This window comes from Cynocephalus volans, chromosome 13 (genome assembly GCF_027409185.1).
Source record: "Cynocephalus volans isolate mCynVol1 chromosome 13, mCynVol1.pri, whole genome shotgun sequence".
Classification (NCBI taxonomy): domain Eukaryota; kingdom Metazoa; phylum Chordata; class Mammalia; order Dermoptera; family Cynocephalidae; genus Cynocephalus; species Cynocephalus volans.
Window position 1 is genome coordinate 63,298,939 of NC_084472.1, and position 576,716 is coordinate 63,875,654.

The 576,716-nt window shown below is 34.3% G+C and overlaps 1 protein-coding gene across 2 annotated transcripts; it reads left to right on the top strand.

The window, feature by feature from the left end:
- The first annotated feature begins 11,691 nt into the window (after positions 1–11,691).
- On the top strand, positions 11,692–312,901 carry CCDC102B (coiled-coil domain containing 102B). 2 transcript variants are annotated; one of them, XM_063077429.1, is made up of 9 exons: positions 11,692–11,775; positions 57,432–58,053; positions 59,834–60,054; positions 70,597–70,705; positions 93,827–93,943; positions 129,587–129,796; positions 238,427–238,597; positions 280,347–280,450; positions 312,820–312,901. In XM_063077429.1, the coding sequence occupies exons 2-9, from the start codon at positions 57,448–57,450 to the stop codon at positions 312,821–312,823; spliced, it is 1,542 nt and encodes a 513-aa protein (XP_062933499.1). In that variant the 5' UTR covers positions 11,692–11,775; positions 57,432–57,447; the 3' UTR covers positions 312,824–312,901. The 2 variants fall into 2 exon arrangements, with proteins under 2 accessions (XP_062933499.1, XP_062933500.1); XM_063077430.1 differs by lacking the exons at positions 238,427–238,597; positions 280,347–280,450; positions 312,820–312,901 and adding an exon at positions 158,000–158,056.
- Positions 312,902–576,716: the final 263,815 nt, after the last annotated feature.

The following is a 576,716-nucleotide window of genomic DNA, read 5'->3' on the forward strand; positions in this document are numbered from 1 at the left end:
TTTTTTTGAATTTGTTGAGACTTGATTTGTGACCTAATATGTGATCTATCCTGGAGAATGATCCATGTGCTGATGAGAAGAATGAATATTCTGAGGTTGTTGGATGGAATGTTCTGTAGATATCTGCCAATTCCAATTGGTCTAGAGTATTGTTTAGATCTTGTGTTTCTCTGATTCTTTGCCTAGATGATCTGTCCAATATTAACAGTGGGGTGTTCAGGTCCCCTGCTATTATGATATTTGTGTCTATTTCCTTCTTTAGGTCTAATAGAGTTTGTTTTATAGATCTGGCTGCTCCAACATTGGGTGCGTAAATATTTATGATATGTCTTCTTGATGGATCAGTCCTTTTATCATTAAGTAGTGTCCCTCATTGTCTCTCTTTATGGTTTTTAGTTTAAAGTCTACTTTGTCAGATATACGAATAGCTACTCCAGCTCGTTTTTCTTTTCTGTTTGCATGGTAAATCTTTTTCCATCCTTTCACTCTTAGTCTGTGTGAGTCTTTATGGGTGAGGTGGGTCTCTTGAAGGCAGCATATAGTTGGGTCCTCCTTTTTGATCCAGTCAGCCAGTCTGTGTCTTTTGATCGGGGAATTTAAGCTTTTTACATTAAGAGTTGTTATTGAAAGGCATTGATTTATTCCTAGCATTTCATTGATTGTTGTTTGGTTGTCTTAGGTGTCTTTTGTTCCTTGCTTTCTGATTTACTGTTTGGTTTCTGTCTTTGTCGGTTCCCTAGGTTGTAGATAGCCTTTTTGTTTTGTTTTCTCTTCACGAATGCCATTTTTATTATACTAGTGTGTTTAGATTTTTCTTGGGTTTTTATGGCAGTGGTAGTTATTTTTCAGGAACCAAACCCAGTACTCCCTTGAGAATTTCTTGTAAGGGTGGTCATGTGGTGGTGAACTCCCACAGTTTTTGTTTGTCTGAGAAATATACTATTTGCCCTTCATTTTGGAAGGATAGCCTTGCAGGGTAGAGTATTATTGGCTGGCAATCTTTGTCTTTTAGTGTTTTGAAAATATCATCCCATTCCTTTCTAGCTTTCAGGGTTTGTGATGGAAATTCTGATGTTAGCCTGATTGGGGCACCCTTATAGGTGATTTGACACTTTTCTCTTGCAGCTTTTAAGATTCTCTCTTTGTCTTTGAGTTTTGCTAATTTGACTATACTATGTCTTGGAGAAGACCTTTTTGGGTTGAATACATTTGGAGATCATTGAGCTTCCTGGATCTGAAGATCTGTGATTTTTCCTATACCTGGGAATTTTTCTGCCACTATTTTGTTGAATATGTTTTCAATGCAATCTCCTTTTTCCTCCCCTTCTGGAATACCCATAACTTGGATATTTGAGTGCTTAAGGTTGTCTGACATCTCTCCCAGATTTTCTTCAATGCCTTGATTCCTTTTTCTTTTCTTTTCTTTTTTGTCTGCTTGTGTTATTTCAAACAGCCCATCTTCAAGTTCAGAGGTTCTCTCTTCAGCTTCCACAAGCCTGCTGATTTAATTCTCCGTTGTTTTTTATTTCACTGAATAAATTCTTCAGTTTGGCAAGTTCTGCTACATTTTTTTTCAGGGCATTGATTTCCTTGTACATTTCCTCTTTCAGGTCCTGTATAGTTTTCCTCATTTCATCATGATGTCTAGCTGAGTTTTCTTGTATCTCATTCAGTTTCCTTAGAATTATCCTTCCAAATTCCTTGTCAGTCATTTCAAGGGCTTCTTGTTCTATAGGATCTAGAGCTTGAGATTTATTATCTTTGGGTGGTGTACTTTCTTGATTTTTCGTATTTCCTGTATCTTTTCTTTGATGTTTATTCGTTGTGGCAGGGGGTTTCACAGTCCACAGGTTTGACACTATTGACTGACTAAGATGTTGTTCTGGTTGCCAATTTGGTATGGCTACTTCAGTGACTACTCAGTTGGCCACTAGTGCCTTGTGTGTGTGGTTGCCTCAGGTCTTGGGCCTCTCCGGGGAGCGTCTCTCTGGTCAGCTTGGACTCTGCCGGGCTGCTGGGTGACAGGGCAGTACTGCAAGGTGTCACTTCTGCTGCCGCTTTACCCGCTGCTGCCGCTGCCGCCGCTGCCACAGGCACCACTGCCACCTGCTCTGCTGCCACCGGCTCCGCTGTTGCCGCTTCCCCAACTCCCGCCGCTGCTGCTGCTATCGCTGCTGCCGCTTCCCCTGCTGCTGCCACTGCCTCCAGCTCCTCCGCTGCTGCCGCTGTTGCCGGCTCCGCTGCCGCCGGTTCCTTTGCTGCTGCTTCTGCGGGCGGGCGCAGAGTCACGCAGTCACCGACTGCAAGTGGTGGCGGCTCCAACCTTTCTAGGGGCCTGCTCTGGGATTGGGCTGGGGCAAGTCACTACCTTTTCTTCTTTCCAAGTAGGCACTGTGATTTCTTCCAGTCCTTGGGGCCCCCGAGTCTTGAGTTTCCACCACTGCTGATGCCTTCAGACTGCCTACTTGCCGCAGGGCAGGCCGGGTAGTATATTTTCATAATACACATTAATTTCAATTTTTAAGACTTAGACATTATAAGTAGAATAATAATTGTCACAGATTTTTTGAGGGTGTCTAAAAGTCAAAGATAAATATTGTAAATGCTGAAACTACTTTTATTATAGCTATATTGTATTAAGAATTTCTATCACTTAACCAGAAATTTACATTTTTTTCTGGTGTCAACTAGTAAGACTTAATCATTATTTGAAGCAACAATTGTATTCCTGTTTTTATACTGTCCTACCAAATGCATTATCATTGTTCAATTCTTTTGAAAAGATTTTTGATGTTTATAGACCCAAATTTAGCACATTTTTATCTTTGTACTTCTAGTATTTGGATGAAATTGTACATTTTTACTTGGCTTATCACTAAGAAGTTTCCACTTTTATTGATTTGGTGCATTGAAAATTCATGAAGAAAATTAACATACACATCTCTCATTATTGTGTAGAAATAAACTGCAAAAAAAAAAACCTTTCTCAAAATACATATTTTTGAAAAAGTATATGGTCCTTGATTCCCTTTTCTCTTCTCTCCCACAGGTTTTTTTTTTTAAGTTAATAGAAGTTATCTCTGGGTAAAGGGAGATATTTAATAGAAATATTAGTGTCTTTAAGTAGCTAATGGTGCTATATATTTTTTATCTACATTAAATAGCTATTTCTGCATATTGTTTACTTTTGCATTAGAGTTTTAATATTCTCAATCCTTCTAGATCTGAACCCAGAGGTATGTTCCCCTCTCACTGTTGAGAAATGCCATTCTAACTCTCTAATTTCCGTAAGTTGGAAATAAGAGATTCAAATTAATCAGCATCAATGAACAAGAATTAAATAAACTCCTGGGGGAAATTTGCTCTTTTTAAGTGTTTAGAATAAAAAGAATATCATTCACCTTTTCATGTTGTATTATGCAAATGGTGACCTTCAAAATATAGTAAACATATTCAACATTGTTTCTAAAAGATAACAAGCATATTTTACTTACAAGCTTGATTAATTAGTATGAAAAACCAAAAGTTCAACTCTGTGAGGCCATTTTTTTCAGTATAATTGAATCTCTATTATGATTGTTGTTACTATTATATCCGCCATTTAATGAATTCTTACTATGTGCCAGACTTTGGATTCTACTGTAGATTTAAAATAGCCCTTCTAATGCTCTTTCTGCAGATGAGGAAACTGGCACCCAGAGGAGGTTGGTGCCATGGGGACACTTATCTACCAGCAGGCCTGGCCCATGAAAGGACCCCTGAGGAGGATTTTGTGAGGAGACGCAGCCTGTTTCAGGTTGGTTTCTCATTAATGTGTATGAGCAGAGAACAGGTAAGTAGTTTCTAGATGACCATAATTGAAAAGTAAGAGTCTTTTATTTTTGAGTGGATTCCTTTAGTGTCTTTCACTACCAGTGGGAGTCTCTTTCCTTTATTCTTCAGTGTCTTTTGTCATTTTGAAGTTTCCTGAAGCTTTCTTCTACGTCTCTCTCTGTCCTTGGTGCTCATGCTAAGACCCCTCCTTAGAGAGATTGTCATCTTCATTTAAAAGCCATTTCTGCAGGCATAGACTCTGTCCCTTCCCAGTAGCTGCTGTGTGGGTGAGCAGGAAGGATGGGTCCCAAGCTCTATGGTCAGTGCAGTGATGATCCTGGTGACTAATACCCAATCAGTTTGGGTTTGCCCTGCACTTGGATTTTCTCCTGAGCACCCTGGGAGATTGACTTTTACCTTTGTGGCTGCCTTCTCTGTTGGATGTTGGGTTATAGTTTCCTCCTCTTTGGTTTTCCTGTCATCAGATCCCATATGCTTTTGATGTTTAGAAATTTCTAAAAATGTCTTCTCTCACGTATCTTTCTTGAATTCAGCAGTGTTATGAATTTATTCTTAAAACAACAACAATACTTTTATGTTATGAGATATATGATATGAGGAGAGAAAAACACATGGAGTCCACTATATTAAACTGAAGTCTGCTGGTAACATTTGAGTTATTTTAAATACCTTGACTCAGGTTTAGAAATTGATACTCAAGATTAACCTCCATGTTTTACTTGTTCTTGAAAGGAAGTTTTATAATAACTCTGGTGCTTTGTTAAATCATGATTATTTTCTCCTGTCTCATGTATAGGAATATTTTATCCTTGAACTGCATTTGGTTTACTGCAAATATACTCTAAATATTAAATGTTTATTAAGAGATTTCAAGCCTGGTTAATGCCTTTGTAATAAGGCATGTTGTAAACAATTTAAAAGCTAATTTGGATACAGTACTTTAGGAATTCATGTCTTACAATCGTAATGGATGCAATATTTTTATTAAAGAGTATGTTTTGCCATTAAAACATTATTTATATATGAGGGATCTTCAAAAGTTCACGGAAAGATTTGTATTCTTTTCTATTTTTCCAGAATATTTATTAACATTAATCAGAATAATTATGCATTGAGGAGGATTAGTTCTATCTGGAAAGAGATTATTTAGCTAGGGCTGTCCAAATAGTTACAGTTTAAGAATTTAGAAATATGTTTTCTAAATCAACTTAGTAAAATTTTTCTGTAAGTTATATTCTACATTGTGTGTGGACAGTCTTCCCTTAGTGAGGTCAAGTTGAATTGTATTTTAATATAGTTCCTGAGTGATAAAAAGCACTTTTCATCATATAGTGGATGCTGAGTTGTGTTCTTTTGAGAAGAAACAGAGCTTAGCCTTATTGATTTAGATGTATCAAAAGGTTTTTTTGTTTCTGTGTATGTGGTAATTGTAAGGTCATTGAGGAAGGAGATGCTAGCCAGGTAAAGGAAGAAAAGATTTTATTAGCAAGTGGCAAGTGGACCTGCCCGGCTGAGCCGAAAAATGGCATCAGCATTGAGAGGCAGTTGGGTGTCTTCTTTTACAGGGTTAAGATTGGCATCTGGCCTAGCCTAGGAAGATGGTCACAGTGTTCCAATCTGTATGCAGCCTGTTCGTGGGAACAGAGACATGGGGAGACAGAAACCTTGGGCTAGCGGGGGAAGCAGTTATAGTCTGTGTACAGCCTGCTCAGCCTGGTCCTGGGAACAGAGAGTTAGGGAGATAGAAACTTAGAGGAACGAAACTTAGAGGAACAAAACTGAAGGGTGGGGGCTTTCTAAAAGTCAGGTTTTCAGTTCCAGGGACCTAACAGTAATCCTGGAGTTAGTTACTTAGAAAAATTGTAGCACTGTAAGACTGCTTCTCTGTATTAGGAATGGGTTTCTGTAACATTTTTGTTTTCATTCCTTATGAATTTGATACCTTAATGCATACAGACTGCATGAGAGACTGTGTTTGAAATGTGAGTAGAGTATGTGTGTGTGAGAGATATTTAGGCACTTAATGTTTTAGTAAGATAAACTTTCAAGATTAACTAGTCTAATTTCCTGACTATATGAGTGTCTATGAGAAAAATAAGGCTTGGAATGATGGAGTCACTTCTCTTAAGGCCGAAGCTGACAGCTGGTGATTGGCAGAGCTAAGCCGTATCTTAGTTTCATCTAAACAGTGGATCTTAACTGATAGCAATTCTCCTCCTCAGAGGACGTCTGGCAACCTTTGGAAATATGTGTGGCTGTCACAACTGGGTGTGCTACTGATAATGAGTGCTGAGGGCCGGGGATGCTGCTAAACACCCTACTGTGTGCACAAGACAGTCTCACATGAGAAAGGGCTGCCCAGTCCAAATGTCAACAGTGCTAAGGCTAAAAGCTTCTTTCAAAAAGTCTGGTACATCCTACTGCTACTAACAGAGGAAAGAATAGTTAACCATTTGTTTCTATGAGTCTGCTCAAAATACAATGGCTAAATTTTTAAATTTGAATTATGTAAAACATAGCTGAAGATTTTTTTTTTTTAAAGTATGTCTTTGGGCCACGCCATCATAATTAGGCATTCCCAAGGAAAGTTCCTGAAATGTTTAAAGTCACATAAAGAAATTCATATTTCATGATAAGCATAAATAATGTGGCCTAAATGTTTTTGTCAGAGCCTGAGTGTTTGGTACCAGAACAAGACCACAACTGATAAGCTACTACTTAGAGAGGTAGTAAAATTAGAGACCAGCAAACTGGTCTATTCCTACAATTGCTTAATGTTCATATTTAAGATGTAAAAATTTGCTTTAAAACTATTTTATAGACATTGTAGTTAGGTCAGCATAACTTCTTTTAAAAAGTAATTACTACTAATGATAGCTTTAATTTATTCAGGTGTTAGGAATTTCTTAAGCACCCAATATGCATTATCCCTTAACCTTCAGTATTTAAGTTATAACATCTATGAAAGAAGAAACTGAGGCTCAGAGATGTAACTCAGGTCTGTCTCATATCAAGATCTCCTTTATGCAGTATGATAGATTTTGTAGATCAGATTTATTCCTTAAATGTTTAACACTTCCTTCAATTGAGAAAATATAAATATAGTTCACGTTGTGTGACAGCTTATACATTTTCATACAGAATATGTACTATGTCTTTTTATAAAGAAATTCTGGACATTGAGAGAGAATTCCTACTTTTAAAATAGGAAAGAAAATATTATTTTCTATAATGCTGCAATAAGATTCACATATTGTCATTTGGATCTATGTGACTGTATGTGGATGGGTGCAAGGGGCTTTAATAAAATCTGATGGCTTCCTGGCTAGTCTCTCTTGATTGATGAAGGGTGCATTTGCACCATCACCACAGTACTCGGTGACTTCATGATTGCATGTTTCTAATCTGTGATTTCAAATCACTTAGTGCATTTTGATCAAAACCAAAATTGGCTTCCTTACAAGAAATCTTCAGTTACTGACAGTATTTTTTTTCTTACTTTGCCTGTGAGAGGTATGTATGTATGATATTGGCACCATCAATCTTTCAATTTATAAAAGTAGAAAAAAAACAATGTTAGAAGGAACATAAAAATCATCATGCACTTATTCAATGTGTAAAAGGTATGTCTTTCTAATTTACTTTGTCTACAACTTGTCTAATTCTGAGAAATTCTCATTTTTATTTTTTTCAGTGCTCTTTGAACATCAATTCATCCATCTACTCATTTATACTTTCATTCACTTATTAATTTATTTGCTTATTTGCAAAAGACTCAAAGGTAAGTATATTATCTCTTTTAAAAAAAATTCATGGTTCCTTGAGGAAACAGATGTGTAAGTAAATGCACGAATATAGGCTTTGGCTGTAGCATTAACTCTGGGAATGGGGAAACACCTCACAGAGATGGTGAGAGAGAGAGAGACATAAAACTGAGTAAAAGCTGCTGTGGGAGTTTTCAATTTCATGACTTATTCTGGGCCTTCCAATTAGGTGATAAGGATCTGAAGTAAAATCAGTTCTAATGTTTATTCCGCATTGTTTCTCTAGTTAGATAGTATTACAGCTTTCCATTAGTCCGTGGCTTCCAACCTAGAAAATAAGGCCACAGGAGAAACCTGATGTCAGTAGCTTAACTGGATCAAGTTCTTTTTTCTTCCGTCACTGACAGTCTGCAGGAGGCCCACCATATCCCCGGGTCTTCGTGCTTTTTTAAATGTGTGGCTTCCATTTGAATCATGATGTCAGAACCTCACGATCAACCTCACCTTCTCCATCGTCAGCCTCCTATCTGTGTTCAAGGAAGGAAGAAGTGAAATGGACTGGCACTCACGTCAGGAAGACATTTTTTTGGTTCTTTGTGGTGAGGAAGAATAGAAATGGTACTGGGTAGTTGAATAGCAGAATCCACAGGGAAGACTTCATGTACAGTATGAATTGGAATCCACTAAAAAAAAAATAATTGGCACTCATTGTGTGCTGAATGCCATAAGATATTATGAACTTGCCAATACGTTATGAAAACTCTAAGGCTGAATTTTCTCATCATTTTTCTTATGCCCCAGTGATTGTTGTGGGATGTGAGGTGTTAATATCATGGTGTGTATGCACAGGTGTATTATAAACAATGGTGCCAATGTACCCATTGAACTAGGAGGGAAACCCTGGATAACATTGTCTGCGTGATTCTGGTAGCTCCCATGCTGTCAATAAACAAAGAAGTTTTGAGCCAGACTTGGCGATAAGGACAAAGCAGGTCACTTATTCCACTTTCCAACCCTAAGGAAAATGTGGTTGTCGGGGGTGGGGGGGAGCCTTCACTTGAGAAATCTTCAAGTAAGACAGTGTCTTCCATGTGTAGTTAAGTTTCACTAGTCAGTAATTTATAAACTTGCCAGTAAAAAATTATGGTGAGATGAAAACCTGATGGATGTGGGTTTCAAAGAGATGGATGGAGATAAAGTAGAGAGAGAGAAATAGACAGTTCTTTCAGGTTTTGATATAAAGGTGGATTATTAGATGTAATAGGTGAAGAGTAAGAATTCAGGAATAACAAAGATTTATAGTTTGAGGATTGGATGGGTGGTAGTATCCTTATTTAGGACTGAGATTACGTGACAAGTGGAGGTTTTGGAAAAAAATAAGATTTGGTGTTTGGAGATTGAGGGATTTAAATAGCTGCTAGTTAATATTTCACTAGACTGTTGGAAATACAGATCTGAAGCTTGGCAAACATATAGGGACAGGCCATATATATTTGGGAGTTAACAGGCATATTGCTAAGGCTACCCCATAACAAATTACACAGATCTGTGGCTTAAAATGACATCTCAGTTGTGGAGGTTGTAAGTCCAAAATAGAGGTGTCATTAGGGCCGTCCTCTCTCTGAAGGTCATAGGGGAGGATTCTTCTTTGCCTCTTCCCTGCTTCTGGTGGTGGCTGGCAATCCTTGGCTTGTGGATGGCATCATGCCAATTTCTGCCTTTGTCTTGCCCGTGGCATTCTCGTCCCTGCGGTGTCTGTATCTAAATTTCCCTTTTCTTTTAAAGACACCAGTCATGGGATTAGGGCCCACCCTAATCCAGTATGGCTTCATATTAACTTGATTGCATCTGCAAATAAGGTCTTACTCATAGGTACAGGTGGTTAGGATTTCAACATATCTTCTTGGAGGATACTATTTAACCCACAACAATATATGGCAAAAGAAGCCTTAATAACAGATATGATTACCCAGACAGAGGACGTAGAATAAGAACGGAACCAGTGATGGTCCCTTGGAGGGATTCCACCATTGCAAGGAGGGGAAAGTAACAAAGGAAGGGATAAGGTCATAGCAAGGTCAGATGGTAAAAATAATCCAGCATAGTGGTGTTCTGAAAACTAGGAGAAGCAAATATATTGTGGAGAAGAGTTGAAAAGAGTTACAAGTCTTCAGAGATACCAAATAGCATAAGTACTGGAAACAGACCACTGTATTTCTGGCTAAAGATGGAAAAGAACAAGTTTGGGAGCAGGAAGATAACTTAAGAGTACACTGCAGTGATCCAGGAAGACTGTGATAGTTGCCTGAACCACAGTAGTGTCAATGGAAAGAGGGGATTGGGCAAGTTATTGAAGTACAATCAAAAGAAACTACTGCTGGCTTGCATATAAAGTAGAAGAAGGACTCAATGATGATTCAGTATTTTTCTTTAGCAAACTAAGACTGATTGACATAGCAGGTCCATGAAGAGATGGTGATTCGGTTTTAAACATGTTGATGCCATATCTGTGGTATTTTCCAGTGGAGGGTATAGTGTGCTGATGAGTGCTGGAGACTCAAATGATCAGGTCCAAATGTAGGTATTGGGAGTCATCTGAAAGGAGATGGTAATTGAAACTATGAGACTAGGTGACATTATCCAGAAAGAGATTATACTGATTTACCTGAGAACATACCTGATATATACCAAGGAATAGGAAGAGAAAGACACACCAGCAAAGAGAAGGTCAAGAGGAAGACCAGGAAAACATTTGCCAAGATCAGAGAGGTCTTCAGGTGGGCTGGGTTGTGAACAGTGTCAGTAGCTGTGTAGATGTCACTTAGAAGGAGGACCAAGAGGAGCCTGTAAATTGGTTTATATATATATATTTTCATGTGCATGTATGTGTGTTTTCACTTTGCATTAAATGGGGTAGATGCATGATTAAATGGGGTTCTTGTCTGGAGAGAGCTCTTTCCATCATTTGACGCCACAAAGGAGAGAAGAATGGTACCTGGAAGTGAGAATGGATTGAAAGTACAATTTATTGGCATAAGTGAAATGACTAAAGAATTTATGGTGTTTCACATCTCATGGGTAAAATACATACAGAAAGGAGAGTTCAGAGATAGAGGAGAGAGATGCATGATTGGAGCAAGTTTGTCTCAAAATGGTTAGTTGGTCTCATACGGGAGAATGGTCACCTTTTCCACCAGGAAATACGGGGTAAAGGATGTTATTAAGTAGAAATAGACAATAAAACTGTTAACTAAGAATAATCCTTCAAACTAAAAAACATGAAGAATAAAACGATTTGAAGATATTTTCTCCCTAACTTTCAAATGCTGTTTTTGTCCTACTTAGGAGGAGAAAATAGTGTTTCCTCTGCCCTCTTCTCTTTTTCTTTGGGCGTTTTGTGCTGTTAGTTTCAACTGTAGAAGCTCTTCTATGTGGTCTGCCACCACCCTACATGGTGTGAGAATACTTCCTGACAGCTGAGTCATGTCACTGGAAAGCCACTCATTTTTCCCGAGGGAAAGGAGCTGGAGTGTTCTCACTGGGGGCCCTGGAGAGCACAGCTCATAAATCCTGCCAACAGGGCCAAGATCAAGAGTTTTGACATATGGTTTTTTTGTCATGATTTGTATATTCAAATATTTTATTAAATTTGTCTTTTCTCTTTTTTGGCAGTCTAATACAAATCAAATTGGACAAAAATTTTCTATTGTTTCTGTGCTCTGCAGTATAATTTCCCTTTAGATATTTTGCAGATAAGTACTTTGGTAGTTTTTTGCTTTGCTAGTTTAGGTTTTTGTATTATTCTTAAGTTATACTATTTAATTTTAAATACACTGTGGATGAAGGAGTGTGTGTTTTCTTCCTTTTCACTCACAGTCCATAATTTCTAATGTGTTGTAGGAAAGCTGTGGGTAACTATACTTAGGGAACATTAAAAATGATTTTATTATGGTTAGCTCACTTGCGATCCAAAGAGGGTGTTGTGGTATTGGTTTTGATAAAACTTTACAACCAATGGGAATCCTTTTTGAGTTAGTGTGGAGTATCCTTAATTCTGGAAATAATCCTGTTGGCCAGGACCCCAGAGCTGTACAGATGAGAAAAGGATGCAGGAAATTCTGTTGTTTACACATGTGTCTGCAACTGAGACGCTAGAGCAGCCCAGGAAGCCTAAAGGGTAAGAGTGTTTAATAATCTTGTGGTTTTGTATTTTATTTTTATACTTTCCTGCTGCGGCAGAGAATTTGTTCTGGGAGTAAAGAAAAAGACAGTTGCTTACAAGATGCAGAGCTCAACTACTGTAGGTCTGGGAAGTAGAAAGATTTGGAGTTTCTTTTTAAAGTGTACTTGATTTCTCCTGTACCCCTTTCATTTTTCCACTGAGGGTGTTTATCTGACAGCTTGTCATACATTTCCTGTCTTTACAAAATAACTGTACACTAAACAAAACTCAGGTAAGAATTTCAACTCTAAATTTAGGCGGTAATAATATGTTATTATTAAAACTTTGTCTTATAGTTCTCAATGAATATGAATTGTCAATGTGTTTGAAATAATCCATATTCCTACAGTAAAAAAAAATGTAAACCTTCATATCAATGCCTCATGCACTTTAAGTTCTTTTCATTTTGAGTCTTCATACTGAATTTGTCATTGTTAACTGAAAAGTATACTTCAAATTTAACAGTAATATTGATTTCCTCACATAAGTTATTTGCATAGTATGGAGGAGATAGCAACACAGAGTAAAATAATAAAATCCTGTACATAATGAAAAGGAAATAGACAATTATGTAGAAACAAATGATGGGACTGAAGGGAAAAAAATCTCTAGGAACGATTGGAAAGCATTTGTTTAGGTTTTCTGCAAGGAGAAATATAAAATGAATGTGAAGTGGGTAAGTATAAAACACAAATATAAGGAAGATATTCTTAAAACAAAAGTATAGTTAGAAATATGTAATATATGGCATCAAAATACATAACATTTCTTGATATTCTTATTTACATCAATATCATGTTTTCTGTTTTCTAAAACCGTGTGAATATGTTTTTGCTAATTTTTATTGTGGAGAAGGGTACTGTTACAACATTTAAGAAAAGGTTTGGTTAATCATTTTATTGTGAATAAATATCCTCATAAAATATTCTTGAATTCTAACTTTCTGTATTTTCATGAAAGTATTAAGGAGAAATCTTGAAAAGTTAGTGTTACAATATTTGTGTAAATTTTGTGTGATTTTGTAATATTGATTCATAATATCAATAAATCTATTGAATACATTTAGGAAAATGCTTTATGTGAATTGCTTTATTTTCCAAAAACTTCAAAAAGTAATTTCTTGTGAAATAAGAATTTTATTGTCTTTTTCATTCTTCATGTTTTCATTGGATTTGATAATTGCTTAATCATTGGGACATAGCTTTTTGGACCTCACTGTGCGTGTGGCCTCAATATAGTTTATGAAGGTTTTATCTAATTATTACAGCCGCAGTGATGATGACTGTAGTCCTTAAAAATATAAAAAATGATCTCAAGCCACCTCTTTGAAGAAGAGTCATATCTCTTATGCTGACAGTATAAGGTCAGTTGAATTCTTCCATAATGCCAAAATCTTTAAAGATTCACTTTTTAACAGGGATGTTAGTGCTAGATGATTTAAAGAGGCTTTAAAAAAGAGGTTTGACTTTCTGAGCTGTGTCTTGAAAAATTAGTGGAACTTAAATAGTTGCTGAAAGCAAGAAAAGTATTCCACCTTGTAGAAGTAGTTGGTGTAAAGAATTTTGAGGCAGGAATTAGCACCGAATAATGCTGGTAAATCTGTACAATTGGAGCAGAAAAAAACTCACTTTTCTGAGCAGCAGACAGTGTGCTCAGCAGGTAGAGCAGGGCAAATTTGTGGAGAATCTTAACATTCACACATAGTGACTTTGTCTTCATAGATTATGCAATGGGGGCAATTGCAGGCTTCTGAGAAGAGAAGGAATATTTATCATCATCATTATCAGCACCGCACTCTACCGAGTGAGCCACGGGCCGGCCTTATCATCATCATTATCATCCTGCCAACACATCATAGCATTTACTATCTGCAAGATGTTTTCCATATATATCTACAGTTTTCATAGCTGTGCAATAAAGTAAAATTTATTTTACAAATTATCTTCATTTTACATGTGAAGAAACTTGATGTTCAGAAATGTTTAATGATTTACTTAAAGTCACAGATAAGGTTAATACTGGAACCCAGACTCCAAACGTCTTTCTGGCTCCAGAACTATTTGCACTGTGCTCCACTGGTATTTTAGGAATGTGAATTTGGCAGAAGTTGAGCAGAATGGTTTTTTCAAATGGGTGTTGGAGTGACAGGGTGTAGGGAGGAGGTGGTGAAAAAACAATCCAAACGTCAATTCCAGGACTCTACAAATCCAGCTAGTCACAATTCTATCAGGAAAAGAGAGAAGAAATTAATAGTGCAAATCAGGAGGGTTTGCATATAAATTGGCTGTTTTATATTTAACACTATGCTTTTCTCTTTTCATAAATGTTGTATTCAGAGAGATCTTTCGATTTCTCAGAAGGAATTTTATCACTGATTTTCACTGACTATTAGCTATTCACAAATGAAATACGTAAGGTGACTGGAAATAATATTGGCAACACATTGGCTTTCCTTTGTTTCTTGATGTGTGATATGAATGGATACTTAGTGACCACATCCTCTTAAAGCTATGGAAAGATAAAATTATTATCAGAGAAAAGCATATAAGTTTTATTTCAATGGGTAAAAAGCATATATAAAACTTTTGTTGCCAATAGATAATGTAGAATACACTATATCCATAGTAAAAAGAATAGAAACTATTAACACTTTTTTCTCATATACACAAACCTTAAACATTTTACTTCTTGAAGTAGAATATGACTAGTAGTTGGAATAGCACTCATTTTCTTCTCTCCTAGTTTTCAATGCCTTCAATGAAATAAAAATCTAGCTTGTTATCTTTTGGGGGGGATATATGTATATGAATATGATGGTGTTTATGCCATCATTTTATAAATGCATTATATACTGTTTTAAGTGCATACTGTTATTTAAATAGGCTTCACTGGAGGAATACCTACTCCCGATCAGATGAGGATAATTGGCATGAAAAGATTTAGTCATTGACCTTATGAGATTTTATTTCAATTAAACAGGGCTAGGCTACTTTCCAAGACTATATCCCACAGAAGGAAAGTTTTAGTACCTAGTTCCCAGGCCTCAATGCCCTGACCAATTGTAGATGCTCTGTTGTGATTGTGAGCTTGAAACCTTGGTTGTAAACAGGAAAACTGAATATTGTATGGAATGAAATTAACTAGCAAAGAAAAGGTGGGTTGTGCTCTGGCCATTTAATTGAAGTCATAGCTTTGCACACGGTTATTATTATACTTAAATATATATCATTCCAGATAAAATTTAATATTTCCTAAGAAATACTGTCTTGTGTAGTAAAGATATAAAAATTCCTGGTGTTAAACTTCTGATAAGACTTGTTTTTTGTGCCTGAAGACAAATATTCTTACCATTGAGTACAAAGCACATGCTCACTGAAAACTTTATAAATGTATCTTATCATAGTGCCTGCTTTAAATCTGTAGAATTAAATCTACAAAAACCTAGGAGCATTTTAGTCATTGAGGAACATATGTTTCCTTCCTTTTTTTTTTTTTTAAGATGACTGGTAAGGGGATCTTAACCCTTGACTTGGTCTTGTCAGCACCACGCTCTCCCAAGTGAGCAAACCGGCCGTCCATATATAGGGATCTGAACCATGGCCTTGGTGTTATCAGCACCACACTCTCCCAAGTGAGCCACAGGCCGGCCCTGAGGAACATATGTTTCTAAGCTGTAGTAATCAGTTAAAATGTAACTCAAAGTGGCAATATTTTATGGAGAAGGACCTGTAGGAAAAATAGGCTCATTTTTATGTGGAAATAGTCTTGAGAGGGTTTCATACAGCCTTTCTTTTCCTTCCTTAGTAAATTTAGGATTGTGAAGGCATTATGTTAAAAGGAAAATTTATGATGTCTGCAAAAAATCAAATGGTATTATTATTCAACCTATTTTCATGGATTTGTCTTCTGTGTGCTCATCTTAAAGATAAGATAGAAATGTAATTCACTGAAGAGTGAAAATTACAAGTACTCAGTGGGATTATAACATTCAGTAGCACCGGAAAGGAAGGTGTGGAAGTGCCAGGTAATCCACTGGACTTTCATGTGGTTATGGAAGCTTCTATTTGTAGAATAATCCCAAAGATTTTCGAAGGGCGCAGGTCTGCTTTGTTCCATCTTATGGGTATAGTCGATGGCATAAAGGATTTGGGCTAGAGTTGCTGCCATTACATTTTTCTGATGCTGCCCAGGTTTCTCCATTTTTTTTCAATGACAAAGCTTAAGTTATAAAACATGATTTTGTGGATTGAAAACATTGCTTGTTGGAATTACGTAATGTTATGAATGAATGCTAAAGCTGTTGATGTCAGCTTTTACATTTTTGATATGGAATTAAATTTGACCTAATAGTGTAGATTGATGGGATAAATTCTGGGATTATGGGGTAGATAAAGGGGTGCAGGCTTCTCTCGGGCACCAGGGCCTAAGCCTAGCTGAAATCAAAGCTCTGCTCCTAGACCTTACATTGACAAATTCATCTGAGGTGGCAGGTCACTGTCTACTCTGAGGCTATAAATTTCCTTCATACTGTTGAGTAGGATGTTTATCCAAATTAATGAAAATGACTCAATGTAGAAGCGTAGGTCTTTATCGGAAACAGTATCAGAATTACAAACATTGCAGAAGGCAAATTCCACCTCCCGAGTTCTGAAATCCTTTGATTTTCTTGTCTTCTGAAAGGGATAACATGTTTTATTCTCTCAAATCCCCTATCCACTTTCCATACTGTTTAAAAAATATTTGTGGCCAAATAATTGTCTTTGCTTTTGTAGATATAATCACCATAAGCATATTTATGCATTATTTACATATTTGGTAGAATAGAGTCCCTGATAGCAATTAAAGTGGGTTGCTTGGAGTTAACCTCACTGAAAACTTTTTCTAGGGTATTTCTAAGTCTGTCAGTATCCAATCTTCAAATATCACGCTCTTTAGAGGAATCTGACTTATTTAGTAGAACTTAATATTTGCCTTGGGGAGAAAAATAATAGTTTTAAGTTGCTCTGTTTTCTCTTAAGCTTACTAATTCAGCAATAAATGTCTACTGTGTCTCAGTCACTGTTCTATAAAAGAAAATAGAAATGTGAACAAAACTCAAAACTTCCTGTTTTCATCAAGCATATCTTGTAGCTGGTAAAACAATAGGATTCATAAATTATCTGTAAATATTAAGTAATAAGTTCTGTGAAGAAAGAAAAGAAAATGCAGGCTGAGAGGAATAGAGAATGTGTGCTCTCGGTATAATTAGAAATCCCCTCTGTCAGGGTCAAAGAAGTAAGGAAGCCACTCACGAAGAATCTTGGGGAAAGTTATAGATAATGGAAGTCACAAATGCTAAAGTCTGAGTCAAGAAAAGACTGTCTCTCAAAGGAATAGCCAGAAACCCAGCAACAGCAAGGAATGAGCAAAGCAGAGAGCCATAGGCAGAGGCAGGTTTGATATCAAGCTAATTCAGCTTAAACTTCAATATACTCCTTTACTTAATACAGTTCTCCCCATGCCTCAACTGTAGGAGCCTCAGGTCCAGAAATCTCGGATCCTGGAGAAGAGTTGGGAGAAGCAGTCTGCATTCAGATCACGAGAACCTCGCAAGCTACAGTCACACCTTTCTCTTATATTTTGAGTCTGACAGGAAGCCATCTAGGTGTTGTGATCCTAGAAGTATTGTAAGTTGAGTTTTCAAATCATCACCTGGCTGTGTTGTAGGGTAGGAGAGTGCTAGAAGCAGTTAGAACAGGGAAAACACAATAGTCCAAGCAGGAAATAAGATGTTTGAAGTAGGTACTAGAGATGGAGTTGTTGAGATTGTGGATATATTTTATATTTCCTGCCAGACCTGATGGAATTTTGCAGCAACAATGTGCAGTGTGAGAAAAGAGAGTAATCATGGCGATTGCCAGGTTTGGTCTGAGAATGAAATATCCATTTATTGCCACAGGGAAGACTGTGGAGGAGGAAGTTGGGATGTGTGCAGAAGTTCATGAGTTTGTTTTTTGGAATGTGTGAAATTTGATAAACTGATTAGATGCCCAAGGGGTGATGTGAAGTAGGCAGCTGGATACATGAGTCCAGAGCTAAAGGAACATCTCAGGCTAGAGAGATAATTTTAGGAAACATCAGAAGATTAATGTATCTGAAGACAAAGGAGTGGATGAGTTCCCTTGGAATGATTAGCACCGGGGAATAGAAGAGATCTGGAGACTCAGTGCTGGGCTCTTCACAGAGGAGAGCAGATGAGGAGCAGTAACCAGCGAGAGAGGAGGAGAGAGCCACGGGAGAGGTGCTCTGAAGCCGAGTGAGCGAGCTGTTCTGGAAAGATGGAACGGATGGTCACATAACACGCTACTGACCAAGTGAAACAGGAATTTCAGGCCTTTAATTAACCATTAATTTAGCAATGTACAAGTCATTGATTGTCCTTGAGGTGAATTAGGGCTGAACACTGATAGAGTGACTTTAAAAAAGAATGAGATGAGTGAAAGGTCTTTTAAAGATTTTTCATTATATAAAATACCGGAGAAATGGGATGGCTCCTGGGTGGGGATCATGATTTTTTTTTAAGGTTCAGGGCATTACAGCATCTGCATTTGTTGATAAGAATGATTGAAGAGGAAGGTATAAACTGCAGCAGCCAAGTCCTTGTAGGTTACAGGAAATTAGATGGAGCAAATGGGAAGTTAGGCTTTAAAGGCGTGGACAATAGCTCCATAGAAGCAGGCAGAGTATATGGGTATCCCTGAGAGTGATAGGTGTAGTAGAAACAGTGTATGGCAGTCCTGTGATTACTTCTCTTTTCTAAGTGAAACAGGAAAAACGAGAGTTGAGGAAGATACGAGAAGTTTGAAGACAGAAAATATATGGAACTGTTTAGTAGAATGGGTAGTAAATTGATCAAAGTGGTAGAGTCAGCTTGATAGTATTGAGGGCTCATTTAAGGTTCAGAGTCAAGAAGTGAGAGCTCACAGTGAAAGATGTTTTCTCTAAATATGATCAGGTGTTCAGTTGCAGGCAGATAGTTGGAACTAACCAGTGTTAGAGTTTTCGAAGCAAGTAAGGTAGAGAGAATACCATGCTAGCCGAGAGTAATTTGTTAATTATGGAGCACAGAATAGAGAATGGAGGGTGAATATGAAATAAATGGAGAACTGTGAAAATGTAATGAAACCAATTGATAGGAAGCCCAAGTTGGGACGAAGAAGGGACAAAGAAAATTATAGGGACAATAAGAAGGGGTAATCAGAGAAGTGCTGGTCATTGATATGGGAAAAAAATGGTAGTGACATCTAGGTATATAAGGAGCCAGTATGTGAGGTAACGTGAGATTATTGGAATTAATAAGGAAGTGAGAAGTGAGAATACTGTAAGGATACTATATGTGAAAATATTTTGGACATTAAATTATTGTCCCTGAAAACGTTCAACATCTTCTCTACTTAACCAATTAAGTAACACAAATGAGTTCACTAGGTAAATTGTAATATGCATTCCCACACTGAGACTCTGTAACATTGTTAGTGATCTCATCCACTTTCGTTCTTTCTCTTTCTATCATGTTTTGATTGGTCCTGCAGACTGTATTAGAGGTCAATCTTCAGGCAGGATAAGATCAAGACAATTTTTCACATCCAACATGACTTATGGATGTTATTTGTCAAATTTTTGAATTAAAATAAAATAATTATTAATGTTCAGGAAACATGAGTTAGGATATTATTCTTGAGCTTCAGTTTACAATACAGCTGATGTTTTAATTATATATTTTTAAATTCAATAATTTTTCCCCATGCTATCTAAACAGCTTTAAATATATTTTTTATGGGATTTCTCAGAGCTTAAATGAGAATGTTGAGCAGACATATCCAATTTTTTTGACTGATCATTTTATTTTGGTGTGACTGTTACCACATACCCTCTTCCGAATTATGTGACCATGTGGCAGAGAATGATAATGTCCCTTTCACTTACATCTAAATGACAGACATGGCTACTTAGGTATGTAATTTTATTATCAGTAGAATACATTTTTCAAGCACTTATTGGCAAATAATGTTATTAGTAATCATCTTAATTTAGAGTATATATAGAAAAACTCTATGTAACAGACAGAAATATTGCCAAAACATACTGAACATGTTTTAAAAAATCAAAACAGGTTTCTATTTCTGTAAAACTCTGTTAAAAAAAAAATTTAAATTTTTTGAATCCTCGAGCTGTGCTGTCCAATATAAACATAATTCAAGCAACCTTTACAATTTAAAGTAATGACATTTAAGAAGCTTAAAAAAATAAAAATCTTAATACATTTTACTTAAGCCAATATATCAAAAATACTGTCGCTTAAAAATATAATCAATATGCAATTATAAGATATTTTGCATTTTCACTTTCTGTACTAATTCATACTTACAGAACACCTCAATTCAGACCAACCTCATTTCAAGTGTTCACTAACTGCATCTGGCAGATGGTTACTGTATTGGACAGCACATGTTGTATTACCCCAGAATATAGTTACAAAATATTCTCATAGCAACCATAGATTATATTTTAAGGCATTATATTTATCTCCTTGTTGTAAATGAAGACATGTGAGTTTGAATCACCTTATTAAGGAACAGAATTTACCCTAGGCTTTCTGAATCTTAATCCAGTGTTCTCTGGGTTCCACTATACCATTCTGATGTTATTATATTTGTATATTTGTTAATTGGATACTGAGAAGTATGTAAAATGTGGTTGCCTATAGAAATAACCTGTTCCAATATGTTCTTGCTATAATTTAAGAAAATCCTAAAAATTAAAGAAAATCTAATTGGTAGAAAAAGCAGGCAAGGATAAAAATTATGAAAACTAATTCTAGGAATTCACACAATTCTTAGTGATTTTTTCCTTTTTAATAAATTAAGTGAAGTATATAAATATGGAAAAAGCATGATATATTTAAGAGAAAAAGTAAAAATAGAGCTTCTGAGGAAGATTCAAAATTGTGACATTAGAAGGATTACTTGGGAAAGAGTTGAAGAAGAAATATTTATAAAATTGAGAGGTTAAATAAAAACAAAGAAAGTTTTCAGAAATGTAATAACTTAATCTGGTCTTCAACTCTTTGCAGCTTTCCTTGCACATGGCTTTGGTTTTCTATTTAAGGGATTGGAAAGTCAGATTTTTTGAGAAATATAAACAGTGGCTATTCACATCCTGTTATTTTGACATTTTTAATCCAATTCCTTGTCTTTACTAAGGAAATAAACAACTATGCTGAAATAAAAGCAAACAAATGAAAACTGATTCCAGATAAATTGGCAATTGTGTTAAGAACTCTGCTTAATAGTTAAATGGCTTTTCTCCTTTGTGCTATCTTCTATCTCAAAGGACAAAATCCAGAAACATCTGCTTAAAAAGATTATTGGGATGCTGGAAGTCTCTGTCTCAACAAATTACTAATACATTTTGGCCAAAATAGAGAAAGTATGGGTAGGAATTAAAACAAGGAAAAAGTTTCACTAGCATTTATAGCAACTAATTTTTGAATAAAAATCTAACAGTTATGTTTAAGATTTCATATATTTTCTTAAGATTACAAAATCTTAACTTTTCCAGTGAAATAAATATTTTAACCTCATTATTATGAGAAGTAGCTTATATATTGCATAACTATAGTATTTTGCTTTTCCAAGTGGCATATCTGAAAACTGATTACTTCTCTTCTATTACATTTAAATTGAAAGAATGTGATTGATATTTTTGAAGAGTTTATAGAAATACGATATAAATCTAATGATAGTACCTGAGATAAAGAAGTCAACATTTTGTTTAAACATGAATGTATTATTAGCTGCTGTTCTGATAATTGTGATATATATACTTATATTAACGTATCTCTTTTTGTTATATAATATAAAAACATTCAGTTTTGAATAATTCTACAGTTCTTTCTTTGCTTTTTTTTAGACCTTATTAAGTTTTTCTAAGTATTTCAATGATCATTGTCAAAGAAAATAATCGGTTTAATATCTTTATAGTATATAAATATTGTTTTATTATATATAAAATAAATTTTAAAAGTTCCTTTTGTATTTGTTCATATGATGAGGTATGATATACTTTCTAAAACTTACACTATTTCTGTTCAGAGGTAGGTAGCCTTGTGATTTCAAAATAGATTATCATGTATTTTTTCAAAAAACATAATTATGAAACTTGGGGAGGTTCGTATTCACTAATAATTTTATTTCCTCAATATCCTCTGCAATTACATTAATAAAGGCATGTAATTCAAGGACTAAGTCTGACCTGCAGTAATTTGGATTATTATCCTGCAGTATTGTACTTTGAACATGTTGACATGGGTGGGTGGAGGCAGCTGACTTTCCTGTCTAAAATATTTTGAGAAATTTTAAAGTTCAATTAACTTTCAGCCCAGAATTCCTTCATTTTTTTTCAAAAAGAAGAGTTGGACATGAAAATATTTATATTTAGGGTATTAATATGGGATATTAAATAAACTCCAAAATTACAGTTGGATTAAGTTTGTTATAGTTTATGGGACTCTATTTTTTTCTAGTTTTCCCAACATGTTCAAAATAATTTGTTTTGATCCATTTATAACATAATTTTTGTTCCATTTAAAAAGGTTAACTTCTGTATGACTTACTACAAAAGAATCTTTGGAAAACCTTTTTTTTTAAATACATGAATTTCTGTGAGTCAGATTTCACAGGTAATCAGAACATAAACTCTATGCAGGTGGACATTTAAATCTATTTATTCACTGGTGCATCTTCAACTCCTAGAATGGTGTGCCTGGCACATAATAGAAGTTCAATAAATATTTGTTGAATGAATACATAAATTCAATGTTCAAAAAAAAAAATGTTACAGCCCTTTCTGAATTTGTATTCTATTTAATAACACGCAGAAATGAGTATATTTTGTATACTAATTGTATAGGCATGTATGTTTTTAATAAAGCAGTCATCAGAAATACATTAGTTTACATGCATTTGCTGGGTTTTGTGTCTTTTATTTTGCCTTTGTTTCACATGAATTGCTAAAATGTTTTTAAAACTGTAAACTGGATGTCAATGGAAATAAAGGCAAAAGGAAGTAACTACAGGTACTTTAAAAATCTTAATCTTAAAATTGCTACATTTTACAACTTTTCACATCATAATTCTTGTTTCTAATTATGTGTAAGTTAGTTTGTATAATGATTTTTCAGTCAAATTTAGACCTACAGAAAGATTTGCGTGAGAGTGCTGACTTTGAATAGAATGTATTATGTACAAGGGATGTTGGTTTAAAAAAATACAAACAAACAAAACCTGATAGGACCAAAAATTTGGAAAGAGGTAGTGAGCAGCTATTTCATAAGAATGCATTTTCAGATGGATTTGATTCTTATCTTTATCTTAACAAAAGTTACTTATAAACCTTAATGAAGAACTTTTATAAAATGGACAATCATTTTCACAAACACACAGTAGGTGGTAAAGGTCTGTTCAGCTGTAACTATGCATCACACATGTGACTTCTATCTGAAAATACAACAGCAAAAAAAAAAAAATTTTTTGTTATAATTTTATGATACTGTGAGAGAAAAAAATCAAGCAAACGTTTCCCCTAATTTGCCTTAATGATCTGAAAAAACAAAATCTGTTAATAGTGTGTTTTAGACTACATCACTTTTGAATGCTTCCTGAGCACAGGTTACTCTCTTAGGTAGGTGTAAGTTTGCTGAGTTTTTTTTAGAGAGACTTTGTTTTGAAAACTGTTCTTAATTAGGAAGACTAAATAAATGTAAAACCATATAGAGCCTCCATGGAAACTTTCAAGAAAACAGTTTCCCTTCTATGCTGATAAAAATGTAAACTTTAAGGAAGGGAACAATTTAGATACTCAGGAGAGGTTTTAAGAAAGAGGGAGCTTTGAAAGGGACAGACAAGGTGACTATGAGTTTGAAAGGTAAAAGGCTTTCTGGAAGGCGGGGAGCATGGTGAAATAGTGGGATGTCAGGAGAGGATCTGAAGGTTGCATGTAGCAGGGAGGTGGGATAGCTATCTGACTTTTAGAGACAGGGAGAGGAGCTGAGCCAGAAAGGCAATGTCTGGAGCTAGAAGAGACAAATATTGGCTAATATTTGTCTCTCCCAATATTTGGCTGAATTAGGATTTAATGCACTAACACTGAATGAGAAACTGTATAGGAATAAAAATATTTGCAGTGTTAGATTTTTATCATGACAGATCTGTGCTTAATCTTTTATTTTTGTATAAATACTCTTGCTGAAAAATAAGATTGCAAAAGCTCTAAGTCATGGTTGGGTTTACAGAAGGGAAAAGCAGCTTTTCAGATTTCCATTAGGAAGATTCACTATTTTAATAGGAAATATATATTTGAGTAATTTGATTTAAGACTCAAAATCCAAGTTATGTTAATATATCAAATAGCCTTTATTCTACTTTATGAAAAGTGTTAATTTTTAAAAAACGTATTTTGTGATAAAATTTAATTCTTAACCACATTTATTTCAGAAAAAAATTTTCATTTTTCTCTGAATGTTGTAATTTAGAAATTGTGCTATGTATGATTACTGACTGGATTATGGTAGTTATTAAGCAGTAGAAAACAACTTCATGTTGTAGTTCAGTTTAAATAAGAAAGCATTTTAAAGAACATATTAATGAATTTAAATAGCCTCTGTATAGATTAGCATTAAATACCTCCTATAATCAGAAGTTAATGCCTTTCAAATGTTGGGTATTGACTGAGTAGGTTGATGTTTTTGAGTAAATCAAAAAGAAGCAAAATACAAAGAGAAATCAAGACCCTAATATTCAAGCATTTCCTATTTTTAAAATGTGCACATAAATATTTTAGTTCAAGCTCGTGCTTCTACATTTTTCATGGAAGAAATATTCCTTCTGAATATTTCCTAACATGTAGGAACTGAGCATTGACACCCGAAGGAAGCTGAATTACTTAGGCAATCCAAGATTAAAATATTGGGTAGAATAAGTGGGATATCCAGGTACCCAAGCAGAGGGAGCTTGGAGAGGAAGGGAGGGGTGGGATAAGGAGTGTACAGGAAGGGAGAGGAGGGCAGGGCAGGGAAGCCCACGAGGTAAGACTGGTGCAGCTGTGATGAGGACTTTGAGCTTAAAAGCCCAAGAATAATGGGAAAGCAAGAGAAGGGGTTTTAGCAAAGATGAAATAATCAAATTAAAAATATTTTAAAAATTTCTCTGTTGATTGGAGAATAGTATTGGAAGGGAGAGCAGTTGGAAATCTTTTTCACTAATCCAGGAGTGAGATGATAGCATTTGCACTAAAGTGGCAGAGATCGAGAAAAGTGAATGTACATAAAAACCTTTTAGAAGTTCAAATGAGTGGGGCTTGGTAATTGATTGCATATAGGGCACGATGAAGAATGCTTTGTAAGGGAAGTCTAGATTACTGGCTTACACAAACTGAAAGGATGGGTGATGCCTTTTATTAGTGGGAAAAACTGGGGGAAACAGAATTAGAATTAATCTTCTGTAGAATAAGTGTAAAGAGCTTTCCTCAAACTCTGTGCAGCACCAAAATTCATGCTTTTCTTTTAGAAAACAAAGGGAGTATTTTCTCTACTCCAGTTTTTATGAAAGGTATGAAAAACATTTCTCTAATACTTTCTTTGAGAAATTTTCTAGCTGTAATAATTGTTCTGGCATTAATCACTTTTTTCCTAGGCTTTTCTCTTAGTGACAGACTTTGGACACTGTTAAGGACAAATACCTATTTAATTTATAACATTTCTCTCAATAAATCAGCTACTTAGAGTTGAAATACACTGGTTTCATTGAGAAACAATACGAAAAGATTTGGATAATCAACACGTCCTTTTTCGAAACATTATCATAGAACTTAGGAACAGAAATGTGGGTTAGTTCTTCATTCAACGGCCAGTTATATTCAGACATTACCCAAAGTCTATCACATATAATCATATCATTTTCAAAGGAAAATTAAAGATTAAAATACAGCAATTTTCTGTCTTTAGACAGACATTTCTTTTGATTTACTAAGAATCGTTAAAGACAAAGTATTAAATGATAAAGGGAATATCCTAAGCTATTTCTTCATGTTTAAAAATAATGCCAAAGAGTGCCTACATTTTGAAAAATGTGAATAGTCACAGAAGTATTTTATGTAGAAATAACAGCAATGAGCATGTTTCCCAAAATATTTCATTTGAAATGAAAGGAAGCTGAAAAGGAAAAACAATTTCTACAATATGTTTAAATTTAAAGGGGAAACACTAACTTTATTGAGGAAAACTAATACTCCAGAATAATATTTATTCTTCTGATATCAGAGCTAAAGTGTTTGACACACTAGATTATTTGCCAGTAAAATTTTCGACAATTTAGTAATAAACAGAAAATGCAGATCGTTTTGCATTGTAGCATAAGTAGTTCTTCTCTATCGTGAAACAAGAAGTATTTCATGTGGATTTATATGATCGTATCACCATAAACTTGCCTTTATCATATAGTTATGAGATTAAGTCATTATAAGCTAAAAACCTTTTGATTGCCAGTTCTGAAATATTAAAAGTAATTTTGTAATTACGACCAATTATTCTCACTTTTCCCTTCATTTCTTTGACTTACACAACCCCCACACCCCACTCACACCCCCACAAGATATGTTTTCATCTCAATCTGAGGATTTAAGATTGAAATAAGATTCACTTATGTCAATGGATATACATAAACGAAACTGCATGAAGTGCCTTGTGGCAGTTGTAAACTCTGTTAATTAAATTGTAGTTTTAGTTCCCTCTAGACTCATTGATTGCAAGTCTTCTACGTTCTAGTCACTGTGAGGACAAAGATAAATAAGATACAAGTTCTGCCCTTAAGAGCTCATAGACTGGTATAAAAACATATATTAAAATTATTATGCAGTGTCTTGAATATAAAGTAACAGGAGCACAAGATCACAGGTGAGGAAGGAACAAACTGACCAGGAAACATAGTGGTAGACCCTTCATTTCACTCATTACTGGCCACCATTTATCCCCTGCTTACACACACACACACACACACACGCACGCACGCACGCACGCACGCACGCACGCACGCACGCACCCTGTTTTTGGATTTTAAGTAGTTTCTGCAATGACTCATTTTTTTATCCCCATCTTTTTAACAGGCACGTGATCTATGTCTTTTCTAATCTGGACTGAGTACTTCATATTCTATAAGTGTAAGCTAAGAGTTGATGACAGGGATAAAGGAGAAAAATAGAGCAACTTGCCTCTGTTATAATGGCTCTGTGAAACGTGCATTCCATTTGGATAGGAACAAAGGAAAAATCGATTTGAGTTGTTCATCTGTCATTTCATCATTCCCAGAGCTTTAGATAACTTGAAAATGGCATTGTTCATATCCCTAGACCTCGTTCATGGTTTATCTTTAAGTGCTTTGCTTTCTAAATTTTATTAATCTCATTTCTCCTGATTTAATTTTAGCAAGTTTCTTACTGTCCACAAGAGGAGTAGAAAATAGAATAAATTGTTCAAGGAAGTGATTCTTGTGATAATATCCTCTACCTTCATTAAAGATTTGGTGCTAGTAATCAGAAATGTGTGAACATTGGTTTTCTCTTCTGTATTTTAATTTCAGCCACAAATTCATCATGTACAAAAAGGGAATTTCATGTAGTAAAAAGAATCGTAAAATAATACTTACCATTTATTGAATGTCTACATTGTGCCTGAGGTTTGTATATATGTATTGCAGGTTTACATTCTCACAGCAAATTTCAGGTAAGTTTAATCACTCCGGTTCTAGTACTAAAACTGAGTCTGGGAAAAGTTAACGTCTCCAAGGTCTCATGCCTGATCAAAAGTTAAATCAAGTCCCTTCTCACTGTAGCCTTCTTCCTATTTCCTTTTCACTTTTGGGGGGAAACAAAAGATCTTACAGAGAATTCTCTTAAAGAGCTGTTGACTATTTAAAATCAGGAATAATGACTAACAGTAGCATTTAATAAGAAAGAACTCAGTTTGTCTGCCTTCATGTATAATAAAATGGGAAACAAAATGTTTTGTGTTCAAGCTAACTTCCATTATGATTAACGAGATGGTTTTGTTTGCTCTGTTGTTTTACACTGTGACAGAAAGAAAACAGTTGTATTCAAGCCAGGAGAGTCCCAGGGTGGTCAGACCATTTATTCTTTTGCTGATTAGGGGGAAAAAAAAGTTCTGTTATCTTTAATTTCTTTAGTAAAAATAGAAAAATCTGCTGTTATGTTATGTGTATTTTTCTGTTTTTATTTCAGTTTATTATGACTTCTATGAAATGCTTGGTTCCCATGGTTTTGTCTGAGAATTCTCTTAGAGTAGTACAGATTATTTTAAAGCATAAGATAAATTTGAATATGGGTTTTCTAGATTTTATTCAACAGAACTCAGTGAGATACTTGGGACTCTGAGGTAAGATCTTTCATGTTGCCAAAGACTGTTAGAAATGGAAAAGTAGATTTGGCTTTCACAAACATAACAAACAAGAGAACCTCAACATTTGAATTTAGATTTCTTCCAAAATATCGGTTACCTCTTTTGCATTTCCTATTTTAATTTTAACATTTGAATAGCAAAATAACAATCTTGATTCTTTTTCATGTGTTCCAACTTTTTTCAAGTGGGAATATGTTCAAAGATTGAGGAAGTCTTTGATTTTTCTCATTCCTCTCCCCCCTCCCTCCCCCTCCAGCTCAATTGTCTTTGTTTAGTTATTGCTCATCAATTTGAAGATGGCCCAGATAATCTTGTTGGTTATCTATTTAAATTAAACATTCTTATAAAGGCAAGAAAGATAACTGTGAATGGAGACGTTATCAAGCAAACGATCATAGTTATGTCTGCATGTGAAGGAGTAAATAGGACAATTGATTACGAGTCTTCTTAAAGGCTTTACAAATCATTTCTTTGCTGAGACTCATGCCTCATTTCCCTTAAATGCAGATATATTTGATAACGAAATTCTGATAATCTGAATATAAATTGTTTTAATGAGTATTAATTTTCCAAGACAATAAAATATCCAGAGAATTTTATTTGAGTAGTTGGATAATTAAAACATGAATCAACTAGTATATTTTGGTATGTTCCTTTGTATTAGAGACACAATTAGAAAAAACTAAAATTATAATTATACATGTTATGTACAACTTTCATCTTTTTCCTGAAATTGTTACTGAACTGAGAGGGATCAATCATCTGCTCAAATGTTGAAGAAATCGCTCATGCCAAAGTTTGCAGTGTTAAAGATTAGCATTTCTTTGAATGCCCTTCAGAGGAGCCTGTTGTGGCTGAGGGAACTTTTAAGACTTTGGGCTCCCTGATAGCTTAGAGTCCCAAGCATTTATAGAGGAAAATCATGGGTAGGAGGTCTGGGGAGTCATGTGTGAATCTGATTTGTCAACAGTGAGGTCAGCGTAATTATTTCTGGAGTCTTGACTGATATTTTCCATGGCCTTAGTGTCCAGGGTGTGTATACTTCAAAGCAGGTTTGTAGTTTGTTATCAGCAAAGACAACTCAGGATTGATGTCACAATGTTATCCTAAGCCATAAGGCATTTATTTAAGGGACAAACATTCAGACCTTCAAATTAAGTCTCAGCTTAAGTAGCAAACTTCAACTTTACTCTTATTGTTATTACTCCTAGGAATTCAGCCCATGCTGTTTGGTCAATCAGTTTTTCTTAGTTCCCCAGACTGGGGTTGAGGGATAGCTGGGACAGATCAAAGTTTGTCCCCCTGTTTCAGAATCAAACACAGTGAACTTACTGGAAATGTTTGTATTTTATGCCCATTCAATATCTCCATAATAAGCTCACTATTTCACTACAACTGATTGAGACTCATTGAGTTCATGGAAAGTACTGTCCTTTGGATGATCAAACCTGCTTTCAAGCAGAGCTGAGTGATCTACGATTTGAGGACTTGAACTCCACAGACCTAGTCCGTGCTATCACACTCTTCTCTGCCTGTGCAACTGCAAGTTCTTACTCTCTCTTGAACACTGTTCCCTCAACCATCAAGAAGAGGAACATTCCCCTCTTCTGTGCTGCCCCTGTGATAGGTTTGTACTCCCATGCGACCACACATTGCTATATTGTGATAATATTTTGTCTGTCATGTCTCTTGCCCTGCCTAATCTGGAAGCTTCTTGACACCTGGAAATCTGGACAGATGTAGTATTTATAAAGACAGTGCCTGTCAGTTGGCTGTTTTCTGATTATCTAAAAAAGATTCAATGTTGATGGCTTTATGTAAAGTGAATACATAGAAATATATACAGCTCAATGAATTTTTAAAAAGAATACACCCATGTAGCCACCACTCAGATTAGATAATAGAAACCTGTTAGCATTCTAGAAGCTTCTTTCATGGCTTCTCCCTATCATTACCACTCTATCCAAAGGTAAATACTGTTCTGATCTCTATCATGAGTAGTTTTGCCTCTTTTGAACTTGTTATAAATGGGATCATGCAGAACTTATAATTTTGTACCAGCTTCTTTCGCTTAGCATTTTTGTGTGAGATTCATCCATCTGTAGCAACAGTTCATTTATTCTTATTGTTACATAGTATCTATGGCAAAACTTGTGTGTTCATTTTTAGTTTATAGACAAAGGATACTATTCAATTTTGAGCTATTAGGAATAATGCTGCAATGATAATTCTTACAAGTAGTGATTTTCCATTGCAGCTTTAATTTGCATTTTCGTGATACAGATGATGTAAGTACATTCCACATGCTTACAGACTATTGAGTATGTGAATATCATCTCTCACGAAGTACATTTACAAGTCATTAGCATGTTATTTAAAAATCATGTTGTTAACTTTGCTTGTTAATTTGTGTCTTTGAGTCCTCAGTGGATATATGTATGGCTAATACCTTCTTCTGTGCTATTTATATTTTCACTCTGTTGAGAATATCTTCTCGTGGACAGAAATTCTTAGGTTTAATAAGTTCAATTTATAAATATTTTACTTTATTGTTAATGTTTTGTATAGCATTTAAAAACCTTTGTTTACTGAATGTCATAAGTGATTTTTAGGTGAGTACTCCATTTGGAACAGATTTTTTTTATATGATGTGATGTAGCAGTTAGTTCTATATGGATATATGGTTGAGTTGGCACTTGTTGAAAAAGAGAAAAACAACTTCCCATACTGAACTGCCAAATATCAGGTCCACAGAGATGTGGGTCTGTATTTGGACTCTGGATTCTCTTCCAATAGTCTATTTTTCTCTCCTTGTGCCAATACCTTATTATCTTAATTACTGTAGCCTTATATTGTTTTCATATCCAGGAATATAATTCTTATAACTTTGTTCCTTTTTAAAGATTTTCTTAGCTTTTTTTTTTTTTTTTTGACCCTTGCATTTCCAAGTAGATGTTAGAATCAACTCATATTATTCTACAAACAAAGAAAACCATGTGAAGTTTTAACTGGAATCATTGAATCTGTAGATTGATTTGGGTACAAGGGTCATCTTCCCAATTTTGAACTTTCCAATCCATAAAGAGACATGCTTATCTCACCACTAACTTACATATTCTTTTGTTTCTCTTAATAATATATTTTAGTTTACAAAACATAGGCTTACCCGTCTTGTTATATCTCTAGCTATTTTGATGCATATTATGCTCTAAAAGAGTGTTGGTTTTTAAAATTTGATATTTGATGTGTAAATACTTGTTTCTGAAATATAGAAATATGTGATAATGTATATTGACTTTATATCTAGTAACTTAATTAAAATCACTTATTACAGTGATATAATAATTTGTAAGGTGATTTGGATTTCTACTTGCACAACCATATTATAGGAAATTGAGAATTTATTCCTTTCTATTCCTATTTAATTTTATTTTCTTATCATATTGTACTGGCTAGACTCTCTTCTTGTATAGTACTAAACAGTAGTGGTATTGGCAGGCGCCTCTTTCTTATTTATGATTTCAGGGGAAATGCTACCAAAAACTCACTATTAAAGGTTATTGCTTTAGAATTTCTGCATATAATTATCACATCAAGTATGTTCCCTTCTATTTTTAGTTCGTTACATTTTGCGGGGAGGGCAGGCAGGTTTTATTCCGGGTGCTGAAGAGCTCTGGTCCCCGCTCTTCCCCCAGAAAGACATCGGGGTGGGTGTATGAGAGGCGGGCTTGGCTGGGCCTGGGTCGGGTGAGCGCTCAGGGCAGGAAGGGGCTGCTGGGCACGCACAGGGCCGGGGAGTCCTTCAGGTAGCTGTGCTGCTTGCTGTTGGCCCGGATGGTCATCTGGGCTAAGCCCACCAGAAGTGGGTACTTGGAGACAACATGTCGCGATGGCAAAGCCGATCCAGGACCCCACCTCGTAGGTGTAGTTGGGCAGGACACCAGCAGGAGGAGCCACATGAAGGGGCTCTTGGTAGGATACAGATCGCATAGAGAGGCTGCCGAGCTGGCAGATCAGAGGCAGCGAGGGCCGATGTCACCTTTGAGCTCCGCAGGTGGGGGTGTGCAGACAGGGTGGTTGATGCCATCCACGCGCGACGCCCCAGCGGTAGGTGCAGTTCTTGCAGGTGTAGGGCAAAGACACGGTGCCACGGGAGGTGCACGGAGCGCCTCTCCAGCTGGCGCCTGACGTCGTAGGAGTGGCAGATGCAGTTGAGGTGCCGACTGGATGCAAAATTGTATTTGTGGCCCTAGATGAAGGGCATCGGGAAGTAGAAAAGCAGGTAGAGGACATGCTGCCCCTGTCCTCTGTCAGCAAGACCGTCCCCCAGCGTGTTTGGCCCCCAGGTCCTGCATGCAGAGTATGGCCGTGGTGCCCACAGGGGGCCTCCGGAGAATGTCCTCGTCCTTCCGAGGCTTGCACTTGGGGTCCAGGCAGAGGCGCTGGTGGGCAGGGTAACACTGCGAGAGAGTCTTGTGGAAGAGTCCTTGACAATGGTGACATGACAAGCTGGAGCTTCTCCGGGAAGCACAGCGTCTCCCTCGTCCTTGCGTCCAGTCTCCACCTCACAGTGCTTCACGGCTCGGGCACAGGGCGGCTGCTGCGGCTGAGTGCGCCACACGGAACAGGACCCTTAGTTCGTTACATTCTTTCAATCATAAACTGGCATTGAATTTTATTAGATGCATTTAATCCATCTATTGAGATTTTCTCCCTTATTTTGTTAATATGGTGTATGAACTGCAATGACTGATAATCAAAAGCTAAACCAAAGTTATATTCCTGGAACATATTCAACATTGTAATATATTAATCTTTTTTATTGATAGATTTCTCGCTCACGTTTCTGTTAGGGTATGTAAGTGGGTGTTTCTTTACGGGTATGTAAGTGGGTGAGATTTATCATAAAATTCTGGCAAGCTGTGGTTGTGAGGTTGCTTCTACTTCATCAAATGAGTTGGGGGGTGTGCACTCTTCCTCTACCATGGAAAAGTTTGTGGGAAAATGTCATTTTTTTCTGGTATAAAAATAGTTTTAATCATAAATCTTTGCTAGATTTTAGAGACTATTTATCTTAAATATTTCTCATTTGCTTACACAATACATATTTACTTAATGTTTATTCTAACCCAGACCTTGTACTAGCCCCTGCAGATGGAATGGTGAACATGGTCCTTACCCACATTGAGTTCACAGATTAGTCAGTGCTGCAAATTGAGAGTAATCAGACAATTTGAAAATATGGCCCAAACTCAACTTATACTTTTATGAAGAAGGGGTACCAGTCATCAGAGATCGCAGCAGGGACACCCAGTCTAGAACATGATTATGGAGGCTTCCTGAAGAAGCTAACAGTTAGAAATAGACCGCCTAATTTCCTTTCTCTTGTTTGAACTGGCATCTAATTGTTAGGGTTATAATGCTGTAAATTAGAATAAGTGAATATCCAGTATGGTTCATATTCTGTTTTGTACAGGGTGTCCCAAAGTGGAGGAGTTTGGCAGCCCAGAAGCAAATTCATGTCCTTCACGCTACATGAAGATCTGGCACAAATACTACATATTTAAGTCAAAAAAGAAAAACACTGACAATAGATAAGCCTCACTGGGCCCTTAATAGTAATGACTGCAATAAATACTTGCTGCTTATCTTAAGTTCAGTACAGTCATTTTTTTTCTCATCATTTTCTTTTACTTGCTGGCAATGATACTTAACTTTACATTTTCTAGAATGCTATATTTTATAAACTTCTTCCATTGATTAATTTCATAAATGTAATATTTAGTTTTTATATTAACTGTTGTTGGGATGCACTATTATAATCTCCTTCATTTATTGGGCTCTTTTATTGAACCCAAATACATTATTTGAATGCCACAGAGAGAATACAAATTTTGAGTCCTCAAAGTTCTTCTTAATAATGAAAATCAGTTTTATTCTATGTGGGAAGTTAGTTCATGCAATCTGAAACGATGCCAAATACAGGCAGCAGAGTAATGTACACAATAATATTGCAAATCTTTATTTCCACTGACAAAGAAGCAAAGTTGGGTTCCCCCCACACCCAGGGGAAAAAAATCAGTATTTAATTAGTAATTGACACAAGTTATTTTAAATGTAAAAACACATAATACAACATTTTGAATAAAGGATATAAATACCATTTAATTTAATTGTAGGGAAAAATTAAATATCCAAAAAATAACTTTAAAATTCCCGTTGGAAACAACTATCAAGAGTTTCAAGATCTGCATTCCTCTATTTATGACATAATGAATGTAGAGGTTTTACTATATGTGTTAGGTCAGGTACCACTTTGCACTAGAAACTCATAAAACTATGAAATTGGAGTCCATCCTAAATGCCACAAAAACTGTGGTTTTCTGAAATTGATAATTTTTTTGTTTGTTTAAAACTGAAATGTTATAGGCACAAATAGATAAATGTTTAACATGTCAGATTGGTATTTTAGTTTGAAATCAGGAATTTAAAAACTAAAATCACATGTCTAAAATTTCATTGGAAATATATAATCAGAAAAATGAAAATATTAAAATGTGCACAAATCATTATTTGAATAATACAGGGGAGCCAGAATAAAATGGTATTACATAAATATTGACAGATCTTTTCTATTAGGCCAAAGGCTATGTGATATTACAATGAATAAGAAAATCCTTATAATAATAAAAATAATTGAAATAGACTTTTGCTTATTGAAATATTTCTCTGTCTAACATACACTCTTACTCACACATGTACTCAGAATAAACAGAAAAAGAGAGGCATAAGGAGATAAATACAATCAGATATAACTCTTGGGTTCTGGTGAGAAGTAAATAGATTAATATATGTGAGATGCTTAGTCAAATGCCTGATAATTTCTCTTTCCCCAAATTTAAAAAAAAATTATTAAAATTATTTCATCACACGTGTTTATGAGGTGCAATTTGTTTCAGCACATGCATATATTGTGTCATGATCTAATCAGAATAGTTAACATATCTATCACCTAAACATCTATCATTTGTATGCAGTTATATCATTCAAGATCCTCTTTTCTGACTATCTGGAAATATATATTATTAACTATTGTTCCCCTAGGGCACCAGAACTTATTTTTCCTGTCTAATTGTAACTCCATACCAGTCTAACAACCTTTCCCCAGCTCCCCTCGCCCCCTCCATTTCCCTGCCTCTGGTAATCACTATTCTCTGTCCCCAGATTTTATTTTAAGATATCAAACAATTCAGTTTATCTATCACTTGATTTACAGAAATTTTTTTATATAAGGTAATTATTATTAAATATATTGATAAGAGTTTTAAATGATTTGTTTTTACATTAAATGAAACCGAAGCTGAAAATTTCAAGATTTTAATGTTACTTTAGATATTCAAAATAAGCACTACTGAACTTGAATTAGGTGCTGTTTCAATAAAAAAAAATTTTCATTGTTGTACTTGGCATTCAAAAATGGAAAAGAAATAATCTAAATAGTTGACAGTTTTTGTTTTTCCAAAAGCAAAACAATACCTTGCATTTTAAGTATAAAATACTTTTCAATGAATTAATCTATTAGAATATCAAAATGTTCAGCATGCTCATCTTTACATATCACTAAAGAGAAAAATCATATGCAATTCATTAAATGAACTATAGAGTATCTTTCATAATTATTGGTAGTCATGTGTTCTTGAAACATTTTAGGAAAGTGAACCTGTCTATGGTTCTCATTTTCTAATTTTAAGTTGTTAAAGGCATTGTTGAATATCAATTTATATTTCCTGGAAATAGATCTCTTCAAAGGGCCAAAATATACTAATGCAAATCCAAAATATTTCCCCTTTGTTGGTTTTTGATTTCTCATATATCAATAGTGACTAAAAACGAAGTTTTCTGACAATTCATATTTTTGGTGGAGACTGCAGTCTTTAAGCTATTTTAAAGTAAGCTATAAAAAAACTTTTCTTTGCTCTCAGACTAATTTAACATTTTGGAGGGGTGGTTAATCCATTAAAGCTGTTCAATTAAAGTATAACAAGCAAAAACAGAAAAGAAAGACGCTTTTGTTACTTTGTTTTATCATCCTGATTACATATCTCATTTGCTTCATTTGTGATGGCTTTCATCATTTTGGGGTTGGTTACATTAATGTTTCTCCTATAAACTAATGACGTGGGTAGCTATCCTTTGTGATGGTACTCAAAAAAGATGAGCCAATTTTATCTCATATCAATATATATTATTTAAATAATATATTTCTTATATTTATTCCCTTGAATACACCATATCTTTAGTGCCACAGACCCTTTATATTGATACATCATAAAATTTATTTACTCTTAATTTCATAATTGGCATTTGGATTAGATTTAATATTCCTATTAGGTTATTTTATCATTTAACTTTTCCATTGATCCCAACTTTAATTGGTAAATTTAACATTTTATCTTTTAAATACTTACATTTTTGTGTGGGGTTAGGCTAAATTGTGATGGATGATGATGTTAATTGATAAGTTGAGGAAGTGACTTCAATTGCCATGTACTGCCTTCCTGTAGTGGCTTAAAACAATATTTATTGTCTGTTTCTGTGGGTTAGGAATCCAGGTGTGTCAGATTTGGGTCCTCTGGCTCTGGGTCTCTCACAGGACAGCAGTGGTCTTAAGACTCAATCTGGGGTAGATCTGCTTCCAAGAACACTCGTGTGGTTGTGGACAGGATTTAATTTGTCAGGAGCTGTTGGCTAGAGGTCTTCCTCAGTTCCTCACCGTGTGGGTCTCTCCATGTGACAGCTTACGGCATGGCTCTTGGTTTCTTCAAAGTGATACAGAGAGGGAGCAAAAGAGAGTGCTAGCAAGATGAAGTTACATTCTTCCATAACCTAATTTCAGGAGTGACATTTCATCACTTTTCCAATATTATATTTTTAGAAGCAGGTCACCAGGGCCAATACCCACTTTTTGAAGGACGGGATTACACAAGGTTGTAAATACCAGAAGGCAAGGATAACTGGGGAATATTTTAGAAGTTTGCCTACTACAAATTATTTTTATAAAAATAAAACAAAGATGACATTATTCACACATATTGGTAGAAAAGATTTTGAGCTTTTTTTTTTTTTACCATTGTATCCTATTATCCTGAAATTGAGGTAACATTAAAAGCATAAAACATAGTTATGTGGCTTGAAGTCATGACCATAATCTTGCTTTTTAGCAGCATTTATTAATACCTGAGTGATCATGTTAATTGTTACATAACTACTATTCGTATTTGAAATGTAAGGATAAGATATGTTACTGAATAGCCAATGCTGAACTCCTAATATAAAAAGCCAACACTTGGAAGGATAGTTCAAATGATAGGGAATTTCTCACCCAAAGCCATGAGCCACAAGGAGGTGGCACATAGTTAAGTGCTGAAAAGAAAAAATTCTCAAGTGCAAATTATATACCTGCTGACACTATCCTTTGGGAATGAATGAGATATAAATATATCAGATACCAGAAAACTGATAGATGCTATTATTAGTAGGCCCTTCCTTGAGGACAGGCCAAGAAAAATTCTTTAAACAGAAAGGAAATGATAAAAGAAGGAATCTTGGAGCATCAGGAAATAACAATTAAAAAGCAAAAATATGAATACATAAAATATCTTTCTCCTCATTGAATTCATAAATCATATTTGATTGAAATAAAAATTATAAAACAATTTTATACTCAAAAGTGGTAAGTAAGAATAGAAAAGGTAAAAGGAACTAAGCATAAATAAATTTTTCACACTTTACTCGAAGTGATGAAGTGTTAATTTCAGTAGGCTGTGATGTCACATTTGCATATTTTAATTCCCAGAGCAACCAGTATGGAATCTGTAGTGTGATAAACTCAGAAACACTTACATCAGGCAACTGGAATCCCCCCCACTCCCAATGTTCAAGTAATAAGCAGGAAAGCCAAAAATGAAAAACAGGAATGAGAAATAGAGAAAACAAACAAAACAAATAAGGCAGACTTAAGTTCTAACATATAAATGATTACCTTAAATGTAAATGCCCTAAATACGGTCTGAATAAAACAAAACCAAACAAACAAAAACCCATGAGCAAACTATATGCTACTAACAAAAACTTAAACTCACTTCCTCAAATGATCAGTTAACGTTGTTATTCATTACAAATAAAATAATAAAAATAAATATAGACCGGGCAAATATTAGTTAAAAGGAAATCTAAGAGTAGCTACATTAATATCAGAGAAGTTACTTCAGAGCAAAACCAAACAAAACAAAACCACAGACCTAGAGAGAAGAATTTCATAATAAAAGAACCATCACACAAGGAAGATATGATGACCCTATATGAGTACACAACAAACAAGTTTCGAAACACATGAAGCAAAAACTGAGTGTTGAAAAGAGAAAGACAAATCAAAAATTATAGTTGGGTGCATATTTTTGCAAATATTTTCTCCCATTCTGTAGGATGTCTTTTCTCTCTATATCCAGAATATACAAAGAGCTCAGACAACTTTACAGCAAAAATTCAAATAATTCAATTAAAAAATGGGCAAAGGAGCTGAATAGACATTACTCAAAGGAAGACATACAAATGGCCAACAGGTATATGAAAAAATGCTCGATATCACTAATCAGGGAAATTCAAATCAAAACCACTTTGAGATATCACCTCACCCCAATCGGTCTTTATAAAAAGATGGAATAACAGATGCTGGCGAGGATTCGGAGAGAGAGGAAACCTCCTGCACTGTTTGTGGGACTGTAAATTAGCACAGCCATTATGGAGAACAGTATGGAGGTTCCTTAAACAACTACAGATAGAACTTCCATACGATCCAGGAATCCCTCTCCTGGGGATGTATCCAGAGGATTGGAAAACATCAGGTTGAAGGGATACCTGCACTCCCATGTTTATTGCAGCTCTATTTATAATAGCTAGGCGATGGAACCAACCTAATTGTCCACCAATGAATGACTGGATAAGTAAATTATGGTATATATACACCATGGAATACTATTCAGCCATAAAAAAGAATGAAATCCTGCTGTTTGCAATGACATGGATGAATCTGGAGAAAATTATCCTAAGTGAAACAACCCACGTACAGAAAGAGAAATACTGCATGTTCTCACTCATAGCTGGGAGCTGAATCCATAAATAAATGAATAATAAAAAGACGGAGAAAAAAAACAATCACAGTAATACGTTGAACTTTTCGAAAACTAGAGGTGGAAAAGGAGAGGGGTGGGGGAGGGGGAGGTGGGTTAATGGAGAATCGGTCAATGGACACAAAGAATGATTGCGTATTGTAATGATGAATAAGCTAACTATACTGATCTAACCATTACACATTCTACACAATTATTGAAAATCAACGTTGTACCCCAAGGTATGTATAATAAAAAGTAAATAAATAAATAAAACGTAAAAAAGAAAAAGAATCAGGAAAAGATTCCTTAATGTCAAACAACACAAAATTATAGTTGGGGACTTCAACAATTTCTCTCAACAACTGATGAAACTACTAGACAGAAAAAGATACAAAAGATCTGAAAACATGATTAACCAATAGGATCTAACTGTCCTCTGTAAAACATTCCACTATAAATTGCATAATGTACCTGTTTTCAAGTGCCATGTAACATTCATCAAGATAGATAATGTCCTATTCCAAAAACAACCCCCAGCAAATTTAAAAGCAGTGAAGTCAGAATATGTTCTCTTACCATAATGGAATCAAACTAGAAATCTAAAACAGAAATATCTCTAAAGAAAAATAATTGAACAGATGTCTAAATAATCCATGGATCAATGAGGCATTCTCCAAGGAAATAAAAAAAATACAGAGTTGAAAGAAAATCTAAATGAAAATATATCAAATATTTGAGAAGCAGCCATAGCAATGCAGAAAAGGAAATTTATGCACTAAATTCTGGGATTAGAAATAAGGAAAGGTCTCAAAACAATAATCTAAGTGCCTACCTTAAGAAACTAGAAAAAGAGCAAAATAAACCCAGAGAATGAGGGAGGAAGGAAATAATAAAGGTAAGAGCAAAAATGAAATTGAAAACAAAACAAAAACGAAAATCAATGAAAAAAGTTGGTTCTTCAACTTTAGTTATAAACAAATAAGAATCAACACTTAGTTTCTTACAAATGTTAGTCTTGCTATTGAAATGAATTAAAGCCTCCTTATGTATTGTATCATAAGAAAATATAGTTGATTCAATAATCAGGAAATAAAATGTTTACTATTACCCAAACCAAAACAAAAATGTGGTCTATTTAAAGTTCAAAGTGATAGAGAGTCCGCATACCCTGTGAATACCTGGGAAACGCACACACATGCATACAACCATACACAGACGTGCTGCCTCACCCCCTGGGCCTGGCATAGTGCTGGCCTCATAGTACGTACTCTAGTACAATGTTCTAGTCCAAAAGAGAATTGAGGAGTTAGAGGATATTTGCATTTGACCTAGCCTCACTTTTATTTCTGTAGTATTCATTCTGGTTCATTATTTTGCTGTATCAAAAATGTAGTCTCATCATCATTTATGATTCTTCTTAATGACTCTCACAGTGCACTCCCTTTGAGTGCTTTGAATGAAAACATATTCAAATTTAAAATCTAATTCAAAACTTCTGTGTTGTGTATTGTCATTTGAGTGATCATATATACATATGAATATATACTTATTTGTATTTCTGTGTATGAAAAATATGCTGCATATACTGGAAAGCGGTATGAATAAGCTTACAGTCACATGTAATCTAGATAGAATTACTCTTAAACATTCAAATTTTTTTGACTGTAATATACATATATGGCATGTACATAGTTCTCTCATTTTGCATTTAATCTTGATTTCTCTGTTTTTCTGGCTCCAGAATGTAAAACAAAAATCTCAATTCTAATATCTAGTTTCATGACTATTACAATGGCACATAACATAGGAAAGACTGACACTTTTGTAGGGTAGGGATATTTCAGAATAATAGGGAAATTTCAGTTTACTCAATATTAGAGTGAAAACACCATCTGTCTTTGGAGTAGATGTCTTCCCTGTGTAAATTTTCAAGTGTTCTGTGTTACGAAAACCTCAAATGTGTTTTGTTAAATTCTTTACCCTTGACATTTAGACTCAAGAATAGTTGAAGAAATTCCATCCATATGTTGGCTTCTTTTTTTTTTTTTTCCTTTCTTTTTTATATTTGATATTTGAGAACTCTTTTGAGTCACTTCTTTCAGGGATCTTTCAGCAAGATTAGGCTAAGACACAAACCAAAATTATCAATTTGAGATTCAATATATATCAATAATATGTAGATTCTGCCCTACACTAAGAAGTCATTCTGAATCTAAATACCATAAATTAATTACAGGGTTGAAGATTACTCAACGGTATTCAAGGATATTGAAGATTATTTTCGTTAATGTTACCAGGAGTCAATACATTTTCTTATTCTTACATTATGTAAATACTTTATTATGGAAAAATGTTAGTATTATTAGTAATTTATTTTTTCTTATATTTACTATTTGAATGAGAGAATATTCAATGAAGTATTTCAACAGCATATTTTCATCTACTTGACAAGATTTGTCAATTTCTAAATGTCTCATCTTTTAAAAACAGGATTTGCTGTTTTCTATCATAGCATAGCCATACTCAGTAAACATGCATAATTTTAATGTAAAAATATGATCTTAATATATTTTAGTGATTATTTAAACTAGTCTGTAATGAAATAACATTTTTATAGCTTGATAATCTATGCAGGTGCTACATATTTTCAAATCTGAGAGTTTATGAACATGTGATATGAACCTTGGAAACAATGATAAAATATAGACATTCATATCCAAAATATATTGAAAGTAACTATGGTTTTCCCATAAGTGTTTGCTCCTGTACAATAGTGGTGAATATAGATTAAACAGAGAAGTAATTTGATATGGAGGAATTGTTTTCTTCAAGTATTGCTGACATTCCTACATGTGCACAAAAGTTTAGGTTGTTCTTCTTAGATAATAATATTAACATATACAATCCAGTTAAAAAATATATGTGTGTAGTGAGTATGTATATGCATATGTACATCCATGTTTGTGTATGGTATATATTTTTTTAAGTAGTTTGGGAAGGCACTTTAAGGGTGTATCGACCTTAATATCTCAATTTACCTCTTTTAAAAAGCAATTTAGTGTTATGTTCATGAAGAAAGGCTGGGCTGTAAAAGAATATCTTCTTCAGAGACCAGAGTGTGAGAACAGTGCTGGTGCTGCTACTTTCACTTTCTTCTTTGTTCAGTCCACCTGGTTTTGGGTTTTTTTTTTTTCTTAACAAAGAAACATAAGAAGGTGTGGTATTGGCTGCTAAATTCTATAGGCTTATTGATATTTTCATGGGTTGAAATTAGATTGTTCCCCTTGGCCCTCAGGCTCTCAAAGTTAAAGATCGTTGAGATCATACACTTTGCTGTGGTGCTTTGGTCAGGGACTGATACTTAGCCTGAACATTTGCTAAAGAAACAATTTGGTATAATGGCAATAGCTCTGAGCTTTGGGTTGAAAGATCTGAATTAAGCTATGTATATTAGTCTGTTTCTGTTGTATATAGCATAAATACCTAGAACTGGATAATTTATAAAGAAAATTAAATTTATTGCCTACAGTTTCAGAGCCTGGGAAGTTCAGAGTCCAGGGAAGACATCTGGTGAAGGTCTGCATGGTGACAGTGACCCAGGGGTCTCACATGGCAGAATAGTGGAGCAGAGAGAGACTCTCAGGTACTCTCATTTTAAAGCCCTCAGAACTATGCCCATGGCCACAATTTTTAATCCGCTGACTAAGGCATGGCCCTCACAATTTAATCATCTCTTCAAGGCCCCACCTTTCAATTACTGTAACAGGATTTCTCACCCTCTTAACAGTCACAGTGGGGATCAAACTTCTAATACATAAAACTTGGGGGACACAATTCAATCCATATCATTCTGCCCCGGCCCCCAAAGTTTGTCCTTCTCAAATACATTCATTCCATCCCCCAAATCTTAACTTGTTTCTCAGAAGTCCAAAGTCTCAAGGTCCTATTTATGAAATCAAAACAAGTTACCTACTTCCAAGATACAGTGGTGGGACAAGCATAGGGTACATACTACGTTTCTATCACTATCACATTTCTGACATTGGTTCAGGAACCCATACTTGTCTAATATAGGTGCCATAAGCATCATGCAAAATATGGATGAAAACACATTTTACAACGCAGTAAATATACCGTACAAATGTTAAGTTATTTATTATAGCTCAGGTTAATGCTTAAAATTCTACTGTTAGTATTTTGTCTTCTTAAATTAAATCTTCAGTGCTTCTTAAAATTTGAATACTCATGACAGGAAAACACTGAATTCTTAGAAGTTCTATATTTTTTATGGAGATAGATCTGAAAAGAAGTTTTGATATGGATTTGAGGGAAAAAAATTTGAGGAGCCTTTATGTATCTATACACAAATTTTCAGATGTAGATCAGAAAAATGAGACATTCTTCAGAAAGAAGAGTTCAGAACTTGAACCCTACACAAGTTTTCTCACCTATTAGTAAACGTCAGTTAAGATTCAAAGATCCCTAGATGGTTATTTTGCTTTGAACCAACTATAGGACAGCAGCATGAGGTAGGAGTAGGAAATTCTTCAAGGAAGTCTAGGGGTGGTGCATAGGAACAGTTTGAAAAAGAGTCAGAGGGTGAAGGAGGCAGAATGGCCCCCAAAGATATCTACATTCTTCCCAAGAAAAACTGGATTCAGAAAGAACTCTGCAGACACGAATAAACATCTTGAGATAGAGAATTATCTTGTAATATCTGGGTGGGTCCAGTATAACCACAAAAGTCCTTATTACAGGGAGGTCAGAGAGGAGAGAAAATTCTACATCACTGACATGGAGGATGAGGAAGGAGCCACAAACCAAGGAATGCAGGCAGCCTCTAGAAGCTAGAAAGGGCAAGAAAACAAATTCTCCCCTAGAGCCTACGGAAGGAACCATGTTCTGTGGACCCATTTTAGACTTTGGACGTCCAAAAATGAAAAATAAATGTGTGCTATTTCAAGCCACTAAATTTGTGGGAATTTGTTACAGCAGCAATAAAAAATTAATATGGAAGGGCAGGTGGGATCACGGTTTTGGCCCAGGCACACTGCACCACTTTTCTTGCTTAGAGAGAGGTGAAAATTAGAAAATTATCATTGTGTTTTGAATACGCCAGATTCTTTTATTTCTTTGGAGCTTTGTTTACACTCTTATAGGGTCTTCCTATCCATTTTGACATGCTAAAATTCTCCTCATCCAGGAAGCCTCTTTGACCTCTACTTTTCACCTTGCACATTGAAATAATTACTCTTTTCCATTTTCTTCCACCGTAGGATAACTGAACCATTATTTAGCATTTAATAAAAAATGCAGCTTTTTGCATTCTGGGTATGTAAAAAGCACAGCATTTAAAGCATAAATCTTTCCTCCATCATTTATTATCTATGTGACTTGAACACGATGTTTAAATTCACTGAGCCTGAATATTTGTTTAATGTGATAATAAAATCTATCTCAAAAATATTTTTGTAAATATTAACACGAATAATGTCTTAAACCAAAGAATACTTTATAGTATTAATACTGTACTAATATAATAAATACTTAATAAATGGTAGTTTATCAGCAAGCATTTCTATTATTCCTAGGACTCCTTTAGTTGTTTATAAGTATTTATTTATGGCTTTAACAAATATTTATTGAGCTCCTAATATATTCCATGCAACATTGGAGGCATATGGGGGTGTAGCTCAGGGGTAGAGCATTTGACTGCAACATTGGAGGCATAAAAATCGCAGTGTTAAAATATTAGTCTAGGTTATCATTCTCGTGACTTGGTAGGGAGACAAAGAAAAAGTAAACCATTAAATAATTGAAATATACAAACAACTGCAGATAGAGCTACCATATGATCCAGCAATCCCACTACTGGGTATATATCCAAAGGAATGGAGATCATCATGTCGAAGGGATACCTGCATTCTCATGCTCATTGCAGCTCTATTTACAGTAGCCAAAATATGGAACCAAACTAAGTGTTCATTGATGGATGACTGGATACAGAAAATGTGCTATATATACACAATGGAATACTACTCAGCCATAAAGAATGAAATCCTGCCTTTTGTAGCAACATGGATGTGTCTGGAGAAAATTATGTTAAGTGAAATAAGCCAAACTAGGAAAGAGAAACACTACATGTTCTCACATAACTGGGTGCAAAGAAAGAAAAAGAAAAAAACTGCAATTCATTAAACTTTCAGAAGGAGAGAACAAACCAAAATTACTGGAGACGGGGAGGGGAAGCAGGGGTTTGGGGAGGGACAGGTCAGGTAAAGGGCATAAAGAAAAATCATGATTTATAATAATAAATATGATTAAAAAATAAAAAATATTAGATATCATAAAGTAATCGTAAATGTTAGTAAGAAAAGTGAGAGAATGGTTAGAAGAGTTCCCTGAGACTAACAGATGGCTGAGATCAGATTAACCAGAAAGAGACAAGAGAACCAAGGACCAGAGGGCAGAGCATTCCATTCATAAGGTCCTGAGGTAGGAACCAACATGGTGTGTTCAAGGAACAGAAGAAAGCCAGCACAGCTGCACCAAGGTGAAGGAGGCATAGGTGGTCGAAGTTGAAGTTAGAAGGGGGGACTAGTGCCATTCCTGTGACACTGGAGCCGTGGTTAAAAGTTCTTATTTTATACTAAATAGGAGGCATTAATAAGTTTTAATTAGGGAGTTTAATTATTTGGGGAGAAATTTCCCCTTTTTATATATATATATATATATATATATATATATATATATATATTTTTTTTTTTTTTGTCTTTTTCGTGACCGGCACTCAGCCAGTGAGTGCACCGGCCAGTCCTATACAGGATCCGAACCCGTGGCGAGAGCGTCGCCGCGCTCCCAGCGCCGCACTCTCCCGAGTGCGCCACGGGCTCGGCCCCCCTTTTTATATTTTAAAAACAGCTTTATTGATATCATTGACATATAAAATTGACATATATTTAAGGTATGCAACTTGATGTTTTGAGGTGTGTACGTAGTAATATGATCACTTTCCAGCTAATTAACCTATCTGTCACTTCTACATAGTTACCATTTGTGTGTATATTTCATTTAAATTAAAAGATTCTTTGGCTGCCATATGAACTGGATAGAGGAGTGGTATTAATAGGTATTTCAAAAGTAGTACAGTGAAAATGAACCTCAGCGCATGGATCTGGGAAGTAATTTGAAGGGATGAGATAATATAACTCGCTGCTTAAATGTGGGTAAGAGAAACCGGGATTTTTACTTGTTGGATGGATAGGAGGTTTCTATGATGTCAAAAATGGGGGAAAAACACATTTGCAGAGGGCTAGGGATCAAGAGTTCAATTTGGTCAGTGTTTAGCTTGAGATAGAGGCACCTATTGGACACCTGTGTTAGTCCATTTCTGTTGCTTATAACAAAATACCTGGAACTGAGTGAGTTATAAGAAAAACTAAATTTATTGCTTACAGTTCCAAAGTCTATCTGGTGATAGCAACAGTGACCCAGGGGTCTCACGTTGTGAGATGGTGAGAGCAGAGAGACAGAATCTCCCTTTTTAAAACCCTCAGAACCATGCCCCTGACCACCATTTTTAATCCATTCACTACTGCGTGGTATTACGATCCAATCACCTCTTTGAGGCTCTGCCTTTCAATTACCATGATAAGGTTTCTTAGCCTGTTAACACTGTCACAGTGGGGGCTAAGTTTCTAATACATAAAACTTGAGGAACACAATTCAAACTTCAGTGAGTTTTGGGGGACGTAATTCAATCCACTACAATACTCAAGTGGAGATACAGAGAAAATGCTACAGTATGTAGGTCTAGAGCTCAGGAGAGACAAAAGGGTTGGAAATGTGAAATTGGTAGTTAGGAGCAAAGACATTCTTCTGAGAGTCATCAGGCTTTGGACTCCCCAAAATTTAGAGATGAGCAAGCAGCAGAGAGAAACAAAACCAAGAAGGAGGCAAAGGAATAATAGGAGAGTGTGGTAGTAAGGAAAACAAAAGACAAATGTGCTTAAAGGAGTTCTCAATTGTTTTGAATATTGCTGAAGTCAAATCAGACATGGATAAAAATATGAATATTTTATTTGACAATAGTGAGGTCATTTGGATCTTGAGAAATTGGATTCACATGGAATATTGTTCAGATGTTCAGTTGAGGTGGGTAGATGAGAGAATGGGATGTGAGGAAATGAAAGCAGTGAAAATAACACAGATAAATTTCTCTGTCATGGGAGCAGAGAGACGGGGCATTGGTGGGGAAGGTTTGTCATGATGCTGTCAGTTGGTATGCTGAAGGAAATAATCCAGTGTAGAGGGAAAACTCATGTGATACTCTTGAAACAACCATATTACTGAGCTATTTTATCCGTTTGATACATGGATAAACTTTTCACATGAGCTAATTAAGCTGTGAAAGTCACAGAGATGCTGACAAAGCAAGAATTTGAACTCATATCTATATGGTTTCAAAGTCCAATGTCTTTTTATTATGTAGAAGGCTGAATAATGCCCCACTGAAGATGCTCATACCCTAATCTCTGGAACCCAGAATATGCTACCTTACAGGTAAAAGAGATTTTGTAGATGTGATTAAATTAAGCATTTTGAGTTGTGATGGTTTTCCTCGATTGTCTGGGTGAGCAAATGTAATCACAAGGTCCTTATAAGAGATGATAGGAAGATGAGTGGTGGTGGTATTAGGAAATGATGATGGAAACGAAGGGTTGGAGTGATCAGAGGAAGGGGTTGGGAGCCAAGGAATGCAGCCTCTAGAGGATTTAAAAAAAAAAAAAAAGGCAAGGACACGTGGTATTTCTCTCTCTGTGCCTGCCTTGTTTCATTAACATAATTTTCTCCAATCTCATCTATGTAGCTGCGAATGGCAGAATTTCATTCTTTTTTACAGCTGAGTAGTATTCTGTTGTGTGTATATATACACAACATTTTCCTTATCCACTCATCTGTTGATGGACATTTATGTTGGTTCCTTCTCTTGGCGATTGTAAATAGTGCTGCAATAAACATGGGAATGCAGGTATCCCTTTGACATGACAATTTCCATTCCTTTTGGTATATATCTGGTGGTGGGATTGCTGGATCTTATGGCAGTTCTGTCTATACTTTGAGAAACCTAGATACCATTTTCCATAATGGCCACACTGATTGATAATAGCCAGTCTAACTGGTATGAGATGATATCTCAACGTGGTTTTGGTTTGCATTCCCCTGATGATCAGTGATGTTGAGCATTTTTTTATATACTTGTTGGCCATTTGTTCATCTTCTTTTGAGAAATGTCTATTTAGCCCCTTTGCCCATTTTTTAATTGGATTATTTGGTTTTTTTTTTTTTTTTTTTTTTTGTTGTTGTTGTTAAGTTGTTTGAGTTCCTTGTATATTCTGGATGTTAATCCCAGAAAGAGAAATACTACATGTAGTGGACTGAATTATGTTCCCTCAAAACTCATTGGAGCTTGAATTGTGTCTCCCAAGTTTTATGTATTATAAACTTAGCCCCTAACCCTGTGACAGTGTTGACAGGGTGGGAAATCCTATTATGGTAATCGAAAGGTGGAGCCTTGAAGAGAAGCCGTGCACTAGTGAATGGATTAAGAATGGTAGTCAGGGGCGTGGTTCTGAGGGCTTTAAAGGAAGAGAGTCTCTCTCTGCTTCCACCATCTTGCAATGTGAAATCCCTGGTCACTGTTGCTACCACCAGATGGACTTTGGGCTTCCCAGCCTCAGAAACTATAAGCAATAAATTTAATTTTTTTTATAAATCCCCCAGTTTCAAGCATTTTGTTATAAGCAACAGTAACAGACTAATAGACTGCATGTCCTCACTCTTAAATGGGAGCTAAAGAAAGAAGGAAAGAATGAACAATCATAATAATGCATTGAACTTTCAGAAAGAAAGATCAGAGCTGTGCTTACTAGAGGTGGGAAAGGGGGAGGGTATGGGGGGCACTAGCAAGAATTTGGTTAATGGACAGAAGGAATGATGATGTTTTGTAATGATAAACATGCTAATTACCTGGTTTGATCATCTCACTTTTGTACACAGGTATTGATATGCAACTCTGTACCCCTCAAACATATTTAATGAATTATTTTTCAATGAAAGAAAAAAGGCACAGAGATGGATTCTCCCCCTCAGAGCCTCTAGAGAAAAAAACAGCCCTGCTCACACTTTGATTTCAGCCCAGTTTGATTTAGAGTTCTAAATTTTACAATTGTAAGGAAATAAATTTGTGTTGTTTTAAGCTATTAAGTCTGTATAATTTACTACAGCAGAAATAGGAAACTAATGTACTACTTTTAGGACGTGAGTTAACTAGTTGCAAGATTGTCTATTGCTCCTTAGCTCAATTTAAACATGTTCTATCATAGTAGTGTCCAATGAATATACCAAATAAATTAAATAATAAGCAGCAATACAGGAACGTCAACCTTATGCAGTTTCTTGGGTATTTCCGAAAAGTTACTTTTCCGGCTTCCCTGCTTTGGAACTCTGGGGGTTCTTTAAATCTGATCTTTCTTCTTTCCAGAAAAAAACCTATCTTGCTCCATCTTTCCTAGATGCTTCCTATAGCATTTGATTAACCAGTAATCTTGCCATTTTGGCGAGCTGGGCTTTTTAAAGAACTTGTCTTTGATCTGATTTATATTTATAAAGGTAAATTTTATTCTCTAGCACCAATATAGCCATTGCTGTTTACACTGAAAATTAAATTTCTGGTCATACATAATAAAGCTTAACAAACAATATCATGCATAGTTTTCTGTAAAGATTGTTTCCGTTAGTAAGAAGTAGGGTAAATAAAGCAAGTTATTTGAAATATGCACAGATATAGCCCATAAAAGTATAAATATATTATAAAAATTTCTCATTCTGAGGCCATTTTTTTTCTCTTACATTTTTGATGTGGAATACATTTTAGCCAATTTGGATTATTAATGCAAAGAATATACTGTTGGGGAAATGAAATAGAGTTTTAAAGTTATGCTTTGATTTAAGAAATTGTGTAATTGCTCTCCAAAAATAAATATGACAATCGTTTGGGCTGCATCTCCAAACTTCATTATTAAGCCTAAGAACACTTTACAGTCGGCTAACATAGAGTAGTTTGGCAGTTATGTACATTCCATCCAACGGGTGTAAGAAAATATTACTGAGTCATACTGACATAAGCGAGCTTTCTTTTGTTTACTACAAAGTGTAACCAGATCTGTGAAGAACTTCTGACATAGCCTCATACGTTTGTCAAGAGCAAGTGTGTGGGGTAAATGGCTTAGGAATTTTGCTTAGGAAATGCATAAGAATATTGGGATAGTTTGTGGTTTTGTTCACTGGAACTTAGAAATGTGCATACATATTGAGAAATGTTGATTAAATCAATAATAAGATAGCTATAATTTTAAGAAATAGCTTTTAAATTAAAGCAAACAAACAAACAAAAAGCCCTAATCTTGAAAAGCATAACCCTGTAGGAATTATTTTATAGGGTGATATGCTCTCATGTTATGACTTTATAATAAGTATAATTTCAAGTTGTTTGCTATGTGCCTTTAATTTATTTCTAACTAAAATTTATGAAAACAGCTATATCATTGTTATTTGATCTGTATGAACTTACATGTTTACATAGTAATGTAAATTCCAGATTTAGAAGCACCTGTCCAGATTTGGAAAGTGGTAGAATCTTTGACAATATCAGGCTTGTGGAACTCTATCCAATGAAATATGCATTCGGTCTGTTAGCCACCTGGAAATAGTGCTAAGAGTGTTCTTAAATAAAAATAAGATTTGGTGGAGCTGTATAGTTCCAGCACAGATAATTCTAATTTCATTTTTGGCTTAAGGTCTCAAGGAATATTTTGGCTCATTTATTTGGCACTATTAAGTTGGATTAGATTGCATAAGAAAATTTGGATAGTTTGTGGTTTGCATGCTGAAACCTTGAAATGAACATAAATATTAAAAAGTCCTGATGAATTCAACAAGTGTCAGGTTTCCATATAAATAGTTAATAAGTAGTATTTTATATTTATTCTTACAAGAAATATGCTTAAGCTGCTAAACTCAAATCTTAGATAAAATCTCTTTATGTCTCAATCTGTACACTAGTGAGAAATTTCTGGAATATTTTAAAACAGAGCTTTTTTGAGCCTGTTTGGCACCCCCAAGTACTTCATAAGAGTAGTTAAATAATGTATCCACCAAGAATTTCTAAATGGTCTGAAATTAAATTTGTATTTGGCAGGCAAAGCACTATTTATGCTTCAAGGTGATCAGCCTGCCAAAAACAAATCTTATTTTTCCAAAACCCATTACACATGATGCATTGACACTTCATAAAATTGATTGTGGATCATAGATCTCTTTTAATTCCTTTATTCATATTCCAAAGAGGTCAGAATCGTCATTTTATGTCTTTGACCTATAAGGTTATTATTTTAATGTTGTAATTTTTTTTTTAACTTCTTAAAGCATAGAAAACATAACAATACATACAGTAACATCAAGATACTATGTAGAGAGCAGACATCTCTTTGGCACACTGGTTTTAATTCTTTTGGGTTTATACGTAGTAGTGGGATTGTTGGATTCTATGGTAATTCTATTTTTAGTTTTTTGAGGAAGCTCCATACTGATTTCCGAAATGGCTGTTGTAATTTACAATACCACCAACAGTGTGAGTGTTCCCTTTTCTCCACATACTCACCAATACTTGTTATCTTTCAAAAATATGATAAATATTTGAATGATATGGTAATAACCTAATTTGATCATTCTACAACATATATGTATATCCAAAAATCCCATTTTATTCCCTAAATGTATATAGTTATTGTCAATTAAAAAATGAAACAAAACTTTTAGAAGATACTATGTGAAAAGATTATTCTGAAGTTTTTTTTTTTTTTTTTTCCAGTCATTGAGTATTACCTAAGAAACATATTATTCTCACTATTTTTTTCTCAAATAATTTTTACTGGAAACCTAGGCTAAAGGGAAACATCACAGGATTTCAAGTAGTGATACATGGCTTCCACGGTAAGGAGATAGTAAAGGAGCAATAGCAGGAAATCAAAGAGACAGGAAGCAAGAAGAGCCAGCTAAACAAGGCAGGGCTTATTGCCTGAATTCCATGTCAGTTCTTTAAAATAAAGATAATTTTTATTTGATCAGATCATGCAATTTATAATTTAATAAAGACTCTTGGCAAACAAATGTTTTGAACTGTTTTATGCTTATTTTTTACTACAGTGCTTTGAAAAGTAAAATATCTAAGCTTTAAATAATTGACTCGTCCATATGTATTTGATATTATTTAGTTGCCTGCTTCATGCAAGTATTCCCTGCCTCTATACAATTTCAAAAATATCTCATTCATACCAACCGGCATATACTATAACTGCCCATACAATTTGCCACAGTGTAAGGATCTTTAAAATGTAATATTTAACCATGAGCAAAATTTGAGCTACACTGAAGTGATGTCATACGGCCTTTCACTGCAACAGTTTCATTTATCTCATTGTCACAACTGCAGTCTTCACATTTGGTGTTTCGTTCTCTTGCAAAACATTCCTTAAAACACATGATTTTTCTGCTTTAGACCCATCCAAAATGTGTACATTTTTATACTTATCATTTGTACATACTTGACAGGCTACATTTTGAAATACAATGTGATGTTTTCTTTCCCGAATATTAAAAACTAGTTCTTTCTTTTTCTCTTCTTATCAGAATATATAGCATTATATCTATAGTAACAATTTTTTTCTCAGCATTGTGCTTTGAATACGTGTTAATGTATTTTTTCATTGCTTATGGCTTTTGCTGTGCATGCATCAGAGGTCTTATACTTCTTAACGAAAAAAAAAATTCAGGAAAAGTTTCCTTTAGAATGCATTTCCTATAGGTTAAGAGAAAGGAATAACTGTAAACAATAAAACAAAAATCCCTTTATTCTGCCATAATAGTATAACTGCTGCCAAAATTGATTTTCTTTCTGCTCTACTTCATTCTTCAGATAACACATAAAATGTCACTTGGGAGAGACTGCTAAGTAAATAGGGATGTTTTGGATCATGATCCACTGTTTGTTTCAAAGACTTTGTTAAAACTTGTGACTGTTTGACTTATTGTTTATGGTTGTTAGCAATGTCCCAGGATGGCGGAAGTGATGTCTGTTTCGTTCACTATCACAGAGGAGGCCAGTGGTAGACATTTCTCTCAGACAAAGGGCCTTGAAGGGCTCTAAGACAGTCAGGTCACAGGTTCCATTAGCAGTAAGGTTTAAGCTGCTACCTGAAAGATGAGAAGCCAGGGGAAGGTGGGCATGTGGTGAGAGGAAAGCGTGTTCCTACATAGGAACAAGATTGCACAAAGCATCTGTCCTGGATGGACAGGCCCTAAACCTTGCAGTTCCTTTAAACTATGATGAGGAGGAGTTTGAATGAACACAAAAGACAATGTCAGGATCAGTCAACTAACTGTGTGATTCAATAGGAGATATTTTAGCATAAATATATAAAATGGAAATCTTCCAGATATATTTCTTCAATAATCTAAAAGATTATTTCACTATAGTGAAAATAGTTTCTATATTGAAGTTGCAGATTTTTTACAGAGGGAGGCAGTGGCCTTGATTCAGATTTTCTTAAATCCCCAATTGGGTTGACCCCTTCTAACGACTGACTTAGCTGAATGCATTAGAGCCCTAGTTTCTTCATCACCGGGACGGAGATAATAATAGTACTGAACGTTACGCTGATTAATATTATACAGAAATTGAGACTATACCTTTATTATAAAAAATTATACCTCATTTTTTTCTTATGCTGACCCTATTTTTTTAAGTATATCAATTTTCTTTCAAAAGGAAGGAAAAGTGAAAAAAATTAAATGGTCCAAGGTGCCATACTAATGACTTGTACACACTGAGAAAAACTTTCACTTTCCTTGAGAGACAGCCTGGGCTAGCCAATGTGCAGGCATTTACCCACTTAATGGTCATAAGGACACAGTGAGATACATGCTATTTTTGTCACCTTTTAAAAATAAGTGTATTGAGTCAAAGGCAATTCATATAATTTGTTCTAGATCATCTGTTTAAAGTGGCAGGGTCAGAACTTGAACCAATGGAGTCTGGAGCCTACCATTTTACATACTAAGCTCCTTACTGGCAAGAAATATTTTTAGAAATATTATATATACGTTGTAGACCTATCATATTTTATTCACTTGGTTCTGTACAACATTTACAAATATTTGAAGTAATCAAGGTAGCTTGATTGTATGAGCATTTCTAAAGTGAGAAAACCAGTGCAAGAAACCAATCAACAGCATTAAAATATTTTCTCACACATCAAAGGCCTTGTGCTACAACCACTAGCAAGCATTTTCACAGTCATCTGAAATAAAACACGAAGAGTGCACACACACGTTTGGAAAACGAATACTTGAATAAATACACAAGTGTATTAAATATCCCCATCTCAAGCAAGTTATTCTTGCTTGAGAAAACTCTTTCAAACAGGAAAGCAAGCTCAAGGACTGAATGATCAAATCACACTCATTTGTGTTTAGTCAGTTATAAAAAAATGCACAGGTCAGCAAGATCTCGATGTACGAGAACCCAATTAGAGTCTTCATACCACTAGTGAAGTAAAAAAGACATTTCAAAGACATTATAATTTTGTAAAACTGATTTATTTTGAAAAATGGCAATGATAAATTTAATATGCTAAATTAAATTTTCTGATTTTATTTTGGAATTTCAACCCCCCAAAATATTATTAAATGGTGAATAGTGAGTATATATATATCTTTGGTCTGTTTCTAATTAAGAGTTCCTTTTGTTCTTTTTTCATAAGAAACAATTAATTGTTTCTTTTCATATTGGTCTTGGTTTAGTAATGATCCAAGAAATTTAAGTTATAATTGCTCTCTTAATTACAGTAATTAAAGGCAACAGTTATTCCAAATCAGTACTAATTCAAATATGATTGGGCATATACCAATGCTAACAATAATTATAACCATGAGTTTATATTATTATAAGTATTATAAGGAATTGGTTTGGTATCATTACAGAATATTTGTTAAAATGTGCTTTTTCTGCAACTAAAAGTTAATATTAATTAACTTTAATATTGTAAAGTATTTTAATTATGTAGTCTTAATATTATATAGTCTTTTAAAAATACATACCATTTTTTTCAATAAATAAAGGCTTATTTTGTAAGTTAGTTGTTACAGTGAAATCGATTCAGGTGATTAAATAGATGGGTCATAAGGCAGGTTATGATCTGTAACTATTAAAAGCAAACAAAAAAAGACAGGAATTAATGTCATGCATAGAAAATATCATCTAAGGTTATTTACACCAGAAAACTATATCAGAGAATAAAAATGGGTAATCATATATAACCACAGAACTTTTTAAATTTGTAAATTAACCTGCATGTTTTAAGCAAGAGAAGATTCTACTTGCTATATTCTCAATATAGCCATATTGCCATATTGAATAAAGTAATGGGTATATATATTGATAAAAATGGTATGCATTTACAAATTAATTTGTCTTTTGGTATTTATATGGCAATCTGATTTTGATTTCTTTCCAAAGCTTTGAAATGGCTAAGACTGTTCAATATTATCTATGCTGTGAAGCTTTCTCATTTAAGGGAGACAGTTAATCATATCTTTAGCACCTTGAACATATTGTAAGATTCTAAAACTAACTTGACACACAAGATGTACTAAAAGAAAATCAATAAATATAGTATAAATCGTTTTAAAATTTATATGTGCTTGTTTCATCCACTATACTGTACTATCTTTGAGGATAAGGACTATCTTTATAATTTACTTTTAGAGCTCATCACAATATTAACCATAGCAGAAAATTAATCCAGGTATCAGTTAGATGTGCTTTTTGCTGCAAGTAAGAAAAACTCAACCATCATAGCTTAAATAAATATGGTAATCATTCTCACATAGCAAAGAAACCAGAGGTATGCATTCTAGGTCATTAAATCAGGCTCTTTTTATCTTTCTGTTCTACCATTTTAAATGTTATGGGATGGTTGTTATACTCACTTCTTCCAGACCCATGTCCTTGTTCAGACAGGAAAAAGGCAAAGGAAACAGGGGTTTTTCATTCTGATGTTCTCATTTTTCTTAGATAGGAAATCTTCCAAGTATACATTCTCAAATCTCATCAGCCAGAACTAGATCACATGCCTGCCTTGAGAATAGTGAATAGTCAGTAAACGAAAGTCATAGTGTAGGATAAAGACTAGTCACAATTTAGCTTTTGGGTTTGTGATGGGAGCTTATCCTACCAGAAATCAATGAATCTGTATTCTACCTGACCAAATAGGGGTTTAGTTAGGTCAAAAGGGGACCATTGTGGGCCGAGCCCGTGGCGCACTCGGGAGAGTGCAGCGCTGGGAGCGCAGCGACGCTCCCGCTGCAGGTTTGGATCCTATATAGGAATGGCCGGTGCACTCACTGGTTGAGTGCCGGTCATGAAAAGGGCAAAAAAAAAAAAAAAAAAAAAAAAAGGGGACCATTGTGTAGTTAGTAAACAGTAAATTACAATTTTTATTTTGTAGTGGGCAATGTTACAATAAACATTATCTAAGTAGAATTGGATTTGTTGAAATGAATTACTCATCATCTGCTATCCCTAATTGCATCTTTACATTTTTATTTGTATTCAGCAAAATTTAATATAAGTGATTTCTGTTTCTCTGAGGATAATTAAAAATGCATAAATTCTTTATTTTTTCTTACACTGGAAAAGAAAATATGTTATTTTGAAAAGATGCATTTTTTCATCAACTTAAAAAAATTTTTTGAATATTTTATAATTGCAAGGGAAATTCAAATGTATAATTATGTCTTCTCGTTTTTCTTAGGTCTTAAAGGATAAATATGAATTTAGAGTCCATTCATCGATTAATTGAGGAAACACAAATCTTCCAGATGCAGCAGTCATCAATTAAACAGCGCTGTGAGATGGTACCACCTGCCTTATCCCCCAGGGATACCTGTAATTCCAACTTGCCATATTATGGGCTACAATCTCATGTTGCCCACAATTTCTGTGCTCACTCATATAACACCAGTGGATGGGATATTTGTGAAGAACTTCGCCTGCATGAGCTTGAAGAAGTCAAGGCCAGAGCTGCTCAGATGGAAAAGACCATGCGGTGGTGGTCAGACTGCACTGCCAATTGGAGAGAAAAATGGAGTAAAGTTCGAGCCGAAAGGAACAGTGCCAGGGAGGAAGGAAGACAACTCAGAATAAAATTAGAGATGACAATGAAAGAACTGAGTGCACTGAAAAAGCAACAAAGTTTGCTACCTCAAAAGGAGGCATTGGAAGCTAATGTTACCCAGGACCTGAAGCTTCCTAGTCACATAGAAGTGTCCTATGAACACAGAGACCAATTCCAAATTAGTTCCCAAAAGTGTGATTCTATCAGAGGGTGTTTGGTAAAAAGACAATTTCCTACAAAGGAGAACACAAATAGTAAGGTAAGAAACAAACAAACAAACAAAAGACACTGTGAAATCCAGAGATCACATGCATTTTAAAATGCCATAGAGTGAGGGAAGGGGACAAACCATTGGTGACAGTATTAGTCTGCTAGGGCTGCCATAACAAAATACCACAATCTGAGTGGCTTAAGCAAAAAATTTATTTTCTTACATTTGTACAGACTAGAAGTCCATGATCAAGATGTCAGCAGGGTTGGTTTCTTCTGAGGCCTCTTTTATTGCCTTATATATGCCATCTTCTCCCTGCGTCTTCACATCATCTTTTCCCTGTTCAATACTCCCTCCTTCCTTATCCCTGGGAGATGTGTTCTAAGACCCCCAGTGGTTGCCTGAAAACCCCTTAGTACCGAACCCTATATACACTGTTTTTTCCTATACATACGTACCTATGATAAAGTTTAATTTATGTAAGTTGAAATGTTTATAGGGTTTTTTTCTTTAAAAAAATTTTTTTTAACTTGACAGTCTAGGCTACTAGTACCTTTGTGTACATCTTTGTCAAAATGGTATATATTTTCAAAATTCAGTTGTGTTAATGTATGTATTTGAATGCAGTGATGGGGATAAGGAAACATAGCTCACATAATGTACACTGAATCCATAAGATATGTCTTTATTATTAAAAGCCACTAAGCTCTGCATTTGAGAAAATGAAGAATTATCTTCACATGTATTATGTTGGGAAATTCTCAATATTTGGGGATTTCATTTGGAACATCTTTCTTATCAGTGTCAATAACAAATCATAAAAAATAGGTATTTATTACAAGTTTCTTTGGGAAAAAAAATAGGTAAAATTTCTCCTTATGGTAGGAAACGAAGTATTGGTTGTATAAGAAGTTTAATCAGCTTTTTCTAATGAGAAAGATACCTTGTATGTATAGTTCGTCTGAACACAGTATTTTCCATGGGTGACAACAAGTCTTATTTTGTTGTTTTCAAGATAGTATAAATAATCACAATATTAATTCTTGAAAGAATTAATTGTGGATCATACTATGTAATCTGGCATCCACATACTATTTTAAAAATGCTAAAGGTGAATTATCATTGAGATTTTATTTGAACTTGTTTTTATTTCATTTAAAACCCATAAACCAGGGCAGATCTAAATTTTAGACAAATATCTACACATGAGTTCAGTGAAGTTTTGGAATTATGACATAAGATTTTTGGTGCAGTGTATTGCTGTGGTAATTGATTCCTGTATTTATTAAAAGGTCCCCTTAAATTCAATTTGAGATTTGTCTAGTAAACTGAATTTTAATAAACAAGCTTGTTAAAAATATTCAAGAGCTTTCTGAAAATTCTCTCTATCCTGTCCTCCAAAAGATGCTGAAAAATAATCAGTTGTTTTTATCTTAAAACTCTCAAGTGCCTTGTGACTAAAAAAGAAAGACTTTAAAGAGGAATACAGCAACTTATTTAGAAAAGAAAACTCTTACAGCTGTTTATTCATTGTTACTTTTAGCTGTGGTTAGAAAAAGGAAACAAAATAAAGATAAAGCAGATATTTCTAAAAATGTATTTTATTAAAATAAGGTAGAACATGGGAAGAAAAATAAGTTTGAAGAAGAATTCAAGTTAGTTTGGCCATGTAGTAACACTCAGGAAAAACAACGAATTGAAATATGAATTTATTTTATTATAACATTTATTTCTTTTCAAAAATATTTTTCTTCATGGTTTTTCAACTGAGGAATTACATACTCATCAGTAATAATTGTTTGCTTTTTTTTGTTTTTTTGTTTTTTAGGAAGAAGGTGTGGTTATTGACTCATTAAGATTAAATGAGGAAATAAATCCCAATCTAGATTGTGCTGATTTATACAAGAATGGTCGTTCTGGAAACTGTGTAATGAAACCTGGGCTAAGAGTACAGGCAATAAATCTGTCATTGGAAAATGAAATAACTGAAATTGCAGCTTTGCAGGTGCATTTGGATGAGTTCCAAAAAATCTTATGGAAGGAAAGAGAGTAAGTACTAATCGTGGTCTCCCTTAATCAAGTCTGAGTTTCAAACCTCTTAAAATTGTTAAGTCTGATAAAGTGGCCATTTGATAATGTATTTTACCCATGTTTTGTCATTAAATTTTAAGTTTTAAAAAAATTAGTTTGACATATATTCATATTTTGAATTTCAAAAAGTAATTTATATCATGTTAATCTTTACCATTCTTTTAAATAGACTTTTATCCTATGTTGTCATTTCTGGTAGATTCACTTTAATTATATTTAAGTACTTAATATATATGTTTAAAATATATAGTATATTATGTAATTTTTTACAGCATTCTTGGACTGCAGTGTGTGAATAAGAAATATGTCAATATTAGTAATGGACAAATCAAAATTTTGTGAAGTACTTTTTTTTTCTTCCAAATTTTATTTTATTTTGTCAATATACAATGTGGTTGATTATTGTGGCCCATTACCAAAACCTCCCTCACTCCTCCCTCTCCCCCCTCCCTCCCAACAATGTCCTTCCTGTTCCCTTGTCATATCAATTTCGAGGAATTGTAATTGTTATGTCTTCTTCCCTCCCCACCCCTGTTTTTTTTTGTGTATTTGTTTTTTTTTATTTTTTATTTTTTATTTTTATTTATTTATTTTTTTTAAGTTTTATTTTGTCGATATACATTGTGGCTGATTATTGCTCCCCATCACCAAAACCTCCCTCCCTTCTCCCTCCCCCCCAACAATGTCCTTTCTGTTTGCTTGTCATATCAACTTCAAGTAATTGTGGTTGTTATATCTTCTCCCCCCCCCCGGTTTGTGTGTGTGTGTGTGTGTGTGTGTGTGTGTGTGAATTTATATATTAATTTTTAGCTCCCACCAATAAGTGAGAACATGTGGTATTTCTCTTTCTGTGCCTGACTTGTTTCACTTAATATAATTCTCTCAAGGTCCATCCATGTTGTTGCAAATGGCAGTATTTCATTCGTTTTTATAGCTGAGTAGTATTCCATTGTGTAGATGTACCACATTTTCCGTATCCACTCATCTGATGATGGGCATTTGGGCTGGTTCCAACTCTTGGCTATTGTAAAGAGTGCTGCGATGAACATTGGGGAACAGGTATACCTTCGACTTGATGATTTCCATTCCTCTGGGTATATTCCCAACAGTGGGATAGCTGGGTCGTATGGTAGATCTATCTGCAATTGTTTGAGGAACCTCCATACCATTTTCCATAGAGGCTGCACCATTTTGCAGTCCCACCAACAATGTATGAGAGTTCCTTTTTCTCTGCAACCTCACCAGCATTTATTGTTCAGGGTCTTTTGGATTTTAGCCATCCTAACTGGGGTTAGATGGTATCTCAATGTGGTTTTGATTTGCATTTCCTGGATGCTGAGTGATGTTGAGCATTTTCATATATCTGTTGGCCATTTGTATATCTTCCTTTGAGAAATGCCTACTTAGCTCTTTTGCCCATTTTTTAATTGGGTTGGTTGTTTTCTTCTTGTAAAGTTGTTTGAGTTCCTTGCATATTCTGGATATTAATCCTTTGTCATATGTGTACTTTGCAAATATTTTCTCCCACTCTGTTGGTTGTCTTTTAACTCTGTTAATTGTTTCTTTTGCTGTGCAGACGCTTTTTAGTTTGATATAATCCCATTTGTTTATTTTTCTTTTGGTTGCCTGTGCTTTTGGGGTCATATTCGTGAAGTCTGTGTCCGGTCCTACTTCCTGATGTGATTCTCCTATGTTTTCTTTAAGAAGTTTTATTGTTTCAGGGTGTATATTTAATTCTTTAATCCATTTTGAGTTGACTTTAGTATATGGTGAAAGTTATGGGTCTAGTTTCATTCTCATGCATATTGATATCCAGTTATCCCAGCACCATTTGCTGAAGAGGCAGTCCCTTCCCCAGTGTATAGGCTTGGTGCCTTTGTCAAAGATCTGATGGCTGTAGGTGTGTGGGTTGATTTCTGGATCCTCTATTCTATTCCATTGATCTGTGTGTCTGTTTTTATGCCGGTACCATGCTGTTTTGGTTATTATAGCTTTGAAGTGTAGTTTAAAGTCAGGTAGTGTTATGCCTCCAGCTTTATTTTTTTGCTCAGCATTGCTTTGGCTATGCATGGTCGTTTGTTATTCCATATAAATGTCTGGATAGTTTTTTCCATTTCTGAGAGAAATGTCATTGGAATTTTGATGGGGATTGCATTGAATATGTATATCACTTTGGGTAGTATGGACATTTTCACAATGTTGATTCTTCCAATACAAGAGCATGTGATATCTTTCCATCTTCTTGTATCCTCTCTAATTTCTCTCAGCAGTGGTTTGTAGTTCTCATTATAGAGATTTTTCACCTCCTTGGTTAACTCTATTCCTAAGTATCTTATTTATTTGGTGGTTATTGTAAATGGGCAAGCTTTCTTGACTTCTCTTTCTGCATATTCACTGTTGGAGAATAGAAATGCTACTGATTTTTGTGTGTTGGTTTTGTATCCTGCTCCTGTGCTGAAATCATTTATCAACTCCAAGAGTTTTTTTGTAGAGGCTTTAGGCTGTTTGATATATAAGATCATGTCATCTGCAAAGAGGGAGAGTTTGACTTCATCTTTTCCAATCTGGATGCCCTTTATTTCCTTCTCTTCTCTGATTGCTCTGGCTAGTACTTCCAACACTATGTTGAGTAGGAGTGGTGAGAGAGGGCATCCTTGCCTAGTTCCTGTTCTTAAAGGAAAAACTTTCAGCTTTTCCCCATTCAGGATGATATTGGCTGTGTGTTTCTCATATATGGCTTTAATTATGTTGAGACACTTTCCATCTATACCTAACTTATAGAGGGTCTTTGTCATGAATGAATGTTGAATTTTATCAAATGCTTTTTCAGCATCTATAGAGATGACCATATGGTCCTTGTGTTTGATTTTATTAATATGGTGCATCACATTTATTGATTTGTGTATGTTGAGCCAACCTTGCATCCCTGGGATGAATCTCACTTGATTGTGGTGTATAATTTTCCATATGTGTTGCTGTATTCTGCTAGCTGGTATTTTAGTGAGGATTTTTGCATCTATATTCATCAAGGATATCGGCCTGTAGTTTTCTTTTTTAGTTGTATCTTTACCTGGTTTTGGTATCAGGATGATGTTTGCTTCATAGAAGGAGTTTGAGAGATTTGCTTCTGTTTCAATCTTTTGGAATAGTTTGTAAAGAATTGGTGTCAATTCCTCTTTGAATGTTTGGTAAAATTCTGCTGTGAATTCATCTGGTCCTGGGCTTTTGTTTGTTGGGAGCCTTCTGATAACAGCTTCAATCTCTTTTATTGTTATTGGTCTGTTCAGATTTTCTACATCTTTTTGACTCAATTTCGGTAGCTTGTGTGTGTTCAGGAATTTATCCATTTCCTCCAGATTTTCAAATTTGTTGGTATATAGTTGTTTATAGTAGTCTCAAATGATTCCTTTTATTTCAGATGGATCAGTTGCAATATCACCTTTTTCATTTCTAATTTTTGTTATTTGGATCTTCTCTCTTCTTTTTTTAGCTAGTCATGCTAATGGTTTGTCAATTTTATTTATCTTTTCAAAAAACCAACTTTTCGATTTGTGGATCTTTTGTATTGTTTTTTGGTTTTCAATTTCATTAAGTTCTGCTCTGATCTTAATGATTTCTTTCCATCTACTAACTTTGGGTTTGGATTGTTCTTGTTTTTCTAGTTCTTTAAGGTGAAGTGTTAGTTTGTTCACTTGCCATCTTTCCATTCTTCTGAAGTAAGCATTTAATGTGATAAATTTCCCCCTTAGTACTGCTTTTGCATTGATCACAGAAGAGGATTTCTTACACATTGACCATTGTGGTATAGAGGAAAGAGCATTAGACTTGTCGTTAAGTGACCTGGATATTTACCATGCTTCTGACATGTTCTAGCTTCATGATATTGGGCTGTTACCCACTTTTTAAAAATAAGGGTAGTAATATTATGTTCCGGTTATGTATTTTTTTTTGCAACAAATTTTCCCAAACAATGGTACTTAAAACAGCTGTTATGTATTCTGTTCATGAATCTTGAGCATGGATTGGCATGAACAGCTCATTTCTCACATGTGGCTTCAACTGGGATGGTTCAGAGGCCAGGGGTGACTTGAAGATTAGGGGGCCGAGATGATTTAAAGCCTTGCTCGCTCATGTATCTGGCAGCTTACCTTAGTCCTCATCTGTGACCTCAGTTGAAACACCTGCATGTGGTCTATCTATGTGGCTGCTTGGCTTCCTCACAGTATAGTGGTTAGGTTGCAAATGATCATAGCCTCACTTCTGACACACTTTTTGGTGGAGGTAGTGTCAAAGGACAACTCAAGTTGAAGGGAGAGGGGCAATTGCAATGGGAAGAATGTTAAGATCATTCTGTAATAGGGCACGTAGGGTGTGATCATTGTGGCAACCATCTTTGCAATATGCTGTAGCTTTCTTCCCAGAATTCTTATAAGGATCAAACACAAGTAAAGTCTTGGATATTAGCTGGCAATATGAATTACTTGATACGGTTGTTTTTTGTTCCTTCATGATCAGCTTAAAAAATTATTAGCACAGTGTGGAATATTTGAACTTTCAAGTGTGGTTCCAAAATCTGAAAAGAATTATTTTTTCCATCTCTTTAGTTATTAGACTACTAATGGGCAAAATCAGAAAAACAAGAGTGATATATGTATACATACACACACACACACACACACACACACACACACACACACACACACACACACACACACACATATATGAGGGTACTTCTAAAAGTTCATGGAAAAATTGAATTAAAAGGCAATATAAATCTTTCCATGAACTTTTTGAGGTACTCTTTTGTATATTTTAATTTCCCTGGTTTAAATGTACTGGAATAGTGAGAATTATGCTTAGAAGCTTTTCACAAACACTATAAGCTCTCTATCAGACATTCCTTTTCTGTCAGCCAGAAGTTTCTCATTAATTCCTCTGAAATTTATTAGTGCCACCAATTCCCCTTTTCAGATTCTTTGTCTGTGCTTACCATATCAATAGATTATGATCATACAAGCATCTGTGTACAGAATAAATACTTAGTATTCTACCATCAAGTATAAATTCCTAATAGAGGAAATCAACATTAATAGAAAAGAGAATAAAATTGAATAACTTTTTAGGCCTGTGTACATATTAACAATTAATTTTATCTGGATCTATAAGTCTCAATCGAGTCCTAATTTCTGTTATTTTGTTGAAGGATTTAACTTTTTGGTGGTCATAGAGTTCTCTCAAACCCACTCACTGTTACTTCACTGCTGTAGTACAGTAGGAGCAATGTGAAGCTGCTGTTTCCTAGATGTAAACTTTTCTAAGGTGTCAGTTTTAATGGCATGCATATGTTATCTGTTCATAATCACTCACATGCATATATGCAAAATGTATGTTTTACTTCCTTGGAATCAATGAACAATCCCCAGAGTAAGTAAATTCTCTAGTTCTCAGGAACTTCAGTATTTAAGCCACAAGAATAAAAGGTCAAAGAATAAGAAAGAAAGGGAGCCTTAGACTTGGCTTTGTCCTTCGACCTCCTCGTTAGGAAGCAATCCAAGGACACCGTGAGTCAATGGTGCATGTGTCCATGAGTCAACATTTGCATGCAATCTACATGAGGCAATTACAGTCTTTCTTTTCTATCACAAGAGAATGTTTCCCAAGGATATAGTTTATGCTGTTATTATAACTCTGTCTAATCTTTTAAATTCTTCTTTCTGGAATCTCAGTGAGTGGGAGGCTTGAGTTGAGAATATGCGAATGTAATTTTTTCTATCTTATCATCCAGTGGAAAAGTTCTTTTGACTAGTGCACAGAAATTATCTGAGGAATGTATTTCCGAGGACTTAGATTAAAAACTTCCCAGGTAGAAAATTTGGGGTGAGGGCAGGAAACCTGACCCTCTTATAGAGCTAGGTGTACTGTAACATTTAAGAGGAAATTTTGCAATATCAAATCATAAGGAAACCTATGAGACAAAATATTTTGATGAACTTTTTTAACGTTTAGAATCAGTTTTCAAATTCAGCTACAGATAGCACCCATATCTCCTATAACATGTTTGCTTTGTGTCATTTAAGTTGAACTTTGGTCCTCTCTTTCCATTTTACTTTAAGAAAAGTAGTATGTTCCAATTATTTTCCTTCGCTTCATATTAAATATTGATTTTTTTCTTAATAAAATAAGATTTAAAATCCTTGTGAGAAGGTACAGCAAATTAGAAATGCTTTGAAGATTAGTAAATATATACATATGGGAGAGAGAGGTATTTCTCTTTCATGGTTATGTGTGTGTGTGTGTGTGTGTGTGTGTGTGTATTACTCAATGAATACATTAAATATATTGGCATGCAAATCTGGTTAATATTATTTAATGTAATATTATTAAAAATTAGAAAGTCAGGCTTACTTATTCACTACTACTAATGGGATGTTCAATAAACCTTTGCCTTTTTTTTTTTTCTTTGCCATTTTTTGATTACCCACTATCTATTTTGTATTTGGGCAGTCCTCTGTCTAATGACACAGAGTCTGCTTCTCTGCATAGATTATGAAAATGCCAGCAAGTCTCTACCAGTCTCCCTTGCAGTGAGAGTGCAGATCAGTGACCTAGGAACTGCTGATGTGATGTAGCCACCTAGACTTTGAAGAGAAGTTAATGTTCCAGGAAAGCAAAGGGCACCCAAATCCGTCCTGGTGTGGGGGAGGCAGCGATGGTAGCTACCTGTTTCCAGAGTTGCAGTGGCCTCTGGTCCTTAGTGACACCACCCAGCATCTCAAATTGGGGGTATTGAGGTCATGCTGTGATGTCTGTACCTTAATGGTAGCTGTAGTGGTACGCTCATGGGAAGATTTCTAAAGCTTTATTGTTGTCTCTGGCTGCATGGTTTCTTCAGGAATCTCCCAGAGACCGTGTGAGCTACTAGTATCCTCTTCCACTCAAGAGAGCTAATGTGAGTGTATTTGTTTGCCAGACACATAATTGATACCAGGAGAATGCATGGGCAACAGGCAGGAAAGGCTATAGGCAGTGGGGTCTTCATAAAACTAGTTTTGTGGCACAAGAGTGGGCCTTGTCCCTGGCTGCTTTGCTTCCAAGCCTTGTTCTGTGGCCCTCCTGGAGATTTTTGAGCTTAACAGTTTTCTTGAAATAGATCTCTTTCTATGAAATTAAAATATGACTTTGACTATTTGCAACTAAGAACACCTACTGCTGAAAGATGTGATTATAAATAGTTGGGAGTGCAATCACTAAATGACATGTAGGTGGCTTAAACGTATTTGTAAAACTTTTTTTTATAGCAATTTAATACTCTAATTTTGGACTGATACAAAAATGAAAATTTACAACTTAATTATTTTGATTTGGAAAAGTATTTTGACACTAATAAACCCCTTCAGAAAATGATGATTTAATATTTTTCAATTAAGTTTTTCACAGATCAAAAGTGATTAATATTTATCCCCAGATATTGATGTTTCATGACCTTTCGTCCCTGAGAAATACTTGAATAATTTGATTGTCTGTATATCCAAATTTCATTTCCAATTATTATGGGATCATGATAGTTAACAAAATATCAAAAAATTGTATACAAACATAATCACATCTTTAGATAAAAATAATTTTAGTTCATAGTTTATCTTTTAGCTCTTGCAAATTTTATGTATTTTAGCAATCTGATTTTTAAAAGTTAATATCATATTAAAGACAAAATATTTTTGCTGAGCTTTATCTTCTTGTTAAAGAACGTGTGCATAAAATATGCAATATCCTTCAGAGTAGTTATTAGTTTAGTTTTCTTCCTATGCTTTCTAGTAGTTCAAATAGCACGATGAATGATAGTATATATTTAAATGATAAATTTAACTATAAAATTGATCAACTTTGAAAATCTGTCCAAAACATAGAATTAATTAGGCCAGAAAATTAAGGATATATAGGGTGCCCTCTGCTGCATAAATTGAAATGTGTGCTATCCCTAATGCTTGCTTGCACAGAGACACATTTTTTTTGACGGGGCTATACTAAAAAATATTGAAGTGTCACATTGTCATTAAGTACATTTTAATAAATTTCCTGTCTTCTCACTTCTGTTACCAAATTATAACTTTTTACATAATAAAAATGCATGATTTTCTTTCAGGAAACTAATATATATCAGTTATTTTTAAGATGCATACTTAAATAAATATTACTATCTTTGAAACTTTACAAATTTGCCTTAAATAGGAATACAGGTGGTCATCTATTTATTTTAATTTACTTTGGCAAAATTATATTTTCATTTCATGAACTGGCATTGAGTATTTATTCTAGGTCTAGATATAATTTAGATGTAACTATAAATTTAGATTGTATTTATAACTGAAATTAAAAGTTTAATATGTAGTTTGAAATAATCTTCTCGAACATTAGTTACCCCAATAATTCTGATAACATTTGAGGATCAACATTTATTCTGCAGTAATCATAAATAATTTTTATGTTAATGTGAGCCTTTTTGCTCTGAAAAATGAGTGTATTTTGAATTTTTTTGAATTTGTCAATTTAAAAATCTTTATATTTTAAAACTAAGTATAACTTTTCTACCATTCTATTTATAAATAAAATAATTCTCAAAATTAAGAAAACTTAACATATGCTTCATTACACAAATCTAGTTCATTAAAACCTTTAATAAATTTTTAAAATTAATTTAACATATTCCATTTGATTTTTAAGTTTTTCAATGAAAAAAAAATCTCATTTTACTCATGTAAATCTAATAAATGAAAATGATAAATATGATAAGTATGGTTATTCCTAAACATTGCAATGAAGTTACAAACAGTACAATTTTATTATACTTTTTAACAAAAATTCACAAGTCTAAATCAAAACCCAATATATTTCAAATATTCTAATATGCATTATCCAAAACTTAAAAAGTACTCCAATGTCAGATGTGAAACATATTTCAGTGTATAATGGTTTGCACATATATTTTCTAAAGTTAACACAAAATATTAATATTTGATAATTTGCTTATTATTTCTATACTTAATTCTACTTGACTTCTCAAATACAGCCTCTAAGGACAAAAATTATATCATGGTAAACAACTGGGTGTTGTTAGCTGGCTAGGTTTGCTTATTTATCAGAAATTTTGGCTGGGATTGTTAATCTGAAGCTATAGACATTCATAGGCAGGGTTCATAAGACCCAGACTTCTGTGTTGAAAGTTTTTGTTTGTTAATTTTGCTCAATATATTTGCTGTGTTAGTAAGGGATTTTGAATCAGAGTCCTATAAATGATGCTTTGCACCATTGTTTTTTTCCCCAGCCCAAGTCTTTTGAAGTTGAGATAAGCTCTAATTTTTTTACATCCTCTTTCAATTTTATGGCTTGATTCATGCAAATATAATTACATAACTCTTTAATAGGCTCCTATCCATTCTATTTGATTAAACTAATATATTTACAGCCTAACACTATTTTTAGTTATTTTCATAGTATTGCTACCAGGAAAAGTAATGTTTCTTATAAATATGTAAATGACTCTTAATTTTGATTCTGCATGCATTTTCTAGCTCTGTGAATATGTGTCTAAGACCTTTGACATTTCACATTACTAAAAGAGATCTGCCTGTGTATTAGTTAATTATAAATACAATAAAGCTATAACTAACAATCACAAAATCTCAGTGTCATATAACAATCAGAATTTATTTAGCTAGAGCCCAAACACACAAGTTCTTTTTAAACAAACTTCTGCTTCTGTCACAACTGCTAAATATCCCATTGTCAAAACCTAGGACTGAGAGATAAGCAAACGGGGCTCTATGCATGGAAGTAGAAGAAAAAGAATAAGTATTTTGAACAGTAATCTTATCAGCCACGCAGATAAGGACAGGCCAATTGCAAAGGTTGATATTCTGTATGTTGGTAACAGAATGGCATTTTGAATGTTTTTCCTAGAGCAATGGCATTTCTGTTTGGAGGAGTTTGATTTTCTCTTCTTTTCCTTTTATGTATTTGTGGGAGGAGTGAGTGGATGGATTAATGGTGGGGTATATTGATTAGAAATAGTGCTTTATATAAATATAAAGCATTTTATATATTGGGTAATCTATTTCTGTGAAATAGAGAATATTGGAACAATAAAGCTTGTTGAACAGTTAAAAAAAAATTAGAAACAGATATATCGTCCTTTGTAGTAAAATAATATAAATAAGAAGAATTGAGAGAAATGCTTAAAATATATAGGAGAAAGCAGGCAGAAAGTCAATACTGGCAAAGCCAAATTAGATATGTAAAGTTAATTGACAGAATAACTGATTGAACAGGTTTTACTGAATACTTGTAATTTTTAATAAGTTGGAAAATGTTTTCTCTCATTATAATGATCATATACAAATACCAAGAACTGGGAAAATAGAAAATATAAAATTGGATGCATTCCTAAGATTATTTTAAAATTATAAGACTGCTTTGCTTTCTTTTAATTCTTATATGATTTAGAATGCGCACAGCTTTGGAAAAAGAAATAGAACGACTGGAATCAGCTTTGTCTCTATGGAAATGGAAGTATGAAGAACTGAAAGAGTCGAAGCCAAAAAACGTGAAAGAGGTATGGGACATACTATGTAAAGGAAGATGTGAAACCCAGGGTTTTCTCTCTTTGGGTATGTAAGGTAGTGGGCAAAGGCTGAAGACTCAACAGATAGGAAGGGAAGTTAAAAAAAAATATTGAAATTTCTCTTTAGGAGGAACATTTGTAATTACATGGACTTAAAAAAAGATGGACTTAGTCCAGTTCAGGCTGTAAGAAATCTTGTTCTAAGTAACACCTTTTTTTTGAAGTTTTATGTTAGCCTTTATTTCTTTTTAAAAAGTTTTTATTGTACATTTTTAAGGTGTACAGCGTGATGTTTTAATATACATATAGAGAGTGAAGTGGGTAATGATAAACTACAGGATGAATTATTCTAGGCACGTTTGAGAAAATTGCTCAGAATGTCTTATCATACCATCTGTCATAAACACTTTTATCTTATTCTTTTACGAATCCATCTAAAAATATCAATTTACTTCAAGTGTATTTAGGTTCTTTTTATACTGGCATTACAGCTTCAGAATCAGCCACTTGGCTTTATACTTTCACCTTTTCATCAACACAGTGCTGTCATAAACCCTACCCTTTACAAGATTTATTACTATTTATTTTTTAAATGATATCAATTGTATATATTCTGTGTACTAAAGCATTGTACTAGATAAGGATGTGGGAAAGAATTACGAACAAAGGAAAGAAAAGAATGACAGCTAAATACTTTCAAATGAGTTAACATTTAGTGGGTGTGTATAATATACATTATATACGTGTGTGTGAGTGTGCATGCACACAGAAACATTACATGAATATATGAATTCATAGTATTTACATGCATAGGTACCTATCATCTCTGGGTGTGAACTTTCACAATTAACGTATACTTGAAAAATACTTCACAACACAAAAATCATTTTATGTTTATAGTCTGTGTATATGCTCTGTAATGCAATGGGTTCTAAATTTGACTGAGAGAGCTGATATTTAAGATAGAATTGGTTTTAATTTTAATTTAAAAAAACACATACATTTACCATTTTTTGCCACTAGTGTGCAGTACAGACTTGATAATGTTACTTTTAGTTTCATAAACCTTTTTATTCAAGTCATATTTACATAGCAACTGTTTTGGGAAAGTCATGGTTTTGAGTTGGTTTGGTTTACAAGGCAATGTACATATTTAAAAATATTTAATGTTTTCTGTTCAAAGATTTTGTGGGTAGCAAATCTGAAAATATCTACTCTAAATTGCTCAACGAAGTTATATATGTAAGAGAAAAAAATAAAACAAATATGGCATTACAGAATGTAACTTGGGTTTGTATTTGACTACCATAGAGGAGTATATATTTACATATATAATGCTTTTGTTTAAATACCGACAGGGTTTTCAGAACAGAAGAAATGTCAAAATTGTGGAAAATTTGCCTAACTACTTAAATGTTAAGGGTATATTTTAGTTAAGTGAACTACAAAGCTGAACAATGAATTACAATGAGTGAAAAAAGAATTTTTATTGTAGACATTGAAAAGTTATTATAAAAATAAAGATAAAAATATTTAAATTACTTAAATGGGATTATTTTTTAAAATATCCCTTCTCATTCTCTAAAAAAAAGAATTTGTGATGTTCTTAGATTTTTTGAAGAAATGTAGTATGAACATATATTTAATTTTTTTATAAATTATTAAATGTTTAAAAGATGTTTAGAAACTGAACAGTCACATGTAATTATTTATATACTCTTTGCTTAATTCTTTTTTTCAATGGATTTATAACAGACAAGAATTTATGCTACATTTTGAAGTGCATTGTGGATTAAGTGTAAGTGTAAAATATTCAAAGTCCTCATACAGTTGACTGAGGATCTGCAGAAGGTGTGTCATGATGCATCCTTTGAAATTCCATATGAATTGTCCTTTCTTACTCCCCTTCTCAAAAATTCTGACAATGACCTTTGCTTTCACTGTAGCTCTTTATCTATAAAAATGTTTAAATACAATTGTAGTTATTTTGGAGATGCCTGAAACTGTTAAATACATGCCTGGCTAAGAACTGCTGACGGAAAGATTAGCGATTGTTAGGGTTGGAAACAGATGTGCTTAATAGACCCAGATTTTAAAAAAATGTATTGGAAAGTCTGGTGTGCTTTAGAGGGAAATCACTCTTAAATCACTGGCATTTAGTGAAAGAGAAAAGATAAGAATTTAATTGTAAAATCTAGTATTTAAAATGCAAGCAAGACAATGAGTAGTAGAAGTAATTATATCCAAAATGCTGTTTCCATGCTGAATTGAGTACTTACTCAGCTTTTCCTTTGTAAGTCTGTACATATTGATTTGGAATTAGATTATGAATTCTAAGTGTGCTGAAATGATCATTTCTGTGAAATCTCATGGTCTGGAGGGCCAAATATTCATGTAAGTAACACTGATTATAAATAATTATGGTACATCACTCTAACAGTCAATGACTGAGTCTTTCTATAATGGAAAAGATTGTTTGCCATATGTGCAAATATTGATAACATTTTAAAATTAGTCTCAAGTTGAACAAAAAATAGTAACTTTCATTTTTCTCTAAAAATTGTTTGCATTTACTGGATATCTTTTTATGAATTATTAAGAAATCTGTCTTTATGATCATAACAATATGTCTAGAGGGGTAAGGGAGGAATTGTAAAGGGCCCCCAAAGTGATTACTTTGTGTAATATTGAATATTCTAATTATCTTGATGTGAGCATCACATAGTGCACACAGTTACTGATATTTAACTCTGTACCCCACAGATATGCAAAGTCAACTGTTCCATTAAAAAATAAAAATCACTTAAATATCTAAAACAAACAAAAAAACCCAATATCCCTAGTAGTTTATAATATTCTTTTATAAATATTTATAGAGGCACAAACATTGCAGGGCTTCTTTATGGTACTCATAGCTTGCACTGAAGCCTTATCTCAAACACCTCAAAACACTGTTCTGATTTGAGGGGAATAGGAAATTAGAATTACTAGATAGATGTAGCTAAAATTCTATACCTATACCTTATCTTTAAAAAGATATGTCATATGGGAGATATTCTGCACACATTGAGAGGCAGTCCTTGAAGATTCTTATTAGAAATAGGTATATGGTGGAATATTAGTGCGGTTGTGAGCTCAACGCTAATTTTGAAATGTCTCTTAAATCGCGGTTCTTGTGGCTTAAAGAAATTATTCCATAGAACTGACTAAAACATTCATGTATCTTGTGCATTCTATCTCCAAATTGTATCTCATAGCATTCCCTTCCGTCTCTGCTGCTTCCCCAGACAGAGCCCTCATAATCTCTTACCTTGCCTACTCCTTCTAGGTCTTTTCATTACTACTGTTCACCTCTTCAAATTAATTTTCTACCCACCAACCAGGGTGGTATTCCTAAAACCTTAAATTGGATCGTAGTAATGCCTTGCATGAAACACTTTAATGACTTTCCTTTTACTTTTGAGTATAGCTGCCTTCAAATTAATCTGGAAGCCCAAGGTAATCTAAATCCACCTTGCTAAACCACCTGGCACGGACGGTTGGATAGATGCCCGATAATGACACCACTCTTCTCTCACCTAACTGCTCTAACGAGCAATACTCCAGATTTCAGAAAACAGTAGCCAACAGGGAGTTATTGACTCATGGACAGTCCCTACCTGTGTTTGGAGGGCAGTCTTCTTTGCTGTCCCCTGGTTCTCAGAGGTTACACAGCTGGGCACCAGAGATTAGAAAAAGGAGAGGAGGGAGGATCACATAGGAATGATTTACACGGTCCAGGCTTAGTCGTGGTGTACATTCTTTCCACTTATCATTCACAGGTGAGTACCCATTGGCATTGCAACACCAAATTGTAAGGGGTGTTGAGAAATGTATTCAAGCTGTATACTCCCCCCAAATAAAATGCATTTGGTGAGCATCTAATTTCTGATGCAGGTGTCAATATATCACATAATATAGCAAAAGTTATTAATATCTTATTAATAAATGCATGAATTAAAATATTGCTTTCATTATTACTGACAAATATATCGTGAAGACTTTGGCTTTTATTTAAGAGAAAGTGGATTTTCTAATCATGAACTCTCATTAAAAGCTTGACTTACATCCACACAGCTGGGCTGGACTGGATGGGTACCTTTCACTCTACCTCTTACGTTCTTGAGAAAGATTGTGGAACGTGTGCTTCTTATTGATATCTCTTTTCCCCCAAAACGTCAGAGGTGGAGAGAGGAAGGAACAGAGATACATATGCCCACTTTCCCCTTTTAAGATCACTAGTCAGATAATTCCTTTCTCCTTTTGAGAGGGAAAAAGTAACAGAGAGACCCTTGGAATTTTAGGAGAGTAGCTGGCCAGCCACAGGGATGGATGCTGTGAGTGGAGTTTCCCCCTTTCATCATTTACCATTGCCTACATGATTTCACTTCCGAAATACCTCTTGTGTCCTTTATCATTTTCCCCTGTCCACGCCAACCTCCAGTTATACTGGCTTTCATTCATTTCATCAAATGAACCAAACTTCTTTCTGCCCAATGGCCGGGTCCCTGCTGTTTCCTGTGTCTAGGACATTGCACACAGCTCTTTCCCCTCCTACCAGACAGCCACACCCTGCCATTAACCTCAGTTTACACATGACTTCATCGGCGAGGAATTGTTTCTACCCAAGGTATGCTTTCTTTACTATTTTTTCTCAATGCAAAGTGTAAGATTTTAAAGTACTTTATCAAAATATGGAGTTATTTTTGTTTACTGTATGCCTTTCTCATTGAATTGTCAGCTTCATGAGACTATAGACCACGTCTGCTTTATTTACCTCCCTATGCCCTGTGTTGAACAAATGTTTTTAATAACTTGTAAATATTAAATGAATGAAGCACTGAATGAAACACTTTGTTTAAAAGGTCTTGAAGGTACTTACTATCAGCAAAGTGGTGTACCATATGCTTCATTTTTCTCACATATTTACAGAATTTTAGTACAGTGTTTTATCTGCCTCGCTCTTTGGCTTGATAAGCTAATTTATGTCATGCAAAGAACAAGCTGAACAGATTTTCCTGATGGATAGGACTTCAGGCTTCATTCCAGGGTCCCGCAATATCTAAAATCCCTAGGGTGTAGAGCAATGGACTCATCAGACTAACAAAACTCAGGTTAAGTCTAGGAGTTCAACTGTTCTCCTTACACTGTAACCATAGCTACTGTTCAGAAAAATAAGCATTTACAGCTAGTTTAAGAATAATGATAAAAGTAGGCTAAAAAAAAATATGTGGTATCTAAGCAAGTTAAACAGTACCTCCCATTCTGGCAATGTCTCACATGGGGGGGAACATTTAGTTTACAAAATATCTTTATTTCTTAGCTAATGAGATATTTTCCAGTGATCCATGACTCACAAATTCAAAGTTTATTTTATTGTTTTCATATAGAAAAGCTTTTCTTCTTTTTTTTAAAAATATATATGTCCAGGTCCCTATTTGGAGATTGTGATTTAATTGGTTAGGGGTGTTTTCAGATATCTGTATTTTGAGAAGCTCCTTTTTCTGGTTTATACCAAAAATTGAGATCTACTGAACCAGATCCTGAAGCTGGAGAGGATCGTGGAGATCCCAAAGACCAATTGTGATGGTTAATTTTGTGTGTCAACTTGACTGGGCCACAGGTTGCCTACATATTTGTTCAAACATTTTTTATGGGTATGTTTGTGAGGATGTTTTGGATGAGATTAACATTTGAATCCATAGATTGAGTAATGCAGATTGCCATCCCCAATGCAGGTGGCCCTCGTCCAATCAATTGAAGACCTGAATAGAACATAAGTCTGACCTTACCTTGAGTAACAGGGAATTCCTCCCGCCTGTCTGCTTTGGAGCCTGGATGTTGGTTTTTCCCTTTCTTTGGACTCGACCTATACCATACGCTCTCCTGGGGCTCCAGCTTGTCAACTATGTGTCTTGGGACTTGTCATTCTCCATAATCTCTGTCTATGTATGTATATATCTGTATTTATATGTATATATAAATATGTGTCTTTATACATACACGTGTGTGTGTGTTTATAATCTTTTAGTATATGACCTGTTTATATATATTTCGTGTGTGTATATGTGTACGTATATATACAAACACACACACATGCATCCTATTGTTTCTGTTTCTCTGAAGAACCCTGACAAATACACCAATCTTCTTGAAAGAGCCGTGATTTGACCATGTCTTCTCACTGTAAGTGCCAGCTTCCCACTCAACAATTTTTTCTTTCTTCTTTTTGCCAGTTGCATTACTGGCACTGAAAGTGCTATGTGTGGTCCTAGTTAGTAACTTTTAACTTTGAAATGAAATGTATACTTTATTTAGCTTATTCTTCATATTGATTAGAAGGCTGACTTAAACATTTTATATGTATGGTAGAACAGAAATTGTGCTAACATGAAGATATTCAGTGTGTGATTGACTTTTATTTTTCCTTTTAAACTAAACCATGTTTGATTCTGCAAAGGAGGAGGGGCATGATCCCTCTCTGCAGAGGCGGATTTTACAGTGAAGCTAGGAGAGTTTAAGTTCCAGGGCCCATCTTTTGCATGGGCCCCTTCAGGACTTTGACAGAGGTCTTAGCAGGATACAAATATGATGACATGTTTTTGTGCAATTTTCAAAAGTAAGGCAATTGAGACACACTTGTTTAAATTTGTCTCTTTCCACTCTGACTTTCTCCAGCACCCTTGCCTTCTTCTCTGGTGGATGTGGAATAGCTATGGAAATATTTGGAATCTTGCCACAGTGAAACTGAGTTGAGGATCCATACAGGTTATATACAGTGAAATATTGTTTTGAATTTCTCATGTAATACCTCATCAGTATAAAAGTTCTCTCAGAAACATACTTGATAATGCACCATACTTTTAAATGAAAACTACATAAAATATGATTTTTAGGATATCAATATTTGTGGGGTATAAACTTCAAAGAATGAATATTCCACACAGTAAATAGGCCTGTGTGTTTGTTGCATTGTGAGCTTATTTATTCCAGTTTTAATCACAAAAAACAATCAACTTTTCTGGAAGAAAGACAAAATACTCTCTATGAACAAGGAGACTATAAACTTACTATCATACTAAAAGTTGAGTATATAGAGTCAAAAATCTAGGGAAATAGTTGTTGAGTATTACTAGAACTTCTATCATTTTTCTGGTTTTTGTGATTTTTTAATGATATTCGTTAGCTTTACAAAATTTTTGAATTGTTTCCTCATTCTAAGTAAATATTTACTTTCATTTCCAATTTTTCTTTGTTTCTAAATTATAAAAAATTCAGGCTCCATAAAAACCTCAGTTTACTTAGGGTTCTTGGCCGTCCCTTCCTTTAACCTCCCAGACCCCACTAGGTGGTTCTCCTCCTTAACAGCGCGTTGCCCACGGGCACACTGTTACCACAAGTGCACACACTTTCAATATGTGCCTGTTTCCTTAGACGTGTAGTCATGCCTGTTTGTCCCCTGCAGTGTAGTCACCTTGAGGGTAGAAACAATTACCTTTTCATCCTCATGGGCACCTCAACCATCGCAGAGTCTGAGTCAGAAGTGACGAGTAGATACTTGCAGATGGTCTTAAGGAGGCAGATCATGAATGCTTTCTGACAAGGGAAGGGAAGCTAATTTTGGTCTACTTACCATTTTTCTGGCTTTTTCACTACATAGGTGGCTTTTGCTGATTCTAGATATCTGCATTGTTTACACAAAAAGGCACAAAGTGTCAAAGAAGAAAAATGGTCTTGTCAGCTATTTGGTTGTGGGAAAGATTTGCACAGGTCAGACTCCTGTCCCCAAAGATTTCAAGAATGCCATATGTTAGGGGAGAATTAAGGAATGTATTCACAAATTTCAAGTCACCAAATTACTGAAAAATCATATAAGGTGAAATGGTTCCAAGATTGACTTATTTACTTAAAAAGCAAGCAGCATCATACACACACACTCGAGTGCCATTTCAATATTGACAGAGTTTGAGGAGTGTGAGATTCGAACCGCATTCTCAATACTAAACTATGAAATACAAAGAGAAGTCAGCAAGTAGGATTTCTGATTCTTCATAAGCTATGGGGGCCAGTGAGATAAACTGAGAGGTGAAATGAAAGAAAACTCCAGTTGCACTTCAGATCCTTTTATTAAGAACGCTTCAAATAAGCTCTTTGAGATTTATAATGAAATTAGAAGGCATAATTGCTGTAATACTTTTGACTAAAATAATCCTTGCTCTTTACATATTTACCATAATTTATTAAAGCATAATTTACATACCATCCAATTAATGCACTTAAAATGTACAATTTGTTGGTTTTAATATATTTACAGAGCTGTGTAACCATCACCATAATCAACTTTAGAACATTTTCATCTGCCCAGAGAGGAACCCAGTACCATGAGCAGGCCTTCCTCATCTCCTGCCAATCCTCACAGCCTCAGGTCACCACTAATTAATTTTATACTGAAGATATGCCTAGTTGGGGCATTCCACATAAATGGGATTTTGAGACTGGCTTCTTTCACTCTATCCAAGTGTTCAAATTGTTTCTGTAATCTTCTATGCTAGCACCTTGTTCTATCACAACCCAATAAAGAACATAAACATCATGGCGAGTTTTTAAATATAAACCTCATGGAAAAAATATTAGGAGGTACAATTTTCTGTTTCCCATAAGGAAAACAGTAACATTCAGGTGTGTGTTAGGCATGTCTGAGACAAGAGATACATTTTTTAAAATACTATTTTCCTTAAATGAAACTTTGGTTTTGACAGAAGTTCAGGCCACTATCTCATGTTTAACAGAGAAGAACTGAGTCAGAAAACAAAGGAAAACATTTTAATTTCTAAGGCTTTGCAGAAAAGTAAGATCTTTTATTATGACCAAAGTTGGCACCAATGTTATACTTGAGGGTAAATCACATACTTCAGCTTCAATAAAATAGATTCAAACATAATTATATGATTTTCCCTAGTTTTATACTATAATTATGTGCAGCTGTAGGCAATATTTAATTAAGAATTAAATAATGCTAATTCTTTCAAAACTATTTATCTACAAACAAATATCTAAAATGTTTTTTTCCCCCAGTAACTCTGCTATTTTATAGTTTCAGCATCTTTGTGAGCTGAAGGTCTCAGGGATATGGAGGGGAGGTAAAAAGGAACTTTTAAGTATATTCTGTGAAGTTTAAAGTGTTTATAAGTAAACCGAAATGGTATCACTTTCAAAAATATCTCTTGAAGATGCTTCCACATGGTGTTTCCCTAATGTCACAACAATAATTTGTTTCTATAGCTGTAATTTATTAAAATATTTAAATGGGCAATTATATATATATTATATACATATGTATCTTTGGACCCCTCTGTTTTCTAATCCTATTTAATGTGAATATTTGAAGGAGAGTCAAATTTGTTGGTTATTTGAAAAATAAATGAGCCCATATCTCCTCTTTGCAGGTAAAAGATTGAAAAGCTTCCCATTGCACTGAGAGAACGTTTTCCCTTGAGTATGCAGAACAGAGCAGCTTACCCCTATCTCCATAGCCCCACTGCTCCACAGTTTCTAAAAGCTTTTTATCGAGAAATGAACCAGAAATTAGAACAAAAATCACTGATCTTTGGGTGTTAGGCACACATCTTCATCTTTTAAGGAATGATTTATTCTTTATGTCTGTTTTCTCTATTTTCTTTTTTAGTAACTGCATTCACATATAAACACAGATATAAACTTTACCTAAGTGTATACATGTTATCCCACATTATTTTTATTTTAATGTAGAATTTATTTTTGCATATACAGTTTTTCCTCTCCCCTGCTCCGTTTTTCTGCATCACTCACTCCAAGGTCCTTCGTTGTCTTCCTATATGCTGATATACAAAACCATATACAGATATGTACTCATATGTATAACTATATATTTATATACTTGTATGTGTACATATATAGTATATGTACTGAAGACAAGTATACGTACATTTGTAGTATTTTGTAACTTTTATATGCTGTATCATATTATAAATGCTTTTTTATAACTTTCTTTGCTTACTCAACACCTCATGGTCAAAACTGTTAGTCAACTGGGGCAGTGCAAACTCGTGTTTTTGAATGGCTGCAGAGTGATGGTTCTGCAACTTATTATTTTCCTTATTATCTTTGTTCACCCTATTGCCCCTGTGAACAATCCTGCAATAAATAACTTTGCACATATATCATTATGCACTGATGCATTTATTTTTGGTATTATTTTTCTATAACTCAGTTTAAGGTCTGATTAATGCTGTCATGCTAATCTGTAGAAAATATGCCATCTTTTCAGGTTTCAGTTTAATCAGTTTAGGAGTCTCCTCTTCCCTTTCCTCGGGAAGGTATCTCAATTCTGGAGACTGACATCTTGACATAGACTTGAAGGCATCTCATTACTTGTGTTACCTGTGATGTATATACTTGGTGTGGCCCCCAGGTAACCACTGATCTGCTTTTTGTCACCATAGATTAGCTTGCATTCTCTTGAATTGTAAGTAAACGGAATTGTACAGTTTGCACTCTTTTTTATCCTCCACTCAGTATAGATATTTAGAGATTCATTCGTGATGTGCATATCAATGTGTCTTTTTTTCTTTGGCTGCTTTTATATCTTTTTTTTTGATCACTGGTTTTAAGCAATTTAACTTTGATATTGGTTGCTGTGGTCTTCATATTTCTTGCACTTGGAGTTTGAAATTCTTGGATCTGTAGGTTTGTACTTTTTATTAAATTTGGAAAATTTTTGGTCGTTATTTTTTGAAATATTTATTCTCTCCCCTTTTGTTAGAAACTCCAACTATAAGCCTATTAGCAGCTTGAGGTCATCCCACTGTTTGCTTGTTGACCCCCATTGAAGTCACACTGGGGTGAGATGGCAACTGGAAAAGTACAGGAGGATGTTAGGAAAGAGGTTTGTTCAATGGGATCTATTGATCACCTTGACATATTCCTGAATTTTCAAATGTTGTTTTTGGTGATTAGGCCATCTGTGTTTGCTAATTGGTGCCCATTGAAGTTAGATTCCTACCACCCCACAAAGACAGGGAGATAGGGGCACTATTTCATTCAATGTTTACACTTCATGGAGATGGTTTCCAAGTTTTTGAGGAAGATGTTCCCGGGTTATAAAACTAGCAAGAAGCTGGGAAAAGATTTACTCTTCCTCCCCCTCCTCCTCCTCATCCTTTTTTCTTTTTCCTCCTCTCCCAACCCCTCCCCCCTCCTTCTTCTTCAAGTAACTGGTCCAAGAAAGGGGAAGTCAGAGGTCTATAATCACAAACAGGTCCCCTTGGTCTCTACTCATTCTACCATCTGTGTTATTTCTGGGCCAGTTTAAATTGATTCGTTTTTCTCATTATGGGTTGCATTTTCCTATTTGCATGACACACAGTTTTTGATTGGATTCCTGTTGTTATGAATTTTACCTTGTTGGCTGCTATTTTCATATTTTTGTAATTATTTTGAAGCTTTGTTCTGAGTCCTAATTTCATAACTTGGAAACATACCCTTTGTGTCTTGAAGGCCTTAAGCCTTTTTAAGTGAGACCGGAGTAGCATTTAGTCGAGGGCTGTTTTTCCTACCGAGTACTGAGACAAAACCATTTGGTGTACTTGACTTAATAGACTGTGAAATATAAGGTTTTCCACTCTGGCTGTTGGAAATAGCGATGATTATTACAGGCTTTATGTGAGCCCTGGGGAATGTCTCTTTTAATGCTCTTGGGTGTTAGTTTCCTTACAAGTATGCCTTGGTCACCACCATGCAGAATACTCTCTAGCCCTCCAGGGTTCTTGTAAATGCTTGAGCCCCCTGGACTCCCATCTTCAGCCGATCAGGGAGACCCTTCCCCTCCAAATTCTGTGGACCGAGAACTTGCTCCAGGAAGTAAGCTGGGCAATTTTAGGCCGATTTTTGCTTGTTTCTCAGTCATCAAGAATTGCCTGCTATTTGATGTGTTCACAAGTCTTATATTTTATTTTGCTTTTAAGGAGTTTCACGTTGGCGGATTTGGCCTCTGTTACTTCACCTTGGCTAGCAGTCAGTATCATTTTGATCATATATTAGAAGTATAGTTTCCATCTTATTTCCCTTTAAATATGACTTTTTTTTTAAAAAAAAGGCACTTAATTTTTATGTAGTATGTTTTACAAATAACATGTTTTGTAAATGTTTTGGTAAGTCATGATAACTTCTTTTGGAAATGATGATGTTATTTTTTATTAAGACTTATTTTTTCTGAATTAAAGGACAAACATCATTACCCCCTTTTGTGTGACAGTTTTTTAAAACGGTTTCTAAGCTGTTCTTCCTACAACTAATTTATCAAGAGACATAATTTCAAATCTTTCACTGTCATAGAACATTGGGAAATTACTTAGAATAAAATCTAGTCTTTCTTCCTCCTTTTATAGAAAGTAAAGTAATTGAGGTCTAGAAAGTCTGACCTGTGCAAGTGCATTGTCCAGCTTTGTCAGGCCCACATCTAGAACACAGGATTCTTAATTCTTTCCCAGTATCTTTAGGACCACTTTGCTGTTATTTTTTAATCGAAGTGCTAAAAAATTTTTTTGGAGCCTGTGACTAAGAAATAAAGTTTATTTGTTGTAACTTAGTATCTGAACTTATTATAAATGAATAAAAACTTAAACAAAACATATTTCTAGGTTAATGGAATGAAAGAAAGTTATTGCTTTCTAAAGGAGTATTATGTTTGTCAGTAATTTTACAAAATAACAACTTTCTGCTGATTAAACAAGTTTGTATAATCTCTCTCTAAATAGATATTATATAGATTGATAATTGCACACAGAACTAAACCCTATTGTATTCCCTTACTAGACACTTCATTTTATCTGAAATAGATGCTAGATAACTTCCTGATAAAATACAAATTAAATTTCTCAGATCAACATTTTCTGCAAGTCATGATTAATCCTGTATTGACCATGTGTATTCTTTATGACCTTGTAGATAAATCTGTTTAGAATAATAAGTAATTCTTTGAGACTCTAATTGGCTTTTCATTGGCCTTTGAGTAACATGGACAAAAAAATTAGCTATCAGCTCAAATGCGTAACCTTAGACTATTGAAACAAGTACAGAACCTCCACTTTAATGCAATTGAGAAAGTCAGGTAGTATTACAAGATGGTAATATTTATTCGAAGTGACCATTTGAATAATTTCCAATAGACAAAATAGGGAGGTATCATTTTTTGTATTTTTTGATTTCTAATTTTATGATTTGGTAGTGCATCTCTTGGATGAACTCCCATCCACATTCATCTACACCCCCACAACCATATATGGAAGAAAAAAGTCAGCCTCCTATTACATGGAGGTTACATAGTTCTATGTCAAAGAGTAATAATGTCTTTAATAGATGACAGGTTCTTTTAGTGAATTGCTAGGAAAAAAGACTAGATTAATAGATCTTGTACTTTAAGATAAATCAGAAATCTTTACACTGGGCTCCTCTCCAACAGATAGGGCATTGAGTTTATAAGCATGCGAATTACTATCTTTTAAACTTTTTTTATAGGAGATTTCAAACATATATGAACATAGAAAAGTGTTTCCATCAGCCATATTGATAATCATCATCTCATGGCCAATCTTTGTCCCTACCATCCCCATCCACATTCTAACCTTGTAGTATTCTGTCTGGATGCACTTCTGCATGTATCTTCACACATAAGAACTCTCTTTTGTTAAATATGACAATACAATTTTAAACCCAAAAAATTGAAAATAATTCTCTAATATCAAATATGAAATATTCAAATTTCCAATTTTCTAATAAATATCATAGTATTTTCTTTCACAATTTACTTATTTAAATCAGAAATCAAATAAAGCCCAAACATGTTGATTGGATATGTCTTTGTGTGTTTTAATGTAGGTTTCTTTCTTTATACATCCTTTGCTTCTTTGTTGGGATTATGTAGGTTGCTCTCTATAGTATGGCTTGACATCTTACTCTGTCCTCTGTATGTCCCTATAAAATGGTAGTTGGGTTTTTAAGGGATTTGGTTTGGCTCAACTTCAAGAGTGTGATTTTCCACTAGGATGCACATCGTACCTGCACGTCTCTTTGTGGTATCGTAGCAGACTGACACTCATTGCCTAGAATCACAGATTAAGTAGGAGTTGCAAAATGTGATATTCCAATTTAATTATTTCTGCTTAGTAGTTAATGTATTTAAATAGAGAACTTTATCTCATACAATATTTTGTTCATCTAGATAAGTCAGGATACACAATAGATTTACTCCCCCCCCTTTTTTTTTACCTTAATAGAACAATAAATTGGCTAACTGGCATTCCCCAATGTTGATCAAATTTGTATTTTGCATTTTTTAGTATCATTATAAATACATGGATTTAAACTTACTAGATTTGTTTCAATCTGTTACAGTTATGATTTTTACTAATATTCAAAAATTACCATATTTAGAGAGCAGAAACCTCTTTATAGAGTACAATCGACCCAATCCTAGCAATTTTTTTTTATAGTTTCCTTACTCTACAAAATCTGAAGATATACTGAAATTATCTTATTGTAGACATGGAATAAGCCTTTTCTTAAAAGATCCCAGGGTTTTTTTAGTGGGAAATACCTCAAGGTCACAATCTGTGCAATATACATATTGCTACTGAGATGGTCATTATTTCTAGTCCACCTCAGTGGAAAAACTGAGAAACTTACCTCCCTTCCTCTCTTCTCTATTTGTCACAGTTTCTGAAATCATTTTAAATGTATCTTCATTACTTTTGAATTTTTAGCATTTTATTTTTACCTTCTCTCATTTTCTCTTGCATCTAATTTATTCTGTAATTTTTTTTTTCTTTTTCCACTTTTTCTTGTTTTTTTTGTTCTTCTTAGTTAAGTAAAGGAGATGCAGAAAAGTACAAAGAAGAGAACAGGGGAGATTACCCAGAGAGAACCACTCTAAGATTTTTGTGGAGATTCTGCTCAGTGAACGTTTATATTGAGAGCCTACTGTTACCTGCTTTTTCATTTTTTATGAAAATAAAAATGGACTTGAAATGATTTTTATTTCTAATTCTTTCCTGAGTACTATTACATTTTTCTAATTCTTGGTTTTGTTGCTTTCATATTATTTATCATTTTATTAATTTTGTTTGGATCACATTGAAAAATTTAGTTCTTATTTTTCTTTCTCTCTAGTGGTCATGTATTTTTAGAATGTTTTGTTATCTGTAGCATATTTTCACTGTCTGTAAAGACAGTACTCTTTATCCTTTTGTCCTTACAAGAATATTTTATATGATTCAACTGTGATCCATCTCTGTTGCTTATTATTACATGAATTTCAATTTTTTGTACTTATAATAAAGTGACTGACTCAAAAATAATTTTCTAGCTTTAGTGGTCTAGAGCTTACTATTCTTAATATTTGTATAACATGTCCAAAATTATGGACTTGTTTTTTTTATTGAAACATATTGACTGTACATTTTTATGGAGTACATAGTTATATTTCAATATGTGTGTGCAATGTGTAGTGATCAAATCAGGGTAGTTAGCAAATTCATCATAGTAAAAATTTATTTCTTTGTGATGAGAACATTTAACCTCTCCTTTTCTAGCCATTTGAGAACATACAATAAATTATTATTATAGCTGCCCAGCACTACTGTACACCATTAGAACTTATTTCCTATGTAGCTGTAATTTTGTGTCCATTAACCAACCTCTCACTGTCCAAACCTCCACCCCTCGCCTCTGCCTATGGCCTGTGTTCTTTCCCAAAACTCCTGGCTCTGTTCCAAACTTCACTTTTGTCTGGATTATTTTTCTCTGCCTGTATTGCCAGTCCTCCTCTCAGGATGGATTTCATTCTCAGCATTTTCCTCTCAGTGTAAGATGTGTTTTTGAAGGAAGATTTACCTGTTTTTTTGGTTTTAATTTGTTTTGTTTTTGAGAGTATAAAGTATTTAAACTGTTCTAGTTCTTCAGACTTTACTATGGGCCTCTTGCAGTAATTCACAAATCAAAATGTGTAAACTCCCCGAGTTTTGATTATTTTTTCTGCATTGGCCTGTTTATTGCCAATTTTAGGGCTCTCATGTTCTCAGATCCTGTTTTTTTCCTTTAATTTTCTCAAACAGATGCCGTTACCCTGCAGTTCTTGAAGGGTCAGTGGGATGTCTTAACCCGCTTGTATCTTAGGGTTCATAGGGAAGACGTCACCTAGTTTTGTTGTATATTTGTGCACGTTTTGGGTGTTAACCTCATTGCTCTGCCTGTTTTATTGGACAGATTTGCACACATTAAAATAATTGCCACCACCCACTACACCACTGCTATCTTTCCACAATTCCCCACAGAAATAGTTATATGGCTTTTAGATCCAGGTTCCCAACTTCCATAAATGGTCTTTTATAAATTAGTCTGCCTAAAGAAGTACTTTGCAAGTACGTTCTCCTTTTACATATTACCTTCCATCTACTTTTAAATGAAGGGCATACTCATCTCCTATCCCCAGTGTTATTTTGAATCATTTTTCCAGAGTGGAAAAAATTTGGAAGTACATAACAAAGATACTTTAAAATGTTGTTGTTCAGAAACTAATCAATGGGTCACTAAATCATTGACATTCTAGGTGGTTTATTTTATTCAAAATATTTCCACATTTACTTGTACATATTTGTGGGATACTATGTGTTTCAATACATGCATATACTGCACAAAGATTCACTTAGGGTAGATAGCATAGTTTTGTACCCATTAGACCATCACTTTTCCATTGTTTCTAATTTTCTTTTTCAAAAAAATATTGGAATAGAATCTACTAGATTGGTCATCTTATAGATAATAAATTTTGATATTAGATCAAAATGTGACTTTGCCAAATATTTAGAAAGATGTTAAAAAAAAACCGCTAACAATGATTCTGCTATAACAAAACATCTTCTATTTCTATTTAACATGTATGATAAATTTTCTTAGTGTCTACATTAACAAAAGAATGAATTAAACTGATAATACTTATCTCATTCTGTCAATAAGTAATTTCATCCATAGAGACACAAATTAATTGAAAAAAATCTATCCATCTCATTAAAAGATGCATTTCCAGTAAATGATTAGTTTATATTTTATAATTATTTATCAAAATATGTACTTCTTGTTTTTAGACAACTGTGCCCATAATATAAAAGATAATTCAATCCAAAAGCAACTTTTTTTTTTTTTTTAACATTTGGAGCTTTATATCCATAGTTTAAAATTTATACATATACATTATATATACACACATGTTATTATATATTATACATTTCATTTTACACTGTAAGTATAAAAACATCTTCAAGTATAAACATTTCACATGTTATAGTATGATAATAAGAAAGTGATAAAGTAAAATAATTCAAAAATATAAAATTAACAATTTACTTTTTAAAAATAAATGATAATTCATTTCAAATTTCTATGGTTTTTTTCCTATGGTTTTATTGCTTGATGTGTGATATAACCATTTTATTTAAAATATCAATATTTAAAATTCACTAGGATTTCATTTTTGAATCTAAATATACTATTTTTAAGACAAACTATAAAAATATAAAGAATACATCAGCAAGAAAGTGAAAGAGTTTAAAGACCACTGAGATAAATTAAGTGTCCATATTTTGACCTGAAAGATATGACAAAATTTTGGTTTATTGAAACTAAATATTCTTTAGTGTCTTTTGTCTCATTATTTAAGGTTAAGGGAGGAAATTAAGCAAAATTTACTTTAAAGAATTTTGGCTAATATTTTTACAGCCATTATCTGAAATTTCATAATCATGAAATGTTACTCTGTGACTGCTCTGTTCATTTGAAGACTTCTTTGCACATTTACACTGAATTCAAATTACTGGGAACCTTAACCTTGCTGTTGGATATCCCTGGATTGATTGTATTTGAGTGTCCTTTTATTTAGGCACATTTCCTCCTTGCATTCCTCACCTTTCATAAGAATATGTTATTGCTACTAGAACCTGACATACTGTTAAATACTTGGTTTCACACCCTGAACAATTGACATTCAATATTTATCTCAAGAGCCAAATTAAAAATGTGTGCATCAGTCAACCTCATGGCAATGTAAATGTATTGTAATACATTGATCAGGGTCAATTTGATTACAATTTCAAAAAGTAATTCAGTTCAGGGTGAAGAAGAGACAGGGACATGGGGGTGATGAGAAAACTTGAGTCTGTCATGGTAATCTAGAAAGAAATAACTAGGTGTCCTAAGCTTGCTGGGGGAGGAGAGATGTGGAGTTGAGAAAAATGCAGGTGAAAGAAATGGCAATACTGGTGATCAATTGAATGTTGTGAATTTGTGGGAAAGGAGAGATGACAGAAGTTACAGATTTCCGACTTTATCAGGTGGCCATTCACCAAGAGGACACATCAGCAGGAAGAAAAAAAAAAGGAAAAGACAATGAATTCAGTTCTGAATGTGTTGAATTGGAGGTGGGAATGTGTGGTAGGATTTTGGATACATGGGCATTGAGTAGAACTTTGAACAATGAGCAGAGAGATGGCTTGGAGGATTGGCACCAGGCAGGGCAGACAGAGAAGGCGAAACTGCACAGGAATCTTTGAAGGAAGGGAACTGGGAAAGTTTTCTTTGTGTAAGTGCACAGCAGACAGTCTTTGAACAAGGGCATTGCCAACCATGTCACATTCTGCCAAGGATGCGAGTAAGGGCAGGGCTGAATATAGAGAATTGGAAAGTCTGGAGATTGTTGGCATCAGAAGCTGGTGGAGGAATGATTGAGAAGGGCGTATGTGAAAAAGATTAATGCAGTGGCTTTTAAAGGCACTCGATAGTAAGAGGAAACAAAGCTGGAGCAGAAGCTCCAAGACTGGAGAAAAAGAGGATCTTCAACATTTGATCTCTCACACTCCCTCTTCCCTAACCAGAATGGAAAGTATCAAGAAATTCAATGTTAAATGGGGAGAAACCAAGAGACAATATGGGAGAGGAACAATTCTTAGAATGAGTTGGCCAAGTATCCTGAAGCTGTCTAATCCTGGGCACAAGTGAAGTGATTAGCCTTTGACTCTAGGAGAGGTATTTGAGTTCTTAAACAAGAATATAGAAGGGAAGATTTGTGTGGATGCAGGCAGATTTGTAGATTTTGTTATGGAAAGTTGGAAGACTTTACTATGCATAGCTTCTATTTTTAAATGAAGAAAGCTGCAAGGTCATTTGTTGAGTCATGGGAGAAATGGTGGGTTTGGTGTTCAGAGGAGATTGATTTATGCTAGATTTTTAATACTATTGGCATACACATTCAACATATTATCTCACAAAGACCAGAATTTTGAAGTCTGTATTAACTGTTTAATCCTTTTAGATCATTTTGAAGAATGAAATATGAGGCAAACTGAAAATAACAGGGTGTGTTAGATTATATTTTTGTGCCCTTTTGAAATGAATTTTTCTTTTCCTACCATGTCAGAATAAGAAAACATTTTTATTTATATCTTACACAATATTTTTGTTTCTTAGACATCTTCAGATTTTCCATTCCATGCTTATCTGTATGTAGAATACATATTCATATATAATGTTGTTAATTTTCCAGAAGCAAATTATGGCAGATATTTCTGAAGTCAGAGACATGGCAAGTTGCCTGGTTTAACTTTTCATAAATATTGCAGTGTGAAAAGAGGATTTTTAAAGAATAATTTTTGGAGTTATATTATGGTGCAACATCTGGAGGAAAAATTCTTACAAGAGAATGTACTAAACAAATATTAAATTAAAGGACATGAACTTGGAAAATGCTTTCTAATGCTGACTCATTCTCTTCATCAGGTACCTCCTATTTCTGTCACTTTCAATTTAACTAATGTGATATATCATTTGTGGATGACATTCATAAATTGCTAAATTAATCATCTCTACTGTCTACAAGTCTACTGCTTTCAACTTTTAACAGCTAAATAGATTTTAGTTACAACTCCATTAATTTAAACCTAAAGTTGAAGAGGTATGTGGCAAAATTAAGGTTATTTTGAGTCCAAAGTATAATTTTTAAATGGTCAAAATAACTCAACTTTTAGAAAGAGAAAATATAGTTGTTTCACTGATCTGTTAATCAGTTTTCTTTGTTATATTGTTTTAATTGTGTTAGTGGTACAATAATTTATTATTTTAAATTATTATTAGTATTATTCTTTTGCTCTCTCATGGCCGGAATGTACAAGGAACAGTGAGAAAGCCAGAGTACCTGGAGCAGAATAAGAGCCAGAAGTAGGATATGGAGGCTGAGGGGTTATAGGATAAAGAAGGTAATGAGTACTCTTCTGAATGGATTGGGAAGGTACTGAAGGGATTCGAGTGAATCCTCTCTGCAGAAACAGGGAGGATGGAGACTGTTAAGCTTACTGAAGTGAGAGGTCATGGTGGTTTTCGATCAGGAGAGTAGTGGTAGAGGTAGAGAGAAGTGATTAGATCTAGTACATATTGTGAAGAAGAAGCTGAATTGTTTTGCTTTTAGTTTGGCTGTGGCATGTGAGAGAAATAAAGGAGTTAATGTATCCAATATGTTTTGTCTGATCAAAAGAAAGGATAGAGTTGATACTTATCAGAGAAACAGGGTTGGGAGAGAAGTTCTGAATTCGGCGCTCCAAAGTGTTGAGTTCAGGATGCCTATAGCGGCGATAAGTAGGAAGCTAAATATGAGCAGCCAAAGTTCAGAGGAGAACTCAGTCTGGAGAGAGACATTGGCAGATTGTCAGCATTTTGGTGAATAGTAAATGCGTGGGTAACATGTGACCTGTCCAAGGCCTAAAGAAAGTAGGTACGAGGACTAAACTTCAGGACACTCCAACATTCAACTCTGTCTTCCAACTTTTCTAGTAAAGTTTCCTTAAGACACATTTTTTTTTTCAAATTTCTTAAAGGACTTTCCTTTATTATTCTTTAGAATTTTGAAATTACTCTGTCCTTCATTTATGAGTGCAATATTTCATTTTTTTTCCTGAAGATAGTAATTATTATTTTGTAAACAGTTTTCTCTTTCATACCTAATGTTATGCCATTTTTCCCCATTTTTCTACCCTACTGAACATTCTGTTTTTTAATCTTGGCCTTGGCAATTCCTCTTTTTTATCTTTCATGCTCTTGGATTCTTCATATGTCCTGAGATCCTTGATTTTTCACTCACAGTAATGAATGAAAATGTAATTATTTAAGTGTTTGATATGGTTTTCTTTTGCTATTGTTTATGAAAATTTGCTTTCCTACCTTCTCTATCTTTTGAGTGGTAAGTTTCTTTGAACTTTATGTTGACAATGGATGGTTTATTGATTAATTTTGTTCTTTGTGGATTAATGACCAAGATTGCAGAAGGCAAGCTAGGGGCATTCAGTGACAAGAATGAGTTGGATTTCCCTTTGGTGAAACCAAACCAAAACCAGATGCTTTCATTTTGCTCTTGCAATTTACTATGTTCTTTAGCAACGTGACTTTTATTTTAGTTTGGCCTGGGATTAATGCCACAGTGTTGATTTAATTTACATGATAGTAAAGTGTACATGCATAGACAGACTTTCAAAGAACTCTGTGGTATCATCTCTTCTTTTTCTTGCTTTCCTGTGCTCTCTCCATGGTACCAATTCTGAACCTCTGTAAATTTTTAGGAAATCAGCTCCTACCTGATACTGTAGTCCATTTCTAATATGTTTGGGCTATGAAGTAATCTGCTGTTTCTTTTTTTTATTATTTTTTATTATTTTAATTTTATTTATTTATTTATTTATTTTATTATTTTTTTTTATTTTGTCGATATACATTGTGGCTGATTATTGCTCCCCATCACCAAAACCTCCCTCCCTTCTCCCTCCCCCCCTCCCCCCCAACAATGTCTGCTGTTTCTTTTGCTGTCTCTTTCTATCAGCTTATTGCCTTTCAGAGAATTATTTCAGTGGTCTTTAGCTTTATAATTATAGATTCAGTATTGGTTTAGCACTCATGATGAATTCGGTAAGAACATTCTTAAAATTTCCTTCCTCCAATTACTAGCTTTGTGAATTTAGGAAAATTGCTTAAATCTCTTAAAAATATGGTTCACTTTTCTGTATACTAGGGATAATAATAATAATAATACCTAACACACAGGATTACTGTTAACATTAACTAAGGCAAATGCATATGAAGTTTAGTTCCTGGAGACTAGTACACGGTTAATCTTACTATTAACAATAGCAATGTTATGAGTGATACTATTTTTCATTTTTAAAGTGGTGCTATAATATTAGATTTTACGTTCAAATTTATCATATTATATACAAATTATAAAATATAAATGATGGAAACATTTACCTACATAATTTTAGGAAAAATATAAGTTAAAACAAAATGGCATATGTGTGTATATCTACACATTTTATATATTTATCACATTTTATGGTTCTGATAAAAACTTCAAATTGTAAGAACAGCTGTGGGGGAAAAAAGTCACAATTTGCATTTCTAGATTTTTTCTCACCTTCCTGTTTTGCTGCGCTGGTTTCCTATGGGAATTTATTGGCATCTTTTGTAGATGTTATACATATATTTACCAACCCAAGCATTGTATATGTTTTTCTTCTATTGTCCAGGTTTGTTTCTGTTACAATCGATATGCTATTTATACTTTAGAGGAAATAGACATAAGTAGGACTACAAAGAGTACTAAGGTACTAATATTTGGGATGAAAAGAACAAGATTTTAGATTAGTTTAGAAGCCAGTTGGTCAGTTGTTTAGGATATCTGTGGAGGTAGCAGTGTTTTGTCCATTTACCAATTGACATATTGGGATTTATGGATATTTGCTGATTTTTTTCTAGCAAGTTAGGATTTTTTAAACTACAAGTATCATAATAACTGGTTCAACCACAATAATTACAACAGCAACAAAACCTGCCAGAATCCACACACACAAAGAAGACCTAAAACAAAATAAAAGACCAATATGGATTATCCTGGAACTAGCCTTTGCAGCATCATGTGATTATAGTTTTAACTTTTTAATTTTTTTCTAGCTTAACATTCCTCATGGTCATCATGAAAATGAAATGAAAGGAATATCAGGAGATATAAAGGAAGAATTCACATCTCAAAACAGCACAGACAGAGTGATCTGTGAGTTAAGAACAGAGGTAAGATATTGGATAAAGTGTGCAATACATAACAAAAACATATCTGATGGTTATTAAATTATATAATAGTTAAATAGTATAACTAAGGTGCCTTTGGTTACTTAATGAGGGCGGATGCTATCGATAATGTAATCAATTTATATGATTTAAAATGCTGTGGAATGATATTGGCTCATAACTAGATCTGAATTATTTGAATATCGCTAAGATAAAATATCTGGCTATAAAACCACCCTATAGCCAGTACAAGTCTTTCTGCAAGTAAATATTCATTAAAAGTTCAATCAGCTGCTGAATAAGATATGTTAATTTATTTTCAGAACCAATGACATATTCGATACATAGCATGCAGTTTCTAGTAGAATTAACACTACTTTTAGCAGCTACAACAGTGAAAAAGAAGATAAATTCACTTTTGTGACAGTTAATTCATTTCTTAGGTATGTCAAGTGGAATGTTGGAAACATTTATTTTCTACACCTACACCACCACCAACAAATGAATTTTCACAGATTTGTAAACTCTCAGTGTTTCCTGTCTTGTAGATAAAGGAGGAATTATTGTCCGTAGAGCTAGGAGGAGGGGTCAAATTATTTGTACTTCATAGAAAATTGTGTTACTGCAATAAAAATAGAAAACTACAAATTATTTCATAACAGCTAATTCTGGAAGAGTGTCTTAGGTACAAATATGTAGAAACAATTTAGAAAATGGAGTGAAGTTAGTAAAAATATAGGCAGGGAGGTAGGTGAGTTGTATTAGACATATTCTTCTTTATAAAACTGCAATAACTGAACTCCAGAGAATGTTTTGTATCAGATGAACACAGTGTGCCAGGACGTGCATGGATTTGGAACCAGAATTAGCTACATCGCTTACTGATTACTTTATTCTGGAGAACACCTTACGCCTCTCTGAGTCTCAGTTTATAGATGGAAATAATAGTAATTGTAATAATTGCCATTACATAGAACTTTTGTAAAGAGGCCATAAAGCCAGGGAATGTTTGTCCAAGACAGAGTGCTCTAATGTTGGGAATTATAGCCAAGCTGTTCAGGAGATGAGCTCTTCCTGTGCTGCTGCTCATTGAATCAGTGTCAGCCCTCAGCTCCTCTTCCCTCCACAAGTCACCTGAAGGGGTGCAGGGGTGAGAGATGCATATCAAGAGATCCACCGAATAAATACGACCTCAAGAGCATGGGCAACCAAAGGAAAAATAAGCAAATGGGATTATATCAAATTAAAAAGGTTCTGCACAGCAAAAGAAACAATTAACAAAGTTAAAAGACAACCAACAGAGTGGGAGAAAATATTTGCGGAATATACATCTGACAAAGGATTGATATCCAGAATATACAAGGAACTCGAACAACTTTACAGCAAAGAATGATGGCTTTTACATCTTCTCTTTTCTAAGAGGAATCAGACCATCAGGACAGGTAGTACTTTTTCTTGGCCCTGAGCTGTGAGGCCTCTTTGATTAAGCATTGCACAACATGCTGTATAAAAGCTTATTTAGCAGTTAAAGACAAAAACTGAGGAAGGCACATATGGCTGTTGTGTACACACACACACACACACACACACACACACACACACACACACACACACACACACACACACACACACACACACACACACACACACACACACACACACACACACACACACACACACACACACACACACACACACACACCCATATTTACTAGCCTTTTTTTAAGACCTGTTTTAGGTTAAAAGCCAAACTGAGAAGAAAGTACAGTTTCCACGCACTCACTCCCATCCACCCACCTGCAGACTTCTCCACATCCAACATAACTTATCAATGTGGTATGTTTATTGTACTTGGTAAACCAACATTGACACATTATAAACCAAAGTCCATAGTTTATGTTAATATTCATTCTGTGTTGTACATTCCATTGGTTTTGAAAAAATATAACAACATGTCTCCACCATTTTAGTACCATACAGTATAGTTTCACTGGCTAAAAATCCCCTGTGCTCCATCTACTCTTCCCCTTGAAACCCCAGTAATCACTGATCTTTTTATTGTCTCCATAGCTTTACCTTTTCCAGAATGTCATGTGGGTGGGATCATACAGGATGTCACATGTTCAAATTGGTTTCGTTAACTTAGTAATAGGCATTTAAGTTTCTTCCATGTCTTTTTGTGGCCTGATAGCTCATTTATTTTTAGTGTTAGATAATCTTCCATTGTCTGGGTTGTACTACAGTTTGTTTATCCAGTTGTCTACTGAAGGATAGCTCTATTGCTTCCACATTCTGTCAATTATAAATAAAGTTCCTATGAACATTCACGTGCAGGTTTTTGTGAGGATGTAACTTTTCAACTCCTTTAGGTGCAATTGCTGGATCATATGATTGGTTTAGTTTTGTAAGAAACTGCCAATGATTGCAACAGTCATTGTGCAATTGTCTTCCAGAGTTGCTGTACTAATTTGCAATCCTACCAGCAATGAATAAGAGAACCCTTTGCCTCACATCCTCACCAGCATTTGGTGTTGTCAAGGTTTTGGATTTCAGCAATTCTAATAGTTTTGTAGTGGTATGTCATAGTTTTAATTTACAATTACTTAATCACATATGATTTTTAGCATTTTTATATGCTTATTTGTCATCTGTATATCATCTTTGGCTTAGTTGTCTGTTCATATTTTTTGCCCATTTTTAAAATTGGTTGTTCATTTTCTTATAATTGTGTTTTAAGAGTTCTTTGTATATTTAGTTTAATAGTTCTCAAGTACCAGCAAATATCTTTTGCAAATATTTTTTCTCAATCACATGTGATTTCAAGATTAGATGTGAAAGGTAATAGATATAAATTGTTTTAAAATTTATAATATATTTGAAAGGTTAACAACTTTAGTTCAATGAAGTTGCTTGGGATAGTACCTCTTTTTTAAGTGATTTGTGGATAATAGTCTCCATTCTATTCAAAAAATGTTATATATCTGTAGCACGTTCACTATAAAAATAATTAGAAGGCATAGCAAAGTAAACTATACTTACATTGTAAATAAATGTACTTTTTGCAAACTTTTTATTAAAATGTATCATCACTTTTTATGTTTACCTAAAAGTCATTGTGCAATTGTACCATACTTTAATTAAATCATAATTTATTTTTAAAAATTAGTTTATTTTTAGATATATAATTAACACTGCAGTAAGAATCCATATGCAATACATCTTTGAGCATTTAAAAATGACTTAGGGCAAATTCCTAGAAATAGTATGGTTTGGTCAAGAGAATGTTCATTTTTAAAATCTTTTATATACATTGCCAAATTGTCCATTAGAAAACTACCATAACATAAAAAAGATTCTCAAAGTTGGAGAGAAGAAGCATGCCACTTAGGGAACTTTGGAATAAAAAAATGGCATGCAGGATTTTCTTCTTGCTACCTTGCTCCAAGAATTGGAGCTGCAGGAACCAGCAACCTGGAAACACCAATAGGAAGAGACAAGTCAACCTAAAATAAAAACACAACCATAGTCTGCTTACTCTTGCTAGGGAAGGGTCAACACAGCAAGACAGAAAACTTTTAGAACAATAATTCCTGAATCCAGCCAACTATCACAAAAAATGTAGCTCCTTCCCACACCTGCTAGCAAAGGCTGAGTGGAAAGCCTCACCAGCTGTAAAGAAGTTCCCCAGACCTCTCTGCTGATGTAGTGGCAGAGGAAGGTGAGCGGGAGCCAGGATGTTCAGCTCTGATTGTCAGTAATGAGGCCCCTGAGCTCGGGTGTCAGTAAAAACCATGTAGGAAGCCCATACTTCTGCCCCCACTATCTCCTAGCCAGTGAGGGCCAGTGGGTAGTTGGATCTGTCATCCTAACCCAGCAGTAAAGGGAGGACCCCCAATTGTGTATTGGTGGAGGCCAGGTAGAGAGTCTGGACTTCACCCTACCCTGGAAGTAATAAGGCAGTGCTGCCCTTCACTTTCCAGCGTGGTATCTGAGGAACACATCTAAAACAGAATGTGAGATATATCCAGAGTCTCACAACATAATATGTAAAATAGCCAGGATACAACTGAATATTATTCATCATACCAGGAGCTAGAATATCTCAAAGTTAATAAAAAAGACAATCGATAGATGCCAACACTGAAATGACAGAGATGTTTAAATTATTTGGAGAGGATCTTAAAGTGGCCATCATAAAAATGCTCCAATGAGCAATTGTGAACATGCAGGAAATAAAGAGAATAGTAGGAATTCTTAGTCAAAAAATAGAAAGTCCCAGCAAATAAGTAGAAAATACAAAGAAGGAACAAGTGGAAAAGTTAGAACTGAAGAACACAACTGAAAGGTTAAAAGTTATGAACAGAAAAGACAGGAAAGAATCAGTGAACTTGAAGGTAGATCGATAGAAATTATCCTGTCTCTGTGACAGAAAGAAAATAGGCTGGGAAAAGAATTGAGCCTCAGAGACCTGTGGAGAAAGAGAACTACATTTGTGTCACTGGAGACCAGTATGAGAGGAGAAATAGCATGGAGCAGAGTAGTACTAAAGGAATAGGTGAAAACATCCCAAATTTAGGAAAAGGGTCAACTCTACAATCACAAAGCTTAGTGAATCCCAAACAGCATAAACCCAGATATTCATGTCGAGACACGTCATAGCCAATCTTACAGAAAATTAGGGGAAAAAAAACAACTTGACAGCAGGTAGAAGAAAATTATATCTCAACTTCAGTGAAAAAACAATCAGGCATTGTGGAAGTCAGAAAGAAGTAGAACACAAATGTTCAAGTTCCAAAAGAACTACCAACTCAAAATGCTATGTCCAGAAAGATAGTTTCAGAGGAAGGAAAACTAAGGATTTGTCTCTAGCAAGTCTATGAGAAGATGTTGAACATATTAGCTATCAGAGAAATGCAAATTAAAACCACAATGAGCTATAACTACTTACCTGCCAGAACGGCTAAAATAAAAAGTAGACACAACGCTAAATTCTGAAGAGGATGCAAAGCTTGTGAATCACTTCTCTGTTGTCAGAGGGAATGTAAAATGATACAGTCACATTGGAGGGTAGTTGTCGGGTCTGCTGCCGGCCAACCCGAACAGCCCTAGCCTCATTCCTTTCGGTGGGCAAGCAAATGGCCCGGATTACTCTTTCCCTCCTGTCCCCTTTGGAAGGAGACGGGGGAAGAGAGCCGTGAAGAGTGGTGAGCACACTGCCGGCCCCAACCAGCTCGGTTTAAAGGACACTCAGATGAGGTGGGGGTTCTGTTGAGCAGTTCCGTTTATTATCACACAAGCACTTGCTTTTAAAGGCAAATGGGGAAGGGAGGTATTTTACATAATCCTATCAGCTTAAAGGTCAAGGGCATGCATCTTGTCTCAATGCCTAGCTATTGCAACCACGCAGTGTTCAGGAGCACAGAAGCAGGTATTTGGCCAATAAGGGCTAAGGCAAGGTTCCTGCAGACACTCCCACCCTACTTCCTCCCCGTGCCACCTTAGGCTGCCACCTTAATACGCCCTTGTGGGCCTATAATGGCGCCGCTTGTAATGTCACTTAAGGTGGCGTTAGTTTTTAAGGCCCCACAGGTAGTGTGGTGATTTTAAGCAATAGCTACCATCAGGCCAAGTATTTATCTCATAGAAATGGAAACATATTCATATGAAACCTATTGGTTAAATATTTTTGGTTATTTTATTTGTAAATGCCAAAACTTGGAAACAATACCGTTGACTTTCCAATAGCAAACAATTAAACAAGCCATTACATCCACACCTTGGAATACTCCTCAGCACTAAGATAGAATTAACTTTTGATACACACAACCATCTGCACGAAGCTCCAGAAAATTATGTTGAATAAAAAATTTCAATCACAAAAGACTGCATAGTCCAGGATTCTATTTATAGAACATTTCTGAAGCATCAAAATGTAGAACTGGAGGAGAGATGAATGGTTACCAAGGCTGCAGGAGTGACGGGAGTGGGTGGTGTACAAAATGGCCGCATGATCCATCCCTGTGGGGACGGAAACGTTCTGCATGCTGACTGTGCTATGGCCGATGTCTGGATATGGTATTGTACCAGAGCTGAAGGATGTTACCACTGGGGGAAATGGGGTAAAAGACACTTGGGATTTATCTGTATTGTTTCTTACAGTTGCCTATGAATCTATAATTATCTCATAATAAAAAGCAATACCTTAAACTTCTTTCAAAATGTATGCCAAGTTATACATACTACTCTGAAAATGAGCACCCTAATTTTCTTACCATTTTGGGATCCAAGAGACCTGGGTCTAAGCACTTATCCTGGCACTATCTGGTGTCTGGCTTCCCTGCAATTACAGTACATAGGGTCTCTGAGTCTGTTTGCTTATCTGCAAAATTGTTTTTAGTTAACAGTTTATCTTAAGGATTGATTAATTCATATTTTTAAAGTACTAAAAATTGTACACTACATGTAGGAGGCACTCAATGAATAGATGTTTTCTCTCTTGCTATTCAAATTTCATTTAGTATATTCTATATAAAACCGACCATCCAAATGTTTTGATGTTAGTAACACTGCATAATTCTGTTATGTCCCATAGAAGATTTCAGAATACTTCCACATCCATGTGTTTTCCCTATGCTGAAATATAGACTCTCTTGAGGTTAAAGATACTGACTTATAGCAAGCCCATCTACCACCACTGTTTGTGGTGCCAAGTAGGTTTCCCATAAATGTTTGATAGGGGAATACATCTTTTAATTTGAATAATCTAATTCCAAGATTAGATTGTAAAGTCCTCCCAGGGAAGTAGAATATCTTTTCCCATGCCCGATTCACCTGGAATCATGCACATATCTCCTTATGTGTTGACCTTTAGGTGGATTATTGAGGATTATGTGGGCAAAGATTGTGAAAATCTTGAGCTGTAAGGAAACTGAAGTCATATTCTAGCCCCTTATTTCACAGATGCTCTTTGTGATGTTGGTGAATTACCCACCATGGGCCCACATGACTTTAGCTTAGCATTCTCTCAATGGGACACATTGACTTTAATACTCCATTAGGATTTTTAAAAAATCTTTCCACATAGTACAAGAAAATGCTTTCTTCCTAATTTTAAATGAATGCAATGTGCTATAAATATATACATAATTTTGCTTTCAGAATTTCTGTTTATTCACTTTTAAAACACTGCTTCCAATTTGGAAACAAAAGGCCCAGATGAATAAAATGTTATATTTAACTAGTGATTACATAAGTAGTCCTCCTTTTTTTGCTTATGCAGATAAAACAAACTTTTCTTACACGTTTTTTTTCACACCCAGAAATCTTGTATTATTGGTAGGGGCTTAGAAAGGGCATTTTTCTTCAGGTGAGTGCCAACCGAATTCAGTCTGCATAGATAAATGTATTAATAATGAAGTAAACAACCAAACAACAAAAACAAGTAATTCATATGCTCATTCTCTCATTCACTCATTATCCTGTTTAATCATTTATTCAACAAATATCTATCAATCATCTCCCATGGGAGTAAGCACTGTGCTGGTCACAGTAGGAAACCAACCCAGACAGTTAAATACTCTGTGTTAAACACTTTGATAGGTGAAGTACAGTGATGTATGCAAACACAAAGAAAATGTGTTGCAAATGAAATGTGAAAGTGAACAGCAGTTAGTCAGGTAAAGTGTGAAGCCAGATGGAGGTAAGGGCTATGTGTGAAAAGGGGAGTAGCTGGTGAGACAGTGAGAGACTGAAGTATTAGCAGGAAATAAATGTTATGCAAAAGGGTGGTCATATGGGGATGTTGACAGTGAACCAAAACTTCTCCTTTCCCTCTTGCATACCATAGATATCAGGAAATGTGTTGGTCTGGGAAATATTGTGATCACCAGAAGAACAATATAGTCTAACTAAGAGTAATTCATCATCAGATTTTTTAAGGGAAAGTGAAAAAAAAATGCAGAGGGCAGAAAAATGTTTTTGTTCTGTGTTATAATTTTTTAAAAGGTATTTTAAAGATGTTTTCTTAAATCATAAATTTAATCCTTAATTCTGCAAATATTGTATGGTACATACATTGCTGGGATCTAATAATTCAGTGGTGTATGATGAAGTGAACATACCTTGGGAGCTGCCTTCAGTGAGGTATGTGGTATATTAATCAAAAATCATACGGCGATATGGGAGCTATATGGTGAATGTGCATGATGCTAGGGGGTGACCTAGTCACAAATTTTAGATGAAATATTGGAGATTTTATTCACTGGCATAGCTAAATAGTGCCATTTTTGACTGGAAGGATAGTGTATAATTAGAAATTCAGTGTCACCATAATTTTTTGATATTTCCACTGTAGGTGTTGATCTAAATTGATTTAAATCCCTTGTATCTCAATACCTCTTATCGATGTTACAAATTCTAGCAAAGAGATTTAGATTACTGAGAATACTATGAATGTATCAGAAATGGTTATATGATTTTGAATCAGGATATTGCCGGTTGCAAGCAGGTAATTCAGAAGTCTGTTGGTGATGTGGATTTAAACATTTTGGGTTCATACTGACAAAATTCAGGAAGCAGAATATATAAAAGGATATTCGATTTGAGTAAATTATTAGAGAAAAGTAAGAGTCTAGGAAAACTGAGAATCAAAATGTCACAGATATACTTTTTGGTCATTTAGACAAATACAGGTCATAATACTCCAATTATCCAAGACTAAAACCATCACTTTTTCTACATTTACAGAAATCTGATAAACATAGAATTGAATAATGAATGAAAGCCTGTGATCATTTATCCAGGAAATATCAGGTATATTGAGTAACAGATATCTCTTTCAAACGTGTTCTGAATTATGTAGGATGGAATAAAGTATTTAAAACTCCTTTGCTCAGATATCCCATCAGTACTGGCTTTTTCTGGCAGCCAGGTCTTTGGAAAAGCTTTCTAGCTAAGCTGGGTTGATGATTTAATTACAATGTGAGGTTTATTTCCTTTAGCAATAAAATTCTTGCTATCTTCTATTGGATAGAGAATAGTCCAACGAAGACCGTGAATAGAAGAGACTACAGTAACTAAAACTGTTAAATGTTAGTTTGTCTTAGGGTCGGCCACCTCTTTTCTTCAGAAGTCCTATACATTTCAAGACACCTATTGTTTCTTTGATGTCTTCAAGCTACTTAAAGACCTTCACTATGATGCCTTCCAGGTCTTGTCCTCTTTGGGATACATGGAATTTTCCTGGCTCTTTGGTCAGTAAGTTCTGTGCAATTCTGCCAAGATCCTGTTTACTGCCTTGGATAGGGGCCACTATTGAATTTAGAAAATTAACACTAATATGCTACTTACACTTTCCTGTCCTCATCAATTATTGCTCTCTATGCTTCAAATCCAGAGCTGCCTTATTAAAGCTTTTAGAGTCTAGTTGTATATAACAAGGATTCAAACTCCCAGTAAAGATAAATATTCTGTTTTAAGAGGTATTTGATTTAGAAAGTTCACTTTATTATCCTCAAAAAGTTTCCTTTGGAAAATACGTTTTCATATGAACAGAGACTTTCTGGAAACCAGAATGAGACTTCGACCAAATGAGCATTTATACTTCTCTCCTGCCTAAATCCAGGTTAATATGAATATGACGTAGGAAGGTAAAGAAAGAACCTGTCAGTTGAGATGGAGTTCTTTCCTCATTCTTCAGTAGTGCTTGGCTCATAATAGGTGCTCAGCAAATGACCATTGATTGAATGAATGAAGAAAACATAAAAATAAAGCACATATTTTAAAAAGAGGATTCTATGTTAATCTTCTAGGAAGTTGAAAGAAATAATAAAATGGATGGAGGGCATAGCTGTTTATATTCATTTAACATTTGACTTGATATGTTCTGTATTTGACTACATTTTATGTGTTCCAAACACACTGGTCACTTCTACAGTCTGAATGTTTGTGTCCCCTGCCACCGCATTAATACATTGAAATCCTAACCCCCAAGGTGATAATATTAGGAGATGGGGACTTTGAGGGTTAGTTAGGTCATAAGGGCAAAGCCCTCACAAATGGGATTAGTGTTCTTATTAAACAACAAAAACAGAACAGAGAGCTGCCTAACTCCTTCTACCATGTAAGAAGGCAGATTTATGAAACAGAAAGCAGACCTTCACTAGACATCAAATCTGCTGGCATCTTGATCTTAGGCTTCCCAGCATCCAGAACTGCAAGAAATAAATTCCTATTGTTTATAAGCTACCTAGTTTATGATATTTTGCTGTAGCAGCCTGAATGGACTAACACGGTTACTAATACAGATTGGAGAGTGTAACGTTTTAAGGAACACGATACCAAGAAAACTAGTGACTGGTCAACTGAATCATAGAAATAAGCCCCATTTTCATACAACTCGACTTTCAGTGTTAATTGAAGAAATTCAGTGCCCTCTGAACCTCCTGTTGCATTGGATTACTTCTTTAAGGGAGTAAGATGTTTCTACTTCTCTCCTTTAAATATTTAAACAGTGCAATATGTTGGTAATTAAATAGCTTCTGTACACTTATGAGTTAGTAAAATTTGCTTGATTTATTATTAACCTTGGTAGGCATAGGTGGTTATAGGAACAAATATTTTTAACAGTGGTACAACATATTGGTTTTTATTTTAAGTATTGATCTTTTTGAGCTTAAAACAGCTGTTGTGAAACTGAATCTTATAGCACAAGGCATTTGTTTTATGTGTATTTAGCAATGATTCAAATACCCTGGAAAAGAGAAAAAAAAATCTTTAAATTCTGAGTCTTTGATTTTAGGCTTTCTAGAAATCACTACAACAATAATTGTTTTGCTACATAAATCAGATATGTGATAAATCAAGACAACTATTCTTCTCAATTATTTTACCAGCCATGAACAGAGAATGTCATTTGGAGGTAAGAAGGGATAAAAGAAAAAAAAAATAGGCCAAAAGAGAAATGAAGAAAAGTCATTTAATATGTGTACCCTTGCCTTAAGAATTGAAAATTAATGAAAGGTGCATAAATATCTATTAAAATACTCTGCTTCTTTCACATTGAATATCACTAGGTATTTATAGTTAATGTTTACAAATGCTTTGTATGTTTCATGTGCCTTGTAGGTATCTATCATATTAGATTTCATTTAATCAATCTTACAAGGTAGTGTGATAGTTAATTTTACTTGTTAATTTGACTGGGCCATGGGGTGCCTAGGCAGATGACCAAACATTATTCTGGGTGTGTCTGTGAGGATATTTCTGGATGAGAGTAACATTTGAATTGGTATATGAGGTAAAGCAGATTGCCTTCCATAATGTGGGTGAGCCTTATCCGGTCAGTTAAAGACATAAATAGAACAAAAGGCTGAGAAAGAGGGAACTACCCCTGCCTGAGTGAGCTGGGTCATGGATCTTTTCTGGCCTTTGGACTTAAACTGAAACATCAGATCTTCATGGGTATCCAGATTGCTGACTGCATATTTTGGGTCTTCTCAGCCTCCATAACTGTATGAACTCATTCCTTATTTCTCTCTGTCTCTTTCTCTTGACATCCTATTGGTTCTGTTTTTCTGGAGAGCCCTGACTAACATAGGAAGCATTGTTTCATATACATTTTCTTCCTATGTTAGTTACTATAGGTAAGTACATAGTGTATGAGAAAGAAGGCTTGTAAATTTTAAGTAACATGCCCAAAGCTTTATAGTTGCCAAATAGCAGAGTTAGAATAAACCTCACACCCTTGAACACTCTGTAATGCTGCTTTATACCATCAAAACTTAGCAAAACATTTAAAATATTTATTCAACTTTTGGTTTTGAACTAAATTTGTTTGCGTATTTTTAGGACTATAATTTTCCTATGCTAGAATATTAAATAAAAACATAAATTAAGCAAAGAGGAGTTATGATGTACCTTTTAATATGATGTGGCTAAATAATGATTCAATACATGGTTATGGGAACACTTCTTTATTCAAGATATTAAAAAATATTTTAAACAGGCTTATTTCAATAAAAAGAAATCAAACATCCTTAAAGAGTCAGTAATTTGCATTGCAGGAGCAAACTTTGCATGCTGCATTTTAGGAAATTTGAATGAGACCCTTGAGTAAAAATGTAAAAAGACAATTATTATCAGACAGTGTAAATCTATGCCTTGTAGCACACAGAAAGAAAATGGGAGATGACAGATTCAGAGCATCCCGTGTCTTTTCTTGCCATGATTTTAGCCATATGTTCCCTCTTCTAAACGAGTATCTGATCTTTCTCATTTGCTTTATCTTCAAGCCCCAAATGCTGGCAGAGAGATGGGCAAAGCTAGAGACAACTGATGGCAAAATATTCCAATGTTTGTTCTTCACACCTGAGAGCCCTGCATTTAAGGGAATTGGTTATTTCCTACTCTATCCATTTATTTATTTCTAGAATCTAGAGTGTTCATGGGAACATTTAATATAAACTGGATGAATGGATGAGACATTTAATCAATGTATTCAGTTTTACTCCTAAATAAGCACAGAATATCGCCATTATTTAAAGTTCATGTTTTATTTTAGGGCTTTTCTCCTTATCAAGTACGTAAAACCACTTATTTATCTTTACAAACAAAATAAGGGCATTGCCACATTTTTCAACAGAAGCCAAATAGGAAGATTAACTCTTTACATCTGGAAAATTGAACATACACATTGTTTTAAACTTTCTCTTCAGAACCCACAGACTGTTGGAAATCAGCAATAGATGATAGCTCTGAAAATGAGGGTGAGAGAGGGACTAAAAATAGGAAGTTTGGGTCCGAGCCCGTGGCGCACTCGGGAGAGTGTGGTGCTGGGAGCGCAGCGACGCTCCTGCCGCGGGTTTAGATCCTATACAGGAATGGCCGGTGCACTCACTGGCTGAGTGCCAGTCACGAAAAAGACAAAAAAAAAAAAAAAAAAAAAAAATAGGAAGTTTGGTTGAAAGCACATGTAAGAAGTTGTTCAATCCTAAATGCCTCTCCATTGCACATAGCCAGCCAATGACTACACTTACTCACTATAGAGTAAGACTAGAAGTTTATTCTCTAGAAAAGTTGAAATAGAAGAACTCTAAACTGAAGAATAGCATGTGCAGCTGGAGGTTGGAGTGCTTTACTAAAATCGGGAGGATTTAATGAATTTGTGCATAATGCACAGGGAAACTTGACATGTTTTGGTCACTTAGCTCCAAGAATATTTATGTTACAGAAGAGTGGAGCATTACTCTTTGAGGACAGTGCCCTTAAACAAAAACAATTAGAGACCCTGGCAGGCTCATCACCTTCAGTTAAGTCCATTGGTTGACAAGCTCCTTTCACCTTGTATGCTGAACTTTCAATCAGCTTTTTAGTAACTTACTCTTAAATATGAATTAGTGTCTAAGAATTGCCAAATGTGGAAATGTTTTAACATAAAGATCGAATGTGAAAAGTAAAAGAATCAGTGAAAACAAACAATACGGGAAGTATGTGGAGAAACAGAACTCTTATACTCTGCGGGTGGGAATGCAGATTGGTACAGTCATTATGAAAAACAGTATGGAGGTTTCTAAAGAAATTAGAAATAGAACTACCATGTGACCCAGCAGTCCTTCTGGGTATATACCCAAAGGAAAGGAAATCACCAGCTTATAAAGATATATGCACTCCCATGTTCATTGCAGCATTGTTCATAACAGCAAAGATATAGAGCAACCTCAATGTTTATTGTTAAATGAATGGATAAAGAAACTGTGGTACGTACCTATGTGCAATGGAATATTATTGAGTCCTAAAAAAGACCTCCACCATGCTCCACATGTTCGGCTATCTGAAAGCTTTCCAAACTCAGTCATTTTGGATTTTTATGGAGGCTTCATTACATAGGCATGATTGACTAAATCATTGAACATTGGTAATCAACTTAACCTTCAGTCCCTCTCTCCTTCTCAGAGGTTTGAGGTGGTGGAGCTGAAAGTCCCAACCCTCTAAACCTGCCTTGGTTTTGCTGGTGATCAGTCTCCAATCTGAAGCTACCTAGGGGCTGCCTGCCATCAGTCAACTGAATAGCATACAAAAAGACAACACTTTGGAGATTCTAACGATATTAGGAGTTGTATGCCAGGAAACAGTTGTAAGACCAAATAGGTATTTCACAGTATCACATATGTAGAATCTAAAAACAATTTCAAATATACAAAGATAGAGAACAAAACAGTGGTTACCAGGGGTGGGGGATAGGGGCAGATGTAGATCAGAGAATACAAAATATCAAATACATGGGATGAACAAGTCTATAGAAGTAATATATGACACGAGGACTATAGGCAGTACAACTGCACTATGTGGGGGATTTATGCTAAATAAGTAGATTTCACTGCTGTTGCCACAAAAACCAAAATGGTAACTATAGGAGACTGCTTCACTATTGTAACTTTTAAACTATTTATGTGTATCCTGTAACATCATGTTGCATACCTTAAATTATACACAATAAAAATTATTTAAAGAAAAAACAAAGTACTGGTAGTAGAAGAAAATAAAAAGAAAACAAAAACCCCCTATATTTAATGTCTGAGGAGAAAAAAATATTGCACCAGGAAAAAAACAGAATGCTACATAAAAAGTAACATGGAGAGAACAAAAATTTTGCTCTTAGAAAATGAGTATATTACAGCACAAATGGAAACTTAAATATGTGATTTGGAGTTGAAAGTTGAATTAATCTCCTGGAAAGTAAAACACACAGACACGGAGAAATAAAAAAGTTTCTTAAAAATTGGTTCAATAATCTATACACAAAAACTTCCTGACAGGTGAAGAGGGCATCCAAAAGGGAGAGAATTTAAAAAAAAAATTTTTTCTCCCAAGGGAAGGTCAGTGAGTTTTTAGATTGAAATGTCCATCCAGGTATTTAGCATAATAATACTAAAAATCAGTCTATTCTATGAAATTTCAGAATGCTAGGATAGAGCAAATTGCCTAAAAGTAATAAGAGAGAAATAAGTGAGTACAGATAGATGATTAGAAATTATTTCATCAGACTTTGCAGCATGTAACTCCAGAAGTTATAAAACAGTGGAGATAGATTTTCAAAATTTTGAGCCAAAATGGTTTACATCTTAGAATTATATACATGTCCAATTACCAATGAAAGTATAGAGAGTAATGCATTTTGAGACATAAAAAATATCAAAAACATTATCATCTGTTTACCAGTTTATGAAGTAACCTGAGAAACATAAGAGTTAGAAAATAAAATAAGACTAGAAATGTGTTTCCAGGATTATGGTAAAAGTTGATGCCAGGTAGGAAGATGTCTCAAAATACAAAAAGTAATACTAACAGGTTATTCTCTGGGTTTGTTACTATTTCTAGGAAATTTATACTTCGGTTGGAATGTTCTAGATTAATGATAAGCACATTGAAAATTAATGCAATTATAGTATACTACATAGGTCACCCGTAAATAATTTTTTTTACAATATTAAGACAGAATATGTACAGTATTCCCTATTGTAGGGTCCCCCAGTTTCTCCTCTCCCACTTTCCCTCTGGGTCCTGACCAAAAATCACAGAATGCCTTGATCTCTCTGTGACCCAGCCACTTGCAGGTTCCTCCCAGCAATCTTGAAACAAAGCTAGGGTCCTGTACATTCCCAGGCACTGATAAAGGCGTCTAGGTTGTTGTTCAATACACCGAAACTAGCCCTGGCCCTAAGCCAAATTCCTGAAACTCTCACATAAATTCCATACCTCGGTCCCTTCACTGCGGACATGCATTCCTTTTTCTCTCTGTCCATCTTGAGGATACTCTTCAGGACTCTGTATGTAAGTTCACCTAATAAGTGCTTGGGAATGATCAGATCACCCTCGCCTTTAGTGCTTCTTTCTTTGGAGTCCCAAAAGGCCCCATCTCAGGAGGGTTTGGGGCACCCCCCTTTGGGAATTCCCCTGCGTCAGGATATGCTGCAGAATGAAACATCTCTTAAGAAGCTGAGAGTTTGCATGTGTGTGTGTGTGGGGGGGGGGGATATGGGCAGGAGACAGTATAAAAAATAAATATTTTTATTGCAGAATTTTACTACTGATATCCAAAATTTGGAACTGCAGTATTCATGTGTCCATGTAAATGAAATAACTATTATGAGACATGTAAGAGATAACTAAGAAAGTTAAAAGTGATTGATTCTTGGGAAAAGAAATTAGTGATAGCAAAGGCTGGAACCAAATTCTACTTTCATTTAATTATTTGACTTGTTTATGTAATATTTGATTTTTAGTGTCATGTACATTTACATTTATTACTTTATTTTAAAAATAGTTATGAGAACAAGGTAGAACTAGAAAGGCCCTCCAAAAATCATTCAATCCAAGTTATCCAAGACTTATTTTACAGATGAAAAAGTTGGCATCCAGAAGTGTTCAGTGACATGTAACAGAGTTCCATGTTTTAAGGCTCCATAAAGTTTAGGTTGATCACCTGACAAATTTCATTCCATGAACAGAAAAGTCGCAAATAAATGCTTAAAATAGCTTGGCTCATTAAGAATAAACCAGAGCTCTGACTACCTAATAGGAAATAAGTGCCTGGAGGACAGGTGAGAGTAAACTTCCTTTCCTTTCCCTTCCTTTATATTGTCATTATTTACTTCATTCCTTGAAGAATAAATTTAATGTAAACAGTACTTTAACTGGTGTGTGTGAACTAACTAAATTCCATGCATCCTAAAGCAGTTATTCTAACCTTTGCTATTGGGGAAATCGAGTAGAAATGAAATAAATTATCAGTAGCTCAGTCATTAATTATAATTATAATCTATTAGAGGTAAATAAAAATTGCACGTACAAGTTTTAAGTTACTTAACCAAGAAACTGAACCAAGAGACATTGGTGACTTATCAAATGCTGCAGGGCCGGTAAGTGGTAAAACTGGGATTGTGAAGTAGGTTGTATGTTTTCCAAGCCTGCTGTGTTGCTAAGAGTTGACATATTTTTAATGATCCATATAATTTCATCAGCTATAATTTTTAAAAGGCTCATATCCCATAACTTTATTGCTGTCAGACAACTAGGCTGTGTCTTGTCCTTCATTGCTGTAGATGACCTTAAAAAGAACATGTTTATTTTGTATATGACTGTTTAAATTAGGTCTTCTAAATAAATTTCTAAAAAAACAAAAAACAGAGGATATGTATCTAGGATTATGGGTACTCTTGTGATACTTGAAATGCATTGCTAAACTAATTTCAAAAAAAGGTTATTCCCATTTATATGCCATGGATTAGTATACTAGTTTCAAAACCACTTTTCTAACATCAGATTACTCTATTATTAATAAAGCAAAAATTTGGGGACAGAAAATTCTATCAATCGGCCTGCTGTTACAAGAAAAATTCCAAATCTCATATATATATATATACATATAATTAATGTTATAATAGCTATTTGCCAAATGTGCACAGATATAACTGCATACAGCCATTATCATTATCAGTATCTTCTAGCTGACAGTATTGTTAGGAAATAATATATTTAGTAAAATCAGGTACATATGCGTTTTGGAGAGCTTTTTCATAGGATCCTGACTTTAATCAAGTTATTGAATCAACAACCAATTGAACTGACAACTTTACCATTTCCTCCTCTGAAGAAATGAGTATAGTACCTGTCTCTTAAGTTCTGGGGAGGAGTTAATGAAACAATGAAAGCAAATAACTTAAAATTGTTCCTGTCCCACTGAATACTTCAAATAAATATTAGGCATTACAATTAATTAAATGATGTCTAATAGCACAAAATAAAAGGACATATTTTATGGTCTGGATGGAAGTGATAGGTCTTCACATTAGGAGATCAGCAACGATTCTAGAAATCATATACAAATATTAAATTTTCAGAGAAGAGCCACCTATTTGGAAACAAATTGTTTTTTAGTTATACATGCTAAAGAAATATTAGCTTTGGTAAATAACCATGGATAGAGCATTGCTTTCTTCATTAATATCAATGTTAGGAAATAAGATGCAGCTAATTTGTAATGCATAGTAAATAAATAAAGATTGAAATTCCAAAATCCTTAGGGGAGTGGAACAAAATTGGAAGCAGATAACCCATAGAATGCATGTAGGTAACCAGGAAATGTTTTTATATATAAAGGAAGTATAACACCTATCACCAACATATATTTCTTTAGAGTTGGTATAAAAAGCAGGATACTAACAACAACAAAAAAGTTTTTCGAACCTAGTCAAAATTAATGTGAAAATGGAAGAAAATCTTCATATGAACTTTGTTGAGTGAAAACCTAAATTCATTTACAGACTTAAAAATATTCTTGATATATTTTTAAGATAATTGAATCATTTTAAATGTTCTGTGATTTTTTTCAAATGAAGTGAATGCACTCATTCCCCTCACCCCCCGCCCAGAGTCCATAGAAATTCTTGTTGTAGAAAGGGTTTCAGGTGGCTAATATCTCAAAAGGGATGACATTTAAATCCGGTCACTTACTGCATTGTAACCATATCAATTGGTCAGAAGAAGTCTTCACCTTATATTTTCCACTGTCCTGCTTATTGAGACAGTGTTTATTCTTTTTATCTAGTTTGATGTTCACTCGTTACACATGGATCTCAGCATTCCTTTAATAATCTGTTCACAGAAGCTAGTCATTTCCCTGACATTTAGGGTTCAAGTCTTTATTTTTTGGTACCAGTGACTTTTATGTCTGATCACTGTTTTTCCTTAGCCTTTGAGTTCTTCAAAACTTTCTATACTTATACTACATTTCCTCTTCTTCTGAGAGTCGAACATCCTGGTCTCCATTAAGGTTTTTCCTCTTATATGCTGTATCCATCAATTCAGGTTTAGTGGAAACTGATGTCTTCTTACCTTCTTTTCCTTATTTGACTCTGTGACTCATCCTGGTGAAAGGGAGGATGTCTTAATTCCCTCTACTTTGTAGAGGTGAGGACGTGGGGGAGTGGAGCAGTGAGGTGGAGAGGTGAGGTAAAAGCAGGTGTGTTAGGAAACTTAAACACATTTGCCTGGATCTAGATGAGAGCCACACAAAATGTTCCTTACAGATTATTTTGAATTCTGGTCATAAATAATTATTGGAAATTAAATTTCAAATAACACTCAAGTGTATGCTTTGACTTTTATCAAATCTTTTGGGAAATTCTTCCTTCCATCATAAATGTCTAAGAACTTTTCAGTAAAAGGTCAGGTGAGTTGAAGATTCTTATGTAATCAGTCCATAGGCATTGACATTTGTTTTTGAATTTGGACAAATGTTCATGTTGGACTTTGGCTCTCTGACATATTTGACTAATCGATCCTTTTAACTGACTCACACTTGAGAAATATTCTTCCTCTTCTAGAAGAGAAAAGCAGCAGATGTAGAGCTGCACTTAATGCACCTTTAACGTTACTATCAAAATTAAATGCATATTTTTGTCAAGCATCCTAAACTTTCAGCCTCATCAAATTAATAAAAAACCTTGAAACATATCAAAATCATTATATATTTATTGTGTACAGTAGAAATGTGTGTTTTATCTAGAATTTAAGCTACCTCTGCCAGAGTATAAATAAAATTCTGCAAGCAGGACACTGGGCATGATGGTGACAAGAGTCAATTCAGCTTTCATCCATTGGTTCCTGGACATATATAGTCAACGTACTGGAATACAGCCCTTTTGGTTGGCTGTTGGTCCACTGTATATGCTGCAACTTGGAGGACAGTGTACCGCCCCCCTCCACAGAGTGTCCCCCTCAAGTTGGAAACCTTAGAGATTCTTTAACAAACCATTCTCATTTTATCAGGCTGTGCTGTGACATTTGGAGGTCTACTGCAACCCCGGGTAATGCTGCATTGTTTTATCTCCTTTGCTGTCAAATGTGTCCTAGGTTTTAGTGGATGTCTTACAGGATTCCATGCTGGTAAAACATGTACTCTGTAATCCTTAGATTATGGTGCTGGTGGAGATAAGGGAAGAGAAGGCAACTTACGTTCAGAGTACCTTTCAATTCTAGTGAAAAGAAAGGGTCTGATATATTCAACTTGTCACTGAGTGGCAACTGTTACCTGATACTCACAGGTCAGGAGTTGGGAACCAGAATAACCAGTTAGCTTTGCTGAGAGGAAGCTCATCCCACTGGACCCACGCATGGCATCCAACCCTAAAATGATGACAACTCTATTTACAACCAAGTGCATTATCCTGTTCATCTGCTTGCTAAATGCTTCTTCTGTGGTGGAAACTCTGCAGTGAATATGACATGGAAGTCCAAGATCCACACTTCTTATGCCCACACCCATACGACCATCCCTATGCTTCTTATACAGACTTCTTGGTCTCTTGTCTTTCCATCTTGCTCCATCAAGAGCATGGAAAACAGCCAAATGATTCACCAGTTTCCAGTGGTTTGTGTCTATCATCATCTCAGGCCACCTGTCTCTTCATTCAACACTGATGGCCAGTGTACTTCTTCAGGCCCTCGGAGGATTTCTCCTCACCACGGTCCTTCAGGGCCACCACTTTGTAGGTCTGTTGCAGAGCAACATCCATTTTCAGCTCATGCTAGTGCAGCAAGATGATCCAGTCACAGAGCACACCTGTGTGGGTTCTGAATGTGGACAAATGTAAGTGTGGGGTTTTGGCTCACTGACCTATTTGGATAATTACTTTCATTGACTCACACTTGAGAAATATTGTCTTGTCCTTCTCATTAGTCCATTGAAAGATAGTGACCATTAGGTCATAGATGTAAGCTGAGAGAGGGGTATCCATGTAATATAAATACATAATTTGAGGGTTTGGTCTACCTGTGTAACTTTGTGTTGTCTTCTGGACCTGCTGGGCCCGATACTGAATGTATCATTTCCATTATATGAAGAATTGCTGTTAAATCTGCCCAATTCTACATCCTGATGGATGTGATAATACTCAGGCCATGATAGGCAGCTCCTGACACATAGTTGCTTTATGTCTCATGGTCAGAAGTTCATTCTCTGCTAGGAGCTGCTTTGCAAATAAAAGGTACTTCACTTCCACAGATGTCATAGCCTGTTGAACTCTAGGGGTCTGTCCTGTGACTCCTCTGTGGGGGTTTTCCAAAGTTCCCACAAATGCATTCTTATCTACCACATAGTCTAGTACTATTAGACTTGCTTGATCAAGTGCTTTGAGTGGCAAGGCAGCCTGCACTATAACTTGGAACTGCAGCTAGAGACCTCTTTCTGGTCCCCTCTGAAAAATGCCATGCTTTCAAGTCACCCCATAAAAAGGTTATAACATTATTTCCAAGTGAAGTATATCCAGCCTCCAAAAAAAAAAAGGTTGACCATGCACTTTGCCTTTTTCTTAGTGCTATAAATTGTCCTTCATCTTAGAGGTAATGATTGTACATGCTCCAGAAAACTGGGTCCCTAAAAATTTCTCTGGAGTGATAGTGTCCTTAATCTGCATAGAGTGAATTTCCTATTGTTTGACACACCTGTGACTTATTAGGGCATCCAGAGTACTCGCCACTTCTTGTTCCTCATGTCTCATCAGCAGGATGTATTCAATATAATAGACCAATGAGATGTTCTGAAGACGGTAAAGTGATTTGAGGTCTAGTAAAGATACTACGTCTAGAAAGAGAGGTTGAGATCAGGCTACCACTTAGTCTCATTTACAATTGGCCATCAGCATCCACCATTCGTCTGGTGTTTCTAAGTACCATACAGATTGTATCTACATGATCTTTGAGGTGGCACTCGCTTCTGCAGTCCCACTGGCATGGGATATTGCTTTAAGATGCTCAGTGCATCCAGTCAAATATGCTCTACCTAGGTTTCAGAGTCTCACCACTTCTTTCTCAGGGCCTTGAATTAGCGCAGGAGACCTGTGATGATTGAATGTTCAGTCTCCTTTACAGCTTTTTCACATGAGATTGATTCCTGGGCCTGGGAACACTCAGTCTGCCCTCCAGATTCAGAGGATAGGAGCTTCTTTAAACGCTGTCAGGAACAACTTCTGGATTTAATAACTTTCCCTGATTTGAAAGTTGGCTGACTGGAGCCTGTCAGTCATTTTCTTTATGGCTTCTAAGTCATTTAGTAAAATCCAGCCAAGTCCAAAATCCATATAATTAGCAAGGCCTCTATATTATTTCAGTGCTAGAGCTACTGCATAAACTGGTTCCACTTCAACTCTAAGCTTTCCCTTCAGCATGCTCCTCCACCACAGGTGAGATTCATACATTCTGTCCCATTCCCATCAGTAATGGGGTCCTTGTTTCCATCCCACCAGTATGTGTTCAAGTACCAGAATCACATCCAGAAAAATCTGTATTTTAGGATTACTGTTCATACATTTTTTTAGTTTGATTCTGAAGAAAATAGATTTCCTTTAATCCTCTCTCTCAATTTATTTGCCAGAGTAACCACGTTTATTAGTTCCTCTTTTTTGAATACAATTTTATCTTGACATCTTGACACTCAGTACAGACACTAATATTTATATGTTAATAAATGGGTTTCCTTTTTATTAAGCAGTCAGGGGCAAAGAATTTTCCTTAGTTCATGTCAGATTGTCACCATTGGTCTCTGTGAAGTCTCTCTCTTCTTGTCCCTCCCTCCCTCCCTCCTACCCTCCCTCCTTTCCTCCTACCCTCCTAGCCTCCCTCCTTCCCTCCTTCCTTCCATCCATCTGCATATGCCTCTCCTATGCCATCTCCTCCACAGGCAGCTATTGCAATATGTTCCCTTTCCTTATATATGTTCCTGAAAAATGTATATTTTTACCTTTGTAAATGTTAAACTCAATACTATCTTTTATCTTTTAAGATGAATGACTATTTTAACACAAGTTGCATTCGCCATGACACTTTGCTCTTAAATGCTCTAGCATGCATCTCCCTAGGATAAGGGCATTTTCCTACATAACCACAATGCTATGGGTTACATCTGTCCACCTAAATTTATGTATTAGAAAATTGACCCACATTGTAACAGTGTTAAGAGGGTTGGGAATCCAGTTATGGTATTTGAAAGGATTTGAAAGATTGATAGGACTGCATCCTCGTGAATAGATTGAGTAATGGTTGTGTTTCTCATGGCTTTATAAGGAGATTGAGTGAGAAGTTTAGCCCTGTCACTCTTACTCAAACTGTCTCTCGCCATGTGGTACCCTGCATCTCTATGGGACCCTGTAGAAAGTTCCCACCTAGAAGGCCCCACCAGACATGCTCCCTGGACTATGGACTTCTCAGCCTCCAGAACTGTAAGAAATAAATTTCATTTTTTCATAAATTACCCAGTTTCAGATATTCAGTAAGCAACAGAGATGGACTAATACATACAATGATCCAACAGAAGAAATAATGTTATTAATATCAATATCTAGTTTGTGTTCAAATTCTCTCTACTTTTCCAAGAATCTCTTTTATACCTATTGTTTTACAGAACCATCTGGTTTAGTTTTATTAATGCACCGGGTATTACGTAGTTTTATCAAGTATTATTAAGTTATTATCATCAATATTTAGTTTATGTTCAAATTCTCCCCACTTTTCCAAAAATGTCTTTTATAGCTATTGTTTTGAAGGAGCATCCAATCTAGTTTTATTAATGCATTTTATTAATCACGTTTTAGTCTAGAATAGCTTCTGCCATTATTTCCTCATAAATTAATGTTTTAAGAAATCAGATCAGTTCTATGATAGAATATACCACATTTTATATTTGCTTAATTGATTGCTAATGGTATCCATTATTCTTCTATGTCCTGTATTTTCTGCAGACAAGCAGGTAGGGCTAGAGCAGGATTTCTCAAGCTCAGCTCTATTGGCATCTTGTGGGGTGCTGTCCTGTGCATTGTAGGAGGTTTAACAGTACTCCTGGCCTCTACCCTCTAGATGACAGTAGCATTTCTCCAGACATGACAACCAAAAAAACGTCTTGGGACTTTGCTAAATGTCTCCTTTGGGCAAAATCACTTTGGTTAAGAACCACTAATTGACAGACTAGATTACACTCAGGTTAAAAGTTTAATGTATAGGTTATACATAGGTTTCTTAATTCTTCACATCAAGTTGTAATTCAACTCTCATTTTACATTTATTGGTGGGATTCCCACCTCCCCCTATCCCAATATAGCTTTTCATTATTTTTCTCTTTGTCTTTTTTTCTCTTTTTGGACAGTATTAACTAGACTCGAATTATTTTTTTAAATGAGTTATAAAAGAATATTGTCTTTTATTGAATACTTGTGTCCTGCTCATCCTCTCCAAATTCATATGCTGAAATCCTAACCCCCAATAATAGTGTTGGGAGCTGGGACCTTTGGAAGGTGATTAGGTCATGAGGGTGGAGCCCTCATGTTTGGGACCAGTGCCCTTATAAAAGAGACCACAGAGAGCTAGCTGGCCCCTTTATCCATGTGATGACACATGGAGAAGGCACTATCTATGAGCCCGAAAGCAGGCATTCATTAGACACTGAATTTGCCAGCACCCTGATCTTGGACTTGCCAGCCTCCAGAACTATAAGAAATAAATTTCTGTTGTTTAGAACCTACCCAGTCTATGGTATTCTGTTATAGCAGCCCAAATGGACTAAAGGTTTTTATTTTTTTAGATTCTCAAATTGTCCCAAATTTAGCTACTCGGAGCCCTTTTAAGCTGGAACTGATTTTCTTATAACGTTTTGAGTGCTTAATTGCTTTCAGGCACAAAAATGTTCTGGATTTATGTTATACTTTTCTTGTTCTAGCAATGGAATAAAGTATTTCTTCCAAGAGCCCTGGTTTACTTCACCGGAGATATTGGTGCTAAGCATCTTTATTCCCCTTGCAGTGTAAATGGCTGTCATGTCCTTTCAGAGGACAGAGATAGAAAATGGTATTCACCTTGATATTTCTAGTTTTCCATCTAAATTTACCAAATGTATCCACTGATTACAATTTTTTTTTTTTTTTTTACAATGGTAGGATTTCCACACAGTTGAGTGCACAGATATTGAGTGATACTGGTTGATGCACTGTGAAAGATGTAAGCATCTGTATAATGCCCAGTCTAACCAAGATATGGACCATTTCCATCACCTCGAACAATTCTCATGTTTACTCATGCCCCTTCCCTCAGAGGTGCCATAGATTTATTTAATCGGTTCTGGAACTTCATGTAAATGGAAATGTTCCATACTATTGTGTTGGCCTTATTTTGTCCTTCATATTGATTTTGGATTCATAAATGGTGTGTCATGTATCAGTAGTTCTCTTTTATAACAGACTAGCACACCATTATATGAATAAGCTGAAATTTTTTTTATCCAGAAAACCATTTGTTTTTCTTTCCTGATTTCAACTATAATAAATAAAGCTATTAATATATTTACATGTAATTATTTTTGTGGACATGTTTTTGTTATTCTTGGGAGTGTGATTTATTTTTTCTGGGAGTGGAATTGCTGGTTCATAGTGTAAGTATAAATTTAATTTTATAGAAAACTGCCAAACAATTTGCCAATGTGATTGTTTCATTTTATTAATAATTTTTGTTTCTATTTCTTTTCCCTTTTAAACTATGTTTCCTAAATATGTTAATATACATAATTACTTACTTTATCTTAAAATATATATAAAATTGTTATGAACTTAAAACAGTGTTACTACCCATAAATTTACTTTTGAGTAAATTTTAAGATTTCTGTTCAGACCTTTTTTTTCCCTGAGAATCTATCCCATTTGATATTAAATCAGAATTGTGTTCAAAAAATCACTTGAAAAAACTTTATCCTGTGGTTGTAATCAGTTTCATGTAGTTCATGTGTATGCAATATTAGGGTTACTTCCCCCCTTTTCCTGATATAATTCATGTTGGAGTGTGGCATTATAGTTTTTTTTTTTTTTTTTTTTTTTTTTTTACATCATGCAATGGTTTTATGAGAAGCATTTTCAGCAGCTGAAAGGTTTTCATTCTCATTTTGTTTGCTACTTTTAGTAGCCTTATATGGATGTTAAATTCCTTTTTTTCTGTTTGTGATAAAGAGGTATATTAGTTTGCTTGGGCTGCTGTAACAAAATACCACAGATTGGGTGGCCTGGACAGTCGACATTTATTTTCTCACAATTCTGGAGGCCAGAAATCCATGATCAAGGTGCTGCTAGTACAGTTTCTGGTAAGGACGTTTTTCCTGGTTTGTAGATGACTGTCTTCACATAGCCTTTCTTCTGTGCTCACTTGGAGAGAGAGATCTCTGCTGTTCCTTCCTCTTCTTATAGGACATCAAGCCTATTGGATTAAGGCCCCATTCTTATGAGCTCACCTGACCTTTATCACCTCCTCAGAGACCCTACCTCTGAATACTGTCACCTTGGGAGTTATGGCTTCTAAATACAAATTTTAAGGAAACACAGTTCAGTCCATAACAACTAGGTAGGATTTTCCTGGACTAGTAAGAATAATTGATGGCAGTTGGGTTCTAAGGGGAAGGTGGAATAAAGAAGAGTGAGAATTATATACTTAATTTATTAGTTCTAGAATGCCTTCTTCTGTTGTTGTGAAGGGAGTTTTTTTTAAAAATTAAAGTTTGGGGTAGGAGAATGTAAATCAATCTGTCTTAGGTTTCTTTGATAGGGCCTTTAATATCAATTTCTTGTTTTCCTATTTTCTTTAATCAGAATATCCAAATGACACTCCTGGTTTCCAAGGTATGCCTTAACCCCAAAAGTGGTACATTCTCAAGACTGAAAACTATTATCCATTATACTTTCCAAATTCCTTTGTTACATTTCTAACAGTAGCTGTGTTCTCATCCTCCACGTCTCAAACCTGACCTCAGTATTTCCCTGCGTAGGGTGATGAGACTTCCCTTTAGGGAGTCCATCTGCATTGAGTCCACCTTCATTGATTTTTTCTCTTCTGCAAAAGTCCCATCTGACTCTTCCCATGTGGTCACAGAGAATGCTCTTATGCTCTTGGATGTTTATTTTCCCACTTACGTATGAGTCAAATTTTCTATTAAACCAAGTCCCTTAATTATATTTGCTGGTATGTACTACCAGTGACTTCGTTTCTTCTCAGTTTTTATCTTTAGAGGCTGTGTTGAGAGATTGTGTTTTAGGCTGTGGTCATGCTATAGACCATGTACATCCAAAAGGATACTATTTGTTTACCATAGATGGTTACCTATTATTGCATTGATTCCAAAAAAAAAAGTATTTTAAGGAAATTGATTTATTTAAATATTAGAATAAAGACATCTAATGTCAAAGAAAAAATTTAATAAAACTTAAGACTGAAATATAAAAACACTGAAATCTTGAGGGATGCTGCAAAGCTCAAGGATATTTATAACATCAGTGCATATATTTAGAAGTAGTTGTGTCTGGCATGAAACCGTACCTCTCATATCTCAATTACAGGAACGATAATTAACCCAGAACCCCAGCTGCTGCATTCTGAAATCCAGGCAATGAGACCTTGCTTCTCACAGGCTACTCCCAGCCTAAAGCAGGCCCTGTTCTTGGGAGATGTGATGTTTCTCTGACTACTTTTTTTTGCTTATATTTAAAAAATTTTTTAAAATTGACATGAAATAATTGTGGGTATTTATGGGATAAAGAGTTATATTTCAGTACATATATACAGTGTGTGATGATCAAATCAGGGTAATTAACATATTCATCACAAAAATTTATGATTTCTTTGTGATGAGAGCATTGGACAGATCATCTCCACAGAAAATCAACAAGGAAACATTGTGTTTAAACTGCACTGTAGACCAAGTGAATCTAACAGAAATTTACAGACCATTTCATCCAGCAGCTGCAGAATACACATTCTTCTCTTCAGCACATAGAATATTCTCCAGGATAGAACACATGTTAGGATACAAATTGTCTCAACAAATTTTAAAAAATTGAAATCATATTAAGAATCTTTTCAGACAACAGAATAAAACTAGAAATTAATAACAAGAGAAACTTTGGAAACTGTGCAAATACATGACAACTCACTTTGACTCAAGAACTCCTCAGTGGCCTTGACTAACTTTGCTTAGACGGCACTGAAGTCTCAAAGGCTTCAGCCTATCCTTCCTTCCTTCCTTGTTTCTCCCTCACTCAAAGCCAGTCCTGCATCACAGTTTGACTACTCTTCATCTCTCCTGGATCCCTCCACATTTTCTGTCATAGGCATAGGCATTTCCCCTAATAAATTTATTACATTTTTAATTTCATCATACAGTTGCTTCTTGGTGTGTGCAGAATAATGAAAATAGTAAAGACAAAAAAATCAATAAACTAATCTAACATTCTACTTAAAGGGTAGCAAAAAAAAAAATCCAAAGAATGTACAAAGAGGGAAAGAAAGACAATATTAGGAATTATTTTTTTGTAAAATACAAAATAATAGGTTTAATAGAGATAGCAAAATCAGAAGTTGATTCTTGGGGGAAAAAACTCAACATAAAAACTAATCAAGAGGCCATAACTGGAAAATACTAGTAATAAGAAAGAGACATAACTTTAGATAAAACAGAGATTTAAAATAAGAAGGAAACACTGTAAAGAGATGATGCTAATAAAAATAAAATCTTACATGAAATCAATTACTGACCAGAAAATTGTTACTGAAAATAACCCTTGTAGAAAAACAGTAAATTAAATTTTAAAATAATCAATTAAAACTCTTCTTGCAATAAAACTCCAGGATCAAAGTGCTTTATAGTTAAGCTGTACCATTTGGGTTGATAATTCCAATTTTGTAGAACATTTTCCAAAGAAGAGAAAAGAGGAAAAACTATCCATCTGTTTCCATTGTGTTAATTTAGCTGTAATACTGCATCCAAAGAAAGATAACATAATAAAGAAAAATTACAGTTAATTTCACACATAAATATGGTGCCAAATACATTAATCAAATACAAGTGATTTTAATCTAAAGCTAGTGAATTAAAAAATTGCTTTGTCACAGAAATGGAAGGTATATTATAACATTAGAACATCTATTATGTAACTCACCATGCTAAACAGAGTAAAAGCAAAAAATTATGCAGTTTTCACGAAGGCTATCTGAAAACATTTGCTAAAACTCAATTCATGATTATAGGGTAAAATAGAGTAGTATTTGTGCAATGATAGGTAGACCAAAGAAATAGGGCCAGCCCATGGCTCACTTGGGAGAGTGTGGTGCTGACAACACCAAGGCCACAGGTTCAGATGCCTATATAGAGATGGCCGGTTTGCTCACTTGGGAGAGCGTGAGGCTGACAACACCAAGTCAAGGGTTAAGATCCTCTTACTGGTCATCTTTAAAAAAAAAATAATAATAATAATATGAGCCCCAAATCACAGCCACACACATAATGGGAAGTTAATGTATCAAAAGAGTTAGCATTGTAACTCAGTGCTGAATAGAGAAGCCAGTAAAAAGTGCTGACTTTAGATTAAAGATGAACGAAGGGAATTAACTTGCTTAATTATAGTATTAATCCTTTTTATGTAAAATTTTATGTAAAATTTTAATGTAAAAATGTGCATAATTCAAGTTTGGTTAACAAGGAAAACTAATTTTTATTCATTATATATTTTTCAAAGTATCATCAATATATCTTTTGGAAAATTCACCCCAAAAGCCAGATATTAGAAAAGCAACATATTTAAAACATAAAATTGTCATGCTGAGTTAGTCTTAGCATAGAAATAAGAAAAAAAGTGATGCTGTAGTGAGTGGTTGCTAATACTTTTGCCACTATTTCATTGTTTCTTTTAGCATCATCCTCTAGCTCTAATTCACTTTACTATGTCCTCTTCTACTATTTTCTTAAATTATTATGAACTTGCTTCTTCTTTATAACTCAGTGTTAATCATTAGGGTTAACTTTCTATTTTATCTGAACCATCAGAGTACATACAATTAGACATTATAACTTCCGACTAAAACAGTTGTTAATCCTTTAGAAAAAAACAAATACATGGTTTAACAGGAGTCATAGTTTCAGTTGGGCAGAAAACCTTGCTTTGGGCAGTATCAGCAGTTTTACATTTTTCTGGAAACTGGGAGGAATCAAAATCTCTGAGAAGACCTGTTTGACAACTGTGGTGCCAAGAAAGTTTGTCTACTTTTTAAATTACTTTTAGGAGAGATTTGAGAAATAAAGAGTGTCTACCCTGCATGCTTAATTACAACTTTCTTGTAGTCATTTTCCTAATGCAGGTCTTGTTAAGCACTGTGTGTTTGCTTCCCAGCAAGCTCACATTTGAGGGAGTAGCTACTAAAAGTAAGTCCTGTTGTAGATAACTTATATAAACCTCTGATTCCTATTATCACTGGAACAAGCTCCACATTTTACAAGCTCTATTGTGTTTCCCTTGTCAAATTCTGTAAGTACTGATTCTATAAAGATTTTCCACACTTTATTGAATTTATAAGAAATCCACTGTAGCATATCTATGTTTGGCAGGAGAGTTGCAGCAAAGCATCTTTTTCTACTGTTTTAGTTTTAGATTAAGGCTTTTCTCTGATTGTTCTAGGACACACTCCTGAAACAGTTCTCTTCTTTTGGGCATAATAGCAGCATGTTTATTTGTATTTTTTATTTTAATAGTTTCTAGGGTATGTATAGATGGTTATTAACTTCTGTACTGAAGTGGAGAAAATATTTGGCTATTAAATTTTATAACATCATCAAGACTTTTTGAGAAAATGCCTGGTGTTGCAAAACATCTACTTAGAGTTTTTGCTTGTGAATTCTGTACGTTTTTTCTATCAGAACATAATCAAAATTTCTATAAATACATTTTCTTTTGTAATTCTAATATATACTGACTTATTTAGACCTATACACACTTTAAAAAATTTTGTTTACATTGCTTTTGATTCATGTTGAATCTGAGATATGTGTTTTGGCTTTTCCTTTTATATTTAACTTTGGCACATGTTTTATTTTAAATTAGTGAAGGAATTTTTACTTTTAGAAATTTTCAAAGACTTTAAAATAAAATTAAAGTAAATAAAATATGGATGACATTACACATTACTAAAATTATTCATTGTGCTGTTGACTTTTGCTCTAAGAAGGAGTGAGCTGTCACTGGGCTGTATTTAACTACGGACAGATGGAGAGTAGACTTTCACTTGGGAGGGAGTTTCTCCAATTCTTATTTGTGATTCTAAAATATGGTTAAAGAAAGACTGTTAAAAGATCCGGTGTGTGACATCAATAATATTAACTCGTTTAAATTTGAGTTGCCAGACTTTTGAATGTGATTCTACAGAAATTGTCTCTTCTCTGAATTAATTTGCTGGTAGAGAGAGACAGAACAAAAGAAAAACCTCAAAATCCATAAGAGAAAAAAAATGAAAGCATAAACAAAATTTCTGCTGTAGTGCAATTTAATGGACTCAGAATGTGGTAGTTACTACTGCAAGAGAATATGGATACTTTTACTGCTATTTCTTAGAATGTCCTGGTTAGAATGAGCTCAGGAATGGAATCAAAGAACTTAAGGTGAACCGTGGCTTGGACTCTTTGCCCATCTCTAGCATTTCTTCTAATTTTGGAATCTCAGTTTCCTCATGTGTAGCATGTCCAATCTTGCAGGATTATTGTAAGGATGAGAAATAACTTGTGTTGCTCTCCACCAAGAATACATGGTCCTCAGTAAAGGTGTTAATCTCTTACTGCTAGGAAATAGCAAAGCTTCCTGCCTTCTATCTTTTCTCTCCAAAATAACAGTATGTGTAAAGAGGTTTTATGGCTGACTTGTCTAAAATAAAAATTCTCAATGTTTGCAAATCTATTATTTGAATGTCCACAATGGTTTTAGGTGATTCTTCGCTGGCCTGCAGAATGGCGTGTAGGACATTCTCTCAGAAGTTTTCTCAATTGATCAGGGCCATTCACAAAACAAGTGTCATCTTGATAAAACTTGATGAAGAAATTAATACACTGTTTGATCTGTCAGTATTTAAACTGGCTGTTGATAGGTTTTGTTCTTTAAAAAACGAATTTATAACCTAAGAAATATTTGTGTTGACTGAAAGTTTAATAAATATTTTACATAAAAAATTTAGTTTCTCCACCACTTTCCTCATTTTATCAAAGCCAATGGAGGCTATCAGGATAAAAGGAGAATTGGGACTCACTTGTAGGTCATTTACTGAAAATCCTCTCTGCCTCACTGAATTCACTACCTCAAAATGTAATGAAGCTATGACAAGGGCATTAAGAGTTCTGAGTAAATGATGTACTGAGAAATCTTATTGGTGTTAGGGAAAGTTAAATAACTGGCTTTATGAGAGAGCTATCTTAGTTTTGCATTGTGCCTAGTTGTTGTCATTGAAATACACAGAAGCTTTTTCCTCGAGACTATCGTTGAGTGCTTTCTCCCTCATTTGCCAGGTATCATGGAACACTTACCATAGCAAGTGTCTGGGGCGGGGCTGATGAGCAAAATGACAGTCCTGACTTCATAACAATAAATGCAGTGTTGGTTATTTATGTATTTTATTTCTTTAATGTTGAATATGCATAAAACCAGAAGTCAATAAATCAACAGATACTTTAGTTTTACTCTGGTAATATATTTTTACATTAAAAATTTCAGAAAATATTTTAAAATAATTTCTATATTCTCTGAAATTCATTTAACACTAGAACCTATTAGTTAAAATTCATGGTAGATTAGAGGTAGATTAAAAATATTTGGGGATTTTCTCTTGATCATTGGAAACTAATCAATGGAATTCTATTTCAATTTGATAATTATTAAATTTTTTTATGAAACTCTGAAAGCTTGAAATAGCTGTATTTTCTTATTTTAACTTGCATTTATCTGAATGCTTTCTAAAGTAGTGTATTTTTCATATGATCCTTAGGAAAAAATGATCTAAGAAATAATTTTGCAAAATAACTGAAATAAAACTACTTATTTTTTGATGTTCCAATTTTTATAGGACCTTTTATTTTTTTTGATGTGTATCACACATATATTTATCAAATAATTGGTATGTCTTTTTTCATGACTATTTTATTTTATTTAATTTTTAAAGATAATATGCACATATGTGGGGTACAATGTTGGTTTTCAATAACTGTGTGCAATGTGTGATGGTTAGATCAGGGCAGTTAGCCTATTCATCATCACAATATCCAATCATTCTTTGTCTTAATAAATCTACAAATAGTAAATAATCAGATGCCATTATTTAAATTTTGTGGTTACTAGTCTTAAAATCATATCTCTTTGAATTTTTTTTTTAAGATTTAGGGTTTATTTATTTAGACCATCTATTACTTATTTAAAACTTTAGTTCCACCTGTTATGTTATTAGGTGTTGAATCAATTTATTGATCTTAGCAATTTCTTTTGAGTGACTTCAGTTTTACAAATCATTGACATAACATCATGTTTGTCCTTGTCCAAAAATACATTTACTCTCCTGAAATTAATTTTTCATCACCAAGTTGCTGACATTTTTTGCAGTTTTATTATTTTCATCCTAAGTGATGTAATGATAGAAAGTTTAAGCATAAATCTTAATAATGTCAGGTCCTAAATTGTATTGTGAAATACTGTTTTCACCTCATATACGTAAACAGGCACCCTAAATGTCAAACCACAGCAGCTAAAATTTGATTCCTTAGTTTATTATACTTAATGGTAAATGAGGTCTATTGCCAAGAAAGTCATTTTGGTTTCCTGTTTTTCAGAAGCAAGAGCACCTCTTAGATTTGGGAACAGAACATTTTCTACAATAATGGTACAATTACATGTATATGAAAAAGCAGCTTTTAAACTTTTATATCAAAATTTATTTCAATCGATATTATTGAGGTGTAACATTTTTCTTAATGTTGACTAAGTTGATTGGTCTTTTGAGTTTAAAATGTCATGGAAACATACTTTATACAGTACATTGCAAGCAAGCCATTTAAAACTAACAATGTAAACACAAGTAATTTATAATCTTTATCCTTAACAAATATTTTTAAAATGCCTCATATTTTAATAATCTTACATAGTTTACAAAGCATTTTGAATAGTTGATCTCATTCAATCCTTACAGTGCCACAAATTTGGTGAGGCTAATATTCTCATGCTAATTTTGCTATTAAGAAAACTTAGTAACAAAACAATAAAATATTTTTATTAATAAGTGTCTTGTCCAGAATCAGCCAATAAGTAAGTGGTGGAACCAGGGTTAGATTCTAATAGTTTGTCTAATGTGAAGAGTTGCTACACCGTACAGATTTATGCAGTGAATTACTTTGATACTAGAATATACAAGTACAAATGCCAGAATATGTGAGAGAAATACGTATATAATTTTTCTGAAATTATATTACCATAGTCAATTTAAATAATTTCACTTCTCATAAACCCTGTCAGATTAAAGTATAAATTGTCCACACTGGGGAGATGCAGTTACCCAACTAAGTTTATCCAGTGAATAAATGGTGAAGTCAGGATTAAAAGAGCATCAGGAACAGAATTTAGAGTTAAAAAGCTAATAATCATTATTACAACATCCAGGACAAGAAAAAACAATCATAAAAGAAAAATATAAGTCATCCTCATTGTGAAAACATTTAGAAATAAATAAACTGCAGATAATGAATACATTTGATATTGCCTCTTTAATATCTGAATATGAAAAAGTTAAAATAATAAAAAGTAACCAAGGGAGACATTAAAATTACCATAAATCAACTAAGTAAGAACTTTTAGAGGTAGTTTCTGTCCACTGGTGATTATAAAAATCTCCCCAAGTAGATCCATCATGTAGCCTTGCTTGAAAACCCTGGGACAAGGGCAGAGGTCAGCAAACTTTTTCTGAAAGGGGCTGGATAGCTAGTATTTTCGACTTTGCTGGCCATATGGTCTCTGTCTCAACAGTTCAACTCTGCCATTGTGTGTGAAAGTAGTCAAAGGCTATGTGTGAACAAGTGAACATGGCTGTGCTCCAATAAAACTTTATTTGTGGTACTGAAATTTGAGTTTTATGTAATGTTAATGTGTCAGCAACAACAAAAAAGTAATCACAGATGTACAATATTTTATTACATTCACTTCTCTCTCTTTTTTTTTTTTTTGGCTGATGGCTGGTACTGGGAACCAAATCCCTGACCTTCGTGTTACAATGCTGTGCTCTAACCAACTGAGCTAAATGGCCAGTCCCCTACGTTCACTTTTCTTTACCCATGGTGTTTAGCATAGTGCCTTGTGCTTGGAACTTGAAAGATATGCATATATATTCTTCTCCCAGATGAATGAATGAGTGAATGAATAAATGGACCTATATCCAATCAAAATTACCTAAGAAATAATTTCGTGTCTTAAGTAATCAGTGTTCATCAGTTGAGAGTGAAGATTATTGGCAAAATATCAGCAGTTTTTTACTTGGCACCTGTACTTGACCAGTATAGCCCATATACTTATAAAGTCACGTGAACCAAGAGGAAAGGTCATTTTATTTATGTTATGGCCTGGTCTTAGGACTTTTGTGTTATTCTCAAGTTTTCAAACAAACAGAATTTTCTTTTTAAAATTATATAAATGGACATTTCCATGAGCCTTTCTTCATATGGGCCTTACCTTTTGAAATTGCAAACTCTACATGCTGCTTTTTTGCATTTTTTGTGTTCAGCTAGAGAAATTGCAGGCTGAAAATACGTTGGAGTGGGGCAAGAGAGAAACGCTTGAGACAGAAAAACAAGGACTGGAGAGAGAAAACAGACGGCTAAAGATTCAGGTGAAAGAAATGGAAGAGCTCCTGGATAGGAAAAATAGATTAAATGCCAACTCTCAGGGTCCTGATGTCAAGATATCACAAACTGAACTGCAAGAAAAGAACAAGGTAGGGTGCCATTGGAAGCACGTGTTTCCTTACCGCATGTTCCCTCACTAATGCATAGGCAGGTGCTGCCTTCATTTCCATATACCTCCAGATCTGAGTGTTTCCTTTTGTGCTGTTATCTAACTAGCTTACTCTTTTTCCCACTGTGATGTAAAATAATGTTGTTCATGCATCTGAAACAGGAGTGTGACAGATTTTGGATGAAAATGTTAGACCATGACAGATTTTTAGACAGTTTCAAGATCTCCTGAAGGAAGAAAAAAATGATGTAAAGGATGGACCTTTGTGTTTTTGTTTCCTCTTACAGCTTTTTCTCAGCGTTTTCCAAGCTATTGATCTTATTTTCAGTAAATATGTTTCTCCATTAATTTGAGCACCTATGCAATAAATGTTTGTTGGAAGCTATGGTAAGTATCTGTAGAAACATTTATATTTAGCTGAGATTTACTGTTCTCTGGCTCATTTTTAGTCTCAGCACAATTATTTTTCAGTCAATTAACCACTTCATTTTGCAAATAGTTTTTAGAGGCTATGACATAAATGTTAAAATCAGGGTTAAATTCAGAATTTGACTTTGGGAAATTTAGGTTGTTTTGGATGTGTTTTATCCTCAAGCCAATAGACATAGTTTGTGGTATAGATGATTTTTTTTCTTTTTCTTTTTGATAAGTAGTTTATAGGTTTTTAAAATGTGCTCTGAATGGCAGACTTATAGTTGTAATATGTGTAGTTTAGTGTCATATGCTGCAAAATATGTGCATCTTGTTTCTATTTTCTTCCATTAAAGCAACTATAGCATCTTAATGAATAATCCTATTTTTTTAATAAATTTCTTTCAGTTTTAAAAAGTGAATTCGATAAGTTAATATTTTTGAGTTATATAAGTAGTTCATGCTTATATTAGCTCTAAAAGCTAAATGGCCAGAAAAAATGAATTGCATATCACTTATTCTTTTGTGAGTGTAGGGATTTATTGCAAATGCAAGATTAAATTGCATTAGTGTTTCATGATTTGGCAACATAAATATCTAAAGTTAAACATTATAGTCAGTGATCATAATTTTCTATTATACCAATCCATAAACCATCTATAATGGTGTATTTGGTTCTGACATTGATACAACTCATAAATCTGTAGAGAATTTTTTGTGTAGATTTCTACTTCTAAAAGCACAGAATTATTTCAGTTATGGAATATGGTTGAATTATCAAAATACCTCTTTCTATTTGACTCATTTGAACAGGACAAGCATTTATTTATAGTATTCTGTGTGTCAGTCACTGCTCTAGATGCTAATTGGAAGATCAATGAATTATTATCCCTGTCCAGCATGTGCTTGATGATTGCTAAGAATAAAGGGGAATGGGAACACAGATGAAGAGTTAATTTATTCCATTTAATTTGATATTTTTCTAGTTATATCAAAATGTCATAATATAAAGCATGACAGAAAGAAAATATGAGGGTCAACTGGAATGTGTTTGGAGCTGGCATGTGTGCCCATTGGGATATCCTGCCAGGGCACAAAGCAGACCTAGGCTCTTTGGGACCAAGGTAGTTTTCTGGTCTTGAACTAGGCACGACTTGGAAACTGGGAGGACCCTGGAAGGTCTGATGAAATAGGTGGGTGTGCTTATCACTTAGAAGACTGTGAGATTCTTTTAAAAAGTATCATTTTGATGCAGGGAGAGTGATGATAATTTTTATCCTCTTCATTATGAATTCATACTCACTACTGTAACCAAAATAATTACTTATCATGGATCACCTGCAGGTCAGAAGTCTTGGTGCCACAGAGACCCCTGCAGAAGTTCAAATGTCAATATTCAGATGTCCCCAAATACCAAATAAATCAGAGTTGTGTACAGAACATGCCAAAATCCAGGAGATGATGTGGATTTTATCATAACAAAAAACCAGATTATAGTTTTAACATTATCTTAATAAGGATTAATTTATATGTATATGTGTGTAAGTATCATATGAATATCATGTGTACAAGTACCACAAATAACATCCTGTTCATATATGTATATAAGTATGTAAGAAACCTCATCTAATTATATTCACCAAATGTTTGTGGCAGACACAAAACTACCTACTCATTGAAATTACCACATCAATAGATTTTTAAAAAATATCTTGTTTTGATAATCTTATTGTTCAATATAATTTTTATAAATTCCTATTATATAAAAAGGAAGGGTTGTTCAAATGGTTTTGCATTTGCTTTTTTGACTTTGGTGTCATAGGGAACATGTTTTTAAAGAAAATACCTTTCGATTTTAAATTACACTATTCAAAGACAAAGATTATTCTTCACATGAGTGATCTTATCACATAATTCTCCATATGGTAGTTGCTTTCATATAATATTTAAAGGATATGTGTACATCAATCTTTTGCAACTTAAGAAATTACAGCATTACACCTGAACTTTTAATGAATAGATTGGAAAATTACCACTCTAGTAGTAACGATTTTTAAAGCATAGAACTATATATGGCCCATGAATCATCGTTTGCTGACCTCTGCTCTAGACCTTGGTAAATATTCAGTATTCCAGTCTTCACCCCAGACCTACTAAATCAGAATCTGAATTTTAAGAGATCTCTGGATTATTCATTTGTACATCAAATCTGAATATGCACATTAAAGTATCTCAAGTGCAATTGCTGATCTCTCTAAATTCCAAATAAATTAATTCTCCTAAGAAAATTTGTGATTCCTTATATGTTTGAAAGAATGCTAACAATGCAATTGTTCAGAAATATAATTATTTCTGTGGAGCTAATTTCACATAAACTCCAGCTTTATTCTATTTCCTATGCTGATGATTATGATGAAAATATGTTACTAGCGTTTATCAGGGAAATTCTAACCAATCTGCAATCTTATCACTTCTAAAATGAGTACTTTATGACTTTTAACTCAAACCCTATGTAAACTTCTTAGTAGGATCCTGATATTTTATAAATTTAATTTTGACAGTTTAGCAACTTTACAGTGGTAGACAAAGAACTAGTTATAAGTATTATAGTTTATAATGTATGCAATTAAACTAACTGTAATTGGCATATAATTCCAGTTACAGCATGGGTTCACGTTCTGTAGTTCCTATCTTTAGAATTTTTTTATTATGGATACATTCCTTTCTCTAGATGTTAGAGCTTTTCTGGTTTTCAGGTTATCATTAGCTTTTATTTCTAGCATAGTACCCACCTAACTTCAGAGATTATTATTGACTTTAGGTTATAGACTTTAGGATCCATGCCTTCGAACAATGAACATGATCTCCTGAGAGTTCCTAATAAGGAATTTCTCCCACACTGCTGAGTATTGAGGTGCCGGAGAAGACCACACAAAATAGATGAGGCCAGTTGACAATCGTCAGTTGGTTAATAGAAGGAAAATATGTGGAAATAAATATTTCTTCAAAGAAAAATCTTTCCCCTAGACTGGGAATGCAACATTTTACACATTTTCACATATCCTCTGATTCTATATTTTTATACAAATTCTCAGTGCACCTATGTCTTCTCGGTGTCTTATTTTCTCTGCCTCTAATTTATTGGAGAGTAGCTGGAAGTTCTTTCCCCAAACTTGTTGGGGATATGGCCATCGTGGGTGTGCCCCTGAACTGAATACACAACATTTCTCATAAACAGACCCTTGGGCCACAAAGTAGCTTCTTAGATAGTATTAGCTGGAAGCTGATAGACAGCTTCCTGTGTCTAGGAAAGATACAGATATATTTCACTCTGAACCCTGCTCTGATTCTTTTCTGATTCAATAGCTTTGGGGTGAAGCCTGAGATTTTGTATTTCTACAAAGCTTCCAGATGTTGCTGATCCTGCTAGTCCACAGACTATATTTGAGTAGCAAGTGCCTAGGCTATGGCTATTATTAATGTTTTCTCTCCACCCTTGCATCCAATTACCAGTTACAATTAATTTCTACTCTACTACTACTAGAGATAATTTTCTTCTTTGCTTGCTTTCCTCTACCCATTCTCTTCTTTTAGTCCCTTAAACCACTTCATGCTTTCTCCTACCACAGGACCTTTGCATAGGCTTCTTTTTCTAAATGGAACAATCGTATTTCCTATATAAATTTATTCCATCATCAGATTACTCTGAAATGATCAAGCTTTATGCACCTATCAGTTGAGCAATTAACTTAGATACATATGAACATTTAGGCAGAGATGGGAAATTCAAAGAGCAGCATAACATCCCTCTGTCAGTTCCCAACATTATAGTGGCCAGTAGTTTGAGCTATTATCTTCATTAAACAACCTCTTTATATATATATAGGCCTTTCCCCTAAAGACAAAACTGGTAGTTATATCAAACAGCAACATATTTACTTGATCAGTATGTATCAACATATATATTAACATAGTATAAATCAACCACATATATATTTGATCAGCAAAACAGATACAATTCCTCATTCACCTCTCAATCACACGCAACAGAGATATTAATCAAACAGTCTTACTAATAAGTAAACAGTCCCAGTAAAAATGTCTCTGTTCCATGTGACTAAGAGATCAATGAAGGATTGTGTTTCTTTTGCTGACAAATGTGTTCCTACAATTTAGCACATTTCTTTTCACAAACTAGGTCTTCAAAAACATCCATGAAAGCAATGAATTAAAAAATAAAAGTAAAAAAAGAATGAAGGGATTTTTAGTACAAGATGAATAATATGTGTGTGAATCAGTGCTGGAGGATTAAGGGTGAATGAGTTTTCATAGGTATGCACTGAAAGAGGGAAAGCTAGAATCTAGAAATCAGTGTGAATAGATCTCATATTAATATATTAGAGAGGCACAGACAGAGTTTTAAGAAAAAAAGGTACTCCTGGAGTTAAGGAAAGAACATCATGCCCAGAAATTGGGGAAAAGAAGAACCGTAGGCACTTCACTGGTCCTAGACTCTTTTTATCTTATTACCTCTCCCTTCCTCCCCTTGAATTCTCAGGATGACAGAGAGTAAGATATGAAAAGACAGATGGGAGGACCGAAAACTAAAAGTGGTGTTTGTGTTCACTAGGAAAGAAAATATAACCAAGGAGGGAACATATTTACCAAGATGAGTCCTGGTTTTGCCATAATGGAGAAAAATGGAATTTCAATTCCCAGACACTATTTTTCTTTTTTTTTTTTTTTGTGATATCTATGGTACAAATACTGATTTGCTTCATTCAATATATGACACAGATTCTTGGGTTTGCAATACTTTAATTCTTACGTTGACATGTAGTCTATGTATTTTTCTGTTGCAAATTATACTTCTCAAATGAAAAGTTGTTTGGCGAAGTATTCAACATGAGCTAGTGAACATGCCCTTTCTTAAGTATTTTGGAAGCTTGTTTACTTAAATCATTCTGGCTAAAGGGAACTGAATCCCTTCTTTCAGGTCACACAACAGGTCACTTTCAGAAAGGTAATGTGACAGGGCAGTAATTGATGTGTCTCAGGAAAATGATGAATTAATCTGAAGGTTGAAAGGCCATCAAAGTCAATTCCTAATGAATTTGTGTTACTGATGGTATAGATTCAAGTAATGACATTACTTTGTTTAGTATTTTGGCTTCAAAACTATTTTATTTCCATTCCGTGGTTTAGCAAGCAAATCTATGAATTTATTAAGTATTTCCATTCATTATCCTTCTTTTACTCATAAAAGTATTAAATATTTTAAAAGTAAGCAGTACTTTTATATACTCTCTTTCTGTTGTAAATAGCAGTGGTTTAAATAAAATAATATAATTTGATACTGTTAGGTAGGGTTGTTTCATATTTTTCTTCAACATAGATTTGATATCTGAGATAACCTAGATAGTTTATTTTTTCATCTTTAGAAATTTTTTAATTTATTTTTATTGACAAGTTATTGTATATAGTTATTGGATACAAAGTGATGTTATGATTTCTTAGTACAATGTGAAATAATTAAATCAAGCTAATTAACCATCACCTCAAATACTTGACATTTTTATGATGAGAACATTTGATATTTACTCTTAATGATATTGAAATGGATAGTACTTAATAACTAGCTCTATTCACTGTATAATAGATCTCAAATAGAAAAAAAAAATCAACTGAGGCTTTGAACCCTTCAATTATCATCTCCCTGAAAAATTTTAACTCCTACGTATAGGAAATGTGCTATATTTTGGTCATAAAAAACCAAATATTATTTATTTGGAAGAATGTCTTGTTTGTAGCAAGACACTAGGCTGCACATAGCTGTCTTTTGTGAATTGATAATTTAATTATTTTATAAAACTTAGTAACACATCCATGATAATGTGCACATTTTAACACAGGTGAATGGGATTATGTGGGTTGAGTAGAGAACAATGCTCTTCTGCCCCCAAATTTCTGAGATAAAGAATCAGAGATAAAGAATTATAGTTTGAAAGTACCATTTATTAATGTCATGAGGAAGGCATCTGCTGAAAGTTTCCCACTGGATCGAAATAATCAAAATACTAAGAAATAGCGTGTCATTTACTCTAAATAATACAATTGCTCATGCTCACTCTCAAATATACACACCCATGCACACACTGAACTGATTTTTACATATTTAATTCTGAAATGTATGTATCCATTAAGCAAACAATTATTCTTCTTTGTTTTGTTATTCTCTGCTGAAGCAAAGGCTTATGGACAAGATTTTATATATATGAAACATGATTACTAGGAATAAATTAGTGCTGGCTGAAGTTTCACATTCTCCTACCAAAGCACCAAATACTGTTATTTTTGTTAAATTAAAATTAGGGATGTTAAATCTCAGTTTCTACTATAGTGCTTGACACATCTTCATAAATGTGTGTCAAATGCACAAGTAAATTTATGCATTTAGGCTTCTATTGGCACCACTTAAATTTCATTTTATATCTTGATTTAGGTTCCATTCTTATACCTCCCTTTTATTGTATCAACAAGACTAATATTAGAGGGTGATGAGGGCTGTAAGATTATTGAAGATTTATATTACCTTTTAAAATCTTCTTCATGTGTATTAGACAAATGATATTTTAATCCATATCCAATCAAAACAAAGAAGCAAATTTTGATAGTTTAAAATACTTGTATTTTATAGTATTAGAATTTCATGAAATTTTATAATATAAATTATGACACTCAGATATGAAATTATATATATTTGTGTGTTTGATATGATGCAGGCTACCAATAATCCACGATATTATCACAAAGTGGTTGGCATTTCACATAGTGGTTATCTGTTGATTTATATTAGCTTGCTTTAAAGCAATGGTGATAAAAATAATTATCTTATTTAAAAGAACATAAAATGCTACGGTTACAACAATTCTTTGAAATTAAAACTAAAATTCAAATTTAAACTAAGACTATAAGATTGGTAAAAACTCAGATAATTTTAATAGGTTTGAGCCATTTACTTTTTTTTTTTTCATTTTTTATTAAAGTGAGATCACGTAACATAAAATTAACCATTTTGAAATGAACAATTTGGTGGCATTTACTACATTAACAATATTGTGCAACCATCACTTTTATCTAAATCTGAAGCATTTTCCATGGCCCAAAAGGAAACCCAGTAAGCACTGTGCAATAACTTCCATTCCCCTCTCCCCCAAGCCCCTGGCAACCACAAACTTGCTTTCTGTCTCTATAGATTTACCTATTCCGGACATTTCATATAAATGAATCATATAATATGTAATATTTTGTGTTTGGCTTCTTTAATTTAACACATTGTGTTCAAGGTTTATGCATATTGTAGCATTCATTAGTCCTCTGTACTTTTTTGGCTATATAGTATTTGATTTTGTGTATATATATAGATATATACACCATAGTTTGTTCATCTGTTCATCTGCTGATGGATACTAGGGTTGTTTCCACCTTTGGGCTCTTTCGAATAGTGCTGCTGTGGACATGCTTATGCATGTATTATTTGAGTACCTGTTTCAATAATTTTGGATATATGGCTAGGAGAAAAGTTGCTGGGTCATATGGTAATTCTATGTTTAACTTTTGGAGGAACCACCAAATTGTTTTCTGCAGAGGCTGAATCATCAACATATTGGGGTTCTTATTTCTCCACATCTTTTCCAATACTTGTTCATTCCTGTTTTTGTTTTATTTTTCAATTATATGCATCCTAGTTGGTGTACAGTGGTTTCTCATTGTAGTTATGATTTGCATTTTTCTAATGACTAATGGTGGCGAATATATTTTCATGTGCTCATTTGCCAAATGCATATATTTTTTGCAGGAATGTATATTCAAGCCCTTTGCCCATTTTTTAATTGTGTTGTTTGTATTTTTGTTGTTGAATTGTAAGAATTCTTTACATATAAAGCTTATATAAACCTTTAGCAGATATATGATTTGCAAATGTTTTCTCCCATTTTTTGTGTCTGTTTTATTTTCTCAATAGTGTTTCTTGACCCATGCAGTTTTAAATTTTGATGAATTTTAACTTATTTTTTCTTTTGTTGTTTGTGCATTTGGTTTTATATTTAAGAATTGATTGCTAAATTCAAGATTTAATCCTTTATTTTCTTCTAAGACTTTTATTGCTTTACTATCATATTTAGATCAAGGATTCATTCTGAGTTAATTTTTTTGTTTTTATGTAATGTAAGATAGGGGGCCAACTTAGTTATTTTGCATGTGGATATCCAGTTGCCTCAGCACGATTTTTTGAAGAGACTATTTTTTTCTGACATTGAATAGTCGTGGCACCTTTCTCAAAAATCAATTATCCATAGATGTATGGTTTTATTTCTGGACTCTAACTTTATTCCGTTGGTCCAGATGTTTTTCTCTATGGCAGTACTATACAGTTTTGATGAGATTACATTTGTTGTAAGTTTTTAAATTAAAAAGTGTGAGTCCTCCAACTTAGTTCTTTTTAAATATGATTTTGCATATTCAGGTCCTCTTGAAATTCCTTGTAAATCTGAAGATCACCTTTTCCATTTCTTCGCAAAATGTCGTTGGGATATTGATACAGACCACATTGAATCTGTTTATTTCTTTTGGAATATTGACGCTTTAACAATGCTAAGTATTCTTATGTATGAATATGGGGGGGGTCGTTCCTTATATTTGTGACTGCAAATTTATTTTAACAATGTACTGTAGTTTTCAGTTTGTAAGTCTTTCACCTCCTTGGTTAAATTTATCCCTACATATTTTATTGTTTTGGATGCTACTGGAAATGGGATTTATTTTCTTAATTTTTTTTTAGACTGTAGCTCTTGTGTAGATGCAAAGCTAATTTTTATGTGTTCATCTTGTTCTCTAAAACTTTGCTGAATTTGTTTATTAGCTCTAGTAGTTGTTTTGTGTGTGGATTCCTTGGGATTTTCTATATAGAAGATCATGTTATCAGTGATCAGGAATAACTTTACTTCATTATTTGCAATTGGATGCCTTTTATTCCTTCTAATTGCCTAAGTGCTCTGGCCAAAACTTTCAGTACAAGGTTGAATAGCAGTGGTGGAAGTGGATCTCCTTGTCTTGTGCCTGATCTCAGGGGAAAAGCTTTCATTCTTTTGATTATTAAGTTAGCTGTGCATTTTTCATATGCCATTTGCAATATTGAGAAAATTCCTTTTTTTCTAGTTTATTGTTTTCTTTTTTTCCCTCTACTAAAGGGTGATGAATTTTGTCAAATACACTTTTTTGCATCAACTGAGATGATGTGTTTTTTTCTCTTCATCCTATTAATGTGCTGTTTTGTATGACTGATTTTCTTACATTGAACTACCCTTGCATCCTGGGATAAATTCCAATTAATCACAGTATGAAGTTCTTTTAATTATACTTAATTATAATTATTTCTTTTGCTAGTATTGTGTTTAGGATATTTACATATATATTCATAAGAGATATTGGTCTGTAGTTTCCGTTTTCTTATTTTTATTTTGGATCAGGGTAAGGCTGGGCATGAAAAGACAAGTGAAAAGTCCACAAAGCTTTTGCATATTTAAGTTGCCTTTTTCTTGATTTAGTGATTGCTTAGTTTTTTGAACCTTTGATTGCTTTTCAGAGTTCAGACAAAGTTGACATGTTTTTCTTGATTTTTCAATGTTTCTGTGGAGAGATGAACCCTTGCAGTTACTTACTCTGCCATTTTTGTTGTGTCCTGTGACACACATTTTTGACATCATGAAATCTAGGTTAAATATTATTAAAGTATTTGTATGCATTCTGTTTATGTCTGCCATTTCACAAAAGTGTGTTTTAACTTAAATCTTAGGCTAAATGGCATTGCTCTTTTCTATAATTTCCTCTGTCTGACTTGATAAAAACATAGCATCTGGTATTAGAATAGTCACAACTTATTGCTATAGAAATCAGTGTGATATTGACCCTCATTAAATTCAAATAATATTAATGGTATTTATTAAGAATACTGTCATAAGTGAATGTTAGCATTGAGTAATATACATATGTATGCATGTATATATATATGTAAAATTCATGTTGAGTTTTACTTAAATTTATAAATTTATATGTGTGTGGATGTATATTAATCTCTAATATGTTAATTGTGTTTAAATGGCTCTACATGTATTGATACAGATCAAATTTTTAATATACCTTCTTTTGTTATATGGCTCCTAAAAAAGTAGTTTGCCTTGAGAAGGATTTGTATGAGATTTTCTCCTTCTACCTAGAAGTAAAGCAGGTATACAGGAATAGTTTAACTCTCGAAATAATTCTTAGTACTAAAATTCCAAGAATTTTAAAAGCAACTCATGATGTCAATACTTGGGCCTTCATCCAAATTTTATTGTTTGAGGGGGCCGGCCCGTGGCTCACTCAGGAGAGTGCGGTGCTGAGAACACCAAGGCCCTGGGTTCGGATCCCATATACGGATGGCCAGTTCGCTTACTGGCTGAGCGTGGTGCTCACAAATTTTATTGTTTGGAGTGCTGTCTTTGGCTTTCTCAGTATCCTTTCTTCTTCAGACATTGCCGGGGATAAGAGCTCTGGCATGAGAACAAATGGCTTAAGGTTTTGAGAGGTTAGGGGTGAAAAATGAAAATTAGCTCTAGGAACCAAAATGTCATCCTAAGCTTACTCAGCAATATAAACGTAATACCATTTTGGTATTGTAAAAGCTGTTCCTGAACTCAAGAAAATATTTTGTACAGTTTTGCAAGAATGGTAGTATGAAATAAATCAAAATCAGTATGTTTTTCACTACATGCACAAAGCAGCCAGCTTTCCCATGTATTTATATCCTGTGGCTACTTGATTAAGCTAAAAAACAAGGTTTGGTCCTGGAGAGGACTTCTACAAGTTAAGGTAGTTCTACATGGTGTCAGCCCTATGTTAGAAAAAAAGCACCAGACAACTGATTCTACTAAAAATAAAACTTTTCTAAAGTCTTATGATAATGAGTAAAACAGTAGTTCTTAAGTACTGTTTTAGACAATTAGATCTAAAGGAAAATATACATTGAGACATTTAAGCTCAGTTTAACTCATTCACTAGCAGTCTAGCCCAGTGGTTCCCAAAATGTAGTACCTAAACCAGCAGCATCAGTAAATGCGAATTCTCAGGCCCTACCCTAGACTTACTGAATCATAAGCTTCAGGTATGGGGCCCAGACATCTGTTTTAACAAGCCCTTCAGTGGAAGCTGGCACCATCTAAAATTGGAGAACTACTGATCTAGCCTTTATATTTGCACTGAAGTAATTTATGTACTGGCAGTGTGTTGAATGTGCTATTTGTGTATACTCATTTCAACCATTTTTTTGATAGTTATTTTATTATTCAATGAAAGTGGTAACTGGTAAATGTCTGATTCAATTCATATATAACAGGGAAATGAGACCAGAGGTAGGAAAATGAATGAATGGAGGAAGCTCTTATCCTGGGTCCATGCTTAATATTTGAGTGATTTGACCAAGCAATACTCTTTGTAATACACTTTACTTTTATCAATTTTAAAAGAAGAGTTTAGAATAAATAGTTAAGATTCCTCCCACCCCAAAATTCCATGATGCTATTATGTTTTCCAAAACTTAGCTAATCAGTTTAAATAAATGGCACTAATTTAGTTCATGAGGACAATGCCATATTTTCTTCGAATTTCAGTTTATTTTCACTAAGGTGGCTGTTGGCTTCTGATATAGTTTAGTGTATTCTTTCTACTTGCTGAATTTATTTCTTTTTAATTCACATAGTTAAATTTAATATGGTTGTTGACATAATTGAGATATTTTTCATTTCATATTTCTCTGCTACTGGACATTACTTTCTGTTTCCCTATTATTTAATTATGCTTAACTTAATGGTATTTAAATTTCCACAGCATTTGGCAGCCTTTCCAATTCTCTCTAAATGGTAGGAAAACAAAGGAAAGAAAACATCAATACTTCAGTAACTTGCAAGAATCATCTCTTTGCTTTTTAACCAACTTTGTTTTAATTTTTCATTACATACGTTCTTTTTTGTTTTTTCATAAGAGTGGTTCTACTTTAATGCACAGTGAATAGAAAGTCAATAAAGTGAAAGAATGAGTAACTATAAATAACATATTTCACATTCAGTTTCTATTCTATTATTCTGAAATTGCATTAATCCATGTATGTCAGAATTTACAGGGTGAAGAGAACAAATTTAAACATAGAGACATTGTGCTTCCATTTTCATCCAATATCTGCTACAGTGGTGTTTCTTAGAGTTGGAGTATGGTCCTATCTCTATCAGATAAGGTGCTTCCTTTCCATTTTATTTTGTTCTATCTTATTTATTTATTTATTTGGTGGCTGGCTGGTACAGGGATCCAAACCCGTGACCTTGGTCTTATAACACCATGCTCAAGCCATCTGAGCTAACCCTCCTGCCCAAATAGGGTGCCTTCTAAAAATAAAAATTTTAAATTGGGCATGTAACTTGGGACCAGGAGTGTGTGGTTGGGGGGAGGGGGATGGAGGTGGGTGTGTGTGCGGGTGTGTATGCATATTTCAAAATACCTAGGTGATTTTTATGTATGCTAAAATTTGGAAAACCACAGTCAATGCCAGTGTTCTCAAAATATACTATGTTACCCTTTTAAATAACTGTAAATGACTTTATGTTATTTCTGATTTGGCATTATTAAAGTGTGCATGTATGTAACTTAAGGGAAGTCAGTGATTGTGATCTTTTATTAATGGTACTTAGAAATATATTTTCAAGGATGTTTTAAATACCTTATAGTTATATTTAAATAAATATCACAAATAAAATACATTTTTCAATCTGCTGCACTCATGCTTGATACTCTAGTTCTGTTTGTGCTGGAGGCAAGTTGGTGGCTGTTTAATGGCATTGTCCTTGACAGTGTCTGGAAGGAGCAGTGGAATATGAGAAGTTGGCCCTGCCAAGGTGAGGCAGGTGTGGTGACAGAAGCATATGGACAAATAATTAACTGGCTGAGTCTGTACTACAAAAATAACTATTTTAAACCAGTTAAAATTAATTATCCTACCTCATGCCAGATGAAATTTATTCAATTTCTCCCAAATAAGCTGTTTATTTGGCATGATTTGGGGGGATGTAGCTGGAGTGTTTTTACTCTTATTAATGAGCATGCCATAATTAGTACTTTGTCCTTTGGCTGTATATATATATACAATACAGGGGGGGAAATCGGATTTATAGTTTTTAAAAAATCCACGTGTCCTCTCCAGAGAATAATGGGAGTTTTAATTTTTCTGTTCTTTCTATTTGAATGAGTCACTACTTATTAACCTAATTTGAAGCATCTGAGGAATGCCTCGCTCATTCTATCTTTTTATTAGATTTGTCTGATCCACTTTTTGCTTATTAGCATGTAATCCATTTTAAGGGAAAAATCAATTTTAGTCAGTTGTAATAGTTGTAAAGGAAGTATAAATGAAGATTTTCTTTTCAAAGTGAAGCAAAATAGATTTTTAGTTTTTACTGTAACATATAGGCATTGTGAGTTTTCCAATGTTTCTGTCCATCGCATTACTTATTTCACATGTACTTGTAACATGTAACTCTCAAAGAATAAAAGAAGACTATTAAGACATAATTTTATAAAAAGTATAAGTTATATATTATGGGTACAAGAAATTTCATGTAATTTAGGTAGCATCTTCTCTTTCATTTGTTTATTCATTTATTCAACAAATGTTTACTTAATATTGGCTGTAGATGACAGAGCATAGGTGTATAAAAGAAAGGTATATAATAGGAGGTATCAGAAGATTTGTAAGGATTGGGGAAGTTGCCTCCACACTGGGTAAACTGGAATGACTTCAAGTTGACTACCACAGAACGGGCCTAACCGAGAATGGATACCCTCTGGGAAGTATTAGGAATTTACTGGGGCCTGGATGCCACTGTTTCATCTGCTGGCTCCATGATCATTCCACCGTAGCTATGACCTGTGCTTGAGGAGTCACCCACAGAACTGGACCTGCTAACTCTATAAATCCTCGTTGCCTCTCTTTCCACTTAAATCTGTCCCCAATCCAAGCCTACTTGAGTCTGTCTTTTTTCCAACCTCCAAATCATATCTGGAGCTCCAACTACAGGAGATTCTGGTAAACATTTAGCATTACAGGAGGAGAACTAGAAGGAAGCTGGAATAGATGTCGACGTATGTTCCGGGAACACACAGAGTAGACTGGGGCTGTAGAAGTGGCAAGACACAGCTGTCCTCATGATGCTTGCTAAGGTCAAGTGGAGAAGCCTGAAACAAATCTTCCACAAGTAAGTCTAGGATTGTGACTCTGTTAAATGCTGCAAATTAGCAGATTCATAGCATTGCTTCTTCCTGGGAGAGGAGGATTGGGATTGAGATCAGAAAGATGAAAGGAAGTAGGTACCTGGGAAAGAGTGACATGATAACATTCCCTCCCATAGTGGACTGAATGAGGCCAGGAGCTTTCCTTGTGGTTGGAGCAGCCCAAAGTCCTAAAAGGAGCCCTGCGTGGCTGGTGAGAGAAGGAAGGAGGCACAGGCATCAGTGGGCTCAACAGGTTGTGTGGGATATTTCTATTAATTTGAAATCAGTAGGAGGCGAGAGGACAACACAATCAGACGGATTTGGACATAATGCTTTTGTCTGGAATCCGGGCTCCAGAGAGAGCAGAATTGTGTTTTAATCTCCCATTGCTCCAAGCTTTGTGCTTCTTTGGAAAACCCAAACTTTTTGAAAACCACTAGTTTTCTGAGATCATTTTAAGTGTCTTAGAGGTGGAAGGAGAGCAGGGCCTTGAGGAAGAGGTACTTGGAAGAAAACTGGAGCTCTGGGACTCTACACTCTGTGCTGACTACCTCACAGCACCCTAGGTTGGACATAGTTTCCGGGAAGGTTTGGTGATTGCTAGTGAGCCTGAGGAGTAACTGTGCTCAGCAAAAATTTATGTACTGTGGAAATGGAGGGGAAGGCACTGTGAACGGAGTCATGGGATCTCCCAAATTATCCTCTTAACTACTCCTGAGAAGGATATGGCGGTTATACTTAGCTAGTGTAGCTAAGGGGATTGTCATGTTATGATCTTTGCTAGTGGCTTTATCCTTATACACAATTATTCCCCCTTATCCAAATTTATTTGCACTGGGGCTAAAGTACCCTTCTCTCTTGCATTATCCGTCAATGGTGAACTTTATCCATCAATTTGGATTATTCTTGGTGTATGCTAATGATAGAGCTCAGTTCCTTTATTATCAAGACTGCTTCACATCATTATTTTGGATTTTTTTTTTTAGCATGCTGTGCAAAATATTTGTTGATTACTTATTTATTTAAGAATTCTATGCTTTGCTCTGTTATTCTCTTTTTATTCCAAATGTCCTACACTATAATTAGAATTCTCCACCTCACTACAGCAATACAAAAAGTTATTTTATTGAAATACAACCTGAAAATAAACATCATCTTGAAGAAGACAAAGTAACATTTATTATGGAAGAATATACCCAAACATTTTATGTGCCATATGCATACTATAGCAATACACACATTATGTGATACATTTTTCCCTTTCTTTCTTTCTTTATTTTTTTTATTTTATTTATTTATTTTTTTTTTCTGATATATATTTATTTTATTTTATTTTGTCGATATACATTGTAGCTGATTATTGCTCCCCATCACCAACACCTCCCTCCCTTCTCCCTCCCCCCCTCCCCCCCAACAATGTCCTTTCTGTTTGCTTGTTGTATCAACTTCAAATAATTGTGGTTGTTATATCTTCTCCCCGCCCCCCCCCCCCCGGTTTGTGTGTGTGTGTGTGTATGTGTGTGTGTGAATTTATATATTAATTTTTAGCTCCCTCCAATAAGTGAGAACATGTGGTATTTCTCTTTCTGTGCCTGACTTGTTTCACTTAATATAATTCTCTCAAGGTCCATCCATGTTGTTGCAAATGGCATTATTTCATTCGTTTTTATAGCTGAGTAGTATTCCATTGTGTAGATGTACCACATTTTCCGTATCCATTCATCTGATGATGGGCATTTGGGCTGGTTCCAACTCTTGGCTATTGTAAAGAGTGCTGCGATGGACATTGGGGAACAGGTATACCTTCGACTTGATGATTTCCATTCCTCTGGGTATATTCCCAACAGTGGGATGGCTGGGTCGTACGGTAGATCTATTTGCAATTGTTTAAGGAACCTCCATACCATTTTCCATAGAGGCTGCACCATTTTGCAGTCCCACCAACAATGTATGAGAGTTCCTTTTTCTCCGCAGCCTCGCCAGCATTTATCGTTCATAGTCTTTTGGATTTTAGCCATCCTAACTGGGGTTAGATGGTATCTCAATGTGGTTTTGATTTGCATTTCCCGGATGCTGAGTGATGTTGAGCATTTTTTCATATGTCTGTTGGCCATTTGGATATCTTCCTTAGAGAAATGCCTACTTAGCTCTTTTGCCCATTTTTTAATTGGGTTGCTTGTTTTCTTCTTGTAAAGTTGTTTGAGTTCCTTATATATTCTGGATATTAATCCTTTATCAGATGTATATTTTGCAAATATTTTCTCCCACTCTGTTGGTTGTCTTTTAACTCTTTTAATTGTTTCTTTTGCTGTGCAGAAGCTTTTTAGTTTGATATAATCCCATTTGTTTATTTTTCCTTTGGTTGCCCGTGCTTTTGGGGTCGTATTCATGAAGTCTGTGCCCAGTCCTATTTCCTGAAGTGTTTCTCCTATGTTTTCTTTAAGAAGTTTTATTGTCTCAGGGTGTATATTTAAATCCTTAATCCATTTTGAGTTGATTTTAGTATACGGTGAGAGGTATGGATCTAGTTTCATTCTCCTGCATATCGATATCCAGTTATCCCAGCACCACTTGCTGAAGAGGCAGTCCCTTCCCCAGTGAATAGGCTTGGTGCCTTTGTCAAAGATCAGATGGCAGTAAGTGTGGGGGTTGATTTCTGGATTCTCTATTCTATTCCATTGGTCAGTGTGTCTGTTTTTATGCCGGTACCATACTGTTTTGGTTATTATAGCTTTGTAGTATAGCTTTAAGTCAGGTAGTGTTATGCCTCCAGCTTTATTTTTTTTGCTGAGCATTGCTTTGGCTATTCGTGGTCTTTTATTGTTCCATATAAATGTCTGAACAGTTTTTTCCATTTCTGAGAAAAATGTCTTTGGAATTTTGATGGGGATTGCATTGAATTTGTATATCACTTTGGGTAGTATGGACATTTTCACTATGTTGATTCTTCCAATCCAAGAGCATGGAATATCTTTCCATCTTCTTGTATCCTCTCTAATTTCTCTCAGCAGTGGTTTGTAGTTCTCATTATAGAGATTTTTCACCTCCTTGGTTAACTCAATTCCTAAGTATTTTATTTTTTTGGTGGCTATTGTAAATGGGCAGGCTTTCTTGATTTCTCCTTCTGCATGTTCACTATTGGAGAAAAGAAATGCTACTGATTTTTGTGTGTTGATTTTGTATCCTGCTACTGTGCTGAAATCATTTATCAATTCCAACAGTTTTTTTGTAGAGGTTTTAGGCTGTTCGATATATAGGATCATGTCATCTGCAAACAGGGATAGTTTGACTTCATCTTTTCCAATCTCGATGCCCTTTATTTCCTTCTCTTCTCTGATTGCTCTGGCTAGTACTTCCAACACTATGTTGAATAGGAGTGGTGAGAGTGGGCATCCTTGTCTAGTGCCTGTTCTTAAAGGAAAAGCTTTCAGCTTTTCCCCATTCAGGATGATATTGGCAGTGGGTTTGGCATATATGGCTTTAATTATGTTGAGATACTTTCCCTCTATACCTAACTTATAGAGGGTCTTTGTCATGAATGAGTGCTGAACTTTATCAAATGCTTTTTCAGCATCTATAGAGATGATCATATGGTCCTTGTGTTTGAGTTTATTAATATGGTGTATCACATTTATTGATTTGCGTATGTTGAACCAACCTTGCATCCCTGGGATGAATCCCACTTGATCGTGATGAATAATTTTTCGTATGTGTTGCTGTATTCTGTTTGCTAGTATTTTCGTGAGGATTTTTGCATCTATATTCATCAAGGATATCGGCCTGTAGTTTTCTTTTTTGGTTATATCTTTACCTGGTTTTGGTATCAGGATGATGTTTGCTTCATAGAATGAGTTTGGGAGATTTGCATCCGTTTCAATCTTTTGGAATAGTTTGTAAAGAATCGGTGTCAATTCCTCTTTGAATGTTTGGTAAAATTCTGCTGTGAATCCATCTGGTCCTGGGCTTTTCTTTGTTGGGAGCCTTCTGATAACAGCTTCAATCTCCTTTATTGTTATTGGTCTGTTCAAATTTTCTACGTCTTCACGGTTCAGTTTTGGGAGCTTGTGCGTGTCCAGAAATTTATCCATTTCCTCCAGATTTTCAAATTTGTTGGCGTATAGTTGTTTATAGTAGTCTCGAATGATTCCTTGTATTTCAGATGAATCAGTTGTAATATCGCCTTTTTCATTTCTAATTTTTGTTATTTGAGTCTTCTCTCTTCTTTTTTTTGTTAGCCATGCTAATGGTTTGTCAATTTTATTTATCTTTTCAAAAAACCAACTTTTTGATTCGTTGATCTTTTGAATTGTTTTTTGGTTTTCAATTTCATTCAGTTCTGCTCTGATCTTAATGATTTCTTTCCGTCTGCTAACTTTAGGATTGGATTGTTCTTGTTTTTCTAGTTCTTTAAGGTGAAGTGTTAGGTTGTTCACTTGCCATCTTTCCATTCTTCTGAAGTGAGCATTTAATGCAATAAATTTTCCCCTCAATACTGCTTTTGCAGTATCCCACAGGTTTTGGTATGATGTATCATTGTTTTCATTAGTTTCAATAAACTTTTTGATTTCCTGCTTGATTTCTTCTTGGACCCATATGTCATTAAGTAGAATGCTGTTTAATTTCCATGTGTTTGTATAGTTTCCAGAGTTTTGTTTGTTATTAATTTCTATTTTTAATCCATTGTGGTCTGAGAAGATACATGGGATAATTCCAATTTTTTTGAATTTATTGAGACTTGATTTGTGACCTAATATGTGATCTATCCTGGAGAATGATCCATGTGCTGATGAGAAGAATGAATATTCTGAGGTTGTTGGGTGGAATGTTCTGTAGATATCTGCCAATTCCAATTGGTCTAGAGTCTTGTTTAGATCTTGTGTTTCTCTACTGATTCTTTGCCTAGATGATCTGTCTAATATTGACAGTGGAGTGTTCAGGTCCCCTGCTATTATGGTATTAGTGTCTATTTCCTTCTTTAGGTCTAATAGAGTTTGTTTTATAAATCTGGCTGCTCCAACATTGGGTGCGTACATATTTATGATTGTTATGTCTTCTTGATGGATCAGTCCTTTTATCATTAAGTAGTGTCCCTCATTGTCTCTTTTTATGGTTTTTAGTTTAAAGTCTATTTTGTCAGATATAAGAATAGCCACTCCAGCTCGTTTTTCTTTTCTGTTTGCATGGTAAATCTTTTTCCATCCTTTCACTCTTAGTCTGTGTGTTTCTTTATGGGTGAGGTGGGTCTCTTGTAGGCAGCATATAGTTGGGTCCTGCTTTTTGATCCAGTCATCCAGTCTGTGTCTTTTAATTGGGGAATTTAAGCCTTTTACATTAAGAGTTGTTATTGAAAGGTGTTGATTTATTCCTAGCATTTTATTGGTTGTTTGGTTGTCTTAGGTGTCTTTTGTTCCTTGCTTTCTGATTTACTGTTTGGTTTCTTTGTTTGTTGGTTCCTTAGGTTGTAGATAGTGTTTTTGTTAGCTTGTTTTCTCTTCATGAATGCCATTTTTATTGTACTAGTGGGTTTAGATTTTTCTTAGGTTTTTATGGCAGTGGTAGTTATTTTTCAGGAACCAAACCCAGTACTCCCTTGAGGATTTCTTGTAAGGGTGGTCTTGTGGTAGTGAACTCCCGCAGTTTTTGTTTGTCTGAGAAATATACTATTTGCCCCTCATTTCGGAAGGATAGCCTTGCAGGGTAGTGTATTCTTGGCTGGCAATCTTTGTCTTTTAGTATTTTGAAAATATCATCCCATTCCTTTCTAGCTTTTAGGGTTTGTGATGAAAAGTCTGATGTTAACCTGATTGGGGCTCCCTTATAGGTGATTTGACGTTTCTCTCTTGCAGCTTTTAAGATTCTCTCTTTGTCTCTGAGTTTTGCCAATTTGACTATGACATGTCTTGGAGAAGGCCTTTTTGGGTTGAATACGTTTGGAGATCGTTGAGCTTCCTGGATCTGAAGATCTGTGATTTTTCCTATACCTGGGAAGTTTTCTGCCACTATTTTGTTGAATATGTTTTCAATGGAATCTCCATTTTCCTCCCCTTCTGGAATACCCATGACTCGGATATTTGAGCGCTTGAGGTTGTCTGATATCTCTCTCAGATTTTCTTCAATGTCCTTGATTCTTTTTTCTTTCTTTTTGTCTGATTGTGTTATTTCAAACAGCCCATCTTCAAGTTCAGAGGTTCTCTCTTCAACTTCGACAAGCCTGCTGGTTAAACTCTCCGTTGTGTTTTTTATTTCGTTGAATAACTTCTTCAGTTCAGCAAGTTCTGCTACATTTTTTTTCAGGACATTGATTTCCTTGTATATTTCCTCTTTCAGATCCTGTATACTTTTCCTCATTTCATCATGATGTCTAGCTGAGTTTTCTTGTATCTCATTCAGTTTCCTTAGAATTATCACTCGAAATTCCTTGTCAGTTATTTCAAGGGCTTCTTGTTCTACAGGATCTAGAGTATGAGATTTATTAACTTTTGGTGGTGTACTTTCTTGATTTTTTGTATTTCTGGTGTCTTTTTTTTGGTGTTTATTCATTGTGGCAGGGGGTTTCACAGTCCACCGGTTTGAGACTAATGACTAACTAGGATGTTGCTGTGGTTGCCAATTTGGTATGGCTCCCGCCGTGACTGCTCAGTTGGCCACTAGTGTCTTGTGTGTGTGGTTGCCTCGGGTCTTGGGCTTCTCCGGGGATCCACCTTTCTGGTCTGCTTGTACTCTGCTGGGCTGGTGGATCACGTACCACAGGGTGTGTGATCTCTGTTGAGCTTTCACTTTCTGTACAGGACTTCTCCCCGTTCGGTGTGCTCTGGCCCAGGCTGTTAGATCGTGCAGTGGCGACCCCACCGGGTGTGTGGTTTCTGTCGAGTCTCCGCCTCCCTGGCCGCACGTCTCCCCCCTCTGTGCACACTGTGCTGGGCTGGGGTGTGTCTTCTGCACCCCTCGTCTATCATCTGGGCCTTCAAGACCCTGCTCAGCACCACCTCGCCCAGGAAGTCTACCAGGTTTCTGCTAGGCACAGAGGACCGGTCTCTCTGGGTGCCTTTGTATCACTGTGTAGATCTTTCTCGGGTCTTGTTCACCTTTGTATCCCCCCGGTATAAACCGAATCTAGTGCCCGCCTGCAGCCTGCTCTCCGGCAGGTTCAAGCGGACCTGGGAACTCTCCTACCACACTATTCCCAACCAGAAATTCGTTAGGCTTTTTTCCAAACTGGTGGTCGCAGAGATGGTATCTGCCTCCCAGTAACAGGAAGTTTACCGGGGCCGGAGTCCAGAGTGTGGTGGAGTGACAGTCTGCCCACCCGTACTTCCTAGCCCTCCCAAAACTGGTCGGAATGCCCCACTCCCCCAGCCCCGCCAGAGAACCGCGGAGGGAGTGGGAGAGGAGGCCGGTCCGCAGGGTCCGGAAAGCCCCGCGCCAGGCCAAGCAAATGGGCTCAGTGATGGCCGAGCAGGGCGGAGCTGCCCGCACCTGGGAAAATGGAGGCAGCACCGGGGCAGTGAGTGGCCTGGTGGTGCAGGCAGGAGCCGCGTGGTCATCCACCCCCCCGAACAGAGCTGTGCCAGCGATCACTCACAGTGCTGTGCCAGGTCGGGCGCTCGCTCTGTCTCTGGTTTGTTGCCTTCCGTGTTCTCGGCGCTGCCGCCTCGGGCTGTTCAGTCGCGGCGCCGCTCGGGCGCTCCCAGGAATCTTCTTTAATGCCGGCCTGAAACCTCGAATCCTGAATAGGGCAGCTGGCCGCCTTCAGTGCGGCCCCAGCCTCCGGGATCCTGGCTGCATCCACAGCAGCCCTGGCGCCGTGTTCCCTGTTTCAAGACTCGCTTTTGCAGCTAAGAATCAGTTCTTTTCCTGCTCCACACTTCAAAGCTGTTGCCTGTAAATGAGGCAGCCTCTCCTGCCGGGGGCAAAGTGGCGTTGAGCCCCCACGACCGGCCAGCAGCAGCAGTCCTCCCTTAAGAGATGGCCAGAGGAAGGTCCACAAGCTTCCCGGCTGCCTGAGGCTCAGTGGCCACCTTTTCCACCTCAGCTACTCCGCGCCAGCCGCCGCAGCCGCCGCCATCTTGAAAGCCTCCCTTTCTTTACATACACAGACATGCATCATCACGTATACACAAGGTAAATATGCCAATATGGCAAACCAAATATTGATTAATACAAAATGATAAAGACAATTAGGAAATTCCTGATTTTTATTAGAATAATGATTTGGTCATCTGTGAACAGAATATATAAAACCTATATACAACTCTTTATTTTTTTCAAGGAAAACCTATAAAACTAAAGACTTTTAGAGACTCAGTGCCCATTTTGTCCTATAAAGCCTAGTGTATGGTTGTTGTTTGGGGGCCCCTAGCATCTATTCACCTGGCTTCTACTTTACCATGCATTGATTTTTTTTCCTCTAGGATCAACTCCATCCCCAAATTTCAGGACACCTGCTATGGTTGGGGTTGACACCCCCTCTACCTCCAGGTTGGGTAGGTGATTCATGTTTGACTAGTCAGAAAATTTAATGACCACATATACTAGTATGGGCAAATAAACTCACCAGAGACAATTAAATGTAATTATGGCTAGGCTTTTAAGAGAGAGACATTTCCTTGTATGTTAAAATTAAACCTGGGAAAATACAGATTTGAAAGTGTTCAAGGCATCTTCCCATCACTTGAAGCTAAATGAAGAGAAGAGTTGAAGCACGTCAAGGCACCAGGAGACATAATGAGCCTCTGAATTAAGTGTTGCCTGGTTTAAAATACCCATGGGATTTTCAACTCTGTTTACAAATTTTCTTTTAAGAAAAATTTAAATTGAGTTTGCAATGCATTGCAATGAAAACAGTTCCAAAATTGCAAATATATTCTTCACAAAAAATAGTTCTTAAAGAAAAATATATTTTAGTAAATTAAAAACATAAACTCATTTGTTTCAAGAAAAAAGACAGTTGATCCCTAATTTTGTTAATCACTATTAGGATGGGCAAGTGGTATTCAGCTTCTAGCTACAAGTATATGTTGTATACGGATTGAGTATCCCTTATCGAAAGTACTTGGGATCATAACTGTTTCAGATTTCAATTTAAAAAAATGTTTTTGAATATTTGCAGAATACATACTGATTGAGCATCCCTAATCCACAAATCTGAAATCCAAAATTCTCCAATGAGCATTTTCTTCAATTGTCATATGGAAGCTCAAAAAATTTTAAATTTTGAAGCATTTTGGATTGGGTATTTTTGGATTAGGGATGCTCAACCTGTATAAAAGAGAATGTGGGGAAAATACATTATCACATTTATATACACAGGTATGGTTAATAATAGTACATGTGGAATATGGGTAGACTTTTCTTTTCCATAACTATTCCCTAATATATTTTATAGTCTTATTCCTTATATCTATTGGGAAAGAAATATTCTATGATATATATTATATGTTTACTTACAAATATCATAATATTAAATAATTTCCCCAACTACAAGTTATTAATGCTTAATATACTTAAAGTGATAATGAAACTAGGTTTTTCAGTGTATATGTAAATATTTGGAAAGAATACACATAATAGAAGAGAGATTGAAAATTTTCTTACATGACTACATTTCTATCCTTTAGTAGGAATCCAGACTCCTATATGGCAGTCCCTAAGAGAGAGAAGTAGAGCTCTTATATTTCTTATTTATTTTTACCTATTCTGAGCCGAAAAACTTTGGTTACCTTAAAAGCTCTAGCAGGTATATTTCACAGAATAACAATAAAAATTCTTGGAAATTCAGAAGTAGCATTTAAGTGTCCAGAAAAAGTATTCATCTTGTTACAGTCATGGTAATACTGGAATTTGAGAAGATTCAATACACAGAACTGTGTTCCCCCAAGAATCTTTCTAGAGATATACATTATGAAGTTGAACTCTGTACAAATTCAGTGCCAAAATAAACTTTTCTCTTTTTCTTTAAGCCCTGAGTTAGTTATAACAATTCTCTTACCATTCATGGATGTTAAGGTGAAGTAATTATATAGTTTCTCTAATAAAGATGGTTTGAAATATAGCAGTTTACTTAGATCTCTGGTTCCAAATGTGAGAATAGCTTTAATGTTTGCTATAGTGAATTTTGCCTATGTTTTTACATTCTTGCTTTGCAACCATGTTATAATTACCAAAATGTATGGGTATTTCAAAATTCTAGTTGAATTTTGTTAAGACACTGAATGATACCGTACCCTGAGGAACCATACTATTAAAATTTTAAAAATGATGGTAGGATCTCTTGTAGGTATCGTGGAAGGAAAAGCAACACAATAAAAAAAAAAATTCTCCTTCATAGATATTGCAGTCTGTTGAGTAATACAAATAACAATATTCAGTATATAAGTAAGTATATATCCTTTATGAGGAAGTGCCCCGCCCTCATGAAGGATAGCAAGCAGTAACAAGATTCTAAAGGAGATGGCTGTGTTAGTTTCCAAGGACTGCCGTAACATATTGCCACAAATTTAGTGGCTTAAGCAGAAATGTTTTCTCTCATAGTTCTGGAGGCTAGAAATTCAAAATCAAGGTACTGATAAGGCTCCCTCTGAAGGCTCTTAAGAAGAATCCTTTCTTGCCTCATCCAGCTTCTGCTGGCTCCTATGATTCCATCATAACCCCAAACTTTGCCTCCATCCTCACATGGCCTTCTTCCCTGTGTTTCTGTGTTTCAAATCTCCTTCTCTCTTCTCGTGTAAGGGCAACAGTCATCACATTTAGGGCCCATCCTAAATCCAGGATGATCTCATCATGAGATCTGTAACTTGATTTTATCTATAAAGACTCTATTTCTAAACAAAACAACATTCACAGTTACTGGTTAGGACTTGGACATATCTTTGTAAAGACAATTCAACCAACTGCAGTACCTAAACAAAAAACAGGTTAGTTTGGCACTACTATGTATGTGCCAAAAGTAGACAATAAAATTGAGTGGATCAGAGCAAGAGTATTACTCACAGCCCAGAAAAGAGAAGAGACAGCAGCATGGTAGGTACTATGGATTGAATGATCCCCAAGACTCATTGAAGCTTGATCCCCATTATGAAAGTGTTAAAAATGTGGGAAACCCTGTTATGGTAATTGAAAGGTGAGGCCTTTAAGAGGTGACTAGATTCTGATGGTTTAATGGGTGGCCATGGGTGTGGTTAATGATGGCTTTATAAAGGCAGTGAGTAAGCAGCTTATCTCTCTTGCTTAGCACATTCTTGCCACAAGATACTGTGTAGAATCACTGTAGAGAGTTTCTTTGTAAAACAATGTCCTCACCAGATGTGTACCCTGGACTGTGTACTTCCCAGCCTCCAAAACTGTGAGAAATAAATTCTGTTTCTTTATAAATAACCCAGTTTCAGGTATTCTGTTATAAGTAACAGAAATGGACTAATACAGCAGGGCTCGTTCCTTTCTAAGTCCCAAGCAGTGACATATGGGCCAGAGATGGCTCCACATGCAGAGGGTGACATTGGGCTGAGCCAGTTGCCCTCATCCAGAGATTGCGAGGTTGTAAAAGAGTCACATTGTGTCACCTTGACCTACTTAATTACCTAGAAGTGCTCTCAACAACGATTTGCAGGGATGTTCAGAGCAACAGTGAACTGCCTTTTCCAACAATCCACCCCTTTGACTTACACACTCTTGGTTGACTTTAAATTTTCATAAGTGTATTCCTATGGTAGCCAGAATATTGTCTGCCAAAGATATCCACACTTTAGTCCCTAGATTCTGTGAATGTTTTACTTTAAATGGCTAAGAAGTGTTTCAGGTGGAATTAAGGCTGCTAATCTGCTGACACTGAGTGAGGAGATTTTCCTGGATTATCTCCATGGGGCCAGTATAATCACTGGCTCCTCAAATGTGGAAAAGTAAGGCCAAAGAGTTGATTAGAGAGTCAGAGAGATGCAGAACACAAAGGACTTGACCTGTTGTTGCTGTCTTTGAAGATGGTCATTGGCTTCGAAGGTGGCAGAAATGGTCCATAAGAAAAGGATTTTAGGCAGCCTCTAGAAGCTGAGAAAGGGCCTTAGCTGACAGCCAGCAAGGACACAACCACGAGAACTAACTTATGCCAACTAACTTAGTCCTACAACCACAGAGACTAACTTATGCCAACACCTGGAGTGATCAATACAGCAAATATCCCCTTGAGCCTGTGAAAAAACAATACAGTTTTGGCCAAATGTGAGCCATGCCAGACTTCTGATCTCCAGAATTCTAGATTAATACATTTGTGTTGTCTAAACCACTGTTTGTCATAATTTGTTACCTCAACAAGTAATACAATGCCGTTGCTCTGCAACTTGAATTTAATGCTCTCATAGGGCTGGACCATGTGCATTCATTTTCTCTCATACAACACTTGATTAGTGCTATTATCATCAGAACTCCAATCAGCAGAATGAGGCCAACCAGCAGTACTGACCTCAGCCATGCACCCCAGGATCGCACACTCAGCCTACTGAGTAACCCCAGAAGGGAGTAGTGGAGCTTATTTCAGATAAGCATTTACCTTCTTTGCTCATGGCATGATTTACTGTTCTACTATACCAGTGTCGATCCAGATACAACAGGAAATGTTGGTGCCCATACATCCTCTTCCTTGTTCACCTAGAATTCAACCTATGAGTTATTTATTACAGTCCAAACAAGCATCGCTGATCTTCTACAGCTTGTGCTGTCTCCTTGGGTTCACAGATTACTCCAGTTTGGGATTTTTTGTTGAATTTGCTTTGGATCGGTATTACATTGGTTTGGTTGAGCCACGTGAACAGTATCACCAAATATTTGTAGCTTCAATAGCCATTCATAGCATAACCCAAGGCCGGTTGATGGCCAGAAGAAGCACTAAAATTAGTATCAGTCCAAACAAAACAAAATTGTCTTCCTCTGTATGTTTGTACATGCACAAGGGCAGACTGATTTCATGAGCTATGGTTGATGGCATCAGGTACAGAAGTCACAGCCGTGCCCACATAGGCTTTTCTGTTCCCAAGATGGAGAAGACAAACTCTGCAGTGGGTCAGATTTCCAACTGTAGCCACTGCTTGACTCAGGTGAACAGGTGATTGGTTTTTCAGGTTGTGGTGCTGAATATACATATATATCCTTTGTATCATCTTTCAGGTCTCTATTTCATTTAGTTCTGCTCTGATCTTTTTTTTTTTTTCTCATCTAATTTTGGGTTGGATTGTTCTTGTTTCTCTAGTTCTTTGAACTGTAACATTAGGTTGTTTATTTGAAATCTTTCTATTCTTTTGATGTAAGCATTTATTTCAATGGACTTCTGTCTTCATACTGCTTTTGCAGTATCCCACAGGTTTTAGTATGTGTTATTTTCATTAGTTTCAAGAAATTTTTTGATTTCCCATTTAATTTCTTCTTGGACCCACAGGTCATTCAGCTGGACGGCAGGAGCTGCACAAGCGTCTGACACCATGTAGGCAGCATGGGCTGCACAGTGGGGTGTGCTGTGCAGGATGAACTTCCTCCATGGGGAGAAGGGCCGTAGCTCTGGGACTAGACAGTGGCACTGGCTGGGGCAGAAGCAAGAGGAGTCTTACAACTGGAAATGCTCACTGCTGAACAGATTCTTTCAGCCACGAGGGAGAATTCCTCCTGGCTGATCCTGGTGTGTAAGACATCATGGTGGCTAAAGCTACATGCCTGTTTCTCCTCTATACCACCCTCCTTGGTTTTTTGTGCTCCACAGAGTCCTCAGCAGGCTCCAACCGCCCTCCCACACTCCCACTGATGCTTTCCCCAGTGCTTAGCTGTCCTTTCCATGCTCTGGTCCCTTTCTGTGGGAGGATCGAGCATTGGGTACCTCTAGTCAGCCATCTTGCCCCATCCCCTGGTACTAAATAATAATCACCCATCTCTCCCTATTCCTCCTGAAGTCTCAGGTGTTCTCTCCCCAGGTGCTGGGGTAGCTGTTCTTCCAGGTTGCTTTTCCATGGTCAAATAGTCCATTTATACAAATCTATTCCTCACCTGTATCCAGACCTTTTGTCCAGGTGACTCAGGGGTCATGGACCCAGGTCACAAATAGTGTTCCCATCGGAGAAAAAAAAAATTGTTTATTGAGCACCTACTATGTCCAAGTTGCTTATATTGGCTATGTGGGTTTATCTTAACAATAATCTTTAGATATAGGTTTTATTATTATTTCTTCTCTGCATAAAGCTTCTTATTCTAGAATTTAAGAGTCCTTTTGTGATTTCAGTTTTCATGGAGTGGGAAAAGGTATTGAATGAAGGAAGACAGCCCAACAGATGGTGTGGAAGTCCAGGATTTATTATTGATATTTTTAAAATGTCAAAGCTGAGAGTCAGAATGGTTTAGTAGCTTGTTTAAGCTTGACACTACTCTACCTTCCAATTTATGTTGTCTTTGCAGATGGCTTGCAATCAAGAAATACTCAATATATAAAATTGAGTGAGTCAGTATGATTCAAAATCTCATGTTTTATCCCTTATGCCATACTGTCTTATACTCCAAAGAAAGGAAAGTGAAGAGTGTTGGTTAAATTAAAACATACACATATTGGTCTGGGTGGTTAGCTCACTTGGTTAAAGTATAGTGCTGATAACACCAAAGTCAAGGGTTTGGATCCCCATACTGACCAGCCACACACAGGCAGACACACAAGTGTCAAAACATACACACAGACACAGATAAACACATGTACACACACACACAGTCTAACTCTTGTTTTCCCCATTCTGTTCTGATTTAACAAAAACTCAAAAAATCATTTAAAAATTTATTTGACTCCCAAAATAATTTTTCCAGATATAAAATGTATATTGTATACACAAAAATGGATTTAAAATGTATATTGCACAATAAAGAAATCAGGTTATACTAAAATGTACATACATTTATATATCTCTGTAATAGTGTGAATGATGCTAAAATTATAATTTCGTAAGTTTATGTACTTTATAAACAATATTAAGTAATTATAAACATGACATCATATAAAAAATCCTCTAAGATAGGAATTTTTTTATCCCCATTTTTAGATAAGAAACCTGAAATCCTACGAGGAGAGGCAACAGCCAGTAAGTAAAGGAGCCTATATTCAAACACAAGCTTGCACTGACAAATCTACAAGCATTGTTTTGAGTCATGTTGCTTTCCTGTGAACCAGAAATTAAAGAAACTTAGAGGTGACCTTGGTAAAAAAAACTGTATTAAGCTTGTTGTCTTTATATCATGTAGGAAACAATATCACACCTGAATAGTCACCAGCACAGACTGTACATCCTGAGACATGGTTATCCTGCATTTGCAGTGGATAGATTCATGGATAGATGGATCCTGGGGGAATGTTTTAGTTTATTAAATATGCAAGAGATCTGTGGCTGTTAGCAAAACTTGCCATTTGTCCTGGTGCTCCATGAAGCACTTGTTTTGTTTCGTGTTATGGCAGTATGTGGCATCATCACCAACCAAAGAGCTCTCCTAGGGTGAAGCTACTGAACTGGCTATTTTACTAAAATTAGTCTTAAAGCTTCTGATTCCGTGGTACAGTCTCTCTCCTTCTCTCCAACACTTATCAGATCTCTCTATTTCTATGAAACCATTCCTCACTTTTTCCTTATACACCATGTACACCCAGATGTGGCTGGGGATATTCACAAAAGTGGAACGTTAAAATGCTCTAGACACACGGCTTTTCAGATTAGGAAGAAGATCTCCATGTGAGCAGAGGCAGGTAGGTCAAGTGACCCTTACATAAGTGCCCCACTGTTGTTCTCTTGCTTGGACTCCCACTGCCATCTGTCCACAGGCAAGCCCTGCTAGTCCTTCTTTAAGCTCTGGTCATGAGCTGAAGAAATACATGCTTCTCTCGATCACTCTTAGCCTACTGAGTTGTACGAACACACCTGACGTGCAAATGGTTCTCAAGTTTTAGTAAGTTGCCAGACTCACCCACAGGGCTTGTTAAAACAAATGGCTGATTGAGCGGGTCTGTGGTGGGGCTGAGTATTTGCATTTCTAACAAGTTCCCAGGTGTGAAGGTTAATTCTAGGTGTCAACTTGATTAAGGAATGATGAGAAACCTGGTAAAGCTGTTTTTTTAGGTGTGTCCATTACGATGTTTCCGGCAGAGATTAGTATGAGCCTGGGTGGAAAAGACCCATGCTCAATGTGGGCGGGAACCATCCAGTCCACTGGGTGTCAGGAGAGAACAAAAGACAGAGAAAAAAGGTAAATTTCTCTCTATCCTCTGGAGCTGGAATACACTCTTCTCTTCTGTTCGTGGACATCAGAGCTCGAAACTCTTCAGCTTTGGGTTCCAGGACTTACATCAAGGACACTATCAGCTTCCCTGGCTTTGAGGCCTTCAGACTTGGACTAAACCACGCTATCAGCATTCAGTTTGTGGGTGGCATATCGTGGGACTTCTCCTCACAATTGCGTGAGCTAATTCCCCAAATAAATTACCTTTCATATATTTATAACATATCCTACTGATTCTCTCTGGAGAACCCTGTCTAATGCACCAGGTGATGCTGATGTTGCTGGTCTGAGACCACCTTAGGAACCACAACCCTATGCTAAGGCACTCGGAAAGGAAGCATGGAAGATCCAGAAGGACAAATGTTCCCCCAAATTCCAGTTCTCCGATCATGCTATGGAGAAGTGTTCCATTAAGTCCTCCTACCCCGTCCCCATGCACAGCTTCTCTGGGAGAACTATATTTTACCCCATTTGTTGTCAGCCCTAGCTTCATATTAAAATCACTTGGAGAGATTATTAAGAAATACTCAGATACCATTCCCATATAGTCAGTTTAGATCAATCTGGCCTGCTGTGGTGGCATTGGCTTTTTTTTTTTTTTTTTTTTTTTTTTAATAATCTAAGTGATTTTGCTGTGCAGCCAGGGCTGAGAGTCACTGCAAGTCCAAAAGGGGAGGCCTGAGTTTTCTTGATCACTTTTCTCTCCCTGTCACATCTTCCACTGCAGGGTAGAGTATCATCAAATAGTGAGATGGAGCACCAGGTAAGAGGTTTGGATTTGCCTTTCTTCACCTAAGTTTCTGTTCCCGGATGTACTTGACCACAAAGCCTGCTCTTTTATAATGTCAACAATACTTCTTTATTTTTATTTCATGAGAACCTACTAAGTGTCAACACTGTCCCAAGCTATAACATAAGTTATTTCATCTTGTATTTATATTTATGTGCGGTTACTAATTCAGATGAGCAGTATTAATTTTTAAAAAGTGAAAGATGTCACTCTGAGCCCATGTATGTCTGGGAAGATACCACACTGATCCATAAACATACATATCAATCAACATTCACCCCACCACAAAGCTCACTGATGAATATTAAATTGAAGATACCATTACAATAGACATGTGCTAGTTCTAATAATTCAGTTATTTTTGGTAGCATATTATCTGTACACGAGCTATGAGACATTTTATGAAGATAGGATTAATAAGACACCAACCTTTTGACACTTCTTTGCTTTTTATAAATAAATCATTGAAGGCAGAAATATTGTGATTGATTTATAAATTAATTTAGAATTTCTTCTGACTCAAATAATTAGCAAAATATTATTAAAATTGGAATTAGGATGAAAAGAAAGACAGTCAAGATGGATAGATGACGACTTTTGCTAACTTTCAGTAAGAAAGATAGTAGAGGGATATTTCATGATTCTTTCTTAAATATTACACACTATAACAATAGCTATAAAAATAGAGGTTATTATTAAATATGCAAGAACTAGAAAAGTTTCAAAATTTAAACTGGAAAGGTAACTGAGGAAAAATAAAACTATTTTAAAATATTTTAAACTTTAATCAAATATAGTGTCATATTTTTAATTTTGTTTATCACTGCTTCTGCCTTTTAATGTCTATTACAATTTTGGATGAGCAATGATGAATCAGATTATGAAATCCAATATTTATAATGACTTATAAACCATCCATTAGGGCACTATAGAGTTGAAAATTTCTATTATCATTTTTTGTTCAGCTTGTTCTTGGTATCTATTCTCATAAATAAAAAGCAGTATGATTACTGGAGGAGGCAGGAGCTAAACAGAATATAATTCTCTTTTAGAAACACCTACTATAGACGTAATTCAATTGATTTGAGGTTAGAAGACATCTGAGTATTATTTCACATACATTAAAAGCCATGAGTAACAATGACATTATTAAAATATTTCCAAAGTGACTATTATTGCCATTCCATAAATGGCTTTTATTATTTTTAAACTTTATTATGTAATGAATATCTTTGTGATTTTTTTTAATTAACTTTTTTTTTGAAGGCAAATTTCACTTTCAAAGTGATTTTTTTTTTACAAAGTTTGTTCAAATATGTGTTTTCATCATTATCCTTTACAGAGTATATCTATTTAACAAGGTGCAGCATAGACTTGTTTCTTAATAAAAATTTATAGATAATTACCTTTAGCAAAAATTGAAAAATCAGATATAAATGAATCAAGAAAATAATAAATTCTAGTTTTATTTTCTTTAAGATTTACAACATGGGAGTTGACCATGATTTAGTGAAAGCTTTTCAGAGAGGTAAACAGAGAGAAGAAACCAGATTGGAGTAAAATAGGAATAAATTGGAGTGAAAGGTGAAGAAATGGAAGAAGCTATTATAGAATACTATTTTAAGATATTTGATTGTAGATTTTTCAAAAATATGAGAAATAATAGTTACTTTGATAATTAGGTTTTTTATTTGTTTGTTTTTTAATTAGAGAGACTTGAGCCTTTTAATTATGAGTAGAGTAAGACTAATGCTTTTCTGGGCAGGTGGATTTTTGAATAGAGGAGAACAACAAATTATTGTAGGGCAAGACAGGAGTTGAAATGGTGAGTCCTGGTATCTAAGCTCAAGAGTAAGAGAAGTAGTGGAGAAATTACAGAGCAATTATGTGTTTAGGGTGTTTAGGTAGTGCTGATGGAAGGCATCAAAACAGATCATCTGGAAGATTGGGAATTTTTGCTCAGTGAGTTATTTAGTGTTGTAGCCAATATGTATTAAAGCATCACAATGATTTAATACGTATTACACCTAACTGAACGTTAGCAGTTATAAGTTATATATTTTTCACACCTGTAAAGGACATCAAAATCATTCTGAAAACTCAGTTAACAATTTTATTATTAGATTGGAGCAGAAGTCTTAATAATTTGAGCAGGAAATGTGGCCTAACAGCCCTTTCCTCTCTCTAAAATTCCAAACAGCAGGGGTGTCAAAGCTGGGAAAGCCTTAATTTCACCCTTCAGTGTCTCATGAGACTGGAAACTTCAATTTTGACCAAATGGATGGAAAGGCTGTATAAAGTTTTCTACCTGAAATGAAACAATTTTAACCTTCTGCTGAGTTTTCCACTTTACAATAGCGTCAGTGTTCCAACAGACTGCTTTTGCTTTGGTTTACCAAGGAAAGAGAGCAGTTTTTATGGCCACTCCTGCAGCTGTACTCTCTAAATTTCAGTTTTCCCCTTAGGCAGGCAGGCAGGCAGGCGCAACAGGAGTCCTTAGCTGGGCAAGTTTTAAAAGCAATGTAAAACTTAAAATAGAATTTCAGTCTTCTCATTTTCATCTTGCTTAAAAAATCTGGGCAGTTAGTGGGACCAGCCATTTCATTGACTTAATTTTATTTAATTTTTAAAAATAAGGATATGCACATCTATTTGTTCAAATAACAAATACATAAACTGATTGACAGTTAATAGCAAAAATACTCTGTAGAAAGAAGGGCTTCTAATTTTCACAAAAAACTACAGACATAAAACTTATTAAAATTTACGTATTTTATAATCTCTACAATTTTTTAAAGTAGCTCTCTAAAGTCTTCCAAAAGCATGCAAATATCAAATTAATTTTAACAGAGGAAGAGGAATAAACTTTTCAAAGGCAAATTAAATTCTAAGTAAGTCAACAAGACCACTTAATAAAAAGAAATCAAGAACAGAAATTACATATCTAAGTTTAGCAGCATAAGTTGTATGAAAAATCAATAAATCAGAATATAAATGTGAGGACACTTCAAAAAGTTCATGGAAAAATAGAATTCAAAGATAATGAGCATCTTTCCATGAACCTTTGTTTGTTTAATTTTTTTCTTTTTCTCAGAAAAGACTAAGATCATAGAAAATATGTTTTATTTTATGACCACAATAACAGAAGGAAATTTAGAAAACTCACAAATGTGTGGAAATTAGACAACACTCTCCTAAATAAATAGTGGTAAAAATTAAAGATCACACAGAAATTAGTACTTTGAAATAAAGATCAAAGGGCAACATATCAAAATTTATAGGATGCAGGGCTCATGCAGTGCTTAGAGGAAAATTTATACTTGTAAACACCTGTATTAAAAATAAGAAAAATCTCAAATCAGTAATGTAAATAAACTTCTACATGAAGAAGATACAGTAGAGTAGACTAAACCAAAAGCAAATATAAGTAGGAAATAACAAAGATTACAACAGAAATATATGAACTAGGCAATTAAAAAACAATAGAGAAAGTCAACCAAACCAAAAGTTGATTATTTAAAAAGATCAACAGGGCCGAGCCCGTGGCGCACTCAGGAGAGTGCAGCGCTGGGAGCGTGGCGACGCTCCCGCCGCGGGTTCGGATCCTATATAGGAATGGCCGGTGCACTCACTGGCTGAGTGCAGGTCACGAAAAAAGACAAAAAAATAAAAAAAAAATAAAAAATAAATAAATAAAAAGATCAACAAAATTTATAAACTTTTGTCTCGACCAAGAAAACAGGGACAAGACCAAAATTGCTAAAATCAGAAATAAAGCAGGGGCACTATTGCATTATCACTGTGGCTTTTCTTGGAGGTAAGGGTTAGTTTCTTTCTCTTCCTTATTTGCATTTTTGTTCTACCAGTCAGTTTTGTTCTTTCTTGCGTATTCATGGTAGTAATGATCGTTTTTTGCATTCCAGATGCAGGGCTTCCTTGATGATTTATTGTAGGGCTTGTTGTGTGGTGGTGAACTCCTTCAGTTTTTGTCTCTGGAAAATGCAATATTTTCCCCTCATTTCTGAAGGTTAGCCTTGCTGGGTATAGTAGTATTGGCTGGTAGTTATTTTTCTGTCCTGTAGAGTTTCTTTTGAGAAGTCTGCTGTTAGTCTGATAGGGGCTCCCTTATAGTTAACTTGACACTTTTGCTTCTTCTAAGATTCATTCTTTGTCTTTGAGCTTTGCCATTTTGACTATAATGTGTCTTGGAGAGGATCTTTTAGGGTTGAATCTGTCTGGGGATCTTTGAGCCTCATGGATCTGAAGGTCCAGTCCATGTCTCTCCCTGTACCTGGGATGTTTTCTGTTATGTTATATTGAATAAGTTTCTATGCCTTTTACTTTCTCCTTCCCTTCTGGAGCACCCATGATTTGAATATTTGTGTGCTTAATGTTGTCTGCTAGCTCTCATAGATTTTCTTCATTTTTAAAAATTCTTTTCTCATTTTTCTCTTTTGTCCACCTGGGTTATTTTGAAAAGATTATCTTCAAGATCAGAAATTCTTTCTTTTGCTTGTTCTAGCCTGCTACTTAAGCTATAAGTTGTGTTTTTCATTTCGTTGAGTGAAACTCTCAGTTCCATGAGTTCTGCTAAATTCAAGGGATGAATCTCTTTGTAAATTTCCTCCTTCATATCCTGAATTTTTTTCTCTTTTCTTTATGTTGTCTGAGTCTTCTCATATCTCATTGATATTCCTTAAGATTGTTGCTCAGAATTCCTTTTCAGTCATTTCTAGGGTTTCCTACTCTACAGAATCTGGTATTTGAGAATTACTGTATTCTTTTGTGGTATCATATTTTCTTGGGTGTTCATATTTCTAGTATCTCTGTGTTGATGTCTGATCATCTGTAGAGCAGTTGCTTCTTCTGTTACTGTGGAGTAGGTTTGGGAAGAGAGATGTCCTCTTCTTTTTCCAGTCTTTACTGGTGATTGTCCTTGTTTCAATGCAGTCAAGTGTCTGGCAGGCTGCCTCCATGATGACTGTGGCATTATGGCATAGAAGCTACCTTTGAGGCAGCTGTGGCAGTGGTGGTAGTTGTGGAGAGCCACTGAATGGAAATGTTTTTAGCATGCTCCTTTGCCTGCTTCTGGGCAGAGGTAGCCACACCCCTCAGTTCCTTGCCTAGGTTCCTGGGTGTGCTCTCTTGCCAGCTTCCAGGCAGAGGGGACTGTGGCCCTCGGGTGCTTTATTTTAAATTTTCAAACATCAACCATGTCAACAGCTTTTTAAATTTGTCTTAAAGAATGAGTTTTTGTTAATTTGATAAAATTTTCTGGGTCCTATCTTTGTTAGACCAAGTAGAAGAGGAGTATAGGAAACATAATTTGACTACTGAAAGTAAACAAATTCTCTCTATATAAATGTTTATATATAATTATATATTAATTTATTAAATTATATATAATTTAATATATATTAAAATTATACAAATTATATACAAATTATACAAATTTGCATATAAAAATATTTGTATTATATACAAAATATACAAATTATATACAGAATATACAAATTATATATATATGTTTTGATATATAATTATATATATAATTTGTTTACTTTTAGTAGTCATATATATTTTATACATGAGTCCTTCAAAAATTTTATGGAAAGATTTGTATTCTCTTTCAATTCTATTTTTCCATGAACTTATTGAAGTATATATACACACATACACAGACACACATATATATATATATTTATGTGTGTATATATATATATATGTAATATATTTAGAATCGCCAACTCTACCTCCTCTTTAATATTTTTTATTATAAAATGTAATGTAAGGAGCAAGTAGTCAATTATCACAGTCCTAAAAATGAAAGGGTTATTGTATGGACTTCTAATCTACCATAGGTTGTTCGTTTGTTTTATGTTTTTTGTTTATTTCATTTCTCCTGTAACATCAGAAGTTTCCTAGGACCAAACTGTGATAATCATGCAGACCTTTCTGGGCAGAAATACAAGCAAACAAAGGGCAGTGCAAACTGTAAATGATCCAGATACTTTGATCTCTAATTATTTGATATAAGTATGCAAGATGTATATGCATATGTTCACAGGCTATTCTTTATAACAGGTGTTCTCAGGATACTAGCACAGAAAATCTTGCTGACTTATACTCCGAATATTTTAATGTATGGAAAACTCTAACATAAATGTCACAGGGAAATAATTCAGTTTATAGCACCACTGTAGATCAGTTATGAATGAATGACACGTACTCAGCTGTGCTGTATGTGGTTGTGCAGTTTGGGTTCTGCTGAAATGCCTCATGTCATGGATTCTGGTCTTCTACTGTACCTCTGCTGGTGAATAACTATTTTAATCTACGTGAAGGCAGCATCTTAGCTACAGCTGTAACTGAAATTATATAAATGTGAGGGCCAAAACATGTTAGCACTGACTTAAAGATTTCCTTTGAAAATTCACCAAAAATCAGCATTTTGGATGGTTGCTTTAATTTTCTATATCACACAAATAGATCCTTGGTTATTTAAGGATATTGGTGGTTGAAAAACAAATAGCAGTAAGGTACAATTTCAAGAAACCTGTAGCTAACACAAGATCACAATAGCAATTGCACATGCACACACACACACTTTTTCCCCCAATGAACAAGTAATTTGTTTGAAAAATGTATTTTATTTCAACTGCTAGAGAAAATTCCAATTATTCTAATTTTACATTTATACCACATCTCTCATTCAGACATGTGATTGATTTAGTATTTTACATTTCAGTAGTGCAGCACCCTAAACTTTAAGGTAGATTTAATATTTTGTTTTTTAGGATATCACAGTTTTCTTAATCATAATGCGTATTCTTTGTAGAGATTTTTCTTATGCTTTATTTAATTAGACACCACTGTTGTATAGTTGGGAAATTATAGAATAATTTTTATTCAATAATTTTGTTCTCTTAAGTAAGACATGCTATTAAGCTGAATGTTTTTTACACCCATGAAGCCAGAATAGACGAATTGGGAAATATACCACTCTTCTCCTCCAATTAAAAAAATGAGATAAATTATCATTAGCTGACAAAATTCCACCTGAACCTTTTGTTGCCTATATTTTGAAAAGTTAAAATGATAGGGGAAAAAAATTCATAACAGAATTTTAATTGTCAAAAGTAATAAGGAATATATAACATTTCATTACCTAATTAAATATATCAAAGGATGATTTGCATTCATACAGTATTCCTTGTGTTTACATTATAAAATTTAATTTAAAATAGTAGAATAATTATTATCCTAAGTTATTTTGCATTTACATAACCTAAATAAAATGAATTTATTTTCTATTCCAAAACTAATTAATAGTAGGTGCAAACTTGAAGGATTCTAAGATTATTTCATTTTGATAACCTTTCATATTTTTGTGAAATGCGAAAGAGGACTATTTGGATTGCAGACCATATTTACTACTATGTTTACTATGTGTTTATGAGAGAGCTGGTCTTTGAATATCCCATGAAATGCTGAATAGTTTGCCTAGAAAGTCAGTTCTGAGGACAGTGACATAATGAGGTAACAGGTAATAATTAAGCCCTTCATTACAGCCATTCACCCAACCCTTAAGTTCGTTTTGGAGGGAGTTCTGTGATTGAGTGGATAAACTTACAGTGTGAAGACATTGTGGTTAAGCTTAATTTTTTTCAAAGCAAATATGATCTGGAAGTCACTACTGTATTGTCCAGAGAAATTCTTTATTTTTCGTTTCATATAATGGGGACTTTATAGTTTGCTATTGATTTTGGCAAACTGTTAAATTCTGTATCTAAGCAGGCTAAGCATTTATTGCATGTATATAAGTACATTTTAAGACATTTGTATTACTTAGAATAGGTTAAACTGCTCTAACATACTGAGCCCAAAATGTATAATGACTCAACACATTGGAGTTCATATCATGCTGATATAGCAGTCTCATTTAGGCTCTTACATCTTTCATTTTGTTGGTTTATGATTTCCTAATACATGCATTCTGAATCTGCCCATATCATCCAAGATGAAGAAAATTGTTGGGTTTTTTTTTTAGGGGTGAGAGTGAACAATTTTATATGTTACAGTAGTTTATGTTTCTCCAAAGGGTATAGTATGTAAATAGATATACAGTGTATCCCTGGTATTAAGATTTCATGGGGAGTGAGGATTGGGAAAGATGTTGAAAAAAGTTCCTTGGGGATGGTAATAATGGAAGCATGTGGGTGTTAAGAAACACTACCCTAGTGCCTTGTTCTTGTCTTTTGTTTCCATCTGGCAGAAGATGATACAGAGCAGGGGAATGCATCCTGAGAAGGGCTTTATGACCAAGAGTGGAAATAGCAGAAAACACTCCAACTCACATCCATTGGCCAAAACTCAATCACATGACTATAGCTAGCTGCAAGGGAGTCTGAGAAATATGATCTAGCAGTGTGTACAGGAACAAAGAAAAGACATATTCTGGTTGCTATCAAGTGGTCTTTAAATTTCAATTCATAAGTGTGTGCCAATCACAAAATGGGTGTTGAGTGAATGTTTCCTGAACTGTTTGTTGAACTGATTGAATCTTTATGTCACCTCCTTCTCCCTTAACTCGTATCTATAGATCCTTCCAATTATGGAGAATTTGAGTCATTCATTTTTATGGAATAATTCCTTATTAAATGTTGACACTAGTATTTCTGTGAGTTGAGTCTAGACTTTTTGTGTCTCTTCTTTTTGTAATACATTATTTGGACATTTAAATATAAATTTATTTATCTTAATCTATAAAGTGATGTTTATTACTAATCATCTCTAAACATTTTGAAAAGTTTTTTTTAATACTCTTTAAACTATTATTTTGAATGGAAAAGTAGTACTTTTCTTTACAATAACCAAATAGGCAAATGACAAAATTTTTAGATCACATTAGTTTTGGATTACTTATGTTAGAGAAAATTATAAAGACATTTTGGACTACCAAAAAGGCAAAGCTTGTGCATATAATTATTCCTAGTGTGTTCCTTGGGTTTGGATTTAATTCTCCTTTATTCTATTTTATGCAACTCAATTTTCTGGAAAAAACTCCTGGAGACTAATTCTTTTATCCACTTCAAAAAATATTTAGTTTGGAATTAGATTTGAGGTAATAGGATCTGAAGAGGATAAAACAAAATAAAACACTGCTTATGAGAGGCAAGAGACTTTGGTTCTAGACCTGTCCTCACAATGAATCATACAGATCATTAAACCCCTCTGTGCCTTAATTTCCTCATAAGTAAATGGAGAGGCTTCCTTAGGTAAACTTTAAAATTCCTTCCACTTTATTGACAGAACTGATATAGAAATCCTCTTCTTTTTCTAAATCTCCTTTCTGCTCTTGAATAACACAAATAAATTTCAATGTCCAGCAGGCATCTTGAAAATAGACACTTAGTCTTATCTGTTGAATTGTGTATTTGTTTCAGTATTTTCAACTGAAAATACAGTGCTCATTCATTTTTAAAATATGTATTTCTGCCAGTATAAGTTGAGTGATTTGTTTCCTCAGTTCCACATTAAGCACTTTGATAGTGTTATTTTATTTACTCATAAAATTTTTATGAAGAGATTATTCTTTTACCATTTCCATTTCGCAAGGGAGAAAACTGAGGTGGAAAGAGGACACAAAGCTTGTCAGTGGAGAGCCAGGTTTGGAACCTGGGCTGGCTAACTCCAAAGGCCACTCCACCCATGAATCTGAATTGTTTCTTTATAATCTTACAATAAGCATTTAACAAAGGAAACTCTCATGTTTTTTCTTGCTGCTTTGTTTACAATTTGAAATTGAATTTTTTAAAGATTATTTTTATCTATTAATTATTTCTATCTCACATTTTTGGATGAAAAAATTCATAATTTTAAATGTAATAATGCATAATTTTAATTTTTCTCCATTTAATGTTTCAAGATATCTTCATATAATTTTAACTGATAGCATTAAACTTTCTTGGGTGGCCACTGGGGCAGTCATTCATGAATTTGAAGAAGCCTGGGCAAAATATTTAATAAGTATGTATATTGTTGTTAACTGTGGAACTCCAGTTTCCTTAGTTTAGTCAAGAATGTTCTGTGATAAAATAGTGGAATTGAGTATCAGTTTGAAAATTTATTGCTATATTATACAGTGCCAGACATTATTACAGTTATATCAGTTCCAAATTGTAGCATGAATGTGCTGTGATTCTTACAATATGGTAATATAAATGAAATTAGGAGAGAGAGTGAGAAGGTTCTCTCTCTTTTTCAGGCCATTCTCTCCATGTGACACCCTGTCACTGGAGAGAGATGGTTTGTGGGGATGCTCAGTGTTTTCAACTTCCAAGAAAACAGATTTAAGTTTGACCAAGGTATTTAACTGATGGCAAACCTCATCCTAGGTCTGTCGTAGGAAGAAATAATTTTTATACATGTGGAAAAATACATAAAATATTCAGTAATTAGAAATCAGATAACAATTACTAGGAAAGCAACATTGGCTTTTCTTTGATATTTTTTTCAGCAAATACTGTATCAAAACACATTTTATAATATTGTGATCTTTATGTAAAACTTTAAATGTCTCTCAGATTTTTGTTCATTCATTCAACAAAATGTTTTAAGACCTAGGGACGCTTCAGTAAAACCAAAGACAAAAAAAGACAAAAAATAGACAAACATCCCTCCCTTTAGGGAGGACATGGTATACTGAGAAGACATAATAAGAAAATATTTGACTAAATTTTATATTCAGGTAGGTAGTGGTAAGTACTATGGAGAAATATAAAGCAGGGAGGGAAGCTAGGTTGCCTGGGGTGATGTGCCCATGCCTGGGCGGGCAACTAAATAAGATGATCAGAAAAGAGCTAATTGATAAGGTGACATTTAAACCAATACTTAGGAGAAGGGAAGAAATGAGCTAGCCGTGGTTATAACTAGGGGAAGATTTTGCCAATCAGAGAGAGAAAGAGAAAGTGTTTCCAGTGTGTTGGAAGTCACTGCAGTTAAATGGTTAGAACAAGAAAAAGAGTGGCAGAAGATGGGGTTAGAGACAAAATAGGACAGCTGTGATTTTCCTGGTGACAATTGGTAGTGGCTTGGATGAGGGTATTTGCAGTGAAGACAGTATAAAGTAATTAGATTCTGAATGCATTTTGAAGATAAAGTTGACAAGATGTGCTGATGGATTGGAATTGTGGTGGGAGAGAAAACCAGGAGTCAAGAATGACTCCAACTAGTAAGAGGAAGGGTGGAACTGACATTAACTGAGATGCAGAAGACTGTGTATCCACCATGTTTTAGAGGGAGGATTGGAGTTTTGTTGGTTTGGCTTAGTTTTTAAATTTTGTTTCCTTCTTAGGTTTGAGATACCTATCATACCCCCAGGTGGAGATCTCAACTAGGCTGTGGATATCTGAATTCTGGGGGGATAATTGAGATTGGATAATGTTGATGGGGGGATCTTCATCTTAGAGGGGTGGTGAAAGCCATGAGACTGGAAGAAATACCCAAATGAAATACTCAGTGCCAGAAAAGCAATAAGATCAGAAGACTGTGGCTTGAAGTACTCAAGGTTCAGAAGTCAGGGAGAGGAGTCAGAACCATCAAGGAGACTGAGAAGGAGTGGCCAGTGTAGTAAAGACGTGCCAATGTGCGGCCCAGGAAGCCAAATGAGGAAAGGGAGGGGAGGAAGGGGAAGAGGAACAGTGACAGTTTCACCTGGTGCTGACCACACAAATGAGGACAGAGCCGACCACTGTCCCCACTCTCCATCTCCTCCTCATGCCGCCTCTTTCAAATACACCACATATCATTCCTTATTCTTGTTTTTGTTTTTGTTTTTTTTTTTGGTGAAATACTGCGTTTTCTGTAAAAATTTGATCGAAAATAAATCCAAATTTGATCTTTACCTATTAACAAAAGCAAACTGTGCAAGAATCATGCTTGATATTTAGCTGTAGATAAAGGGATTCACCTCTCCAATAATTTTGTTCACCTCTCCAATAATTTTGTATTTCTCATTCATCTTCCAGTAAAGGCTGGATATCTTCAGCCATTCTATTGTCACAATGCCTCCACCTCTTAATCTAAAAACATCCATCTTCCATTATTTTTTAACAATGCAGAACTACAGAATCATTAAATTGTTAGAGGAGTCTGTTTCCTACTTTTCAAAATATACAGCAGTTTCATTTTCTTTGCATTACCTTTACAACTGAGTTTAGTATTAGATCCAAAGGATTCTATAATGTTGTGTATGATAGACTTACTGTTAGCATGGTTTATAAAGACTCCAAATTAACACACTTTCTAATGATCCTGTATGACTGGATCAATTAATTTAAGGCAAAAACCTGTATCTCAATGCCTGAAAATAAATTAATTTTGTTCTTCAGACTGTTCAGAAACTTGTTGCAGTAACTTTTATAGAAATACACACACACTCACTCACTCACTCACTCACTCACTCACATACAGAGTGAATTTTCATTATTCATAGTAGTTGCGTTACATAAAGTCACCAGAAAGCTGCATTAGTGAATACCGAACAACTGCTTTTAGGGGAAATACAAGTTTGGGTTTCTGTTTAAAAACACCTTATTTAATTTTTATTTATTTATTTTTTTTTCTGGTTTTCTGAGAATGTTTTTATTTTTATTATTATTTTTTTTATTTTTATTTTTTTTTAATATTATTTTGTCGATATACATTGTAGCTGATTATTGCTCCCCATCACCAAAACCTCCCTCCCTTCTCCCTCCCCCCCTCCCCCCCAACAATGTCCCCCCTGTCTGCTTGTTGTATCAACTTCAAATAATTGTGGTTGTTATATCTTCTTCCCCCCCCCCCCCCGGTTTGTGTGTGTGTGTGTGTATGTGTGTGTGTGAATTTATATATTAATTTTTAGCTCCCTCCAATAAGTGAGAACATGTGGTATTTCTCTTTCTGTGCCTGACTTGTTTCACTTAATATAATTCTCTCAAGGTCCATCCATGTTGTTGCAAATGGCAGTATTTCATTCGTTTTTATAGCTGAGTAGTATTCCATTGTGTAGATGTACCACATTTTCCGTATCCACTCATCTGATGATGGGCATTTGGGCTGGTTCCAACTCTTGGCTATTGTAAAGAGTGCTGCGATGAACATTGGGGAACAGGTATACCTTCGACTTGATGATTTCCATTCCTCTGGGTATATTCCCAACAGTGGGATGGCTGGGTCGTATGGTAGATCTATTTGCAATTGTTTAAGGAACCTCCATACCATTTTCCATAGAGGCTGCACCATTTTGTAGTCCCACCAACAATGTATGAGAGTTCCTTTTTCTCCGCAGCCTCGCCAGCATTTATCATTCATAGTCTTTTGGATTTTAGCCATCCTAACTGGGGTTAGATGGTATCTCAATGTGGTTTTGATTTGCATTTCCCGGATGCTGAGTGATGTTGAGCATTTTTTCATATGTCTGTTGGCCATTTGGATATCTTCCTTAGAGAAATGCCTACTTAGCTCTTTTGCCCATTTTTTAATTGGGTTGCTTGTTTTCTTCTTGTAAAGTTGTTTGAGTTCCTTATATATTCTGGATATTAATCCTTTGTCAGATGTATATTTTGCAAATATTTTCTCCCACTCTGTTGGTTGTCTTTTAACTCTTTTGTTTCTTTTGCTGTGCAGAAGCTTTTTAGTTTGATATAATCCCATTTGTTTATTTTTCCTTTGGTTGCCCGTGCTTTTGGGGTCGTATTCATGAAGTCTGTGCCCAGTCCTATTTCCTGAAGTGTTTCCCCTATGTTTTCTTTAAGAAGTTTTATTGTCTCAGGGTGTATATTTAAATCCTTAATCCATTTTGAGTTGATTTTAGTATACGGTGAGAGGTATGGATCTAGTTTCATTCTCCTGCATATGGATATCCAGTTATCCCAGCACCACTTGCTGAAGAGGCAGTCCCTTCCCCAGTGAATAGGCTTGGTGCCTTTGTCGAAGATCAGATGGCAGTAAGTGTGTGGGTTGATTTCTGGATTCTCTATTCTATTCCATTGGTCAGTGTGTCTGTTTTTATGCCAGTACCATACTGTTTTGGTTATTATAGCTTTGTAGTATAGCTTAAAGTCAGGTAGTGTTATGCCTCCAGCTTTATTTTTTTTGCTCAGCATTGCTTTGGCTATTCGTGGTCTTTTATTGTTCCATATAAATGTCTGAATAGTTTTTTCCATTTCTGAGAAAAATGTCTTTGGAATTTTGATGGGGATTGCATTGAATTTGTATATCACTTTGGGTAGTATGGACATTTTCACTATGTTGATTCTTCCAATCCAAGAGCATGGAATATCTTTCCATCTTCTTGTATCCTCTCTAATTTCTCTCAGCAGTGGTTTGTAGTTCTCATTATAGAGATTTTTCACCTCCTTGGTTAACTCAATTCCTAAGTATTTTATTTTTTTGGTGGCTATTGTAAATGGGCAGGCTTTCTTGATTTCTCCTTCTGCATGTTCACTATTGGAGAAAAGAAATGCTACTGATTTTTGTGTGTTGATTTTGTATCCTGCTACTGTGCTGAAATCATTTATCAATTCCAACAGTTTTTTTGCAGAGGTTTTAGGCTGTTCGATATATAGGATCATGTCATCTGCAAACAGGGACAGTTTGACTTCATCTTTTCCAATCTGGATGCCCTTTATTTCCTTCTCTTCTCTGATTGCTCTGGCTAGTACTTCCAACACTATGTTGAATAGGAGTGGTGAGAGTGGGCATCCTTGTCTAGTGCCTGTTCTTAAAGGAAAAGCTTTCAGCTTTTCCCCATTCAGGATGATACTGGCAGTGGGTTTGGCATATGTGGCTTTAATTATGTTGAGATACTTTCCCTCTATACCTAACTTATATATAGATCTAAACAAGACTCTAGACCAATTGGAATTGGCAGATATCTACAGAACATTCCACCCAACAACCTCAGAATATTCATTCTTCTCATCAGCACATGGATCATTCTCCAGGATAGATCACATATTAGGTCACAAATCAAGTCTCAATAAATTCAAAAAAATTGGAATTATCCCATGTATCTTCTCAGACCACAATGGATTAAAACTAGAAATTAATAACAAATGAAACTCTGGAAACTATACAAACACATGGAAATTAAACAGCATTCTACTTAATGACATATGGGTCCAAGAAGAAATCAAGCAGGAAATCAAAAAGTTTATTGAAACTAATGAAAACAATGATACATCATACCAAAACCTGTGGGATACTGCAAAAGCAGTATTGAGGGGAAAATTTATTGCATTAAATGCTCACTTCAGAAGAATGGAAAGATGGCAAGTAAACAACCTAACACTTCACCTTAAAGAACTAGAAAAACAAGAACAATCCAATCCTAAAGTTAGCAGACGGAAAGAAATCATTAAGATCAGAGCAGAACTGAATGAAATTGAAAACCAAAAAACAATTCAAAAGATCAACGAATCAAAAAGTTGGTTTTTTGAAAAGATAAATAAAATTGACAAACCATTAGCATGGCTAACAAAAAAAAGAAGAGAGAAGACTCAAATAACAAAAATTAGAAATGAAAAAGGCGATATTACAACTGATTCATCTGAAATACAAGGAATCATTCGAGACTACTATAAACAACTATACGCCAACAAATTTGAAAATCTGGAGGAAATGGATAAATTTCTGGACACACACAAGCTCCCAAAACTGAACCGTGAAGACGTAGAAAATTTGAACAGACCAATAACAATAAAGGAGATTGAAACTGTTATCAGAAGGCTCCCAACAAAGAAAAGCCCAGGACCAGATGGATTCACAGCAGAATTTTACCAAACATTCAAAGAGGAATTGACACTGATTCTTTACAAACTATTCCAAAAGATTGAAACGGACGCAAATCTCGCAAACTCATTCTATGAAGCAAACATCATCCTGATGCCAAAACCAGGTAAAGATATAACCAAAAAAGAAAACTACAGGCCGATATCCTTGATGAATATAGATGCAAAAATCCTCACTAAAATACTAGCAAACAGAATACAGCAACACATACGAAAAATTATTCATCACGATCAAGTGGGATTCATCCCAGGGATGCAAGGTTGGTTCAACATACGCAAATCAATAAATGTGATACACCATATTAATAAACTCAAACACAAGGACCATATGATCATCTCTATAGATGCTGAAAAAGCATTTGATAAAGTTCAGCACTCATTCATGACAAAGACCCTCTATAAGTTATTTAATTTTTATTGTTGATTCTTTAACATTGACCTCATGGGCAACAGCTCTGTAATTCCTGAGGAATAAGGTTAATCTAACACATGTGTTTTCTACCTGTTGCACCCTCACAGCTTTCTTGCACTTAGCAACACTAGAGAGCACTACAGTACCATGCTTGGGGACCATTTTAAACACAAATCACCAACCAAAAGCATAAAACTGTCAAATATGTGGCACTAAATAGACCTCAAAAATAACACTTGTTCACAATATGAGAGCTACAATAAGAAGCTAGAATGTGACCCTATTTAACCTCAGCTGAGAACATGGCATCCATCTGGAGACTCACATTTTTTGCCACTTTGCACATGCTGAAAAACAACCACAAAAGTTTCCTGAGTTTTAGAGTTACAAATACATTTTTTTCTTTTGTTGCTTGTGCTTTTGAGGTTTTATTCACAAAGCTCCCCCTTCCCTGCTCCCCCTCTGGTAATCATTATTCTACTCTCTGCTTCTATGACAACAACTTTTTTTTTTAGATTCCACATATGAGTGAGATCATGCAACATTTGTCTTTTTGTGCCTGACTTACTTAATATGATGGTTTCCAGGTTTATCCTTGTTATTGCAAATGATAGGATATCTTTTTTTATAGCTGTGTTGTATCCCATTGTGTATATATACCACAGTTTTTTTATCCATTTATTGTAAGTAAATACAATGTTTGTCAGATTTCCAGGGTAAATATTAAACTTCCTAAGAGGATATTGACATATTATAAGTATATGAGTATTCGAGTATTTCATACCCTGGAGATTTTAAAATTCCTAAGAGGTGAGGCCAGGTTTTATACATTTTAGTACTTTTGACAGTACTTCATATAGCATTTATGCCTGGTAAGAGCTCAGCTGAAATCAGAATAAATTTATACATTTTTACGAATATAAGCTATTCATATCTAGACAATTAGGTAACTAAGATAGTTACATTGATTTTATATTGACTGTTCGATAATACAAATATCCTATTTTAAAATGACTTTCCCCACCTAGCTGGCATAGTGAGAATTTGCCATTTAATGGGTAATTCATTTTAGTATCTATTAGTGTGAAAATCAATATCATTTTATATTTAAAATAATTATAGGTACACCCCTATAAAAATGATATGATATCATTTTATATTTAAAGTAATTATATGTACACTGTTACCAGTGATTTCCCCAAACTACTCCTGTTCAATTTTCTTAATTTTTTTGTATACATTCCACATCTTTGCAGTTTTGAAGCTATGGCCACCAGTAGTTATTTCAAAACTGGTGCGTATATGATATATATAATATGTAATATGTAACAAACTAATAAAAGCTTACTTAATATGTTAGTGAATTAATAAAAATAGCAATTAAAAATTATATATACTCATTCTTTTCCACTGAAAGTACTTTTGTTTATAGATTAAATTTTGTATTTTTACAGAAAATCTTATGAGATAAATAACTATATTCTATTTCCAGTTTAAAAACAATGGTATCATTTAGTTTTTTACAATCAAACCTTCATGATACTGTGATATGTAGAAAATAAGAAAAAGAGATAACCTATTAATGATATTTTTGCATTCACACCTCACATTTTTATCAAATGACTTGAGTCAGCTAATTAGAGATGCACTTTAACCCATGTAATCACTCCAGTAAGCAATTGATACTCTTGAGATCATAGTTTTGGGATGGCGAATAAATGTTTCTGCCTACAAAAAATGTTCTTCCTTTGTTTATTTTGATATCAAGGTCTTTATTTCTGTTGATTAGATTCTTTTCAAAGGGAAATATTGCATATTATTAGATTTCCCTCTAAACATATCAAATGCAATTTACATTTGTACCACTATTTCAGAGGTACTTTTTACATATAGCTTTTCACAAATTTAGGGAAAACATACTTCTGTTCTCCTAAAAACCATTCTTGATGAAAAAATCTTTTTAATCCTAATATATTTAAAGTCAAGTTTTATCTATAACCAAGGTCATGCCATCTTTACGTATAGTTTCCATTTGATGGCTGAAATAAAGGGTATTCTTAGTTTTCAGTAGAAAGAATAGCTGTTGTTACTAGAGAAGTCACATATCACAATCTAGAAGGTACTGCTAGATTACATTCAGTTATAGAAGGTTGGAAGAAATAATGTCACAAATAATTTTTAAATTTAATTTTGCTTTTGCATTTAAGTAAAATGTCTCCTCATTCTGTTTAATTTTTATATTTCCTCTTCAACAGATTAAAATTCTAATGAAATTACCTCCAATGCACTCAACATGTAGGCTTTTATAACCCTATAATTAAGTAGCACTGTTAGATAATTCACTGCAATAAGGCACATAAACCTATGAGTAATACTGAATCATCTGAACATATAGGCTTGCCAATTCTGTGTGTGTTTTTTCCACTGCCACAAAATATAACTGTTTATTTAATGACCATATTAACAACATTATTTCTAACATAATCTAATATAATATTTTCATTTTTTCAGGTCAAAAATTTAAATACTATTTTTTCAGTGTTCCTCATTTTATATATTATGGACTTCCTGGAGACTAGAAAAATAAGAAATATTACATGACAGTAATGTAATTTAGAAATATTTGAAAATATTAGTGAAATAATCTACAAGGAGGCATAATTCTATTAGCCTAACCGTATTTAATCATTACTTATTAAATATTTGCTTGGCATATGAAATAGTTTCCAGACATTAAGCAATTATTTTTATAAATATCTTTCTCTTGGAAATGTGTATTTATAAAAGTGTTTTGATTTTTAAATTTATTGTAAGTAAAGCAGAAAATACACTTTTTTAAAAAATTTCTTTTTTGGGGGGGTAGGAGGGATCAGCCAAAAGTATCCCACAGATAACCACATCATTATGCACAGGCTGTTTCTTTACATTAATGAATCACACTGCATGTAAGGAAAATCATCTTATGAAAGCCAGCATTATTTTATGGTCCATTACATGAAATGCTTACTAACTCTTTGATTATACGTAAATTTTCTCCAACAATTTTTCGAAAAAGAAGCTTGTAATATACACGTTAATGAATTCTCATTAGGAGTGATCACATTTCTTATTACATAAGAATCTTTGTTTTAAAAACCTGAAAGAAGAGCTTAGCTGTTATTTCATTTAGGCATCTGAAAACTAGCTTTTTAAAGCTACTATTTAAAGCAGAGTATGCACTGGTCTTTATAATGACTGTGTGTGTGTGTGTGTGTGTGTCATATGTCATATATAGCACATTTGACTATATATATGTCATATATATAGCATATTTACTTTTTTAAAAGCTAGAGGGCTAGAATTACTGTACAGAAGTCAATTTTATTACATTTATTATAAATCAAATAATTCCTTTGGCATGTTGTATTCAATGAAGTATCTTTATCAGATAATAGAAAGTTCAAGTTATTGAATTCAACATAAGTAAACTAACATCAGAGTTCAGTGTAATTCCCCAGCACGAGGCTTATTTCAAGGAATTAGTGATTGATTAATATTATACCACTGCTTAAGAAAGTCAATTGTCCTGACCAGGGAGCATTATCATACTACATAAAACCAGATAGATTCTGAAACTTAGGTACAGTGAGGAACTATCTGCTATCATTTTCTGCATCAAAAATTGCATTTGGCACAATGTTTTACTCTTAGCATATATGGTATTTATTTACAATATAGCTAATAGAAATAAATTTTATATATATAATGAGAGTATGAGAAAAATAACTTTTAAACTGTATCTGTTAGACATAATGTAGTTCCCCCCTGTGTTATTTTTTCCTTACATTGATTCACAAAATAGCAAAACTCCTTGTTGACTACAGTGCTTGAAAGTAAGTGGAGGCCAATTTATTATTAAGAAGTTATAGTTTTAAGATAGTTTTAACTTAGGTAAAAGCTCAACATTGGCATTCATACTTGTTGACAACTCAGTAGAAAGCACAAATATTTCTGAGAAATCATGGCTCAGATGCAGAAAACATCAAAATGCAATGTAGTGTTGTCATAAGGTAACTTGAAAATACAGAAGAACTGTTCCATTTTCTTAGAATCCAGTATAACACACTTAACAGTATTTTATACTCAATAGAGTGATTCATGGAAGGGAAAAAAATCATATTATTTTGTTTCATTTTAAATCTATAGGACATCAAATAGTTTATATGTTTTCATTCCTCCCAGTGGTCTGTGAGCTACTTAAGGCAAAGATAATGTTTTGTTAATTGTTCTGCTTTTTGCCAAAGAAGACCCCTAAACTTGACAGTTCATACAAAAAAAAGCTCATTTACTGCTTGTGAAAATAATAAATTATAGTCATAGTGGAATGAACCAAATAGGCACAAAATGGTTTTGTAGGCGTAAAATTTAAATATCAGAAAGTAATTTCAATTCCTGTTGAAGATGTCTTGATTTTATAGAGACAGATTTTTGGTACAAATACTAAAAAACTCACTAGTATTTCAACTTTTAAGATTCCATATACTTCTTAATGAATTCAGAACTTTTCTGATCGTATTAAAATAAATATTACTAATGACTTTTAATTGAGTGTCCTAACTGTTGTATTGCCTGGCATTTATTATCCATATCTTGGTAAAAACAAAGAATTTTGTTGTCCCTTCTCAATCATTATTGAATGTCTATTATGGCACTTTTTTAGGTTCTAAACTATTTCCACACTGTCAGAGCACATTTTCATGTTTACCTTATAGCTATTGTAAATAAATATTTTTGGAAAATGTTTCCTTTGTTAGCATCATGGTGTAGATCCATTCAAAAACCTGAACAAAGGGGACAAATATTTTTGAGTTATGACAGCTATCATTCATCCAATAGTTTACTGCGTACCAACCACTGAATTAGTATGCTATACAGATTCACTCAACTGTTATTAATAATATCTCAGCACATTGAGGCTTTTAAAACAAATTACCATAGACTTGGCGGCATACCTCACAGTTCTGGAGGTTGGGAAGCCCGAGATAAAGGAGCCAGCAAGGGCCAGCCCATGTCTCACTTGGGAGAGCGTGGTGCTGACAACACCAAGTCAAGGCTTAAGATCCCTTTACCTGTCATCTTTTAAAAAATAAATAAATAAGTAAAAAAAATAAAGGATCCAGCAGATCTGGTGTCTGGTGAGAACCTTCTTTCTGGTTTGCAGATGGCCACCTTCCCGCTGTACCTTCATATGTCAGAAGGGGCAAGGCAGCTTTCTGAATCCTCTTTTATAAGGGACTAATTCAGTTAATGAAAGCTCAGCCCTCATGAACTAATCACCTCACAAAGGTCCCACCTCCTAATACCATCACAGTGGTAATTAGGTTTCAACATATGAATGGTTGGGGGGCACAAACAGTCAGATCATATCGAATAATAATAATAATAGCCATGAGATCAGTATTAGCACGTTACTAGAGTACTAGTAAGGTTAGAAATATTGCCAGTAATTGCAAAGCTAGAGAGTTCCAAACGCAAGTTATTACCTATGTCTGAATCCAAAGTCCATCATGATGATGCCCTGAAATACAACAGAATTTTTCACCTTTCTCCCTCCATTCTCTTTATAAATGTCATCACTAGTGGCCTCTGGTGGTCCCAGTTTTACCAAATGTCTCTGATATCACTGGAGATGCTTGCTTGCCTCCAGAAAGCCTTGGTTTTGCAAATAGTGAGACACATGTTACACACAGTAGTGTGTTCTCTCTGAACTTGCATCCTCATCCAGCTACCCTCCCCCCCACCATAGGCACATTTATTTGTTTGTTTATATGATTTGGATAGATAGTCTAAAATGGTGGCAGATGGACAGGAAGAACACCCAAAATGGCTGTGGAAAGTTTCACATTTTCCGAGAACCACAAAAGACCCTCCCCCCTTCTCCCTCACAGCCACATCACCTTCATGCACGTGATTTTCCCCACCTATAGGAAAGTCCCAGCTCATCTTAAACTCTCTCTTGGTCCTCTCGTCCAATGACAATGAGACAGCTCAACCTATTAGGATATATAAGACACTCCCTAGTTCTGCATGCTGCTGCTCCCGCTTTGAGAGGGCAGCCCACCTGCTCGCCCCTGAAACCCTCCAATATACATTCTGGCTGAGTATCTGTCTCTTGGTGTAATTCTTTGTGACTCCGGGCCATCCCTTTCATAGAGGATGAATGATAATTATTTCTTTCTTTTACGTACCATGGGGAAAATATGATAAAATTTTTTTTTTTTTAACAAAAAAGTCAGCTACTGAGTTCAATAGTAGCAGTGAGTACTCTACATTATAAACTCTTATTTAGTTTAAAATAAATCTGTCAACTTAACTAAATGCATATTAAGAAATTAATATTGTCAAGGTCATATAAGATGTGTGATTTGCTTACCATCAGCAAATCAAAAATTTTTAAAAAATCTGCATTTCTCCTGTCTGTAATATATAAAATGGTTCCTTATTGACAATTTTAATTTCAAAATCAACAAACACTCATGTAAAAATTAGCTACCTAGTTTATTTGACCTGACTTTGTTTTACTGGTTAGCAGAATATTTTATAGTTTGTTGATTTCAAGCAGATAATGGATTGAAACAGTTTTTAATAGTGCTGGTTACTGAAGCATGCTGTTACAATGTAACCTCAAGGTATTCGTCACAAATGTTGTGGAAAATCTCCTGCAGACAGAAGTAAAACAATTTGTCCTTGTTTTCTTATGAGAGCATATCTATAGGCTTTGTTCCTATGATAGGATCCTCTAAGAATTGTCTTCTCTAATTTAACATTATAATTGTGGTCTGTTATTGCTGATACTACTACATTTTCTAATCTACTTCGTAAGCATTCAGACAATTGACCTTGTATAGGACTGGCTTGGGGGAAGGCATTTTTTAAACAAAGACTTCCTGAAAGACTTACTTTATTTTCTAATTCTCTGACATTCATTGTGTATATTCACTTTCCTATTTTTTCCCCCAGTATATTTTATTGTATTTGTGGTTTAGTGGCTTAGTTGTTTTTAAGTATTTTTGCTGCTAAGCACATTGTACCTTTTCAGTATATTATTTTTGATATTCTACAGTTATAACAAAAGAATAATCAGAATATATTTAAGTGAAACTATAGGTCATTCATAGTTTTACCATCTAGACAAAACCACTGTTAATCTTGTTATATATGTTTTTATAATCATGATATATATATTTTTTTCTGTTTCTGCATCCAAATTCTCTTTCATATATATATGCACATACTCAAAAAGACCTGTAAAATTTAGCCTGTTTTTCACTTAGCATCACATATTCATATTATCAGCTATACACCTACATCATCACAATGTTGTACACACACACACACCCCACACACGTATATTATGCATGCTTGTTATATGCAAACACATGCCATATACATAGGATGCAAGTGTGTGAATACAGCAAACAACACATACTTTTGGTTAAATACATTTCACAGAATGGTTGAGAATGATGTATTACCAAATATTTTGTTCATTATTCAAGTACAGTGTAACATAAATTGATTCTGCATGTTTATGTTAATATCACTTAAATAATGTTCTGTCATCTTGATCTATGAATTAGAGACAACCATCGTACAGCTAAGTAAAGCACTTAAAGAGAAATTTCTGAATTTATCATGAATAATTAATCAAAACAAGACATTTCTGGTTATTTGAAGTATGGTACAATTACATTTTGGGTGTCATGGTAGTAAGATGTTCCCATCTGATGAATTGTTATTTAGACAAACCTAAGTTTTCTGAAGGTAAAATAGTTGTTAAATTGCATTTCAATATGGTTTCTTAAAAATAACTACTAAAATAGAGATTTCATTCCAGATTGGACTGCCTAATCATACTCCATTTACATGGAAATTGTATTATTCTGTAATTAGAATCATGCTTTAAGTAATTTTTTCTCTGTACATTTAATTAGTATGATAATAATCCTCAATGGACCATTATGAACCAGAAAAGGTCATACAAGATGCAATATTTTTATGGGAAATGGAGATTTTGATATATAATATGTGTTCCAGGAAAAAAAAGACAGTATTATATAACCATAGTATGAAAAATTCCTTCCCATTTTTTAAAACAATTTGAGATAACGAGTGTTCATGGGTGTGACATTTTTATGTGGAGTAAAGCATTTATATCTCCATGACTGTGGGAGAAACTGCTTTTGGATCTTCCTAGTGAAAGGAGGGCACCAGTGGCCCACAATTTCTAGATCAGCTGTCTCATTTAATTAGTTACCTGTTATTTTCACACATTTCCTGAGAAAGGTGATCAGGTCTTAGAATAACTGAAGTAAAGAGATTTAAAGTTATGGATTCTCAATGGAATTTGAAGCTCATATTTACAATATTTCCAGTACTTACATATAGGGCCCATAATGTAATGGCTGCACATGCCTTTGGTAGCTACCATTTCAACCCCTTTTCTTAAAAATAAAGCAATAGAAGGACACAGATGATTAGATCTCTTTAGTTTGTAATGGATCCAGAGTTAGCAGCTGGATCTCTAGTTTCCTTGCTCTATGCTCATTTAACAGTTACCTATTGTTCATTTAGAATCCAGGAAATTAAATGTGGTATATTTGCTGATGTGATTTCCTCAAGTAGTAATTTTCAGCCTTTTCTCTGCAAGTTTCCTCCCCATACTCTGAGAATATTTTATTTTTCTCATTCTGCAAGAAAGAGAGGATGAAATTTTAACCTTTTTTGCCAGCTATTTTCTATTTATTATAATCTTATTAGAAGGTATGGAAGTGTGACAAACAGTGATTTTTATAAAAATAAAAATCCAAATGTAATTCCTCTTCCTATTTTGGTGAAATGTTCCATCTCAGAGCTAATTATTTCTGGTATGATGTTTGGTGTTTCTATTTGATCTAGAATTTGCTTGTATATAAGTAGGAAATAAAAGAAAAAGATTAATTTTTTTTTCTTATGTAAGAGAGGCCAGAACATGAATGGCAATTTCTGTAGCTAGATCAAATTTTACAATAATCTAGATATTTCTATATTGTGCATGATAATTACTACTATAGATTAAAATGCTTTTGCCGTATATACACTCCACTTGCTGAAAGATTTGAATTTATTTTTGATTAATTAGCACCTCTGTGTGTGTGTGTGTGTGTGTGTGTGTGTATTTAAGCTAATTGGAAATTTATGGCTTCTGAAATGTTACATAATATAGAAGAAATTAGCACCTTTGTTTTCATGGTAACAATAATAAAAATAAATTAGAATTATGATTAAAACACATTGTTGAGGTACAGGGTAATTGCTTTCTATCTGTATTTTTCTTAAACCCAGAAGACTCTACTCTTTACTGTTTTAACTCATAACTTCCTTGAAGACCCCATTTAATTTGTACTTACTCTAGATGCCTTATTAATCAATGATATCACCTTTTTCTTTTGTTTGCTATCTAACACATGCTATCTTTATTATCGTTTTCATATAATCTTCAGTGTTTGGCCTTTTCCACGCTAGGTCAAATAATTGCAGAATATCTGGTGAAATTAACGAAACATGAGAGATGGAACCTCCATAAATTCATGATCACCAAATTACCAAGTTTCCTCAAATGGGTCCACACATTGTCTGAAAGACTGATGGATCTCTGGGCCACACTGTGTTGGCCCTCTCTGCAAATTTTTTTATTTCAAAGTGAAGTTACTCTTTTAGTACTGGGAATGTACATAAGAGTATATGTGGGAGAGAGCTAACATTTTCAAGTCATACGATAGAGACTGTGTAGGACTGGAATATGGTAGGAAAGGAATATAGAGAATTAGCTCACAGATTTTGAAGAGGAGGCAACTTTAGCTGTGCCTGGAGTAGGGGAAGGAGGGAGATAAAATTTAAATAAACACAGGGGATTGCAAGAAGTTTCAGAAAATAAATAACAACATGAGGAGAGAAGCAGGACTGAAAGTTCAGATAGGATGTTTGGGAATCAGTTGACAAGCAATTGCTCCTATCTGAGGATTCTGAGTTCATTTTGAGAAATGAAATTGGAGTAGTAAGTAGACCTCAGGTTTTCAAATATCATTCAATGAATACATAACTCGAAGGATACATATTTCACTTGTAAAGGGTAAAATATTTTAAAACAAGGGTGATTGTAACCCTTTTCATTCATCAATTTTATAAAAATTAAATACTTCTAAAACAAAATATATAATTTTTTTTCTTTCTATGCCATGAAACTGGCAGATATGTTTCTACTCAGGTAGAGCAACACTAGATACATGTACATAAATTTCTTTTCCTAAGCAACCAAATTTACTGAAATCCTGTTTTCAGGTCAGAGAAATATACTGACTCCCATTATTTGATTTCTTTTCTCTTCATAGACATATGTAACCTTTAAAAATATATTCTAAAGACTACTGATGAACTAAAATTTCACTCATGAGTACATTTCAATGTGTAAACTGAGATCTGTTAGGTTTCTCCTCTATTTAAAATGATTTTTTAAAAAATAAATGCATGGGTGTCCTATAAACATTGAGTTTTTCTGTGTTATACCTCTCTAGTATAGATGATTGGATTAAGAGGCAGACAACCTGATTTTCAGTTTTGCTCCTCCACTGACTAAAGATGTTATTTTTGGCAAATCGTGTAACTTTAAACACAGCAAATTTTATGCCCCTCTTTAAAATGGGGTTAATCACAACTAACATTGACTTTTCAACACTGTGACATAAATAAGTGAAAACATATTGGAAATTGTAAGTTGTTTTGCAAACATATTTTATAGTTTAATTTAGGTTTGACAGAGAGGTTGGATCCCTTTTCCCCAATAATTTTGAATGAAACATTGACAAGGATGAGCAGAAATGGATTATAGAGTAGCTATCTGCCTGGGACAAATGAACCAGGGAGGACGAATTGAGTTTCTCAGAATGAGTTGTTAAGGGACGGTGATCACCCCCGCTCCCTTACCCCAGTGCTTTAGTGTTTGTTCAAACTTAGGACAAGCCAGAATTTGGGGGCCTGGATGAAGAGAGAAGCTACGTACAAGCCACGCCAAATTTCAGTGGGCAATTGCAAGCACTTGGTCAGCTCCAAGGAGATGACATGTTATTATCACTATTTGGCAAAAGTTATAGAGCTTGATAATGTCAAGTGCCATTGAGGATGTTCGACAACAAAAGCTGTTATATATTGTTGGTCATTGTTGAGAAGCTAAATTGTTGCAACTGCTTTGGAAGAAATTTTGCATGATCTCTCTTTAATTTGCATTGCTCATGAATCAGTAGTTCCAGTAATAAACAACAAACTACAGTGACACTCTTAGTATGTGTAAGCTGAACAAACAGAAGTACTGTACTATGCTTCAAAAAGTACTTGAAATTGATAAACATAGAAACAAATGCCTATCAAAAATATGATGGATAAATAAATTATACTATAGACACACAAGTTGATATTTTAGAGGAATCAAAGTTAGTAAACTATAGTTGTGTACTATAACGGATGAATCTTGAAAACATTGAAAGATCTCAGAATATGAAATCCAGGATGACTATGTTTTTACAAATATGAAGAAAAAAAGCAATATATATTAGCAATATACAATATACACATGAGATAAATTTATGTTTAAAAACCTTAAGGATGTTCTGTTTTTTTATATTTTGAGGAAACTCCATACTGTTTGTCATAGTTGCTCCACCTTTTTGCCTTTCCACTGAACATGTGCAAGGTTCCAAATTCTCTGCATCCTTGCCAGAACTATTGTGTTCTGTTTTTTTTGATAATAGCAATTCTAACAGGTGTGAGGTGAGACCTTATTGTGATTTGGATGTGCATTTCTGTGATGATTAGTGATGTTGATTTTCTTTTCCTATACCTGTTGGCCATTTGTGTGTTTTCTTTGGAGAAATGTCTATTCAAGTCCTTTACCCATGTTTGAAATAAGGTTGCTAGTTTTTTTGCTATTGAATTGTAGGAGTGACTTCATTATTTTGAAAATTAACCCCTTATTAGATATAAGGTTTGCAAATATTTTCTTTGATACTGTAGGTTGCCTTTTCACTCTGATTTTTTCCTATGCTTGCAGATGCTTTTCAGTTTGATGTCTCTTTTGTCTCTTTCTACTTTTGTTGCCTTTGATTTTGGTGTCATATTAATGAAATCATTGCCAAGACCAATGTTATGAAGCTTTTCTCCTCTGTTTTCTTCTATGAGTTTTGCAGTTTCAAGTCTTACATTTAAGTCTTTAATACATTTTAAGTTAATTTTTGTGTATGGTGTAAAATAAGGGTCCTATTTTATTCTTCTGCATGTGGATATCCAGTTTTTCTAACACCATTTATTGAAGATATTATTCTTTCCTCATTGTGTTTTTTTTTTTTTTTGCCCGCCCTTGTCAAGGATCAGTTAACTGTATATGCATGGATTTATATCTATTTTATGGCTCTCTGTTCTGTTTCTTTGCTCTGTGAGGAGGGACCTTCAAAAAGTTCATGGAAATATTGGTATATCTTTTAATTCTATTTTTTCACAAACTTTTTGAAGTACCCTTGCATATGTCTTTATCATATTATACTGTCTCGATTACCGTAGTTCTGTAATATATTTTGAAACCAGAAAGTGTGATACCTCCAGCCTTGGTCCAGCAATTCCTCTCTGGGAATTTATCCAAAAGAATTAAAATCAGAATCTCAGTAAGACATTAGCACACTCATGTTCATTTTAGCATTATTCACAATGGCCAAGATGTGGAAACAAATGTCCATTGATAGATGAATGGATGAAGAAAATGTGGCATACACACACACACACACACACACACACACACACACACATACATACATGCATACATACACAGTGGAATACTACACAGCCTTAAAAAGAAGGAAATTCTGCAATATGCAGCATCATAGACAAGCTTTGAGGACATTATGCTAAGGAAGTAAGCCAGTCACAGAAGGACAAATGCTGCATGGTTCTATTTATACGATACAACCAAAACAGCCAAACTCATAAAAGCAGAGAGTAAAATGGTGGTTGCCAGGACAAGTGAGAGGGAAAAATGGGGAATTTCTATTAAATAGGTATAAAATTTCAGTTATGCAAGATGGATAATTTGTAGAAATAGGCTGTACAATGTTGTGCCTATAGCTAACAGTACTGTATTGTACACTTACAATTTGGTTGAGAGAGGTCTCATGTTAAGTGTTCTTATCTCAATAAAATAAAATGAAAAAAAATATTGAAGATGATAAACATAAACTTCAAGATCGTGTTTAGTCTGAGGAGAGGGCAAACGGGACAAGGGACGTGTACACAGGGAGACATAACAGTATTGGTAATGTTCTAATTCTTAAGTTTATTGTTGGGCTCATGGATATTCATTTCATTATATGTTTCAGGTATTTCAAATATTTTAAATGAAACTGGCATTACATTAAAAATTTAGGTAACAGATCACATGAGCTCAAAGTAAATGTCTTTTCAATGGCTACAATAAATGTCACATCGTGGGAGAATCTATGTTATGTTTACCCATGTATCATTTTATATGAAAAAAACAATTTACTGAGTAAAAGTTTTTCCTAAAGAGGAGTGATGTTTAAATTTAGGAATTGACTTTTGTTTAAATGATCAATTATCCTGTTCTAAGAAAGAAATAGAAAAAAATAAGCAACTAGAAAGCTTATTCTGGGATCTATTATAGGCTTTACTTAGATCAATTGGATTATTTTTTTTAAATTGTTTTATATTCCTTTATTTGCTATTGAGGAAATAGTTAAATGATCATAAAAAAAAATGTTTCTCAGGAGACCCAGTGTGTGGAGAGAAAAAGTGCCAGATGACACCTGCAGGAATCTTACTTTCCTGTGACTAACTGCCATCATTATCACTGGAATTTCATAAAACTTTGAAGACAAAACTGACTTTTAGGATGATTTCATAACTTCTGGAGGATTATTTGAAACTGTTTTCATGGCATTAAAATGCTCAAGTGATTTTCATTGAATTGCCTTTTCCTTTAACATCTGACATAACTGCATTGCCTCATCACCAGCATCCCTGACTTGAATATTTGTAGTTACTTATGTACTTCTCAACATGAAACATAATAACCCTGAGTACATTAACATCAGTGACACGAAGTCTACATGATATTTTGACCGACAACAATGACAGCATCCACAGACAGTGCTGATATATGAAATATCCTGCCAGCTCTTATAACAAAGACTAAAATGACTATCACAGCTTTATTTCACATTTTTTTCCCAGTTGCCTGAGAACTATCCAGTAATAATGTCTGCAGCACTGAACAAATACGATTGTTTAGAAATGGTGTATGCATTATATTTACACTTAATTTAAAAAAATAGTTAAAATACACATCTAATTCTTTCCATTTATAGTCATGAAGGCTATAACAAACTAAAATACACATTCTGATAATAAAGATATGATGTTGAAGTGGAAAAAGAAAAAAGAATAGAAAAATAACAGTTTCAGACATTCATTATTTTCTATGTTCCATGCTAAGCATCCTGCATATGTTACAATGGCTTAAATATTTATGAATCTACAATAACACTGTAGAGCTATTATCAATTGTCTGATTTACAAGGGAAAACTTGAGATTTAAAGACTTTAAATAGCCAGCAACACTCACATTGTGGAAAAGTAATAACTTGAATTAAATCTGTTCAAGTAAAACCAATAGTGATTCTGCATAGCCGTGACACCGTGAAAGGAAAGTAGGCACAGATCGCAATTTGGACCATTTTTGTGAGCATGATACTTAAGTTGTTGTAATTCACTTCTGATTAAGGAATTCATAAATTTAAGTTTCTTCAACATTTTTCGTGCTTTAGTTACCATCTGGTCTACGGCAGTAACCATTTGTTAAAGCTCACATCTCCAAATACTGCTGATGAAACTAAGTCTTTATAACTTATCTGTGGAGGTTTTCATATTAGCGATCAAAGCTTTTATGTATTCTTTTTGAACGTTGTGAGGACACCTTTGTTGCTGCATAGAATACTTTCCAGAATCTCTACTTGAGATAAGTTTATGTTTACATAAGACAAGACTCCTCCTGCAAAGACAAATTAAAATGCATCCAATGAATCTCTCTTCTTTCTTTTTTAATGATACCTAAACCTATAACTTATTTATTTTATTTTATCAATATACAATGTAGTTGATTTTCGTGTTCCTTTACCGAGTCCTCCCTCCCCCTTTCCTCTCCCCCCTCCATCAATGTTATATCTGTTTGCTTGTCCTAACAAGGTCTAGGAATTGTGATTGTTGTGTCTTCTTCCCTGCTTGCCTCACCCCCCTGTTTGTTTCTGTATTTATTTTTAGCTCCCACAAATAAGTGAAAACATGTAGTATTTCTCTTTCTGTGCCTGACTTATTTCACTTAATATATTTTTTTTCTAAGTCCATCCATGTTGCAGCAAATGGTAGTATTTAATTCTTTTTTATAGCAGGGTAGTATTCCATTGTGTAGATATACTCCATTTTCCGTATCCACTCATCTGATGATGGACATTTGGGCTGGTTCCAACCCTTGGCTATTGTAAATAGTGCTGCAATAAACATGGGCGTACATGTATCCCTTCGACATGATGATTTCCATTCCTCTGGGTATATTCCCAGCAGTGGAATACCTGGGTCATATGGTAGACCTATCTGTAATTGTTTGAGGAACCTCCAAACCATTTTCCATAAAGCCTGCACCATTTTGCTGTCCCACCAACAGTGTAAGGAAAGTGTAGGGGAGTGTAGGGGAGTGTTCTTTTTTCTCTGCAACCTTTCCAGCATTTATCATTCTCAGTCTTTTGGATATTAGCCATCCTAATTGAAGTGAGATGGTATCTCAGTGTGGTTTTGATTTGCATTTCCCGAATGCTAGAGGCATAATACTACCTGACTTTAAACTATACTACAAAGCTATAATAACCAAAACAGCATGGTACTGGCATAAAAACAGACACACAGATCAATAGACTAGAGTAGAGAATCCAGAAATCAACCCATACACCTACAGCCATCTGATCTTTGACAAAGGCACCAAGTCTGCACATTGGGGAAGAGACTGCCTCTTCAGCAAATGGTGCTGGGAAAACTGGATATCCATATGCAGGAGAATGAAACTAGACCCATACCTCTCACCATATACCAAAATCAACTCAAAATGGATTAATGAATAAAGTATACACCCTGAAACAACAAAACTCCTTAAAGAAAACATAGGGGAAACACTCCAGGAAGTAGGATTGGGATAGACTTCATGAATATGACCCCAAAAGCATGAGCAACCAAAGGAAAAATAAACAAATGGGATTATATCAAACTAATAAGTGTCTGCAAGCAAAAGAAACAATTAACAGAGTTAAAAGACAACCAACAGAGTGGGAGAAAATATTTGCAAAATATATATCTGACAAAGGATTAATATCCAGTATATATATGGAACTCAAACAACTTTACAGCAAAAAACCAAATAACCCAATTGAAAAATGGGCAAAGGAGCTTAATAGGCATTTCTCAAAGGAAGATATATGAATGGCTAAAAGACACATGAAAAAATGCTCAACATCACTCTGCATTCTCCATTTTCATAAGAAAGGCAGTGGCTATAGTATAAGCCTTGGAATTTGGAATTAGTTTGTAAAGCAAATTCTGACTCAAGAACTTATTTTTAAAGATCACATTGCTACTTTAGTAATTCTTTAAAATCAACTTTATTTTAAAATGATTTTACTGAATAGGAGTATCATAGATAGGTGGCCATACATAGACGTATACCTCAATTCAGAAAGACATGAAAATCTGTGCACATTCAGAAGAAAGCACCGGTTGGAAGAGAGTTGCATACTTTACATTTTAAAGTGCATGTAGGGAAATCAATGGAGTGTGTTTCCGTAATTGGAGTACTTAAATTCATTCAGTATTTTTCTGGTAGTAAAGAATATTCCTCCTGTTTTTGCCTCTTTACTTTTTACCAGTAGTCCTTCCCTGCACACACTGGGCTCTACTCTACTCTTTCTGTGCCAGAAGCAGAAGCATCAGGGTTTTTTTCTTCTTTTATATTTTACATAACTAGGAAGGTTGGTTTGTAGCCCCTCAGCGACCTTGCCCCCTTACTTCCATGCAGAGAACGGTCTGTTTTTCCTTCTGCTAAATTTCTTAATATGGTATACTTATAATTATTCTCTAAGAAATTCTACTTCCACTCAACATATTGTATTTAACCATGTTACATTGCCCTTTTATTGGCAGGTTGGAATTATTGCGTCTTATTTAGAAACAAGAAATTTATTTCTTTGGAAAAATAATACTCAATAAATTTGCGCTATTATATAATGGAGTTAAATGCATTTAGCATTTCCCATACTGTCATACTGTCACACTATTTCAGAAGAAGTGTGAATTCTGTACCTGTAATGCTTTCATAACTACTTGAGGAGAGGTGTGCATGTCAAGAAGAAAGGGAGAGATGTGTCTAAACTCTGAGAAATGTTTTAAAAAGTGGTACCCAATATGGATTGTTTTTGTATTACTAAATTTAGAAAATTAAGCATACTTTTTTATTATGTATTATTAGTTTCCAATCCATCTTATACAATAGGCTGTAAGTATAAGTTTCCTGCAGTGAGTACAGGAGTAATTGATTTCCGGTTGGCTACTTATGTAGGGAATTAACTCTTCCTCCTATGTCTCTGCTGCAGCAATCTATTGTAAAATATATTATAAATAGACATTCTATTTAATTATTTAGTCTTTTTGAAATTTTTATTTAAATAAGAAATGTTTTCATAAATTTTATTGAATTCTTGAAACATCTTCAGAATGAAATGTTAACTAAGCTGTTGTCTTTTAGTACTGAATATTGTTACTGCCCTGGATCTTGGCAGAATTGTCTCACTTTGGAATTTCAGCTCAACACTGTCCCTCATCCACCTCTAATCACAGGAGCACAGAACCTTATTTTCCAGCAGTGGAGGAAGGGACGGCCACAGTTTTCCTTTTGCAATTCTATCTCACTGAACTAAGTCACAACAGCACAGACATTCCACTGCCTTTTAAGATGTGAGAGTTTTAATCTGTTTCAAATATTAGAAAACAAACAAATGTATTGCTACTTTATTAATTTTATAAAAACAGAAGCACTTCAACCTGTTAACTTAAAAAGGACAGGTTAAATAAATTGGCACACACAGACATGCATGATAATCGCAACTTTCTGTTTTCTCAGAAGAATGAAGTATGGAAGAAGTGATTGTTTTTCATACAAATTGTTTTATTTATGCACAAAATCATTCACAGTAATATGGAAACAATGGTGACAAAAAGCATTTGATCTTATGTTTTCAAACAAAACTAGATACAGGATAATGCAAAAATGTTTATAACAGATATTATAAAATGTTTACATATTTCTTTGCTAATATGACAAAACATTTAATTTTTTTAAATGGATTTACAATAATATTCTTTTATTAATATTCATATGTAAAGAACTTTCCTAGTATATTAATAAATTTACAGGGGATTTCCAGGATATCATTTATTGTCAATGTTAGCATAACTATTTTATAGGTTCATTCTATTTTGCCAACACAATTGTTATTTAAAATGAACAAAGAGGCTTTAAAATTCATCTTATACTTTCTCAGTCTACAAATTGTATTGTAGCTTTTTTTCATGTCAAGTTTTCTGTGCCTGTGGTGTTATGTGTACGTTTACATAAAATAGCATTTCTGTAGAAATGTTACGGGACTTTAAATTCTCCAAAAGGTACAATTGGATACCAGCTAACATACTACATTGTAGATTTTAATAGAATTGTACCTGCTTTTATATATTCCTCCTCTGTGGAACTCTGTAAATTTGTTTCATTTTACAATTTCATAAAATGTAGGATCTCTGAACATTTGCTGCAGAAATTTTTATAAATGGAGTATGTGTCTCATGCAATAAACATTTGTTTCACTAGATGTTTTGGGTGATGTATGTTGGATAATTAGTTCTTGCTTTCCCAAAGAGCAGCCAAATTGATATTTAGAAATGTCATCCTGAGAATCATAATGTTTTCTAATATGTTCTAGCATATATTCCATCCTTTGATTTGTTTTACTCTAGTTTCCTTTAATTGGGTTTCAGCAATATGTTTCCTTAGTTTTGTAACTTAGATTTGAAAATCAAATAAAGCACTCCTTCCTTTACTCTCTGGAGCCTCCCTTGGATTTAGTTATGTACTTTACATGGATAACTTATAAACCTATATATTTGTTCTGGTTCTCTTACTCTTTCCCTTCGACCCTCTATCTTCAACTATCCAAGAAGTGAATTCCCTTAGATGACTCACTTATATGCCAATACGATATCCAGTTATTATTTCCATGGCCAGACAAATTATGCTTTTCATTGCAGTAATATTCTCCTTTATTCCATACTTGACACATATTATTTATTATTGTACCATCATTTTATATCATTGCTTATATTCTGAAATTGACTGGATTTTTGATTAATTATTTGATTTATATATTTTTCCATTTAATGTTCAATAATTATATGCTGAGCATTTATATTTAGGTTCTGGGCTAGACATTGTATACATAATACTGTAGTAAATTAAAAAAAAACCCATTGCCTTCACATAACTTAGAGATATATAAATAGAGAAATAAAATTCAAATCCTATTGATGTTTTCCTTATGAATATGTCTGAGATCTATCACCTAACCTTCTACTCTATTCTCATTAGTAATCCAGACTTATATACTATGGCAGTCTCTAGACTTACTTCCAAAGATTCCTACATGCTGGACTCAGCAGGGTTTTTTAACTGTTTTTCCCTGAATCAATGACATTTTATGACTCCTTATTTCCTATTACAACGAAGAGTCTAAACTGTTCTTCCTGTTTTTAAGGCATTGCTTAATTGATTCACTCTTTTATTCATGTGTCCATATATTCACTGGTTACATTGAATTTCATGACATTGCAATTCAATTCAAATGGGGAAAAATAATTTAGAAGATGGTATGGAGAGAAATATGTTACATTACATGTAAAGGTAAAAATCCAGATTTATTGTGGACCTATATATAAACAGCAAAACCATAATGCTGTTGAAATCTAGGAGGAGAATATGTTCATGACTTTGTAATGGGGAGGAACTGCTTAAAATTCAAAAGCAAAAAAATCAAACAAAAAGAGGTCTATTTGAATAAAAAGTAAGAATTTCTGTTGGATTAAGGACACTTTAATAAAAGTTAAGGGGCAATTCATGGATTAGGAGAAGGTATTTGGAAATCTAGAGTTAGTAAGAAAAGGTCCCTGTGGGCTATATGGGAAATTGCTGTAAATCAGCCAGATAAAACGATAGGAAAATAAACAAAAAATAGGCAAATAATATATCCTGTACTTATTATTATTATTTTAGACTTATTTATTTATGAATATTCATGAGATACAAAGCTATTACCTTTAAATGTAACATCTACAGTTGTATTTTCATTGCTTCACGTTAATTAATATATATATTCCCCACGCATCAAGACAACAACTTTCACATGTGCCCCATCCATGTCTCCATCTGGGCTCCTACTTAGAAAATATTATTATTATTTTTAAAATCAACAACTAGCAGTTGTTTCAGTAATATCCAACAACTTTAGATGTTACTGCTGGTTATTATGGTTTTCTTGCTGATGATTACAATTTTGTATCCAGTGATTTACTTCTGAATTCTTTGTAGTATGTATGTATACATGTATGCATGTGCTTATTTTAGTAAATCTTCTATTCCTCCAGATAAAGTTCATAAATGGTATCGTCATGGATGGCAAAATGTATGTCTAAATGTCTTTATTTTCCTTCCTCAAACCCAAAATTTTCCAGTATTGCTGGACAACTACTTTCTTTAAATATTTTATGGCAGAGATGACAAATTTGGTACTGGGAAGGCTCTTTCAGAATCAGAAATAATATCTGTCTTCAATTCTGGAAAACTTTCATCTCCACTACTTTTACATATTTTATAACCACAAATGTATCTTCTTCAGAAATCTAATGAGTCATATATTTAAAGTTCTTGAGATGCCCTCTGTTTCTTTTTTATTTTATTCCTTCTGTTAAGTTATCATTTGCAGTACATTCTGGGATAGTTCCTTGACTCAGTGTTTGATGAACAAATTTATTCTTTAGCTGTGACAATTTTGTTATCCAGCTTACCTACTGTATCATTTTAGTCTTAAAGACCAAATGCTAATTTCCAAAATCTCAGTTTAGGTTTTTTTACGGATACAAAATCCTCTTCATCTCTTGGAGGTTACTAATAATATCTAAAGTTTTGTCTTCTTTTTTAAAAAACTCTTCCTTTGAATAGAAAGCTTTTTTTTTGTTTGTTTTTTAAATTTGGTTGGCTTTTTTCAATTGTTGAATCTTGGTTATGAGTTTAGTTTTTTGTGTAAGATTTTCAATTACTTCATCTATGGATGAAATTAGTATAACTAAACCTCAATTTTCTTTTGCTTTGTGTTTACATGACTTTTTTCATCCTTTCTCTTCAATATTTTCAAGCAAATTTCTTTTAAACAGTGTATATTTGGGACATTATTTCATACCCAATCTGACAATTCCTGTCTTACAAATGGCATGCTCAGACCATTTACCATGCCTGTTTTTTTCTTAGTGGTAGCACCAATTCAAGGCTCTAGTTCCTTCATTTTCTTCAGGATTATTAACCATAGATTGTAGTATAATTTGTACAAAATTTTAAAAGTCCATTACTCCAAATTTATTTTTCAAGTTCTGGAGCTATCAGTGCATTTTTATCATCCATGCAATAAATGCCCTTTCACTATGTTCTGGAAAGTGGAATGACTGAACAGGTATCTACATGACAGGAAACTAATAATTAATAAACACATGAAAAGATGCATAATTTTAGTGGTCATCTGTGGCATGCATATTAAAATGACTATGTAATACCTTTCCACACTTACTGGGTAAGTAAAAATTAAACAGTCTAACAGTTTAATGAGAGAATGTAGACAGACATGAGAGCAACCTCATTTGGACAATAATTTGGCACCATCTAGTAAAATTGCATTATTTAGACACAACATAGTCTTCCGGTGACATCATTTAACCAGTTCAAATGGTATAGAAACCTCTTTTACATTCCTTTACTCTCTCCATTTACAGTACAACTGTCTTAAGTAGTTTTAAAACAGTTTTTAAACGTTCCTCTCCATACATTGTGAACCACACCAGACAGTGTTATAGTTTTTGCTTTAACCATCAGACATAATTCAGAAAACTCAAGAGGAGAAGGAAAGGAAATATGGATTTTGCCGGTATTTTTGCCCTTCTCTTTTTTCTTTCTTGATGTTACAGAATTCCTTTTTTTTAACATGTTCTCTGTTCAGAAAACTTTCTTTAGCGATACTTTTATCTTAGATCTGGTAACAAATTTTCTTTTTTTTTTTTTTTTTTTTGTCTTTTTCGTGACCGGTACTCAGCCACTGAGTGCACCGGCCATTCCTATATAGGATCCGAACCCACGGCGGGAGCGTCGCTGCGCTCCCAAGCGCTGCACTCTCCCGAGTGCACCACGGGCTTGGCCCTGGTAACAAATTTTCTTAGTTTTTCTTCATCTGAGAATGTCTTTATTTCCTTTTCATTTCTAAAGGAAAATATTACATGATATAGAATTCTGAATTGACAGTTTTGGGTTTTTTTCAGCACTTGAAAAATATTGAGCCACAACCCCTGTCTTTTATAGTTTCTTATAAGAAGTATACGTTCATTTAAATTGTTTTTCCTCTGTGGGTAAGTGATTATTTTCTCTGGCTGCTTTTAAAATTTTTTTCTTTTTTTTCAGAAGTTTTACTATGATGTGTCTTGGCACAAAGTCCTGTGAGTTCATCTTGTTGAGTGTTTGCTCACCTTCTTGAATCTGTAACTTGATGGCTGTTAATTTCTTCTAGGACTTTCTTTTAACTGTGACTTCTTTCTCATCTCCTTCTGAGACTCCAATGATGTAAATATTGGATTTCTCATTCCATTTCTCCTTTTCACATCTTTTTTTCCAGATTTCCTATATACAACCTTTAGCTCTGAGAGGTCAATATCTATACTTCTAATTTCTAATCAGGCCCTTGTGCACAGTAGTTGCCCAAATAATACTCGTTTACCTAGTAAATAAACAATGTATCATAATTACCATAACATAAACAGTGATAAAATACGTGCCACAAAAGTCACTTTTTTTGGTGTTATTTTTCAGATCTTATTTTTCCTCCAACTTTGTAGCTTGACACATCTGTTCTTATTATTTTAAACTATGATCATATTTTGCTGCATTATCAGTTTGCTTTACAGAACTTTTTTTTTAACAAATGACCTTGTTTTTAATCAATAATTTCAGAAGTATGTATTCACTGAAAATATTAGAGAACAAATTATCAATGGTTTAAAAATTATTTAGTTGAACAAGAGTAAAAGTTTTTGAAGTTACATATACGTATTCTGGTAAGAGTAAATTGTACAGCCTTGAAATATAATTTCATTACTTTTCAGCAATTCCTACATCATGTAAATCCATCAGCCGTGGCTATTTTCTTTATTGAATTTGAGAATGAGAAATTTAGGTTCCTTTTAAGCTGTCAGAATAAGAGAGTTTCATAAAATATATTAGCAAATGAGAAATATTTAGCATATTTATTACTATGAAAATCATAGATGGCCTGTATTTCAATAGTAAACACAGATATGATATTAGTAGTAAATCTTTAAAGAATACTTATTTCTTTATCTTTCAAGTTCTTTGGATATTACTTATTGCCTGCAAGAAGAACACAGGTAAGAATTATTTAAGATGAAATAAATCAAAATATAAAGAACAAGAACTTCTAGTATAAATTAGAAGTAGCATAAATATTCATGTTTTTGATTTTACATAATTCTTTATTTAAATATATTCATCCACAGAAATGGTAGAAAAACAACTAATTCTCTTGTTTCATGCAAAACCTGGAGAAATGAAATACTCAGAGAATTACCTATTCCTATGTTATTCTTTAAAAATATCTGTATAAAGGCTTTGTAATCAAATTGTATTAATTACTTTATTTTTTTCTGCTTGGTTTTTAATCCCATCTTTTCCACGTACGTGCAGCATGTCCTTGGGGACATTTAATTTATATTTAGCTCTGTTTCCTCATCTGTAAAATGGTGGTATAAAAATACCAGAATTGTTTGGAGAATTAATTTCATTTTAGTTAATAACTTAGAACAGCCTCTAGCACGTAGATAATTGATAAATACACTGATACTATTTTCTGAATATATCAATCTTTATCAGTCTTTTTTGAATAACATTGTCATCTAACTTGAAACACTCCAATAAGTCAAATACAATACACATGAAATCTATAATAATTTTGGTAATAGATAACTAGGGTCATGCTTGCAGCCTAGCTTTTAGGGGCTATGTTGAAAAATGTCATTTTTGACTCAAGGGGTAAGTAAATTAAAAGTGATTTTTCTTGTGCAGTACAGACACACACACACACACACACACACACACACACACACATAAAATAAATACTTGTTTACAGTCGAGGTAGCAATGTTCAAGAAAAACAATGAGAAATAAGTATTTGGAAAACAAAAACATTACTTTTTGAGAGATCAATGTCCTTAGGAATCGCAATGAATCATACAAGTGTTAAAATACGTTTTATCAACATTTATTCTTATGAGCTTGTAATCAACTTCATTTTAACTATTTCCAATTTTTCCATGTTTTTTTTTTGTCCCTGGTGTGTAGGCCTATGTGTGTTTGAAAAATATTTTCAAATTGCATATCTTTAGTACCATTTCTCTATCTTACTGTTGCTTTCTGCAACTAGTTATCATGCATAGTTACTTTCCAGATTTCAATCCTACCTGCTCACAATTTCCCTCTTTCATGCACTCATCTATTCCATCTTCTCCCAGAAATTATCTAGTGAAGTTACACTTATGTGTACATATACAAAAATACTTCTTCAGGAAAATAAGTCTATACTTTGAAATCTAACTCACTCTAATTATCAGACTACATGATCATGTGCTGTATTCATAGGTCTCTTCTCTCTGGAGATTGCTATAATTTTTCTGAATGCAGGGTCCACCAGTAAGTGATTTGTACCCTTAAAGTAAGGGAAAGAGATATCACAAGTTAACATTAAGTCCCTGGTTTTACAAGCCACAAGACTTTTTGCATGTGAGCAGAGAAAATTGTCTAGGCCAGTAAATGGACAAACAACATGCTTCTACCTTTCAAATCTTTCCCTGTTTGATTGAGGTCTTTCTTTTGTGCTCCTGTATAACACGCTGGGATTATTAATAAGTTAGCATACGTCACATTGTGCCACAGTTATTAATTTATGTGGCTGACTTCTGTACTGGACTATGAACTTATCTCTTTGAGTAAATATTAATTACATCTATCAGGCCTGCCAGAATAAAAAGGATGAAAACATAGTTGTTGTTTTTTTCCTTTCTTATTCTCCTTCTCGCTTTACCTTACCCGCCCTCTCTATCCCTTTAATTTCTATATGTTGTCTCCTGCAAATATGCCTGGTAGAATAAATGCCCAAAACCTGAGGCCAATGCAAGACAACATGCATGTACAGGATGTCTTTAATCACAACAGAGAAGCCACTAGAAATATTAGAATATTAATTTGGAAGGTAGATATTTCCTTAAAAAACAAACCAAAAAACCCACTGGATTTGAGAATTACATACTGAATTCTTTCCTTCAAAGACAACATTAGAATTTGGAATTTGGACTATTCTTTATCCTTGTTTCATGCTTCCATGGAAGTTTTTAACAAGAAAAGATGAGAAAGGCAGCTGGTGGGTACTGCAGGCAGCAGGAAGCTGGCACTTAGGGTCCTCTGGTCTGCCTGCAGAACGCTCAGAGCTCTTGGTTGCGCTGCTGAAGGGGCGTGCTTACACGCTTTTCTGCCTGTGAGAAAAACCTGTGTCTTCCTGTGTTCCCATAAGTATGAGGAATTCCATTATTGCCCTGCAACGAAACCAGGTTGCCTAACAGTATTCTCTGTAACGTTTTGATTTCTGTCTGCTCAAATTTGTCTCTCAACTGGCTACAAATGATTGGGGGGAAAAAAAGTGTTATTTATTAGGCCCCTTAAAATCCCAAGAGAAAGTTGACATAGTAGAAGCTCAGTAAATATTTTGAAGAATTTAATCAATAGGTTTCAGTATATCAAACTTTGGTTTCAGAAATATGCACAGACATTATGTATGAACGACATTACATATCACTATAAAGTTAACTGAACTTAAGAATGATGAAAATTTTAGGAATTTTTTAATGATTGTATTCTAATTTAATTAAAACATAATGCCATGGTGAATATTGCTCTTCTTTTTTAAAACACTATCTTTCCACTTTGTGTAGTTTTCTTAGGTCGTTGATTTAAAGGTTACGGATAACTTTTGAACATCTGCAATAGTTTCATTAAGGAAAAAGGATATGTGATTACAATTTCACGTAAGATATTCATGAGTTCTTTAAACCTCTCATTTAGAAAGGAAATATGTTCTTTTGGTGAGATTTGGATTGTATAGTCTAATGGATTTACACTGAAGTCATTGAGTCTATTTATTGATTTGCGTATTGCTGTAGTATGCATGAAACTCCTTAATCCTTAAATAGCCCGACAATATACATAATGGAATATCTTGGTAATTTAAGTATTGTGTTTTGCTTAGTTCCTTTTTTGATGGAGAGAGGGCTTCTAGTGTTTTTGATATAATGGCAATATAATTAACAAACTTCTCAGTTATTGAGACCATGTCTAATTCTACATATAAAGCAAACTAAAAGATAAGAATCAATTATGATGCAAGGAAATGTAAAAATGATAACCTAGCCACAAAAGAGTAAGTCAATTTTGTTTTTGTTGCAACATTCATGACACTGTGGGATGTAAGTGACTGGGGTTAACCCACATCACTCCCAAAGCTGTTGTACTTGTGTGTTCAACAGCATCTCTGATTTAGATCTAAGAAGTGAATAATGATATAGTTTGGCAACCAATGGCATGGTATGCTGATACCACTCTAGGATGCTGAAGAATAGTCCTGGATACACTTTTAATATACATCATTAAAACATATTTACTATTATTTAACAAGACATTCAATTGCTAGTTATCATACATATACAATATTTATGATTCTTTCAGCTCTTTTATTTTTGCGAAAATAGCATAATTTTTTCACAAAGAATATTTTTGAGAAAGAAACTTCAAAATTATGGCAAAGATGCTGATTGTTTTAAAAGCAGGATTTTAAATGCTAATTTTTTCAACATAAAATAGTCACATATCTGCTTCTTATTGCTTTGCAAAATCCATAAACATCAACTCCATTGCATTTTAACTGCTCGTATATCAAGTCTTTGCAAAAGCTGAGCCCCTCGCTATATGAACGATGTAAAAAATACTCAAGCCGATATAAAAGAACCAAATAGGAATCTTTGGTGACTTTACTAATTTTTTTTTATCAATTTTGATTTAATTATTTCCTAATTTTTGAATGTTTTCTTTCCTCCAAATTTCATCGTTGAAACTTAATTTGCATTGCAACAGTGTTTTGAGGTAGGGCCTTTTGAGAACTGTTTAGGTCATGAAAGGTGCACCCTCATAAATGAATAATTGACAGTATAAAAAAGGCTTGTGGGAGTGAGCTAGCTCTCTCTTCTGCTTTGCTGCCCTGAGAGGACATGGTGTTCCTTCCCTCAGGAGGACACAGAGTTCAAGGCACCATCTTGAGAGCAGAAAGACTTGGCCCTAATGTGTCAGAGCCTTGATCTTGGACTTCACAGCCTCCAGAACTGTAAGAAAGAAGTTTCTGTTTTTTATACACAGTCTCAGTTATTCTATTATAGCCATAGAAAACAGACTAAGACATGATTTTAGTAGTAAGGTATAAAGTAAAATTCAACTACTGAATAACTCTTTTGTTTGTTTGTTTGTTTGTTTGTTTATAGCCCAGCTGTTTGGGACTACCTTTTCCTTCTATGGAATTTTCCATTAGATTGACATAAGAAAAAAAAATGGTTCCTCTTGAGTATAATCATTTATATGCAACAAATCCCTTAAACATGCAACAGTCGATTTTCTTGAATGCTTTTTAACCTTGGTATACCATAATTTCCCCTTAATGTAAGATTATACATACAATACTAAAACAATGTTAAATTAAAAAAAAATTTAAATAATGCTAAATTTGATTACACATAAAAATACTAAAATATTAAATTTAAAATTTCAATTTAAAAATGAAGAGATGTAGAATTATGATGAAGGAATATAGAAAAACAAGTTTCCATAATTTTACAGGAAAATCCACATGGCATCTTCACATATATGGCTCTTTTCCTCAATCATTGATTTACAAATAACCATTTAAGACATTTAGGTTGCATTTTAAGGGCAGGCAAGACATACTAGTCTATCAAAAGAATCTCTTTTAATTCTGCCCTATGATAAAAGACACCTCTAACTGCTACAAGAAATGAAAAGAATCATAAGATATCCCTCAAGGAGCGCACAGTTATTTTGAGAACGTAAAACATGTCCACATGGAAGAATTACAAGAAGCCCATTGTCACATGGGTAGTATATGCCTCTCCCTTAGGCACCAGTGCTAATTCTATCTATATTTATGTGGTCTTAAATTAATTTTTTCAGGATTGATTATCCTGTGAATTTTGCATACCCCTTTTTTTAACCTTATGGATAAATTTTCTAATAACCATTTTATAAATATTTTATAGGTCAAGGGAAAGGAGAAATTCAATTTTTAAATATTTAAGTCATCATTTTTGTCTTAAAACGATAAGATCATAGAGCAATTCAAAATTGGAGGAGGCTGATACCCATTGAACAATCTATACTAATGTTTGAGAATTATCTGAATTCATTTTCTAATTAACTCCAGTAGTAGTTATAATAGATACAAACTTTTCCTGAGACTTTTGAGGAATATCATTTTGTACATTTGTTGTATTGAGGGGGCACTAATAAATGACAAATTAAGGCTAAGGACACAGGTTTGCCTCCAAATTGAAGTGTGTGGTTTGAGATTATTTTCTGAAGTTGACCCTTTTTTATGTGTATGTGTGTAGTATTTATTCACTACCTTCACTGTTCCCGAATAATATGACTTAGTAGAGATTTGCCTAAAGACTCTCTTGTCATGGGTCATTGTACAAGTAACTTCTTTCATTCATTAATTCTTTCAACAAGTAGTTTATCCGTAATGTGCGGAAAGAAAACACCCCACACCCTAATAGTGGCTCTTACATTTAAAAAATTTTTTTTCTACACTGAATCTGTGTACACCAGCTCCTCAAAGACCTCAGGCTCTTCAGACCTCCTCACAATCATTTTTTCCTCACTGTCTGGGATATTTAGCCTTTATTGGTACATATGGCAATAATTGAGATTTAATCTTCATAGAGTTCAACAGAAATACAAATGCCCGTGGCTCACTTGGGAGAGTGTGGCACTGGTAGCGCCGAGGCCATGGATTCGGATCCTATATAGGGATGGCCGGTGCGCTCACTGGCTGAGCGTGGTGCAGACGACACCGTGCCGAGGGTTGCAATCCCCAGAAAATTCCTTTTTCTTGGTAAAATGACATATTCTCTTTATTGCTAGAATTATACCAAAATTTAAAAAGCAAAATATTTTCTCTTAGGTTTGTTTTAGTTTTCAAGCAACTAATATTTAGTATACAGCAAACTATTTGGCTAATGTAGCTCAAAATCCTCTAAAAAGTCTAATAGATTTTCACAAATCTTTAGTGTCAGTATTAGAAAGTTAATTTAATATGCTCAGAATAGTAATTGGTTATTTAAAACAGCTCTTAATGTTCTTATTTTGATAGTAAAAATGATGTAAATTCATATAGAAATTTTGGAAAATATGTCACAAATATGGGAAGAAATATTTTATAAATCATTAAATTTTCTTCGAAATATTTTCAATGAATGCATTATAAAGTGTACGAAATAGTGCATTTAAATAAAGCCCCCTCAGTGTTATTTAGGTTATCTTTGCCTATACCTGATTATTTTGTAATCGCTGGGTCAAAAGTTGACCACATTTCAGTTTATTCTATTGCTTGCATTACCAATGTTGTCTCCAAAAAAAATTGCATCAATTTACTTACATTGGCAATGGACAACTAATTCATAAATCCTCATGACTATTTAATTTAGACATCTTTGTGGGTTTCTCCCTCTTTTAAACTCATCTTTTTGTCTATTTCTGTCACGAGAACACCTGGTTTTAAATACTGTCACTTTGATATATTTTAATTCATAGAGTGAGATTCTTCTTCAAAATTGCCTTGGCTCTTTTCTTACACTCATGTTTGCAAAATACTTCCCATGTTATTCTGTGTTCATAAGGAAAATCCTATTATGATCCATTTAATTCGATGACATCAAATTTATGGCTTAATTTAGAGACTGGATTTTGACATCATTGATATTTGTTTATATCACAAAGATTATTTTCATACTATTAAGATCTTATTTTTATTCCCTTAGAAAACTTTGATTTCTTAATGTACATCCTATGAGTTTCTTATTCAGCTTATTTTAAATCTTTTATACCTTTTTGCTAATATTAATTTTTCTTTTTATTATAATTCCTCTCAGCTCAATTCTTTATTGTAAATAAATTGCTATTGATTTCCATTTATTTATTTTGTAATATATAACCAGATTGACCTTGATGTGTTTTGACAAGTTTTTAGGCTATAATCTTGGGGTTAGCTTATTTACATTCTATGCAAATAATGATGATTCTGTGCCTATATTTTTAATGTTTGTAATTTTTAAATATTTTAAAATGTTGATTTGGCCAAAATTTAAGTAACACTAAAAAATAGGGTAAAAAGCAGACATGTTAGGCTTTTTCCTGATTTTATAGGCATGGTGCAATGCTTTAACAATAAATATAATGACGATGATTGTATTAGTCCTTTTCTGTTACTTATAACAAAATACACAGAACTGGGTAATTTATAAGAAAATGAAATTTATTGCTCACAGTTTCTGGCCAAAGTCTAGGGAACACTTATGGTGAGGGCCTTCTTTGGTGGTGACTTTACAGCAATGCAGAGGTCTCATATGTTAGAAAATGGTGGAGCAGAGAGAGATTAACCTCCTCATTCATTCTTTGAAAACCATCAAACTAAGCCCATGACCACCATTTTTAATTCATTCACTACAGCATGATCCTACAATCTAATCACCTCTTCAAGGCCCCACCTTTCAATTACCATAATAGGATTTCCCACCTGCAACAGTTATAGTGGAGATTAAGTTTTGGAGGAACATTCAACCCAAGATGGCAACGATGATGATGACTGACTATAGAGACTATACATGAGTCTATGAAATATGTTGCTCTTCGTAATTTACTGAATTTTTATTTTTTGTAATGGAATTTTAAATTTTAATCAAATGCGTTTTGGGCTTATATTGAAATGATTTAGGGTTATTTTTCTCCTTCCATTTAGTGGTTTATGAGATAAATTATATAAATTCCTCCTAATAGCAAAACATTTTTGCCATCCTAGAATAAGCACTTCTTAGTCGTGTCTTATTATTTATTTTACTGCTAAATTTAATTTCCTACTATTTTACTTTGGATTTATCAATTCTTAATTTGTTTTCACATACAGTTGAAGATCATTTCACATATTTATTAATTTTTATAGCTTAGAAAATGCATTTTATCATCACATTTGGAGCCAAATTTACTCTGGTTGTGGGTGTATGTAAGACACTATTTATTATACTAACCCCTTAATGTGCTTGGTTAGTTTTTGAAAAGGAGAGTTATGACTTGATTTCATATAAAGCAGGGAATTAAGGTAATATGACTTTCTTTAGACTTTATTATAATCAGCTGCTACAGGCCTTTGGAACTTACAATTAATTTTAATTTGAGTGAAAATACAAGTGCAGGTAAACTCTTTAAAATAATGTAAAATTCGACATGGAAATTGAGGGAGTTTTGTTATTTATATATCTAGTGAAAGCAGACTGTTTTGCATTATATTTATCTTTATTTTGTCTAGATCAGCCCAAATGGTGATACTGAAGCTATTATCGCACAGGCACAGACATATCCAAATGTGAGTTGTTGAGAGCTGTTGATCTGTTAGTCTGTTTCCTACCTATAGAAATCTCTGAATAAGTCCACTGCCAGAAGCATAACGTGGAGTTAACAACTCAAGCCTTAGAGTCAGACTATAAAGTACATAATGTGATTCCAACATATAATTAAATATTCAATAAACGTTTGCTTGTATTAATACTGTTGTTATTTTCTCATTCTTCTGGGGTGAGTCCAGGACACCAGTTTGCCTGTTGTATCTCAGAAAGATGGGAATCTTTTCTGGTAGTTAAAAAATTTTGTTTTGCAACGTGTTTTAATATATTAGCCCAACAATTACTGATATTCTCTCCAAATTATCTAGAGATATAATTATGCTGTTTCCAACAAAAGAAAAAATATGTCACCTTTGAAACAAACGTAAAAGCTAAATTTTAAACTATATTACATAAAATAATTATTAGTATCTCTAATATCAGATTAAGTTAACAGAAATAAGAAATATGCAACTAAAGGAATGGGGAATAAGTGTGTTAAGACTTTAAGTGTTAAAATATATTGATTTATGCTTAAAATTAATAATTATAGGCATGTATCAAAATGTTTATATTTAAAACTAAGAATAAAGCCTTTGGGTACAAAAAGGAACAATCATAAGCATAAATAGTTTCCCAAAATAAAATCTCAATAATTTTCTCAATCAGAAATTATATAGGTTATAATGCAGCAAAATGGAACCACACTTATTCATACAATAAAACTTTTGAAAGTAACATTAAAATAGTTCTCCTAAGCATTTGTGTCAGAAAAGTAATTATTTATCAAATAATTATTTCAGAAGATATAGAAGCTAGCAGCATTTTTTATAATAGCCCAAATCTAGAAACAATATAAAAATTCATAAACAATAATATTGTTAAATCAGTTGTATATTTCTAGGATGAAAAAAACTATAGAAATGCCAAACAAAGGAAAACATTGAAGGACATGGCTGACTTTCATGTACATAATGCTGAGTGAAAGAAGCAGATATAAAGGACTATCCATAGTATGATTTCATTTATAAAAAATTGAAAAACAGGCGAAACTGACTTGTGACGAGTTGAGTCAGATTCATGGCTAATATGGTGAAGGACAAAGTGGCTTCTTTTGTCGAAGCAACGTTCCCTATTTCCATCTGGGAGATGGGTTCACGGGCATGTTCTCTGTTCAGCACTTTATTAAACAGTATGGTGAGTATTTGTGCACTTTATTCTATGTAAGTTACACTGTATAAATCAAAAGTTTAGCAGATATTCATGATGCTATTCTGTGGTACTTAATGCACATTCAAAAAGGCATGCAGATTGGTATATATCTGAAGAGGAAAATTACAGCAATAAGTATTGACCTAAAAGTATTCTTTACTTTTAGTCTAGTAATTCTAGAGAAATATAAATTCCAGAACAAAAGGAAACTCTCCAGTTCATTTCACAGTAAGAAACAAAAACTTAAATTTAAAAAAACAAAATAAAAAACAAGCTAGCCAAGCCTGGTGCCTTTAGCCCAAGTTTATGGGTAACTAAAACACTATCCCACATAAAATGTGGGATAAAATGAAGAAAATAATATTTATTAGAATTTTTCTTTGGAAGAATACTGTATGTGGTTGAATACAAAATAAATAGATAAATAGATAGATAAATAAATAAATAAAATGCCATTTCCTCCTGCAGAAGATTACCGATATATCCAGCTATGTGATGGACTGTCAAGCAGTCTTTAAGAAGCATTTGCAAAGTCTTACTTGTTCATTTTCATTGTGAAATACTTATGTTAAGTGAAATAAAAACAGAAGGAAAAAGGGACTGTGAGGAACGTTGTAGACTGGCAGGCTCAACCTCCATTCTCTTCTTCTCCCCTGATTCTTTATTATAGAGGCTAAAAAGTTGTAAAAAGCCATTTTCTTAGCTTCTTGCAGCATGAGGTCTGGTTGCTGGTGCAGTTTTCTGGGACTTGGAGAGTGAAGCAGAAGCCATCATCCTGTTGACCTTTTTTGTTTTTTTTTTCATTGAGGTCAGCAAAGGAGCCTGCTGGTCAAGAAGCAGCAGTAGCTGAGATGGTCAAGGGCAACTGAAACTGTGGGCCCTCTTCTCAGGTCCTGGTTTTCTACTCCCAGTTGAACCTTAACTCCACCACCTTCCTGCTATGGTGGAGGGAGTAGAGCCCTCCTTAGTGACTGTGCAGTGGTCCAGGCCATTCTTGGAGCTCCAGGATGGAATTCTGTCTTCTTCAGAATCAGAAACGTATGATAAGCAGCAAATTCCTTCAGTTAAAATCCCTTTCCTCTTAAGATACTTAGTTTCCCACATTGAACAAAGAATAGTACATCAGTGATCTTTAAAAATAGTTTTCTCATTCATACAACACATATTTACTTAGAGCCTGTTACATCCTGTACTCTTGTAGGTGTTGGGACACATCAGTGAATGAAACAGGTAAAGATCCTTTTCCTGGACCAGGTTGACAAGGTAGTCAGTCAAGAAGAAGCAAACATGATACCTAACTGTACACTACCTGTGCTTTCTTTTCTAAAGAGAAATAAAATTGAGACAGCTAGAAGGGCATAGGCTGTGGGTGGGCATGGTTTGCAGTACTAAATAGGGCGGTTACATCAGATCTCATCTGGAAGGTGGTATTTGAGTGAAGATTGGTAGGGCTCAGGCGGCAAGCCAAGTGGGCATGTGGGATCAGAGAGAAGGGCTAGGCCAAGGCCCAGACATTGGAGCAGCCTTATGTTTGAGGAACAGCACAGAAGGTTTGTGGTTGAAGTAGGAGTGAGTCAGAGAGTGGTAGAGGATGAGGTCAAAGAGATGATGGGGTCATTTGGGAACTTGTAGGTCATCATAAGGACACTGGATTTTACTGTGAAAGGGGGAGCATTGAGAATTTTCACCATAGGAGTGCTCCATCTGATTGATTCAGAAGGATCAAGGATCCACCTAGCTGCTGAGAATAGACTATAGACAAGCAAGATAATTTCTGATAATGAGACTATTGCAGCAATCCAGGAGAGAGCAGTGGCCTGGAATTCAGAGGCAGTGACAGCGGTGGCGTCAGAGTGGTTACCACTGGATGGCTGAGTTTTGTTTTTATGTTTTTATTTTATTTTGCTTTTCAGATGTCTACAATAAGCATGCTTTATTTAATACTAAAAGTACATTTTGAAATCAAATTTACACATGATGAACGATAGAGGAAAAATGACTAAAAGATATAGACATGTACATTTAGTTCCAGTTTAAAAGCATCTGTAATAAGAGAAAGAAACGAGGAAGATGAGGACGAGGAAGGGAAAAAACCAAATCAAGGCAGCAAAATAATAGGGAGTAAATCTTGTTTGCAAAGAAAAAGTTTTAATGGACTAATTTGAATTTATTCCAGTTAAGAAAAGATGTGGAGGTTTAAGAGACATAAAGGAAAAATTATTGATTATTGGCAGAGTAGATAGTTTGGAGGTCTTGATATAGTCAGAGAACTGTTGGCATGAGAATACTAGGTTAGTTGAACTCAACAGTTATGATCCATTGACCAGGGATATTTGAAACTAAGATTAATTCTGACTAAGCCATTGACTGATTAACAAGTATTTTAGTGCCTATTTCTGTGTTAAAAGTGACAAATATATGGCAGTGAAAACACACACAAAGCCCTTTGCTTTATGCAGCCTGGTGTTTCATTAGAGCATAAAGGAGCTAAGATGGAGTTTTATGAGACTATCATAAATGATTCTTCCCGCCAAAGAATTAGAAAGTGACATTTAGGCTGGAGCTCTAGAATGAGTAGGATCTAGAATCATTTAGAAAACAAGGTGGGGAGATGCGAGAACTTTTCAGACAGAAAGGAGGCTCTTTTGAGGATGAGAAACAAAGCTAGTAAGATGGAGGTAGTATGATGTGAGATATGAACCTCATTATCTGTTGACGATGAGATTATAGCTTTGTTCTCAAGAGAAATCCATGCAGGATTGTCTCTGATTAAAGTATCTGACTCTTAATTGCTGTGGTCCGATATTCTCAAAATGTTTGTCTTCATAACATCCCTAAGGAAAAATGAAGTCTAATATATGGATATTTTAACTTATGTTTTATTAGAATTAATATATACCTATATGTATGTGGGTATATGATAAATGTAAGGATTACATACACATACACACATCTAAACATCTACTTGTAATATTTTCTTCCTGCAATCTGTAACTACGCACACATTTGGAGTGCGTATCTCTCTTTGAAAGACAACAGATGTTGTCTAATTCTCAACCACATTATCAGTGCCGTTTTTAATTTCTTGCACATTTTAAACATTTTATTTCTTAATAAAAACTAAGTAATTATATTTTAATTTTATGTGAATGAGTGAACAGTAGTTTCTGTTTTATGCTACTAAACCACTTTGCTTTCCTAATTGTATTTTAGCCAGAATATATGTTATCTTTTCTTCTAGACTATACTCTCCTTTCATAAAAATTGAACATAGCCTTAATAGTAGTAGCCAATAATAAATATTTGGTAAATGACTAAGAAGCTAGTGAAATAATATAGTAAAATTTTAATAACATCTTTTTAATCTCATAATGCATCCCATATATATTTTTCTTTCAAAATTGTGCATTTTCAAAATCTACATCTTCTGCAGATAGAAATTTTAAAATGTATTTATATCTTTTCTAACTAGCATCAAAAACCAAACATTTGTACCATAAATAAAATGTAGTTTTTAAAATGAGTGCTATTGTCAACAGATTATTCGTGTCTATATTATTCAATTTCCATTTTCGGTAGCATACTTCCCCCCCCCCCCCCCGTATTTGGAAGCATATATTAGTTGGAGAGGAATCCTGAGGAGAGATTAAGTTATTTTTTGAGTATATGTAATTTGGGTGAATATATGAACTGTTTCAGACATTAGTAAATTTCAGATGTTTAGTAAATCGTTTTCTCACTCTCATAAACTTTATCTGTATGCCAAAGAGAAGTGGACATTTGGCAAGTGACCAGTTAATTTGATCAATGCAGATGCCGAACAATATTACACAGGGAAAAATGTCACTTGGCAGCTTAAGTGAGGTCTTAATGAACCAAAAGGTTTGATGCAACCACAGAAGTAGTTCTATTACCTCGTATGAACTGACTCTATAATAAATTCACAGAACATAGAACTGGTTGGATATGTGCACTCAAGAAAATGTTTTTAAATTTTATTATTTTATAACCAGGGGTAAAATGAATTTGTGATAGTACAATAACAGTCCTCACATTCATATGTGGCCTTTAATGATTTGAAGTGAAAAGTCCGAAAAAAATAAATTCATTTATGAAGATATCAGCTAAAACACTCATTACAATATATTTACTAGGAGATGGCATTTATTATATAGACAGCTGAAGTACCCACATGAAGACTATGCTACTGCAGCTGCCAAGAACCAATATTATTGATAAATAAACTCAGAGAAAACTTTTTCACTGAATTTTGATTTTTTATTTTAAGATTCATTTTAACTCATATTTACTGTTTGAAGTTAATTTATTTTTTTATTTTTTGAAGCAAAATTGTACATATCTGGGGGGGTTCAGCAATGAATATCAAGACTTGTGTGTAATATATTGTGCTCACATCAGGATACTTACTATAGTTATCATTATACAGTATAATCATTTTTGTGGCCCTTTATCAATTTCTTGCTACATTCCTCTCTTTCTCCCCCCTTGCCACCTCTGGTGGCCTCAGTTCCAATCTCTCCTTCTGAAAGCTCAATGAATTATTGTGATTGTTGTATCTTTTTAAAAAATTTATTTATGTTTTTGTTTATTTTTGTTTATTTTTTTTAACTCGTACTTATGAGTGAAGACATGTGGTATTTCTTTTTCTGTGCCTGGCTTATTTCACTTAAAATAATTTTCTGTCAGTTTGTCCATGTTGCTGCAAATGGCAAAATTTAATTCTTCTTTATGGCATAGTGGTATTCCACTGTGTATATATTCCACATTTTTCTTATCCAATTGTCTATTGGTGGACATTTAGGTTAGTTCCAACCCTTAGCTATTGTAAATAAAGCTGCCATAAACATGGGAGTGCAGCTGTCCCTTCCACATGATGATTTCCATTCCTTTGGGTATACACCCAGCAGTGGTATTGCTGGATCACATGGCAGTTCTATCTACAGTTATTTGAGGAACCTCCACACTGTTTTCCATAATAGCTACACCAATTTACAGTCCCATCAGCAGTATAGGAGAGTTTCCATTTCTCCACATCCTCTCAGGATTGCTTTGGCTATTTGGGGTCTTTCAGTGTTCCATATGAATGTTAGAATTGCTTTTTTCTGTTTCTATGAAGAATTACATTGGTATTTTGATGGGGATTGCATTGAATCAGTAGATCACATTGGGTAGTGTAGACATTTTCACAATGTTAGTTCTTCTAATCCAAGTGCATGGAATGTCTTCCCATCATTTTGTATCCTCTTTAATTTCTTTCAGCAGTATTTTGTACATCTTGTTGTAAAGATCTTTCACCTCCTTGGTTAACTTTATTCCTAGGTATTTTATTTCTTTGGTGACTATTGTAAGTGGACTTGTTTTCCTGATTTCTTTTTCTGCTATTTTGTTATTGGAGTATTAAAATGATACTGATTTCTGCATGTTGATTTCGTATCCTGCAATTTTACTGAAATCATTTATCAGCTCTAAGCATTTTTTTGTGGAGTCTTTAGGCTTTTGTATATATAGGATCATGTCATCTGTAAACAGGAGCAGTTTGACTTTGTTTTTCCCAATCTGGCTGCCTTTCTTTCTGTTGCCTGATTGCTTTGCCTCATACTTTTAATACTATGTTAAATAGGAGGGGTGAGAGTGGGCATCCTTGTCTTGTTCTCATTCTTAAAGGAAAGCTTTCAGCTTTTCCCCATTCAGAATGATATCGACGGTGGGTTTGTCACTTCCTCATATTTTTTCCAAGTTCCAATGTGAATCTCCTTGTGTCAATGCAGTTGAGTGGGTGGTAAGCCACCTCTGTGGTAGCCACAGCTGCTACTGTGGTGGCAAGGCATCCTTACAGTGGCAGTGGCTGTGGCAGTGGCTCTGGTGGGCCACCCAGGTGGAAGTGATGTTTGCTGCATGCTCCTGCCTTTTCTTGGGTGGGGGGCTGCCTGCAGATCTTTCCTAGGTCCCCAGACATGCTCCCGCCTTCTGCCAGGTGGCAGGGGTGGTGCTGTCCACAGTTCCTGCCTAGGTCCCTGGGTATGCTTCTCTTGTCTTTGTTAAAGTTAATTTTCTTAAATATTAGGTAATATATCTTATCTGACTTTTGGATGGTATGAAACTGATCTTGTGCAATTACTGATGGGGGAATAATTGTAGCTATATGTTTTAAAGAGTTAAAAAATATTCTGGGAAATAACACCTAATCATAATTAAAATACAAAATAAGATCAAATGATATTGATTTTATAGGATCTTCAAGAAAATTTTCCAAAAAGAATCTAGAAGGAAATTACCTTCCTTTACATCAGAGTTGCATTATTTTTGCCTCACTTTGTCATTTGTAAGTACCTTTGTGTCTTTCGCAGAAGCACGCTGTTTTCAGGAAAAAACCTCTTTCCTATGAATGTTTAGATTGTGTTAGTGTCATTATGTGTAATATGTGGCCTTAGACTAAAGTGGACTAATATATTTAAAAATTATGGACAGAATTTCCTTCAAAGGATCAAATAAATATGTTTATTTAACTCTTAATACACAAATTATAAATATTAAATAAATTGACAATTACATCTGACTTGATAAATTATTTTTTTAAAATATACATTTAAGGTATGCCCTATAATCAGAATAGATAAAGCAAAATTTAGAGCACAGAATGCTTTGCATAATGTTTAGTGTAAGGCTATTTAACCCTATTCAAGTTTGTATGCAAAAGCTTTATCTAATAATTGTCTGCATATACTTTCCATAAATAATTTGTATTTAATAATTATAGCATCAAATATAAAAATGATTGAGAAAAGAATATCTGTCCTTCTGTTTTCAATTATGGACTGGGGAGGATACTTATAGTTGCCAATAAAAATAAAGAACATGTAAATTTACTTTTTCCCCCAAAGACTTAGACCTGTTCATCTTGCAAAGATGAAAAGATCATGTACAAATAAAGGAAATGTATTGGGCAGTGATAGAAGATATTAAAATTATCTAAACTCCTGGTGTTTAGCATTTAAACAAAAACAAAAGAGATAAAATTGACATGAATGTCAGGGGCTAGAGTATTCCACATATTCAAATATTCCACATCGAAGGATTTATTTATGTGTTTTAATTTATTATCACACTAAACTGTTTTATATTTCCAGATTCCCTATGAGAGCACCTTAATGTACCAGTTAACTTTGGCCTGTAGAACAATTTTGATAATTTAATTAGGTAATAGATATTGATTTCTAGATATGTAGGCCATCTAGAGAATTAAATTTTAATTAGTGCTATAAGTAGGCATCTAATTCCTATGTTCTGGAGATAATCTGAATTTTTGCAAATAGTATACACTCTTTCTCAGATTAAGCTAAAAAACAGAGTTAGTCTTTTGGATCTATATCTAAATTTGTTTATTTCAACAGAAAATAAAAGGCTGAGAGGCCTACTCAATTTGCATACCTGTGATCTTTATCTTGCTCCTAAAGCAAGTGTTCTGTCAAAAATGATGGTGTACTTCAGTATTCCATGAAAGAGTAAAGTTTTGGGGGCTAACATTTATTTAATAACAAATTATCCAACATTTTTAGAAATGCTTAAGTTTAATGCAAGAAACCATTTTTCATGTTTTCTACATGAATACATACGTATTTTCAGTTTAATACACTTAATTTGAAATACATTGTAGGTACTGAAAGAGATACAAATTGAGTAAGAGGAAACTATTTCCCTCATAAAACATATACTATATAAATGGTGTTGGCAGACCCTGTAGCTGGGGCTAGCTGGTGAGAACTAGAATTACTGTTGATTCTTCTCAGAGAAAAGGGCTATCAGATTGATATTAGAGCACAGTGGGTAGCAGCTGCCATCAGAAGCCACTCTAGACAGCAAGAAAAGGATTCTCACCTGCTTCTGACCTCCAGTCTTTCGCCAGGATCTCCCAGTGGCTGAACCTACATGGAAGCCAACCGGCAAGAGGCCCCATGGAATGGATTTCACACAACAGAGAGTGGGGAAATGGGACAAATAGAAATGAGAGTAAATAAGCAGATGGCCAAACAGCACAGGGATTAGGATGGATATTCAAATCACTAGTGTAGAGGAATATGGCAAAGGTCATGAGAAAAATATAAAATAATTACTTGGGTGATAAAGTTAAGGAAAGACTAAAAATGATAGAGTAGATACAATGTATGTGGCTCATGATTAAAGAGAACATACTATTATCATCTGAACCGTGAAAGTATTGAGAATGTAAGGGGGCATTCTTTTTTTTTTTTTTTTCTTTTTGTCTTTTTGTGACCGGTAAGGGGATCGCAACCCTTGGCGTGGTGTCGCCCGCACCTCGCTCAGCCAGTGAGCGCACCGGCCATCCCTATATAGGATCCGAACCCGCGGTGGGAGCGCCCCCAAGCGCTGCACTCTCCCGAGTGCGCCACGGGGCGGGCCCCTAAGGGGGCATTCTTAAGCATTATCCAAGACAATAGGCATAAACTTGAAAATATAATACCTAAGAAAGACAGTATTGGAATCAATGATTTGGTTAGTAGTACAATCTTCATGATTGCATCATTGAAGATATTTTGGAGTTAATTGCCAATGCCACTAACATGTTTCTGCATTATTTATGTGAAAGAATCATTGCACCATTTTATCTTGGGGGCTATGGAGTTAGTTTAGGAAAGATTAAACTTTCCTAAACTTAAAGTTGGTTTGAACTTGTTGAGTGGGAGGTGTTGGTAGGACATCTTTGTGGATATGTACCAAATGTAACTAATACCACAAGTTAGATGTTTTATTCCATTGATGATTCATATGATATTAAGACTACTGGTCCTGCTTTACGAAGTTATGTACTCACATCTTGTAATTTTAATCATCTATTTCTCCTTGGTCAAGCTATTGTTCCTTTTATCTCCTCTCATAGCTGTTCCTGACCCTACATACTGTGCTTACTGAGTATTCTTCTTTACTGCATGGCACTCTTTAATTCCTGTACATCCATATTCTATCTTACTCCATTTTATGACAGTATGCTCTCACAATTCACTAATGAATGCCTATAGGTCAGATACAGCCTACGGTTTTTAATTTTTATACTTCTCTGAATTTCTAAATTATTTGAATTTATTGGTTGCCTTCAAAAGACTGACATTCTCATACAAAACATCTTGAATTTTTTGTTATCCTCTAATACTTTAAAAATGAAGATTAACATACAAAGTAAAATAAAAATCACCTTAATCCTAAAACCCGTAGAAAATAACTATCTACATTTTGGGATGTTTGGTTAGTTGAACACGCAGCAAATGGGAAAGGAAGTAGTGATTTTTTTTTTTTTTTTCCATACTGCTGGCTTAAAAGAGCTCTGTTCTTCATTGCTGATTACAATCTAGGGACAGCACAGAGATTTTTTTTTTTCATTATTATTGGATGTTAAAAATATTCTATTATGTCAGTGGTCATGGAATCCAGTCCCATCAGTGATGAGTTTGAATCATTTGTATGGTTCAAAGCTTCTTCGTGTCTTCAGTTTGGCCTGCTCAGGCTTTTCCAGTCTTTCCCGGGTCACTTTTCTACCCCTTTCCCCACTCACTGAGCTTCCTCACACCTTTCTATAGCTGGAATAGATGATTGGAAGAGAAGAAAGTGGGAGGAAAAGTCTTGTGGACTGGCACAGCTGTTTTGGTCAGGGCTGCTCTGCTGGTCATCAGACAGGTGAGCGATGGCTCTTTCTCCCATTGTGCCCCTTCCAGTTAGACCAACCACTCAGCCCCTGAGTGGTCTGTAAATCTTCCCACCATCTCTTCCATATAGAAGTCTTCTGTTCTTCTGTCAGTATCACTTCACCTATCCAACTGGTCCTTTTGAGGGAAGCTTTCTTCTTCTTTTTTTTTTTTAATGATGCAAGCTCATTTCTTCTCTGTAGGGTCCATCCCAAACATTCATATTTGATGTTCCAACAAATTCTGAAAGTGCAGGCAATTACCAGAGAAGCAACATCTCGGCTCTGTAGCAACAGGTTGCTTTTCCTCTTTCTAGAACAATTGAGACACCACTCTGTCCCCAAACTTCTAGTGACAGAGATCTCCAGGATGTTCTCTGGAGCCCCCCAGATTTGGCCTCATATGGAACAGGTAACCCCTCTGTTTCCAGGGAAGAAGAGAGGAACTATGCAGGGTCGGAGAACAGGCCTTTTTAGCGTCTCCTCATGAGCATGCAACCCTCCCATTATACACCCTTGGAGGGGAAAGGGCTGAAGTGGTGTAGGACTTCTCTGCCCGTTGTATTTTTTTTTTTCTTGTCACTACTTTATCTGTTTTGGCTTCTTGTTTAGAAAGGTAAGGAGACTCAAAATTTTGTCTTCATGGTGCAAGACCTCAGGTAAAACTGGATAAAAGGATAAGCCCTATTTCTTGTGTATCTTGGGTATCTTGTACGTTTTATTAGTGTGCGTTTGTGTGTGTGTGTGTGTGTGTGTGTGTGTGATGTATAGTGTACAAAACTGGAATCAAAATGTATATAAAATTGTGCATTGTTTTTTTATTCTACATTTTATTAGCATCATTGTTTTTTTGTCATCAAAGTTCTTCCCACATACTTCAAAGTCCTGTAATCTTCCATAAGATTTAATTATAGTGTATTCAGTAAGGGACCAATCATATTGATTATCTCCAGCATTTATTATTAGAAGTAATAGTACTTTTGAACATATACCTTTTATATATATCTTATTTTCCTGGAATAGTTTTCTTGTTATGAAATATTGGAAAGATTTAAGAACTCTTGTTACATTTTGGTAAATTATTCTCTCCCCCCAAAATGTAATGGAAATTTACATTTTAGCAGTGTATGAGAGTGTCTTTCTTACCATTTTTTTAAATCAATATCTTTTAAAATATATTTTCACAGTTTAGGTTATTGTGTTATTGTATTCTCTCTTCTATACATTTTATTTCTTTTGTATGTCTCCGGGTTACTTCCTATTAATTCTTATGAATTCTTCATGTGGTTTTGTTTCTACTAGTCTTTCTGATCACTTTGTCTCCTTCTCCTATATTGGGCTTTCTTCACTTTCTCTTACCTAAATAAAAGCAGGATTTGTTTGGATATTGGGTCTGTACAACTCAATAAACATGTCTATTTATATTATTTAAATTATTTCTTTCTCTAGAATTATGAGAAAAAACAAGAGCTTCATCTATCAGGAGAGTGCAGAACCACTTTCATTTAAAAGGGGCTGTATGGGGGACTTGAACAAGCCTGATTTATCAAATGAAGTTAACAACAAGAAAATGAAATTTCAACAAGAAAAAGTATTTTTTCTGAACATTTGCAGCATTGTGCAATTATAGGGCACGGATGTGGGAAGAAAGAATGTTGGAGACTTCAGTTATAAAGCATCATTTAGCTACGTGTACATGGCTTTAAGAAAAACTGTGTGGGAGTTCTACATTCCCCACTGAGTATGAGCCACACTTAACTTCCTTTCTCTGCCCCATGAGGGCTGTAAAATAGAGAACTTGTGATTCCATCTACAATTTTGGTGACTAACCATAATGGTCTAATTTAATATTTATATGATCTCTAGAAACACAAAATGCTGCATGAATACTACATTACATTTTTTACTTGTAGTTATGGTTTAGCTGTAGGTTTAAGAGCCACATTTACAATTCTTTAGAAACCTTTAAATATCATATGGAGTCAGGATATGTTTTATGACAGATAAAATGTATTGCCTACTGTTATAGAACTTTATTATTTGTAATTAAATTGGTGATTAATAAAGACATTATTTTTATTTAGCCTACGTTATAAAAGAACTAATTTTTATCTATGCATGTGATACCTGTGAGAAACATGTGGATGCACACATATTGAAACACATGCATAAATATGATGTAAAAATGAACATAGCCTGGATGATTAGGCCCAGTAATTTTTCTTGGCAATGTTTCCAGGTATATTTGAACACCGTTTTGGAGGCCTTATTTTTGTCAGTTAGGATATCTTGATTTTTTTTCTTTTCCTCTTTCTCTACATTTGGTTCTCTGACGAAAAGAAAATAATAGGTAATGGCTACTTACGAACATCTAAGTAATCTAAACAATTGCTTGGGAAAGGAATTAGGACATCTCATTTAGACTTCATTATGTAGAATAGGGTACTGGATACCTTGATTATGTTCATTTATTGTATTACTCATGCAGATAATGAATGGTTATCAGCTACTATCCTTATGCCAAACCAAACAAGAAATATATTGACAGTGAGTTTAGGCAGATGGTCAGAGTCATGTCTTAGATTAGCTCAGTAGCCTATGGCTAGACTCTGCGTTGCCATTCCTGCTTCTTCCATGTCTTTTTACTTGGGCTTAGTGGTTCTCAACCTTTCCTGCAACAGTAGGATCACCTGGGGAATTTTTAATACATGATGATCTGTGTGTCTTTGTCCACAGCAATAGAACAGAATTTTGAACCTTGGCTATAACTAGAAAACCTTCTGGAATATAAGTCTATCCTGATAATACAAGTCTATCCTGATTATTACTATTATAATAACTCATTATTAGATACTATATAGAATATAAAGGTCATGCATTTTATACTTTTTAATTGATATTTAGATATTCTCTGCAATAATTTATATAAGAGCAAGTTTATTCCGCTAAGGTTTGGTAAAACTTGCCTAAAACATTTTTTGAGCCTTGTTTGTTTAACTTCTTAATGGTCATTTATTCACTTTAGTTTTCCAGTTTTTCTCAGATAAAATTTCTCAATTTTTTATTCAAACCTTCTATATACTTACTATTTTAATTTGGTTATTCAATTTTTGGTGCTACATTTTTGTAAATTATTGTCCATTTTTAAGTCTTCATAGATGTTGGCAGAATATACTTAGTAGTATTCTAAAATCATTTTATAAATATATACTCTATCTGTATCCATTCCTCACATTATTTACTTTTTCCTTCTGTCATTTTTTCTTATCAATCTTGTTAATGTTTTATCAAATTTATATGTAATTTATAAAGAACCATTTTTTTCTCTTTGTTTTCTTTAATTTTATAATTTTTTTGTGCTTCCAGTTTTTTAAAATCTGTTTCACTTCCTCAAGTTTATTATTTCCAATCTTTATTTTCAATCTTTATTTTATTTAATAAATATATGCATTGCTATAAATGGGCTTCTAAACATTGGTCTAACTGAATACTGCACAGTGCATATGTGAGACTTTTATTTCTTATTTTTATTGTTATTTCTTTTAACTCATAATTTTCCAAATAATTTCTTAAACCATTTTTAATTGTATTTTAATTGCTTTGTGACTATAAAATGTCCTCTATAATTCTTTGAATTTGTTGAGATGATAATTTGTTGGATTTTGTTGAGGCTTTATGAACACAGAAATGGTCAACTTTGTAAATATTCATTATGTACTTTAAAAAGAATGTGTTTTCTTTTCATTGGCTTTCTCGGGCATGTACGGGGACATATCGCTATACTTACTATATATATTACGGTAAATAAAATTTCTCAATTTTCATTCAAATATTCTGTATACTTAGTATTAAATTGGTTTTTCTTTTGGCAGAGATTTGGCAGGTGCATATTGAATCTCTTTTCTTATCTTCCTGGACACATAGGTAAAGTGAATTTCCCAGTCTCCCTTCACTTACAGGAGACCATGTGCCAAAGAAATGTGGGAAAAATCATGATGGTTACTTCAGGGCTGGCTGTTGTGTACTTGTCAAACATTATTGTAGTGCACATATCAAGTAGATAGCTGGATATGGAAGTCTGGATCTGAGTATCTGTTAATCTTTCTACATATTACAATTCCTTCACAATTCTTTTCCGCATTCAGTATAATTTAATTATGATCTATTGGATGCTTAATTTCCTCCTTGATGGTGTCTAAACTCCTATTTCATTTATTAATTGACTTTTTAATTTCTAGAATTTTATTTGGCTTGCAAGAAGTTCTACTTGGTTTTTTTCCACATCTGCCCTTTCTGTTCTCGCAGTTTACTATTTAGTATAATTTACAGATTTTTTATCTTTTAATAATAGTAATATTGGATTGTAGCCATTTTCAGACTGCTGTAGCTCAAGTTCTTGGGATGCCTTTTTTTTCTGTTGTTCTTGTTTAGTGCCCCTCACAGTGAATCATTTCTTCTTATGGTTTGAAACATTGTTTTGAGCTAGATTTCCTATTAGATTGATTTTCCTGTGGGCCTGTGTAACCTGGACTCTTGAGTCATTTGGGGTTTATTTCTATCCTGAATTCCCAGGGTTTCACTTGGCAATTACGCTGATTTTCCAGCTTGGTGACTACTCTAGCTCCTGACCTCCACATCAGTGCTTGCCCTAGTCTAAGTTTTGATATTTCTTATGAGGGTGCTTTGTTTTATACTCTTATGTGGGCAGAAACAAGCTTGCGTTTTTTTCCCTTGAATTCAATATCACTTCTCCTGTACTAACATAAGCATTAAAACGCAACCACTAAATGTTAGGTCTTATCTCATGGTCCTGTTGCTCACCTTTTCAGGTCGTAATGACATTTCTATGTGTTTGTAGCAAAAAGGGAGTTGGTTAAGTTTTCTATATCACTGGAATTATTAGTTCAACTAATCATGTTACATTTAAAATGCTTACTAGACATCCACATGTCGATATCAAGTAGATAGATGGATATACAAGTCTGGAGCTCAGTATTCAGATTAACTGGATTTATATAAATTGTAATCCTCATAAATTAGAGAATATTGTTGAGAGTTCAAGTTAGCAATGTGGTTGGCTATTTGGAAGCCATTAGTGACTTTGACAAGATATAAAAAAGCAGTAGTAGAAAGAGAAAAAAATTGGAGATGGAGAAGTGATTAAAGAAACTGTAGAAATTTCGTTTGGAAAGATTTGCTTCAAAGGGAAATAGATATGGGAGATATAAATAAAATCAAGAGTGGTTTTTGTTTTAAGAAGCAAAGTTCTGAGGTATGTTTTGTGCTTTACAAATTTCAAAGACTTCCCAAGTTTTTCATGTGTCTTATGTTACTTTCAAATATACTCCTATTACATATACTCTTGCACTCTCCAAACACTGCTTCTTTTATTAAGTTATCTGCTTCTAAAACTTGGCCTGTGAGGACAGAAACAGTGAGTATTTGGTTTATACCTTCCACGAGACCTAGAAGTCTATCAGAATGATATATAAACTCAAATGTGTTCTTTGAACCACTTTAGCCGGTAGACTTGTTTGAGTCTGAGTTTTTGTTTCTTCACTATTGATATAGTACATGCTGTCTGGGAACTGCAAAAAAGAAGTGTATGGAATGAAATTATATTCACTCAACAAAGAACATATACATATTGAGTGTCGACTGAATATGTTTCTTTTTGAGTGCCTCCAAAGAAATATGTGCAGTTAATGATCAGAGCATAGTGAGGACTGTTTATTCTTGCAGTAATAACAATAATCATTAGCTATGTATAAAACACGTATTTGTAGAAAGCATATGTACATGCTATTATGTGTTAGGTACTATAACAAGCATTTAGAAATATTATATATTTACTGTGCACAACCCCTTTGAGATATGAGCCATTACAGTAGAAAAAAATCTTTATGATCACGGATGTCTTGATTTCTCCTGGGGTGAAATGATGAAAAGTGTATTGAGAGATTAAAAAGAGCTACATTTATCCCAACCTAGCACAGCCTATTTAGGTACTCTTAATAAGTATTCCATTAGTGATAACACATTACTAATATATGTCTAAATCAATGCTTTATTCCCAGAGAGCAGTGTTAAACACACACACACACACACACACACACACACACACACACACACATTATGACTCACTGCTCTTGAGCAAACTCGTCAGAGACATTATCAGTAAAGACTTCCCATTGTTTTCTCATTTAAGTTTTTAATATCATAAGCACATAGTCACAACAGATAATAAAGTCCCGTTTTGCAGATAAGATGATAACGAAGTCAATAAGTTATTATAATTTAAATGAAAGAACGATCCTCATAAATAGTCTTATTTCTGACCCTATTTCCATAGTCTGAGGGCCTGTGATATCAAATTTGAAAATTTGAATTCTATATTTGTGAATGGTTATTAATAACTGAAGTATAATACTTATTTTTATATAACTAGAATTGGTGTATCTCTATATTGATTTTTTCTTTTATATATATGTGTATATACATTTATATATATACTGAAGGATGTCATTAATCAATGTCTGGTGAGATATTAGTGATAGATGTAGATGTATCTTTTATTTAGATATCAACTTTCTACTACATATGTATGTTTTATTAATAAATAAGTTCACTGTCATGTGTATCATGCCAACACACACACACACACGCACGCACACACACTCACATTCACTGCCATTGAGGCACCTCTGCACTCTTCCTCGCTTCTCGTTTTGGCATGTGCTGCTACTACTTTTTAGAGAAATTCCTCTCAATCTTTTCTCTTCATATGGTAATTTTTATTCAACTTTCAAATTTCACATCAACGCCCTAATGCTGCCCTCTTTCCTCATCCTGTTAGCTGCTTTGCTTATGTCTCTTTAGCTCTAACATAGCTCTTTCCATGTAGAGTACCTTCTTTTCCTTTTTCTTGTTTCCATTTGCAAACTACCTACAGGTTGATTTTATATCTCTATCCTTTTTGCTTTTCACACTACCAGTTATACAGCTGATTATCAATAAGCATTTGTTGAAGGAATGAATGAGGTTAGGATGGAGGGAAAGGGAAAGGAAGGCAGGCAGACAGGCAGGCACCTCAGAGAAACAATATCTCTGATAGCAGACATTCTTAACTGATCAATATCCAGCCCCTTGTCTACTTTCCCTTTCTTAGTGAAACCCTAATTTTTCATGCATTATTCTTCTACCATACATCCCTGCACTCATTATTAAGTGGTCCATCCTTAGCCCCAAAATATGATTATTAGACTAATTTGTGTAGTTGGCTTATTTTCTTGATCAGTGATGGGTTTAAGCATTAACATGTAATGCAATTTTAGCCATTTAGACATGAGGTAAAATTCTTGGGAAAGACTAGAAAATTTTTTCCCCACTTTTAGGAATCACCAACAAAAAGAAATTTTCCTTTTTCCTCTGAGTATTGTCATGACTACATGTGATTTCTGGCTGAAGAAAAACTCACACGCTAGGAAGAGTGTATCAGTTTGAATAGGCTGACTTGTGCTACAGTACAATAAACCTGAAAAATCACAGTCACTTCAAAGAACAAAGTTACTTTTTGCTCACCGTACATGTCCTTCTAATGACATAAAGTGACAGAGGGACACAAGGCTCTCTAATTGTGCAGGCAGAAAAAAGAGGGCATGCTGAACAGTACCCTTCAACTGCCTGGAGGTGACCAACATCTCTTCTACTAAATTTCACTGGCCAGAGAAAGTGATGTGGCCAAACCTGAGTTCAACAGAAGAGAAGTGTATGATCACCCTCTCAGCGAGGAACACTAAATATTTGTGAAAAATAAGGCAAGCCACCGAAGTTCTCAACACAGAAATACGAACCCTGTCCTTGATGAGGTTATTGAACTACCACATTAAACAACTGTGAAGTCACTCCGTCCTTAGATTTATTATGGAAAATAAAACATTTTCCTGCCTTAAAAAATTTTTTTTCCTGTTAGTCACAAATGAAAACATACTTCTAGTAACTGAATCAACCTTACTGTAATTTTTTCTTCGCTAGTGTCCGTATTGCCTATTCAAGTGAGATGATAGTTATTTTTCCCTTTGGAAACTGTACACTTCTCTCTCTTGACCAATATATTTCTGGACTTTCCATGTCCTCATCCCACCATTAAAAAAAAATTAGATTGAATATTTATAAATCAGAATTTTAAGATCTTTATCAGGTCTGTCCATAACTAAATCACCTGGCTCTCTCCCCTGTTTCTTTAAGACTTAATGCTTTATAGAAAAATCTATTAAGAGCTCTCCCTGATGCCCGTAATACCACTCACCCTCCAGTATGTCAATTCTATGTCGTTTTATATTCAATGTTATTTTCTAGTCTTTCACTTTCTAGTAGAAGCCTGTCCATTAAAAATATGTGTAAGACTGTACCCGCCCCCAGACATCTGTCTCAATATATAGTTGTCTGCAAAGATAATATTTTAGGTCTATTGAAATTAACTCCAGATCACGATGAAAATAAATAGCAGTTGACATATAGTAATACACAAATAATGTTATAATCTCATAATTTCATGTCAATTCCACAAGTTGTGATTATATAAATGATATGTACACAAATTGCAAAGTTTAAACAATACATTTTTTCTTTTTCTCTATTATTAAAAAAAAATCCTAATTCTCTATTATTTAAAAAAAAAGAAAGAAATTCAGTCTTCTGTCCGAAAGATATTTTTAAAATATTATTTATATTTTGAACACTGGAAAGTAATAACTATTTCCAGTAATTGTAGACAGTCATGCAGTACAAAATGTCTTTTTAAATAATTCTAAAATTTAAGAAAAATGATAATTGATAGGAGACAAATTTAAGTAAGAGTGAGTTTAGTTTAAAAACCAAAAATAAACAGTGTTTTAGAAAGTAATATTTAATAGCACATTGACAAATTGAAAAGTGTTCCTTAGAAAAGCTGTTTGATAAATGTTTTGTGAAAATAAAACCAATATAATGTTTGTCATTCTGCTATAATTTGCTAAGTACTCACTCCTTCATTTACTCCTTTCACATTCCTGGTTCTGTGCTGCTTTGCCTCTTTCCCTCTGAAGAAATCCTTTGTTCCTTTTGCCCATGCACTCTATAACCTAGCCTGCATGGTCTGAACACAAACACATTTTATTGTTTGCAGATGTTTTGTGATTGTTAGTCAACAAGTCAAAGGACAAAGCCCACACATGGCCTAAGGGTGGCAGAGCAGGAGGATGAAAAAAGAGCCTGGTACCTGATGGCACTTGCTGAGACGCTTTCTCTGCTCTGGACTGCTGACACCTAGCATTACTATCGCATTTATTGTCTCTAAATATACAGTTCCAGAAACTAGCTCCCTATCTTTAGACTTTCAGATGGGAATTCATATCTCTTAACATAAATATGCACATGGAGGCCTATTGAAACCTTAGAACAACATGGAAAAGATGAACTCATTACCAACTTATTCCTCAAACTTGACTCTTTGACCATTGCTTTTGCCTGGGCTAATTTAAATGACATTTTCCCAATATCATAGGAAACAAATTTAATTGTGACATTCTTTATCATGAGCTAATCACATTATTTGTGGAACTTTTCTCAAAAAAGTTTCTAATATTTTTCCCTATTTTCTATATTGCTATTTATCTATATTTCTCTACTCCACTTTATTGTTTCACAATTTTCTGCCTTGACCATTGAAATAAATTTCTGTTTGAAATGAATTCAAATGAAGCCTCATTTCTGCCACTCTTTATCAGATTTATCTTTGAAACCCTGGTTTGAACATTATTATTATTATTCTTTTTTTTGAGTTTCAGGATAGATGTTATTTATTAATTATATAATTAGGAAAAATCATTTTTCTGTAACATAAATACAAAATGGTTTTATTCATTGCAAATTGCAAATCGCTGTATAGAATCTAACCTGGGATTGGTTGGTTTAAGTTCCAGATGCTTTATATTCTTTATATTACTGGGTATGACCTTGGGTATAGGAGTTTTTATTTTATTCATGAGGAAACTCATGATCATAGAGATTGTTACATCCTCAATATCAAATATAGTTGATAATAGAATGGTGACTACAAACTTTGCTCTTTGTTTAAAAAATTATTTTATTCCTTAAATTGTTTATTCACTCATTCATTGTTTAACTAAACAGCCACATGGGGAATTTGTTGGGCATAATGCTGTCACTGGTGAAGATGCATTGGTTTGAATACTTTTGTACTTTCTCAAAAACTTGGCACTCTCTTGCTTATGGAATGTCTCACATGCCTTAGCATGATATTTAATGACTCATAATTTGTGTTCTGATATTTATTAACAAATAAAATACAGTATATTCTTTAATCACTTAGGGTTGTTCATATATATGCATGTATATGTACATTTAGAGAATGCAATATTGTGGCTTCACACTTTTTTTTTTTTTTAACATTACTTTCTCAGTAAGTTTCCATTATCTATTTTCCATCCAGGCCTTTTGCTATGATATTGAGTTCTGCAGAGTAGATCCCCCAAAGCTACAGCCAGGGACACTGTATGTTGAAGTTTGTGTTACCTGGGAAGTGGAATCTGAGATATCAACATGCAGATTATATATTAGGGAGTATGACTGTGGGGAAGGGGACCAAGCAGCATATATCAGAGGGAGAAGTAGGAATGGGGTGTAATGAAAACAGGACCTCAGCTGATCCAGGGGTAGTTCTGAAGCAGGAATGGCCTTTGGACCTGTACCAAGTTGGGGTGAGAACAACAGTCCTTTATACTTCTAAAATGACCAGGATACCCCAGAACAGGCATGTGGACTTGGTGAGCAGACTCTGCAGCCAAAGGAAAGGACTGTCAGCTGACAGCTGTCATCAGACAACTCTTCTTGCCACTGGTGGAATATATCCTTCTTTCCTGAGGGGGTTCTGGGGACACAGGACATCACTACCTCACATGCACATACCTCATCTTTCTTGATTCTCTTCTATCTCTCATGAATTATTCCCTATCTTACCAACTCATTTGATTATTTTTTAGTACTTGTCACAATTGGCAAATTTCCTTATTTGATTGATCTTTATTACGTATATATGGATTCTAAGCTCTCTGAGGCTAGAGATCATATCTGCCTTGTTTACTTTCACATATAAAATGCATAGCACAGACACTGGCACATAATGGACTTAGTGAACGCTTGTTGAATGAATGATTGATAATATGTCAACTTTATAGTTACTATTAAAATCACTCTAATAATAGTTAATACATAAGATACTAAATGAACCTGTTAAAGATACTAACTAGGACCACTTAAATGCTTCTATTTTAAAGCTATCGTCTGTCACCAAATTTCAAAAATATGTTTATGAATAACATTGAATTTATTGCTGTTGAAGATATATGCTCCTCTGATTTCTGTATTTTCTGAGGTAAGCATTAGATATAGTACTATTTATCCTAAAAAGGCAGGTGGTACAAAATATTTTTATAATATGCTTAATTTGAATGGGATTGTAAATTCTTTAGTGTATTTAAGTAGATGGATTTTGTATTAATCTGTTTTCCGTTGCTTAAAATAGAATACCTGAAACTGGTAGTTTATAAAGAAATGAGATTTATTTCTTACAGCTCAGAGGCTGGGAAGTCCACAGTCCAGAGGGTGCATCTGGCAAGGGACTTCTATAACGACGCAGAATGGGCTGAGCAAGAGAGAGTTAAGTCTCTCACTGGCTCTCCATATAAAGCCATCGTAATCACGCCCATGACTACCCATTACTCCATGGATGGATTTGTCCATTCATGAGGGTATCACAATCTAATCTCCTCTTAAAGGCCCCACCTTTCAATTACCATGATAGGATTCCCCACACATTTAACACTGTTATAAAGGGGAATAAATTTCTAACACATGAACTTTGAGGGACACATTTGACCAATAGCAGATTTGATTGTGGTAACAACCTAATGCATCTGAGTCAACATTTGAGAATAGAAAATCTGCACTTGCTGATAGCATTATTACAAAGAACTGGAGTATCCAGAAACCATGAGCAAGTAATTTCCAAACTTTCAAGTTCTTATCCGCCCTTAAGTGTAGTTGGACCATGTATGTTGTGAATTTCATGTTCTCTACAAATCCATATGCATTTTAATGCATTTTTAAATTTATAGAAGAAGAAATTTCTATTTTTTTATGTATTTTTTTAAAAACTGAGTGAACAGAAATAACGTATGTAATACTTTTAAATTTCCTGTATGTCATTTTGTTTTTCCTTCAAATAGATGCATACAAGTTGATTTGATTCATATTTACCAGCCTCTCATTATGCCATTTTAAGTTATAAGAAAATGTATTTTAGCTTAGTCAGTTTGCCACAACCAAAATCATTTAAACCTGAATACTTGATGTATCAGATGCACAATTAATATAGGTTGAAAGCAATATCCTTACTTATAAGAGCATAAACTCGTTAATGAGTTCATAAGCAATATATAAATTTTAAAGTCTTTCATCAAATACTTTACAACATTAGAAACTGAGTCAATTTATCTGAGAAACTAATATTATCCTTCAAACATATGTGTATACAAACACATTGAATGTTTATTTTTTATACCAAGATCTGATATCTCTCAGATCTGCTTATAAAAGTATTGGGAATCATATTTACTGTCCAGTTGTATAGATTTAGATTTACAGAGGATTACCTGCTGATAAATAATCTGTAGAACTGTATAATTTTTACATAACTTAATTTACATTCAGATTCTTCTGTTCCAAAATAAAATACAAATATATCACATCAAAGTTACTATGTATTTCTACCATTGAAACATATTAGAATAAGCTTGCTTTAAAGTCCATAAGAATCTTTTCAAATGCAAATTATTAACTCTTCAAATGAACATTCATTTTGGAAGCCTTCTAGTTTCACATCTATGAGCAAGTTACAGGGGATATTGAGATTTCAGAAGATAGCATAAGACATATGCATGGGATTATAGCACGTGGTCCTAAATGGTTTTGCCATTTACTGTAACATGTATGGGAAGAAAGGAGAGGTTGGGTGGGGGGATTTCCATCACTTTCTTATTACAAGATTAACAAAAAATGAATGTATAGTAGCAAAGGCCATAGCTTTGATAATTAAAGAAGAAATTCATCTCTCCTAAGAAAGTAAAATAGGGGGGTGGTGTGAATTAATGGATCAAAATGTTAAGGAACTTGTGAAATCTTAACAAGTTCTGATAACAAGACTCCAGCCAGACATGTGATATTGTTTTGATGAAATGACAGCACAGGATTAATTTACAGTTCAGTTGGCCATAAGCAATTTACACAGCTTCTCTGAAACTAAATAGAGAAAATGTTACCTTCAACACAGAATTTTCATGTGGATTAAGAGTGTATACAAAGAATTTATCATATATGAGAGTATTTCAAAAGTTGATGGAAAAAAAGAATTAAAAGATAATATAAATCTTTCCATGAACTTTCTGAAGAACCCTTGTAGTAGGTACCTGGCAAACATTAATCCCTTTCACTTTAAACTGATTTTTAAAAATACCTTTGAATTAATGAAACAATATTTTTTCTCCTTAAAGTAAAATCCAGTTTCCATCTTTATTAAAAGTACCCTATGAACGTAACAGGATATATTTGGCTATGAATTTGGCTCTAGATAAAGTTGGATGTATTTTCCCACATAATAAAAAGTGCCACGAGTAGACTAGGTCCGCCTAGGGCAGTTGTGAGTGGGATTCCCCTGAAGGCGCAGTTGGCTACTGTAATTCTAGGTGTATATCATCCCTGCATATTTAAGTGAGAAAAATATTCTAGAACATCTCCTCCCACCTAAGGAGACTTTCTCCTCGTGTCTCAGTTGCTCAGTTAGGTTATCACATCTGCTTTCCTAAAACAGTCACTTGCAAAAGTAAAGCTTTAACTAGGACTGAGTTATACCAGTGGTCCTCAAACTCTAACGCTGAATTGAAAACACCTGGAAGGCTTGTTAAACCCGAGATTACTGGGGCTCAACCCCTGGATTTTAGATTCAGTAGCTGTTGGATGAAGTTCCCAAGAAAACTTGGGTACCACTCACTGAGAACAAACTTTGGATAAAGTGGAGATACATATCCACCTCCTGGGCCTGAGAATAAGTTGACTTTCCATGAGCGAATGGCCAAGCGTTAGAGCATGAATGCTAAGGCTCTGCTTATAGGGATGACACATAGTTGGGACGGAATTTACACGGACAAAAGACAGAGCTTTTTTTCTCTCTTTCCCTCGCTCCCTATTTTCTCTTCTCTTTACTATTTTCTCCTTTCTCCTTTCCTTTCTTTTCCATTCCCCTTCTTTCCTTCCTTCCTTCCTTCTCACAGTTTTTTGTTTATTAAACTCATTTTAAATCAGTATGTAAATTTTACAACCCTAGATGCAAAACGTTGACTTTCTGTGAAATAATGTTACTAAATCACAAAGGTATTTAAGTAGTTGTAACTAAGTGCATAATTCCTGAGAAAAAGCCATCGTCTTGCAAATTCATTGTAACTTTTTCACTAAGCTCTGTTATTTTTATGGCAAATTCTTTATGTTTGACAGATAAAGTAAGAACTTTAAGTTTTCCATTGTCATCCCCAATAACAGAATTGTGTTCTCTATTACGTGTTTCTTTGTAAAAGGATAAATCATATAAACTGACATTTGAAAATTGTATTCTGAGAAGAAATGATGAGTCTGTCATCATTTTAAATATGATTTATGATGTAAGTCAGTAAAACACTGTGATGATGCCATAAACTGCAGGGTTCCTGGGAAGCTAGTTAAGTGACCTTGGCAAGCCAACCCAGCCAACCAGTTTGAGTGCCTGGGGTCTAGATGCCCAATCCAAATCTGTCCGTTCCCAGCTGCACGTGACATTACTCATGTTTGCAGCGGTTGTGATTCTGACTGCTATGGGGGGTGGGGGGAGAGCAAGATTTGCAGAGTGGCAGCAGCTATGCCAAGAATCTCTCTGTGATATGACACTCTTGTTGTCTGGGCATACTGGGAAGAAAACATTTCTGAATGCCAGGTGCCCCTCCTCTTCCTTCTCTTCCTCCTGGCTTCCTAAGAGTGGTGGCCAGCAGTTCCTCCTCCAGGTCCTGCCTGCAGTCCACATCCTCTCCTACCTCCTCACGTAGTCCTGTTCTAGTCTACATGTTCTAGACTACCTGTTCTAGTTGCAGTGCTGGGATTCAGAGACCAGGAGCCTGCCAGTTACCAATTATGTCACATCAAAAGTCGCTTCGTATCAGCTTTTTTCCTGTAATACCATAAACTTCACGCTCTTTTGCATTTTGTTCTTTTAATGGAACATTTTGGAGATATCTCCATGTCAGTATACAATAGGCTGCCATATTATGTTAATCTGTCCCTTCAGTTGGATATTTAGTTTCCAGACATTTACTGTCAACAAAAAAAATATAATAATGCTGCAATAAATATCTTTATACACACATTTCACACAACCATGCATATATCTGTAGAATGCATTTCTGGAAGTAGAATGGCTGGGTCAGACTTTATGTGCATTTTTAATCTGAGAGAATATTGCCAATATTTCTCCATGAATGAATCCCTGTTTCTCTACATTGTACCAACAGATTATCCTATCACACTTAGCCTTTGCCAGGCTGAAGACATGAGAAATGGGATCTTGATGTGTTTTTTTTTAATTAAGCTTTTTATTTTTGATAATTGTAGATACATGTGTAATTGTAGGAAATAATGCAAAGAGATCTATGCACCCTTTACCCAGTTTCTCAATGATATCGTCTAGCAGCAATATTGCACACTATTATAACCAGGATATTGACATTGATACAGCCAAAACAGGGAAGATTTTCATCACGGTAAGGATCCCTGATGCTCCCCTTTTATAGCCACCCCCACATTTGACTCTCCTCACCCTATTTTTTAACACTTGAAACTACTAATCCGCTTCCCATTTCTATAATTTTGGCAGGTCAAACATGTTACAAAAATTGTGATAGTTTTTTTCCCCTCTTTTCCAGAGAAGTGAAGTATCTTTCAATGTTTGAGATTATTTCTTTCCTGTGAACTCTGTCCTTTCATATTTTATATCCAGTTAATTTATATTGACTTGATATAACTCTTTATATAGTAAAATATTTCTTTCTTGTTACAACATTTTATGTGTATGACATACTATTTTATTTGCTGTACACAAACTGTATACTTATTGTGATTAAATTTATCATGACCTCATGATTTGGTATTATAGTTAGGAAACTTTCTCCTACTTGGTGATTTAAAAAAAAAATTCAAAATTTTCTTCTGGTATTTTTCAATATTTCATGGCTTTCTTTTTTACCTTTGGTATAAGAAGCAAAAAAATATTCCATTTCCAATTGTATGTCTGATTTCCTAAGTTAATTTAACTATGTATTTTTAACTAGTGCCATTCTTTGTGATTTTCATATGTAAAGTATTAAGACTATTTTTCAGGAAATCAAAAGAATCTTTGGGTTTTCTACAGTATTATAACTTTAGGAGAAACTAGAGGTTAATTTTTTCCTAATAGTTTAATAAAGATGTTTAAAATGAAAGTACTATTAATTTTGCACCACAAATATTAACTAAAAATGAGAAACAACATTATTAATAATCTGAGGCCAATTACAGTAAACTGTTAATTCATACCATGTGTGCAGTTAATTACAACAAGATTGGTGATGCAATCACTTCATGGTAGTTAGACTCATCTGTTTCTTTACCTAATGATGGGCCCTTCCTCCAGGTCCCTCACACAGATTCATGTGGTTTCAGAAAGGGTAGCAGGTGACAACATGACAACAGCAGCATGAAACCTTTTTTCTTCTGAAAAATGAAAGCATATAGTGTGCTAACTTTCAATACTTTTGCTGGCTTAGTAGATAAACATCTCCTTTGCATTTAATTTTATTATATTTTATTCTTATGAATATGTGATTTCTGTTTTGGAAAGCATTCATAGAAAGTACTTTTGCCCAAAGTGAAAAATCGATCATTTGCTCAACAATATGAAGTGTTGTATTTTAGCCATTTTAGCCACACAAAAATACATCGTCCATTTATAGTTATATACTAACCATAATATTTAATTACAGAAATGTAGCGTTCACGATGAAGGGAATGACTCATCTGAATTCTTCTCAAAATGCTTTTCTCCTTTGTCAAAAGCAGTTGCCATTCTTCTGATGTTATCAAAGTAGATTAGAAATAATGGAATCCCTGTTTTCTTTTGAAAGGAACTCTTAGACCTTCAACATGCCTACCACAAACTAAGCAGACAGTACCAGGCAAAAGTGGTGGAACTGACTCACGCAAACCACCAAGTGGATCAAAACAAGGCAGAAGTAAAGAAACTGAGATTTCGAGTGGAAGAACTAAAACAGGAACTCAACCAAAAAGAAGATGAGGTACATTATAAGTGAACACATGCTGGATAGCTTCAAAATAGCATTTTGTAGCAAATATAAAGCATTTTCTCCTTTATTAACATATGGCAGTAATAAAAACCTTCACATTTTAATGACTAAAATTAACAAATTTGTAAGGAAAGAGAAAAAGGATTATATAGACAACATGCACATGTTTGTGGTGCTAATAGTGTATTTTTTATGTGTGTGAATAGTGTATTTTTTACGTGTGTGCTATAGCTTCAATGTTTCATCACGTTCCACTGTGTGGGGGTGGGGTATACATGTGTGTTTAAATATGGACACAGTATTATTAAAGCTTGATGTTTTAAGCTTTAAGATTTAGCATATATACCAGAGAATTAGGTTATGATTATATATTATATGTTCTCCCCAGTGCTCTCTGGTGTTTAAAAATGTAGGTATCTCATTTAACATCTAAGGTCAACTTGCTAATGGTTTATGGAATATTTCAGAAATTTCTAGTAGGAAGACATCTCACTGTAATAGTCTTGACAGCACACCTGTAACTGTGGGGTGATTTCAGCTGCAGTTACAAATAACAAAGAGATATATTTTTTGAAAGAAACAGTTTCAAATGTCAGTGTGACTGTGTGACTGTCACCACATGGCAGCAGTTATTTCAGATGGTGTTCCAGTCATTGCATCTGCTTCTGTTGGACAACTTTTGAAGCAAAATGCATTAGTTCCCTGGTTGGAAAGACTGTTTCCATATAATGCCAAACAGTTGGAAATCTTAACCAAAAAAAAGGGAATTATTTTTCCATGGAGCAATTTAATAACAACACATTTCACATTTTGAGATTTAGTTTTTGATCAAAACTATTCCAATCAAGCAAATTAGATTTTCTTCTCTAATAATATCACATGGAAATGGTCATTCTCCCAGTGAGGCTTGTGCATTGTCCTCTGCTCTTACTAGCGCTGTCTAATTGGCAGGTGTTTGTTTCATCCTTAACATGTCTCTTTACGATGAAGATATATATATATATATATAAACATTTTATTGATATTCATGTGTGGTGGGGCTGGACCGTGGAAGAGTAAGCAGAATAGGAATGTAGTAGAAAGCCTCAGGAGAATGTTTTTAAGTTTTTGTTTTGTCATAGCCATTGTTCCCATGAATAATTTTAACATACAAATATTTGTTGGGGGGGTGGGAGAAGGTGGTAGGTAAACCTCTCTGTTTGTCAATATAGGCTTTAAGAGATCACTTGGGACTAAATCATAGGCAAGAAAATGGTGATATCTTCTAGGGTTTGTGGGCTAATGAAATATTATTACCCAAAGATATGATTCAGCACTCTGAGTAATTTAAAAAATGAGCTGTGGTCTTAAAGATGATCATATTATTTCCTCCTCCATGTGGGATTGTACTTCCCACATCCAGTGTCAATGCCAGGCTTGGCCATATGATGCTTGCTTCACCAATGCCTTAGGAGGAGAAGCTATGCATGCCACTTACCCTCAGAAGCTTTGAGAGCCAGCACAGGGCTCTGCCATGTCTCATAGCATGAGGCCAGCATGTCCAAAATAGACCTTATTCTCTCACCATTGGAACTGAAATGAAGAGGGCATGTAGCAGAACCTTTGCTAACCCAGAGTGGAATCCACATGAGCAACAATCAATATTTGTTGTTGTAAGCCACTCAGACTTTAGAATTGTTGATTACTGCAAAAACCAAATGAAAACAAAACAAAACAACAACAACAACAAAACAGTTGACGTTGACTGGTATGATCATTAAAATAATAAAAAAATCTTAAACCATATAGCATTGGCTCTAGTTTCAGAAGTAGGTAGTGGAAAAATGTATTGGGAGCTGGGATGACAGGAACCCATTTTAGGGAGTGGGGAAACATTTAGTACATTTAGTTCCCTGTAATACTTTGGAAGGCAAATGATGTACAAATGAGCTTCTGATTTTTAGGTGAGAAGATGTAATCTAAAATTTCTTGTTTGCTATTGGTGCTTTTGACAAACGCCTAAAAGAAAGATGAACTTGGAAAAGAATTGTTGAGTTTTCAAAGAAATATGTAGGAAATTTGAGTAATTCTGTGACTTCCAGGGTTGCTAAACACATCTGATTTTCATTTGCAAATGGTGAAACATAAAACTTAGGATGTCTTTGGACAACAAAAGCCAATTAAAGTTGAGATTTGTGGCAAGGACTGAACCCATGATATGTCCATCAAGCCTGGTATTAAAGCTCAGAATCCGTTAAGGTAGTTCCCTTTAATCCTTTCAGCTGAGCAAAACAGTAGGGAGGGAGAACAGGATGAGATTATATGTCTACCAGAGTATCTCACAATTCTAGGTAACTACAAGTAGCTCAGAGACAATGCCATGTCTCCAAAAGAATTGCAGACGTGAATATTGACCTGTAGAGTTTTCTGGAAACAAATAGAAAAAAAGACTGCTGAGTTTTTGTGAAGGTTACATGGGCAAATGAGCTTCTAGCCTGGGCCAAAAGAGACTCATTTCTCATGATTTAAAATAATCTGTTGTTCCTTCAAACTTCTCTGTGAAGGGAGCTAGCTGAGCACGCTATCAACACCCGGGGAGGGAATATTCTCCATTGATATATTCAGATATGGCTACAGTATATAATACAAAAAAAAGAAGGGCCTTTTAGAGAGCAGAGTTAAAGACACAGGAATCTACAGACTGGATGACAACTTTCAGGGAGCAGAACCCAGGCCAAATAAACAATTCCCATGGGCAGGGTAGGATCCCCCTCGCACCTTCTGCCAAGTTAGAGTTCGTAAATGTTTTCTATTTCCCCTTTCTATATGGACTTACTTATTGAAATATTTTTTGTCCTAGTTTCACTGTTATATATTAGGTATGTGGGTGTGTGGGGGTGTAAATTACTCGCCTTTTTAGTACCTGAATCCCTGGAGCGAGAGAGGACATATTGACATCTGATGTAGCAGTTATCTTGAGATTTTGAACTCTGAGACCACTGCTGTGTTTGGAACATTGCTTGACTAGCTTCCCTTGAGGAGGGGATGAAAAATTTTGAGTGAAGAAAGGAGAAAAAATGTTTGTGACCAAGAGGGTGGGCTACATATACTATATGCAGATGAGTGTGTGGGGGAGGGAGTGAGGGGGATGGTTAATATTTGCTGCCCTTTGCTGTGGGAGGAATATAGTTCCCAAGCATGAATAGCGAGCATGGTCCTGTGATTTATTTGGCCAATGTAATCTATGCCAATTTACAGCAGAATTTTAAAGAACCACAGTTCCGTGCAGAGAAGTACTTTGGTATTTTATATCTAAAGCATAGAAATAGATGCATTGAAATATATCTTCCACATACAAAACATTCAATGTCCTGCATCTCTAACCCAATCAATTAATCACTAGAGAGGATTGACCCAAAGCACTATCAACTCATATGGGTACTGTAATCTGGATTATTTGATTGCAGTTGTCAGGTCTTCAGTTTTTCTTTGATTGTAGGTCATCACTCTTTTGGAAACAAGACGATGGAAATAAGTTTTTGCTTTAGATATCAGTCAACATTTCCACAGTTTGACTTATCATTGAGAAGCAAAGAAAATTATGTCAGTTTCACTGCTGAGCTTTTCAAATTTATAGTAGCAAATTCTTCAAATTGCAATTAGTGTTTAATTAGAACTGTTAAATAGAAAGTTTCAAACTCCCACAAGTCAACAGATTTTAAGTAAATGAAAACGAGATATTAATCCTCTGCACTGTAGAGAGAATAGATACCCAGGATCTGAGTTTAAAAATGAGCAAATTAAAAAAAATTTAAATCCTGTTTGGGTGAGTTGTGTTTCTTAAATTTACAAAAAAATCTAATTTTCTGTATATTTGGTAGAAAGCAAACATTCATTTCTCATCAACTCATTAAAGTCTTTCTATGAATATATATTACATTATATAATGGCAAAATTGAATTGAGACTTTATTACCACAGTGCAGGATCATTTATATTTCCATATTAAAATATCCAAATAACTGACCACTTCAATAAATATGGTAGGAAAACTGTCTAATGAAAAATGTAATAATGCAATAAAAAAAAGTTACCAGAAACAGAAACAGATAAAACTGAACTCACAACATTTTTGTCTGTAGTATCTAAGAAGCCATGAGTATGACATAAGCAATTATAAAGACACATGGGTGCTATACACTATTGAACTAGTGTCAGGAAGTCTAAAGGACAGAATTAAATAATGTTTGCCAAAAAATATTTTAAATTTTGCAAAGCAGTATTGCATCACCTGAAGAAGGAAAAATAAAGTGAAAAGGTCAAATCAACTATTACCCCATCATTGTAACATATTACTTTAGTCTGTGGGCTTCAAATGCCTAGGAAATTTTACATATAGTTATGGTCATTGTTGCCAATAATATTATACTCTGCTTTATCTATCACCATAACAGTTTTCATGTTGCTTTGTAGTTTTCATAGTTGGTATTTCAAAGGATGTAATATTTGTTTCCTTGGATAGAAATGTCTGTAATCAGCCAATCTTCCCTTCTTAAAGTTCATTTGAATTTTTTTTTTCTTTTCCCAGCATAGCTCTATCATTACTTTTTAATGTACATATCTTTTTTTGCCCAAGTGTAAAAAGGTTACCCAAGTGGAATTACTTAGTCAAAGGATATGAATGAACATAGCTCTTAATATATACAGTATGACAAATCTTCTTTGATTCTCAGAGATAGATCCAGTTTTGGAAATGCTGACTGCTATCTAATGTGAAATATTAACTGTATCTTAACTAATATGAAAGGTAAAACTTAAATTACTTATAAGGTTAAATAATCACTCAATTTGCTGGGTGGTTAACTTAATTTACTTTTAGTTTTAGTTTCTTCTTTTTCTTGAATTCTTTTTAAAAACTTGAACTTTCATTTAATTTTAAATACTTAAAATTTATCTCTTTATACCTTTAAATTTTTAATTTTAATTTTTTAATAAAAGTTTTATGTATTTAAGGTATGCAATGTGATATTTTGACATATATAGTAAACTGATTACCATAGTCAAGCTAATTAATATAGACTTCACAGTTACTTCTTTTTATGGTGAGAACACTTACGATCTACTATCAGCAAATTTCAGATATATAATACAGTATTAACTGTAGTCACCATGCTGTGCATTAGATCTCTAGAGCTTATTCATCCTACAGAAATGAAACTTTGTACTCTCTGACCACCACCTCTCTTTTCTCACCTGTGCTGCCCCCTCCACCCCCAGCACCCCTGGCAACCACCATTCTACTGTTTGCTTCTAAGAATTTGACTTTTTTTTTTTAAAGATTCTACATATAAATGAGATTTTGCAGTATTTGTCTTTCTGTTTCTGGCTTATTTTGCTTAACATAATGTCCTCCAGGTTCATCCACATTCTTATAAATGGTAGGATTTCCTTCTTTTTAAACACAGAACAATATTGCATTGTACGTATGTATGTGTGTGTGTGTGTATACATACGTGTAATATGTATATATTGTGATATATATTAAAATGTGTACATATATCACAATTTCTTTATCCATTCATACAACCATGAACACTTAGATTGTTTCCATATCTTAGCTGTTGTGAACCATGCTGCAGTGAACATGGTAGTGCAGATGTCCCTTTTAAGAAACTGATTTCATTTCCTTTGGAGATCCATCTATTTATCTCTCTGGAAGAGAAATTTCAGGATCATGTGGTAGACCTATTTTAATTTTTTGAGAAACCCTCATACTCTATTTCATATTCTATTTCATGTATCAACTTACATTTCCACTAATAGTATACCAGGGTTGCCTTTTCTCCACATCCTTTCTGACACTAGTTTTTTTGATGATAACCATCCTAAAGTTTGAAGTGATATGTCATTATAGTTTCAATTTGAATTTCCCTGAAGATTGGTGATGCCGAGCATCTTTTCGTATACCTGTTGGCAATTTCTTTGTCTTCTTTGGAAAAATGTCTATTCAGATCATTTACCCACTTTTTAGCCAAGTTATTTATTTATTTATTTATTTTGCTATTGAATTGTATGAGTGCCATATATATTTGATATTAACTCCTTATCAGACATATGTTTGCAAATATTTTTTTCCAAATCCATAGGTTTCCTTTACATTCTGTTGATTGTTTCCTTTGCTATGCAGAAGCTTTTTAGCTTGAAGAAGTTCTATCTCTTTTATTTTTGCTTTTGTTGCCTATGCTTTGGTGTCATATACAAAAAATAATAATAATAATTGCCAGGACTAATGTCAAGATTTTTCCCCTGTACTTTCTTATAGCAGTTTTATGATTTCATATCTTATGTTTAAGTGTAATTCATTTTGAATTTACTTTTGTGTAGGCTGAAAGATAGGGTTCGGTTTCGTTCTTTTGTGTATGGATATCCATTCTTCCCAATAGCATTTATTGAAGAGGCTTTCCTTTCCCCATTGTGTATTCTTGACTCAGTTGTCAAAAATTAGATGACTGTATATGCATGAGTTTATTTCTGAGTTCTCTATTCAGTTCCATTTTCCTGTATGTATGTTTTTATGCCAGTACCAAACTGTTTTGAGAACTATAGCTTTTTAATCTAATTGGAAATCATGAAGTGTGATGCCTCCTTTCATTCTTTTTTCTCAAAATTGTTTCACTATATGAGGATCTTTTATAGTTCCTTACATATTTTAGAATTATTTTTTTCTCTTTCTGTAAAACATGTCATTTTAATTTTTGTAGGGATCATGCTGAATTTATAGATTGCTTTGGGTAGTATGGACATTTAAACAATATTAATTTTTCCAATCCTTGAACATGGGATGTCTTTCTATCCATTTGTGTCTTCTTCAATTTCTTTCATCAGTGTCTTATAGTTTTCTGTGTATGTCTTTCATCTCCTTGGTTAAATTTATTCCTAGGTATTTTATTCTTTCTGATATTTCTGTAAGTGAGATTGTTTTGCTGATTTCTTTTTCAGATAGTTAGGTGGTGATTCAAAGAAACACTACTGATTTCTGCACGTTTATGTGGTATTCTGCAACTTTGTTATTTCTATCACATTTTTGGTGCATTCTTTAGAATATTCTACATATGGGAATATATCACTCAAAAATAGAGATAAATTAACTTTTTCTTTTCCAGTTTGGATGACTGAAATTTCCAGTTTCTCTTGCCCAATTACTCTGGCTTGAACTTCCAGTGTTATGTTGAATAGAGATGGTGAGGGTGAGCATCCTTGTCTTGTACTAGATTGTTGAAGAAAAGCTTTCAGGTTTTTTAAATTGATTATAATGTTAGCTATGGGCTTTTCATAAATGTCCTTTATTGTGTTTCATATCTATTTGTTTAGAGTTATCTTGAATGAGTGCTGAACTTCGTCAAAAGCTTTTTCTGCATCTATTGAGATGATCATGGATTTTTTTTTACCTTTTATTCTGTTTATGTGGTGTATCACATTGATTAATTTGTATAAGTTGATTTTTTTCTCCTTAGTGCAAATTCCATAATTACTCTTGACTTGTTGTCTCTGTGTACTTTTTAGTAAAATAATAGCTTCTATAAAGACAAAGTTTAAAATATTCAGTGAATCATTGTGTTCAAAGAGATATGAATCAGAAGTAAACTAGTTTCTAGCTGTCAGATGCTTATAATTCACAAAGCAGAATAGGATGAGAACTAACACATAATAATTGAAAAATAAATGTTCTATGATAAGTGAGGGAAAGAATACTAACCTATCTTCAAGATGATAGTCACGCTTTAAATAATTCATTGTTTTCTTCATTGAACTGAGATTTATTGAGTTAGGTGCTCAGTACAGTTCTAGATGCAAGAATATAGAGACAAATAAAATATATTCCTGGCGTATGGGTTAAAGTCTAATACAATGATTTGCAAACCTGGCTACACAATAGTATCACTTTGGAAAATTTAAAAAATATATTAATGCTAAAGTCCCTCCAGAAGATCTGATTCAATTGTTATAGGTGAGACTTGTGCCTACGCAATTTTAAAAAGCCTTCCAAATGATTCTAACTTATAGCCAAATTTCCGAACTGCCAGTGGAATGAATAAAGGCTACCATGGTTGAGACAAATTCATAACTATGGTACTCCTTGCACGTATATTAGTGGTAACAGGTTTTACCAGCAGAACATAAATAAAATAGCTTGCTGCTGAGAAGAGGCTCTTATTGTAGTCTGTATCTGTTAACATTGTAATATGCAAAGTCAATTAATGTAATGTCTTCTAGATTTGAAGGAAATTTAAAAGAAGAAAAACCACTTAAACAGATGGAAAGCATAAGATACAAGACACTATTGAGCCCTGTCAGTTCACACTCAAAGAGTTAGTGTTTTGTCAAATGCATTGTCGCTGTGGCTTTGTACTTAGCAATTATCACTTTATTATTACAGCTTAGCTGCTCCTGGCCTCACATTTTAATGCCTTCTGGTGTCAAAAAGGCAAATCTCTTTAAAAGTCTGCTATCATCAGCAATGATGAATGTGAGAGACACTTTGTTCAAGCCGACAAAACATTAAGTATCTAAACATCCAGTTTTTAAACAAGACTTTATTTGAAAGGACACAGAAATCTTTTCCCAGCCCTCAATCTATTTTGGTAAAATCTTATTAATTTACACCCTGCTGATTTTAAGCTTGTGAGATCAGTGATAGACTGAAATTCACATTTGTCTATGAAAAAAGATGTGGTAAGTGTTTCAGGTAAGGTTTAAAAAATAATAAAAAGAGGCTAGCTGCAGTCTATATGGGGACACAAACAGTGACAGTTCCTAATGAGATCACCACAGACCCAGGAACTGAATTGAACTGTTAATACCAGCCTTGTTCATTTAATATTTATTACTTTCTAACCACTGTGTTTGATGTTATAATATACTTGATTTCTTCCCAAGAAGAGGTTTTTTAATGTAGTGAGGGATATGCAAACATAAATATATATGGTGGAATGTAACAAAATAAATGTCAAGATGGTATTCACAGGATACAGCAGGGACAATTTGCCATTTTTTTTTTCTTCAAACATTCATGGGCTATTGGTAATGATTTGCTTTAATTATTTATTGTTTGACACCCCAGCTGGAGTACATGGGCAAGGACCAGAGAGAGCAGCCTGTGCCTCTCAGAGTTAAAAACTAGAAGGGCTGTCTCAGTTGTCTCTAGAGTGAAGACAGCACAGGCAGAAGAACAACATCAACACAAGTCCAGAAACCTAGTTTCCACTTATTACTAATCTAAATCATTCCAATAATTTCATCCCCATTTCTGTGGATAATTTGAAGGTTACCATTCCCTGGAATCATTTCTGATAATCTTGCTCTTTCTTTAATTGACCAGTCACTTCCATGGTCCAGTACTTCGGCTCATCTTCATAACTTGACAAAAATCCAAACCCATCGTGCATGTTATATTCTCAGCTAAAACTTTTATGAGTTGTATGCAAGTAGAACGTGTAGCCTGAGATAAGAGGCTGAGTAAAATCAACATGTTTCAAGGACAGGTTGTACGGGATGACTCCGAACACGATCGTTTGTTTGCTTTTCCTCCTCCTGTACCTGTAGGCAGCATTTATTAGACCTTCACCATCCATGTGTATATTATTTTAAACAACATCTGATATTTTATTCTTTTTTCTTATCCAGCCCTCTTATTTCCCATTCATTTGTGACTGGGTATGAGAAATAAGCAACGTGACACAGACCTCATTATATTAGGAAAAAATGGCAATAGCCAACTCAGCAATCTTTCTTTCTTTTATTTTCTTTAATTCTTCTTTCTTTAGTACTCTGGTGTACAGGGTTGAGTTAATCTTGGCAGGTGATCAGGTCATCTCTCAGCACATTCATTGTTCTAGACAAATTCATTCTCTTCATTTGTGTGCTCCTTTTTACACTCTCCTATTTCTCTCCCTTCGTGTGCAGCCATTTAATGTGGTTTTTGTGTATCTTTTTGTACAAGTTGTTTTTGCACAATATGTCCTTGGTTTTGTGTGTATGTATTTTAATTTATGTTAACCCTGTTCCTGGACCCTTATCTCAGGGAATTCCCACACAGATTCATGAGGGAAAGGTGCAGGGTATTTGTTGCCACATTGTTTCTGGGGGCTGAGAGATGTAGGCAGCTGGGCCATGGGTCACTGGGGGGCACCGAGAGATGAAATCTGGTGACGTGCACCATGGAGGGCTCTACTCTGAATGAACAGTCACAACGCCAAAGTTTCCTAGAAACCGTGCTTAGTGAAAAAAGACAGAAAAGTGGGAGAATTTTCAAAAAGTATTATCTTTCTGATCTGTGACTATGATTGTGCAGTATTAGGAAATGAGGTGACAAATATGAACTCAATCTAGCTTTTGAAATTTTGACACAGTGTGCGGTATATTGGGTAAAATAAAGGCGTGAAGTCAGATCTGGAATTAAACTCAAACTTATGCATTTGCTAGCGGTTTGATCTTGGGCTGGTCATTTAGACTCTGTGGGCTACACTTTTCTCATCCATAAAATGAAGAATAATGTGTGGGATTACACATATTTAACCACTGAAATGTGTGCAGTTGATTTAATGGAACCTTTAAGGGAAGTAAAAGAACAGTATATCTTAAAATATAAGAAATTATACATAATCAGTCTAACTAGTTCTTGGATTGAATGGTCAGCCTTTAATTTACAGTGTTTAATGTAATCTTACATTATTTAACAGTACTTAATTGAATATATGAGTATTTAACATGTAATACTGTTATAATATGTTATACTATTTGATCTTTATTATAAACCTGTAAATGTTGGCTGTGATTATTATAGTCATTTATTAATACTCATTTAAATATTAATATAATTATATCATTATCTCATGTAAGTCTTGCTACAATCTTGAAATTATGTATTGTAATTACAGAAATTTGAGTCTTAAGTAAATAAATGGCATTTCACAGACGAAAGAGGAAGAGCTAGGATACCAGCCAGCCATTTAAATATATGTTAAAATCAGATCCTCTGTTTTTATATATATATATTCATCACACTATGATGACTGTACTTATGTAGATTCAAGTACTTTCCCTTGCAAATAAAAATTTAAAGGTAAAGAATTTTATAATCTTCCTTTCCATGTTGAATTACCAAGCATGTTTGGTTAAAAAAAAAAAAAAATGATGTTTTGAAGTCCTGGTGAGCCGTTTCAATACTCAGGGAGTCACTGTTTTTGTTTTTGTGTTTCCTGCTCTAATTAGAATGTCCTCTTCATGCAAAAGTCAAACTAGAGTTCAATAGGAACTATTTGAGATAATGTTCCAGTAATAAGTGAAATAAAACAGGTGACATTTTACTGTGTTTAGGGAAGGAAGTAAAATCTTTTCCTGAAGTTTTCCTATGCAAAAAGAAAAAAAAAAGAAATAGTGACATCTTTTGGGTATTAAAATTACATTTAAAAAAAGGGTAGACTTATTTTCTTAGATTTAAATGTTTTCTAACTTTCTAAAATGAAAATTATATTTCTAGTTTCACCAGTGATATTTGAAGTCTGTTTTGAAGATTTGTCAGATAGGTCATTTTATTAGAAGATATTTTGGTATCTAAAAAATACATAAAGTGAAATCATTTTTACAGGCTGCTATTTAATTCTTCTTTACATGTATCACTGGAGTAAGCATTGGAAATTATAGATAATATGACACCCTAATTACAGTTTAAAAAGACTACTTGTTCATGGTCTGAAGTACAACCTAAATCAACTGTTGAAATATACATTTAGGAGAAGAAGAATAGATAATATTAGTTCTATTATTTTGGATTAAGTCATGATTATGCAAGTGCTATGTTTTGAGGCATCAGAATTATCTTTATATTGAAAATACAGAATTTCAAATTTATGTCAAAAGTTTGACAACGTATATGCATATATATGTGTGTACATATATATGGGTATACACATATATTCTTCAAAAATTTAGTATTGTCCATAAGATAGTAATTGTGCAGAAAAGATACTGGACTGCTAAATTAATATATGCTACTTCATGTATATTAAGAATATTTAGGTCTTTTTTTACTCTGTCACCTTTTCAGCTGTCTAGGAACAAAGTTAAAGGACACAGAAAATAAATACAACTCTCATTGTTAGGAAAATTTGAATATTTGTTTTACGATGTCCTCTGTTCTCTCTGATTGTTGTAATCAAGGGAATTCCAAACCTTAGATTTCCTATATAATGGGGACAGAATAGCAAGGGTTTGCAGAGCTATTCCTGGGTTTGGTGAATCAAGATAACATTGGACATCTGAAGTTACCAAAGGCCACACCTGAGCATAACCACCTGGGTATCATTTATCAAAAGTCCTAGAGACAGAAACAAGGCAAATGGTAAATAGATGTGTGAGCTGGTCAGGGTAGGGCAGGGCAGAATATACTTTAAGCATATAGGTCTTAGGAAACAGATATGAGATGAGGCTTGTACTTCTTACAGAAGTCCCTTTTATTGATAGAGTAGAAGCTAATTTCCAGTGACTGGCAACCAACAGGAATAAAAAAGGAGAAGATAAATCTTATTAGTAATATTTTAAATAGGTCATATGGCTTATACAGAAAATAGGTATTGACATATAAAGACAAATTCTAACAGTGTGAAAAGAAAAAGAAAAGATCCAGCAACTTCGAGTAGATTAATATCATCATCAAAATTTTGAGTACATGTACAGTCATTTCCTTTAAAGAAAGAGAATCGAATTAGACAAAGACATTGGCAGAAATCTTAAAACCAGAACAGAAGACTACTTTGGAAAACAAATGGACTGATGTTATTAGGTAGGAAACAGAATTAAAGTAACTTAATCCAGAGCTGAGAGGCAAGTTGCCATGAGAGACTTTGGCATCTACATTGAAATTGCTATGGATCTGAGTGTTCACTTTTATTAAGGTTTGGCAGCGTTGAGAGCAGTTTAAGCTTCTACATGTGTGTGTAAGCCCATCTCCTAGAGATATAAAACCTATGTTCTTACTAAATCAACATATCTCATCGCTTAAACAAGCAGAACTTTTTTTTTTTTAATTTCTGGTGAAAGTTATAGATAATAAAGCACATCGAATTTCTGATTTTTTTTCCAGAAATCTGAATGGCTTAGAAAAGGGAAAAATATGATTCTTACCCTACTTGGTAATACCACATTGATTGGAGGAAACCACTTTTTAAGAGCTGCACTAGTACATCGGATGTCACACATGTACGTTCGAGGTGATAATATATTTCAAAACACAGTAGGATGTAACTCTGTCAACAGTAGAAGCGCAGAGCTGAATAAGAGTGTTGAGGTCCAGAATTAGGTCTACGGGCTGAGCTGGAGGTAAGCCAGAGCCAGATGTCAAATCTAGGTTGAAACCACTTTTTTAGGTGGTCTGCATGAGAAAGCTCCAACATGGGTATTCTAAGCATGATTCTGGAGAATCCAGGAGCAGGTAGTCTGTTGAGTCTACGTGCAGTCCTCGTTATCCATCATAACCCCCTCAGTGTCACAGAATGGGGTTCTAAGGCAGAACTCTTGTTGTGAAGGTCTCAGGTGAGTAGGAACTAGCACACTCAGCAGTGTATTAAAAGAGGAATCTAGCTTCAAACCTGGGAGACATTGTGATGTCTCGATGTAGAACGAAGCAGAAGATTTCCTTCAGAGGCTCAGCATGAAGACACATAATCAACAAAATTCCCAGAGTGCTGAGCTTGGGTTCCTTAAAATCTAGCTCAAGAATGTCAGGAAAAGCTCTAGTGAACAGACATGGAGAAGTAATACTTCTGGAGGTGGAAGAAGAAGGAGGCAGAGACTGAGAGTCAGTGAAGATCTCCGAGGTGGACCCCAAGCAAATATGCTGCATTTATTTTTTCTGCTGTGTATGTTTTGGTTATTTTGTCCCCTTTGTGTTCAGCAGAGAAAATATCCCAATTCCTCAGGAACTTATGCTGCAGGAGAAGAGAATTCATTTATAGAAATAGAATCCAAATGTACCAGGCATGCAAGCGGAGCTGGGAAGGATCCCGCCCAACTTGCTACAATGTTGGATAAATGATTCAGCCTTGCTGGTCCTCAGCTTCAAGGGAGTTGAGTTAAATGAGGGTCAGTGTTCACTTCTCGCACTATTATTTAAGGTTACTACTCAGAGTTGATGTACTTTAAATTCATTGTATTTGAAATTTAAAAATTGTCAGGTTTTCCACAGGCATCTGTTTTGTAATGACCCCTCACAGACGTTAAACAGGGCTCACAATATCTTTAAGAGTAGTATTCCTTCTTCATTAGAGTGGACTACTGGACCTATTTTTTGAGGCAAGGTGATGGTTTAGATGACCTCAGGGGTTGATTTTCATATCCACGATCCTGTGAAAACTCTTCTGCTTCTTGACTTTATTAAAATGGCTTTCCTATTCTAATAGGTCATAAAACAACCTAAAGCACATTTTCTAATTTTCTTGATTGGCATAAGATCAGCACATATGTTTCTTTTTCGCTCACCCAATTTGTATCATGTCAACATGTGTACTTTTAGAAATGGAATTGTCCATATGCAACAAGCAAGATTCATTTTAATGGATATGCATGCTATATTGAGGTGCAAGTCATTTGGTGTATTAATATTTTCACTTTAAAGCTCTGATAGTTTGTTTAAAATCTTGTTTAATGTTCTGTTTTATGCTTTATGACATCAGTGAAATTTTAGACTATTGACCTGTTGATGAAGAAGGTAATCTTTTTTTAAGTTGTAGGCAAACTAAAATTATTTCATACTAAAACTATTTCATAGTAAAAAAGACAGAAATGCTTTTTCCTTGAGCAGTGCATCTGTGTATGAAAGTTTAACCAGTGACTAGACCATAAAATAACAATAAGTGAGTTATGCATGTCATTCATCCTGCATGTGAAATTCTGAATAAAAAGTATAGCATCCTGAGCTCTTAAAAAATATAGCAACCTGAGCTCTCATCCCAGGTCCTATGTTAGGCAGCAATGATATAACAATAATACAAAAATACCAAGAACAGTGACTGCCACTTAGTGAACACTCAGATATGGCTGTATGAATCCATGGTCTATGGTTTTACAGAACTTAAATCCATTTGAGAAAGTAGACAGCAAAGAAAACAATTATACTGACGTGGGTTTAGTACCATATTGGGGCAACTCAGAACAACCAGCTTAGTCTAGTCAGAAAGCTTCTTGGAAAAATCATAAGAAACTGAGGAAGAGAGTGAAAATTTAAGGGTAAACATGAGTTAGCTTTTGTCTAGGGCAGGGGGCTATGCAGAGAGTGAGGAAGAGAACAGCATCTGTGAAGGTGGAAGATGACTGGGAAGTTGGCGAGTTTGAAGAAGGGAGTGAGATTCAGCACAGCTGAAATGTGGCTAAATTTTTTGAGGGGGGAGAGGCAGGTAGTAGGAAAAGAATTTGAGAAAGGATCCTATAGGACAAAAGCGCAGGGTCTTGAAAGCCATGTTAGGAAATTTAAAGCTTATTTGGAAAGAATATTGAACCATAAATTTTAGACAGGACAGTGATATGGCTGGTTTTCATTTCTCATGTAATAACTATCTTCTTTCCGAAGGCCCGTGTGTCCTGGGCTGGAGGTGAGGCAGGAGTCCTCCTCACCACTGGTCCACTTATATCAAACACACATGGCACTCCCTACCCTTCTTTGCAGTCACTTACATAGCTCTGGTCAATCTCCATCACTCCTTGAGATTTTAGCCCCTAATTTATCCCCACCCTTCTCAACACCACCCCTGAGTATATAGTGATTTCAGTGTCCAAAAAGACCACTTTCAGTACTCTGTACTCTTGGTGTCTCAAATTCTTCTCTTCCAGTTATCTGGTCCTCTGCTTCACCTTAGCAACCCAGCCCAAGTTCATTCTGTAGATACCATCTTTACCAATTACTGTATTCCTCCAGGGTCTCAAAGTAAGCATCCCACTCTCCAAACACACTCTCTTGTCTTTAATAAGATCAACTTACTTCCTCTAGTACCCTAAGTACAAGACTTCAACCCACACTCACTGGGGCATGTAATCTATTAACACTACCACTTTTTTGTGGTCATTTATCCACCTTGTTTCTGATTTCACTCCTTAGCCTTATAAATATGATGGTTCGACATTATAATCTCTTCATTGCATATACCTTGATTTTCTGTCCCCATATCCTCTGTGGGTCCTCACTTGTGAAACCCCAGCTCTGGCTAAATGTGATCCTTGGCTTCATTGTAGCCACATGTGGCAATAGAAAGACCAGCACCAAAGTGACAGGTTTTGCTTTAAATTCATGACCACTTATCTCAAGTAGCTTTTTAGTGCTCTAGCATTAACTCTTCTAAATGACTGTTTCACTTCCTCTCTCCTCAAACCTGTAATCTCTCTTCACTTCTCCATACTCTTAGCTGCTCATAGCTGTCTCTGGTTTTACTGAGAAATAGAAACAACCAGAAATACAGAAAACAGAATCTTCATCACACATTGCCACCATTGCGTCTACCGAACTACCTAGCTCAGTTGGAACCATTAGATCCACCTACGTTACTGATACTGGGGATGAAATTTCTGAGTTCTTATATGTGGTCAGCCCCTCCACTTGGGCAGACTCCTATCCACATTTTGCCAATGAACATGTAGATATAGATAGATATAAACACATACACATATATTCATATATATGTATATACATATACATGTTTGAAGATTTTACATATGTGCATGTAAATATAAATAAAATCTTTGAAATAAACCAACTGTCTTTAAGTATACATCCTATTGCTGCTACTATACAATCTTACCACTTCCTTTTACAGCAAAACCTTTAAAGAAATGTATTTCCTTCTTACCTTCACCTCTTTCTCTGTCCAGTCATACAAGTGAAATTCTGATTACCACCTCTTTACCATAAGAAAAGTTGTCAAGGTCAAAAATGTTCTCCATACATTAAAAGCCATTCTCGATCCTCATCTTTCTCAAATTATTATAATAATATGATACAGTCAATCAGTTTCCTTCTTAAAAGAATTTACTCACAGGGCTTCTAGAGAATTAGTGTTTCTTGATGAGGGTTCTACCATCTATCATACTTCCTGATGTCAATCTTGTTGCCTATTCTCTTCATGTTTTTAATGTTATGTGTGTGTCCCTAAGGTTCTCCTTTCACCTTCCCGATGCCTGTCTATACTCCCCCTGAAGGTGATGCCTTTAAGCCTTATGGCTTTAGATGCTGTCTGTGTGCTGATAACTCCAAGCTTATGTCTTTTAACCTGTGCCTCTAGCTATCCCATTGCTCAGGCAAAACAGTGGAGCCATTTTTATTTATTTATTTTTATTTATATTTTTTCTTAATTTTATTTTGTCGATATACAATGTGGTTGATTATTGTGGCCCATTACCGAAGCCCCCCTCCCTCTCCCCCCTCCCACCCAACAATGTCCTTTCTGTTTACTTGTTGTATCAACTTCAAGGAATTGTAGTTGTTATGTCTTCTTCCCCCCCCTCGTTTTTTTTCTGTGTTTGTGTGAATTTATTTATTTATTTTTAGCTCCCACCAATAAGTGAGAACATGTGGTATTTCTCTTTCTGTGCCTGACTTGTTTCACTTGATATAGTTCTCTCAAGGGCCATTTTTGATTCCTCTCTTTCTTTCCAATTCCGTATTAAATCAATCTTCACATTCTCTAAGACGTATATTCTTAATGCATCATAAATATGACCACTTATCACCTCCCTTATGGCTGCCAGCCTTGCTCAAAATGCCATTATCTCCTGTCTGTACCTCACTAATGCAAGATGTTAACAATGGGGGAAACTGGGGTGGGAATGTTGGAGCCGGAGAGTTCTACATGAGAACTCTCTTTACTTTCCCTTCAATTTTTCTGAAAACCCAAAACTGATCTAGAAAATAAATTCTATTTAAAGTCCTTAAAATTCTTACATGCTAAAAGACTATTAAGTTTGTACTCAATTACATTTGTAAACCAGTGTCAGAGCACTTAACGTTAGTATTTATACTACTAAACTGCATTTTCTTGTAAGTACTAAGCAAACAAAATTAAATACTTTGTAGTGTATTGTCTGAAGTATATAGTCTCCTTTAGTGGAAAAACTCAATTTAAGTTAAAAAAAAAAAACCTTCAGAAGGAGAAATATAATTGCATTTTAAAATTTAGATATATAATAAGTAAGGTTGTCTTATGCAAGTAGAATAACTGGTGAATTACAGTAATGGAAATTTTTCACAAAATTCCCTGAGTAAAAGAGAAGGGTGAACAAGTAGCCCAGAACATTCTGAACTGTAGTTCTTAGCTAATGTAACATTTCTTTGATGTGCACAGATTTTTAAAAAACTAGAATTACCTTCTATTACATAAAATATTCATGATCAGTTTAATATAAGATATTTTAAGGTTTTAACATTTACATAAGTTTATATTTTTCCAAATTTGGGGAAAACTGGAACTCAAAGGATGAATGTGACTTTTATCTCCCATATAGATGCAGAAGGTTTTACATTGGCCTCTCTACATGGAATGTGTTTATTTGATGGCTTATGTGTGGAGGACAAAATGGATGTGTTGTAAACAAAACACAAATTACCCTGTTTGACCCTCAATAGCACTCAAGAATTTTTCCAGTTCATTTCCAACTTTATTCATTTATATATGTATTTATAGGTCTGTATACTTGCTTTCATTTATTCATTTATCCAGGAGTTAAACAAGGAGGCTTAATGTGCCAGAACTTGTGCACTGTTAGGGGAAGAAATTTTCAAAAGTATTTACAGGTAGACTTAGATAAATGGATAGCAACATTCCAAGCCAGTATCTTTTAAAGCACATATTGTTATGTAGCATTATAAATATAAAAGGATTTCAAAGAGTTCATGGAAAAATGGAATTAAAAGATAAAAAATAAAAAATATAAACTTTCTCTACATAAGCTGCACAAGGTTCAAGACACTTTATAAGCAATGATACCAACCATTTAGTTTATCTCTAGATAGGATTCCAGAATTCACCATGCCAATGCAATATTTTTTACATTATTAACTGAAGAAAAAATGGTGCCTTTTAAAGATTTATTAAGATTAAGAAACAAAAAGAAGTCAGAAGGAGACAAACCAGAGCTGTAAAGTGGATGCCTAATGATTTCCCATCAAAACGCTTGCAAAATTGTTTAATGAGAGAAATGAACAGGAGCATTGTCCTTGTGGAGAAGGACTCTTTGGTAAAGTTTTCTTGGGGAGGTTTCTGCTAAAGCTCTGGCTAACTTTCTAAAAATACTGTCATAATAAGCAGATGTTATCATTCTTTAGTGCTCCAGAAAGTCAACAAGCAAAATTCTTTGAGCGTCCCCAAAAAACTATTGTCATGACCTTTGCTCTTGACTGGTCTGCTTTTGCTTTAACTGGACCACTTCCACCTCTTGGTAGCCATGGTTTTGACTGTGCTTTGTCCTAAGGATTGTACTGGCAAAGCCCTGTTTTAGGTACTGCTACAAATCTTTGAAGAAATGCTTCAGGATCTTGATCCCACTTGTTTAACATTTCCATTGAAAGTTCTGCTCTTGTCTGCAGCTGAGCTGGGCACAGCAGTTTTGGCACCATCAAGCAGAAAATTGCTCAACTTTAATTTTTCAGTCAGAATTGTGTAAGCTAAACCAATTGAGATGTCTATGGTGCTGGCTTTTATTTCTTCTATTAATTGCCAGTCCTCTTCAATTAAGGCTCAAACAAGACTAATATTTTCCTTGAAAATTGATGTGCATGATCTATACTGCAGGTTTCAACTTTAACATCACCTTTCCCCTTCTTAAAATGAGTTATCCATTTGCAAACTACTGATTTCTTTTTTTTTCTTTTTTTTTAATCCATGCTATTAATTTTATTGCTTTCATAGCCACCTCTTCAATTTTTTCATCAATTTTTACCTTTCTTTTTTTTTTTATTGGTTGTGAATATTCATGAGATACAAAGCTGATTTCTTTGGGGCATTGTCCTCACAAACTTTTTGTGACGCATCAGTGATTTCACCCTTCTTTCATCCAAGCTTCACCATACATTTGATGTTTGTTTTTGCTTCAATTTTAGCAGAATTCATGTTACTCTCATAGGGGTTCTTTTCAAACTGTTGTCTTATCCATTTTAGTGTCTCAAACTAGGTCCAGTTTAAACATGTTAGAACAAGTTTGTACCAGTTTGTTTTGGTGGAAAAAAATTTTAAATATATTCATAGTTTTTTAATAATACAATTTATATAGTGAAATTTTTGAAGGTACCTCGTAATAAGATGCCTTCCCTCTCCATCAGGTTGGTTGATGTGCTTCCTCATTTATATATAAACTGTATCCAAGGAAGTATGTGTCAGCTATGTGAAAATATCTCTTATACTGCTTCTAGATACTTCTAGCCCAATGCAAAGTAAATCAGTTGTGTTATGAGCTCATCTAATTTGGGATACACACCATCGGGAAAACACTTCTTGAACCAGAAGTTCTCAACTCTGGAGGTCCCAGAGAATATTTCTGGAGGTCCATGACAGAAAAAGTACTTTAGTAATAACTTTTTAAAAATGTCCCATTTCTTCTACCTCCTTCTCCCATGATGCCTATTCACTTGCTATTTTGGGGTCCGGCTACATTAAACATGTTCTAAAATAGAATTCTCCCAATAAATCTTCATGCCTTTCATAGCACTCAGCAAATTGCCAATAACAACAAAAAAATGAATAACAAATAATAATACCTTTAAGATTTTTTTTTTTTTTTTTTTTTTTTTTTTTTTACTGTATTAGTATTGATAGTACAAATAAAGTCAGGTAAAATTGTTTGCAGGTGGTTTCAGTGACTCAGATCATAGGAAGTGGTTATGTTCAAACAGAAGGAAACAATGAAATATTTTGGAAGTTTGAAAGTTGAAAGTAAAGCTGCTGAAGGAATGCTTACTATTTTCTCTTCAGCTTCCATGAACACAAAATTGGAATTCTGTTTTTAGGAATGTGCTTTAAATATCACTTATCTGTTTTTATCTCATCAGTACTAATGAGTCTCCTTTGACTATGCTATGACTAGGAGTAAGGTGTTGTAATTAAATTAAAGTAAAAGTATGCCAATTTTATTTATTATTTAGTGAAAGAAATGTGTTACCTATAACTCAATACTGCACAAAGTTTGTAAATCACTATATTGCCATTTACCTTTCCTTGCTGATATTCAAATAGCTTAATAGTGATGATAGCAGACAACCCAAATTGGTCATAAACTCATTTTTACTGGGAAATATATAAAATAACGTATTTAAATATTTTACTATACAGTAGAAACTTATCCTAATGTGCCAGTTAGCTCCTTTTTTCTTTATATTTAGCAATTCGACTATGGATTAAATGCTGATTATTTCAGATAATAGTCATCAAAATTATTCAGAGGAAATTAATCAAAGTTTCTTGGTGAAAAAATACCTGGAAGGATATGGCTATTGGCTTGGTTTCAAAATAACCAAAATTATAGTAGACAAATGCAGAAAGTTTAGAACTTGGAATCATAAATATAATTCATCAAATAATGAGGTACCCATTTCTATTTCAGAAACATTTTAAAAACAAGACACTTTGGGAATCGCTTCTGGTTCTTTTTTTTTTTTCTGACTGGTAAGGGGATCTCAACCCTTCACACGGTATGGTCCACACCACGCTCAGCCAGTGAGCGCACTGGCCATCCCTATATAGGATCCGAACCCGTGGCCTCAGCGCTACCAGCACCACATTCTCCCGAGTGAGCCACAGGGCCGGCCCACTCTTCTGGTTCTTTGAACTTCCATAAGAATATGATTAATAACTATATTTATAGGTTACATATTCAAAAAATTATAAACAAATGTATGAGTATATGTTTTATTATGAGATTTTTCTATTTGAATTTAATTTTGTGAAAGAAGGATTCTGTTTGCTTTGCTTTATTTTCTATCCAAGGAAAAAAACCTATATAAATGCATTTAGGTGACCATGACCCAAAAGGCTTCGTTAATAAAGGAGAGGCTGCAAGATAAAATAATTTCCACTGCCTGTGTTTTTGTCATTTTGGAAATTGCAATCTGGATGGATGTTTGTACTGTAGAATAAAACCTTTCTTTCTGTTATCACATATTATTGTTGTGATCATTATAGATCTTTTCAAAGACTTATGGGTTCTCTTCTAAATTAAAAAAGAAAAAATTGAAATTAGGTTATAATGTCCTCCCTTTCCTTCGTGGGAAATTGAGCATTAGTCTTTGACTTAGAATCTAATCACAAACTATTGCTTGTTTCCTATTCACATAATTTATATTTCTTATTTATATATTTATATTATATTATAATTTATATTATTTCTTATATTTTGCTTATATATAAAGCACCTTTTTTGAGACTGTTTCTTTTATTTTTCTACTTATTCTTTTTATGAATTTATTCTGATATAATTTCTCTTTATAATTTGGGATATCTAATTTTTAATTTAATAATAGCTTGAGCCTTAATTTTAATTTATTAACTAAGAGTACTTACTGATTGTTAAATATCCCATTAGTTCCTAATTTGTTTTTTCTTTTTTTTTTTTTAGATAATAATCATATGATTCTTAATAAAATTGGTATCTCTTGTGTTTTATGAAAATTTCACTACCCCTTTGTGGAAGCAGATTTTTCTTACTCTCCAGTAAATTGTCGCCTGTGTAGATGGTCTATGGTGCGATGAGTGCTTTCTTAATAAGGGGGCTGAATGGCTAGAGTACAGAACCATGAGGAAGAGTTACCAAATCACGTTAAAAATAAGTAAAATCAGGTAGATTTATTCTGAATTCTCTTGTTCTTAATGTTTAAATTCCTTTAAGTTTTATAATTTTATTCACATTTAATTTTTGCAGTTCTGTAACTGGTTTTTCTACAATTTCTTTTTGGTTAAAGTAATAAGAAAGAATAACTAGATTTTTGTATGTAGATTCAACATTAGTTGGAGATTAAGGCTGGTGCTTCATAATGTGTGATAACAGATGGAAACTTAGGGAAAAAATGGCAATGTCATTTCTTTCATTGGGTTTCATGATGCTGGATTTCATCCCAATGTCCAAAGGCAAAGAGGCACATAGCCCAGTGCTCTTAAAAAGCTCCCTTCTGAAAGCAAACATCTGTTGTGTGTTAATTGAGCAAAGATAAAATAGGGAAGGAAGGACTGTTAGTTCCCTAGGTACTTTATTAGTGCTCTCTACTATTCATATCCGCAAAGAGGAAAGTGGGAAATACGTATTTCTATTGTCATGAAAATTAATATTAAAATTATTTGACAATGTTTTGTCTCCCTTTTTTTCTTTTATTTTCTGAATTTTATTTACTTTTCATTTTACATATTTATGGGGTACAGTTTGTTGTTTCAATACATGCATATATTGTATAATAATCCAATCAGAATAGTTAGCATATCTATCACCTAAACATTTATCATTTCTTTGTGGTTATAATACTCAAGATCCTCTTTTCTGGCTATTTTGAAATGTATGTTACAATGTTATAAGCTATTGTCACCAGTGAGTACCTGGACTTATTCTTCCTATGTAACTGTAACTTTGTAACTTTGTACCATCCTCCAGCCTTTCCCCGACTCCTCTTTCCCTCTTGTTTCCCTGTCTCTGGCAAAAAGGATTCTACTTTCTATTTCTATTTTTTTTTCTTTTTAATTTAGTTTTCTTCATTGACCCATGATAATTATATATACCTATGGCATGCAATATGATATTTGGATGGTTACAAATTAAATACCCTTAACATTTTGTCACACATCTCGATGAGAATATTCTACTCTGTAGAAAGAGATTCTCTATAATTGTCTTTAATTTCAATAAAATTGGATAAGTATCTCTTTGCAAGATGACACAACATAAACACTTGCTATATGGACATCCCAAGCATCAGCTGAAATGCGGAGGTGTTCTCTCAGCTACAAATATTCCACATGATACCGTGGCTTTAATTCTGCAGTTGCTATTGTACTCTGTAAAAATCCTTGATATTAGTCCCTCAAGGCATAAATTAAGAAGCACCAGCATTGTAGGATGTCAGGCGCTTCATTCCTACTGGTCATGATGATGGTTTAATTTATGTAAAAAAGAGAAGAGAAGAAAAGAAAAATAATTCTGAGCTGAAAATAAATTGTTTAATAGAATGCTTTGTATATAAATATTAATCATCACATAAGATTATCTATGTTGCTGCATTTTAAAGCAATGCCAATACTTATCAGGCTTATTAAGGTATCAATGCCCTTAAATTCTTAAAGATTTTATAAGTTCATCACATAGAGACAAAATGATGAAATGTTATAGATTCAAGTGGTCTAATAATGTAAGATAACATTCTTAAGAACATTGGAATCACTGGATGTATTTAATTACCTTAATTCCTTTGTAGATACTCTAGAATTAATTCTGATTTAGCTTAATATACAAGAAATAAAGCAACTAAAATGCATGTTTTACTTCTTTTTATATTTAACAACTTTATTAGTATCTATTTCATATATCATAAAATTTACCCATTTGAAGAGTTTAATTCAATTCAGTGGGTTCTAGTATAATGATGGAGTTGTGCAACAATAACAATAATCTAATTTTAAGATATTTCCATTATTTCAAAAGAAATTCCATATGCATTAGCAGTCATTTGCCATTCTGTGCTTGCCCCAGCCCTTGGCAATCACTAATGTACTTTGTTTTTACCTATTTTGGGCATTTCTTATAAATGGAATCATAGAATAATATGTGACATTTTTTGACTAGTTTCTTTCACTTAAAATGTTGTTTGCAAATTTCATACATGTTGTAGCATGGATCAATACTTCATTCTTTGCATGGCCAAATAATATCATTGTAGTATGGATATACCACATTTTGTTTCATTTATCAGTTGATGGGTATTTGGTTTTTTTCCCCACTTTTTGGCATTATTTTTGTGTAGGCGTATGTTTTATTTCCCTTGGAATCGCTGGATCATATGATAACTACGTTTAACTTTTGAGAAACTACAAAAATTTCATAGTGGCTGTATCATTTTACATTTTTATAAGCAAAGTTTGATGGTTCTATTTCTCTACATTCTTACCAACACTTGTTAGAGTCCATCTTTTTTGATTATAATCATCCTTGAGAGTGTGAAGTGGTATGTCATTGTGATTTAGATTTGAATTTTTCTAATGACTAATGATGTTGAGCATGTTTGCATATGCCAATTTGCATATTTTCTTTGGAAAAATATTAAGATTCTTTGACCATTTTCTAATTATTTGAGTCTTTTTTTTTATTCTGAAGACAAGTTCTTTCTAAAACACATGGTTTACAAGTATTTTCTCTCATTTCTCTTATTCTGTGAATTGCCTTTTCACTTTCTAGATGGTATCCTTAGAAGCATAAAACTTAAAAAAAAAAATTTGTATAAGTCCACTTTGCTTATTTTGTTATCATTTTTACTTTTGCTTTTGGTGTTGAGTATGTTGCCCGATCCATTGTCATGAAGATTTACTTTCATGTTTTTTTCTGAGTTTTATAGTTTTAGCTCTTACATTTAGGTGCATAATCTATTTTAAATTAACTTCGGTGAATTGTGTGAGGTAGAAGTTCAACTTTATTCTTTTGTTTGTGGACATCTACTTGTTCCAGAACTGTTTATTGAAAAGATTATTATTTTCTCATTGAAATGTCTTGGCACCTATGTCAAAAGCCAATTGACCGTAAATGTAAGAGTTTCTTTCTGGACTCTGGACACAATTTTATTCCATTGATCTATTTGTTTATTTTTATCCCAGTAAAACATTGTCTTGACTATTATAGCTTTTCAGTGTTCATTGAAATTGGAAAATGTGAGTTCTCCAACTTTATTTTTTTTCCTAAGGTTGTTTTCATACTTTATTTATTTATTTATTTTTGGTTAAGAACATTGAGCTTTATCACAGACTTACCCACATGTGTTCCCAAATAGAAAGGAACACTGGCACAAAAGCACAGTCACTCGGAGGGATATTCTGGCTTTCTGTCACTTAAGATGACAATAAAGGCTTTTGGGAAGTAAATGGTCAAAACATTGGGAATGTAGTTTTTCATCATTCCAATTACAGTAATGGTCCAGTTAGTGAAAACTATCTCCAAATTGTTTCCAAAAAATGCAATTATCTTAAGATGCAAATCTCTCAAATCTGAATCTGTGTCATTCCATACAGAATTACTCAAATATACCAATTCACTTTTAATCAACATTGTGTTGCTTTGCCCCCCACGGATTTGTCACCCCACTTCCCCTGAGTGATGGAGCCACAGAGGATTACTCAAAGCCCATCTCTTCTGAGCAGTGAGAAGCCCTGAAGTTGTTAACTTCCTTGGAACCCTCAAGCAAGAGGCATCCCTTTCATTTGGAAAATTAACCCTGAATTAGGGCTCTCTTCCTGCATTTATTTTCCAGACCAGGAAGTTACAGGAAGAGAACATAGGTGGGGCTATAGTTTAACAATATAGGCTGGTAACTTTCAGTGAAACAAGCCAGATGACATTCCAGTAAGGCAATTAAGTGGTCCTATCAACAAAAGCTTGATCTTAGCAAACATTCCTTCTTATAGCAACTTCTCAGTATCTTTACATAACAAACAGTAACTAGTCTGTCCTTGAGCCAGCAACCTTGCTGTGCCACAAATCTTTATCTTACACCAGAGACTTTAGAGCCTGAAGAAAATTTCCAGTCCTCTGCAAAGTCAATATTTGAAATTTCAAGGCTTTAGAAAACCAGACCCTGTGAAGTACATTTGCTTTAAGAATATTCCACAACATTGCACCTCTTGCTCTAAAGTGTTTAGAGATCAAATTATTCAGTCAAGATAGCCTCATACAACTTTCAGTAGTCCTATATCTACAACAACTGCATTGTTAATATAGCTTATTAAAAAAGTTATAGTTTTTAGACTTCGAACATCAATAACTGTTTTAGCAATGCATTTATCCATTGCTATCTTGTTTAATATTTTCTCAACATTTTAATAATCCATTCAGTAGACAATGATGCCACCTACTTTAAATGTAAAAATACTTGGTATGAATTTAGTAGCCCATTTTACAAAAGCTTGAAAATTCTATGAAATTCAATAATATATGTATAAAATATAGGTTGGTATGGAAACCACATAAATATTTCTGGCAAATCACAGCTATCCTCATGGGTTACAAGACAACAGGACATTTTATATTAGAAGATCACATTTTAATTTTGAATACCTTAGTAATAATTTCTTTGACCCATCAATTTAAATCATCCAATAATTTTCATAGAAGCAGTAAAAATGATATTATACTGGAGGACCTGATTATGATTATGACTTTGAAAAATATGTAGAATCATGTTACACATATTATATCTTAGCATTCTCTCAAAAGACAATTACTTTCCACCTGAGTTCTCCAAAGAGTTTTAGTAGTCTCCCTATTAATTTCAATGATTTTTATTTTTTCCAGGTGAAAAGCTCGTGGTGATATAACCCTTACCAAAGGGGCTCATAATATTTCAATTTAAGTTATAAATATCTGTGCAAAACTGTTGGGAAAATACAGGAAAATGGTCAGGGCCCGTCAGATGTTCAGAATCTTGCCGAGCATTTGATGTAAATATGCACATGCACCCAGGTGTTCTTTGGTTATTGTCTAATGTAATTGCACACATGCATCCAGGTGTCCTGGGTTATGGACTTGAGTATAAAGGACTAACCGCTCTGATACACGGTGCTTCTCTGGATGCTCTGGGAGACCACTAGGGCGGCTGCTCCTAGCTCTGAATAAAGCCTAATAATTTTTTACTCATGGCTTCCAGGACCTTTTCCTATCACCTAACTCGTAGACCTGTGTGTGAAGGGTTTGTGACCCCGTCTGTACAATGGACTCAAGGGGTCTGTGAGCCCTAGCTTTACAAAAACTTACTTTGTACTAATTATTTTTACTCAGCAAGTTGTCAGGCCTGCTCATTCTTTACAAAGTTTCTGTGTTACACGAGTGGGGTTTAGAGAATTTGTGAACAGAATACTTACCTGAATTTATGCCATCATTCCTCATTACTGTAATCAAATTCCAAGCTGGACAGATCATAAAGACACCCCACAGTAGAGGCCCTAGAGCAGAGTTGGAGCAGATTGGTCAAAGGGACTTGCCAGAATTTCCAGTGCTCAACTTGTCACTTCAAGTTCCATGACAGAAATTGATCCTGTTCTGTTGCTAATGGAAAGATGTATCAGAACTGATTATTAGCTGTTTTCATGGAGACTTAGAAAAGCACTTATAATGATAATAAAAATGGTATTTATGTGTTGTGATCTGCAGCATCAACAAACTTTTTTGCCTATTCTTTGTTTTATTATATTTATCTTTCTTTTCAATGATAGAGATGAGGATTTTCTAAGAATTATAATACCTTTTTAGATGAAATCATTGTCCCCATATCACTAAGATTAAGATTATAGCAGGATCCTTGCTACATTGCAAGTTTGATATTCTAAGATGTAGTTTGTGTTTTTCTTGAGTCATAAATTTTTGGGAATCTACCCAGATTTCAAGCAGACTGCCTGGGGCCTTACCAGAGTAGCAATAGGAACAAAGCAATTATTCTGTACTCACAGTAAATATTGAATTGGATTCATCTGGCATTCTCAAAGCTTTAGAATACTATTTACATAAAATTTTTCAAATTATGGCCTACTTGCTTGGCCAAGATTTTTAACAACAGTGGAAGTGCATCTGTTGCTTTAGCTTATCCAGCATCCACTTATTTTTTTTTAATCAAGTGAACACTATTCCAGGCACTTGAAATACACACATGAATAAAATGAATACCCTTCCTGTATGAAGTTTGCTTTCCAGTGGAGAGAGGCAGAAGACATTAATATATAAATTGTCTGTTAGTAAGAAGTATCAGAATTCTTGCATTGGGGATGGGCTGAGGTATTAAATATGGTGTCTGGCCTGAGCTTTGAGTAAATACATGAAAGATCTTAAAGAAAATGAATCATTCAGATATCTGTTGAAAGTAGGTTCCAAGCAGAAGGAACAATCAGTAAAACCCCTTGATGGAAATCAAATAGAGAAAGCAAACAGATAATATATGGCAGAGTACTGTCTATTGATGAAGCTATGTGTGTCTTTGAGTAGGTGAAAGAGGCTGGGATCTGGTGCACATGTGGAGGGGGACAGGTTAAATTCATATCTGTACCCATACACATATGTATATATTATATACACATCATACGTGGCTGCAACACTATCAAGAGGCTCACAGTTTATGAGAGAAAGAGACAGAAAATGATGAATATAATTTAGCTTAAGTTCAAGGATAAAGGTAAATAACAGTAAAGTGGAGTATCTACTGCAAGCTATAATCATTCAGACCAAGGCAATTGAACTTCTGCATCAAGTGTGTTCCAAGAACTTAGCCGCATCAGTATCACCTGGGAGCTTGTTGAAATGCAAAGAGTTTGAGTCCCACCTAAGACCTACTGATAGAGTTTGGATATGTTATCCCCAAAACTCATGTGGGAATCTGATCCCCAATGTGGCAATGTTGGGAGCTGTTTGAGCCATAAGTGCAGATCCCTCATGAATGGATTAATGCTCTCCCTGCGGGCGGGGGAAAGGTAGTGAGTGAGTTCTTGCTGTATTAGTTCTCAGGAGAGCTGGTTGTTTATAGGACCCTGGCACTTCCTCTCTCTTGCTTCTTCTGCAATGTGATCTGCTTGTACCCGCCAGCTGCCTGCTGCTTTCTGCCATGAGGAGAAGCAGCCTGAGGTCTGCACCAGATGCAGCTGTCCCAGAATCATAAGCCAAATAAACTTCTATTCTTTATAAATTACCCGGTCTCAGGTATTGTTATAGCAACACAAAAACGAACTGATACACCTACTGAGTCATTATTTGCATTTTAACAAGATCCTGAGGTGATTCATAAGAACATTGAAGTTCAAGAAGCTGATCTTAAAGGATTTTAAGAGTAAAGCAGTGGTTCATTCCAGAGAGAAAAGAGAACGTGAACACAGGCATGAGGGAAGAGAAAAAATAAAACACCACCACCACCGACAACAAACCTACCCTGTTGTGTGCAGGAAACTATAAAAAGTTCAGGGCTGCTGGATGATATAACAAAAACAGAGATTACCCTGGTAGGAAGTGATCTGAGAGAGAAAATTAGAGAATTTATGTACCAAACTGTGTACTGAGATTCATCTTGTAGGAACTGGAGGCTACTGAGGGAATGTTTCAAGTAGAGGGGTATGGTCATAATTGTCTTTTAGCCAATTCCTGAGAGATCCACGTGAGAGATCGCGAAGGCCTGGGTTACACCATGAGCATTGGCATTGCTCTTAAAACATCCTTAAGGTTAATTTAAATGTTCATTATTTGTTGTTGTAAATTTTTAGAAGTTGGTACAGATTTTTAAAAATACCAAAATGTTTAAACAACAAATTCAGTAATAACACCACAGGCAACTCCCTCAGTATTTAGGTAGTACAGTCAGGCCTCCGGATCTGTGGGTTCCCCAACCTGGATTCAACCAAATGCAGATTGAAAATATCTGGAAAAACATAAACAAGAAACCCAACAGTACAACAATAAAAATAATAATACAAATAAAAAAGCAATATAGTATAACAACTATTTATTTACATAGCATTTACATTGTTTTAGGTATTATAAGCAACCTACAGATGATTTAAAGTATATGGGAGGATGTGCATAGTCTATATGCAAATACTACAACATTTTCTGAGACTTGAGCTTCTGAGGATTTTGGTATGGAGGAGGTCCAAGAACTAATCCCTCACAAATACTGAGGGATGACTCTATTTTTTTTAATTTTTATATATAGTTTTACATAAGAAATGTCATACATTACTCGAGATTTTGTAAGATTTTTTTCTCAAATAACATAAAAATGGCATTATGAAATCTCAGTAAACATTTTATTGTCTGCAAAATGTTCCATCAGAATAATAGCGTATAATTAAACATAATACTTTCAGTAACCATTAAGGTCAATTCAATTTTTTCATGATCATAATGGAGTATATTTGTGCAAAAAGAGCTTTTTGTGTGTTTCTGATATTTTTCATAAATCTCAATACATAATGAATAAAAATGAATATTTTAGGACTTCAATTTCAAAATGCCTTACAAAATTTGGTCCAATTTATATTCCCGCCATTCTCATCATTTTAATATTATATAACTTTTTTCCTGATCATTAAAAGTACATGCCCTTTATTTAAAATGAATTGTACAAAACATATAAAGATAAAAATTGAAAGTACCCATAATCATACCTGTCAGAGATGATCACTAACTTTTTACTTTATTTCCCTTCAACTTGTTTATCTAGTCATATGTTTTATATTCATCCCTATACAGGTATGATTTGCAAGTATGTACATTTACACACTAATTACATATATTCTATTTTTTAATACACAGATACACAAATGTACATTCTGCCACAATGTGGTCCTTGTGTTTCTAATAAACACACCTTAAAGGCATTAACTGAAAATTGTTTCAATTGAAAATAGTGGAAATTATTTCTTCACATATTTCACAAATGTTTATCCATAAATCTTGAACATCATTGAGTGATTCAGCATTTGATTACACCCCGCTTTTTTATTAAATATCTAGAGCTCAATCTTTTCCTCTCATCAGTTGCTCTATCATACATTTTTATTCACTTTATCACTTGTTGCTATGGTAGAGGACAGAGCCATTCATACGATGCCACAGAGGCGTACTTGTGCTCCTTGCAACCACATGTCACCTCCACCGTTCAAATTCCATTTTCTAGTTTTTAGACCTAGAATATCTAACTGAAGATAGAAAAATACATATAGACTGCACATATATATTTTACAATAGTGAGATCATACACTATGTGCAGTTTAGAGCTTGCATTTTTTTTTTTTTTGGAATTAACATCATATAGTAAACTACATTTTTTTTTCAGAGTTATTTTGTGTCTTGTGTATTACTCTAACACAGATACTATTTCACTGATTTGGAACATGTGTGCTTTGTTTCTGTTATTTTTCTCTCATAGTTTACACACTGAAATAGACATCTTTTAAGTTTTCTGCATCTTTGATTATTCTGCCACTCTTGGTAGCATTAAGTATTATTATATTGCTGTTTTAGATTTGTTGATATTTTAATTAGGTGACTATACTGTTATTAATTTACACATGTAAGTTTGTTTAAATTTTCTAAACTTTATCATATACTCTACAATATTTTGATGTGATGTAATGTCTCAACTGGCTATGAAATTCATGATTATATATTTGCTCTTCCATTTTATTAGTTTGAAATTTAGTTATCTAATACTTATGAACTTATTTTTGCCATTGTTACTACTAGTCTGCATTCCAAAGAAGTATGGGTAGAAATAAAAACAAAACTTTGAAAATTCACTTTTTATAGCATTAGTAGAGGAAAATATAGCATTGAGTAATCATAGAGTAGTAATAGATCTATATTTGTTAATATTATAGTAAGGTTTATTTCTATTCTCTAATCCTAAAATTGTCTGAAATGTTTTCATCAAATCTGGAATCAGCCTCACTTTATTTTTACAATTGAATCATATTGCCGGGTCTAAATTCTCTTTATTTCATTTACTCTATTACATAAATCTTAGAACTTTCATTTGAGGAATACTCATAGAATATTCGAATTTAACTGACATGAAATAAGATTCTTTGTGAAATATATGGAAAATAATATATGTATACTGGTTTGTTTTTAAATTGAAAAACCTTATGAAGAGTTAAGCCTTAATATTTTGTTATCATTCATTCTGTTTTGCTTGTGTGGTAGAATTATCTATATCGTTATTCGTATTATGCCAATATATTTCATTTTAATATCAAAGTTCACCAATCAAAGTAATATAAATATAAAGCTATTTATTTCCTGTATTTCTATTCTTGAGTCTTTGAGGCATATTCTGTCTTATAAAGATTCAGATTAGATGCAGATTTTTAAAAAATGTGCTGACTTTATCAGGATTAAATTTGACTCTGTGACTAAGTTTTTATCAATCTGAAGGTATTAAAACATCAGTTTAGTCATTAACAAGATCAAATAAGAATTTCCTGAATCAGTTGATTGCTGTAGTGATTGTACTTTCTACCTGCAATCATATCTGCTGGTTTTATTGCTCTGTGGTAGAACTGTGTTTGATCAGTAGGGTTAAAAAGTGTCAAAAAGTTTGTGTACCTCAAAATTGCCTTCTTTTACTAGCATGAATGTGGAAAAATCAGTCTGCATATCTTTCAAAACTTACTGCTATGTTATTAAGCTTAAAAAAAAAATGTGTCCCTAAGAGGTTAAAGTAAACTTTTAAAAAAAAGTATCAGTAGCTTCTCTATCCTTTTGAATTTAATTTTCTAAACCTGGGTGAGGTAGGGGGGATTCGAGAGCCTACAGGGAAGAAGCTGGAAACTGGAGTGCTGAAGGATCAGGAAAGGAACGGCCTGAATGGTCTCAGTCATTACATTTGCCATCAGGAAGGGGAGGAAAGCAGGCTGAAGTGTTGGGGGGGAAAAATCAAGGCCCAAAGAACATGCAAATTTATAAATATGGAATTCACTGTGTTTTATATTGAGCCAAAAAAAAAAAAAATGCCCTTAACGCATGTAGGTAGCCAGTGACAAGGCTGAAGTGGATCTTAATTCTATTAATAGAGAATCACAGCTGCAGTTATATATCAGCCCACTTATAGTAAGCTGTCAGCAGATACTCAATTTGTGTCAGTTACATTGAGCTTGCAGGGCCGTCCTATTGTTCGTTAAGTCATTATCAGAATTTCTTCGACATTTTGTCATTTATAATTCTCTATGAGTATCTCTCACAGTTACCCTGACAGTTTATCTAGGATATATGGTTAGTATGACATATGCTTATTGCATATGGATTTGCCTGCTACATTATGCACCCACTTTTATCACTCTAGATTACTTCTCTTATCATCTTTTCCTAGAATTCTGCAAAAGTCTACTTACTTTGTCTTCCTGCTTCCTGACTGAACCCCTATAATCCATTCTCCCACTCTGTGGGCAGTGTGATTTGTCTAATGGTTAAAGCCCTTCCATTCAATTTAGAACAAAATCCCAAGTCCTTCCTATGTCCCCCAGTTTGTTACAGTAGCCTGGAGTCTGGCCTAAATATCCCTACTTAATTCAGCCTAAATATCCCTACTTAATTCAGCCCTTTCCAATTCTGTTTATTTACTCCTTAGGGTAGGAAACTTAAGCTGATGAATTCCCCTTGGAATTTATCACAAAACATTTCTACTTAGTTACTTTTTTTTCTTCTCTCCTCTTCTTTTTTTTTCATCCTTTTTTTTCTGTAGCAAGCCAATTGCTTAATTAATATGTATATTTACAATATGTGATGATCAAATTGGTATTATTAGCATGTTCATCATTATAAAACTTAATTATTTATTGCGTCCCTTACCCAATTTCTCCCTAAACTCCCTCCCCCTCTCCCACTTCTAGTAACAATAATTCTGTTCTCTCCTTCTGAAAGTTCAATGTGTTATTGTGGTTGTTTTTCCTTTCCTTTCCCTTTTCCCTTTCCTTTCCTGGCTCCCACTTATGAGTATTTCTCTTTCTGTGCCTGGCTTATTTAACTTAACATAATTTTCTCCAAGCTTATACATGTTGCTGTGAATGATAGAATTTTATTCTTTTTTTTACAGCTGAGTAGCATTCCATTTGTGTATCCACTTGTCCATTGATGGACGTTTAGGTAGGTTCCATATCTTGGCTATTGTAAATAAAGCTGTAGTGCACATGGAAGTGCAGGTATCCCTTCAACACTATGATTTCCATTCTTTTGGGTATGTATCCAGCAGTGGGATTGCTGGATCATGTGGTAGTTCTATCTGTAGTTGTTTGAGAAACCTCCATACTGTTTACCATAATGACTACGCTAATTTATAGTCCCACCAACAGTGTAGAAGAGTTTGCCTTTCTTCACATCCTCACCATCATTTGGTATTCTTTGTCTTTTTGATAATGGCTAGTCTAACTGTGGGGAGATGATGTCTCAATGTGGTTTTGATTTCCATTTCCCTGAGAATGAGTGATATTGAGCAGTTTTTCAAGTGTCTGTTGGCCATTTGCGTATCTTCCTTTGAGAAATGTCTATTCAGCTCCTTTGCCCATTTTAAAATTGGATTATTTGGTTTTTACTGTTGTTTGAGTTCCTCGTATATTCTGGATATTAATCCCTTGTTGGATGTACAGTTTGCAAATATTTTCTCCCATTCTGTTGGTTGTCTTTTCACCTGTTGATTGTTTCCTTTGCTGTATAGAAGCTTTTTAGTTTGATATAATCCCATTTGTTTATTTCCTGTTGTTGTTGCCTATGCTTTTGGGGACTTACTCATAAAGTCTTTGCCCAGTACTGCATTCTGAAGTGTTTCCCCTATGTTTTCTTCTAGGAGTTTTATAGTTTCATGTCTTATACTTAAGTCTTTCATCTGTTTTCAGTTGATTTTGGTACATGGTGAGATAAATGGGTCTAGTTTCATTCTTCCACACACAGATATCCAGTTTTCCCAGCACAATTTATTATATACCATCCCAATTTGAATGTCAGAGCTAAGGCAGCAAGGGCACATATGACTTACTCATAAATCATCAATTCTTAGGTATATAACATTTTCTAACCAAGTATGAAAGGAAGGAAGGAACTAATGGAGGACAGAATGAAGGAAGGTAAGGAATGAAAAAATTAGTAGTTCTGTTTTTCAAAGACCACATAATAAGGAAATCATAAAATTCTATTTTAATAAGTTATTAAACTATATATTAAGTACTTGGATTTCAAATATAGGATTGAATCTATACCAAACAGTACTGGCAAATGAACAATTTTAAAGACAGCAAAATTGAAAGGATAATTTTAGATTTCTAAAGGTCAAATCAGCCTTATTTTCCTACCCTAAAGCTGCCAGTAATATTAAATCACAATTGGAGAAGATTTAGTCACAATATTTTCTCAATCCTGTCCAATCTGTCTTATCTAAATGACCACTACTGCATTTACCAATATCCTTCACAGGGCCCCAGCATCAGTCCCCTAACAGGTTTACCAGTTTCTGCTTTTTCTCCACCAAAATCAGGGTTACCTTAAACAGAAACCAGATTATATCATTACCCTGTTCAACATCCTAAATTCATTTAGGAGTATTTAATGACATCACTCTGTTAGATTATGGGCCATTAGCCCACTGAATCATTTTTAGGGGGTAAGTCTTGGGAGTTTACTCTTAAGAAAAATGACAAATAATTTTAATGAAAATAAACTTTTGAAAGAGATTTTTTTTTTTTTAAAGTATAGCTTGAAGATAACGTATCTCCTGTGACATCTCATGGCAACTTTACAGAAATGCTCCTGTTCCTACATAAACCTTAGAGTTTTCTGAGAATTTCTACAATACACCCCAGTCCTTTTCACATTTTATAAACACAGGCATTAACGAGAGAGTTTGTGGAAAATATAGTTGCCTAAGACCTACTCCTGAGACTTTAGTTCAGAATGTCTGCTAAGGGGCCCATGAATGGGAATTTTTGAAAACATTACAAATTATCCCATTTAGTAGATGTCTAGTTTTTAAAAATAAAAAATAAAAGCAAAAGCAAAAACAAACAAAAAATCTCTAATACTACACTGAATTAATAATTTAATGATAAAATCTATCTCTATTTGGATAGAACTCCTTCCATCTTTTATAAAGCAAGACATTCTGATTTCTCCCCAAATAATGAAAATATTAAAGGCTATTTTCAAAGAGGCAGAAAATAGTTTGAACACCTATTTTGCTGAAATTTTAAAATAACTTTTAAGTACTTATAGGATTTAAATGGACTCTAGTAAATACTTTTGTAACATTAATCAAATAAAATAGTGCTATTTGTCTATTGATTTGAATAAATGAGTTCAGTTAAAGTATAATGATTAAAATCCATAATAAAGATAACACATTAACAAATACATGTTATATTAACAAATGCAGGAAAAAACTAGAACTGAGAAATGTAGATGACATGTAAAAATTTTCTAATTTAACATTTATCTATGTGAAATGGAAAATAAAAAAAGTGAAGTCTACAAAGATGTGTGTGAGTTTGAAAAGGGAAAACTTTTATGGTAGGAAAATAAACCTGAATTATCTATATAAAAGTAATTCTATTAGCTGTATACGAACTCAAAAATTGTGGATATCAACAAAATGTGGGTAGTACTAAAAATGCCTGAATGTTTGAAATTCAGAAATATGACTAGCTAATATTTGAGTTTTTAGATGACATAGTTTAACAAAATGTTCATTCCATGGGCACAAATAATTGATTAAAGTAGTTTATAGAATGGTATTTCTCCATGTAGGTATCAAAAAAAAATAGCTATTTCCTTCCCTGGTAATAGTAATAATTTAACTCTATATTCTTTTTTCTAATGTTTAAATTGATTTCACTTTATACTGGCAATTGGAATCTGGTTTCATCTTCAGCAGCGACTTGACTTTATATATAGTTAGTAAGATTTGATTATTCTTACAATTTTATTAAATACTAAGATTATTAGTTTTATTCTGCTATAGTGTCAAAGGTCAGCAATCTCCTTGATGGGAAAAGTGATATTTTCTTTCTTGAAGATTTATGTATATGGAGATTTACATAAAATTTCGAACTATTCAATTGAAGGAACAAAGTTGCAAAAAAGTACTATAGAGAAGAAAGGGCAATAAAATTATCTAAACCCCTACTCAGGCCAGAGGAAAACAACTTGGCAGGTTAGCAGTTAAAACACTTGGAGGAGATTTTTTTTTTTTTTTTCCTAAGAAGGGCAGTTCAAAGCCAAGGCCTCATGTTCAGGGCATGCCAGGGCCCACTGCCTAAATTTACATTTCCAAAAATTTGATTTTGTCTATGAACCAAGGGTTGATACACATGTTACAGACAGATTCATACTAATTCAAGTCACGAGGTTTGTACATAATTTCAATTTGTTAGCATACAGGGAAAATATCATTTCAATAGGATTGCATTCTCATGTGTGCCACGCTTGCTGAAAACTTCTAACTTCTGAATCTACCAATCCTGCTTTATTCCAGTAATCACCTTAGATTAAATGTTACTCTTTCTGTTTTTTTTCTTAATGGATATTCTGCTTTAAGGTGATTTTCACATTATAGGTGTTATGTATTCATCTTACTGCATTAACATTCCCAGTCGGGATGATACCATCACTGTGTAGCCAAGAATCACCAATAACAGCAGTACTCAGAATGACGCTAGACTTTAATTTTCACTATCCTTTTAGCAAAGCGAGTTTAGATTGGTTAACATACACTAGATGCAATATACCCAGTTCCACACAATGCATTCTATATGTATTATTTTACTTCATCTTCATAAGAAGACTGTAAAATAAGTACAAACATTTTAAAGATGAGGAATCTGAGAGTCTGTGGATAAGAAACTTGCCTAAGATACAAATGGGAAAACTGTAACATGAACCCTAATTTTTTTATTTCAAAGCTTAGTGATATATTTTGAAATAAAATAATGTTTATTTTCAAGTAATTTTTAAAATTTTAATCAGAAAAAATACAGACTGATTTTTAAGAATACAAGGAGTATTCAGCAAGTTGTAAGTTTTAATAAGATGAAAGTTCACTTAAGAAGACAATTTAATTACTATATATGATAACGGAAGTTAGAAAAAATAGCTTAGGTTATTTTTTTTGAAAAATAATTTTAAAATTTAACTTTTAATACCATAGCATATACAATTACTAAAAAAAAATCTAATAAAATCTAGGGCAAAGTTTCTAATGAAAAATGATAATATTTAATTGAGAGACTTTAAGGAAGACCTAAATAAAAATTAAAAATATACCATGTTTATTGGCAAAAACATTAAATTTTGAAATGATGTCACATATACTTAAATTATTCTATAAAACTAGTGAAACCCCACATTAAGTACAAATAAGATTCTTCATGGAATTTGCTATGTTGTTTCTAAAATTTATGAAGTATTAAGAATAACCAGGGTATTTATGAGGAAAAAGAGCTGGAGAAAGGGCACTTTCCCTATTGTATATCAGGATTTATTTTATTATATTTTTTTAACGGTTAAAAGTGGAGAAAAGAATTTTTTGTCTTGTCATATTTTTAAAATTTATTCATTAATATATATATATTTTTACATTCTAAGATGTTACAGAGCAGTTCGTGGGGGGACAGGATAGGGGGAGAAAAATAGGGTGGGAGGAGGAGGAAAGAGGGGGGTCTGTTTGAGGCCCATGGAAGCCCCCTCATTCCAGGAGGGGAGACCAGGGAACTTCCAGCAGCAGCTTGTTCATTGCTGGGCTGGATGCAGATGTCAGAGGGTTGTGGCTGAAGCCCTCAGCTGCCCACTGCCCTGGCTCGGGAGCCCAGAGTGTTTCCAGTGGTGGCTCAGTGGTCGTCGCTGGGCTGATTGTGGATGTTGGAGGTATATCAGGATTTATAAGGAAGACTATAGTAATTCAGACAGTGTGTAGGGCCAAAAAATTAACTGAAAAAAGGGCTCATTATCAGACTTTAAAATAGGAACTTTATACGTAGAATATACAGAATTTTGACATATGACAAATTTAGTATGTCAGATCAATAAAGTCTATTCAATATATGCTCCTATGCATCTAGTTAACTGTGTTTTGATACAAAAAATAAAATTGTATATGTATATATATATAAATATTAATGCCAACTTGGTCAAAATATAAATAAGTGCAAAACTTGAAAAAAATTTAGTTGAAAATACAGATTAATATTTCCCCAAACTTAGAGTAGAGAAGAAACATTTTCAAAAACATCCTCGAGTGAGTTCCAACTGTAAGAGAACATATTAATATATTCCATCGTTTAATAGAAATAATAGTTATTATTCAACCAAAGATCTGTTAAATGAAATGAAAAACAAGTTATAAGTGGTGTACACTTGTGACACTTACAACTGGCAAGTATTAGTATCAAGATTATAACTTAAGATGCACAGAAAAAAAGAAAAGGAAAAATGTCAAAATAGAATAATCAGAAAACTTGAATAGGCACAAAGAAGAAAAATATTAAGCCAATAAAATTATAAAGAGGTATTGAGCATAATTACCAATCAGGGATTGGCAAAAGTTTTAAAATCTCATAACAACAAGTGTTAGCTAAGATGTGCTTAAACAGAATCTCTTATGATTGCTTTTGGGAGGTGAATTAGTAAACAATTTTATAGACATTGGGCATTTTCTTGTAAAATTGAACATTAAAAAAGTATAACTTGACAATTCTCTTAAGTATGTCTCAGGAGAAAATTTTGCACAGATGCATCAGGAGACATATATACATTTATATGTGATTCATATATTCATGAATGTTCAGAGCAGCACAGGGCTGGAAACCCTCTAAACGCTCATGGACAGGAGGGTATGCATATATATTGTGGTATATTCATACAACGATATAAAACAGAACAATTAGACTACAGTGACAGACATCAATAAAAATGAGTCTTACCAACTGAATTTAAAAAGCAAGTCCCAGAAGATGACATTCAACATGATACTCATTTGTTTATATTTAAGTTAAAAATAACTAAAAGAAAATAATATATTATAATAATACATATAAACAAACTTATTTTATATATATTTAGTATATATACTTACACACACACACACACACACACACACACACTTAGCATATGTCATGATAATAAAAACAAATTCCATTACAGTGACCTATACAGGTAAAGGAGGCAAGGATAGAAATGGAGGAAGTGCATCTGGATAGAAGAAATTGTGTCACATATTCTAGAGTTCATTTTGATGTTTATTTTATTACTGGATATGTGCATTAATTCTAACATTGAAAATAAATGGACATTTCCATATATTCATGAATATGTATAAAGGAAACTCACACATAAACTAATAAAAAAGTCATGCAAGGAATGAAGGAAAGAAAGAAAGAAAAAGACCACAACAATAAGTTGAACTTTCAGGAGAGAACAAACCAAAGGATGCTAGAGATCGGGGGCAGGCAGAGAGGAGGGTTGGAAAGTGATACGTCAGGCAAAGGCCCTAAAGCAATATCACGATTTGTAAGAATGAATATGCTAGTAATAAATAACTTTTTTAAAAAGTCACGTAAAACATGGAGCTTGTTTTTTAAAGAATTTCTTTATTTCAATTATATTTTCTTATTATTAAGGGCATTTTTTACTGAGAGTGAGATTGGAAAGGTACAGCATCTCATAGATAATGAATTCTCTTGTTTGTTTATTTGAATTTATTATTTTTAAAAAATTTAATTTTGTAATTGGGAAGGAAAAATTATACATATTTATGATGTACAACATGATGTTTTGTTATCTGTGTATATTAAGGAATGACCAAATCAAGCTATTTAATAAAAGCATTACCCTACATACTTATATTTTTGTGGTGAGATCCCTTAAAATCAACTACTCTCTTAGCAATTTTGAAGTATGTAATACACTGTTATTAACTATAGTCATCATGATGAACGTAGATCTCTTGAAATTAACTCAAATATTTTTTACTTTGCTTTCAGCTTGATGATTCCCTGAATCAGATCCGTAAGCTCCAGAGATCTCTGGATGAACAGAAAGAAACAAATGAAAACCTAGAGATTGAACTGAGGCACTTACAAAACCGGTGATTATCTCATTTATTATTCTCATTTAAGGATGGGGTTGTTTAGTAAACATTTGGTTCATGCAGGTAATGGCTTAAGACAGGTATTTGCCTCAGTAATTTCCCTACCAAATATTGGAAGCTAAATGTTGTTTCAGTTATATCTTGCTGTGCAACAAACTATGCCAAAACTTAATGGTTGAGAACAACAATAATTTCCTATTATTCAAGATTCTGTGAGTTGGCTTTTGCTCCATATGATACTGGCTGGAACACTGCTGAGGCTGCATTCAGCTGGGAGCTTGGCTGGGGCTGGGATTTCTAAGATGGTTTCATGCATATGTCTGAATTGGCTGAGATGTCTGTGTCCTGGGCCTTTCACTGCATTTAGTTAGTTTCTCAACATTCACTAGTGCAGCCTGTGCTACTTAAATAGCAGCTAGTTTCCAAGAGGGTAAACATTAATTTTTAACTTCGCCCTCTAGATTCCTGCTTGCCCTTTCAGTCGTCCTTCCTTCAGGAGAAATAGCCGTGTTGGCTGCTTGTTAGTTCTCTTCTCACACATCCTGAATGCTGGGCAGGCAGAGGCCTCTGAACTGTGTGTGTGTGTGTGTGTGTGTGTGTGTGTGTGTGTGTGTGTGTGTGTGTGTGTGTGTGTGTGTGTGTGTGTGTGTGTGTGTGTGTGTGTGTGTGTGTGTGTGTGTGTGTACATTTGCTACCTTACACTTTCTAAGTGTACAGTTCAGTAGTGTTAAGTATGTATTCACAGTGTTGTGCAACCAATCTCCAGAACGTTTTCATCTTGTAAAACTGAAAACATTTATACCCGTTAAACCACTCTCCAGTTTCCTTCTCCCCAGCTCTGTTTCTATCTATAAATTCAACTCCTTTAGATATTTCTTATAAGTAAATTGTATAGTGCTTTGTATGTCTTATATCACCTGGCATAATGTCCTCAAGTTCATCCATGTCGTGCTTGTGTCAGGATGTTCTTCCTTCTTCCAGTCTCCATTAACAATTTCTCCACTGCATTTTCAGCTGCTATTAACCCTCTCTACCTGCCCCTATGGTTCCTAAACCAATGCCTCATATTTCAGGTTTTTATTATGGCAGCACCTCATTTCCAGGTACCAATTTCTGTTTCAGATATCTATTGCTGCAAAATAAATTACCTCAAAACTCAGTAGCTTAAAACATTTATCACTGTTTAATTAACCCAGTGTTTTCAGTTTTCTGGGTTTAGATGGGTGGTTCTCCCACTGCTTGTGGAGGTTCCTGGGGTCATTCCTGCAGCTGCACTTGACTGGGAGACCTCCTGGGGCTGGAGGCTCCAAGATGATGTCACTCACAGGTCTGATTCCTCAGCCGGATGAAACATCTGTGAGAAGTGGTGGTTGCTGGCTGGGCCTCTCTCTTGTTCCAAGTACCCACAAAGTACTCAGGAGTCAAGCTTGTGATTCTTCATGTAATATTTACTTTCAAGAGGATTTCTGGGAGTCACTGTGCCACTTCCAGATTCTACTGGTCAAAGCAGGTTACAGGACTGCCCCAGATTCCAGGGAAGAGGACATTTATTCTGCGTGTTTATGGAAGAAGCCATATGCACATATAGGAACATCCTAGGAGAAGCTGGCATCCATAATGGCACAAAACTCGCCACAGACAGCAACGTGAGCAAATCCTGCTCAAAGGAAGACCTCAGTTATCAGCCCATTGGCAGGCACGCCCATATTGGGAGAAAGAACAGCTCAAACCTTTAAGGAAAGTTATTCCTAATGGACAGATAAAAGTGGCAGGGTTTGTGTGCTTTTTCATTTTTTGGCAACTTGTATTGATTTTTTTGTTGTTTGATAAAATCATGTTTATCATGATGACTTAGAAGGTTTTTAATTGCCTTTTACTTCACATATTCCTACAGCTAAATCAGAAGATAGGCTTTGCTGTTTATTATCTCTGTGACCTTGAGCATGTTACTTATAATAAAACTATATAATACTCCAAAGACTGAATGAAATAATATATGTGAAACACCTGGTAACAGTAGATGGCAGTAGTAAATGTTCAACAAATATTATTTATCTCATTGTACTTTTCAAAAGATAACTTCCTTCAGAGCAAATAAGACAGTAAATTTTCTTTGCAAAGGGGAAAGACACTTCTTAAGAAATATTAGAAATGCCTCACTCACAGAAAATTTTAAAATTGTAATGAAGCTTGCCCTTGACTTCAACTACTTAACCTTTTATTATGTTTTCTTACCTTTTGTTGAAATATCTCAAAAAATATACCTTCTACTAAACATCATTTTATACTAATAATCCTGACATCATGTACTTGACAATTGTACATTAGGCTTAAAAAATGTCAGGAACACAACACTATGACATAAAAATAAAAACATTAACCAGTAACAACAGCTGAATTTTTATCTTTAAATGTTCTTGTCTTTCATTTATGGAAAATGGTCAGAACTATATATACTGCAAAACTCCCAGAATAAAAGGAGATGGAATCTAAATATCTTAATTTTGGTAGAATTGACATTTATAACCACATTAAAGAAGAATTCTCAAAATTGTTTTAAAAATGTCTCTTTCTGTTAATTATTTACTTGTTATATCAACCAGTTCTAAATATATACATCTTAAAATTGAACAGTAGTAACATAGGCATAGTTTATATTAATCAACCTAAAGAAAAAAATATTGCAACATAAGTTTAATTAATATTAAGTGTAATTTAATATTCAGTATTTAATACCTTATTGCAAAGTGCCACAGGCTTTTGTAAAAGGTGAAGAAATATGTACAGAAAATAGTTTGACTTTATTTATTCCTCTGTTTTCAGTAATGCCTATCTCATTACACAGCTCTTACAGAGGTTAATAAAAATGCATGGAAGAGAAGACGTATTAGACAGTTGATTCTAAATGACTGTTGAAAATACTGTATTGTCTACAGATCCCAAGAAGAGCTGGTGCACAGACTTTAAAGATTAATGTAAAGCTAACATATATATTGTGCACATTTCTTTCCAAAATGTAAAGGCCTTCTGGGTCTTGGCCTGGCCTGGCCTATCCCAAGGAGTAAAAAGGTAGTCTGTGACTGGTGTGGGGAATGAGATAATCTCCAAAGCATTCTCACCTCGATAGGTGTAACTCTCCTTACTGTGGCTGAACTTTGAGTATATCACACCAAATGGAGTAAAAGGAATAGGCATGGTTATTTCTGACTTTAATACATGTTGGTTTTACTAACATGATCTATTTCTAAGGAACACATAACATTTTCCTTCCCATTACCTATTGTTGTAAAGTTGTTACTATTTTCTGAAATCACCTTCAAATATCTGCTTCCTATATCTTCAAATGAAGGCTAAGTTTTATGTTCATTTCTGAACATAACTAATGTGGCAACATTTGAAAATTTCTACTCTCATTGAGGATGATTCTGCTAGTTTGAAGGGAGTAATTTTTAGAAATGTGATCAATACCTTTATATCTACTATGTTTAACATCAAAACTAATAAGCCAAAAAGAGACTTTTTTTCAAAGGCAGCTGTATCAAACCAATCTAATTATTTCAATAGCAACAGCTTGGCAAGTTTAAATAGGAAAACAATTTATATATTGAATATAATAATGTTTTTATTTTGACCTGTAAAGATCTATTCACAAGAGGAATGTATCTCATAATTAAGTGTATTCTGTTGAAAGAAATGCTGCAGAGTCAGTCTTGAGCCGTAATTACTGGAGTGAGGCATCAATCTATGGCAGAAAGTAATGCTGGAAAGAGATTTGTCTGAAGTAAGCTAATCAATAGCCACATTGATGACCTGGATAAGGAAACAGAGGAATAGCAAATTTATAATGTTAAATTATTTTGTGTTAGAAGAGAAGTAGAAATGAAAAATAGTCCTAAAGGAAGAGAATGTAATATTTTAGGAAAAAATGTTAAAGACTCACATAATAAAACTTGACAGTATAAGACAAGACTGCTGAAGCACAAATATAATATTAACAATGGGTCTCATATTTTTCTCTATGATCAGCATTATCCTACCGCTCTATGGGGTAGAAATTGTTATCTACATTTTACAGGTGAGAAACAGTGGCTTTAATGAGTACATGATTTGATTAAGTGCCACATGCATGTCTGTGGATTATAAAAGACCCTCTCCTTTATTAATGTGTCAGATTTAGAGAAGAGAGTGTCTGGAAACCTTCAGACATGCATAAGACATTTAAGCAAATCATTAATCTTTTGAAGTCTCTCTCTTCTCATAATTGGAGATATCAGTATGTGTTATAAGTTTGCAGCCATAATTTAGTGTAAGCTTATTGTGCTATTTTGAAGAAAGTCAACATGATTCATGATTATTTTGAGGTTTAAATTAAGAGGACAAAAAAAAAATATGAGAAATACACACAAAACTGTTTTTTCAATGGTCATGGATTTACCACTCTTTTATTTATTCATTCAGTTTAATTTGGATTTCTTTAATATTTAAGATTGGCCATGTTTTCTAGTTCTGGTCACACCAAATGAAAATAATCTCCAGAAGAATGACAATGATGCGTACGTTTGAGAATATTTCCATAAAGAGGTATTAGAAGGAATTAAGGATCTATTACTTTTAACAGTAGCTGCAATTTGATTATAAAATCTAATAAATAAGTTTTGTTCAGAGAAAAATGTTGGGCAATCCTCTATGGCAAAAGATGACTAAGTATCAGCATATAACTTAAAATTAAAAAGTAAGAAATTGGGCTGGCCCGTGGCTCACTTGGGAGAGTGTGGTGCTGATAATACCAAGGCCACGGGTTCGGATCCCATGTAGGGATGGCCAGTTGGCTCACTGGGTGAGCGTGGTGCTGACAACACCAAGTCAAGGGCTAAGATCCCCTTACCAGTCATCTTTAAAAAAAAAAAAGTAAGAAAGAAATCTATTTTTAAAGTTAAAAAGTAAGAAAAGGAGGAAACTATATTCCAAATGAAAGTAAAGCAGGGGTTGAATTTGACATGTAGAGTTACAGATCATTATTTCATTAAAGCCGTAGACCTAAGGTCTAGACATGTTAGTATAAGAAAATATAAGAAACAATGTTATTATGTTTTCCAATCTAGAGTAGTTAAAATTTTACATAAGCTCTGACTCAGTTGCTAGAAAAATGTGAGGTTAGGTCTGGTCTCAAATCTTGCATCCTTAAAAAAATTCATACTGTAACATGTACTTCAACGTATTTAATCAGTATAGATTTGTATTTATTTACCAACTTATCATACTCCTTGAGTATGCTCTCTCCATATCTGATTTTCCTTTATTTTTTCTTTCTTTTTAAAATTGTAATTTATTTTTAATTGTACATATTTGTGGGGTACACTGTATTGTTTCAATACATGCATGTGAGCTACAAGTTGGGATAAATGGTGAGATAATAGTATTCAGATGTGTAAATTGTAATTTTCTGAATGAGCACATTAGTATCCTGCTATACATATTATTCAGTGAGTTGCATAATAGTAGATATCAATTCTCTTTAGCTTGCTTTTAGGTCTATTATTCATTCGTTGTAAATGATTCGATAATAGCTCAGAGAATATTGTGGTTGAACGGGACTACAGTTTTTTTTACATTGTCTTTAATTAACTTAATTTCCCTTGGTATGAAATATAGTTTGGACCAAATTTTCTCATCTTAAATGTGGTATATAAGAGTGACTTCTTTAGTTGAACTATTGAGTAGAACTTAATACTTTAAAATTTAGTTTAATGGTGAATCCTGTGGTTGTATGATGGGGTTAGTGTTTCCAGAATCTGACTTACCATTTAGAAAAGAAAAAAAAAAATATTTGGAGGAAGCTACAAAATACACACACACACACACACACACACACCCCACAATCCCCCAGTGTTGAACCGAGATATTGTACAGATGTTAGTAACAAAAGAAAAGATAATTACTGAAAACATAAGAATGGCAGTAATTATTTCTTATGAAGGGGAAAGAGTAAAAACAATTTCAGGGGCTCCAATAACTCAGTGACTCATAAGATAGGTCAACAAATGCTTTGTCTAATTCTGAGATGACTGGATGTTTCTTACAGCAGAGATTCAGAAGAGCATTATTAAAGAAGTGTAAAGTGGCATTTAAGAACAGGAATTTCAGAGCTGAAAACACAAGTGCCTTTGTAATAGCAATGTGCATTTCCTGTTGCCTCACTTCACGGAGGATAGGATTGCTATTAGCACACCTGTTGTGTGTGGATATCAAAAACTGCGACATCGCTATACTTTGGAAATGTTGCCAAATGCCCCAGTTTCAAATATTGGAAGAGGTCTACAATGAAAGAGGTCTACTAATTTCTATAAGATTATATTATTCTATTGATACTTGTTTAATGTGAGAAACTTATAGTCTACTGAGAACTATAAGTAAGCCTTTAATTTAGGAAGGATTCCTAATTTCTCTTACATGAAATTCCACTTAGTTTTTAAAATTCAAAGTTCATGAAAACTACAAAAAAGTAGATAAGAAAGTGTATAGTACATGTTATTTTGACTAAATTCTATTTGGGGATGACAGTGACCTTTGTGATATTTAAGACACCTGTAAGATGGTATCTAAAACATTAAATACTAAATATTATTTTTCTCATTACATCCTAATGAAATTAAAAGTTTGAACACAGTACATGGGCCCATGAGCCATCTACATGTTTATTTAAATTAGTAACATTAAAAACAAGTAAATCTGTGAAACTGTGTATAATTAGATAAATTTTTAAAAAGAATCAGTACCAAACCATACAAAATTAAACTACAAGTAGATTAAAGAAATATTAAAAGGCAAAAGTAAACAGTGAAGGTATTATAAGAAAATGAGGGGGTTTTTTTGGTCTTCATTTTGGGGGAGGTTTTTTTAAGCAAATGCAAATCTCAGAAGCTATAAACTATGACATGTTTTACCTCATAAAATTTTATATTTCATTTTAATCAAAGGTTCATTCCCCAGAGACAGCTGCTCTTAAGATGTTAGGTGCTTCTGCTGCTTACTCTCATGTCCTATATTACATGCTTTTCTTATTTTTTTCTTAATATTATCTCTTGAGAACTCATTACACCCATTGAAAACTTAACTCTTAGTCCACCACAACGTCCACCACTCACCTCCTGTTTCACCAGGCCAGTATAGTTTATACTAAATTTTTGGTTAAATAAAATTAGATTTTCATGAGAATGTTAAGATTCTTTACTGCAGAGCTTAGAGAGCACTGTGATTAAATGTTCTATCTTGCACCTGTTATATGATTTTTTTCTTTTTAGTCACACCTATTTTTATTTACTTATACTACTTTTCTATGGACCCATCTATAATTTTTTTCTTCAGACTCCTTTTATTACTGAATACATTAATTCCAAATGAACAATTGTTCTTGAAAAACTAATTGGGAGTTATTCCTGTTTAGACACAGGTCTTTGATTTTGGGATTTTCATTTACCAACATTTGTTTTTATTTTTTGCGCTTAGTTATCTGTTTATTACAGTATATCACCAGTAATTTAATAAAAATTACATTAGGCAAGGTAAATTTTTCAATTTGAGCTCTTTCTTGTTTTCTTTCTCTCTCTTTTTAAATATTATCTTCATGTTTTACACAATCATCTTTTTAACCACTTTGAAGGTAAGTAAATATTTACTGTTATTTTATTCTCTGTGCTTTCCATTTCATCCCAATCACAGTCTTCTGATTTGTTGGTTTCAGCATTGACTGGTCTCAAGCTTTTAGCTTCTCCCAGTGTTGGTAAGTGCCCTTGGTGAATCTCAGCTTTCTCTGGTGCTATCATCTCCTGCTTGCTTGCTTTCCAGGACTTTCACTCCAGTGAGCCCTTTTTCTTTAAGTACTTTGAGACTGTTGGAGACTTTTTTTTCTTCTTTACAAAAGTTATTGGCTTAACTCTTTAACCTCCCAAACAGCTTTAGAATTCATCAAATGCCTTGTGGGGAAAATGCCCTCCCGTCTTGAATTTGTCTTTACAGCCCCTTCTGGTCTTTTTTTATACAGAATATAAATGGGTTTTATTTTAAGTCAACGTGAGAGTTTATCTTTTATAAGAGAGTTTAAAATATTAACAATGATGCCATAAATAAAAAATTACTATGTTTTCTCTTCTTTATTGCTTTTGTTTTCTTGACGTTGTCTATGCATTTAGTGTTCCTTATAGGGATTATGCTATGCAGTACTGCTTTTTTGTTTTACTCTCTGCTTTGGCTTTGGAACTATACATCTTCATTTTATTTCTATTAAGAGTCATTTAAGTTATTTTTAAAATCTTGAATGTCTTAAGTACAGCTCTGTAATTAAGGTCTAGAATGAAATTACATCTTAAATATTCCCCTATATGAAGAATTATCTTAATATTTGCCTTTGTTCTTTCCTTCTAAAATTACATGAATACAAATATATGAACTGGAGATATAAACTCATGGTGTTATTAAATACCTTTTATTATTTTACTCTGACTTTCAGTTTGTAGCTGTCATGTTTTAGATTGAAATCAACAATTAACCGTTTTTGATGTGCAAGAATATTCAACCTATACCACAATTTCCATATTCTTGCCTCCTCAAATTTGTCATTTTTCAATGATTGAAAGTCATTTGTATGTAGTTTCTTATGAATAGTTTTTAAATCCATTTTTTTTCAGCTAAATATTGTCATAGTTTCATATACATCTAATCTTCTAATAAGAGTCCCATTCCTAATTCGTATTTACTAACTTTAGTGAAAAACAGAACCAGATTAGTATTTTTGTTTTTTGGCCATACATATTTTAAGATGTTTTTGAAATGTGCATTTTTAAAAAATAAAAGCGTATTTAAATATTTTTATTTGAACACTGAATTAGTTTTAAAGCTTCTTTGGCATTTGATCTAGCTCTTCCTATTTTGGTTCCTTTTTCGGTAATCTTGTATACATATTTCAGTAATTGTCTCCCAGAATGACAAGCAGCTGCTGTTGCTTTCACACGTGAGAGCAGCATGGGTCATGTTAAATTCTAGTTTCATAAAATTTTGCCATCATTGAACGTTATTCCACTGTCTCAGTGTTACAGAAGAGATATCTGCCATCAGTTTAGTGTTTGTCCCTTGAAAGTATCCTTTTTTTTCCTGCCAGGGTAATAAAATTAGCTTTAGTCTTTAACTTTGAATGTGAACAGAATATAACCTAATGAAAATATGTGGTTAATCAGTTTAATGTAATTGTGGAGAGCACGATCAATCTGTATGCTCAAGTCTTTAAATTTTACTAAGGAAGCTCTTAAATGCAATATAATTTCTCACATTTTTATTTTTCTGTGTTTTCTTTCCATATCTTAATCATCAATTATTCCTTCAGAAATGTGTATAAATGTGTATATATGTATATGTGTATAAATGTGTATGTATGTATATGTGTATAAATGTGTATATATGTATATGTATATAATATATACACATATAATATATACATGCATGCATACATATATGTACACATATATACACACATAGACATATACAACACATATATGCACATATAATATATATGTATGTATGCATATGTGTACACATATATACAATATATACACATTTATATACAAATATATATGCATATAATATATGTGTATTATATATGCACACATATATATACACATATATACATATAATATATACATATATACATATCTATATACATATATGTATATATACACACACACACTTTTTTGGTTTGGTATATCAATTATATCTTTCTAAGCTTTTTAAGCATTTTTTTTCTGAACTTTGGGAAAGCTTTTAAAGTTTGTTAAATTTTCATTGCTGCTAGTACTCTACATTCAAAACAATTTAAATCTGTTTGATGGGATTTTGTATCTTTTTCTTATCTTAGACTACTCTTTGTTCATCTTAGCTGTCAACTAAACATATCCTCTTCTTATAAGCTCCCATACGTCATCACAAAGTTCATTTCACACTACATCTTAACAGAATTGAACACAAACACATACTCACACGCATGCACACACAAATTACAAATTCAAATTTTCTTCAAATGTTTACTGTATTCTGAATCCTAACAATACTATTTTGATTCCTTTTCTGATACAATATTTCTCTTTAATCAAATGTCCTCGCTGCTTGTTTTTTCTGTTAATTGTTTTGTCTATTTAATTTTCCTTGTATGAGGAAAAATTTACTCAGGCCAAACTACCTACATTATTATAAATCTATTTTAAAAAGAATTTGTAGCACTCACACTATGTAATCCAAATGGAGCAGAGAAATCATGACTAGCTTAAACTTATAACAAAAATGACAGTTACTTTGACAATTTAGACAGTGAGTCATAGGAACTGGGCTTAAGAATAAAATTGTTCCAGCTGTTGATATTAAAGCAATGGGATCTATAGCAGTTTGGAAGCACTGTGTTAGTTCTATTTAAAATGCTTTCTTACCCTTTTCTATTAAAATACCTACTAAACATTGGAAAATCTGAAGGCATTTCGGCCGTATGAAGAATATTATGCTGCAGTGTTTTTGGTATGGACAGCTCAGGGGGTTTCCATCAGGAAATACCGACCTGAGTACCCAGCTCAGCGCCCCATGGGTCTTTGGTTTTCTCCTCTCTAGTTCTACCCCACCTTCCTCCCTACTTGCTCTGCTTTCTTTCCTACTTTTAAATTTTCTCTACCCTTCGTTTCATAAGAGCATGCCTCATTTCAGTTGACAACTTTTATACCATCACATGAATGCTTTCCACTTTCCACCTTTGCTCTCTGTCCTTTTCTGCCAAAGTAATTCTCTCCTGTTCTGACAGGAACTCTCGGCAAGGGAGGAAAAGAATATGAACTACTTCAAGATACATGGCATAAATAGTTGACTTCAGGGCCTGTGTGTTAAAGGTTTTCTACTTGGCCTTGATTGTGTTATGCTTTATATGACCTTAGAGAAAATTCTGTTAAGTGAAATAAGCCAGGCACAGAAAGAGGAAATACTGCATGTCCTCACTCTTAAGTGGGAGCTAAATAAATAAAACAAATAAATAAAAATAGAAAAAGAGATACAATAATCACAGTAATTCATTGAATTTTCAAAAGGAGAGAACAGAACTAAGGCCAACAGGTGGGAAAGAGACAGGAGGAGGAGGGTTACCGAGAAATTGGTAGAGAGCCACAAAAAATGATTACGGTGTGTAAGGTTGAATATACTAATTATCCTGATTTGAGCATCACATACTACACGTAAGTATTGATATTCAACACTGTACCCCACAGATATGTATGATCAATTATGTTTCAATAAAAAAAGAAAAATCTTTTATGCATAATTGATAATATAATTATGAAATAAATAAAATATACTAACATAATGCATTCTGTTAATATATATAATATAAATATATCAAATACTAATATAATAGTCTACATGTAATATATATTATATATTTATTTATATAACTTATGGCACCACACATTACAATATGTGTGCTTATCATGTGATATGTTTATGTATAATAGTTATGTATTATAGGTAATTAAAACACAGTTTAATACATGATAGTGTTTTAGAGTATTGTATTTATTTAAAATTTGAATAACTATTGAGTTTACATTTTAACTCTACTCTGGTCAGAGAACATCCACTGTATGATATCAGTCCTTTGACATTTGTTTAGTCTTGTTTTATACACAGTATATTGTCAATTTTTGTCAGTGTTCCCTTTAATCTTGAGAAAATGGATATTTTGCTGTTGTGAACACAGTTCTGCATTAGTATTCAGATCTTTTACCTGTGTCTTGGGATTTTTTTTCTTGCTTGTTCAACTGCTCTCATTTACTGAAAGAGGTGTGTTTACATTTCCAACTATGATTGGGGGTCTGTCTACATCTTTTTTATTTCTCTCAATTTTTTTTTAAGTATTTTGAGACTGTATAATTAGGATAATCCCATGTTAGAATGGTTTATCTTCTTGGTGAATTCCCTCTTTTGTCATCATTAAATGACCTGCTTTATTTTATAATACTGCTTGTCACAAGTCTATTTTTATTGATATTAATATAAGCAATCAATTTTCTTTGTTTAGTGTTTAAATAGTTACATTTCACTTTCATCTATCAGTTTCCTCTATATTTGAAGTGTTTTTTGTCACTTTTTGTTTTTGTATATAGCATATACTTTCATATATAGTAGACGCATAGTGTGCATCTACTATCAACCACGAAAGGTTTTTCTTTTTACTTAGATTGTTTAATTCTTTGACATTTAGTGAGGTTGATGATGTATTTGGGCTTATCTCTGCCAACTTATATTTGTTTTATATTTGTCACCCTTTCTTTTATCTATCTTTTCTTTCTCGTCTTTTCAAAAATAATAATCAGTTGCTTTTTATTATTGCCTAAATCTCCTCTATTAGCTTTTTAACTTTTTTCCTTTAATTTGGTTTTAGCAGTCTGTCTGTAATGTGCCTAAATTTTATATTCTTTTTTTTTTTCTTTCTGAATTTGAAGCCAAGCAGCCCACAATCCAGGGATTTCTCACCCGACCTCAGTGTTTTTATTTCTTTTATTTTTTTATTGGAACATAGTTGATTGTACATATCTGTAGGGTAAAGAGTTGAATGTCAGTACCTGTGTGTAATATGTGATGCTCAAATCAGGATAATTAGTATACTAAATATTATATGACATTATCATTTTTCATGGCCCTTTATCTAATCCTCCACTATCATCTCTCCCCACCCCCCTTTCCCATCTCTGGTAGCCTCAGTTCAGTTTTCTCCTTTTTTAAAATCATATAAACTTTTTATTGAAGTGTCATATACAAAAGAAAAGTGTAGAAATCATGAATGAACCATTGCTAAATTTTCGCAAACAGAGCCCAGATACAGGAGAACATCACCACTATCTCAGAGCATCCCTTGCACCCTGTGCCCTAATCCCACACCCTATCTTTTATTTATTTATTTATTTTGTTGTTGTAGCATAGTTGATTATACATTTCTGTGCAGTACAGAGTTGAATATCATTAACTGTGTGCAATATGTGATGCTCAAATCAGGATAATTAGTATGTTCAACATTATGCAATGTAATTGGTATTCATGGCCCTTTACCAATTCCCGACTTACCCTCCTCCCCTTCCCTCTTTCTCACCGCTGGTAACCTCAGTTCAGTTCTCTCCTTTTGAAAGTTCACCTAATTATTGTGATTGTTGCATCTTTCTTTCTTTCTTTCTATTTATTTATTTATTAGTTCCTACTTATGAGTGAAGACATGCAGCATTTTTCTTTCTGTACCTGGCTTATATCACTTAATATAATTTTCTCTAAGTTCATCCATTGCGGGGGCTCAGGAGCGGCAGGCCCCGAACCTCCCAGTAGCCCCTTTTAGTCCCCCGCCACGGGATGAGCAAGAGAGGGAACCAGCAGGATTACTCCTGCCATCCTAGTGGCCAGGAGGGCCCGGGAGGAAGGTGAGTCTGCCGTCTGCCTATTCAGCCCCACAGAGAGACACTCAGATGCGGCAGGGGTTCTGTCAAGCAGTTCCGTTTATTTTCACCTGCTTTTATAAGCATATGGCAAGGGGATTTCCTAACTTCAACCTATCATCTTAAAGGTCATGTGAACATGCATCTTGCTCTAATGCTTTGCTATTGCAATCACGCGGTGAGCAGGAGCACGGAAATATCTTTTATCCAAAAATTGTAAACTATGTCTTTCCTTGGTCACGCCCTGGCGGCTTCCATCAGGCGCCATCTTTATCTCTCCTGTCCAGGCGAATGTTTTCAATAGACTATGTACGCGTATATGGGTGGGGTCGTGGCTAGTTCTCTGCCCTGGAAGGAGGTGTGTGGCCTCAACGCCCCAACAATCCATGTTACTATGAATGGCAATATTTCATTCTTTATTATGGCAGAGTAGTAGTCCATTGTGTATATATACCACATTTTCCTTATCCAGTCATCTGACAATGGACATTTATGTTGGTTCCAACTCTTGACTATTATACATAGAGTTGTGATAAACATGGGGTGCAGTTATCCCCAATACTTTTTCTTGTGTATTCATGGTAGTGATCATTGTTTTTAGGGTTCTAGATGCAGTCCTCCCTTGAAGATTTCTTGTAGGGCTGGTTGTGCGGTGGTGAACTCATGCAGTTTTTGTTTGTCTAGGAAATACATTATTTCTCTTTCATTTCTGAAGGATATCCTTGTTGGGTATAGTATTCTTGGCTGGCTTTTTTTTTTTTTTTTTTCTTTTAGTATTTTGAATATATCATCCCATTCTCTTCTGGTCTGCAGAGTTTCTTTTGAGAAGTCTGCTGTTAGTCTGATGGGGACTTCCTTACAGGTGATTTGACTCTTTTCTCTCACTGTTTTCAAGATCCTCTGTCTTTGAGCTTTGCCAGTTTGACTCTAACGTTTCTCAGAGAAGACCTTTTTGGATTGAATCTGTTTGGAGATGTTTAAGCCTCCTACATATGAAGGTCCATGTCTGTCCATATACTGGGGAAGTTTTCTACTATTGTTTCATTGAATAGGTTTTCAGTGCCTTTTCCTTTCTCCTCCCCTCTGGAACACCCATGATTCAGTCGTTCATGTGCTTCAGGTTGTCTGCTAGCTCTCTCAGATTTTCTTCATTTAAAAAAAAAATATTATTTTTTTTTTCTTGTCTACATGAGTTATTTTGAAAAGACTATCTTCAAGATCAGAAATTCTTTCTTCTGTTTGTTCTAACCTACTGCTTAAGCTCTTGGTTGTGTTTTATATTTTGTTGAATGAAACCTCTGTTCCAGGTGTTCTGCTACTTTCTTTTTTAAGGCATTAATCTCTTTGTACATATCTTCCTTCAGAGCCTGAATAGTTTTTCTCATTTCATTGTGTTGTCTGAGTCTTCTTATATCTCATTGAGTTTCCTTAATATTGTTGCTCGAATTTCCTTTGCAGTCATTTCAAGGGCTTCATGCTCTATGGAGTCTGGTATGTGAGAATCATTATATTCTTTGGATGGTGTCATATTTTCTTTTTTTCCCCATATTTCTAGTATCTCTACATTGCTGTCTGGTAATCTGGTACAGCAGTTGTTTCTTCTAATACTGTGGAATGGACTTTGAGGAGAGAGGAAGACTTCCTCATGAAGATGTATTTTATATTCACCATTGAGTGGGGTGTTTTAATATTGGTTCCAACTAGACACAGAAGTGTAGTCCTCCATGTAGGTACTTCAGCTGAATTTAGTGTTGGAATTGCATGTGAGAGCCTTCATGGTGTAGGCATTGGGGCATTAGTGATTCCTTGTTGAGATTGGTGACAGTATGTTGATTCATCTAGGACATGGGCAAGCATTCAAGTGTGGGAGAAGTGCCTGGGTGACCTTTTGATCTTTAGCTGGGTAGGTGACCCTGGTCATGCCTGTTTGCACCCTGGTTAGCTCCCCATGACCCTGGGTTAGGTTAGTGCACTGGGGAATACTGGTGTTCCTCAGTTTGAATGGGTGACCCTGACTGGGTTTTCTCTTTCCTCTCTCTTACAGGCAGGGGCTCCTCCTGGGATCTTGCTTCCCCCAGTTGGGGAATGGTTGGTGGTGATTGGGGATTTTCTTCCTTACTGTATTTGGTAACACATGTGTCTCTCCACAGATCAAGGCAGTCCCATGGCTGTGCATGTACATCCTACTACCAGGTGTGTTACCACATATGACAGTGTAGTTCCTCGTATGAGTTGGGCCACTGGATCACAGGTCTGTGCTCACTCACCTCTTTCCCTGGGTTCTACTGGCAACTCTCCTTCTCTCTAGGCTAATGAGTGGCCAGTGAGCCACCTATAAGACAGCAGTGGCTGCTGGTGTGGCAGCAAGGCACCCTGGCTGGCAGTTGCTGTGGCACTAGCACTTGTGGACTTCTTGCATAGCACCAGTAACTGTGGCAGTAATGAAGGGCACTGCTGCTAGAGAGGACACTGAGCCCACTGCTACTATCAGTTAGGAATGCAGGATAACTTCCTGGGGCCAGTGAGGTGGCCAGAAACACTGGCGCCATCAGTCAGGGTGTGTGGGTCCACTTCCCCATTTTGCATTATTTGCATTTATCCTTGTTGAATTTTGCTAAGGGTATTGAAACTTTAGGCTGATCCCTTTAATAGATTTAGAAAATTCTTATTATTTCTATTCTGTCCTAGTCTCAATTCTCTTTCTGGGAGTCTAACTCAAATCATTTCAACTATGTCCATCATCTCTTAAGCTCTTTTCTTTTATTGTTGTTGTTTTTGTTGTTATTATCTCTGTGCTCCACTTTTGGTATTTTATCATTGATCTTCTATTGCCCTCCAAATAATAATGCTTTCTGCTGTGTTCGCTTGGCTGTTCAACTTACTTTATGAGTTCTTAATTTCACATATTGTATTTTGCATTTCTAGAAATTCCATTTGATTCTTTTACATAGATTCTAATTTTATGTTGAAATATCCATCATCTATTCATCTAGCATGTCCATGTTTTCCTATATTTCCCCCAATGTGTAAATCATATCTACTCTGAGTCTGCTTGCATTGTTGGGCTTATTTTCTAATTATCAGTCACTTATGCATGATTTTTTTGGCATATGTAATTTTCAATTTTATGCTAGACATTGTGTGTTATACGTTGTACAAACTCTGGATTATAATTTTATCTTCTAAGAATATTGGATTCTGTTCCATCAAACTGTTAAATTAACAGAGGCTCACCCTTTCTCTATTAATGCTTGTATTTAAGCCATTTTAGGACAGGTCTATTTTAATTTGTCCCCATATTAAAGGAGAACTGTTGCTGTTAAGACATGCTTTTACTTTTGCGGAATAGTTCTGATGTCTCAACTAAAGTATAATGTATGCACCCAGGTCTCTACTGTGACTAGGAAGGAACTCCGACTTCTCCCCAGTACTGAGACCTCTGGAAACTCAGGCCTTAGCTTCTCTGCATCTGTTTTCTGCTTGCCTTCCTAGAATCTTGTCCAACACATGATCAGCTTAGGGATTGTCACAGGACCTCAGAAACATTTAATGCAAACATTTTGAGCACTCCTAGGCACTGTCCTCCTCTGATATTTTGCCATCCAAATCCCAGCCACTTTCACACCCTCAGATCCTGACCTCTGCTGTCCACCCCCACTCACTTAGACCAGTGCTCTGTGTCTGGCTCTACTTCTGTGTGCAGCAATTTGAAAATTTTCCTGAGTGAGAAATCCAGGGTTAATGTGGGTCTCACTGCACATGCTCTCCTTCTCTTAAAGATCAGAGCCTGGCCCATGCATTCAAACATGTTTTTATGTTTTTTAAAAAATACATTTTGCCTTGCTCCTAAATGCTTATGGCAGTTGGATAAGTCTGATAGCAGCTACTTTGTCTTATTCAGAAATATTAAGTCCTTGACATCTACTTCTGCCAGTCCCTCATAGCTCAAAAATTTTTATTAAATCTCATTCTAACTTTAGACCTTCTCTGCATCTTTCTGCTAGTACTCTGGTCTAGATTACCATTATGGCTCCTCCCTGAATTCCTACAGTGGCTTTTAATTCTTATCTTCACTGCTGGTACATACTTTACATTAAATTGTTGTCTTCTAGAAACACTATTTTATGTCACTCTCCAGGTGAAAACTTTTCAATAGCTTCTCATTAAACTTGAATAAATCTTTGAACTCCTTACATAGACCTATAAAATGGAGGATGACATAAGCCTTCTAAATGGTTTTCTATGCACTTAGCTGTTCCTTTTCTATGCTTCAGCAGCACTGATTTTATTTATTTATTTTTTAAATTTCCTGAACATGCAAAGCTTTGTCCATAGTTATACTTTAGCACAGTCTGTTTTTTATAGTCATGACATTGTGTTCATCAGTCTTTCCCTGGCTTCTTTTTCTTGCTTTAGGTGACAATTTAGATGTCAAATCCTCTATGAGGCCCTGATGACATAGAACTATACCCTTAATCTTGTAGCACCCTGGTCTTCTAATTTATGTCACACAAAAAAGTATATGCTCTTGTTCAACATTCTTACTTTCTACCAAATGTAAGAATCATGAGAACAGGGATCATATGTTTGTTTATTTGTTCCTTGTTTTATTTACGACTCTATTTCTACTTGGTATGTGGTGTATAAGAAGTATTATATACTTAATGGTATATAAAAGTGTTAAACAATTATTAACTGAGTTAATGAAGACTATATTATATTATATTTAACTTCAAAAAGAAAGTCTTTTAAAAATCAACATTTTGAGGCATAACAAAGAATAACATTTTCAAATAATTTTGGAGATTTGGGACTGGAGGAAACCATAATCATCATTTTGATGTAATAGTCTCTCTGATAACATCACATGTACTTAAATCACCACAGTGTTAGGAAACTCACTACTTCACAAGAGGGTATATTTAATTTCAGTCAATTCCTATTATTTTATTTTCAACTTTATGTGTAAATTTTTTATTCCTTTTTCTCCGCAACCTCGCCAGCATTTATTGTTCAGAGTCTTTTGGATTTTAGCCATCCTAACTGGGGTGAGATGGTATCTCAGTGTAGTTTTGATTTGCATTTACTGGATGCTGAGTGACGTTGAGCATTTTTTCATATGTCTGTTGGCCATTTGTATATCTTCCTTAGAGAAATGCCTACTTAGCTCTTTTGCCCATTTTTTAATTGGGTTGCTTGTTTTCTTCTTGTAGAGTTGTTTGAGTTCCTTATATATTCTGGATATTAATCCTTTGTCAGATGTATATTTTGCAAATATTTTCTCCCACTCTGTTGCTTGTCTTTTAACTCTGTTAATTGTTCTTTTGCTGTGCAGAAGCTCTTTAGTTTGATATAATCCCATTTGTTTATTATTCCTTTGGTTGCCCGTGCTTTTGGGGTCGTATTCATGAAGTCTGTGTCCAGTCCTATTTCCTGAAGTGTTTCTCCTATGTTATCTTTAAGAAGTTTTATTGTTTCAGGGTATATATTTAAATCCTTAATCCATTTTGAGTTGATTTTAGTATATGGTGAGAGGTATGGTTCTAGTTTCATTCTCCTGCATATGGATATCCAGTTATCCCAGCACCATTTGCTGAAGAGGCAGTCCCTTCCCCAGTGAATAGGCTTGGTGCCTTTGTCAAAGATCAGATGGCAATAAGTGTGTGGGTTGATTTCTGGATTCTCTATTCTATTCCATTGATCAGTGTGTCTGTTTTTATGCCAGTACCATACTGTTTTGGTTATTATAGCTTTGTAGTATAGCTTAAAGTTGGGTAGTGTTATGCCTCCAGCTTTATTTTTATTGCTCAGCCTTGCTTTGGCTATGCATGGTCTTTTATTATTCCATATAAATGTCTGGATAGTTCTTTCCATTTCTGAGAAAAATGTCTTTGGAATTTTGATGGGAATTGCATTGAATTTGTATATCACTTTGGGTAGTATGGACATTTTCACTATGTTGATTCTTCCAATCCAAGAGCATGGGATATCTTTCCATCTTCTTGTATCCTGAGTTTTCTTGTATCTCATTCAGTTTCCTTAGAATTATCACTCGAAATTCCTTGTCAGTCATTTCAAGGGCTTCTTGTTCTATAGGATCTAGAGTTTCAGATTTATTAACTTTTGGTGGTGTACTCTCTTGATTTTTTGTATTTCTGGTATCTTTTTTTTGATGTTTATTCATTGTGGCAGGGGGTTTCACAGTCCACCGGTTTGAGACTATTGACTAACTAAGATGTTGCTGTGGTTGCCAATTTGGTATGGCTACCTCCGTGACTGCTCAGTTGGCCTCTAGTGACTTGTGTGTGTGGTTGCCTCGGGTCTTGGGCCTCTCTGGGGAGCCACATCTCTGGTCAGCTTGGACTCTGCTGGGCTGCTGGATCATGGGGCGGTACCGCAGGGTGTGTGGTCTCTGCTGAGTGTCCACTTCCTGTGCAGGACTTCTCCCTGTTCCGTGTGCTCTGGCCTTGGCTGCTGGATCACGCAGTGGCGGCCCCACAGGGTGTGTGTTTTCTGCCGAGTCTCCGCCTCCCTAGCCGGACGTGTCTCCGCTCTGTGTGCATGGGGCTGGGCTAGGACATGTCTTCTGCAACACTCGTCTATCAGCCAGTCCTTCAAGACCCAGCTCAGCACCGCCTCGCCCAGGAAGTCTACCAGGTTTCTGCTAGGCAAGAGGACCGGTCGCTCTGGGTGCCTTAAAAAAGTTTTTTTTCATTTCAATATACCTTAAGCTTTATATTTAATTGTTTTACTTATAATGTTATAGCAATAGATCTTTAAATTATCTTAAAAAATTCTATCAATGATGGTACATGCATTTTATTTCATTTGATTTCTTTTGAAATCTAAACACTCAAAGATACAATAAAAAGATTAAAATTATCATTACATTTTGTTGAATGTTAAAGAACAGCATTAGAAAAAGCATTTGATAAAGTTCAGCACTCATTCATGACAAAGACCCTCTATAAGTTAGGTATAGAGGGAAAGTATCTCAACATAATTAAAGCCATATATGCCAAACCCACTGCCAATATCATCCTGAATGGGGAAAAGCTGAAAGCTTTTCCTTTAAGAACAGGAACTAGACAAGGATGCCCACTCTCACCACTCCTATTCAACATAGTGTTGGAAGTACTAGCCAGAGCAATCAGAGAAGAGAAGGAAATAAAGGGCATCCAGATTGGAAAAGAGGAAGCCAAACTCCCTGTTTGCAGATGACATGATCCTATATATCGAACAGCCTAAAACCTCTACAAAAAAACTCTTGGAATTGATAAATGATTTCAGCACAGTAGCAGGATACAAAATCAACACACAAAAATCAGTAGCATTTCTTTTCTCCAATAGTGAACATGCAGAAGGAGAAATCAAGAAAGCCTGCCCATTTACAATAGCCACCAAAAAAATAAAATACTTAGGAATTGAGTTAACCAAGGAGGTGAAATATCTCTATAATGAGAACTACATACCACTGCTGAGAGAAATTAGAGAGGATACAAGAAGATGGAAAGATATCCCATGCTCTTGGATTGGAAGAATCAACATAGTGAAAATGTCCATACTACCCAAAGTGATATACAAATTCAATGCAATCCCCATCAAAATTCCAAAGACATTTTTCTCAGAAATGGAAAGAACTATCCAGACATTTATATGGAATAATAAAAGACCATGCATAGCCAAAGCAAGGCTGAGCAATAAAAATAAAGCTGGAGGCATAACACTACCCAACTTTAAGCTATACTACAAAGCTATAATAACCAAAACAGTATGGTACTGGCATAAAAACAGACACACTGATCAATGGAATAGAATAGAGAATCCAGAAATCAACCCACACACTTATTGCCATCTGATCTTTGACAAAGGTACCAAGCCTATTCACCGGGGAAGGGACTGCCTCTTCAGCAAATGGTGCTGGGATAACTGGATATCCATATGCAGGAGAATGAAACTAGATCCATACCTCTCACCATATACTAAAATCAACTCAAAATGGATTAAGGATTTAAATATACACCCTGAAACAATAAAGCTTCTTAAAGATAACATAGGAGAAACACTTCAGGAAATAGGACTGGACACAGACTTCATGAATACGACCCCAAAAGCACGGGCAACCAAAGGAAAATTAAACAAATGGGATTATATCAAACTAAAGAGCTTCTGCACAGCAAAGGAACAATTAACAGAGTTAAAAGACAACCAACAGAGTGGAAGAAAAAATTTGCAAAATATACATCTGACAAAGGATTAATATCCAGAATATATAAGGAACTCAAACAACTCTACAAGAAGAAAACAAGCAACCCAATTAAAAAATGGGCAAAAGAGCTAAGTAGGCATTTCTCTAAGGAAGATATACAAATGGCCAACAGACATATGAAAAAATGCTGAACATCACTCTGCATCCGGGAAATGCAATTTAAAACCACACTGAGATACCATCTAACCCTAGTTAGGATGGCTAAAATCCAAAAGACTCTGAATGATAAATGCTGGCGAGGTTGCGGAGAAAAAGGAACTCTCATACATTGTTGGTGGGACTGCAAAATGGTGCAGCCTCTATGGAAAATGGTATGGAGGTTCCTCAAACAATTGCAGATAGATCTACCATATGACCCAGCTATCCCACTGTTGGGAATATACCCAGAGGAATGGAAATCATCAAGTCGAAGGTATACCTGTTCCCCAATGTTCATCGCAGCACTCTTTACAATAGCCAAGAGTTGGAACCAGCCCAAATGTCCATCATCAGATGAGTGGATACGGAAAATGTGGTACATCTACACAATGGAATACTACTCAGCTATAAAAACGAATGAAATACTGCCATTTGCAACAACATGGATGGACCTCGAGAGAATTATATTAAGTGAAACAAGTCAGGCACAGAAAGAGAAATACCACATGTTCTCACTTATTGGTGGGAGCTAAAAATTAATATATAAATTCACACACACACACACACGAAACGGGGGTGGGGCGAAGAAGATATAACAACCTCAATTACTTGAAGTTGATAGACAAGCAAACAGAAAGGACATTGTTGCGGTGGGGGGGAGGGAGAAGGGAGGGAGGTTTTGGTGATGGGGAGCAATAATCAGCCAAAATGTATATTGACAAAATAAAATTAAAAAAATAAAATAAAATAAAATAAAATAATAATAATTTTAAAAAGAACAGCATTAAATTTCAGGAAGTTTTACCATAATTGGGATTCTTTAAGGTATATATTGGATCTATTTCTTCATCCCTGTGCACTTTTAATGACCCATATTTGCATGTACTGTGAATAAAAAAATTTGAATTTTAGCCAAAATAAAAAAAAGTAATATAAAATGAATTTTAAAGGACCTAATTTATGGAATTTTTTTTCTATTTCAGCTAACATTAAGAAAGGTATGTCAAAAAATTTGTCTTTATAGTATTCACATTTACCCATTAGTTATCTTATTATCATAAAATAAAAATTTTTGTGTTTGTATGCCTTAAAATAAATAGACTAACATATTTTGAATAAGACTCATATGTAATGTGCAAAATTCACTTTCATGTGTGTATAATCATATACATGATTTTGAAACATAACTATACTCTTTATCTCATAGAATTGACATGGTGATCAAATGAGAAAATACATTTGAAAGCATTAAAAATTTTTAATGAAATTTTCTTTTAATACTTCCCATTGTAATAATAAATACTTTTTAAAAAAATTGAGATAAAACATAACTCACAGTTACTTGCTTCTATATGCATTAAGCAATTTGCAAAATTAAATTATTTTGTTATTGTGATTCTTTGCTTTCTGTTTGTGAATCATTTTTTATTACCACTATTTTTTTTTGTAGAGGTTTGCTTACAGAGTGACCCACTTTCTCTTAGCTATTCTTTGGGACTGTAGTACATACTAGAACTTTTGAAAGACTTTATATTTATCAAATAGTTCTTTGAAAATATTTTGATGAATTAAATGTAAATAAATTGAAAGCATGAGGATTAAGTTTCTCTTCAAATATACACCAAATTAAAATAGTAAAGGGTGAAAAAAAACCCAAAACTTTTATGGGTCACTTAGATACCATTGAATGAGTTATTGCTTCAGTAAAATAAGTTACATTTCTCAAATTGCTGCCTATGGACCATTATTAATCTAAGAAAATGAAAGTGTTTGGTGGCCTAGTAACATACTCAATCCTTTTTATTCTGGTTGAATAAAAATATAAACTAATTGTGATAAAATAATGTTTTAGACATTATGCTAGATCTAATAGGACAATCATGGTTACCTTCATGTATGAAATGATTGCTGACATAAGAATATGGAAGTAATCCTTATCAAAATGATCCTATAAGATTATTCATTGATCTTCCTTCCTCTGCTCTAAACATAGCAGCTAGAGATAAAAACTCTTGTTAAAAAGTCATTAAGACACATAGGCATGGTAAGTGGTACAAATAAAACTCTCTGTTGACCAGAAAACATAGAAACACAAAAAATCAATAGAGCTGAAGCCAGGGGACTGCCCATCTCTGGATTCAAATATGGGCAATGGGGACTGAGAGTATGACTCTTCCAGAATGATAAGAACAAAAGTCACCTCTTATAAAGTAGAATGAAGGGAGGGAGAAAAAACTATTAATTGCAATCACAGGATCCTCAAAATTTCTCATCAAGTCAAAAGCATGCTATTGAAAATTGATCAAGAAAATTGAGGAAATATGAAAATAAATAACCTTAAAACTTTTAATTACATAACTGACATTATAGATGGCATTTATAAGACATAAATGAACATTATAAAAAATTTTAATTCATTGAAATTGAAAATTTAGATGAGATTGCAGTTTTCTAGAGAATACTTTCGAGTACTCCATAAAAAAGTAAAAATCAATTTGATATAGAAATTATTATTAAACACTTCTCTCATGAATCCAATTCCTTATTCCTCCTTGAAACAAATAAACCAACTTTTATAGTTTGATTCTATCAGTTAGTTTTGCCAAAACTTTAAAGAACAAATTTAAAAAATATTTTATAGAAGCTCAAATGATCAGTCTCCTAAAACATTTTATGAGACAGTAAATTATTGAAACTTAAACTTGGTGATAACTAAATAAAAAAATACAGAATTAGAAATAAATCTGATTATGGGTACAAAATTCCTAAGTGATAATCTTGGCAAATGGGATTCAGAAGTGTTATAAAATATTCATCATGACCATATGGTGTTTATTCTCATAATTCAAGGAAGGTGCTCTTGCAGAAATGTAATGATTTATTTTGGCACTCCAATTAACTGAGAAAAATGGTATGATTATTATATAAAAATAATAAAACCATTTAAAAATATTGAGAAGTATGACAAAAACAGGAGCATAAAAGGACTTCCTTAACCAAGTTAGAAACTCTACTTGAAATTTATAGCCAATATTCTTCACAGTGAAGCACTGAACCTCTCCGTGAATTCTGAAACAAACAAAACCGACAATGATTTCCACTATCTTTCCTAATTAATATTGTACTGTAGTAAAGCAAAATTGTGTATACCATAGTATACCATATGCTTTACAATAGTAGAGCAAAAATAATTAAGCAAGAAAAAATATGTAAATATTGGGGGAAAAAAGATAATTTTACTATTATATACTAGTGAAATACATACCCAAAAAATCTATAGACCAGTTATATGAAAAGAAAATAACTATGTTTTCCTGGTGAAACTTCAACAGACAGTTAATCTAAAAATATTTAAGGGTGAGCAACTTAAAGCTTTTTCAGTAAGATCACCTCTGATCTTCAACATCATAATGAAACCCTTAACTAATGCAATAAAATAATAAAAGTAAATAAAAGGTAGATTGAAAAAGAGATAAAACTGTTTTTGAAAATAAGATGATCATCTATGTAGAAAATTCAATAGAATTGACAAAAAAAAAAGTAAAACCTCTTGGGAGTAATAAGCAATGACAGCACAGCTGCAAAATACAAGGTTAATGCAAAAAAATCCATCACATTCCTATGTACCAGAAACAAATGAAATTTGAAATTAAAACACAATACCATTTACATTAGTACTCAAAAAAATGAAATACTTAGGTATAAATCAAGCAAAATATGTATAAGATCTATATGAGAAAACTATAAAACTCTGATGAAAGAAATCCAAGAAGAACTAAATCAACAAAGAGATATTCCATGTTCATGGATAGAAAGACTCAATATTGTCAAGATGCCAGTTCTTCCCAATATGATTTATAGGTTGAATGCAGTCTCACTGAAAATTCCAGCAACTTATTTTGTGGATATTGACAAACTGATTTTAAAGTTTGTACAGGGAGGCAAAAGGTCCAAAATAGCCAACACACTATTGAAGGAGAAGAACAGAGTTGGAAGACTGAAACTGTCTGATATCAAAACATACATAAAGATACAGTAGTCAAGAAAGTGTGGTAATGTTGAAAAAATAGACAAATACCTCAATGGAACAGAATAGAGAACCCAGAAAGAGATCCACATAAATACAGTAAATTAATCTTTGACAAAGGAGCAAAGACAATTCAGTGAAGAACAGATAGTCTTCTCAATAAATGGTGCTGGAACAACTGGGCAGCCATGTGCAAAAACAAAAAAAATTAATCTAGACAAAGACCTTATACCCTTCACAAAAATTAACTCAAAATGAATCACAGCTGTTAAACAAAGAACTATAAAACTCCTGGAAGATAGCATAGGACAAAATCTAAATGAACTTAGGTTTGGCAATAACTTTCTAAATAAACCAACAAAAGCACAATCTATGAAACAAATAATTGATAAGTTGGACTTCATTAATCTTCATAATGTTTATTCTGTGAAAGACAATGTCAAGAGAATAAGACAAGCCACAGACTTGAAGAAAATATTTGCATAATATCTGCAGAAGATATATTGGGAAAAGGACAGTTGACCAAAATATACAAAGACCTCTTAAAACTCAGCAGTAAGGACACAACCCAGTGTTCCACCAATCTGAGCAGACACCTCACTAAAGAAGATATACAGAGAGCAAATTAGCATATGACAAGATACTCCACATCATATGTCATTAGGGAAATTCAAAATAAAACTACAATGAGATAACACCACATACCTATTAGAATGGTCAAAATCCAGAAAACTGACAACATCAAATGGTGGCAATGATCTGGAGAAAAAGAAAGTCTAGTTAATTGCTGGTGGGAAGACAAAATGGCACAGTCACTTTGGAATACAATTTGTCAGTTTCTTACAAAACTAAACATGCTTATACCATATGATCCAGCAATCATGGTCCTTGGTATTTACACAAAGGAGTTGAAAACTTATGTCCACACAAAAATCGGCACACAATGTTTATAGCAGCTTTATTTATAATTGCCAAAACTTGGAAGCAATGAAGATGTCCTTCAGTAGATGAATGAATGAATAAACAGTGGTACATCCAGACAATAGAATATTATTCAGCACTAAAAACAAATTAGCTATCAAGCAATGAAAAAACATGAAAAAAAACTTAAATGTATCACTAAGTTAAAGAAGCTAATCTGAAAAGCCTACTACTTTATGATTCCAACAATGTGACATTCTGGAAAAGAAAAACCTAAGGAGATAGTAGAAATATCAGTGATTGTCAGGGGTTAGGGAAGTAGGAGGGATAAATAGGTGGAGCAAGGGGATTTTAAAGGCATTGGAACTTCCCTGTATGACACTATAATGGTGGCGTGTCATTGTACATTTATACAAACCGGTAGAATGTAAAACACCAAAAGTGAAACCTAATGTAAACTGTGGACTCTGGGTGAAAATGATACATTGGTGTAGGTTCATCAATTGTAACAAATGGACCATTTGATGGGGGATGTTGACAATGGGGGAGGCTATGCATGTGTGGGAACAGGGTTTATAGAAGAAATTTCTATATATTTATCTCCATTTTGCTGTGAACCTAAAACTTAAAACTGCTGTAAAAAAATAGTCTGTTAAAAAAAGAAAAAAATCTCAATGATAATTTTATATCTATAAAATTTTATAAACTCTTTAAAAAAATTTTAAAGATACCCTTGAATAATTCAAAGGTGTATAAAAAATTCCCTTTGAGAAGATTACAAGATTTTTTGTAGGTTTTGGATGGAGCTGTAAATAAAGGAGGAGCTGTATCCCATTCACAGATGACACATTATAATAAGAATGTCATTTCTGTCCAGACTGATCTTGAAGCATATGCATGTTCAATCAGAATACCAACAGAGATCTGCATGGAATTTGTCAAATTGTACTGAAATTCACATCAAAGAGATCAAAGAGTAGATTTCAAGAAAAGCTATGCCTTTCCAGAAAGAAATTTTAAAAAGGAAGGTTACTTCCATCATCATCAGGTATTGACAGGCATTTAAGCCTATTACAATTAAAATAATGTCTATTGGTAAATCTATGACAATTAAAAGAATGTCTACTAATAAATTCATAATAATTAAGATAATGTCTATTGGTTCCACAGACAGTATGCCATGTTCACTGATATTGTGGAAAATTTTATAGCAAATAACAGTGTTCAACTTTATTCATAAGGAAATGTCCTTTGAATTATGTTTTTTATTAATCAGTGTCAAATATATCATAAGAATACCCCTGATACTTTTCTAGAAACATTTCCTCTAGACATTTTAGAATTCACACATTTAAAAACAATGGTAGTTTGTATTACTTTTAAAATGAATTAATGGCAGTATACATAACCAAGAAATAATGGTCTTTTTAATTTAGTTTTTTGAGTTGTAAAATATGGTGGTGTTAGAGGTGTGTGTGTGTGTGTGTGTGTGTGTGTGTGTGTGTGTGTGTGTGTGTGTGTGTGTGTGTGTGTGTGTGTGTGTGTGTTATAAGACTGTAAGCTTCCTAATGTGGAATATGCTGTCTGTCTTGCTCATGGCTTTATAACCAACACCTTGAGCAATGACTGGAACATACCATATGTATAAGAAATATTCCCTTGAATGAAAAACATTAGTTTCCCATTAAAGAAGTAAGGCAGTTTCCCTCTTTAACTTTATTTCATTTCTTTAAAAACACCTATCATGCAGCTGGAAATTTTGTGTTGAAAACGTGAAACATAAGTCATTCAGTGTATTTCAAATATTAAAAAAAAATAATTTGTGGGAGAAATTGAGCAAGTGAAAAATTTTAGAGAGTAAAAACAAAGAAATGTTATCCTAAGTGACAACTTGCCAATTTTCCTATACTTGTAGGTGGACTTCCGAGACAGCTGATATTTTAATCTTTCTTGATGTGTATGTGTCTGCATTATTTATTGGAAAATAAACTTGGGATCACCACTCATATGTTTATTTTCACTTCATGTTATGAATTATATTGTTTCTCTATAGACTTTCTTAGTCTTTCCTATTTTGATTTAGAGAAGACAAATTTCAAAGTGAATGAGCAAATTAGCTTTCTTCTATGAAGCCTATGCATTTTTAAATGTTTTCTTATTACCACGAATGAGAAGATTATAAAATAGAAAAACATTCTATGATTGTTTAGTTCATGAACAGGAGAAAAAGAAATTAGAACCAAATTGAGTAAACCTTATGAATGAATAATTGCATCGTATATTAAATTTTATTTAATTGCTGTTTTATATTATAAACAAATAAATCACAATCACAGTTATAATGGAGCTACACTTTTAATAGCATTCAGTACACAGCTTCTTGGAACATTTTAAATGTTCTAGTTTTAGACATATGGAAATACAAACACGCTTTTAGTCTATACTTGCATTATTTTAATATATAAAAGTATAATTTGATAAGAAGAGTTGAGGTATAGGAAGAAGAAAAAAGATATAATCTTTACACACACAAACACACTTACAATATATCCAACTCCATATACATTTATATAGAAGGATTAATAAAATTTATAATTCAAGTAAGTCTTATATGGTTTTCTATTTGCTTGTGGCCTCGAAATACTCACCTATGTTATCCTCATTATTTTTCATAATATTTAGCTCATTGCTAGATTTTTACATACAATTACCCTTCAGAATATAAAAGCAGAGCATTTGATTTATTCAGAAGAATATCTCCCCATTGGTGTACCCACAGTGATTTCAGAAAATAAGAGAAATGGCTTTGATTTCAAGGGTGAGTGTCTAGCTCTTCACTAAAACCAGATTAAACTAACTAAAAACTGTGTAGGGTAATGGAATATTTAGAGTCTATATTGGTTTTATATTCTAACATAAAATAAAGACACCATTTACACCCAAATCTATTCTATTATTCTTTTATGAATCTAGAATATGAATTACTAATTTGTAATCTAATAATATATTGTATAATGTCTGTGAACATCTCTTCATTACATTTTGTTGTCTTTTTAAAATTAAACTGTAATTCTATAAATTTTTATTTCATTTTCCCTGTAAATTCAACACTTTTTCTACACTTTTATGTGTACATTTCCATGTATTCTTACCTTATTTAAATATTATATATTTTTCTGCTAATACATACCTATGTTCAATGACTTCAATTATTTAGATATTTCTTTAAAAATACACTGTGATAGGAGAAAATGCACATTATGGCAGTGAATTAAAATATTTGTCTTGATTTTTATATTTTAAATTATCTCCATTGTTGGTATATTTTCATTATTTAATATGAAACTTTGGCATTCATATAATGCAAATTCATAATACTAACTTTTACATCATCAATAGGCAAAAAGAGTCGGTGCTTAAGAAAGCCTTGATTAGAACATTTATACAGATCTTTATTTAAAGACATACAATATTATCTTAGTGCTATTATTACCACACCTGTCAAGAAAACGATAGAACTTTGGCAGGAAGTTGACAAAACATACTAGGTAAAACATACTATTCAACCTCTCTTGCTTTTAATATAGTATATTTCTTCTCCCTCATTTTCTTTCTCTGCTTGGGTCTTTCCTACAATATTTCTACTGCTTTTCATTTTAAATCTTTTCAGCACTGTGGATAATTTATGCATTTGTGGTCTCACTCAGAACGATCATTTAAGTAAGACCGCAGAAAGCCACCAGAGCTTGAGGCAAGGCTGGCTTTTGTAGTACACTGCCTAATTTCTTCCTAGGCATTGCCTCAGGGCCAACTGGATTTGTGGTTCTCTATTTACATAATTCTGATTTAATTTTTCTTGTGGGAAATTATGCAAGTTCAGGAGCTCTACACCCTTTTACTGAAATAATTATTTTCGAATCTCCTGAAGGTGGTTACATAATTCAAGAGAAGTAAAACGTTCATTGCAGGACTAGTAAAATGTCCACCACTGATTTTTTTAAGCAATGTTTCATTTTTTTCTTAATGCACTACTTCTTCTGTGAAAGGAAATGGTGTTTATGTTTAGAATCACTGAAGCAAGAAATCGTTCCCAGTACTATATTCTAAGCTAGAAAAGAACTAGAAATTCATGTTTTATCCATTTTCTTCAATATATTATTGCAGTTAGACTTCTGATAACATTTTAATTATGAGTGAGAATCTGCTCAATGTGTTTTAATTTCTTCAGGAGACAAGCTCCCATCTGCAAGGAAATTACATGGTATCATGGCTGAGCATGCAGAAATTATTTTTCAGGTGGTGGAGGAGGAAGGACTGGAGATGGGGAGAGGGAGAACTACAAAAGAAAAATAATGCAAATTTTCTGGATCAAAACAAAGAAAGAAATAGCTTGTGTATGTCACATTAGAACACAGTGTCCTATCATTAATTTTTATAAACTTACTTATTCTGCCAGAATCAGTCATATTACTGCTCGGACCTTTGCTAGTTTAATTTTCTTTTTCCAAAATATATAGCTTTAACATCAGAAATACTTGAACACTTTAATATTTTAGGTTTCAAAAGATACTATGTACTTAGCATGTAAAAAAACAAATCCTGGTGACAATCTGAATAGATTTTTCTTCAATCTAAAGTAAAGATAGTAAAAAATAAAAACAAAGGCAAAACAGGTGGAAATCAATAAAATATTAGCATCATTAAGATATATCACTTTTTCCTTCTTTTGTTGTTGTTATTTATTTCTATCCTAGAAAAACACAACAAGCAAAAAGCCAGCTAGCACAAATTATATTCTAACCCATTTTCTTTCATTTTTCCTCTCTGGAAATACTTTCAGTTCCACTTCTGTATCCTTCCTAAATCCCTGCTTTCTGTTTTCTGCTCCGCTCAGCTTGCAGCACCAGCACTAAACAGTGGTATAAAAAAGGCTGCACAGTGTCAGTGAAGGGTTAGGTGAAATCTAACTGATATGTCATTTGATGTCTAAAATAGAGATGCCAAAAGTATTGCTGAGCAAACTCTTGCCATTCTCATTGGCTCTGCATGTATGCTTTTCTCCTAGGAATGCAGCTCCATCTTAACTCACTTCAACTCTGTCCGAGGGACCCTGCTCCAACTTCTGACCAGTAGCTTTACTCCTGTCTTTGCAATGCATTTGAAAATTCGAGTTGTCAGTTTGTGTGTACAATAAGATTATGTTTTGACACATGATTATAGGGAGAACTAAAATCCAAAGTTAGACATATTTACCTACAAAATATATTATTATAAATCAATATATTAAGCAATGTCCTTAAGGTTATTTTTGCAAGATTCTCTGAGAATATTTTCTAGATGGGGATAATAGTTGTTTTTGTGAGCACATATATGCTAAATCTAAAGCAAGATTTTATTTTACCTTGACTTATGAAGTCAATAAAAAATATGTGTTATTTCTGTCTGCTTAATTACTAATATTTTTGGCTTCTTATATTTATTGGTGATTGTTTTTTTCTTTCTCTTGCTTTAGATGATGCCTCCAGCGTTAAGACTGTGATCCTGCAAAGTTTAAAATTGGAAAAGAAAATCTTAAATACTATGCATTTTCTGATTGTTACCCTGGCTCTGTTATTCTCTGTCCTACAGAATTGTTAGCCTCCCGTATTAGCTATTTGTCAATCATTAGTGTCAAATAATGTTGCTCTTCTATGCAAAGATTTTCCTCTTTTCAGACAACCTAAGCAGTTAGGTAAAGTTATAATCAATTATAGATTGAAGGTTTCTCTGTATGTTTAATGATTTATAGTGGGTCTCAATAATTAACTTTATTGTTATATTATCTCATTTTTTTATTCTACATTACATAGGGCACCACAGTTCTATAATATTTAAATTATTTTAATAATTTTATTCTGTTTGGAAAAGCAGATGTCCTATACTTTTTCATACAGCATATTATGTTTATATAATATTTAAATAATTATGAACCTGCTCATATTTTGTTGGGTTCTATATATGTACAAGTATATTGTTTAACCAGCGGGTAATCATGGTTCCATTCTTCTACTTTCCCACTGGGCTACACAGTGCTGAGTAGATGGACCCAGAGGTGTTTCTGGAAGTTGTATCCAGCTCTACATTGCCAAATATAAACATAAAGCTTCCTGTGTTCTTATAATATGCTAAGAGATAGACCCACACAAATCTTATTTATATGGCAAGGCTTGAGGGGAGAATTTCATGCTGAGAATTAGCCTGGTGACCAATTTAGTCTTTTGCATGATTTCATTCTTGCCCCATGCAGCAAGGTGACCTTAACGTATCACAACACCACTTTGCAAAAATAGCTGCACTTATTCAATTCCTACCATGTGCTGTCCATTGCACTCAGTGGACTTCATGGGGGTGGTGGTATTATAGCTATAAGGTAGACAAGCAAATGGAGGCTCGTAGATGTTCTGGAAATGTTCAGTTTCATATGGGGAGAACCTTGTGGGCCTGACTTTTAGGTTCTGTCTACTAGAGTCCGTAAGCCATTTTCTATTTACTTTGTTACCCTTAAACTCTGAGCCTTGGTATAAAGACTTTGCCATATTTGAAGGAGAATTGTGGGAAGGCTGATGCTCAATTTTATGCTCGGAACAAGTACCTCTGTGACATTGTAATCACTGAATTAAGGAAACCCACTTATAATTCAGGACATTATGCAATTATTGCAAATATCCTGTCATAGATCTGACCCTCACCTTAAAGAATTAGACTCAGGTCCTCACCTATGGTTTTGCTTTTTATCTTGCTTTTAAACTTACAAAATTTACATTCAATACTTAAACATACAAAATTCATAAAGAATTTCAAAGCTAAGAATGCAGAATTATTTTCTGGCTTGAAATTGTACGTATTACTGTATACACCACATAGAATTCATGTTTATGATTAGTAATTTTAATAAATGGCATTCTTATCCTTTGAATTATTATTGGGTTTTGCAGTAATTTATATTACATTTAATTTTTTTGAAATTTCACATTTCATGTCATTTTTATATATGATCAGTTTGGAGGGTAGAGTTTTAGCAAAGGAAGTTACATTAAATAGATTTTTTAAATACAAAAAATATTAAACCACAGCCAGTTTACATTCAGCTCAAATGCTTTCTTACAGAGGAATTTTAATTGGAAATCAATGTATTTTTTCCCGACACAGAAGTATTAAGTTTCTACTTATAAAATTTATGAATAACTTTGATATTTAAAACATTATTTGAGATTTTTAAAGAACATAACTTCGTGATTAGCTTGCTTATTAAAAATTTGACTAGCTGACATTTTTTCTTCAGTAGTGTAGTAATAAATTATAACATCCTTCTTTTGCAGATATAAATCCTCTCTTCCCTGTGGCAAAGAGTGATCTGCTACTTTCAATGCTGATGTCAAGTCCCCCTTAATGTTCTCAACGCTCACACACACACACCCTAAAAACCAAAAACAAACAAGAAAACATATTACCTTTGAAAGGTTTTATTTTTTCAGCCACTATTTCACATTCACTTCCATTTGGAAATGTTAAAATATTAAAACTATTCAAAGCTATTTGTGTAACTGAAACTGGAATTTCCTATAGCTTCTTGTTCTATAAATACACATTTTTACATTCAGTGCTCTTAGTGGTATTGTCAACCGAGACATCCTTAATTTCATTTATTCGTCCTCCAGCCAAGAGGGATGATGTTTTATTGACATTATGTGACCATAATAAAGATTGTATTTCCAAAAAATAAATTGTGAGTCACTGTATGTATGTTCATAAAATATAAATACTAATAATAGGAAAGATAAAACACTAAAGATTATCCTTCCAATAATCTTTGTACCAGTAATATCCACTAAACATAGGACATACAAAAAGCATAGATTTGGGAGTCCGACACACCTGGAATATTACAAATGTGTAACTTTGGGGAGTTGTTCATCTTAGCTTCTAGATATATCATAGCTACTATTTCAAATTATTCTGATACTAAAATGGGTAAAATATACAACATTTAGCATAATTGCCGGGATGATGTAGGAACTCGATATAACCTAGTTTGCCATCAATTATTATGAAGACAAAGACTACCTTTCTTTCTCATCCAAGAGCTGGTAAAAGTATTTGAAGTGTTTTATGTAGTTATGTTGGATAATGGTTTTAAAGGTTTTGACTTTTAGGAATGATTCTATAATGTATATTAAAGTATTCATGATCTCTTATTGAATTTAATCTCTTATTTATAAATCATTGTTTCTATTTTTAAAATAAACAACTTTTGATGATTTAGCCAGACTATTGGCTCATATGTGTAGGTTTAATTTTTAATGCTATGAATGGAAGAACTTATAACAGGGAGATACTTAAAATAGAAAGCTTATTTACATGATATGTATCTAAGAGATATTTAAAACTTCTATATCTATAAAAGAATCAATATTGGTAATATAAGACAGAAAGGAAGTAAAATCTAATCTGCATGAGCATTTTGTCCCTGGCTACTATGTGACCTATTATAGCTTTTCACAGCAGAAAACCTAAAAGTATAAAATAAAATCATTTGAGTTTGCCAGGTGCATCATTCCTGCTGAATCAGCTTACTTGGTAGGATGCCAGTTTCTACTAAAGGATGCCAATTTTTCTCTAAAGGAAAAATCCTTCAATAAAATGTTAGTAATATTTGAAGGGAAATAATAGCTTTAACCCACATTTGGACATTGTGACTAAGAAAAGTTTTGCCACACACACACACAAAAAGCAATAAAAAAAATTGAACTTTAAATCAATACATAACATTGAAATTTCAGGATAAATTTTAATCCAAAGAGTTCATTATGAAATTGCTGTATGCTGGGAATGCAAAAATAAATGAAACATGTTCCTTGCAGAGAAAGTGTTCAAGGAAAAATGACATAATAAAAGTAATATCTGGCTAGTCTTTATTGGGATAAGGAGATGTCATAGACTGTTTGTGCTAGTATCACAGAATATTACAGACTGGGTAATTTATGAAGAACAGAAATTTATTTTCATAGTCCTAAAGGCTGGGAAGTCCAAGATGAAGGGTCCAGTTGGTAAGGGCCTTGACTCTCTGCTTCCAAGATAGCGCCTTGAAAACCATATTCTCTGAAGGGGAGCAATGCTGTGTCCTCACGAGGCCGAAGGTGAAAGAGCGAAAGGGACAAATTCCCTTGGTCAAATCCTTTATAAAGTCACCTAATCCCACTCACAGTGGAGGATCCCTCACAGCCTAATCACCTCTTAAAGATCCCACCTCTTAATATTATCACATTGGCAGCCCCTAGGTGATCAAGGTTGGGGAAAGATATTTGAGATAGAAGGAGTACATAAACTTGTTGGAAAGAGTGTGTAGCATCATGGAAGGATCTTAGACTGAAAAGTCAGAGTAAAAACTTTCTTTGATCATCTGGTTATTTAGTTTCCTCATCTACAATATTGGGTTGATAATAGTTATCCATGACACTATTCAATAAGTAATAGCCAATATCATAAAATTTATCTTGGATTTTTAGATGCTTTTTCATGTCATGCAAAGTAATAATTATAAAGTAAACATATTCAATGGATTGAAGTATTAGTTGGAAGCTTGGCACCCTGAGTCCCACCAATCAACATATATATTTCCTAGATAACTATTTTTAAAGAGAAGCAAATATTTTGAAGTAAGTTTGACCTGGTTTTAAGTCCTGACTCCCCCTCTACATATAAGACTTGAAAAAGTGACTCAAACTTTATTAAACTTTAGATTCCTCACCCTAAAAATGGGAAATTAATTGGCCCACTGTCCCTTTTCAATGAGTATTAGCTCTTACTGTTAATATTTATAGAATCATATTATGCTAATGTTTAATTACAAGCATGCATCAATTCTGTCCCTATGTTGACTATGCAAGCCTGTGCCTGACTCTCATAAAATAGATGAGAACTACTTATCTGAAGACTTCAGAATATGTTGCCTGGAATGACTAATTCAAAATTACTATTAATAATGTCACACTGTATTCTAGACACTTATTTGAAGCATTCAAGGACTTTCTTTTATAGTAGAGGAAAGAAGATATACAAATGTGTAATTTTCAATAACAGCATAGCAGTTCTGCCACGAAACAAAATGAGAAGAGATACCACAGAGATATAGGAAATTGCATGTCAAATAAATAGAATGAATGCTACAGGAATTCAGAGACAGGATGATGTGTATGGAATGGATGGGTTCAGAAAGGATTTGTTGAGGAAGTGAGGTTGGTCTCGGCACTTAAGAGTCAAAAAGAGAAAGATGGGGACCATTATCTAAGACCTAAGGAGAAAATGCACAGAACATGATACAGGGACAAAAGATAGTTTCAGTGTGCTTTGAGGAAATAGTAAGGCATGTGGTTAGAAGGGTAGAAAATAGAAGGCAATAGATGTCATAAGTTATTCCGCTTCCAAGTTTGGGATGAGCATCCCTCCAGGGGCTTGCGGGAAGAGAAGGAGATACTTTCTCTGAAAATAGGCAGGCTGAAAGGGCTGACAGCTATGATCTAACTGGTCCTAAAATACTAGACTATTTATCATCAGTTCTAAAAGCTGCAACTGACTCCTTTCTGACCTGGGGCTCTTCTCACAAGATTCCTGAGCATTCTAGATATCCCCAGAAGCTACTTAACTTTTTGTTAAAATGTAAAGCTGTTCAGCTGCAAAATTGTAGCCCCTATTATCTTTCTTAGAAAGAAAATGAAGCTACTGTACCAATCTGAAACTACATTTCAAAGGGAAAGTATAACATAATGTGATTTTGAAATAAAGTGTCACCTCAAACTAAGGCTTAGAAATTCACATCCATTTAATTTTTATTACTTGAGAAAACAAAGTGTACCAACTGCAAATGTAAAATATTTTATTAAAGAATTACTTTATTTTTTCAACCCTGCCTAAGGTAAGCATTCTCAGGTATGTTTTTCATGGTCTGGCCCATGTGTAGTAAAAAGAATATAATATGACGTAGAGACCTTAAGCTTTTTTATTGAATGGAATGGAGAGTGGAACGATTACTTGCTAGGTCTGTCCCAAAGAAACAATTCTGAAATCAATACAGTAATCTGGCCATATGTGAGAAAGAGAGAGATTCCAAGATGCATGAGAAGAACCTCATTGTTTTGTTCAACATCATTTCTCTGATGCTGAGCATGATGCCTGGTCCATAAGAAAGTGACGGTAAATGGAAGAAAGCACATGTGGAAGAGAAATCATAACTATCAACCGATCTCTAAAATTATGGTATCTTTATTAAATATGGAGTTTGGTTCAGTTAGTGCCATCACACAAGATGATCAGATTAAATTCCTTATTTAGTGGGGAAAAAAAAGTGCAAAGAGGAGGAACCAAGTTGTGCGGGACACATGAGAACTTCTCTCCTAATTCTACTATTAAAAGTAAATTGATAAAAGAGGAAAATCAGAAAGATGAAATGATTGCCTAAACTTATGAGATAATATGTTCTGTGTTAGAAGATTGCCTCTCATACAAGAAGCCCTAAAAACTGATATCTTAAAAAAGTCGTTTTGTGCATCCTGGGATTTGGGATCATATTTCTTTCTATCAATATTCTTCCATTAATCACTGCTGCCTCTCCAATGGGAATTCCCTTCCCTGCCAGTAGTTCAAATATGAATCACATCTTTGAACACAAACTGCTTTGGATACAGAACTGCATAATTAAGTATTAAAGTTATAAAACTGATGAACAATATTTTCATCTTTCCATGTTCTAATTAGCATCTTTCATTGTTAGGAGCACGTGTAACACACGCACTCACACGGAATTGTGCTTTATAGGCCAACCATCTGAATTGCTTGGACAGATGCAACAGGATCAGGGGCAACATGACTCTGTGGATATGTACACAACACCATGTCTGAGGCTTGGGCATATTCAGTCATTTCATACCTTTTGACACGGGAAGCCAGAAAAAAATTGTATGAAGTTCTTTCCTTTTTAAACAATACAAAGTAGGAGTTTGATATTCTAAAAATGATATGCACTATTTTAGTAAAGTGTCATCTTTTTGTTGAAAGTGTCCATGCATAATTTTCCCACTTGCTTTAAATGTGGTGTCCTAATTGATAGCCATTTTGAAGTTAAATAAGCGTCAAATAGAGATTCAATGGGTCTGTTATCACCAGGCAATTACATTTGGTTAATAACCTGGTTATATTTTCTATTCACATAGGACAGCTCTGTAAAAACCCTGGCATTAATGGATTTTATTCAAAGTGACAAAGGAAATATTAAAATTGCAATACAATTTCCCTTATCTTACCGAAATGGGGAAGGCATCTGCATCATGGTATTAACTCACCCAGAGAACAGGAAGTTAAAATACTATTATTTTTGCACAGCGATCTTTGTGCTGCAGTATTTGCTTGGCTCAGAATCATAATTTGGTTGCACACATGTTGTTTACAATATATGGAACTGTAAATGAACAGGAAATCCAATTTTTAAACATATGCAATAAAACTTGTGGTACCTCCCTATATTTCTCATTTTTATCTGCTAATACTTGAATCAAAATGTTGTCAGTTATTTTGTACCTTCTAAAAGTTTGCTAAATATATATTAATTCTATTCTCACAACTGTAGTAAATGACAAAAAAACAAAAAGCAAATCAGTATACTGACACTAAACAAAAAATAAATTTCTTCAACACCTAAAATCTTCTTTAAAGAACACTTGTGAAATGTCAATTTCAATAAAGTCAATCATTCATTTCAATTTAGAGGTTTAAACAGACAAAATTTTGGCATTAAGAAAATAAATAATAAATATCTAACTCACCCCATCATCTCTTCTAATGTACATATATTAAAGAACACACAGTATATGCAGCAAATTTTCCCCAGGAAATGCAAATTAATACTAATTTAAATATGTGAAACTGTTAAATTAAATCTTTGTTTTGATGACTTGCTCAATATTAATAATTAACCTGGGTCTCTGCACTTTGGACATAAAATCCAGAGTCAGTTCAAAAAATATGTATTGAACATTCACTATGCAGGAAGCATTGGGATTATGAGTAAATCCTCATACGTTTCATTCATTCATCCTTTTGACAATTATTTTCTGAGAGACTGCTGTAAGGTAAACATTTTTCAAGGTAGTAGAGATTAAACAGTGACCAAATAGTGATGGATTTTTACCCAGTGAATCTTACACTCTAGTGAAGGAAGAAGATATGTAAACTTGTTTTCAGTAAACTGTGATGAATGTATGCACAGAATACTCTGGGCCTGAGATCGTGTGTTTTGGGTTATACATAGTATGTTTATAAATACAGTCTTTGCTAGTATCTAGAACAGCATTATCAAAGAGGAAAAATGAAACATCCTTTTTATTATTTGTTATAAAAAGTGAAGTTTGTCTTTTTCACATTAGATGTGATAAACTTCCTATTCAATACACTTGCATCAAAACACTTTCAACAACGGTGACTAAATTTTAAGGAAATAATTTTGAGATGATTTCACCATTACGTGTTTCTTTTGATAATTCGACAGACATTATGTAAAAAGACTTCAACTCAATGATGGTATACAATTATAATGATGATTTTTTTAACGAAAAAATTCAAGTCTTTAAGTTCAGATATTTATGAAAATAAAATTTTAAAGTGTTTATATAAATTCTTTCATGCCCTTAATTCAGAGAAAATTCTAAAGTTACTACAAATTGTTACAATACTAATAAAAATAAACATTTTCATAAATAATGAGATAAACATTGCAAATATAAGTCAACAAATAAAATGATAGTATTAAAGTCTTATGAGTAACATTTAATAAAATGATAAATACATAACAACATTAAGGTCTAAAAACATATAAAATAACAATTAAAAATATTAATATTAATGAAAAAATCCCTTCTAAAAAGTTAGTTGTCAATAGAGCTGTTACCATGTAATTATTTGCAAAACCAATACCAAATCTTTTCCATCACTGTTCTCTGTTTAAGCCCAGGACTATACAAACTACTGAGCTACAGAGAACAATTCTTCCCAGACACTGAATTAAACAAAATCGTTATCATGTCATAAATATTGACATATATTTGGACATAATTTGAAAAAACAACTAGCCTATAATATTAAGGAATTTTATTTTATTTTTTGTATTTACACATATTTTCTTTTTTATTTTGTCTTTTTCGTGACCGCCCGTGAGTGCACTGGCCATTCCCATATAGGATCCGAACCCGCGGTGGGAGTGTCGCCGCGCTCCCAGCGCCAGCGCCGCACTCTCCCGAGTGCGCCACGGGCTCGACCCTGTATTTACATATTTTCTATCTTATATAGAATAGTCCTCCCTTATCTGCAGTTTTAATTTCCACAGTTAGTTACCTGCTATCAACAACAGTCCAAAAACATTAAATGAAAAATTTCAGAAATGAACAATTTATGTTTTAAATGCTACATGAAAATTCACACTTTATTCACCTCACTTTATCTCATTACTTAGACATTTTCCCATCTTACATCACAAGAAGGGTGCGTACAGAAAAAGATATTTTGAAAGAGAAAGACCACATTCACATAACTTGTATTACATTATATTGTTATTACTATTATATTTTATAATTAGTTGCTGTTAATCTCTTACTATCCCTAATTTATAAATTAAGCATTATCATAAGTATGTATGTATAGGAAAAATAGTGCAGTCGTCCGTCATTGTCTGTGGGGGATTCAGTTTAGGACCCCTGTAGATACCAAAGTATGCTCAAGTCCCTTATATAAAATGGCATAATATTTGCATATAAGCTATGCACATCCTCCTATATACTTTAAATCATAAATACTTTAAATCATCTCTACATTGCTTACAATACATAATACAATGCAAATGATATGTAAATAGTTCTTATACTGTATTTTTTAGAGAATAATGACAATAAAAAATGCCTATGCATGTTCATTACCGATGGAGTTTTTTAAAATACATTTTTTATCCTTGCTTGGTTGAATCTACAAATGCAAACCCCATGGATACGGAGGGCTGACTGTATGTATAGGATTCAGTACTATCTGCATTTTCAGACATCCACTGAGTCTTGGCATGTATCTCCTGCAAATGAGCAGATAAGGGGAGACTACTGTTAAGTATGATAAAAAAATGAATAAAATTAAGGAGCAGAAGCCACTAGGAGTTCATAAAATTTACACATATGTGCATGTGGCAGAAAATGTAACTAATAATGTGGGGTTATTTTCCTCAGCTTCTTATTTTCTCTTTTAACAGTGAGCACAAAAGTAACAATTATAATATTAATGATGTCATCCTTTTAAAAAAGTTTTTTTTTATTAATAAGAGATGCTCAGTCCTTTAAAGTTCAATGCTTTGTTATAACATGTATAATAATATTTACATTTCTATGAAAATAATCACATTGTTCAAATTTTAGTAATAATTTAAACAGTATTATTCTTAACATTGAATATGGCAAACATGATTTTTGTCAAATAATGCTGAATGTAATAGAAACGAGTTTTTGTATCTGAAGATGAACTTTATGAATTCACATGAAATTATTTTTGAAATTAAACAATATATGTGAAGGAATGGAGGAATACTATAAATACTTCAATTATTTGCACTTTTTATTATGTTTCCATATGGCCCCAAGTAGAAAAATATATTCTCCCCAGTTCTTCATAGTTTCCACACTACACATCAATCCAAGCCCAAAATAGGAGGAGACTTCAAAAAGTTCATGGAAAAATAGAATTAAAAGATAATACAAATCTTTCCATGAACTTTTTCAAGTATCCACATACAACCTTATATTGCTATGCTCATTAAGCATACATATGTGCCTCTGATTTTAAAGACATACAATGTTCCTAAGCTAACATTTTCCCACATAGCACTTTCATACCTTTAATACTGACAAAAATTTATTCTTCCATAATTGATGTGCTTTAGTTACATAAATTATGCAGCCTGAAGTCTTTGGTCTCAGGAGGACAAGATAAAGATGATAGATAGAGGGAAGATAATTCTTGTGTGACTGGAAGTCTTTCCTGCTACAATTAATTTTAGCTTGCTTAATGAAACAATAATGTAATTTTTTTGATGTTTGTCATCTCTGTCAATAAACTCTGACTCAAATGATTTCAAAAAAGTTTAGCATGACAAAATAAAGCAATGCAGCAATTTTACTTTGTTAACCTATATTTTAGGTCAGTTAAATATCTAACACACTTTTTTTTTTTCATTTAGCTTTTTGTTGTACCCTAAAATTCTGGAAAAAAATATGGTGGTCTAGGTTGTACTAGGTTTAGAATTGGAAAGAAAAAGGTTTAGAAATTGAATTGTTTGAAGCAAATTGATTTCTTGAAGAGAACATAAAGAATAAAAGTTATTAAACTTGGGCAGATATAACTTCTAATGTGATCTAGTTGTTAAATGAATATGCAATAATGAGCTTCGGGCCTGAGTAGTTCAAAATTAGAGTTTAATATTAAAAATGACATATTTATTAGAGTATCTCATGTCAATAATACATTTACAGGAAATTTAAAATTTAAAGATCATTTTGAGTAGATATTTGGGCTTGTTGCACAGTATTAAAAATATGTAATACATAAAATTCATGTTTGTCCGCACACTTTTGGTACTTATTTTTTCCTTTCATTCAGTATTTTTTCTTCTGTTGAATTCTCATGCTAACAGAGTTTTTTCTTAAGTACATGTTAGTATCTGTGCAATTGACTGTCTTTTTAAAATTTTTCAAAATATCTAATTCACAAAATTATTTTTGAATATTACATTTGGGAATGTGCAATGAAGTGCTTAGCTTTTTCCCTGAGACATAGACAGCACTTAACAGTAGTTATTAACGTGCCATATTTCATTTTCTTTTATGATTGATAGGTTTTTATATTAGACTTTATTACTGTGTAACAAATTACCACACAGGTATCATCCTAAAATAACACTCCCTCTTTAGCCCACAGTTCTGTTGGGCAGAGGGCAGTCACAGCATGGCTCAAGTTCTCCACTCAGGGCATGACAAGATTGAAACCCTGGGGCCAGCTGGGCTGAATTATGGAGACTGGAGAGAAATCTGCTTTGAAGCTCATTTATGTTGTTGGCACAGTCCAGTTCCTCTGGTTTTCGGACTGAAGTCCTCATTTATTTTATACTCGGATTCCTCCATCCTCAAGCCAGTAGTGGTGCATTATGTAATTCTTATGCTTACAATGCTTACAATCTCTAATATCTTTTGCCATCAGCCAGAGAAATCTCCCTGCTTTTAAAAGGCTAACATGATTAGGTCAGGCACACCTGGATTTTGCCTCGCTTAATTCAAAGTTAGTGATTAGTAACTTAATTACATCTGCAGACAAAGTGATGGAAATTACAGACACCAACTTAATGTTCCACCCACCACACCCAGGTCTCAAATTACATGAGATATAGTCTTACTGTATTTATAGTTCATCTAAGAACCAAAACTGAATATTTCAAAAGGTCAAAGGAACCATAAAAACTTGTTACTCCCTCAGGTACACTGAAAACTAAGAGCTGATTTACTAAGTAGAATGGTGAACGTGTTGGCACAATCAGAAATTGACATGCTGCTCTTTTTACTTTTGACAACTATCATTGACAGATCACACGAGACCAACACACATAGACAAGCATGAAGAATAACACAAATAGTACATGAAGAGCTCTTGCATTTCTTGCTCTTATTAAAACTACCCTAAGGGGCCAGCCCCGTGGCTCACTCGGGAGAGTGCGGCACTGGTGGCACCCAGGCCATGGGTTCGGATCCTACTACATAGGGATGGCCGGTGCGCTCACTGGCTGAGACACCAAGGGGTTATGAGCCCCTTACCAGTCAAAAAAAAAAAAAAAAAAAAAAAAAAAACACTACACTAAGGCTTGTTTAGCACAACTGGAAAGTTTAATGTCAATTATCATCATTTCTGTATTCTTTGTTTTGTTTTTCTAATTAATCATGGTGTATGCTTTTCGATGTGATGGAAGATATTTTGAGGTCTAGTATTTGAAAGAAAAAGTCAATTCATGTAATACTGCTTAACTCTAAAAAGGAACTAGACAGCCCAAGCCCTTACAGATCACTCTTGACTTTGATTTAGCCTTCACACAATTAGTAGGAAAAGAGAAAATGCTTCCAGCATCATAAATTGCAGTGTTATGATGATCTATCATCTTTCACCTGACTTGAGGAAACCAGAGCTCACCTATATTAAACACTGTTCATTCCCACAATCAGCATGCACTAAGCTGTACTACTTATGAGGTACTGTGATAGAAGGCATACAATGAATAACAGGTGCTGCCTTTAGAGAACTTATAATGTATTGTGGAGATGAACATGAAAACAAGACATCAAAGCTTGGTGTGAGAAAGTGAATAACTGAAGTGCAGATATAGGAAAAGCTTCAAACTGGTGTATAGCTCACAGGAGATCTGGAGACTGGAAACACGGGAAACATAGGATAGCATTCCAAAGAGAGGGAAAGCTTAGGTGAAGATACGATACAATGGCGTGGTTTAGCATGAACAACCTGAGGAGAAATGCCAAGTTCAATGACAGGTGTGTGAGTGCAAGGTAAAGACTTGGGGCAGAAGAGATTGAAGAGGAAAAGCAAGGCCATTTTAAAAGTGCCACCTTAAAAAAAAAAAAAGAATGAAATACTGCCATTTGCAACGACATGGATGGACCTTGAAAGAATTATATTAAGTGAAACAAGTCAGGCACAGAAAGAGAAATACCACATGTTCTCACTTATTGGTGGGAGATAAAAATAAATAAATAAATTCACACACACATACACACACACACACACACCAAAAAAAAAAAAAAAAAAACTGGGGGGGAGAAGAAGACACAACAATTACAATTCCTTGAAGTTGACACGACAAGCATACAGAAAGGACATTGTTGGGTGGGAGGGGGGAGAGGGAGGAGGGAGGGAGGTTTTGGTGATGGGCCACAATAATCAACCACATTGTATATCGACAAAATAAAATTTAAAAAAAAATTGTAGAGTTTATCTCCAAGGTGAGTACTTTACAAACGAGGCTCTGCAACATGTTCATTAGTGAACAATTAAAAAATTTAGATTACTAGACTCCACTGCAAACTGGGAGTTTATATATATATATAGATATATTTAAAAGTTTTCTAAATGATGTGCATTGATACAGTCAAACCCCAGAACAAGATTTGTGAATGTTGTTATAAATGATTATGCTGGTTATTCCCCATCAGCCCTCAAATCATTTTTTCACCCTTCTCTGCCATGCTTGGTGAGTGGCAAGGCTGAATGCTATGGGCCACACCACTCTTGCCCCCACGTATTCTGAAGAGTACTCAGGTTTGACCAAAGGGGGACATCAATAGGACATCGGAGGGGGGGGGGAGAGGCTGATGAATTGATCCCCCTTGTCTCTTCCTGCTTAGGCTGATGAACTGATCCTCCTTCTCTCTTCCTGCTCAGCCTTGATTCTGGCAGTGGCATAATGTTTTCTGCTGCTCCTGCCAAGCAGGTCAGCTTCCAAGACTCCTCTTTGACAGACTCAAGTAAAACCAGTTCATCCTCTTGACCTCTCAAGTCTGTGGGTGGCTTCTAGGCAATGTTAGACCCTGACTGCCACTCATATCTGCTTGGTTCCCTCAATCAATAAACATGGAATTATTTTCAGTTAAGCCTTTCTATATGAGCACTCTGTTTCTCGTTGGGATTCAGGCAGATACAGGATGGTTTATAAGCATAGGGTTAGCACAGTCAGACTTGTGTTTGGAGTAGTGGCAGCAGTTTGAGGGTTGCATCAAGGTAGGGGAACAAAGCAGGGATGCCACACACAAGACTACAGGTGAGAGATGGTCAGTTTCTGGAAATTGGAATCAGAAGATATTTAGGTCTTGAAATTCCCTAGGCTTTGTTACTATTGAATGGAGAGATAGTGGGGAAAGGAGTGAGGACAAAGACCACATTAAGGATAATTCCACAATTGTACTACTTGTTTGTGAGTGTGCATGGAGATATATACATATAGAAATAGATATAGACACAGATATCAATATAGTTAGAGGTGTAGATACAGATATAGGTAGAACAAGTTGTATTTGGAGAAGAGTCACATGCAAATTACTTTATTATTAGAAATGACAATTAGTCTGTGACTATTTCCAGTATTCAGAGAACAATACAGAAGCTAAGAGCAGAGGGGAGAGTATTCGTGGTGAGATACAGTCCATTTTATGAATTATATGCCTTCTGCATGCATGCCACATGCATCTTCCCAGAATGAAGGAGAGGTAGCAAGGTTGTTTTATGTTTTTATAAGATCACAGTTGATGGATTTTGTCACTATAAAAGGGCTAAAGGTACATAGTGTAAACTAGAGAGGACTCCTGTTTTCTGATGCCAAAATATTTTTAAATGAAAAAGGTACCAGAATTTTATCAAGTCTTTTCCAAGTTTCCACACTTGTAACAGAAGGTTTGAGATGAGCCAGGTAATTCAGTTTCTGCCATGGCAACAGTAAAACCACAGGACATTCAGACACGAACGTTTCTCGGAAAAGCTATGTCCATGCTATGATGGGTGCCAGTAAAATATCTTAGATTTGTTTTGTTTGTCTAGTTTAGATTGTCAAGATAGAACAAAAGTAAATTTGCTTTCATGTGCTTTTTTTTTTTGTAAAAACTAAAAACACATTGCTTTCGTCTTCTTGTTTATATAACACCTTACATCAGAAACAGTTCAAAATATTCTAAGTTCTGTTGGGTTTGGAAAAGATAACAGATTCTTGTATAGAGTAATGATTTGAGGAAAGCTTTATGTTGTGAGAATGTTTCTGGGAATTGTTTAAATGCTGAGAGTTCATTACTTAGCAAGAAGCTTTTTGCCTTGATTACATGGGGATAATTAACTCTTTTTTCCTACTGTTCTTCCTCAAATGCATGTAATATAATAACTACTAATATACAGCATGTTCTCTCTCTTTGTGATGCATTTGCAGTAGCCACTGTGGATATAGATGAAAAATATTCATTTGTCTGTGATCAATATAGAATTTCCCATCACACAGTCTAGAAATAAAAGTGTCTGTTGGTCCTAAGTTTGCAGCTTAGCTGTGTAATAGTATGTCCAAGCCTTTACTCTTAATGCTTATGATGTATGAGCTTCATTGGCCTTGGGGTCTTTAGGGACAATGCAATATATAACATTATCCCTAGCCTTAACAGGCTTATGATCTAGTCTTATAAGTAGAGCATAAACACTTTTAGGAAGTTTAAAATAACATATATGAATTGTAAGGTGGATAGCAAATTGTCAAGGACTTATGTACTCTGGCAAGAATCAAGAAAGAGTGAATAATTTAATTGAAGCTTGAATGAGGAGTGAGACTTAGACAAGTGGATGGGAGCAAGGACAGTATCCCAGGTGTTCTTATTTTTATTATGAAAATGTGGTCACCATTCTTACGTGTGACATAGATGAGATTGTGGGAATGAGTTACACATTTGTTTATCATTCACTAACTGATTTTGAAAGAAAGACTAGCGAACTACTTCTATGCAGGTCTTAGTTAAGGAGTATTACATCTACATGGTGATGATTAATGATTTCTTAATTTTAAATGATAGTGGTGTGGATTGAATTGTATCCCCCAAATTTCCAGGTATTGGAAACTTAACCCACACTGTGATAGTGTTAAGAAGGTGTGAAATCCTATCATGATAATTGAAAGGTGGGGCTTTGAAGAGGTGATTAGATTGTGAAGACCATGCCCTAGTGAATGGATTAATCCACTGATGGTTTAATGGTGATCATGAGTGGTTCTCATGGCTTTAAAAGGAGAGCATATGAGAAGTGCACTCTCTCTGCTTTGACATTCTTGCCATGTGACATCCTGTGATGGTGTGAAGAGTCACCACCCAAGAACAACAAGGCCCTCACTAGATGTGTTCCCTGGACTTTGGACTTCCCAGCCTCCAAAACCATAAGCAAGAAACATTGTTTCTTTACACAGTTTCAGGTATTTCTGTTATAAGCAACAGAAATTGACTGATACAGATAGTTTTCCACTTCATTTGATACAAATAAGTTTTAATTGATAATTTCTAATCTGAGAGGATCATTTAACATGATGGGTATTTTTGTCAAAAAAAATCTTATAGAAAACTCATTTATATGGCTTGATGATGGTTTTATTGTAATACATTAGAACATTGTTTGTTTATAAATAAATAATCTGCTACAGTACAAAATTGGGGGTCATTAGAAGTATAAGGACTTAGTTACAATTTTGTGGATTGTTTTTGAATAGATGGGGAGTTGTTCATACAATGGCTGTCATTGTTGAATCTGGAATGATCTGCCTTGTCTTTTGTCATTGACTTTACTTAGAATTTTCCAACTAAGCAAAGTGCACAGGTGGAAACAATTGCAAGGTTAGGAGAGTCTGTGTATTGAATGCGAAGCTCAGTGTACAGCATACAGAAGATCTCACCAATTGTAAATACCTACTGAGTGTGGCTTTTGAGGCAATACTGAAAATGGTGTCTCTGATAAATTGTTTTATGATGATGGTTACCTTTGGAATTAAAAGTATCAGAAGCATAGGTAATTATGAAATTATATGGTGAACTTTTCATATAAATTTAAGTGCATTAAATATCAGAACTTTCATTTGCTCTTTAACTGCCTAAAAATCTGGGGTTAAATTCCTATATTGTATAAAAGTTTAGAATTTCCAAATTCTCTGTTAAATACTGGTATGGTTTTTGTCTCTTGACTGTATTCTGACTGAGACATTTAATATCTGTTATCCCCAACTATTGATCCCTTCTTTTTGTATGTATACAACATAAAAAAAAAGCCCTTGAAATGAGTCATCATAATGACAAAAGCTATAAAATCTAAACTATTAATGGACCTATTTCAAAATAAAGACTTTATTTTAGTTTGAGCATTGTAAGTTTGTACTACTTATTACTATCATTTCTAAAAGGAATGACTTCTAGAGGTGCTACTGAGATAATTGCTTGAAACTTGTCTGCAGCAAGATATGGATCTTCTGAAATGTAAATCATCACCCTTCATCAATAAAGTTTTGCTATATATCAAAAAGCTGAAGCAAACACTATATCAAGTTGCTTTATATGCAGTTACTTTATATTCTGGCACAAACTCTTCATCTTGTTGAAGGACCAGCATCAGTCTGTAGACCATATTTAGAATAGCACAATTCCAGAAAATCTAAGATTGGAGAATTCTGCCAATATTTGTTGGAAAATTTTAGACCTCTCTGTACTGTATGATTGTTCTGAAGGCTCTCTCTTCCCACTAGTCTTTTAAAGCCTTCTGTTGACATCATTCAATGCTTAAGGAATTCTAGCTTTAGTTTTAAACTAGTTATTTTTGAATTCTCAAAATTTTTCTGTACTGCATGATTTTTTCTTTGGAAGAACGGTCCTATTAGACTATTGGATAATTTCTTTCATTTAGCCATCGTAAAGGTACTGCTTTGTCTACTATCTTTCTGTCATATATGGTAAGATTGGCTACCTCTCCGTTGGTTGGAGGCCATTTTTCAGTGATTGTTATCCTACTGAATTCGTTTGTTTTCTGTCATTGCACTATTTCTTCCCAACCTTAATTAGCACTGTTTGGTTTGATTAGTGTCTACAGTTGTTAGTAAAAATGAAGTTTCTCTGTCCACTGCACTTCACTCTCCCATGGTAATGGGCATGCATTTTTGTTAATTTGATTATTGTTTACTTCAAAACCTGAAACTGAGCAGTCATTGTCAACTTTCAGAAGCATCAGTATAAATTCACATAGTACCTGCCATTTGTTTCTTTCATGGGGTCATAGCAAATCATTTCTGAAATTTGACTGCTTTTCTGTCATTTTACTGAATGGTGTATCAGAGCATCTCAAGCTACCAAGTTATACACCTACATTTTTTTTATTTATATACCTGTCTAATTTAGTGTTAAAATCAATAAATGACACTAACTGTTAATAACACTTTAAATGTTAAGTGTTTGAACACTTACAATGTTAAATGTTTAAACACTTTCAATGTTAAATGTTTAAACACTTTAAAGATTTTAACAATGCCAGCCTTATCAGCAATCAAGTAGAAATGTTTTCCCCCATGTTTGGAAACATGAGGGCTGTCCACATAAAAACAGAACTCTCTCTGCACCCACCAACAGAAAACTGAAATCCTAAGGAATGCAATCATTACCGCAGTTCTTCTTATATGTTTATTCAGTTCATGTTTTAATATAGAGCTGTTTAAGTGATCTTTTATACACATTAGCTGAAATGTATAAGTTCCAATTTATTTTTTCATGCAATTATCTATTACAGTATTAAAAAAGATTTTCTTGGTAGCTTTGCTTGGTGTACAAACTGTGCTATGAGCCACACAAGTACACATTTTAGTCATGGAGATCTGGTCAGTCAGGTTCAACTACTAAAGATAGTTTCTCTGAAATTCTTTCTGTGCTTTGACTTTCAATAAAATTAGTCCATCTTTCCATTCTTGGGAATATATAGCCTTTTGTAGTTATTATCTGCCACAATTTGGGGGCAGCCCAATGCCCCCCCACTGCTTGGTTTATCCATCTTGTTCTTACGCCGTGACATCTTTTTTCCAGGATATACAATCTTAGGTCAATTGTCTAATGTTTCTTTTTTCCTCTTAAACCCAGTCTTGCTTCTCAGGATTTTCTCTGTGACTCAACCTATGTTAGTTTTTTTGTTTTGTTTTGTTTTGTTTTACTTTTCCTACAATTACATACACTTCTAATTCTTTGATCTTTGAGATTTCCCTGCTCAAACTAGCCAGGATGGCACATACATATCTTCCCATTCCATTTCCGAATAACATTTACATAAACATAGTTACATTTATTCATATAATGTTTAAGAATTAACATTTATAGCACAGAAAAAGTATATGTACAATCATGCCTGTACAGTTAAAGAAGAAGGCTATCTATAAGATCCTATTTAAGTTCCTTATATGTTTATTCAGTTCATATTTTATGAACAATATTAAAACAGGGGTGTATAAATAATCCATGATACACATAAAAAGAAGTCTATAAATTCAAATTTAGAAGATGAAATGTTAATTTATTTTCATCTCTTTTATTATAAAGTTAATAAATAACAAGCAGAAAACTTGGGCAAGAGTGGAGGTGTTAGAATTTTGTGATTTCAGCTTGTTTAACATCCAGTGTTTGGAAGCAGTTGTTTGTCAATTTATATTCTTGAAGATTCACACTGTTTAAATGTTACTTAGAATTTCACCAGGTGCACAAAACCCTCTCAAGAGCAATTAATTAAAAGTGCATAAATTCTGTTTAATATATCAACATCCATGGAGTCGCAATGAAATCAGAAACCAGAATAGTAACCATTCAGTAGAGATACCTGTTCATCTCTATTTTAATGTGCTCACTTAAAATCATTGTATCATCATTAAATTATAAAATTTTTCGCTATTTTATGATTTTGATCTCATATGATATTACATTTAATTTTATGAGATTTTAATTTGAATATTAACACATAGAAAATTAGTATTCTTCTATTTGTCTGTGTAAATTCATTAGCTTTGTGAGCTGTGGAATTACAGAAAAAAAGGTATGTGGGGGTAGAGGGAGAAAGAAGGGGGAAAAGAGGAATTGGTAAAGGGACATGAAAATCAACTGCATTATATACTGATAAGTTAAAAAATAAAATTAAAAAAAGAGGAAGTATGAAGTACTAGTATAGGACAAGATTCCTATCCTCACAGGTCTTAGAAAACTATCATTTTATTCATATTTTTAGCATTAAACATGTTTACAATAAAAAATCAATTAACAACAACAAAAACGTTACATAATATATGGTCCAAGTATCAGCCCCATTGGTATGACCTGAGAGCTTATTCGTTGCAAACTCTCAGACCCCAGCCAGTCATAAAGAATTAGAATCCACATGATGTAGGTGAATTTGAGCAACATTTAAGAATTAGGGGTTAAAAAACATAATTTCATCATTAAAAAAATTTTTTAATTCTTATTTTTAAATGAGATTTGGTCACTGAATTTGTTCATGAAAAAGAAATTTGTTCTGGCATCACTAACTGAAATAAAATTTCTAATTATGTAGACACGTTGATTTATCAGATGAGAATTACTGTCCATCTCTCTAGGACCGCGTTTCACTTTCTACTGAAATCTGCTTCTTTCACTAGCTTATCACTTCTATCTTTTTGAGGTGGTGGATAAAACTGAAGTGTAGTAATAGTTGCATGACTCTATACATACACTAAAGATCATTTATTTGTACTTTTGTGATGGGCGATGTTATTGTACCTAAATTATGCTATAATAAAGTTGTTTTAAAAAGAGTAGAACCAGACTAAAAAATATCCAATTTAGTTGGATAGTCTATTAGTGGATTTTTCTTATTCTCTTTAATATTATGCTCTGCTGGTTTGGAAAATCAGTATTTAATTGTATATATACATTTTTTTTTCTCTAAATGTAGATATGCATTAGTAAGCACAGAAATAGATCTTTGAATGTTAAGAAACAGATTTTTACTTGACAAAATGGAAAAGTTTACCTTATTTTCAAGGGCCACAGAACAAACTGCATGCCTATTAACCCATCATTGTTTTCTCTTGGAAGCTTACTTCAGGACAACTAGTAAACATTATTGCCCAGTAAAATAAAGATGTGGGAGATTGAGTGTGTGTGTGTGTTTAAGGGAGGGAAAAAACAATGTCATTTTAGAATGTAAGTTACAATAAAGTTAATAATAAGAACATGAAAAGTGTTTAACCATCTTTTATTAAGACAAATCAACTTTGAAATTAATTTCAAGAGACAAAGCTAATATTTGGCTGATAAGCCATAATTTTCACTTTAATAATTATCTTTTAAGAAATAGTCACATTATTAAAGTAACTAATTAATTCATTAAACTGCTTTCTTAATAGCACAGAAACCATGGTAATTAAAAGGAGATAAGAGTTTTTAGTAAAAGAAAAACTTGAGTGGTTATAGGGTCTCTGCCTTCTGCAGTGTCAATTTAAATGTGAATATGCACTCACAATATGGGTCCACTTTTGTAGAAACAGCAAAGAAGGAATTTTTCCGCTTTGCGTATTACAAAATTAATGATGATAGTGAATTATTATGATATAAGATTTAAGATTACTCAATTCCAAAATTCCCTTTACATCTTTTGCATTGAATTCAAGCAAATCTCAAGAAAAATATTTTTCTAGTGGGGCAGGCAGTTTGCCTACAAGGCAACTACATAAAGCACTCTATCAGTCTCATTAGTATCAAAGCTATTTTTTTACACTATATCTCAGGCTTCATGATCATATTTAATTTGTGCTTATGAATATCATATTGCCTAAGATTTTTTCACAAAATTTGAGCATCTGTTTTGTTAACCCAGTAACGTAAAGAAATAGTAATTTTTCCTATATGATGACCCAAGACACTTGATTCAAATTTACAGGGAATGGCAGTCACTGTACATACAGAGAATTACAACTGTAATAACAACTAAATTGTCCCAGTATATGGAGACAGGATATTTTTATCACATTCAACAAGGAGACATCTTAGTTATAATGGCTAAGGTTTATCTACTATGGTGAGACCATTTGACATGTACAGAGGTAATTATTCAGATTTGACCTTCCCCTTCTGGTGCATGTTTTTGCCAGGGAAATGGAGTGAGAACTGAGTCTGTAACATTTTTATCATGTCTTCCAAAATTTATGCATTCACCAATTCCTCATAGTGACTGAACTTGGAATTTGAAGACATAGGATATTTTCTACCTTTGAAATTCTGAAATTTCGGAGAGGTTCAAGATGGCGGCGGCTGCGGCGGCTGGTGCGGAGTAGCTGAGGTGGAAAAGGTGGCCACTGGGCCTCAGGCAGCCGGGAAACTTGTGGACCTTCCTCTGGCCATCTCTTAAGGGAGGACTGCTGCTGCTGGCCGGTCGTGGGGGCTCAACGCCACTTTGCCCCCGGCAGGAGAGGCTGCCTCATTTACAGGCAACAGCTTTGAAGTGTGGAGCAGGAAAAGAACTGATTCTTAGCTGCAAAAGCGAGTCTTGAAACAGGGAACACGGCGCCAGGGCTGCTGTGGATGCAGCCAGGATCCCGGAGGCTGGGGCCGCGCTGAAGGCGGCCAGCTGTCCTATTCAGGATTCGAGGTTTCAGGCCGGCATTAAAGAAGATTCCTGGGAGCGCCCGAGCGGCGCCACGACTGAACAGCCCGAGGCGGCAGCGCCGAGAACACGGAAGGCAACAAACCAGAGACAGAGCGAGCGCCCGACCTGGCACAGCACTGTGAGTGATCCCTGGCACAGCTCTGTTCGGGGGGTGGATGCCCACGCGGCTCCCGCCTGCACCACCAGGCCACTCACTGCCCCGGTGCTGCCTCCATTTTCCCAGGTGCGGGCAGCAACGCCCTGCTCGGCCATCACTGAGCCCATTTGCTTGGCCTGGCGCGGGGCTTTCCGGAGCCTGCGGGCCGGCCTCCTCTCCCACTCCCTCCGCGGTTCTCTGGCGGGGCTGGGGGTGTGGGGCGTCCCGACCAGTGTTGGGAGGGCTAGGAAGTACGGGCGGGCCGACTGGCACTCCACCACACCCTGGACTCCGGCCCCGGTAAACTTCCTGTTGCTGGGAGGCAGATACCATCTCTGCGACCACCAGTTTGGAAAAAAGCCTAACGAATTTCTGGTTGGGAATAGTGTGGTAGGAGAGTTCCCAGGTCCGCTTGAACCTGCCGGAGAGCAGGCTGCAGGCGGGCACTAGACTCGGTTTATACCGGGGGGATACAAAGGTGAACAAGACCCGAGAAAGATCTACACAGTGCTACAAAGGCACCCAGAGAGACCGGTCGTCTGTGCCTAGCAGAAACCTGGTAGACTTCCTGGGCGAGGCGGTGCTGAGCAGGGTCTTGAAGGCCCAGCTGATAGACGAGGGGTGCAGAAGACACACCCCAGCCCAGCACAGTGTGCACAGAGGGGGGAGACGTGCGGCCAGGGAGGCGGAGACTCGACAGAAACCACACACCCGGTGGGGTCGCCACTGCACGATCTAACAGCCTGGGCCAGAGCACACGGAAAGGGGAGAAGTCCTGTACAGGAAGTGAAAGCTCAACAGAGATCACACACCCTGTGGTACGTGATCCACCAGCCCAGCAGAGTACAAGCTGACCAGAAAGGTGGATCCCCGGAGAAGCCCAAGACCCGAGGCAACCACACACACAAGACACTAGAGGCCAACTGAGCAGTCACGGCGGGAGCCATACCAAATTGGCAACCACAGCAACATCCTAGTTAGTCATTAGTCTCAAACTGGTGAACTGTGAAACCCCCTGCCACAATGAATAAACACCAAACAAAAGACACCAGAAATACAAAAAATCAAGAAAGTACACCACCAAAAGTTAATAAATCTCATACTCTAGATCCTATAGAACAAGAAGCCCTGGAAATAACTGACAAGGAATTTCGAGTGATAATTCTAAGGAAACTGAATGAGATACAAGAAAACTCAGCTAGACATCATGATGAAATGAGGAAAAGTATACAGGATCTGAAAGAGGAAATATACAAGGAAATCAATGTCCTGAAAAAAAATGTAGCAGAACTTGCTGAACTGAAGAAGTTATTCAGCGAAATAAAAAACACAACGGAGAGTTTAACCAGCAGGCTTGTCGAAGTTGAAGAGAGAACCTCTGAACTTGAAGATGGGCTGTTTGAAATAACACAAGCAGACAAAAAGAAAGAAAAAAGAATCAAGGACATGGAAGAAAATCTGAGAGAGATATCAGACAACCTCAAGCGCTCAAATATCCGAGTCATGGGTATTCCAGAAGGGGAGGAAAATGGAGATTCCATTGAAAACATATTCAACAAAATAGTGGCAGAAAACTTCCCAGGTATAGGAAAAATCACAGATCTTCAGATCCAGGAAGCTCAACGATCTCCAAACGTATTCAACCCAAAAAGGCCTTCTCCAAGACATGTCATAGTCAAATTGGCAAAACTCAGAGACAAAGAGAGAATCTTAAAAGCTGCAAGAGAGAAGCGTCAAATCACCTATAAGGGAGCCCCAATCAGGTTAACATCAGACTTTTCATCACAAACCCTAAAAGCTAGAAAGGAATGGGATGATATTTTCAAAATACTAAAAGACAAAGATTGCCAGCCAAGAATACTCTACCCTGCAAGGCTATCCTTCCGAAATGAGGGGCAAATAGTATATTTCTCAGACAAACAAAAACTGCGGGAGTTCACTACCACAAGACCACCCTTACAAGAAATCCTCAAGGGAGTACTGGGTTTGGTTCCTGAAAAATAACTACCACTGCCATAAAAACCTAAGAAAAATCTAAACCCGCTAGTACAATAAAAATGGCATTCATGAAGAGAAAACAAGCTAACAAAAACACTATCTACAACCTAAGGAACCAACAAACAAAGAAACCAAACAGTAAATCAGAAAGCAAGGAACAAAAGACACCTAAGACAACCAAACAACCAATAAAATGCCAGGAATAAATCAACACCTTTCAATAACAACTCTTAATGTTAAAGGCTTAAATCCCCCAATTAAAAGACACAGACTGGCTGACTGGATCAAAAAGCAGGACCCAACTATATGCTGCCTACAAGAGACCCACCTCACCCATAAAGAAACACACAGACTAAGAGTGAAAGGATGGAAAAAGATTTACCATGCAAACAGAAAAGAAAAACGAGCTGGAGTGGCTATTCTTATATCTGACAAAATAGACTTTAAACTAAAAACCATAAAAAGAGACAATGAGGGACACTACTTAATGATAAAAGGACTGATCCATCAAGAAGACATAACAATCATAAATATGTACGCACCCAATGTTGGAGCAGCCAGATTTATAAAACAAACTCTATTAGACCTAAAGAAGGAAATAGACACTAATACCATAATAGCAGGGGACCTGAACACTCCACTGTCAATATTAGACAGATCATCTAGGCAAAGAATCAGTAGAGAAACACAAGATCTAAACAAGACTCTAGACCAATTGGAATTGGCAGATATCTACAGAACATTCCACCCAACAACCTCAGAATATTCATTCTTCTCATCAGCACATGGATCATTCTCCAGGATAGATCACATATTAGGTCACAAATCAAGTCTCAATAAATTCAAAAAAATTGGAATTATCCCATGTATCTTCTCAGACCACAATGGATTAAAACTAGAAATTAATAACAAACAAAACTCTGGAAACTATACAAACACATGGAAATTAAACAGCATTCTACTTAATGACATATGGGTCCAAGAAGAAATCAAGCAGGAAATCAAAAAGTTTATTGAAACTAATGAAAACAATGATACATCATACCAAAACCTGTGGGATACTCCAAAAGCAGTATTGAGGGGAAAATTTATTGCATTAAATGCTCACTTCAGAAGAATGGAAAGATGGCAAGTGAACAACCTAACACTTCACCTTAAAGAACTAGAAAAACAAGAACAATCCAATCCTAAAGTTAGCAGACGGAAAGAAATCATTAAGATCAGAGCAGAACTGAATGAAATTGAAAACCAAAAAACAATTCAAAAGATCAACGAATCAAAAAGTTGGTTTTTTGAAAAGATAAATAAAATTGACAAACCATTAGCATGGCTAACAAAAAAAAGAAGAGAGAAGACTCAAATAACAAAAATTAGAAAAGAAAAAGGCGATATTACAACTGATTCATCTGAAATACAAGGAATCATTCGAGACTACTATAAACAACTATACGCCAACAAATTTGAAAATCTGGAGGAAATGGATAAATTTCTGGACACACACAAGCTCCCAAAACTGAACCGTGAAGACGTAGAAAATTTGAACAGACCAATAACAATAAAGGAGATTGAAGCTGTTATCAGAAGGCTCCCAACAAAGAAAAGCCCAGGACCAGATGGATTCACAGCAGAATTTTACCAAACATTCAAAGAGGAATTGACACCGATTCTTTACAAACTATTCCAAAAGATTGAAACGGACGCAAATCTCCCAAACTCATTCTATGAAGCAAACATCATCCTGATACCAAAACCAGGGAAAGATATAACCAAAAAAGAAAACTACAGGCCGATATCCTTGATGAATATAGATGCAAAAATCCTCACTAAAATACTAGCAAACAGAATACAGCAACACATACGAAAAATTATTCATCACGATCAAGTGGGATTCATCCCAGGGATGCAAGGTTGGTTCAACATACACAAATCAATAAATGTGATACACCATATTAATAAACTCAAACACAAGGACCATATGATCATCTCTATAGATGCTGAAAAAGCATTTGATAAAGTTCAGCACTCATTCATGACAAAGACCCTCTATAAGTTAGGTATAGAGGGAAAGTATCTCAACATAATTAAAGCCATATATGCCAAACCCACTGCCAATATCATCCTGAATGGGGAAAAGCTGAAAGCTTTTCCTTTAAGAACAGGCACTAGACAAGGATGCCCACTCTCACCACTCCTATTCAACATAGTGTTGGAAGTACTAGCCAGAGCATTCAGAGAAGAGAAGGAAATAAAGGGCATCCAGATTGGAAAAGATGAAGTCAAACTGTCCCTGTTTGCAGATGACATGATCCTATATATCGAACAGCCTAAAACCTCTACAAAAAAACTGTTGGAACTGATAAATGATTTCAGCACAGTAGTAGGATACAAAATCAACACACAAAAATCAGTAGCATTTCTTTTCTCCAATAGTGAACATGCAGAAGGAGAAATCAAGAAAGCCTGCCCATTTACAGTAGCCACCAAAAAAATAAAATACTTAGGAATTGAGTTAACCAAGGAGGTGAAAAATCTCTATAATGAGAACTACAAACCACTGCTGAGAGAAATTAGAGAGGATACAAGAAGATGGAAAGATATTCCATGCTCTTGGATTGGAAGAATCAACATAGTGAAAATGTCCATACTACCCAAAGTGATATACAAATTCAATGCAATCCCCATCAAAATTCCAAAGACATTTTTCTCAGAAATGGAAAAAACTATTCAGACATTTATATGGAACAATAAAAGACCACGAATAGCCAAAGCAATGCTCAGCAAAAAAAATAAAGCTGGAGGCATAACACTACCTGACTTTAAGCTATACTACAAAGCTATAATAACCAAAACAGTATGGTACTGGCATAAAAACAGACACACTGACCAATGGAATAGAATAGAGAATCCAGAAATCAACCCACACACTTACTGCCATCTGATCTTTGACAAAGGCACCAAGCCTATTCACTGGGGAAGGGACTGCCTCTTCAGCAAGTGGTGCTGGGATAACTGGATATCGATATGCAGGAGAATGAAACTAGATCCATACCTCTCACCGTATACTAAAATCAACTCAAAATGGATTAAGGATTTAAATATACACCCTGAGACAATAAAACTTCTTAAAGAAAACATAGGAGAAACACTTCAGGAAATAGGACTGGGCACAGACTTCATGAATACGACCCCAAAAGCACGGGCAACCAAAGGAAAAATAAACAAATGGGATTATATCAAACTAAAAAGCTTCTGCACAGCAAAGGAAACAATTAAAAGAGTTAAAAGACAACCAACAGAGTGGGAGAAAATATTTGCAAAATATACATCTGACAAAGGATTAATATCCAGAATATATAAGGAACTCAAACAACTTTACAAGAAGAAAACAAGCAACCCAATTAAAAAATGGGCAAAAGAGCTAAGTAGGCATTTCTCTAAGGAAGATATCCAAATGGCCAACAGACATATGAAAAAATGCTCAACATCACTCAGCATCCGGGAAATGCAAATCAAAACTACATTGAGATACCATCTAACCCCAGTTAGGATGGCTAAAATCCAAAAGACTATGAACGATAAATGCTGGCGAGGCTGCGGAGAAAAAGGAACTCTCATACATTGTTGGTGGGACTGCAAAATGGTGCAGCCTCTATGGAAAATGGTATGGAGGTTCCTTAAACAATTGCAAATAGATCTACCATACGACCCAGCCATCCCACTGTTGGGAATATACCCAGAGGAATGGAAATCATCAAGTCGAAGGTATACCTGTTCCCCAATGTTCATCGCAGCACTCTTTACAATAGCCAAGAGTTGGAACCAGCCCAAATGTCCATCATCAGATGAGTGGATACGGAAAATGTGGTATATCTACACAATGGAATACTACTCAGCTATAAAAACGAATGAAATACTGCCATTTGCAACAACATGGATGGACCTTGAGAGAATTATATTAAGTGAAACAAGTCAGGCACAGAAAGAGAAATACCACATGTTCTCACTTATTGGAGGGAGCTAAAAATTAATATATAAATTCACACACACACATACACACACACACACACAAACCGGGTGGGGTGGGGGAAGAAGATATAACAACCACAATTATTTGAAGTTGATACAACAAGCAAACAGAAAGGACATTGTTGGGGGGGAGGGGGGGAGGGAGAAGGGAGGGAGGTTTTGGTGATGGGGAGCAATAATCAGCTACAATGTATATCAACAAAATAAAATTAAAAAAAAAAAAAAGAAATTCTGAAATTTCATAAAACTATAAAGTATTATATTGTTATGCTTCTGTAAAATTTAGAGATTCATTATCATCTGAGTAACTTGTGTTGCATTTTTTGTGCTATCAACAATAACACATAATTAGGATTGTTTAGCTTGAAGGGAAAAATAAATAAAAATAAAAAGGTGGCAAGGCACCTCTTTAGACCAGAAAGAAATATAATTCATCTTTCAATAAAAATGAGTCTCTAGATAGGCAGTCTTGGTGAAGTGGAAAAGCAGGAACTCAGGCTTCTGTATTTCTACATCTTGAGCACATGGCTTCCATTCTTAAAGGCAACTTATAATCTTTGATAACTGAGCTATCTCTCACACATATGCCCTACAGAGAGGGAAGTTGGAAGTAAAAGAATGCACCCTATTTTTCTAAGGGAACTTCTTGGACCTGACAATACTGCAGATATCTTGTTGGTCAGGTATTTTTCACAAGGCCACATGTAGCAACAAGGTAGTCTGGAAATTCTAGTCTCATTGCAGGTAGCAATGCACAGGAATAAAAACTGGGATATTGTTGCTAAAGAAGAAAGTGAATGTGGATATTGAGAGGAAACAGAAATTTCTGACAACCAAAAATGTATCTCCTTTTATTATAGAGTTTACTTTATCAAACCCCCAAAGGAATTTTCTCCATTTTAGCATATTTAAAATTAATATTAGAATTCAATAAGCACAACTGTCATTTGAGGTTGTTCCTAACTTTGCTATATCACATATAAGGAACTTGCATTTTGCTATTAATAGTTAATTTTTGTATCCCCACCTAAATAATAACTTTCCCACCTTCCTACTCAGGAAGAAAATGCAGTCTCTCTCTTTCCCACAAACTTCTATGACTACCTTTCTCCATCAGCCAGAATGTGTCCTACATGCTTTTCTAGGTCTCTTTCTCTCTTTGGGTGTTTTAAGAACAAGACAGTGTGGCCTATTTGGTGGAAATATCAGAACCTACAACTCTCAGTTCCAAAAGGCTGCAATTTTCTTGCCCTTTTCTCTGACAATTAATGTATTCTGAACAATCTTGTCCATCTGTTTATACAGAGGAGAATGGTTTTCTTAATTTATTCAAAGCTTCCTTAAAGTTTGTTTTGGTATCTTTGCCTTTAACTTAGTGACAGAACAGAGTATTTTGCATTCCTGTGCTTAGTTTTAATAGAACAAAATGGAAAGGATAGACAAGAATAACACTTGTTTTATTATCATTCCTCAGCACTAAAGTCCAGGGAATCCAACGTGTGTTTTCTCTTGTGTGAATAATACAGCATTCTAGGGTCTATGTGATACCCAAGCAGGTAAAGCAAACCTAAGTAAACTAAGTAAAACCTAAGACCTTGTGTAGCTCTGCAGTGCTGCTGTAGTGGAAGTTGGCAGAAAATAGATGCTACAAATACCTGTCTAAATTAAATTTAAGAATATGTCCTTGATATATGGGGTTTTTTGACATAATTAAGCACCATTTATAGCACTTTTTGATACTTGATTCATAACTGTGAATGCATTTGTGTGTGTATATACACATATGTAAAAATACATAATGTATATTTAAACATATAATATATACTGTATATTTAATATGTATTATTTTTTTCTTTGGGGGGGTATACTATGTCAGCCTACATTTGTAGGTAGCTTTTTTCTGTTAAGGATACTATTTGAGGCAAAATCAATATATAAGATAATGCATCTTTTAGAAAATAAATAATTAGGTTAAGATTTAGTATATAATATCAGTATATACATATTTGATACATAGGTAGTCATAATAATAGATATAGATAAAATATGTGTAAGCAGATAAAACATGTGGAAGAAATACCCAAGGAGTCTAACCCATGCCTGCATGTGTGTGTGTGTGTGTGTGTATGTACTAGCAAATTCTCCACACAGGGTTTGGGTTCCAGCCCATACTACAGAAATAAATTGTGCAAGACAGTTATATGCTATGTCTTGGAGCCTCTGCTTTCCAGTGTACAAAATGAGGGGATTGTCTTACTCTGCATGATTTCTAAATGTTCTTCATGTAATCAAGATAGTCACTCTTAAATAAAGTTATTCTAATTTTCACTGTGAGTACAGACTGGGATTTAATAGAGATCCCGCTTGAATGGATGCCATTTAATTCACAATGATACTGGATTCTAAGCCACATTTACACACAGAAAACCCCACTTTCTTTGGACATCTCCAATGTATAATGAATGTAACTCCTGCATGATTTGAAAAGAATACTGTCTCTTGCCAGACGGGCAAGACATGAAGACTAACTGTACAACTACCCCCTAATGTGTTTTAATTATGATTTGTGCTTAAAAAATTGTATTCAACAAATGAAAGCTGTTATAAATCTTTAATTTGATAGTGGTTTTACTTAATATTTGGTTGTCATATATTAAGAAACCATAGAGATTGCTTTCCTAAAATCTGAGATTATGAGTGTCTTTATTGGAAGTAAAGTATTTATTCTTTTATAATTAAAACTTCAAACTTTTCCTCTATTAGTGGAAGTGAAATAATAGATTAAGCCAAATCCTGGAGACATTATCAGTGGCTAAGAGGTGTCATTCGGATGAGAAATGAAGCTAAATCCAGTTCTTGATTACAGATATTTGTAGCACTCCCTCCCTCATACCTCAGTGGCAATCTCACTATAAGGTGTGAAGAAAAAAATTAGTTGGAGTGAAGCCACCTATGTGTACTCCAAACCTTGTCTGACTGGCAATGCAACACTGAGAATAACCCAATATAGAGATTGATACAGTGGTAATATTTCAGGTGAAGTGTAGGCACTTAAAAATGCTTGACTATAAATTAATAGTGATTCCATTGTGATTTACCTGTGGCTTAAAGATTAGTTCATGGTAGGTACACAATTAAATAAGTATTCATTGAATTATTTAGAGATTATTTGGGTGGCTTTAACGATTTGTAAGGGCACTGTATTTTTTTCTTTAAATCTTGTGCCGATGAGTGGCAGTTTGCTTCCACAGTATGTAAAATGAGGGTTTCTCAAAAAATCCTTTCATTTTAAAAATTATTTTGTTCCATTAACTGCTTGCCCCTATTTCTTGTAATATCAAGTAGTCTTTTAAAAAGCAGTGAAAAAAAGAAAAAAAAAGAAAAAGAGGCCTGGAAATCATCAGGCATCATTATTGAGGTGTCCTGATGCTGTCTGGAAGGATCACACACACAAAAAAAGGACCCAAAGAATTCAGCGAACTTTCGCAGCATACTAGAAGCTGAGGTTTAGAGGAGACACATCACAGCTGTAGTAATGTCACGATCCTTCTCAGCACAGAGGCTTCTCTACATTCTAGCAGAAAGGGAACTTAGCATTTGTTACTCACCATTTAAGCTTTATCAATAGGAAAATAAAGGTCCGGAGAAATTGAATGACCTGTGTCAAGCATTTTGGGGTATTACCACCTCACTTAAACGGGGCCGTCATGCTCTCTCTCTATTTCCTAATTGTCGACTTTAGAAGTCGTCCAAGTTCTCATTAAAAACGAAACAAAAGGATATAAAGTTGAGGCATTTTGTATAAGTGACCCTTTAAACATGACACATCTATCTCTTGACTTGGAAAGAGAGATTATCCCCAATAAAGAAAACAGGTCATCTCTCTAAGACAGAAAACTAAACATCAACAGAACATGCTATATAAACCAATAAAAAAATCAGGTGATGACTTTTTAAAATTATGTTTGAAAAACACAGAGAAGGAAAAATAGAATGTAAAATTATGCGTGATTTCATGCGTTTAAAAAATACTGTGTGAACTCGAAAGCTTTTCCTGCAATCATAGAGGTCAGTCATCACCATTACTAGCCCTTTAAAATACCATATTCCTTAAAGAAATGGCAGTGTCCACATAAGCATGGTCATTTATTAGCTATTCAATGTGTATCTTTGTTATGTTCCTCTATTTCAATAATTTGAATCACAGGTGTGAGGAATTTTGAAAAGAGGATGAGTCACAAAGAAAAAAAGAGTTGAGTTCTTTTTTGTGCTTTATCCATCAACCCTTGAAATGACCTGATGAAATCAAACTTGAGGAAAATTTTATTCTTTCTAGTTTCAATCTGCATGTTCTTTCACATATGAGTATAAAGAGATGTGTGTGTTTGCACGCACATGTGTGTGTTGAGAGGTAAATAAATTGAAATTGGGGAAGAAGATAGCTTCCATTTTTCATCCACAAGCTGATATTTTTCTCACTCTTAGAAATATAACTTTGTAATGCACAAAAGAGAAACCAACTTAGAAGTCACATTAAGAGTTTTCTACCTTGGTTTATTTACATTTCAGTGCTTCGTTCTTACTTCTATGTAACTGTCCTAACCTGGATGAACATGCAGCCTCCAATCTCCAAACTCCTTACAAGACAAAAGAGAGGCACAAGTAAAGCTACATTAATTCTAAGGACTGATGATTTCATTCTTGTATTCTCCTAATAAATCATTGATAGTGCAACATTCTGTTGGGAAAGTTATTAGAACCTGGTCACCACTAACGGCTCTAAACCAGCTTTCAAAGTGCTGCAAATGGAAGGAAGACTTCATATGAATCAAAAGCGAATTAATTTGCATAATGAACTTTTCTGTTCATCTATGGTCAGGGTAAGAGAATTTTCTGAAAGTTGTTAAATTATGTTTCTGCTTTGTTTCACTGCACCTGGAAAGTACAAAATTATAAATCTTATCTGGTGCGAAGGATACTAGCTATTCAACCTTGCTAAAGATCCTAAAATCTTTTGATAAAGTTGTCCTGTCAAACCTAGCTATATTATTGCCGAAATTAACATAGGTCACAGCAAGGATAGTGCCAAAATGTGACTTGTACTCGGAGGGAAATGAAGAGCTAGTATAGCAAGGTTTTGAGCAGAGAAGTAACATGATCTGATATATTTTAGAAGGACCAGTCTGTCTGAGAACAGAGGATGGGGGATCGCTGTTGAGGGAGGGATAGTAGTCAGGTGGCTCTGTGGTGATGCAGGTGAAAGAGACTGTGTAGTGGCAAAGCAGAGACTGAGAAGTCATCAGATATGGGATATTTTAAATAGCTAGAAGGTACAGCCAACAGACAGGCTATGTGGTGATTAAAAAAAAAAGGAGTTTATACTTCTCCAAAGTTTTTGTCTGGAGCTACTGCAGAATGACCGTGACATTAGTTGAGATGGGGAAGGCAGTCGAAGGGCAAAGTTATAAGCAGACAAACCAGAACTTCAGCTTTGGGCCTGGACATGTTGAGTTTAAGAGGTACATTTGATTTTTCAACTAGAGTTTGAAAAGTTGATATCACTTATGAAGTATAAATATAAAGTAGAGAGTTTGAGAAGCCAATATGAGTCTGAAGGTCAAAAGCAAAGTTGGGGATAAAGATACAAATTTGGTAGCCATCAACATTTTATATATACATATATAAATTTTATTTTATTTTATCAATATACAATGTGGTTGATTATTGTGGCCCATTAAAGAAAGGTCCCACCCCCCACCCTCTCCCCCATCCCTCCCAACAACCTCATACATGTTGGCTTGTTGTAATAAATTCAAGGAATTGTAATTGTGTGTCTTCTTCCCTGCCCGCACCCCCTGTTTACTTGTGTATTTAGCTCCCACAAATAAATGAGAACATGTGATATTTCTCTTTCTGTGCCTGACTTGTTTCACTTAATATAATTCTCTCTAGGTCCATCCATGTTGTTGCAAATGGTAGTATTTCATTCTTTTTATAGCAGAGTAGTATTCCATTGTGGAGATATACCACATTTTCCATATCCACTCATCTGATGATGGATGGACATTTGGGCTGGTTCCAACTATTGGCTATTGTAAACAGTGCTGCAATGAACATTGGAGAACAGGTATACCTTCGACTTATTGATTTCCATTCCTCTGGGTATATTCCCAGCAGTGGGATAGCTGGGTCATATGGTAGATCTATCTGCAATTGTTTGAGGAACCTCCATACCATTTTCCATACAGGCTGCACCATTTTGCAGTCCCACCAACAGTGTATGAGGGTTCCTTTTTCTCCACAACCTCGTCAGCATTTATCATTCACAGTCTTTTGTATATTAGCCATCCTAACTGGGGTGAGATGGTATCTCACTGTGGTTTTGACTTGCATTTCCCAAATGCTGAGTGACATTGAGCATTTTTTCATGTGTCTATTGCTGATTCGAATATCTTCCTTTGAGAAATGCCTATATAGCTTCTTTGCCCAATTTTTAGTTGGGTAACTTGTTTTTTTTTTGTTGTTGTTGTTAAGTTGTTTCAGTTCCTTGTATATTCTGGATATTAATCCTTTGTCAGATGCATATTTTGCAAATATTTTCTCCCACTCGGTTGGTTTTCTTTTAACTCTGTTAATTGTTTCTTTTGCTGGGCAGAAGATTTTTAGTTTGATCTAATCCCATTTGTATATTTTTCCTTTGGTTGCCCACACTTTTGGAGTCATATTCATGGAGTCCGTGCCCAGTCCCACTTCCTGGAGTGTTTCTCATATGTTTTCTTTAGGAAGTTTTATTGTTTCAAGGTGTATATTTAATTCTTTAATCCATTTTGAGTTGATTTGGGTACATAGTGAGAGGTATGGGTTTAGTTACAATCTCCTGCATATGGATATCCAGTTATTCTAGAACCATTTGCTGAAGAGGCAGTCTCTTCCCCAGTGTATAGGCTTGGTGCCTTTCTCAAAGATCAGATGGCTGTAGGTGTATGGGTTGATTTCTGGATGCTCTATCCCATTCCATTGATCAGTGTGTCTGTTTATATGCCAGTACCATGCTGTTTTGGTTATTATAGCTTTGTAGTATAGTTTGAAGTCAGGTAGTGTTATGCCTCCAGCTTTATTTTTTTTGCTCAGCATTATTTTGGCTATGTGTGGTCTTTTGTTATTCCATATAAATGTCTGGATAGTTCTTTCCATTTCTGATAAAAATGTCATTGGAATTTTGATGGGGATTGCATTGAATTTGTATATCACTTTGAGTAGTATGGAGGTTTTCTCAATGTTGATTCTTCCAATCGAAGAGCATGGGATATCTTTCCATCTTCCTGTGTCCTCTTTAATTTATCTCAACAGTGGTTTGCAGTTTTCATTATAGAGATTTTTCACATCCTTGGTTAACTCTATTCCAAAGTATTTTATTTTGTTTTGGTGGCTATTGTAAATGGGCAAGCTTTCTTGATTTCTCGTTCTGCATGTTCACTATTGGAGAATAGAAATGGTACTGATTTTTGTGTGTTGGTTTTGTATCCTGCTACTTTGCTGAAATCATTTATCAACTCCAAGTTTTTTTGTAGGGGCTTTAGGCTGTTCAATATATACAATCATGTCATCTGCAAAGAGGAACCGTTTGACTTCAACTTTTCTAATCTGGATGCCCTTTATTTCCTTCTCTTCTCTGATTGCTCTGGCTAGTACTTCCAACACTATGTTGAATAGGAGTGGTGAGAGTGGGCATCCTTGTCTAGTTCCTGTTCTCAGAGGAAAAGCTTTCAGCTTTTCCCCATTCAGGATGATATTGGCAGTGGGTTTGGCATATATGGCTTTAATTATGTTGAGATACTTTCCATCTATACCTAACTTATAGAGGGTCTTTGTCATGAATGAATGTTGAATTTTATCAAATGCTTTTTCAGCATCTATAGAGATGATCATATGGTCCTTGTCTTTGATTTTATGGATATGGTGTATCACATTTATTGATTTGCATATGTTGAACCAACCTTGCATCCCTGGGATGAATTCCACATGATCGTGGTGCATAATTTTGCATATGTGTTGCTGTATTCTGTTTGCTAGTGTTTTATTGAGTATTTTTGCATCTATGTTCATCAAGAATATTGGCCCGTCATTTTCTTTTTAGTTGTATCTTTATCTGGTTTTGGTATCAAGGTGATGTTTGCTTCATAAAGTGAGTTTGGGAGATTTGTCTCTGTTTCAATCTTTTGGAATATTTTGTATAGAATTAGTGTCAATTCCTCTTTGAATGTTTGGTAAAATTCTGCTGTGAATCCATCTGGTCCTGGGCTTTTCTTTGTTGGGAGCCTTCTGATAACAGCTTCAATATCTTTTATTGTTGTTGGTCTATTCAGGTTATCTACATCTTCTTGGCTCAGTTTTGGTAGTTTGTGTGTGTCCAGAAATTTATCCATTCCCTCCAGATTTTCAAATTTATTGGCATATAGTTGTTTATAGTAGTCTCGAATGATTCCTTGTATTTCAGATGTATCAGTTGTAATATCACTTTTTTCATTTCTAATTTTTGTTATTTGGATCTTCTCTCTTCTTTTTTTAGTTAGCCATGCTAATGGTTTGTCAATTTTATTTATCTTTTCAAAAAAACAACTTTTTGATGCATTGATCTTTTGTATCATTTTTGTGGTTTCAATTTCATTAATCTCTGCTCTGATCTTAATGATTTCTTTCTGTCTGCTAACTTTGGGTTTGGATTGTTCTTGTTTTTCTAGTTCTTTAAGGTGAAGTATTAGGTTGTTCACTTGCCATCTTTCCATGCTTCTGTAGTAAGCATTTAATGAGATAAATTTCCCCCTTAGAACTGCTTTTGCAGTATCCCACAGGTTTTTGTGTGATATATCATTGTTTTCATTAGTTTCAATAAATTTTTTGATTTCCTGTTTGATTTCTTCTTGGACCCATATGTCATTAAGTAGAATGCTGTTTAATTTCCATGTGTTTGTATAGTTTCCAGAATTTTATTTGTTATTGATTTCTCATTTTAGTCCATTGTGGTCTGAAAAAATACATGTGGTAATTCCAATTTTTTTGAATTTGTTGAGACTTGTTTTGTGACCTAACATGTGATCTATCCTGGACAATGATCCATGTGCTGATGAGAAGAATGAATATTCTGAGGTTGTTGGATGGAATGTTCTGTAGATATCTGCCAAGTCCAATTGGTCTAGAGTGTTGTTTAGATTTTGTGTTTCTCTGCCGATTTTTTGCCTAGATGATCTGTCCAATATTGATAGTGGGGTGTTCAGGTCCCCCACTATTATGGTATTAGTGTCTATTTCCTTCTTTATGTCTAATAGAGTTTGCCTTATAAATCTTGCTGCTCTGATATTGGGTGTGTATATATTTATGATTGTTATGTCTTCTTGAGGGATCAATCCTTTTATCATTATGTAGTGGCCCTCATTATCTCTTTTTATGGTTTTTAGTTTAAAGTCTATTTTATCAGATATAAGAATAGCTACTCCAGCTCATTTTTCATTTCTGTTTGCACAGTAAATCTTTTTCCATCCTTTCACTCTTAGTCTATGTGAGTCTTTATAGGTGAGGTGAGTGTTTTGAAGGCAACATATAGTTGGGTCTTCCTTTTTAATGCAGTCAGTCAGTAGGTGTCTTTTGATTGAGGAATTTAATCCTTTTACATTAAGAGTTGTAATTGAGACATGTTGATTTGCTCCAAGCATTTTATTGATTTTTGGTTGGATGTCTTAAGTGTCTTTTGTTCCTTTCTTTCTGATTTACTGTTTGTCTTCTGTATTTGTTCGTTCCTTAGGTTGTAGATAAACTTTTTTTTTCTCTTCATTGTTGGCATTTTTATTATAGTAGTGGGTTTTGATATTTCTTAAGTTTTATGGCATGGTAGTTATTTTTCAGGTACCAAATCCAGTACTCCTTTGAGAATTTCTTGTAAGGGTGGTCATGTGGTAGTGAACTCCTGCAGTTTTTATTTGTCTGAGAAATATACTGCTTGCCCTTCATTATGGAAGGATAGCCTTGCAGGGTAGAGTATTCTTGGCTGGCAATCTCTGTCTGTTAGTATTTTGAATATATCATCCCATTCATTTCTTGCTTTTAGGGTTTGTGATGAAAATTCAGATGCTAGTCTGATTTGGGCTCCCTTATAGGTGACTTGACGCTTCTCTCTTGCAGCTTTTAAGGTTCTCTCTTTGTCTTTGAGTTTTGCCAATGTGACTATAAAATGTCTTGGAGAAGACCTTTTTGGGTAGAATACACTTGGGGATCTTTGAGCTTCCTGAAGCTGAAGATCTGTGTCTTTCCCTATACCTGGGAAGTTTTCTGCCACTATTTTGTTGAATATGTTTTCTGTGCTATCTCCTTTTTCCTCCCCTTCTGGAATACCCATGACTTGCATATTTGAGTGCTTAAGGTTGTCTGATATCTCTCTTAGATTTTCTTCAATGTTTTTACTTTTTCTGTCTTTCTTTTTTTTTTTTTTTTTGGTCTGCCTACATTATTTCAAAAAGCCCATCTTCAAGGTCAGAAGTTCTCTCTTCTGCTTCTGAAAGCCTGCTGGCTAAACTCTCTGTTGGGTTTTTTATTTCATTGGCTGAATACTTCAGCTTGGCAAGCTCTGCTACATTCCTTTTCAAGGCATTGATTTCCTTGTACATTTCTTCTTTCAGGTCCTTTGTACCGTTCCTCAATTCATCAAGTAGTCTAGCTGAGTTTTCTGGTATCTCATTTAGTTTCCTTAGAATTATCACTTGAAATTCCTTGTCAGACATTTCAAGGGCTTCTTGTTCAATAGGATCTAGAGCTTGAGAGTTATTACCCTTCGGTGTTGTGCTTTCTTGATTTTTCATATTTCTGCTATCTTTCTTTTCGTGTTTAGTTATTGTGGCAGGGGATTTCATGCTCCACTGGTTTGACACTATTGTCCGGCTAGGATCCTGCCGGGACTGCCAATTTGGCACAGCTGCCTCAGTGCCTGTAGGCAGAAGGTTCAGGTCTCTCTGTTTGGCACACAGTCGGCCAGGCTGGGGTTGGGGTTCTGGTGGTGGTAAGTCCTACCTGCTTGGTTGTGCTGGAGTCTCGGGGTGCATGGTCACTGCAGGTCTTGTGCCTCTCTGGGGGGGGCACCTCTCTAACATTTTAGATATTATTTGAAGTCATAAAACAGGATGCAATCATAAAGAGTGAATCCAGGTGCACCATAGATATAGAAGAGCATGGAATTTAATATCAAATTTTACACACTTGTTAACATTCTGTGAATATTGTTTTGTGACTTTTTTTTCTTATGGAAAAAATTATGTAAATCCATATCAACAAATATACTAATATAATTTTTTGTGTTTAACAAATTTGTTGAAGTTTTTAAAAAATAACGTAGAATTCATCCATTTCAGGGTAAATGCTGTGATTTAATGACTTTACTAATTGGGACAACCGTCACCACAAATCCATTTTTGAACATTTTTGTCTCCATAGTAAGATCCCTCATGCCCATTTAGAGTTAACTCCCATTCCTATAATGACTACATAATCTTCTTCAATATGGAAACACCACAATTTATTCAGTCTTCAGTTGTTGGACATATAGAATGTTTCTTTGTTTTCATAATTCAAAATGAACTTCAGTAAACATCTTTGTAGCTAAATCATTGAAAATATTATTGGTTACTTCCTAGGAATGCAATAGTTGCAAAGTTGTGCCCAACTTTAGGATTTATTTATTTATTTATTTTGGCAGCTTGCTGGTGCAGGGATCCAAACCCTTGACCTTGGTGTTATAACACTGCACTCTAACCAACTAAGGTAACCAGTCAGCTCCCTAACAACTTAAGGATTCGATAAATACTAAAAATAGGTCCCAAGAGAAATTACACAGTTTCATACTCCTACCATTACTATATGAAAGTATCATTCTCAAAATTACTAAATATTTGTAATTTCATGGGTGAAATATTGTGTTCAGTACTGTGTTGAATTATACTACCTTAATTGGGAGTGAGATTAATAATTTTTCACTTTTATTTCTCCATTTTAACTTATTATTTGCCAATTATCTGTTAAGGTACTTTGTTTATATTTTGCTTTTATTGTTTTCTATCCCTTACACACACACACACACACACACACACACACACACACACACACACACGCACACACACACGCACACACACACACGCTCATTATATCCATATTTGTCATATAAGCTGCAAGTATTTTCTTCATTTGATATTTGCCTTTTAAATTTGTTTATGTATTTTTAACATATAGGAAATTTAAGTTTATGTAATCAAAACTAACACCCCATTTCTACGTGATTTCTGTCTTTGCTGCCGTGTTAGAAAAGTCCTTCTCCAAATGAAGATATTTATATATTTTTCTATATTTCTTAATGGTTTTGTTTTTAAAGTTTCCTCAAACTTGTGTTAACATTTAAATTTGAATTATTTGTTAAAGTCGAAATCTATAATTTATGGTGCAACATTGAGATCCAACATTATTTTCTCTCCAAACCAACAAACACAACAGTCCTTATTGAACTACCCATCATTTCTCTACTTTTCTGCACTCTAGAAGAGTTTCATTCAGGGAAATTTCCAATATATATCTGAAACTTTTTTCTGTACCTTTTGTTAGATTCTTTTTCCATGATCATCCATTATTCATTTCTTATATGGACTTTTCTCCCCAACTATATATATATATTTTTTTTCAAATCTTTACTTACTTTTTTTTCTCATGCATATACTATGTTTATATTAAGCCTGTTGTCTAAATTAATAAGTTTTTCAGTTGACTCAATTCTGTCTCCTTGTGTATTTACTTTCCTTTTTAATTCTATAATGGTGTACATAAGGTTAGAGTTTATAGTGAACATTAACACAGATTTAGATGTGTTGCAAATTGGGTAGTTTTTTCACTCTTTCAGGACTTTCAGTCTTTACTATTTTTTCCCTTAATAGTCTCTTTATGGATCCTGCCGTGAAATAATAACAGCAAACTTATGGAAGTATTACTCTGTGAGTGAAATGTATTTATTAAATGTGTAAATTTTCTTTGGCATATATATGTCAAGTCTTCTGTATCATCATGAAATTGACTGCTTCCTCTCCCTCTAAAGGAATTTTTGGCCAATATGCAAGAGGGGTAAAATCTAATATGATATTATGCCAAACTACCCATAATGCTTAATCAAGAAACTGACTACTTTCTCTCCCTCTAAAGGAATTTTTGGCCTATATGTAATAGCTGAGAAATCTAAAATAATATTATGTCAAGCTACCCATAATGGTTAATTTACTTTCATAATTTAGGATGCCTGTCAGGAGGAACTATAAGATACCCTTTAATCCTTTTACCTTTTATACTATAAATATTATTAGATGAGTTGGAAATACATTTGGCCCACTAAATATTAGTAAATTCTATGAACAGTTTACACATATAATTTATCTGCATATATTATTTTCTGTATAGAAGACCTCCAGTCACGTAGCATCCTGCTTCATAACATCGTAAAAAATAGACAGACAATTGCATGTGTGGAAAGCAAATATTTCCACAATGAATTAATAACATGTAAAGGAGTTATTTACTTTTGAATTGCCACTAATAAAACCAAAATTAATTAAAAGATGAAGTGGATTCATTAGTGTTTAAAATGATGCTGTGCTTAAACCCAAAATGAAGCTATTCAAACTTTTGATCAGTGAACATCTTTAACTTTTAATTACATACAGATGTCTCTTCCCATATCTGAAAAAGCAGTTCTGAGTTATTGCTGTGTAAAACATATGGTAGATGACACAAGAAAGACAGTTTTTCCTAAGCATCTATTTTGTTCACTTCTTTGCTTGTTTTTTGTTTCTTTGTAAAATACATTTCAGGTTCTAAAACTTCAGACAAATATGTAATATTAGTATAAATATTACAAATATTTGAATTATCATCAGTAAATTTACTCAATAGTTTAAAAGTTGTTTTGTTTTGTTTTTATTTGAATCCTACATGCAGTCCATTGCGATCCTCTGAGGTAAATTCCATAACCTGCATGATGATAGGGCCACTAAGTAGAATTTATTTTTGGCAAAACTCACAATAACATATAGGGGAAACTTCAGACATAAACAGTATTTGTATTCATAAACAATATTCATAAAAAATATTTGTATTTGTAAACAATATTTGTATTTTCATAATGTTAATTCTTCCAATTTAAGAGCGTGGAATGTCTTTCATTTTTGGTGTCCTCTTCTATTTCTTTCAGCAGTGTTTTGTAGTTCTCATTGCAGGGCTTTTTCACCTCTTCGGTTAAATTTATTCTTAGGTAATTTATTTTTGGTACCTATTATAAATAGGCTTGCTATCTTGATTTCTTTTTCTGCTTGTTTGTTGTTGGTGTATGAGAACGTTACTGATTTTTAAAAATAAAAGAATTATTGTATATATTTATGGGGTACAGAGTGATATTTTGATACATGTATATAGTGTGTGATGTTAAAATTGAGGTAATTAACATATTTATCATCACAAATATTTATAATTTCTTTGTGTTGAGAACATTTGAACTCCTCTTCTAGCCATTTGAAAATATACAATAAACTATTGTTAATTGTAGACACCTAGCTCTACTTTAGAACACTGGAATTTATTCTGACTATCTAGCTGTACGTTTTTATACCTTAACTAACCTCTCCCTATTCCTCCCCTCCCCACTGCCCTTCCCAGACTCTAGTAACTAAAATTCTACTCTCTACTTCTATGAGCTCAACTTTATTAACTTCCACATATAAGTGATTTTTCTTTATTTTTTGACAGTCTTTTTATTGAAACATACATGAGTCTATGTATTTGTTGTGTACAGAATTGAACAATAACACATATGTACAATATATGGTGATCATATCAAGACAATTAGCCTACTCATCTTGGTTTTTTAAATGAGTTTTCCACAAGTTTTAATCACATGGAATATTTACTATTTAAAGTTTGGATCATTATAAATAGACTTTGTGACTCTACACAAAACTGGGGTGATTCATTCCAATTTTGTTTTGTTTTCTGTATACTTAACACTTTGGAGGAAAAGTGCCGTAATTTTTGGTCTGTGCTTCTATGAAATGATGGAAAATGGACTGACGTGCATCCTTCTTATTAGGGTTACTATTTTTTAATATGACTACTTGTAAAACTATTTAATTATTACATTGGTTAAGAAATTTAATTTAAAAAGTTGATGGTTAAAAAATATGGAGTTGTTTGTAAATCTAAAAATCCCTTAAACAAATGCAATTTAAAATAAGTTAATATACAAATGCATGCTTGGCCACTCTATGTGGGCAAAGATATTCTTTCGGCAACACTCACTGATTCAAATTGCCCAAGCTTGTGATATTTAATTTAGATTGTCAGAGGCCATCTTACACATTAGAAATAGTACATGCATGGGAATTTTTTTTTAAAAAAACTGTGTTCATATAACAGCTATGACACTTCCCTGATAATTTCTGTTTAAATACTTTAATTATCCATTTTCTTATTTGTAATATTTGTATAATAGAATTTTACTTTGAGGGTATGCTCATTTAAATATGATTTTCTTCTTCTTTTTTTTTTTGTCTTTTTCGTGACCGGCACCCAGCCAGTGAGTGCACCGGCCATTCCTATATAGGATCCGAACCCGCGGCGGGAGCGTCGCTGCGCTCCCAGTGCCGCACTCTCCCGAGTGCACCACGGGCTTGGCCCTAAATATGATTTTCTTAATAAATTGCTTAAATATATTACTTCATCTATCTACACTCTTAGTCTACTGTTGAGGCATATAATTAAAGTTATCACCTTTTAAACTGTGTAAATGCATATGTATCTACATTTAAGGCTTTTTTAAAAACTTGCAAAAGTTTTGCGATTTTTTGAGTTTTTAAGTTTACCCGTTCTTGTATCCCTTCCCAGCTATTTCTGCTTATTTTCTTTGACATACAAATTTACCAAGTAATTTTAGCATATACACACTTTGAAGTGACCAGAATAGAGATCCACATTCTTTTTTAATAGAGACATGGAGTTATGGTGATTATCTATTCCACAGCACAGGAGACAGTGGTGAAGTCTGAGGTACTGAAAAATGACTCATAAGAATCTCTGGATTTGGAGTCAAATCCTTGATCCATATGTTAGCCAATCTCCCTCGTGTTTTATGAGAATTTTTACTAAAGATCAGGAGACTCTATTCTAGTTTGCACATCACAAATGAATTGATAAGTTATTTTTTGAAGGCAATGAATAAAAGGATCAGTAAATCAAGAGAATTACATCTGTCAGAAAACATTTTGAGTAAATTGCCTTTATTTTCTGTTCAGAGTAACAGAAAGTAAGGGTCATGTATTACTTCTCTTGATTTGTTAGACCTCTGCTTTCCTTGATATATTTTATAAAATACCTAGCAGAATTGGGAAATCCTATCCTCCCACCCGAGTTACATTAAGACAGAGAGACAGAAATGCATTAGTATTTCTGTGTCTGATCTAATCATGGCTTTCTCCTTTCAAAACAACTTGCTTTTCTCTTTTATCTCAACAAGATTGTTGGTGATGTCATACAATTTTTTTTTCTTTTCCAGTGGAGTGAAAAAGAACACAAATTATAAAGAACTGAAAACATCTCATCTCTTTGGTATCACTTTTTTTTGTAATTATGTACATATTTTCTCTTAGTGATATATGATGGCTTAAAAACGTTCCGTTCCACAAAATCTCTGACCCACCTTTCACAAAGAGATGGAGGCTAATTTTTCTCTCCTCAAATATGGGCTGAGCTTACTGCCTCACTTCTAACAAAGAGAATACATTGGAGGTGACTTTGTGTGACTTGTGAAAAGTCAGCTTGTGAAAAGCTGACACAGGTTCCACCTGATACTCTCTTTGGGATATACAACTTTGGAGCCCTGAGCCACCAAGTACGATAGCCACCTACCTCAAAGACTTCATATTGGAGAGACCATGAGACTAGTCCATACAAATACAGATGTCAAAGTGGTCCAACTCCTCAGCTTATAGCTATTGAGTCCCCTCAGCATCAGCTGTCCAACACCAAACACTCGGGAGACTGAGCCTCCAGAAGATTCAGATCTTCCAGCTGAGACCTCAGACATGGTGCAGAAGAGATAATCTGCCCTTCTGTAACTGCCTTGAATTTCTGACCCAGGGAATTTAAGCAAAATAAATAGCTGTTTTATATCATTAATTTTGTAGTCCTTTGTTTTATAGCTACTTGAACCCAATGGACTAGCTCAAGCCATGATAGCATGTTTTAGTAACAATTAACTAGTTCATTTCTAGATGGAGGAAAGGTTGTCATATGACAAGGATCTTTGTCTGCTACACAACCAATGTCCCAGGGTTCTTAGGCACTCCAAGCATTACAATCCAGATCTCCACATCCTTTAAAGATTTGTAACATTGCTCAATATCATAGAAGAACTTGCTGTCTCTCATTTCACACAGAGCTGACTTGTTAACATAATGCTTTTTAAACTTCTGTGCCCCAGTTTGTTCATTTGTTCATTGGAATTAATATCAAAAAATGAAAGTTTTCATTGCTTAGGCAAGTGTTTCCATGCAGTAAGAAGAAAATAATTAAGATTTTTAAAAATCATTTATGTAATCGAGAATTTTAGAAATCATTTATTACAGATTTTTTTTGGCTGTTGAGAACTATAAAGATGATACAGCAGTATAAAATAAAATGTTCACGACTTGTACTAATGTATGTTTTTAAAAAGTACTGACTTTGTTAATATTCTCTGAGTAAAAATATCTTGGATGTAAACAACAGATGCTTAAATTCCTCTGTGCAGACTCAAACCACAGGTAGGAACATTTTTTTGGAGTTGAATTCTTAGCACCACTGATGAGAAATGTGAAATATACTTTGCATGTTTTATTCTGCAATTCTACTCTAAATTGATTTAAAAATAAATCATGTCTTCCCTTAATTTTTAATTTTCACAAAACATTTGAAAATTCATTCTGATTATCAATCATATTCATCATTAGTAGGTAGTTCATCAAAGAAAGCAATAGATTAGAAAATCGATGACTTTGGAATCTTTCTTCTCTGTATTTGTTTTTATAGCCTTCTTCCCACTCTCGCCCCATCCCCACAGTGGGTATAAGAAGAGCAGAAACCGACCACCAGGAAGAAACCTGAGAGGAAGGAAGGTTTGGGGATACTTTTATCTTTTTGCTAACATTTTCCTGATTAAGAATTTTACCTCAGAAGTCTGTTCATTGTACAGTGTTTGCTTCTGTAATTCCATTGAAACACCCAGATTACTCTTCTTTCAAGGTCATTATTCTTTACTTCAACATTGTACAGCTAATAAATATAATTGTTTTAATCCCCTGCTAAAAGTTGCTTTCAAAACTTTCCACCTCTCAAATATTGTCAAGCATTTTTCAAATGTTTGCATTTAGAATCTTGTAGAAGAAGTTAAGTTATAGCATTTAGAGTGAATGAAAACACCGTAAATAAGTTAAAATGAGTTTAGTTGTTCTGACATTAATGTCAATGTACTTTTCCATATTATCTTTTTGCATTGTGTATATAAATCCTTAGTAAAGAATTTATTAAATGCATTTTAATCACTACACCGTTAAATTTTATAGACGAACCTAGTAGAAATAAGGTTGTGTTGGTCTGAGTCTAGTATTGTACACTGATTACACGGCACCCACATACAGCTCCTTGCTTCACAGCATCCCGTTAAGCATCGTTTCAAGGTCCTTAGGTTATAATAGCTCAATTTCTCAGTTTACTCATCTTAGAACATGGTAGAGTGTCATAGAAGTGGCACCATGAAGACAGTTTTCATGTTATTTTCAGCACAAAGAACATTGGAAGACAACTAGATGCCCGAAGAACTCTGATGACCTCCCGATGATTCCTTTCTATATATGAATTTCTAAATGTCTTAGACATGGATGGAATTTTCAACTTAGGATCATTTGAACACTTCTAACTGAGCAACATGATATTCTATTTAGATAAAATGTGTCTATAAGATACGTATATGTTTTGGTAAAAATTCTTTTAGGATTTACTGACTGAGCTTTCCCATTAAATGAATCCACCTTCCACACTATTACCCTCATAAAAATCCCATATCATGAAAGACTATTTAATTGTCACATTGAAAAAGCCAGCAAAGCTTAATAAAAACCAACAAATAAATAAATGAATAAATAAGCAAACAAACCAATAAATAATTGAATGAATGAATGAATGCTGCATCTACAGAAGCACTAGGGTGTGTGATGTGAAACAATTAGAGAATCTAAACTTAAATTATAGCTCTTCTAATTCCTGGGATTAATGTTTGGAACAAATATTTTAATCCCACTGATACTTTGGGCTCCCCATATGAAATGAAAACAAAGAAAGAAAGAATCTATTTTGTATGTCTATTATGGATATTAAATGAGAACATCCATGTTAAAAGCCACCACACTGAATCTTCAGAATTAATAGACTGTATACACCTTGTCCCACACTAGAGGGTAGCAATAAAGTCCTAAACTCTAGAGCTATGAGGGGTCCCACAGTAATGCCCACTCCAAAAATTAAGGGAGAACCTTCCTATGTATAGCCTGATAGTACTTAAACCTAGAGATCATGTTTTATTTTCTATTGAAATTGTGCCATGTATAATTAGATTTGAGGCTTGCCAAGATTTAGCATCTGTCACATATATCTACAGAAATTGTACTTGACTGTGATGAACTCAAATAATGCTTTCTTTCAAATGCTGTAAGCATGGAGGATACTAGTAAGGTCTGACTCCTCTATATCCCTAGTTTTTTACAGGAGGCAGGCTGGTATTGATCTCATTGGTGTTCTATTTATCCACCATAAAGTCCTACCAGATAGATAAGACCATATGTGGTTTTTTTGCTAGGTTTATTATAATCCCAACTGCATCACCCTGAAAATTCAGCAAAATTGGTTTGTGTGTGTGCATGAATCTTCTTTTGTAAGTCTTAAAACCTAGGTCTAATATCCATGTTTCATATTATGCTATCTGTCCCAACTTGTTACACTGTCTCTTACAATAATAAGGAAGTGTCATTATACTCTTACATGTGCTTCTGTATTCATATTGCATTTTATAACTATGACTTTGGACATTTTTATTCAATCATCCATTAACTTAAGTAGAGCTGAGCAGAGCAGTCAGTTAGGGTCTACCCAACCAGACTTCCCTCTGCTTTAACACCTCTGTATTTAGAGTACGGTGCCTGCAGCAGCAGCATATGTAGCATCTGGAAGCTTGTTAGAAATGTAATCTCTACTCCAGATCTACTCATCAAAATCTGCATTTTAACAAAATCATCAGGTGGTTCATATGCTCATGAATATTTAAGAAGTGCTGCTCTAGTATGTATTTCAGCTTCATATTAGTTCTTTGTGATTTGAGTAATTACATGAATTCCGATGTTCCTTCAAACTATTAAATAGCACATCATGAAGGAAGGAGTGCTACTGGTTTTGACTGCTGCTCATCAATCTCACTCGGGGGCGGGGGGGACTTTCTCCAGCTGTTAAAAGTGTTTAATTGCAAATTTATTTTTTGAAAATTATATTTAAAGGAAGAATGTTATATAAAATTAAATGATTTAAGGATACATAGTCATTGATGGTTGCTAGTATCCCAAATCTCTAGTCTTGGGCTTTGTCGACTAACTTCTGCTATCACTCCCGTAAGTTTTTGAAGCAAACATAGGGGTCCTGAATTTCATACATGCAGATAAATAGGTGGATAGATAGATCTAGATATAGAAATATAGATATGGATACAGAATATGCATATATATGTGTGTGTTTATACACACATACCATTAAAAATAAACATATTCTAAAAGAGTTATAGAGGCTGTCAGTGAGTGGTACTATTCTGAACTGTTTTTATTTATACCATTTGCATTTCTAAAGTTACATTCTGTAATTAGAAAAAAAATTGATAAAAATATTTTATCATTTGAAAAATATACTTGATTCTTGATCACTACTGATTAATGTTGATATAATAAAATACCTAAAGTATGAAGAAGCTCATGTTTGTTTGATAAATGATTAAAATATAAAATTGATTAAAAAATGTACTCGTCTTATTCATCTCAAATTTGTTAAGGATATTTTTAAAAATTGGTTGTTTGATTTTTTTAATAAGAAAAACAAGTTCCATGCAACATTTTTATAAGCAATTTATTTATTGAAACATGATAAAATTTCTATAAATAATCTTGTAATCATGGTTCAATGCAGTATTAATTCAGTGGAAAAAGATGAAAAAGGTAACAATGAGCAAAAATGAATTCTTCTAAATAAATGTTCCAAAAAATCCTAAAATTGCAACTTGTTATGAAACTGAATAGCTGATTAATGCATCTTAAAAATTAAAAATAAAACAAAGAACCAAAAAATTATGAATATTCTGAACATAAATCCTTATCATATATGATACATAATAAAATAAAATAATCAAAGAACAGAAATGACTTATGTTGTCTTGCATGTGTATTAACATTCTAAACTGGGGTCTGTATAATTCCAACCCAGAAGTAAAGATTGATTATGAAACAAACTCTGTTTGAGTAGTTAACAAATATCTAGAAATTTGTTGAGAAATAACTGATCCATTATACCATAAATATGAAGCATCAGGATAAATGTAACAATGTATTGCTAGTTGACTGCCTCCATAAAGTCCTCTGGGTTCAGACACTTCTTCCCAAACTCCAAGGTGGGCTGGCAATTGCTATTTACCACTGCAGGACGCACTGGAGCCCGTGGATAGGGATCCACTCATATGCAATTGTGAAGAAGAGGGAACAGATATTCAAGTGTTTGAAGAGAAGACACAGAGTATTTATAACTTCCAGCTGTCAAAAAGCAGGTTGTTTTCTCCTAGGCTCTGTGAAGGCTTTTAACACCAGATCGAGTGTCAAAATGCGTAAAGTAAGAATGGAGCAGAAGACCGGCCATATGAAAGCAAGGCCGGACAGACTATTAGATCAAGTGATACATTAAACCACAGGGGTGTATCACAGGTCAGACTGTCCTAAAATAAGCCTGCAGAGAAGTGCTGGTGACAAAGACTATTTATTACATAAACAGAAGCACATTTATTCATTCCCTCTCACACTCACAGTTTCTCTTTATTTCTAACTTGAAGATCTGTTATAAAAGACTAAAGTAGTAAGAGAGAACATAGCATCAGTCTCAGACTGAATGAATAAATACATGTGAAAGAACACCATCTAGTAGTTAACAGAATGCCCATTAACACTTTATGTTTCTGCACCTGGACATGTGGAGCAGTGGAGAACCAGGTTTCTGAACCAAGGACAGTTGGAAATGGTGGGTTCTGATTGGCTTTAGTAGCATGTCCGCATCCTTAACAGTGTTGTGATTTGCTTTTTAATGATTTTTAAATTCTTTATAGATTCTAAAAATAATCATAAAAATGAAAAGGTAAATTCCACTTTGCATTTTTTTTTTCCCAGGTTGGATCGAAATTACAAATCAATGTAAGCTAATGTTTATGAAGAGCTTGGTCAGTTCTAGCTGAGGTATTCACTATAAGCCAGTCAAAGATCTGTGATTTGTCAAGGTGGTTTTTTTTTTTTTTTTTTTTTTTTTTTTTTTTTTTTTTGTCTTTTTCATGACCGGCACTCAGCCAGTGAGTGCACCAGCCAGTCCTATATAGGATCCGAACCCGCGGCGGGAGCGTCGCTGCGCTCCCAGCGCCGCACTCTCCCGAGTGCGCCACGGGCTCGGCCCTGTCAAGGTGTTTTTATTTGCTATTTAATGTTGTTCTAAGTAAAGAAAAATTAAAATTTTATATTATTAACATGGAAAAATAAAGGCCTGTCTTAATCTTCACTCCATGCAATTCACAGTCTAGTGGTAGCTTCCTGAAACTCAAAGCATCCTTTAAGAATTTATTGCATGACTTAAGCCTCTACATTGATCACTTCAGACTTCATCATACTGCTTGTTAGGACTGAATGGATTTGTTTCAAAATCTCTGCTTTATAAAACAGGAAGTTGTAGTTGTGTGTGTGTGTGTGTGTGTGTGTGTGTGTGTGTGTGTGGTGTGAGTGCCTGTAATAATAAGGAAGTAAGTTACATGCCTATGAACACTTACTACATGCCTATGAACCCTTACTACATGACTATGAACACTTCAGCCTTTTACATTCCAAGTATACTGAAAAAAGTGAAGAATTAGGGCACAGGGAATGTGCTCCTTCAAATATTTAAGAGCTGTAATATTAATAGTAAATTTATGTTCTGGAGCTTCAAAACTCAGAAGTAGGACAAATGGGTGCAAATATCAGAGAAGCTACTTAACACAAAAACGTGTTCTCATGGCACTGCTCAAAATGTGGTGAGCTCAAAATGATCAGCAGCATTCAAGTCAGGGCTGAAGGAACAGCAAAAGATTTCTTCTATGTAATTATCACCCGATCAAGACCCTGAAGGCTGCATTCACTCTAATTCCGGTGGGCCTTTTTTATTCACTGTGATAATTTTCCCAGATAGGTTGTATTAGTTTCCTACAGCTGCCGTGTCAGTTCTGGGTTAGTTTCAAATGACACAAAATGAGAAGAAAAAGTCAGAATACCAAAAACTGGATGGCTTAAAACAACAGAATTTTATTGTCTCACAGTCCTGGAGGACAGAAGTCTACATTGGAAGTGACAGCAGGGTGGTTTGTTCCTTCTCTGAAGGATCTGGAAGAGGATCTTTTCTTGCCTCACCCTGACTTCTGGTGGTTACTGGCAAGCGTTAGGGTATCCTGGCTCATCGATGCAGCACTCTGGTCTCGCCTCTGTCTTCACACGGCTGTCTTCCCTGTGTCTGTCTCTGTCTCTTCTCTTTCCTTAAGGACACCAGTTATGCTGGATTAAGAGCATCAGTTAAAGACTAATGGGTATAAAACTGTGCTATCTACTCTAAGTGAACCATTGTGCGATATATACATGTATTAAAACAATATACTGTACCCCACAGATATGTATAAGTAAATATTAGTATTAAAAAAAATTATTGAAGAAGTTAATGCAAAACAGTAGGATAAAAATGAACACCATTTCAATTCCTTTCTGCTATATTAAATAACTCTTCTCTTTGGGTATTTTCATTTATTATTTAATTACCATTAATTGTCACGATTAAAAGAATAAGCAAGCAGGGAAAAAACCCCAAAAACCCTGTTTTTTTTTTTTTGTAAGTTAATCACTATTTAATCTAGACTGGGGTAAGCCTTCCTCTTGCTAGAAATTTTACCGCTCCTGGGACATTTGATTCAGATTGTGAGAAGGTTATATCTTCTAAGTGTGATGTCTCAGATAAGCAAATTAATTAATCTCCACTGAAACATCTCAGATTTAACTCAAGGCAATTTTCTTTTCCAATACAATTTACCAGTAGCATTTGTCATTGTATTAATCTCTCTCGATGACATACTGAAATTTCTCCCTTTCTTTTTTCCTTTTCTTTTCTCCTTGTAATTTTTGTACTAAAGAAAGACATTGAGATTGTTTCTTCAAGTAAAAGTAAACTGCTATTTTTTTTTTCTTTTTTGGAAAAATTGTCTTTAAGTACAGGAAAAACATCAGTGTTTATTTCTGATAATTTCTTGTTTCTTATGTGTGTGGAACCAAACTCTAGAAAGGGGAGTATTCTGTATGAACCTTTCTCAGAATTGTGTACAGAGTTCATTTTTATTTTGACAGTTGATGAAATAGTCAAATACACTTAACTGGCCTGTCTATAGTCATTAACTTGTGTGTGTTCTTTTAATGCCCATGCAAATGATATAATTAAATACTTTTAAATTTAAATTAATATTTTGACTTTAGAGTACTCAGTTTACTAAAAAATCCTTACTCAGAAGTCCCAGCTAAATGAATACACTGCAACATACAGAACCTAGAGGAACAATCTAAAATGCTTAAATGTAAACACTATATTTACTTCCGTGTCATTTACAAAATCCTGCAGGAATTAATTACAGCTTCTTACCATGGAGCGAGTATATCAATCACAGTCAGCAAACAAAAACATGTCCTACTTATTTACTCTAAATATAAGATAATCATTAACTGTAAAAATATTTAATGTCTAAAGTATCACAAATCATTGACTCTAGTGTTTTTCTTTTATTTTTTATATTAAAATGAAATTGATTGTACATATCGGTGAGGTACAACATGCAATATCAATACCTGTATGCAATAAGTGATAGCATTTTCCCTTTAAATGCTGTGCTATTTTAATATCAACAATAATATTTTACAACATATGAGACATAAATGTCAATACAAATAAAAAAAAGCTTCAAATAAACTAAGAACTTACATTCTAAATTCCTTCTATAAAGGATGTTCACATTATGAAATGTTTGATACAGTGTTCTTTATTGATCAATCATGTGATCTCTCAATTTGGTAGTCTGTCTGTTAAAAGGTATAATTGTGAAAAACCATTTTTGAAAACAAAAATAAAAAAAGTTTGAGGAATCCTAGTTTAGCTCGTAGAAGCCTGATGTTAAATCAACAAACTTTTATGAATATTGATCAAAACTTGTCTAAATTTAAGCTTCTTTATCTTGACTGGGGATTAAATGATAATAAGATGATTATTTTATAAAAATCATTTATATTTTTGCCTGTAATCCCAGTTGGGGAGCAATGAATCTCACACATATGTGCATAGCTAGGATTAAACAAAAATAATGACTCTCTTTTCTATCAATTCTTCATCATTTGGACTTTTCAAATCCATTTTAAGGGTCAGCCAAAATTGGGAAAATAAGTGCATTCGATTATTTTTCTATTCTTTAGGATTTAATATAGCTGTAAACTTTATTAATATGCCATTTTATATTTATTTTAGTCATAAAATATATAATATTTTCATCAAAATTTTTATCTTTCTTTTCCTTCTGCATTCATTACTCTTTGCTGCTAAGGTAGTTTTTTGTTAATATTAAAATTTTTAACTAGAAAATACCATAAGTAGAGAAAAACAAAAAATAATGTTCAGCTTAACAAATTAGTAAACAGAGAAAACCTGTATCACACTACCCAAAGCAAGAAGTAGAATACAGCTCTCCTAGAAGAGCTGGCCCTACTGATTACAGCCCCTAAGTTGCAAAAACTTTCCTAACTTTTATGAGGATCAATTTCTTGCTTGTTTGTATAATTTTATCTATATAATTTTTATTAATTTGTATCTTAACCATTTGTTTTATTTGTTTTGCCATTTATCAATATGAATCAAACTGTATATGTTTAGTATTTCTTCTGTTCAATATTTTTATGAGATTGATCTAGTACTGTATGTAGCTGTAAGTTTTTCATTTATCTTACTATATAGCATCCTAAAATATGACTATGCCACATGTTACCCATGTATTCTACAGTTGATGCCATTTGATTTGCTCCTTGTTTGGAGCCTTTGGAAATAAATGGTGCAAGGAGTGTTCTTTTACAGGTGTCTTGGTTCACACGTGCACACATCTCTTTGGATATTCACCAAGAAGGCAAACTGAGAGGTCATTGGTATCTACGTGTTTAATACTGGTAAATAATGTCCAACAGTTCTCTACTTCAAGGGATGCAGATACTATGGCTCTACATCTGCACAAACTCTTGCTATCATGTCATTTTACTATTAACCATCCTGGTGTTTTTGTGGTGCTCTCTCATTGTGGTTTATTTTGATTTCCCAGTTCACTAATGAGGTTAAGGACTTTTATTTCATATGTTTATTTGGCTTTTTATTATACTTTTTGAAATGTAATTTCAAGTCTTCTATTTTCTTATTGGTATATAGGAGGTTTTTATTTAGTTTTTTAATATTATTAATTGCAAACATTTCCTCCCACTCTGTTAGCCTGACTTTTAACTCTCTTATTGGTGCCTTTTGACAAACAGAAGTTTTAATTTTGAGAATATAAAAGTTATTAATCTCTTTTACTATGTTTAATACTTGTAGGAGTGTCTTTAAAAATTACTTTCCTGATCTAAGACCGTAAAATATTTTCTCATGTTATCTTCTCAGAGTTTTGTTGTTTGTTGTTTAAACATGGATCTGCAATTCAATTGAAATTTAAATTTGTGTATGGTATAAAGCCAAGATTTCTTTTCCTATAAAAATGATTAACTATAACAGTACACTTCATTGAAAAGAACATGCTTCAGCACTGCTGCAGAGTGCCACTTTTATCATAAGTCAAATGTATGTATATACACACACAAGCACACACAAGCACACACATGCACAGAGGACTGTTTCTGAGACTTCTGTGATATTGAGGTTTTGTTCTTTCTTGCACAGCTATCACATGGTCTTAATTACCATAGGCTTGACATATGAAAATGCAGGTTTTCCCAATTTTTTTTTATTTCTAATGATTTCTGGACATTAAGATTCAGTTTTTCTTGCCCACCCTCCCAAATAATAAATAGAAAAGAAGAGACTCTCTGTTGAGATTTTAATCGAGATCATACTGATTCTGCAGACTAGACTGAGGAGAATTAACATCTTTACAATTTTGAGTCCTACATTCTAAGGACAGAATATATTCCACTAATTATAGAGATCAAATAATGTTCTGTAATTTTATATGTCTTTTTATTTTTCTGATTAGAGGGCTTAAAAATTATGTGTTAGATTTAGTCTTAATTTTTGATGTTTTTATGGTATTATAAATGGCACATTTAAAAATTTATTTTCCTTGTAATTTGTGGCTGGTGTATGGAAACACAATTGATTTTTGTGTATTTATTTTGCATGCATTAAACTTATTAGATTCTTTTACAAATTTCAGCGTAGGTTTACTGGTATCTTCATGTAAAATTGTCATCACTGAATAATGACAGTTTTGTTTTTTCGTCTTCAATTTTTATGTGTTGTGCTTCTTCTCCTTGCTTTGACACACTTGTTAGGGCCTCTATGCTGATGTTAAGTAGAAGTGATGATAGCAATCAGACTTATCTTTTCATCCTCTCAAAGGGAAACATTTCAAATTTCGTCTTAAATGTAAGATTTGCTGTAGGCTTGAAGATATCCTTTAAAAAGGTCCATTCTAATCCCAGCTGGCTCTAAATTTATTAGAAATGACTATTGTAGAAAAGGCATTTGATAAAATTCATCTATAAAGTGTTAATATTTTTTTATTTCTATTTAAATTTCTTAATGTGGTGGTGAATTGCTCTGATTACTACCAAACAGTAAACCAAACTTTCTACTATTAAACAGTAAAGCAAATTTTCCTTCCCAGAACAAACCCGGCCGGCTTGTCTTTTCATATATTGTTAAAATTGGCTGATGAGTTTTTAAAATATTAACTTTCATGTTGTGTTATCGTTTCAAACTTAGAGATGAGTTGCAAGAATAGTGAAGGCAACTTCCATATACATATTAACTAGATTTATCAATTATTTCTATCATGTTCATCATTTTCTCTTTCTAGGTAGATATAGATTTATAAATGTACATATACTATATGAATGTATTTATACCACGCAAATGTATATACACTATATAAATATATAAAAGCACACAGACATAGTATATAGAATATTTTTCTGGTATTAAAACAAGAGTAAGTTACAGTAATTTTGTCTCTTTACTCATAAATATTTCACTGTAATGTATGTATGTGTATGTGTATCTATATCAATATCGGGAGAGATGTATTAAAAGAAAAAGGACATTCTCTGACATAACCACAGTACAGTTACCAATTTCAGGAAATTTAACAATGATACAAATATTACATAACACACCATCCATACTTAAATTCTCCTAATTGTCTCAATAATAGCCTTCATAGCTATTTTTTATTTTATTTTTTTCTGTCTCAGAAGCCAACTCACATCCAACATTGTTTTTAATTGATATGTCTCTACGGTCACATTTACTCTAGACGAGTTCCTAAGTATTTCTTTGTGCTTGTTAATCTTGGTATTTTTTTGCATTATGAAGTAGCTATTTATAAAGTGTCCCAAAATTTCAATTGTGATTAAGTTTAAGTTGCACAGTTTTGTCAGAGATACAAATGAAATGATATTGTTTCCTTGTTGGTGAATGATATCAGGAGGTGTGTGATGTCAGCTTGTCCCAGTCTTACTCATGATAGGTTTGATCATTTGTTAAGATGTTCTGAGCTGGGTTTCTTCTCTATAAAATTATTATTTTCAATTTTAATGAAGAAATAATATCTGGAGCTGTTCTTTGATTCTATGTAAGTATCCTGTTTCTCATCAATATTTTACCTATTAATTTAATAACATTTTTAAATTTTTAATATTATTCCTTTTATATTATTAGTCAGCATATTACCATAAAAATTATTTTTCTTTTCATTCCCATGGGGATCATTTTTAACTTTCTAAAGGACTGAAAGTCTTTTTCCGAAACTGTTGTACCCTTTTGTACTTCCTCCAGCAACGTATAACAATTGCAGTTGTGCATATTCTTATTAAAATATGTTAATTTTTAAAAAAATTTCAGCCTCTCTAGTGGTTGAAAAGTAGTATTTCATTATGTGGATGTATGTGCTATTGTAATTGCCCATTGATTTGCTAATTATGAATGTTGTAATTTTTAATTTTAATATTTTCATTTAATTTGCTTGCCATTCTGCAATGTCTCTATGGTTTTTATATTTTTACCAAAATTTTAAATTTTGGGTTCTATTGCTATCCATAAGCATAAGAAACTTAGTTGTTGTATGGTGGAAACTGTACTATCTGAAACTTTGAATCTGTTTTGTTTGTTGCTTATGTGCCTTTTTGGGTTTTTTAAATGTTTTCTTTATCTACTGTTTATGTGCCATTATTTGAGCAATTCATCCAAAAAAAATTTAGAAATAATTTAAAGCTTATGATAATGTTTACTTTTTTTACCTTCAGAATGTTTTCTAAGCAATTTTATTGAAGAGGCCAGAACTATGCCATTCCATTCTCCTATTTACAATTCAAGAAAAGTGGAAGAAAAGCTATGAATCTGTTGTCTATATACATTTCTATTACTGAGAATTCTGTGATTTCATAGATATTGGCACATCACATTGAGGCTGAAACAAATTTATTTAAAATCTTATAACAGAAAGAACTCAAACCTTTTTACTTGAACTCATTCAACCAACAGATGGAGTCATTGGAAAGTATCACAGTAGTTTACTTGGGCCAGTCATTTTTTTTTCTTTTTTTGGTAATTTTATTTTATTTTATTATTATTTTTTTAATTTTATTTTGTCGATATACATTGTGGTTGATTATTGTTGCCCCTTACCAAAACCTCCCTCCCTCCTCCCTCTCCTCCCTCCCCCCCACCAATGTCCTTTCTGTTTGCTTGTCGTATCAGCTTCAAGTAATTGTGGTTGTTATATCTTCCTCCCCCACCCCACCCCCGGTTTTCTTTGTGTGTGTGTGTGTGTGTGTGTGTGTGTGTGTGTGTGTGTGTGTGTGTGTGTGAATTTATATATTAATTTTTAGCTCCCACCAATAAGTGAGAACATGTGGTATTTCTCTTTCTGTGCCTGACTCGTTTCACTTAATATAATTCTCTCAAGGTCCATCCATTTATACCCAGAGGAATAGAAATCATCAAGTCGAAGCTATACCTGTTCCCCAATGTTCATCACAGCACTCTTTACAATAGCCAAGAGTTGGAACCAGCCCAAATGTCCATCATCGGATGAGTGGATACGGAAAATGTGGTACATCTACACAATGGAATACTATTCAGCTATAAAAACGAATGAAATACTGCCATTTGCAACAACATGGGCCAGTCATTTTTGACTGAACTGAACTAACTTTGCTTAAAATTTTGCCAGAATATCAGAAGGAAAGATGCTCTATGAGCTTATTTTTAAATTTCTTATTTATTCTTAGATTATTTTTGGAGAAAAGATTAGAAATATTTCAATTTGACCATGGTACACACAAGATTTTAAGTCTTGTATTTCAGATACATATTCAGATGTACCCTTTAGGGATTATAGTAGAACCAGGGAGCAGTTTTTCCAACAAACTTGCCAACTCAATTCATATGGACTGTGTCTCATCATAAGAATTAAGTTTTTATAAAGGCCCACAGTCTCCTCTTCCACTCTTGTGAAGTTCTAGAATAAAACACTAAAAATCAGACTGAGAGAAAAGAAAAGTAATAGGAATGTAGATGATTGGATACAGTGACTAAACCTCAGTAGTAGACAGTAAAGTAATATTACACAGCTTTCCTTTGTGCATGGACAGCCTTATTCAGAGAATGAGTTGCTTATAATGTGATTTAGAGCCACCAGGAAGTTCTTTGTAGTTCTATTAACTGTAAATTATTTGGTTTAAATAATTTTACCTTTTAAACAATATTTACATATCAAAATGAAATAGTGTACTCTTGGATTGATTCTTAATACTAAGCAGAATCAGCTACAGTGAAGCACTGGTTGTTTCTATGGTGGATAAAGAGTGGGAAGGAAGTGGGAACCAATTTGGAGCACGAGACCTATCAGAGGAAGGCAGACAAGGCGTGGAACCCACAGTGAGGACTCCATAGAATAGCAATTGCAAGATTGTCAGAAGAGAAAGCCCACAGAAAAGTAAAGAGGGATACAGGAAGGAAAGTGGGAAAAGTACAAGCCAGTATTTACCCATTTAGAAATGGTGCCTAAAAGACTAGCCCTCCCTGGATGTCAATAAGAAAAACCTGACCATCAGATATATAGTATACAAACTCACTTGTATGGGTCTCTTAATAAATTTTCAGTGAAAATAGAAATGATGTAAAGAGTAATATGAGAAAGAGTAATATGAGAAAGAGTAATATGAGAAAACTATCTTTAAGTACAGTGATTTTGAAAAGTAGAAAGAACTTCTCCCTCCATTTTCTGGAAGCCCAAACCAATGCTCCTCACTTGCACCATCCACTCTGGTGGTCCACTGGGGTGTAGACTTGAAGTCAAGTTGATAGAAAGAATTTGCATTGTATGCTGAGAAGGTCAAAATTTATATTTAAATTAATATTTATTATTATTATTTATGTTTATATTTATTGAGTCTTTATTTAGGGCAAACTAGAATGTCACTGATTTCTGTAAGTTCAAGGCTAGGAGGAGTCTCATTGATGTCACTATGTTTAACTCTTGGAGCAGTTAAAACAGAAGCTCTCTGTGTAGCCATAAGAAGAACAAATTCTGTAGTTCATGAACTGGGAAAAAGATAATAGTAGGTTTTTAAAGTTTTAAAGAGTCTTAAAGAGAATCACTTAAATTTTTAAAATTTTATTTTAACTTGTCAATATACAATGTAGTTGATTTTCATGTCCTTTTACCAATTGCTCTTTCTTTGTTTCGAATGAACGTCCAATGACAAATTGTACATTCAAATGAGAGGTGAGCCCCCAGAGTGACATCCCTTGTGCAGACTCAAAAGAGTTTCACTTAAGGGGAGTTAATGCATAATTTTATAACTTAAGGAATTTTCTCAGTTAATGAATGATTAATCATGTCAATGAAGCTCCTGCTTCTCTGTCAAATGCAATATTCCTTGTGATTCTCACAACTACTCTTAGCGCTGAGAAAGAAAAAAGGGTCCCACTCTTCTGGAGATATGGAAATAATAGTGTAATCTAGACTATAGATTAAAATGAACTTTGGTGAAATACTTTGAAAAACACTTGATAATATAATGCACCATTTAAGAATTGAAATCATGAAGCTTCTCCTTTATTTTTTTTATTTTTAAAATAGTTTTTCTCTGCAACTGGTCGCATATCATAGAAAGTTTTGACTATTTTCCTATGTGAGAGAGATTTTTGTTTTTATTCTAAGTACTTCTCTGTCAGTTCTTTTGCTGACCTTTAAGCAGAAATTTCTGGAATTTTTACAGATGAGCTGAAACTATTTTTACTTCAAAAAAGAGACAATGGAAGATAATTACACCTTCCTCTGAAAATGTCTAATGTAGACAAGGTATTTTTCATGTGATCTGTTTCTATTCTTAGGATGAAATATATGTAGAGATGCATTAGGATGAGTTTGTAAAAATGTGAGTTACAGGGACAAGATGGGAAGGAAGCCAGGAACTCCATATTATTTTCTATTTCAGGGTATGATATCAGATAAATAGAACTATTGTTTTAATTGACAACAAAACTGCATATTCGACTTTAAATGTGACAAATAGTTACTAGCAATTAAAGATCTCCTTTTCCATATATACTAGGTAGAATATCTTCTAAATGTTAGAGATTAACAATCAACGTCAGACAGTAACTCATCTTGGTACAAGGAAAAGACTTTCTGTACTAGGTATATGCCTATAGAACTTGACATGTAAATAAAAGCCATATATTTGAACTTGTCTTCTAGTTAGTATTTAAGAAGGTGATGTTAGCATCATTAGGTGGTGAGGCAAGGGAGATGAAAAGAGAGCCATGCATCCTCTTTATTTTAGTTCTTTAGCAAGCCCATGTATAGTACTTACTATGTTCCAAGAACTACCATAAGTGCTTTACAGATAGAAACTCATTTAATCTATATAGCAAACCTGTGAGCCTGCTACTATTATCCAAAATATTTTTACAGATGAGAAAAGGCAGGCACAGAGATATAATAAGCTTCCCAAGATCATACAGCCAGTAAATAGCAAAGATAAAATTTGAAATCAGGCACTGTGGCTCCATCATCCATGATTTTAAATTTTGCCATGTTACTTCTACAGAGCCATTTGGTACGATGTGTCAGGTTATGTGTTTACTTGTTCTTACAAGAACAAACAACAAATAAAAGCTGTTGTGGAAGGATTTTAAGTAGTTTTTCTTGCTTCTTTATCAGAACACACACACACAGCTTGGATATTAATTACTGAAGGTTACATAGCTAACAAATAGCAAAGGTAAGATTTATAGCTAGTGAGTTAGGATATTTTTTATAATGTACACTTAACTACTTAACTTAACTGCCTTAACAACAAATAAAACTATTCCACATAGGGAAATAAATTATTTTCTTAAAATATAAAGTAAAAGCTTTCTGGAGTCAAAAATTTTAAAATATAGGTTAAAACAAATCTGAACAACACTATACACAAACACATAGAATAGTATAGACAAATATCACTTCAGCATAATAGATGCAAATATGATAGATGCAAATAATAGATTCAAAATAGATACATGGATACCGATTAATAGATACAAATAATACATAATGTTAGCAAATTTAGTCTAGCTTTACATTAAAGTAAAAATATAGCATGTACACAGAGGGCTTATTTATGGAATACATGGATAGCCCAATTAAAAATAATGTTAGACTACTTTGAGAATTAAGGTTATATAATACAACCTCATTTATTAATAAATGGACTGTCACTCAGAAGCATAATATTGAGTGAAAGAAGTTTTTCTCAGAGGATAAATAATGTTCTCCAGTAAAATGGTGTTTAAAATACAGAAAACTGGACAGAGTTTTAATGTGCAATGCACAGTTGGATAATGAAGAAGATAGTAAATGTAGGGAGTAATTGGTACAGGTCTAGGGTGGTAGTCAATTCTGGGAGGAGGGACAAGAAGAAAAAAATCAGTGAGTGGCCTATGGAAACTGCACTTATCATTCTATGCCTTGGCTTGGGGGTAGGTGCACAGCTGTCTATTTTATTGTTGCTCTTTGCCTTTATTTAAATGTTTTATACACTTTGGTACATTAGTGATATTTTGCAATATTTATAAAGTAAATTATTCTTAAGATTTTAAATGGAAAAGTGGATAAAAGATTGTCCACGTAGTAGCCATAACTCTGGCTCCTGAGAGGAGAATATATGGATGGGGTGTCAAGAGAGGACACAAATAATAAGTAAAGTAATATTGCTAAAATCCTGATTTAGAATTGGATAATTTAGGCCCAGCCGACTACAGTAAGATCTAAGAGACACGGATGGATTTGCACATACTCAGGTTTAGTGGTTCAGAAAGTGAAGCGAAAGGAAATGGGCAGGGTGGTGGGGAAGTGGTACATCAAGGGTCTCTCACAGGTCTCTGCGTTGAGTCACAGAAGGGACACTTATGTCCTTTACTAAGGCAGGAAACCGTGCATGTGGAGTAAAGATCTTTACCAAAAAGGGTTAAGATCATTATATCAGTTGTGGGCATACTGAATTAGACTCTCTTCTCCCTAGGAGGAATGTGTGAAAAAGATAGTTAGATATAAAGGATGGATGTCAGGAGAAGAATTGGGTTGAGTACATTTTTGAGGATCATTAGTTCATAATTATAAATGCTTTTGTGACTAAAGAAGAGATTGCATAGAATAGTGTAATGTGAGAAAGGGAGACATTCCTGACGTAAGTCCTGGAGAGGCAAACAGAGAAAGTCTGGGAAGCCATGCATGAGAACTAGAAAGAAACAAACCCCATGACGTGAGTCAATGAAGAGGAAACAATATTGCCATGTGTCACTGAAATTCACTTTAGCTTATTACATTATTAAGTTAGTTAAAAAGTTAAAATCTGCGTGATCCTAAATCCGATACAAGCCAGTCGTTAAAAAAGAAGCATATGGTAACACTTTTTTAAAAAATTAGGAACCCTGTCACTGAAAACTTAAAATAAAAATGCGCAAATTTACTTTATAAATATAAAAATTAAGCATCAGTTATTTATTTACTAGTCAATAATTTTAACATAACGAGAAAACATATTAATTGCATAGAACTTTTATGAATGCTATAAGTTCTAGTAAGCATCAACAGATAGATTTAATTTTATGGTATTTCCATGTCACATTTTAAAATTTGTTGTAGAATTTTGAAGAAAGTTCTGAAATTTCAGTGTATCCACCTGTCACTGACATTACAGAATAGGAAGCAGAATAGGTACCATTGTTCACTTTTCAGACATGAATTCCCGAATATTCAAATGGAAAATGAGGTAGCTTCAAGAGTCAGAAAAAATAAATGGCAGTTGAAAACTACACTCATGAAGTAATAAGGTAATATTCCTTTGTGCCAGACATTCCTTCTTTAAAACTTTAAAAAATTCTGCAACGTGGGCATATTCTCATATTACAAATAAAACTAATGAGGCTCATATGCTTTAAATAACTTTTTGCAGTTATTATTAATAATTAATAGTAAATTTAACAGTAAATTATTATTTAGAACTGAATCTATAGGTCTATATATAGGTTGGTGACAAACTAAAATGAGATAATGTTTCTGCAAGCAAGCCTAGTCAAAATGCTCTCACCAAAATATAAAATTCCACTGCTTTCATAATATTAATATATGTGTCCTAAACTCAGATTTTTCTTTTTTGTATAAAGGCTTATTTCTCAGTGAAATTAACTTGTGCAGCTCATCAAAAAGCTGTCTACCATTTTATTCACAGAATGAGTTGAATTCCTTTGTGTAATATTTTGCATTATTCATTTATAATATTAGAGCTCACTTTTGTATAAACAATGAATCATGGATATCAATTTTGATATAATATTAATCATTAAAGGAATTTAACTCTGTCTACCTTATGGGCATGCACAGATTTCTACAAGACAAAAATGTTCCATGCAACAAAAATAAGCAAAATAACTCAAATATTTCAGGAATATAAAATATGTTTCTTGTTCTTTAGAAATTATGTCAAGTTTCCATTATTATGATTATTTTATGATCAATTTTATTTACAATTATATCAAAGTCCATATATTTATATATTCCCTTAAAAAGTAGCTTCTTCTCCTTACTTAGGGCAATCAAGTCTCTTTCCCAATCTAGCCTCAATCTTCTTTTACCATCTTAATTGATGGGCTTTTCTTCCATAATTCCCTTCATTTATTTTATCATCTAGATACTTTGAACTCATCAATAGTCCTTTTAGATTTAATATCTTTTCCAATTGTATTAGTTCACATTCTGTCACTCATAACAAAATACCTTAAACTGGATAATTTATAAAGAAACAAAATGTAATTCTTACAGTTTTGGAGTCTGGGAAGTCCAAAGTCCAGGGGGCACATCTGGTGAGGGCCTTTTTCTTGGTGAAGAGTCTCCACAGAGTCTCATGGTGACCCAGAGTGTATCACATGGTGTGGAAGGGAAGAGCCCTTGTTAATGTGCTCCCTCGCTCTTCTTATAAAGCAACCAGTCTACTCACTGATAACCCATCAAATGCTTAATACATCACTCCATGAATAGATCAGTTCATTCATAAGGGCATAGTCCTCATGATCCAATCACCTCTTAAAGGTCCCAACTTTTAAATATCATAATCAAATTTACCATCCCTTAAGACTGCTACAATGGAGATTAAGTTTCCAACATGTAATTTGAGAAACACATTCAACCCACAGCACAAAAGTTTGCTTTTATTATGGCATTTTTCACTACAATGAGTGCTCTAATATCTAAATCCTTACTTTTCTCTCCTCCTCAGTGTCATAAATGCTACCTGACAAATTGCTACACTTATTCTTTCATGTCCAACTGAAATATGCAGCCTTCCTTGAAGCACTTTCTTCAAACTTTCATACCCACTACTGTGCTTGAATTGAATCCTCTTTGCTCAGAGATTCTAGGAGGCTTGTCCATTCATTCATTCTCTCCGAACAATGGTTACTCAGTGTTGTTACCTGGGGAAGTCCCTGTCTTCACCATCAGGTCTTTGCATTACTACTACATATCCCAATGTTTTGGAAGAGAAAATATGTATTGAAGTGAATTATCTGCTGACAACAGTCATTAGAAATTCCCGTGACCTAGTCATTGATATTTGTAAATGCACCAAATGGTGCAACTACTTTCCTATGATTTCATGAATCTCCAAAGATTTCTAGCACTACAACATATCTTATCACTACAAAAAAAAAAAAAAAAAAAAAAAAAACCACCAAGCAGCAAAGACAAACTTTATAGTTTGAGAAAGAATGAACAAAAGAAATATAAAACAAGCAAAAAAAAATTAATAAAATGACAAAAGTAAGGCAACACCTTTCAATAAACACCCTGAACGTAAATAGATTAAATCCCCCACTTAAAAGATATGGACTGGATGAATGCATTAAAAAATCAGACCCAACTATATGCTGCCTGCAAGAAATTCACATCACCAGTAAAGACACACATAGACTGATAGTGAAGGGATGGAAAAGATATTCCACACAAATGGAAACTAAAAACAAGCAGGAGTTTCTCTACTTGTATTGGATAAAATAGACTTTAAACCAAGAACTATAAAAAGAGACAAAGGAAGACATTATGTAATGACAGAGCCATCAATGAAGCAAGAAGATATCACAGTTATAAATACATGTGCACCCAAAATTGAGCACAGAGATATATAAAACAAATGTTATTGGATCTAAAGGGAAAGATAGACCCCAAAATAATAATAGTTGGGAAATTCAACATCCCTCTCTCAACATTTTACAGATCATCTAGACAAAATATTAAGAGAAACATTGGATAATAAAATATTGGTTAATACCTTTCAAAGGAACAACAAAAAACTGATGCTGAATTTTCATCAAAATTAACAGAAAAATACCATCAAATCTTTTCTAATCTTCAGGAATTAATTTAATAAAATATATGCAATAAGTCTATACTAAAATATAAAATAATATTGAGAAAATTTTAGACTAATGAAAATAAAAATTTTTCTAGATTTATCTAAATAAAATTAATTAAAATTATTGTAAGATATATTTAGAAGTTTAATAAATCTAAAAATACCCAAGAAAACTGTGAAGAATAACAATAATGGTATGTTTATTTTATCTGATATTAAAAATGAATGTTAGCAAATATCCTTTTAAAAGGCACTATGGTATTGGCAATAGGTTAGAAAAATAAACCAATAAAACACAATGGAGAATACAGGAAGAGCCATACACTTATACAAACACTTGATTTATGAAAAAGTTATGATGAGTAGCAGGAAAGATGGGCTTTTTAATAAATGTTGCCAGTTCAGTTGAACGTGCACTACAGTGAAAATACATCTCGTTCCTCTCTCATTAATGTACCTAAATAATTACAAATGGTGATTTACATTGGAAGGATATTAAACTAATAAAAGCTTGTAGATGAAATATGTGGGGATATTTTCTGTACTTGCAATTTCAAAAAGTTTCTCAAACAGGATACTAAATGTTCTAAAGTTAAAGAAATAAAAGATAAATTGGGCCTTAAAATTTAAGAAATTTTGTTTCTCAAAGAACTCCATTAACAGAATAAAAAAATTTTTAAAGTCAAATTGAAGGGAGTGTCAAGTCAAAGGTATTTGTTACACATATAAACAACAAAGCATTTGATATATGTGTAAAATAATGTATCTAGAATATATACTATATGTTTGCATGATCCTATATAAAAGTATATATATTTGTATAATGCAATATAAAACTATATGCATATAACCATATATAACTCTATCTCTATTTATTTGTGAATATGCGTATATAACTACACATATAATTACTGCTAATTTATGAGAAACATAAATTAAAAAATAAAAAGAAAGATAACTCAATAGAAAAGTGGGCCCCAAACTTGAGGAGGCACTTTAAAAGAGCATAGCCAAATGACCAATAAACGTATGCAAAGACATTCAAACTCAGCAATCAAATAACTTAAACTAGTAACAAAATTCCACTATACAACCAAAAGAATGACTGAATTAAAAAGAATATACACATTGATGAATGGATGAAGTAACTACACGAACTGCTGTTGAAATGTAAATTGCTATATCTACTTTAGAAATCTGTCAGCAATATCTACTGAGTGACACATTCCCTAAGACTCAGCAGCTGTGCTCTGGGTTATATATCCACAGAAATACACATTATATGTACCCAAAGACATATATAATGAGAAGATTATAGCAGTAAAAGCTAAGAACAGAACACATCAAAAAAGCCTATTAAGATGGAATGAATGAGTATATTTTGGTATTTTCATATAATTGAATAATAAGAATTAATATAAAATCTAAAAACTTCTGCTACATGCAACAACATGACTCTTGAGTAATCATCCCACCTAAGTATCAGATGTGAAAGGGGGCACACATATGACATATTAAAAAAAATTCAAATTCAGCAAAATTCATATCTGGTGTTAGAAATCAGGATAGTGGTTATTTTTATGGAAGAAGAGAAAGAAGAAAGTGACAACTGGTAAAGATGAGGAGAGGGAGATGTCTACGGTTCTGAAAATATCCTGTTCCCTGGTGCAGATGGTGTTTATGTGGTTAAAATACTTTGAGCTATACAGCCAAAGTGTGAGCTCTTGCACATATATGTATATATTATGCTTTCCCCAAAAGATTATTAAAATATGAAGATATAAAATGCTTTTCATTCTGTATCTCAGAGGAATATATGACTGGTTTCCAGGATTTAATACAAGTGCTCATTTAAAACTTCTAAACAATTAAGTGGAAAAGACAATCAAACTGATGGTATAATTAAGTCAAATGGTACAGAGGGGAAAGTGTTGTAGTTGCTCTTGTACTCTAGGAAGGTCTGTACCTGTTCAAAAATATTATGTATCCCAGTGTTGTGGAACTTCGCTTGAAATTTCAAACAAACAGTACAGTTGTTACAGTAGGAAAAACATGTAGGTAAGACTTTTTTTTGGCATATTTCCTTACAGTGCCTATGGACTTATCCTCAGTTATGATAAAGTGAGCCTTTAGATATGGAATTTGATTTTTAGAATGCTAGTTTTTATATTAGGATGGAGGTGACTTGTAATATTTTATCTGTATATTTACATTTCTTTGATGAGACAAAGTTCACAGCTTCACTATAGCATTGTTCATATGTATTTTGTCTTCACTTGAGAAATGGTTATATTACTACAGATTCAAAAACTACTGTAGAACAGAATAGAAAATTATGAACTTTTCAAATGTTAAACAATGTCATCATGGATGATTACATGAGGTTGAATCCATCCACGACATTTTACATTATCAGGAACTGACAGTCATGAAAGAATAATTGTCCATAGTTTACTTCCCTGGGATAATGAAGTTATGGGGAAGTACTGGAGACAAATTGTCGTGAACTTCCATCCAACTCTAGGATCGTTAATTGCAGTATGCATTAATTTTTCTTCTTCTACTTCCCCTCCCCTCCTCTTTCTCTTCCTTCTTTTTTCTTAGGGGATTCTACTGGAATAGCATTCTCTTTGAGCATGTAACTTGCAATTTAATCCTTGCCCTGTGATGGAAATTCCTCCTCCATTTTGTGTGCTTGAAAAATTCTTACAAAAAAGAATGATAGCATAAGTTTTACAAGACTAGACAATAAAATGTTGGAAATCCAGCCCCATTTATACCTAAGTCTTTTGTCTGCATATTTTGTTTTCTACAGGAAGACAAAGAAACACTACATATGTTGGCAATACCTTTCTCTTGGTATTAACATTTATATTCATTCTTAGAACTGTGGATTTTTAATAATCAACCTAAAGTATTTTTCTGAAAATCTTTGTAATGGTATGTAATGTGTACACAATTTTCCAAACTGACAATTACACAATGATACACGTGTAGTAGAAGAGTGTTATTATTTAACCCAAGAAACCTTGTTGCTCGAAGTTAGGAGAACTAGGTTGCTTTGGCTGCTGATTTTCATTTTGTGATTAAGTCCTTTACTCTGCCTGAGTTGCACCTTATCCATATATGAAACAAGGGGAGGAAGACTTGCTACCTACTTACTCACGGAATAAACATTATTTTTTATTGCTATCATAACAAGTTACTACAGTAACAAACTTAGCATCTTAAAACAAAATTTTATTGTTTCACAGTTCTGGAGGTTAGAATTTCAAAGGATGTCACTGGGCTTAACTCAAATATAGGCAGGGCTGAATTTTTTTTCCAGAGGATATCAGGAGAATCCTGTTCCAATTTCCAGAGGCTGCCTGCATTTCTTGGCTCATGGCTTCCTTTTTCTATCTTGAAAGCCAGTAATGTTGCATCTGTCTGATCCCATTTCTACCATCACATTTCTCTCTGACCACAGCTGGGAAAGGTTCTCTGTTCTTCAAGGATTCGTGTTATTAGGCTGAGCCCACCTAAGTAATTCAGGATGATCTCCCCATATCAAGGTTATTAATCTTAATCCCATCTGAAAAATAGTTTTTCAGGTAAAATAGCATAGGGAGGGGTATGAAGATTAGGATGGGTTGGCATCATTTGAGGAAGGCATTATCCTGCCTACCACAGCGAGAAAACATTTTAGTGTGTTATTTAAGGACTGACTTTTTTTTTTGAAAATCAATTAATTATGCTCATTATACAAATATTTTCAATTTCTCATTTGAAGGCAGTATCTAGGGAATCAAAGTGTCAGATGTCAATGATGATGGCCAGTCCTCTTTTAATTTCGTGTATCATGGAAAGGACAACGCATCATTGGAGTTATTATTTGGTGGAAAGAAAAGATCATGAGGACTTCTATTCTTTAGTATATACTCACCTTTTGTGATGTATTTTATTTGTGTCCCATGATGTAAACTTCTTTAATACACGTAGGTATTTGAAATTAGGCAGATTATTAATGAAAGAATTTCCAGCTTTCAGTTATGGTGTTTAATACCCTCTTGCTACCTCTTGGTAGCCAGGCTGTGGCCATATAGTCTACACTCAGCTAGTCTGACGTGCCCACATCCTGTACCCACTGACTGGGTTAACTGGCAGCACCACTGTGCCCCTATGCCAGCATTAGTACCCTCGGACGATTTCTTTATTATGAGTTGAATGTGATCCCTGTAGCCCAGTGTCCCTCGTGTGTGTTTTTCCTTCATTTTCCAAGCATGATTTTTCCAGCTTTCTGCTGATTCTGTGAGCAACCTGATATTAAAAAAGAAAATTCAATCTCTGCTTACATTAGCCAGAGCAGGGATCTGATATTTATAAACAGGAATGCATAGCTAAGTCCGTTTCTTCTTACACCCAAATCTAAGGAATAAGTTAGCAAGGAAAAAACAAACTTGGATCTAGTAACATATTTTAGCCTGTCTTGAATATGTATTCTATGATTCAAATCACCAAAGTTCTGGTAAGTAAATTTTTTATAAAACAGAATGAGAATTGAAAAATAGCTGTGATTTAGAGGTCATGTGTGCATGATTTTCTAAAAAAGGTAAAATCATGAGTCCAGATATTAAAACACTTTGCATCATGGTGCACTTAATTAAAGAAAAGTAAGTATGACAGTTTACTTTTATGTCTATTAATGGAAATAACTTCATCTGAAAATCAGATTGCTCTATTTTAGACAGCCAGAAGAACAGAGTCACTGGTAACACTGGTTTTCTCAGCATAGTGTATGTGTGACATAATAAATTCTCTCGGTGAGAAATGACATTCAAACTTAATAGCATTTCCAAATACCACCTTAGAAAGAATCCTAAAAGGAGACTCTCATTGTTGACTTGCTTTAGAAAATGATTGTGTTTTTTTCTCCACCCTGTGCCTCATAAATGCTTTCACACAGTTGACTGAGCCTACACTCAACACATCGACCACAACTCATATTTTCCACTCTAAAAGTCTAAAAAAGGCTTTTTAAAGAAAATGATGGGGAAAGGGGTAGGAGGCAGATGGTAAGACACCATGCTTCAAACTATAAAACACGACAAGTTTGGAAAAGAAAACTTCATTTATATGTTTACATTGTTAAAGCAAATGAGAAGCATATCTATGATTAGAGGCATCAAGGCAAGTCATGCCAAAGCAGTGTAAGCTTCTTCTCCAGAGTTTTAAATGTGTAGCCAAATGGTTGATTCACAAGGACAGAACCACAGCCTGTGAGTAGAAATATGGCACTGCTACTTAGGTATGCCAACAAATGGTGATGCTCGGAGGAAACATGTGCAAAAATAGAAAGGAGCCAAATTAGAAAGATTTAAGTGGAGAGTGAGCATCAATATGGTGTTGCTTAGGAGCTCCAGCAAGGAGATGTGTATGTGTGAAAGTGAGGAGCAAGAGTGGGCAGATTTAAAAATCTAGAAGACTCAAAATTTAAAGGAGGGATGGAATGGACATTAATCTTGAAAACACAACTTTTAGAATTAAATGTTAATTAAAGGAAGCATTCTATTTTAAAAGGTAGGAAGGCATCAATTGACCATTGTGAAGTCAATAGCACTAATGGAAGTTGTCTTTCTTGCAATGAGTTTTCCTATTAATGTTTGATCATTAACCCATTTAATAGTGGGTCATCTTCTACATCATAGTACAATTACTCTTAAACTGTCACCAGCCACTTAATGGAAAGCCAGTTTCATCAGACCCGACATCCAAGTGGAGAGTTGATATAGTCTGAATTGAAATGAAGAATGTGGAGGATAACCTGAATTTTAAAAATAGACTTCCCTATACAATTTTGTCAATTGAATGACACAGGAGAACACAGCAGGTCATCATCTCTGTGCAGTCTTAGGAAAGTTAGAATGCTCCAAGTCTTTTCTTAGTGAACCAACAAAAATAGATCAATTTAGTGCCTAGTTCCCACACCTAATGAAGATAATTATTTATAAATCTTTCTCCTACCAGGAACAACGATATTTTAATATGCTTTCATGCATTAAGTACTTCAAATATTTATTCATTTCATCAGGACTATTATTAATTGCTTTTGTTTTAAGGTATTACTCAATTGGACTGAAAGCTGCCATCAATGAATTCCAATATTGCTAGGTCATCATGACCATGAAGATATTGTCCTGTTAAAATGGTTCTTATCTGCCCATCGGGTGAGACACGGATGAAGATCTGATTGGGTTGAGTACCTTTCTCTTTTTATGTACTGAACTGAACCTTATAAATCTGTACTCTTTAAAAAAGTGTGTCCAAGTTTCCTTTCCACTACTTCTGCCCAGCAGCACATGAGGTGGCAGTCAGTATTATAGTCATCTCTTCTCAAAATAGATGAAGATAATGCATTCTCTGTTAGAGTTGGGTTCTAAAAAGTGGAGCAAAGATGCACTTCACACAGTTAATGCTTGGCTTTTTAGCTGTGGACTTTGAATTAGGTTTAGGATCAGATCACTTTTCTTGAGTGTGAATCTTAGTGGAACAGTACATACTTTGGATTTCAGAAAGCATGAAACCAATTATTAAGATACCTGTGCACGAAGAATTCATCAAAAGGAAACTACAATTCACATGCAAATTTATGTCACGTATAATCTTGATATTTTCATGCCCTTGTGCAATTGCCTCCAGAGTAAAAGTGCCTTTAGTCTCAACCATGCAATTCACCTACATCACCTAGACTAAGATTCTGAGTTACATAGGTCCTTTTATTATTGTTCCTGGCTGAAACCAGAATTTAGATATTTTTATTATACCACCATTCCTTAGATATTTTCACCAAATACCAATGAGCTAAAATGTGTTTGTCTGCTCTTTTCATTTTTAACCATTGTTATTCCTTATTTCTTTTCAAATTCCATACACATTAAATTGAAAAAATCTCTGCAAAACTAAAGCTACATGTTCTTATTGCTGTTTTTCTATTCTAGCACCTTACTCACTTCAAATTTATGAAATCTATATTTAGGTAAACTAAGATGAATATAAAGATTCATCCTTTGGTTTGATTTTGTCATTAGGAAAAAAAATAGTTCAATTTTCAATAGATATGCATAGGGGTATATCATTAAGTAAGATACCTGAGATGATGAGATGATATGTTGCTGGATAGGCATACAATTTCCTTGTCAGAAAGATCCGATTTTTGTAAGAGATCCAAGATTTTATTCATAATAAAGTAATATACAGATGCCCACATTGAGAAGAGAGAGAGGCAATTTCACAGCAGGAAAAACTGTCAGCATATTTGAATTCTAATTAACAAAAGAAACATGTGAAAAGGAGTCAGGCAGCAGGGCAGGTGGCATTGAGCACACACAGCACATTTCTATGGAAAGGACATGGCAACTGCTGTCTGTCTTGTTCCAGTTACCATATATCAAATAATGGGTTTGACTCTATGGTGGGATGCAGAGGAATGTAAAGAAAGCCTGTTTACCATTTTAGAAAAACAATAATATTTGTCAAAATGTGACCTGGAGGTCAGTTCTTTTTTCAAATTTAAAAAAGAAGAGTCACCAGTTCAGTTCATCTCAAAAATGCCAAACCCAGAGGAAATTTCAAGGCTCAAGTCATATGTAGGGGAATCACTGCCAAGGAGACAGATGTTGTCTTTGGAAGTCCTCTCTCCTTTTGTTGAGACCATCTGAGCCTTCCTCAACCTTAGCAAGTGAGGAAAATTAAAAGAAGAGAATGATATTTGGAGCCTTCATGAATATTGAAATCAAGAAGTTATGTACAAGAAAAAGTGTGCATGACAACATCCACCTATACCTAAGGCTTGCACATGCATAACAAATACGAGGCACATTGGTTTTTCTCATATTTCACAAGACATGCTCATCTGATTGACTGTCGATAAAGCAGCATTGTTACATGATATTTTCCTCAACCCCTTAGAGATTCCAAGATTCCTTCTTGGAATCTGACTGGGTGACATGTAGACAGAGAATTTGATCTTTAATATATGTTAATTTAAATCACATCCGGGACTGAGTATTCCAGACCATGTAATGAGTCATGTCTAATGTCCGTACAGCTTGTTTCTCTGTAAATAGAGATACTTTAGGTTGATTTTGAATGTTCCCCCTACTGATAGTTTTAGAAGGATTTAGTTCTCATCATCCTCTTATTAAAAAAGCTAATGGGAGAGGAGGAAAAATATTTAGTTTTCCCAAATATTTCTACATTTATATGTATCAAGGTACCTGCTGATATAAGAAAAAAGCACAAGAATTCTGCTCGTGCCAATAAGTTGAGAGAACCCACTGCAAAGTAGATATAAAGGTGTGTGTGTTTGTGTTTGTGCTTGTGTGCACAATTTTTTATAATATTAAAAATGAAAGAGTAAACAAAAATATCAGTCTAAGAAAGTTATTTGGAAATATGGCAGTAAATGCCAAATGAAAAAGTTAAGAAATTAAAATGGTTGTTTCTGAAAAACAAGAATCGGAAGTGCAGACACTGAAGTAGGGCACGGTTTTTAAATATAAAAACAATAATTAAAATAATAAAAATATTTGGTTAAGGTTAGGAATCAAAATAACCACCAAATGGAAATATATAGGTAAATAAATATGCATTCATAAATGCAAAACTGTATAGCCATTAGCAAATAATGAAGTCAATCTAAATTGTTTTTAATTTTAAAAATGTTCCAGATTTACTATTAATCCAAAAAGTGGCAATTCATGCTATGCATATTTTAGGCATTTAGTCATCAACAGTGAACAAAAGAAAAAGTCTGTGTTTTCCAGACTTTACGTATTAATGAGGGAAAGCGTAAAATATGTACGTATAAACATACAATATTTTAAATGGTTCTATAAAGAAAAACTAAACAAGTTAGAGATACAGAGTGTGTGATTGGGAGCAGCAGTGGGTGTTTTCTTTCACCAGCCCTCTATGATAATAATATATATGAGCAAAGATTAGAAGGAAGAGAAATACCAAGTCATGTGGGTGTGTGGGGTGAGGCATTTCAGAAGAAGAAAAGCGAATATAACATGCAATGGCCCTGCAGCCTTTCTGTGTTAAAGCAGAGGGAAAGTGTTGAATGTTTGCTATGTTTCAGAAAAAAATGGAGAAATAGTAGAAGATGAGATCAGACAGGTAACTGAAGACCTTTTAAGCTAATTTAAGATATTTGGTTTTTCTTCTCATAGAGATGAGAAGCCATTGTAGTGAAATCAAAGTAGGATATTGAACAGACAGTTTGATATGCAACTTCAAAATTTGGAGAAGAGATTTGGGAGTGAAAATTGATCTTTAAAATATGTGACAAGATGATACTACCTTTGAAATAGAAAAAAACAGATTACTAAGTTAAATACGTTTTTTGAATGCAAAGAGGTAAGAAAAAATCAACAAAAAATATTTAGAAGAGGTATTTCTTATGTTTTTTTAAAAAATACAGTGATAATATGAAGCTAGGTATAATTCATTTTTTAAAAGGCTACCAGACATAGCTTATTTTTCCTGAGATATTAGGGGAATTCAATAAATATCTTTGTCTTAGTTTGGGCAGCTATAACAAAATACCTTAAACTAGGTAATCTATAAACAACAGAAATGTATTGCTCACAGTTCTGGAGGCTGGGAAATTCAAGGCCAAGGCACCAGCAGATTCATTGTCTAGTGACAGCCCATTCCTCAGTAATAGTGCCTGCTATTTGTCCTCACGTGGTGGAAGGATAAACAAACTCTTTCAAACCTCTTTCATAGGGGTATTAATCCCATTCATGACAGCAGAACCTTCTTGACCTAATCACATCCCAAATTCCCCACCTCTCCATTCCATTACCTTGGGGGTTAGGTTTCAACATATGAATGTTGGTGGACCCAAACATTCAGACCATGCAATCTTACAAGTGTATTTTAGTGCATAATTTTTGATAATTCTTCTATGATATCCATATGAACAAGGTAGAAGAGGTAAAACTGGTTGAATAAGAACCAAAGGGAGTTAATTGATGTTAAGCTGGAGAAGATATTTAGTGCAAGCCACTAGGCTCACCTTTTCTAGAATATTTTTCTTAACTAGACTTTGGAATCGTTTTATATACAGTTTTTAATTATGGAGGATGACAAATTTTAATAAAATTTAATCTTTAACAAATAATTACTTTATAGTGCAGAAGATAAATATGCAAACAATTAACAGTAAAAAAGTATACTAAGTACTATGAGAGTAAAGGACAAGAAATACCTAACTTTTCCTACAGGAATTAAATGGGGTATCACAAAAGGTCTTGAAAAATAATTAGGGACAGTTGAGAAGATAAGAGCATTCTATCCCAGTGTTTCCAAGGCCACAGAAGCATGAGAAGCATAGTATATTAAAGGATTATTCATATTTGATTTTCTATATAAATATTGTATTATAATTTGAAAATATCTAAAGTTTATCAATAAATAATTTTATTGCACAATAAAAAAAAGGATTATTGATTGTCCCATTAGGTTGGAAGATATGTTCTATCAGCAGAAAGGGGAGAAGTCAGGGTAGGCAATAGCTGGATCCACTTTAGAACACGGTTTTGAAGAAGAGTGGAGGCAAGGTTTCTAAAGTGATTAATGGCAAAGTCAGATTTATATTCTTTTATGGATAAGCTGACAGCATTGTGTAAGGGAACAGATGAGGATGGAATGGTGTTTAAACAACTAATATGTGGAATGAAGAAAAAAATGTATAAGTATGGCTTTCTGAGTTGTGGAAATATGTATGTCAGAGTTGTGACACCTGGAGTAAACCTGAGAGAGATCTAGGGGATATGAATTTTTTGACATCCATTTGTTTTTCTTTTTTCCAGAATTTGCTCCATTAGTAAAGGAATGTATATAAAAATTACAGTGATACTACTACTGCTAATACTAGTCTTATTTATAGTGCTAATAACTATAGCTAATGTCACTTCACCTACTGACTATGTGCCACTAATTGTGCTTAGAAATATACATGGATTAACTTATTTACTATTTTATATCATTGATAAATTTTTTCTTATCCAAACCAATACAGAACAAGAGTTTTCTAAATCCCTTCTTGTATTTCTAAAGTATAAAAATATAATTAGTGTCTGTGACAAATCAATAAATGCTATTTTTTAACAGAATTGAAATATAATCTTTAAAGATATTTGGTATTATTGTTTTCAAGTTCACATGATAATATAAACTGTACTTAGAAGCATTGCCTAGACCTTTAGGATAATATGACACACTAATTGTACTTATAAATATATATATATATTCATTTTGAATACATTATATAGATTTAAATGCATTCACTATATTCATTATATATATATAAATTTATTGTAATCATTCATACATATATATATATATATATATTTGATTGTTTAATGTCTTCAGAAAGAAAATACATCTGTATAGTAGTACCTTAAAAGCTAACTCTTCAGTGACCTGGGATGTCATTCATTTGTTCAATTATATACTTATTTATTTTTATAATATGGACCATTGCTGTGCAAAAATTGCCTCAACATTTAGCAGATTAAAAACAAACATTTATTATTTCACCCAGTTTATGAAGCTGGAGAATCTAGTGTGGACTCAGCATCTTTCATGAGGTTGTAGTCAAACTGTGTCACCTCTCCCAGGGTGAGGGAGATGCAAAGGATTACTTAAAGCCCATTTCTCCAGAGCAGTGAGAGGCCCAAAAGGGTTAATCCCAGGAGCAATTCCTTCAAGAGAGAAGGATTCCCAGGAGCAACCCTGAATCAGGTTTTCTCTCAGTTTTTATTGTCCAGGCAAGAAAGTTACAGAAAAGAACACAGGCAGTTAATCAGTCATAGTAGGAGTCAAAAAACTAAGCTATGTGAAGTACAAAAAGAAACAATGAGATAATCGCTATGGCAACACTTAGATCCCCAAGAAACTTAAAGGAACAGCTGAAGGTGAGATGAGGAACATTCCCAACCACCGACCTTGAAGCCTTTAGCTCACATACTTTCCCATCTTTAGGTTTAGCTGCACCAAGGACGACTGCCCTTAGAGCAATCACTTTTCCTGTATTATAATTTTTTTTTATCTACAACAGAGATTTTTAGTCCTGGGAAAGTTTCTGTTTTTCCCAAGCTTAGCATTTCTATGTGCAATTCTAAAAAGTTAGGCTGTTCCTTAAACTACAGGGCTTTTGCCCCGCTAAAACTAAGGGCTGTGGCCCCACTAAGCTACTACCTAAGCTAAGGGCTTTGGTCCTACTAAAATATAAGGACTGTGGTCCTACTAAGCTATAAGATAGGCCCTGTGAAATACATGTGCTTATTAATGTTAGTATCCTCCACAAAACTGTAGGTTTGAGCTGCAGTCTCTGAACACTTCAGAGTTCTGCTGATGAAGTTTGCTCCCAAGCTCAATTACATGGCTGGTGTCGAGAAGCTTCAGTTTCTAGTCATGCAGATTTCTCAGTAGGCTTCAAATGATGTGGGTTTGCTCAGAATTAATGATCCCAGAGAGAAAATGTGCATCCAAGATAGAAACCACAATCTATTTATAACCTAACCTTAGAAGTGGCATACTACCATTTATGCTATTTCTATTTAATAGAAGTAAAGCTCCAAATGCAACCCACATTAAGAATAGAGAGATTAAACTCCTTCTCTTGAAGGAAGAAGCATCAAAGAAGTGGTGGATATCTTAAAAACCATCACCAAGAGTGTCTTATCTTCAACTCAGCTCCTATTTTGATTACTAAAAATCGATAGTAGAAAATCAGTGTATTTAGTGTGTTTTGTTTTCAGAGATGTCACAATTTGTTTAAAAAATTGTAATATTTAAAAAGGAGCTAGCACAGTACAAAGTGCATAGCCTTTATGATTAAGAATATCCAAATTTGAATCTCAACTCTTCAACTTATTATATGTTAAACATGGACAGGTGTGTTTATACTTGAAAGTGATTAGAATAATGACTAACAGAAAAATTTCAATAAATATTAGGTATTAGACTTTTTCAATTTATTAATATCTACTAATATTCCTTAAAATAATTTTATTATAATGGTCAGTAATGAAATAAGTAATGAAAGATTCCGTATAATACTGAGAGTTTACTTAAATAAATTCATATTTTTACATACGCAAATAGCAATAAAAGTTTATTAACAGGTTTAGCTGATGCGACCCCCAAGATGCACAGTTACCAGGAAAGGTACCATCTGCCGTATCACACCTGGATGCTGTGTGGCTGCATTTTAATCATTCTCCTAATGTCATTTTAGTACCTAAATGCTGGAAGACATATGGCATGTGGCCTCCTTAGTACTGCTCTTCCACCCTAAACTTGGTTGACAGTTATTTGCAATTAATCTTCAGCCAGCTGTAAATATGAACATATTAAGTATAAAACTCTTCTCTACAGAAAGACTTACTCTAGCGTGTTTTACGTATTCTTCCTTTATTGGTGTCAACTTGTGTCAGGAATTCCATTATCTGTGCATTGCATCTCCTCCTAAGCAATTCTTATTAAAAAGAATCATCAGCACATTAGTATAAATGCAATTTTAAAAACAAAAGAATAAAGCTGCTTAGTTTCTTAATTTCTGTCCATGCTACAATATAATATAAAGTCCTCTCTCCAATCTTTTGATTCTAAGATATAAAATGCTAAACACAGGTGTTAAGTAGAGTTAATCTGAACAAAAATCCTTTTACAAATTTTCCAGAATGCGTAAAATAATGCGACTCAGAAAATACCATTATTTTACTTGGAAAAGAGTCTTGAGGTTTTAGACACTGTCAAAATCTTCCTGAACCTTGACCTTCACCTTATTTGACAGCAGGATGTGAGGAAGAAGGGAACATAGCAGATATGCCAGGTTTTGACAGGTAGGCCCTGGATTAACAAGGGACATATTGCATCTTTCTTAATTTACTGCACAAGAAAAAACTGACATTTCCAACATATAGTTTGGGTGTCTAATGACAGTGGGATTGAGCGTTAAGGTTTTTCGTAAAAAAAACTAAAACAAGAAACTTGATTCTAAGAAGAGCTCCTGGGAGTTGGACCACCAACTCCTGTTGCGTGCCCCTTCCTTCCTACCGGCACACAGCCTTCTGCACACGGAATTCACACCTGAGACTTTAAATTGGATTGATATTAGCTTGACATGCAAGAGAATGGAAAATCTTGTACACACCACCAAAACTGCAGGGGAGGGTGTTTGTATCTGGTGCCTGAAGCAGGAATTCTTAGTAACTCTTCTACTGATACATTACTGAAGCATAGTAGTTAAATCCTAATATCTCACTGATATAGAACTTTATTTCAGGTGCAAGGTGAGTTAATCATAGTTTTGTGGATTGTTATACACACCTAACAATTAACCGCAACAGGTTTCTAGAGAATAAAGATTATTCCGAGTGGCATGTCACTGGGTTATAACTGACCATTCAGAATCCAACTTGCATGTGAGATTGATAAGGTTTGTCCAGATAACCATAGGAGAAAGGAAGAACAGTTTTGGTTTGCTTGTTTTGTTTCTGCGAGAGAGTTTCTGAGAAGAAATCCAAGAGGTAAGCAATCCCATTTAATAAGAAATTTAAAGCAGAAATTAGCTAACGGATCTTGTCTCCACTTAATCAAATCTTGAAAACCATTGTTTTAGAGGATAAGTTTTTATGTATCCACTTGGCAGTCAGAGTTCAGGCAGGAGCCAGAAAGCACACGAGGAATTTGAACAAGGAAAATGTAAAGAATTGTTCAGTAGGTAAAATGTGGTTATCTAATAAGAGAGGTAAAATAGAACTTCAGTGCACAACAGAGATGGCAGGTGCAAAGTCTATAGCCACCCCCGCAGCTGCAGGAAACATGAACAAGAAAAATGCTGAGAACCTTAGAGAAGAGCCCACAATGGGAGTTAGATGCCTAACTGTCCTAAATTAGAAGATGGTGAGGCTGCTATGAGAACATACCACCCACCACCCACTGCTCGGGTATTGACACCACTGGCTGGAGGCTGCCTGCAGGTCCCAGAACAGCCCAGCACCCTAGGGAACACTAAGAGCCCAGCAGCACCAAACAGCCTCTTGGCCACCACAGGAAGAAGCAGAAATTAAAACAACTTAGGAAGAAGAAAGAAAGCCCTTCCTTGCTCCTCCAGCCTGCAATCTCCCACCAGCACCCCCTATCTGCAGGCACTTACTCACAAGGGGCCAGAGGCAAAGGAAAAACAGTTCTCAGAATCCCAAAGTTGGACAAAGAAGGGGGATTTGGAGCTGTAAAGGAACAAATAATTGACAAGCCAAGTGTAACAAGAAATGTGTTGTTTTGATTGAGAATAGTGAGTTACTGTGCATTCTTGGTTCTCACCTATTGACATCTGTGACTGTCAATATATTTCAGTGTTCCCTACATTTCTGTTTTGCTAATCTTGCAGTTTATTATCCCTTAAACCTTTTCTAGATACTTATTTATATGTTAAATCTTACCGAATAAAAGACTTTAAAAATATTTTCTACAATCCCATGATCTAAAACAGAACACAGTAAACTTAATGACCGTAATTCCCAGTGATGCGGAGTCAACCCACACATTAATAATTGTGGTATCATTATCCTTGTGCCATTCTGAGAGACACTAGTACATGTCCCCTGCCCCAACTTGTCCCAGATAGCTATAATTATGTAATTCTACCTATTTGCCTATCAACGGCTACTGTTTTCTACTATAAGTAGGCTTCTATGTTACTTTACTTTGAAATAAAATCAAGCATTATTACATGCTTACTTAGGAATAATACAAAGTAGAAGACACTATGATATGGGGGAGCAAACACTTAAGGATCAATTAGGAAGACTATCGACCTGGTACAGAGTAGCCACGTGATACATATGATGCTGAAATCATTGTAGTGTTACTAGGTTTTTTTGTTAAAACTAAAACAAAATGGTTTCTACCTCAAGGGATTATGCTTTAGTTATAAAACCAAAATATAATCAGATAAAACAGTGACATATTTAGTTAATATTTAAGGGGAAAACAACACAAATTTTTTCATGAGATGTAATAATATTAATTGTGAATTATTAATTAAAGGTATTGACATTTCAGACTGTGATTAATAAAACACTTGATAAGTTGAATACAACAACAAGGTGAGAATTACTGCAAAAGCTTTCCAGGTAGTTACGGTGCACACCAACGTTCAGATGGAAAAGTGTAAGGTAATTTCAAGAACAACAATTAGCCACCTGGAGGATGAGTTTTAGAAAGTAGTAGGTTGGTCAGCAGATTTATAGAGCCTTCCCTTCCTGCCTGTTCCTGTCTCAGATGCTGGGAAGTAGTGGGTGAAAAAGATAAACCAAGTCAATGTCCTTACAAACCTCACTCCAGTAAATGCAATAATTTCTGATGGTATTACTTAGGATAAAGAAGGTAAAGTAGGTAACCAATTAGAAAGGAGAGTGGTCAGAGGACAGGTAGGTTTTAACAAAATTTTGGAAGGTCTTAAATACCAGAATAACAAATTTTGGATTTTAGTCTGTGCATAAAAGAAAGAAGTTAAAAAAATTTATCACAGGTGTATTAAGAAAAGATATTCTTAGAAAGGCTAGCTATGTTGTAAGGGGGTGTTTGGTATACAGAGCCCTTTGTTTTAAAATTTCAGCAAAAAACAGATAAATAGTGACTTATGTCCATCACCTAATCTTGCTCACCAGATTGTAAACTCCAGGGAAGCTGAGAACATGCCTGTTTTTGCTGAGTAATTATATTAATCATTGGCCCAGAATCAGCATTCAATAAATATTTTTAAATGACTACATAAGTAAAGGAATCATATGTCCATTGTGTGTATGTGTATTGACATCTTTCTGAAACAGGTGTAGATTTTTTTCACAAAGAGTATTTTTTAAGATACTAGCCATGTTTAATATTATTTGAAGGGATAGAAATTTGAGTCCTGCATACACAATGCACTATATTATTGCTCCACAACCACCAAAAATGAATTACAGTCAGAACTATTTCCCCAAAATTTCCTAATTTTTTAAAATTTATTTTCATGCAACTGAATCTAAAAGTTCAATTACCTAGAACTACTACACATTTCAAAAATGCCAAGAATTACAATTTTCCAAATGCAGCACATGCCATTTTCATGAATTTATGATCTCCATACTGATAATTGACTAAAATTAATTTGTGTCTCTAATAATCAGGCAATCAGGAATACTAAATATATTTTATTCCCCACCCCTCCTATTCTGTGAGGGCCCACTAACTGTAGTCGACATTTTAAAACAGAAAGACACAATTATTGTTAAAAAATTCATGAATGTTTTTACCAAACAAAAAAAAAAGGAAGAAAGAAAATTGCTTTGAAATATACAAGGACTATATGTACCCAAGAAGAACATGGGCCAAGATTTTGTGTGTATCATTTTTAAACAGTGTTTTCAGTTGGCTGTTATCCTTTAAATTTCCTGATTTACCACATCTCTTGGGACATAGAAAAATAAGATAATTAGTGCTGAATATTTTGGATTTTGTTGCTTTGGAAGCTGAACTCTAATGTCTTTAAATAAGTTTTCATACCAACACATGCAATTGATTTTACCAGTTAACATATCAAAGGAAATGCAAACTAAAGCTTTTATGAAGTTTTTAGGACACTATTTGATTACTGGATGTTTTAATTAAACACTATTAATTATTATTCATATTGAATTACAGAAAACATTAAGTGATGTCTAACTTTCAGGGACATTTGTTATGTAAAGTACTCTGAAAATCAGCTCTATTCATTTAAAAAATTTTATTAGTAAAAAATGTGTATAAATTCTAATAAACCTAGTAGATTTTTAAAAATTTAATGGTGGAAGGCTACCATTTGGTTTATTTTTTTCTAATTAAAATGGGTTTATGTATTTAAATTATTAAACAAGTGAATATATTCATTATTTTCTAGATATTTTCCAAACAACTATTACGTTAATTATAAAAAGTACATGCTCTGAAATCAATCAGAGCCTAGAAGGAATAGTAAATTTACAAAAAGTAGGTACATGTCATTTGCATATATACACACATCATCTGAGATGGTCGTGCTACTAAAGATTTTGTGCTGGTACAGAAGACAGATTACTTTGCAATTAGCTTATACTGAAATCGGCGTAGTTTTCATTCTCCTTTTTCATTCAACACAGAGGTTTTCTAGTTGTTTACACTCAACAATTATAAGCATTTTAAATATCTGGGTTAGCTGCCATGTTTGTCATCGAATCTGTGTGGACCATTATTTCACTAACTAATATGCCTGCTGCATAATATTGAAGAGAAAAATATTCATGAAGCTCATTCCATTGCAGATAATTTATTAAATCAGCAGCTTTTGCTAGCACAGATATTTTTTAAACGTATAGCTGTATTTATGAGACTTTAAGGCTAATTAATTCTCCTCTTTACTTATTGAGTTCAATTAAGTGTTATCTCCATTCATTTAGCACAAAATCGAGTGAATGCCTACATTTCACTTGGTGTGGGGACCCCAGCAGCCAGTAAATAGCACTCTTCTTTCTTTGTTCCAAACAAATTAATAAAGAAAACAAAGAGTAGCATATCATGGTTCATATATCCGCTCTGATACTGAGAAAAGCTCTGTTGGAGACTGTGGTTTAGTGGGATGGCTGAAGGACGAGGCGGTTTCCCACTGATGAGTGGCAGAAGAGATTCCACCACTGGAGTGGAATGTCAAATTCCTGTGCACACTTTGCTCCCTGGAGGAAAAAGAAGGCAGGCATTGAATGGAGTGCATGTTGTCTTTCTCTTCCAGCGGCCACTGAATAAAGGAGTAAAGTAAGAGCAGGTAAGGAAAAATATAGGTGAAACACTTCAGGAACTATATCTGGGCACAGATTTTATGAACATGAGCCCAAAAGCACAAGCAGCAAAAGAAAAAATTAACAAATGGGACTACATCAAACTAAAAAGCTTCTGCACAGCAAAGTAAACAATCAACAGAGTGAAACGACAACCTACAGAGTAGGAGAAAATTTTTACTAACTATGCATCTGATAAGAGATTAATATGCATAATATACAAGAGACTCAAGCAATTACACAGTAAAAAAAAAAACAACCTCAATTAAAAAATGGGCATAGGAGCTGAATAGACATTTTTCAAAGGAAGACATACAAATGGCCAACAGGTACATGGAAAAATGCTCAACATCACTAGTCATCAGGGAAATGCAAATTAAAACTACACTGAGATAACATCTCACCCCAGTGAGACTGGCTGTAATCAAAAAGATGGTGAGTAACAAATGCTGGCGAGGGTGTGGAGAGAAGAGAATGCTCCTACACTGCTGGTGGGACTGTAAATTAGTACAACCACTATGGAAAACAGTATGAAAGTTTCTCAAACAACTACAGAGAGATCTTCCATATGATCCAGCAATCCCACTTCTGAGTATACACCCAGAGGAATGGAAATCATCATGTCAAAGGGATACCTGCGCTCCCATATTCATCGCAGCTCTGTTTACAATACCCAAGACATGGAACCAATTTAAATGTCCATCATGGATGATTGGATAAAGAAATTTATGTGGTATATATACAGCATGGAATACTATTCTGCTGGAAAAAAGAATAAAATTCTCCCATTTGCAACAGCATGGTTGAGTCTGGAGAAACTCACGTTGAGAGAAATAAGCAAAGCACAGAGGGAAAAAAACTGCATGTCCTCACTCGTAAGTGGGAACTAAGAGAGAAAGAAGGAAGGAAAGAAAGTCCACAGTGGTGCATTAGACTTGCAGAGGGAGAGAACATACCTCAGGATACAAACTGGGGGGGGGGGGGAGGGGAGGGGGAGGGAGGATGGGGATAATTGGGTTGGGGACGTGGGCTACAAATACAATTTGTGGTATTGTGCATGTTGCCAGTATGGATATGGCCTTCACATCTTGGGCATGAGGGGTGACAATCAGCTTTGTATCTCATGAATATTCATAACCAATAAATAAATAAATAAAACAAAGTAATAGAGCTCTCACTAGGATTGGGGACAAAGAGTTCCCCCTGCCACTAGGTTTCATGACGGCAAAGATGAACAAGAATCTTTTCCTTTATGCAAGCAACTCAGAGCCTATAAAAATGCAGCCAGATGGGAAAGAAACTTCTGCCTAAGAGCGTAAGTTGGAATTGCCTGAGAACACGATATTGCAGTTATGTGTTTCTATTTTTAGTGGTTCTATGTTTAGTCAGAGAGGAAGAGAGAATCTGGCTAGGGAGAGAATGTTTTAAGCAAGCAAATATTCTCAAGTAATCATAATACTTGTACATGTTAACCTCCATGCATAGACAATAACTTCCTTTATCAGTGTGATTAATAATGCCTGTCAATTCCTTCTGTCTGCATGGGTCACCATTCAATATATTTATCAGATTAACAGTACATACTTATTGAGTACTACGTGCTAAGCATTTTACTTAGGTAATATGCATTATCTCATCTAGTCTTCCAAAAACTTTATAAAGTAGTTATTTATCATTATTATCTCCATAGCACAGATGGAAACACCATTGTGTTGATATAGGCTAATTAGCTTTCATAAGATTAAAAATAATAAATGTCAGATATCAGAAAATAATCCAGGTTGTCCAGAGAATGAGCCTTAAAGACCAAGAGTGATCAGGTCTCTTCCTATATTTCTAGTTTGCCTCTTAAAATCCAGTCTCATTGGCTTTTGGTTATTCACATACTCCATAACCTTTCCTATTAGTACCTTGAAAATGTACTTTGAAAGGAAAACATCTATGTTACTTATTATGTTTATTTACTTAAAGTTATTTATTATATTAGTTATGTAATTATTTCCAAGAGTTACTCCAAATAAAAGTTCTTTTAAAATTTTTGTGGAACTGCGGTAAAGATGGTGGACTAGATGGCCCCCAGTGTCACACTCTCCCCCAAATCAAACAATTTACAACTAAAAAAAGCAACGACAGCCAAGCTGGGACTGCTAGAGCTCAGGAGAAGAGAAGGAGAGACCTACAGACTGCAATGAAGGCAGGCGAAGCCATGATGAGAGAAAGAAAAAAACGCTCAGACCATTTCGAGCCTCTGCCACGTCCAGGCTGGAGCTGCTAAGTGCATGGAGCAGGAGCTGGCAAGAGCCACAGCTGTGCCCTTCAAATGAAATAGCTTGGAGGCAGCAGGAGGGAAGAGGGTCTTGGTGGCCCCTAGGCCAGCAAGACCACCAATAGTGTTCCCATGGACTCACATAGGAGCAAGGAGCCACAATAACTGAAAAAAAGGAGCCACTCAGAGGATGGTGAGCCATTGCAATGGACTGGCACATGGCCCATCCCATGGGAAGTGTTTATAGCAAGGGTGGTGGGGGAGACAGGCCCACCAGGAAAACACTGGGGCACAGCAAGGACAGCTGATCAGCACCCCTATCAGCAAACGACCACTCAGAGGAGACTGGTCAGGAATATAGAATTGCATGGGGTGCAGTTTGATGAAAAGATTCAGGCCCAGAACAGAGTTTTGGATCTCTCCAGAGCCGGAAGTCAACCATTAAAACCTGAGTTGCACAAAAAGCCTTCCCTAGGGCATCAGCAGCAAAACAACAATTTAGCTCAACCACACAGAGCTCAAGTACTGGTCCCCATAGGAAGTTCCCCCATTTTAGAAGTAAGCAAAGGACAACAAATTAGTTCCAGTGCAGAGTTTAAATGGTGGGAACAGCAAATTATCCAACAGCAAACTGAAAGAAAACCCAAATGAGACCCAAGGTCTCATTTCACCAAAGAACACCTATAACACATAGCAGGACTGGAAGTCCCCTGTGATACCAAGCCAGAAAGCAGGGAGGGCCTCAGCAATGCCCCCTGACACCCACATCCAATCCTGAGGGTGGGGACTGAGGGCCTCAGCTATGCCCCCCAACACCCACAGCCAGCCCAGGGGCGACCACTGAGCCACTGCAGGAAGTGCCCTGGGCTCTCCCAAGAAGGGTGCTGGAAGGCCGAGGACCTCGGGCCTTGGCCACGATCCCCCTTCACGTGCAACCAGCCCTGTGACAACCACCAAGCCACAGCAAAAAGGGCCCTGGGTTCCTGAGCTCGGATGGTGGGTGGCGAGGGCTTTTCCACACCCCCCTGACATCTGCACCCAGCCCAGCAATGGCTGAGCCACCACTGGAAGCCCCCTGTCACCCCTGTGGGAATGAAAGGGGTGCCACAGGCCTCAATCCCGCCCCTCCTCCTCCCTCCTCCTCCCATCCCATTTCCTTCCCCTTTCCCCTCTCCCCCTCCTCTCAACTGTTCCACAGCATCTTAGAATGTAAAAAATAATACTAGTAAAGTTTCATTTTCTTAAAAAAAAAAAAAAAAAAGAAAAGAAAAGCTTTCCAAAGAGAAAGGCCAAGCAAGATACTTGAAGAGAGCAGATAACAGAAATCATATCCTGGCATAATGGCTGAGGGGTTGTTTGTTATTTATATAAATGATCTGGCATATAAAATAATGCTGAGGTTAAATTTTTGAGTCAATCTGGTTAATCCAGAATAATTATTTAAAATAAAAATGATGATGGTGGTAATAATTTTGACTACCAAATAAAGATTATTGATGATGTGAAAATAAATTGTGATAACAGATTTGAATTCTTGCCTTTTATTAAAATTCTGGCCAAACATTTTATCTAAACTATCTAAATATTTTATCTAATCAATTGTATCTATGAACAACACAGTCAGATTTCTCTTTTTTTTTTTTAAATAAAAATACTCCCATTTAAATTTCAATTAGTGTGCAACAAGAAATTTGGCACAGCACATAAATTTAGCCTCCAGCATTGAACTAGATAATCTCTAATTCCAGAACTATAGGCTATTGTTTTGTATCAGTTATGTATTTGGTTTTGAAATCCTATCGTTAAAACGTTCATTCTTATAGTTTACTAAATAAAATCTTCACATAAACAGATTCATAATTAAAGTGAGCATTTGCTTAACAATTGGGCCAAACCAAGGACTATTTATTGCTTTTTTCATGTTTCATACTCTGTTTTCCACAAATATTGCTAAGTAGTACTTATTATATTTGATTACCACTCTCCATTCTTGGATTACAAAATAATAAATGAAGGTAAAAACAAAGAAGCATTTCTACAGTAAATGACAAAGTTCAGAGAAAGGACTAAGAAAATCAGGAGAAGTTAAAGGAAGGAAGTAGAATATAAACTGGTTTTCGAAGAAACGGCAGGGACATAAAAGCAGAAGAAAAGTGGAATTAATTGGGGAAGTCGACCATCAGAGGTAGAAGTTCAAATGACAAGTACAAGTAATTTGGTTCTATGTGAGTAGACAGGAAGATGACGTTCTTCTCTACAGATGCTTGAGTCACTGAAGGTTTGGGAAGACAAGCTGGTGACATTTCCAAAGAATCCAAAGACAGACATCACCTTTCTTAGTAGTAGAGCTAATAGAAACAGTGGCCTGTTTATCTCTTCTCCAAAATTTAGCATTTTTTTTTTTTTTTTTTTTTTTGCCATTTAAGAAGTTATTTTTATTCCTTTCCCAAATCTTCTTAGAGAGGGAAAGTGATGGTTTTCCCTCAACACGAGGAGGGTGTTTTTTCATTTGTTTGTTGGCTGGGTTTTTAGGGGGAGTGCGTTTAGGGGTGGAAGAGAAAAGGCCTGTCTGTCCTGCATCCCAGTCATGGTCAGACTTCCTGGATACTGTGGAACTGTTTGTTAAAAGAAATTCTCAGGCTGAGAACTGATCCTCTGCTTAAAATATCACCCCCTTCGGTTCGCCCTCATCACAACTTCCAGAATCAGCTTTCTTTAACTCAGCCCTGCTTAGGTAACTGCCCAACTCAGAATTCTTCAGCCCCTCTCTCCAAATCACAAGATAAATTCCAATCTTTGAAATGGCAGAGAAAATATTTAAAAGGTGAGGAAGGAACCTTGCTTCCCTTCTTCCTGCCGTGTGCCCAGTGTTGGAAGCAGTATGCTCTCAACTGGGCATGGCTAAGGAAACGATAGCCCTGCCAGGTCCCCATTTTATCTCCCATAATGTGCCCAATCCCTGTGCAACAACCCAACACCACTGCTACATCACCACAGTCACAGGCTTTCTTGCTGCTTCCTTGGTCTCCCCTCTCTCTTTCCCCAGAGCCTCTTTTGTTTCCAGTCCGTACACTCCCCTCACCTGCACACCAGCCTTTTTATGCCTCACTCACTTTCCAAGACTCTACTATAAGGTTACTCAGTCTTTGAAGTTTTCCCTGATCGTGCATGTCATAAAGTGTTCCCAGAGCAATTTCTACACACTTTAATTACAGCACTTTCTTCAGTGTCCTTAATGTATTTTTACCCGTCACTCTCTCCCACAAAAGCCTTTGAGAGCCTTAAAAGCAGGACTGTATTATTCACCTTTGCAGTGTCAACAAGAAGCACAGTTCTTGGCATAAAACTATTTTTTTACATAAACGCCTTTATAGATTCTTGTTTAACATGACTAAAGAGAATCATTTCAAGACTCTCTTCTGTGATTGCTTCTGACTGTCAAAATTTTACAATACTCTTCAAATATCGCGATTTGACAGGAGAACTTTTATGCCCTACCTCAATAACAATTACCCTTTTAAATAATTTATTAATTGTTTATATTTAACAGAGCTTTAGCGTTGGCTTAATCCTTTGACTTATTTATTTTTATGTATTTTAAGAAGATAAACTGTTCAGATATTACAGAATGAACACAAACCTAAGACTTTTCTGTTCTTGGCTCCATTGCCAAGTAGCTATGTCCATTAATTTATTTTAACCTCAGTTCCCTCATCTATAAACTGAAGGTATGGACAGGTAATTCCTGAGATTACATCCAAATCTAATATTCTAGTCTGAAAATTGAGGTAGAGTACATTGGAAATACATTATAAAATCTATGCATGATTATTAACTCATGCATATTTTCTTGATGGGTTTTAACTTAATATGCTATGATTACAAAAATATTCTGGCAAAATGTGTCAAAGTAGCTGGGTAAAAAACAAAAATTATTGGTTTATTGTCCATTTATCTCTGTCTATTTGTTTACATTCAATTGCTCTAATTTGGTGAATCATTTTGTTTAAGCAGAAAATATAAATAAATTAGTATTATTAATTTATATTAGTAGAATAGTCACGTTAATAGCATTTCTAAGCAGTCTCTTGACTACAAAGAAAATTCCGTATTTCTTTTCCAATGTTTGTACTTTTTTTGATGACAACTTGCTTACTCTATATGATAGTGATAAAAAATACACGTAAAGCCAGCTTTGGGGATACGTGAACAATTTCACTTTGCATGTTCTACATATTTTCTTCCAAAAATAGCAATTTTTTTAATGAGCATCAGAATTATGCCTCACCATGTGGTCTTATTTGAGATTATATTATTAAATGTGGAATAGGAGATGAAATATGAAGTAGAAATTGTATGATTTTTATCTGCCTTTCTGATACCAGCAGCAGGGAGCTATTGAGCAATCCCATTTATAAAGTATATGTTTGCAGGGAAAGTAAGACTTTAATCCTCTCTCTCTATAGGCAACTCTATACAGTCAGGCAGGAAGATTTTACTAGTTTCATCATTGTAGGTTTTCGTGATTTTTTTTCAGTTTATGGAATTGCATTCTTTTATAGATATGCACAAGGGATCTAGATAGCTCTGCTTCATTGGAGTAATTTTATTTCTTTGCATGTCTCTTATTTGTTGTCATTCTTGTTGATGAAAACAGATTTTTTGTATAATACATTGTAGCAACTCTGGGTATTGGTGACCGTACATCCAGCATTTGTTGCAGTTATTTGCTTGGTTACTGCTTTAGTGACTGGTTGGATTATTTTAGTAAAGTGGATTATTTTAGTAAAGTGCCCTCTGCCCCACCTGCCACAGTGCGAAGATTCTGATGTGGTTCCTCGGGGTGCATCTTTGGTTGTGCCCACAGTCACCCTAGGATTACAGTGGTTTTGACAGGGCTCTCTTTGACTCTCTATTTCCTGACAATATCCAGCTGTAATGCTCCACCAATGCCAATTGTTTTCAACAATGCCCTGGGTCATAAATTGTTTTGCAGACTAATCCAATCCAATGCAATCTCTTTTGAAGGGATAGTTTCTAAAATTGGTGTTTCAGATTTGTTTTTACCCCAGGAGAGGTCTTCCCAGTTGTCTCTTTCCCTGCTTTTCTCTGGCAAACTGGCTGGCCTACAGTGTGGCCTATATCTGCAATAAATCTATCATTCTATTCTCACTTGCCTTTCCACACAACTTCCATTATTTTTAACAGTGTCCTTAGTCTTGAAATTCTCTAAACTCAGTTGCAAATGAGAAGTGTTCTGGAAATCTCTGTTCCATGACCTGCTTCTTCCCTGGACAAAATCTCTGAACCATGGCCCTGGTGTTGGGTGTGGGAAGACACTGACATGGTTCTCGATGAATGACAATTCCACTTTAGGAGTTGAACACACAGCTGCTGGGGGAGCAGTGGGTCCAGGCTGAGCTCTCTCAGCATAGAACCCCTAGTCCACAAGCCAGGAAAGAAGCATTGTAGGCCAGAGTACTCTGATCAGTAACATGCCAAGGGAGAGCCTTTATCCCACAAGTGAGCTCTGGGCTGAAGAAGGAAGCCTGCATGTCTTGGTCACACTCACCACAAAGTTGGCTTAAGCAACAGGTGGCTGGAGCATAAAGAGAAATGCAGGTGCCTTGCCCCTACTGAGATGACAGCACCCTCACTGAATTCCTGGAGGTACTAGATTACAGTAGAGTTTCCATCTCACTGAGCTGGGCAAGAAGAGAGAGGGCACAGATCTTGGATCAAATATTACAGACTCTCTCATTTCTTATTGGGGTTTAGCAGGGTTTTTTTGAATAAGTATTCTTAATTTCCTGTAGGCCTTGATGAAGATTTCCAGAGACTTTAAATGGCTGGCTTTTTAAAAAAGAATTTTAACTGGTTTCTTTAAAGTGTCTGTAGAGCTTTTCAAGCTGTCACACCAAACTTTATGTATTCTTAGATGGCTAATTTTTTCCAGAACATTGAAGATATTAAAAATATATTAAAACATATTAAAATATTAAATGTTGAAAAATTAAAACATTAACTTTAAATATTATATTGTTTATTCTACAAACAGAATTTATTATTATTTTTTAATTGAAACAATTGATTATATATATTTGTAGGGTACAGATTTGAATATCAATACATGTGTACAAAATAGTTTTCTGGATTTAACAGGAAAAATTCATCAATAATAATTTTAACATTTCTTTGCTTTTGTCATTTTCATTTGAAAAATGGCTATACTTGCCAATTTCTTAAGACAAAGTGACAAGCTTAAGCAATTTTTCATTAACTTCAACGAAATGATTATGTTCTTTCAAAAAATCGATATTTTGTTTATTTGGGATGTTTGGCATTGATTTTGACTTTTGAAATATTGCATTAAATATTATTTATTATTTATCTGGATTGCTGAATCATTGACACTGCCTTACATTTTGCACCTAACATGAATACTTTATTTGCCTCTACATCGTCTCATCCTTCTCAGAAAGGAAGAGGTGCCCTCTTTCTGCTCTGGTTGTTGCTGCTGTGTGCCACTCCCTTTGCAGGCAGAGGCTTATACATAAATAAAGTCACAGAGGGGCTAACCCTTTCTCTCTCAGACCCAGCTAGCTCATACACAGTGAAACAATTAAGTCCTCTCCTTAACAGTAAACGTACTAGCCACCCATCTTCACCCTATAGAAAATAAGAAATCCTTCCTTTCCTCCATTCTAATTTCTTCTCTCAAAAGAACAAATTTAAAGAGAAATAGAAATAGTATTTCTAATTAGCTTCATGACAAAAATCCTACTTCAAACTAAAAATTTGCTTGTTTCCAAAAGTCTCAACAAATAAACCAATAAACCCAAAGGTTATTTACAGTCATCATATTTTACTTTAATCTTAAACACAGTACTCAAATGTTGACTTTTGTAATGTTAGTTAACTCTCATTCCTGCTGTTCCGCCATTTCCTCACTTTTCCCAACCACTATAATTTCCACTGTCTACAATTTTACATATAGAATGACCCTTTGAATTGTTTGTAAAAAAGTGTGCTTGTTTACATATACACTAAAGCATCTATATATATTTTATGCATTTACTCATTGGTCAATGTATTATTTCAGTATTCATATAGCAGTCTTTGCCCCTATTTTCTTTATTAATTATTTTTCCTCTGATTTCTCTAACCTGGAAATAGTAGAAACACATTTTACTGTGGGAAAGAAAATTAAATAAGATAATGTTGATAACATAAGATACACAGAAAGTGGCCAATAAAAGTTTATAACATGTAACTTCCTTCTATTCTGAATTTTGTCATTGCTCATTAACCTAATGTGATTTTACCTTTGTCATTACTCATATTATCCAGAGAGTATTTATATTCATTAATTTATGTTTTAAAAACTGTAGGTGTGTGTCTTATGCCACTGACTAATTTTCATAGTGGAGCCAGATTAATGAGTAGTTGACAAAACCATTTATTTTGTCTATAATCAGCAGCTCAGCAGGAATTTTCCCACCTAATTAATAGTGACATGTTATATAATCCTCATCTGGCATTTTGCCCCCTATTCAAGGTAATTTCAGAGATTAATAATCCACAATATATTTGAATATGTCCTTGCCAGCAATAATAACAATTTTTGGCAAAGAATAATGCATAAATAAACAGTACATGGTGATCTCTCAAGTAATTTCATTTTCCTCCTAGATAGCAAAAAGAAGTTGAGGAATATTTCTTTGTCTCGAAATTAGACTGAAAATCTTTGTTTTAAATTTAAACCATGTTCTAGCCCTCAGAGATACTTCTCTTAACATTTTACATGTTAGTATTTAATTACTGATCTGTATTCCAAATAGAATATAAAACATGTATAAATAGAAAAAAAGCATAGTTGACTTTTGCAAGATTATGTCAGGTTATGATTGTTAAGGGAGGAATCAAAGCAAAGGAATTTACATAAAAACAAAAACTGTATTTAGAGGGTAACATATATTGTTAATTTTTAAAATCGTGAATCAAGGTGTATTGATTCTTTCAATGGTACTAAGTGTATTAAGGAAAACAGGTAAAATATAAGTTATCTTTGGAAACATTTTAAGCTTTAATCACAGGAAAACACAGCTTTGTAACTTTGTTAGAAATTTCATCAATCATAGAATCATTAGGGTTAATAAATGAAATATTTTAAAGGTTCTGTAAATACTGAAAACCAATAATCTTAAGTGAGAGTTATCTATTTGTATTAATTTCTGCCTTAATTTTTGTTAACTTGTTATTAATTTCTTATTTCTTAATTTCCCAATCATATTAATTTCTGCCTTAATAATCTCAGGTCAGTCAATTTTTGATAAGGATAAGTAAAAAGACAAAATTTGGGGACTCAGGTAATAAATGCAGCACATTCAACCCCCATGTGTTCCTGCTTTGTGTGCTGTATTCTCTTCCCTTAAGCTGTGAATATATGTAGTTGGTAGACTGCTGTTCATAGCATCAGTCCACTGCTGGATGTCCTGTGCTTGGCTACTCCGGTAACCATAGGGCGGAAAACCCTTCCTTAACAATGGGTTGAATAGAAGACATTTAAAACTGTATTGAAACAATAATGATTTTTTTTTTTTGCTTGAATCAGCAATGTTGCAAGTTGAATTAATTTTAATGTATTTCTTATATAAGCCCAAGTGGGTCATGATAAATTATCCTTCATACATTGCTTGTTACTATCAAATATTTTGCTTAGGATTTTCATATGAATGTTATGAAATTTATTGGCTTTGGAATTTTATTTTGCTGCTTTTGTTAAGTTTTGTTTTAAGGTGCTGATTAGCCTCCTAAAATATTTGAGCAAATTTAAATCTTTACTTTTGTTCTAAATCTGGGAAATATTGTATATGATTGGAATTATTTATGCAGTTGTGTAGTAGAATTCATTGGTGAGTCCAGCTTTGCCTGGAATTTTCTATGTATAAACACTGTTGCTTATTAATTAAATCTGGCTTTAGTTATAATTCAGGTTTTCTTTTTCCCCTTTCATCATCAATTTTACTAGGTAATATTTTACTAGTAACTTTTAGATTGTTTAAATTTTTATGTATATTGCTATAGAGTAGTTTAAAATATTCTTTTTTATCTGTAGCACATACAATTATATCTTCGAACATTCCCAATATATTTTAGTCTTCTCTCTTGTTTTCTTGCTCAACATAACAAGAGATTTGTCAATGTTATCACTTTGAAAAACAATTTTGGTTTATATACATAATTTTTATTTGCTTAATATTTCAATAATTTCTGCTTTTAAATCATGATTTATTTTTGCTTATGACACTGTTAATTTGTTGTATTTTTCAAACTTTTGATGATTGATGATTGTTTCATTTATTTGCAGTTTTTTTCAAATAAAAGCATGAAAGCCTATAAGTAATCACTTACTTACAGTTTTAGCTATGTTCTGTAAGTTTTGATATGCACGTTTTTTACTATCATCCATCACTAAATAGTGTCTAATTTCCCAAATGTCTTCCTTTGAACAGTAAGTCCTTTAAAAGTAACTTTGATTTTTATTTCATCGTTTGGTTACTACTTCTGACTAAACTGCATGTGGTCAGAGAAGGAACTATATGATTTCAATATTATGAGATGTTTGGAGAGTTGCTTTAATGGACCAGGGTGGAATAAATGTTGATAAGAGTTCTCTCTTTATTTAAATTGAATAATTTATCATTGGAAAGTTGAACCGCTTTACTTCTCATAGTTATTTTTGCTATAAAATCTATCTGATATGACATTAATATAAAATATGAGCCCTTTTTGTTTGGAGTTTGCCTATTTTTGTCATTTTCTTCTCATATCCTTTGGTGTCTAATAAGTAGATTAAACATTCAAGCTTCCTAATCATAGTATTTTAACTGATGCCTCAAGACTATGTAAATTTTTTATAGTAACTGATATATTTGGATTTGTATCTACTATTTCATTCTTTGTTTTTTAGCTGCTCCAACTTATCCAAATTCATTTTTCTTGTTTGGAAAAACAAAAACTGGACTTCCTGAATCTATGGAATCACAGTTTTCACAAGTTTATCAAACACTTGTAACCACTGTTACTACCAGCATTGCCTCTTTCTCACTCCTCTTACAGAGATGCTCGTAGCAAGCCTGTTAACAGTCTCTACTCTACTTTCTATCAGTCAATTCTTTTTTATATTATCCATCTCTTTGTTTCTCTGTGATGCATCTGAAAAATTATCTGAGATCTCTCTTCCAGCTCACAATTTTTATCTATTCTAATCATCTATATATTTTCATTGGAAATATTTAATACATTTTATTTATATAATATATTACATATTAATCACTATATATAATTAATATCATGTACAATATAATAAACATATATTAATTACTAATATATATATCAGTGTATTTGTGCATGTGCATATCATCTAACTACTTGTTTTCCATTTGTTTTGCAAGTTATATATATATATTTTAAATTTCTAATGTTTGCCTTCTTTTGGATGACTTATTTTTTTATTTTTACATTTCTCCTTTCTATCTTGTTTAAATATATTTATTTTTTCCTAATGGACACATAATTCCATATATTTGTGAGGTACGATGTGATATTTGAGCATATGTGTACAATGTACAATGATCAGATCAGTGTAATTAACATATCCATCATCTCAAACATTTTTCATTTCTTTTTGTTGCAAAGTCCTCTCTACTAGCTATTTGAAATTATGTAATAAATTGTTGTTAACTGTAGTCTCCCTACAATGCAATAGAATACTATAACTTATTTATCCCATCTAGCTGCAATATTATATCCATTGACCACCCTCTCCCTATCTCTCCAACTCCCCTACCCTTTCCAGTCTCTAATAACTACTATTCTACTCTCTGCTACTATGAGACAAATTTTTCAGCTTCCATATATTAGTGAGAACATGCAGTATTTCTCTTTCTGTGCCTAGCTTGTTTTACTCACTTGATAGTTATAAATCCATTACTATTTTCAGTAATTATTAAAAATTTACTACATGCATTTTTGACTAAATGACTATATGCACTGAATTATTACTTCACCACTTTGGGGATAATGCGAAGGTATTACAACAATTTATACCCATTACCTTCCCTTCAGTTATATACCTGCTTCCCTTCAATTATGTTATTGTTTTCTATAGTCAATAGTAATCTGTATTTATTCACTTACTTTACCATTTTGATAGTTCTTTATTCCCTCTGTGTCTCAAAGCTTCCATATGGCATAGTTTTCTGGGCCCAAAATATATTCTTTAATATTTCCTTTTATGTAAATACTGATGACAAACTTTGTTTTATTTCATCTAAAAATATCTTTATTTGATGTTTACTTAAAAAAAAGAAAAAAACCCTGCTTTCACTTTGAAATTATTTTCATTGTCTTCTGGCTTCATTGTGAAAACAGCTCTTAAACCCAATGTTGCTTTTTTGAAAGTAAAATATCTTATTTTTCTATGAATGATTTCAGTATGTTATTGCATTTATTTTTTAGAAGTTTCACATTTATGTATTCCATTTGGGTTTACTTTGTATTACTCTACTTCATTTTCTTAGCCTTTATTAAATACATAGCTTCATTTTTTTCCCCCAAAGTTTGAGGAAATTCTTCACCATTATAGTTTCAAATATAGCTTCTAATTTATTCTCTTTCTTATCTTTCTAGGACTCCATTTGCATTTGTATTATCCCTTTTCATTCCATCTCCTAAGCTTCAAATTATTTTTTATATATTTCTCTTTTCTTTTGATTTTGGCTCTTTGTGCTGGGGTATAGATAGATTCTCTAAACTATATTCTGATTTGCTAAAATTCTATTCATAATCATTTTCTATTTAGAATTATCTATTGTGTTCAGAATGTTCAGTGATTATATTATAGTGAGGTAGAATTTCTATCTGATACTTTAAAAAATCTTTTCAGTTCTCCACCTAAATTCCCAATCTTACCTCTTTATTTACTAAGCAATTAAGGATAATTACTTTAAAAAAGTCTTTTTTTTTTTTTTTTGTCTTATTTCTCTTTATTGTTTCTCTCGGATTTGTTCATGTTGCCTTGTTTCCTCATATATGTATATTTTTAAATTGATTTACAGGGGTTGCTTAAGAAAAACTGTAGGAAAAAAATTGAGGTTCTAAATGATATTGTATTTCACATTCCACATTAGAGGCCAGACACTCTAGCAACCCTGAATCAGCTAAATTTATACAATTGAGAAGATTCTAATTTGGGTTTAAGTTCTTTGAGCCATGTGTATGCCTATTACACCCGTATATCATTATTATTTTTAATCTGAGAATGTCTTTATTCTGCCTTTATTTTGAAAGATAGTTTGCTAGATATAAGATTCTTGGTTGACAAGGCCTTTATTATTGCTTAAAAGGCTTTGAATATGTCATCCCACTGTCTTTTGGTCTCTATTGTTTCTGATGAAAAGTCAGCTGTTATCAGGGTCCCCTTATAGTGTTTTTTTTTTTTTCTCTTGCTATTTTCACAATTTTCTCTTTGTTGTTGTCTTTCAACATTTTACTATGATGTGTCTATTTGTTGTTCTCATTGCATTTATTCTACTTGGAGATTATTGAGCTTCTAGATGTGTAGATATATATTATTTTCAATTTCAATAAATTGGGGACACTTTCAGCCACTAATTATTCAAACCATTTTTTCTTTTTTTTGTTTTGCTTCTTTCTCTCTCTCCTCCCCTTGTCATAATACCATTATATGTATGGTGGTACATTATATGTATGTGCTTAGCAATACCTTAAGTTTCTTTGAGGTTCTGCTCACTTTTCTTCATTCTTTTTTCTTTCTGCACTGTGGGTACTTTTTCTAAGTAATAGACTTTATTTCTGCAGCAGTTTTTGATATACAGGGCAATTGAGCAGAAAATACATATAGTTCCCATGCCACACCCCCCCACCCTGAGACACATACACAGTTTCTCCGATTATTAACACATTACATTAGCTTAGTACATTTTTAACAATTATGAACAAATATTAGTCTATTATTATTAACTCAGTTTTACATTAGGGTTCCCTCTATGTGTTGTACCATTTTATGGGTTTTGCCAAGTGCATGGTGCCATGTATTTACCATCATGGTATCATGCAGAATAGTTTTGCTGCCCTAAAAATCCCCTGTGCTCCAGCTATTCATTTCTCTCTGCACTTCAAATTGAATGATCTCTATTGATTTGTATTCCAGTTTGCTAAAAATGTTGTTTTCATCACTATGGTAGAGTTTCTCAAGTAAATTTTTCACTACGGTTATTGTACTTTTCAAATACAGATTTCTATTTTATGCTTTTGTCATAATTTGTTCATCTTATTGATATGGTAGTCCCTATTATACATGGGGGATATGTCCTAAGACCCTCAGTGGATGCCTGAAACTATGGAGAGTACAAAACACTATGTATGCTATGTTATTTCTCATACGTATATACATTCCTGTGACAGTTTAATTTATAAATTAGCCACAGTAATGTATTAACAACAGTAACTAATAATAAATATATTAATAATGATATAATGTAATAAAAATTATGTAAACGTGGTCTATTTCTCTCTCTCTCTTAAAATACTTTATTGAACTGTACTACCCTTCTTCTTGTGATCTGTCATTCTGATAACTGAGATGGCTTCTAAGTTAGTAACAGGCAAGTAGCATATACAGCATAGATAGACTGGAGAAAGGCATGATTCACATTACAGGTGAGACAAAACAGGATGGCACAAGATTTCATCATGCTTCTCAGAATGGCATGAAAATTTAAAACTTATGAATTGTTTGTTTCTGGAATTTTCCATTTAATATTTTCAAACAGTGGTTGACTGCTGAAAGTAAAACTGCAGATAAGAAGGGACCACCATATCTCTATTTAATAAGGAATTTTCATTGCCCTTTTTTTGGTGTGTCTTTATGTATGTTTTCCTTGACTTCTTTGAACTTATTTATAATATTTGCTTTGATATACTTGTTTTATCTGGGCTTTATGAAAGGCAGTTTCTCTTACTTACTTTCTTGCTGTGTCACACTTTCTTGTTTCTTTGCATGTTATATTTTTAAAAAATGAACAGTTTAGATAATATACCCTAGCAGCTCTGGGTACTGATCCCCCCCCCCCGCCCCCATTGGGCTCATTTTTGTTTTCCTATGTATTTATTTATACTACTTTGGTGACATCTGCCCCTGATGTCACTCCCCTGAGTACAGAGCTCTGGGAATGCTCACATCATTCTTGGATGACTGTGGTTTTTGTAAGGCTTTATTTGACTTTGTCTTTCCCTGATCTCTTTCTCTCTGCCTCAGTTGGTATCGTTGGTATCAATCCATCTGTTAACTTTCATTAATTGACAGCTGATTGCTCCTGTGTGTTTGATAATGCTATTCTAGACCATAAATTGCTCTATAATCTTATCAAATTAATTTTGGGCCCCGTTACAGGACTAATCATTTAGGCCAGTTTTTAGGGTTTCTTCCAATCTCAAGAGGGCTCTTGTTAACTATATCTTTTCCGTGTTCTCTTTGGTAACCTTATGACAGGTTTACTATTTAGTGTGTTGCTCTCACGGAGAAACTGGCCTTTTCTCAATTACTTGCCAGAAAAATCTCTATTGTTCTCAAGAGCACCCTTAGTCTTGAAATACCCCACACTCCATCATAAATAAAGTCAGCTCATTTGGATAGAGCTTTAGTGCATTCGTTCTTACAGCCTGCCTCACACCATGGACATGACCCAAATTCCATTCCACTGCTCTAGATCTGGGCATGGGGCAGTGGCCCACTTCACTTGGAATAGCTCCTGCTTCAGGAGGAAGATGCAGGGCAGGGCCAGAGCAGCCTCTTGTCTTCTCAGCTTGTCATTCTTGGAATGGAACCTTCAACCTGCAAACGAGCAGTGATGAGACCTATCTAGGCCCCAGTATTCTCAGGGTCTAGCTTTCACCCTATGAATGGCAGCTGACTGGATGAAGATATTCCAAAATTTCAGTCATTACTTTCATTGGCTTCAAAAGTTTCTAAGGAACAAGCCCCAGCAGGCTCATGGAAGAATTTGCTGGAGGAGCTGACTCTGAATCTATTTTGTCTGTATCTAAGGAGTGATCTCAATGCATTTGACCAAGAAGGCAGAACAATCACTAGTTCACGATATGTGTGCAATATTTTGAAAGGCCCAACATTTGTGGAGTAGTGATTGACATTTGATTTATAAGAAGCCTGTTTTGGTCTCCCAGAAAGAGGTAATGGATGTGAGGTTATCACTGCACTGTCTCAGAAACTCAACTAGTAATGCTTTATTTTAAAGATCAACTTGAAAGAAGTACACTCTTACTCATGGCATATTTCAAGCAAATGATATTGATGCAGTTTCATTTCCCATTGGATTTTTAGTGTAATTATTTAATTTCCACTAAATTTCAAATGCAAATGTTTTCAAATTTCAAAATTAATATTTAAACTAAAGCTTGTTTCAGCCCCTTTTTAAAAAGAACTGTGGCTTTGCTTTAGAAATCAAATAAATATTATACTCAGAGAAAATACATTAAAATAAATATAGATAAAAATTGTTAGACTTATACAGTAATTAGACTTTGTATCTCTTATACTTTTTAAATAACAGTTTATCATGTATATTGAGGCCATGATTTGAACAGAATGCCAAAGATTGGAAAATAAAAGTAAATACTGGCAAAAAACATAAACTGATTTTTTGCTTTTTAAAAAAATATTACTACATATGTTAGAATCTTCAAAATCAATCTTGTAATAAATTGGCCACAAGGTTGGTCTTAATTAATCAGTCTTCTGAGAAACAACATAAATTAAACATAATTCATTCTAATCTTCCTTTTACCTTTTAAAAATGAAAACAAACTTCCATTTTAACCTTCTTGGCTTAGTGTCTTAATTTAATTACAGAGGTAAAATTTATGGAAGTGGTTTAAACACCTTTTTAGAATTTTTTAGTAAGCATTGGCTCTATTCTGTGCATTTCCTTGTTGACATTAATGCAGTTTATCCAATCCAAAGTTACAGTACATTTCACTGCATTTATCTATTAAATTCATTTTCAGAGCACTAATTTCTCCTAAAATTTTACTATACAATTATCTTGATTGAAGTGATGCTTACATTTCTCTATGTTACTTGCTAATGTTCTGAGACTTATTTCCACTCAAGCTCACATCGTCATCTACCAGGCCACTTCTTGGGAATCTGTTCTAGCAAATACTCACAAACACACAAACCTTCATGAACACACACATACAGTGCGTCAGGCTTTCCAATAGTTTGCACAGAGAACACTTGAGATAGAAGTGGTTTACATTAAGGAAAATTGGGAAGACAATTACCACTGAAATAATGATAAAGACATTTAACAAATACACAAGCAAAAAACAATACTCCCAAGATATAGTTCAAATACAGAGAAAACTAATACCAACAGACAAGTACAACATTTATCAGATATCTCTACTGAAAAAAGAAGGCACATTTTAACTTTATCCAGAATTTGTATCTCTTAGTCTGTTTTGTGCTTCTATGACAAAATACCAGAGACCGGGTAACTCATAAAGAACAGAAATTTATTTCTTACAGTTCCGGAGGCTGGGAAGTCTGAGATCAATATACCTGCAAGTTCACTGTTTGTAAGGGCTGCTCCCTGTGCTTCCAGGATGGCACCTTACTGCTGCATCCTCTGGAGAAAAGGAAGCTGTGTCCTTACATGTGGCAATGATGGAAAGATGGAAGAGCAAGAGGGGACAAAGCTTGTGTCCTCAAATGGCAAAAGAGAAGAAAAGAGTGAACCCACTCCCACCAGCCTCTTTTGTAAGAGCCCTAACCCCATCCATAAAAGCTCTCCCCTCATGACATAATTACCTCCCAAGCTATCCACCTTTTAATACTTACATTGATGATTAAGTTTCAACATCTGAATTTTGAAAGGACATGATCATCTAAACCATATAACAGCACATTTAAGATTTGTTTTATATGAATAAGACGAATTGCAGCATAATATTAAAATCCATTGTTTCTTCCCAATTTGACTAAGGGACCTTGAATCTTTACTGACTAAAAAATTGAATAATCATTAATTTACTCTGAAGGAGCTTATTTTTGAAGCAGCTGATAATGTCAAACTTTCATACTCTTTTTTATCTCTATTCTTTCCACTGTTTTACAATAATATTTATAATCAGCAACTCCCTCAAAAAGAACTAGGCTGCAAGTAAAGTATAAGATGAGTAAAAGTCATACATTTATTATTTTAGAAGGTTTTCCAAAATTGTACCAAACTCTAGAAGATTGGGAGTGTGGAGCATGTTTGTGGGGAAAGAATTCCAGTAGCATACTAAATATTATGGTACGTGGCAATACCTATGACTACAGAAATCTTGGGAGTGAGGTTATGAAAAGATTTCCTAAACAAGATGCAAACACTACTAGCCATAAAGGGAAAAATGGTAAATTGAACTGCATTAAAATTAACAACTTCTTACAAATGGCCAACAGGTATATTAAAAAAAAAATGCTCAATATCACTAATTGTCAGGTAAATGCAAATCAAAACCACATTGCGATATCATCTCACCCAGTTGGAATGGCTATTATCAAAAAGAAAAAAAAATAACAGATGCTGGTAAGGATGTGGAGAAAAGGGAACTCTTAAACACTGTTGGTGGGAATGTAAATTAGTACAGCTCTTATGGAAAACAGTATGGAGGCTCCCCAGGAAACTAAAAACAGAACTACTATATGATCCAGCAATCCAACTGCTGGGTATTTATCCAAAAGAAAGGAAATTAGCATACCAAAGAGATATCTGCACCTCTATACTTATTGCAGCATTATTCACAGTAGTCAAGGTATGAAATCAACCTAGGTGTCCATCAACAGATGAATGGATATAGAAAATGTGGAATACATACTCAATGGAATACTACTCAGCAGTGAAAACAAATGAAATCCTGTGATTTGTAGCAGCATGGAGGAGCCCGAAAGACATTATGTTATGTGAAATAAGTCAGGAACAAAAAGATAAATATCACACTTTCTCACTCACATGTGGGAGCTAAAACATAAAAATAAAGTTGAACTTTTAGAAACTTCAATGAAGACTGGGATGAGGGGCAGATAGAGAGAGGTTGGTTAATGGACACAAACTTACAGCTAGATAGATAAAACAAGTCCTAGTGGTGTACAGTAACACATCTATAATTAACTTGTATATTGCTAAGTGAAAGAAGCCAATATGAAAACTCTCCATACTGTGTGTGATTGCAACTATATGACATACTGATAAAGGCAAACTATGGAGACAGAAAAAAGATTGGTGGTTGCCAGGGGTTGGGGATGAGAGGAGGGATGGACAGGCATAGCACAGAGGATATTTAGGACAGTGAAAATACTCCATATGGTACTTAATGGTGGATACATCTCATTGTACATTGGTCCAAACCGACGGAATGTACAGTACTAGACATTAACCCTAAGGTAAATGATGGATTTTGAGAAATTTTGTGTCAATGTAGGTTCATCAGTTGTAACAGATGTCCTACTCTGGTGCAGGATATTGATACTGGGGAGGCTGTGCATTTGTGGAGGCAGACACTACATGGGAATTTTCTGTACCTTCCTCCCAATCTTGCTGTAAACATAAACTGCTCTAAAAAATACTCTTTAAAGCAAATTTTTTAAAAATAAAAATAAAAATAAACAAAAATTCCTAGGAGATTCTAAGAAGAATCCAGGATAAAAACAATAGATTCTATTTTCAGATTTGTGAGCTCCCCTTCTTGTCCCCACTCCTCCTCCATCTTGCTGACCCCTCCCCTCCCCCATTCATCCAGAGGTCTATCTTCTATTTTTATATTTTAAATGTATGTGTAATGTGATTCCCATCATTTTTTTTTAAAGACTAAAATTATGCATATAAATACCTTGTGTGTGGTGGGGGGAAGGTACGTGGAGTGATTGCCACTGTAAAAGAATCTTTTGTGGGAGGTTGAGAGGAAAGGATATAAAAAATTAGGGGAACTTAGGAAAATTGTTCATAAGACTGTGTAGGGTTACAGTTAGAAAAGCCATAGAAGCACAGAAGCAAGAAAAAAGATAGTTTCTCTTTTTTACAGGTATGTGGGTTTATCCTTCCCACTCCTGAACCATCTACTTTTAAATTCTAGAAGTGTTGTTACTCATTTCCTGCCACTTTACTAAACAGCTTACCTGACCTAGTTTGTGGTGTGCAGTAAGACAGTTTTCAGTGCAGTTGGAAAGTCGTCCCTGATGACTGCTTGTAGTGTACAGACAGGATCATCCATGGAGATGATAAATTGGGAGAACGGGTGTCTACTGATCTGTAAAAAACACAGATTTCAGTTCACGAGATGTTGCCTAATCTCTATAGCCCTTTTCAACTTCATATGCTATCATTCTGTCACAAAGCAGAAACCAACTACCCCACCACTAAAATGTCTACAGGTTTTCACTGTGATGGCCATCTGTTAAAAAGTCCATGTTTATATTTATTTGAAAATGAAAAAAGGGGGAACATGTAGAATTAAGTCCTGAGTTCAGAGAGTTGTATAAACTTTTTTAGTTTGCTTGCTCTTTGCATCTCTGTGAATAAGGATTTCTGTGTTCAAAATATACAGTTTTTTAAGGTGTGTGAAATTTTGCTTATAACTCTGTCTCTTTGACTTTCAACCTACAGATCAGTAAAAAGAGGTGATACAAAATTTAGATTACGCCAAGCATTTAGGTATTACCCAATATAGGAACTGGAGTAAACAATAACAATACCATGAGAAATACTTTGGCAGAGAAGTATTTTCAGTGAAGCTCAGTACAGCAATAAAAGTGTGGATGTGAGGAGCATTCCAGTGAAACTAAGAGTGAGCCCTCAAGTCCAAGGTCATCCCCTCATGCACCTAAGCCATCGGTACTGTATTTTGATTTTTCTGTGAGTATTTGTTTCTTAAGTTCACTGTAAAAAGTGCCATAAACTTGATGGCTTAAAAAAAAGGAAATTTATTCTCTTACAGTTTGGAAAGTTAGAGGTCTGAAATTAAGGTGTTGGCAGGGCCGTGCTCCCTCTGAATCGTCTAGGGGAGGTCCCTTCTTTGCTTCTTCCAGCTTCTGGTAACTCCAGATGTTCCCTGGCTTGTGAGAGAATCACTCTAGTTTCTGCCTCTGTTTTTACATGGCTGTCTTCCCTCTGTGTCTGCGTCTCTTATCTTCTTAAAGAACACCAGTCATCTTGGATTAAAGACCATCAAATTCAGTGTGACCTCATAAAATCTTGACTACATCCGCAAAGACCCTATTTCCAAATAAGATCACATTTACAGATATCTGGAATTAGGACTTTAATATGTCTTTTGGGGGAATAGAACTCACCTTGTTGCACTGTGTATTTGTCGTTGTTTTGTATGCTTAGTACACAGTTGATGAATAAAATCTTGTTTCAGAGTTTTCAACAATAAAATAAATTGCCAATAAAATACCCTCTAAATCTTTAAATCCCCTTTTAGTCTATTGTCCTGAATACTGCAGTCCAGGAGTTAAATTTGCTGTGAACTTCAAGATGTTGTAAGAAGTTGAACTAAAAATTGTCTATAAAAATTGTAACACAACTGTAGAGTTGGATGTAGTAGCACATCTTCCTGGCATGTGAAAAAGAAAGGGCAAATATTTAATTAAATATGGTAGCTTTGAAAAAAGTTTATCAGTGTCAGAATTAATACTGCCTGTATCATATTTATACTTACTTCAATGGATATTTCCAGAACTCCTGAACTGGCACCCAGTTTTTTGAAGAGAAATTACTCTCCACTTCTGCAAGGACAAACTGGCAAGTCCACAATTATAGTCAGAGATTTCAATACCTCTTTCTCAATAAATAAAAGTAGACAGTAAATCAGTAAGAGTATAGAAATTTTAAACAGTATCCAACTGAAGTGACTAATAGATACTTATAGAACCATTTACCTCCAAATGACAAAATCGACATTATTTTAAATGCATATGGGACATTCATCAAGATAGAATGTATTATTCTGGGTCATATGAAATATGCCAATAAATTTTAAAAGATTTAAGTTATAAAATCATAGGCTCTATGACCAACAATGGAATAAAAATTAAAATTAATGACATTTAATTAGATACTGGATACGTTAATAGAAGAACTATACATATTTAAGTTAATATTATTTTCCCCCAGAGAGGGCCCTCCCTTTCATCTTTCAGAAAGGTAGAATTTGTTACTGGTTATCTTGATTTGTTCCAGAATTGAACTTGATCAGGCCCGGGTTGCAGCTTCTTTTACAATCAGTGCATCTCTGTTTCTAGTGTCTAGTGGGCATAATCTGTGGGTTTATTACAAGGACTTTGGCTTCAAATACTTTGAAAATGAATTGAGTTGCATCTTCCTTTCCAGCCCAGCTCTCCAGTCTCTCCTCCAATCCAGTACTCACCAAAAATTCTGTGAAAAACAGGCTGTACTTTGTATGATCCTCCAGAGTCCAGTATGTCACACTAGCGCAAATGACTGTCAAAATTTGCAATAATTGCTTTCTCCAGCATAGATCTTATGATTATGGCATGACGGATCCTGTAGTAAATTGCCCCAGAGAAGAAAAGAGTCATTGATCTCCATTCACCTAGGAAGATCTCTGATGTCTTTAAAGAAAATTAGATTTTTGTAATTCATCACTTTTTTTCCTGCTTATTGGTGGAAGGAAAGAAGTGTCTAGTACCTTCACCATCATAAGTTGAAACAGAAACCTACATTTTCTTCTCTCCTTAAAAAATTGCAATTCACTTACAATAAATGTTTGTTTACAAAAAAGCAATGTAGAAAATTGAAAAATAAATTATTTAGACTATTTGTATTTTATAATATAAGTGTCATTTTATCTTCTTAATTGCCTCAATATAAGGCTTCTCATGGATTGCATTCTTACATATATGAAATTGGTTTAGCTAATGAAAAATGAGGTCAACTATAATTATGAAAAATACTTATTAGCTGTCTTGCCTAAGAGTAAATGAGAACTTCTAAATATAAAATATTAATTGTGTACTATTAGCTATGCTTTAGTCTTAAAATATTGGTGTTAGAGATTTGTACTGTAAGAATTTTCAAAATAATGGAAACTTCATATGCATAACTTGAAGGTTTGCTTATTATATTAGTCATTCATTTGGTTAAAAAATATGAGAGAAAAAAGTGAAACAAATTAGCAAGTAGTGTGATTGCTTTTTTAAGTTAAGCAAGAATATTGAGGTTTCATAAAATGTGTGCTCAGTTTTCTCACTATTGATTAGTTATAGTAATATATTAAGTCATTAAAGTGTTAGAGGCATAGCTCCTATTACCTTATCTTTCTTCCAGAGAAAGTAACAAATTGTTCACATTGTTTAACAATAATCTATAACATGAATAGTGTTTTATAAGTGCAATTATTAGAATAGTTAGCCTCTGGATTTGTCCTGAGTACTCTTAATGAATTTCTTTAAACATTAATATAAATGAAGTTCCATGTGGAATTCATTACCAAAATTTAAACATTTATACAAACAATTACAACAACAACAAAAAAGACTAAAATACAATAACAAAACCCAGCTAACATACCTGAGAATGTTTTATACAATTGATGTAAAGAATCATTTTATTACTTCCCAGGTAAAATGTAAAGAATTAAACTCTATCATATTAAATAATCAATTTTGCTTCTGTGTTAAGTGTTTATAATGTTTTATTAGAAATGAATTAATTAAGAATCTTTTGTTATTGGGAGAAATCTTCATCTTATTGAATGAAACTATTTCAAAATATAAAACTACTGTAGGAAAATGGATAGTAAAACTGTTGTATAGCACATCCATCTGTAGCTGGGCTTGACTGAAGATAATTTTTTCTTGTCTCTGTTTCTCCAACATGATGTTATCCATGCAGATCAATAAGCAGAATAAAAGAGTCAAAAGGATTCTATTGAAAAGAAACTTATTTTTAAAAATCTTGAAGTTTTAAGGATTTTGTCAGTATTTTACTTTGCAATGTCTCTCTTTTCAGAAATCCAAGTTGTACAAATCAAATTTTAAACAAAGAAAATCACATTCTGAATAGCGTGCATATGTAAATACATATATGATATATGTTTTAAATATATAGAAACTATATAACTATCACTTAAAACTATATATCACTTATATGCAAACTACATACAAATATAATTCTAAACTACAGATATGATTTGAAATATGTATATATTTGTGTGTGTTTCATTTTAACATTGTTTCCTTAATTTTGGCATAATCTAATTTGCCATTTCTTCTGAATTTTGACTTTCAGGTTTGATCAGTTCCACAATTTTTCATCATATGTAACTTCACTTGTCTAAATTTTTGTTATTCCCATAAATGATACTGTTCTTCTTCTGGCAAACTTAGGTAAGAAATTTCAGTCACCTTTGACTGACTTCTCTTCCAGAATTCCCACGATAGATAAATCATGGGCAATACTTACTAAATTGTTTTTACCTGGGAAGAGGTTGAAACAAATAACATATTTAAACAGAATCTGTTGCTTTGTAATTTAATTTGAGAAAAGCAGCTTTAAACCCATGGGACATTCAAAAACTATTGTGGCAACTATTTTAGTCTGTTTTCTGTTGCTTATAACAGAATACCCGAAACTGAGTAATTTATAAAGAAAAAAAATTATCTCAGATGGTTCTGGAGGCTTTTAAGTCCAAAACCAAGAGGATGCCTCCGGTGAGGGTTTTCTTGCTTGTGTGGACTCTCTGAAGAGTCCAGGATGGTGCAGGGCGTCACATAGTGAGGGGGTTATACACGTTAGCTGAGGTCTCTCTTTTCTTATAAAGCCACCAGTCCCACTCTTGTGATAACCCATTAATCTATTAACTCATTAATTCATAAATGGATTAATCCATTCATGAGGATAGAGCCCTTATGACCCAACCACCTGTTAAAGGTCCCACCTCTCAATAGTGCCATAGTTAGATTTTCCATCCTCTTAAACTGCTGCAATGGGGTTTAAGTTTCAACATGGGTTTTGGAGGCAACAAACATTCAAACCACAGCAGCAACTATCCAAATTTCACCACCGAGGATTAACATTTTTTATCACATCACTTGTAGAGATTTTAGAAAAAGAAAATCATTACATAGTAAGACAATCTCCCCTTGAATTAACATTTCCAATCTCTTCCCCTTTTTCACTGTCTAGAGACTATTGCTCTAGTGAGTTTGTTAGTGAGTTTGTATCATTACACTCCATTACAATTTTTAAATATGTTTTATAAAATTTACATCAATTTTGTTCTATAAGATGTTTTTAAAATTTAAAATGTTCATTGAAATTATGTTTTAAAATATTTCTTAGTATGTATTTATATGATTAGAATTCATTAGCTATGTATATGTGTTTGTAAATATGAGGGCACTTAGAAAAGTTCATGGAAAAAATGGAATTAAAAGATAATATGAACCTTTCCACAAACTTTTTGAAATACTCTCAAATATGCACATATATACATACATAATTTTTAACCTGCATATAACTATATAACTAAATCTTTTATTCTATATGTATTCTCCAATTGATAACTCTATGTTGGGTTTTTTTTCACTCTTACAAAAATACTTGAATGAGCAATCCTGAGGTTTTCTTGTTCACATGTGAGAGTTTTCCTGGATAATATAACTAGGAGTAACAATAAACTCCTTTCCATTAAAGTAAAATATATATAAATGATTCAGTATTGAATATGACAGCCATGTACCAATAAAAAGACTAGATTATACTTATATTAGAAATAAGTATAATTATTTTATTCAAAGTTGCCTTTAATTCTATTGATATTATCTTCTTGGTAACTAATAATATAAATTAACAACTAAAATAAAAAGTATATAGTTAGGCACAGGGTTAACCATACAAAGACTACGTTTTCAACCACGCGAGGAAGTAGGTGTGGCTATATGATTAAGTTTTGGTCAATGGGATGTGAACAGAGGTCATATATGCCACTTAACAGTTCCTGGCTTTCAAATGAATGGGCTTGAACACCTTTGGTTTCTTTCTCTTTTTGCCATGAGAAAGACTCAGGATATCCATACTGAGCTAATTGATATAAATCATGTATGAAGATTAATTACTCTACAGGGCCTGGTTTACCTACATCAGACTACTTTATTAAAAAGAAAAAAAAAAAACTTCCATTTTGTTTGATACACTGTTTGAGGTGATCTCTCTGTTACAGCACCTTAACCTATGCCATTCCTGATATAAATATTCAAACACAAATTTTCCAAGGCTTAAATTTCAATAAGGAAACCAATTCAAAAGGACACTTACATTGTGCTATGTTTTATTAATTTACTGAGGAAAGGGAAGGTGGACTTGGGTCTCCTCATGGTCCACATTTCTTTTCTTTTCTTTTTTTAAAGATGTCTGGGGATGTCTGTGCATCTTTTTTTTTTTTTTTTTTTTTAACATATTTGCAGGGTACAGAGTTGACTATCAGTATTTGTATACAGTATGTGATTATCAATATTATTAGCATGTTCATCATTACAAATCGTAATTACTTTTTGTGTCTCTTAACCAATTACTCCCTGTCCTCTTTCTCCTTCCCCCTTTCCCACCTCTAGTACTGTAGTTCTGTTCTCTCCTTCTGAAAGTTCCACATTTTCATTTCTTTGATCCTTGGCTCCCACTTATGAGTGAGGACATGTGGTATTTCTCTTTCCGTGCCTGGCTTATCTCACTTAACATACTCAGCCATTAAAAAGAATGAAATTCTGCCATTCACACAACATGGATGAGCTTTGAAAAAATTATGTTAAGTGAAATGACCTTATTTCTAAGCTGAAAGTGTACTTTGTACCTCAAACCGTCTGCATCTGCCACAACAGCCACTGAACTTTGACCTTCCTGACTGAGATGTCATCAGCCAAGAACCAGGAAACATAACTTGTTTTATTTAACAGATGATATTTTCTGATTTTGTTTTATTTATGTGTTTGTTTTTTTGTAATTTGCCCCCACAGTACGGTGCCTATTACATTATCTCAGTCCTACTGCTTTTTCTTGGTATGCCAATGTGTGTTCTCAAATTCATGTTCAATTAAAAATTATGCAGTTCATGGTACCTTAGTTTCCTATTCTAAATTGGTTCATTCAGCACAAATAGGCCTGGATGAATAGCATCAGCTATGTATGAATAAATGAGAGAAAAACAAATGCTTTGATCTTTCTCCTGCTAACATCTGGGACAGCTAAGCTTATCAATATACCACAGTAAGATTCAATGTATCTAATCCACTTATTCATTTTAATAAAATCATGATTGTTAGAATTATTGTTAAAATGATAAATTTATGATTATTTGAATAATTTCATATTTCTATTCAAAAATCAGCTAATCAGTGATGACTTTTGTTATTTCACTTATAATATTCTGTAAAATGCTCTGTCCTCCTGCCTTTCTTTATTTTTATCCACTGTACTTAAATTATTAATCACATTTTAAGTATATATGTTTCTTAACAAACTAGAACACAAACTCTGCACCTGAAATGTAAGCTCCATGAAGTCAGGAATATAATATTTACTGCTATATATATATTGCTATATTTAAACATTTAATATATATTTACTGCTATAGCCACAGCGACTGAAACAGTAGCTTGAATATAAAAGCTATCAAATAAATATGTTCTGAGTACATAAATGAATTTTCTGGATTATTTTTTATATCCTTTTTTATCTTTGGGTCTAAAACAAGGACAGATTGTAACAGAGGCAAAGCAATGACTACTGGCTGAATGTAACTGATACATTTTGATTTGCTAAATTTTGTTAAAATGCAGTATTTAGACTTTATTTTTTAAAAAAATTTTATTAGATATATTTGAAGTGTATAACATCATGTTGTGTTACACACATACGTAGGGAAGTTACTACTTTAGTCAAGCAAATTAACATTTCCGTCATCTTATATAATTACCTTTCTTTCTTTTTCTTTTTCTTTTTTTTTTTTGTTTTTGTTTTTGGCAGTAAGAGTATCTAAAATCTACTCTCCTGAAAAATTACCAGGATACAATACAATTTTATTAACTACAGTCTTTTATGTTGTACATTAGATCTCTCTACTTATTTGTTCTATATAACTGCAACTTTGTACTCTTTGGCCTAAATCTTTTCATTTCTCCCTTCCCCTCTCAACTCTGGTAACCAGCACTCTATTCTCTATTTCTATGTATTCATTTTTTTTTTAAACTCCACATGTAATTGAGGTCATATAGTATTTTTTCTTTCTATGTCTGTCTTATTTAACTTAACACGTTCTTCAGGCTCACCCATGTCACAAATGGCAGGATCTCCTTTTTGAAAGCTGAATAATATTTCATTGTATATATGTGTACTTCAATTGTATTCAAATCTTGGCTATTGTGAATAATACTCCATTATACATAGCAGTGCAGCTATTTTAAGAAGGTGGTGATTTCATTTCCTTTGCATACATATCTAGAAGTGGGATTGCTGGATCATGTGGTAGTTCCATTTTTAATTTTTTCAGGAACCTCCATACTATTTTTCACAGTGACTACACCAATCTACATTTCCACTAATAGCGTACAAGGGTCTGCTTTTCTCCTCAGCTTTGCCATCACTCGTTCTCTCTTGTCTTTTTGATAAAAACTATCCTAACATGTGTGAGGTGTTATCTTTTATGACCTACCCTCAGAAATTACACAAAATCAAAAAAAAGAAAAAGAAAGAAAGAACACAAAGTCATGTTCAACATATTCTCTTCACCAGAAGTGAGTCCGGCCCACATGCAAGTGGAGAGAAACCAGATTCTATCTTATAAAGGGAGAATACCAAACAATTTGTGGACATATTTTAAAACCATCCCTGTCTGTTCTTTGGCCACAATTATTTAAAATTCTCTCATATATAAAACATATCCCCAAGGCTTCAAAAAGATTCATTTAATTATAACATTAGCTCAAAGTTCAGAATCTTGTCATCTGTATCATGTCCAGGTATAGATGAGGCTTCTCAGGTATAGTACAGCTCCACAAGTACATTCACTCATGTGAAGTCCTGTAAACTAAAAAAAAAAAAAAAAAAACTTAAAGCCCTACTCCCACACATGTGCACATCAAGGTAAACTAAGCATATGGGGGGAAGAAGATATAACAACCACAACTACTTGAAGTTGATATGACAAACAAACAGAAAGGACATTGTTGGGGGGGAGAGGGGAGGGAGAAGGGAGGGAGGTTTTGGTGATGGGGAGCAATAATCAGCCACAATGTATATCGACAAAATAAAACTTAAAAAAAAAAAAAAAGGTGGGAACAGTATGGACACAAGGGTCACTGTACTACACAGTTCTGGAATCCAGCCAGAAAAATATTAGGGATTCCTTGAGTAGAACTGTGTCCTAATCCTACTCCTTCTGGATGGTGATTCTTCATGGGTATTGGATCTGCTCTCTGGGATCGTGGTTCTGCCATATGAATCACCCTTCCTTTTCCATGAATGATAGCCCACATTTGTAGCTAACTCATTTTCTCCACCTACTTCCCCTCATTAGAACTGTAGAACTCTTTTCATTATGTACTGTCTCTGTCCCTTTGAGTTCATATTGGTGATGTTTATTCTAATATAATTCTTTTTTTTAAATGTGTGTGGGTTTTATTCCAATATAATTCTTTTTCAAAATGTGTGGGTCTCCTGTGAATATTTTCTCAGTTCATTGCACAAAAGTCACACCCTTCAACACCTTCCATGTGGAGAAGTTTGGCTTTTTCATTATTTTTTTAACACTATAATCCAGTGTTGGAGCAGGGCTGAAATAAAAGAGGTGAGGTAATGGTCAAAAGGACTTTCTGTGATTGTGCAGTGATAATCTGACATTGGAACCTATTTGTGGCAGAAATGTAAATGCAGGAAGCACAAGTGAGGGATCAGATACAATGAGACAGGAAAGGAAGAATAACCAATAAAAGTGCATTAATGAATGGATTAATCTTGGCTGTGCGTAGGGCTCAATTCTACTTGAACCCACTGAGGACCTATGTAAAATATTTCGTCCTAGAATGTGAAGAAGCTGGGCATTTATTCTCAGGCTCCTCCACCCCATCTGTTTGATAGCTGTTTGCAGGTAGTATATTGGACTACAGAACTGTGGCTACATATGTATAGAACAGCAACTCCTTTGTTGGAGGAGAAAGCCCTCAGTCAGAGAAGAAAAAGTATATTGATTCTAGAAGTGGCAGCTTAGCAGTATGCTGGGAATTATCAACCAGAGCTGCTGTCAAGCACAGTGTTCGGCCGAGGTAATAACAGCACACTTTATCGCACACATGCAGAGTTGTCATACATGGAATGAGAGTATCTTGATCAGCGAATTTGAGTTCCATTTAGCAATTTTTACCTAGTTTTTTGAAGTCTTTCTTTTGAAAATGTTAGAATGAAACATCCTTCTGTATACAGAAGGTGAGGGGGAGATGATAGCTAAATTTTTATTTGTCATACTGATAAAAACTGTTAACTCAGAATATTCAAATATATTAGTAATATAATATATATAATATATTATTCAAATAAATTGCAAATGGAATGAATGTACTTACCTGTGCAAAGGTCATAAACTTTGGGGACCAGGGGCAGAATGCCGTGGATTGAATGCCCCCCCCCCAAGTCATTGAAGCTTAATCTTCACTGTAACTGTTGAGGGTGGGAAATTCTATTATGGGAACTGAACGGTGGGGCCTTGAAGAGGAGATTAGATTGTAGGACCATGCTCTATTGAATGAATTAATAGTGGTGGTCAGGGGCATGGTTCTGAGCTCCTTAAAAGTAGAGCACATGAGAGCCTCTCTGCCATCTCACAATATGATACCCTGTGTCACTAAAGCCACCATGTAGGAAGAGCCTCACCAGATGTGTTCTCTGTACTTTGAACTTCCCAGCCTCCAAAATTGTAAGCAATAAATTTTGTTTTCTTAGAAATTACCCAATTCTGTGTATTTTGTTTTAAACAACAGAAATGGATTAATACACTTGGATAAAGGTAGAGCACTTGATTCTTCATTGAAAGAGAGTTGTGACCCAGGAGGCTGTTTGAAAAATAAGTAATTCCATTGGACTTTAGAAGGTTAATAAGAAAAAACACAGTGGGCTTAAGAAAGCTGTTCAAATGATACAACTTCAGCTTATACAGAAAGACTTACTATTAAAATGCCTTGAAATTATAACTTAAAAAATTTATTTAGAAACCATTAAATTCTCAAGACAGCCAAATTTAAATTCTTATTTATAGGTGAATATGGAAGTAGGAGTATTATTCATTAGTCCAAAATATTTTCAGCAGCAATCCCACACCAACCAGAAAATAAATATACAAATACTCGTAATTACTTATATGGAGCTTGTAGCTGTTTTATGGCATCATTACCTGCAATTCTTTTCTATTTCTACTGGTGAACTAATTACCATTCTCACACAGATATTCACCACATTTGGATTTGGGGCAGGCAGTAAGCATGAAAACAACAGAAGATAAATATTTGCATGTAAAACATCTGCTTAGTCAGCACTAAGATTCTGGCTGTATTGATTTAACAGTAGCACTATAGGTTAGCCTCTATCAGGATGGTTTATACATCAGATTAATGCCCTTGCAAATGAGTTTACCACTACATATTCTACATTATAGGAGTCTTTAAACCATTTGTTAAAAAGAAAATTTAGGTAGTAAATAGCTAACTTGTTTTCATAACATCTGAATTAAAATAATATGAAATGTTATACCAGTTGATATGCTAAATTTGTATTTCATCACAGTAGCATTATGAGTTAAAGGCTAGGTAATAGAAGGGTAACAAATTATACACCTAGTCAGAATTAATTTTTTTTAGATCGAATTCTGTAAAGGGTACTGCTTACCTGTTCTTATTCATGCTGAACATGGGGAACTTGCCCATACTATTAAAATAAATTCTACTGCCACCTTCCCTTCATGCAATTGTTCAAAAGTACAAAGGTAGGATTTATTTAACCTGTGATTGTTTGATTATTACAATAAAATTCTTTTCTGATAACTGAAACCAAATTTTGAAGAGTTCTATATTTAATTCAATTTATACTGCATGAAGCATAAATGTAAGTGAATATAATTAATAGTGTAACAGAAGAATTCTGATAAACATTTCCAATTGATCATCCTTACACAGCCAGTGTTACCATTATTTATTGTGATGATGACAATAATTATTTCAAGGTCCTAGCTGGACTGTGCAATTTTTCTTGGTCTGCTAACCCCTGATATAGACTGCACTGAGGTGTTTATTCTTGCTTCAAGTCCTTTATTATTTGTCACATAATTTTTTATTTGGTAATAGACTTATTCAAAGAATAGTCATTTAGTGCTGCATCTTTTGTTCACTGCTGATGGCTTTCCTCCCCTCCAAGGTACTCTTCCAAGTGTCCCCTGTTGGTTTTTTAACAGAAATAGGTAACAGGTGCTAGAGATCTAAGCTGTGTTCTCTCTGTTGTGTCTTTCTCTATTGCTTTCTCAGTGGCACTTTCTCTGTACCACAAAATGGGGAGAGCTTATAGAATTTGTTTTCTTCACAGAGTGATTTCTTCACTAAATTGACACTGAATAAAAAGCAGATGGTACTTTGTGTGGAACAGTTTCACATTCCCACCTCTGTGTGACGATCCCTTCCTTCATGCAAGGCTGCCACCAGGAACCACACACTGCTCCAGACCCTGAGGACACACTAATACAGAAACAGCAAAATCCCTGCCCCCAGCACACTTACAGTTTGGTAGCAAGAAACATTCCACTGCCAACAATACTTGTGGAACACTATTACCTAGATATTTCGGCAACATACTGGAGAGGTTAATAAAAGGTCTTCACTATGGGCCAACCAAAATTTTCAGTGATGGGATTAGATTATATACTCCAAATTTATTCTTAAAATCATGAACATGAGCATTATAAGTATGGATTCAATAAAAGACAACCGAATTCCGTTTTTTGTCATTGACATATTTCTAAGAATGTCAAAAAAAAGACAAACTATAAAATTCATATTTTATCAGTATTTATAAAGGATTTCACTTGTGTTCACCAAATATTCCACATATTCATTCTTCCTCTATTAGTTGTTCACATACATGAGACTTTTCTAGTATTTTTTTTTTCTTTATGCTGAGATCGACCTCTAGAGAGGAGAGCTGCTATACTCTTTTCTTTTGTTATGAATGTGTTTAAAGAATCTCAGACAGTTTCATGTTTGTTTTCTCTGAATATGTCAAAGAATTAAATCACCTCTGAAATCTCCAAAGTCTAGGATGAAAACCATTATAGTAAGCCCATGCAGAAAAGATCTGGAAATAATTAGTTTTGTTTATGCTTGTGCTTGAACTTTTGGTATTATTTTCCTCTATAAGAATATTTTCATTTATTTGTTGACCCATGCAACTTGAGTTCTCTTTCTTTGTATTAATAATTACAAACACTCCAATATTACATTTATAAATGTTGGCTGACACTTTTAAATTAATTTAAAAAGCTCACCTGTCATTTTATTTTTAATCTTTTTCTCTAGAAGCTTTGTGTGTGGCTAAATCTGATGGCATTAATGTCTGATATGTGAAAGAGGTTAAAAAGAGTCCTCCAAAGTAAATTGCTGTTCTTAAAATACAATTATCTTATTTCTATATACCATTCCTTTTTTTAAAAGAGGCTGCACAGATTTTATTTTGGGTTTACTAAGCAACTAAACTCCACTGAAATAGCTTTAACAACTTAAAGCAATGGCTATATGGCAAATTCATTTGTTTTATTGATATCATACAAACAGCAATTTGAAAGACTTCTATATTCAATAATATAATATGAAAGATACAATGTTTATTTTGCACCTTTGACTTCATATTAATATCTGCTGATAAGAGAATGTATAACTTTTACTAAGAGTTGCCATACCTATATGAAAGTGAGAATTAATGCTGAAACTTCCACATACAAACATGTTCATAAAAACACAAATATCTAGTACATAGCAGAAATAAAAAAATTCAAGATGATTTGAAACAAATTCAAAATAGTTTGGAAGGTTATAGGTAATTCTCTTAAAAGTTTACCACCAAATGTGCTTTACTAGATAAAAATTGAGAAAAATGCTTAGTATTATATTTTAAACAATAATCTTTCCATGTATTATAAATAAAGTGTATATTTCTCTTATTTACAGACATCAACAGTAATGGAATAATACTTATGATTTTCAAATACTACCAAAACATGCAAGTGAACCACTTAAAATACATTCTCTGTTGCTTCCTGCTCTTTGGTAACTGTAAGATATGAAAGGTCAGATATGAAACATGACAGGGAAAAATTATTTATCAGACAATATGGAGTGATAAGTATTTCCAAAGGCATTAGAAAGCACAGGGAGTGTTTTCAAAAAATGTCTAATCCAGTAAAACTATCTACAGTTATAATTGGACACATGTATAGCTATAAATGAATAGGTTAAATAATGGATATAAAGTGCCATGACAGGGAGTGTAGGACATTTTGTGTGCTACAGATCAGAGAAAGTTTTACAGAGGGAGTGGAAAACAGCCTTGAATGATGAAATTATTAGGTATGCAAAAATGGGAGAGGCCTATGGAGCCATGTGAGATAAGAACCCAAGAGGGAAGAACACAGGAATGTTGCAGAACAGCAAACAGTTGGAATAAATGATTTGTAAAGAGGAATAATAAGACATAAAGGTAAAGTTGGGAAGTTGAACACTGAAGACAGCACATGGAATGTTGAGCTAACTGCCAGGTTAAAGGTTGGTACTTTATTTAACAAAAAGCAAAAGTGAGGATAATTGAATTTTTTCAAGAGAAATCTTCTAGCAGCAGAGTATAACGTGTTGAAATGGGAAAAAGACCAGAATAGGAAGGGTCTGTTCAGGAATATGTACATAGAATGGGATTTGAAAGTGTTGCTATCGAAACTTTGACAGGGATTAGCAGATGCATGTTTATGAATAGTTTTCAAATATTTTCCTTTCGAAAATATGCTTATAGACTTTATATCAAAGGTAACAGAAGAGATAAAGGAAGTGTTTGGTATCAGCCATAGTCTTGGAATGTAAAGAAGAGTATTGTAAAATAAATGTCACTCACTTAAAGTTGAATGGCAAACTTCACACCTGCATCTTTTTAAATACAAAACTAATATGCATAAAAAGTTTGTGTAGAGATTCATGCATTCTATTATTATCTTATTCTAATTACATTGTTGGGAAAATGGGAAAGTTTTCAGTAATTTAAAGACTAAAATATGTTTAAATTAACTGTATCATATCATGATTACTCAATTTAAGAGGATATGAGGGTACTTCAAAATGTTTGTGGAAAAATAGAAATAAAAGATAATAAAAAATTTTCCATGAACTTTTTGAATTACCCTCATATGTGCAGTGTAAGATGGAAATAAAACCAACATTATTAAATAATAATATATTATTTTCTATTGTATTTTTATTAATTTTTTACCTACTTATCAATTTTGAGGAGAGAAAACTTTGACAGGAATTAGCAGATGCATGTTTATGAAAACTTAAGAATTTGTAAGGTTTGAGAAAATAAATCAATAATTTATGATAGGTTCCAACAGCACCAACCTTTATTAAATCTGAAGCTAAATCATTTTTGTTTTAGCATAACTTTCAAAATTGAAGATATTTTCCTGGCAAGTTCAAATTTCTGAATTGTATTTAATTATTTTTAACTGTCTAAAAAGCTTAAAATGAATGTCATTAATTAACGCATCAGATGAATGACAAATGTATATGAAGGAACATTTTTGTCATATTTCGAACATATACATAAGTGTCTAAATGACTGGCATAGGTTGGAGAAATATTAATGTATATTAATAATTATATTTAGCTTATAAAAATTACATCAAAAATCTGTACCTAATGAGAACATGTAAGTATACTACCTAGATTGAAATCAACCAGCACAGTCAAAAGACCATATGCCTCTGTGTTCACATGGTATTTAAAACTTTACAAAGCCAGCTGGCTTTATTTCATAATCTAATTACATATAAAAATGTTCAACTAAATATTCCAATGCTTGAAAAAAATCACTTTAAATATCATTATCTTCCTGAAGCTTCATGTTATTGAATTTGCATGTTTCATTACTCCTATCCTTAGAGTTAACTTTCTTGTTTTTTGATAATATTAGTTTTTAATAAAATATCATTTACATCACCTAATATATTTTGTTCTGCCTAATTAACTAGTATGAATGTTACATAAGTGAAAGGAAAATAATCTTATGAGAGTAGACTCTTTTTATGTATGAAGAAAAGAAAAAGAGGAAGTTCTGTATTCCAGCATGTGTTATTACAATGTAAGAATATAGTATTCACTTAACAAAAACAACAAACATTCATTTGACGATAAGTAAGATATATGTTAATGGAATGCATACAACACAGTTTTTATGCTATTAATGTATATTCTCTTCACAGTACTCATAAAGCATAACTAAATTTTGGAAGAACAGAGAAGCTCTTGTTGATAAATGTACCTCTGTTATCCAATCCTTCCTTCACATTTACATTTCTTCACAGAAATGTAAATAGGGTATAGTATTATGCCCTATTTCTGAAACTTTGCAAAATTCAACATTTTCTACCTATATGATCTTTATGAGTTTCTTTAAAAATTACTTTTGGCCATATGGGGATAAGGTATTGATTAGTAGCAAAATTAATGGCTTTCTTTGTTTTATTCTCTTAAATACTTGACAACATTTTCATTTTTTCACAAAATTATATTTTAAAAGAACTCTGGGTCCTTAACAACTTCACACCATAGTAAGAAAAATGCTTTTATACACTAAAGTCATGCATAATTCATTTATGCTAGAGAAAAAGATGATGAACAGCATTTACAAAATAAATGGGAAATGTTTTAAGGGGACATGAAAATGTTTATTTAAAAGACAAACGTATATTTTCATGATTTTAGGATTGCTCAATTTTAAGTGAATCAATTACAGAGCCTTGAAGAGAGCTCTCTTTTTGGAGCTGTTGTCTACATTTTCTTAAATCTGAAATTGCATACTTTAATTTATGGGGAACGTCTTTATAATTTCAGAATGTAAAGAAAAATGCTCACTCTGCCTATAAAATATCTTTTCCAAAGTCCTCACTCTACTTTTATTTTATTTCATTCCCTGGATACTTGAAACCAAAAACTGCTCTAGATTACTGAAAGCACTGTTCTACCGTCAGCCAGGGAAGGTGGACACACTGGCTTAGACAGCTGCCTAAGCATCTCTCTAGTTATTCAACTTTCTTGATCCTCAGCTATGGCCCAACTGAGATATTCACCATTCTTACCATATTCTTGGTGCTTTCACATACACACTTTTTTTTCAGACCTGAATGCTCTCTCACCTTTTTTTTCCCCCAAAAGACTGTGCATCCATCTAAACCTAGTTCAAAGCATTTCTCTTTCACTAAGCACTTTCCATTCTACCCTGTCACCTCTAATAATCTCTCACTTCTCTGAATCCAGCTCTTTTTCTCTATGCCAGTAACTTGAGAAATTTTTTGGCTCTATTTGTTATTGTCTCGACTAGATCTTATTTACCTCACTGCGTGTCCTTAAACTGAAGAACCATATCTAATATTGTATTGCATTTTCCACTTTTTCTAATATAATGCTTTACACAGTAAATTTGTTATTTAATTGCTTAATGTAAATTTGGGTGAGTTTTATTTTTCCAATCACACTTAAGCATATATTTCCCTACCTAGATTTCAGGGTCATTAGATATAGGAAGAGTGGTTTCTCTTTTCTCTGTTACCTGAGAATGCAGTATTCATGAGGTTGTCTCTTAGGAACTGGGCACCCATGTTATACTCCGGGGAACTGTTCAGGGAAACTCTTGGTCTTATTTCTCATAACCAATTTCTAGAAGAGATCAATTCTATGAAAAGATTATCTGTTATTTTTGAACATACTACTAACATATATATATGCTATTTTTATATATAGTATTATATATGTATTATACATATTACATAAATGTGGGCAGGGATAGAAAACAAACTAATTTGGTGAGTTTCAGAATCATTTTCAGGAAAATGTTTTATTCTTTTCTGAACCTTATTTTAAGCATCATTGTTCCTGGAATTTTCTTAAACTAAAATAAAAACCCAAATAAACTTAGGTACAGAACAACATGTGATAAGAGTTTAAGCTATAAATCTATCAAATATTGTTAAAGTATAAAAATATTTAAACTATAAAAATATTGATTATTATTATTTCCTACCTATCTTTTGTCTAAGGTTTAAGTTAGACAGAATGATGATACTACTGGTATGACAGGAACAATGTGTTCTGCAAGAAAAACGAACTCTAAATATTCATAACCCCTTTACATTCACATGGTTTACTTATGACTGAGAGGTTGAGGGTAAGACTATCTTAAGATCAGAGATGAGTTTGTTTTGAATTCAAATTTTGCTACTTAAGTTTAATAAACAATATTAACCTCCATCTCTTCATCTGGAAAATGAAGTAAAACCACCTTCCATGGTCACAGTGAAGCTCAAAGATAAGGTATGCAGAGTGACATTTAACAACTGGAAACTATTATTACTATTTGCGTTACTTTTTGAGAATGAATACATTAATTTGCAACTCTGTTTTTAAGTATGCCAAATACAATCTACTATACAATTTTCCCTTATCTGATACCCATGACTAAATCTAATTCATTAGCATTTCAATTTGCCCTCTGATGGTCTTTAACATTGTGATATTTCCAACTTTATATTCTATAAATTACAAGTTTTCAAATCAAATGCATTTTATGCTTACTTACCATTTTTAAATTTTATGTAGAATTGATAAACCAAAATAGTGTTTGGGGATTATAGAGTTGTGACTCGTTTTATGATTTCATTCAGTTTCCAAATGCCTATATTTGTTCTATTATCTGGGACTCCAGTAAACTATGGGGACAAAGGCATATAAAAACCACTAAATTCTTGCCCTGGGGAAGTTCTTAGTCTAGTTTGTAAGAAAGGAAAGAAAAAATATACAGATATATATCTTAAAAGTATGAACAATATATCATAGGACAAAAATAAAAAGAAAGAAAGAAAAGAAGAGGAGCGGCACACAGCAGTGCATGCTACAGCTTGGTTCAAGGAGAGGATAAAGGACCTGGTGCCTGAGGACCATGGATTGGGCAAGGAGAAGTAGAAACGCTCCCAGCAGTTACTTCTGAGCCAGTAGTAACAGGGTGAGAGGATTTGCAACCAGATGCTGGAGCAAAGAAATTTAAATAACAATATAAATAATAATAAAGCAACTTGAAAATGAAAATAACAAGTAACTTTCTCTTCTAGCATCTAATCTAGTGTAATTGTGACTTAGGTTGAGAAAGAGTTTAATTTAGTGCAATGATATAAAATAGAGACTGCCATTACTTTTATTTCTCTAACATGATATAGGCAAAAAGTATAAATCCATATTAACTCCTTTTACAACTAATGTGACATAAGTACATGCATTCATGTAGTTTCAGCACTTGATAAGTAAATCATCTTTTTCTAAGAAGTGAAGTCTTATAGTATATGTGAGTATATAAATGCATTTTTATACTTATGTCTAAAATAAATAAAACCATTCTGAAAGCAAATTTTGTATATACGGATTTATCTTCACAGAAGAAAGTCCCCTCCCATCCCCCCCCCCACACACACGCACGCGCGCGCGCACACACAGACACACATATGCATACACGTTCAATTTGCTTCTTCTGTCTGATCTGAATTCCTATTCTTGGCTGTCTTCAAACCATATTTCCTCTTATCTGGATGTGTGCATATTATGTATTTTCCTTTTTCTGTTGTATTAACATAGCCAATCACTTCCATTATTTTGCATCTATTTATCACATATTTATGTTTATCAACTACCTACTAATTAAAGTGCAAGGCAGAGTTCGATGTTAGGGGAGGAGAATATAGGTAACTCAAGGAAGAGGGTTTAATGCAGTTGCCTATAAAATATGTAACAAATGAGAAAGCTGTAAACAGAATAAAGGAAATCAAGATGGGTACACAGGAAGACAGTATTGCTTAGAGTGAAGAGGTATTTTTGCCTGAACTTTTTATTTCTATTACTCAGATTTTATCTATATAAATGAGAGAACATAAAGATAAAATCATTTTAAATCCAAGGTTCCCTCCCACCGCATCCACTGTTCTGCAAAGCATGAGTCAGTGAGGAAATGGATCATTAGGTGCTACATCTTAACAAAACGTGCTTCACAGGTTTGAACGGCAGACGCGGTTTTGATTCTGTCAGGAATGTGGAGATCAGAGAAGTGTACATGGTTGTTCTCCCTTCTTTTGGATTTGACAGCTGCTGTCATCAAAGTGAGAGGTGCCCTTCCAATATGCTCAACCATAAACCTTTGTCAGCTAAGCAGATGGCACAGCTCATCTCCTATGCTGACACTTTAAAGATGAATGGAAGTCTTACATAGCTGATCCATGCACTGCTGAAAACCAGAAAAGGAGTAAAAATATTTTAAATATCTATGGGTTACAAAAGGAATGGGGACAGTTTACATTCAGAAATAGCATAAGACCTTGTCTACTGGTGTTGATAAGGCTTTAATTCAAGAAGGTTTAAGCTCATTAAGCTCAAGAAATCAAACAAAAAAGCAATATTACTAATAACAAAACCGATGATTTTTTTCAGTCAAGTGAGATTTAAAATCAACAGATTCAGATAAATCGGAGAATTTTGAAATGCAAATCAACTGAAGAAAATAATTATTTAAAATTAGACTTTTTCTTAAGTGTGTTTTTTAAATTTTCTACAGGAAAACTGAGGGACCCACTTATCTCTGGCTTTTAATATGTTAAAAATTTGCATTAGAGTTATTTTAAAAGTCGTAATTTTGCATTTGCGCTCATACACTGTTGGTAATATCTGAAGTCTGTGTAGGTGATACAACACGTTTTTTAAACTTTCTAAATTATTTTGATATTTTTGAATTTAAAAAGGTTTTTCATTATCCTAAGATAATGCCTTTATTTTCTTCCTTTACTAATTCCAAAGGTGTCTTCACTGTTTAATTATTTTCATAATCTTATCTTCTTTTCAAACACAAATCCTCTAATAGCATCAAACATCTATGAACTAGCATCAAATAGCTAATAAAATTTTTGGAATTCCGTATTCAGCAGAATGTAGATGCTGTAAGAGCCGGGGCAGCTGCTTTCTTTCTCTCTTCCTCGCTCCTGGCAGCATCTTTCAGATATAGATATATTTCTCCTTTCTCTCTTCCCTTTTTAAATGAAATAAAGTATGAACATCAACCTATGTCTACAGTATTTTAATGGCTTCAGAATTTCACATAAAGCTAAGTACAGAAGTCCAAATTCTATCTCCACACATTTACCTATAAAGTGCACTTTTCTTATCTTCTAAATCTTTTAGGCAGGAAAAGATTAATGAACCTCACACTTCTCTCTCAAACAGGGGTGCAATGGACTACTGTGAAATCTTCGTGGGAGCCTCTCTGATTTATGAGAGGAAGGAGAATCCACTCCACAGGCTTTGGAGTGTTCTGTCCAAAACCATTTAACCTCTGGGTTATCCCTGCCATGCTGACCCGGGAGAAGCAACAGACATGGCCACAGGCAGACATTATTTTCGGATCATGGAGAGGGGCACTTCCTGGCATCTTTTCCCCTGGCACTGTGATGAACCAGAAAAGACAGCTGCTGTCAACATGGTACAGGGTGAAGGGAGCCAGAGGTCCTCTTGACAAAATAATTATCAAGATCCTGCTTTGTTTTTATTAATTCTCACCTCATTAGCCCTTTTAGTACTCTTCACTGCTCTTTAGCTAGCTTAAGACATTATTTAAATTTAAAAGGGTAATACATTTTCTATCAAATTAGCCAGGATGGGTTTATCCCATTATCCGTTTTTCCATCTGCAAAAGAACCTTGGAGAAATAAGATAAATAACAGTTTAGGTGATAGAATAAAGTAAAATAAGAAGAGCACAAGAGTGCTAAACTTTATCAGATGGGGTAAATGTTGTAATTTCTCATCAGGGGAAAGTTGAGATGAGAGAGTAAGGTCAGAAGTACATATGAGATATGAAGTACTGAATTTTGTGGAGAGACCTGGGCCTTTCTCTTACCTAGTAACCGTCTAGGGTTTTGCACCCTTTTTAAAAAAGAGGTGAGTGAATACCACCACCATCTACTTCTCCTTCGAGAAAGAAGTTTTTATATATGATTAAAGTGAAGGGAAAAAAAACAACTTTAATTCCTTTTTGAACACCCCACAACATACCCACATTAAATATCACCTGTGTATGGCAAAGGGCATTTGCATTCTCTAATGCAACTGGACTTTCCTAAACCAGCAGATGGGGGACAGCGGGTTGGGTATTAGGGAAGAAGAGACACTGAGCAGGAAGAGTAGCAGGTTGAGCCAGAAGATTCACCAGCACTCCCAAAACAGATAAAAATTTCTCATTCTTTCTAACCCATAGCATCTAGGGAGAAATTGCCTTCTAGAAGAATCACATCCTGCTCTTTACTCTGCATGCAGTGTTTATTTATTTAGTGTTGAATCATGTAAGGTAGCTAAATAATTTATTCTCATGAGAACTGAAAAGAATTACTTGTTAAACCAAGGGAATGATTTCTGGGGAAAAAAATAATAGTGGTTTTCTTAAATTAGATTTTCTATTTGCTGAGCAGAACTTTAATTATGTATTTTCAGTCAATAGTCAGCATCCAGGTTTTTAAGCACAGTTTAAAGATAACTGAATACTTATCTAATGGTAGTGACATTTTGAGAATCTTATGCACAAAGATTTTAGGCCAGATTTAGATGTAAGGCAGTTTTCTGGGGAAAACATGAGCATTCGTAGTTGCTAATGATTCAAAGGAGCGTTGGTCATGCATGGAATTGCTACATCAACCTGAAGAACTTCTGTTAAGCTCACCTTTTTGACAGAGGTAGTCAATAGATATGTGGCTATATATGAAAGTGTTATCCCTGATTTTATTATTTTTATCAATATTATTATGTCATTTTCAATTTCAACTAACATTCATTCATCCGGGCATTGCACTAAGAGTTGGAGGGATGAAAATAAACAAAGGGCCTCTATCCATGAATAGCCTCACAGTCTAGAAAACGTGCTAGGCATGTAAGTATATCATTTTAAGCTAATAACATAAATGAGTTATCTGCAAACTGATAAAATTGCTAAGAAAATGAAAAGGCTAATTCTGCCTAAGAGGAATAACATTAAAGGCATGTCAATGTCTATTTTATGGGCTTATTAGACAGAAACTTCTTAGACATGGTCAGAATATAGACAGAGTTAAAAGTGCTCATATTAATTCAACAAGAGGCTTATGAGTAAATTAGAAAAAACAACTGTTTGGTGAAATGGAGGCCCTAAAAGTATGACAAAAACCTGCGAGAGTTATCTCCACAGCACAGTAGCAGAGGGTGACATAAGAGCATATGCACCATGGATTTTAAACAAAGCGGATTGTAAAAGCTTTGGGGAAAAATTAATTCCTCACAATATGCTCAGCCAAGTCTTGCTGGATGGGTAGGGGTTAAGCCATGCAGTGAGTGAAGTTCATCCCACTGCAGGAATTTGGGGGAGGGATCAGGCCTGGAGATGGGAAACAGCTGAGTGTGCAGTGAGTACTATCAGCAGTTCAGGAATATGAAAGTACAATGCAAAGCGTAGCATGTCAGACGACAAGACTGAAAATGCAGGTAGGGCCTGGCTAAAGAGTCGTGACATACTGGGACACTGGCCCAGGGACTTTCACTCCCTCTGGTAGGCAAGGACCAACCATGCGCCAAGATTAAAGCAGATCCGAGTTGCATGCAAGGTTCGCAAGGTTGATGACTCCAAAACAAGTGTGCTCTGAAATAGGACACAAGGCAAAGAAGCATTCTAAGAGGGAAGAGCTGCTTAAGTTTACTTTTTAAAACATTGTTAAAAGCTTTTGTCAAGGGAAAGCTTGACCTTAGGGAATGTTCATCTCACCACTTGTGGCATTTGTTTCTATTATTCGTGCTGTTTTAATAATCTGAATCATTCGTTGTCTGCGATGTAAGCATAAACTGTAAAGTGCTTATGAAGCATTCATCAGTCAGGTTCATTAATGGACTGCTCCTTGGTGTGTCCTTCAAGGGAAATATCTCTAAAGACTCCATACATGCCATAAGTGACAGGATTATGTGTATGTACATTAGAGACAGACTTGTAATGTTGATATAAAAGCAACAAAGAAATTTCAAGATTAAGAACATTTGCACACTCACATATTCCCGTGGGGAACCAGAGTTCAATGAAGGAGAGACAAGAGTTCTGCTTATGTCCTGATTTTCAGCTAGAACAAATGGATAGATAACAGTTTCATTAATATTAACAATTTGTATAAATATTTATGTTATTGTCAATAATATAAATAATACTAATATTTTCATTTATTGAACTTATGGGCAAGCCACTGTGCTATCCTATTCATTTCATACACCCAGTAATCAATGAATTGGATACCTTTTTTTATGACAGCTCTACAGCTAAGGTTTTAAAGCTCCGAGAAGTTAAATAACCCATCTGTAACCAGTCAAATAGAAGTGGCTGAACCTGCTGATGTGACTCTCCAACTTGTACTTTAATCATGATGGTGGGGCCATTAGTTAAGATGGAAATACAGAAGAAAGAGCACCCTTAGGGCTGACAATGACTTCCCTTTGACAGGGAATATAGAGCTTGCAGCGCTCTGGGACCACCACGTAGCTATGTGGCAGAGAAAGTTGATTGTAAGAGATGGAAGCCCAGGGCCAAAGTGCCTACCTCTGGCTCTATGTTCCAGTGACTCTGTGGTTGTTCCATTAAATCTGAAGGTTTGGTGGTGTGTGTCTGTCTGTGCCTTTGCTTATGGTGCACTCTCTAGATTCTCATTCTCTGTAGCTCTCTTCTACCCATGTATCTCATTGTGACTCCTTTATGACTCATGGGAGACCTGGCTTCTCTGTAAAGCCTTGCAGAATTACTCTAGGCTGAGTGGTCTTCCCATTCTATGGAGTCGTTAAATACCACTGTCTTTCCCACACTGTAAAGTGTCTGTCCGCCTTTCCTAGTGGACTGTTAATCCCTTGGGAGTACAAACTCTGCCTTGGCTATTTTTGATGTTCTGGTATCAAAATTAGCCTGTTTTCACCATCTACTAGAGTTCAAATAAACTTTTCTTGAAAGAAAAAATGCAGACTAGAATGATGAAGCCTGGTTAACCATGTTGTAGGGATAATTTGGGACAGATGCTAGAATAAGATCTCTACTGTATGAATTTAAATTACTGAAAAGCAGACTTCAGTTCTGTTGGGCTGGTGGGATGGAGAAGACCAGACAGTGGCAATAAAGTGACGATGGACCCTCCATTCTGTTTACTCCACCCAGCCCTTACCCTCCCCGGAATTTGCCATTGGCAGGGTAATGGCCCAGGGCCACGTCATCCCTGTTAGGTGGGAACTGGAAACTGAACCTTGCTCAATTCCATACCATATATGGACAAAAAAACCCACCAACAGCCCTCCCCTATAAATACCTGTTTGTATCTACCTTGGGTGCGACTTCCCCGGCCTCACTCCCTTGTAAGCTGTGGAAATTCGCCTGAGAGCACTTCCCTTAAAGCTTGCCTTGAACCCATTGCCTGGCTCCTTTTATTACTTACCACTGCTGATTTGAACTGGACAAATTCAATGTAAGAAAAATATCCTGATATTAAGGATTGTTCATCATAGTAATATATGTATTATTCATCATAGTGAAATATTATTGCACATTTTAAAGGAGAGGACTAATGATCAATTGTCAAAGATACTGAGGAAGGGACTATCTCAATAGATATAAAAGAGCTAGATTATATTACCTCTAATGTGCTCTTTTATCTCAAAAGTATCCTTTAATTCTATGTTGGTTTGAATGAGTGGAGTTGAGGGCAGATCCTTCAAGACTTAAATGTCTAAGAATGTACTTAGCAAACACCTCCACAGAAATGTAGCCTTCTTTGCCATATAAGCAATACCATGGAGTCTGGCCTGGCACACAGATTTGTGGTCAGTCGTAGTTGGCATGGCTCTCTGTATAGTGATGATGATCAAATGCAGAGCAGAAGTGGGGAGAGAGTTCACATTTATCTTGATGATGACAAAAAATGCCCACCCTTGCAAATGACAAGCCAAACCAGAGATAATCTATAGTGTATTGATAAGACAGAAGAGAATCAAGACATTCTTCTAACAACCTTTTCCTGAAAGGGGATTTTCCCAAAAGATTTTAGTGGAAGAATTGATCACTGACATAATGGAAAGGTCAGTTTTCAAAAACTCCTTCAAATACCAGGCAGTGTTGTCATTATAGACAGCCACAATGACCTGGACAGATTAAAGGGGCAAAAGACCCAGCCCAAGAAATAATCTGCAAGAAACCCCAAGAATAAAACCTTTATGCATACAGAAATGATTTTTTGCTAGTACTGAACTTTGGTGCAGTCTCCCTGGCCTTGCATTCATGTCACACTTGGGTTAAAATCTTGGGTGCTGGCAGGATGTTGCCTAAGCCCTCTCATACGGTATATTAGGTCCACAGTAACAGTACTAGTAGTCATGCTGCCTATTCAACAACAGCAATAACTTAACCTGTAATATACCCTCCAGGCACTCTGCTCATCACTTTATGTGATTATCATGTTCTCTCCTCCCAACAATCTTGACCTAATAAATAATGATTCCCATATTTTGAGTGAAGAAAGTGTGAATTAAAGAGGCTAAGTAACTAGGCTGAAGATGTACAGCTACAATTAGCAAAGCTAACTTAAAAACAGGAGTTCTGAACCCAAAGCTCACATTCTTAATATTGACATTCAATGCCTTTCTGTGATCTTATTGAGAATGACACACTTAAATCACTGTTACTGCAGACAGAACAAGAATTATATTGAAAATATTTAACAATAGGTAATATTTAACAATAGGACCTTTGCTCTGCAAGCTCTCACTACCCTTGCCAAATGTCTCTTCTCTGCCAGAGAGGTCCTTCTAGGACGACAAGGGGCCTGGGAGTGGGCAGTGATAAGGGTTATTCCCCGGGAGCCCTAGCGGGAGGCTAGTCGGGGCTAGGTAGACATCCCTCCAGAATCCCCAGAGAAATTCAACAGAATATGTGCCTGGGAAGGGAGATTTTTATGTTTCTGACTGACATCAACAATGACCAATCAGATCAGTGGCCAGCTAAGAGTTGGCGTAGGGGAGGGATTGGAGCAGCAAGGGGAATGTGTAGCATTAGGTGGCTTAGGAAAGCAACTATTTACCAGCCAGGGAATGTTTAATAACCAATTCAGCTATGCTGGGGGATACGGGGTGCTTCTCAAATATGTAGGCTACAGAATGATTTAATATGAATGTCTCGTTCTTCCTTCCCAAGGGACATGCTGAATCTCTCGGCTTGTCTCTCTTCTGATAGAGTCGAAACTTACTTTCTTGGTTTGGCTGATTTGCTCTGGCCTCTACACAGGCTAACTCCTAATTCTCTTATTCTTCAGTTCCACTTTTACACTTGCCCCACAGTGTAAACTTGATTGCAGTATTGCTAAGAGTGCCTTCCCGTAAGCAAGCTGTACTGACTGCTGGCTTCCTTCTGTATTTGTTACTGAGAAATGGCTCTCCTTTCTTAGCGTTGGACCTGCAGCTTTCTATTTATACATATTTAGCTGGCACTCCTTTTGGCTGCAGATGTAAGGAAATTTAAATTCTGCTCCTACAGCAGACTGGGATGGAATTACATTGACAGGGTAGCTTCTTATTTACAGTATAATCTAAAAACAGATTCGCTCATTACACAGAAACGTGACCAGCTCCACACTTCCTATACCACAGCTTTAACATGCAGTTTTCCCCCATATTTGCAGCGGCTCAGGAGCTTTTCAATTCAAATGAATCACTACACTCCCATCTACGGCGTGTCACAATTGCAGATAATTTATAGGACTGAACCACATTCTCGCACAGCGGTCGGAGAATATCTAAGTTTGTGTCTCTCCTTAAGCCATTCACCATACTTCCACAGCCTGTCTCTGTATTGAACTATTTTTAATTCTCATTGCAGTACATGGATTGATATACTCTAATTTTCTTGCTTTAATAATAAATGTTCTTTCTGGCCTATGATATAAATAGCCAACTTGTTTTGGTTTCGTCTGTTTCTTGGCCAATTTTATCTCCTCTCTCTTCTTACGTTCATTCGCTACCAGCGGTTTTCTAACCATAAATCTCTCTCATTTTCTTCACTTACACTTCTCTTTAAGACTCTCATTTCATTCCCTTCTCTCTTTTCTTTTTCACTTTTGTTTTTGATATTTCCCTCTCACAATCGTGCCTGCTGACATTTCACTGCATCTCACTTCCAGGCGTCCACAGTTCTGATTTTATTAACTCTATCTTAAGAATATGTTGAAGATTCTCCATTGATAATTTAACACAGGCATATTCAGTCTTTTAATCTAAAATTAGACCGCATAAGTCATCAACTTGTTTTGGAGAACATGCGTTTTTGTCGAGAGCTGATTAAACAGGGATTTGGCCAAATTCAACAGCACCAGACCAGGAAGAAGAGCAGACAGAAGGTATTTCTCATTGTAACCCCCACCCACCCCTGCCACTTGCCCCTTACTACCCATATTTAGTCCCATTCAGGAGGATGTCTGTACTCTACATTTTATGAAAAATTTTAGGGTGCTTTTAGAAATTACTTGTAGATTGGAGCTACACATCCTTTGATTCTTGGTGGCTGGTTTAGTCACAGTAACTGCTGCCTAATGAGAGCACAATCTGGAGATGGCAGTGTGGGGATGCCAGCACCTCTATTCTTTGGATTCCCTCCCACAGAGCCAGCTCCAGGGCCATGTTCACATTGCCAGAGAGTAAGTCCCAAAGCTTCTCTGCCAGGGACTCTATGGTTGAACCCTCAGCATGGCCACACTCCAAAAAATTAGACTTTTACATGTGAAAAAGTTCTTTGAAAGTTTTAAAGGCATTTAGGTTTTTTAGGACACTCAGAGTCAGCAAGTTAAAAGATACTTAGTGTGACATCTGGCCTTAAATTTTTACAAAAAGGAAAGAAAAAGATAGGTTGCTCTCTAAGAGACAGTTCTTTGGCCAGCAGGACAAAAACCCATTTCTCACTTGCATTTTGCTGACTATAATAAATGTTATATTAGTTCACAGCCTCCAGAATGGCTGCATGACAGATGAGAAACTAGGTAGAAGGAAAGAGAAAAAAGCCTCCTTGTATACCTGCCATTGCCCAATGCGTCAGACAAAATGCTCAGTCTGAGCCAGGGTGGATGAATCAAGACAGTCTGATGGTGGTGGATCTGAGTGGGGTAAATTAAATCATATCTGGCTTTCAGCTTCTGAACCCCTGTCTGTTTCTCCTTGAACCACTGGGATTTATTTCAATAACAGAGCATCACAATGGTACATAACAAAGCCATTCTCATCTGGAGACTGTGCGCTCCTGGGAGTAACAGCTAGGAGGTGCCTATTGTGATGGTTTAGTATTCAAAATACTTTGGAGCTCTGGATAGATTAGCACGTCCATTAGCCATTGACAAAAAAATCCCCAGAATTGAACCCATTTCCAGGATATGGGCTTCACTATCAGTCTACAGGGACCTATGGGTGACAACTCCCCAGAAATGTCTGTCTCTCCAAAGAATCAGAAAGCCAAAAACCACTTAAAGGGTGTGATTCATGAGCTTGGTCCAATGCAACTAAGTTGGAGCAGTTTAATAGACTAACAGTAAATAAACCTAAGCAAATTTCAAATCTAATAAATCTAATTCCTATGTAACCCAGTAGCCAGAACACCAGAATTTTATGATTTGTAAAGAGGATGCGTAATAGAAAGTAATAAAAATGTAAAATGCTCTTAATTTGTGGTTCCCCTTTAATTATTTTCATTTTATGAATATTGTCACATTCTAATTATTCAAAGCTTTTAGGAAATTTGAGCAGAAATGTATCAACTCTAATGACGTCAAAACCAACCAAAAATTGTTTTACAAAATAAATTAATTATATCCATATTTAAAAAAAAAAAGTTACCTTATCAAACATGGTTATAAAATTTAAGTTTTACAGATTTTTAAAGAATTCTTATGATATATAGGCAAAAACTATTTATCAGGAAAAGTAAAAAATTTGAGAAATGATTAAAGTCAGCATAAGCCTTTATGTCAGATTTGTGGTATATAATCTAGACAAATGCATTTCTGAGTGACCATGCATAATTTTTTGCCTCTGAGTTATTCTGCTTCTGTGAAGGTATTTATATAGTAAATCACATCCCTTCTTTTATATCTGATCAAAATCTTTGTGGTCGTTGAAAGCTTGGAGAAGATTTTTTAATTGACTAGTGTGTACCTTCTCTAAATCATTCCCCTTTTCTGCCTTTTGACATGTGCTCCAAGAAATTGTAAAAAATACGATCTGTACTTTCTTTACGATAATTGAAATGTCTTTGTCATCTAATCAATTGTTAAACACATCTTTTTATGTTCTTATTAACTTCATCTAATGTTTAATACATACTATTAAAATGTTCAGATGTTATCTTTTGTGAGTATTTTTTTCTCATCAATTTCAATCCTAATGATTATGATTAACATAAATAATCACTTGGACCAAGAAGACTGAGAATTTTATGCTGTGGTTGTGAGGGGGAATTATTTCAGATCATAATTAACACCGAATAAGACCAGAAATAAGAATTTCTGAAAAGATGTAAGCTCTTTCCATATAATTTGTAAAGGAGGGCTAAATATTTCATAAGCGATTTTAGAGAAAATCAATACACACTCCTCATTTTAGGTGGAATGTAATTTTACGGTAAGAAATGGATATGACACTACTTTCTTCTTGGCTTCATTCTCTTACTGGATCTCCTCATTGATTTCTTTTGAAAGTAGTCTTTGTGATAACAAACATGCACTTACATATACAAAGCTCTCTTAACACTAATTTTTGTGGTCATAACAAAGGTCAAGTTCAAATTGTCAGGCATTAATTAATAGTCCTGTACATGCTAGGCACTACAAAAGGTGTTGAGGATACAGGTGAGACAATCAAATCACCCTTCTCTGGAGATGCTCTCAGTCTACTTACAACTCCCCAAACAGATTATTTTAATATAATGTAAAAAATGTTGTGATAAAGTTTATCCAGGAAACTATGGGAGGAGAATAGAATACTTCACCAAGCTTGAGAGACCTTAAGGAAGGCTCTTGAAAGACAGGATGGCTGATACATGTTCTCCAGGAATGCAGAATTTGCGTCAGTAGAAGAATAACTGAGTGTTTTATCTACAACAGAAAAGAGGAGGGAGGAAAATCAAGAAATATACAAGCATGCCCTTGAGCAAAGAATGCTTAATGAAACCAATAAATGGCATATGAGACAATACACTAAATTATTTCAATGTGTAAAATACCTCTGTGTGTATCATCTACCATTAACAGGTATTTATCATTTTCAGCAGTGTTCAATATTCTAGTTACTTGGAGAATAATGCAAATCAGAGTCAACACTTAAAAGTGAGCCACAAGGTATTTATTTAACAGTGGATTACAAATATTACCTCATTAAATCTCATAAACCCCTATGAGGTAGATATTATGCCTGTTTTACAGCTATGGTAACTAAGGAATGGAGTCTAAGTAATCGGGCAATAAAGGTAAGTTACATACCTAATATGTGTTAGTGGGTTGATTCAAACCCAGGTAGTCTGTCTCCAAACTTTCTTACCAAAATATACCATTTTGTCACTGAAGATCCTGACTGTTTTCTGCCAAGTGAGACGTTAACTCATGATGAAGTGGGTGGATAAAGCAGGGAGTTGGGACTGAGAAGTTCTTTGGTGATAGACACCAATTCCCGAGATTGGATACGATTCTCACAGGTTGGAAGAAGCTGAACATGATAAAATCAGTAGTCTATGTGCCAAAGAAAATTGCCCAGAATTCTCAATGTAGCCAAGCACATTGACCTAGATATCAGCAGAGAGAATAAGGAAGTGGTGCCAGGATATGACCATAAATGACCGGGAATGGATTTTATCCTTTTTATAGTCTCTTCATAGCAAAGGGCCAGTACATCTCTCTGGATTTTTATTGATACCTGGAAACCATCTCCTTCTGAAGCTATGTCTAAACTAACTTCTATATTATCTTTGTTTTTGCATAAATTAATTATAAGGTCTTTTGTAATCTCAGTTACTAATTTCATGTTTCTATGTATTTTCTCTCCAAAGAGCGAAGACTGGATCTTATATTTCTCTATTGTTCCCCTCGGATTTTAAAATAGTGCTGTCCATGTTGTTTATATAGTGAAATTATATCATCTGCATGCTCAACTTAGGTAAATGTAGTTATATGTGCAAGAGAAAAAAGAAGGGTAGAAATTTAAAGAATGAAGATTTTGCCCAGCCTCTAATCCATCAGCACCTACCCTAGTAAATGCGAAAGAAGATAATTGGATTAAAGTTTCCCTCAGCCATGTTCAGCATCCTCAGGCTGTTCATACCATGAGCATCACAAGCTTTGAATGTGAGTCTATGGACTGAAGGGTATGTCGTTTTCTCACATGTCCCCTATATGCTAGGTAACTAATTCATTGGATGCTCAACTAAAAAGAATGATAATCAGTTTCAATGCGGGAGAAAACACTGAGAGTTAAAATTATTGATAAATCATATGTCAGTCTCCAATGTGGAGATTTCCTGAGGGATTTTCAAGGAAAATGTTTGCTTCAAGCAATTGTCACTCTATGAAGCACCTGTGGAATCTAATTAATGTCAGTTGTGGCTGTATTGTGTTCAGTAAACAGCTTTTGAATGAACTAATAGAATGGAAGGTGTTAGGGTCTATGGTGGGTCTAGGGACCCTGTTGGAGGTATTTAGCTAGGGAACCCAGGAGTGTCTGAATTTGGTCAGTCCCTGTCCAACTCTCTAACACAGATGGGTAAGGACGAAAATGGGGACTTCAAAATCCACTTCTTTTAGGTTACTTCAAGTCGTGATGCTCCCCATCCAGACTTTTGTACTTGGGTTGAAGTACGCAACGGATATAGTCTATAGCCTTTAAGTTTTTCACTTCATCTAAGCCCAAACCCAATACCAGCAGGTTGTGTAGAACAGGATATCTAAGTGATGATAAAAATAATCAAGCTTTGCCGAGCCCGTGGCGCACTCGGAAGAGTGCGGCGCTGGGAGCGCTGCGCTGCTCCCGCCGTGGGTTCGGATCCTATATAGGACTGGCTGGTGCGCTCACTGGCTGAGCGCGGTGTGGGTGACATCACGCCAAGGGTTGTGATCCCCTCACCGGTCACGAAAAAGACAAAAATAATAATAATAATAATCAAGCTTGTGTGTTAGAAAAAAAAAAAAAAGCCAAGGATGACTGAACAAATAAGCCCTCAATTCTATTTCTTTATTACCCAGATTGGGGCCACAAAGAAGAGAAAATAGAAAGAAACTCATATGCAATATTTTTTTAATATATAGTAAAACTGACCACAAGCAAAAGTCCCAATTGTCTTCCTGGGTAATCTGAAATTGTAAGATTTGTAGGTGTGAAGCTAAGAAGGTGATTTCATAGAGATCTTTCTCTTCACTCTAAAATATCTAAATTAATTTATTATCTGTGTTATAAGAGATTTGGTAACATGTTGAGAATAGGCTGTTCTTAAAATGATTATTGTAATTTTTTTTTCAAATTTGGAAGTTCACTGCAACTCTATTTTTTATATTGTATATCTCAAAACAACTTTATTAACTACTGCCACATATTTGATGCCAGTACTGGTTGGAATTCCATCACTACAAAGCAAAACAGAAAACTGAAAAAGCTTGTGAAAATAAGTCAGTGATAGAAAGTGTCTGGCCATGAAACCACCTAATGAAATTGGAAGGCATCAGTGGTAACTAAGGATACCATCAGGTTACGTGATGTGTCTCCCTCCTTTCATGATCCTAAAAACCAGGGGATCTTCTCAGTTTTAAATCACGGATCTTCATTTAATTACCTCAGGATCAGGAGAAAAAGGGGGTTGGGGCAAGGATTCAAGTGAAGAAGTGAGATGGAGAGAAGGAAATTCAGAACAGGAATCCCATAACTCACCTATCTATGGAACAGGAAACTGGCAGGAACTCTGTGCTCTCAAGGCTGAAAACCCCCCTCTCCTTCATGCTGGTCCTGCTTCTTTCCACATTCTGACTACACTATTTTTCCATCCAACCACTTCCTCATCATCTAAGTTTGCATGTGGCTGTGAGTTCAGTTAACCAACTTTAAGTAGTCAACTTTTCAGTTTTTCAATTTCAGATTCCCCAATTAGTAATTACATTGACTTACATTATCCTTTTTTTTTTTTTTTTTTTTAGAAGCCAGATATCATTGGTTACTGCTTTTGACTCAGGGCTGGTGAAGTCGCGTGGGACGTATCATGGCAGCATAGTTAGAAGTGACTATGGGCGAATGGACATAATAGATACGGGAAGTTACCATAAACCAGATCCAGGGCATTTTACTTTATCATTTATATGCTTGTTAGCTTAATCCTTTGGTGAAACTCTACAATGTTTTGCATGTTAAGAAGGGGATTTGTTGCATGGAATCACCTACTTAATAATTTAAATTTTGTCTTCATATGTTTTCTCACTATATCACTTTTAAAGGTTCTGCAGCTTTGGCAGATCTAGGTCCATGCTATTTGACTTTGCCATTTTTAGTGTACTCCTTGCTGATTGCTAAATGCCATCATGTAGTGTGGTTCTCCCAGCTGGTCCTGATACAGCAGCTTCAACACCCGCCGTGTCCCCACACACCAGTGGCTGCTGCCCAGGGCGGTAAAAGAGAAGGCGAGGGCGAGGCAGGTGGGGAGGAGGCCCAGTGCCCACCGCTACCTGGCCTTGTCCATGGCGGAATGAGGCGAGGCGGTGGCAGTGGGGTGAGCCGTGGCCCCTCCTCCCCATCCCCCTGGGCACAGCATCCTCATGAATGGATTAACCCAGTCAGGGATTAATGGGTTAGTGGTTTAGTGGGTTATCATGGATGTAGAGTGGTGGCTTTATAAGGAGAGTACATAAAAGAGCTCTTGCCCCAATCACCATGTGATTACCTGCAGGACCTTGTAGAGAGACCCCACCCAGAAGAAGGCCCTCATTAGATGTGGCCCCCCAGACCATGGATTTGCCAGCCTCCCAAACCATAGTTCCTTTACAAACTAAAAAAATTAAAAAATAAAAATAGTAAATAAATGCCATCATGAAGTTGCCCAAGTATTAGTTTCTACTATATTAGAAGGTACGATTTGCTGGTAAGCTCCAAGCTTATTTTGTAAAGTTCTATGTCATACAAGAAATAGAAGCTGAGTCCAGTGCTCTCCTTTGCTGACATTCTGACTGCCCCACAATTGATGTTATGCCCTTTTTCGGCCCTTTGAAGTTCTGATAATGCTGCTGCTTCTCTCAATAGGCAGAAAGCCAGGAATTTAAACATAAAATAAGTAAGTGGCATAAAATACTGCTAAATTGCAAGAGCTGAAGTTCTTTTCTTTCTTTCATCTCAAGCTCAATTCCCAAAGTGAAAGTATTGCATTATTCCTTTTTAAGAAAATTAATTTCATAATTAAATCCTAAAGCATGCATGTTATATAGCTAATATTTCTATCCTGAGAACTAACCAAATCCAGTCTCTCTGTACTGTCAAAAAATTTTATCCTAATGAGTGAAATTCCATTTTACTAAAAAGATAGATTTTCAGTTTTATCCTGCTCCCTAGTTGCCACTCTGCAGAAAGCAATTTGGGTCACTCTTAGATCACACATTTACTTTCTAAGGAGCATTTTTGGTTATGCTTGATGGGCAATAAACACAGAAAGATTCTTTCTTATAGATTAGGTTGCAAAGCTTTTGAATTTATAGAGCCACTTTCTCATTTTTAAAATGAAGGTTTAGACTAGCTTATATTTAAGTTTCCTTCCAGAATTAAAATGCCATGATCATACGATTCTGCAATTCAGTTAAACATCCTCTTTTCAAATAAAAGGATCAGAACTCAAGTGAAATTTGAATTTGGTAAGAAAGGTAACCTTTAATTCTCAGCTGCCTATCAGTTTTTTTCCTCTACTTTCATGGGCCCTATCTTAGTCTCACAGAGCTGTTGGTGATCTTTGTCTGGCTGCTTGAAATTATGGCTTGCTTCAGAGCTAAGTATTTGTAAGCAGAGCTTGAAAACAGGAAGGCTTTCAAGATAACAAGTGATCAACTACTAAAGGTAAGCTTTCAAGAAATAATGGGTGGCTCTTAAATTGACATAGTGGACCTTATCTGCTCGCTCCTTCTGGACTAGGCTTGAGTTCCAGAGAATTGAACTGGCTCTAAAAACCTAAGATTTCTCTGTTGCTCTGATTGATAATCGGTTGAGTAAAAGAAGTCAAACAATTATTTCACTTATTGGTCAACATATGGCTGTTTGAAAGCAGACTAGACAGAAATAATAAAGTATAAAAATATATTGAGTTCTTATTATGGTACTATGTTGATGTGCATAGAGCAGAGTTTGGCAAATAATGAGTCTGGCAAACAAGGGCCCTATTTAAGAATAAAATTTTATTAAAGCGCAGGCAAGGGTATTTATTTTTGTGCTGTGTAAGGCCGCATTTGCTCTACAATGGTAGAGTTGAGTAGTTGCAAGAGATCCGATGGCTGCAAAGCTGAAAACACTTACTATCTGCTCCTTTTAAAAAAAGTTTGCTGACACCAGAACTAAAGTGACAATAATTTTAGTTTTAGAAACAATTGAATATATGTGCATTTAGAGAGGGAAAGAGCTCAACTGAGGTAAAATATTTCATTTGGAAAAAATAGTACCTCAAGCATATTCTGTGCATTGCTCAAACCTGCAGTAGACTGTGAACCTGCTGACAGATTCAGACACCTGGCAACTAAGGAAGATTCCATGTGACCAAAGTTCTTATTTCAGAGGTTTTCTCATGGTGTCCACAAGAAGATGGTGGCACCACTTCTGACGTTGTCACTAACCTTTTCCTCCATCCTGCTTAGGGCTGTACCTTATTATAATCCCTAACCCAGTATAAATTCTACTTGGCACCGTTCAACCCAAGGACAGCCAAACCACTGTTGCGTAGCACTTTTTCAGCTTGGATTCTCCGCAGTCTCTATCACGGTGAGGTCAAAGCCTTGACTATCATGCCTACCATCGATGGGCAATGTGTTATTTTAGGCACCTAAAGATAGTAAAAAGTACTGAAGGTTTTTGCCAGTGGCATTTCACAGATATTTCACCTCTTTTTCCTATGTGTTCCTAGAGGACACCCAATGTAAAATAATTGCAAAATAAATTTAATGGGTTGTTTAATACTTGACTTTTTTCAATTTTCATATTAATCAAAGAAAAATGTCAGCCAATTAAGATATGCTATTGTGTATACTAAATTGTGTTGATATAAATAAAATAAAATAGAGTAAAAAATGACTGGTCATATGGTTCATATTTAATTTTGCTGAAAATTAAAATATATTTGTATATGACTCATCTCTAATCTTGCTTGAAGATTCTTTTAAGGAAGAAGGTCATTTTTGGAGTGAATGCCTTTTTTGATTTTCTGGAAACATACTAGAAGCTTGTCTTTTGGGGTATGTTGTTTTCATTTTGCATTATATTGCTGTGGGCATCTATAGTTCCCCCACTTTAACCACAGTATATGAAAATGTCAAAAATTATTTACCGATTGTTTTTTAAATATAAATTTTAATCATTTCCACTTTTACCACTATAAAGAATGATGCTACAAAGACTAAAATTCATGTAGCACCTAAAGACTGGTGCAAGAGTGCTTGGGAACATACTTAATAGTGGAATTGCTAGTTTGCAAAGTATGAAGAAAATCGAACTTTATAGTATCATCATCCTAAATGGTGCATAAATTTACAATCCCAACAGAAATATTTTAAGAGATTCTATTGATTCACTTGCTGTATACATTGGTATTAACTTCTTAATTTTTGCCAACCTAATATGTATAAAACATTTATTTGTGTCTTCCTAGTTATTTGTGAGTTAATCATTTTTATTTTGGTCCTCTTCATAGCAATGGAATTTGTACCTTTTGATTATTTTTCTATTTGCTTATTTATTTTTCTTTAGTTTATAGGAATTCCTTATATATTCTTGAAAATTAATCTCGAGTCAGGTATCTGTTGGATAATTATCCTAAAATGTGTTGCATTAACAAAACAAACAAATAAGCAAAAATAAGCCTGCAGTGGCTAATGACAAACAAGCTTGTACTTGGTTGTGCCATGTATCCATTACAGTTTGGCTGTGAGACTTTTCTGCAGTATCTTCATCCCAGAACCAACCTGAATGAGAACCCACTATCTTGGATGTTTCTAATCTGGCAGAAAGAAATGTGAAATTACATAGTTGGGTAATAGCCCTACTCAAAATTCATGGCAACACTTCCAAGCCATTGTAGTAGCCAAAGCAATTCAAATAGCCAATCTAGATATCAACATAGTAGCAATTCAAAATCTTCCACCACTACCCCCAAGATAGCAACAACAAATATTTAAAAATAATATATAATCTACCACATGTAGTAAAAATATCACTGGGTTTGTTGCTTGTCTTCCCCCTTTAAACTAGAGGTTCTTAACTTGGGGAAAATTCAGGATAGAATGAATGGTCCATAAAATTGAATGGGATCCTGATTTCAAATTTTGGAGTACACTCAGAAGAGGGATTACTGGACCGTATGTAACAGAGAACCCTGAACATTACCAATGCCATCTTAGGTAGGCACTCCATTTTAATTGTCAGACTAGCCCCCTCTTCACGTGAGAAACTACTGACCTTCTCATAAAAGGAACTATATCCTGTGGAAATTTTTATGCTTGACTGCCTTAAGTGTTCACTTTGGCTTCTGTAACCTAATAACCTAGCTTGCTTTCTGCACCTGCATGAACCCATGTGCCAACGGGATGTGGTTTTTGCCATTATAAACTCCACAAAATCAAGGCTCAGGGCTACTCTCTAACAAGGTTACCTGGGGAAGCAGTTGCCAGCTGGCTAATAAAGACTCTGCTTAAAACATTTTTTTCTTGATTCTTTTTCTGAGTGAGCACCTCACAACAATACAGTAGTTATATTTTTAATTTTTTGAGGGACCTCCATACTATTTTATTTATTTATTTATTTTTATTTTTTATAAAGATGACTGGTAAGGGGATCTTAACCCTTGGCTTGGTGTTGTCAGAACCATGCTCAGCCAGTGAGCGAACCGGCCATCCCTATATAGGATCCGAACCCATGGTCTTGGTTTTATTAGCACCACACTCTCCCAAGTGAGCCATGGGCTGGCCCTCATACTGTTTTATATAGCAGCTGTACCATTTTTACATCCCCACCAACACTATACAAGGATTCCATCTCTCCACATCCTTGCCAACACTTGTTATCATTTGTTTTCTACTTTTGTTTTTGTTTTCTTTTTTTTTTTTTTTGTAATAGCCATCCTAATAGGTGTGAGGTGATATCTCAAAGTGGTTTTGATTTGCATTTCCCTGATGATTAGTGATGTTGAGCATCTTTTCATATACCTGTTCATCATTTGTATGTCTTCTTTAGAGAAATGTCAGTTCAAATCCTTTGCCCATTTTTAGTTGTTATTTGGTTTATTGCTGTAGAGTTGTAGGGGATTTCTTCTCATATGTTTTAGATATTAACCTCTAATAAGATATACGGCTTGCAAATATTTCCCCCCATTCCATATGTTGCCTTTTTACTCTGTTAATTATTTCCTTTATGGTGCAGAAGCTTTTAGTTTCATATAGTTTCACTTCTCTATTTTTGCTTTTGTTGCTTGTGCTTTTGATGTCATATTCAAGAAATCATTTCCAAAAGCAGTATCATAAAACTTTTTCCTTATGTTTTCTTCTAGGAGTTTTGCAGTTTCAGGTCATTTTTAAAAATTGTTAATCCATTTTGAGTTGATTTTTATACGTAAGATAAGGCTCAAATTTCATTCTTCAGTATGTGAAGATCCAGTTTTCCCAGCACTATTTTTTGCAGAGACTGTCCTTTCCCTGCTGTGTGTTCTTGGCATCCTTGTTGAAAATCAGTTTACTGTTTATGGTTGGATTTATTTCCAGCCTTCCTTGGATTTGTTTCTCTTCCATTGGTCTATATGTCTGTTTTCCTAAAAAAGAACTTAGTATTGGGGTTTTGTTACTGATCAATAGTGGATTTCCATTTTTCTTAAAGTTGGGCAAAACTCTTTTGGAATGTTTCACTGTTGCAATAGCAGTAGTGGTGTCGTAATTCATAGTGTGTCTTTTTTATTTCTGAAAACTCCTATAGTGCCTCAGTCATGCCAGTTATAAAAAGAAAAATAAAAACAGTTCAGATATCATTTTGAAGAGCTCATTTTCAGTTAAAATACCATGAGTCAAAAGTTTAAGGCAAAAAAGTTAGACAGTTAACGGTGGCTTTCAAAAATTATTATGGGAAAATTTTGTCAATTAACTACTAGTAATGAAACACCTCAGAAAAGAGGCAAATCTTCCTTCATACAGGAAACAAATCACCCAAGGAATTCAGGTCAATAGCACATGGATGCATACAATACGTGTGCTCTTTTTCCAAATCATGAAAAAGAAGAGGAAGAAATGCAGGCTTGGAGAGAGAGAGAACCATCCTAAGGAATTATTTCAGTAGTTACAGGAGAGATGGTAAGAAAGGAGTCATAGAGAAAGTAGGAAGGAAAGAAAGATCATAGTGGTGCATTGGACTTGCAGAAGGAGAGAACATACCTAGGGATATAAAATGGAGTAGGGGAAAGGGGGATGGGGAGGGAGGTTGGGGTTAATTGGGTGAGAGACACAGGGTATAATCACAATTTGTAGTAATGGGCATGCTGCCAGTATGGATGGGGCCATCACATCTTGGGCACGAGTGGTGACAATCAGCTTTGTATCTCATGAATATTCATAACCAATAAAAATGTACTAGGGAAAAAAAGAAAAAAAAGGAGTCATACATGACTCAGACCACAGTTTTGACAGATTGATCTTTAATTCCAAGTGGCACAAGAACCAAGCCTGAATGAATATAGAACTTTCAAAACTGCTGGTGAGAGAGGGGACTCCAAGGAATTGCTGTCCTGTGGTGACCTCAGAACAGGAGGGTGCTTTTCTTCCTCTCTCATTCCTTACACTGCCTCAGACACTCAGTTTTCTGTGTTTCCTTTCTTTGATATTCGTCTCCATCACTCTCCTGACACCATCATCAAGATAAGCTTCTGGCCCAGGAAGCTGAGGGAACCCCTTGCAGCCCCTCTGGCTGGATCTTCCCCTTGTCTTTGATATAGTTATCACACGTTGTTTTTTTGTATGATAAAATCTTCTCCATAACTTCTCTCACAAGAGCCTCTTCTCTCTTGCAATATTCCATAACTTCTCTCTTTGTCTTCTTAAATTCTTCCCCTTGTAACCATCACATGAGTTTGATGCTCATAAGGTCCTGTTCCTAAGTTTTCCTAGATAATCATACCCAAACTCAAGTCTTCAATTCTTACTGCAATGCACTGATAACTTCTGCATCTCCAGCTTCGACTATCTACTTAAAATTGGCCACAAGCACCTCACATTTTTGTCATCTCAAGGCCTCCTTTACATGCAAATGTGCATTTTCCTCAGGAACCCTTCCACACTGAAAGGCTGCACCATTCACCCCATTAACTGGAACAGAAAACTACAATAACCTAATCTCTTTTATTTTCTTCATCGATGTCATCTGACCATTTTCTACGTCATGTTAATTTTCAAATTCCCTAAAACACATTTTTTTCTGTATTTGTTGTGCCATTGTCTCTGTTAAGCTGTACATCATTTCTATACATATTAGTGCAAGATCGTTCTATACAGTGTCAAAGCAAATATTGCACTGGACAAAGTTAAACAGACAAGGGAGACTATTCAAAACAAATGCAAAGGAAGAGAAAGACCAGAAGTCAGTCTGAGCTGGGGCAGGAGAATTTTTAAAAGTTGGGGTAGAGAAAGATCGTAGGCCATCTGTGTGTGCTAATTGACTTTTCCCAAAGCAAAAGAAAATCTTCTCTCATCTTCATAACAAAGGTAGTCTTACAGCTTGGAGCTAGGCCCCTGCTGAAGTTAAGCTCCTACAGTTCCACAGAAACTGGGAGCCAGAGGCTCTATCTTCCCTGATGATTACATTGAAAAAGGATGGCTCCCAGTCCTTGAGAAAAACAATCCTGGATTGTAAAACTGGCAAGAGGCTTTTTAAAAGATCACTTCTCAAAGGGGTACAGAAAGATTTCTAAAGTAAATGCCCAAAGGCAACAGAGGTCAGGGTCTAGGATCAGGAAGAAGCCTGTCTGAAGTTTAGTCCAGCTAAGGGGAATGTTAATGCCATCTTGGTCAACAGTCTGTCACCTCCAGTCTTGCTTCCATATTTATCCTTTCAATGATGCCGACGTGATATTTCTAAATTAGAAATCCATGTTATTCTTTGCCTGAAAATGCCACATGAGCTGTTGACACCTCCAATATGCCCAGCCGAACACTCTTCCAACTACAGTAAACTATTTGCAGTTATCCACTGCTCTCCTTTCTTTCCCCTTGGTGCTTTTTGTCCACTCCAATTTTTCTTCCTGGAACATTTTTTTCATTACTACTCCTCCTGGTTGAATTGTGAAAATCTTCCGGGACACTTTGCTTTGTTCCTGTCACTAATTAACATCTTGAGAGCCTTCACAAGTCCGTATACAAGTTCCCCAGCTTCTTCTTTCCTCCTCAGCTTAGGAAGACAGGATGTTTCTCCCAAATGGGAGGCGTGGACACCCCCTACTAAGCACTGTGCTAGGCACTGGCCAAAGGATAATAGCTCCACCTTTGGGCCACTTACAATTGGGGGGATAACACACACCAACAGCCCACTTGAAAAAAAAAATTAATGTGAAGAAAAAACAAATTTGTCCTAGTTAGAAGGTTAGAAGGAGAAAATAATACCTAATCTGATACTTAAAGGAAAAGCAAGAATTATCAGTTTCATAAATGAGAGAAAAGCATTCCAAACAGATGGTGATCAGGAACAAAGACTTGGAGATATCACAAAATCTGCCGTGAAAGAAGTATTTTAAGTAAATCAACATTTCCAGGAAAGTCAAGGTTGTGAGTGGTAAGAAATTAGTCTGGTGAGAAGGTTAGTCTTCTGTATAGAGAACAAATCCCAGAGAAAGAAGAGTGGAAGTTGGTAAGTGGGAGGCGGTTATAATAATCTATGACAGCATTTATCAAGACCAGATCTGAGGACGTGTATTATCAGGGGCTTTTGGTAGTTTCAAATAGGTAATTTGTAGTTTTAGTTTTGATTATGTATTTGGGAATCATTCTGTGACCACCTTATACCCAACCACTGATGTAATTTCAGCAGCTGCAATTGGGATTGTGATAAAAATGGCAAACATTTCCAAGAAATACTACTTCAATTGCCATAAGCTATGGAGAAAATTAAAAAGGCACAAAGACAAGCAAAATAATATATTTGCAATAAATGAAGGTCATATAGTAAGGTTTCAAAGAAATTCCAATGAAACAAAACAATTAGGAGAATTATGTCAATCCCTCCCACATGGCAGAACGAGTGTGGTGAATTCTGGAGAACCACTGAACAGCAGTGAAATATCAGCCTGAGAGAGGTGATTTAATTTCAGTAGAGCATCATTTGTCAGGTTAAAATAATACCTTGAATTTCAATTTTAATTGATTTATAATTTTATTTCTATTTCATTTGCATTTTTTGTTTTATGTAAGCTATATCCTTCAACAGTTTATACCTAGATTTATACTTTTATATATTTATGTAACATAGTAAAAATAATTTTATTCAATCCTTTAGTTATGCAAGAGTTTATTTTCCTATAAAGAAGATTTGGAGCTTTCGGCTCTCCAGTAGAAGGTTAACATTATAACTTCCCAGTAGAAAGTCACAGGTCTGAGTGGAAGAGCTTTGTTTACTAACTTGACAAAATAGGCACTATTTTAATTATTAACTAGGTGCCCTCTACCGTTCTCTTAGGATAGTCTTTTTCATTCTTTTCTTCAAGACAGACTGTATGAGTTGGTCACAGCTTGAGTTTATCTCACTTGAAAGTGTTTTCGTCAATCTGTAGGTATAAGCAATTCACACATTTTCCAAAACCTTACCAAGTTTTTACAGTAATGGTTTCTGCTCTTTAGTTACTGATCCACTTTGCAGATTATAAAAGGAAACTGCTCTGATATCTACAGTCTCCTTTTCAAAAAAAAAATCATTCTTAAGAATTTAACTTAACAAAAATACACCTCTGATTTTTAACATTATGTTTTATAAAGGAAACATGGGAGTTATCCTCAAAGTCAAACTCCTCTTTCCAAGAAATTGGTTCAAAGATAGAATTACAGACTAAGGAAGCCACAGTCTCAAATCCAGGTGTCTGGTGTCTAGATGTCTGTGTGTTCCCAAGCCAGCTAGCATCAGCATGACTTCCTTCAGAGACATCTCACGTATCAGTTTTCCAGGGAGAACTCTTGAGTTTCCTCTCCTCCACACCCAACAAGATGCTGCCCACTCCTCTGTGCTCACATAAAGAAATCCCAAAATAAATAGCATCGCTCGTCATATAATCTGTTGGTTAACATAGAAAGTCAAAGTTTCCCCTATAGTTAAAGATTGTTAAACACTTTAATTTTTTTTTCGGATTTATGCTTTCAGTATCCCTTAACAGGGTGTTTTGAACTTCTGATGACTAAAGAATCTCCCCACCCTTTCTCTTGCTATCACAAATGCCTCCTCAGCTGAGGAGGTGGTGCCCCTTCTACTGAACACAGTGGATTTAGGTAGAGCTCATATATCAGAGAAAACCTCCCTCCCTCATGCTGTTTTACACTCAGAAAACTCAGTCAGTTTTTGGTAGAGATTATACATTATGGCTTAAACCTGTCTGTCAGTCTGTTTCTCTGCTAGCCCTTCCCAAATCTCATGTATTTTATCTATGGCCTCAAAAATATTTGCAGTCCCCCTGGCTTATCTGGCAAACTGTAATGACCAGAAATTTCAATTGCCTCTTAATGCATTTTAGAATATAATATACTGACATATCTAGGAAGGACAGTATGGCATAATATACAGTGGACTGTAAAGTCAAGACCCAGACCTTGAGAAAGCTACTTTGAGTTTCATCTGTAAAAAGGGGAAGAAATGATAGCATCTACTTCATAGAGTTATGATGAGGGTTAAATATATTAGAAGTTGTGTTAAAATTTAAGACATTCTCTGATATGTGGTATTTCCTTCACTATTATTGTACCATTATTTCATTGGAAAAATGAGTTTTACACACATACACACATACATACACACACACACAAATTCCTTATTTCTTCCCACAGATACCCAAGAATGACCACCAAACTGCAGCAGACACCAAGGGGAGAAGGTGTACTCATGGATGTGCTTTCTCACCTAATTAAAAATAATAATGATAACTCACAAAAGCAAAAGACCAAAAAAAGCCAAAGACCTTTACAACTTAGAAATACAGACCCCAACCCTCCATGGCCAGCTGCAGAAAACTAACATTAATGTAACAGTAATAATAGTAGAAGTAATAATAATAATATTTTCTAAATCAAAACAAAAAACACAAAGCCAATGAAACCCCATATGTTTCTTCTAGATGTAAAACAGGACTGGCCAAGTACTCTCTTTCTTTCTCCTGACATTGACAAAGACAAATGACACAACACTGACAAGGCCAAATGATCTCACTCCTACTTTGCCTCGAGAATCACATAATGTAATGTCACTCACTTTCCCACCTTCTGTATGTCAGTAATCCTTTTATCATAGTATCTTCATATAAGATTCAGCCCTGGAAGAATTATAGTAAAAGTTCTCAAACAAGTAGGAACATGTCATAGGGGGAAAGAAAAGGAAAGAAAAAAAAAAAAAAAAAACACTTAAATTCTTTGGAACTCAACAAATAAAAGAAGTTACATAATTCAAAGAAGGCTGCCCCACCCCTCATTAAACAAACTGGAGACTCCTCCTACAAAGAAGCCTATTTCATTTAAATTAACCCCTCAAGATATTGAATCTTAAATTGGAGAACATGGAAATAGCAAAAATGGACAATATTTTATTTTAAAAAGTCTAGACTGATGAAGATGAAAGGATAAAGGATTATTTGTATTTGAAATAATGTCTCCTCATCAAGAAGTGAGTAAAAACCAAATTAAAAGATGTGTAACTGTAAATAACTATGTTTTAATATCTGAAGTGCTCTTTTATTTTACATATTAAGAATTTATTGCCTCCAGAAAGAACTTAGAAGTATTGTGTGTCTTACAAACACATGTTTATTGAATGTAAAACATGTAACAGAGCTCAGCTTTCATGAAGGAAATTTTGGAGAGACTCCTCCAGTAATGAGACCCAGCAGATAGTGGTGCTGAATGAAATAAGCATACTTCAGAAAGGGTTTAATAAAGGTGGTATTTACAAAGGTTTGGTCAGAGTGCAGGGGAACCACAGGGATAGTGCGGTAACCCTGAGCTACTAGAGAGAAGAGTCACCAGAACAAGGAGGGAGAGTGAGAGTGTTATGGTGGGACGGGTGGGAGAAATAAATGACCTGGCAGGGGTGGGAGGAAATAAATGCCCTCATGTCACTCTCTTCCCTTTCTCTGACCATCTGCTGGGATTTCCACTGGTCAACAGGAAGAGAAAGGAAAATCCCTTTAGATGTAGCACTAAGTCAGCATCCTGGAGTGAGGCAAGGTGAGGAAGGGCAGAACAGACATGGAATGCCAAACTGGAGATCCCAGCTGCTCCAAACACAGTTTCTAAAAAATGGAAAACAAGATATTTTGTGGGTAAATATATGAAGACTTGTGTTTACATTCTTTGCTTAAATGTATGTGTTTCTAGCTTAAAAGGCTGTGAATCATTTTTATGAAGCTAAAAATTATAGGAAAAAACTTGTCAAACTAAAAATTTTCTCTCTTTTTAAAAGCCCAGTCTTATATTTAGAAAGAAATTTAACTAATTGGGCGATAAGAGCAGGCTGCAAGCCAAGAAAGTGATAAAAGGATTAACTAACCCAAGGCTAGAAAGTCTTCCTTTTTCAAGAGTCAGTTTTAAATCTTGTAATAGCAAAAGCCCAGATTTTAGAAAGGTGGAAAGGATCAATATCTTCCCCAACCCCCACTCACTGGTTAAAAAATTATTTATGAATCTATTTGATTTTCTAAAATGTGTTTTCTAATTTTGAAACTGAATATTAAATTCCATTTAACTTTTAAAATCTGACTCAAAAGTACACATAGTATACTAACGATAAACATTTATTGTTTATCTTAATTGTTTCAGAAGAATGTTTTGGTTTTCTTCATGAAAATAAGCACAATTACTAGTAATACAAAATTTAGAATTTGGGACAAAGCATAATTTAGTTTCCTGCAAGTATTTTCATTTCTTCACTAAAAGTAGATGAAATCTTGTTATTGAAATGTTTAAAGGTTTAAGTGAATTGGAATTTACAAACTGATAGTACTCTGAAAATATGAATCTGTAAACAGAACTTATAGAATCTATAAAATGTATTCAATTTTGCTTCGTATTTACTACTTTGTTAATCTTTCCTAACACTGTTAATTAGTTTTTGGAAGCTGAAATTTTTCATGGAAGTGAATATACATATTTTACAATTCCTTCTGAAATTATGGATTTCACACTAGGAATTCTTGTAGTTAAAATGAGAATGCTTACAAACAAAGACATGTGAAGTAAAGTTGAATTTTGTCACATTATTCAAAAGGAGATTTTTGGCCAAAACTCTACAGCATGTATTTGCATATGTTCTTTGCTAGTTGTGAGAAATTCCAGAAAAGGCATCCTCTTCTGAATTTCCCCACAGGAAAGCTAAATATTTTGAATGCTACTGAGTCCAAATAATGCTACCTGAGAGAATTATCTGGAGTAACACATAGCAAGCATTGGAACAATGTGAATAATATAATAATAAACAGCATAATACATTAAATCTGTAAAGGATATTTTATATCATAATATTAAAGACAAGCTTGTGGCTCTGACAAGAGATAACAATCAATTTTAAAGCTGTAATACAGAGACAGAATTTACTGAAGTTAAAATTTAATTATAAGCAAAAACTTGGAAAATCGAATTTTACTAGAAAACTAAGAGTTGGCTTACTCAGCTGGAACTCTTATACATGAACATTGTAAATACTGTACCCACAACTTTTTTAAAAAATTGTAGCTGTTTTAAATTGTTGTGTTTTTAAATTATTTTGTTTTTATCTTAAACCATAGTTGGATATTAATGCAAAAATGTTTAGAACTTTGGTTTTTTTTCAATTGTCTCAAAGATGACTGGCAGAGAAAGTCACCCTTCTCTTCCAATAATTTAATACAGTCACAACAAACAAAAAGGATTAAAAAAAGACAAGTAGTTGAAGAGTATCATAATAATTTAGAACTGGCCCTTTAGGATGTCAACTACCTCAAATTGAAAAAGAATAGGCAAAACTCAACAATAGGAACCATCATCAGAAGATAATGTTGGCTGTCAGTACAGAAAAAGCAGTTTAAATATTCATTTCTTGTGTGTTCTAAGGACAAAAAGAACTTCCAAGGAAGTCATAAACTCCACTAAAGAGATTATTTTCTCATTAACATTATTTTGAAACTTTTTAAAAGTGAGGATTGTTAATACAAAAGAAAATCAAGTTCACTTATAGAATCAGAGCATTTTAAGAGGAGCACCATATTAGCGCTTATTGAAGATACCATTAGAAACCTGTGTCTTTAAAGGAGAATGTAATTCTCATGTGTGTTCCCTCTGACAATTGAAATGGCCTAGGGACAATGTCATCCTAAGGCTCAATACCATTCTCTGCCAAAAGGAACAGGGGCTCCTTGGAAATACAGATAATTCTGTCTGTCCAAGGTAAGCCTGGAACATGTTCTGGTACAAGAAAGCAGGATGAGTTTCCAAAGTTAATGGAAACATATCCAAAGTACATGTTAAGGGCTCCCATTCAATAAAGTGTTGACAATTTGAGCATCCAGAGATGAAGAAATACTTTAGTTAACTGAAAAACATTGAGACTATGAAGACATGAGAACATACTGAAGCTTCAAAAAAAAAAAAACTAACTAATAAAAGGTGTTCTAAACTACAGAAGGTATAGTTGTTGAGTCTTACTGCGTATACCTTAGAAAATGATTATATTGACAAAATTCTGTGAGAGAAGAGAAAAAACATGCAAGGACTTTTAATCTGTATAAATTTATGTGTTTAAGTGAGTCATTGCACAGTACACGTATGTATTGAAAAAACATACTGTACCCCACAAAATGTACATGTAAATGTTAAAGTTTTTTGAATTTAAAAAATAACTAAAAAAAAGTATGCACTTATGTTCCTATTTTATATGAAGTGAAAATAATTTGGCCTTCCAAGGCAACAGTTTTGTTACTCTAATATAAAAGTTTCACTGAGTAATTGATTTCGAACTAAGAATTTATGGTAAAGTTTTACAACTTGTAAATAATATTGCAACAAGTAAGAGAATTTAGGTTCACTGTACTCATGTGAATGATTTATTAGATTCTAAAAATTATTTAGTGTCCAAGAATGATTTGCTTAAAACTTATGAGAATTGACATACTTTAAAAGGAAATGTAATTTTTAAAATATAGATTAATGTATGTAAAGGTATTTAATTAACTAAGTTTGTGAATTGGATCAAAGGTAAGTTAAACGTGATAGCTGGATGTTTGGTAGACTTACAAATTGAATGATAATATTTGCAAATGAAATTAAAATCATCAAGGAAATCATCTGGATTTTCTGCACTCTATGACACTTTTATTCATCTGGGAAAGGCTGACCAAGTCCACAAGAGACTCAAAACACCACTGTCACACTAAAATCCCCACAGCAATCTTGGGACTTGGGTGTGAAGTGGAATCAATTAAGGATCTTGCCCCTCTTTGCTCTTCATGCCCCTCTCCCTCAACTCTCTTGATGATCTGGTTGATTGTGGACAAACATTAACAGACCAATGATTGTATGCGTATAAATATGGAGAAATGACTGTTGACGAACATTAATAAACTAATGATTACATAGGTATAAATGGAGAAAATGAGAGGGAAAAAGAATTCTCCCCTTCCAATAACAGAGATATCTACAGGTCACGTAGAGTCAGAGTTAGAGAGAAAAAGAGGTTGAAGTCCCTACAAAGTGTTTTTCTGAGCCACGCTAAGACGTCTGCCATGTGTACATCAGGAGTTCGCTCACTCATGGCTGCAGGTTTCCTCTCCCCCCAGTTCGTATCACAAGCTTTCTTTCCATGTGAGTGTCACAGATGCCTGTACTTTAAATCTAGGTGATTTGGGGAGAGGGCTTTCAGCTGTAAATACTAAGGGATATTAAGAAACTGGAGGATGACGTTTGCCTCCACACGGGCTGGACAATATTTCCTCCATTTCCTTGCCAGTGCATAGTTCTTCCTCATCAGATAGGCTGCTGACATGATTTCCCAAGCTCTGTAGAGGTAAACGGTACTTTTTTCTGGTGTTCCATGTATCTGTGATGGATTTCTTGCTCGTGAGCAAGTCATCTTCATGAAGGAATGACCACATTTCTCTCAATCAATGCTCTTCCTCCAGTCACCTAGCAGAATACTACTGGGCACCAAGTACATGTCCACAAGTGGATTAAAGCTTTCCTAATATTTTCACTGGGGCTTCTCTATTGCTGTTTTGACTTGCGGTAGTTATGGTCTTCATTCCCTGCTTCAGTAGACCTGGATTTTTATTTGATTTGGTTTGGGAATTTATTAAGAGTAGTTTCCCTCACCTTGTTCTTTCATCTAATAAATACCTTGCAATTGACCTTTTTTTAGTATTTGAAGCGTCAGTTTTCGATAGGCTCTTATTTCACTTCATTGTCAACTGCACCCCAATTCAAATACCTGTCTCAGAGCAAATGAACACAGTTCTAGAACAGAGTCAAAATTAAACTAGGACAATTTTAACACATTTGGCTATCTAACAATTTTATTCCAACTCCATCTTGGGTTAACCTTTGAACAAAATTCAGTTGACGTGTAGATTTCATAGAACCTTATTGCCGCAAAAGCCCTGACATCATAGATCTCTTCACAATGAAATTTATCTGAAAATAACAGCGAGTTTCTGTTCTCAAATGTGTCTCAGCTCCACCTTGATCATGAACTCAGAATTTCATATGCTTCTCAGACCTTTAAGTTATCTTACTATTTTTATGTAATCCTAGTATGATTTGTACCTAAGTATAAAATTTGGCAAAATGTTGTTTCTCTTTTTCATTTCTTCCTTCTTAGGATGAAGATAGCATTTGTCTAAAATATGTTTAATTGTTAAAAAAAACTTCCTGTTTGAATTTTTTTAGTCGCAATTGAAACAATCACATTGTCCAAAAATTTGTTCAAAAGGTGAAGAATAAATTTGAGCAAGGGTATTTTCTCTTTTACTTCTTGAATTCTCTAAGTATGCCCAAGAATAGATTCAGAATTTTAAAATGTTCTTATTTGGGGAGAAATATTAAATCAACTTACATGCTTTTTATGCTTTGTTTTATGTTTGGATACAAAGATATTTCTAAAATGGTTTATGTTCTAAGAGATACATTCCATGCCACTATGACAGACTTTGCATTACAGATAATATGAAGAGAAAAAAAGCAGAGCAAGCCAAAACAAATAAAAGGATAAGGATTTTAAATACAAGGGGAAAATATATATAACCTTTGGATTTCTTTGTAGAAGAAATGTAACTTGGCAATATTCTTTCTGAAAGACCAACAATAATCAAAATAATAAGGATTTAAAATTGTATTACAGTCTTATCTTCAAAACTTTTTGTTTCCTCCTTGGCATAAAAGGCAAATTTAAATAAAATTTAAATCATTCATTTAGCATTAAACATCCAAAGGTCTTGTGTACTCATTTTTGGATATTTACACAATGTTTTTAATAATGCTTCTGTATATATTGGGATGACTTTAGAAACCTGTCAGAAAATATGCATTATTTAGTGTTCCTTCCTTTTTAACAATAAGACAAAGAGTTTCAGAGAAGAATTCCCATTCTTAACATTCAATTGCACAAGTCCTGTGGGCCAATTAAGTGTGTTTATATACACTGAGATTTCATTCAAGTACATAAAACTTTATGAATATCACTTACAGATCGTCTTGGCCTAGTGTACACAATTTTTCAAAAAATGCCAAATGTTTTTATTAATGTGGAGTTATCCATGACATGAGAAGAAATATACCACTTAATTTTCCTTTCTATTTTAGGAATTTAAAAAAATGATTAAAAAAAAAAGACCTGTGAAGTTTGTTATGTTCCCACTCCGCGATGGAATTATTATTTTCTGAAGCTCTTGACTTATTTATAATTTGGCCCATACTAGCTCTTATAAAAAATAATTCATAATTTCTTTCATTTGATTGTCCCTCTAAGAAAAGAAAAAGAGAGAATGCTTTTTCCATTGGTGAAAGTGGTAATTGCAAATACATTTGGACTCAATAATTAGTGTATTTTTTCTCATTTAGTTATTTCTATTAATAAAATAATAGAACCCATTCTGCAATTGAAAAAGCTTTAATTATTGAAAGCCAACTGGGTACATGTGTGTATATTTAGGGTGAGTGGTTGTATGTGTGTACTTGTGTGTTTGTATGTGTGTATGTGTGAAAAACCACTGGTTTTGTATTTTGTTGTTTACTAAACTGGGTATCATTAAGGTTTTTGTTTGTTTATTGGTCTTTTACACAATCTTATTGAAATGTAATTACATACCATGAAGTTCACTCTTTTAAAGTGTACAATTCAGTGGGTTTCTGTATATTCACAGAGTTGTGAAACTATCACCATAATCTAATTTTAGAAAAATTTTCTCGTTCCTAAGAGAAACTAGGAAGAAACCTAGAAGCAAGTGTTCTGTGCACTGCTCACGAAATTGTCTGGGTCGGGACATACAGAACACTTCCATACCCGATAGGTTACGTGAAGCAGATATATTGCTTACAGATAGGTAGCAAGGAAAAACACAATCCTAAGCCTAGGATTTGGGATGACCAGGTCCTCCAAGGCTCAGAAAAGATGGGCAAGATGGAGCCCTTTTTTTCCCACTTGCACTGCAGCTGAGGGACCCAGAAAGCAGCCCACCCTGGATTTTACACCAAAGGGACACAAAACATGCTAGGCTAAATGCATGAAGGAGATCCTGTTTCTAGGAGGGACTGGAACAGACCCTATGCTGTTCCTGCTAGCTCCTCCTTATCTCAAGATTGCATTTCCACCATATTCCATAATTATTCTCAAGATGTATAAGCAAGAAAGAGGGGAGAACAGGGTCTGTCCATGTCCACCAGAGAATTAATTCCTGTAGAACCCATTAGCAGTCACCACCCAACCCCATGCTAACCCCACTTCCCAACGTCAGTCCTAAGCAGTCACTAATCTATGGGCACATTTATGTTTGGATTAAATATATTTTACATATTAAGTTCAAAAGTTGTTTTATCAAAAACTATATTTTGTTTGTCAGAATATTAGTTTTGTATTGCTACCATAAAATTTTTTCACACTTTTGTAACTTTGAAACAACAGAAATTTCTCTCATACATCTGTAAGTCATAAATCTGGAGGACTCAGCTGGTTTCTCTACTCCAGGCCTTACAAGACCAAAATTAAGGTGTCAGATGGCCAGGCTCTTTTCTGGAGGCTCTATGAAAAATCTGTTTCTAGGCCCATCCAGGTTGTTGGCAGAATTCGGTTCCACACAGCTTAGGACCTGAGGTCACCATTCCTTGCTGGTTGTCAGCTAAGAGCATACTCTTTTTGGTAAATATAGTCCAATTCATGGTTATTTTTTGGTCAAGTTCAAGCTGGCCAATTTGCTACATTCTCAGCTTCCTTCTTGATGTCCCAGCTCACAGCTGCTAGAAGCCACCCACATTTCCTGGCTCAGGGACTTCTCCATCTTCAAGCCTAGCAACTTACCCCTCTGCAGCATCTCTTCTGCTTTTCTCTTCTGACACCAGCCTAATAAAGTTCTCTTTTAAAGGCTCAGGTGATTAGATTGAGTCTATCCTGATAATCCAGTCTAATCTCCCCATTTTGAGGTCCTTAATTAGACCTGCAAAGTCCCTTGTGCCAGAAACGTATTTGCAAGCTTTGGGGATTAGTGTGAACATCCCTCGGGGCCATCCTGCCTGCTGCAGTCAGCAGTTTATCTTATTTAGCACTTAAAGGAAGATGACATATAGCATTGACCACAAAAATTTAAACAGAATGAAACAAAAAATTGTTTTTAAAAAAATGCAATGTATTTAATTCTTTAACTGAGGTTATTTTCAAGTTTGAAGTTTCTGCCTGTCTTCTTGCAATTAACTTAATAGAAATCCTTTTTGGTAAATATAGTCCAATTCATGGTTATTTTTTGGTCAAGTTCAAGCTGACCAATTTGCTTCATTCTCAGCTTCCTCCTTGTCCCAGCTCACACTGCCCCAATCCCACACACTGGTTCTAGTTCCAGAGGAAATTTATATAAACTCATTTGGAAATAAGGGTGGGGATTCCAGATTAGGCATACACTTTCTAAATGTTCTTTTCCCCTTATTCTCTCCCTAGCCTCAGCTATTCCTGTCTTCATAGCAGTTTGCTCTGGGCCCAAGGCTAGTGGCACATTTCATTCTAATTTAGCAACGTGGCAGGTATGATCTAATGATCTCTGATCATTCAGGTCTGGCAGGAACTCCACAAGGTGGCCACTTGGGCTTATCAGCTCAATTTTTTCAGCTGACTTCTACATTTTTCAAGGGTCCTATGTAAAATATTCAGGATCCATTTTTGGCCATCACAGGCTACCAGAAAAAAGAGGGTGGATGTGAGCTCATGGAAAGAGCTCAATTATTTCCAGTCCCTAAGAGATTCCAAACTTTGTGGAGTCTCCTCTTATGTTTCCTTCTGTCAGTTTCTCTGGACTCACTTTGCAAAGGGCAGAAGAACCACAATGGCAGACAGCTTCTCAATCTTTTGTGTCTGTGTTGCACCCACTCCCTGATCCCAGCAGTCTTTATGTGGTGGGAGTTCTTACTTCTTACACAGTAACCAAATCCAGCAAGGCTCACAACAGGAGCGGTGCTCTTCTAATTGAATTCTGAAGTGGCCCATTGCCAGCATAACATGTGATGAATGGTAGTGCGAAGCGTGGTGAGGGGGTGGTACCTGCAGCCTACCAGACAGCAGGAGAAGGCTTATCCACTTATATTTTGAAATATAACCGTGACCACATATAAAAATCTAAGTTTAGAAGCCTGTTCTATCTTCTTTCTTTGAAATAATAAACTCTTTCAAAGATGTAAGTTATTTCTGAATTCATAATTACTTTGTTTGAAATTATTAAATCAATAGTTACATATGCAATGAATGTTCATTGTTGTATTTAACTTAAACTTATGTATTTTAATGACAGTTTTTAAAGTATCGCTTTTAACCAAAAATAAATGCATGCATTTCTTTGCTTTCTTAAACCTCTTTTCCAAAAGTTTACTGTTCAGAATTCACACTTTATAAAAATTTATTTATCCTAGCAAAGTATGACCTGAACTTACTCAAAACAGTTGACAATACATTATCTATTCTATCAATTTTCTTCCCTAATTAATATTTCCTCTACCCTCTTCTTCAAATATGAGTACTTCAAAAAGTTCATTGAAAAATTGTATTGTCTTTTTTTTTTTTTTCTTCTTCTTCTTGTTTGTAGTTTTTCGTGACCAGCACTCAGCCAGTGAGTGCACCGGTCATTCCTATATAGGATCTGAACCCGCGGCAGGAGCGTCGCCACACTCCCAGCGCCGCACTCTACCGAGTGCGCCACGGGCTCGGCCCAAATTGTATTATCTTTTAATTGTATTTTCCCACAAACATTTAGAAGTACCCTCATATTTCCAAAGGTAATCTAAATAATTGATTTAGGAACTTCTCTAAGAATTCACTACAGTGAAATCAATGACTCTTAAACTGGGTGGCATAAAGAGCACCCTTTTTAGTATACTCATGGTTCTGTGAGTCAGAAAGTTGGGCAGTGCTTATTGCTTATTTCTGCCTTGTGGGGTGTGATCTGGGGTTGCACAAATAGTTAAAAAAGCCAGACCGACTGCACAAGGGCCTTGTGCCTGCTACTCGGTTTTTCTCCATGAGCATCAGCCGGAGCAGCTCTTTCAAACTCCGTGCACTGCTTTGGCTGGATGGCAGCAACAGCCAATATTTTCTTCCTCAAAATTCTCAGATTTCTCACACAGCATCTGGCTTCCCAGAGGGAGAATGTTTCAGAAGTCCATCGTAGCCATAGATGTTAAGAAGCATCATTTCTGTCACGTACTATTGGTTATACTTTGCTGGTCCTGAATCAATATGGCAAGGAATTATGCAAGAGCATGAATACCAGAAGTGCAGTTCATGGGCACCTGGCTACCCTAGAATCTAAGAAACTGGGCTAATTTCTCCTCATTAAATGTTGCACTCTTATCTGGAATACTGCATGTCCTAACCACACTCATTTCTTTTGTTTGTTTTGTGAACAAAAACACAGTAAAAGGGAGTAAAACATTCTATTTCTTAGTGTTTGTCCTGAAACCAAGAGATGAACAATATTCTGTTAATGTGATATAGAACTGGGTTTTAAATTTTATGTGGTCTACAGTGCAAATGTGGAATGCATTCTAAAAATCCTCCCATGTCAGAGTTGCAAAAAGTAAAATGAAATTTAAAATACATCAAAACTCAATAAAGCATTTGAGATAATATAGTGAGGTTTGATTTTGTTGTTGCTGACAAAAGGTTGCAGAGAAGAGAAAGTTTAGAAGTGACACTCACAGGCTTGGCCATATTCATTCATTTTGTAGTTTCCTAAAGAAAATGGCTAACATTTTAGATTTTATAGTGAAACAGGGTTGTGGTGTTAGCTTCAGTTTAGGATTAAAGATATCTCTGTGATATGATTTCCTTGTCTTCCCTAAAAATTATAATCCTAGGGAACATGGTATGTTGACATTGTATGTAGTACCAGTGTGTGCAGGAGAAAGTCTGCTCCAAATGCAGAAATCCCTTTTTGCCCACAAACTATTCCCTCTTAAATTAGAGGTTTAGACACACACTGAACGCAGATGTTCTCCACCTGTCATCATAAACATCCTTTTTAGCTGGTCAAATATGGTCCACTGAGAACCTAGCTTCTTTTCCTAACACACACATTTATTGTGTACTTAAACATTTCTAATATCTGTCTACAAAAAGTTACTTATTTAACAACCCACAGTATAAGCTGGGTTGAGAGGCACTGTGCTGATTATCTCTGGAATTCCTAACTAGCCTACAAGGCTTCTTCAAAACCATTGAGTCTTATCTTTGGAAGATTCTGGATCCCTGGATTACATGTTCTTATAAACCGGGTTAATTTGACCTAATGCCTACAGTTCAATAAAGCTATCATATTCCATGAAGGAACCAGAGGTGTGTTTAGGCACTATCATAACTCAGAAAACGTCACGTAGACCACATTCTGCAAGTGTGTGGCACAACAGTGATGTGCTGTTCACTGAGCATGCTGCCAACACTGGTAGTGATGGTACTTTGTTAAAAAATATTCATTCACCATTGCAAATACAGTAAAATCCTTATTCTTTAAAACAATCCTAAACTGTCCGCAAACCTTTTACCCCATACTTTATTCTATCGATATACTTCATATTCCAGTCTTGCCTAATTACACCACATTTTCCTTTTCTCATAACTTGGCTTGAACTATTCTTTTATTCTTAAATGCCTGAGATGTATATCACCTTATCTTCAATTATCCAAAGCTTACAGTTATCCAAAGCTTGCAGCACTCCAATGAAATTCCACATTCTATAATTTCCATATTCTGTATCAGAACTAATTTTTTCCTGGACTCCTTTAGGATTTTAGTACCTCTATTGCTTTTAATTTTTTAAAACTTAATATAGTATATTTGTTATAGTTGCCTACACCACTATTCTTTAATTTCTTGATGCCAACTAGAGGCCTAGACCCCAGTGCCCTAGCATTGATACCTTGAACTTAGGTGCTTAGTTACTATTAATAGATAAACAAATGAGTAAAGATATCCAATAATCAAATGTAATATTACATTCACCACTAATGTTTGATTAAGTAGAAACATTTGTGATTCTAAAAGAGAACAACCATAAAGCAGGATGAAATCAGGCCACTGGGAAGAAATTTTAGAGAATCCATCAAACACCTCACATTCAGAGTGATGATGTTTTACACTTTTTCATAACCTGAATGTTCTATTGTTTGATAATTGTTACCTTATAATTTCAATTAAATAGGAATAGTGTTTACTGAGTTCAAGTGCAAAATAAGTTACAAATATGAATTTAGTAATTTTTTTTTCCTTCCCTTTCATTTCACATACTCTTTTCAAGTAAGTATGGACTGGGATGAGAAGAAATAAGAAAACAAAAATTCAATGCAAAACTGATTTAATGTGGGACATATTTGCAATGGGAAAAACATAAAAGAATAAGGAGTTTTATAATACACATATTCTATAGACATGAAAAACAATAATACTTGTAATTGAAATGCTTTGTGAAAGAAAAAAGTTACCAAGTGAAGATTCTGCAAAATTTTTAATACTGTTTTCCAGTCATATTTAAGACAAGTAGAAAAAACATAACTTTCCCACTTCTATGGATCAGTGTAATACCACCTGAACTAATGAAAAAGCTGTTATTCACCAGAAAGACTACATTTGTATACCAGTTGAAAATATACATGTAACTCATAAAGTAGCCCCTTTTTAATTTCATTTCCTTTTAGCTATGTTAAATGCTACTTATTTTATCTGCTATTATAACATATTCCATAAAAGAATGAAAAAATTGTGTATATTAAACATGTTATATATTTTATATATTATTTATTAAATTTATAATGTATTAAATAAATTATAATCTTTTAATCCATTCATCTGTTGATGGGCATTTGGGTTGATTCCATCTCTTGGCTATTATGAATAGTGATGCAATGAACATGGGAGTGGAGGCGTCTTTTTGATATATTGATTTTATTTCCTTTGGGTATATACCCAGTAGTGGGAAGCTGGGTCATAAGGTAGATCTATTTTTAGTTCTCTAAGGAACCTCCATACTGTTTTCCACAGTGGCTGTACCGATTTATATCCCACCAGCAATGTAGGAGAGTTCCTTTTTCTCTTCATCCTTGCCAACAGTTGTTATTTTCTGACTTGCTGATAATAGCCATTCTAGATGGAGTGAGATGATCTCTCACTGCAGTTTTAATCTGCATTTTCTTGATGATTAGTAATGTTGAGCATTTTTTCATATACCTGTTAGCCATTTGTACATCTTCTTTTGAGAAATGTCTATTCAGGTTATTTGCCCATTTTTAATCGAATTATTATTATTATTATTATTATTATTACTTTTTGCTATTAAGTTGTTCCAGTTTCTCATATAGTCTGGATAGTCCATTGTCAAATGAGCAGTTTGCAAATATTTTCTCCCATTCTTCTGGTTGCCTCTTTGCTCTGTTGATTAATATAGCTTAGAAAAGTTGGCTTTTTATTACTTATTTTCCTATTAAATTCAGAAAATGGGGTGGTTGCTGAGAGTAATAACTATGAATGATTTTACCTTGGACAGTTTAGAAGTCCAATAAAAATATAAAACCTGTTTCAATGGGCTACAAAGGACTTACTTAACTTTTGGTTCTTTGGCTCTGTTTGAATAATATTGAAATAGATTCTAAGTTTAAAATGAGAACACTTTTAGTGTGAGGTAGTAGTAGCTTTGTCATCAGTTTCAGGTCAGATGAGCAGCTTGATTTCTCACAGAATCTGCTTTTAAGTTTTATGCCACAGTACGCTTTTTTGCTAGTCATTGTATTGCATGTCAACTTTGCTGTTGACCTGATTGCTCCAGCCTCTCTCCAATGCCCTGTGTTCCAGAGCGCTCAGATAGGGAAGGTCCACACCATGTGACATTCTCTAGTCTCTAGCATATCAATGCATTATTGATCTGTAGCCATCAGAGACTTCTCTCCAGCCAGAATAATGCATGAAGACACCATTCTGATATTTCTCCTCTATGCTGCTTCCTCATAATGAGAAGGAGATTTCTCCTTGACACCTGACTCCCCTTGTTGCTTTGCCTCACACGGGGTGATGGAGATGCAAAAAGGATTACTCAAATCCCATTTCTTCTGAGCTGTGAGAGCCTGCGAAGGGGTTAATTATCTGAAACCCTCAAGAGAGAGGCATTCCTCCTTTGGGAAATTAACCACAAACTGGGGTTCTCTCCCCACATCTATTCTCCAGACCAGGAAGTTACAGAAAAGGAGCATAGGTGGGATTTTGGCTAAGTACAGTTTAACAATAGAGGCTGGTAACATCAGTGAAATAACAAAGTGACATTCCGTAATGCAATTTTCAAAAGGTTCATTCGATCCACCAACAAAAGCTTGATGGTAGCAAACACTATTTTTCCCTACAGCAATTTCCCGAGGATTTTTATATATCAATCTGTAGGTTAACCAAGGACATTTGTCCTTGAGCCAGCAATTCTTTATATGTAACAGAGACTTTAGCCGGAGCAAAGTTTCCTGTCTTTTGCAAGGTAAACATTTCTATATGTAATTCCAAAATGTTAGGCTAAACCTGAAACTACAGGGCTTTGGAAACTAGGCCCTGTGAAATATATTTGCTTTATAAATGTTAGTGCTCTCTATATCCCCTCATCTGTTTCTGCCCCTTTTAGATTCTTCAACCCTTCAAAGTTTATAATACTGTTGGTCTTCATTTGACACTCAGTTCAGAGGGTAGGGAACAGGGTAAAACTTAACAAAAACATCCCCTTTGTCAACATAAAATTCCTTTCCCTCTACTTTCAAGCTCTAGTATGGAAATAGAAACAAGCAAACAAACAAAGAACAACAACAAAAATCTTATATCTTCCTTAAAATATCTATTATGCAGTTAGTTGCTGAGTGTGTTTCCATAATTACTGATATGTGTGACAACTCCCTCAGGGCAAATAACAAGTTCCTCTTTTGCAGATGAGACACTTATGTTTCCAGAGTCTAAGAAAGTAATATCTAAAAATCTTTATTCTACTTCATCTGTACAACTTAGATTATTTGGGTTTGAAAGGAAATGATACACTCATTTTATCTTTGCTGCTACATGTTCATTATAAGGATGCTCTAAAAAATATGAAATCATAAGATACAATATCATTTAATGACTGTGAATTTCATGGGCAACCAAAAAATTCTGGCTGGAATGACCATGCACTGTCATTGAGAAGTTATCTTTCACCAAGCATTTAGGAAAAATGACTTTTATAATCAACTAATTATTTATAAATTTCTCAAGACTGGGTTATACATTGACTCACCAATAACCAAGAGATCCAGTAATCGTGTCCCTGCCTGGGAGGCAGATATCTACTGAGCCCTGTTCCTCTTTCTCTTCTTCCCAACTCTCTTCAACAACTTTTTACGTTCATCCCAGTGGTCAGTATAACTTTTTACTGCACACTAACTCACTTTCCAGGCAGGAAAAACAATCAACTTTCTGCTTTAGAGGTTTCTCAAACAACTACAGATAGAACTGCCATATGATCCAGCAACCCCACTGCTGGGTATAAACCCAAAGGAATGAAAATCTTCATGTTGAAGGGATACTTGCACTTCCGTCTTTATTGCAGCTCTATTTACAATAGCCAAGATATGAAACTAACCTAAATGTCCATCAGCGGATGACTGGATATGGAAAATGTGGTATATATACTCAATGAAGTACCACTTAGCCATAAAAAAGAATGAAATTCTGCCATTCGCAGCAACATGGAGGAACTTGGACAAAATTAGGTTAAGTGAAATAAGCCAGGCACAGAAAGAGAAGTACTGCATATACTCACTCTTAAGTGGAAATGGAAGGAAGGAAGGAAGGAAGGAAGGAAGGAAGGAAGGAAGGAAGGAAGGAAGGAAGGAAGGAAGGAAGGAAGGAAGGAAGGAAGGAAGGAAAAAAGAAGAAAAAAGAAAGAAAGAAAAAACAATCATAATACGTTGAATTTTCAGAAGGAGAGAACAGAACTGTGGTTATCAGAGGTGGGATAGGGGGAGGGTTGTTAACATGAAACTGGTTAAGGGTCACAAAGAATGATTACTTTTTGAAAACACATGAGTGCACTAATTATCCTGATTTGATCATCACGTATTGTACACAGGTACTGATATTCAACGCTGTACCTCACAAATATGTATAATCAATTATGTTTCAATAAAAAAACAAAAAATACAATGTTTTAATTTATGTCCAAAAAGTCTTTTCTGAGATCACCCTTGTGAATGTCCAGTATACTAAAATCTTTCCTTGTAAACCATATGAATAAGAGTAAAGCATGGCTATTTTATGTTATATGATCATAAGAAACTTTCTTTGAAACCACATAAGGTGCCTATTTGATGGACTCAGCTATTTAGAACAACAGGCATATTATATGGGGAATTTAAGAAACCATAAAAATAATTATATACTGATTTAACAGACTTATGTTTTCGGTGACACTGAACATCCAGTGTTGTTTTACTGCTTTCATTTTTCATTGCTGTTTTGGAGGGCATGTATCACTTTGTTGGAACAAATCAATTTTGTTAAAAGACATGTAATTTGTCTGCAAATTTAACGTGTAGCTTGGGTTGCAAAATTACCTGGTAATCTATGGTCAACTATTTAGACTCTTCATGTTGAGTACAATCTTACAAAAAGCCAAATTCTCTTTTCCAAAATGTGAATCATTTATATACTGAAGAAAATATGGATTTTCTCCAAATCCCCCAAAGGTTTTTTTGCAGTTCTCCCATTAATTTTGTCACAGGACTCAAATTGCACCCTCTCTGCTTGAGACACTTCGAGCACTATTGAACCTGTAAGTATTTCCTGTTATTGAAGTAAGCAGCATTTCTGGTCCTATGATAAATAAACTGGAGAAAGTTACCCATTTGGGGTTTATCAACCTTTAAAATCCAAAATGTGACACTGATCTTTCCATCACCTTCCACCACCTTCCACCACCTTAGAGGTACAATGTTCAGGTCACAGTACTTCGTTCTTCACATTAATGAGGGCGTATCACTGTGCATCTTAGATCACTGGATGCATAGAAATTTTACAAATGTAAAGGGGCTTCATAAGGTTTAGCCGTTCTCTTCCATGCATGAAGGACTTGTCACTTTGTACTTGACATTAGAAATTTAACAGACAAGGACAGCATCCTAAAAGATAGTAAATCCATCAAGTTGCCAGTGGACAACTTTGGAGTACAGAACTAAGAACTGCACATTAACTTAGGGCAGAATCCTGGAAGCATATTGTTGTTATATTGAGTAATAATACACTACTTTTGGTCAAGTGAAAAAAAAAAAAAAAAAAAACAGAAAATAAATGCTTCACTATGACAATAGCCCTGTACCAAGTACCAAGGGGAATATGTTCCAATGACAAGATCACATTTCAGGGTAGTAGCTATAAGAGGAGCTGCTCCTGGCTGTGTTTGGGGTCATATGTAGATATGTAGATATCCTACAAAGCTGGAAAACCAAGCAAGAACTTTGAGAAATGACCACATTTTCATTTTGTATGACTTTAATCTTGGTTAGTAAAGTGAACTTAAGAAAGACATTTCTCAGTAAGTTAAGTTAACTTGATGGTCAGAGACTCTTTCAGTCTAAATTTTTTCTCCCTTAAAATCACATGAAGCCAGGGATTTCTGAAAATTGTAATTTTCAAAGATATTTCAAAGAAAAAGAAAAAAATCACTCATGAACATTCACATACACCTTCAAATGTGTCTCTTGGAAGGGTGGTCACTATTCTGGTGAGATGGGTATTTACGGTGATGGATTGTAGTGGAACTGAGAGATGATTAGAGAAGCAACTAATGTCAAGAGGAGTTTTTCCACACAATTACTGGCATATTTCCTTCTCTCAAGTTAATCACAGCACAACATACATAAAATGAAGTAAAGAAACCAATAGGAAGGAGATATATTAAACAAAAATGGTCAAGATAAAATCACTTTTACTTCTGGAAAAACATAATCAAGTTAGTGTACCCTCACTTGAGACACCAAAATAAATTCTGGGGGAATTTATTTATTTCATTTAAAGAATTAAATGTAATAAGTTAGACAGTAGAAACTTTGCCACTCATTTGATGCCTTCCAAACTGCCTTGTGGCATTCACATTTTAAAATAAAATAATATCTTCTTTCCTATCTAAATCATACAATTCTTGATCCATATTATCCAATTAAGCCCTCCCCCATGCTTAATTGTAGAATTTGTCACCTGCATAGAGAGATAATGTTACCTTCAGATTAGTGTAGTATAAACAGGCCTACCTTACTAACCTTACCCATTTAACGTGTTTTTTTCCTAAGTACACAGACCAGAGAACCCATCAAGCAAGCAAAACCCATCATGTGAAAAAGGACAATTAACTCAGTATTTAATTCCTAAAGAATTACATTTTGACAGTGTAATATGTAACTCTGAAATTAAGCAATTTCTGATTCTCATTCTCAAGAATATTGCTAAGGAAAAGAGACAAGTCATAAATGGTGATATAAATCACAGGTGAGTGACTGAAAGTGTTGATGAAGGCAAGAGGATGGCCTCAATGCATCCCCACTGCAATCATATTGACCTCAAAACACTGATTCTACACAGTGGGAGTAGCCATAGCAACGACATGATGGATGTCCTGCCGACCACTGCTTTCCTCCACTCAAGACCTCTCCTTGCCAGAAGTGTCTCCATTCCTTCCTTGGGACGGAGGCTGTCATGTTAGTTGATTAACTAAAGCCTTCCTCCTCTATCTCACTATGAGAAGAGCAGAAGTTGACTTTTTGCATTTGCATGTTTTCTTTTTCCTTTTGGACTTTAAAAGTGTATAATTTGTTTTCCAGTTTTAACTTTTAGTTGCTAACACTATCCATGACTTGTTTTGGGGGAGAATGGAGAGATGCAAAGGAATATGAGAAAAATAACCAAGAAACTATTTTTGGAAATAAATTATGTAACTTATGTATTTATTTTCAACAAGATTTGTGTGTGTGTGTTTCTAGTATAAACTTGTTGCTATTGTAGGTGCAGAAGAAGGGGAAATTAACTACTCTTATGACACTTACACTCCAGTGAGATTTAGAAGACAGTTCTCTAAGTTGCATATGATACATACCTCTTCAATTTACTATATGTTAGCTTAAATTTTTTCTAAATTTAGACAAAATTTAAAATCCATTTTTAAAATATTTTTATGGACATTAAAATTAATGGAGTATGTCAGCTTGAACTTACTTGTAATGGACCATTCTGTATGAAAAAATGCCCCCAACCTTTTTTGAAACTGAAACATATCAATAAACCACTCTCTAACCTTATAACAATTGGACAACCTTTTCCAATAAGACTTAAGTAAATATAATAGTACAAAAAAATCTAGAGCTACTCTTTTCCAATAAAAATCTTCAAACCATTTTTGAGAGTGAAGAACTCATCATACTATTTTTTAACTCCTTTTCACTAAGTTAGGAGCCCGTTTTTCTATTTCATGTCCACACTTATCCAGTGGCACCTCACCTTAGCAATTAAATTCTCTGAGGTGGAACATGGTTAAATTCATTTTAGAAAATCAAAGTACAGCTCCATCACTTGAATTTTCCTTATCTATCATGGCAGTAATATCTTCAAAGACTTCCATCAGGCTGTTTAAGCTTCACTTCTATGCAGCCAGAAGTTTCTGTGGTTGGCCCTTATCAAAATGTCCTTTAAGTTGTTTTCTCACTCTCTTCTTTACTGTTTCATTACTGCCTGACAGAGCTGCTCTCTCTCTATCAGGCCAAGTGTCATTGCACTCTATAATTCTCTTACGATATAATTCTAAACTATCAAGTAAGTTTTTCAAAGCAGTTTGGTTGGACTCTAAGTCTTCAATTTTATGTGTTTCTCATCTCTAGCACTTCTTTAAGGAATGACTGCATGACTGGATTTCCCAATGATGATCTGCAATGACAAAATGACAGAAAGTAACATTATCTGAAAATAAAAATAAAAATAAATAAGTGTTTACAATATGAGAAAGATTTACAAGCCAAGGTAAAATATTGATCCATTCATCTGTTAAGTTTTTCTTAGTTACCTTCTAATCACTGGAGATTACTACTGTTAGTCCCCTTTATTTTAAATATTCATTTTTAATCATGGTGCTTATTCAGTGTCTATATGGCAGATTACCCAAAGAACCATACACTTTATTTTGGCTATTTGCAACACCCAGAGCAACTTTGCTTTAATGACCAAGCTAAATAAAAAACCTGAACTGCAATCTTTTCATATTGACAACACAGACCTGTGTGCAAGACAATATAAGCCTGAGAGTGAAAGACCATTTAACTTAAATATATACATATATATATGTGTGTGTGTGTGTGTATATATATATATATATATATATATATATATAGAGAGAGAGAGAGAGAGAGAGAGAGAGAGAGAGAGAAACAAGCAGGATTTGGCAGGAGGCCCGAAAAGGAATACAAACACTAACAAGTAAACTTAGCTCTATTGCAAATTTATTAAATATACACGCTGAAATTGGTGGGCATGTAAAGAACTGACCTATGTAATTTTCTGAAAACAGTACCTTGTCTATATACTATAAGGCTAAAGTGAAGAAGTCCTGTACATAAATGCTTAAATCTAGTTAGTAAATCTATTTTACGTGTATATAAATATTGGAAAAATAACTGCCCTATGGGAGAAAGAATTTACCTATAAGCAAAGAGGGAAAACTAAAAAGATCTCTGCAGTGTTGCAGTGATATCAGAGGTAACAGTATAAATTTGCAGTGATCAATAAATGACAGATAGGTAAATAGATAGATTGATATAGATGATGGATAGGTAGATAGATACATATGATGAATGGATAGGTAGAGAGATGGATATAGCGACATGCATACATACATATACACACACACATACACAGATATAGGTATGTGTATATTCACGGGTTAGCATACATGCATATATTTCCTAGCTCACTGCTGAAATGCCTAGAAACAATGACATCTGTGTAGTAAATTGACATCCAGGACAGAAGCTGGTCTTTATTCCCAGACTGCCTTTGATGATGTGAATGGAGGGAGAGGGTGGTTAAGTAATACTGATTCAAAGTGTATAAATGTTAACATCCCTTAATTTAAAAATATTGACAGTTTTGAAGTGTGTAGTGTAAATGCATTCAGAATCTGAAATATACTTATGTATCTTGAGGTTTGCCAAAATTATTATGATTGTTATTGAGATAATAATTAAATAGCCATGCCTAATGAGCATGCTGTGGTGCTTATTAAAAATAGAAGATTCAGATATATGGCACTTCATGTAGACATTGCACAAATGCTATATATTTTCAAAAAGCAAATAAGGAACATTTTGTGTACATACATATCTCTGATGGTGTTGAATCAGATTGTTAAAATAATTAGCTTCAGTAAACCAATATTAGTTTATAAAAACCAATTTTTGAAAAGCCTTACATGGAGAAAGCAACTGGGCAATCATTCTACTTTGAGATATCTCCATGACAGGCATTTTATATACATATGTATATATTTAGCATTTCATGTAAAAATATGCGATATGCATTTGATTGCATTAAAAAAACTACATGGTAGACAACAAAAATATCTTTAAAAATTTAAGAAAATCAAAATCATATCAAGTATCTTTTCTGACCAGAAGGCATAAACTAAAAATCACTAACAGAAGGAATTTTGGAAAGTTCCTGACCAACCAAAGGATGAAAGAGGAAATTAAAAGGTAAATTAAAAATATATTGAGACAAACAAAAATGGAAACACAGCATATCAAAACTTATGAGATGCAGCAGAAGTAGTTCTAAGAGGGAAGTTTATAGCAATAAATATGTACATCAAAACAGAAGAAAGATACCAAATAAATAACCTAATGTGACACGTTAAGGAACTAGAAAAACAATTACAATGTAAGCCCATAGTAAGTAGAAGGAAGAAAATCATAATGAACAGGACAGAAATAAATGAAATCGAGACTAAAAAAAACAATAAAAAAGATGACAAATTGAAGAGTTGTTTTTTTAAAGATAAACAAAATCTATAAACCTGTACTCAGACTAACTAAAAAAAAAAGAGTGAAGACTAAAATAAATAAAATCAGAAATTTAAAAAGAGGCAATAAAACTGATGCCAATGAAATAGCAGAGATTGTAAGAGATTACTAGGAACAATTATAGAACAACAAATTAAGTAACCTAGAAGAAATGGACAAATTCCTTGGTACATACAACCTACCATTATTGAATTGTAAAGATATAGAAAATCTAAACATACCAACAACAAGTAAGAAGATTGAATCAGTAATAAAAAACTCTCCTATCAAAAAAAGCCCAGGACATGATTGATTCACTGCTGAATTCTACCAAACATTTAAAGAACCAATAATAGTCCTTCCCAAACTCTTCCAAAAAATTGAAGAAGAGCAAATACTACTTAACGTCTTTTACAAAACCAGCATTACCCTGATATCAAAGTCAGACAAATACACTAGAAGAAAAGAAAATTACAAGCCAATATCCCCGATGAACATAGAGGCAAAAATCCTCAAAAAAAGAAAAAAAAAACTAGCAAATAGAATTCAACAGCATATTAAAGAATCATTGAATCATTCACTATGATCAAGTGGAATTTATCCCAGGAATACAAGGATGGTTCAACAATATATTTTACATAAACTTATAAATTTGATACACCCAATTAACAAAATGAAGGATTATATAATTCCATCAATATATGCAGAATAAATATTTTTTTATAAATCCATCATCCAGGCCGACCCCGTGGCTCACTCGGGAGAGTGCGGTGCGGGGAGCGCAGCGGCGCTCCCGCCGCGGGTTCGGATCCTATATAGGGATGGCCGGTGTGCTCACTGGCTGAGCACGATATGGGCGACACCAAGCCAAGGGTTGCAATCCCCTTACCGGTCACAAAAAAGACAAAAAAATAAATAAATAAATAAAATAAATCCATCATCCATTCATAATAAAATCTCTCAAGAAATCAGGTATAAAAAATAATGTATCTCAGCACAGTAAAGCCCTTGTATGACAAACTCACAGCTAGCATCATATACAATGGCGAAAGGTTGAAAACTTTTCCTCTAAGATCAGGAATAAGACAAGAATGCCCACTGTCACCACTTCTATTCATTATAGTACTGGAAGTCCTAGCCAGAGCAATTAAGCAAAAAAAGAAATAAAAGACATCCAAATTGGATAGAAAGACATTAGATTATCCATGTTTGCAGACAATATAATCCTATATGTAGAAGACCCTAAATACTCCACCAAAAAACTGTTAGTACTAACAAACAAATTCAGTAAAGTTGCAGTATACAATATCAACATACAAAACTCAGTAGCATTTCTATGCACTAACGACAAATTATCAGCAACAGAAACCAAGAATTCAATCCTATTTACAATAGCTACAAAATAAAATAAAATACTTAAAAATAAGTTAAACCAAGAAGGTGAAAGACCTATACACTTAAAACTACAAAACATTGGTGAAAGAAATTGAAGACACAAATAAATGGAAATACATCTAGTGCTTTTGTTCATGAATTGGAAGAATTAATATTGTTAAAATATCCATCCTACCCAAAGTAAGCTAAAGAGTCAATGTGATTCCTATTAAAATTCCAAAGACATTTTTTCACAGAAATAGTAAAAACAATCATAAAATTTGTGTGGAACCACAAAAGACCCCAAATTACCATTGTAATCTTAAGCAAAAAGAACAAAGCTAAAGGCACACACTACCTGACTGCAAAATATACTGCAAAGTAATAGTAATCCAAACAGCATGATACTGTTCATAAAAACAGACAAATAGACCAGTGGAACACAATAGAGAGCACAGAAATAAATACACATATTTATATTCAATTGATTTTTGACAAAGGTGCCAAGAACACACAATGGGAAAAGGACAGTCTTTCTAATAAATGGCATTAGGACAGCTGAATATCTATGTAGTGAAGAATGAAATTAGACCTTTATCTCATACCATATACAAAAATCAACTCAAAATGGATTAGAGACTTAAACATAAGACCTGAACCCTAAAATTGCTAGGAAAAAAACATAGAGTAAAAGCTCCTTGACATTGGTCTATGCAATGATTTTCTGGGTATAATACCAAAAGCACAGGCTACAAAAGAAAAATTAGACAAATGGGATTATATCAACCTAAAATATTTATGCACAGCCAAGAGAAAAAAACAGAGTGAAGAGACAGCCTACCGAGAGGGAGGAAATATTTGCAAACTGTACATCTGATAAGGGATTAATGTACAAAGCATAACGAACTCAAACAACTCAATAACAAGAATACAAATAACCCAATTAAAAATGAGCAAAGGACCTGAATACACATTTTTCAAGATAAGACATACAAATGGCCAATAGATATATGAGAAAATGCTCAACATCACTAATTATTGGAGAAATGCAAGTTAATACCACAATGAGATGTCACTTAAACTTGTTTGAATGGCTATTCCTAAAAAGAAGAGAGATTAACAAGTGCTGGTGAGAGTGTAGAGAAGAGCAAAGCCTAGCATACTGTTGATGGAAATGTAACTTAGTATAGTCATTATGGAAAACTGTATGGAGGTTCCTCAAAAAATCAAAGTAGAACTACCATATTATCCAGCATTCTGGATGTGTGTATACATTCAGAGGAAATGAAATCAGTATGTTGACAGGTATCTGCACTCCCATTGCAGCCGTATCTACAATAGCCAAAATAGGAAATCATCCTAAGTGTCCATCAACAGGTGAATGGGTAAAGAAAAGTTGGTATATATTCACAAAGGAATACATTTGACCTTCAAAAAGAAGGAAATTCTGTCATTTGAAACAACATGGATTAACCCAGAGGTTGTTATGTTAAATGAAAAAAGCCAGACACAGAAAGTCAAATACCACATCATCTCAATTTTTTTACGGAATCTAAACAATTGAACCCATAGAATTACAGAGTAGAATGGTACCAGGAGCAAGGAGATGGGTGTGGGGTGGGAAGATGTTGGCCAAATGATTCAAAACTACAATTAGCCAGGAGAAATAAATTCAACAGATACACTCTTCAACATGACGACAATAGTAACAATGTATTGTATTCTTGAAAATCACTAAGGAAGTAGATTTTAAGTGTCATCACAAAAAAAAAATGATAAGTATGTGAAGTAAGCATATATTAATTAGCTCAATTTAGCCCTTCCACAATGTACACACATTTGAAAACATCATGTTGTATGCAATAAATATATACATTTTTTGTCAATTAAAAAAAATCAATATGTAAAGAGAAAAAAAAAAATCCAGACAGGAAATGAAAGGAAACTAGTAATGCCAATGGAAAATGTTTATAGCATATGACTGACTTACTGGAATTATCTAGCTACTATACTTACAATTTTTATTTTATTTATTTATTTAGGTTTATGTCATTTCTTTTTATTATTATCTATAGTCATGGGGTAGAGAGTTTATTATCAGTATTTGTGTAGAGTATATGATGATCAAATCAATATTATTAGCATGTTCATCATTATAAATCATAATTACTTTTTGTGTCCCTTACCCAATTATTCCTTTTCCTCCCTTTTTATCCCATTTCCTATTTCTAGTAACTATAGGTCTGTTCATATATTTTATTTATTTGAATGATGATGACACTCTTAATTTAGCTAATTATTAATATACTGATTGTTTTTATTAATACATTGTAATATAAAGTAAATATAAATTTAAGTAATATAACCAGATAAAATTCAAGTGATTTTTAATGTAAGAATTTTGAAAATGGTATTTCTCACAGAATTTACTGTCACTTAAGTTTTATCTATGTCTTAAATAGTTTATATGTCTTATAATAAAGAAACCTTAAAAGCATAAATGACAGTGTCATGACAAATTTATAATTGAGGATAGACATCTGAATGTATGAAAAGCTATAGAAATTTCAATCTTTATCAGTTTCTTCTCAATGCATAATTTGATATTATATAGATGCAAAAATAAAATAAGAAACAATCCCTAACCTTAAGAAACTTATAGCAGAATGACATACAAAGCAATAATTTCAGAAATATGAGCTGTAATTGAGAAGTAACTAGAAAAAGCCAGAAAAGTCTAGCAGTAAAGGGAACTATATTATCAATGTATTCCCTGGTGGCCCAGATTAAGAAAAAGTGCTTAATATTTATTTTTCTTGTTTTATATACTTATTTATTTTTTGCTAATTCATTTATTTATTCATTTTTACCTCTGAATGTGCTGCATTAGGTTTAAAAAGAGGACACCATAGAATAGAATTTTTAAAAAACTGTATTTTGTCCCCCCCGTCTATGGTCCATGACAACTCATTTTAGAGAGCTAGTTTTCTTCTGATGTGTTGGACAACTCATTCTTTGAGGCCAACATCACCCTGATATCAAAACCAGACAAAGATACAACAAAAAAATAAAACTACATGTCAATATATTTGATCAACATAGATGCAAAAATCCTCAGTAAAATATTAGCAAACAATATACAGCAACACATCAAAAAAATTATATACCATGATCAGGTGGGATTCATCCCAGGGATACAAGGATGGTTCATCAATAATGTCAGTAAATGTGTTACACCACATCAACAAAATCAAGGACAAAAACCATATGATTATCTCAGTAGACATAGATAAAGCATTTAACAAAATTTAACATCCCTTCATGATAAAGACTCTCAGCAAATTAGGTATAGAAGGAAAGTATCTACAAAATAGACAAACCATTAGCTAGGTTAACAAAAACACAAACAAAAAACAAACAAAAAAAAAACAGAAAAATGAAGAAGAAAGATGACCCAAATAACAAAAGTCAGAAATGGAAAAGGGGACATTACAACTTATACAACAGAAATATGAAGAATCATTAGAGACTATCATCTCAACACAATAAAAGTTATATATGACAAACTCATTGCCAATATCATCATGAATGGGGAAAAGCTTTCAGCTTTCCCCTTAAGAATGGGAACAAAACAAGGATGCCCACTTTTATCACTCCTATTTAACATATTGGAAGTACTAGCTAGAGCAATCAGGCTAGAGAAAGAAATAAAGGGCATCCAGACTGGAAAAGATGAAGTCAAATTGTCCATGTTTGCATGTAAGATGATCCTATATAGAGAGAAATCTAAAGACTCTATAAAAAAATCTCTTAGAACTGAAGAAAAATTTCAGTAAAGTTGTGCTGACTTGCACATGTTAAACCATTCTTGCACCACTGGGATGAATCCCACTTGATCATGGTGTATAATCTTTTTGATGTGCTGTTGTATTTTGTTTGCTATTATCTTGCTGAGGATTTTTACACCCATGTTCATCAAGGATATTGTCCTGTACTTTTCTTTTTTTGTTGTGTCTTTGTCTGATTTTGGTATCAGGATGATGCTGGCCTCAGAATGAGTTTGGGAGAATGGCCTCTGTTTCAATTTTTTGGAATAGTTTGAAAAGAGTTAGTATTAATTTCTTTTTAAAGGTTTGGTAAAACTCAGCAGTAAACACATCTGGTCCTGAACTTTGCTTTGTTGAGAGACTGCTGGTAACTGCTTCAATCTCGTTGCTTGTTATTGGTCTGTTCAGGTTTTCTATTTCTTCTTGTTTCAGTGTTGGTAGTGTGTATGTGTCCAAAAATTTATCCATTTTCTCCAGGTTTTCAAATTTGTTGACTTACAGTTGTTTATACTATAATAATCTCTAATGATTCTTTGTATTTCTGTGGTATTGGTTGCAATGTCTCCTTTTTCATTTCTGATTGTTACTTGCGTCTTCTGTCTTTTTCTGATTGCAATTACACATAAATCCTCAAACTCCATTCAAAGTTAACCACAGCCTAGCTGTGTCCTGCCATGTGTCTGGTCATGAAAATAGTCTGAGACTGTTAAATCTTCCCTCTTTCCCCACCTGGTGCTTCCACCCTGCCTAGCTGACTCTGGTTTCTGAGCCCTCTAGATTTCAGGTTGTAAGGAGAATGAGAGAGATACTTTTGCTTATTACTGTCTTGTGCTTGGCAATCCTTTATTGCTGCCACTTTCTCTGCTGAGCCAATTTGTCAGGTGATTTTGGCAAGCAGCCCACCTCTCTCTATCATCCCTCTATTGCTGAGGACGTAAGCATCTGGTAGTACATTTTCAGTTGCTGCTTTTCCTCCTTCTTTTTTCTTTCTTTCTCATCCTTACTGTAATCTCATTGCTTTCCTGGATGCCATCCTAGATGGGATCTGTGGCAACTCCTTGTTGTCTTCCTCTCACTCGTGGTCCATGGGAGGGACTCACACAAAATTTGACCTGACACAGTCAGAAAGTGCACACTGCTAACATCTCTCTTTTTCCTGTGATCACAAGTTAGACATCCAAATTCTTAGGTGTTTGTTTCTCAGACATGAATTGAACACTGTTTCATTATGTCTTTGTAACTCTAGGAAACATAAATACCAAACTATCTGAGTTGTCCTATTGAAGCCCTTTCTTCTGGGTTTTGGGTTAGAAGAGGGAACTCACTGGATAAAAAGCTGTTGTGCTTTTTCAAGGAATGGTTTTCCTAATCTCCAATTTTTTCTTAGCCTTTCATCCTCTTTGGTAGACTGACAATATCTGTAGAAACCACCTTTGCAAGTGTTACAGAGAGTCTTGAATCCCCCTTTGAAATGTAGAATCTTTATTTCTGGGTTTCACCTGAAGCTGAAGACTGAAGTAGCTTTATTCTAAAATGCTCATTAGATAAAAATGTATTTATTTATGGTACATCTCAAGAAATTTTTTCTTCTGGCTATGGGTTTGTGGAGCACTTGAATACCCTAAAACTAATACATTAAAAGAAAGAGACTAGATACTATTAGAACTTGTAAAGATAAATAATCGAGCAAAAAATTGATCCTATCATAAAACTCAGTAAGAAAATATGGTAGCTAATAAAGTCAAGCACTGTAAGATTTTTTTTGTCTGTGTCCTAAAATGATGATGGTTCATTTGGTCAGTATGACTCACACACTAGCCAACTCTAATTAGTGAAACATTCAGACATGATCAGCTTATAAACAACTTTTTCCTTTTCCCTTTCCAGTATTAAGACTAAAATGGCTATTCGGACTTTTGGAATCAGTTTTCACAAGTTTATTCCAAATAGCACATAGATTTTTTTTTTTTTTTTGCATATTGAAAGATATAATTAATAGTAAATAGAAACTTCAAATAATAGTTAAATTTAGAAATGATCCCAAAATAAAGTTCATGTTAGGATTTTTAGGCAATAGAAAATTATGAAGGAAAATTTTAAGTATTGTGAAGATTTTGCTTATAATATCACATATTCTAGCACTTTTGCTAGGGATGAATGAATCGTTGCTGCCAAAGAGCAGTACAGAGATTGAAAATTTGAAAAATGACAAAACATTATAGAAGAGAATCATGAGGTTAAGTGAGCTGGCAAATCTAAAGTGAAATCACCTCAATCTAAATGACAGACACAACTTTGCAAAAATGTGACCATTAATTCTGAACAAGTACTGTTCATGAAGTATAGGTTTTATGACTTGCATTGTAAAACTGCTTGCTTTTATAAATTAATTTTGTATATTTGCATTATTCTATCATAAAGCATTTAGCAGCTCCCTTCCCCTATACACATTTTCCCTTAAAATATCAAGAGGTATATTTTTCTAGTTTGTAATATGATACAAGATGGCAAATAACAGAAAACATGTTTTTATTGGTAGACTTGTATTCTTAAAAGATCTTAAAATGCTTTAAAAATATAAATCTTACAATAACATTGATATTGAAGTACTACAGGAAGAAATTTCATCATAAATTCCACTTTGCAAAGAAACTGTACATTGGAACTTTGCTTATCTTCCCAGGGTCAAGGACATTCCAAATCCTAAAAATGGTCTGCTGAGTAGTAAGAACAAGATGGCTGGACTTAGAAGGGCACAGAATATGCTGCTGCCTAGTTGATATGATTTTAGAAAACTAGATACTGTTTCCAAAATATCCTTTCTAGATTTGCTCAGTGATGGCTGAAATTCTTTCCAACATGGCCAAATCCTTTCTTCCTAGAGTTAATTGAAAATCTTAAACTGAAAGTAACTGTGGTAAGTTTAAAGGAGTGAAACTGCATTCTCTCCTTGGTTCAGATTTAAGCACAAGCAGAAGTCAGTGAGAATGTGAAGATTCTGAACACCTTGATGGAAGATGGAGGTTTCATTGTAAAAGAAAGGAATTCACAAAGAGACCCTGGGGTACTCTTAGAAAGTTTCCATCTTGAATATTTTTCATATTTGCATTGGAGTTTTGCTTTTTGTTGTGATAACCCTGATTGTAAGATGGCTAAAGAATGACACAGAAATGGACCACTAGATCACAGAGCCTGTCAGTGGTGATTGTGGATATAAATAATTGAAGCACAAACATATTTTCTTAGTTGTAGAAGTCAGACAAATCACATAGTTCAATTATCATAATCATCACCATCATTGTCTTTATCCAACATTTACTTACCTTTTAGAAGGTACCATAAGTGGTATCAGGGACACTAAAGACAAGAAAGTAACAACATTCTTAGAGTAATCTTAGAAATGAGAATTTTAAAAGTGACATTTATGATAACAAATAAATTTCTGTTCTCCCCTTAATTCATCACATTGTTTTTGCCTAAAATCATCCTGCCTATATTTATTTAAAGTTATTTCAAAGTGTAGCTATTTTTTATACAATAGATAAATAAATATTTATATGATACATGTTGCAGAAGAGATAAAAATGAGTGAGTTAAAACTGCTGTCTACTGTCAAGTATTTATCAGACTGGTCGGGTAAGGAGCTATAACAAACGGACTGCTAAATGCCATATAAAGTTGACTGATTATAAAACTATAATATCTATATCACATTTTCGGTTTAATATTCAAATTTACAATCATCAAGAAAATATTTTTTATATTTATAAATAATGAAAATGAGAGAAGCTGAGATGTTTCCAAGGCTTAAATATCTTCTGTCTTAAAGTCGAGGATAATTGTTTTATGTGCTATACAAACATTATTTCCTGAACAACCAAAATATAGCCAAAAATATGCCATTGCTAACAAATAAATAATATATATACTTCCTGGCCAGATAAGATTCATGTTCCTTGAGGAAAACTTTCAAGAACAAATAAAGGCACTAAATTACGAAGGAGTATGATATTAAATGTATGCACAGCATGAGATATATTTGGGGCACTATATTTGGTGTCTACGGCTGCTATAACAAATCACCAAAAATTCAATGGCTTAAACCAATGCATATTTATCATTTATTAGTCCTACACTTTGGAAGTCCAAAATGGGTCTCATTGGGCTAAATTAGGTGTCAACAGGACACATTCCTTTGTGTAGACTCCATGGGAGACTCTGTTTTCTTGCCTTTTCCAACTTCTATAGGCTGCATCATTCCTCTGCTCATGACCTTCATCTTCAAAGCCAGCAGTGTCTCTGACCCTGCTTCATCTGACTGTCCTCTTTCACCTCCTCCCTGTACATGGATCCAAACCTGAGACCTTGGTGTTATAGGGCTGCGCTCTAACCAACTGAGCCAGGTCTCCTTTCACTTTTAAGGTCCTTCATGATTATGGTGGGCCCACTCAGAAAATATAGGATAATAACACTATCTTAAGGTTGGATAGGTAGTTAGCAACTTAATTCCCTTTGGAACTGTATTTTCCTTTTGCCACATAACCTAACATCTTCCCAGCTTTTTTAGATTAGGACATGAATACCTTTGGGTTATCATTATTCTGCCTACCACAGATGCAAAGAAGGAAGTAGAAAGGATAGAAGTGCTTATGAAAAGCTTCACAGTGATTAGTCCTGAAGTATGATCAGGAACAAAGTGCAATGGGAGTTATGACAAAGGAACGATCAACCAGCATGTTAACATGTTGATGTGATGAAAAACAGTATATTGCAATTGACAAACCCTCCCTGAGAGTAAATTTACACACGTTCCTTCAACTCTCAATGCTATGCAAAGCAGAAAATGTTCATGACATACCAATAAGAAAGCTAGAAATTAACGTGAAGATAAATTCCTCTGTATTTAACAAACATATATTTAAATTGATCAAGAAACACCTAACACACCAATCTGAGAATTCAAGGGATGTTTCTTAGCAGCTGGTCAACAAATAAAATTTAACTATTCTTTTTGTAGTTTATGCATGTTTGAATTAGTCTTGCAATCTCTGAAAAATAAAGAAGCTCAAAATTGTTATCAGTTGAAAAAGAAAGACTACTTATGACCCTGAAAGTTTGAATTCATCATTGATTACATTATTTTTCTCTAGATATCTTAGTGGTCATTCCAGATTGCGTGTTTAGATTACTTTTTTAATTACATATGTATGTGTGTATATTTTTTTAAAATTTTATTTCAAATAGGTCGAGCAAAGGGCATAAAGAAATATCATGATTTATAAGAATGAATATATTAATAATACATTTTTTAAATTAAAATTTAAAAATCACATAAAAATAGTCCTTATTCTTTGGAATAGTTTTTATTTTACAGGAAAATTGAGTAGATGGTGTGTATACCCTATACCCAGTTTTTCTATTATTAACATCTTGCATGATTATGGTATATTTGTTACAATTAATCAAGCAATACTTATACATTATTATTAACTAAAGTACGTGCTTTATTCAGATTTCCTTAGTTTTTAACTTAACGTCCTTTTTCTGTTCCAGTAACTCATACAGGTTACCACATTATATTTATTCATGTTATCTTAGGTTTCACTTGGCTGTAACATTTTTTCAGGTTTTTCTTGTTTTTAGTGATTTTGACAGTTATGAGAAGTACTGGTCAGGAGTTTTGTAGGATGAATTTTTCTTGGAATTTGTCTGAGGCTTTTCTCATGATTAAACTATGATTATCTGTTTTGGGAGGAAGACCACAGAGATAAAGTGCCATTTTCAGCACATTATATCAAAGATATTTACTATCAGTATGATTTATCACTATTGATGTTGACCTTGATTATCTAGCTGAGATAGTATTTGTCAGATTTTTTCCTGTAAAATTACTATTCCCCCTGCCCTGCCATACTGTACTCTTTAGAAGGAAGTCACCATGCCAAGCCCACACTTAAGAAGTGGGAAATTAGCCTCCCCTCCTTTAAGGCAAAGGTATCTGCATGAATAATTATTAATTATTCTTCTGCTTAGGAGATTTGTAACTCTCTCCTCCAGTTAGTCATTTATTCAATGATTTATTTATACCATAATGGACTCAAGGATATGTACTTTTATACTTTGGTTTTAATCTAATACTATTTCATTAATTTTTTTGGTCCAATTGATCAAATAAATTTTAATTAACAAAAAGATGCTGCTTAAAATATTTAAATTATCAGTAATTGTGCAATACAAAGGTTACATCCATTAGGTTCAGATGTTATGTAAAAGTATTTCAATTAGGTAAATCAGATTATATATTCTGTGAATGCAAGTGCTTCCTTACTCATAATTACACTAGTTATAATTGCAAATTTATTATTTTTGAGCCATAGAAAAATTAACTTCCCAAACAAAGGCATAGATAGAATATTTTATTCAGGGCCACCTGTTTGAATAATAACAAATTTATTTCTTCCATGTCCTTTATTATTTGACAGGTGAATTTGACTAGATTGATTTAATTAGAGAAGTATTTTTTTTGTAGTAGAACTAAAATATGATACTGAGAAAAAAGTAATAATAGAATAATTGCTTTTAGAAATCAAAATTATCTGCAAGCATATTTTACAGGATTCAAATAATAAAAAATATAATTACTTTACCACGACAATATCTGGGGTGCATGTCCTATTTCAGGAGTACTTTAAATGTATTAAATATACCAATTATTGTGAGCAGAAATGCATTTCATTCTTTGCCTGATCTTATTGGTCAAATGTATGATTTAACATTCTGTGCAGCTGTGTAAAGAGGAATTGAATTCTCAATGCTTAATTACTTTAGCTAGTTTCCATCTGTTAGTTAATTTCAGGCCTTTTCTCAAACTTCAAACTACATAGAAATTCTGTAAGCCAGACCATTGCATGATGGATGTTTTTTGCTAACAACCCAACCAGTTTAATGTTCACCTTCAAATTCATGGAACCAACATCTTGACCTTATGTGACCTCCAAGTATATGAAACAGGCTTGATTTCCATATTCCTCATATCCTTGACACAACTGTAAACCTAACATTAAAAAAGTATAATGTTAAATTACGTTTTCCAAGCCATATTCTTGTTCAAGTAAATAGAATTTTTAAGAATGGTTTATTAAAACCACAACAAATTGTTGTCTGATGAAACCCACATTGTAAAAATCTAGCGTCAGTTTGACCAAGTGGCACATCTGTATCAGAGGGAGCTGCCTGCTCCCTGCAAAGATCATTCAGACAGACGGCAATGGTGAAATGGAATGGCCATTGGCAATGCAACAATGTGCACCCATCGGGCCAAAATCTTGACATTCTTAGCAATTCGTGTCAAGGCCCAAATCCAACAGTTGAGAAGAATAATTAAAAGGAATGATTTCTGTGAAATTTAAGGCTGGTTCAGCATTATAAAATTTTACATTAAATAAGTTAAGAAGTAAATCAAGGAGTGTATTTAGCTCCTTTCCTTTCTTTCAAATAGGCATGCCCATGACCCCACTTAATCTTGCCAAAAGACCCAAAGAAGGAAAAAAAAAAGAAAGGAAAAGAAAAAAAAAAAAAGGTCCCCTTCAAAGGGTTTGCTTATTGTTTCTCAATGACCTATTCCAAGGTTTAACAATTCTTAAGCAAGTAAGAATTTTACCAGTTTTGGATAAGGGCCATTGTACTACTTGCAAAACAACGAGTAGACGTAATATGATCTTTGAAAAAGATTATAAAGATAACCCTCCCCCAAAAATAGAGAATGATTTTCTTTGTATAGAAATAACCCTAATTTCTCCAAGCTACCCAGTTTGTGGTGCATAAAGTCTAATGGAGCCCCTGTGGTTTTGCACACCCTTGCACCAGTCCCCACCCGTCTACCCCTATGGACACGTGCAGCCACTCACCACATGTTCATAGGAACCCTATGCATGGTCACAGACCCATTCATGTTGGGGATGCTGTCACTGAACCACCAGTCTCATACTTCTTTTCATCTGTTTCTGCCACTAGCCACGTAGACATGTCACCTCTCATCTTAGTTTCTCACAGGTGGCTGCCGGTGACCTACCAGGCACAGCATGTACTGCTGATACTCAACTCTGCCTCTAGTATTTGGACTCTACCTGACACTATAGAATCTCCCCAAATGCCCGAATGTGGCACCTGAGTGACTCTAGCTTCTGCTATTTCTTCCGAGGCACTTCAGCCCCAACATTTTAGTATACATGTTTCATATTTAGGTAAATCTGAATCAAGCTGAAAAGCTACATGAGATTATGTAAATTTTTACGGTAAGTTTCATAGAAGAAATGAGTCTCTGTCCTTTAGAAAGATTGATAAAAATATACCAGTAATAAAGTAATCTAAATTGTTTATGAACTTAATTCTGCAGCCTGCTATAGTGATGATGGCATATGATTTTGTGAAAAACATATAATTACTTTAAGCTTTGTTTGTTATCATTTTCAGATAGATGAAAGTTTTAATTGAGGAAAGATCAATATCTTACTTTAATCTTATCTACCAGGGTTCTACTAGGCAGATGCTGGTGGATGTGTATTTATTTCCATATGTACATATAAATACAAATGGACAGCCAAACAACATTTTCCTTTTCTCCATTTCCAATTGTGTTTAATTAAAGCTTTCATCCTTTATTGACTAAATTATTACGTGGCTGCCTCTATGTCTCCCTTCTTCTAATTGCCTTGTATTTTGTGTCAGATTACTTGCTTGCTTTAGTGATTATTCTTTTCTCTATGGTAAAATTTAAACTTCTTAGCATGACTTGAAGGCCCTTCTAGATATGGCACTCACCATTCATACTGTTCTGCACACACTGAACAACTCGCTTTTTCTAGAATGTGACGTGTCTGTCTACATATTTGTCTATCTATTTCTTTGCCTTAGCATCCTGTCATTACTACCATTGCTGCATTCATCAAATTATTGTAGAATATTTATTTTTCTGTTTTTCTGTATTTTCTCTGAGAGCTGGCTTGTGAAAGTGCTCACATGTGTTATATGAATGATAAAATAATTTGAAATTTGTTATCTCTACTGTTTTGTTCCCATCTCCAAATGTCAACTATATGATGAATATATGTAAACTATGTAAAAATATTTGAGAGAGGGAAAGGAGAGCAAACCCCACTACAGGAAAATTTGTGTATGGGTTCTGTTATTTTGTTTCCTTTTGCTTTTATCACATTGGTATGCCACACTTATTAGAATTTTTCCTCAATTTTCATTTTAGAACTTAACCTTTTTCTTTGTGCTTTGGCCTCATAAGGAATAAAACTCCACAAATATATTTTGAATAGAAACTTTCTTCTATTGTACAAGCTTTCTTGCATCTTTCTTCACTAAGTTAATCAAGCTAAATTTTATTTTTCCTCTTTACTCACTGAGAATTATTATTTTTCCCATTGAAAACTGTGGGATTCTTTAGAACTATGAAGGATCTGTGACAGTATTGAATTTACCACCTCAATAAATATGGGCAAAGGAACTTTATTATTAGTGGAATTCTGTCACTAAAGATCTCTCAAAGAGTCATTAGTTTGTAAATTTTAAACAGCAGGAGTAGACCATTTTCAATAAATAAAATTTTCATATTTTTCTCATTAAAGTATTCTCAGTGGTGTTTAAAACATTATGAGTTCTTTATTCATACCTCTTTGTAGAACTCATGATAATTTCTTTGTTTATGATTATGAATTGTTAGATTTTGAGCTCTATAAAGGAAAACTCATTATTACATGCATGTCTGCATATGGCACAAAATATGACAAATGTGCTCAGTAAATGCATTTCCAAAACAGCACGAAAGATTTAATCATTGATGAAATTAAATTTACATTAGCACATAGGCATTTGGGGTTTCTTGTCACTTAAAGCATTTTTATGTAATTCATTACAAGGAATATTCTTTGTTCAGGAACCAATCAAAGTGGGGGGGAGGAGGGCTAAAAGTCTTTTATAACACCCTGATTCAAAATGTTGGAGTGATATTAAGGAGAATGTAAATCATTTGGTCTAATGAAATCCTCATTATTTTGAAGAGATGTGAAATAATTATTTGCCTTAATTAAAGGGGGTTTTATATACATGAACTTTCATACCTACAAGGGATTACTGTAGAATAGTGAAATCCAGCTCAAAAACTCATCTAGAAAAAATAATTTTAAGTTAATAAATCTCTTGTTTTGAGTCAGATATAACAGTTGAAGAACCAAAGTATATTACGGTATACTTTTTCTGTGCTCTTAGATCAAAAGGGCAAGAGACATCAGAAATCTCAGAGACACCCACAGCAGGCCCTCATCCCCACAGGGCCAGACAGATCCCTGGAGGGTTGCTGCCTGGATTTTGGCAGGACCGTTTCTCCTTCAATCCAAGAAACTCCAAACTCTACCGTAGTGTGTACTGCTCTTGTCATCTCTAGCTTGTTCTAGGGGCTCCCAGTGAAAGGCAACCAACTTATCAGGTTCAGGGCTCTGCTCTTCTAATACCAGAAGCTTATGTTACATTAATTCGTAGGCTTACCTCTTGTAAAGTTGACATCCATGCAGTATTATCATGGCCTCACACTGAAGATTTCCGGTATTTATTTATTTAAGAAAAGGCTACTGGAATGAGGGTGTATAACCAGATGCATTTTTATCACCTGAGTAAGAGGGAAGAACGCATATGCCTTTTTTAATTTTTAAAGCACCAGGCATATACTCCACACAATTTACGCTTCAGCTGCAAAAATCATTTACTGTATTTTAACTTTCATTTGGAAGCACCATCCCACTCACAAAACATTGAAAATATTTTTTTTAATTAACATGTAAAATTTTTCATTCAGATTTGCACCTTTTATTACCCAGATTTCATAAATAATCATTTCAGAGTTTTGCTATTAAACATCCCTATTGTGCAATTAGTATGTATGTGAGAAGCCTATGGTAGATGTAATGGAAATCAAGACAAATAACAAAGCACACTAACATATAAAGATTTTTTTAATCTTGCTTTTATATGCCATTTAAGTACGTCAAAACTACTATGAAATATAATCTGTCCTAACAGATAAGAGAAGAGGGTGCAGCATTTAACTCTGTAGACCTTTACTGAGAATATATGTGAGCCATAATGAACCTTAAAGAAAATTCAGCAGGTGAAAAAGATAAAGGAAAAGACGTCACATGGGGTAATATGCATGCACAAAGGCATGAAGATTTGACAGTATGTTATTATCTGCTGACATAAAAAAGGGAGCATCAGCTAGCTTTGCAAAAACGTTGAGTGTTATGAGGGTCTGTTTATTTAGACTCTTCGAAACAGTTTTTATCATTTGTAAAGGGGGAATGTGAATTGATGAGTACTGATAATTTGTCGTTAAAATGATAATCGACAAAGAAGAGTTTAGGGAAAATTAGTGCAGCACCTGGTAATCACAGGTTTTCAAAACAGTAGTGGCCATGAATATCTGTGAAGTTGGTAGCTACCTTAGTGGTGGTATTAGAAGTCCAATAGCACAGGATACCAGGATAGGAGGACATTTTGCAGTATATCTGAGGGAGTTGGTTTCCACCAGATTAATGTATTACGATGATCCTTCTGGGTGATAGAGTGGAGATGTCTACTCATAAATGCACGTTTCAGCAATTATGTCATGTCCTCATTTCCCTCATCAAATCATTATTATGGCTTAAATGCTCAGAAATGATTTGAATTTCTTCTCTGTCAGCTACCCCTGAAATGAAATGACCTTGAGGTATCTTTAGGCTGAAGAGAAGTGGTGCATTCTGAAACCATTTCTTCCTCCTCTCACTTCCCCAAAGCTGCTTTGCAAGTTAATATAATAACTGTAACAACTTTGTTACATTTATAGAAGTGGGTTTCCAGCAGCAGCTAAAGTTAAGATACTTGAACATTATGTCTAAAAATTACATTAAAGATCATAGCTTTTATTTGAGAGGATATGGAATGAGAAGAAAATTTAATATCAGTTTTTATGGTCAATTATGTTAAAATTTTAAATTTTGAATTGTAATAAGCTGTAATCTCTAAACTGGAACACTGATGAAATGAAATGAATTAATAAACATCTGTTCCATATTTAATTGAAAGTTCGAAAGCTAAATTAAAGCTAAAGTCAATGGAGCACAAACGTAAATAGTACATTTTGTAACAAACAAGGGCATGGATATTGTGAATATTTACTTTGGTACAGAGAGGCTAAAGAGAAAAGAAAAATAGGATCTTATTGCATTTATAAATTCACAAGGAATTCATCTAGACCAAGAACAATCAGTAATATTCACTTTGTGTATGTGTGTGTGTGATTCTTCCTTGAGCAATAAAACTGAGGTGTTTCTTTTTTTAGTCAAAATCAGGATATCAGTAATACAGCTCCATCTGTCTATCATACGCTTGCAATTTATGTATCATTGCTACTGCTGTAAGAATGCAGGAAAGAAATTTTTGGTAGAGGTTATTTCAGGTAAATTACAATTGAAAATGCATATGGTATCTGCAAGTTAAAGTTCTTAAGATCCTATGGGACAAAGAATTATAATTGCATTTTGGTGTATTTTATATAAAATACAGGTGTCAGTCATATTTTTTAGTTAGAGTTAATATAATAGATACCTAAATAGCATTATTTAGACTTTTAACAATTGATGTAATCCTAGATCTTAGAAAGAAGCAGTTTTGTACAAAATTAATGGATTTGACTAACAATATTGGATATTTTCTTACTCAGGAAAAGCAGTAACATTTTTCACTCATATAGTAGTCCTATGAAAGAGCACAAATAAAAACTTTTTCAAAATTACTTTAAAATGCTTATCTAGAGCTAAGCAATCCTTGATAAGACTGTTCTCAACTAATTTTCTGTTTATATTTATCTCATATTATATTGTATAAACTCATTGTATAAACTAATAAAATAATAAAAACTATATTTTGTAGAGATATGCTCAATATTTTAACATTTATTTATGGTTATCAATGAAAAACTATCTTATCTGTCTTTTATTTTTACTGATTTTGTTTTAAATATCAGAAATTATATAGTATTTTATTTATTCTAATGTACATAGAGAATACCTTATTTCCCCAAATATGACAGGCTAAAAATTAAGTTCTAAAATATAAAATATCTTAATTAATTAATTTGCAAGAAATTTTATTTCATGGTTTCCATATCACTTTGATTTGGCTCCTCTTTTACAGTACTGAATTTCTGAAAGTCAATAACTAAGGTACAATGTTTTAAGGAAAAGAGAAATGTGACCCATTGTGATATACTCAATCTCTTTTGCTGAGAGCCTCAAGAATTAACCCTTCTATTTCATGTTTATGGGGAAATAACTAAACAAAATAACCAAACTTATTGCACAGGTATCAGTGCTGTTTCGTCTCTTAACAAATTTTCTGAGATACATGAATCCACTGAGATCTCTTTCCACCATCTTCCATTTATTGGAATCTTTCTCTCCATCCTGGATATTTCTTTTCCTGTACCCTAATAATTTCAGAGCCATACTTGCCATATATCATGACTGAGAGTTGGGGGAGCTGTCACTTCATGATGTCAATCCTAGACCTCGTCCTTTTGTAATTTCACTTTTTCTTTGAGAATCATGCCATTAAACTAATTACCCTTAATCCGTGTTGTATACTGTCATCTTCCAGTTACTGGTAATTTCCATTTATTAATAGAAGGTCTTGACTTCTGGATCATAGTCTTTCTCTCCTTCCCAAAACCAAACTTTATCCCGGATAGCTTCAGATCTCATGGAAAATCTACTCCAGGCTCCATAAACCTTCAATAACTAATGATCTATTTTATATCTTTTCAGTTAGTCTCTTGTATTATTCTATAGCAAAGCTTGTCATTAATTTCATATGCTTGTGGCTGGAATTTTAATGTTTTAAACTTTTGACCTCTATTCATAACTTACAATCTCTTAGTCTTCTGTTTCTTAGGTACTACCAATGCACAGGCTTATTTGCTTTGTCAAGTCTTTCAGTTTTTCCCCATGTATAAATTATCCATGTTCCCTTTTTCTTATCTTATTAAAAAATGTGATGCCCATTACTTATAAAATTTACTCACCAATATACTCTATTGTTTTCCCATTGCATTTGCCAATTATTGGTTTATCTCATTACTTATCTTCCCCCTTCTAAAAATTAGGCAATAGAGCAATTTTAGAAAAAGAAAACTTATAACTACCCAGATTTTAACCCTCATAAACATGGTATTCAGCCTTTCATAAGTCTAATTATTACTAAAAAATCTTACATTTTTAGTGGTATCTAGACTACTACTATTTTCTCTACAGAGACCATCTCAAACCGTTTTAAAATCTTTTGAGTCTCGTAAACTTGCCTCTTCCCCACCTCTTGTTCTTATCAGATAATCTCTTTTCCTATTTTAGAAATAAAATGCCAGTTGTCAGTAGAATTCTCTTAACATGCTACCTACAAACTCATTACTTTTATACCCATCTCTTCTTTTCCTCCAGATTTTTTTTGTTTGTTTATTGTTTTGGGGTGAATCCTTTCATTTTACTCTGGTTGTCAGAAGTTCATATTCTTCTCACATATTTATCTGTATTATTATTTCTTTTTTTTTACAACTATCTTCATCACCTCTTACTCTACTTTATGTCTTCTCTACATCCACATTTTAAATGGCTAGGCTTCTGCAATTGAAGATAATACTTCCCAACCACCCTGTCCACCATCTGTGGGAGCTGTGTTTCTTCCTCTTTTTCCTACACAAAATTATTTCTTAAAATTATGTACATTTATGTCTACATATGAGTTCTTATATAATTCCCCCCCTTTTTTTTACCTAAGTGATTACCATATCTCATAAAATTTCAAATCTATTCTCTTCTTTCAATTCAGTTCCATCAATTCCTGGCAGATTTACATTACACACACACACACACAAGGGTACTTCAAAACATTTGTGGAAAAACAGAATGGAAAATAATGTGAAACTTTCCATGAGCTTTTTGAAGTACCCTCATATATACAACCAAACTATTTATATAATATTACACATATGTAAACACACACACGTGTGTTTATATATATGTGTGTATATATAATTTAACTAAATTATAATAATTCCATTTATTATTTTTTATTGTATTGTATTAAATATAAACAATTTCACTGGTTTACACACAGATAAAAAAGGAGAGTCAATTTTGAGAAAAGATATGAAGTAACTCAAGAAACTACTAACATTTTTTTATAGTGGGCATGATTAATTTCTGCAAGACTATGTCTAGTTCACCTGTGCACATAAAATTCCTGGATGTCTCAATCCTTTACACTAAAAAAATACAATAGTAAAATAAGCTCTACACTGAAATTTAACACAACCAGTCAGAGTCTTCAACTTCTTAGGCTTAAGAAAAATTAGATGTTTGAAACTCCAAAAGCCAAATTTAGTCCATGTTTTTGCTCTGACAATCATAGGTAGAGCCTCATAAAGAATGAGTTTTAAAGTTATTCTTTTTTAGTGATCATCCATCCACCTTAGCAACAAACTGTAAGTGTCAGGCTCTCTCTCTCTCTCTCTCTCTCTCTCTCTCTCTCTCTCTCTCTCTCTCTCTCTCTCTCTCTCTCCCTCTTTCTTCAAAATTTACCATCCCAGTACTCCCTTATAGAATCTATCTCCTCAATTCTATTTTCTTCCCTAATAGCCCAAATTAAAAGAAAAAAAGGAATCGACCACACCAGTATCTTTTCAGAAGCTGCTGTTTGTGCAATCACATAATCTATTTTTGCTATGTAAAGCCTTTTCTCTCTTGCTTAAGGAATTTATCTTTCTCCCACACACATCATTCTACCTCACACCAACTGAAATCACAGGATTTGTAAATACACTGGAGGACTCTAAGTCTTTAATAAAATGTAGATCATGACTGTGGAAGCATCTCTTTGAAAAATACCTCCAAGTGAATTGCCACCTAAAGGCAACTAGATAAATTACTGCACTCCCGGACCTATCTCAGCCCCTTATCTAAGATATCATATACCCCAAAAGGCACTAAAACTTTTATTTTGTACCTCTTCCTTATGCCTACTCATTTCAGATTGACAAGAACTGTCAAACATTTATGATGGAAAAGGGTTAGCCAGGGGAGATGAAAGGTGGTAGATTTACAGTCATCTCCAACTCCTGCTGTTCTCTCAGTCTACCGATGACAATAAAGCACACCAAGGAAGCCCTACACCTGGCCCCATTCTTCAGTGAGCTCACTTTAGGACAGGCTTGCTCTATTACTATGATAATAGGCCCTTTGAAAATGCAAATTATGCTTATAAATTTGCATTCTTCACTCTGACCCAAAGAGAAAATTTTGCTTTTTTTTTTTTATCCATTTTCATAAACCATGGTGAAATAGGAAAAACATTTTGAAAAATATAAGCAAAAAAGTGATAAAAGATGGAATTGTTCCTCATCCTTTTTCATTTTAATTTCATAATCTGACTTTTAAAAATGTAGCAGATATATTGTGAAACAGAAAATAAACTCTAGAGGAAAGTAGCTAAGTTACTGGATAAAATGCTCCTAAATGCAAATTAATCTAAACACAAATTCTCAAGCCCTTGTCTGTAGCTGTGTTCAAATAAGCATATCCAATGGTTTGTTCCATATAAAGTTGTTTAAGTGGCTCCACAAATTGAAGAAGACATTAGCTAAAAGGCAGGAGAGGAATATTTTAAGAGAGATGATATTTGAATTGGTCCTTAAAGAATACAGTGGTCTATAAAAATACATATAGTAATACTATTTATACATAAACTTTTACTTAAAAACAAAATATGGAATTATGCATATGTATGCTTATATTATTTGAAACTATTTGCATAATAGATAGGTTATAAAGGCTTGTCAAGCCAATTTCTAATACACGCTGTGCCCAAGTGGAACTTATTCCAGATATCCAAATCTGGCTCAACATTTGAAAATCAACTAATATATTCCAACTTGAATCTCAGCTTAATAAAGAACATCTACAAAAAATCTCCAGCCACCATCATACTTAGTGGTGAGACTCAAAGCTTTCTCACTAAAATCAGGAGAAAGGAAAGAATGTCCCCTCTCACTACTGTTTTTCAACATAACCCGGGAAAATAAAATAAAAGATGTATAACTTAAGAGAGAAGAAAAAAAACTGTCTTTGTTTGCAGATGACACGATTGTCTATGTAGAAAGTCTGAAAGAATCAACAAAAACTTCTGGAAATAGTAAGTGATTTTAGCAAGTTTGCACAATACAAGATTAATATACAAAAGTCAATTGCTTCCCTATGTGCCAGCAATGAACAAATGACATCTGAAATTAAAGCACAATACTATTTGCATTACTACACCCAAAAATAAAATACTTAAATCAAATCTAAAAAAATATGTACAAGATCCATATGATACAACTACAAATCTCTGATGAAGGAAACCAAAAAAACAAAGGAAATGTAGAAATATTGCATGTTCCTAGATATGAAGACACAATATTGTCAAGATGTCAGTTTTTCGCCACTTGATCTATAGATTCAATGAAATTCGAATCACAATTCCAGGAAGTCATTTTGTGTATAATAACAACTTGATTCTAACATTTATATTGGGAAGCAAATGACTCAGAATAGCCAATATGACCCTAAAGGAGAAGAACCATGTTTGAGGACTGGCACTGCTTGATCACCAAACTTACTATAAAGCTACAGTAATCAAGATAATGTGTATTGGGGAAAGAATAGACTAGTAGATCAGTGAAATAGAATAAAGAGTCCAGAAATAGATCCACACAAAGTTAACTAATCTTCAACAAAGAAACAAAATATAATGGAGAAAAATATAGTCTTTTTAGCAAATGGTTCTAGGACAACTGAACATCCACATGAAAAAAAAATTATAATAACCTAAGGAAATGTAAACAAAGTATGGAATATATTTATGAACAATGTACCAATGCTGGTTCCTTAATTGTGATAAATGTACCACAGTAATACAATGTGTTAACAATAAGAGACACTGGATGCTGGATGAGGGTTATACTGGAACTCTCCATACTATTTTTGTATCTCTTAGGTAAATCTATTGTCCTCTAAAATAGAGTTTAATTATATTGAAAATAACTATCCCTTTTTTGTTTTGTTTTGTTTGTTTTGACCGGTAAAGTGATTGCAACCCTCGGCACAGTGTGATCTGCACCACGCTCAGCCAGTGAGCGCACCAGCCATCCCTATACAGGATCCGAACCAGCGGCCTTGGCACTACCACCGCTGCACTCTCCCGAGTGAGCCATGGGGCCAGCCCCAAAATGACTATCCCTTTTGATTGGAGTAGCAATATGCCATCTAGAGAGAAATGTGTTTTTAACAGTCGTTTATTCTTTGTCATGTTTGGGAGAAATGATGCTCTAAATTCTCTCTTTTACTATCATTTTTCTCAATTTGTCTGAAATTACTTGGATTTCACAATTTTGAAGAGAGGGAAAGAGTAACCTTAGCTACTATTTCTTCATTTTCCTCCTGCTTTTTTCAATAGTTGTATTCTCAGAATCATGGCTGCTCTTGGCATGGAGAACGCACAGCTCATTGGCTTCCTTCCTGACACCATTTGAGTAACTACCTCATGTTTCCAGCAAGTGGTGAGACCAACACTGAGTAAGAATATACATCAGAAATAGAAGGTAGCCAATGCACATTAGTAGGGTAACCTGAATAAATGGAGAGAAGACATAAGAAGTAAATAATGATCTCCTTTTCTGTGATACTTTAGCAAAGATTATCATGATGTTCTACCCAGAAACATCTGTGACCGATTCAAGTGCTATGGTTGTAAGTTTAAAGAGTGTGCTAGCAAAGAGTACAGCACAAGAACACAGGGGATTTCTTTAAAGTGGTCTTGATTTCTTAAATCAGATTAAATTTTTTTCTTATTTTCATAAATGGTATCTTTGTTATCTGAATTTTGCTAAATATAGAGAGAAAAAATAGTCATATTCATTTACAATAGTTATATAACTAATTCAGTACATAGTACTCAGTGGTAGTTATAAAATTTTTAAAATATATATTTCAACATTGCTAAAATGTGAACAAAGGAGACAGTATAATACAATCAACCAGCAGTCACAAGACCTGGGCTTTGGGTCTATATCCTTCGCTTATTAACTGTGTGGCATATGCTTGTAACTTTGATCTCTAGGTATTTTTCTTTTCATTTAAAACTTGATACTATACTATGTCCTGGGTATATCCATAAGCTTCTTTGGGAGTCAAATAAAATATAATCATTTTTACAAGAGTATGAAGAGCTTTTCAACTCGGTCTCCTCTTCTCCATCCCAAATACCTCCATAATTGTTCTGGTTCTTATAATCTCCTACCCACATCATTGAAATGCTTCCTGGTTGGGCTCTAAGCAACCAGACTCTAAATTGCTACCTCTTATGTTTGAAGTATATGTCTTTGCTCATGTTTTATTGAGCTGCTAACAATGAATCTCTTAGGTGTTATGATTTTGCCTCACCCCAGCCCTACGACTAGGCATAGGGCTCATGATCTATGCTTTCATAATGCTTTGTTCATATCTTTATGATTTAACATTCATATTTAAAAGCCTTTTATCCTACTGGACTTACTGTCTTGGAAAATGAAATTTTGATTGTTTTTTGAGCCTAGTGATATTGATACAATATCAAGCAGAGAGGCATCTTTAATAAAGGTTATGAACTGGAGTTTACGTTTAGTATTGCGAAGTTCTTATACTGTACTGTTAATTTGTTTGAAAAATTCTCCTGTATCTTGAAGTCTAAGTTGTAGGCTGTGTTTCTGATGAAACTGTGCAATTAGAATGTGCTGTGGATTAAATATGTCCCCCCAAAAGGTATGTTGAAATCCTAAACCCCAATAACTCAGAATATAACCTTATTTGGAAAAAGGGTCATTTGTTGCAGATATAATTACTATAGAAATAAGTATTAAGTAACAAAATTTAATATGTTACCACCCAACAAGTTAACAATTATAAATAAAGATGGAAGTACTCAGTCAGTAAGGTACATATACTCATGGAGCTACTTTATTTCCTCTGGAGGTGAGAGCCACATGTGTCCTGAGCCTGGGTTCCCCGTGATGGAAGCTCCTGCTTAAAATATGAACTACCGAACACAGAAAGGCCTATCTAGTTTTCAAAAGCATTTATATCCAAAGAGAGGAGCAAGTACTTACAATGACAAGTGTTCTGAAGTGAATGCTTTAAGATAAAGGAGGGGGAGAAGTCTCTCATTTTCAAAATGGAGAATTAAGTCTCTTATTTTACATTTTTATTTGTCCTTAACACAATATTTCATTTTCATACTTTCTCCAATTTGAATCTTTTTACTCAAAGATATGCTCAAGACCTTGTTTTATTAAAACAATTGAATTCTATTATATTAATCAAAGTAATAAATAAATTTTATTAATTACAACTAAAATATTCAAATTATTTTATTATATGAAATTAGAAATACATTTGATCACATTGAAAAATAGAATAAATTGTATTAACCTTCTCTTAATCCTGTAATTGCTTTTTGTCCTAATTGAATATTTACCTTTCCCACTGAGGCAGTATCCAGTCTTTGGCAATTCCTTGAAACAGGGCCATTACAGTTACAGGAGCAAAAACCAAAAAATCCTTTTCTTGATTTCTGATGGTTCATTGAGAGGTTTAATCTGGGTTTTCTGGAAGGAGGAGAATGCTGAGAAAGAGAAGTCAAACATGCAGCTGGATGTATTCATGCTTGTGGTTAGTCTCCTCACATGACAGGGATGGGCACCCTACTCCCTTTCCATACCTTGGAAGTCTTGGTGGTATGTTCCTAGGGAGATTGGGTATGGGTATCAGAGATCCAGGCAAGTAAGGGCAAATGTTGCATCAACTATCACCTTCAGGGGACCTGAAATTCCATCACAGGGTTAGCGTGGAAGCTTATGGAATCCTGGGGATAAATGGAGAACTACACTCAAGTGGATCCAGTGAGTCCATAGAATCAGTTTTGTTTACTTATTCATCTCCAAACACATAATCAATATAAATATATTTAGCAGGTGGAAGAACTTCCACATTGGTTTGCTGACCTTTCATTAAAGACACTATGGTAGGAAGGGCCAAGTAGAAATCAAAAATTCCCACTCTAACCCTCCCTTGTCATGATAGAAATCAAAGAAATGCTTAATTTTAGATGAATTTCTAGAGTTAGCAGCATTGTCAAAGATATAAATCATGCTGGAGAGATGGTTCCCGTCATATTTCCTGTATTGATCTAACTGGCTGCTTTGTGGAGAATTAACCATGGACGTGCAAGAGTATAAAATGGACACTTTCCGGAAGCTATTACAAAAGCCTAGGTAAGTTGACATGGTGGTTTGAATTAGGGTGATAACTGAAGTGATATGTGGAAGTAGTCAGAATTAGAATGTGTTTTGAAGGATTTGCTTAATGCTTGGATGTGCAGTGTAAAGAAAACAAAGCAGCCAAGGATGACAAGGTTTTTTATCTTGGCATTTCAATAAATATAGTTCTAGTTCCTGTAATGGGAGCAATGGTATGGAGCAGGATTTAGAGAAGAAGAGAATAAGGAGTTTGGTATTGAATTTCTTATTCTCTTCAGGCAGCTATAACAAAATACCATAAACTAGGTGTTTTATAAACAGCAGAAATTTATTTCTCCCAGTTCTGGAGGCTGGTCAGTTCAAGATCAAGGTGCCAGCAAAGTCAAAGTCTGTTGAGGACCTGCTTCCTGGTCCATAGATGATGCCTTCTAGCTGGAAGGGGTCCTCCCCTGGTGGAAAGGCTGAATGAGCTGCCCTGGGCTTATTTTATAAGGGTGCTGATCCCATTTATGAGGGCTTTTCATCATGACCTAATCACTACCCAAAGACCTAGCCCTAACACTTAATACCTTCACCTTGGGGGTTAGGATTTCAACAAATGAATTGGGGGGAGGGGCACTAATATTCAGATGTTAGCATCTTTTTAACATAAAAATTTCTAAAAGTATCCTAACAAGAGTGCTACATAAGAAAGGATACATTGGTCTAAAACTCAGTGAAAAGATAGGTCCTTGAATATCTACTTGGGAGTCATCAACATAGAAGCTGCATTTAAAGCCTTGGAATTGGATGAAATCATTTAGGAATATGTGTAAACAGAGAAGAGAAAAGTTACAAAGACTGGTCCCTGGTTCAGTCCATCTTCTAAGTTGGGAAGAAGATAAAAAGCAAGGAAAACAGATAAAGAAGTAGCATTTAATGAGAAATATGTTGTCCCCAGCAGCAGAATGAAAAAGATTTCAACTGTGCTAAATGCTGCTGAGAAATCAGGAAGGTGAAGACTGGGAAAAAGTATGGTTTTGACTCTATGGAGGTTCTGATTACTTTTACAAGTACCTTTTTTTAGTGAAAAAAAATGGGAAGAGAGTAGTTCAAAAAGAGAATGTGAGATGTGGAATTAATATGCATAACTATTTTGAGATTTGTTATAAAGAAGAAAAGAGGTGGTAGTGGGGGGAGCATGAGATCTCTACAGTTTTTATTTTGATTTTATCTTTTTTGTACTATGAAGTTATATTATAGCACTATATATAGCATGAAATATCTTTATCTATGCCTAAATCTATGTTTCCATCAATATATTTTTATAGATAGATAAACAGATATAGATAGACAGACACATAGATAGATCATAGGTAAATAGAGAAGTTGATAATATAGGAAGAAACAGGGTAAATCCAAGAGCAAATTCAACAGTTAAGGAAGAAGGGAGAGGATATAGTGGACATTTTGACCTTATATAAAAATGGATGAAGTTTACTTCATTAATTTTTTAATTAAAAAGTTTTAATTGACAAATAATACTTTAATATATTTATGGGGTACACTGCAATGTTTTCATATATGTTTACAATGTGGAATGATCAAAGCAGGATAACTAACAAATTCATCACTTCACATACCTACTTTTTTGTGATTTAACATCTATTCTTTTAGCAATTTTGAAATACAAAATGCATTATTATTTATTATAGTCACCATTCTGTGAAATAGATCACTAAAGCTTATTTTTTCTGTTTAGCTGAAACTTTGTATTCTTTGATCAACAACTCTCCATTCCCCATCCCCCCTTTTCCCAGCCTCTATTTTCTATTACTGCTATAACAAATTATCACTAATTTAATGACTGAAAACACCACAAATTTATTATCTTATAGTTCTACCAGAAATCTGACACCAGTCTCACTGGGTTAAAATTAAGGCATCAACAGGGCTGCTTTCCTTTCTGCAAGCTCTGGAGAGAATCCGTTCTGTTGCCTTCACCAGCTTTTAGAGGCCACCCACTTTCCTTGGCTTGCTGCATCCTTCCTCCCTCTGCAGAGGGAGAAGCACATCATGTCACTCAGACCATCTTTGTAGAGTCACACGTCCTTCTGACTCTCTTCTGCTTTCTTCTTCCACTTTTAAGGACACTTGTGATTACATCTGGCCCACTGAGATAACAGAGGATAATCTTCCCATCTCAAATTCCTTGGCTTAGTTACATCCACAAAGTTCATTTTACCATGTAAGGAAGCATATCCACAGGTTCTGGAAATTAGGATGTGGACATTTTGGGGGACTGTTATTCTGACTACTACATTCATCTATTATAACAGGAAGGAAGATAGTATGAATATATGGAAGTTGGCGTGTTTAGTGGTGAGAAAATAAAGTAGTTATTAGCTTGTATTTATCATTGTATTAAGACTCAATTAGCTGCAAGTGATTTGGGAAAAACAAATGTTGGGAGTTTGATGAAAGAAAGTATTAAATCGTATTTTGGAAAGTGAGAGAGTGAACTGACTAGGCTGTTAGTAGATTTTTTAGATCTTGCTTGAGGTTTGGGATGATAAATTTAAGATAAAACTACATAATATAGTTGTATATTTTCTCCATTTGATTTCACGTTTGTACCAAGTAGATGGATGTTTGGGTTAACCAAGTGAGCAAGATAAAGAACAAGACACTTGAGGATATATACAGGAGAATTTTTATCATCTTGGACAATTATACCTCAGCTAGACAAAAAGAAAATGAGAATACAAGGGCAGTAACTGATGTGGTCCCTGATGTGGTGGGTTAGAGACTCTAATGTGGTTTAGAGTTTGGGAACAGGTCAGTTCTGGGATAAATGATCAGGAAAAATAAAAAAGAATCAGACTGTGAAAAATGGCAATTAAAACTGGAACTAGTTTAGTTGTTATTAAAGGCAAAGTCGCAGACTTTGGGAGTAGATGATACAGCTACATAGAGAAAATATGTCAGAAGTTTGGAAGTAAAGAAACCAAGAAACTGGGTTTGTGTCGCTGCTTTTGTGTGTCTGTGTGTCTGTATTCACATGTCTGTGTTTTTCTTCCTTTCTTCCTTCCTTCCTTCCTTCTTCCTTCTTTCTTTCTCTCTTTTTCTTTTCTTTTTTACAGTTTCTATGGGGAAAATAATTTTAACACTAAGTTTAAAATAGTCTCTAAATCGAGATGTCAATATCTATGATACCTGAAAAGGGGTCTGTAGAATTTGGTTCCCAGAAATTTCCTCAGTTCACCTTAATGAAGGTATTTTGCAACAGAGTACTTAGAGAAATTATGAAATATAAAACTTGTAGTGAATACACTCATCGAAAAAGTGTACTAGTCCAGAATCATTATGTGGATATGAAGCCTTTATACAGGTTTGCTAAATTTTTTTAAGTGGATAGGCTTTTGCTATAATTAAATCATTTATGAAGATTTTGTTCCAAAACAAGGCACTAAAAAACTATAAACTTAACTAATTGGGTTCACCATGTCAGCTGATGGCAGTTACAGGGCACAAGTAAAGTTGTTTAACCTTGTGTGTAAGCTCAGCATCCTGCTGAACTGCCTGAGGCCGTACATATAACTGGGTAAAGTAATAGGGCTCCAGAGGAGGAAAGGACAGGCTGGGGACAGTAAGTTTTCACATAAGACATGACTCATTTCTGTAGTCCCATATCTTTTAAATGCCTTACTAATTAACAGTGAGACCATCATATATCATGATACAACAAGCATCTAGGGACCAGAGCACCATTTTAAAGAGAGATGATTTTTTAGTTCATATTGAGACATTAAATTCTTTATATTACTTCTTTTTCTTAAATAAAGACATTATTGGTATCAAACAGAATGATATTTTAAAGTTGTACTCTGCTACGAGATTAAGCTCTCACCCTAAGAGATAAATTCCATGTTCTCTAAACTTAATTTATTTTCAAAACTATAATTAACAATTCACACAATCTCCAGCACCATTACAGCAATACAACAGCTCCTAAAGTTCCAGCTACATGCTCATAAAATTTTGATTACTCCTTGTAATCGTGCCATCTGGTAGCTTGCTTATAGCTACATCTTAAAACTTACTGGGGATTGGCTGATTTTTGAAGTTTTTTTTTAATATTCTGGTAATTTAGCATTTTAGGAATAAAAATATACTTTCCTTTACCTTTAAAAAATTCAACTATAAATCAGTTGTTCATGTGTAAAAATGATAATTTAGCTGGTTTTCTTAATATTCAGTACTACTATAAACACTACATTTAACATTTATTAAATCATTATTGAATTTCAATTTAAATTATACATCTTAGGTGCAAATAAGGGCATTTGGAATATTATAGTATCATCTTCTGTCAAATAATGTAAATAAACTGAAATCCAAACGTCTTATTTTTAATTTTAAACAAGCTTAAAGTTTTTATATAATCTTATATACCTTAAAATAATAATAGAGAAGAGACTGCCTTTGCAAGATAATCTGGGATCCATCTACTGTTCTCAGGTCAGGCTTTCTGTGGCGCTACAAAGCTAGATGAGTAGGACTCCAGCTACCTCTGCGAAGGCAGTTGCAGATCTTTAGATCAGATGAGAATCTAGGAAGCAGCATGTGGGGAAAGAAATGGACTGTGACGCTTGGTGAAATTAGCCCCCAGAGATCCATAGATGCCATGTCCACCACAACCTCGGGAGGTGTCTGACATGGCTTGAACTTCCTGAACTGTGTCTGCTGGTGGGAGGCAAGAACTGCCTCCTGAGGACCCCTGAATGGCAGAGAAACATCCTCACATTGCTGCAACCAGCTAGCTGCTCGACTGCCAGCACACAAGGACCGCATCCTAGCCCCGTTCATGGATTGTACTCGACATAAGGTGTCTTTAACAGCTGAACCCCATCCCCTAGCAGCATACAAAGAGAAATAATCCATCTAGTGGCCCATCATAAGAGAATACAAAGTAAACACTTAAATCAGGTCCCTGACAAGATGGAGGTAAAGGAGGAGAGAAGCAGCAATTGGAATAAAATATTTTGACTTTTGGAATTTAAAAAAAAAAAACATACCATTTTAAAACTTCATTGGGTATTTTGGAGTAAAGCATGGTAACTGTAAAACCTCAAAACAAAGCTAAGAATATTAAGTAGGAAAATATCTCAAACCATAGACAAAAATATAAAGATAAAATAGAAGAGGAAATAAAAGCATCTAGGAATAGACAGGAATGGCCTGATTACTGTTATTATTAAAATTTATCTGGGAGATTGTAACAGAAATAATAAGATAAGAGAATAACAATTACTGATGATGAATTAGTTTTTCTAAAGTAATGATTTTATATTTAAAATTCAAGAGATAAGGTAAATTTATTAGATTTAAATATTTTGTTATAATGACTGACTGTAAAATAGAAAAAAGAATAATCTATCACAGTGACAGCATAAATTATGATATGCTTAGGAATACATTTAACAGAGTTCTGAGCATCTAAAAAGTAAAAACCACTAGAAAAAAAAGTGAAATAATGGAAAAATATTCCATGGATACAAAAACTTAAAATCATATCATGCAAATTATCTCAAAACTCTATAAACTCTATAATTAAATTCAATGTAATTTCAGTTAAAATCCTGACAGCATTTTATTTAATAAGAAAAAAAGTTCATTTATTCCCCAACTATTTGTTGAGCTTCAACACCCTGCCTGGCATTATTCTTGTCAATGGGGATGGATGCCAAGCAAACAAAATAGTCTCTGCCCTTATGTTGTTTTTATTCTACTAAGAGAGAAATTCATTTTAAAACTATATAATATAAAGTCAGATAGGGATCACTGCTATTAGGAAAAAATAAGAAAAATGGCTACATAAATTAAGAGATGTGATGTTGATGTGATGTTTAGGAAACAACTCTCTGAGAATGTGTACATTTAAATCAAGATATAACTATAGTGAGTTGAGCTATTAAGCACTGTAACTACATAGAGGAAAAGAATCATAAGCGGTATGTGCCAATGCCTGAAGTAAGAATTTGCTGTGTTTAGCAGGCAGCAAAGTAGAATGAGTGACTGGGACAATGACAAGGACTGGGGTCCACCGCATAGCCAGATGCCACCTTTTGTAAGGTCTTGTATGAAATGATGAGGAGTTTGACTTTTGTTCTACATGAGATGGTAAAGAACTGGGTAGCTGAAGGCGAAGGCAAAGGACTGGTATGATCTGCTGATCATGTTAAGCTATATCGTGTAGACCTGTGAGCAATGACAGTTGCAGGGCAGAAGTGAAAGCAGAGGAACAAAGAGAAGGCTCTTGAGCAGTTCACACAGGAGATGACTGGGTCTGGGGTGAGCGTGCTGGGGATGCAAGCAGTGAAAGTAGCTTGACTGAGATAACGTTTTGAGGATAAAACCAACAGGCATAGTTTATGGAATGTATGTTGGTTGTAAATAAACTAGGGAAGCCAAGGATGACTTTATATTTTGTTTTGTTTTTGTTTTTTATAAACTGAGCGATTACATTATTTTGATTGTATTGAGAAGAATCAAAATCAGGAATACCCATGGGAAAATGAATTCAAAGAATGTCAAGGTGACATTTTCTTTTTACCATCCTAGATATGAGAAGTCTTTGAAAAATTGAAACAGAAAAATAAACATTATGTTGGCATGCCAATAGACAAACAGACTAATGGATTATAACACAGATTCCAGAAATAACACGTTATATATGAAAATTCATTGTATGACCAATGTGGTACTGCAAGTGTGAAAAGTATGGTAATGTTTACTAAAATGTGTTGGCACAATTAGATATCCATCTGGATAAGTTTCATTTGGACTCTCTCTCACACATTATTAAAAATAAATTCCAGATGGTTTAATGATTTACTTAAGGGTGTAGAAAATCTTCTTTACCAAGACAGAAAACTTTTACATTACATGATAGGAGGCAGCTTTATTTTTCTGTATCTGTCTTTCTCTCTGTCTCTCTCTCTCTCACACACAACACCGTAATACTGCAAAGGATATTGCAAAAAATCATTTGAAAAAATCATCATAAATATTTTTTTTTAGTTCACATAACCAAAAAATGTGAAATTATTTACATAGTACTTACTTGGTAAAATTAATTTTAAAATAACAATACCCTAAAATCGAAGGACAAATGATAGGAATAAGCAAAATTCACAGAGAGCTTCTATTAATAATAAAAATATGTATATCTCACTCATTAACTCAGAAACTTACATGTATATCAGATAAATATAAATATATTTATCTCATATAGAAAAATTATATTTATTATAATATTGTGGTGGCAAATGGAAACTATGATGCAGTTATTGCTTCAAAGAATAATATATAATTTCAATAATATACTTAAATTTTGTTGCATATTAGTCAATGAGTAAAACAGATATAGAGCATTGCATATGAGTCTACTTTTAAAGCACATAAACAAAGAAAATCCCATAAATATTTATTCATGTGTACTCGCATATGTGATTACATGAGTAAAAACACAGATATTTTTATATTTTGGCATTCCCATACAGATTATACAACTATACTCGGTACCCAATATACTAAAAAAAAAAAAAAGCCTTAAAATATGTGCATGAATCAGAATCTGTAAAGAATGAACAAATACTTGTGAAACTTTAAAAATTAAAATTTGAGATGGTAAAATGGGTCAAAAATAATCAACAAATTTGTAAGTATTTAAAATAGAGTGTATAAGTATGATTACAATGTAATTAATAGCAATCAATAGCAAAAACAACAAAAACAACAACAAAACTTGGGAAAAAATTTTTAGTTTTGGAAGGTAAATATAAGAAACACAATTCTGAATTACTCATGTATGAAAGAACAAAATAATGCCCAAGCAAATATATAAGTGAATGTAACCTTGCTTTGTTCTAGACACTGTAAAAAGCATAGGGAACCATGAACCAAGAATCAGAATGTCGTGCCTTATGAGGATTTTATTCCATAGTAGCTAACAATCATGTAGCAGGATTTGTTCTGGGTCTTTTCTATTTAATCTTTATAAAACCCCAAGGAGGAAAGAAGTCCTGTTTCATCCTTGGTTTACAGTTGAGGCAACTAAAACTGACTTGGTCAAAGCCACAGCTAGTTATTGTCAGACCAGGGATACTTTGAAATGTATGATAAAGAGAAGGATATAGCCTAACAAAACTGGTGAGATGTAGCAAAAACTTATTATAAATATTTTTTGCACACGTGCAATGAGAAACATGTATAAGAATGTAAATAATAGCAGAGCTCATAACAACAACCAGACAAGAAACAAAAATATCCATCAACAATAGATTTGATCATTCCTAGAATTATAAGATGGTTTACTCTACATATATTAAAATGAATAAACTGAATAAAATAAAATTGAAGAATTTTATTAGGATTTTGTTGAGAAAAAGAAACAAGCTGGAGAAAAACATATTATAATCCCATTTATATAGAACTGAAACACAGACCCTATATATGTGTTGCATAATATACATAATTCTGTAGTGACACATTTATTGCTTTATCAAGCAATATAAAGAAAAAGTATATTTAAAGAAAAGAAAGGAATGATTAGCACAAAAGACAAGAAAATGGTTACCTGCAGGGAGGAGAAAAGGTAACGTGAGTAGGGACACACACATATGTAGGAAGCAGACTTCCTAACGTGCTTACCATGTTGTATTTCTTAACTCATGTGGTTGTTCAGTGAGTCTGGTATAAACATTTTTGTACTGTGCTTTGAAGTTTTATACTGTTTTCTCCATGGTTATATGATTTACAATTAAAAAAAGCAAAAGTTTGAAGAGTACTGTATTGTTTATCTAGTCCTACATAACAAACTTACTCCAAAACTTAATGGTTTAAAACATCACCAGTATATGTTCTCCGCATGGTTTCTATGCATCAGGAATTTTGAATCAGCTTGACTGTGCTGTTCTGGATTAGCATCTTCCATAAAGTTGCAATTAAAGATGTTGGCAGGGACTTTAGTTATCTGAAAGGTTGACAGTGGCTGAAGATTCCGTGCCTGAGGTGGCTCATTTACAAGTTTAACAGGAAGTGTTAGTTGTTGTCTGGCTTCAGTTTCTCCCAACCTAGGCCTCCCCATAGATTGCTTAGGTGTCCTTGTGATGGCAGCTGGCTTTCCCTAGAGAAAGCGGTGTAAGTTAGGAAGCCTCTGACCACCAGCTTCAGAAGTCATACACCATCACCTCTGGCAGCATTCTACTGCTTAGAATGAGTCATTAAATCTGTTCCATGGGGAAGGGAAGAGAAATTTCCTTCCACTTTTTAAAGGCAGTAGTGTCAAAGAATTTGCAGATGTGTTTTAAAACTACCACAAGAAGTAACATCAGATTTGGTGTTGCTAAAGGAATAGTAATATATTAAGCTACCTCCATAAACAGGTATTCTTTTTGCATAAAAATAGGTCAGTCCATCTACCTTAAAAATATTCTGTCACAGATGCTGATCTATCTTTATGGAGTCATAATGTTGAGGAAAAGCATTAAAATTCTTAGGGTGAAATAAAATAAATCTATATTATATATTTGACATACTTATTAAAATTACTAATATATTCCTTATTGATTACTAGTTACTTAGGGAAAAAATGTAATGGACACTTTATGAATAGCTTTTGTTGTAGGGATAACAAAAACTTTCAAATTTACCCTGTTATGGAGTTGGAGTTCATGGAGTTGTTTTGGGTAAAAATTTTGAGATCAAGTCTGGGGTTGTGCATTCTGTACATGATAAAATACATCACAACATTTCTTACCCAGATTTGCATCTGTCAGGTGGGAAAATGATTTACATCTAATTCCCTATTTCCGTTCATTTTTAAAAACCTTTCAGTATTACTTAATGTTTTCAAAATGCACATAAATAAAAAGTAAACCCTCACTTGGCTGACTTTATCTTCTCAATTTATGTTTAAAAAATTATTAAAAATAAATAATGAATTCATTACTTTAAATCATGGTAATTTTCCAAATTTGGAGCTGGATGGATGCAAAAAAGCACAAGAAGAGAGAAAACACACAAAGACATCCATAAACAATAATAAAATTCCTACAGAGTAAGATGCTCTTGCAGAACAACCACTATACATTATAAAATTTTACATCTACGTAAGTTAGAAATGCACAATATATTGTTACAATTTTTGCTAATGATAATATCATATTAAATAAAGTGAAAACATGTATATGTAAGGATTTGTATGTACATACCTGTGTATACATATGGGTGTGTATGTATATATATAAGTACACAGATATCGACATGTTTACTATTTTAGGTACTTTTTGTAAATATGAATTTTCTTTAGGTGTGAATTCACTCCAGTCAAAAATAAATTTCTTCAGCGTTTCCTGTATTTTAGATCTGTTAGTGATTAATTCTCTCAAACATTGTGTCTAAAAATGTCCTTATCTCACATTTTTTTTTCTGAATAAAGAATTCTGTGTTGACTGTTTTTAGGTTTAGCACAGTAAAGTTCTTTATCAATTGTCTTTTGGCTTTTTTTAACATGATGTCAGCGATTATTTTTAACATTGCTTCCCTGTACTTCTCTGTACTTAATACATGTCTCTCCCTCCGACTATTTTCAAAATTTTTTCTTTATGTATAGTTTCCAGCACTTTAACTATATTGTGGATGAATATATGGTTCTCTTTATATTCATCCAGCTCAGCAATTACTGTGATCCTTGGACCTGTACCTTTGTGTTTTTACCAGATTTGGAAAATTTCAGACAATATTTCTTTACATTCATTTTTCTGCCTCATTCTCTTTCTCTTTTCTATTCATAGGCCTTGATTTACATATCTGTCAGTTTGTTATCCTCTAACTCAGTTACTGAGTCTCTGTTTATTTTTTTCATTTTCTAGCCTTCAGATTAGCTAGTTTCTAATGATCTATAATTTCAGATATTGTAACTTTCCATTTGTACCTATTTTGTAGTTTTTGTTCCTCTACTAAACCTTTCCTTTCTTCATTCATTATAGTCATATTTTCCTTTAGGTTCTTGAACCTATTTATAATAAGTTATTTACAATCATTTACTGCTAATTCTGATATCTGGATCATCTTGCTGTTGTTTTATTGATCATTCTTCCCCACAGTTATGCTTTATATTAGTCAGGATTCTCCAGAGAGGCAGAACCAATAGGATATAAATACAGATATATGGGAGGGGATTTATTTGGGGAATTGGCTCCTATGATTGTGAAGGCTGAGGAGACCCATGATAGTCTGTCTGCAAACTGGGTGCCCATAGCATGGCTCAGGCCAAGTCTCAAAGCCTCAGGATCAGGAAAGCCAATGGTGTGATTCTCATTCAAGGCCAAAGCCTGAGAGCCAGAGGTGCTTCTGTAAGTCCTGGAACTCAAAGGTTGAAGAGTCTTGAGTTCTGATGTCCATGGACAGGACATTGGAGTGTGCCCCAGCTCCAACAGATAGAGCAAGAGATTCACCTTTTCCTTGTTTTTTGTTCTCTCTGGGTCCCCAGTGGATAGGATGGTGCCTGCTCAAGTTGAGGGCAGATCTTTCCCACCCAGTCCACTCAGGCTCACATGCTAATCTCTTCTGCAAGCATCCTCATGGACACACCACAAAATAAGACTTTACTGGGTTTCTATACATTCCTTAAACTAGTCAAGTCGATACCAAGAATTAACCATCACATGCTTCTTCACAAGACTGACAAGTTTTATTGTGTGAGGAACATTGTGAATGCTACATTTGGAGGAGTTTAGATTTTGTTGTCTTCCATTAACTAGTACTGAGGTTATTCTAGCAAGATGTTAGTTTACTGGTATGCCATATTTAATCTTTCTAAGTCATATTTTTAAGTTTCTAGGGCTGGTCTAAATAATCATTATTCTAGGTGTTATCTTTTTGAGTTGTTAACTGAGTTCCCATTGCTGGCTTGTTTGAACTCCTATTTTTCAGGCATTGTGTGATTTCCAACCTCTCAGTTCAGCCCTAGAAGCTGTTCTATGCGACATATGGTGTAGTTGTGCCCAGTACATGCACAGCTTAGTATTCAGCCAAAGACTCTACAAGGGCTCTGCACATTTCTAAAGATTCTACTATGTGCATGTCCTTTCTCACTGTTATTCTTTCTTGAAATCTCCAACTGCCTTTTCATCTCTTAACTAAGATCCTGCCTTTTAATTTCAGTGAAACTTTTGTGCTCTAATTTGGCTTCATGCAATTGTGGAGACAGAACCCACTAGGCAAAATCTGGAGTGATGCAGGACTCTCTTTGTGTTTCCTTTCTGTCAAGAATGACAGTCCTGTATCATTGTTTATTACCTAAAAACATTCCCTCATATAATTTATTCAATGTTTCAATTGTTCATGATGAGAGCATTAGTGTGATATCAGCTATTTCACCATGGCTGGAAATTAAGTGACCAAGACATTTTTGATGACACCGTTTTTCCCTCCACATTGAGTCTATCTCCAAGAATAAGTTATTTTCTTTCATAAGAATAAACATCTATCCAGCATTTTAAAGATAATGTTCAGTCAATTACCGTTTCAGTGTGTTTTTAAGGAAGTTAATCACTTTGGGATTCATATCAATTTACATGTTGTGCCAAATTAAAAAGAAGTGGGGGGACTGGAGTTAGCGTAGCTTACATTATTTTCAAATTAATTTTTTTTCTTTTCTCCTATCAGAGTTACCTGATGAGAATATTGGCTATAGTTCATGCAAGTTAAAAATGCTCTTAAAAATGTTAATTGGTGGATAATTCACTATTAGAATAATTATAGAATGTCTGTTCTAGTTTTTAAAGACATGTTAAACAAAATAGGAAAGACCACACCAATAATTTTAAAGTAAAACTTCCTATATGTGTACTGAAACTTAGTTTAGAAGTCCTTTTATTTCTCACTGAAATTTCAACAAAAGTAAAACTTTTATATCCCTGTAAGAAGAAAAAAATGGAATGGTTCAATGGATGACAATTCTATTAAAGGCAAAAAAACATGGTCATTTTTTCATAGTCCAGCTGTACTTAATTTTAAAATGTTGCTATTCTCCTTTGAAAATGATAAAAATGTACACCTTTTGTTCAAAAGTTATATATCTTTAGAAGGTTGACTATATTAATAGAAAGATGAGATAAATCATGGTGATAAAAGACTATCATTATAGAGCACCCTAATTAATCATTTTAAATAGATTCTACATTAATTATCTACTTAAATCTGAATGATTTAGTAATCATAATTTATTATAACTATTCAGACTAAAATAAACATCAACAATGTGGCCTCATTTGTAAGACAATATAGACTAAATTTAGAAACTAACCTTTACCCCAAAATTATAAAACTAGTTTATCAGAAGTAACAACATTCAATGCAAAGCACATATATTAAAAAAAAAAGTCATATTGCTTTAACAATTGTGCTAGTTTTGTTAAAATAAATTAACAAAATGTTAAACTTGATTAAAATCTCCATGGTAAAGTGACCAGATCATATAACATGAGTGTGTGTGTGTGTGTGTGTGTGTGTGTGTGTGTGTGTGTGTGTGTGAGTGAATGTGTGTGTATTTAAAGTCAATATTACATAATCAAATTTTACAACTTAAAATATTCTATAAAAAGAAAATATAAACAATGCATACTACCAAGATTTTGCAATTTGGCTAAATATGCTAGGAAAAATTTACCCTTTTACAATTTCCAACTTTGTTTTCTAGAGTTCTGGGTACGAGGTGCCATAGAGAATGTGTTGTGGGTGAGAACAGAAGTAGGTTCCCTGGCCTCTTCAGTAAATAAAGTCCTATTCTTTTACATTTTTAATGTACCAAGGTTTCATGGAAGTGGTTTTTGAAAAAGAGATTTTTTGCTGTAAAATAAATGCCTTAATGTAATTTTAAAAAATATTTCTATTTTAAATAAATAAGTAAATATAAATAGAGTGGACTATATGTGTGTGTGTATTAAAGTTACTGATTAAGCAAGAGATTATTTAGGTAAGGCTTTTATTCCTAACTATATACCTTACCACTATAAGCTACTGAGAAAGAAAAACATTTTAAACAGTGTGAAACAGAATTAAGAAGAATAATACTTCTTGGAGGACATAATTAGACTGTGGATAGAAATAAATAATAAGCTACTGGAAAAATAGATTTGAGCCAATGAGAACAGAAAAAACATATATATAATCAGAAAGGTTTAAGCAAGTGACCAGTTTAAAACAAAAATGCACTCATCTCATTTCTAATTGAATAAAATCCAAAATTGTGTGCAGCTACTGCCACTGGAGGTATTAGAGTGGTTATTGTGCTCAAATTTTACACTTTCTGAATGGATGATGTCTATTTTTCTTTTAATTCAGTTCTGTTAGATACAAACATAGTAGATCAAATGAGACATTTCAATATCTCTCATTTCAGTAAAATCATTAAAGACAGGATATAGAGGGAAATAGTATTTGTTTAGTAAATAATACTTACAGTGGTCACTCATTTAGCATCTAAGGCACATCTACTGTTGCACAGGGATATAAGGATATAGAAAAAGACATTCTCTTGAGTATCCATGTCCATATGATCTGGCTGGCCAGTATTCTGCAAATCATTTATGCATCTATATATTCCCAGTTCATAAATGTCAAGAAAGGGCACATTTCCACAACTTGGGTCAGGTAACATCCATGTACCTATTAACCTAGCCAAAGTGTTGAGATCAGATAAGAATATATCTGACCTTTAATGAAATATACAGACAGCAACAGGTGAAGGTTGGTTCTCAAAAGAAAATTATACAAAGAACAAATAAATAAAACCAGTAACAACAACAACAACAACAAAAATCAACACAAAAACAAAAAACACCTTCCAATGTAATCTGAGAAATTTGTCTGCCAATTATGTTTTCGGTATAGCATTAGCATGCGCTGTGAAATGTCATCTTTCTGGTGATGAGTAATGGGGAAATTTGTTTTGGGAAAGTCCATTCTTGACTCCATTTGTTAATTTGTGTCTCCTAAGAAATTTACCTATTCAATCAGAACTGTAGAATTTATAGGTCTAATCTGCTATTAATTTCCTATTTTTAACTACTAGAAGTTTCATTTGGCTCTTTATTATATCTTCTCTATGTCTGCTCACTATGCTCATGTTTTCCTTTCATTATTTGAGCATATTTTTCATAGCTGTTCTTTGCTAATGCAATCATCTCTCTTTTTTCTGGGTTTTTATCTGTAGACTAATTTTTGTATGGTTATAGGTCATGCTTCCCCACTTCTCAGCATTTATAGTAAAGTTTTAATGAAAGTTAGATGTTGACATGGTTACGTTGTTGAATATAAACATTTTGTTTTCTTCTTTAAAGAGTTTGGGGCTTAGATCTGATGAACAGCAAGGTTACTTTCTCATTTACTTTGATCATTCTGAAACTTTTTGAAGAAAAATCTTTGTTTGCATGGATATAGAGTAGCCCTTAATCTAGGAGAAAAGGTATTAAATGCCTTAAGTAAACAATGAGTACTCTCCAGTATGGATAATTGAAATTCAAATGCTTTCCATTCACCTGTTAACTTTGAGAAACATTCAGCTCACAGATTTCCATGTGTTTTTTCTCAACCTCTTGGAGTTGTCTCTTAGGAATACAAGCCATAACAAAGACTCAGTGTAATCCCTATGCAGATCTCTGTAGCTTTTTTTCTGCACATGAGTTTAAGCTACCTCAGCCTTCTTAAACTTCCATCTACGTATTTCAGTTCTGTGAGACTGATGTACTCTGCTTGGGATTCTGTTGTGACATGGCTGGCCAGAAGACGCCTTCAGACAGAAAACCAAGGCAATAATAAGGTAATTCTCTTTTCTTTCCCATTTCTCAGTAACCACAATCCTAAACAGCTTCTCACTCAATATGTAAGAAAAAAAGTTATTTAATCTATATTTTCCACTCTTTTAGTTGCTTATAATGGGATGGTTAATCAAGTCTGATTCCATCATGGCCAGAAGGGTAAATAAAATTATTTTTTGTCAACTACGTTGTAGAATATCAGAAGATAAGCTTCACAATGTTTGGAAACTTCAATCAAATGTTACCAAAATTGAATAGACTGCTTACAAATATATTTCTTTTTTAAGAAAAATGCAAATAGCAATAAATTATTTTGCACTATTTGATTTTGAGCCAGAAAATATGTTCTTTATCTGGCTCTGTGATTAATATGCAGTCAGACTTTTGTAAAAGCCCTTTACCTGTGTTTTATAATATTATTAAAGTATGAATAATTTATATTTTCTTATGGAGAGAGCTATACTATGAAATTGTCGAGCACAGCATAACTATACCATAGACATAAACAGGAAGTATTTTTGTATGAATATATTTTATAAAGTCTTCATTCACATTTTAAAATATTTTCATATACTAGGGGACATATGTTTAGTAACATATTTGTTAAAATAATATGTAATAAGCATTGCATTATTTTCCTCACTATTAAGAAAAGGCCTCACTTTGATTCTACTCAGTACTGAGCCATATTCAAATTTCAGTAGATATTAGCTCATATTCTTACTTCTCAGAATTGCACGATAAGACAGTATAAAACTCAAAACTTTCTACATATCTACCATGTGATTTGTGGTGTGAGAAGGTGCTATTGTCTTTCCCAGGAGACGAGGTATGGCATTTCCTTCATCCCAGGCTCCTGTACACTAAACTCACTCCCATGCAGCGTTCTAAGGTATATGGACATGCACCACAAAACCAGGATGATAACCTGCTATCTCATCAGTCAGAGAATGAGATTAAATATTTCAAAAGTTACAAGTATAGTTCAAAATAGTTAGGAGTATGCCCATTGAAGACATTGTTAAACTCTAATTTCTCATCTGTGAAGTTCACTGTAACTTTGCCCAGAAAAAGAAAAAAAAAACGTTTTTTTTGATTTACAGTTGGGCCAATGGCATTATTCACAGGAGAAATTTGTCTCCTAAATCCTGTGATTTATAATGGGGAAGAAGAAATATTGCGTTGCTCGCTTTTAAAAGAATCCTTTCAAATGGTGCAAATAATAGAAAGGGAATAATTTAGACGTAGTATTTTGTGAAAGAATGGGGGAAATGACCATCAGATAACTCTTGCCATGTAATAATTTCTTTAAGGTTAAGATGGATTTTTTCCCTTGTCAAAATTGTCAATAGTTTACAGTCTAATTAACAGTCTAATTAAGAATGGTGTTGGGGTACATGATTCTGCATTTAATAGAATCTGACTCATTATGAGAAGAGACATTATGAACTTGGGAGCACTATTCCCTCATGAAAGAGTCACCAGGACCCCTTGAATATATAAAACTCTTTTATGTACCATAGTGACGATGATCGCAGTGGTGGTGCTAAATGTACACCTTTATGCTTATGAGAGATTTGCTCCTACCAGTGAGTTGATCCAACCTATTTTGGCCTTACTACAGTTTTATTTGCCTGAGGTGTTAATGTTCAGATAAAGCATATTATAGCGGCTTACTGCAGATATGATACATATTTGGAACATCGAAGTTTTTTTATAATCTTGACAGCAAGAATAGTCTTACGGCCAGCTGCAACTGTGCAAAAGTATTCCAGGTTACTGAAATGGACTTGAAATTTGTCTGCGATCATTATGGTGCTCATCTACTCATCTATTGCATCTCTTACCATGATATTCTTGAAGAACTGTTAACTGTTCATGCAGAGTTACACATCTTCAATGGCTGGCTGGTGTCGGTGAGGGGAAATCTTTTGGAGCTTCTTTGGTATTTTAACTATGATTTGCTCTCCTGTTAAAGCCATAAAGCAGCTTTGTAGCTCTGGATTTCATTTGTTTTCTTTTTTAAGTAAGTAATCAAGAAAAAAAAGCAGCCATTTATTGACCACTAATTTGTATTCTAGCAGAATTTAACAGAATTTAAACCAATAAGGTTTAAAAAGAAAGAAAGAAAGAAAATGAGTGTTAGAGTAAAGGAAGCTTGTATGTATCTATGACATTACTCTATTCAGGCATCATCATCCTGTAAACTGTATCTTTTACAACATATTTACTCTTGTCTTAAGCACACTTATTTCTTCACAGCCCAAAGCCAGCTGGTCTTCTGTCTCTTCTTGAATTAAGTGTAAGTTTCTAGGACATCTTCTACAGGATCAAGTTCTTCCACAGTCTGGTTCCTACCTAAATTTCCAGAGTTATATTCTTTATTACTTTTAGTACATGTTTTGGGGGAAGGTATCAAAGTGATCTATCATCTGCTATCTATAAATACCTTGATTTACTTTCTATTTCCTTATTTTCAAATTGTTCTTGAATTAGACTTCAACATCCTACTATGCTTCCTCTTTAACATTTTGAAGAAATTCAGACATCTTTTCCCTGAAGTCTTTCTCATTTACTCACCATCAGACCTCACTTGTTTATTCCAATTTTCCATAATATTTTATTAATATTTCTTTCATGTATTACTTCACACCTTGCACTGTAATACAAATAAAATCTATATGGAGAACAGAATCCATGTCTGCTTTTCTGTATATATTCTTCCTAACATAGTATTGTAAACAGAATAAGCTAAAAAAAAAAAAAAGTTGGAAGATTTTTGATGTTACATTTTAGTCATAAATCTTCAAGATAAGCACAAGCATACTGGGGAGTTTTATTTTTTTATTTTTATACTCTGTGGTTAGGTATAACATTTCCTATTGTTGTATGATTCAGCTTTCCCTACGTTTGATTAAATTAAGTTGACTGAACGGTTTTTATTGAGAATTTTCATTTTGTTCAACTAAATACTTCTTGATAAATTCACATTAGAAGCTTTTGAAGGTTACTTTGAATAATCTCTAGCTGATTACCCCTTGCCTTTAGAGTCTTTTTAAAATATATATTTATAGACAACAAAATATTCAATAAGAGGATATAATGAAAGAAAAATGCAAATTTCACCTGAATATAATGGAAAATAATAATTGACTCACTCAATAAATACATTAATAAGGCCATAATTCTTATTGAACTTTTAGCTAAAAAAAAATCTTAAAGATGAAAATCTGTCTTCTGACTATAACTCTCAATTTATAATTTGCACATCTTCTACTTAAAATATGTCTTTACATCTGTACTATGAAAATAAGAATTTCCTCAAAAAGGAAATGCTATATAAATTTATTCTTCAGAAGATTCCATGAAAAAATGGATAACTCATTTCTTTTCCTTTTATGCTATTAGTAGTAACGAAGCATGCAAATACTTACAGTAATTCTTAATCCTCAGTAAAATAAAAAAAAAACAAAATATAGCATAATAAAATACAAAAACTAAATTCATTTCATATATCATGCATTCAAAAAATGTGCTCCCAAGTTCATCATGTAAATCAAAAGCAGTTTGATAACTGAAAGTCAGAGTCCCTCACAAAGACATATCTACCAAGTAGAGGTGAACAATTGACTGATAAGAATTACCACAACAAAAGATTTATGGATGAGGGCTGGCATTTACTAAAAAACTGTGAAGGAGGAATGGTAGCTGGTTCTGCTTGAAGGGTGTTAGAAAGATTGTTTTGTTGGTATAAAGACTACTTCATGCATATGAAAAGCATCACTCTGCATACCAAAAATTATGTATGTGGCTTAATGTATGGAAGTGAGTTCCATCTAAATGACCATATTTGGGAAATAAATAAAAGAACTATATTCTTTTAATCAGTTACAGAGTAATAAAAATTTTTATTAAAGTTATAAGGTAATAATTATTGAAAACCTACTAAAGATAAAAATGAAACAAGCAGAAGGCAGTGCTGGTATAGCTTCCTGTGGGATATCTTTACCCTATTGGTCAAAAATAATTTCTACATTACAGAAATAAATTAGCTTCCATTAAATTCTTCTGGCTGCATGGCTAGAGTTTCTCAAATGGCAGCTGCGTCAGCATTCCCACAATAGGCTACTTCTTCCAGCACCTGACTTGAATTTAACTTCCAATGTTGTCCCTTTTCATTTATTTACTGCGCTTTCATCTGTGATGGCCAATTCTCTCTTTTGATTATCCACTGTTGCAAAATATCAAACTGGTTTCTCATTGGAAGATACTGGGACACTAATACACACTTTATCATCTGTGCGTGAACTGAATGACAGATGCACAGTGATCAATCACCAACAGAATTTGAAAGAAGTGACCTGACTGGACTCTGATCATGATATGTATCTGTTATTTACATAGTGATATGTGTACTGAAGAGCTAGCAGCAATATTTGCACTTTATAAAATTACTCACAGTTAATATACCATCCTTACTGAAATTTTAACTACGTTGCTGAAAATTGAACTAAACTGTGGTAACCGAAATTCATGTATATAGGCAACATCTTTAAACTACTGAAAATTGTAATTAACTTAGAATTCTTTGCTTCGTGAAAATATTTTTCAAAGACATAGGTGAAATAACTTTTTCAGATGCATAAAAACTTTGCAAGCCAGAAGACAATAGAAAAATATGCTTTAAGTACTGGGGAAAAAAAATAACAATAACTGTCAATCCATACTTTGTGAAAATATCTTTCAAAAATTAAGACATAATAATGACTTTTTCTGAAAAACAATAGCCTAGAGAATCTATTACTAGCATACTTGAAGTATGTGTAATGGCAAAGCAACTTCTTCATGTAGACAGAAAATGATACCACGTGGAAATTTGGATCTAAGAAAAAAATAAAAAGCAACAGAAAAGGACAATATTTGGTTAAGTAGATAAGGTGACTTTTTTTTCTTATTTAAATCACTCTGAAGATCATTGATAAACTATGCATAATGATATGAATGTATTATGGGATTTATAACATATAAAGAAGAAAAGTATATTAGTAAAACATTATAAAAGGCAAGAAATGAGAAACAGATGTACAATTTATATAATATTATTTGTAGGTTAACTGTAGTAAGTTCACAACATATTGTATACACTACAGAAACTACTAATATAAATGAAACAAATAGGTATAGCTAATAAGCAGAGACTGGAGGTAAAGACTGCCAGACTAACAGAAAAGAACCAAGCATTAGAAATCCACTTTAAATAAAAAGGCAGACATAGGTTAAATGTGTAAGGATAATAGAATTTAAGCCCCACAAGCATAAATCAAAAGAAAACTAAAATAACTATATTAATATCATACAAATTAGGTTTCAAAATAAAAAAATATTAAGAGGGAAAATGAAGACATTTAATAATATAAAGAATTCAATTAATCAAAATGACATAATTTTATATTTGTACACACCTAATAAAAAAAACTTCAAAATGGTTGAAGCAAAAACTGAGAGATAGAAGGAAAATACTCACAAATATAGTAAGAGATTTAAATATCTTTCAACAATTGATGGGCAATTGCACAAAAAACAGTAAGAAGAGAGAAAACTTAAAAATCACTAAAGAGCAAATTGATCTCATTGATAGTTGTAGCAGCATCAATTGAAGAAGAGAAGAATATATCTTTTTTTTCAATTGTGTGTATAATTTACCACAGTGGAACATATTCTGGGCTGAAATATCTCTTAATAAATTTAAAAGGACCCAAATCATACAAACTATTCTATGTTAATATATGTATTAAAAAGTAAGTCTATAGTAGAAAAATATCAGGCAAATATAAAATTACTGGAAAATAAACAGCACACTTCCAAATAATAATGGCTGAAGAAGGACTCAAAGGGGATTTTATTTTTTGGTCTTGAGGGAAAATTAAAATACAAATAATATTTTGGTTGTAGGAAAAGCGTACTTACATGGAAGTTCATAGTATTAAAATGTTATATTTAATGTAAGTAAATACCTTGCATTGATCTCATATTCTACGTTAAGATATTCAAATATGGGAGAAAATAAATTCCAAAAGAAAGCAAAAGAAAAGAAATAGTGGAGATAATCAGAAGTTAATGAAATATAAAGCTGAAAAAACAATAGAGAAAAGCAGAAAATTAAAAACAGCGTCTTGAAAAGAACAACAAAATTGATAAACCTCCTGACAGATAGATTAATTTAAAATAAGAAAGAGAAGGCATAAATGACCAATATTGGGAGTGAAAAAAGAGGCCTCACTGCAGATTCTAAACAAATTAATGATAGAATAAAAAATACTATAAACAGATTTAGGAAATCAAATCCAGCCATTTATAAAAAGGATAATATGTCATAATCCATGGGACTTATTCCAGAAATGAATATTTGGTATTTGAAAATCAATGTAATTTATCATATTAATATTCTAGAAACAAAAATGCATAAAATAATCTCATTTTGGAAAATTTAATACTCATTCATGATAAAAAAAAAACTCTCATCAAATTAAAAATGGAGTGGAACGTACTGAACTTGATGGAGGTGATCTGTAAAAAATCCATAGCTCACATCATACTTAATGATGAAAAACTCTGTTTTTTCCTAAAAATCATGAATATGGAAAAGATGTTCACTCTCAGACACTTTTACTCTATTCTGCATTATTTTGCAGAATTTAGCGAGTGTGATTATAAATATACATACATTCATACATACATATATACTTATATGTATACACACACATATATCAAATATAATACAGATATATAATGCTCAGTTTGGAAAGAAAAAATAAAAATGTCTTTTATTCACACAAGAAATGATAATCTGTGTAGAAGATCTTAAGAAATCTACATGAAAGACATAGAACTTATATTAGGGTCCTTCAGAAATTTGTGGAAAAAATAGAATTAAAAGATAATACAAATCTTTCTGTGATTTTCTTGCAGTACCCTCGTATATGAAACTAGCAATTTGAAAAGATAAAAATTGACATTATAAAACTCAACTTTATTTCAATATACCAGCAGCAAGCGATAGGAATTAAAATTACAATAATAAGAGTATTTCAAAAAACATGAAATGCTCAGTGAGAGATCTAGCAAAATATATTTAAGATAAGCACCTAGGAAATTGCAAAATGTTTCTCAGGGAAAAAAATCTAAATAAATGAGATATAACATGCTCATGAATGAAAAGACCGAATATTATTAAAATGTTAATTCTCTCCAATCAAAATCAGAATGGACTATTTTTGTAAAAATTGATGAGCAGATTATAAAATTACTGGAAAAGCAAAGGGCTTACAATATTAAAACACTTGTGAAAAAGAATAATGGTGGAAGACTTACACTATCTGATTTCAAGATTTATTAGAAACTAGAGCAATGAAAACATTACAATACTGATAGAAGTTTAGGCAGACAGTTCGATGGAATAAGAATGTTACACATATTCTAAATCAATTATACTTATTATGTTTAAAGAAATAAATTTCTAAAGTATCTTTAGAGAATGGAAAAGTTGGGTGGGGACATGGAGTATATAAAAGCAATTTCTGGTAATTTGTATCTCATGAATATTCATAATAAATAAATAAATAAAATTACAAAGAAAAGAATGGAAAAGTTGTACAAAGATAAAGTATAGAACTTCTATAAGTAGGAAAAAAATAACTGAAATCAGTCAACAGTAAAAATAGAGCAAAAAAAATTATCTAGGATAAAAGTACAGAAAGATAAAAAGATGAAAAATAGGCAATCAAGGTAAGAGGTTATCAATAACAGGTGTCCAGAAAAAAAGGAAAAAAGAAATTAGCTAGAAGCAGAATTTTAAGAGTAATGGATGAGAATCCTTCAAAGATAATGAAAAAGTTACATGCATATCAAAAAGTATAATGAATACCAAGCAGGTAATAAATTCTTTTTAAGGAACTAAGAGAGAAATTAGAGGAAAAAAGGTAGTAAAAATATGGAAAAATGGGGGAGGGAAAGTAGCAAATTGCTACAAAAGATATATATCTATATCTATATCTATATCTATATATATTATATATATTATATATAATATATATATAAACTTCAACCCAAAGCCTGATAACAGATAGTCTGTTGAAGCATATCACAGTTATTTGCAAAACTTAACCATAATGTGCCTTTAAGCAAGTCTCAGTAAAGTTAAAAAGACTATTATTACATAAAGCATGTTGTTTCATTGGAATTTAATTATGCTAGTCTATCAATCAGGCTCCCAAGAGGGTCACAACAGAAATAGGTAACACACTGGAAACAGCTTAATTAAAAATAATTTAAAGAATATCAGGTAAAACGTGTTCTTTAAAGGGTCATATAGTATATATTTTAGATTCTGAGAACCATACATTCTCTGTTGCGGTTACTGAACCCTGCAGATAAAGAACGAAGGTGGCTGTAGTCAACACATAAAGAGATGAGCATGGCTGTGTTCCAGTAAAACTTTGTTTACAAAATGGGTTGAGGGCTAAATTTGGCCCGCTGGCCAGTTTGCTGATGCCTAGTTTAGGGCATTAACTCTTACAAACCACTCCTTGCTAACTAGTAGCCATCTGATCTTAATTTAGTTCATACATCTTACTTTGCCTCAGATTCCTCAACTGTGAAACTAGTGATCCTCCTTGCTTCATGGTTTTGTAATGACATTTAAATGAGTAAAAAATGTAGAATTCTTAAAATACCACTATATTTTTTAAAAATCTTTTTTCAGTTTGGTTAATCGAATGTGTTTAACTATGATGGGGGCATAGAACTCATTCCTAAATGGCTATTTAAAAACAATGTAAATAAAATAATTCTTAATGTATTTCCTACATGCCTCAATTCAAGCTATTCTTCTCACCCACCAATAGGAGGGTGTTCTTTCACTCCTTGATTTCCATTACCCAAGTTATTCATTTGAATCTGTATGTTTATTTGCTTGTTCTTAATGTAAGCTTATCTTCAGGTAGATGAATCACTTACTTGTTACAGAAGAGAAAGTGGTAATTATGTTTGGTTACTTTATTCTCTCAAAAGCAACAATCCTCTGCTCACTGTTAATTAAAATCCCCATATTTCAGGGAAGATGAAACAGAAACTTGTTTATTTAATTAAAAATTTCCAATGTCATTTGTTTTTGGAAAAATAGTTTCATTTATTAGAGTGTAACCACTGTTTTGTTTGTTTCTTTGTTTGTTTTTATGAAAGCCCATCTAAAAGAGAACCATACCTAAATCCAATTCTGAGAGAGAAGGAAAAAGTACAACTATTTAATTGAAAGTAAAACCATGAAATGAATTGAAAAAACTGTTTCCGTTTAGAGTAAAAAATACTGAAATACTCCATATGATATTGGACAACAACATTTAAAAGTTGATTGCATCAGAATTTAAATTTTACAAGTCATTTAGTCTGCTTTTTGTATTTTACAAAAAAAATACCCACCATCAGATTATTACAACACTATGTATTATTTAATTTTAATAGGAATGTTATATTATTATTACTAAAGATAAATATATTTATCTTTAAATGTATTTATCTTTAATAATAATACATATAATAATATATAATTACATATTAGCATATAATTACATAGTAATAATATATAATTACATATTATAATACAGACATATATGTGCAAATTTGATAATTCTATTAGAAACTGCATGAATGTAGTTAATTTTGTTTGTTAACAATAATAATGATGGCAATGACATTAGTGACTATGATGATGGTAACACTGTGCTGAATTTGCTGCCTGCTTGGTACAATTAATACAACATAACAATCATGATATGGAAACAGTACTTTTGTTTCTGTTTTGCTGGTGGAACAATTAGTCCTTCATAAAATAATCAAATGGGGAAACATTGCTAAAAGAGACCTCAAACTTCAGATAGCCCACTGCATTTCATCATAAAACTGAAGCTCAGAAAGGTCAATGAGTGGCCATAATTTCAAAGTCAAGACTGAAGCCCATTCTCAGGCCACCGTTCTTTCCAAAAGGCATCACAACACTAGAGTTAAGATCTACTGACCAGTTTCAATAGCTCATTCATCGAGAAAGCAAACACGGCAACTCAGGTCTGACTTATACTCACTGCTAGATCTTCCAAGTATAAAGTGACTTCTTGCTGAAAAAGAAATTAAGATTTTTCGTTAACATATTTTTTTTATTTAGACATAATTGATTATATATATTTGTGAGGCACAGAATCAAATATCGATACATGTGCACAATATGTGGTGTTCAAACCAGGATAATTAATACACTCATGTTTACAAAATATAATCAATCTTTGTGACTCCTAACTAATTTCTCATTAACCCCTGCCTCCCCCTTACCCACCTCTGGTAGCCATAGTTCTGTTCTTTTTTTTACTTTTTTGGAAGTTCAATGTATTATTGTGACTGTTTCTTTCATTCTTTCTTACTCTCTTACTTTTCTTTATTTTAGCTCCCACTTATGAGTGAGGACATGTGGTATTTCTCTTTCTGTGCCTGGCTTGTTTCACTTAACACATTTTTAATTCATGGTTGAGGTATACAAATAAGGAGGTTGCAAAGGCTGAAAATTAAAACAGGTAAACCTGTGAATAAAGCAACACTAAAACTGGCTTCTGAAGAAATCTGGTCATGAAGCTTGAATTTTATGTCTAAATATCTTCATAAATGTAAATAGAGGAAGATCCATGCTTAAATGACATATATTTCCTGATAGATAATTAAACAGAACGTGATTTCTAATATTAGCACGAAACAGTTTTATAAATATATATTTATTTTATGATCTCGAGTTTTTTTGTACTTAATATAAAGTTAACAAAATAGTAAGAATATTCAGATGATATAACAAATTAAAATCTGAATAATACATGATTATTTCAATCATATAAGCTATGTGGCATGATTATACTTTTGAATTTATGTAACATAATATATGCAAGCCTAAGCAAAGAATATTATATATCTCTATAGTACAAAAGTACTTTTAATATAAAATTAATTTTAAAAAGTTTAAAATGCCTTGCTATATCTTTGGCCCAGAATAAGTACTTAATAAATTCCAATATTGTACCAGTTTTATTTATCACTATAAAATTTTTATTATGAAAAATAGAAAAAATACAACTCTAAGTTTAAAAATGTGGAAGGGGATGGAAGAGAAGATAAGAGCAGTGCGGAGTGTCCTGATCAAGTGTACGTGCCTCTCTATAGTCCATCAGATAGATTTTCTCAGCTCCCCGAGGGCTGAGGCCTGGGCTCTGCACAGCCTCTCACAAGCCTCATCAGGGACCTGGGGTAGGTCCAGTGACCAGATCACCCCCAACTGGACCCAGAGAGGCTCTGACTCACCCATTGACTGGCCGGGGTGGCAAGTGACACAGGCTAGGAGTACAAATCCCCCCCTACTTCCATCTCCAGATCATCTGTAGTTGTGTGTTTCTGTAAAGCTTCCAGGGAGATGCCCCAAATGATAAAGCAACCAGCGTGCTTCTTGTAAAGCTGTGGCTGGTTCTGTGACACACACGTATATTTATTTTTTCTTTCGTCCTGCTTCCTTTTCTTTTTTTCCTCAAGGATTTAATTCATCTAAAAAGTGTTAGCGTATATACCTTTGCCCCAAGGTCCTGTTTTCTGTGGTATCCAAGATAGATAGGAATGGAGGAAAGAAGGGAAGTATTGAATAGAGAGAGGAACCGAATCTTTGTGAAATGGGTTTAGAGAAAAATTATTCATTTTGATAAAGTGTATCTAACATAAAAATACAGGAAAACCATACTTGTTAACTTCTGAAACACAGAAAAAGAATGCTTGCCAATACTATCAGCATTCAACACTGTGTTAAAAGGGAAGAAAAGAAAATGACACTAGAGTTGTAATTTCCAGAAAGGAGGGATGAAATATCACTGTGGTAGTTCTCCACAAAATATTCTTGTGCTACTATTTCTAGGCACATAATAGAAAGGCGGGTCCTTATTTTCTTCAGTCTGGCTTAGCCAAGTGACTTGCTTTGTCTGATTGTCTTAGTTTGGATTCCCCTGAAGAAAAGCAGTCAAGTGCAAACCGTTTGTTTGGAGGTGTTTCGAAGGAGCAGGTGCAGAGGAATGAGAAAAACTAGATGGGGGAAGGGAAAGAAGAAAATAAAGTGTGAATTACCAAGCATGTTAGCACCATGGGCAAGAAGGTGTTAATTCCACTGGGGAGATTTGGGATGTAGTACACAACTTGAACTTCAGAGTTATACCAACAAAAAAGCAAGGCAACTAGCTTAATTACTCACCAATGTTGATAAGTTATTTTTTGAGGGCTTATCCCAGTAACATAAATTCCAAGAATGTATGTTTTGCTGAAGCAGAGAAAGAGCCAGTAGCCAGTGAAAGCCCTCAGACAAAGGCTGAGGTGGTAGTTGGCAGGAGGGCCAGCATTCATGGAAATGGTTAGTGCTGAGAAGATTTGGGTGGACACCAATGGCATTTACTCTACCAATGCAACCCTAGTAGAAGTCATGTGTGTACCTTATGGGTTAAATCACTAACAGATGATCATTAATAGTGCCACAGTTCATAACATTGTCTCTTTGCCTATGTAACTGTTTCAGTCTTCTCAGATTGCTATAACAAAATACCCAATTTCCCAATTTGATAAATATGTTTCTCTATTGTCTTCAAGAAGCTTCATAGATTTAACTTTTATGCTTAGGTCTATGCTTTATTTTTAATTGTATTTTTTATATAGTGTGAAAAATGCATTCACATTCATTGTTTTCCATGTGTTTATTCAGTTGTTTCAGCCCTGTTTTTGATTGTTCTTTTCCAATTTGAGCTGCCTTGATTTCTTGGTCAAAAATCAATTGATTATATACTAGGTTGCAAATACAACAAACCCTTTATGTAGGTATATGTAAGGCCTCACAAAAAATCACATCCTCTGAGTGTGTCAACTCAAAGCAATCTTTGTTTTTGAGATTGCTCTGGCTATTTTAGGTCTTTAGGTGTAATTGATTTACAGATTTCTATCAAAACAAAGATATTAATTTATTATTGATTGGAATTTAAGGTGAATTTATAAAGCATTTTTGGGAAATCTGACATCTTAAAAGTAACATTATCCAATCTATTCATATGGGATACATATCCGCCTATTTAGATTTTCTTCAGTTTTATACAACAGTAACATTTAGTTGCCAATGCAGTTTAACTTTCAGCATAATTCTTCAGCCTTACTAATCTTAACTTATTTATCAATGTTGTATGTTTTTGATATTGTTGTAAATACCATAGATTTTAAAATTATTTTTCAATTCATTGATGGTAGTATATAAAAATATAAATGCTTTTTGTGTGTTTGTTATTGTCCTTGTAATTCTAGACTACATCGAAGAGAAAGATGGTGAAAGACCAGAGGATTTGTTCTTGAACATCCACTATGTACTGACTTTCAGGAACTCCTAGTGTTTCTTGATTTTAATGGAAAAATGTTTTATGCAATCCTTTGGACGCTATGTGATAATAACTGTCTTATAATTTCTATTGGGTAATGGTCTATATTTACTGAGACTTCCAGATATTAGGTAGAGACTGGGATATAATAAGAAAGTCACCTTGGTATTTGTAACTTTGCATACTCACACAGATTATTTTTAGTACAATAGGATCAATACAATTGTAATTGGTACTTCAGTGAAATTAAGTCTTATACAGATTTATCATCAAATCTTAAATTTACCAATTTCACATTAATTTAAAAATATTCTGAAATGACAAGACAAATTATAATGTAAAACAACTTAAATATAAAAATTGTGTGAATTAGGCCTTATTAACATTTCATTATAAGAATAAATACCTAAATAACTGTTGAGGCGGCAAAGATTATTTTAGGGTATGAAAATCCACTAACCACAGAAGAAAAAAAATAACAAATTAAACTTCTTTAAAATCTAAAACTTATGCTCATGAAAAGACATATAAGGAAATTAAAAGGTAATCAGACACTGTGAGAAACTATCTGTAATATGTTTTAACTAACAGAAAACACATATCTACAATATGTGAAGAACTTTTTTCAAGTAAGACAAAACAATGGAGGAAAATATGTAAACACAATATTTTTTTAAGAAAAAAGATATGTAAATGGTCAATAAGCACATATAATGTTGCTCAACCTCCTCATTAGAATTTAGAGAAATGCACGTTAAACCAAAATAAGGTACTACTTCAAAACCACTAGAATGGCTAAAATTAAAAAGCCTGATAACACCAGGTATTAACTAGGATGTGAAGCATTTGGAAACTTTATGCAATAGAAATCAGAAGTGAATACCTGTAGCAAGTAGGAATTTACTGCAAGGGGACTACAAGGAATTCTCTGGGGAGATGGAAGTATTCTGTATCTTGACTGGGTTGTTGTTATGCAAACACAGTGTGCCCCAAAATTCGTGCATTGGAAACTTAATTCCCAGTGACACAAGGTTGGGAGGTGGGGAATTTGGGGAGGCATTTGGTCTGGAGGGCTCCGCCCACATGAATGGATTAACTACAAGAAGGGCTTGCAGGAGTGGGTTCCCTCTCTCTTGCCTTTTCATTTTCTGCCATATGAGGACGCAGCAAGAAAACTCTTAGATGCCAGTGCCTTGATATGGGACATCCCAACCTCAAAAACTGTGAAAAATAAATTTCTGTTCTTTATAAACTAGTCTCAGGTAGTCTGTTATACCAGCACAAACAGACTGAAACGGTTTATAAAATTTGTAACAGCTCATTGAACTGTACTTTTTAAGTGCTCATTTTACCATATGTAAAATTTACCTTCATTAAGAAGAAATACAATGGCAAAAAATTCCCCTTTTTTCCATTGGTGTTACTTGCAGATCTACTAATAAGGATCAGGCTTTAAAAAGATTTTTCCTATTTAAATAAATGAAATACATTTTCAGGACAAGAAATAATAAAAATGCTGTTACTATATTACTCTAGAATTACATGTATTATTATTATTAAGTAAAATTTATTATTATTCTCTGTTTCTCTAATATAGATTTAAATGTCCTGATATTGGAAATAAAACTCTATAACTGCTGTATGTAGAACATACAGCAATCTAACCTGGCTAACAAAGCATAAACTAGAATATATGCATTTATCAAAACAATTTTAAAATATCTAATGTCTCAGTAAAAGTAGAAATATATTACTCTTTAGCCTAAAAAAATTTAAGTATAAAAATTAACTTTTGAATTTTATACAAGCAGTTAATTTCAGCAGATATTTTTAAGGAGATCTCAATACACTATATATAACTTCTTGGTCCAATTAGCATTGTGGTATAAATGAAAAACTCTTAACGTGGATTGTATGATGATATTAACTAGCCATCTTGAGATGAAATACAGGACAGGACTGGATTATATTCTCTTTCACTAGCTCAGTAATGGCCTGGGCATAGTACTGTATCACTGCTATAGGCAGAGGAATTTTATTTTTCTTTCTATTAATGTATTTCAGGCTAAGCTTCGTGGCTGTACTGCATTGTCAGTGGTGGTGGAGGAGTGGGGGAGGGGACAAAGACCTTGCCATCAGCTGCCATTTGTTGTCTTAGAAGATTTAAATCTCACAGGCAACAAGCCAGTAATAAACCTATTAGCATGATCATCTTGCTAATTCTTTACGGATGAGAACTTTGTTAAACAAATTTTACTTCTTTGTATATGAGTCAAATGCTTGACTTTGTAAAAGTGTTTGACAATATTCCCACCTCTCTGAGATCATTGAAAGTAGGATTGTTTCAAGTTAGACTAACAATGAGAATCAGTAATAAAGTATTTGTGGAAGGCGTGTGAAAAAAAATCTCCTAACAAAGACTTTAAAAAATACGCATAAGAAGGTGAACATTTACATTATAAAAACATCAGCGCTTTTCTCGTCAATTTTTTATGCAACAAAACTAATGTCATTTTTGGAAGAAACTTGACAACATATTACTTTGAAGTTTATCTGGGAGAATTATAAGGTCAAAATACATAATAAAGACATGTGGTAGGTTAGACCAAGCAGATATTATAAAATGTTATAGAACAAAAATAGCCATCTTACACATCCGTAATAGATACATAAAACTCAGAAATAACATTTGTTACATAGGATAATTTAATATATTAAAAATAAGTTATTCCAAATCAATTGGAATAGAGGATTTCTTAATTATTGTTACACAAATAATTAGGTTGATACCTAGGAAACAAATTTCCATTGAGCTCATATTACAGGTGAATTAAAGAGTAAAACATGCAAACACAGATATTAAACAAATACCCACACCCTTTTTGGTTGCCTTCCTTTAGTCTATGATGCTGTTGGTTGTCCCTTGTCCCCCCATTCTGGCCTCCTTTCTTCTTTCTGCAATTGGAACTTGTAGTAGCAGAATTCTAGGACGGCCCCCAAGATTTCTGCACCCTGGTCTATACACCCTGTGTAATCTCCTCTCCCTGAGTGTGGAAGGAAATCAAGAAGAACTTTGGATTTTACTCTTTGATTAGGTTACTGATAAGTTGACTTTAATCAAAAGGGAGCTTATCCTAGACCAGTTTTAACTAATTACTCCTTAAAAGAGTGACTGAAGCCTTCCTGAAAAAAACAGGTTCAAAGCAGAAGAAATGCTCTCATGATGGCCTTGAAGAAGCAAACTGCCAGGTATGGAGAGGGCCACCTGGTGGGAAATGTTGAACAGTCTCTAGTTGCTGAGGACCTCCCTCCATCCTACAACCACTAGGAATTTGTAATAGTCAGTTTTCTGTCACTTATAACAAAATATCTGAAACCGGGTAATCTATAAGGGCACAAAATTTATTTCTTACAGTCTTGGAGGCACTCAAGTCCAAGGTTCAGCAGGCATACCTGGTGAGGGCCTTCTTCCGGGTGGGAACTCTCTACAGGGTCCTGTGGTGACACAGGGTATCCCATGGTGAGAATGGCATGAGCTAAAAAGCTAATCTTCTCACCTGCTCTTTTTATAAAGCCACCAGAATCACATCCATGAGAACCCATTAAACCATCAACCCATTACTCCATGAATAGATCAGTTCATTCACGAAGGCACAGTCCTCAAGAGCTAATCACCTCTTAAAGACCCCATCTTTCAAGTACTGTAATAGGATTTCCCACTCTCTTAGCACTGTTACAATGAGGATTGAGTTTCTAACACATAAAATTTTGGGGAACATTCAACCCGTAGCAGACCTGAAATTGTTTGGAAGAGGACCAATGCTCAGATGAGATCACACAATCCTAGCTGATTCCTTGATTTCAGCCTCTCGCAACTCTGAGTGTAGGAGCCAGCTAGCTAACCTGTGCCTAGACTCCCTACTCAGAAAAATTCTGCAGTAACAAAGTGATTGTTATTTTAAGCTGGTAAAATTTTGGTAATTTGTTACACAGCAGTGGAAAACAAAGGACTTTAGTTTTCCAATTCATAGTAACCTTATTTCTTCTCTGATTTCCAGGAATTTATGAAAATTCTTGGTACACCTGGAATTCCCCTTCTTTATCTATCGATCAAACTATCTATCTATCTATCTATCTATCTATCTATCTATCTATCTATCTATCTATCTATCTATCTACTCCCCTCCCCCTTGCCATTTCTAAGTATTTTGGTGCAAGGAGGAATTCTAGCACCTGACATCATGAGAGACTCTTGTAAATGTCAGAACTTCAGCCCAGGATTCCCTTATCACTGGCTGATTTTCAGTAAGGTGGTGTTTAAACTCTGAAATACTAAAGATGGTTAGAGAGAATAAACATAATAAATTATTGATCCTTTGCTATGTGTAGCAGTGATTGTAGACTGGGTTAGCTGTTCTACTTCCTTAGCCCTTTCTTAAGGAACCTTCTCTTTTTGAGGGACAAGGTACTGTGCCACCATGTACAGATCCTTCTTCCCACAGCCTCCTTGCAGTGCCTTAATACCAATCATCTCTAGTAGACAAGATTCTCTCCTATAGTACCAAAGGTGATCTGGGAACAAGTTCTGTTACTTTAATATTTTTTTCTCTTTCATTAACAGAAAAAATCACTGCCTTCTTTTTTTTTTTTTTTTTTTTTTTTTTTTTTTTTTACCCTAGTTCCTTAACTGGGAAAGGTGGGAGCCTATGTTATGGTAGAAGTCAGAGACCTAGCCCAAGTACTTCCCTTGTGTAGCCTATTTCAAAGTGATTCATGTCTCCTTTCTATATATTTTTGTTTCCTAATACCAAGTGGAATTGTGTATCCAATCTTCTAATCTCAAGATATAAGGTAAAAATCATTAATGTGGCCTTCTGATAAATGGTTAAAGTGTTTTACTTAAAAAGGCCAATATATCCTCATTTGTATTAGAGTTCTCCAGAGAACCAATATGAATATAGATAACTAGATAGAAAGATGGATAGATGGATAGATAGATAGATAGATAGATAGATAGATAGATAGATAGATAGACAGACAGACAGACAGACAGATAGATAGACAAAAAAAGAGAAAAAGTAAAGGAGAAAGGATTTTAAAGAATAGGGTCATATTGCTATGGACCGGCACATCTGAAATGTGTAAGGCAGGCTGGCAGGCTGGAATCTCAAGAAAAAATTAAAGTTGCAGTCTTGATTCTGAATTCTGTAAGGAAGACCAAAGGCTGGAAATTCAGGCAGGATTTCTATGCTGCAGGATGAAGCAGAATTGCCTCTTTCTTGGAAATTTCAGTTTTTGCTGATTGAATGGTGTCTACCACATTATCAAGGGTAATATCTACTTAAAATCAACTCTTTACAAATTTTTTAACATTATTTATTCACACTTTTTTAACTGACAAATAGAAATTCTATATACGCATCACATACAACATGTTTTGAAATATACACACATGGAGAAACAGCTAAATCAAACTAATTAACCTATGTGTTACATCACGTACCTATTATTCTTTGTGCATGGTGAGAACACCTAAAATCTACTACTTTAGCACTTACTGTGTCTTAATCAGCAGCTTTGAGTCAAAATTACTTACATTTTCACTAATGGATGTCTACAGCAACATAATGAACAGATTTTCCCCTTGTCTGTCTCGTATTGATCCCTTCTAATTTCCTGGTACCAGAGTGGGAGTGTAGTGGATTGAATTATGTCCCCCCAAAACTCATTGAAGCTTGACTTGTGTCCCCCAAGTTGTATGTATTAGAAACGTAGCCCCCACTGTGACGGTTAAGAGGGTGGGAAATCCTATTATGGTAATTGAAAGGTGGAACCTTAAAGAGATGACTGGATTATAGGACCATGCAGCAGTGAATGGATTAAAAATGGTGGTCAGGGGCATGGTTCTGAGGGCTTTAAAAAAAGAGAGAAAAGAGTCTGTGTTTTTCTCTCTGCTCTCTCAGCTTCCACCCTCTTGCAATGTGATACCCCCTGGGTCACTGTTGCCACCACCAGATGGCCTTTGGACTTCCCAGCCTCAGAAATGGTAAGCAATAAATTTCATTTTCTTTATAAATTACCCAGTTCCAGGTATTTTGTTATAAGCAACAGAAACAGACTAATACAGGGACCAACAATTAAACTAGCTATATCAATCAAGGGCCTGTGTCTACTTTATTAAGCCATCCTTTATAGAAATTTCATATCAATGAGCTAACTTGTAATTGGGTGAATTTTCTATGCTTTTTTTCTAAGGCTAACTCATTCACTTTTCAACTTGATCCTTTCTAACCTCACTTAACCTACAAATACCCTACTCTCTTGTATGATCATTGTTTTTGTTTTTACCAAATTATTCTCTTTAGGTTTTAAACATACTGAAATAGCTCCCATCTTAAACAAACAAAAAATCTCCATTGATCTCCCATCTTCCCTCGGCCCTATAATCTCACTTATTTACTGCTGAATCCACTTCCTGTCTCCCTTTTTCTCTGGTGCACACTCCAATCAGGCTTTCATCTCTAACACTTGACTAAAATTGCTTTTGTAAAGACCTCAAATGACTTTCATATGGCCAACTCCAAATAAGACAATATCATTTGACCTATTTTATTTCCTGATTGTTTATAGAAGTAAAAGTTTTTTGATTTTCTTAGTTGTTGTTGAAGTTTGATCTAGCTCTTTTTCTTCAGATGTTTGTGCTGTTGAGATCATAACTAGGAAATCATTAACCAATGAATATTTACTCCTCTACTTCCTCCTGAAAGTTTCAGTCTTACATTGTGATTTCAAATCCATTTTGAGTTAAGTTTTCAGTATGGCATCAGGAAGGGGTCCAAATTTAGTCTTTTAGATGTTCCATCTAACACTCTCCCAACAGAGCTATTTCAGACAACAATAGATTAAAACTAGAAATCAATAGTAAGCATAAGCAAAACTCTGAAAACTATACAAATACCTGGAAATTAAACAACATGCTCCTGAATGACCTATGGGTCCAAGAAGAAACTAAACAGGAAAGCAGAAAAATTTTTGAAGCTAGTAAAAATAAAGGCACATCATACCAATACCTATGGTATATGCAAAACCAGTACTAAGAGGGAAGTTTATTTAAAAAAATGCTTACATCAGAAGAATAGAAAAGTTTCAAATAAACCTAATGCTACACCTGAAAGAACTAGAAAAACAAGAACATTTCCATCCGAAAATTAGCAGATGAAAAGAAATAATTAAGATCATAGCAAAACTAAATGAAATAGAGACCCCAAAAATGATACAAATGATCAATTAAACAAAGCATTGGTCTTTTGAGAAGAAAACAAAATAGATAAACCATTAGCTAAGCTAACTATAAAGAGAAAAGACTCAAATAACAAAGTTCAGAAATGAAAAAGGATACATTACAACTGATACCACAGAAATACAAAGAATCATTAAAGACTACAATAAACAAATATATGCAAACAAATGAATAAATTTCTGGACACATACAAACTACTAAGACTTAACCAATAAGAAACAGAAAAGCTGAACAAACCAATAACAAACAACAAGACTGAAGCAGTTATCAGCAGTCTCCCAACAAAGAAAAGCCCAGGACCGGCTGGCTTTACTGATGAATTCTACCAAACTTTTAAAGAGGAATTAATATCAATTCTCTTCAAACTATTCCAAAAAATTGAAACAGAGGCCACTCTCCCAAACTCATTTGTTACCCTGATACCAAAACCAGACAAAGATAAAACAAAAAAATAAAATCATAGGCCAATATCTCTGATGAACATAAACACAAAAAATCCTCAACAAGATATTGGCAAACAGAATACAATACATCAAAAAATTATATACCATGATCAAGCAGGACTCATCATCCCAAGGATGCAAGTGTGGTTAAACATAAAAGGTCCTTAAATGTGATATAGCACATCAAAAAAATCACAGAGAAAAACTGTATGATTATCTCAATAGATGCAAAAAAAGCATTTGAAAAATTCAACATCCCTTCATGATAAAAACTCCCAGGAAGTTAGGTATAGAAGGAAAATATCTCAGCACAATAAAAACCACATATGACACACCACTAATATCATCCTGAATGGGGAAAGCTTTCAGCTTTTATCTGGAACAAGACAAAGATGCCCACTCTCACCACTCCTAATTAATATAGTACTAGAAGTACCAGCCAGAGCAGTCAGGCAAATGAAAGAAATAAAAGGCTTTAAAATGGAAAAGACCCTCCTACACTGTTGGTGGGGCTGTAAATTGGTGCAGACATTATGGAAAACAATATGGAGGTTCCTCAAACAACTACAGATAGAATTATCATAAGATCCAGCAATTCCTCTTCTGGGTATACACCCAAAGGAATGGAAATCATCATGTCGAAGGGATACCTGCACTCCCATGTTTATTATAGCTCTATTTACAATAGCCAGGAGTTAGAACCAACCTGAATATTCATCGACAGACAACCGGATAAGGAAGATGTGGTATATGTACACACACAAAAAAATACTACTCTGCCATTAAAATTGAAATTCTGCTATTCAAGGTAACATCAATGAACTTAGAGAAAATTATGTTAAGTGAACTAAGCCAGGAAATACTGCATGTCATCACTCATAAGTGGGACCTAAAATAAATAAATAAGGAAAGAAAGAAAAATAGAACAATCACAATAATTCATTGAACTTTCAAAAGGAGAGAACAGAACTGAGGCCACCAGAGGTGGGAAAGGGGCAGTGGGGTTAGCAAGAAATTGGTAAAGGGCTACAAAAAATGGTTACGTTGTGTAATGCTGAATATAGTAATTATCCTGATTTGAGCATCACATATTGCACACAGATATTGATATTCAGTGCTGTACTCCACAGATATCTACAATCAGTTATGTTTCAGTAATTAAAAAAACCCAAATTTATTCTTTTACAGATTGATATGCAGTTATCTCATCACCATTTCTTAAAAAGACTATTTTCCCATTTAATTGTCTTGGTATTCATGTTGAAAATCAATGGATGATAAATGTAACAGTTGATTTCTGGGTTCTCCATACTATTCTTTATACCTGTATGTTTATCCTTATGACAGTAGCACATTGTCTTGATTGCTTTAGCTTGTAGCAAGTTTTGAATTTGGAAGTGTGAAACCTCCAAGTTTGTTTTTCCTTTTCAAGGTCATTTTGGCTGTTTTGCATTTTTGCATTTCAATATAAATTTTCATATCCACTTGTAAATTTCTGACCCCCTAAAAATATGTCACTCAAGATTTTGATAGGGATTGTGTAGAATCTGTAGATGAATTTAGTGAGTATTGCCATCTCAACAACATTAAATCTTTAGATTAATGAACATGGGATAACTTTTCATTTATTAAGGTCTTAATTAATTTTTTTCAATACTATTCTTGGTTGGCAGTGTTTTTCTTTTAGCACTTTGAATATGTCATCCCACCCTCTTCTCACCTGCAGGGTTTCTGTTGAGAAGTCTGCTGTTAGCCTGAAGGTGATTCCTTTATGGGTCATTTGTTGTTCTTTCTCTTGTTGTTTTTGGAATTCTTTTTTTGTCTTTGACTTTTGATAATTTGACTATAATGTGTCTCAAGGAGGTCTTTTTTTGTGTTGAAACTGTTTGGGGATCTTTGAGCTTCTTGGATCTGTAAGACTGTGTATCTCCCCCATTATTTGGGTAGTTTTCAGCTATTATTTCATTAAATAAGCTTCCAATAACTTTTCCTTTCTCTTCCCCTTTTAACAATCATTAAAATGTGGGTATTGAATTTTTTAAACTATTATTATTAAATCATCTATTTGTCTCTTTAGTGTTTGTTTGTCTGTCAGTTTTGGCTTCATGTATTTTGATGCTTTGTTCCTATGCATATATATTTATAACTTCTATGTCTTCCTGATGGATTAACCCTTTTATCATTATAAAATCGCCCACTCTAGTAACAAATATCTCTAGTAAATATTTTGATCTTAAAGTTTACTTTGTTTATATCTCTGTAGCCCCTCTATCTCTCATCACGGTATTGCTTGCCTGGCATATCTTTTTTCATCCTTTATTTTCAACCTATGTGTGACTTTTAGTCTTAAGTGTGTCACTTATGGTCAGCATTTAGTTGGATAGCTTTTATTTTTATCATTTCTGTCAATCTCTGCCTTCTGTTTGGATAGTTTAGTTCATTTACATTTGAATATTTTTACTTACTTTTTTGCCCATATGTTAGTCTGATGCAATCTGATTCCCCATGCAGCATATACAGACTATGTGTTCCTTAGTCCATCTGTTCAAGTTTCCAAGTGCCATGTTTGTTTGTTTTTGCATTTTATCCAAAATGTCAATTACTAAAACATCCTATGATTTTTTAAGTCTATCATTCAGCTTTCTTCTTACTTTCTTTTGTTCCGCAGTTTTTGTAAATTTTTATATTGTCGTAAGTATATTATTCCCTAATCTCACCCCTCACAGACAACATTATAAGTCATTGTAACTTTTTGTTTAACACTAAACAAATATAAAAACACCTCCCACCCATTATTATCAAGTTTTATCAAATCACTCTTTAGGTCTAGCCTTCTCAAATTTCATCTAAAGTAAAGTTTATCTGTGCTGGACTGGTGTGGGATTTCCATTATTTGAATTACAGGTTTTTCTAACATTACTAGAAAAACAAATATTCTCTACAGATCATCCTTATTTGTGATGCAAGACTAGTATTCTTTTATGTATGTTCATATGCCTGGGATATGAGAGAAGGATAATACCCGATTTTCTAATATGTGTTAGTCATTTGTGCTCAGAAAGTACTTAGAAAGTATAACTGAATCATAATATTTTCTTACATTTATTCCTAGTTACCCTAAACATAGTCCTTTACATAGTCAGAAAGTTATGTTATTATTCTTAACTTAAACTGTACTTTTCATCCCAGGTTGGTTTTGTTTTTTCTTCAGAAGTATCTGGCCACTTAGCTTCAGCCTCAAAGAAAGCAGGTATTTGGGTTAACAGTGATGGATATTTGCTGGCAAGGTATACAGAAGTCAAGGGAGCTGAGGTTTCCACAAGGAATACTGACAATCACAAACCATGAACTCTTAAGCATGCTAAGGAAGAAAGAACAGGGATCCCAGAAACATATGGATAGGGTCAACGCTATCCAATTCTTATCAAGGTTAGTAGCTTCACAGAATAATTTGGAAGACTTTTTCTTTTTTTCTATGCTCTGCAACTATTTACAAAAGCTATGGTGTTCTTGAAGATGTGTAAGAATTCAACTTATTAAAATTACTGATCTGCTCCATTTTTGAAGAATAGCACTTTCCTTACCTTTTCAAATTTTTATTTCTTTTCTCTATTGCTCCACTAACTTTTCTGCTTTCTCTTTAATTTGCCTGCTAATCCTTACTTTTCCTAGTTAATCATCTCTTTAATCTATAATTTCAATTGAATTGGTATAAGTTTGTTGAAAGTGACTTGTAGACTTATTTTTGGTCTCATTTTTTCTGTAGTTTTGTCCTTTTTTTATTCCTCAGATTTGCTTATGTTTTTCTCTTTTATTTCCCCCTGAATCAAACACCCTAAATTGGTTCTTTCAAAGTGCAATTTTGTAGTTGTATTCTAAAGTATAGTCATTTCTGATGTTATTTTCATTTAATATCCATTTTGTATTAATTCCTCCCTATTACACATTTTTAAATTATTTTGTTATTCTCCAGTTTTTATTTTTCTTCACTCAATTTTGTTTTCCATTTATGGTGTTTAGGTTTTTAATTGTTCTCTAGGCCCCATAGTTATGATATTTAATGCTTTTATTTACATTAATTTTTAAATAGAATTTCATTTGATTTTTAAAAATGTAACTCAAATAGTTAGATTTTATTTAGCTCCCAGATCTAAAGATTGGAGAATAGCTTGTAGTATTAATTTTTTATCAATTTTACCTCATGCTTAATGAATAAGATCTGTATGATTTCCCCACTTTAGGCTTTATTGTTTTTTATTTTCTGTGTTCCAGTTAGTAGTCCATTTGTTCTAGATGTTTTATGTATAATATCTTTTTTCTCGTTTAAAGCTTCTGTTTTTATTTATATTAAGTTTAAAAGCTGCTTTTCAAAAATAATTTAAGATTTAGTGATATGGTTTTCCAATTTTTTTGATATCCTATAGCTTCCTCTTTTTTGAATTTAATTTTGCCTGTTAAGGGAATACATCCTCTGTTGCTTTTCTCCAGAAATAGTGTATGATGCAAAATTTCTTGGTCTTGCATATATGGATAAGTCATTTCTCTTCACCATCAAATGCTTATTTAGATAGTCATACAATGTTAGATTCTACTTATTTCCTCTTGGAACATCAATATTTTCCTCTGTTTTCTTTTAGAAACCTGTATTACTAACGAAAGTAGTGATATTTAGCTGCTTATTATCTTTAAATAGTAACCTATATGTTCCCTCTGGATTTTTTTCTTCCTTTAGCACATGTACATCTAGGTTTTGATCTTAGCAGTGATATTTAGTTGCTTATTATCTTTAAATAGTAACCTATATGTTCCCTCTGGATTTTTTTCTTCCTTTAGCACATGTACATCTAGGTTTTGATCTTACTTTTGCTCAAGGAATTGATTATTTCTTTCCTGATTCCCTCCCCTCAATTCTTGTGGGAATCTCTGATGTATGTTGAGACTTCTGAACCTCTTATGTCTCTAAATTTCTCTCTCTCTTTTTCACTTATAAGTACCTGAAAGCATTACACATTTTTAAAACAGCTTTTTGTGATGATGGTGTCTTTCATTTTAAAAATAAACTGTCCTTTTCCACTGTGTTTTTGAGAGATTCCCTTAGCCCCATCATTCAGTTTAGATGTGTCCATTATGCTAAGCAGCACATTTATGGAACAATTTATTTCAACAATCATCAGTCATGGCTCTAATTTCCAAGAATGTAGACTCTTTTTCACAGCAGTTATTTTCTCTAAGGTCATATTCTCTCATCTGCTTGAAAGGTATTGATTATACTTATTTAAACACTTTCTCCTTTTTCTAAAAATTAACTCTGTTTCCTCTGGGCTAATTTTAGTTAAAGGTAGATGTCTCTCCTTTGTACATTTGAATTTGTTAATGATCTTACAGTTATTGTCTCTTCCTCTCTATTGATGAGGTCTAGATTGATCAGCATTGGTAAGTGACATATTTCTCAGCCCATGGAAGAATCTCTGATCCTTCATGCTGAATGCAGATTATACTTAGTGGAGCTTAGAGGTGAGTGAGTGAAAGGGCCCATGAATATATAACAGGGCTTCCTATAAAGATTTCCTGTAAAGTCCACAGCAATCCTTACTAGGAGTTGAGGGACAGGGCTTGAGGCTCCCAATTCCTTATAGGGCTTGTGTGTCAAAAAAGTTTCAAAGTATCAATCCATTAGTTTTCTGGGGTGAACAAAATTAACACATTCCTATATGGACTTTTTTAGGATCATTCTGTTTATTCCTCACTGGCTCTGATTTTGTTATTATCCCAAGGAGAGATGCATATGGGATTGTGAGCTACTCCCATCTTGTTCGAGGATGCCGATCTGACTCCATATGCTTTATATGGAGCTAAATGTTCTCATTTATAGGTTTGCTTCTGACATTATCCTGGCTTTCTAGCACAAATATTTATTTTTATCTGCTTTTATTTCTTTTATATTTCAATGGAATTGTGGAAAAGGGGATTCACAATTATGTTTAGAAAACCATGTTGATATAGAGGCCGAAATACAAATTTAAAGAAGTACATTTGATCTCAAGAAGCTTAAAACATGACTGCTGTAAAATAGTCTTTAAGGTAACCACGAGGTAATTCTGAAGAGTTGTCCACAAAATGCTACTAGTGCTTTACGGCTTTGGTATAGTGTGTTATCCAATATCTTTAAAGATCTTGGAAATAAGTAAGATGGCTTTGTAGGTGTTAAAGTACAAAATAAATAAAATGTAAAAAGAAACAGAAACTTTGGCAAATACAAAATAATGGCCTATAGAGTCACTTTATCTGTCCTACTGATACCAGTGTACATTAGCATATTAAAGCTATTGCACTAATCATTATCTTCTTGATGAACTTTATAAAATGGTGCACACTGAGAACTGTCAGCATAACCTTTACAAACATGGGGGCCAGTGAAAGGCATTTGCTAATGTACATCAAACACAGAGCAGAAACAAGAAAATTTTGGTTAAAAGATCTCACCTATTCCAGGTGAAAATATTTCTCAAGATTTTTTCCCTGAGAAATTATTGTCATGTTATTTAAACCTTTTTGACCCCAGGTGTCAATGCAATTGTTTTTACTCTAAATTTTCTTGAAAAGTAGACTGATTATAAGGAGACAGTATTTTGAAAATCATAGACAGGGTTTGTAAATTAATATGTTGGCATTGTTTGTGACTATTACAATTAAATGTAGGGAGGGGTGATTCGTTTTAAATCACATAAAGCACCTGGAAAATTTCCAGGCATATAGTAAATTTTTGTAAATATTAAACATTATTACTATTATCCCTTTTTCATTTTGTAAAACTACATAAGAGTACTTCAAAAAGTTCATGGAAAGCTTTGTGTAATTTTTTAATTCTCTTTTTACATGAACTTTTTGAAAATCCCTTGTATTCCTTTCTGATGCCCACTTACCATGTTACTCTACAACTTGCCTTTTTCTCCAGGAGTAAAGATAAAGAAAAACTTGCAAGGGAAAAATTATATAAAACATTTCATTAAAAAGAAACAATGTCCATTTACAAAAGGCATTTTCAATCACCAAAATTAGTCATTTGACTCTGATGTTCAGATAGCAGTGAAAATAATTTACTTAGAAAGTAATCAGTTTCCATGGAAACTAAAAAAGGGTGTGTTAATGATCAAAAAAACCTATCAGATTTTGTTTTAAAGACACAATTAGAAATATAATGGAATAATCAAGTCTTCTTTAGAATTTGAAATTATTTAAAAATATTCTGCATCTGAAAATTTTATTATGAAACTGGGTCATTTTATAGACAAAATGACATATTTTCAATGCATATTATTTATAAAATATTCTCTTAGCTTAAATTAATTATAAAAGTCTATTTGATATTTGCAATGCATCTGTGCATCTGTGTTACTATTTCTTTCACCATGATCATATACTAGGTTAGACAGAAGTGCTCTTTCTCAACCTAATCAAAACTTAATCACTAAGCATTTGAACAACAAAGATCTCTAAGGTCCATATATTTAACCAGTTAGGCATTACAGTGATAGACCACAGATAAATTCTTTGCTGAAGAGTAAACAGACACATACACCGCTTACCTCTGATAAATAAAATGTGATAGATAACAGCTATAAAATACATGAATACATTATTCACATTAAGTTGCATGTGCTGTCTTCTATCCCCTCACGAAGATTCTGAATCTACAGAATTAAAGACAAGAACAACTAACATGACTGGAGAGGCAATAACACAGCAGTAAAAAAAAGTAAAAATGCATCTTCCAGAGCCAGCCAAGGCTTGAATCCCAGCTCAGCCACTTGACAGCTGTGTGAACTTGATTGAGCAAGATCAATTGCCCACCTCTGGTCTAATTTCTACTTCTGCAAAATAAAGATAATACTACCACTACTATTGTTACTATCATTAATAGAAGCTTATATTTATCTAATATGTATTTTATGTTAGGTACTGTGCTGAGTACCTTTCATATCTCACTGAATCCTCATAATAACCCTAGGAAATATGTGCATTTTGCATCCTTATTTTTTCAAACAGTTAATAAATGTTGGAGGCAGAAAACGTACATAGTAAATGTTGAGGAAGAGTTTGAAAAATTGAGTTAATATGCGGTCCTGCTACAGCCTATCTCAGTCCATGCTTCCATACACACACACACACACACACACACACACACACACACACACACACACACACACACACACACACACACACACACACACACACACACTTATGCAAACTCATGTTTCATTCACATATCTTAGGGGATTCCAGCATGGAGCAATTATGAAAACTAAAACCCCAACAGAAATAATATATCATATATATCTTAGCTGCTAACAGTACACACTTTTGCCAGCTGAAGCTTATCCTCACCCCCAATAATGTATTGCTACATAAGGCATCTGGATCCTAAATGCGACCCTGGAGAAAATGTTGAATTGACCAATCACTATGGTTTGAAATTAATGCTCTTGAGGTATTTGCCATAATTTCTAATAATAGCACAAATAATATATTTATTTGTTGTTAGTTTTAGTGTCCCCTAACAGACTCTTAAGCTTCATAAGAGCAGTGATTATCATTAGGACTATTTCTTATTATTTTGTGTCCCTGGAATACAGTGAGTATTCAGAAAATATTTATTGGCTTTAATTGTATGTACTGAACTGAACGTTTTATGAAAGGTTTACTCAAAACAGACACTGTGGCATTTCAGAAGCAGGATTCTCTGCATCAGGCAAAAAAAAGAAAAAGAAAATGAAAATTATCCTCAGCCAATGATTGGACATAATGTAAATGTTAGAAATGTATTTTTATTGGACAAATCACTGACTTGCTTATTAGCATTATGAATGTTAAAAATGGGCTCTCACTAATGAAGATGATGAAGTTATTTAATTAGCTAAAATATTTTAGAGGTACTTCTCACCTAGAAAAACCAGGTGATAGAATTTAGGGAGACCTATAGCACTTACCATTATGAATGGTGCCTAAGACTTGATCACTGACTGTGTTATGGTCCTCGCTTCTTTTTTTTTTTTTTTTTTTCGTGACCGGTACTCAGCCAGTGAGTGCACCGGCCATTCCTATATAGGATCCGAACCCGTGGCAGGAGCGTCGCTGCGCTCCCAGCGCTGCACTCTCCCGAGTGCACCACGGGCTCGGCCCATGGTCCTCGCTTCTGATACCAGTTTTGCCAATATCGGCTTCCACCTTCAGTAAAGGCCATATATTTTAAATATATTTCCAAGCAGTAGCACACTACTTCAGGTTACCAAGCTCTATGTCAGTCAGGACAGCCTACGTTATGTGTGATAAAAAATAAATAAATAAAAAATAATTCCAATATCTCAGTGGCTTAAAATAATAATGGTTTATTTCTTACTCCCTCTACCTATCCAACACTAGTCATCAGAGGAATCTGTTCCAACTTATTTTCCCTTGAGCCAAGCTGATCAAGTAGACCCCATCTGAATTAGTCACCAGGGCTGTTGTAACTAAGAACAACAACCTGGATAGCTAAAAACAAAAGAAATGTGCTATCTCACAGTTCTGGAGGCTATAAATCCAAATCTAAGGTGTCAGCAGAGTCATGCAGCCACTGAAACCTGTAGAGGAGAATCCTTCTTTGCTTCTTCTAGTTTCTAGTGTTTTCTGGCAATCCTTGGTGTCACTTGGCTTGTAGATGCATCACTCCAAATTCTCTCTTCATTGTCACAATGACATGCTCCCTGTGTGTTTCTCTCCTCTTATTATAAGGACACCAGTCATACTGTCCCTACTCTGTTATGGCCTCGTCTTAACTAATTACATTTACAATGACCCTATTTCCAAATAAGGTCACATTCTGAGGTACTGGGGGTTAGAACTTCAATGTTTCTTTTTGGGGGGGACACAATTCAACCCATAACACCATCAAATGTTGATAGTTACCGTTATGGACTAAATGTTTGTGTCCCCATAAAATCCACATGCTGAAGTCCTAAGCCCCAATGTTATGGTACTTGGAGGCAGGGCCTTTGGGAGGTAATTAAGTTCAGATAAGATCATGATGTGGTGCCCTCATGTGTATTAATGCCCTTATAAGAGGAGGAGGCAGGAGAGCTCTCTCTCTCTCTCTCTTTGAGCATGCACTGAGGAAAAGCCATGGGAAAAGACAGTGATAAGGCAGCTTTCTACAAGGTAGAAATTAGGCCCTCACCAGACACCAAACCTGCTAGTACCTTTATCTTTGACTTCTCAGCCTCCAGAACTGTGAGAAATAAATTTCTGTTGTGTAAGCCACTCAGTCTTTGGTATTTTGTTATAGCATTCTGAACAGATTGAAACAGTTACATAGGCAAAGAGACAATGTTATGAACTGTGCACTATTAATGATCATCTGTTAATGATTTAACCCATAAGGTACACACATGACTTCTACTAGGGTTGCATTGGTAGAGTAAATGCCATTGGTGTCCACCCAAATCTTCTCAGCACTAACCATTTCCATGAATGCTGGCCCTCCTGCCAACTACCACCTCAGCCTTTGTCTGAGGGCTTTCACTGGCTACTGGCTCCTTCTCTGCTTCAGCAAAACGTACATTCTTCGAATTTATGTTACTGGGATAGGCCCTCAAAAAATAACTGATCAACATTGGTGAGTAATTAAGCTAGTTGCCTTGCTTTTTTGTTGGTATAACTCTGAAGTTCAAGTTGTGTACTACATCCCAAATCTCCCCAGTGGAATTAACACCTTCTTGCCCATGGTGCTAACATGCTTGGTAATTCACACTTTATTTTCTTCTTTCCCTTCCCCCATCTAGTTTTTCTCATTCCTCTGCACCTGCTCCTTCGAAACACCTCCAAACAAACGGTTTGCACTTGACTGCTTTTCTTCAGGGGAATCCAAACTAAGACAATCAGACAAAGCAAGTCACTTGGCTAAGCCAGACTGAAGAAAATAAGGACCTGCCTTTCTATTATGTGCCTAGAAATAGTAGCACAAGAATATTTTATGGAGAACTACCACAGTGATATTTCATCCCTCCTTTCTGGAAATTACAACTCTAGTGTCATTTTCTTTTCTTCCCTTTTAACACAGTGTTGAATGCTGAAAGTATTGGCAAGCATTCTTTTTCTGTGTTTCAGAAGTTAACAAGTATGGTTTTCCTGTATTTTTATGTTAGATACACTTTATCAAAATGAATAATTTTTCTCTAAACCCATTTCACAAAGATTCGGTTCCTCTCTCTATTCGATACTTCCCTTCTTTCCTCCATTCCTATCTATCCTGGATACCACAGAAAACAGGACCTTGGGGCAAAGGTATATACGCTAACACTTTTTAGATGAATTAAATCCTTGAGGAAAAAAAGAAAAGGAAGCAGGACGAAAGAAAAAATAAATATACGTGTGTGTCACAGAACCAGCCACAGCTTTACAAGAAGCACGCTGGTTGCTTTATCATTTTGGGCATCTCCCTGGAAGCTTTACAGAAACACACGACTACAGATGATCTGGAGATGGAAGTAGGGGGGGATTTGTACTCCTAGCCTGTGTCACTTGCCACCCCAGCCAGTCAATGGGTGAATCAGAGCCTCTCTGGGTCCAGTTGGGGGTGATCTGGTCACTGGACCTGCCCCAGGTCCCTGATGAGGCTTGTGAGAGGCTGTGCAGAGCCCAGGCCTCAGCCCTCGGGGAGCTGAGAAAATCTATCTGATGGACTGTAGAGAGGCACGTACACTTGATCAGGACACTCCGCACTGCTCTTATCTTCTCTTCCATCCCCTTCCACATTTTTAAACTTAGAGTTGTATTTTTTCTATTTTTCATAATAAAAATTTTATAGTGATAAATAAAACTGGTACAATATTGGAATTTATTAAGTACTTATTCTGGGCCAAAGATATAGCAAGGCATTTTAAACTTTTTAAAATTAATTTTATATTAAAAGTACTTTTGTACTATAGAGATATATAATATTCTTTGCTTAGGCTTGCATATATTATGTTACATAAATTCAAAAGTATAATCATGCCACATATGTCACTTGAGGGGGTGTAAATAATCTTCATTTTTTTAGTTTCCTTCACTCCCTGATTATAAATTTTAACCACTGTACACACAGAAAGTAAGTTGCTACATCCAGGTAAGCCAAACTGTATGCCCCCTTGTTATGTATTTCTAAATATTTTAATATTTTTATCCAAATTATATAAGCAGAAACAAACAGCTCTTAGATATAGACGTAGATATAGATATAGATATGTGTGTATTTAACATCAGTTCACTAATAGTGTTATCATTTTTATTATTCACACAAAATGGTATTAATAAAACTTCTTTGCATTTTACTTCTCTTGCTCAATACTACCTTGAGGAAATCTCTCTTGTTGGTGGTTTAGCTTTAATTATTTTTAATGCCTTCATATACTCTTGAGTGTGCTGTAATCAGTTCAAACATTGCAAGGTTAATGAGCTTTAAATTAGTTTCTTGCTAGGGGTTAGTATGAACAAAGGTGTATGACTAACATTTTTCATATGTGCTCCTATGTTAGTGGTATTATTTCCAAGAGATAGAACTCTAATAGAAGGATTACAGGATTGCAAGATATGTGTCCATTTAATTTCAGCAAAGTTGCTAGGACTGATTTTGAGTAAATAAGCAATCTGAAGGCAAATAAAGATTGTCATGCAGCTAGCTGATTAATCAGGTTGAAGCAAAACCTAGTAAAGAAGATTCTTTGCTCCATTAAACTTCAGTCAGACTTCTGAACCTTCTCCTACGCTCATCTGTGCACTTCCTTGTAAAATCTAGATTTAGCAAAGAATCTCGCTAAGTCATTTTAGCAAGAGCTCCTATCTTTGACATCTGATTATCCTCAGTATCTGATCAGGTTTTCATTCTCAGTATCTGATCAGGTAATGTCTGATCACCATGGTCTATCTTGAGGAAGAATTCTGTTAGGTTGACTTAGCCAGAATTTACCTTACCCTTTGCTATGGGTTAAATGTGCCCCCTAAATGCGCATGTGTTAGGAACTTGATTTCCATTGTAACAGTGTTAAGAGGGTGGGCAATACTTTTATTGTATTTGAAACGTGGGGCCTTTAAGAGGTGACTAGATTGTGAGGACTGTGCCTTTGTGAATGGATTATTTCATTGATGGTTTAATGGGTGGTCAAGGGCGTGGTTCTGATGGCTTTATAAGGAAAGTGAGAGCAAGTTAGCTCACTTGCTCAGGCCATTGACCATGTGATACCCTGCATTGCTGTGGAGAGTCACCACAACAAAAAAGGCCCTCACCAGATATGCTCCCTGGAGTTTCGGCTTCCTAGCCTCTGACACTGTAACAAATAAATTGCATTTCTTTATAAATTACCCAGTTGCAGATACTCTGTTATAAGCAACAGAAACAGACTAACACACCCTTCATGTTTCCCTTTAGTAATTTTTCATCCACTACCCCCACACTGCTTCTTGGGTATAAATTCCCACTTGCCCATGCTGTGTTTGAAATTGTGCCCAATCTCTCTCCCCCACTGCAGGAACCCATTGCAGTGGTCTCTATACCTATGGAGATGGCCCTGAATAAAGCCTACCTTACAAAGCATGCCTTACCATGCTTTAATAAGTATTATTGAATAAGTTTTTGCTGAATACTAGCAGATTCAACCATATCAAGTAGTGTAGTGTTAATGTGGACTCTGGAGGGCAGCTGCCTTAGATTAAGATCACAATTTCCCCACCTCTCGTGTATGACCTTGGGCAAGGTGCACTTTCTTTCTTTCCAGCCCAGTTTGCTCATCTGTAAAATGAGGATGATACAAGAACTATCTCACAGGAGTGTTGCATGGTTACATGAGCGTACCACGGGCAAAGTGCTCAGAAGAGAACCTGGAGCAACAAAAGTGTCATGTGAGTATTTTACCACCATTATTATCATCATCACCATCATCACCATCAATTTATGCCCAAGTGTCAGACTTATTTCTTGTAATTTATTTCCATTCAAGGTAAAAATATAATAATCTTTATCTCAGATTTGAGTTTGTTTTAAGCATCTTCAGTGTTACCATTGATATTGTCTCAGACACTGTTGATGTCCTGCCATAGCTCCCCTAGATTTTCCACAGATTGTGCCCTCATCTATGGTAAATTCACAAGTTCCTACCCCAGTCTCCAGCATCTTTATGCCTCTCTGGTTTTGGGAGAGCTTGATCAGCCCACACACAGGGAGTCCCACAACTGCAGGGGATTTGTGGCCCCTCAGGAGCAACACTTAAGCAGTGAGACAACAGCAGATATGCTCCAGATTCCTTTGCCTTAGGAGGAACAGTTCCAAGGTATACTCTGCATGGTTCATCAGAGGGTTCCCTGGGATTGGTCTCGTGTTGCTCACAAGAGTAACTGTCTCGTTCATATACACTTGTGCTTCCAGACCCCTCCCCATCTCACGTTCCTTCCTCCCACACCTGTGCTTTCTGGGATAACCTCTTAAGTAAACTACCGATGCCCAAGTCCTCAATTCAGGATGGCTTTTGGAGTGTCTGAGGTAAAAACTTCAAACCTTGGAACAATTGTGTGGAGATAAAATTTTGTATTTTTTTCCAGACTGTGTATTCTAGATCACATCTCTTTTTCCTGTGCATTTCTTTGTTTTTTCTTCTGACTTGTGTGTGTGTGTATATACACACGCTCATATATGTAGATATGTGCATATGTATACATACACATTTATGTGTGTATCAATCTCTTCAATATTTTTGTTCTGTACTTTCAATAAAGTTTGCATTTGATCTACCAAGCACTTACTGCAGTAGAAAATAATGACTATACTTAAATTCACAACCAAATTGTTTAGTTAGGAATTGTTTCTCTTTTACTCTCTAGAAATTATTTTTGTGAGCTATTGTGGATATATGGCCTCCATTTAAATCTCCTTTGATGTTATTTTTCTCAAGTTGCATACTTCTTCCAACAGTTTTACTTTGCTATTTATGGTTTTCTTGTGTTCTGCTCAGGCTGTCTCAGAGAATTTATATTTCTCTGTCGGTTCTTTAAGGCTGAAATCTCAAGAGTACCCTAAATGGTAGAAATCCATACAAGATTTTGGGCAGGGTCTACAGTCTAGGGGTTATCAGACTACCTGTTCTATTTTTGAAGCATCTCCCTGTTCTCAGGCTCTTTATATTTTCCCAGGCTTAGCTCCCATAATCTCTTTCTCAGTGTCTTGAGGACCAGCAAGATCAGACACACACATAGTGGATTAACTTTGACCTTTCTTTTTTGCAGACACAGATCTGTGGGTCAAACTCTTCCCAAGATCTATAACTTTCTATTCCATCCCAAGTATTTCCCCATACTAGTCTCCAGATACTAATTGATCCTGCAGGAGGACAAGCAAAAGCCCAATACCAGCTGTTTCCAAGTAACCCGCAGAAAGGAGCTCAAAGCTTCACTTAGAGCCAGCAACTCCTAAGCCTCAGCCAAGGTTTAGCATAGAAAATGAGAGAGATTGGAGTTGAGAGTGAAAGACAAGGAAGTCTCAGTCAGGCCTACATAGTCCCATAACACCCCTCTAGAGCACTGGGGCTTTTATTTCATTAGTTGTTATTATTATTATTATTATTATTATTATTATTATTATTATTATTATTATTATTATTATTATTATTTGGCTGCATTATCCATTTCACCAGGGCAACATAACATAGTCATTAAGAATTCAGTCTCTTCAGGATTCAGTAGATTCATGTCACAGTCCATCTACCTACCATCTGTGTGATCAACACATCATAATTTAAACTCTGTGCTTCTGTTTCTTCTTTAAAATGTGGATAGTGGTTCTTACTGCTCAGAGTTGCCCAGGAAAGATTAGACAATAAGATCACACCTCTCCACCAGATTCTAAATAGTTTGAGAATAAATTACAACTATGTGTGTCAAAACATCAGCTGATTACTGAAGATTAATTGAAGCGTGTAGCTTGGTAAAAGACAGATGTCAACTAAAACTCAGAATTATATACACTTACCACCCATTTGCTGGCAAAACAAAATATGTCCTCATTGTGGGCAGCGGACACCCAAAAGGAGAAATGAAGGCAAAGCGAGTTATGCACACCCAGTTATTTTTACCACATTTACCAGAGGACTAAGTTTGTCCCCCTCTCTGTGGGTAGAGAGGAGAAAGTGTGCAGTAGCTCCTAAGTTGTTTAGTGAAAATCTGACCTCATGGAAAAAAGAGAAAGCAGGAAAGGGTGTCTCCCCTGTTACACTGAGGTTAATACACGTCTGGGATGGTCTTTCTTCTGAGAATTCATTGTGCATAATCATTATTCCTGATGTGAAAAGGTATGTGGCTTTCCCTGAGGGTGGACGTGAGCCTGCTTCCACCTCCTCACACCGTTCCTCCTAGGCCAGGTGCAGGTCCTTTAGATAACTTCCTGGGACACTGCTGGGCGGGTTAGACTTGGCCCTGCTCATGTCTTTAACATGGATCAGAAAAATGCATTACTTAAATCAACTCCTCAGTCACCCCATTTCCATTCTCTTCCTTTTCTTACCCCAAATCGTGTCCAGCCACAAAGTGCTGTGAGCTTAGAAGCCAACAATCAGATAAAATGCATAATTGCAATGCATAAACTCCAATTAAAAATGTCAACTGAGATATGCTCCCAATTTTAATCCTATGCAATTATAAAATTCCCAGGAAGAAATTAAAGGTCAAATGTTTAATCCCTTTTCAGGTTAAAATCCAAAGATAAAAAAAATCCAAAGCAATTAAAATCGATTATCTTGTTCTTAGAAGTTAAAAATCTAAAATCCAAAATTCTTATGTTAAATTTAAGTTAAAAAAAAAATCATCCTTCTAAATTCCTTACTCAATTTTATCTCACTCAGAAGCATTCTTGATGGCTGCCTAGAGACAGCTTTAGTATCTCTCATTCTAATGGCTGTGGTTCCTTTAGGTCCTGAGAGATTTCTGTGCAACAAAACCCTCATGAGTTTCACTTTTATTGACCTATAAGCATTTATAAAACACAATAATCAATTTCCTGTTTCCATCCCCATAAAATTTATAAAAGAAGACAATTTTAAAAACAATCCTTATTCCTTATAACAATTATCCCAGGTAAATTAATATTTATGGAACCCAGTACTTAGTTTTGCCAACGTCCATAGGAGAAACCCAATGAAGGGAGGGTCTGCAGAGATAATCATGGAGTCACCCTGGCCAGAATGACAATCAGTTCATTCCTGTTATTAAGAATCCATGCCCTACAAACTTACATTTGTTTGGAAGCAATGACCTTTGCAAAGCATTATTTTTGGCCCTATGCAATTTTACAATCTGAAGACAAGGTTCACTTTATGCATCTATATGCTAACTCATACACTGTCATCGAAATACTGCTAGAAAATCCCAGTGAAAAGGGAACCAGTCAACAGATAGTAATTGAGATGTCTTTCTTGTATAATCAAAAGTGGTCACTGGGGTTTATCCCACCTCCCATCTTTCTGACCGAATGTTGCACCAAGGTTGGCATCTGTCTGAGACAGCACCCACTGTTCTTCTGAGCAACCTTCCTTGTTTCTGGGCCACAGTGGCTCATGCCACTACCTCTTATGGAATAAATTGAAGCCTGCGAAACCTTCTTCCTAGGAATTTGTTCTCCATCATCCTTTTATGTGTCTCAGATGAAAAATCACCTTCTGATTCCTCATCTGGAGCTGCTATCTGAGGTTGTTGAAAACGGTGCCCAAATTAACTGAGTAAGACCTGATACTGTTGCATGTTCTCTTTGAGACATGGTCTATTTGTCCACTTTTTGAATGTTGCAAGCATTGAAGAGCATTACACTGCTGTTTTTTCCCCTAGTCATGGAATGTGCCTCTTCTGCTTGATTCTCTCTGCCATTGTCTTATTCCTTTCAGGAAGGTTCAGCTAATTCCCAAGAATTCAAATTTACTTTTATCTTGATTTATTTCCCTCTCTAATACATGTAGATTTTCTAAAATTAATTTTAAATTGACAAATAATAATTGTATCTGTTTATGGGGTACAATGTTATTTTATGCCCCATATGTTTGTTTTCTTAAAATATCAAAAGGGGGACATGTGAAAGTAAGTGCCATTAAATTTCTTTGGGCCATAGATAAGGTTTCTATCTTCTAATAAATAAAAGAGCAAATTACTCTAAAAGATCAGTTGAGTATGTGGCTTCCCTTTCCTGCATTTATGTTGTCTTCTCTGGCCTTCAATGTTGCATCACATATTCTTCTTCAAACCTATGTCTCTATCTTAGAATTTCACCTTTTTGCAAAGGATTTCTCTCTCTTCAAGATATCTTTAATTATTTTTATTGCCTACATTGTTGCACTCCTGCTCTGATGGGAAACTTATTTCTCAAACTACTGGTACTCATCAATTTGCATAATTTCTTTAAAAATTTTTTTTTGTATTACCAAAGTAATGTATTGTAGGGGGCACCATTTTTTATCTATGTATTAATATTAATGAAATCTTTATCTATAGTAAGCATAATTGAAATCTTGAAAACCTGAGGTGTTAGAACTGCTAAAAGTAACCAATCTTCAGCCACTTCATTGTAGTGTCTGTTGTGGTGGGAGGGCCACCCCACACATAATACAAAACATAAGTCAAAACAGGGTGCAGTGGTCTCCCCCTGGGGTTCTTGCTTAGTTAATGATATTCTGAAATGTGGACAGTGTTGGCTTGTTGGGCCAGCAGACACCGAACTCCTGATATGTACTGCCAAAGCCACTGGGAAGCTCAACCCCAGCATTTCTCTGGAGACCTGTCACCTTTAGTGAAGACACAATGAGTAGCCCTAAAAGGGAAATCCACTCCCCTATGGAAAAGAAAGAAACAAACAAAAAATCCCATAAATTGCAATCACGGGCCCAGGTCAAGAAGCAATGTGGTTGACTTAAATCTTTTCATCAAGGCCACAGCAGTTGAAAGCCAACTTCTTAAAGGCAAACATTTATTTGACCTAATGTAAGTCTTTACAAATCACTCAGGTCAAAATGCCCTGCCCTCACTCTGAAATCCAAGGCTGCAATGTCAGAACCCAACAACTCCTGGCCATTCCCAAAAGCCACTCAGCGCAGTTGTTATGATCCTCTAGACGTGTAAGATTTTTTGGTGTTCTATCCAATGTGCTTAATGTTGGTGGTCTCCAAAAGTGCTGTCCCAAAAGAGCACCTTCCTCATTATCAGTATCCTGAACAAACTGAAATAATGAAACACATGTGGAGGCAAAAAAAATCTCACTTTTTACTAGAGGAGGTTAAGCTGGAGGAGGTTGTGTTATAAGGAGAATCAGGCAGAGCTGTGCTCTCAGTCTCAGGCAGCTCTGGAGCGAGCGAGCAGCTCCTGGCAGAGGAGGAGGAGGGGAGAGCTTAGGAGTCACACTCAAGGAGTCTCCCCCTTTAATACCAAATGAGTGAGTGGGCAGGGAGAAGCCCTTGGTATCCATTGAGAAACTCCTCCTCCTAGAAACCAGCAAAGGTCGCTGTCCAATTCCACTTCAGACAGGAGGAGCAAATGTATCAAAAGATGCCACTGATTTCTTTAGAGAGGTGCCCAGCAAATAGTAAGAACTCAGTAAAATTGTACTATTATTTTTGTCGCTATGCCTCGCAACATTTCACTTAGGTAGGAACTATCTGTTCTTGAAAAGATTAAATCACTCAAGTTCAAAATGCTTTGGCTTGCTATGACTTTCAGTAGATCTTTGATTCCCTTTTAATTCCATTTACAGATACGGTCTCTTCAAGACTTTGCCTTTTCAGCCTTAAAAAAGAAGGAAATCTTACCTTACCATTTGTGACAATATGATGAACCTGGAGGACATTAGGCTAAGTGAAATAAGCCAGGCACAGGAGGAAAAATACCACATAATTCCACTTATCTGATGTACCTATAATAGGCAAACTCATAGAAGCAGAGGATAGAATAGTGGGTGCTTAGGGCTGGGGGAAGGAAAAATGGGAAGTTACTCAGTGAGTATGAAGTTTGGGTTATGCCAAGTGAGTAAGTTCCAGAGATCTGCTATGCAACATCCTGCCTGTAGTAACAATATGGTATTGTGCACTTAAAATTTTGTTAAGAGGATAGATCTCATGTTGTCTTCTTACCACACACACACACACACACACACACACACAGAGGGACACAAAGAAACTTTTAGAGGTGATGAATATGTTTATTACCTTGATCATGGTTAGGTTTCAACAATACATGCTTATGTCCAAACTCACCAAATTGTGTATATTAAACATGTGCAGGGGTTTTTTTGGTATATCAGTTGTATCTCAATAAAGCTGTTTAAAAAACAAAACAACAACAGCAACAACAACAAAAAAAAAATCTGCTTTTTTTCCTGAAGCTTATTGTTAGGTTCTTAGACAATTATCTACTTTACATCGACTTTCAAAGTCTTGATTAGAACTATGAGAGATTTGACTATGTTTTTTGTGAGGAGGAAGGAGGAGATTTTGGTTTTTTGTTGTTAATTGTACTTTTCTTCACTGATGTCTTCCTTTGATTTCATTAATTACTTCATTTCACTTCTTCACGTATTTATTTTGTATTCTTTTCCAAAGTTATTGAGCTGAATGCTCATTTGTATTTATCATGTTTTCTAAAAGCATGCATTTAACACAGTGTATTTTTCTCCATATTTTGCTCCCATTACATAGCAATTTATAAAACAATATACTCTCATTTTATAATTTCCATTGAAAGAATACAAACTTGTCCAAAACCAAGAGACAGATAATTAGCTTGGACTGAAATAGAAAAACGCATCCCTGCCATTAACCAGGCTTGATATAGATACCAATAAAGCCAGCAAAGTTCACAGACAACTGATCCTCCCAAGATCACGCAGCAGCTATGAAATACCGTAACAGCTCCGCTCCTGGAATGACTGTTCTTTCTTACCCATGATGCTTCCAGACACACTTTGCTATTCCCGCTATCGCCAGAATCCCCACTGGTTAGAATTCCCGTGAATGTATCATCCTATTGCTTCATTTTCACCATATTGATGCAATTGTCTTCCAAGAATTTTCATTTTAAGAAGCATAAGCCCTAAATCAAATTGTTGAGTCAAAAAAGCTAGTTTCAGGATGGAAGTTACTGCTTACCATAACTGGCTACGCAACCATGTTTGGGCTATTTTATTATGGGCCTAGAATTTAGTATTAATAACCTTTATTCGTGTGTACAACAACATTTCTAATTAAAAAAAACTTGTCATCCCTCATCTTGAAGTTCTGAAAAACAGCCATGAATAGAGTGTTTATTTTTTAACAACTGCATCGAACTCGGGGGTGGAGTATAAAGGCAGATCTGTAAGTATAGATGAAGCTGACTTTTGAAAAGTCTAAAGAGAGTTGAACTTTTCCAGCTTAAAAATCAGCTTAAGCCTTAGAAAATTGTCAGAACAAATATTGCCAGAGGGCTCTTGTAGCCTCCAAACAAAGCTGACAAAGAACTCTATTGCAGAAATCAATCTCCCTGAGTCACACTTCTGACCTGGCTTTCCAAAAGCTGTGTCGAACCCACAGAAAATAAGGCTCTGCCCTACCCCTGCCCTTTATTTATCTTCAGAGTTGCCATGGTAATTTTCTGAATTCTAATTTTAATCTTAGTAGTCACCTGTCATTACACAAATTATTAGATCTGAGGATGTACAGATAGCCCTCGGTCAGAATCATTGGCCAAAATGAAATTTTAGAACAGACATTCAAATTTATGAGGAAAAGAATAAATCTACTGGTAATACAGTTAGTATCTGGGCAAACTATACACCTTTGCATTATCCCTGCTTAATCTAAGCTATAATCCTGGCTTTAGTTATTCATGATTTATCACATAAAGAATTTTAAATCACATTTCACTTCTTTTTGAGTTTCTTAATATGCAATCTGTCTTTAAACTACTTTGTACCTTCATAAGTAAGGTATTTTCCCCTCAATAATTTTTTTTTTTTCCAGATTCGGGCTATTTCTTATCTCTTTTTCTCTCCTTCCTCTGTATGCCTTCTCTTCTTTTTGGCTTCCTTTTCCCTTCTTGTCTTAGGACCTCAGTAGCAACCAGTACTACTTTATTGGTGATGAATTTAGAGAGTGCTGACCCTTGAATGAATATTACTATCTCCACTAGCTCAAACTCACCATGGTTAGTAGGGAAGCCCTTAGAAAACTAGGAAAGAAAATCATGTTTCTAGTTGTCATGGATCAGCCAGAAAGACATTCCCTCATCTCTAGTGTGACAACGTCGGTCTACTGCTCAGTATCAGATCTCTGCCCTGACAAATTCATTCTCAGACATCTGTACAAAAGCATTCTAAAATCAATAGCAAATAGTTGGCAACAGTAGTCTTCTCAGATTAACTTTCCAAAGTCTTTCACAAACAAATGCACATTTAGATTGTTTTCACGGTTTCTTTTGTCTCATTAATTGATTTTTTATTTCAGCAAAAAAGTATTGCATTAAACATCCTTGTACATAGCCTTTGTGGCCAGTTTCAGTATTTTTACATTTCCGTAAATGAAATGACGGGTCAAAGTGATTGTGTATTTTCAGTTTTAACATATGCAGCCAGATTGTTTTCTCTGTGCTAGGGGTAATCACATTTCCTCCAGCAGCATATGAGAGGAAGTGGAATGGTATGATTACACGGAGATGGACACATATTATGTAAGAGAATTTATAAGCCAAAAGAAGAAATGTGGATTTATTATAAGTTCAGTATGAAACACGGAAAGTCTTTCAGCAGAGGAGTGACATGACTTAAAAAATATTATAAAAGCACTCTCATTTGACTCATGAAGACAGGTTTTGGGAAGGCAAGGGTAGCAGCAGAAAGCAGAATATAATGAAAAATAATATAAGATTTTCTTCAATTATTTAGGTTATAAAAATACTTAGAAATGAGTTCATTATATTACAGGGATCCTCTGAAATTTTTATTTAAAGCAGTCACACTAAAACTTCTAATTCAACCTGTGGATGACATATACCACATGCTTATCTTTAACAAATGGATCTCAAAATAAATGTCCATAAAATATATGAATGTTAAATTAAAATAAGCAAACAAAATAACATGCACTTCGCAGTATTTTCTTGAAGAAGTCTGCTCCGATAACCCAGTCTGAAATAGTTCTTCGTTTCTGTTATGTTCTTTCATGTCCAGCATTCTGTTTTTATATTTTATCATGGCACTTCTCTGATTTTGTAATTATATATTTACTTGGGTTTTTATCAATTCAGGGTCCATTTTCTTATCAGATTCTACCTCCGTGGATGCTTATTTCTAGTGTATGCCCAGTGTGAGTGCAGGGCACACAATACACACAAATAAACATTTGTTAATGAATCAATATTCATATATAAAAAATTAAAGAGCAGAACCGATTTCTCTTTATTTCCATAGCTCACAGAGGAAGACATTGGTAGACACTTTTAGGCTCTAAATGAAAGAAATTATAGAATCTATCAATTTAGGAATATATTTTATGAAAATTAATGTATCATTTTCCCATTTCATATGCTTGGATGTTAGTCTTAGGAAATTA

Coding starts and splice junctions, on each gene's coding strand:
- CCDC102B (XM_063077429.1), top strand. CDS start 57,448: ATGAATTTAGAGTCCATTCATCGATTAATTGAGGAAACACAAATCTTC. Junction 70,706..93,826: donor AGCCAAAAAACGTGAAAGAG/GTATGGGACATA, acceptor ATTTTTTTCTAG/CTTAACATTCCTCATGGTCA. Junction 129,797..238,426: donor AACTGCAAGAAAAGAACAAG/GTAGGGTGCCAT, acceptor TTCTTTTGAAAG/GAACTCTTAGACCTTCAACA.